This window comes from Podarcis cretensis (assembly GCF_951804945.1).
Source record: "Podarcis cretensis genome assembly, chromosome: 2".
Lineage (NCBI taxonomy): Eukaryota > Metazoa > Chordata > Lepidosauria > Squamata > Lacertidae > Podarcis > Podarcis cretensis.
This window is the reverse complement of record NC_137171.1, coordinates 34190564-34714207: the sequence shown is the minus strand read 5'-3', so window position 1 is coordinate 34714207 and position 523644 is coordinate 34190564. Positions and strand designations below refer to the sequence as shown.

The 523644-nt window shown below is 44.3% G+C and overlaps 23 protein-coding genes, 6 long non-coding RNA genes and 1 pseudogene across 56 annotated transcripts; 13 read left to right on the top strand and 17 right to left on the bottom strand.

Annotated features, from left to right (window-relative positions):
- The first annotated feature begins 6658 nt into the window (after positions 1–6658).
- On the top strand, positions 6659–19513 carry MIF4GD (MIF4G domain containing). 3 transcript variants are annotated; one of them, XM_079966272.1, is made up of 6 exons: positions 6659–6811; positions 11890–12025; positions 13507–13616; positions 14880–15035; positions 16284–16376; positions 17072–19513. In XM_079966272.1, exons 2-6 carry the CDS (start codon positions 11944–11946, stop codon positions 17297–17299), a joined length of 669 nt encoding a protein of 222 aa, XP_079822398.1. In that variant the 5' UTR covers positions 6659–6811; positions 11890–11943; the 3' UTR covers positions 17300–19513. The 3 variants fall into 3 exon arrangements, with proteins under 3 accessions (XP_079822398.1, XP_079822399.1, XP_079822400.1); XM_079966273.1 differs by lacking the exon at positions 6659–6811 and adding an exon at positions 6819–7142; XM_079966274.1 differs by lacking the exon at positions 6659–6811 and adding an exon at positions 11228–11552.
- An 833-nt stretch (positions 19514–20346) lies between these two features.
- On the bottom strand, positions 20347–25431 carry MRPS7 (mitochondrial ribosomal protein S7). Its single transcript, XM_079966260.1, has 5 exons — positions 25279–25431; positions 23761–23952; positions 22616–22679; positions 21900–22067; positions 20347–20755 (listed from the first exon to the last, which is right to left on the bottom strand). The coding sequence occupies exons 1-5, from the start codon at positions 25353–25355 to the stop codon at positions 20534–20536; spliced, it is 723 nt and encodes a 240-aa protein (XP_079822386.1). The 5' UTR covers positions 25356–25431; the 3' UTR covers positions 20347–20533.
- Positions 25432–25538: 107 nt separating this feature from the next.
- Positions 25539–55909, top strand: GGA3 (golgi associated, gamma adaptin ear containing, ARF binding protein 3). Of its 7 annotated transcripts, none has more exons than XM_079965998.1 (17): positions 25539–26186; positions 34492–34576; positions 35091–35166; positions 35834–35932; positions 37634–37757; positions 38507–38610; positions 40800–40880; positions 42112–42249; positions 43478–43559; positions 44158–44274; positions 46652–46930; positions 48530–48597; positions 49286–49575; positions 50472–50740; positions 51671–51840; positions 52317–52427; positions 53590–55909. In XM_079965998.1, the coding sequence occupies exons 1-17, from the start codon at positions 26147–26149 to the stop codon at positions 53698–53700; spliced, it is 2244 nt and encodes a 747-aa protein (XP_079822124.1). In that variant the 5' UTR covers positions 25539–26146; the 3' UTR covers positions 53701–55909. The 7 variants fall into 7 exon arrangements, with proteins under 7 accessions (XP_079822124.1, XP_079822128.1, XP_079822122.1 ...); XM_079966002.1 differs by having other exon boundaries at positions 26170–26186; positions 35098–35166; XM_079965996.1 differs by lacking the exon at positions 25539–26186 and adding an exon at positions 26236–26408.
- Positions 55910–56380: 471 nt separating this feature from the next.
- On the bottom strand, positions 56381–80627 carry NUP85 (nucleoporin 85). The gene is made up of 19 exons (XM_079966049.1): positions 80468–80627; positions 77180–77273; positions 76091–76253; positions 75650–75720; positions 74391–74434; positions 73278–73347; positions 71617–71738; positions 70933–71067; positions 68773–68895; positions 67467–67598; positions 66971–67077; positions 66234–66317; positions 64565–64630; positions 62809–62960; positions 62605–62722; positions 59812–59912; positions 58448–58599; positions 57622–57708; positions 56381–56576 (listed from the first exon to the last, which is right to left on the bottom strand). The coding sequence occupies exons 1-19, from the start codon at positions 80498–80500 to the stop codon at positions 56475–56477; spliced, it is 1956 nt and encodes a 651-aa protein (XP_079822175.1). The 5' UTR covers positions 80501–80627; the 3' UTR covers positions 56381–56474.
- Positions 80628–81611: 984 nt separating this feature from the next.
- On the top strand, positions 81612–84878 carry LOC307210882. The gene is made up of 2 exons (XR_013836196.1): positions 81612–82567; positions 83962–84878. It is a non-coding gene; the product is annotated as an uncharacterized lncRNA (long non-coding RNA).
- Positions 84306–85610, bottom strand: LOC307210883. The gene is made up of 2 exons (XR_013836197.1): positions 85391–85610; positions 84306–84501 (listed from the first exon to the last, which is right to left on the bottom strand). It is a non-coding gene; the product is annotated as an uncharacterized lncRNA (long non-coding RNA).
- A 4518-nt stretch (positions 85611–90128) lies between these two features.
- On the top strand, positions 90129–98046 carry SUMO2 (small ubiquitin like modifier 2). The gene is made up of 4 exons (XM_079965775.1): positions 90129–90338; positions 92660–92791; positions 96407–96478; positions 97431–98046. Exons 1-4 carry the CDS (start codon positions 90318–90320, stop codon positions 97491–97493), a joined length of 288 nt encoding a protein of 95 aa, XP_079821901.1. The 5' UTR covers positions 90129–90317; the 3' UTR covers positions 97494–98046.
- On the bottom strand, positions 97500–103228 carry LOC307210215. Its single transcript, XR_013835923.1, has 2 exons — positions 98904–103228; positions 97500–98518 (listed from the first exon to the last, which is right to left on the bottom strand). It is a non-coding gene; the product is annotated as an uncharacterized lncRNA (long non-coding RNA).
- A 138-nt stretch (positions 103229–103366) lies between these two features.
- On the top strand, positions 103367–116267 carry JPT1 (Jupiter microtubule associated homolog 1). Of its 2 annotated transcripts, none has more exons than XM_079965774.1 (5): positions 103367–103542; positions 109368–109513; positions 110250–110344; positions 111867–111888; positions 115209–116267. In XM_079965774.1, exons 1-5 carry the CDS (start codon positions 103487–103489, stop codon positions 115355–115357), a joined length of 468 nt encoding a protein of 155 aa, XP_079821900.1. In that variant the 5' UTR covers positions 103367–103486; the 3' UTR covers positions 115358–116267. The 2 variants fall into 2 exon arrangements, with proteins under 2 accessions (XP_079821900.1, XP_079821899.1); XM_079965773.1 differs by having other exon boundaries at positions 103370–103542; positions 110247–110344.
- Positions 116268–118773: 2506 nt separating this feature from the next.
- NT5C (5', 3'-nucleotidase, cytosolic) lies at positions 118774–122452 on the top strand. The gene is made up of 5 exons (XM_079965772.1): positions 118774–119123; positions 120627–120727; positions 120816–120876; positions 121897–122011; positions 122112–122452. The coding sequence occupies exons 1-5, from the start codon at positions 118935–118937 to the stop codon at positions 122252–122254; spliced, it is 609 nt and encodes a 202-aa protein (XP_079821898.1). The 5' UTR covers positions 118774–118934; the 3' UTR covers positions 122255–122452.
- Positions 122453–124003: 1551 nt separating this feature from the next.
- ARMC7 (armadillo repeat containing 7) lies at positions 124004–130215 on the bottom strand. Its single transcript, XM_079965776.1, has 4 exons — positions 130086–130215; positions 128167–128261; positions 127708–127851; positions 124004–125367 (listed from the first exon to the last, which is right to left on the bottom strand). Exons 2-4 carry the CDS (start codon positions 128255–128257, stop codon positions 125030–125032), a joined length of 573 nt encoding a protein of 190 aa, XP_079821902.1. The 5' UTR covers positions 128258–128261; positions 130086–130215; the 3' UTR covers positions 124004–125029.
- A 31-nt stretch (positions 130216–130246) lies between these two features.
- LOC307210214 lies at positions 130247–135142 on the top strand. Its single transcript, XR_013835922.1, has 2 exons — positions 130247–130448; positions 131283–135142. It is a non-coding gene; the product is annotated as an uncharacterized lncRNA (long non-coding RNA).
- A 3534-nt stretch (positions 135143–138676) lies between these two features.
- Positions 138677–163952, bottom strand: SLC16A5 (solute carrier family 16 member 5). Its single transcript, XM_079965771.1, has 5 exons — positions 163798–163952; positions 151902–152184; positions 143792–143935; positions 141613–142470; positions 138677–138985 (listed from the first exon to the last, which is right to left on the bottom strand). Exons 2-5 carry the CDS (start codon positions 152119–152121, stop codon positions 138741–138743), a joined length of 1467 nt encoding a protein of 488 aa, XP_079821897.1. The 5' UTR covers positions 152122–152184; positions 163798–163952; the 3' UTR covers positions 138677–138740.
- A 5630-nt stretch (positions 163953–169582) lies between these two features.
- LOC307210208 (E3 ubiquitin/ISG15 ligase TRIM25-like) lies at positions 169583–187869 on the bottom strand. Of its 2 annotated transcripts, none has more exons than XM_079965770.1 (7): positions 187652–187869; positions 185618–186273; positions 182871–182966; positions 180717–180950; positions 178150–178312; positions 176230–176292; positions 169583–170207 (listed from the first exon to the last, which is right to left on the bottom strand). In XM_079965770.1, exons 2-7 carry the CDS (start codon positions 186200–186202, stop codon positions 169669–169671), a joined length of 1680 nt encoding a protein of 559 aa, XP_079821896.1. In that variant the 5' UTR covers positions 186203–186273; positions 187652–187869; the 3' UTR covers positions 169583–169668. The 2 variants fall into 2 exon arrangements, with proteins under 2 accessions (XP_079821896.1, XP_079821895.1); XM_079965769.1 differs by having other exon boundaries at positions 185618–186280; positions 187658–187869.
- Positions 187870–190984: 3115 nt separating this feature from the next.
- Positions 190985–202356, bottom strand: KCTD2 (potassium channel tetramerization domain containing 2). Its single transcript, XM_079967042.1, has 6 exons — positions 201890–202356; positions 200223–200331; positions 199396–199487; positions 198090–198185; positions 196411–196536; positions 190985–194640 (listed from the first exon to the last, which is right to left on the bottom strand). Exons 1-6 carry the CDS (start codon positions 202190–202192, stop codon positions 194611–194613), a joined length of 756 nt encoding a protein of 251 aa, XP_079823168.1. The 5' UTR covers positions 202193–202356; the 3' UTR covers positions 190985–194610.
- A 733-nt stretch (positions 202357–203089) lies between these two features.
- On the top strand, positions 203090–207988 carry ATP5PD (ATP synthase peripheral stalk subunit d). Its single transcript, XM_079967043.1, has 6 exons — positions 203090–203247; positions 203788–203918; positions 205391–205487; positions 206461–206532; positions 207575–207637; positions 207773–207988. Exons 2-6 carry the CDS (start codon positions 203797–203799, stop codon positions 207902–207904), a joined length of 486 nt encoding a protein of 161 aa, XP_079823169.1. The 5' UTR covers positions 203090–203247; positions 203788–203796; the 3' UTR covers positions 207905–207988.
- Positions 207989–212301: 4313 nt separating this feature from the next.
- LOC307209557 (5-hydroxytryptamine receptor 3A-like) lies at positions 212302–225129 on the bottom strand. Its single transcript, XM_079964731.1, has 9 exons — positions 225063–225129; positions 224733–224893; positions 224490–224534; positions 223553–223662; positions 220998–221167; positions 219395–219555; positions 217561–217771; positions 215275–215442; positions 212302–212682 (listed from the first exon to the last, which is right to left on the bottom strand). The coding sequence occupies exons 1-9, from the start codon at positions 225106–225108 to the stop codon at positions 212423–212425; spliced, it is 1332 nt and encodes a 443-aa protein (XP_079820857.1). The 5' UTR covers positions 225109–225129; the 3' UTR covers positions 212302–212422.
- A 7114-nt stretch (positions 225130–232243) lies between these two features.
- LOC307211137 (5-hydroxytryptamine receptor 3A-like) lies at positions 232244–241674 on the bottom strand. Its single transcript, XM_079967457.1, has 9 exons — positions 241439–241674; positions 239923–240080; positions 239517–239561; positions 239314–239423; positions 238102–238271; positions 236652–236812; positions 236250–236460; positions 234600–234773; positions 232244–233398 (listed from the first exon to the last, which is right to left on the bottom strand). The coding sequence occupies exons 1-9, from the start codon at positions 241482–241484 to the stop codon at positions 233130–233132; spliced, it is 1344 nt and encodes a 447-aa protein (XP_079823583.1). The 5' UTR covers positions 241485–241674; the 3' UTR covers positions 232244–233129.
- A 643-nt stretch (positions 241675–242317) lies between these two features.
- Positions 242318–254468, bottom strand: LOC307211131 (5-hydroxytryptamine receptor 3A-like). The gene is made up of 9 exons (XM_079967436.1): positions 254176–254468; positions 252348–252505; positions 251987–252031; positions 251767–251876; positions 250141–250307; positions 248573–248733; positions 246879–247089; positions 244525–244698; positions 242318–243954 (listed from the first exon to the last, which is right to left on the bottom strand). The coding sequence occupies exons 1-9, from the start codon at positions 254297–254299 to the stop codon at positions 243686–243688; spliced, it is 1419 nt and encodes a 472-aa protein (XP_079823562.1). The 5' UTR covers positions 254300–254468; the 3' UTR covers positions 242318–243685.
- A 6619-nt stretch (positions 254469–261087) lies between these two features.
- Positions 261088–268974, bottom strand: MRPL58 (mitochondrial ribosomal protein L58). Its single transcript, XM_079967495.1, has 6 exons — positions 268751–268974; positions 266775–266811; positions 264950–265009; positions 263627–263709; positions 262229–262398; positions 261088–261262 (listed from the first exon to the last, which is right to left on the bottom strand). The coding sequence occupies exons 1-6, from the start codon at positions 268937–268939 to the stop codon at positions 261178–261180; spliced, it is 624 nt and encodes a 207-aa protein (XP_079823621.1). The 5' UTR covers positions 268940–268974; the 3' UTR covers positions 261088–261177.
- Positions 268975–273247: 4273 nt separating this feature from the next.
- CDR2L (cerebellar degeneration related protein 2 like) lies at positions 273248–305713 on the bottom strand. 4 transcript variants are annotated; one of them, XM_079967451.1, is made up of 6 exons: positions 305518–305713; positions 304911–305061; positions 281708–281820; positions 280800–280948; positions 279499–279663; positions 273248–276578 (listed from the first exon to the last, which is right to left on the bottom strand). In XM_079967451.1, exons 2-6 carry the CDS (start codon positions 304987–304989, stop codon positions 275693–275695), a joined length of 1392 nt encoding a protein of 463 aa, XP_079823577.1. In that variant the 5' UTR covers positions 304990–305061; positions 305518–305713; the 3' UTR covers positions 273248–275692. The 4 variants fall into 4 exon arrangements, with proteins under 4 accessions (XP_079823577.1, XP_079823578.1, XP_079823576.1 ...); XM_079967452.1 differs by having other exon boundaries at positions 304911–304997; XM_079967450.1 differs by having other exon boundaries at positions 304911–305713.
- Positions 305714–308503: 2790 nt separating this feature from the next.
- On the top strand, positions 308504–352849 carry HID1 (HID1 domain containing). Of its 2 annotated transcripts, XR_013836300.1 has the most exons (20): positions 308504–308852; positions 318286–318435; positions 321357–321527; positions 326845–326958; positions 330674–330780; positions 331703–331816; positions 333423–333645; positions 335615–335671; positions 335784–335924; positions 336756–336846; positions 338667–338818; positions 339237–339315; positions 341254–341418; positions 342046–342273; positions 342908–343041; positions 346341–346421; positions 347501–347592; positions 349554–349712; positions 350676–352117; positions 352329–352849. XR_013836300.1 is itself a non-coding variant. In XM_079967393.1 (19 exons), exons 1-19 carry the CDS (start codon positions 308787–308789, stop codon positions 350737–350739), a joined length of 2388 nt encoding a protein of 795 aa, XP_079823519.1. In that variant the 5' UTR covers positions 308504–308786; the 3' UTR covers positions 350740–352849. The 2 variants fall into 2 exon arrangements, 1 of the variants encoding a protein (XP_079823519.1); XM_079967393.1 differs by having other exon boundaries at positions 350676–352849.
- Positions 352850–353628: 779 nt separating this feature from the next.
- LOC307211162 lies at positions 353629–355915 on the bottom strand. Its single transcript, XR_013836314.1, has 2 exons — positions 355440–355915; positions 353629–354446 (listed from the first exon to the last, which is right to left on the bottom strand). It is a non-coding gene; the product is annotated as an uncharacterized lncRNA (long non-coding RNA).
- A 212-nt stretch (positions 355916–356127) lies between these two features.
- Positions 356128–365888, bottom strand: OTOP3 (otopetrin 3). 2 transcript variants are annotated; one of them, XM_079967415.1, is made up of 7 exons: positions 364844–365888; positions 363752–364166; positions 362910–363046; positions 361691–361749; positions 359872–359990; positions 357113–358050; positions 356128–356406 (listed from the first exon to the last, which is right to left on the bottom strand). In XM_079967415.1, exons 2-7 carry the CDS (start codon positions 364146–364148, stop codon positions 356236–356238), a joined length of 1821 nt encoding a protein of 606 aa, XP_079823541.1. In that variant the 5' UTR covers positions 364149–364166; positions 364844–365888; the 3' UTR covers positions 356128–356235. The 2 variants fall into 2 exon arrangements, with proteins under 2 accessions (XP_079823541.1, XP_079823540.1); XM_079967414.1 differs by having other exon boundaries at positions 363752–364169; positions 364844–365885.
- Positions 365889–367061: 1173 nt separating this feature from the next.
- Positions 367062–398248, top strand: USH1G (USH1 protein network component sans). Of its 7 annotated transcripts, XM_079967439.1 has the most exons (6): positions 367062–367256; positions 374054–374177; positions 378103–378163; positions 382475–382739; positions 393844–395076; positions 396390–398248. In XM_079967439.1, the coding sequence occupies exons 4-6, from the start codon at positions 382576–382578 to the stop codon at positions 396391–396393; spliced, it is 1401 nt and encodes a 466-aa protein (XP_079823565.1). In that variant the 5' UTR covers positions 367062–367256; positions 374054–374177; positions 378103–378163; positions 382475–382575; the 3' UTR covers positions 396394–398248. The 7 variants fall into 7 exon arrangements, 6 of the variants coding, with proteins under 6 accessions (XP_079823565.1, XP_079823566.1, XP_079823564.1 ...); XM_079967440.1 differs by lacking the exons at positions 367062–367256; positions 374054–374177; positions 378103–378163 and adding an exon at positions 381085–381803; XM_079967438.1 differs by lacking the exons at positions 367062–367256; positions 374054–374177; positions 378103–378163 and adding an exon at positions 381085–381886.
- Positions 371106–413175, bottom strand: OTOP2 (otopetrin 2). The gene is made up of 8 exons (XM_079967416.1): positions 412954–413175; positions 380091–380266; positions 378934–379383; positions 377875–378011; positions 376855–376913; positions 375508–375626; positions 373108–374003; positions 371106–371786 (listed from the first exon to the last, which is right to left on the bottom strand). The coding sequence occupies exons 3-8, from the start codon at positions 379346–379348 to the stop codon at positions 371616–371618; spliced, it is 1797 nt and encodes a 598-aa protein (XP_079823542.1). The 5' UTR covers positions 379349–379383; positions 380091–380266; positions 412954–413175; the 3' UTR covers positions 371106–371615.
- LOC307211164 lies at positions 403982–453593 on the top strand. 6 transcript variants are annotated; one of them, XR_013836324.1, is made up of 4 exons: positions 403982–406728; positions 419175–419295; positions 449917–450048; positions 453504–453593. It is a non-coding gene; the product is annotated as an uncharacterized lncRNA (long non-coding RNA). The 6 variants fall into 6 exon arrangements; XR_013836323.1 differs by lacking the exon at positions 449917–450048; XR_013836325.1 differs by lacking the exons at positions 419175–419295; positions 449917–450048 and adding an exon at positions 431532–431645 and having other exon boundaries at positions 453504–453587.
- Positions 420684–422204, bottom strand: LOC307210231 (cyclin-dependent kinase 9-like; annotated as a pseudogene). Its single transcript has 2 exons — positions 421806–422204; positions 420684–421577 (listed from the first exon to the last, which is right to left on the bottom strand). The product of its transcript is annotated as a cyclin-dependent kinase 9-like (transcript).
- Positions 453594–455450: 1857 nt separating the features above from the next.
- FADS6 (fatty acid desaturase 6) lies at positions 455451–476486 on the top strand. Its single transcript, XM_079967421.1, is given in 10 exon segments — positions 455451–455988; positions 455991–456004; positions 458350–458409; positions 458411–458461; positions 465180–465711; positions 467619–467785; positions 469566–469746; positions 471839–472026; positions 473262–473441; positions 474961–476486. Coding segments are annotated over 10 exon segments (1569 nt in total). The 5' UTR covers positions 455451–455942; the 3' UTR covers positions 475111–476486.
- An 8603-nt stretch (positions 476487–485089) lies between these two features.
- On the top strand, positions 485090–509592 carry FDXR (ferredoxin reductase). The gene is made up of 12 exons (XM_079967423.1): positions 485090–485265; positions 488712–488821; positions 494664–494759; positions 496495–496617; positions 497721–497834; positions 498670–498771; positions 501569–501676; positions 502216–502300; positions 504282–504481; positions 505126–505297; positions 505943–506116; positions 508566–509592. Exons 1-12 carry the CDS (start codon positions 485163–485165, stop codon positions 508694–508696), a joined length of 1518 nt encoding a protein of 505 aa, XP_079823549.1. The 5' UTR covers positions 485090–485162; the 3' UTR covers positions 508697–509592.
- The last annotated feature ends 14052 nt before the right edge of the window (positions 509593–523644 follow it).

Here is a 523644-nt window from a genome sequence, read left to right as displayed (position 1 = left end):
TTGAATACTAATGAAGAAAATGCCTTGTGATACTGATACTTAATCAATATTTTGATAACTGCTCCAAAATAAGTTTATCCCCTGGCAGATCATCTCAGGCACAGGTTTTCAGCACAAGTGAAATAGCTACTTATCTGCAGTAAACTGGCTTCAGTATAATATTTAGCAAACAAAGAGCTAAACTAAACTGTACCATTTGTCCAACTGAATTTGCCCAGTCTTCTAAATGAAGAAACCTGCAAGGAAAACCAGTCTGCAAACATGTCTGTGCAATGCTATACATGCAGACTTGGAAGTAGGTCCCTCTAAGTTAAATTAGACTTAAATGTGTTTAGGATTGCAGCCTTCAAATATGTCCAGAGTATTGGGGTGCTGAAGATTGGATCTATGTTCTTAAAGGAAAGACTCCATTTGCTCATCCATCTGTAGTTTTATTGGTCTGCTGGCAGTTGTGCTGTGCTCTTCATTAAATATAGAGTAGCATTTTGACATATAGAGTAGTTTTAAAGATCTGTTCCAATAAACTGGGTGCACTCGTGCCAATTCATTTTGCTTGCTGGAGAAGAAGGCAGTTTTCCTAAATTCAGTGTGGTAAAAAGCTTTTAAAAAATAGGCACCTTTCTGTAAAAAGACACTGTATCAGATGGCAAACGTGTATGTCACAACTCTCATCACCCTTAATTATCAGCTCTGCTGGCTGGTAATGAGGAACATGCACTATAGCATGTCTCAGCAGTTTGGGGAATGGAGAGAGAAATGTCTTTGCAGCCTTACAAACCAAGGAGCTGTCTGGGCTGGGATCCAATGAAAACCACCCAGCTCTTGCATCAGAGTTCCCACCCTAGGCTCTCCTCCCACAGTATGAGCGCCACTGTGTGGGCCACACCCGTTCAGCCACACCACTGACTTGGACAGGACAGTGGGTGGAGATGTGCTCATGTTTCCATCTGTTGCTACACAAGACAGATGTGAGACCTCTCATATTAAGCAGATTCTTATACAATCTTCAGAGCTAAGGGGTCTTATTTCAGAGGCCATGGGATCATTTGTGCTGGATCAATAAAGCCGTAGCTATATCACCCAGGAGCAGAAAAATCAGAAATGTTCATTCCGGTCACTTTCTACTTTTTTGCCTGTTAAGAAAGGATTCTTCCTCATACATGTTTTGGAACAGTCCATGCTCTGTTTACTGTGTATTGCTGGAAGAGAATTCGACTGTACAAACCCTTGAGTTACGTACACCAAGAATGAAGCTTGTCTGTACTTCATGAAATGTTTACACTGGGAAGGCTAATTCTGTCAACAGCTGCCCGCGCACCCTCCTTTCAAAGAACTGGTTAGCAAGTTGATTCAGGATCCTTTATAACATTCACTTTGGGCAGAATGGCATGTTTGTGGGTCCTGAACATACATTGCTAATGTGTGAAGGTGCATTTGCAGAGGAGCATCAGAGGCAGAGGGTAGGAGATGCCTAACTGGAAATCAGGCAGGCAGGAAGAGATATGGCCTCATGAGAATGAATTGGTAGTGGGAAGCCACCACCAACACTTACTCACTGGTGGTCACATGCAGTTGCCCCCGCAACCCCGTATGTTGGCTTATCAACATGAATGCAGCAATGTATAGTTTCGCCCTCAGTGTGGCATTGGATGTAAGTGAAGAAGCCAGCCAAAATTGCAGTTGTTTTTGCTTTTAGAAGGTGGTATTTCTTGTAATGTTAAGGGGAAGTTGCGCGTTCAGGTGCACAGGCTCCTGAATATGGCAATAGTATGCACACCCCCACTTTCTGTGCTCAGATTGTGCCTGTCACTCTGCATTAGAGGTTTTCACAACTGATCACAGAGCGCTTTTTCTGTAATATCCAAAGTTACTCTCATTTATAGTTCTGATGTGGCAAAAGCAACCCAGTGTGTATCTCTAGGGTTTATGAATAGGATGGTTCTACCTTGAAGTAATCCTGCTGCTCATTTTCCAAACCTCTTTTGACTATATAGGCTAATTTTAATCTTGTGCCTTATCCCAACCACCATGTCAATATGCACTTTACAAAGCTAAGCCTTGAAGTCCAGTGGTTTACTGAACGTCATAGGTAGCATTAGGAGCTCAGCACTCCCTCCCCCTCAAATGGGGGGGGTAGTGGAAAGTGGTGACATGAGCACCTGTACTGTTGAGAACTCTACTGAAGTATCTAATGCATTCAAGGCCCTATACTGATTTCTAGTAGAGGATATGATATTGAGCTGCAAGTCTAGGATTGTACATCTCAAGATGCTTGCAGAAAGCACTTTGTTTGTGTATACAGATGCACAAAAAACAAATGTTTCAGGATCAGTTATTCAGGATTTTTAGAGTTTTTTTCAACTCATGTTGTTGCATCAAGGCTTAATTTATTACAGCATTTGTATTCTTCATATATATGCATATATATTTTTCAATGTTGAGTGCTAAGGATTTGCATAAGCCTCAGATTTTCACATGTGCTGCTCTTGGAAGAAAGATAATAAATATATTTGACATAAATCTGTCCAGCTACTTTTTGTGTGTGACACCTATCAATCATGTCTTGTCTTAAAAAATCTGGCGGAGAAGCACCTTGCAAGCATTTTTTTTCCTTCTTCTGCACACAAGCAGCGACCTGGGAAGGACTGGGCTACAGGTGTTCTGAAGGTGAAACCAGACGTATACACAGAAGGGTCTCTTGCAAGCAGCATAATCAATATGTGTTGCGCTTTGGGAATCTCTTGCTAAATACAGGGGGTGGGATTCAACTAAGTAGCCCCACTATTGGAAGCCTGTGCAAGGACTTGCACCTGTGCTGCAGGGCTTCCCCACCTCTGCTTACGCCCCTGAAATTGGCTCTAGCCTGTGGCTGAGACCCTAGAACAGCATGAGGGGTGAAGAGGACGGGGTGGAGTGGGGTGGTGCATTCTGATTGGCAAGCTGAAAAGCTTGTGCTGACAGATTGATTGCCAAAGCACTGCACCAAATTCCTCCCAAAATGTGTATGATATGAAGTATTTTGGCAGTTCAGAATTAGGATGTAGATTGGACATTGACCAGAAAAACAGCCTGGCCTGCTTCTGGTCTTTTAATAGCAGCTTGATGCAGAAATCAGCAGATGAAACTCTTCACAGCATTGAGACAAATGTTCTCACTGACTAAGCTCTGCTGTTAAAAGCACACACAGAAGCAGGGAATGGTTGGAAAGTTGGCACCTCCAGACGGAGATGAAAACAATAGCACTAGCTGGCTGTTAATTAGCTGGATTCCAGCGGAAATGGAACATAGCCTGTATATCATGTGCCAATATTTGATTCACTTCAAAGTTCACAGCTGAATTCACAAGAGGGTGCTGTTGTCACACAAGAAGGAGCAGCACTATGCTCATTTTGTCTTGCAAAGCTGTGGTATCTTAATTAGATCAGCATAAGCTGGGTCAGTCCAAGAGGCATGAAGGACTATTAAAACAACAGATGGCTGACCTAATTGGTGCAGACAATACTACTGGGTGATTTATCCCACGCATCAAAAAGTAGGCCTAAGTACTGTCCAGCAAGGCAGGATTAATGCTGTTTTTATGTCAAGTGTTTTGCTCCTGGGAAGGGTGTCAATGGAATTAAGCTGGAAGTGTTCTATACAGAATGCTGGTAAGGTGACTAATGCATTGGATGGATGTGGCTGAGGGATGGAGGACCCTGCCTTCTTTGGCAATGTATACCACAGGGAATCAAAGTAAGTACCTGCTGCTGAAGTTAAGGTTGGGGTAAAATGCTGCTGTTTCACAAAGGTAAGTGTGAGCATACCATCTTTCAACTGTTTAATCCATTTTGAGCAGGGATGGGGAATACTCCCAATGTTCTTGGGTTCTAACTCCTATAATCCCAGCCAGCATGGCCGATAATTGGGGGGTTGTTAGTCTAACAGCATGGGAGGACCGAGCACCACAGATTCTCCATCCCCGATTCTGAGCATAAGAAGCTTCCTTGTGTTGGGTCACAGTATTAGTCTATGTGGCCTAGGAGTGGCAGGGATCATTTCCAAACCCTAGCTGTAACCTGCTGCACATGCTGTTCCACTGTGGTACTGCTGTATCCATCCTACCCTTCTCCAGTATTTCATCTTCAAAAGCAGCATCATTGTCTCTGGATATAGGAATTTTGATGTCCAGTTTTCTCCCTAGAGTTACCAGTGCCCTAGTCTTGTGTATGCATTACTGCTTACTCTTGTGTGCTCCCACCATAGGTGTTTGAAACATTCCGTTACACACAATCCGTAGGTATTACGTAGTTTCCTGAGAAATACTCCTGTTTCATGCACTTTCCCTCAAAGCAGCTTCCATCATATTTGAAAATGGAAGGCATAGTTAAGCTGAGGTGTGTACCTTTGGGACAGCAGTTGCACATGCACAGATGACAGCTTTGTTGAATAGGAGTTTGGGGCAGGGAAACAAGCAGATCAGGACCTGAGAGACTATGGTTTAAATCTCTACTCATCCATAAAGTTCACTGGGTGACCGTGGGCCAGTCACTGCCTCTCAGCCTAACCTACCTCACAGGGTTGTTGTGGGGATTAAATGAAGGGGGGGGGGAGAACACCATGTACACCACCTTATGCTCCTTGGAGAAAAGGTGGGATATAAATTCAATAAATGAATAAATAATGCCCACTGATAGCTTGACATACGTACATTAGCTCAGCTGTGATTCTTGCATTGCAGTGGAGTGGATCAGATGACTCTTCAGGTCCCTTCCAACTCTACAATTCTGTGATTGACTATGTGATCAGCAGAATATGCCCACTAACACCACACTTTTGGTACTGATCTGTCAATATTGCTTTGCGCCCTGAATGAAAAGGGAATAGGACTGCACTTGCCTGTCCTGTACCCCATGCTAATGTTCCCAGCTGTCATGCCTCTTTAGCAGCTGCACAAGCATATGAACGGGCCTTGTGCCTGCACTGCTGTAGATACACATCCATAGTGGGTCTTCTGAGCAATCCTAGAACCCAGAGGTTTTCAACCTTTTTGAGTCCACAGCTCCCTTGACCAACTACGTTCTTTCTGCGACACCCCTGTGGGGCTCAGGAGCCCAGTTATGTCACCCCTTCCTGCAGAACCAGCAGCCCTTCACCCCTTTTCAAACACTCTCCCTTGTGGAGTGTTCCCTCAGCCTCCTCTCCCCTCTCCTTGGGAGTCTTCAGGGCAGCCGCCCCTGGTCTCTGAGCTACCCCACCCCACCACAATGAGAGGTTCCTCCTTATGCCGCCCCAGAGGGGTCTGAGAAGAGGATGCCCAATGAAGTCTGGCCAAAGGTGAACGTGAGGTCACCATCTTGCTCACCTTGGAAGGCAACGGGCACTGTTGGGCCTGCATGGCAGAAAGGCTCCCCTTCGGTGCCAGGCACTTGGATCCCAGTCAAGCCTTGCACACAGCAAGAACAAGAAAGGCCTGCCTGCCCGGCCTCCCACTTGTCTGTCCATTCCCAAGAGCAAGGGCTGGCAAACTGGCTGGCTGGGCTCCCTCACCCGCTTGCTTGCTTACTCCGAGGCCACCTCAGCTCCTGGCAACCAACACCCCCGGCCATCCCCAGAGCCACCATTCGCCTGGGGAGCTTGTAACCAGGGCTGCTGCAACAAACAGCTGTGCAAGCCTTTGGGAGGCAGAAACGTGAGAGGGCATCAGAGGACGGAAGGAAGGAAAGAGGGACAGAGGCCAGTGTTGCCCTGCGGCACCCCTGACCATCATTCAAGACACCCTAGGGCGCCATGGCACACTGGTTGAAAGCCACCGCTTTCAAGCTTTCTAGTTAAATCCTAATGCTTGACTATTGGGGGATGTGGCCATTAGGCCCACTTGCATTTTGGGGTGTGCCTAGCAGCTGCAACCTTCCCCCTATTAGGATATTTTCTAATATCCAGACAAGATCTGCTTCCTTGCCTTCTGCTCATCCATTCAAGTCCTGGCAGAAAGCCTGTATAAAGCCTTGACTGGAGCACCTATAATTAAGCAGAGCCAACCATAGGCAAATATCTCTGTGTAAAAGGAGCCCCCACCCATGGGATGTTGCTGCTGGAAATCGTTGCTTTGTTATCATTGTTATTTATTAAATTTGTACACCGCCCTTCATCCGTAGATTTCAGGGCAGTTCACAGCATAAAAATACAAGTCAAAACCACAAAATGCATAACCAGCTCCTCACTTCCAAAAGGCGGGAGCAACAGAGAAGGGCCTGAGGAGGTCTCCAATATTCAGGCATATTCACAAGGGAGATGCTTAAAACCAAATACGTTCAGGAGTGCGCCTTGAATAACGTGTGTGTGCGTGCGCAGAGTCAGTGACAGTGTCAAACCGATGTGTGGCTCGTGAGGTGCAATAGGCTCTGCCCTCTCTGAGCCACCATTTAATTTCTGCGTCTGGCTCTGTCCCTCACACCTGCTTTGCACCTGCTTGGCGGGCTTCTCAGGTTCCACGTGAAGCGACAAATACAACACTGCATGTAAACGAACTGTGAAAGTTGAAAGGACATGTGCTTTCCCCTGTTTATTTGTCAATGCAGGAAAATCTTTATTTAAAAAAAAACTAATTAAAAAAAACAAACGCCTCACAACCCAGGCAGGAAGATTCCCTCCAACCCCTGCTCAGAACCTTCCAGCAGGTGGCGCTGCCTCCGCCGCCTCCCGATCACAAACTCTCCTCCCGCTTGGCTCAGCCTGCTAGGAAATGACCTAAGAGGAAACCCTCCGGGTTTGCAAGCAATGGAAAGAATTCGTCTTCCAGGAGTCTCCGCCTGACACCAAAAGCGGGTGAAAAGTAAGGGAGAGCAGCAGCAGCTGGGCAATTTTTTAAAAAAATATATATTATTGTTTTTATTTTGCTGGTGGCGGGTCGAATTGATGCAGGATGCCCATCCTGCATTTGCACTCCATGCTTGAGTTGCTGCCTTTCTTGCTCCTGCTGCTGTTCTTCATGGCTGTGGGCTTTTTCCTGATCTACCTCCACCGACCCGAACCAGAAACCAAAAAGAATTAGGGTGAGGGGGGGCTGACTAGCTGGCTGGGCTGGGCGGGCTGCTGTTCCCTCGTAAAGATGCACCTCACTCCAGTCCTGAAAGTGGAGGCATAAAAAACCCCAAACAAAGCAGGTTGGTGACATTTGAAAATCTCTCTTCCTTGTTAGTTTCAGAAATAAACGCCCGCTTCTTAACGGGCGTGGAGCATTTTCTCTCCCATCTGCCTTCCTGACTTGGGCTTTCTGGATTTTACAAGCGATCCTTCTCTGTTCAAGTTCAGATGCTTATTCTTATTCCTATTCTGTTTATATCCCACTTTTCCTCCAGGGAGCTCAAAGTGGCGTACATAGGTTTCCTCCCCCAATTTCCATTTTATTCTCACACAACCTCTGTGAGATAGGTTAGGCTGAAAGGTAGTTGTGGCACATAGTCAGACAACTTTGTCTTCAGCAAGTTGTGCCCAAAATATGTCCCTTTCCCGTCCCTAGACTGGTTTACATCTTTGGCCCCTCTAAAACCTGTGCACACAGTTGGGCTGTGCATGTAACTCTTCCAGCAATGTAGAAGGGAATGTGACCTGGCATGCCCATGCTTGCCCGTCTAATCTTGGCAATCCTTTCAGTGTATTGTCAGAACATCTCCATGACTCATAAAGGAGTTTTTGGCCAGCTATAGTATGAACAAGCCCATTCTGACTTATGTATGCCTTTGGAAGGGATCATGGTTTGAATCTCCTTGTCATATTTTTTTTTAATAAATCCCAATGAAATTGCCACAACTGACAAAAATGGCAAGGCCAAACCACAACAATCTAATTTGTAATCTCTGTAATCCAGGATAACTGCCTGCCAGACCTTTGCTGAGATAATGTCTACAAAGGTGCCTTATATTGAGTCAGATCATTATACTACCTCTCCCAGCATGGTCTGTTCCAGTCTTCTCCAATGTGGTGCCTTCCAGGTGTTTTGGACTACAACTCAGCCCCAGTTAGCATTGCAGTTAGCATACAGGAAGAATGGGAGTTGTAGTCCAAATCATCTGGAGGGAATGACTTTGAGAAAGGCTGGTATGATAATATATCCTAGTCCTTGCTCGCTAAGATCTTTTTTTCCCCCCTTCCTTCCTTCCTTCCTTCCTTCTTCTTCTTCTTCTTTTTTTTTTTTTTGCTGGATATTTATTCCTGAGCTTTCTCACTGAACTAGGGGGCCTTGTGGCCAAATCAGCACCTACGCAAACTCAGGAGAGTTTGCATATGGTTGATGGCAAGTTGTTGTGCACAGAAATCATTAACTTGGCAGCACTGATAATGTTTATCTTCTGCATGTAATAACTGCCATGAACTAAGCACAGAGATGTTTGTGTGGCAGATCTGGTATGTGCAGAAACATGAGTATTGTGTGAGTAGTCTGGAACCCAAGCATGGTTTAACAACAGTATAGAAATAGAAATTTAATAGTAGTAGTAGTAGTTGCTATCCCCCACTTGGTCTCTCATACCGTGACTTTACATTTCAGGAGTATCCATATCTGTAGCCAGGTCACATCTAAAGTGCATTCTGACATTATACACTTGCAGCTGACTATCAGAAAAGAGAACAAAAGCTATAGTTCACAAAAGCAACCTTTATATGTGAACATTGTCACAGTGAAGCTGTACTGATCCCCTTCTGTGAATTATAGAGTTGAAACATGTTCCCAGAGCCAAAGGGGTGAATTTGCAGGATTTAGTCCCTCTGAAGTTATGTGAGTAAATGTACACAGGGATTTTGTTCAAGAAGTCACTTGCAGGCATATCAAAGGAACTGGCTCTGAATTACTGTATGTATGCCAAAGGGACGAATCCCTTCGTTGTTGTCGTTTAGTAGAAAAGGTGTGCCTGCACTATGCTGATAACATTACTATAGCTATTTCATAGTCTGGGGCTGCCTTTGTCCCTGGTGGTCTTTGAGCCTGAGAATGCCTTTTGCCAGATTGGCTGACTGCGCCAGCTGTGACCCTACCTTGAGGGAGGAATCTGTGCTCTGTTAACCTTCAGATTAGACTGCTGCAGTGTGATACACATTCTGATACTTACTGCTAGATGGCTAACTGGGACCAGGGCCAGTTATAATCACATCATGCTGGTGCTTCATCGATTAGCACAAGCTCCCTGTCCATTTACAGCTCAATTCAGAGTGTTCATTCTGACATTTAAAGTCCTACCCAGTTTGAAGGACTGCCTGCCTCCACATGTGCCTACAGATAATGCAACAGAGGCCATTATTTGGATGCCCGCTGGCATTGGGGGTAAAGCCAACGACTATTGGGGAGAAAGACCTTAGTGATGGTGCCCAGGTTATGGAAAGCTCCCTCCCAATGGAGGCGGTTGGAGGATGGGTGGCTAACAGATTGAGGTTGAATTCTGACAAGACACAAGTACTATTTTGAGGGGACAGGGGGTGGGTGGGGGTGGAGGACTTCCTGGTTCTGAATGGGGTAACTGTGCCCCTGAGGGAGCAGGTGTGCAGCCTGGGAGTCAATTGACTCACAGCTGTCCATGGAGGCACAGGTCAATTCTGTGTCCAGGGCAGCTGTCTACCAGCTCCATCTGGTACGCAGGCTGATGACAACAACAACAACTTATTATTTATATCTGGCTGGGTTTCCTACCTGCCTGCAGACTGTCTCACCAGAGTGGTGCATTCTCTAGTTATCTCCTGCTTGGACTACTGCAACGCACTCTACATGAGGCTACCTTTGAAGGTGACTCGGAAACTATAATTAATCCAGAATGCGGCAGCTAGACTGGTGACTGGGAGCGGCCTCTGAGACCATATTACACTGGTCCTGAAAGACCTACATTGGCTCCCAGTACGTTTCTGAGCACAATTCAAAGTGTTTAAAGTCCTAAATGGCCTCAGCCCAGTATACCTGAAGGAGCATTTCCACGCCCATTGTTCATCCTGGACACTGAGGTCCAGCTCCGAGGGCCTTCTGGTAGTTCCCTCACTGTGAGATGTGAGATTACAGGGAACCAGGCAGAGGGCCTTCTCGGTTGTGGCACCCGCTTTGTGGAATGCCCTCCCATCAGATGTCAAGGAAATAAACAATTATCTGACATATGAAGGCAGTCCTGTTTAGGGAAGTTTTTAATGTCTGGTTTTATTGTATTTTTAATATTTTGTTGGAAGCCACCTAGAGTGGCTGGGGAAACCCAGCCAGATAGGTGGGGTAGAAATTAATTCTTCTTCTTCTTTTTCTTTCCTCATATCTGCTTTAATCTGCTTTATCTTTTTTAAGAAGTTTTTATTTCTTCTTTTTGTTTCTACTGTTTGTATCATGTGATGAGTGGTTTTTATTGCTTTATTATGTTGTTGCTGTTGTTTCTTTGTAAGCCACCCTGGGAATTTCTTTTTTTTTTTTTTGAAGAGCAGGATTAAAGCCTACTGCTACTACAAATATAATATAGCAGCACCAACCAGAAAGCCCTTGATCCTATCTGATATCAGCAGTTCAGGTTGGGTCTTGTTAGTATTGTATGTGGAACTGTATGAAAATAGGCTTGCAAGAGCCAGTGTGGTGAAGTGGTTAGAGCAGCCTTTCTCAACCTCTTGGTTCCCAGATGTTGTTGGACTACAACACCCATCACCCCTAGCTAGCGGAACCAGTGGTCAGGGATGATGGGAGTTGTAGTCAAACAACATCTGGGGACCCAAAGTTGAGAAAGACTGGGTAAAATGTCAGACTAGGACCTAGGAGGCCAGGAATCAAATCTCCACTTGATCACCAAAACTTTGGGCTGGTCACTGCCTCTCAGACCAACCTACCTCCCAGAGTTATTGTGGGATTAATTGAAGAGGGAGACAACCATGTATGCCTTGAGCTCCTTGAAGAAAATGTGGCAGACATATGGAATAAACAAATAACCATAAATGTACATAGCTATTATTAAATTATAGAAAATATGCATAACGAATGCTTTTTAAAAATTCTGCTCTCTTGTCATATCGTCATGAATGTTTTGCAAGAGCAGGCCTTTGGACATGCTTAATCTTGTCCCTAACACCTACTAACTAACCTGTATGTGTTCCTCTCTACTAAAATAGTGTCCCTGATCCTGTTGTGCTTTGTGCATGGGCAATCCCCATCAGAAGGGGTGAGTGACAGATGAGATTGAATACTGAGAACAAGTTATGAGATATAACCAAGGAGTTATGAGATATAACCAAGGGCTAAGAGTTGCAGAGGACTAGCCACTTGAAGTAAAGCCAAAGACCTTTGGAGTGACAGAAACTAACTGGGTACCCAGTGGGAAAGGAGCACAGTGTTTCCTCTTCTGCATTCCCACCCGACATCCTTTTGCATAGATCCCAGAGTGCTATATGTTTTCGCTGGAAGCATCCCTTGTTTTGTCACCTCACTTTTCCCCAATTGCAGTGAAAACACATGTCACAGCTGCGGAATTCTGATGAGTGAGCAATGATGCGTTTGGCCTGTTGTCTATTCAGTATTCAGGGGGCGATGTGGCAGTTAAATTTGGTTTGGCACTGAACAGGGTGGGCAGGTAAGCCTGGATTTTTTGGCCAAAAATAAAGGCGTTCCCTCCTTAAATCTTAAGTGGGTGAAATAGTAAAAAAATTCCCAACACCCTTGTAGATAGAACAGAGATAATGTGGGGAGTGAGGCAGGGAGGGTGAAGCAGAAGTACCATCCTTGTCTGAGGAGATTTTAACAACTTTTTCTTTGTTATGAGGAATGTAGTTTCATTTCAGGAACTCCAGTGTAACTGGCAGTTCCATTTTCCTGTTCAGTGGAGAATGAAAGCATCAGAAAAGCCATGGCTAATACCGTCTCCTTCCCTTTCCGGGATAATCAGTACCTGATCGCTTCTCTCCCCGCAGTTACCACTAACTCAGCTGCTCCCCTGATCTGTCGCCACTGAAGGAGGGAAAGAGATGGGGGACTCAGGCAAAGAAGAATATAAAATACACACGTTTGATACAGAGATTCAGCAGCTACTCAAAACAGCCCTCAAAGGTCAGTATCTCTCCCTTTTCTCCCTCCCCCCTCCCTGTTTTCCCCTCTGTCCATCCTCCCCATTGCCGTGAATCAAGCATAATTCACTGCTAGATTTGGAGCTGTTTGGGCCTATCAACATTGTGAAGGGTTGTGTGTGCTCTGATATGAATTGCCCATTCCTTAAAATCTTCTTCAGGGTTAGAACAGGTTTGGAAAGGGGAGCCAAAATGATCAAAGAGATGGTGCGACTCCCGCTATGAGACACGTTTGAAGCATCTGGGACTTTTTAAATGAATAAGGGGGGGGGAAACAAGGAAAGACAAGTGAGAGGAGACATCATAAAATTATGCACTATACAGTGGTACCTCGGGTTACATACGCTTCAGGTTACAGACTCCGCTAACCCAGAAATATTACCTCAGGTTAAGAACTTTGCTTCAGGATGAGAACAGAAATCGTGCTCCAGCGGCGCAGCGGCAGCAGGAGGCCCCATTAGCTAAAGTGGTGCTTCAGGTTAAGAACAGTTTCAGGTTAAGAACGGACCTCCAAAACGAATTAAGTACTTAACCCGAGGTACCACTGTATTGAGAAAGTGGATAGAGAAGTTTTTCTCCCCCTCTCGTAACACTAGAACTCTGTACTGTATGTCCATTTAATATCCAGCCTTCAAACAGATAGTGCATCAGATATTACTGATAACAGATTTAAACGTTTGGGTAGATAATGTTTGCTGCTGCACCCTTGACTACAGGTGAGTTCAGGTAGATTTGTAACGTAAGCTATAAAATGCTATACTCTGATAAGCCATGTGCATGGCTGTCCCAATTCAGCCTGCAGCAGAGAAAGCAGAAGAAGAAGCTGGACTGATATATGTAAGATTCTACTATTGAGACAGCCCATTGTCCTTACATGGCTCCTGACTTGCAGTGCTATAGAGCAGCCTTCTCCAACTTCTGTTGCTTCCCGCCACCATCCCTGACCATTGGCTATGCAAGGTGGGACGAATGGGAGCCATATTCCAACAACACCTGGAGGACACCTTTTTGCCTACCTGTGAGGTCACGGTTTCTTCCAAAGTATCCTAGGAATGTAATATAATGAGAATGCTGAAAATACTTCATTAGAATGACTAAGCTCTTTATGGAACTACGGCTCCTGATGTTTGCTTTGTTGGGATCTGTGGCAGTTTAGGCAGTTTAAAACTGGATTAAATTTGTGGGGGCAGATATGACACAGCTCAGGCATGTCACTAACCTCTTGGCCTTAGATTTCTCCTGCCTTTAAAACGGAATAGCAGATCACTCTTCCTTCCAGAAGATTTGTGATGCAGAAAGGTTTGCAAACACCACCATTCCTACAGAGGCAGTTTTGATCCATAAATAAAATATCCAGCAAAAAAGAAGGAACCCAGTGGTTATTGTACAATTTTAAACATACAGAATGATGCAAAGGTATGCTTGTTTTGAGGCAGCACTGATAGTGTTACACTTCTTCTGCAGACCCCAGCAGTGTAGATCTGGAGAAGGTTGCCAACGTAATTGTGGACCAGTCCCTCAAAGATTCTGTGTTCAGCAAAGAGGCCGGGCGCATCTGCTACACCATCATCCAGGTGGGAGAATGAGCATGCCATGTTTTGGAAACTGGTAGTTTTCACAGCACAGCTGTTCACCATATGCAACTATTCTGGAAATTTTATTTGCATATAAATAACATACTATTCATGTATGCTGTTTTATTTAAAAGTATTTCTAAACAATATTTTTTTTAAAAAAAATCTAAGCCATGTATAAGAAACAAATAAACAAAAAACAAAATAAAATAATGCAATAAAAACAGAAATCCAGTTATAAGGATCCAGTCTTACAGAGCAGTGAAAGCATGCATGAGAAGATACATCTTTACTAGACATCTGAAGCGAATAATTGATGATGCTTCATATATGGCAGAGGGAAGGTATTCAAAAACGTTGGGGCAGCAGTAGAAATTCACCCTTTTGGGATCACCCCCCAGTGATACTTTGTAGGGTGTGGTGCCATTGGTAAAATTTCCAGATGATCGAAGTGGTCTTGCAGGGGGAGGCCAACATTGCTGCAAGTGATTTAAAAAATGCATCTCACCATCTCCTAGCCAGTTTTTGTTTGGATGTTCCTATCCTCTCTTTTGCTTTTCTTGTTTTGTATCTCCAGCATGGTTGGTGCAAGGATGAGACGTAGGTGGGTAAGATCAGAAGGAAGCGACATTACTGCATCATTATTGATTTTTTGTTAAAGCAAGAACCCAACATGAAATAAAAATTTCTACAAGTCCAGAGGGCTGGGGAACTTTCCCAAGAAACATAGTGGAGAGGCTGCGGGAAAACTTGTGCATGTGTGTGTGCATGTGTGTATACACACACATACATAAACATGTATATGTGTGTGTATATATATATATCTGTTACGGATATACAGAAGGAGCCTGTAGGTTGCATAAAAGCCATTCTAGATGTGCATGCTGTTCACTTTGGCTCTACCACCAGCCATGCTTCCTTTCCTGCAGATGGAGCTTGGTTTGGCCTACCCTGCTGAATATTTTGGGTGCCCAGCCCAGCTGTGAGAGGGCAAGAAGGTGAATCTATCCCTTCAACTCCAGACCAGACGTGGTGAGCAAAACTCCCATTAGTGACCTGTCTCAGTTTTGCCTCCCCTCTGAACTTTTTTGCACCTATAGGCTCCTGATTCATCGTGCCAGAACTTTTTCTGCACGGTGGTGTGTTTTGAAGCATGAGAGAGGAAGAGAAAGAGAGAGAGAGATAAGCCCAGACAGCCTGCTGCCACAGCTGGGATTGCGCACAGCATCCTTCTGGCGCTTCACCTCTTTGCCTTTGTCGCAGGCGGAGAGCAAACAGGTGGGCCAGAGTGTCTTTCGGCGGGGGCTCCTCAACCGACTTCAGCAGGAGTATAAAGACCGGGATGAACTGCGAGCCCGCTCCCTCCAGGCCTGGATCTGCTATGTCACTTTTATCTGTAACATCTTTGACTACCTGAGGGTAAGACCAAACTTCAGAACTGGTGTATTATCCAGACCTGGGGCTAGTTCATGCGCTGCTCTCATAATGATGGAATGTGATTGTGTTTAGGGTTGTTTTTTGTTTTTGTTTTAATGCTGCCATTCAATCCAGCAAGACTGAAAAAAGCAGCATAAAACATTGAACGGAATTAAACGTGCATCTAAAATACTTGGAGGAACTAAAAAGGCATTTGCCTGGCACCCAAAGGATGATAAGGTGAGTGCCTGGCAACCTCTGTGAGAAAAGCATTCCACATCTGGGGCACTCACCTGAAATGACTGGGGCAGCCGCAGGAGGCCTTAATTCAAATGAGTGCAACTGGGTGTTCTTTGCATTTGTCACTTGTACAGAAATTCTTCTTGCAGTCCGAAAGCTTCATGGTCTAGCATGATGTAGCAGCAGGACAGCTTTTAGAAGCAGCCTGCCATGGGGGTCCTTGCAGTTTGGTCCTTCCTGTTATAATAATTTTAATACAGTGGTGCCTCGCAAGACGAAATTAATCTGCTCCGTGAGGCTCTTCGTATAGCGGTTTTTTCGTCTTGCGAAGCAAGCCCATTGACAGCGGATTAGCGCTATTAGCAGTTTAGCGGCTTTTAGCGATCAGCTGTTAAGCGGCTTATCAGCGGATCAGCTGATAAGCGGCTTAGCGGCTTAGGAAAAGGGGGGGAAAAGGGGAAAAAACCCGCAGGAACTCGCAAGACATTTTCGTCTTGCGAAGCAAGCCCATAGGGAAATTCGTTTTGCGAAGCGCCTCCAAAACGGAAAACCCTTTCGTCTAGCAGGTTTTCCGTCTTGCGAGGCGTTCGTCTTGCGGGGCACCACTGTAATAATATTATTTCTACCCCGCCCATCTGGCTGGGTTTCCCCAGCCACTCTGGGCGGCTTTCAACCGAACATAAAAAACTGAATAAAACTTCAAACATTTAAAACTTCCCTAAACAGAGTTGCCTTCAGATGTCTTCTAAAAGTCGGGTAGTTGTTTATTTCCTTGACATCTGATGGGATGTCAAGGAATCATGCATCTGATGCAAAAGGGCTCTAGGCTGTGCATTTGTGACAGTTTTCTTAAGGTGCCACAGATGCTCTTGGTTGTTCTTGTTTCAAGACACTTAGCACGCACAGCTACCTTCCTGGGATTTTTAAGACACGAACACAGGGAGGGGCTCTCTAACAATTCCGTAATGATTCTGAGCGATAGTTGACAAGTGCACCCTGCCTATTTCACAGGTCAATAACATGCCCATGATGGCACTGGTGAACCCAGTTTACGACTGCCTGTTCCGACTGGCGCAGCCAGAAAGCCTGCGGAAAGAGGAAGAGGTGAGTATTCTCAGGGCACAGTGGGGACAAAAGCAGGTTGCTGTCTTGTGAGAACACACCTGGGAAAGAGGATTGGAAGGTGGACAACTTTTAGGCCAGGGGTGGGAATCTTTTTTCAGCCTGGAGCAATGAATGCAAATTTTCCCTTTGTATAGTAGGCTAGTTTATACACACATCCACCCAGTGCTTTTTTCGGGGGGGGGCACATCCCCCTAAACATTTTGTGAATCTATATACTTTTGTCCATTTACTGAATATATTTTCCTTGATTTGAACGATAAAATGGTGATTTCCTTGAGTCAAAGTGAGAGTACCCCTAAATATTTTTTTTTAAGGAAAAAAATACTGCATCCACCCAACCATCATTTTATTTGCATGCTGCCTCTCCATAATTAAAACCATGCTCAAGGCATCTTGCAGCACGAAAACAATAGTTAATTACAAATATAACAAAAGTAGTCATAGACAAGAAATAAAAGCACATCTAAAGAACACAACCAAAATGCAGTAAATCACAAAAAAAACAGCAGCCCAAGGTTCAGTTTAGCAGCCTACTTTATTTTTTCCCTTCTCTTCTGATTTAGTGCCAAGATGCCAGCATGAGACATTTCTGTGCAGCACACACTCCCCACCCCACCCCCTTTACCCAACTACTCTGATTCTTAACAGAAGCATTTTCATTTCCTTCCATTAAGGTGGACTGTCTGGTGTTGCAGCTACACCGCATTGGTGAACAACTTGAGAAGATGAACACCCAGAGGATGGATGAGCTTTTTTCCCTCCTGCGAGACGGTTTCCTCCTGCAGGAGGGCCTTACCTCCCTTTCCCAGCTACTCTTGCTTGAGATCATTGAGTTCCGGGCTGCCGACTGGAAAATGACAGATGCAGCCCAGAAGTACTATTATAGTGAGGTCGCAGACTGAGCAGCCAGTTGCTCACCCTGGCTCATACTGCCCAAAGCCAGAGTTTGAATTTCCACTCTGAACCTTTGCACCAGCAAACTTCACATAACAACAACAAAGCTGCAATTATTTTTAATACTTCCCTCCCCTCCACCCGAACCCTAGCACTTTTTGTATATAGAATGTATAACTTGCTCCCTCGATAGATCTTTTGCGCTGGCTGAAATTGGGGAGCTGGGAGAGGAGAAAAGGGTCGCATTCTGCCACTGCCGCTCCCATCGTGTTGCACTAAATAGGAACCTGTATTAATCACTGCCGCAAGCTGGACTGACTTTTGACACAGGGTAGTTCTCTCCGAGCTTACTTGTATATGCTAATTTTAATGTATTCAGCCTTAAAACAAAAAAAGGCTATGGTTTAAAACCAGCCTGGTGATAACATTATTTACTCCAAAAGCACACTAAGCCTAAGAATCTGTCTCCCTCTGCAGCATGTGGCAGTTTGTTATTTTATGCTCTGTTCCATAGCTGTTCTGTTTGCCCTTTGGTTGAGAAGGTGATTCTGTAATCAAAGCCCAAGCATGGCATTTCAATTTCCTGCCTTGTAAACCCATTTTGGATGCTTTCAGGAGCCTCGTTTGCTCTCTGTTTACATGCAGTCACTATGAGACACGAGGGATATCAGAAACTTTACCACTGTTCTGAAATCAAAGAAAGGTGACTCGTTCAGGTACTAGTTCTATTAACAACCTACAACAGAGACTTTCTCTTTTTTTTTGTCCTACTCCTTGTTGTTTTTTTAAAGGCACAAGCATGCATGCAGGGGTGGAAATACTTTTGTGACAGATTAGTATTAAAAACAGTATGCGTTGTTCTCGCAAACAATGGTGCAATTTGAAAAATGGGGGCTGCTTTATTCCCTTTCCTTTGTCATAGGAAAATAATACACCTGGAAGCGACAATTCTAGGTGTATAACACCAATTTCATTGATAGGTGGTTCAGAACTGGACTGCTTTAAAATGCTACCTGATGCAGGTAGACTACTCCTCCCTGAACACACAAAGTAGCATGGCAGGGCAAGGCTGGAACCCTTCTCTTTGCCATGCTAGCATTGCAAAAGCAAGGTGTTTTTTGAAGAAGAGCACAAAGTCATGTCACCCCCAACCGGCAGTCTGAAATAAGACAACCCCAGGAGGCCTTTGCTGGGTTGATTGCGTCTCACTTAGCGTGGAAGTATATGCTATCAGAATCAAGGGGCCTTATTTCCAAGAAAATATATTTAGGATTGGGAGAGGGGCAGTCTTTCTCTCTGCTTATAGGCTGCATAATAACAGCCCTGTTAAATTTGCTTAGGGTTTTAGATTCTTAAAGAGGCTACGTAATACTACAACCCAGGGTCACCCAAAGAAACTAAAGGGTATGAGAGGCAGGACAGACAAAACGAAGGCTTCCTTCACACAGTACATAAATTATGGAATTCCCTACCCAAAGATGTGCCAACCTGGATGTATTTAAGAAGGGATTAGACTCATTCATGGTAAAGCTGTCAGTGGTTACTAGCCATGATGGCTATTTATTGCCTCTGAATACCAGTTGCAGAGGAATACAAGAGGGGAGAGTGCTATCATGATCCATTTCCTGCTTATGGGCTTTGCATAGGCAGCCAATTGGCCGCACATGGGAACAGAACTCTGGACTGGATAGGATTGTGATCTGATCCAACAGGGCTCTTATTATGTACACAATGCTCATGACTGTGGTGTGGGCTTAGTCACAAGAGTATTGTAAAGATTGGTGCCCAGTTATTGGCTCCATGTGTGCTGCTTAATAATTTTGAAACAGCATGCCAGAGTCCAAACCCTGACACTTAACCAGCACTTTCTTTTCTAACAGGATGCTTTCATGAGTATATTGATTCTTCCGTAGCTGCAGGAGAAGGATGCTCAATTGCTTTCTAACCTGCAGCCCTCAATATGCTCTTACTCCTTTCTTCCCAACTGCTGGCCAGCTCAGGTGTAGCTAACAGCTAAAGGCAGTGCCTTCTCCCTGCAGGAGGTGTGAAGCCAACACTGTTCGAAAGCCTCACTCCACAGCAGAATTATTCCCTTGGGAACATGTAGCTAGAAACTGATTTTGTAACTTTTATACAACAGCGACTTTGAACAACAGTATTGTAAATTTGTTAAGACTGGTTCTCTTTGGAACTTTTAAAAATAAACATTTTACACTTCTGCATATAGTCTCTCGTTGCCATCCATCAAACAGAAAGCTGTTTAATAGCAGAGTTATAAATAATCACTTGTCTAGTTGCTTATGGCAAACAAGAATTGTCTCTAGGTGACCTGGCAGAGGTTTTTATCAAAGTTGGTTCTTTCGCTTTCTTTTTTCTAGGTCAGAATATGTATTATGGAGTCAGGGGAGCTAGTAAAAAAAAAGGGGGGGGAGCTAACTTTTGTGAATTTATTTGCAAGGATGCTTTATGATGTATACAGAGGCTGTTCTTTGGAAATGGCTTCCTCTAAGGGCTGTTCTTTCATGTATGTTCCTTATTTGATGACTGCAACATCAAATGATGGCTCACATAATTCTATGGGCCATCTTAGGTAAGATACTGCAAATAAAACTTTTAAGCATGTGATGAATAGGCATGTGTGAATCAAGCCAAAGGAAAGCTATTCATACCACATATTGAAGTTAAGCACACTTTAAGTGAGATCAGTTTTAACCTAGTTGTTTGTTCATTCTCACATGCCAGTGTCGACTAACCAATGGCACAAAGGCACTGTAGAGAAAGACCATTCACGAGTCATACAGGGAGAAGACCAGGATGTAGTTTCAATCTTTTACAACTTAATTTTCAGCCTGGTTCTACTTCAGCCTATCATGCTGCCAAAAGCCACTGCTGAGGAGTACAGAAATGTAACCTCTTTTACAATCCCCCTGAAGACTGCTTTGATGCTAACTAGGTCATTCTGTATTGTGAACAAAACCCTCTGTCTCAAAAGAGACTAGAGAAACCAAGATGCATATACACAGGACCCAGTACTGACAAGGTCACCTGAAAATGGAGAAAAATGAGGCATTTTATTTTGGCTAAGATTTTCTTCAGGTTGTTTCTTTTTTCAAAGAGCCAGTTGAGAAACCGGATTATCGCCCTTCCAGGCTGGTGCTATGCAAAGGAAGGCATATGGGATATATTTCCCTTCCTTGTCTTGTAGCAAAGTCTCAGACCTGACATGCTGCAGCTGCCATTCTCTACCACCACCGGTAGTGAGCAAAGGCTCGGTTAGACTCTGCTATCTTGTGCAACTCATGCTTTTTCTTTATGATAGGTCCTTCATTGCTGAAGGCAGCCAGAAGCTCTTCAGAAAGCTTTTGGTGCATAAATGTCCGCCTGTGTTTGTTTTCCCTGCATTCCCTGAGCAGCCACTTCATGGCTAAAAAGCGTCGGCGGTTGTCTGACAAAGGGGTTGGGACCTGCAAGAGGCAAAAACAAACAAACCCCATCAGAGATTAACATAACTTTATACTGAATTTATACTGTTTTTATCCTGTATTCTGTTCTGCGAGCCGCCCTGAGATCTTATGATGAAGGGTGGTATAAAATCTAAAATAAATAGAATTTATTTAGCACAGAATTAGGAGCACTTAAGTACCCTGAGTATGTTTATTTGACTTGCAAAACTTTTGGATATTTTTAGATAACAACTTCAGCGGGAAAATCAAGGCTGCCAAGTTGGCGAGCAAAAGTTGCAAAACAAGAAATGGTTTGAAGGCACTCAGTGGGGCTGGCCTATCTAAGGCATTTTGCTGCCTGAGGCAGTGCAGCAAAAGGTTCCCTCCCCACAAAATCAAATTATATAGTACCCCAGGCCAATCAAGTTATTGTGGCACTTGAGGCAGAAAATCCTGCAAGCACCTTCCCTGCTCCTAGCGTTAATAAATAAAATAGCTAACAATAGTCCTTTCATAACACAGCAAGTGAGCTCCTAGAGGTGGACACTCCACTCTGCTTATTGGTTTCTGTCCCTATCTTGTACCCTCTGGTTGCTGAACCTTTAAGAACCCATTTCCAGTATTTTTCAGCAACCTTTTAAGCTTTTCAAACTAAAACCTGATGTTCTCAAGAAGTTTCAAGTTCACGTATAGGCAGGATATTACAGGTCGCTGGAGATCACATAATACAAGTTTCAAAGCGATTCAAAAGAAAAATACCAAGGGGCTGATTATGCTATAGAATGTTCCTATCAAAATAAATGAAACCAGCGCAAGTAATAAAGTTTATATTGTTTCACTGCCAACTGCAACAGAGCAAAGTCCGGAACTGAGGCTACATGGGTGGAAGTTGAAGTCCCTGGAACTGTGGACTGCTATGGATACTTAATGATAGGAATGGTTCTACTTTGGGGAAAAGATAAGCCAACAATCCAGGGCTGCTTTAGATTAAGCATGAGGAACCTTTTTGCCCTCCAGATGTTGCTGAACAACTTCCATCAACCCCAACAAGCATAGCCTATCATGAGGGATGATAGGAGTTGTAGTTGAACAACATCTGGAGGCCGAAGGTTCCTCTCGCCTGCACTAGATCATCATATCACCATAGTTTTAGTTTCTTGCTTACCTGGTAGTTTTTGCCTCCTTTCTGGACAGTCATCAGCCCAATGACAGGCTTGCAGTTGCTCAGTGCCTGGTGGAAGATAGTATATGGATTGCACTCAATGTTTTCTTTTTCCTTCTCTTCCGCTTTATGGTACTTCTCAAGCTGCTTCCTCTTGATTGCTTCTAAAGTCTTAATTGAGGGGAAAAATCACTTGTGAAAAATTCCATTAGCAATAATATTGACACAACCCCAGCATGTTACCCTTGCCTTCAGTCAAGAGTTCAATTTATAAATAAATAAAATTCCTTCATGACTACTGGAAATTTGGCCCAGATACTCTCAAGCCTCAGAGCCACTAGCAGACATTTTCTGCAATTTTTTTAAAATGTTATAACTAACCCAAGGGCCCTTAAAGAAAGCTGAAAGGTCCTGGTCTGAATTTAAGGCTGAAAAACAAATTTCAACAATAACTGCAGACCTACAGCACTTCCCCTTTCCATAAGGAATGACAGAAGTTACATATAATCTGTGACAGATTTGTCATTCTGTTTGCAAGGCCTCTAACAGGAGGGAGATTCAAGAGCTGTGGAGATGCAGAAAATGAGAACAAGGATGAAAGGACTAAGGAAGGGACTTTCTATATATGGCCTTTAAAATGGGAATACTCTTTGCAACATTGACATTAATGTGGGGGTGGAGTGGGAGAAAAGTAGCAGAAACCTGAGAAGTTAACTTACCTGATTTATGATGTTTCGGGCCAAAATTTTATTTCCTCCCTTCATAATCATGCTAGTGAATTTGCTGTAATGAGAAAACAAATGGCATTCCTGTTATCAGCACCACAGCATAAGATCCCTGCAATGAAACTTTGCCATTACAGTGGTGCCTCGCAAGACGAAAAGAATCCGTTCCGCAAGTCTCTTCGTCTAGCGGTTTTTCCGTCTTGCGAAGCAAGCCCATTGACGGCTTAGCGGATTAGCGCTATTAGCGGCTTATCGGCTTAGCAGATAAGCAGATAAGCGGCTTAGAAAAAGGGGGGGGGGGAGGAAAAAAACCCCGCAGGAACTCACAAGACATTTTCGTCTTGCGAAGCAAGCCCATAGGATATTCGTTTTGCGAAGCACCTCCAAAACGGAAAACTCTTTGGTCTAGCGAGTTTTCCATCTTGCGAGGCATTCGTCTTGCGGGGCACCACTGTACACTGACCAAGCATTCCAACATTTATGGAGTTTTTTGGGGGAAAGTATCAGTTTCTCATTATATGCCTTCGATCCACCTGGCACATTCCTAGAGAGGAAGATTAAGAGATCGGTGGCAGTTTGCTGCTTCTGCCACTGAGTGCTGTTACACAATATCCTTACTTCTACATCACAACAGGGCATCGTGCAGGCATGTGGCTGCTGATGGGTGGCAGCAGCACCCAATTCAGAAACAGACAGTGACATCTGGAATGGGTGGTTCTTCAACCCAGCACATCTATGTTTCTGCTTCCCCACAGTGCCCTCTGGTAAAGGTGCCAAATCTTTCTTCCCCACATGGTGGTACTTGGTGATGAAAGCAAACCAGTACAAAGAAGCCTATAGCCCTAACTGGCAAAGAAAGTAAGAACCGTCAAAGTCAGAACACAGTTCAGACCTAGCATCCTGTGTCCAACAGCAGCCAGCAGGAGTATTCCAGACTGGTCTATTTTATAATAAATCACTACCCATTAAGCCCCAGTACTTTAGGACATTTTGATAACAATGCTGTACTCCCTGGCTATTTCAACTATCCAATATACTTTGGCCAACTACATTACTCTATGAAATCGATGAGATTTGTTTGTTAAGTGATAGACATAGGCAAAAGGACTAGATTCAGTCAAGTATGGCAGCATTCAGACCTGATCAGTGGATCATAGAATACAGAGCTGGTGACATTGGAAGCGGTGGCTTTTATAGGTCTGACTTTTTTGAGTTCCAATTTGGCTTTTTCCTCATCTGATATTTGTTCTGGAAGTTTATGATACACTTCTTTGTTCACTTCTGGTTCAAGATAAACGGGACTGTATCGGCTCCATCTGACCTGAGTCAGCCTACAAAGGATGTGAAAAGCAGAAAAATAATGTTACACAAATATTTTCAATCTGAAGAAGTGAAACTATTCTGCATGCAAATCCTATTCCCATATCCAATTCTGTAACCCAAATCCATTGGGCTTAGATACACCTGCTTCTACATAGGATCAGACAGTTCAGTTTCATATTCATTGTCAGGATAGCTAGAATGTAGTTACAAGCAGCTTTTTTCAACCCATTCTATGAACGTTTTTGACAGATTAAACTCCATGTCACAATGCTAGTATGGAGTAAGAGGAAGATAGTTCTCATGGGTACATTTCACACTGATCTGACATATCTTAAGTGAGTATTACACTAAGGAAATTATACAGTTTTTTGTTTTTGTTTTGTTCGTTGGTGGCATCTTGGGCTAAGCAGAATTCTAGGCCCTGACAAAATGAGAAATTTCCTTCCCACTCTACAATTCTATGATTCAGGTTTGTGTTAGTCAATGTTGTTGGCTTGAATAATGTGCCCCAGATACTCCAGTCCAAAAGACCCTGCAGTGCTCGCCCATATCCCAACATCTATCATATTAGTATGCAGATGTGGATAACGTACAAAATTATTCCCTTTCTTTACTAAAGAGGGACATGGCAGGTCCACCACAAACAACTCTTCTGATAGCAAGTCACATAAACATGCCAATTGAAAATACAGAAGTTAACTTTGGGAGGGCTGTTTTCACAATGAAAACTCAACAGTATTGTGAATTAACAGATCGGAGCTATATAAAAGACAAGACCTAAAAATAAATAAATAAATAAATTATATACCACCCTATACCCGGAGGTCTCAGGGTGGTTCACAGAAAATATCAACATAAAAAACACACACACACTCTCTCTATATATATAATCAAAATAAAAACAACAACCCAATAACACCCCCCCCCAAAAAAGAGCCACATTTTAAACGGGCATAGAGTGTCAATACATGCACATATTCTCTTGGTTTCTATAAAGCTTTTCTTTCAAATGAGATTTCTTGTTCTCCTAGGAGGCGTGGACCATAAACACGGGTGTACTTTTAAAGGGCATGCTATCTGCCGTTCTATTCTGCCGCTCCGTATTGCAGTTGATTCTCTCAACTAGACATATTTGTTAGACAAATCTCTCCCCAATACTGCGACTCATTGGAGGCGCAGCAAGGGTAACCCAGGATGCTCTAGTCTAGGGAGTGATAACAGGGTGCGAGCTCAGTTCTCAGATACGAGCAATCTGCATTCCACAAGATCGATCCAAATCCTCCCAGCCGCTCTCCCGGAGCCTCTCCACCCCGTCGGTCCCCCGTTTCTCTTACCCGGGCAACCAGACCTTCCAGGAGCCGCACAGCCGCTGCCTCGCTGCCCCGAGCTTCTCCACCATGGACGCAGCCATTTTGCTTCTCTCCCCAGGACCCCACCCAGGGCTGTCCAAAGCTACCGCCTGAAAAAAATGTCGCTTTGCTTTGCACGCCTGGCAGGCTTCTTGCATAGCAGCTTTTTGCAAGAAAAAGACAGTCAGGAAGCCACGCTGTTGTTATTTCCTTAACGTTGCGCAAGCTTTATTCGGTTCTTCTTCAGGCGGCGTAAACAGGCTGCCCCTGCCTCGCGCAAAGGCTCAGAAACTGATCTCGCTGTATAGTTCACTGTGCAAAACCAATGCCGACCCCGCTAAATTCAACGCATTGCTAGACTAAAGAAACGAAGACTGTGCAGGCAGTGCGACAGGCGTGAGAAACAGGAATTTTGTGCTCCGGTGCCATTGATGGGCTGTCCTAAAAGGCTGCATCTTGTTGCAGAATATTGCAGCTCTGCAGAGCAATGGAAATTCTTTATACTGCATTTGAAATAAGAGAGTTCTGACATGGAGATTTTTGGGGGAGGGGGAATGTTCCCACACATTTTTGAAAGCTCTTTTGAGGAGGTGACCCGAAAAGTCGGAACGGGGAGGAAACCGCAACAAGGGTCACGATGATTGAACAATAGCAATGATTTATTAAGCTGATGGGTGTTTTTAAATCGAGCCGATCTCCTGCTCAATAAATAACAACGAGAGCCTGAGCATTAGCCTTTGCAGGAGGAGGTGGAGGCGCTGATCCTCTCCTTTCCTTCCCCCGCAGGGGCCGGGCCCGGCCGGGCTGTGGCGTCGCCTGAGCGCGGGGCGGAGTCTCCAGGCCGGCCGGCAACATGGCGGAGGCGGAAGGGGAAAGCCTGGAGTCCTGGCTGAGTGAGTAACCCGCGTCCTCTCCCCTTCCGCCGAGCAAGGGGGGTGGGGGGGGGACGGACGCTGGTAGCATGGCCCTCCTCTCCTCCCCCCGGGGCCGGGAAAGAAAGCCGTGGGGCGCAGGAGACAGCCCCACCCGGAGCCCCGGGGTGTGGGGAATGGTGGGGTGTGAGGGATGCTTGGATCTCCGTAGAGGCAATGACACCCCAAAGGGAAGGTCTGGAGGTAGATGGGGAGAAGGAAAGAGGGGGACGGTGGTGGGGCAGAGATGTAGGGGTTTTTTTTGGGGGGGACACCTAGGGCAGAGGATGTAGGGCTAAAACCAGAAGGGCCAGACGCAAAGGGCGTCTTCTGTGCCCCTAACTATCGGAGAGGGGAAATAGGATGGTGCAGCTTATCTTGACATATTGGTCCAGCCAACATTTCGTTTTCTACACGGTTATTAGAGGTCAAAGAAGACCCTGCTGGTCATGGCTGGGTTGGTCCGCCCTGCCTGTGGCTGTCACCTGCCTCTGTCCAAATCTGTGCCTCTTACCTTTTTGTGCCCAGTGCTTCCAATTCCCATTGCCCGCTTTATGCCAGGAGTGGGAAACCTGTGGGCATCCAGATGTTGTTGGGCACCCAGTTCCCATCAGCAGCCTCAAGCAGCATAGCTAATAGTGAAGGATGTTGGGGCCCATAGATCGGCAATGTCTGAATGGCCGTAGGTTCCCCTACCCCTCTCTTGTGCCCATAGAATAGCTTATGACGAGAGGTTCTCTTGACTTCATAATATTGGGCATTTAATGAGCCTCCTGTTTGATTCAGGGATTGGAAACCCATATGTTGCTCTCTGCTTTCCTTACTCCACCAGGTTCCATTTAAGGTGACTCTACTTTTCTGTGTCTGTCTGTTCATCGCTTTATACAGTGTACATCTTGTTGATATTATTTGACAGCTTTGTGGTCTTTTGAGAAGACCACACAGATTCCTCATGCCTGTTCAACCTTGCCTCTGCCTTTGCAAGGCTTCTTTATAAAGTTGGTACTCCATTTTTAGGAAATCATAACCCAAGCAGTATACTGCTAGCTATGAACCTGGTAGGGCCTTGCTCAAATTTTACCTCAGCCATGAACTTAGCTAGGTGTCTTTAGGCTAGCCATTATCTCTCAGACTTAGCACTTTGTCTGTAATATTGGAATAACAGCACTTGACTACCTTAAAGGGCTGTTGCAAGAATGACTCAGATGTTTGTGACTCTCAATGAAAATTGGAAATGTGCTATATTCAATAGCAATGTTCCCTCCCTGATCATTTGTGGGAGCCCAGTCTATGGCTGTATCACTTCTATCTAATACTTCTTCTCCACCCTAACGTTAAAATATTTCATAACTGGTAATTAGCTATACAGCCATAGCTATTTCCTGTGTGTAAATGGGACACTTAAGGTATTCCTTTTGTGGCATCCAGGGTGTGTTGTAATGTGCTCTGGTTACAGCTTAAAAAGTCAGCTAGGTGTCTTTTTATTCATTTATTACTTTTATAGCCCACCTTCCTTTCAAGAAGCTCAGGGCTGCATACGTGATTCTCCTCTCTCCTCTTTTTTTCTTACAGCAACCTGTGAGGTAGGTCAGGCTGAGAGACAATGACTGACCAAAGGATACTCAGTGAATTTCAGCAGCCCCTGCACCACACTAGCTTTGACTGCCTCATGTACCTGATGACTATGCTATATATTTCTGTCTGTAAAGGTCCTTTACTGTATAGGGTGATCTCCCAGTTCCTAAAATACCGTATTTTTCACTCTATAAGACGCACCAGACCACAAGATGCACCTAGTTTTTGGAGGAGGAAAACAAAAAAAAAAAAAGATATTCTGAATCTCAGAAGCTAGAACAGCAAGACGGATCACTGCACAGTGAAAACAGCAATCCCTCTTGCTGTTCTGGCTTCTGGGATAGCTGCACAGCCTGCATTCGCTCCATAAGACACACACACATTCCCCCTTACCTTTTAGGAGGGAAAAAGTCAGTCTTATAGAGCAAAAGATACGGTAGTTCTTGCAGTACATTGGTGTTATTGTCAATTTCCATTGTTTCTGAACGTGCCCAGGTGCTCCGCTCCCCCCCCCCATTTAGGGTTTTGTTTTTTTTGAGGGGGGGAATTGCCATTTACTGAAAGAAATGTAGCCAGCCCCTTTGTACGTGTTCTTTCCATCCACTCAGCTAATACTTCTCCTTACAGCTGTGCCTGTCTCTGCCTGAACTCTTCCATCTTACTCACTTCCTGGTCATTTCCTCCTTTCAAATTCTACAGCTCCTAAGCTCCCCCAAGGAAAAAAATGCACCAAAGAAAGTTATCCCCCCCAGTTTGTTTCTGCATCGAGTTGGGTGCTAGGTCTTGTGTTTTGACCCCTGCAAATAAAAAAGCTCCGTCTCCAATATGGATCCAGAAAAACAACAACATGTGCACTTGAATGAGCAGTGCACTCAAACCGAGACATCTAAGCAGAAACCCAGAGCTGCAATTGCAATGGACACAGACAGCCTGAAGTCTAGCCCTATTAACCAGTGATTCATTTCTTTTTCCTTTTCCTTTTTTTTTAAAGAAAGGTTGTGAAATGTGGTGTTCATTCTTCTAAGTAACTGGTTCCTTCGCTATAAAGAGCAGTTCTCTTCCCTTCTCTCATTTTTTTCTGCTTGTTTCCATTTCCATTTCCTCTCTTTAAGTAAACTGTATTCTGACATATTCTTCAGTCTGTACCAAAATTACAGTATTCCTCAATTAATGTTTTATGTTACATCATGGAATTTATTATAAAGAGGGTGGAAGTAAACAAATGTTTCTCAAGTTAAAAGACATAAGAACATTCCTGCAGGATCAGTCCTGCACAAGGACTTCTGCTAATGCACAGAGGCCCTTTCATACTTTGCTTCAGGGTTGGCTGTTACAGGTGACCTCTTCAATGCCCCTTTGTTAAAGTCATGTCGCTGTGCTGGACAGGGGGGCATAGAACAGGGATGGGTAACATGGTTCCTTCCAGAAGTTATAGAATCATGGACTTGGAAGGGAACACTAGGGTCATCTAGTCCAACCCACTGCAATGCTGGGATCTTTTGTCACTGCATAGCTGTCAACGTTTCCCTTTTTGTAAGGGAAATTCCCTTATTCTGAATAGGATTCCTCGCAAGAAAAGGGAAAAGTTGACAGCTATGGTCATTGGACTCTACTTTCCATTGGCCCCAGCTTGCATGGCCAAAGGTCAGGGATGATGGAAGTTGGAGTCAAATAACATATGGAGGGCCACACATCCCCCCCACTCTGTCACAGGAGGGGCATGGCAGAAGTGCAGTGCCATTTGCTGGATCATTATCTGGTAAATGGGGACGCGGGTGGCGCTGTGGGTTAAACCACAGAGCCTAGGGCTTGCCAATCAGAAGGTCAGTGGTTCAAATCCCCGCGACGGGGTGAGCTCCCATTGCTCAGTCCCTTCTCCTGCCAACCTAGCAGTTCGAAAGCACATCAAAGTGCAAGTAGATAAATAGGTACTGCTCCAGCGGGAAGGTAAACAGCGTTTCCGTGCGCTGCTCTGGTTCGCCAGAAGCGGCTTAGTCATGCTGGCCTCATGACCCAGAAGCTGTACGCCGGCTCCCTCAGCCAATTAAGCGAGATGAGCGCCGCAACCCCAGAGTTGGCCACAACTGGACCTAATGGTCAGGGGTCCCTTTACCTTTACCTTATCTGGTAAATGAGAACCCAAGTCTTGAGTTTCAAAGAACCCCTCTTAAAAAGAATTCTTTGCAGGTCAAAAGTGGATATTCTGTTTTTTACCAACAGAAGTGGGACGAATTAAGATAAAAAATGAACTGTATTGCCATTTATCTTTTTACCTTTAAGGTTACCAATCTCACTGGGTGACCTCAGTCTTACTGTTTCTCAGCCTAACCTCCCTTGCAGGGTTGTTGTGAGGATAAAATAGAAAACGGGGAGTACTGAAACATGTGTGCCACCCTGAGCGCTTTGGAGGGACAGATAAAAATGAGATATATAATCATTGAATCACAGAGGTCATTCTATGGAAGAGCCTGTGAAATCACCAATATCTTTTGAACTACTTCTTATAGACTGGGGGTGGAAAGCCATTTGTTCAGGACAAAGGGGACCACACTGTGAGCTGGAGATCTGTCAATGCTTTACCTGATTTTATTTATATGGTATAGCATGAATATGTTAAGATACTGGGCTGTGCCCTAGTGAGCAGGTAGCTCTTCCTTTTTGAAACTTATTGTGAAAGACCTAGTGTATTCCTAATTATTAGGGTGGTGTTATAGATATTCTTGAGGCGGAGGACTTTATTTGTATTGTAAATACTTTCCTGCTACTGAATACATTTGTGGTACATTCAGTATTTACTGAATCACTTTTCTGCTACAAAAACAATTCTGCCCAATTTAATAAAATGATATTTGTGTATGTATTAAGGATATGCAGTGACACATCTCTTCTTTTTATTAACCCCATGGGCAGTTAGTCACTGAATATATCCCCATATTTATGAAGGAAATGTTTAAGTGGAAGGACAGAACAGAATTCCCGATTCCAGGCTGCTGAAAGTTTAGCTGGAAGGTCATTTGAAACTAAGCAATATAAATATACTCGGGGAACAGTTCTGGGGAGACGCTGTGAAGACGTAGGTCCTGAACAAAGACAGGAAATAATTACAAAAAAAGTTGGGAAGCGGTTCATGTTTTCCCCAGTCACAGCAGAGAGGATTCATCCATGCCATGGATTTATTTTATTTTATATTTTTGCCTTCAAATGAGACTTCAAAGTGTCAACACAGTGAGAAAGCCATGTCAGCAACCTGATACTTTGGTCCTGATGTTGCAGTTGGACAGGTGATGACCCAGCAACAAATTATCCCCTCATATTTGGGAGGTAACATAATAGGATGGTCTTTGCCTGAGCTCCCATTCCTGTCTTTAGTCAAAAAGCAATGGTTGAACATGGAATACAGTACTCAGTTGCTCCACACAGCCATCTTCTTTTGCTTTTGTATTCTCTGCTGTTCATGTAGCTGAGCCATCTCCACCGCGCTAGGTAGTGTCTCTAAATGTGGCATGCAAACTGTGAGACAGGTTCCTCCAGAACTCCCGAGTTGGGGGGGACATAAAGAGCATGTGGGTGTAATGTAACAAATCTACAGAGGATAGAAATATATGAGGCTGCTTACTAGCAAAGATTCCCTGTTTCCTGAAGTTTCAGTGTTGGATAGCCACCCTTGGTTTATAGGGAATATACTATGTTTCGGTTTAGGGGAGTGGAAATAAGTTTTATGAGCAGTGCTGTGTTGATCTACTACAAGATGTGAACCAGATGTTTTGACACCAAATGTCCTGGGGTGGCACTGTTGCAGAATTATTTATTTGTTAATTATGAAGTACCAACCTCTAGGTTGCTGGTGCTCTAGCTCTAGAATGGAACATGCCAAGTTCGGTCTCTTGAGATGAAACCTGCTGTGTACTTATTATTTTGATTGTGGCAGTGTAAAACTTTTTTCATTTGGGGACTATTATGGTAAGGAAGTGAGGTCATAATCCGGCCCTCTCTTTTCTCAAATGTTAAAACATTATATTCCTACAATATTTGCACATACAGTGGTACCTCAGGTTACAGACACTTCAGGTTACAGACTCCGCTAACCCAGAAATAGTACCTCGGGTTAAGAACTTTCTTCAGGATAAGAACAGAAATTGGGCTCTGGCGGCACGGCGGCAGTGGGAGGCCCCATTAGCTAAAGTGGTGTTTCAGGTTAAGAACAGTTTCAGGTTAAGAACGGACCTCCGGAACAAATTAAGTACTTAACCCGAGGTACCACTGTATAGGCATCTAACAGCCATGAGGCCCAAATGTTTTTGGATGTACAGTACATGATTTTCGTATACACACGGAACCCCTGGAATTGAACCCCCGCGTAAGGTACAGTTGTACCATACAGAGAATTTCCCGCAGAGGTCTTGCTTTTTTGTGTACATGTGGGAGAGAAAGCCTAGGGTTTGTGGTCTGATCCCTCAAGGTGCTACTTGTGTTCGTAAGACTGACTATTTATGAATCCTTCACACAGATTAGAGCCTTGACTGTGAAGGGTTCCCAAATGTGCCCTCTTGCTTTGTAAATGTAAAAGATGTTAGTGGACCATAGGGATCCCAATAAAAGAAAACAGAGCATGTAAGAATGAAGTCAGCCCGCTCCTCTGCGCTTGCATTTGCAGGCCTAGTGAAGATGTCCCAAACAATTTGGTTCATTGTACTCCTTTGTTCTTTGTTCTTACTAGTTAATCATCTTCGGCTTGTGTATGCTGCCTTTGTGCCGACACATATGGCGCTGCCCTAGAATGAACAGTATTTCTTTCTGTCACATTTTGCCTTGGTCAGTTTTGCTATAGAAATTAGGTTAAACCGGGTGTCTCTGTGGAAGGTAGCACAGTGCAAAGTCTCTGAGCTGAATTATCTGGAGCAGATGAAACATGAAATGCAAATCTGTTGTGATACCTTGCATGTTCTGAAATCTGCTGCTTTCAAAGCTGGGGGAAAGGAGGGGGAAAACATCTGAGAAGCAGGGCTTAGTGTGATAAATGGTGACTCTTGCTTCCAATGAGAAATGTGAAAGCCTTTGATGAATACAACACTATTTACTACAATGGTACCCACTACCAAGCAAGGGTGCAAACCGGTGGAGGCTGATCCATTAGGGAGAATGGGGCACTACCCCACCCATATCAATATGCCCTTGGCCAACTCCCACCTGCCTGCCTTCTTATTTACAGAAGTGGCCCAAGCTGTCAGCTTCCTCCTCCTTAGTAGTCTCAGTGTTGCCCTTGTAGAACTTAGCAGGGTGGAGAATGGGGGCAAAACCAGAATTAGTTGGCTCTGTCATTGGCTTTTTTGGGGAAACTGGGGTTGACAAGGCGCTTGAAAGGAGCGGAGAGTCAATATATGGAAAGTAGCCAGAAAGAGGGGAATAAACTAAGAGACGGCACATGCGCAGTGCATTACAATTCCTAAACAACAGGCAGAAAACCCACTGGGAAGAATTCAACAGTGTTTCAGCTTGCTGGATGGAACAATTACTCCTCAATTCCCTGCACACTGGTTTTTTTGGGGGGCGGGGTTCTACACACACTCACCCCCAGCTCAAGTTTGGGGAGTTTGGATGTAAGGAGAGGAGAAGGGGAGAAAGTCCTGCTGCACGAACAAAAGTTGTTCTGCTGACAGTATTCATTTCCAGGTGATTTCGGGGGGAGTTGGGAACCCGCTATTCTGGGGCACGTTCTCAATTCAGGCAAGGCAACAGTGCCCCATGCAAACGGAGTGTGTGACATGCTCTCCAAACCTCAGCAACATGAGCAACTGCCATAGCAGACAGACGGGTGTTTCTTGGCAGATGATCTCATGTGGAAAGGGTTCTTTGAAGACAGAAAATGTGAGCACCACTGTGAGCATTCAGGTCCCAGGTGTTGAATATGTCCCACACTGAAATGTCAGAGGTATGTTCATAGGTGAGATCTCTGCAAAATACTTTAAAGGGCATTCAGGAGGTTACCTGCTTCAAAAACCCTTCTAAGCAGAAAAGAGACATGCAGAAGCTAACATTGCTTTAATTCTCTTCTCTCAGGTGTCAGGTGAAATGTTTTATTTCTTGTGGAAAGAACTTTCCATAGGCAATGGAAGGTATGGATGTGCTCTAGTCGGAACTGCCATGTACCCTTCCTAGTATGAAGTGCAATGCTCTTGAAATTCCATTGGAATCAGTGGGAGAAAAGTATCTCACTTTGCCTAGATTGCATCCTTGATAAGTTTACAGTTACAGACTACGCCTTTGATTCCTGGAATGTTACAGTTTGTGTCAGATGCTTTTAGGTTTTTAATGACTTCCTTGCTCAGTCCGTGTTTCAGTGGAGTAAAACTGAATGTGGATTTGCCAGTTCGTTATGTGATAAATTGGCAAAACGTGGAGCAAAATGGCAAATAGGGGAACGATACATGGCTGTTTACTTCACTTTCTAGAACTCGGCTTTGTAATATGTTCTTCACACTATTTTTCTGCCGGTTTCATAACTTGTAGCATTTGATACTCGAATTTTGACTGATCGGACGTGTGCTGAAGTCAAGGAGTGTGCAGTTTCTCAGCAGGAGAGGTTTTAATTTCTCGGAGTGAATGAGAAGAAGGTGGCAGAGTGTACTAATTCTCATGCGCTACCCTGTCCTGAGGAAACAAGACGCCTTTTGTGTGCATCTTGGATTAACAAGCTTGTGTTTCTATTCACCAGATAAAGCCACCAATCCTCTGAATAGGCAAGAAGACTGGGAGTACATCATTGGCTTCTGCGATCAGATCAACAAAGAACTTGAAGGGTGTGTGTCCAGAATTCAAACCCCATTGCAAGGTTTTGTAGAAGTAATTTTAAATAACCTTGGGTGCTTTGATGCTTAATTTAATGTGTTAATTTAATGTGAAATTGTTATATAGGGACAGGCAGCTGAGATTTTATGTAGACAATTTTGTTCCACTCCTAAAATCTGGAAGTTTTAAAGGTTTTTGTTTTTTTCAGGGTATGCTTGCAGATAAAATGTTGGAAAGTGTGAATGCAGCTTATGTATTTAAGCTGCAAAAGTGAAGCCTATGTCATTTGAATCACATAGTTTTTCACCTGTTTACCCCTGCCTGTTTCCTACCCCTGCCTTCGTTGTTTCCTTTGTGTCGATTTCTAGATTGTAATCTTCTTGAGGTATGAACCATTCTGTCCTCTCCTTCTTTGTAAAGCATCATCTACACAGACAGCACAACTAACTAAATAAATAAATAAGCAAATAAATAAATAAATAAATAAGTAAATAAGTAAATAAGTAAAAAAATGAATGATTTCAGTCCACAGATAGCTGTGAGATTGCTGGCTCATAAAATCCAGTCACCACAGGAATGGGAAGCAGTCCAGGCCTTGACTGTAAGTGTTCTTTAACTCTGTTTTTAAAATTCTGTCCACTATCTGTGTATTCAGAAAACATAATTTCAACCAGTGTCTGTTGGGGTCTGCACAGGTAGTCTCCTATGCAGACATGACATCCAGTTGTAAGGGCCAATTAGTACAATGACAATTCTAATTATCTTCCCTGTACAGTCATACCTCGGAAGTCAAACAGATTACGAGTCAAACATTTTGGCTCCCGAACGCCGCAAACCCAGAAGTGAGTGTTCCGGTTTGTGAATGATCTTTGGAACCCGAATGTCTGACACGGGTTCTACAGCTTCTGATTGGCTGCAGGAACCTCCTGCAGCCAATCAGAAGCCACACCTTGGTTTCCGAATGTTTTGGAAGTCAAACGGACTTCTGGAACGGATTTTGTTCGACTTCTGAGGTACGACTGTACAGTGTTTCTGTAAAAAGCAGTCAGGTTCTGTTTAAGTGCACAGTCCAATATTTAAGTAACCAGAAGAAAATCACCAGGGGACTTGGGTTGGTTTCCTGGGGAGTCTTGCCTTATGCCAAGCACAGGTAATGTTTGAAGGTTTCATAGGTAACCTGTGACTAATTTAGGGATCTCTATTCGGATAGGTCCATCCTGAAACTTAGATTTATCTTGTGTGTATATGTGCATTTTACTTGATTGCAGGTGCTGGAAGCTTGCATGAAGAACTGTGGGCAAAGATTTCACAACGAAGTAGGGAAGTTTCGTTTTTTAAATGAGCTGATTAAAGTTGTGTCTCCCAAGGTTAGTATGGTTTGCTTTTTCTACACTTGTTTATATGTCTCATTTGCTTAAATCCATAAAACATGTTGTGCATCAGATTCCACTGGAATCAGCTGGGCTGTTAGTAAATAAATAACATTTGCACACTTCAGAATGTTCCTCACTTTCTCTTGACCATTTATTCTCAGTCTGGAATCATTCGTGCTTGTCCTCAACATGACACTTTCAGACTGATTCTAAATCCTGCTGTCCACAAGTTTGGGTGTGGTTACTTCATACACATTTCAAAAAACCCTCCCTTTTATTAGACTATTGACACCATCTCCTCCTTGCCCCTGCCCCAGGGAAGAAGTAGTGATTGCAATCTTGGTATACGCTCCCCCACAATGTAAATACAGTGGTACATTGGTTTACGAACTTAATCTGTTCCGGAAGTCCGGTCTTAAACCAAAGCAGTTTTAAACCAAGGCATTCTTTTCCGTAGAAAGTAATGGAAAATGGATTAATCCATTCCAGATGATGAAAAGCAATCCCTAAAACAGCAATTTCACATGAATTTTACTATCTAACAAGACCATTTCTGGGTTAGGGTTAATTTTAGGACTGGGTTAGGTTTAGGGTAAGGATTAGAATTAGGGTTAGGGTCAAGGTCAGTGTCATTTTATGTTTTCTTGTGATTTTGATTCATTTCCAGTTGGTTTGCTGGGGAGCGCCTGGCTGCCTTCAGGTGGTGTAAGGGCTCCAAGATGCAGCTTCCGGGCTGCCTCCACCTTCCCCGACCCCCACAACTATTCAGCCTGGCTGCCTGCAAGCAGGAGCAGGGCAAGGATCTCTCAGCTGTGAAGGGAGGCTTCACGCTGCCTATCCGAGCAGCCCTGATCCCAACTCCTACTTGCGTGCAAGCAGGAGGGGGCAGGGATATCTCAGTTAGGCAGCGCGAAGCCTCCCTTCCCAGCTGAGGGATCCCCGCCCCTCCTGCTTGCACACAAGTAGAAATGGGATTGGGGCTGCTCTGATGGGAAGGGAGGCATCGTGCTGTCTATCAAAGTGGAACAATGTGCCTTTGTGCCGTGGAGGGAGGTTTGGGTTGCCGCTCTCAGCCCTCCTTCTCCGCCTTCCATGCCTGACCCACTGCTCACTGCTTTCCCCCCACTGCTGCCACCAAAGAATCAGCAACTCACAGCTGCCCAGGTTCCTAGAGAAAGGAGAGAGAAGCCCCAGAGGACAGGGAGATGTGGCGTTACCCCCGAAAGTCAGTTCGTATACCAAAAAAACCCTGCAACCCAGAACACTCATTTCCGGGTTTGAAGTGGTCATAATCCAAAATGTTTGTTAACTTAGACTGTTCGTAACCTGAGGTACCACTGTACAACATCCCTGCCTTGCTGGCACTGCCTACATCCATTTTCATCTCTTTTAAAATGGACACAATCAAAATTGCAAAATCAAGATGTATTTTCAGATCAAGACCCAATTTCTCAAGAAGAGCTTTTCAGGGGCAAAAAATATGCAGCAGATTCGAATCATGTTTGGACTACATAGAAAAAACAAGTACTCTGTCTTCATGGACCCTAGAGTAAAATATTATATGTACATAGCCTGTATTTCTCAGACACAGAAACTGTTTTGACCCACAACTCACATACCTAATGGTTCAAAGTAGGTTCTTTTATGTGAGGACAGAGAAACCAACATCTTTCACCTTCTTGGCTATTCTTGCAGTACCTGGGAGACAGAGTGTCAGAGAAGGTCAAAAGCAAAATAATTGAGCTGCTGTACAGTTGGACGGTGGCTCTGCCAGACGAGTCCAAAATCAAAGACGCCTACTACATGTTGAAAAGACAAGGTGGGAAACAATTTCCTTCTTCAGCCTTTCATATACTGATTAAGCTGCTGTTCAGCGGCACTTTATAATTTTGTGACCTCAGAGGTAGTAGCTTCTGCACACCTAGACACTGAACCAGTTTGATCAAGAGTCATGCTGCCTTATCCTGCCCATTGCAGAATCTTAGCTGAGCTGTAGGGTTCAGTGCTGTGATGATTATGGCCCTGTCTGCCTATTTTGTTACCATTGATTTCCAACCCATACACCAGCTGCTTATTTTTTTGTCCCTCGCTCCTAATGCTTCGTTTGAGGTCACATGATAATCAGGAAGTGTCAGGCAAGTAAGAGAACCCAAGGCAAGCTCACACGCTCAAGGGCACAAACATGGGCTTACAAGATCATGAGAGGGAGCAAGTCTTAAAGACATCCCAAAGTGAATTACAGGAGTTCAGCTGCAGACAGAAAAGCCCATCATAGCCTGTCATCAGGTGAGCTGCATACTGACAGTCAGTAGGAATGAGACTCAGAACAGCGTCTGGTTCTTGTCTGCTAATTGTATAAGGCACTGTAGCCTTTTACCTACCTTCTGAGATGGCAGTCCACTAAGAGCACCATTTGCAGGTAGCAGACCCTAGTTCAATGCATTAAGATGGCTTTAATAGGATAGAGCTTGCTGGGTTTTTTGTGTGCAGGCAACTGGCAGTGAACAAGCAAACCCAGAGAGCTTTCCTGTAAAGAGTGACAATGTTTTTCTTCCTTTTTGCATCCAGGCATTGTGCTGTCTGACCCTGTAATTCCTGCAGAGAGTACCCTAATCCCCTCCCCTCCAGCTCGTCCCAAAAACCCTGTGTTTGATGATGAAGAGAAATCCAAGGTAAAGCTAACTGCAAAAATTAGCACTGTAATTCTTAGAACTTGGCAACAGCTGAGGCATCTTCTAGCGCTTGACAAAGGATAGCAAATATAAAGATCTAAACCACCGTCACCCCTCAATCTGGTTTGCTATAATTTTTTTAAAAAATGTCCAAGGTTCAAATGTTTTGAGTAGTTCCTATTTCTCACGAGTGTCGTAGCACGACAACTTAACGTTTTGGAAGTTTTCACAAATGCTTTTGTATCTTACAAAATGTGTTTAACTCCTTGTTGCCTCTTTGTGTTGACGGCGGAGGAGGCTTGCCTCTTCTGCATGTAGAGTAGCAGTGAATCTCTCAGGAATACTCGGCTGACTTTAGCCAGCCATGACCCTAGGGGTCCCTTCCAACTCTGCAGTTCTATGATTAGCTTCATTTAAATTTCTCTTTACTGTTTGCTGAAAGAAAGGGGACAAGAGCGTGTTATGGTCTTTAAACTATGAAAAAAAATGAAGCCTGGGAAAGCCCTGCATGGCTTTACTGAAGAAAATGTAAGATGTGTTGTGTATGTATGTGAACAGGAGAGGATGATGAAGTTTGCAATTAATAATAATAATAATAATAATAATAATAATAATAATAACAACAACAACAACAACAATAATGGTATTTGTACAGCACTTTCCCTAAGGACTTAAGAGCTTCACTTTCATTTCCCCTGTCATCCATACAACACTCCTATAAGTAAACCAGTCTTATTATCCCCGTTGGCAGATGAGAGGGAGAGAGGAATTAAACTAATTTAAGGCTGGGAATTTAGAAACCTTATAACTAGTTTGTACTAGTGGAAGTTTTAGAAAGATGTAATTTAGGATTTAGTAATGTGCATGCTTAATTGGTGGCTGTTTGGTTAGTATTCTTTTTTCCATTTATATACTCCTCTTATATTCCATTTATACATTTTCAAACTCTAGTTATTGCTGAGTTTATATAGTTTTATCATTCCTATGCTTTGATTTAAATAGATCTTTCCAATTTATTTTATTTTTGGTCTGACTCCGGTCCCTTTCTGATTACCATTGCCACCTCACTGGAGCGAAACTTAAGAACGTACACTCTCAGTAGTGACTCACCTAGAGCACTCAGTGAGTTTAGGCCTGAGCAGGGATTTCCAAGTCACGGCTCATGCTCTTGAACATGGTGCAGATTCCAGCACTTCTGCACATTGAGGGTCTTCTTGTTTGGCTATTGCAACAGACTTTCTGCTTGCACAGTGGAACTTTTCCCTCTTCTGCTCTCCCCTGCAGCTCCCCACAGACCCTCACCCTCCAGAGCAGACTTTGAGGATGTGTGGGGAGAAGAAGGGGAAGTCCCATTGTGTGAATAGAACTCTGCATGCACAGGATTGGACGCAACCCAGAAGGACTATTGCTGCTGTCTCGAGAGAGGACGGAATAGAAGTGGGTGTCAAATGGACACTCTAAAGCTGAGATGAGTAATTTAAAGTGCACTTTCTTGTCTTACTCCTCTTGCTAAATGAACCTCATCCCTAGCTGTAGTTGTCATAGAGTGCCTCTGCACCAACCATGCTGAGGTTGGGGCAGACCAGTGACAATCCAACATTGGCTCCCTTCAACCCCGGTCCTGATTCTGAAGTAGCTGGTGATGAACTGCTGTCAGCTTCCCCTATCGGAGCACTGAAACCACTAGCCTGAGCAAGTTAATATGATGTACATTCCAATAGCATCCACGTTTCTTGCTTCTGTTCTAATGTGTTCTGTTCTAATGTGTTCTAATGTGCGGACAAGGAGCAATGGTTCCAAACTACAAGAAAGAAGATTCCACCTAAACATTAGGAAGAACTTCCTGACAGTAAGAGCTGTTCGACAGTGGAATTTGCTGCCAAGGAGTGTGGTGGAGTCTCCTTCTTTGGAGGTCTTTAAGCAGAGGCTTGACAACCATATGTCAGGAGTGCTCTGATGGTGTTTTCCTGCTTGGCAGGGGGTTGGACTCGATGGCCCTTGTGGTCTCTTCCAACTCTATGATTCTATAATTCTATCAGAGTGCCAAAAGTTGGATGCTTCAAAGACAAATCAAAACTTGGTTAATGCAAGCATAAGGTATCAATTCCTCAACTGAGAATCTGCAAAACCAGGAAAAGTTCTGTCACTCCTAAAACACTTTTCCTAAAAGTTTTTTTCCCTTTTTGCAGCTTTTAGCTAAACTGTTAAAAAGCAAAAATCCAGATGATTTGCAAGAGGCAAACAAGCTTATTAAATCTATGGTGAAAGAGGTGAGACTGAGCACTTAATCAACATATCTGTAGGGGTGATCATTGTTTGGGGCTTGTTTTGTAATTTTAAGCATTTTTAGAATATTTGAGCCGTACCATTGGGCTGCTATAATGTCAGAAGACCTGAATATCTGTGCTGTCTGTAAACAATGCTCTGGTTTCCTTCCTGAGTGAAACCCAAGTTCTTACCCAGGTTTGATGCTGCAATTAGAGTTTGCATAGTAAACTAAGAAAAGCTGCTCAGTGATTTATAGCCCCCCTTTGCTTGGTATTCCTTGGGGTTACTGATAGCTGCCGATGCCCTAGTCCTTTTCCTGCTCATCCTCCCAGTCACAGCCCTACGCTGTGCAGAGCTAAGTGTGCTTCCTTCCATTGAAATTGGTGGGCTTAGGCATGCCTAACTCAGCTGTGCTTAGGATGGGGTTTGGGGTACAAGTTGCAAGGACAGAAGTTCCCTTTTCCTCTGGTGCCATAGGCTGTCCTTGTCTTCGTTGGGTATGGCATTCCTGTCTCTGATTTCCTCTGATCTTACGTTGGCCTTTTGCATTTCCCCCCCCAAAGAAAAGCACGAAAGCTGCTTTGAAAATAGACATGCAGCATTTCTGAAAGGCTCAGGGAGCACAAGGGGCAAGGAGTTGTCTGGTTGTTCAGAGTTAACAGGCCCTTCTTGCGGAGACCAGATGCAAAGAAGGACTAGAGCACCTGTGCCTTTAATGGCTGCCTGGAAGAGATAATGTGGGCAAGTGTACCTTTTCTCACTCCTGCAAAGTGAGTTGCAGCTGCCAAAACTCCCCTCTTCTAGGCAACGATTCCAGTTACAAGAGCTTTGTTCTCCTGCTCGTTTGGTCATCCTCGCTTCATTTCGCATGGCTTCCTGTTTCTCCCCATGATCTATGTATCCCTTTCCCCCTCTAGTTCAATATATAATTTGCTCCTACCATTTTACCTAATTTTGTGCAAACATACCTAGGAGTAAATCCCACTGAATAAAGGAGTGGGGTGGGGGTCTTATTACTATGGATTGAGAGTTGCCTGTTTTGCAAATGTATCCCCAGAAGTCAAAGCTTCAGGACTATTTTGATAGCAGAAGGTAGGGGCTCTGTAGACAGAATTCTGTAACCACTGGTGATAAGTAACCAGACTTCTGGATTCTTCAAGCCAACTTGTCCTGGACAGTAGCGGAAGAACAAAGGAAAGACTCATATTACCTCTTTTGCTTTAAAATTTGAAGGATGAGGCACGCATACAGAAAGTCACAAAGCGCATGCACACGTTGGAGGAGGTGAACAACAATGTGAAGTTGTTGAACGAGATGCTGGTTCACTACAGCAAAGAAGACTCTTCGGAGGCTGACAAAGAGCTGATGAAGGTGAGTGTGAGTTCTCTGCTGGTAAAACCTTGAGTGCTTGTTACCCTCTGATTTTCTTTTGACTTCCATCTCCCAACATGAAGGAATTTTATAGCCCAGCTTCCCCTGCAAAAATAGGTGTGGGCACCTGTCGCCCCAGTTTCTTCTGGGGAGGAAAAAACTTAAACACATAGCAGAGTTTCCAGACAATAGACCAGAGGCAATTGTACTTCATCCAGCGGAGATTTACTTCTACTGAAGGCAAATGAGCATAATGGTCACAAATCCAGTACATGCAGGGTTGGCACAGTCCATAAAAATTGATTTGCAGCACTTACAATAAAATTTACAAAAACGTATAATAAGACTAAACCTTAACACTATAGCATACAGAACAGGACACCAGAACAAAGGAGAGAGAAAGTGAAAGTAAAACCCAGGCTCCTTCTGGCTTATATTTATAGTCAACAAGATCATAATTGGAAAAGATAAAAGAACCAGTTCAAGCCAGCTGTACTCATCTTCTCTATACCCCAAACAATCATGAAGCTTCTTTCATACAGAGAAGCTTCCAGAAACCTCTTGAATGAATTAGAATAAGAAAAATCTCTACACATCAGATCAATACTTTCTGCACTAAGAAATGCAAACTGACAGCATCACTCAGCTAAGGAGAAGGCAATCGAGGAAAACAAAAGAGACTTTTAATGATTACTGGTTATTTTCAAGATATTTCCAGGTATACAACATTGGGGTACGTTAATTACATTAAAAACAACAACAACCCAAAATGCATAACTATAACAATACAGTGCACATCTATCACCAACATGAAAGAGGAATAGCCAGAGGCAGTCGTTTACACTCAGGTAACACCAACTACTCTTCAGGCACCAGAAGCAATCCAAGAGAAAAGGTGTCTCAGTAATAATGCCAATTAGAAGTTCTTCTGAGTGAGCGGTGTCTGCACAGCACCTCTGACCCGCTACTTAAGTTTAAAAGTGTTGGCAAATATGTCTCTTTTGCTTTCACCCCTTGTGACTCAATGTCTCTGCATCAATTTTTCTGTTAGCGCAAGTGTCCACGTCTTGGACCACCAATATTGTATCGAAATCTTGTGTCAAGCCTTTGCAGTGGTGATGCCTTGGGCTTTTGTGCATAAGTAAATGAGGTTTCAGTACAAAGGCTTGCACATGTCCATTTTGACTCATTGGCCCCTATCTCTCACCTTCTCCCCACCCTTCCCCAGGAGCTCTATGACAGATGTGAAACCAAGAGGCGGACGTTATTCAAACTGGCCAGCGAGACAGAGGATAATGACAGCACTCTGGGTAAAACGATAAGTTTTTCTTTGCAGGACCGGAGGTAAACTGGGACATGCTTTTGCCTTAATAGGTGGTTAAAAGCCTGGATATTATGTATAATGTCAGCTGAAAAGAATCTATAATCCATATAGGTAAGTCAGAGGTGTTGGATAGAATATCAGATATATATCATAGGAAGCTGCCTTATACAGAGTAAGACCACTGGTCCATCTTTATCAATATTGTCTACACTGGCTGGCAGCAGCTCTTCAAAGTTTCAGGCAGGAGTCTCTCTCTGACGTACCTGGAGATGCTGGGAATTGAGCCAGATATCTACTGCATGGAAAGCCAGGGCTGTGCCACAGAGCTATGGCCCTCCCCCAACCACCAAATCTTCCTTCGTGTACATAAATCCTAAATATTGATAGCAGAAATGGATGTGGCAAAAGCCAGAGAAGCATATAACCGCAGCACCTACAAAGGCAGTGCTGTTAGGGGTGGGTGGATTTCTTTGCCGTGGAAATGAATGAAACCAAATGAGCTGGTCCCGTTCCTAGCCTGAGAAAGCATTGCTGAAGATGAAGTTATTTACACTGGTCGTTTACTGTTTGTGTCTCCGTTACAGGCGACATCCTGCAGGCTAGTGACAACTTATCACGCATAATAAATTCCTATAAAAGAATTATTGAGGGGCAAGTCGTCAATGGTGAAGTGGATATTCCTGGGCTGCCTCCAACAGATGGTGAGTCATATTTTTCAGGAGCAACACCGGCCCTTCTATGAAATATCATGTTTCCCAGCTTTTGTATAATCTTAAAATTATATGTCACTTACAATACAGAAGTACTTCCTAATCCCTTGTTCTAAATTGTTAAGTCTTTTTACAAATAACAACTCTTCCTTTCTGGATTGCTGCTCACCGTAATCAAATCCCAAGGTGAAGAATTTAGCAGAGACTTTTAGCCCCAGTTCAATGGCAACACAATTGTCTTTAAGCCTCCAAAAAGGATGCTGGTGTCTTCTTACAACTATCTGATCACGCTATTTTAGACAAGACAGGGATATCCTAGAGAAATGGCAATTCTAAGATGATTCAATCTGCTTATATGATACATACAGTGTGCTTTGAAGCAGTGGGTGGGAGTGGAATCAGGATATCTCAGCATGGATATGTTTTGCTCCTTCAAGATCCCTCTGTACAGGGCCAGCTGCAATGAAAGTGGTTTTTCATAGAGGAGCTCCACAGGTCTGCTTCCGAGATTAACACTGACACATATACCCAGAAATGATTTATGGGTATAGATATGCAAAAGAAAAAGTGGGTGCAAAACTGGCACCAGAAAGGGCAAATATTCAGAGGGGAGAGGGAGAACATTTCAGCTTCCGAGGACGTTCTGTTCATGATTGTCAAGTGGCCTTTCTTGAACAAAGGATTCCAGAGTGAAACCATTGACTTACAACAGGGGCAGGGAGTTGGATCCTGACTTCCACCCTCTGCAGGCTAACTTTGACAGGTGGGCATGGTTGCCCAGCTGTCAGTCACCTGACATCATTATGATTCCAGCTGATTAGCAGTTAACAGCAAGCCCCTTTGAAGTTCATTTGCAGGCCTGTTTGGATTCAAACTGCACCTGCAAACAGACAAAGCGAGGCTCAAGGTGAGCCACTTCAAAAACATTCTGTCTGCGAAAGTGCACCTTCAAAGGGACTTGCTGAAAGAGGGCCCCCCAGCTGCACTAAATCCCCATTGAAGATTCATGAAATGCTATCCTGAGTTATAAACATATGGGGGTTGGGGGGGCTGTCAACAGTGTGGCCAGAAGGAAATTAAATGCAGAAAGCTACAGATGATGCTAAGTTGGTGTTTAGTTGTTGGTAACAGACATTGATTAGCTGAGAGGTTCTAAGAGGGAGCATCTTTGCATTCCTGATCAGGTTTCCAGGAAGACAAAGACTGAGAGTAAACGCTCACATGGGAATCTGAGCCAGGTAAAAGCTGCCTCCTTTCTAATGGGGATCATTGTTTGGCTCCAGCTGTCAGTAATCTCTTAACCAGAAAATTGCCAAGAGCCTCCCTAACTACTCTGAACTTACATTACAAAAGGCCTGGCCAGTTCAGACCAGTCAGACCATTGTTTAGAAAGGCTTAAGTGGAGCATATAAATTCAGAGACAATGCAGGAGAATAGCTCACCATTTAGGGTTAACTGCAGGGGGTAAGAATACCAGGTGGCCCTGTTGATCTACATCAGAATATGGGGGTTTATCGCAGCATTGTTAATTATCAATTAATAATTTTCTTTAAGATTAGAGAGAGAAGAAATTGCCCAGGAAATGGCCAAGAGCTCCCAGTTCGTACTATCAATGGAAAGAGCTGAATGCAGCCAAAAGTCTGTTTTGAACGTCTTAATAAAATTAGGGGAAGTCTGTTTCTTTTTTTACACAGAGGCATACTTTAATAAAGTCTGAGTGTGTTTCTCCTGCTTCCACGTCCCTCCCCTTCCTTTGTTGTCTCTTTAGTGTCCTTTTTTAAAAAAAGAAAAATATTGTAACCCGCTTTGGATAGAGTCCTGGATTTACCATCCAGGTGTCCTTTACCTGCATAAAGAACTCATAATACATTCTGCCCTAGTACAGCAGTTTCTCAGAAATGAAACCTGGCCCCTTGGGTGAGATGGCCACTCAACACAATGAGGCTTCTAGCTTCTCCTCCCTCTGCCTCAAAAATCCACTCTGGAGAGCAGGAATCTGACATCCCATTGTACAAGTAGGTTTCTGTTAAGGAAAGAGTTGGACATCACTGGGTGCTGTCCGTTGTGTCTACTTGAACACTGTGCAAGGGTGTCAGTCAAGAAATTTGGGCAAAAGTGGTCACTTTTTAGGACCTGGGTATCTTGAGGATAATGGTGTGCACACTCATGGAAGCTTGAGGGACCTGCAGTTCATGTTTGAAGGTTTACTATAGGAGGCATAGCCTGGAGAATTTGAAAACCGATGCTATTCTCAGCAGCATCTAGGCATTTGCACCACCACTGCCCTCCTTGATTTGGATATGTAATATTGTTATATTGTTTGTATGCATTCGTTGCCATATTTTATGTTCTCTCCTCATCACTGTAGGAAGTGATTCTTCCGTTAACATCAGTACACTCATTGACTTGGCGGGACTGGACATTTCTAGTACGCCTCCGCCACCACCGATTCCCCCAACGACGTTGACACCAGCACCGACATTAACTCCAGCTCCAGCCTCGTCAGAAATCCCCATCCTGCCACCTCCCCCTCAGACCATCGGTCACTCCCGGAGTCGTTCGTCGAGCCAGGCAGAAGCCACTTCTGCTCTCTTGACAAGCTCGGCCAATTCCATCTCTTTGCTTGATGAGGAACTGCTGTGCTTAGGTAAGGCAGGTGTGGTTTGGGTGCACTGGCTGTGGAAGGTTTCTGGCTTCTCTTCAGATCATACAAATCTTTCGCCTTTTCCTAAGGGCTTCGGTGGGAGGCACTGCTAAGTAGCTGCTCCACACAGGTTTGCCGGTATTTTTGCTGAGTGTCTGTTGTTCAGAAAACGCCCCCCGTCACACCTCCCCAGAAAGAAATAAAAAAAGTCCCTCCACTTGAATTTACTGGACTGGGTTATCACTGAGAGCTACAGAGAGTGGCATGTCCATAATAAATTATAATAATTTTTTATTTATACCCCGCCCTTCCCGGTTCAAAAACCGGGCTCAGGGCGGCTAACAACAAATTTAAAATACTTAATTGTAAAAGCAGCATAAAATATAGTATAAAAACATGAATAACAATAAAAGTCAAAGTTCAGAAATCAATTTAGGGGAAATCCATCTAATAAACATTAGATAATCACCAGATTATCTAACCTTACCTGTTCTGGAGATACCACTGAACAGGAGGAAGAGCACCATCTGAGAAGTTGCAGAAGTTGGACACCCCTCCATCGTGCCTCACACCCCTCCTTACAGCAGCCAGCTGCTATTGGTGAAGCCGCCAGAAGGGAAAGCAAGAACATCCAGAGATTTAGCTCTAGTATGTTCAGGAAGGTCTGTATAGTTAAAGCCATGGTTTTCCCAGTAGTAATGTATGGAAGTGAGAGCTGGACCAAAAAGAGGGCTGATTGCCAAAGAATGGATGCTTTTGAATTAAGCTGGTGGGGGAGACTCCTGAGAGTCCCATGGACTGCAAGACGATCAAACCTCTCCATTCTTAAGGAAATCGGTCCTGAGTGCTCACTGGAAGGACAGATCGTGAAGCTGAGGCTCCAATACTTTGGCCACCTCATGAGAAGAGAAGACTCCCTGGAAAAGACCCTGATGTTAGGAAAGATGGAGGGCACAAGGAGAAGGGGACGACAGAGGACGAGATGGTTAGACAGTGTTCTCGAAGCTACCAGCATGAGTTTGACCAAACTGCGGGAGGCAGTGGAAGACAGGAGTGCCTGGCGTGCTCTGGTCCATGGGGTCACGAAGAGTCGGACACGACTAAACGACTAAACAACAACAACAACAACAAATGTTCAGGAAGCAGTGTATAAGCCTAATTATCTTTTGAATGCCGCCTTGGGAGGGCTTTGCCTTGAAAGGAGGCATGTTAAGTACCAAGCAGTGCTTTCCCCCCTAGAAAAATAGGTGCCGGCCCTCACCATGAAGTTGTTACAGTAAATGCCACAACAAAGAGGTGCTGGTACTGTGTACCCTTGAGTAACTCCTTTAAAAAACCGCTGGAACTATGAATGAATGAATGAATATAGAATGCAGAGCTTGCATACCGCTGGCTTGTTACATAATAAAATCAATCTGCCTTACAGTCAGAATGAAGCAAAGTTCAGAAGTGACCATATGGAGGATGGATTTGCACTCAGGTGGATCTTTCCCATCTCAATCCGTTGAATAGTTAAATGTTGGTTCAGCTGGGATTGTTCCCTTATTTACACATTTTGCTTGCCTATTCCTTTTGTTCCCTAAAATGTCGTTTTGTGCTTAGGCCTGAATGACCCAGCTCCCACTGCAGCAAAAGAAGCTCCTGAGAGCAGCCAGTGGAACATGTTCCAGGTACTTTGCACTTTGACAGTGTGAATAATTTTGCACTCCCAAGATGTTATCCTTTTTTGATGCTCTGTAAACCAGAGGATTGGTAATGCATGTTAATCTGTCCCGGGCTGGACATTGCTTTCATTTTCTAGCTTGTAATATCATGAGGGGATGTACTGTACCAATAAAGACAAGCCTGCCTTTCCCAGTGGGAGAAATTAGCTTCCCTCTTTCTCCCAACACACACCTTCAACAGCTTTTCTTAGACTGAAATGAGGTGGTGCCTTTTGTGATCTGTCCTGCTTCTGGCCTTAAGTTCTCACTCCCTTTTAGGGCATGCCACCCCTCACCCCCCGACTTTCATTATTATGCTTGCATTATACCAGTTACGCTAATACCTTATTGCCTTCACCAGCTATCATTTCCCAAAAGCCTTTCAATTTTTTACACGTCCACCACAGATGGAGGAACAACCCTTCTATCTGCTTACATTTCCAGCATTTACTTGACACATTTTTATATGTCTCGGCCACATTTTTGTTGACTTTCTGATTTTAAATTGTGGTGTTTTTTTTTAAATTTGAATTAACAGTCATTGTGTGTCTGCTAAATAGTAAAATACAGCAAGTGAGAATAACAACAGGAGGAAAGTTAAACATTTATCAGTGTGTTGCAAAGCACCGTTTTTCACTTGTTTCCTCTGTTGCAGAATGAACCAGTCGATCTGGACTTCTTGAACCCAAAACCAGCTTCCGTTGCCTGTAACTCACCTCTTCTCCCTGCCCTGTCACAGCCCACGGGTAGAACGTCAGCCTCTCTTGCCTCCACATTCACAGCCCCACAGCCTGCCCCTACCTCAGCCCCTTTCATATTCTCTGCTGCGGCACCACTGGGACCATCCAATGCAATATCAGGTGCCCCTGGGTACCTGGGCTCTGCTATGGGAAGTGGTGATCTGCACAACATGGATCCCATAGGACATCTGGATGAGAGCAAAGGGTAAGGTTTTCTCCTCCTTTCTGCTTGGAAATAATTGCTGCTATGAATCAGATTTTCCTCCCCGGCTCTTAGGTGGGACTTCAGTTTCCATTGGTCCCGGCAAGTATGGCCAGTGATCAGGGATGATGGGACCTGTAATCTTAACATGGGAAGAGTTGCAGATTCTCCGCCTTTGCCGTACATCAAGGGCAGATTGAATGAAGGGATGCTTCTGCCCCAGGGCAGAAGATTTGGACACCTCTTCTACCTCGGGAGCAGGGAACTGTATCTGGCCAATTGGCCAGATCACTATTTTCTCCCACACCCCAGGGCTGCCCACCTCTCGGTCACCTGAGAGCACAATGACTTTGCCTTTCGCCTGCCGTGTTTGAAATGCAGCCATGCCAGCAAAGGCACAGTCCACAAACTGCAACTGATGAGCTGATGGCTGGGTCTTGCAAGGCAAAGAAGTGAGAGGCCCGATAGCCATGTGGGTAACTTTGCACAGGGCTTTGCTATTGGTTGACTGGTGGGGCCAGCAAACACTTTTTGACTGAGCCAAGTACCTGCGCCACATGGACATCATTTGTGGCATCTCACTGCCATGCTGCAGGAGATTTTACTTAAGAGGGATTTTGGCAGGCAGGTACTCTACCTCCCCATGTTAATGCAGACGCATTCATTTCTTCATTCAGCCCCATCAATCTGCAGGGCACAGAACCAGGCAGTGGTGGGCAACACTGGCTTTTCAAAGGACAATTGCTATTTGTAGGAGGGAGCAGTTACACATGCTCACTCCAAGTGCTTTATACAGAGTGGGCGGGGGATAGGTGCAGACTAGGTACCAGAGACATTCAATATGTTTCTTTGCATTCATTTTCTTTTTAAACCTGCATTTGTTTTCCGCTCCATTCCAGACCTTCAGCTCAAGCAAACCTAGGTACCTCTGTGTTCCCTGGTGGAGTTGCATTGCCCGCTGCTGCTGCTGCTGCACCTCTTACATCCGCTTCAGGGCTGCCCATTGCAGCTCCAGGAGTCCCTCCACTTCCATACCCAGGCAGCTGCCCTGTCGGGTCAGGAAGCCCCCTCTTCCAGCCAGCCTCCTTCCAGCAACAAGGAAGTCCTCTGAAAGGACCTGAGATCTCCCTGGGCAACGTTCATGTCCCACTGGAGTCCATTAAGCCAAGTAGGCATCACAAATATTTTTTATTGCTTACTGCTGATACTGGATTGCATGTTTCAGTTCATTTAGTTCATCCCCTTTTAAAATCTGGGATTTTTTGGGGGGGGTTATTGGGGTTGTGTTTTTATTTTGATTATATATTTTGTGGTTTTGTGGTTTTGTTTTGTTCTGTGAGCCGCCCTAAGGCCTCCAGGTATAAGGTGGAATATAAATTCAATCAATCAATCAAAGCCTCCTTATTTTCATAATTTGGAGAGTTAGGAATCTTTTTTTTACAAACCCAAGCTATTGTCCTGAAGTCTTTTGGGGGTGTAGAGGGAGAGGGGTTTGGGAACTCTGCATGGCTCCATTCCACTCCCTATTAGGCCCCCTCCCTCAAGGAGAATCATCATGCTTTTAGTGTGACGACGATCTTATGGTTGAAAGGAAAAGCTTTGAAAACTGCTAGCCAGTATTTGCTTCAAGCAGGGATGGGGAGCCTGTGAGCCTCCAGCTGTGTTGGTCTCACCTAGTACATCTTCACATTTGCCTCAAGTTGCTTCCTATCTTCTAGTGGTATTAGTAGGATGTGTGGGTTAGACTACAGTGCAATATCCCAGGTTTCCTGCCAGAATACAATCCAGGCTGGAACAAGGATCACATCTAAGGAAGGTGTATAATTAACCTTTCAAGGACACTGGTGTATCTGGAGCAGACTTATTTCTCTCTGGGGCAAAATCTGCCCAAACAGAAATATATGAAAGTCAAGAGGTTTTTGCACCTACTTTTAGGGACCATCTCATCAGCATCCGCTTTAGAGATGACGCTTTTGTTCAGAATAGAGGCTTTGCAGATTCTCTTAACACAGCTCCCAGCATTCCAAGCATAACCCGGTGCCCTCCCAAGATTTCACTTGCATTGTTGTGTCATGTAAGCACCTTCTCCCCCTTGCAGGCAGCGCTCTTCCTGTGACGGCTTATGACAAGAACGGTTTGCGCATCCTCCTGCATTTTGCCAAGGAGTGCCCCCCCGGGCGGCCTGATGTGTTGGTAGTGGTGGTTTCGATGTTAAACACAGCACCCCTTCCTATCAAGAACATTGTGCTACAAGCAGCAGTGCCAAAGGTACCAAGATGGCCGTTCTCAGGCACCAATAGGGGAAGAGACCAGCATCCTCTTCTTGCTGGAGGAGAGATCAAGAGCTGCTCATCCAGGCAAATCCTGCTGGGTCAGGCGGTTGGGACCAGACTTACTTTCCAGCTGATTCTATCGAGAAGCATATTTTATCTGCTGCAACATTACAGGATAGTTGTTGCAAGCTACTGTCTTAGGCCTCGGTCCTAAGCATCTTTGGTTGGAATAAAATTCCACCGAATCCATGGGGCTTGCATCCATGTAATAAGTTTAGAATTAAGGTGTCAGTTAGTGTCTCCATCCGGTTAAGTCCACTAGACAAATATTTGCTTTTATGGTTTAGTCAGTGCTCAGTAAACACGCCCGCTTCCCTTAATATATTTGTGTTCAGTGATGCAACGTGACTGTTATTTCTGCACAAACCACTGCTCTCGATAAGATTTTCTCCTTTGCTTTTTAATCCGCAGTCCATGAAAGTGAAGTTGCAGCCACCTTCGGGGACAGAGCTAGCTCCATTCAATCCCATCCAGCCGCCAGCCGCGATCACTCAGGTCATGTTGCTGGCAAATCCGAGGAAGGTGAGAAGACTTGCATTCACAATTTCTCCACCTTTTGTTAGAGAAGGGATATTGCCATATTCTACACAATTAGACCATTTAGATCAAATGTTCTGTTTCTGCTCATGGTTGTCTTGAGCAGAGTTGAGAGTGATCTTGCAGCAGACAGACCCCTTTGCTCTGATATCCATGTTCCAAGGGAGTTAAAATTTGAGTCCCAAGTGACAACAGGGAATGGGGAAGCCTACATACCCTTTGTGCTCTTCTGGTGAGCTACCATAATCATCTGGCCAACTGCTGGTGGAAGATAAAAGTGCTGTTTTCTACAATCTAGGATGTTACTGATCTGAAAGGAGGAATTCAACATCATACTAAGGTTCCTCAGGCAAAGCATTTCAGTCTGCCAGGCAGGCAGTTCTCCTCTTCCCCGTGTACTTTTCTGGGGGTTGCCAATTTTGGGGAATGTAGGGTGTGTGCAGGAGGGGGGCATGGTCCCATTGCACAAGCAGAAGTCACTATTCATTTGTGACTCTCAAAGAGGGAAAGACTGGTGCACATCTTACATCTTCCTTGAAATAGCTGTGTTGCACAGTCCATAGTCTGAGAATTAGAGCTACAGCTCTACTTGTAAGATGGAGAGACACATACAGTGGTACCTCGTCGAGCGTCCGTCTCGTTGAGTGCCCGTTCCATCGAATGTCTGCGGCAAACCCATAAGTATCGGAACGGGTTACTTCTGGATTCACTGCTAGCGCATGCGCAACAGCACTAAATCGCACTATGCGCAGAAGCGGCACTTTGTCTAGCGTCCTTTTTGGCTAGACAAAACAAGGTACTACTGTATCTCTCTCTACAATTCTGTATTATACTGTTGTATCAGCAGATTTCTTTTCTGCCTACTGCCACACTTAGGGAATATGAAAGGATGTCCCATGCTTGCTTTTCTTCTGCCTAATGCGTTTTTCAGCTTTACAACTTTGGACAGAACTGGATATAGGATTTGTGCATTGTTCTTTTTCCAGGAATTTGTTGCCCCGGTTTGTAAAGTATCAGACAAACTATTGCTCAGCCCTGCTAGTGCTCAGATAACATTGTGACACGTGCCAACCTTGTTCCAGGCTCCTCTGTCTTTCTACTCTGTATTCTTGACTGCAGCTTTATGTTGTTTCCTTCTTCCTTGCAGGAGAAGGTGAGGCTGAGGTACCGACTGACTTTTGCGTTAGGAGACCAGCCCAGCACAGAAGTGGGGGAGGTGGATCAGTTCCCCCCAGTTGAGCAGTGGGGAAACCTATGACCCAGAGGTACCCCAAAGGGACTGGAACGAATGTGAAATGGAAAGGGCGCAAGTGGTATCCGGCAGCGATATTGAGCTTTGTTTAACGTGTCCTGTCCACTCCACTTGTAGCTTTAGTCCAGAATGTTTCCTGCACTCTGGGGTGAAGCGGTCGGGGGCATGAACACAGAGCATGAACTTGTGTAGGCAGCCACAAGTAGAGGCCTGGGTGGTTTCTTTACTTTGGCCAATCTGGTTCTATCTTCCACTTTGCTAAACTTGAAATCTGATCATTCTGGTGAGCTTCGTAAGCAGAAACGGAGCACTCTTCCCTCACTGTTGGCCAGATGTCTACAAAGGGCTATGATGCCTTCGTAAGTTTCTTTGGGGCAGAGCCCTAACAGATGTTCCTGTGCTCGGTTTTTTGTTTTGTTTTTTATCTCCTTGGTGCCAGAACTTAGGACCACCTGCAGGCTTGCTGGGTAATAAACACAAGCTCCACAAGGGGAGGTTTCTGCCATGACCTGACACTCCAGTTTTCTTTTGTAAGGCAACATCTACCCCAAAAGCCAGCACAGCTCATACAGGTGAATAAAGAAGCTGTATTATTTTATACATGCCACACGTGAGCGTAAAAACACATAGCTCTCAATCTGCTGCCTTTGATTTTATACTTCCAGCTGACTCTGCAATGTGCGCTTTCTAGGCAGCTGCTACATTTTGGTGGCACATGGCTCTACAGTCGGTTTCCCCTCAGCATTCAACAACTGTATTCCATTGGGGGGGGGGTAAAAACTATGACAGAGTCACAAAGGCACAGTTTGTCCACTGCTCTAGTGGGGAGCTTGGGGAGAAAGCGAGGGCATCCACTCTTGGTGCATCTGTCGATCAGGGTCAAAGGTAGGAAATGATGCAGCTAAGACCTTGATTCTTCTTTCAAGGGCAGTATTAGTAGTTAGGAATTATACAATGTACATAGACCTATAGGAAAACACCAGACCTACAGATAAGGGGAAACAGAAGCCATGACAATGCATGTGCTGAATTGATTATATTGTATTTTATTCATTCCAAATATTAAGTGGTTAAGTGCAATTGTCTCCAGGAGGAGATCCCTGTGTTGAGTCAGTCGGACTAATAGTCCAACATATGGCATGTAAGCCATAAAGTGAATATCACTGCTTTGGGTCTAGTAGTCACTTCCTCTGATCTACTACAATTATTTTTGATCTGAAATATCCTTTCAAAAAAACAGTTGTCCTGAACTAATCATTTTGCTTGGTTATGAAGAAAAAAGGCTGTTTAGAAAAAAAATTTAAACTCAAGTAGGCTAAGAATTGCTAGGTGTAATTTTAAGTACTTCTTGCCACTCTGATCTGAAGGTGGAAATCTGGCTTAAGCTGAATTAATCACGTTTCTTAAAAGCTCAGCCAGTCTTACAAACAGCCGTTCTAATTTGCTGGACACCTTGTACTTAACACGGAAGAGATTTAATGGCGACCTGGAACAATTGTCTCCTACAAAGGCTTGGGGTACTCACTGGGCTAAGGATTTATAGGCAGTGCAACCTAATCTGTTGCAGCGTAAAGAGCTTCAGCAGTTATTGGGAGGGTTCAGACTTGTGTACAGTCTTGGAACTGTCCAGAAAGGGACAGACATGGTCCATATGAACAAAAGGAGAGACTTGGGAGGAAAGCTGAGAACAGGGCGGCATTTCTTCTGCCTCTTGATCTGGTCCTCTCCCGTATTTCAGTCTCTCTGTTGTCTCGTTTTTGCTTAGCAAGTCTGCCCAGCTCCCATAGCATATCTATAGAGAGCAGGTTTCACTGCTACAGCTTGCCTATGAGCAAGTCTCTCTCTCTCACTGAGGAAACCAGGGGGGAGGGGGGAAGCACAAGTGCTTTCTCAAGGTCAGCAGTGCTGCCATACCCATGCTGTACAAGCCCAGTAGCAAGATCCCGTCGTCTCACTGTGTGGAAATGTACTGTTAGAAGCTTCAGAAGTTATTTATGAATGTTACTTGTTCATAGGCTGAAGTTGCAGCTTCCTACCAAACACGCAAAAGACTGTAAATATGTCTCGGAAGTACTTGTTTTTCTGCACGTTCAATAAAATTGCTTTCTCTACTCTGCTTCACCTGCCTTGCTGCCAGTTAATACTGTAGGGTGTTCCCCCCATCCCTAACTCCTAGGACTCAACCACATAGTATTGTTTCTCTTAAGAACAATAGTCAGAATAAAACCAGATCCTTCACCAAAGCAGAAGCATCCTGTGATTAAATAATGCTCAGAGTTCAGGTTGGCTGCTACTTAGGAGATGGGGGCTTGGATGAAAGTTGTGTGGTTTATTTTAAAAGCTGAGCTACACAGCTTCATTCAGTGGAATGAGGGGATAGTAAGGATGCCGAAAATTTTCTGTGCCTGCAAATTAGAATTAAAGCTGCTTCTTGGGTAAGAAAAGTTCTAAATAATTTTTATTCCTTGATTCTGCATGAATGGAGATTTGGGTTGGTTTTAGATTATCAAATGGACTAGATCTAGATGTTGATTATTAGGTCACTTTAGGAGGTTACTTACCTTAAGTAATCTTAAGTTGTTGAAGTCTAGGAGAGCAGAAAGCTCAATTTCCATTGAATTCACTGGAAAAAGGAATTTCCTCTTCCACTGTTTTATGTTACAAAAGGCAATTTTAAAAAGAAAAGTGCAAAAGATGACATTTATTCCTAGAAAAAACAGCCATGATATGTACAGTAAGTAATTGCCGCAAAGTTTGTGAGCTGCTCCAATAAAGTGATCTCATGATTCTTCCAATGTGCCTTCTTTGACAATGGCTCGTGCAAGGTTTCGTGCTAGACCAATTCTCAGCATTTCCACCTTCATGGTCTCAGCATCATCCTCCTGGAAACAGAAGAAGAGTTTGGATTTGATATCCCACCTTTCACTCCCTTTAAGGAGTCTCAAAGTGGCTAACATTCTCCTTTCCCTTCCTCCCCCACAACAAACACTCTGTGAGGTGAGGCTGAGAGACTTCAGAGAAGTGTGACTAGCCCAAGGTCACCCAGCAGCTGCATGTGGAGGAGCGGGGAAGCAAACCCGGTTCCCCAGATTACGAGACTACCGCTCTTAACCACTACAGAATCTTAGGAGTTCACCAAATTGGACAGCATTTAATGAGGCCAAGCCCTGTCTTCATCTGCCCCACACTTCATGTCATATATGTCAGGTGTAAGGCAGATTTGTGTGGCTTTCCTGGTGGTCCAAAATAGGCCAGAGGTTCGTCATCCCTGAAATATGCTAATCTACTGTCATTTAAACTGATATTTTGTATGTGAGCTGCAATTTACACGTTACTAAGCATTCTTCTGCCAGCTTATTTTATGGCTGTTGGGAAAGAAAGCACTTCCTGTTAGTTTGCATTCAACACGTGGAAGCATCTTTCAAGGTGTTATGAATACAGTCACAAAAAATAGGATTGCATGGAACCAAGTGTCTCTCGGGTTTCTTTCTCTTGTTCTAAAAATGGCTAAGTTCCAACTTGCTAGAAACAGCCATACATCATGTAACTTGCTATGAATTCTTCCATTTTACTACCTTGAGACCACAACTTTTCATAAAACACTCTTAGGCTGCGGGGATCAGTAGATGTTTCCTCTGCTGTTTCGGCCTTTTCTCAAGCTACGCCACATGTGAGAGGAAATTCAGGTCATTTTTCTGAGCCCTCTGCACTTCTCCAAGGGCTCAAGGAAAAGGATGAGGCTGCATTCACACATCATGGTGAAACATAGTTAATAGTTTGTGAACATGCAGGTGACTCCTGCTTTATTCTTTCTCCAAGAAGCAAAAAACCAAGGTTCATGGCTTAGTGCTATCTTATGAACCGGAGACCGATTAGTTTCCCTCCAAACCAACTATGATATGAAGCCAAGGTCTGGGACAAGATTACCTGGAGCTTCTGGTTTTTCGATTCTGCTGCCATCACATCTTCCAAGCATTTCATCAGTTCATATGTCTGTTCAGCAGAGAATATCACCTGGAGGAAAACAGTAGTTACCTTCATACAACTGCAATTTCTTCCAGCATTTATTTACTGGAGGTGGACTTTCGAGGTGCTGACGTGTGGCAGGTCATGCATCTAAATGTGAAAGGTGTAATCTCAGTGACCAATGAGATTAAAAAGCTGAATATCTACACTTTGGTTTCCTCAGCCTGGTTGTGGCTTTTAGGAAAAGTGTTGCAAATTGATGGTTGGGTGCTGTGGACCAAGGCCAACTGATTTCTGTAGAGCACCATTTCCATTTTTGTCCAACTGAAAAGGATTCAGAGTTAACCAGCTTGCTGAAATGCAAGCCCTTGAGAAATGGGCAGAGTGAACCTCAGGGGAAACTTCATGACTTACAGCTTAGTATCAAGGTTATCTGAACCCATCTGCAGGAACGCTAAAGCTCTTTCAGTAATGAGTCTGTTTCTTTGAAGAAGATGATGATCAAAGAGGAAGGTCACACATCCATCTCCCCTGCAAACACTAGACGGAGTTTTAGCAATTACACAGTGCGCACTTGGCTGCCTATCTGCTGCCACTGTCTGAATCTTCACAACCATACAGCTCTGGAGCTCCTCTGTGTTTTTGTTGAAAGCTACTTGGGGTGGGAGCACAGGGTCACATGCTTCCCTGTCAAATGAATCGTTTACCCAAAAAAGTGGGGACATTCCTTAGACCATCATCACCACCACCGGCCGGTATTTCTACTGTTCGGAAATATCATACTTGCCTCTTTCTGCTCCAGGAGCGGAAGTGCATCAGTCAGTAAGGTCATCCAGAAGGAGCAAGGAGCAATACGAGCTGTCATCAGTGTCAACAGCAGCTTAGCCGCTGCACAGAACCGCTTCTCGCCATACATCCGATGAAATTCCCGGTACTTCCCTGTATCCAAACATTAATTCAGCCCTGTCACATTTTCAGGGTTTCTTAAGACTGAGCCATTAAAACTGGTTTATGGCCACCTAGCATCTTGGTCACTTAGGGAAGCTGAAATTTCTGGTGGCAATCCAGTAAAGGAGGCAGTTGCAACCAACAACTACTAACATTAATTAAGCCCCATTCATGTCAATGGGACAACTCGTGATCAATTGCTACTGAACTGTTTCCATAATGCACAGCAAGCTTTGCCAACATCTGGTGCACTCCAGATATTTTGGGCTACAACTCCCATCAACCCTGCCAGTCAAAACATCTGGAAGTCACCAGGATGGCAAAGGCTGAGAAAGAGAGAAAACAATCACTACACCTCAGGGAGTCTTTAAAAAGTATTTGCAGCTATTGATGCAAACTGGACCAGCTTTCAAAGCCCTGAAAATCTCACCTTTCATTTAGTAAGCAAAAAAATCTTATTAAGACCTTAAAGTTTTAGAGAAGCTAAATAAGAACATGAAAACACAGGCAGAAACTCAGAAGTTAAAGACGGTTTCTGTTTTCAATTTCACCCTGATGCCAACTTCAGCATTATATGGCTGCACTTCTGTACCCAGGGCAGTTGCAAGATTAAATTTATCTAGTTTCAAAGCACCTTCAGACTGGGAAAATGATTAGGCTGTGTCACATTCCCTCTAACTATTTCTGTTTTTTAAAAAAGAAATCAGTAGTTACATATTGCCAGATCCAGCCACGTTGTCCTATTTTATTATTAGTTCCCTGGAATCCTTGAAACCTCCACTGGATTATCCATAAGAAAACCTCAATTCAATTCGCCATCACACTGATGCAAGGCCCACAGAGGAAGGATCCGTTCCTGTGGTTGTCTGAGATACAAGCCAGCAACATTAGTGTTACCACACCTGGAAGCATTTGTTTCCTGTGGTTTTTAAAAAAACAAATATGCCCTTTGTGACGTAAAGAGGAAACGTCTTAGAAAGTCTGTCTAGTTACTCATGAGAAGACTACTGTTACCGGGTATGTCCTTCAGCTAAGCAAGGCTATAATTGGTTTCATGGTTGGTTGTTCCGAGATGTGGAATTTGCACTGCTTCACACATGTAATTCAAAATGAATTTCAGTCCACTTTCCTCAAGTGGTGGTGTCATCGCCCAGCACATCATGCCGTTCCTTTTCAAAAGAATCTGTAAGAAGTAGCTCTCACCAAGAAATGTCAGCCGATCACTAAGCAGCATGGATGGTCCCAAGTTGTCAATAAGATCCAAATCTGAAAAAGAGCCTCTTTCACAGTACTCCTTCAGAAATCTAGAGGGGGCGGAATAGGTGGGAAGATTATTATCGCTCCAAACCATCATTGTGTACATATTGTTACTTCATTTCAACATGCCATCCTCTTACAAACAAGTATTCTATAGACTCAAAACCTGCTGTTGTGAATGGAACTGCTGGAATTGAGAACAGTGGTTCCTAAACTTCTAACAATCAAGTCACATGTATTCCCCTGAATTGAACTGAGAGGCACACTTCATTCTTAACTCTTCAAATTAGCTTCATTTTTTAGAGTGTGTGGAAAGGCCTGCCTTCAAAGGAACCCTCCCTCCACCCCATGTTTCTTCAGGAGTTATTGTTTTCAACATTGTTTTCCTGAATGGAGAACCTTTACAGACAGAGCGTCCTCTAAGGGCAGCTAATTCTGCTGCCTCTCTGAGCAATTTTGGAATGAGCCAGTCATACCTGCTGTACAGCCAAGGCAGAATTATCCATCTCAACAGAGGTTGATTAGAAGAGGCAGAGCCAGGGCAGGAAGCTTCCTTTTTCCCTTTTCTCCTGGTGTACCAGCAGTTGTAGCAATTTGGAAATCACTGACCAAGAAAGCACACTTCCCAAAACGGCCCTATGAGAGCTTCTTTGTTATTAAAGATGAAGTAGCGGAACGAATTCCAGAAACCAACCCTCAGGTAAGGTATAAACCAGGGGTCGGCAAGGTTTACCTTGCCTAGGCCGGTTCACTCCAGTGGAGTGGGCCAGATTGCTGTGATTTCTGGCCTCGGCGCAGACACGGTTTCCAGCGTCTGTGCAGATGCGATTTCTGGCACTGCGGAAGCAAGTCCCCGCGTTGTGCTGGTTTAGCGCAGCGCACAGAGACTCACCAAGTGGGCGGCTCGGTTCGGGGGAGGCTTGTGGGCCAGTTAAATGACCCGGCCCATGGGCCTTAGGTTTCCAACCCCTGGTATAAACTATGAGATGACTATAGTTTTGTTTTTTTACCCGACCAAACCCCCTCAGGCACGAGCAGCAAATGATCTTTAAAAGCTTTTCCAATTTGCTTAACCAGGGGTCAGCAAACTTTTTCAGCAGGGGGCCAGTCCACTGTCCCTCAGACCTTGTGGGGAGCCGGACTATATTTTGAGGGGGGGGGAATGAACAAATTCCTATGCACTACAAATAACCCAGAGATGTATTTTAAATAAAAGGACACATTCTACTCAAGTAAAAACATGAGACAGGCCCCACAAATAACCCAGAGGTGCACTTTAAATACAGTGGTACCTCGGGTTACATATGCTTCAGGTTACAGACTCCGCTAACCCAGAAACAGTACCTCGGGTTAAGAACTTTGCTTCAGGATGAGAACAGAAACCGCGCTGCAGCAGCGGGAGGCCCCATTAGCTAAAGTGGTGCTTCAGGTTAAGAACAGTTTCAGGTTAAGAACGGACCTCCGGAACAAATTAAGTATGTAACCAGAGGTACCATTGTAAAAGGACACATTCTACTCATGTAAAAACCACGCTGATTCCCAGACCATCCGCAGGCCGGATTGAGAAGGTGATTGGGCCGTATCTGGTCCCCAGGCCTTAGTTTGCCTACCCATGTGCTTAACAAAAGCATTTCCCCTCAGTGTGAGGACTTGCAAATGGGAACTTGGATTTGCCCTGAGAGTGCAGTACTTTGTGTCTCTCAGTTTCAGAGCAATTCCAGCCTCAAACTACTTGCCTTTTTTTCTTTTTTAAGAGCCAGTTTAACCCCCAGGGAGTAGTATTTGAACACTGCTTGCTGCTTGGTCATTAGCATATGCAGGTCATGGCTTGGAAGTGGAGGTTTCTTGCCTTGCAGGTATGTCACAGCCTAGGAAGGCTGGGGCCCCTTTCTGTGCACAGTCACTCTCTCCAAAGCTACACACTGGAGCATATGACTTCCATTGGAAGGAGAAGCAACACAGTATTGACACTGTATCCTGTTCTGGGTTAACAGCAATACTCCAGAAATGCAGCTCAGAGTTCCTCACCCAGTTGCTCTTGTGTAAAAAAAAAAGAAGAAGAAGAAGAAGAAGAAGAAGAAGAAGAAGAAGAAGAAGAAGAAGAAAGGCAAAGGACCCCTGGATGGTTAAGTCCAGTCAAAGGTGACTATGGGGTTGCGGCGCTCATCTCGCTTTCAGGCCGAGGGAGCTGGCATTTGTCCACAGATTGCCTTCCAGGTCATGTGGCCAGTCTGACTAATCTGCTTCTGGTGCAACAGAACACCGTGACAGAAACCAAAGTGCATGGAAATGCCATTTACCTTCCTGTCACAGCAGTACCTATTTATCTACTTGCACTGGTGTGCTTTCAAACTGCTAGGTTGGCAGGAGCTGAGACAGAGCAACAGGAGCTCACCCCGTTACAGGGCTTTGAACCGCCGACCTTCCGATCGGCAAGCCCAAGAGGTTCAGTGGTTTAGACCATAGCGCCACCCCCATCCCACTCTGCTCTTGTGTGCAATGGGTGCCGAAGCGCTATGTGCACATTAATGCTGCAATCCTTTTGTTATGCGCTCTGCAGCTTACCCCTCTTTTGTGTAAGGGACCCTGCCCAACCCACCTCTAACATGCAGGTGCAAAAGCCAATTCTGAACAAAAGCGTTGGTCTTCCAATAGCCAGGTTATCCCAAGAAGAACCTTCAGATCTCTCTGCTGTTACTGCCGCTGGACAAAATAGCTCTGCCCTTAAGCAAGACTTACCTGTCCGATATGAGGGTAGCAAAAGCAGCATCCTTTGCTCTGATGCTCCAGGACAGGGCAGAGCCGAGGCGATTGTTCCGGACGGCTTTCATAGCCATGATCTTACAGATGCTACGGACTTGGGAGGGGAGAGAGATGCACTCAGTAAATGGTGCGTATATGAACGGATTAATATATATATAAAATATATATGAATAAAGGTACCTTGCTCGGTCATCATTCTCTGCTCACAGATCCTCAGTATTTTGAGGGCCTTATGCTCTGTGTCCAGAGGAATCCGTTCAATATGGTGCTCCAAGTACGCTCTGCCAAATTCTGGACAATGGTCAAAATAGTCTACTGCAAGCTGCCACAAGCTACAAAGGAGAAATGTGAGTGACTGAATAGTTCTTTTCAGAAGGCAGTTATCACAAAATAACTTCCTGGAAGCCATTTCACAGCAACAGCATGACACACAGACCACTAGGCAAAGGCTTGTCTTCATGCATTCTGTGCACAAACTCTTTCCAGCTTTTCCTTTTGCAGAAACTGCCCTCATAGACCCTACCAAGCTCACAGGGCAAACTGAAGTGGGAGCTTTTCAAAACAAAAAGCTAAAATGGCGGCGTGGAATTCTGTGGGAGCAGCCTCTGAAAAGAAAAAAAGTACGCTCAACACTTTTCATGTGTGCTTCCTCCCCTAGATCATCGTCCTTAGTCCATGCAGTGATACTAATGATAAAAAGAATGCGAATTTGAACTTTAAAAATTCTGGCCTTTGTGGGTTACGCAAGTTGTGAACGTGAAAGCCTCACATTCCTTAAAATACTCAGTGAAATCTGAAGTCAATGAAAACTGTTTAAATCTTGAAATACAAAGTTAATATCCAGATATAGTTACTTGTACCATGTCCCACTAAATAAATTACTATTTTATTATGTATTAGAAATCTTACCCGGGCTTTACCACAAAGAGCAAGGACCAGTTACAACCATTTATAAATATTTTTTAAAAAATATTTGTAACCATTTCATATCAGTTAAAACAAATTACAGTTGATGTATGGAACTTAAATTAGCCAAGATTACTTTGCAGTGTTTATTTCAGTGGGACTTAAGGCTGCAATCCTAACCTTATTTACCTAGCTAGGTATAAGCACCACTGAATTCGATAAGGACACTTCTGAGTAGACATGGTTCGGATTACACTGTTAGCCACAATTAACTTTAATTGAAGCAGATATATTATGTTTAGAAGCCTGACTCCCAAGTCTTTGACCAATTAGGCTTATCAATCAATCACTCAAGCTGAAGAGCAACTGTAGTCCGGCTCCCATATGCTCGGCTTCAACAGATGCAAATTAAGAAATGCCTTGAGCACACAAAAAAAGAATTCGGATTTTTGTCTGGATTGCTCCTCTACTCTACACTGGAATCCCTTATGCGAGGAACAGCTAGAGTTCTCACCAGTCTGAAATGCAACATGCCCTGCAAGCTTCTGGAAAGTAAAAATTTGCAAGTGAGACATTTTGGTGCTCAAGCTAACATGAATGCATATATATAAAAAATTACAGGGCACTTGGTGATCATGCAGTAGGGGAACCTTATGTTAGGTTAGCTTTGGGTTTAAATCGGCTTTTACTCTTCTCTAGAAGCCATTTGATGGTAACTGCTATTCTAAATACTACCCTGGCCTCTGGTTCTTTAAGAAAGTGATGATCTAATGGGCCGTTTTCTGTCTCTGTAAAATAATAACCGGTAACAACATACAGTACTGTATTTTAAATATGTAAGAAGAGAGGTAGTGTTTAGAGTAGCACTTATCATCAAATGGCTTAAACGACTGTCATGAGTTTAATACAGCTTAACCAACCCTTCCCCATGTTTCAGAGTCTTACTATTCTTTTTCTTCAGAACAGAATCTCTCCTCCTGCTTCACAATACTATAATGTATTTTTTAAAAAATATAAACAAGATTGCTACCTATGATGAGAGAAGAGTCCAGAAGCATATTCCAGCAGGAGGTATTCACGCATATTGGAACCAAAACTAAAAGAAGAACACATTATTTAAAAATTCCCATTTCCATGTAATCACTTCCACTGAATTTAGGGCTGCTCCGGCTAGTCCTTTTGTTGTCAAAGTTATTAAAATCGCAGTCTCCTTCTGTGTCAACATCACTTCTGCACCGTTAAGAGTAGTTCACATACGTTTCATATTCTACAAATAGTGAAACAAGAATGAAACGGCGGACAGCATAATCACTAATTAGTGGCAAGCACTGAGCTAACCCTAACCATTATCAAGAAACAGCTTCTGTTGTGACTTTCTCCCTCCTAAGGTAAAAGGTAAAGGGACCCCTGACCATTAGGTCCAGTTGTGGCCAACTCTGGGGTTGCGGCGCTCATCTCGCTTTATTGGCCGAGGGAGCCGGCGTACAGCTTCCAGGTCATGTGGCCAGCATAACTAAGCCACTTCTGGCGAACCAGAGCAGCGCACGGAAACGCCATTTACCTTCCCGTCGGAGCAGTACCTATTTATCTACTTGCACTTTGATGTGCTTTCGAACTGCTAGGTTGGCAGGAGCAGGGACCGAGCAACGGGAGCTCACCCCGTTGTGGGGAATCGAACCGCCGACCTTCTGATCGGCAAGTCCTAGGCTCTGTGGTTTAACCCACAGCGCCACCCGCATCCCCTTCTCCCTCCTCTGTTGCTCCCCTTCCCAATGATGACTGACTTACATCACTTAGCTGAGAAAAAATGGCTGAAACCTTTATGATGGACCCTTTGTCACTTTAATTCTAAGTGATTTTCTCCCTCCTAGAGAACACCAAAATCACTCAGAATTAAAGTGACAAAGGGTTCATCATAAAGGTTTCTGCCATCATTGGGAAGGGGAGCAACAGAAGGTTGACTACATTTCAGTCTAAAGACCAAGTTACACTTCTCTCCATCACTGCTTTCAGGAACGGAAAACGAACTAATTAAAAGTCTGCATCTGTGACTCTTGTAACCTTCCAAGATGAAGGCGTATGTAGAAGTATAGTCCACATTCAAAATCCTTCGCTCTTGACTAATATGACTTGAACTGCTAGGCACTATGATCAAAGCAATTGGTTGTGAAAAGACCACAGCAGTTGTTGGACAGGATGTAACAACAACCTCCACCCCACAAAAAAATATTTTAATTCGAACAAGATTCTAGTGGGAGTTTAAGAGCTTAACTATCCCTTAGGGAGTATAACAAAAGCAGATGGATTTGCCCTGAGATATTCTGTCATATATGTCACAGCACTTCTGACGGTTCCAAAAGAATAAGCACTTTAGATTCATTTTGCCAGCAAGAGCTAGTAGAGTGAAGTGTCTCCAGTTCATTAAACTGTCTTAGGCAACCTTGTGTACTCTCAGTCTCAGTCCCAGATATGTAAAAGCATTATCATAAAAAAGGAAACCTAAAACTAAGCAGTTTTTAAAAGTAAAGCAAATACATTTAAGAATCATCTTAGTTATTATCTGACAGATAATAAACATGTTTGCCTTTGAACTGCCAGTTGCCACAAGATTGCCAAGGGACCTCTCAAACACCACACTCACAGGGATGGTCTGACCACTGACAGATAAAACACAAAAACACTAAGGAAGGGTAACTCACTAAAGGTTGTGTGACTGGAGGAGATTGCAGTGATCCAGCAGGTCTGTCAGATGGGCTACAAACCACCAGTTGCTCAGGGCAATGCTGTACATACAAAGAGCGAAAGGGAGGGAAGGCAAAATGATAATTTAGCACACAAAACTATTTCTTTGCGTTCTGAAAATTGACAAGTTTTCCCCAGCCCAATTTAGCAAACGTTATCACACCTAAGAGAATCTCATTTTCTCTGTTCATGCTTTTGCCACGAAGCTCTTAGCTCCACCAGCTCTTCATTTTCATTCCCGTTTATGCACCCACCACGATGTTTGCAAGAATCCATTTGGGCCTTAGAATACTTAGGATATGGACTTCTGGGGAGGCCGCTAATGGCAACGGAGCGAGAGCCTTAACCTCCGGGAAAGGCTCAATAGTCGATAGAGTCCTGGGGAGAGCACAAGGGCGCTGTGCACCCCAAAAGAAGCCCCAAAGGGAATTTTGGACACAGAGCTTCGGCACGCAGATTTGCAGGCTCGCCTGTCCTCCCCGCCTCAGTGAAAGGCAAGGGGCAGGAAGGACAGGATTGAGCGGCCGCGCAAGAAGCAGATTTTGAACCCCCAACGAGAAGCCTCAAGCTCCAGCCTGGATGCAGTAACCTACTTTGCAAGAATTCATTTGGGCCCTACAATACTTGGGATACCAGACTATGAAGCTGATGGAATTCTGGCCAAAGGCTCTCAGACAAGAATGGCAATACTCACCTGCATTCTTTAATCACTTGGTGGATATCTAATTCAAAGGCTGCCAGCAAGATTATGTCTAAAGGCTCAGGGCTGCTTTCTGCTCCCAGGAACAGGTCCATGCTCGACTGCAGAATACAGAAAGGGGTAGGGTTTGCTCAACACCGAGGATGCTCTTTCCCAGGTCAAGGCAAGACAATTATGAAATGAAGGCCCTCTTTTGATCAGGTAGGATTTGGTACAAAGTGTGGTGGTTTTCAAAAATTTGCTACTTAAGCTTCTCATGAGCGTCGGTGGCAGGAAGGGCAGATGGCTCTGCCTGGGATATACCCAGTGTACTTGAGCATCGCTCACCTACAGTCCCAACACTTCCTCCTCCCACTGTCATGAGCTAGAAGGCATGGCAAACCGTGGGTGGAGCAAAAGGACAGGACTGCCAGCCGTTTTTCCACTTGGGTGGCCCAAAGGTTGTGGCCGGCTCTACTCTAAAAGTGATTCCCCCCCCCCCCCGAGTTACCTGTGCATAGAGATGGAGTTCCACATGCTTCACGGTAGGGTGGCAGTACAGCAGCCGGGTTACCAGAAAATGGTACCAATTAGTCATGAGGTCTTTCTTCTCTAAAATGGCGCTCTCATCTCCCACCAAGATCTTGACGAAGAAAAAAGATAGATAGATAGATAGATAGATAAGATAGATAGATAGATAATACTTTATTCTGCTATAAGCCCACAAGGTAAAACAAATCAACAAATAAAATAGCATTTTACAATCTAAAACATCAACTAAAATATTTCAACGCATAATCTCCTTCCACTTCAGTGCTCCTTCCCATCATCCCCCATCTGCATTTGATCCACTATGTTCTGTTGAGTCTACTGAGTAGACTGAGAAACCCGTTTTTAAGTTCTTCACGCAGCACAGTTAGATCTGAACCACAGAGCTCCTGTTTATTTTTAACCTGCTTTGTCCATTTGCCTCCTCCTCCTCCTCCTCTTCTGAATAAAGCTTCATATAATTGGGCTGTTGGGGTCTGGAATAAGTATTTGTCAAGCTTAGGGATTCTGGTAATAGCCCACAAGCCTAGGCTGCTAGGGCTCATGCTACAGAAGTATAAGATTGGGTGTGTTAAGGAAGAGCAAGTGATGTATCTGGCGGGAAAACACAGGTCATCTTGTCTCAAGAACCTGGGATCTAGTATTTCCTTGGGCACCCCAGTATTCCTTCCAGTCTGGGGGATTGTTAACAGATTCAACTGAGCTAACTCTATAAAGCAGTTGTGCCAGAAAGGGCATGAGCAAGCTCTCCTAGCTTTTCCCCCTTCAGTCACAGGCGTTTCTGATGTTCCAAAATTAGGTAGGTAGCCTGTTCTGGGTGCAGCAGCAGAGTGTTAGCTGTCCTAGCAATGCACCCTTTCAGCAGAAAGCGCTGCTTAATAAGCAACCCCAAATTGTTACACCCGAGAACATACATGATGTTGAATCATCCTCAGTAAGGATGTTCAGCCTTAGTAAGAACTGTTATGATTTTATAGACCACTTCTGAGAGTCTGTCATTCCTCCTAGCTCCAGAACAGGAACCCAATCAATGATATATACCTTCCTTGCACAAACACTTTGTCCTAGCCCATTTGTTGGGTGAACGAGTGAAATCTAGATATTGACGTATTGGTGACTCGCCCAAGATCACCGTATGACAGAAAAGAATACAGCCAAACGATTCAAGCTCCAAATGTCTTCAATGTAATTGCAGAACCTATACCCCAAACTGCTTTAAACTCAGTAATGGGGTCAACCATAATATTTCATTCTTCAATCTTACCCACCTTGCAGAGGGTTTCCATGTGCGGATTAGAAGCAAATGTCCCATCCTTTAGGAACCGTTCGCATGCCTCATGCCAATGCTGCCATTTCAGCTCCATCTCCGTCAAAGTCTGGGTGTTGCTAGGCTGGTAAGGAAGACACAAACATGCAATTTGGTTTCCTCTCTTCCTAGTTTTAGATCTATCTTACACTATAATTTACAGTGCTTTCAAACAACTCTGCATGAACAGAAAGCTTTTTGAAATTTTGTTTTATCCAATGAAAAGGGGCACAAATGTTGGAACGCCAAAACAAGCACTGTATCATTAACCTTCTTTCTTGGGATGGAGAACAACAACAGGATAACGGTCCGCTGACAAGCACCTCTGTCAACATTTACACATAATCAATTTCATTCATGTTAATAGAACTTCCTTTCAAATACAGTCATACCTCGGGTTGAATGTGATTCGGGTTAAGCGAGTTTGAGTTGCGCTCCGCGGCAACCCGGAAGTAACGGAGCGTGTTACTTCCGGGTTTTGCCGCATGCGCAGACGCTCAAAATGACATCACGCGCATGCGCGAAAGCATCAAAACACGACCCGCGCACGCGCAGTCCCTTATTAAGTTCGCTGCATGATGCGAACAGGGTTCCAGAACGGATCCCACTCGCATCCCGAGGTACCACTGTATGTACTGCACTCCCCCCTCCCCTCACCACTTCTGCATCCAATGTCTGGAAATACGTAAGCCCATATAAATAAAATAAACCTATTTCCTACAACAATGAAAAGCAGTATGAAAAAGAATGACCTAATCCTTGTCAGTGGCAGAAAGAACATGCTGCAGAAAGTCCCCATTTCAGCCTTGAGCATTGCCAAGGATCTCAGGTAACGTGGCTGGAAAAAACCCGTTCAGAGACCTTGGAGATTTCCTGCCAGAGCTCCCTCACAGTGCTGAGCTGTATGAACCAATGGTCTGACTCAAAAGAAAGCAGCTTCATATAATCAAAAAACAGGCACATGCATGAACTGCTAACACTGGCCAAGCAGAACGTTGCCAGGCCTTCTCAATTCCATAAGCAAGAAGTGTGCTCCTAATAAGCAGTGCACGTTTTTGTTTTAATTAATCTGTTACAATTATTTTTTCAGCATACAGCTGTTGCGTTGTAGAGTCATAAAGGTAAAGGGACCCCTGACTATTAGGTCCAGTCATGGCCGACTCTGGGGTTGCGGCGCTCATCTTGCTTTATTGGCCAAGGGAGCCGCTGTACAGCTTCCGGGTCATGTGGCCAGCCTGACTAAGTCGCTTCTGGCAAACCAGAACAGCGCACGGAAACGCCGTTTACCTTCCTGCCGGAGCAGTACCTGTTTATCTACTTGCACTTAGACGTGCTTTCGAACTGTTAGGTTGGCAGGAGCAGGGACTGAGCAACAGGAGCTCACCCCATCACGGGGATTTGAACCGCCGATCTTCTGATCAGCAAGCCCTAGGCTCTGTGGTTTAACCCACAGCGCCACCCGTGTCCCTGTAGAGTCATACCTCAGGTTAAAGTTGCTTCAGGTTGAGTCTTTTCGGGTTGTGCTCCACTGTGACTCGGAAGTAACAGAACGCATTACTTGCGGGTTTCGTCGCATGCGCAGACGCTAAAAATGATGTCACGCGCATGCGCAGAAGCGGCAAATCGCCGCACGCGTGGGTTGTGTTTTCTTCAGGATGTGAACGGGGCTCCGGAACGGATCCCGTTCATATCCAGAGGTACCACTGCATTTTGTTTGCATGTTTTGCACACATCACCCCGGAATCTTCTGAGGAAGAGTGGCAGGTAGGGCTAGCCAATATCTGGTTTTCAATGTTGTGATATATCAGCAGCTAAATAGAGCAATATGCTGATATACTACGATGTCTGGAATGTATCTCGGCTGCTTCTTCCTCCCCACCTTGGAGGGTTGGCTTCCTCAAAGGCACCAGAAGATGGAGCCCAAGAACCTTCTCAGGCTCCTTCTGCCTGCCTGCGCCTTTGCCATCAGCACGCAATTTGAGCTGGAAAGACATCGTGGCTCCCTGACCACTGCAACGTATTCCCAACGCAAAATCTGAAACCGGTATCGCAATCTGAATGCCAAACTGGTTTCGAACAATTCACCAAACCACACTGCGCATGAGAAGAACATCTTACATACACAGAGAACAGGCATCTTCTTCATCAACTCGTCCAAAATTTTGCACATGCTCACTGAAGTGGGATTGGTGTTTGCTTCCTTAGAGAGCAGTTGCCGAGCTTCGTCCACCCGACCTTGCAGCACCAAGATAGTTAACTGCAAAAGCAAAAAGGAAGGTTTTTGCAACTGAGTTGAATCCAAGAAAGCACCAACATGTTAATACTAACATACTAAATTGATATGCATGCAGCTGCAGTGGCACATACAGCAGCTTATGAAAAGTAAGCATCCTAAAGAAGGGACTAGGACTAGTCCAATCAACCAAGCCATGAAGTAGAACGAATGTAAATGACTATTCCTCTTCCTACCATTAAAAAAACATGCTGCCATTATGCAGAGCTGACCGCGCATCTGTTGCTAGATAGAACATCGGATCCCTTGTGCATATCTTGCTGGGGAAAGGTCTTGAAACATCAGCTCAAAAAAATATTATTGGTACATAGCACTTCCAACTTACATTGACAGATGCTTAACATGTAACTGTCTTCCTTCCTCATGATGATTCTGCTTGATTTAAACTAAAAAGATATCGCACATTTCATAGAACTCGTTCCTAGTAGCCCTTTATTTTTGGTTTGAACTAGGTTTCTTTTGGGGGGGGGGAGTGAAGCAAATGCTTTCTGGCTAAGAAAATTCCTCACTCACCGCATCCCAGAAGTTTTTGTGTTTTGCGGGGCTTTCATTCCTCAGAACATCGCAAAGCATGTTGTCCACATCACACACATGAAGACGAACCCAGTCAAGGAGGTGACGCAGGAGAGAACCAGCTGCAAAAAATGATATTTGTTTCTGCATGGTGTAGTGGTTAAGAGCAGTGGACTCGTAATCTGGTGAACTGAGTTCGCTTCCCCGCTCCTCCACATGCAGCTGCTGGGTGACCTTGGGCTAGTCACACTTCTCTGAAGTCTCCCAGCCTCACTCACCTCACAGAGTGTTTGTTATGGGGGAGGAAGGGAAAGGAGATTGTTAGCCACTTTGAGACTCCTTAAGGGGAGTGAAAGGCGGGATATCAAGTCCAAACTCCTCTTCTTCTTTTGCTTTGCCAGAAAAGAAATCTTAGCCCCCCCCCCCCCCGATTCTTATGTTTTTCGAGTGTGCACAAAAATATTTGAGCTTAAGGGACTATGCTTCTGAAAAGGGTGCATAAACTCACATGCTTTTACTCTCTTCTCCTTTAACCTACTGTGCTAGCCCGCAGATGAGAATAAATGCTGTCTGCTCTGCCTTAGCTAATGTTATTGGAGAATGTCACTCTTACTTGCTTGCTGATGCTCCGTGGGCAACTTCAAACAAAAACCCATTTCCTACACAGAAGATTGTCCAGGTTTACCGTAATGAGCTCACATGTGAATTAACTCACTGGGCATACATGTCATGGGAAGTTTCACCTCAAATTCGTCCCTCCACCCCCAATACATGGTCCATGGCATATGCTGGCACTGTTCTGATCATCCAGAGCAAACACACACAAAGCAAGGCGGGCCATTGGTTGCAGCACTACAGAAAGCTCTGGAGACAAGGCTGGAGTTGGACGAGGCCTTAGAAGTGCCTCCATCCAGTCTATCCCATCTAGGCTGCCCCGCTTCTTGCCTGAAGAGTGCCAATCGTTGAAGCACCAGCCACTGCTCTGAAGGCAAGGCTTCTCCTTCACTTTGTGACATCTCTGGGCACATAAGGGGGCAGTGAAGGAGATAACTTTGAGGACATTCCCTTAAGAGCCAGTGTGGTGTAGTGGTTAAGAGCGGTAGACTCATAATCTGGGGAACCGGGTTCGCGTCTCCGCTCCTCCACATGCAGCTGCTGGGTGACCTTGGGCTAGTCACACTTCTCTGAAGTCTCTCAGCCCCACTCACCTCACAGAGTGTTTGTTGTGGGGGAGGAAGGGAAAAGGATAATGTTAGCCGATTTGAGACTCCTTCAGGTAGTGATAAAGCGGGATATCAAATCCAAACACTTCTTCTTCTTCTTGTACAGTGGTACCTTGGTTTTCGAACATCTCCATTGATGAACGTTTCAGTTTTCAAACGCCGAAAACCCAGAAGTACTTTGGTTTTTGAAGATGCCTCGGAAGTCGAACTTGAAACGCGGCTTCCGTATTGAGTTTTCCATTTTGAGTTTTACATTTTGAGGCTCCTGTACGGTGTTTTCGGTTTTTTGAACGTTTCGGAACTCAAACAGTCTTTCAGAACGGATTACGTTCGAAAACCAAGGTACCACTGTATCTCGTTTTTTAAAAAAAAGCGACCTGCAGAGACTTCCAACACAAAAAACATGCCATTTTGACTTCATTTTAGTCCAATTTTCACCTGGTGCTGCTTCGATGAACATGATTTCACAAAGATTCCAGATCAACTCCATCGCAGACAAAGTGGACACCTGAGGAAAACAGACGCCAATTTAAAGATGACACACCTAACGTGTTGAGCTTGGAGTCAACTTCACATGAATATGTTAGCTACAGCTTTTCTTGAGCAGAGGCAGCTTGGCTTCAGGGATCCACGTTCTTGCAACCTCAAGGCTAGGCTGCTGCAATGCACTCTACGTGGGGCTGCCCTTGGAGAGAGTTTGGACGCTGCAACCAGTGCTGAATGCAGCAGCCAGGGTGCTGGTTGGCACAAATGGTTGAGCACATACTACACCAGTTCTTAAAGTTCACCTTGTAGGCATGAATCTGAAGCATCCCTTCCTCCCTCTTTTTCCTGGAGGTGGGGAAGTGGTTCATCCAGAGGTTTGTGCTTGCTCCTCTGCTGTCTTGAGTACCTTTGAAACTCAGCATTGTGTTACACGACCTTACACCTCTTAAGAGGCAGTCTCAGTGGTGAGAACAAGTTTGCGTGGCTGGCCACCAAGAACAGCAAGCATTTGTGGTAGCATAGGATATCACTTCAGAAGATTTTGCCATGGTTTATTAGTATCTGGCTGCTTCCACAGGCACTAAATATCTCCTTTTAATTTTTTTTTTTTAATACAAAGATCAAACTACAGTGAGTAATATCCTGTGCACAACTAGAAGAACTCCACTTTACAGAATATATCGCAATACTTTAAATATATTGCTAACCGCTCTGTGACGTTCAGATGAAAGGAGGGACAGAAATTTAATAAATAAGAATACAGCTTAGAACTGAGTTTATGACAGGTTGCAGTTGCTGACAGTGCTAGATAACAATAAGTTATCACGGCACTTGTTCTTTCTGGAAAATTTCTGTCATTGCTCTATTGCAGTGGTGTGGAACTGAACCCACAACACCTCCAAGGTAGGCCTGTATTTCCAAGACAATTAAGCAACAAGAGCAGTTGGGATTCTGACAGAATCCAAAAAACTAATTTAATAGAAATTAGCAGTGCTGCAAAGCTCTGTGGCGGATGCTAGCAAAAAAGTTATTCTCAAATGTGACCAAAAAAAATATTTAGGTTACCTCAGTGCTGTGTTGCATGTGGAGTGCTGGGTCCTGTGTTGAAACTAACAAAAGAAAAATATACAAGTCAGGGTTTTCTCCTTTTTCTTAGCTCTCTGAGCCAAAGAAACATTTACACTCCAGATCTACCATTCTGTATGGAGAGACCAGTACAGTCGTACCTCAGTTTACAAACTTAATCCGTTCTGGAAGTCCATTCTTAAACCAAGGCGCGCTATCCCTAATGAGGCCTCCCGCTGCCGTTGCCCTTCCACTGTTCAGATTCCATTCTTAGACTGAGGTAAAGTTCTCAAACTGGGACACTATTTCCGGTTTTGCAGAGTTTGTAAACTGATTCGTTTTTAAACCGGACTGTTCTTAAACAGAGGTACCACTGTACATTCTTCAGTGTACTTAGTTAATTAGCACTTTTATCAGCTACATTCAAAAGGCTGTAGTTCTTAATTCCTGTGCCAAGGTCCCATCACCTGAACCTTCTGGGCCCCAGTGGAGCCTGGGATTCAAAAGATTTCCAAACTGACTTCTTGTAAGACCAGCTCAATTTCATGAGCCATTCAGACTACAGTGGTGCCTCGCAAGACGAAATTAATCCGTTCTGTGAGGCTCTTCGTATTGCGGTTTTTTTGCCTTGCGAAGCAAGCCCATTGACAGCGGATTAGCGCTATTAGCGGTTTAGCGGCTTTTAGCGATCAGCTGTTAAGCGGCTTATCAGCGGATCAGCTGATAAGCGGCTTAGCGGCTTAGGAAAAGGGGGAAAAAAGGGGAAAAAACCCGCAGGAACTCACAAGACATTTTCGTCTTGCGAAGCAAGCCCATAGGGAAATTCGTTTTGTGAAGCGCCTCCAAAACGGAAAACCCTTTCGTCTAGCGGGTTTTCCGTCTTGCAAGGCGTTCGTCTTGCGGGGCACCACTGTACTTTCTTATTGTTATCATCTCACAAATTATATCATACAGACCACTTAGTAGTGTGGCTCACTGAATGAAGAGCATAGATTACAAAACCTACATAAAGACCACTTGATAAAAATCTCTAAGTAGTTTACACAAAATAGCATAAAATAGCGTTTCTCAAAATATAATCAACAAATCTCAAAAACAAGTAAGACATAATAAAGCTGCTTAAAATAAAATCAACAGAATTTATAAACTAGTATACACAATAAATTCATATGTTTGGATCAGCTTGCCAAAACAAAAAAAGGCATATATTGTGGACTCGAGTCCACCACATTTCACATTAACACTGTAGGACAACTTACTAGCTAACTGATGAGAATCTTCCATGCTGGCTCTTATGACTGAGCGGTAGTTTTTGCTCACTCGAACCAACCTGACAAAAGTAGTAGAGTCTGATTAGAATGAGTTAAAAAGAAAAAAATTACGGACAGACCCTTTCCAAGCCCCATGCATGAGCTTGGAAAGCAGTATGAACTAAATGTACTCTCTGTTGCCTCACTGGTATCCCTCAGCATTATTTAGGGTGTTACATCCCTCTGGTAGACAGTGAGTGAATGAACATTTATGAAAATAGCAGTGGCTACAGAAGAAACATTCAGATTAAATAAGATCAGTATGCTGAGGCTGCAATGCTATGCACACTCACACGAATAGGGTTTTGTTGCAAATCAAATAGTAAATCACTATAGCACCCTGGCCCTACCTGGATGATCTCAGAACATGAAGATTTTTAGATCACTTACTGGGCAGTCCTTGACTTCCCAAGCTTTTCCTTCTCATCCTTCTGAAGGCCGACAAAGATCCCATGTGATTCATTGAAAAGCTTCCTCAAAGTCTGAGAGTATATATCTAGATCTTTGCGAACAACGTAGACATAGGGGCAGTCAGGCCTTTTCTCTTTACCCTCTGAAACAAATCACACAGAAGTTTTAATATAGCCAAACAGCGTTAGTTCACCATGGGAATAATGTGTGCATCAGCCCCACAACACAGTGGGACACGACAAAAAACGCTGAGTTTATCTGGGTGCATATGTATTCCACAGTAGTTCTACATTCCCTCTGTTCCATGCAAGCTCTGTAAAGGCAAGGGCATGAATGCTTTTAACGCACATTCCTGTACTAGTGTTTCGTTTCGTTTTTAAACTGACCTCATTCTTAGGATCTTTCTCGCCATGATTTATATGCGGGGGGGGGGGGAATCTTACACCCTTGAAGCTTTGTGTAGGATGTTTTCATGTGGGGTGTTAAGCCAGGATTATTGGGCCATGCCACTGCCTCAGACAAAATGTCATGTAGTGAAGTTTGTCTGCCATTTCTGATAATCTCGCAGGTTTCCTAGAAGCACAGTCTGAAAACTACTGTTGCAAATATCTGTCTTGGGATGCTCCTGCTCACCATATGCAATTCCACATCAACACTCTGCTAGAATTAAGGCAGGGGTGGGGAAGGAACCTTTTTCAGTCAGAGGGCCACATTTCCTTCTGGGTGATCTTCCAAGGGCCACATACCAGTGATGTGCGGGGCCAAAACTAAAAGTAGCTGCAGCGACAAATGACAACCTCACCTTTGTACTGTCTGCTAGTGTCTACAACACTCAGACATCCCTCTCTTGTCTCCACCCAGGCAAGCAAGAGAAATCATTAACTGAGTTCAGGGATGCATTCCTGCCACGCAGAAATGCTTGGTGATGGTTCCAAGGGCCAGATAGATAGGCCCAGAGGGCCACATTCAATCCCTAAGCCCGAGGTTTTCCATCCCTGCACTTGTGTGGGCCTATTCACTACTATTAATTCATCAAAAACATACACATTAGTAACAAAGGTTACCAACCTGTTGATCCAAACAATGTTTCACACACCAGCATCTCCCCAGGTCCCCACTCAAAACATAACTGTTTCTTGTCAGAATTTATTTCTGGAATCAGCTGTTTGAAACAGAAGGAAGGAAGGGAAATAGACAGGCAAATATGATAACAATGCTGAAATCAAAACACATCTGTTACGAAGTAACAAAAAAAACCCCTGCAACTTAAATTACAGTGGTACCTCGGGTTACATATGCTTCAGGTTACAGACGCTTCAGGTTACAGACTCCGTTAACCCAGAAATAGTACCTCGGGTTAAGAACTTTACCTCAGATGAGAACAGAAATTGTGCAGCGGCAGCAGGAGGCCCCATTAGCTAAAGTGGTATCTCAGGTTAAGAACAGTTTCAGGTCAATAACGGACCTCTGGAACAAATTAAGTTCTTAACCTGAGGTACCACTGTACATACACTGACAGCAGCAAAAGCTGGAATGAAGAGAGTGACCCTCTTATGAAGAACATCTCACAAGTTCTATCCATTAAAATACACACACACCCTTACATCTTCAATCAACACAAAACCCAACTGCCTACTATGATCTTGGACATGCTTGCTTGCCTTGCCATGTGATATCAGTCCCAGCTAACATGGCCAATGGTCAGGGATGATGGGAGCTGTCGCTCCTACTGGGCTCTGGGCTCCGACCCCTGAGCTTGAGGAACCCAGTGGTTCTCAAAGGGTGTGGTGCGCCACACTAGCGTGGCAGGAGAAAATGAGATTTCATGGGATTCTTGTATTGAAATTTTTTCAGATGGAGCACCATGTATGACAGGGAATATGAGAGGCTTGGTAGCTGTGTTGAACCAAAGTGAAATGTTCTGGAAAGCCTGCAAATGCCATCTTGATAGTCAAGATAACCAGCCGAAATAATGAGCAGCTGCTGCAAGAATGAGCTCATATATGTTTATGTTTCCTTGCTTTGATATATGTTAATTGACTTGCTTTGATGCTATGCTTATCTGTAGTCCTTGAGATGCTGGGCTTTAGGCCCAGAGAGGGGAGAAGCCTTGGATAGCTGCCATGTGTGGCCTCACTAGCCAGCTTTGATGGGAGTTTTGGGGCAAACGGAGTATGCTGCTTTGGGAATAAGGGTTGTATAAACATCTGCCTGAGTGCAGACAAGTCACGGCAAGCTCTCACTGCTGCAGTGTCCATCCTGCATCTGTAATGGCAGTGAGGCCTGGCTGGGTGACTTACTGTAAACTTAACTTTTTCTTATAATAATGCCTGCACCAAACCACTCCCACAAGCCCATCTTTGGACTGCGGTATCAGGACAGTGGCACTCATCAAACAGAAAAATCCAGATGCAGTATCAAATCACTGAAGTTTTTTTTACACGGAGGCATTAATCACCAAGACCCTTGTAGCGGATTTGGTTCTAGATCAGGCTGTGCACATTGTGAATTTCATCAAAGCAGAACTACTAAAACAGATACAGATAGGTAGCCGTGTTGGTCTGCCATAGTCAAAACAAAATAAAAAAATTCCTTCCAGTAGCACCTTAAAGACCAACTAAGTTAGTTCTTGGTATGAGCTTTCGTGTGCATGCACACTTCTTCAGATACACACAGATTTCAGATTTTTACTAAAACAGAGTTATTTGATATAACAACACAACAAGATGGAAGAAGTAAAATACTGAGATCACACATGGGTGAAGGGGAGTAGGGGTATATGGGAACCTATAACATCATTTATAATATAATTTGTTAATTGTGTTGTATTTACATATAGCAAAGGGAAGCCCAGAGCATTTAGATATATTTTAATTTAGGTAATCTATGTAATAGGCTTATGTCAGAAAATGAATATGGATATTGAATTTGATGTTTGTAATTTTTTTTGGTTTTGAAATAAAAATTTTAAGAAACACGGTTATTTGCTTGACTCTGCAAAGACATGGAACCAAAACATTTCCTGCACTCGGAGGTTTGCTGGCTGTCCGGCAGAATTGTTTTTAATTAGGTGTTGGAGCTGAAGAATGAATAAAGGGAGTTTTTGGAACAAGAGAACCCATTGTACCACCAATAAAAAATTTGGTGTGGTATGAGCATATTTTCATTTCGAAAGCATGGCTCAGAGAAAAAACTTAAGAGAACCACTGCTCTACCTACTCTGCCACTGGCACTCCCTGCCTCCCAGGTACACCGGCCTGATCCCATCCACTGGCCAAAGGAGTGCAGGTGGGGAGCTGGCTTCCCAGCACCCTGCCAGAAAAAGCAAACTGGCTCCAGCTGCCAGCTGCCCTTAAGACTGCACAGCTTAAGGAGGCACAGTTTGGTCAGTGGCCAAGCCTTGAGGATCAGGGCCACCGGTCAGGATTTTGTTTGTTCATGCTTTGGATCTGTTATATGCTTCTTTGGCAAGAAGTGGATGGAGATGTGGGGTGTAAGGTAAATACAGTGGTACCTCGGGTTAAGTACTTAATTCGTTCTGGAAGTCTGTTCTTAACCTGAAACTGTTCTTAACCTGAAGCACCACTTTAGCTAATGGGGCCTCCTGCTGCCGCCACGCCGCCGGAGCACGATTTCTGTTCTCATCCTGAAGCAAAGTTCTTAACCTGAGGTACTATTTCTGGGTTAGTGGAGTCTGCAACCTGAAGTGTATGTAACCTGAAGCGTATGTAACCCAAGGTACCACTGTAGCAAGCCTCTGAAGTGGAGTGGTTGGGGTCAGGCTAAGCATGTGAATGAACATCCTCCACACACACCCCATGAAGCCCACTGAGCAACACCCCTATCCTTCAGCCAGGCCTACCTCACAGCGCTGTTATAACTGTAAAACTAAAATTGGGGGGCGGGGGGGGGGGAGCCACAGCATGCTGCCTTCAGCTCCTTGCAAGAAAGGCCAGAGTCAAGATAAAACTGGCCCTGTTACGACGTTACTGCCTCTGCTCACTTTGCAGAGGAGATTGGTGGTGTTGGTGGAGGAGGAAACTTATTAAACCTGCCTATTCCAACACAAAGGCGAATGGAGACAGCTCAGTCGGTAGAGCAATCTCAGGGTCGTGGGTTCGAGCCCCACGCTGGGCAAAAGACTCCTGCCTCGCAGGGGGTCGGTCTAGATGACCCGCAGGGGTCCCTTCCAAATCTACAATTCTCAAGTTCCTTGCCCATGATCGGGGGGGGGACACCCAAATCAGAGTCTTCCGTTCCGACACCTGCAGCCCCACCTCCTTCTCCGGATCCCATTTCCCTCCACGGGACCCACAAACACCCCAAGCGAGGGAGGGACCCGCTTAAGCGACGCACAGTGACCGCAGGCTCCACGTCCAGCTCCTCCATGCCGCCCAGCCGAGGCACAAACTCCCGCTATCCGCTTCTGACCTCGCTCCTTTCCCAGCCTCGAGCAGCCGCTTCCTCGTCTCCCTGGGACAGCCCAGCCAATGGCCATGCCTCTCGCGCGCATGCGTACGGGAGGAGGGCCCAGGGATATGTGGGGTTTTTTTGCCGCCTCTTTTCCACCCCTAGAGATAGGAAACTTATAGAGGAGCTCGCCTCTCCGTTTACAACATCGCTTCAGAGAGAACTTCATTTATAAAGCTCCCCCCCCCTTCCTCTTGCTCCTCAGGACTGAAGAGAGAGTTGACGCTAGAGAAACATAAGAGAGAAATCTGGGCTCTTTCTCCACCGCTATCTCTCACGTCCATTCCGGGAGCAATGCAAAAGCTGACGCGGAAAGGAATGCAAAAAATTCGTAATTCTAGGTTCCTCCTCTCCCAAATTAGCGATGCCTCGTTCCCCGCCTCGGGGGCTGTCCACCAAGCTGCCTGTAGGATTTTCATTTAAATTGTTTTTATTTAAAACCTAACTTCAAACCCTTTAAAATGCAATTCCTGCTGCTCCTTCGCATATCGTCTTCCGAAGGCTGAGGGAGCTGGAAAGGGTCCGGGTTTGAGGCGCCCGGCTGTGCTCGAGAGACAGGCACTCTGCAGGGCCTCAAAATTAAACGGCGCTGATTCAGAGAGCTAAGTCGACTCGGCGGGAAACTATATAAGTGGTTGAGACAGCAGCGCCGCGATGTTGTTGCAGTTGGAGTGGTGGAGCTGGAAAGAGCGCTGTTAGGGTAGTCGTGGCAGCAGAGAGGAATACTTTTTGCAGTGTCCGCTAGATGTAGGGCTGCAAAGCTTTCACTTGTCCTTGCAGTTCTTCCAATATATATTGGAACTGCAATATCTATCTATCTAGACTCCCTAAAACTTTGTGCCCAGAAACAACAACAACAATTTCTTATTTAAATGCTGTCCATCAGACTGGGTTGCCCCAGCCACTCTGGGCGGCTCCCAACAAAATACATTAAAAACACAATAAAACTTATACCATTAAAAACTTCCCTAAACAGGGCTGTCTTTTAAAAACTCAAGTAGTTGTTTTTTTCCTTGACATCTGGCAGGAGGGCATTCCACAAGATGGGCTCGAATACCAAGAAGGGTCTCTGTCTGGTTCCCTAGTAACCTCACTCAAGAGGCTTAGCTATGGGGTTGTTTGTTTTTTTGCTCCAGGTGAAGCCTCCAGAGGAGCACCATTGAGGCTCCCTGCCTGTGTATATGCGCATGCAAATGGGGGGGGGGGGGTATCAAACTGGGCCTTTGACCCAGGTGAAATAAAGCCTAGTTTTGCCCCTGCCTCTCGCAATGAGGTTCCCCAAGCTGCTGGGTTTTTTCTGCCAGGCTCCCCTCTTCTGCTTAAGGCTCTGTCCCTGGTAACAAGAGTTAGAAGTCTTAGCTGGCCCACAGTGGGGATATAAATTCACAACCAAATCACAAAATTGGTTTTCTCTGGTTCACTATTTACCCTTGGATTGCCTGTTGGATTATTGCCTACAGCTAATGCAATCCAAACTCTCTTACATTCTCCCAACTGATTGCGTGAACACGTGTTGGCCTTGGACCTGAGATATTTGAGTTAACATATCTACTCGAATAATGCTTTGGCTACAGTTCTGTAGACCACTTATCTGAGGAAATGTGACACTGAACTAGTTTGGACGTATTTCTTGGTGGGAGGAACCAGCTGGGGAATACCCAAGGGAAGCAAAGCTGGCTTAGCGCCAGGGGAGTGGTGGTGGGATGACAATGAGTGGTCGGAGGGAGCAGGCTGGGAGGAGGAGATCCTGGAAGCTGAAGAGGTAACAGGGTTTAGTGAGCAGGAAGAGGCTGTGGCAGAAAGCAGTCCAGTCTCAGTGACAGAAGGTAAAGCAGTAGAGGAGGGAAGCAAAGAGGCAGAGATGAGTCTGGCTGGTGAAGAGGCACAGGTATCTCCCCCTCCTGCTGCAACAAGCTCCCCTCCCCTCTGGTCTCCCAGGCCCAGAAGAGGCATGAAGAGGGCAGAGCAGATGTTAGCTTCACACACGTACTGTCTCAAATTGCTTGGGGGAAACCCTGGAGAGGAGGGGACTTAGGCAGCGGTAGGGAGGCAGGACCTTCAGTCTCAGCAAATGCTTTATAAGGACAAGACCTGCTGGAGATGTGTGTTGTGCTTATTAGGCCTGACACCACTGCACAGATCCTGTTTGTGCTAATAAAGAGTTAACTCCAACTAACTTGGTGCGATTTCCTGCTGGCTCCCTGTTGGAGTGGCATGTCACTGGGGGGGGGGAGAGATCTTCCCCCACCACCCAGCAGTGGTGGGGCTTTTCTCCTAAAGGGAGAAGCCAGTGCAAAACCCCGCTGGAGGAGGGGACCCATAAATGATCTCCCCAGCTTTCCCTGTGTGGGAGACTCCACAAGGGCTTCTCCACAAGAGCTTCTTCATCACAGGGGCAGCAGTGGGGCATTTCGCCTCAGGTGCTGCAACACCTTGGGCCACCCCTGGCAACCTCCACTTAATAGGATCATGGCGTGGCTACATTAGCACTTGAAAATATGTGAATTATGTTTATCTCTTTTCCTATTTCTCCATAGTAGATAACAATTTTTTAAAAAAACATGCTTATACATATTCTGGTTAAAACACTCTAAAAATGTTGTTTTCATTAACTCTGAATCATGTATATTTTATAAAGAGCAATAAACTATAAAATAAATACAGGATAAATATTTAACTTGAGAAAAATAATCTTGAACATGCAGTTTGCATTAACTAATATTATATTCTCCATATCTCTTTCATAGCTGACAACTGGGTGGATAAAGTGAATTTCAGTTCCCAAATACTTCTGCAGAACAACATAGCAGTAGTGCTTTTTAGCTTCTTTCACTTTATTTTCCTCTCCAAGTAGTGAGGAACAGCAGGTATAAAAGTGATTTAGTAATTATGTAATGTAGCCATATTTAGAATACTATGAGACAATCACTGAAGTTGATTAATGTTAGATCTAGACATGTCCAAAGTAATTACCTCTTTAGATAGTGCAGAATTATGGAACCTGTGGTAATACCCAATGGTTTACTTCAGATTGCAGTTTCACAGGATTAGACATATTTATGGAGGAAACGTCTATCAAAGGCTGTAATAGACCATAGCAGTTAAATGACACCTCCATGTTCAGAGGTAGCATAGCTCTGATTTCAGTACGCTGGGAACAAGAAGAGCAGATTATCTGTGTCACGGGAGATGGTGTTGTTTGTGAGCTCTGAAAGGATCCTGGGAACTGTAGTTTGTTAAGCGTGCTGGGAATTGCACCTTTGTGAACCACAGTTCCTAGGATTCTTTGGGGAGAACTGTGTGTTCTAAATGTGTTTTGTGGGTTCTACCTAATTCTCTGGATGCAACCCATAATCTGTTTTACTCTTTTGTGTTTGAAGGAGAGCAAGCAAATGGGAAAGGTCCAGTTTATCCGCTTAATTAATCTATGGATGACTTTGAAACAGAATTGGACACATTCACAGAGGATAAGGCTATCATGGCTTGTAACCTTGATGGCTATGTTCTATCTCCACTGTCAGAAGCCATATGCTCTCTCTGAATACCAATTGCTGGAAACCACGAGAAGGGAGAGTGCTGTTGCACTCAAGGTAATGCTTGTGAGCTTCCCATACACATCTGATCACCATTGTTGAGAACAGGATGCTGGACTAGCTGGGGCAACGGCCTGATCCAACAGGCTCTTCATATATTCTTATGTTCATCATTTAAAATCAAGTATGTGTTAATGTGCATGAACACTTTATTCTTCTCTCGCTCCTGACTGTGCTGTGCAGGAGAGGAAACAAACCCTAAACAAGCCAGATTCCAATTTGTTGTGACATATGAACCTTGGCTCCTGTGGGCTTGTTTCCTTTCCTCTGAACAGCCCCTCCATGGTTACTCCTCCAGTTGCCTGGATACTCCAGCAGATGAGAGTCCTTGAAAGGATTTGGAGAACAGAAAGTCCAGATAATCTAATGAGCCATGCTTGAAAGGGAAGGCTACTCAGATTCCGAAATAGTTTCATCATTAGTGCAAGCACAAAGGGAGACATTGGACCATCAAAGGCAGCAGGTGGACGAAGCTATAATGTGCCAGTACAACTTTGATAAGACAAGGCATCAGTAGGGACCATCGGTGGATGGACAGAAAGAAGCTTATGGGAAGACCTTGACTGAAAGCATTACATGTAGATTGTACTGTAAATTATTTGAAAGCACAATGTTCTTGCTATGTATTTAAAGGAAAATTATTGTGTTATATGGCAACCCAGTCAGATAGATGGCATATAAATAATAAAATTGTTGTTGTTGTTGTTTGAAGCTAATTAACTTTTGTAAAACCACCTTCGGCAGGCTTTGCCCTGAGAGGCAGAATGTAATCCCCTTAAAGAAGCAGGAAGACTTTCACTGTAGTCTCCTGAATAAATGTAGTCTGTGGAATATGACCGTCCTATGGATCGGTAACTAGTTAAAGAGAACAGAAAACAGAGAACAAGGATTTCTAACAATGGAAGGATGTAATATGCGCCCCAGCCCCACAAAGGGTTCATAGTGAGATTGGTGCTTTTTAACATGCTCATAAATGAAACTGAGTTAAGGATGAGAGGTGACATGGCGATTTGGCGAAGCTCATGAATGACACATCATTCAGGGTGGTAAAATCAAAAAGGGATTGAGAAATATTCCAAAACAATTCCTTCAACTAAAATGGGGGAAGATATGGCAGTAAGGCTGACCACCAAGTTGGGAAGCCAAGGAGGAAACAGGTGGTTGAAGATACCGGTAAGCCCTGTCTCCCTGGGTGGTAGAGATGGCTCCCACTTACCTTGAGGTAGGTGGGTACTAAGCCTGGCATGCAGCAGGGGAAAAATTTAGTCTCACTGGCTGCTGCTGGTACCACAGTAACTCTGGGGCATTTCCCAAGAGTGTAGGATCATTTTAGCAATATTCCTTGGGGTTCCAGAGACAGCGTGGAGGATTTTAACTGGTGAGCACCAGTGGTTCCACTTGCTGGAGGACCTGCCTCTCCATCTACCCCTGTTGCTAGGCTACTGCCTCTCAGGCTAAACAAGACGGCTAATCAGTTGATGTGCCTTCCAGTAGGCATGGACCATTGGTAAGTACCTGCCAATGGTGACCGCTGTTGCTAGGCCTGACATTGGGTATTTTAAAAAATAAAACAACGGGGACATGAGAGAGACATGTGGAGAAGGAGACAAAGGTTTTTCTTCCTCTTTGAAACATTTAGAACCCAGAGCCATTCAGTGAAGGTGGAAGGTGGGATATAGAGGAGAGACAAAAATAAATAATTCTTCATGCACTGCTTCACTAATTCACCAATGGATTTGTTGTCACAAGATGTGCCAATGAGCAACAATGTAGATGGCATTAAAAGAGGACAAGGCTGCCAGGTGCTACTGGTCATTATGGCTATATTAAACCATGATCAGAAGCATTATTCTTCTGAATAATGTGTGCTGGAGAACAACTACAATAGCGGGGTCTTGCTGTGGTCTGGTTGACCACTGTGAAAAATGCTGGACTAGATGGAATTTTGTTCTGAACCAGCAAAGCTTTTATCAAGTTTGCAACTCCCTACAGGGAAGAGGTAAGTATTTACTCAATCACTGTATTCCCCACTCCCCCACAGTGGGGGAAAGGTTGATACAAGTGGAGCAGCGCTGAAGTGGTGCCTCTCCCTCTATAAACTTCCTCACAAACACTTATTATGCATCGAGGCCTAGGGACTCTGGGCACCAACGTGATGGCAGTTGCTTGTTCTTCATTCTCCGCCTTCGCTCTCCATAGCAGCTCGGTGTGACTAGTAAGCAATCGTCAGAGGACTTCCAGCTGTACTTCTGAAGGGTTGCGTTGCCAAACCTACTTGTTAAAGACAGGCTCCGGTACCTTTGCCAGCTCCGTGCCACAGTTGTGTAAGGAAACTGAGCCATGAGAGACGCTACTTTGCTGTATTTTATTCAGCTGTCAAAGGCAGAGGAGCTTTGCTGTGATGACTAGTTGGCAGCTTCCTGCCCCCCTGTGCCCTTCTGACTTTCAGAACCCACTCCATCCCAGATACCATTCAATACAAGCTTTAATTAAGGTGTTGTGCTGTTTCTTTGTTGCTAGGATACCCTCCCCTCTCCTTATTTTAATATCACTTCAGCTGGGGGTTGTTGGAACCTTGTTGCTGCAAAGGCTCTGGTGAGTCACCCTAACACTCTGCTCACTCATATTCTGCATTGTAAGCCGGATGGCCTCTCAGAGGGCACAAGTGGGATGACTGATGCTACTATGCCGTATGTATGGGATAACTGGTAGAACAACGAGGCCTTCTGAAATGATAACTAGCCTGACACACAGAACAGTATAGGTTGCCATTAACAGAGACGAACCAAAATAGCTGAATGGCTAAGGCACCCCATTTTCGGGGTCCCATATCAGTGGATTCGAATGCTGGGTTTGAATCTGGGGTATCCTAGCGCTTGCCGATCAGAAGGCTGGCAGTTCGAATCCCCGCAACGGGGTGAGTTCCCGTTGCTTGGTCCCTGCTCCTGCCCACCTAGCAGTTCAAAAGCACGTCAAGTGCAAGTAGATAAATAGGTACCGCTCTGGCGGGAAGGTAAACAGCGTTTCCATGCACTGCTCTGGTTCGCCAGAAGCGGCTTAGTCATGCTGACCACATTTGTCTGTGGACAAATGCCGGCTCCCTCGGCCTATAGAGTGAGATGAGCACACAACCCCAGAGTTGTCCGCGACTGGACCTAACAGTCAAGGATACCTTTACCTTTACATGTGAAACCTGAGCTATCTCTCCATGCTGACAGCTGCGATGTGATAAATTGGCCATGTTGGTTGTCTCCTGTTGTAGCTGAATAGGTACAGACCTGCTCTGAAGAATATGCAGAGGTTTTGACTCAGGGGTTCTCTCATTTTCTCACTCTTATACGACTGTTGCCAGCCTGGCATTCGGAAGGTGAGGAGGACCTTTTCACTCCAGATCCACTTAGTGGGACTTGAACTCGTGTTTCATTTCTCAGCTCCATGCCCTTCTCAGTGAGCTAATGGAAGTTGCTCTTGTGTGTGATTGGGGCTTTCTAGTTCCTTTCCATGCCACAAAAAGGCTTCTATCCCCCACCCTGTTAGTCTTGAACTACAGTGGTACCTTGGGTTACATACACTTCAGGTTACATACGCTTCAGGTTGCAGACTCCGCTAACCCAGAAATATTACCTTGGGTTAAGAACTTTGCTTCAGGATGAGAACAGAAATCGTGCAGTGGCGGCATGGCGGCAGCAGGAGGCCCCATAAGCTAAAGTGGTGCTTCAGGTTAAGAACAGACCTCCAGAACGAATTAAGTTCTTAACCCGAGGTACCACTGTATTGTGCCATGGAAACCTGTGTGGAATTAAGATTCAAACCGGTGTATGAGGATCTCTTGGAACTCCCAGTTATTGATTTATTCCTACTTGTGCATATTAATTTATGCAGTTGCTGCTGCTGTGGTGTCATTGTGCCAGGTGTGTTGTGTGCAGAGTGAAATGGGGATATGTCATGGAAATGTCAATTAGTTGCTGTGAATGGATTGGCTTCTTCCATGGAGGCACTGTCATAGGGCTGACACATGATTGGTGGAAGTCCTCAGTGCTACCATGGAGGCTGCAAGTATGGACATCATCAGTGGTCCATTCTGTGATTGGGGGGGACTTGTGCTTTTCATCTTTCGAGCTGAGCAAGAATTGTTCTTGTTGATATCCTTCTGTCCTGAGAGAAAATGAAGTGCGCCTGCAAGGGTGAAGTCAAACTGCTGCATTAGCAGCACTGAAGTGACCTCCTCAGGGCACAAGCTTGGACAGTGTGTATAGAGGTTGTAGACTGCCCTGATAACATGACCCTCCTCTTAGCCTCACTGCTGTGATGTAAAGGAAAGCAGCATAATACGTCTGGCACCAGCTTGGCTGCAGGAGTTGCCAGAAGGCATACAAGGCATTTTTCAACCATTCTAGGGACTCCACTCCAGATTTGTGTTTGGTTTACTCCTTAGCCTTTTATTCTCCCAAAGATATCCCGCAAGGCAGCAGAGGTTTAGGATCAGAGTTTTCCTTCTCCTAGATGGGCTACCTTCCCAGGTTGACAAGACTCATCGGCCCCTCATACAGCACATGCAGAAATTATCTTTTTTACTGTTGGTCCCATTATTGGTCTCGTCCGCTCAGTCCACTGGAGGCTGTCTCTGCATGCATAGGAAATTCCCTAACAGAGGGCTGAGACCCACTGGCTACCCTCATCTGGTTTAGCTGGTCAGTGGAAGCTGTTTTTTAGGGTGTGGCTGCCGTCATATGCCGACAGCTTCTAGGAACCACTGGTGAGAGCTAAGCACAGAGTGGGGACCAAATATGAACTATGTTACACCAACAGCATTAGTGGTATTCTGGTGTACCAAAGCTATAGCATTGTTCTGCCCAAAAATACAAAAGTTGACCATTTGCTTTTTGTGCATTTATGCCTATTCTCTATCACACGCATTAATTGTCTTCTAATTTCTATTTGCACACAGTGTAGAAAACCGGCAAGTCTGCTGGGCCCCAGGTGAACTAAGAATTCACTCAATACTTCCCAGTGACTGCACTATGCAGGGAAGATAAACAGTAGTGAAGTTTTTTCAGGGAAATTTATCTGCCCTTCTCGTCAAGGAACCCCTGATAAATGAACACAGTGGAAACCACTGTTCCACTAGGATATTCAGGGATTAAAACAAGTTTATGAAAATAGCAACACAATTTTCCTGTTCATATTTGAGGATTATGTAAATATCCTTTCTTAAAACATCAGTGATGGGTTTATTCCAGAACCAGTGTGCTTTTCTTTCTGGACATTTGAGATCAAGGTGTGTTAATTTGGAAAGTGAAAAGAAATTATCAGTGAATATTAGTAAAGTGTACAGGTTCAGTTTCCATGTAAGGTAATGAGGAAATCTGATATTTTGTAGTTTTTCATTAGTAGATACGCACACTTCAGTGTAATAGCAGTTTAACATATGCATGAATGACAATTTATTTAGTGGGATACAAAGAGAAATTATGGAGTTGGTACAAGAAAACTTCAGCTAACATCCGGGAAAGTAGGGACCTACTTTGGGTGATATCTGGTGCAACAGAGATAGAATGGTTGTACACAGAAATCTAACAAGGATTAACGTGGCTAGCCCATTAACCAAATGAAAAGGAACAATTGAAAAGGCAGATAGATTTGCTGTTTAGCAGGACCATGTAAATCATAGCAATGGTAACTTGATGGAAAGTGCAAATTGGCTAACTGGAGATCTCTGCAGTCTCCCAGGCCCGGCGGCCATTTTGAAAAGACAATACCCTCTTCACGAGCAAGAGCAATGCTCGCTGCGCCCAGCGGGGCGCGCGCACGTTGGGCAGGGGCGCGGACGACGCCCCCTGGGTGCGCGCACGCACGCAGCCATTGCCTCCTCCCTCCGCCGTTCTCTTCCGAGTTATGTAACGGCGCTGCGCGCTCTCGCCCCGCCGAGGCCCAATGGCGAGCGGACTGGAGGGGGAGGGGGGAGGCCGTGCGTGCGCGCTCTCGCAGGCTCAGGCGCGGCCCCGCGGCAGTGCGTGCGCGCTCACTCGCCCCCTCCCCCAGTCTTTCTGTCTCGGCCGTCGCGGTCGCCTTTTTTCATCCTTCCGTCCCCCCACTTGCTCGCGTGAGGTGCTCGCAGCGGACCGGCCCCCGCTGAACTCGCCATGGCTGACGAGAAGCCCAAGGTGAGCGAAGACGGCGGGGAGCGGAGGCAACGGAGCCGGCACGGGCGGCGGGGACGGAGGCGGCGCAGCGTCGGCTCCGCCGCGCCGGTTCTTGCGCGCCATTTTCCACCCCCTCCCCCTCTCCGCCTTAATCGGATTTCTTTCTAGGGGGAGGGGGAGGAAGGGATGGGGGTGCCCCCTCGAGGAGCTCGCCTTTCCTTACAGCGGCGAGCCTCCCTTGCCCCTGCGGAGGGCTGCGGAACGGCCCCTTCCCTCTCGGGTTTCTGTTGTTGATGTTGTGGCCCCCTCCCTTTGCAAGAAAGAGGCGCTAGTCCCTCGTGTGCTGGGCGCCGTCCGCAGCTTTATTGACCGGCGAGGGGGTGGCGATGGCGATGGCAAGGCCCCTCTTTGTGTCGCTTCCTTCCTGGCCGCCCTGCACGCTGCTTGCTGTCCTCCCTAAGTGGCCCCTGGGCGGCAGGTAACCCCTCTTTCTCTCCCCGCTTCCCGCGGAGGTAACTGGCCTCTGGGTGGCCTGGCTTTTCCTTTTCCTCCCTCCTTCCTTCCTTCCCTCCCTCCTTTTCCGACGTACGCCTCGTTTTAAATGTGACTTCGGAGGCGCCAAAACGTTGGCTGCGCGAAAAAGCCCTTTCCTCTCGCGGACTCCGCGGGATCCCGCCCGCCGCTCAAGGCGGTTGAACAGAGGAACGTTACTATTATTATTTTTTTACAAAAGGGGGCGACGGTGGTGGTGTTCTGTGCGTGCGTGCCTTTTGGATGGAGTTTGCTTTGTGTGCGGGAGTGTGCAAGGGCGAGATCGGAGGTGTGGGGCTTCGCTGCTGCGCCTTCCAGGAGCTCTCTGCAAAGCCTTGCAACGGGAGGGCCCTGTGGCGCCTGTGGTTTTTGTATTTTTGTGCGGGTGTCTTAGGTGCATCGGAGGTAGGCCATAGGGAACGTCTGTTGTGTGGAGTCGGGCGTACTGTGAACTTAATGGGATGGTCATAGTCATGGATTCATCAAAGCTACGAGTTGTTCCATGAGGCTCTGAGCTCGTAGCGATCAGAAATAGGGAATGTTCCTAAGGTCAAACGATGCCCTTTTAAGTGGCACCCCAGCATACCTGCATAGCTTACAGTATAGTATGGAGGAACCTTACCCAGACTAGTAGGTGCTATGTACTTTTAAAGAATGGAGGGCATGCTTGCAAAGTAACTTTTTGTTTCTTAAGTTCCTTAAGATAAAAGCTAAAAAGCTCTTAAGGTGTCTTCATGGTGGTGGTAGTTGTTTTTTAACCCCGTTGAGTGAGAGAAGATAAGCACATTATTTTTCTTTTCCTCTTATTTATTATATTTATATCCAGTGTTTCTGCCGATTAATTTAAGGTGGATTGCATCTCCCCCCCCCCCCCCAATTTGATCCCCATAACAACCCAGTGAAATAGTTTAAGGCTGAGACAGTAACTAGCTCAATAACACCCTGTGAACTTTATGGCAGAGGAGATTTGAACCCTAAACCCAGATCCAAAACTTAGCTAAGAAAATGTCTTTTTTCTTTTTTTTCTTTTTTTGCAGTGGTGGAGTTATTTTAAGAAAGAAAAAGAGAAGTAGTTCTGTTCTCATTATGCTAAAGGGACAGAATAAAACAATAATTGCATGCATTATGAGGCTGTGCTTCAGAGTTGTGTACATAAATACACTAGAACAATAACTTAATGCTTGCCTTTAGTTTAAATAAAGCAAGAGAGGTGTTGGTAATTGTCAGGTCTGTAGCTAAAGCTCCAAGAATAGCTGTAGCTTTCCTAAGAAGGATAAAATTAACTATTGTGCTCTTTACAGCTGCATGCTGCTGCCTTAACCTTTAAAACTCTTTCCCCATATAGTAAGTCAAGAACACTTTGGCTCTTAAATTCATCATTATATGGTGCTGGTCAGTTTTATTGGGTGATTTAAAATGAAATGTCTGAGTAGGTAAGCCCCACTGAGCTCACTTGTGCTTACTTCCAGGTAAGTTTGTGTAGAATTGCAAACTTAATGAGGTTTGTTAGTTTTAGTATTGCCATGTATTGTTGTGAATCTTGTATAGTAGATAAATCAAGTGAAATCTATGTTTAGTTCAGAATACAAAGCATAGAAATAGTTGCAGTGATCTAATTGACCTGTCTACTATGGACCATTTGTTAGTTGGCAACAGCCCACTAAAACCACTTACTAATGAATGATATTTCTGAAACAGAGCTGTAGTGGCTAGTCTTTGAGAACTCTGGTTGTGATAATGCGTATTGAACTTGAGGATTCATTACTAGATGGAATAACTTTAAAATCATTATGTTTTTTTTTCCCTTACAGGAAGGTGTGAAGACTGAAAATAATGACCACATTAATCTGAAGGTTGCAGGGCAAGATGGATCTGTGGTGCAGTTTAAGATTAAAAGGCATACACCACTTAGCAAACTAATGAAAGCCTATTGTGAACGACAGGTGAGAAGACTGTATGAATACTCAAAGAAACATTTTGAGGCACCTTCATGCCTATTAACCCTGTAATAAACATGTACAATTGTACATGTAATGAAAGTGCATCCTTTCATGATCTTCAGTACAGAGGTACCTCGGATTAAGAACTTAATTCGTTCTGGAGGTCTGTTCTTAACCTGAAACTGTTCTTAACCTGAAGCACCACTTTAGCTAATGGGACCTCCTGCTGCCGCTGCGCCACCACAGTACGATTTCTATTCTCATCCTGAAGCAAAGTTCTTAACCCGAGGTAATATTTCTGGGTTAGTGGAGTCTGTAACCTGAAGCGTATGTAACCTAGGAAAAGGTTCATTCTCAGTTCAGCTTTCTCCATAGCTCCCACCTATTTAGAAGATAAGTGCTACATTCCTTTTTGAGTTTTCCAGCTTGGTGAACGAAGCAAAAACAGAAAACAAAACAGAAGAAAGCAAGTCCAGGCATTTTGGTGCTGATAGTTAACTTTTATAGTATTTGCTTTTGTATTGTTTGGAATAATTTTATTATAGCAGGTTGCGGTACTATTAAGTTATGACACCTGTTTTTGCAGTTGAGTTTGGGGAAACTTATGCAGTGTTTTCATCTTATGGTCTGTTTTCCCACTCTTCTGGCTTGGAAATAAATCTGCTTCAAAAGGTGCATACTTCCATATTGCAGCTTTAGAAAACTTAAGACTACCACAACCTAGTAAATAAAATGGGAACAATTTTCATAGTAATAAGGCAATGTAAGAATATTAACACAAAACATTTGAATATTTTGAGATTTTGTACATGTCACGGTGAAGTTGGTCTCTGAAGTTAGCTTGCTCTACCACTTGTTATTAACATGGTTAGGGCATAGCACTTATATTCACAAACTTTAAATATGATGCAAGTTGTGAACAATAGTTATCCTGTTAAGTTTTCACTGAAGGACTGTGAACAGACTTCACCCTAAGGTTTGTGCTAGACTGAGTGCTTACACTGCAGGTCCTTCTGACAGTCTTCTCAAAATTGTGTTGTGGCTTTACCATAGAGTGGATGAAGAGCCTTCTACTTCCAAAGCTAGCTCTGTCTTTTGCAGAAGCTTGTGGCTTAAGCTGAGGATGAGGGATAATTTTTGGATGAAAGAAACTGTTGATCATTCTGCGAATACTTCAGTGGAACATTCAACCTCATTTTAGTAGACTTTCATGTAATTGTTGAGGAGCAAGAACATGGCAGTCTTCCAACATAATGTTTGCTAAAAATATTCTACAGTGGTACCTCAGGTTACATACGCTTCAGGTTACAGACTCAAACCCAGAAATATTACCTTGGGTTAAGAACTTTGCTTCAGGATGAGAACAGAAATCGTGCAGTGGCAGCGGGAGGCCCCATTAGCTAAAGTTGTGCTTCAGGTTAAGAACAGTTTCAGGCTAAGAACGGACCTCCGGAATGAATTAAGTTCTTAACCCGAGGTACCACTGTATATCCAAGCATCACTAAACACTGAAAGTATAATATAAAATATGCAAATAAATGATGAGACTAAGGTGTAGCATTTCATGAGGACAAAGGAAAAAAACTTAGGAAAATGGTAAGACAGGATCATTGATGCATTGGATCAAGCAGGTACATAATTATGCATGGTACGCAGCAGAGGTCCACAAGTTCTTGCTATGGCAAGCATAAGTAGCCCCAACACCTCTGATGCACAGTGAGACAATCTCTCTTTTGTCCCTATATCCATGCTTGGAAGGAGAGATGGGACTACTTTGTGCTTTGCTGGGCCTTCCCAATGTTATGGAAGCACTGCACAACAAGGATGAATTCCAAAGCTGAAGACTGTTCCTGACCCATAGTGTATGTCAGACGCAAGATTCCTTCCCATGTTGCAGGAGTCAGAGATGGATGCTTGTTGACCCCGTGGGCTAGGTTTGACAGGGCTGACCACCTATCAATCACCCAATATGTCAGTGATGTCCTGTGACCTGTTTTTGCCCATGCATTTGATATCAAACCATAAGAGCAAAGGCATGATGTCTTGCTACCCCTGACCCTTTACCTGCACCATGCCTGATGTATTGTGATTTCAAGTGCAAGTAAACATTGCTTGATCACAATGGCTACACAGTGCAAATGTGGAAGTCTTGTGGGCCTTAGTGCTGCCATATTGAAAGGTGAGCACATACCTGATTACTGCAAATTTGACTGGAGAAAGTTGTGGATGTGAGAAGGTTTTGTGTTGTTGTTTTTTAAAAAAAGTCCTAAATTGCCAGTCTTCCCTATGAGAATCTGTTTCTAGCCTAAAATGTGGGGGTTAAAAAAATATGACATGGTTTAGAGAAAACCTCTAAGCAGTTTAATTAAAACAGCAAAATAATAATAATAATAATAATAATAATAAGGCATTATTAGTTATAAAATGAGCACACAATAAATGTAGCTTTGGCCTTTGGTGCTGAAAGTAACAATTGGGCTAAAGTACAGTATGTTACAAGTGACAAATTTCTACTTGTAGAATGTGTCAGTTCATGTAGTTAAGTGGCAGCCCTAAAAGTATGCAGCAAAGCAATGGGTTAAAGAGGGCAGAGCAGTTTGGATTTACAATATATGGGCTTAGTCATGATAGTTTATTTTACTTCTGGACTAACTGGAAGTAAGGACCAGTGCACACTCATTCAAGGTAACAATGCTCGTACCTAAGGTTCTATCTCATCTTCACATTGTTTCAAAAACATACCCAAATAATAATTAGGCATATTTAGTATGCACAGCCTAATAGGATCAGTTCTATAACTTTCAAGATTTCTAGCCCATGTAACATTTTGGGAGCAAACCTTGGCTTCTGTTTTGGTAATTGAAGCTTCCTAGTGGCCAAAATGATGGTATAACCAAAAAAATGAGAGAGGAACTGCACTTAAGTGGAAAAAAAGATAATTTTAAACTTAATATACAGCCTTGACATATCTTACTCGGAAATGCTTTTGTTGTGCCTTGCAGAACTCATAAGTGCAGAAACAGCGGTTTTGTTAGATGTTTGCAATGCAGTGCAATAAACCTAGAAAAATATACTTGTTTCTCTGCTTTGGCTGTGGGTAAAATTCAGTGTAGCATTATTACAAATACTCTGACTGCAGAAGCATTGCCACTTGCCAGATGGAACTGTCGCTCCCCCCCCCCATGCTGTTTGTGGGGTTCTACCACCAGCAGCCAATTTTGAGGGGTGGGGAGGGTGAGACCTGTCATACAAGAGGAAGTCCTTGCACAGGGCTTCCACTAATGGGGTACATTAAGTGAATCCTATCCTTCTGAAATGTCAGTCCTTCTGAGACTTGCCACCCTAAAGTCTCATTCAAGTTTACTCCCAATTGTGATCTGAAATCACTGCTTTTGGACTTGAAAATTTATCTAGCATCTCCTACATGCTACCAGTAGGGGCACTGCTGAACACCTTTATTACACAAGCAACACTTAATTTACCACTCAATAATTGTATTTTGGTATACTTTTCGTAAATGCAAATATTGATAAAATAAGTATGATGGCTTGTGGTAGCTTTTTGGCTCAGCTGATAAGTAATTGAGACTCTTCCTTTTTTAAATTTGTATTTATGTAGGGTTTGTCAATGAGGCAAATCAGATTCCGGTTTGATGGGCAGCCAATCAATGAAACAGATACACCTGCACAGGTAAGAAAAAAGCTGCCAAAGTTTCTGCTAGAGTGAAAACAGAAAATAAGAATACAAATATCAGCTACGAAATAGTTTAATACTAAATCTTATCCATGTTAATAGGTAGGTCATGCTGATTTGCAACTAACACTGTGGTATGTAGAACACTTATTCAGTTAATTGCCAAATGCAACAATTTTTATTTTATTTTATGTCACTAGTTCTTGATAATCGGGTCCTGCATGCAGTTTGCGACAACCTAAAAGTACAATTTGAATTTTACCCAATTCTCCCTGTGCCATCCTAATACTTTAGCCTTCATTGCAGGTGTAGGGAGTTTTAATCTGATCCCTGTACAGTAATACATTATTATTGTTATGGATTCACCATCCTGACAAGTGAATAGTACAATTCTTCTGTCTTAATTACAGAAAATGCACTTAAGTTTACTATAATTAACTCTGGATTATTAATCTCTGTTGGCTTCGATTCAAAAGTGTCTTGCACAAGTGGAAAGAAGACACTTGCATGCAGACAAGATAGCCTTTCCTGAATTCTGTCAGTCTTCCCATCCTGCAGTAGCGCTCTCCCCTTCCCCCCGCATGCCCATACTAAGCCATTCTGCAGGGGCCTTTGCTCCCCATGGAGTGGCTTTTGAGAGACACCTGGGACTCCACTGGGAAAGATAAACCAGAAAATCCCCGTTGCACAAGCTCTGTGCCATTTGTGCTTCTGTTGATCCAATCCATTGAGTCTGGCAGTACCAACAGAATTCAGTTTCTCATTCTGTAATGCAACCTTGTTTTCTAGTTTAGGTACATTAGTGGACTTCGCGTTACAACCACAGTGCAATCTTTAGGCTCTTGTATTTGCTTGTAGTTCTCTTTAGAGCAGGAGAAATGCAAATAAAAATGTTTTGATTGTGTCATTTGTTGTATTTTGAATTGAATTTTAAATCTTTTCAATGCAGTTGGAAATGGAGGACGAAGATACAATTGATGTGTTCCAGCAGCAGACAGGAGGAGTCTACTAAAAGAGAACCAAACTCCCTTTCCCACAGACAACACATTCACAATTAGAAAAACGAGACTTGGTTCAGCCACATCTTGACTACTGCAGTATAGCTTTCTCTCTTTGATTTCTTTTCCTATTCCTTCTATTGTACATAACGTAACTGGTGTATGTGCACAGACATGCATATTTTTTTTAACTAAATAGCCAATGGTATGTTTTGATCAACATCATATGGAGATGGGGTGGTAAAAACAAACTGGTCTGTGAAAATGCCCCATTCCTCCATGGCATGCTCCTCTAACTTTTATCTTTATATTCCAGTAAGTTATTTTGCTCTCATTGTTGAAAAACAAAAACCTTGCATACCTTATTTGATTGGATAATTTCAATGTTTTTCTTTTATCGTTGTACAACCAAGGACGATTTTATAACTTTTTTGTACGTAGCTGTTACATGTAGAGCAATCTGTCTTTAAGTAGGGGTAAATTACTCTAAACAAAAATTTGATCTTGGATAGTTTTCCCTTCAAGTAAAGCGTCTTGTTGTTTAAATAAACTTCTTGTTTAAAATAAGCTTATTTTTCTGTGTTGTGATAACATTTAAACTTGGGATGAGTCAGCTGATGTGGCAGACACTGAATCCACTAGTTACTTGCTGTTGTTTCATCAAATTGCTTGCCCAGTTATTATGCTGCCCCCTACTGTCTAGAGCAGAGTAAAATTCTCAGAGGCAGAGAGACAGACTTTTATCCTTTTTTAAAAAAAGAATAGCTCTTGTACTGGAAACCTTGGAAAGAAATGCCAAGGTTTCTACAATAGATAGCCAGATGAAAATGTTTTGCTTGTGTTTCATAGAATCATAGAGTTGGAAGGGATCACAAGGGTCATCTAGATCAACCCCTTGCAATGCAGGAAACCTGTCCAACGTTGGGTCAGACCCATGACTGAGATTAAGAGTCTCATGCTCTACCAACTGAGCTATCCCAAGTATATACAAAAGGAAACCAGCTGGCACGCACCTTTATATTTGTGTATAATTGACAGGCTGTTCTGAAAGACTACGGGACGCAGGTGGCGCTGTGGGTAAAAGCCTCAGCGCCTAGGGCTTGCCGATCAAAAGGTCGGCGGTTCGAATCCCTGCGGCGGGGTGCACTCCCGTCGTTCGGTCCCAGCGCCTGCCAACCTAGCAGTTCAAAAGCACCCTCGGGTGCAAGTAGATAAATAGGGACCGCTAACCAGCGGGAAGGTAAACGGCGTTTCCGTGTGCGGCTCTGGCTCTGGCTCTGGCTCTGGCCAGAGCAGCGATGTCACGCTGGCCACGTGACCCGGAAGTGTCTCCGGACAGCGCTGGCCCCTGGCCTCTTAAGTGAGATGGGCGCACAACCCCAGAGTCTGTCAAGACTGGCCCGTACGGGCAGGGGTACCTTTACCTTTTCTGAAAGACTACAGTCAAACAATATGTAATGTGGGTGATCTGTGGCTAGGTTCCTTCAAGGCTTTTTAGTGATTATCCATCCTCACACAGCTACTTTGAGTGCTGGTGAAATGTTTAACCCTTTTTTCACATACAGTTTCCCTCACATTCCCCCTATCTAAAAAGCAACCCATCACCCTGCTATTAACTTTGTGGGGAGAAACGCAAGATGGAGGCTTTATGGAGAGGTGGTTGATGGGTCTGGAAGATAGAGACAAATTTCCGGTTCTGGATGGGGTTGCACTCCTCCGGAAGATGGTATAAAGCTTGGAGGTGTAGTTAGTAGTGCCTTTTACCTGCTTTCTCTGGAACAACCATTTTGGCCGTATCAGGATTGGGCTAGCTCGGCTTGTGGTAACCTGTAGACTGGATTCCTGCAGTGGGCTATATGTGGGGCTGCACTTGGGCCTGGCCTAGAAGCTCCAGCTAGTGCAGAATGCAGGGGCTAGAATGCAGAATGCTGATGGTGTCAGATGGCCAATGGCATGCAGCACTTCTGCTAAAACCTCTGCCCTGGCTGCCCATATGCTCCTGGACTAGGCCTGAACAACTTTGGGTCCAGGATATCTTAAGGACTGCCTGAACCCATGATTGGTGATCAATCAGTCAGATCATCCAGAAGAGCGCTGTTAGTTGTCCCGCATGTTAGAGAGGACTGACTGGTCTCCGCTAGAAGATGGACATTCCACGTCTGACCTGTGGAATAAATACTATTTCAGGAGAGATTTAGCAGGCACTCATTACTTTAATAAAGATCTTTTTATGCCGTTAGGACCTGCACAGCTGTTAAAACTTTATTGATTAGCTAGTCATTTTCATAATCATTTTATATTGTTTTATGGTGTTTTATGTTTTGTTGTATATATTATTGTACTATGCCTTTAAATATGAGTTGGTAGCATATAAATAAATGAATAGCTTGAGAAGGCTGATTTAGATTGGGGGAAATAGCCTAAGATGAAAGGGGATGAAACCTCATTTCCCTTATCTTTGGAGTAGTTGCTTGGGATCAGTTATTAAAAATAACTGGATAGTGGATCTCCTATGTCACATTAGTTTTGCCTACTTAAGTTCATAACAAAGTAATCTGTAAAATATAAAGTACTGTTCCTTACAATAAACTGCTGTTAAGTTATAAAAAAGGATAAAGCTATTACATTAATAGAGGGCTCAGTATTTACATGTTTTTCATCTGCTAGGGAGTAAAATATGGTTAGGATATTATGAGATTATTTTACACATTTAGTGATTAAAGCAGTGCTCTCATCAAAAACAACAGTATACCTTGTGGAATGGGAAAACAGACATTGTAGTTTGTTCCAGTCTTGTAATCTTTTATGTGAATACAACATTGGGGTTCTAGCATTAGTGTGAAGGCCAAATTAGTGCTGAGAAGTTTTCAGTGCAGAAATCGCAGTTGCCTTCCCACTTTTTCCAGAACCCTGCTGCAGCCGGGCAGTTAAGTTACTCTTGTTGCCTTGTGGAGATTCAGGTAAGCCATTCATAGGAGCCATAGAAGCTGGTGTAAAACTGTCAGCCCACAGTCGTAAGTTGTGATAGAGTTGAGGTATCTAGTTCAGAGCAGCCAGGTTTAAGATTGTAATTTTCTTGTAAATATTACTGGTTCTGCTTCTGCTGTTAAAAATCCATGGTATGGGGCTTCTTGAGAGGAGATGGAAGGAGAGGCAGGAGAGAGGCTTCAGCATCCATTGTCATAATTTGAGTTCTACGCATGCTGATGAAATCCAAATTTTAAGAATGTCCTAAGAATACTGGGGTATATTTTTTAACGTATTTTTAAATTTAAGATTTTGTCTCCATCAGAAATTGTATAGATTCACCTGATAGTATGTACTTACAAGTATTTTAAAACAAGGCAATCTCAAGAAATTTATTACTAAAATGAAATTGTTACTGTCTTGTTGGAATGGAGTTAAGCAAGAGTATCTGTATTCTAGAAATGTTATGCTTACTTACTTTTGTACTGCCTTTCTGAAAACTACCAAGGCAGTGTATTAAAAATAAAAATATGATAAAAACATTGCAAGTACTACTAAAAGATACAGAAGTTCAAATTAGGAAGATGTGCCTTGACATATTTTCTAAAAATAGGCTGGTAGGGGGCAATTGTAGCTCTGAAATGGCATATACACTGTCCAGTGCTTCTGCATATGCACTGTATTTACAGGGCTAGCTAATAAATATTTGATAAAATGCATATCTACCATTCTGCAAACGTGAAGAGGGGTATGTTCAAAAAATAACCCATCTGCTTCAAAGATTTAAATACACGGTCTGATGAGTTTAAGAAAGACAGAAATATATTTGTGTCAGCAACAATGGGACATTTACCGTACTTGAGGAAAGTGCTGGATTCATGATGACCTATTTTTCCTACTTGATCATCTGGAATCAAACACCTACAATTATCATTTTCTAGATTGATTCCCATGGGCATAGCTTCCTCTCAGCCAAATGGAGTTGCTTTCAAAGGGATGAGGTATTCCAGTGCTTCTTCATGCATGTTTACATCGCCCACTTAACAAAAATACTATCATGGTTTATACAGATAATTAGGGGAAGTAACTTGTCTTAGTGTGTAGTACAGATAAAAAAACTTCTGAGAGCCCCCAGAAATTCAGTAATTTATGAAAGCAACTGCCTACTTAATTGGTGTGTTACGGGGTGGCCTCTATACAAAATGGGTGCCTGGTGTCAAGTAGGACCAACGGCAAATTCTGGTATGAAAAGATGGGATAGTGCAGATACTTTTATGTGTTGCTCTTTTCACCCTCCCAAGAGTAAGAGACTGCAGTCATTCACAGGAGAGGACACAGGAGTAAAGAATGCCAAAGAGGGTAATTATCTGAAGACAACTTCCATGAAATAACAAGCTTTCAGGGAGTGTGGAGAGTTAAGTGTTTTGACTGGGTGGTTTCAGTTCCATCCCCCTTAATTTACCTTTACTGAGACAGCCATGACCTCATCTCGTTACAGTGTTTTCCCTCTTTAATTGAATGACTTTAAATAGGGAAATAGGTTTCCCCCCCTGATCTATGTCTCAATATGGAGAAGTGATTAGAAATGCTTGTTTCAACAGCGGGACTGAGGAGACAGTACTCTATAAATGTGAGAAGCTAGTATTACTTGATAACCCTGCTTAAAGTGATTTCACACTGATTACCTTTTGCTAGCATTGTGTCAGTGCTACTACACTTGAGAACAGCACGTTGTAAAGTGTTCCCATTCCCAGAAAAGTAAACGATGTACTTCCTTTGTACTGAGTAGGATTATGTCATATCATAGAATAACAAAACCTTGAGATAGAACTATAGTGCCCTTTTGGCTTTAATTTTTTTTTTTTACTTGACTGTTGCTTCATGTTCTCAAACATACATGTACATGCATACTTTCATAGCTTTCTAGAATAAAAAGTCTGCTGGCGGCTATGATCGCATGGTAAATTGCCACCCTATTTTTCCTAAAGCAAAACTGAAGGTGCGTTTGGAGAGGAGTCCTCATCTAAAACATCAAAGCATTAAAAAATACTGGCATGTTTAAATACCAAGTGCTTTGCAAAGCAGCTGCCAGAACCTACATTTTAGTGAAAAGTCAAGCACTATGCTTTATCTCCCCCCGCCCCGAAAAACCCCCAATTCTTTTTCTTCATGCGGGAACTTGCCTATTTCATGCCCAGTCATGCTGCCTGCATCAAGAGACATGTGAGCTTTTTCCTTTCTACCTTTTTACACATCGTGGTTATACATCGCAAAGCAATAATGTGATACCATTGTATTGCATACTTCTATATTCAAGTGTTTTTATTTTTTGCCCGCTCATGCGGTAGTAATGTTAGCATCACCCAGTTAAATCATATCCTGGAAGCAGCAAAACTACGGGGCATTGTACTGAAGTAGTGAGTTGATAGTGTTTTGTTGTGTTGCGCGGTTTTGTGTACAGTAGTTTGAAAGGGCAGAGCGGCACTTTCTTTTCATACATTATGGGGGCCAAACCCTGTACGTGCCGGGTTTATTTCAGGTTCCGGGGCGCTACCAAACACCACTTCACGCATCCCTGCTATGCCACTCCCTATGAAGGGATCCCCTTAAACTGCTATCTCGTAAAGAAAGGCTAAGGAAGTTGTTATTGCCTCATGTGTAGTCCAGCCAATCAGTACCCAATTGATTTGAGTGGCAGCCACACCGTTAAATCGGAAACAAAGGGGGAGAGCGCTCTGGGACAACCAATAAGCGCTGAGCAAAAGTACCAGTCCAGCGGGGCGTGCTTGTGGCTGGACCAGTCTCCGGCATCCGGAGGCGGGACGATCTCTGGAGTGGCACGAGGCCGGCAAGTGAGACCGGGAGAACGGTTTTGAACTGTCCAATACGACGGCACGAGCCATGACGGGTATAAAAGGAGCTGCCAGCGCCAAGCGGCTACTGCAGTTGACGCCGGCAGTAGTACGGTGTCGGGTTGCGGGAACAAGACCTTCCGCTTACCTCTTCCTCGGGCGGCTCCTCACCCGGCTTCTTCTCCGCCATGACCACCACGACCACCTACAAGGGGATGGACCCCAGCGGGCGAAGCAGTTCCAGGTCGGTTTAGACCGTTTCCCGGGGACCGTTTCCTTGGTTTCATATCTATATATACGTCGCCGCTTCCCATCCTCCGCTTTCCCCCTTCCTTTCCCTGGACCGTGTGGGGAGCGGGCCAGAGCCCGTGCCTCTTGGGTTGGCGGCGGTGGCGGTTCTTCCGTTCACACGTGGTTGCTGCCGGACACGTGAAGCCCCCCACCAACGCGGGTTAGAGAACAGGGTGTTGGGGAGGGGGGTCCTCCGGTGGGCCTGGGAGGGTCTTGGGAGCCGGTTCCGCTTGGCAAACGGGGATCCCGGTTCGCGCCCGCCCGAGGCTTTTCCTGGGTGTCGAAGGGGTCGTCCGCACGAGGCCCCTACACGGGTGTGGGCGCTTTCCTTCAGGCGCACAGAGACCGCGGGTGGCCTATTGTCTTGCCGCGGCTCCGGGACTTTCCTCCCGGCGGTCCACACCCACACACCGCCTGGATGCGTCTCTAGGGCGGGTGGGCGGGCAGGCAGGAGCCGCCTTCCCTTTTATGTCTGCCAGGATGCCTAGAAGACAGGCGTGGTGCCGTCCAGCTCTCCGCTGCTGGAAGTGGGGAGCCGGCGGCCCGCCTTTTCTCTCCTTCGAGGCCTCGCTCGCTTTTCCGGACCTGTGTCGTACTTGCCTTCCCCTTTGTATGCTGCGATCGTCGGGAAGAAGCCCCTGCTTCTCGGCTTCGGAACTGCAGATTGTTGGGAAACGGGGAAATGACGCACCATATTGCTTGGGGGTGGGGGGGGTGGAGGTTTTATAAGAGGATAGTTTTATGGGGGGGATGTTTTTGTGCATGTTGACAATAGGCCTCTTACACCCCCCCCCCCCAAAAAAAAGAGAGGATTAGCCACGAGGCTTTAGTTTAGTACAGTACAGTACTGTCTGCTTTCCGCCACGACGGATAAGATTCTTTGGCTTGCGAGGGTGGGAGCCGCACCCAGCCCGGAATCTGCTCGGGGGCCGCGGAGCCTTTCGCTTGCCACAGCTCTTTCCCTTCTTCTCCCCAAAGAAACAGCTGCGGGGCGGGGGCGCGCTCTTGAGGCTGGGCTGTGTCAGACTCGCTCAGCAGATTGATCCGTGTGCTTCTGCTTCCCAGCCTAACAAAGGAGGCTGAGACCCCTCCCCGATCAACAGGATTAGGTGCTCCCAAAACCCTTTTGCGTCACCCCTGGCACCGTTTCTTGGCTTCCTTTTTGTCTGGCTTGTGGATCTAGGCAGTGAATATCTTTATCTGGCGTGGTTTCTGTAAGTGATTCCTCGCGCTGGGTGGGGCTTGAGCACACTTCTATTGTCTAGCATCTATGACCATCTCTACCTGTTAACTCGAGGCTTAGAAGCCGGGAGCAAGTCAGCAACTTCTGTAATCCTCTGAAAGGCTGTCTCTATCTTTGGTCCAACTTCTGCCTGTAGAGGAAGACTTGATCTTGAAAGGCATGAAGGTGTATGGAGCTTATTGCACACTGTTGCTTTAAATGGATTAGATCTTAAGCATGTTCTGGTGCTGCAACTTTGAATATCTTTTGTATTGGTCAGTACTCTGCAGTGCTGCATGGCTTGCTTTTGGGATTACAAGGTGGGGGCATTGGAAGTGGAGGAAATAACACTGGTTCTTCAGAACTGATTTTTGAAAAAATGCCTTTTTGGTGAACAAAGGAACTAAGTTGGGGGCTGAATCCGTTGCATTGCAAAATTGAGAGAGAGGCCAAGTAGTCATGTGGTTGGGAATCCAAAGGCCCCAAACTCTAATGTGGCACTCAGACTGCCCCTAGTTTATGTGTAAAGAGGTAGTATAAAAAGCTTGGCAGGAGAAGTAATTGTTTTCTGCCTTGTTAGCTCCTATGGGAGTCAGTGGGAGAAGAATTAACTGCACCAGGTTCTGTCATGGCGTAGACCATGGGTGGGGGATCTTTTTCATTCCAAAGGTTGCATTTCCATCTAGGCTACCCCCCAGGACCTTATGCCATTGGCAGATGGAGCCAGCAACAGATGTGGCAGGCAAGAGGCATTATCACAGTACAAGGACTTGTACTTTTGGAAGATGCCCAAGGGGCAGATAAAAGGGCTTGGAGGGCCACTGTAGGCTCAAGATCTGAGGATCCTCATCCCCAGAGTGGGCTTTTGGCATGTCATTGGAGTGGGGTGTTGGATCTGTTGTGTGTTGATTCCATACCTTGCCCATGACTACACCCCATTTTGGGGATTTGCACAAATTGCACTTGAACTCTGGTAGTAGAGCAATTTAGCCAGTGGCACCTTTCTGCAGTACAGTAGTACCTTGGGTTGCAGACGCTTCAGGTTACAGACTCGGCTAACCCAGTAATAATACCTTGGGTTAAGAACTTTGCTTCAGGATGAGAACAGAAACCGTGCAGTGGCAGTGGGAGGCCCCATTAGCTAAAGTGGTACCTCAGGTTAAGAACAGTTTCAGGTTAAGAATGGACCTCCAGAACGAATTGAGCTCTTAACCCGAGGTACCTCTTTAGTCAGCATTTACATGGGCCTGTTTTGGTTGGTAGGCAGCAGCTTCTTGCTTCCTAAGACCCCCTCAGTTGACAGACAGGTACCCTAAAATGTCTGTTATAGGAGGAGGAAACAAAGGTCTATATAATCAATACATAATCAATATATTTTAAAAGCTAATTTACCAGCTTAACAAAAGGTGCCACAATATGCTTTTTAAAATAAGTTTTTAATTTGACTTCTATAACATATTAAATTCCCTTAAGCTGGAGGAAATTCTGTAGTGCACCATATTTGTATATCATTTATTTCCAGCTTATTAATTTCATTGGACACACACACTCCACACCAGGAGTGGAGAACTTGTGTTCTCCAGATGTTGCAAACTACAGCTGCCATTATTTACCTTCCTGGCTGGGGATGATGGTTTTGGAGTCCAAGTTCAGCTCTAGCGGAACAGATTGTACACATCTGCAGTAGAAACCAACTGAAGCAGTATTTTATTTTTTTAAAAAAGCACTTGTACAGACACCTCTGGTGAATAAGAATAGCCTCCAGGCAACAAGACTGGAAAGGTTTATTACACTTGTTTCTCTGCACACACCCTTCTTTTGTGCCATAAATGACTGAGCGCATATTCACAAACACACTGGTTTCTTTCTTTGTAAGACAGTAACTATTGTACAAGGCAGAAGTCACATTTGATAAACGTAAGTTTGTTAATGTCTGAAAGTTTTTTCCTCCCCTATGTCTGGTTGGTGGTTGTTAGTACTACTGCCCTACGTTTTATCCAGGATTGTCTATCAAAATGACCTACAATTACATCTACTGAAAGATGTAATTTGGAATTGGGGAGGTGTCTGTGGTAGCGTTTTCTAGTCACCAGCAGTTTGTTTGTTTCATTTGTATCTCACCTTTTCTCTAAGGAGCTGGGAAACCCAGCCAGATGAGCAGAGTATAAATAATAAATTATTATTATTATTATTATTATTATTATTATTATTATTTGGTGCTGTATATTACTCCCCTCTTCATTTAATCCCCTCAACAACCCTGTGAGGTAGGTTAGCCTGAAAGGCAGTGACTAGCCCAAGGTCACCCAGTGAGCTTCAGGCTGAGTGGGGATTTGAACCCAGGTCCCAGGTCCTCATCCAGCACTCTAACCACTATGCCATGCTGGAGGCAAGCATGAACTCAGGCATTAAGAGTTCAACACTCTAACCACTATACCACACTGGCTCTAGTCCAAGTTCCAGGCTCTTGCCTCTAAGGGAAGGGTGGCATAAAGGATCTGTAGGTGCACTCTGAAGCTAGCTGATGGTAAAGGCATGAGTCCACCAAAGCAGCCCTTCCATTCATTCTTTAGCTTTGTCTTGTTGACTGCTGAGCCCTTTCCACTTTAGCTTGAAACATTCCTGCATAAAAATGAGTTCCATAAGTACTCTCCCTTTGTGGAGTATCTCCCATTGGGGAACATATGAGCTTTAGGTAAGCTTATGACAGCTTCCTGTGTTTGAAGATATTAAATACACATTGCAAGAAAAATGGTGATGGTACATGGATTCCCTTGCAGAAACTACTGTACTTCTTTTAAGAATAATATATGTAGGGTTCCTTCCAGTGCTTGCGTTGAGTGCTCTCTTTGCACTCAGAGTCGGGTTCCACCCACCTGTCGGTTGTTAAGGAAGATGAGTCTTACTTTTAAAGTTTGGTTTATCCCTCATTTCATTTAGGAACAACTCATATGATATAATGTGTGGACGACTTCCAAATTGCCTTGGATTGGATTTATAATAGCACAGCTCTTGTATGGGTCAAAAACCTTACTTTGTCACAGTCACTTGTTATTTAATTCAATAAGTTGCCTTAATGAAATTGACTGGTAATTGTTGGGAGGTACAACTTTCTTGTCTAGTCTGATATGTTTGCTCTTGGCTGTGTGCTCAGAGCATTCTTAAACGCATCTAAAATAGGCTTCTATAGAAGGTATGTATGCTAAACTCCCACGAAATTGCGCAGTCATATGGAGGATGGAGCAAGCTTGTTTACTCCTGCTCTGGAGTCTAGACCCAAAACAATGGATTCAAGTTACAAGAAAAGAGATTCCGACTAAACATCAGGAAGAACTGTCTGACAGTAAGAGCTGTTTGAGAGTGCAACAGACTCCCATGGGAGGTTGTGGACTCTCCTTCCTTGGAGACTTTTGAACAGAGGTTGGATGGCCATCTGTCATGTAGTTGAGATTCCTGCACTGCAGGGGGTTGGACAATCCTAGAGTCCCTTCTAACTTACAGGTCTATGATTTCGTTTTCCTGATGTAACTAGTTAAGCGTGTGTGATTGGTGTGTACTAGGTAACTCCAACATACAAGGGACACAGACCCTGGCAGTGTTGATGATGCTTTGCCAGGTGGTGTGTTGGCTTTCCAACATCCAGGTGGATGACCCTGCCAAAATAAGATACCCTAGTAGAATTCCTATTCTGCGAGTTAATAGGCGCCTGTGAATTGTTTGCAGTATGGCCTAGAGATGTTAGCAGTGCCATAAGAGTATTCAGTGACAATATGCGCAAAGCTTAACACCTGAAGTACACTATATTATATCTAACATCTAGTTCAAAGGACCTACAGTGATATGCTCTCTAATGCACACTCCACCCTCTAATGCACACTGCAAGGCTAGCAGTGTTTAATGCTGCTGAAGTCAGGTATGAAGTATGGCACAGTGAGTTCCTTGTTGATCCAGACTATAGCTAAGGCATGTTATCAGGACAGCATGGTGATTAGAAATTGCTGATCTTAGATTTCAGATTCCTGAACTTTCCTCCAGTCTGACCTTGCCCTTCTTTGCTTCTTTCTCATAGATACTAAGTGCCCCACTTTTGGAAACTTTCAGCAACACCTTTCAGTTTACTCTGAAAATAGTTGGGCTAACCTGATCCTCTGCCCACATCTGGCTTTAAAAAGTGTTGCATGTGTATGAGTGGGGCAACTGGTTAAGAATTCTGAATAGTCTGAAAGTGCTTTTAGAGGGCAATAGGTATGGTGACTACACTGTTGCCCCTAAAATGGGTTATGAGTACTTTATCTCTTGATGCCATGTTGTAACCACTTGTAATCATTAAATTGCAAATAAGAGCTTTAGTAATCTGAGTCAAATGAACATTCTTTAGTGAGCTGGCCGTTTATTTTACTTTGTCTATTAATGGTAACAAGCTAGTTTGAAATGGACTAAAAGACTACTGTTTCTTACAGGCTATGTATAGCTACTTTAATGCCCTCTTTTTGCACTGGTAGGCTACACTGTTGATGACAATGCTGTAAACATAACTCTCGGGTCTCTATTTCTAGAGTTCTTCGACCACCAGGTGGTGGTTCCACGTTCAACATGGGATTTGATCTGCCAAAAGAACACCAAAACACAAGAAGACACAAGATGGCATCCAATATCTTTGGGACTCCAGAAGATAATTCATCCTCCTGGGCTAGCTCAACAGGTGAAACAACTACTTCTCATTCTTTAAAGGGGTGCCCATGGTTGAAATCTGGATTCGGGTTTTGTGACTGTGCTTCCTGGCCTTGTTTTGGAGCTGTAAATTAGTCTTTGCAAAACAAATTAAAAAATAACTGGAGAGAGGATAACTTGCAGTGTAGGCTTGTCTGTACTTGAATAGTCGCTGATGGGTGGAAGCATGAACTACTTCCTTGGTTAGGAGGAGCTGCAACATGTGGAAGTAGCGTTGAGCAATTTTTGGCTTCAGTTTATCCTGTTCACAATCTCTTGACACTGGGGCAAGTCCTAGCCTGTTTACATGCTAACTCCTATGACCCTGTTCTAAGCCGTGGTGTACTAGCACACCAGTGGCTATTTCACTTACAGAACTAGCTGCATGTACTCGGCAGGCATTGGGAAAACATTAATGGTGTTGTAGTGGCAGAGAATGAGTAAATATTAGCATTCAATCTGTTTCTAATGTGCCTATGAGGGTGTCTCTATAAATGAAGAAAACTGCATGACTAAGCTTAAACTTATAGCAGATGTTCAAGATTCAGAAACATTTTGAATAGGGAGGTGTTGGGACTGTGCTAGATGAGGTATATGTTAAGAAGGTAACAAAGAATTTTTATGCCAGTTCATTGTCTCCGGTTGTTGCTTAGAAATATTGTACATGATTTTATTACTTTGGGTATCTGCTTTATGTACATGTTACAGTGACCATTTATTCACAGCAGCCAAGCCCAGTGATGTCAGTGAAAATTCCGAAGCTCCTGGGTCACAAAGAAGAAATTCTTCTGATGCAATCTCTGGTGACTTTGTAGATCCAAAGGTAAGAGCTGTTCTTTTTGTAAATTGAGAATATTAAAATGGTGGCAGAGCTGCTCAACCTTCAGAGGGTTGGCCTTGCTCTTATTCTGTTACCTTCCTCCTCAAAGGTATACATGAAGATATCCCTAGTTCTTGATGATTAGATTTCAAGCACAGTGCTGCTCTGAAAACACTGCGTCTGCTTGCCATTTGAAGCAGAACTCCAAAGACATTAATAGCATAGCAGATTAACATAAGACTAAAACTCATAGCACTGCTGGATCAAGCCAGTGGCCCATATTCATCAGTATCCTGTTCTCATAGTGATCAGCCAGAAGCATAAAGTACCTGGTGTGAGTATTAGGAGTGTTTGCTTCCTATTGGTGGGCACTTTGTACACTAGTTAACATGTGAACTGATACTTGTGACTTCAGTCAACATGTATGAGTCTAGAGTTTCCTCTAATTTTAGACAAGGTGGATCCTATGTATGCTAGTGCTTTTTTGAACATAACACAGCTTAATTACCCACAAATTTTGGTTTATTTATCAGATCGCTAGGTAATTAGTGATCATAGGTTAGCCTATACTAGGGATGTACTGCTCCTAGCATATTTTCATCCTGATTCTCAACTAGTGGTAGGTTGGTATATGTTTTGTTATGGGCCTGTAAGTTTCTTTTAGTGCACATGTTGCTGAAGTCAGGAAGTGACCTTCAGGAAACCACCCCCTTGGGTATGTTTGGTGGCGTGTTACGGGAGTACCTTCACTGGTAGGTTATTCTACATGGGAAATGACTGGATGAATGAGCCAGTCATTCTTGATGGAGCAGAATTACCAGCCCTTTGTAGAGGCAGACTGGAAGTAGGCAGCAGGGAAAATCAGTAAAACATACAACCATGCAGTGGTCAGTTTCTTCTCTTGAATGGGTATTCAAGTCTCACAGACACTTGGTTTCTTCTGGACATTAGCAGTTTCCTCCAGGTATGTTAGTATGCCTCAACTCACAGATTGGAAATTACCGTATATATTCCAGTATAAGCCGGCTTTTTCATCACATTTTTTATGCTGAAAAAGCCCCCCTCGGCTTATTCTCGAATGAGGGTCCCTTCGGGCTGCTCCTTCCTGCTGCTCCGCCTTTGCCGCTGTCGGCAGTGGAGTAACGAGCAGCCCTTTTGGGCTGCTTTTGGGCTTCCTCCGCTGCTGCTGCTGCCGCCGCCATCTCCAGATTTGTGGTGTGGTGAACCGACTTATACTCTAGTCAATAAGTTTTCCCAGTTTTTTGTGGTAAAATTAGGTGCCTTGGCTTATATTCGGGTTGGCTTATACTTGAGTATATACGGTACCTGTCTTACAAATTGGAAAATGTATGCCCACCACGATTGAGTTTTTTTCCATAAAACTCAAACTACATTCATTGTTTCAGAAATTAGGTTTCTGCTATTGACAAATACGCTTACTTTATATTGGCTCAGCTAAAGAAGTGATCTTTGTTGGTTGATGTCAGCAAAGGTAGAATTAACATTGGCTTTTTTTTTATTGCAGGGCGGGGAAGGTGAGGCTCCCGGTAAGTACTTTTTCCTCCTTGATCTAAATAAGTGAAAAGAAAATTCATTTCCGGCTTGGGTGGATGTGTACACTGATGTATGTTGGAGTCTGAAAGGATAAATGTGAATCAAGATGACTTTTGAGGAGAGGTGTCTTCATAATGAAGACCTATCTGTCAGCTCTGTGGCCTCTTGGTCTTGCATAAGATTTTACCTGGTTGCAGTTCACACATGAATAAATGCAAAACATTTTAATTCTCAGGTGTACCTGGGTTGCACCTGCCACTGCATACAATAAGTGAATAGAATGTGCATGTATACCTCAGTAGGCATGATTCATTGGAGATCTGTAGGGATTTGTGAATATAGAATGGCGTAAATGTGCCCAATTCGTGTATGTGTTGTGTATGGTGACAGACATGCTGAAACTAAGTTTAAGGGGAAATTGCTGCCAAATTACACAGAAAGGAGCAGAATGGAAATGGGAGAGGTGGGTTTTTTTGTTTTCAAACATGAGGAACTATTAAGAGTGAAGCTAGAGAGAGGCTTCCATAGAACCTTTAAGGCTGAGTGTTCCTTTTACTCCCAACGTTGTGTGGTGAATAAAGTGTGTTTTCTAAGCTAAGCTTCCAGAGTTGTCATTTGCAGAGCCATAACTCTGAGACCTACAACATAAACTGTACTTTGAGAAGGCTGTATGTGAGTGTGTGACAGCGGCGTAGCGTGGGTTGTCAGCACCCGGGGCAAGGCAAGTAATTTGCGCCCCCTAACCCGGGGCAAATGGGACGCAGGTGGCGCTGTGGGTTAAAGCCTCAGCGCCTAGGACTTGCCGATCGAAAGGTCGGCGGTTCGAATCCCTGCGGCGGGGTGCGCTCCCGCTGCTCGGTCCCAGCGCCTGCCAACCTAGCAGTTCGAAAGCACCTCCGGGTGCAAGTAGATAAATAGGGACCGCTTACCAGCGGGAAGGTGAACGGCGTTTCCGTGTGCGGCTCTGGCTTGCCAGAGCAGCGATGTCACGCTGGCCACGTGACTCGGAAGTGTCTCCGGACAGCGCTGGCCCCTGGCCTCTTAAGTGAGATGGGCGCACAACCCCAGAGTCTGTCAAGACTGGCCCGTACGGGCAGGGGTACCTTTACCTTTACCTTTAACCCGGGGCAAGGCAAGTAATTTGCACCCCCTAACCTGGGGCAAGGCAAGTAATTTGTGCCCCCTAACGCGTGGATTTGCGCCCCCTAACCCTAACCCCCAGATGTTGCGGCCGGCCCCCCTGCACCCCCCACGCTACGCCACTGGTGTGGGATGTGACTAGTGGGTTTGGGTAACTTACAAGTTGTCCACCAACTTAGGCAAGAGGCTTCCAACTTGAAAACCTGCCTTAACGAATTAGGATCCTTCTCCTAATTCTGTAGAGTTCCTATTGGTAGTGGTTTGTCTGCTAATGACACAAAAAATGCCCCAGCGACCATGTGAAGGCTCCTAGCTATACTAAAGCAATCCAGAATTACCACACTCATTTTGTTGGGGAAATGGAGTGAATAGAATGAAATTAGTCTAGTTTTCTGTCAAGCAGAACAGGTACTCATGATGCTTAATGTATTGTGCACATGAGTAGCTTCTATCAGCTGTGAAATAGCACACCTCTTGTCTGGTAGCCAGTTGTCATTACTCACTTGATCTCTCTGCAGGATTCTTGTAGACCTTTGCCTTCTCTTAGCTGACTTTTTATATGCATGGGACAGCTTTCTAAGATGACTGATCTTCAGAATTTCAGCAGATAGCCTTAGCTGTCTAGTGCACACCAAACATAGTTAACCTCAATCAATGTTCATTGAAAATGTTTCTTATAAGAGCTGGATAGAGGGTTTTTTTCAACCTGTGGTTAATCATCCAGAAATCTGCCAGTTGAAGTAGATTTCAGAATCAAGGTCAGAGAGACAACCTGGCAACCTGAAAGTGAGAAAAACCCCAATTTGGCACTCCGATTTAAAACCTACACATTTTAGTCCAAGAATGGGATTGTAACATGCCACAGGAAGGCCATTGATAACTAGCAGATCTGGGCCTTGGGTAGCTTAATGTCTAATAGCCATTGTGGAAATGAACAGCAAAGGTGGCTGGATGAATTTACAGCAGAAAGATTATAGAAAGAGCTTGAAGATAGCAAGCAGATATAGTTCAGAAACCTATTCTACATTAATTTTGAAAAATCTGATTTATCTGATTTGTCTTCCTGGAAATGTGATGGTATTAGGACAGTGAATTATTTGTATGTCGGCAGGTAGGAGTTCCTGAATAAAGACTAAACAATAATAGTTTTAATTACATGCATATGCAGGAATTCTGTCGGTGCAGCCAGTCATTAGTGTGGTGTCTAGATTGTAATAACCAGGCTTGGCAGATTGTTTGAAAGCTTTGGTTGAAACATCTTTGGAAAAGCTGCATACCAAGGAGTTTCTAAACTATCTGGCTAGGATGTATGATGTACTTAGTTCTGTGGCCAAATGGCACATTAAATCCTGTTCGACATGCTGCCTGCATTCAGTTTCACAACACAACATTAATCCTTACTCTTCTGCATATAGTGTGTTCTGCTTTTGTTGGATCTGCTTACCATAAACAGGTGCTTCAATTAAGCAAATGGTTAGATGTGATAATAAGGCTCCTTGTGCAATGAATATTCCCCTAAAGTGCATATGCATAATATGGATTGACTGATGCTCTTTCCTTGCTAAATTCACTGGCGTTGACTTCTGTTTTTCCTACTTTTAAAAATTGGGGGTTTTTTATTGTTGGAGACAAAAAGAAAACACAAGAAAAACAATAATGCCAAAATATAACAGTGGGGGCAATAAAACAAATTCATAATACTGCTATAGGACATCCAGGCTGACTGGTGTTGACCCCTCAATAAATCTAATTTACTCTTGGTACTTGGAAATACTTACACAGAAAAGGAAGTTGTTCGGGTTTGGTCTGATTCCAATTAAGTTGTGCTTTGCTATACATGCAGCTGAGGAATGGGGATCCTGTGGCCCTCCAGATGTTGCTAGAATCTGCTTACTCCCATCAGCCCCAGCCAGCATGGCCAGTGATCAGGGATGATGGGAGCTGTAGTTCAGCAGCATCCAGAGGCAACCCCGGACCTTTCCCAGTGACAATCCTGTATAAGTGAAGCCCACGAAAGCCCAGAGCAGTGTATCTGCTAGATAGAGCTGTTGGGCGGCAGTCTTTTCTACTTCCGTTGTTTAAGATTTGCCACAGAGCCAGTGTTTGTCCAGCAATAACTTTGATACATTGGAGATTGAAGCATTCCTCTTTTTTCTTATTCCTTCTTTTCTAGAAAACACAGAGGTTGAAATAGAAGCTGCCTCTGGCCCGAGTGAAGAGAAGCCTGTGCCGGCTGCACCAGTTCCTAGCCCCGTAGCTGCAGCACCCGCACCATCTAGGAGAAATCCACCTGGCGGAAAGTCCAGCCTAGTCCTTGGTTAAACTTATTCCTCCTTTGCTCCTCCTCCTAACTACTTGGAACTCATGTCTGTCATCTTTGTTTTCCTTCCATGCTTGTGAACTGCACAACTTGAGCCTGACTGTACTTCTTCTCAAACTGTCATTAAAGAAGCACTTTATGTACTTCATCTTTTTTAAAGGAAGGTTTTTTCAACTTCTGTCTTGTCTCCCTTGGGTCTACTGGAAGTGGAATGTGTGATTTCTTTTCCTAGTGGTAGACGTAGAGCAGTGGCATTCCTATGCAGCCCATGGCTGATGGAAAGATTTCTAAGGTATATATATATATATATATATAGTAGTGTATCATAACCTAGGCTGGTTGGTTCTGAGTGTGTTAGATGGCATTTTGTCCTGAAATTTGTAGAAACCCCTTAGTTAGCTTAGAAGAAGGGTTGAAAGTCCAGGGTTGCACAGATCAGAAGACGGTTGACAAATGTACTCTCTCTTTCCTACCCATCCCTGCAACACATGCTAGTTGGTTATCCAAGGTATCCTTCAGTAACTGGTAAATGTCTAAAGCCCTGTTGTGCATTTCTGAACAGTAAGAGTCATGGTGCTAGCGATTACCATGCTGCCTTCAAACAAGAAGAATCTTAGTTCAGACATATCAAGATGGGACCAGTGCCAAATGACAGGGCTAGTGATTTGAGATGCTGTTCTGTTGCCCCAATATTGGGACCCACCTGAAATCAAGGTGGAGTGGATCTTGCAGAAGTAAGTATTGGAGACAGGAACAATCTCGTTTAAGAGGCATTCTAGTTCAAACAATTCCTGTGCTATGCATGATCATGTTGGTGCTTGACCATGAGGTGAGAGTTTCATCCTTCTAAATGTGTGTTGTATCTTGATAAAGCTGGATTGTTGCTTAAATAAAATATATAGAAATTTTGAAGCAGTGTCAGAGCTTTGTTTTCAGGGTCTGCTATGCTGCCTACTCGTCACTTGAATATCAAGTTGAAATCCACAAAAACGTGGAAGAGAAATTGTGTGGTTTCATAGAACATTTCCATATACACTTCCCAAACAAACAGCCATTGCTGTAGCAATGTTAACATGCTAGGTTGCTGCTAATTAGTGCCATTATACTAGAAGCGTAATCAAGTGTCATGTAGCCATCATGCTTTGCGGTAACTACGGAGGTATATCTGCTTTAAGAGATGGGAATACAGCGTTGATAGTTGTGAAACTAAATCACTTTCATTGGGCTTTTTACACATGTTAAGGGATGCTAAACAAGATCTCTTATTCAAAGGCTGCTGTACATAAAATGGCTAGTAATTACAGATGGAACAGTTTGACCATAATATATAAAACATGAAAATGGAACACATTTCAGAGGTTGAGTAGCAGTTGGGCATAACAAAGAAGTTTTACGTCTTACATTGAACAGCACCCTCCTATCTTGAATACAGAGAATATTTTGAAAATGAGTAAACTGGTCCATAACTGGATAATATGCCATAGATCCAATATTGTTTTTAACCTGCCTAGTGTTTATTTAGCAAAACTATGTTGATGCATATTGTGCAAAACAAACAAAACCTTACTACCTCAAACGTGATACACTTTGAATGGGCCAGGATGCTACTTGCAGTAAGAAATGCTCAAGGCTGCCTACAACCTAAATTAAAATAAAAGGTCTTAAAAGGGCTTCATAGGGTGCTCTGTTCTATAGAGTCAGATCATTGGTCCCAGTAGTTTCATGTAGAGGCATTAAACAATGAGTTACAGAAGTCCTCCACACTACAGTCTGGAAGCACCAGAATGGGGGGGGGGCGGGGGCGGGGAACAGTGCCCTGTCTGCATAGCTCTTTTTGTGTGCTCTAGCTCCCAGATACTGATCTTGGTATTAGCCGATTGTTTGCTGGCTGTCCATTAAGAGCTTGGGAACTATTGCAACCTGATACAGATGAAAGAAAGTCTTTGCACTAATTGAAGGGAAGCAAATAGTTTCTTACACATCATTGTTGTGCAATATGGCCTGTGATGGTGTGCCATAAAATCTAATCTACATTCTCAGCGTTACAGAGAGAAACACTTTATCAGTGTCTGCTTATCTCCATCATAATGAGGGGTTTCCACCATGCTCTGCTGGATGTCCCAATTCTGATTTCAATGGGATGAACTTTACCACACATTGCAACTTTGTGTAATAATGAAATCCTGCAATGTGGTCAAGATGTTCGAAGCTATCCTGGATTGAGCTCTCACTTAAACATAACTTAGGAGTCATTTGGGTATGCTCTTTTTATCTGGTAGTAACTGATCCCACTATAATGCCACAGTGGTGGTGTAGAATTCAAGTGTTTGATTGCTTTTTTGCAATAGAACAGAGTCAACTGAGCAACATACTGAGCAAATTCTTCTTGTAAAGGTAAAGGGACCCCTGACCATTAGGTCCGGTTGTGGCCGACTCTGGGGTTGCGGCGCTCATCTCGCTTTATTGGCCGAGGGAGCCAGCGTACAGTTTCCAGGTCATGTGGCCAGCATGACTAAGCTGCTTCTGGCGAACTAGAACAGCACACAGAAACGCCGTTTACCTTTCTGTCAGAGCGGTACCTATTTATCTGCTTGCACTTTGATGTGCTTTTGAACTGCTAGGTTGGCAGGAGCAGCGACCAGGAGCTCAGTCCGTCGCGAGGATTTGAACCGGCGACCTTCTGATCAGCAAGCCCTAGGCTCTGTGGTTTAACCCACAGCGCCACCCGCGTCCCAATTCTTGTAGCTTCCCTAATTCTTGATAAAAGCTCATCTCTCGCTCGCTCTTCCCTCTTCCCCCGCCCTGCCCAGTACATCCACCCCTCATTGTATATTTGCTATTGGCCAAGCTCAGTTACCATATAAAGAAAACTCAAAGCCATGCCTGTAACTCACAACCGTTGCTTGAACAAATGTGTCCAGGTAGCTCAGTTGTAGAACACGAGACTCTTAATTTCAGCGTCGTGGGTTCGAGTCGCACGTTGGGCCAAAGATTCCTGCAGCGCAGGGGGTTGGACTAGATGACCTGGGTGGGTCCCTTACAATTCTGACTCTAGAGCGACCTTGGATAGCTGAAAACATGGCTTCAAGTTCAGATCTCTTCGTTTAGACCTGTGGGTCCCTGGATATTGCTGGACTACAACCCCTCCCCCCTCATTCCTAGCCAGCATGACCAGTGGTCAGGGAAGATGGGAGTTGTAGCCCAACAACATCTGGGGACCCACAGACTGATAAACACAAGACGCTGATTAAATAACAGCAAAAAGTTAACGCAAAATGGGGACTCCTGTTTTGAGCACCAAGGGGGAAAGCCACCTCCCCCTCGCCCTTCCAAGCCGGAGAATGGGGTGAAATCTCTCCCCCACTTCTTCCCACAAAGCGCCGCGCTTCCCACGTGCGCCCTCTGCTCATGCGCCACTGAGCGGGTTAGATCTCGCCCTTTGAGTATCCATTACGCCTCTCTCGTCAGTCGCCGGGGGCCGTAGTTCCCCCCAGGCTCCGGCTCCGGCTCTCTGACTCCCCAGCGCCTCCTGTGGCGTAGCCGGGCTCTGCAGCGGCCGACGTGCGCCGCCAGGGAAGAATGGACGGCGGCTCCGCGTCCCGCCCGCTGCGCGTCCTGGTGGACATGGACGGGGTCCTGGCGGACTTCGAAGGCGCGCTGCTGCGAGGCTTCTCCGCCGCCTTCCCCGGAGAGCCTCGCGTGGAACTGGAGCAGCGAAGGGGCTTCTTGGCGCTGGAGCAATACCGCTCCCTGCGGGAGGATCTGGGGGTGAGCATCCAGCGAGCGAGCGGGCAGGCGGGGCAGGGGCGCCGCTGGACGGCTCCCGGAAGATGACAGGGGGAAGAGGGAGAAGAGGCCCGGCTCCTTTTGGGAGAGCTCGAGTGCTAAGGCTTGCCCGAGATCCAACGCAGCAGGAAACTTTAGAAAAACCGGCAGGGGCATTGCGGTTCCCTTCTGCCTTTAAAACAGTTACGACATGGGCAAAAAGTCAACTTTCAGCTGGCAGCAAGGAGGAAAAGCTGGATCTAGTGGACTTTTACCCCTTAAAAGCTCGAGTCAGCAGCCTTGCCGCAAAGAGGAACGCGCGCTCCCCTGCCCGCTCCGTCGGTGGCATTTACCGGTAGTGACGCAGAGCATCAAACTATCTTCAACGCTAGAAGTTGATAGCTAAAATTTCAGAGCTGCCCTCTATTCCTCCACCACACCCCATCTCTCCTCTGCAAGTCTCATGTGTCTTTTAAAAGTTTTGTGCTAGGCATATTTCATTCCACTGGAAAAACCATACATGCGGTTCAATGGGAATGATTCTTCTCTTCAAGTTGAAACATTAAGGCTACAATCTTGCTTTAAAACCCAATTGTGGAGAGTCTCTGGATGGTGAAGAATCATGGTGTCACCAATTACAGCAGCAAATATAGCCCAAAAAGAACAGATGAAGGAAAACGGAGACACAATCCTTTGGTAGCATCCAGAGTAATTTTGAAATGCCGTTTTGTAGTTTGTAGGGTGTTTTTTTTTTATTTTTAAAGGGCTCAGTGCAACTTGCATTAACAATTATATATTTTTCTTTACAGGATCAGCACACTCTGTTTCCACTGCTAAATAGGCTTGGAAAGTGAGAGGCTTTCCCAAAAAAGTTATCTGAAACCAGTCACTTTTCAGCCAAGTTTCTCAGTACAAGAAATATCATTTTAAATAATAGGTTTATATAAACAATCACTCCCCCAACCATGAAAAAATGTTGAAATGCGAAATATACCTAGGAACAAGTCTTCACCATGACAGAAACGTTATCTAATAAAAAGCCTGCAGGAATAAAGCAGTCTTAGGCTGCAATCCAAACCCCCTTTGTGCAGAGTTGGCGAGTTGGATTGGGCAGAGGTGTCCCAGAACTCTCCCTTCTACCTGCTAAAAGTGGGGGGGGGGGCATGTACTGCCGACAGGACCCCCCCTGCTGTGGCTTGATTTGCCAGCCCACCCCATCCCAGCTGGCATGCGTGCAATGGCTGTGGAAGCAGTGGTGGTCCTGCAGCTCAGTTTAACCCCTCTGCTGCTCAGCCAGGGTTTCTACGGCAGCCCCAGTGCCTTGCTCCAGAAGGCAGTCCTTGACCAAGTACATGGGATGCGGTTTTGAAAATTAAAGCAGTTCTTGAGCCCTTCTCGGGGGGAAGAAGAGAGCCTTCTCCTATTTTCTTCATAGTAGATTGAATATTAAGCAACTAGGTGAGCTCTGTTTACACTAGAAGTGTAATTCCATGCATCTGGTTTCAGGTGAAGGTAGCCAGTGTGTACGAGTCACCAGGCTTCTTTCTGGGCTTGGATCCCATTCCAGGAGCTATTGAAGCAATGCAGGAGATGATTCAAATGCCCAAGTAAGGCCCATTTGGAACACAGAATGGTTTGCAATTAGCCCTCATGGTTTTTTTCATATAGTGATTAATAATGCTCATGTCTTTTCAGCACAGAAGTGTTTATTTGCACAAGCCCTATCCGGAAATATGAATACTGCGTTCAAGAGAAGGTTGGCAATTGTTTGCTGTCCCCTACTCTCTCTCTGTTCTGCTTGCTTACCCTGACTCCAACCTTGTGTTATGCAGAGCCTCCCATCAGATTCCTTATTTTTGCTTTTTCCTTGTTTGCTTCTATGTTCCTCATCTTCAATACTAGTGGCTTATGTGCTTCATTGTCAAGGCGAGGCTCTATTCATGTCCCTTCCACACCACTGGGTTACCTGCTCTGATGTAGATCCCTCATCTATGGCAGTATTTCAGAGGCTTTTGAATGGTAACTTGCAGGCACAATTCAGTTGAACAGTCTATTGCACCTTGCACTGGAAAAGGAACAAATGTATTTGCTGGTTACAAAAGTAGGATATGTACCCCCACGAAACACAAGCATATAGTTTTTATAATACAGTGGTACCTTGGATTACGAACTTAATCCATTCTGGAAGTCTGTTCTTAAACTCTAGGAAGAAGACACAGTGGGGCTTATGTCTGAGTAAACGTGCACAAGATTGTGTTGTGAATCTTGTAGGTAACAGAAAACATCTTGCATTTTTCTTGCCCTTTGGCCCAATTTATTTAAATGTTTCCCCCTTTTCTGTGGGAAAAAAACCCCATGAGAATCTCTGCATTTTGCTGGATGACCAAAATGTACAATGACTGGAATACCTATGTTAACAAGAATTTCTACCCCCTAAGCTATGGGTATTCAGATGCTTCAGGAAGCCACCAGCTTCTGCTCTACAAGCCCGATTAAAAAATACATCTTCTGCATGTTTACTAAGAAGTACACCCCACTGCATTCATTCCTGAGTATGTGTGTTCAGGATTGCAGCCTAAGCAATTTGCAAAATGAGAAAATGTCTGTCAAAGTTTGTAGAAAACATTTCATACCAGCTTTATAATTTCACGTCTCCTCTGACTCTCCTGTCTAAATAACCAGTCGGATATAGTCGAGTGTTTTGGCTTCTTTGCTTTTTTTGGTAAAAAGGCTGTAATTAAAATTCTTCTGATACTGATATTTCTTCACCTGATAGTACAGCTGGGTTCAAAAGCACTTGGGTCCCAAATTTGTGGAGCGGATAATTCTGACCGGAGATAAAACAATTGTGTCTGCTGATCTGCTCTTTGATGACAAGGATGCCGTTAAAGGTACGAGAATGTGCAGTGCGGTTTTCAGATCCAAACGCTTTACCATTGCTCCAGTGATGAAATGGTCGCTCTTGCAATTTTCCATTCTCATTCTTCTCAGGAGTTGAGCCTAATCCGAGCTGGGAGCACATCTTGTTCTCTTGCTGTCATAACAAGCATCTAAAGCTGCAGCCCCCACGAAGAAGACTCGAGTCTTGGACTGATGACTGGAGGGCAATACTGGAAAGCAAGCGCTCCAAGTGATGGCTGAAGAAAGGGGCGTGTACTTCAACAGGCAGTGAAAGTGACCCAAAACACCAGGTGGTCATTAAACCCCACTGGAATGAAGCAAGACACCCACCCAGTGAGCCGGATCAGATGGAATTATATTTTATATTTGCAAGAGAATAGTGTTTTGTCCTAATTAAACATCAACAATGTGAGTTAGAAAGATGTTAAATCTCTGTGTGGAGTCTTTGTCATGCATCTAGATAAATAAATGTGCAAACGATCAGTAGCTGGTATACGCAGCGCCAGAAAAGGAACAGGGAGACCTCAAAGCACTAAGATTTTAGGGTACAATAATAGAATCATGGAATTGTAGAGTTAGAAGGGACCCTGAGAATCATCTAGTCCAGAGCTTTCCAAACTTTTCATGTTGACGACACACTTTTTAAACATGCATCATTTTGTGACACAGTACTTTAGTTTTATTAGCAAACCAGAGGTTAAACTAAACTCTTTCCAGTCCTGGGAGAAGCATTCGCATGACACTGTTAGCATACTGCCAGGGAGACAAAAGCCATCATGCCTCCACGTCGATTCCGGACGATCCATCAATCTCCCGTAGAACAGTATCAGTCAATTAGTGACACAAGCCTCAGAAACAGCTGTCCACATTCCAAGGACTGGTGCACGCCCTTTCGCAGAGTTCGCACAACGAAAGATGCACTCAGGAGAGCATTATTTACAACTTTATTCAGCATTGGTCAGAACAAAGGAAAAAACATGACTGCCTGCCTGCGTGTCGAGGCACAGAGAGAGACAACAGCTATATACAAAACAGAAACTTCCTGTGAGCCGGAAGTACGCAGGCTGTGACACAACAACCTGCTCCCTTTTTAAGGTGGAACGGAAATATCCTAACAGACACACCTGTTAGGATTTTTGCTCCGTGTTTGCAGTCACGAGATTGTTGTCTATCACATGACGGTGTATGTTTTCATTCCACATAGTGGGAAGTGACGGAGACAGGATGTTTTGTTATTACTGTGTTCTGGAAAGTGGGACTATTGTCCTTTGTTCCTTCTCTCTTTGCTGTCTGATGAGAAAGAGGAAGGAGCTAAGTCAGAATGCTCCGAGTGTATTATATGTAAATAAAGTAGATTAGCCAACATGCTGAGTCTGTTACGCAAACTGCAAATACTCTGCAGGATCCCTAAGTGTGCTGATGCTTCTTGGTATCAGTTGCTGTGATGTTCAGGCTAGAGAAAGCTTTTGAAGCTCCCGACCGACCAAGAGGGAGAGAACATGTCAGTTGGGCATGTGTCTCTACCAGGGTTCTACATGAGAGTAGGACGATCCCAACAACACCTACACACTGCAGCTGACACACTAACATGTCACAGCACACAGTTTGGAAAGCTCTGATCTAGTTCAGCTCCTTGCAATGTAAGAAATATGCAGCTGTCCCATACAGGGATCAAACCTGCAAACTTGGCATTATCAGCACCACACTCTAACCAACTGAGCCATTCGCTATTGCTCACCTGTCTTCTGTTCATTCTGCTGTTTAAAGAAAAAAAAGCCCAGCTAAAGCAGGGATGTGCAACCCATGACTTTCCAAATGTTCCCACGCCCATCATTCCTGGCCGCACTGTCTGATGGGAATTGGAGTCCCAACTATATTTGGAGGGCAACAGGATTCCCACCTGTATTCTCCTGCTCCAAGGTATATCCACTATAATAGCTATTAGGGTCCTGTAGCATGATTTAAATCTCCAGATAACAATGTTTTATCTATCTGTTCTTTATTCAAATATTTATAAACCACGCTTTCACAGAAAATATAACAAGGCGGTACAAAATACCACCACAACAGTAAAGCCATCAATCAAATCTGGTTGGTTAAAAAATTTCACACTCCAAAAGCATGTATGAACAATGCAGAGTTTGCAAAGTCAATTGAAAGAAAGCACTAATGGAACTCTGCCAAGCTTCCTTAAAAAAGAAAGGAAGTGTAAAAAATAAAAAAGAGGAAGAAAGTAAAAATGCATTGGGATTTTGTTAGATTTATAACAAAATGTAACAAGACAACTAAGCATAATCATGGCACATCTGATTCCTGCTGAACTTCTATTGGCAAGGAACCCCACGTTCATTCCAATAGAATGACTGACTTTCATTCCAGTAGAATGAAAAACAAGCTTAAGGGGCAATCTAAACTCCCAGCCCTGCTGGCAGAGCTTGGCCAAGCAGTAGAGCCCCTACTGCATCAGTAGCATCGCAGCTCACTTTGGCTGCAAAGCAGTGGCGGTGGGGCAGAACAGTCAGGCTTGAACTGGGCCAGATTGCTGCACCATCTCCAGGTCAGTGTAGGAACTGGGCCCAGATTCACCTTGAATGCACTGCATCTTGGTACTAAGACCAGCTTAGGATCCAGCAGATCCTGGGCTGGCTCAACTTAGCCCCTCCTTGCCCTTGCAGTGCCCTGTTTTTGGACTTCCTGCTGTCTTCTGCCAGTGAGCCCACTCAGCAGATGGAAGGCTGGCTTACCCAGGAGAGCTAGGCAGCAGAACACCTCGGTGTAATGTAGCCTCCCACCAAAGCCTGGTGTAATGTGACTAGGTGCCAAAATATTTCAGTAGCCCCTAAAAATGACAGCATCAGATGCGTGCCTCGTGGTGCTTAACAGTTCCTGAAGAGTCTCTTTAAAGTGAGATTCTGGAGACGATTTTCCTCATGCGAGGGCTGGCTATTTCCAACACAAGGGCTGCTGCTTCTTTCATGAAAAGCTTTCCGGCTGCCCTCCGTGCCGCATCAGTCCTTTGGCAGGGGGATCCCTAGGGCGGTGTGTTCGGTCAGGGCTTTGGCTGCCTCTACCTGATGAGGGGTGCAGTAATCTTCAAGGAAGATGGTGGCCAGGTTTTGTAGCCTCTGGTTGGCCGAGAGGGAGAAGCGCAGCATGCATTCCACCACGGGAAGAGCTGTGATCTGTTGGCGAGACTGGGGGGTGGTCAAGTACATTAAAGTAGTGACTGCGGACATCACAGTCTCTTCATTGGAGCTGGAGAGGGCACCGACAACGGCTGCGACACCATCTGCCTCCAAGATATAGTCTTTGTTGATTTTGTCCAGGCAAAGGTTACAAAGGCCACCTAAAGTATGAGAGAATGAGATAGTAAAGACAGGACCAGCCTTCTCATCTACTTCACATTTACCACTGCCATAGGTATTGAGGCAACCAGGTTCATCGAAGTCACCCAGACTCACCCTGAACAGCTAAAAGAGGCTTCTGGGAGGCCAGAGGGACATTGCTGGAACAACTCTTGGGCTGGGGCAACTGGCTAAAATGTTTTAAACTGCTCTAATTTTGGTTCCTCAGTTTTTTGTTGGGTTGGTGTTGGTTAAATGTTTAGTTGAAGTTGGCGGTAATTTTAATTTGGGTATAACTGTAAACTGTTTATTATTGTTGTTATTGGTTTCTATTGATTTAGTGGTTTGTTTGTTGCTTGTCAGCATATTTTGTTTTTTAATGTTTGATATGTTTTTATATATGTTGTAAGCCACCAAGAGTGGCTGGGGAAACCCAATCAGATGGGCAGGATAAATTAATTTTATTATTAAGTCAGGGTTCCCCAAATTTGGGTCTCCAGCTATTTTTGGACTACAATTCCTATCATCCCTAGCTAGCACGACCAGTGGTCAGGGATGATGGGAACTGTAGTCCAAAAAACAGCTGGAGACCCAAGTTTGGGAAACCATGATCTAAGTCTTTCCCTATGTAGCTTGCGTGCTTGCCTCTGCACTGTCCTGACTTTCCCTTCCTCTTTCCCCAACATCCACAACGAAGGCAAGTGGTTACTAGAGGGAGGGGAGATTTCAGTGGGAGTTGTAGCCAGGCAGACACAGGTTAAAACTTCTATTATATATTCAGATTCTGTCATCAGAATTAATTGTAAACATTGCACACATTGGGGGGAAAGGGGGGATCTGCCACTTAATGAGATTAAGAAGAATTTGGAATCTGTTGGCAAAGGACAAGATGCTGAAGGGAAGAACTAGCAAGAGGCATAGGGCATTATGGGCTAGGAACAATGTAATTTATGTCTTGCAAAGTTGACTGGTGGCAATACTAGTGTATGTTTAACTATTTTCACACTCTGCCACAGGTTCCTTATTAGCTTAACACACAGTTTTTTTATGAGAGGGGAAAAAAAGAAAACAAGTGGAACAAGAACCCAGCAGGGTTACACACTAAGCTATCTGCAATAAAAGAACACCACTGGGTTCTTGTTCAACTTAAAAACTTTTTTGTTTTCTTTCTTTCTCCGCATAACAACTCCCTCTGATTGCAATTATCTACCTTGTTTTCATTCTGAAAAAGCCTTCCTGTTTTTTTTCCAACCAAAGCATTCATACTAATTCTTCATACACAACACTAGAAGGCACTGTGCGCTCCTGTAAGTGCTGCAGCCTCTGCATAAGAGAATGCTCCTTTGTTTTCAAAACTTGTCTGCTTCCTGCTCTTATTGGCCTCAGCAGTGTCTCACCTGATCCTTCAACTCCGCATGTCAGACTAAGCAGCCTTTTACAAGAAGTGGGATATCCTACACGTTAACAGGTCCTGGGATTTATGGGGGCCAACTGTTCTGCTCATGGCTTCGAGAAATAAAACTGAATCATTTGCTGAAAGATTTTGGATGCTGAGTAATTGGCATGATGATAATAAAAGTAAACAATTATTTCCACACTGTGTGGGCCGATATATTTAACCCATTGTGTTTTCTTCACAAGTGATACTGTTGTATGGGTATGGAGAACCTATGTCCCTCCAGATTTTGCTGGACAGCAACGCCCATGTTCCCTGACCATTGAGCGTGCTGGCTGGGGGAGTTGGGGTCCAAAAACAACTGGAATGGCACAGTAACTGCTCTTTTCCTAAGTTTACAATGTTAGCTGGCTGCTCTGACTAAATTTCTTCTAATTGTGAAGATTTATCTTGCCCCCACAAAGGATGCAGATTTTAATAATGATGATATTCAGTATTTATATAGTGTATTGAACACTAAAATGTTTCACACACATTTTCTTAGTAATCCTGCTTTTATACACATTGTAAGAGAGGTCAACATTAAATGGGGGTTTGAGGCTGATGAGAGAGAAAGAGAGACGTTTACTTAAGGCCACAGGCTGCAATCCAATGCTTGCTTACCCAGAAGGAAGCCCCACTGAACAGTGGGACATAGGTCTGAGCAGATGTATACAGGATTAAACAGTTAGAGATTTAATGGCTGAACCATGAGGCCTTCCCAGCTTACAATCGTAACCACTGCCATAAAGGTAAAGGTAAAAAAACCACTGCCATATACCAAGACTGACTAACTTGACTATCCCTAAAGTGATGTGGGAGTATAATTTCAAGTGTGGAGGCTGAGAGAAGCTCTTAAAAATTGCTTTAATTCATAGTAAGCATCAAGCTTAAACCCAAGCCTTACCAAGTGCAAATTCCACAAGGGTTTCATTGTCCTCACTGAGCATATCTAGGAACAGGTCCAATACTTTCAGCTGCCGGAGATATTCATAGTTCTTAGGATCATAAGCAAAATTAGCTAGATTGGCCAACACCTGCTCCTTGGCTTCTGAAATAATATAAAACAACTCTTGAGGTAATATTTTTGGTATATAAATTTTTACACAACTTTGTTAATATATTCAGAAACGTTTATTTGAGTTTTTGTGGTTGTTTGATTTTTATGTAATATTGCATGTCATATGCTCTAATGCAAACAAAAATATATACAATGCAACCATGTTAAACAGTTTAAAGAGGAAAATGAATAAAAACTGTGTTACCAAAGCAACAACTCTTGAGAGGAGGAAAGAAGCAACTAAGATGGGCAAGGCATTTATACACATAGAACAAAAGCAGCTAGTGGCCAATAAATTATACTCACCGGAGCTCTCAGTCACCTGGAATTCAGTGACTAGGGCCTGTAGGTATTCAAGGCGACCCAGACCTAGTAGGTCCTTGTGGTTTTGGGACATGGTGCTAGAAGAAAAGGCAGAGTTTCATTTGAAATAATATTCTGAAGGACGTACTATTACAGGAGTACTGAAAGGTTCTGTGAAAGATTTCTTCTCCATTTTCAATCCCAATTTCCTTGTCTTTAATGTTTAGCCTCTTTAGACTACGTATAATTTCAAGCTAATAATTTTATACGAGCAGTGAATAAACTACAGCTTTATTCTTCGAATGGGGCAGGCTTCCTAAACGCATTTTGCTTTTCATTCAGGAAAAAGCATTTTCCATCCCCAAATGTGGAAAATCCCACTGCCTCAAAAAAGTACTTCCACATGTCTATAGAATCAAATCTACTTTTGACCTGAAAACGAACCATGAAGCTAAACTTTCCAAGTTAGATCTTTGCCTATAACATTCGCCCTCCAAGCTTCCTATGCTGCCATACAACAAACTCTCTGTTCATGTCCCTTAGTGTTTTAAAACACAGATATGGTTTATATGTGCTTGTTCAGGACAACTCTTAGGTTCTCAGTGAGGCAGGAAGCGATTTGACAGAAAACATTTTCTAATTATGACTAGACTCCTCACCTTTGTGTACTCAGAATTACAGCAAAAAATATTGCCAATTTCTCCGATGTCCTTTAAAAGAACACCCACTACTTCCTCTTTTAAATATTAACTAAACAGGGAACTAGAAGACACAGGGCGTACAAAAATTCAATCGATGCCCCACCAACTAGTATTCCTACTCTCCAGTTCCTCCACATAACTATGGAAAAGCTCCCAGTAAAATAAATGAGCCTGTGTGACTATAACCTACCACTCCACCAGGGCAACACTTTGCGACTTGTGTAGATGTGTCCTTAAAACACCACTTCTCCAGTATTTACCCGTGTATGATCTAAGGTAAAAGGTAAAGAACCCCTGGATGGTTAAGTCCAGTCCAAAGTGACTATGGGGTTGCAGTGCTCATCTCACTTTCAGGCCAAGGGAGTTGGTGTTTGTCCACATACAGCTTCCCATGTCATAGCCAGCATGACTAAACCACTTCTGGCACAATGGGACACAGTGATGGAAGCCAGAAATGTAGTTTACCTTTCTGCCACAGCGGTACCTATTCATCTACTTGCACTGGTGTGCTTTTGAACTGCTAGGTTGACAGAAGCTGGGACAGAGCAATGGGAGCTCATCCTGTTGCAGGGATTCAAACCACCAACCTTCTGATTGGCAAGTCTAAGCGGCTCAGTGGCTTAGACCACAGCGTCACCCGTGTGTATGATCTAATGGTCCCATGAAACAACTGCCACTCCCCTCTCCTTTGGGGTGTCCTCCCCACCGTGGGAAAACATGTCATATGATGGATCAGGTTTCCCATATTTATTCTGGAAGACTTTCTGATCCCTGGAAGGCTGCCCTGACCAGAACATGGCTGAAAAAGACCTAGGTTAACATATTATTGTTGCTACTAGTAGTGGTGGTAGTAGTCGTCTATACAGTGGTACCTCGGGTTAAGTACTTAATTCGTTCTGGAGGTCTGTCTTTAACCTGAAACTGTTCTTAACCTGAGGTACCACTTTAGCTAATGGCGCCTCCCGCTGCCGCCGCACTGCAATTTCTGTTCTCATCCTGAAGCAAAGTTCTTAACCCGAGGTACTATTTCTGGGTTAGTGGAGTCTGTAACCTGAAGCGTCTGTAACCCGAGGTACCACTGTATTTTCTTATACTGTACTCCGTCTTTCCCCCTGATAGGGACTCCAGGCGGCTTACAGGTAAACCGAGGTCTAGGATAGGATATTGCCATAGGAATCTAACCCTGGGTATTTCCGTTCGTTTCCCCGCCCACTTCGTTACCTGCTGCCCTTGGATGGCTCCTTCCTTTGCCCGCACCGGCCTCGCTTTATCGCCCAGCCGGTTGGAGGCACAGCAAAACCTCGCACGGAACTTCCGGACGAGACACGCCGGCACGCACGGAAAAAAAAAACTCCAGGAACGCGCAGTAAACCGGATGTTGCGTTGAAGAACGGGCAGAAGAGTTACACTAAGGGCAGCACCCTAGCGGGGAACAAGTACCCTTTAGAGGTGGGAGGGTCCGCTCTACCGCTCCGCCGCCGAGCCCCTTCCAGCCATGGCGGGCTTCTCCGCGAAGAAACGTCTGTCCAAGCCCTTGTTGTTTGGGGGCATCTTCTGTGCCTTGGCGACCGCCTTCGTGTACAGGTGCCGTGAGAGGGCCTGGGCAGGAGTCCAAAGGGAGGAGGAGCTCAAGGAGCCTGGCAGGGGTTGGTGTTGAGGTCGGAAACAAAGTGCACAGTCCAAGAAGCTTCTCCAGCTCCCTGACCTTTCAGCTTAAGGCTTTGGCCCTCGGCTCACTTTCTTGGGAGTGATCCCCGCCGAACTTTTGCATCATAAGCACACAGAGGGTCGCACCGTGAAAAAGTCCGGGGCAGTCCTCTTGCAAGATCCCATTTTTGTGGACTTCACAAAGGAGACCCCCCCCCCCAAAAGTGTAGCTGTGGCGCCTTTAAAAGCTAGCGGATCTGCTGCGATACAAACTTTTGCTGGGTTGGGTTTTCCTTTGGTTCGGAAGGTTTGTGCCATATGCAATCTGTTTGGTCTCTCGAGTTTTGCAAGGCTTTGTGTTTTTGCAGAAACAGGCTTGCAAACCCATTGCAGCCCTCCTGAGGAGTAAGCCCCATTGTTCTGTGGGGCTTTCTGCTGGGTAAACGTGCATAATACTGTCTGGAGTTTCCCCCAAGGCTCCCACCTCACACAGATTCATAGCTCTTTATGAACTCTCAATCAGTCTAATAGCCGTAGGAAGTTTTATTACTCTCTTTTCCAATAACTTTTCGGTGTGTGGTCCTTTGCTAGGTAGGACTCATCCTGTGTTTTAGAACCTCCCCAACCAGAAAAGGAATGGGTTGTGTGTACTGTACTAACATGCACGGTGGGTGGCAGGATAGAGCTTTGTTGAGGGACGCCTGATAAGCAAAGGTCGGGAGCTGGGCTGCATGGCTTGCTTAACTCTCTTTTTGCCTCTGTTTACTGCAGACATCGTTTTTTCCCTGAGGTAGAGGAGATCCGTGCCCGGGAGTACGAGTACTATGAAAAGAAACGCCAGGAGGTGCTGCAGAGGCGCCAGCAGCAACTGGCTGAGCTGGCGCAGAAGAAAACAGCCCCATAGCTGGCCTTTTACTGCTGAGGAAAGACAGAGACCTGACTAAATGGACTAGATGACTATGCTCCCATGCCATTGGTTCCTACAGGCGTGTTTGGGCTTGGACTACTCAGTGGGGTTTGAGCAAGTCATATCTTAATTAACTTGAGAGTTCTTGGGAGAGAGCATGTAACGTCCATAAGAATAAGGATTTGAGTCTGAGGGAACCTAAGATTATGTATTGGTTCTTGCATTGAATTTTTATGCAACTTTTAGCATATGATTTAGCACAAGTGGACTTGCCACGACTCCAAAAATTTGCCATGTTTTGGTGAGTCTTGGCTGCCCTAAACATTTCATATATGAGTTGTGTGGTTTTTGGTTTTTTGTTTTGCTGGTAATCATGTAAAAAGGTAAAGGTAAAGGACCCCTGACAGTTAAGTCCAGTTGCGAAATATATCCCTGCTTTCAGACAATATTTCAGAGATGAGCAATATTCTTGCTTCCTATGCAGAAACTCCTAAGCCACTGTTCCGACACATGAATGTCTATTTCTGGCGTGTGTCTGCTTAATCACTGAAATCATTGTTTATTTTGAAACATGAATTAATTCCTGCAGTTGGATCATAAAAGTGTTTGTGATTGTGAACAAAAATGATGTGCTGATGTAAATATATTACCCAAATTCTTTGTAATTGTTTAGTGTGAAGTTTCGAGTCAATTCTACATATAGCTATACTCGGTTCTACTGACTTCAAGGTAGCTTACTTCTAGGTAACTGGGTATAAATTTGCAACCTAATCAGTCCACTGAGACAGCCAGTAATTTCTTAGTGGTCTGCAAGGTGGGTGGGATTTGAGAACTGCTGTCCTCAAATTTCCATTTCAAAAGCTTGGACAATAAATTGTAGGAACAATTGTGTCTCCCTGCAAGCACCTGTAATGATTGCAGCCACTGTCTTCCCAGTACAAGTTAACGGAGCAACAGTCCCTTACCTTGGTTGATTTGCTTGTGTGGAACAAGGAAGAGAATTTGAGTCGGTCAGCCCAGTCCAAAGAGTGTCACCCTTGACGTTCCTTTTAATTACCTAAGAATCTCACATGTTTGCTTGTAGGCTGACAAAATTTAAGATTTGAAGTACTCAAGAGGTAGTGGGGGATATGATAATAAGTTTTTCGGGGAATCTGTATAATAATGAAATGTTCTGCCATTATCAAAAGTATTAAAATAAAGTTCACAATCTTCCCCTCCACTCTAGGCAGTGCATGTATATATTTTATATTTAGGGGAGATGGTTTACAGTGACACAGAATCAGTTTGAGAAATTGATCTTGGAGCTGCAAAAACAGTATGTGGTTGGGGGGATACTTCTTAAGCCACAAGACCCAGGAATGGGATCCTTCCTGAGGGAAAGTGTGAAGGATGAGGTAAGGAATCAAGTCACGTGAACCAGAGAGGGAACAGTGGTCCAGTTGCGAAGAGGGTAAACAGCGATCTCTTTTCTGGAACGTGAACAAAGAAGCAATGAGCAGGAGAGGGCAGGTGTTGCAGAAGTACAACTCCTTATCAGCTCAAGCAAGCATGGCCGAGGCCCTTCAGCAACATCTGAAGGGCCAAAGGTTCCCCACACCTGAGCAAGAGGCTATGGTCACTAGAATCTAAGCCAGCCTTTCTTAACCTTGAGTCCCCAAATATCTGACCAGTGTTCAGGGATGATGGAATTGTAGAACTGAAGGTACCTCCAGTGTCCTATAGTCCAGCCTCTTGCAGTGCAGGAATCTTTTGCCCATTGTGGGACTCAAACCTATAACCCTGAGATTAAAAGATATAATAATATAATAATTTATTATTTCTACCCTGCCCCTCTGGCTGGGTTTTGTGCTCTACCTACTGAGCTATCCAGCAGTGAAGTTGCAGTTCAAGAACACTTGGAGACCCGAGGCTGAGACAGGCCTGCCTAAGCACTTAGCCAGGAGTAGGTTCCTGTTGAGTAGGTTCCTACTTGTGACCTACTAATTGGTAGCGTGGTGGGGTGGAACAGGAAATGGGCATATTTTGGAGAGCTTCTTAGAAGAGACGGGAGGAGGGAGTAGTCTTTTGTACTGCTTTCAGAGCAAGTTGGGTGAGGAATAGGTGTTTGTTAATTCCAGTTTCTTGGGCAACTAGTTGTACATGAGGAAGAAAGTTCTCCTATGGGTGTGTTTTGGAGCAACCCCACCTTTTCTGCACAGGGGTGACACATAAGGTTCCTTTTTATTTTAACATCAGTGAAACTTTTAATATTTCTTAAGAAGGAATGGAACTTTAATTTAGAAACACAGGCAGCTGCCTTACAGAGGCAGCCCAATGATCCATTAGCACAGTATCATCTACACTGATATAATCCTTAGGTAGTTTAACAATTGATATTTTCCTGTCTCAGTTCTATGCTATTTGAGAAACAGGTCTTCTCTAGAAAATAGTCTGCCTATAATGCTTTTTTGGGGGGTGGGGAGGGGAATAGTAAGCATGAAAGAAGGTCATGGAGAATGGGAGTGTCTTTTTATTGGCTGGTTTCTCCAGATTAGCTAGCTTTCAATGTTGTATAATAAAACTAGCTGTGTTTGTGTTCCCTGGCTTCTGGATTTAATTAAAACTTAATTCCCCTGACTTCCTACCCAGAAAGTCTTGAAGAAGCCAGTTCTGTTCCAGAGCTTAGTGACCAAGCAGAACTTGCCTTTCACAATGCAACAGGTATAAATCTAAGGAAAGAAATCTTTGTGACTTATTACCTTTGCCAGACATTTTATTTAAAACCTCAGATGTCCAGCACTATACTTGTGCTCATGCAATAGAGAAATTACTGGTTTTAAAAATCTATAGAAGCATAGCTGTTGTACTGTAATTTGTCACTTAGGGGGGAAAAACAGTCACGTTGAGAGCTAAAGATATGTGGAGGTAGTATTGATGCAGGGTGAAAGAATTTAATGTGAGGTAGAAGGGGCGCGTCGTAAGTGAATTTGAAACCACAATACCCCCCACCCTTAACGCAACCAGTATTTTAATGTTACTTTCAGTGCAATCCTAGGCATGCCTACCCAGAAGTAAATTCCATTGAACTCAATGTTTCTTACTTCCAGGTTAAGTGCATAAAGGGCCACAGTCGCAAGTTATTAACATAAGTTGCTGTGTTTCCACCAGTTTTGTTATTCAGCCAGGAATGTTAATACTCCTCTTGCCAACTAGGAAACTCATGCAGCCGTTGCCAAAGGAGCAAAATGACAGCTGTACTTGACAAGAAGGAAACATATAGAGCTCCTCTAGAATCAACATTGAATTTAGTTCAAGAGGCACCAGAAACAGTCCTACCCTTGTTCCTCCTTCACCAACATTACGGCTACCAACATCAATTGCTACGTGAAACCTTATTACAGTTTCCCCTTAATCCAGAGGAAAATGATATGGAGAAATTACAGGGAATCTAAAATACTAAGTTTAAAATTTTTATTGAGAGTTCATGAACAAAAAAATGCCTTAAACAAAACAGGTCTTACTTCCTAGCTTCTTTATTCAGACATGGATAGAAAAAGCTAATATTTGGTCCCTTCTTAAATGGTGTATTCTGAAAGAAGAAAAAGCATTCCACAATTCCTGAAGGAAGCACAAAAGTTGGTGTGCATTACAGTTCAAAGTCCTTAAGTCTGCCTATTTGCTTTAATGTTTTCAGCTTTACAAAAGTTACCAAGTGCATTTGGATCAATACATTATTATTTTTTTAAAAAAAGAAGACTACACGTATATATTCAAGCAGTAATGCAGCAATCTTGTTCAAGAGCATATTGTAACAAACTGGCCGCAGTCCTGAGATCAAGAAATTGCAAAGAAATCGCTTTACAACAGTGGCCTAAATTGATGCCAATGTTCTAGTCCAACTGTCAGTTTCTTTAGGACTGGGATGGGGAAGCTGTAGTCCTCCAGAGATTGTTGGACAACTATTAACACCCATCTTCCCTAATCTTTGACTATGCCATTGGGACAAGTGGGACTTTGCATCCAACAGCACCTGAAAGGCCACAGATTTGCCTCCTCTGATTGAAGTCTTAATAAAAAGTGCTTCATTCAATGTATGTTACTTAAACACCACTGCAGCATCGGGGGGTGGAGTGGAATTAAATGATACTGAGCAATTTGCACCCAATTAATGATATTTTTTTATTTGAGGAAACTCCCCCCATGTTGGATACTTTGGAGATCTAGCTGCCTATATTCTATTTCTGAACCTGTTTTCACCAGTGTAGAGAGGAGTAGGATTGAGAATATGCTGTCTGTCTGTCTGTCTGTCTGTCTGTCTGTCTGTCTGTCTGTCTCTCTCTCTGTGTGTGTGTGTTTTCCTTACAGTGCTTTTAAGGAGCCCAGTCTATCTAGAGATGCTTAATGAAAGCTGCTAACCCACAAGGGATAAATTGGGCTAAACGAAACACACACTTAGGGAAGCAACATAAGAAGAGACCAAGAGGATTATGCAAAGGTCCATCTAGTTTTACAACATCAGCCAGCCAGATGACTTTGAGACATTTAAAAATAAGGACATAAAGGCAGTAACTCTCCACTACTGGGATGTATCCTACCTGTAGACTAAGGACACTTCCAAACAATCTATTTATTGAGCATTTATCCTAGCTTGTTTGCAGGAAGATTAGATGACCCTGGCAACTTAATAAGCATACCTTCTGATCTGTTTGCTCGGATTTCCCAGTGCTTTTCATTTTCCTTATCATGAAATGACCCATCTTTGGAGGAAGCAGTTCTGTAGTGCAAGACTGCCCCGTCAGCTATAATTGTGCAACCTGAAACTGCAAGTATGTGGTTGAATCCCATCTGAAAACAGCAACAGTCTGGAAGTGTCCTAGGAAGCCCCACTTCATTCTTAGCAGTATCCTTCGTGAATTTGTCTGGCACACCTTTAAAAAACCACCTAAGCTAGCAGCTGAAACTTGTACCAGATTTGCCTGTAAAACACATTTTTGCACGTCCCATGTCAGTCCTGAACATGGTATGGATATGCACACTCTATTTTTAAATACTTCTCTTCTACTTTCTACTTGCTATATTTGGTCAGGAATATTTAAATGCAAATAGTGCGATAGGCTGCCATGTACTATAATGCCCTAAATCCAAAAGAGGTTTGGCTTTCTATAGAACAGGAGTATTCAGAACTATGTTTGTGTCCATGTCAGCTGAATTTATACTTTGGTCATATGCTTCTCAGACCTGGCAAATCCTTTCACCCCACAAAAGACCAGAATCACAATATAACCTTTAAGGTTGTGTTTTATATCTAGCTACCTGGAATCAGTGGTATCCTAAATCGGCAGAGGAAATTGAATACTGTCTGCTTTTTAAACTTCTCTAGTGGCTTCTATGCATGTCTGCCTTCCGCATGATGCTGCTGGACTGCAACTCCCATCTGGCCTTGCCAGCGTGGTCAGTGGTCAGGGATGGTAGGGGCTGTAGTCCAAGAACATCTGGAGGTCCGCAGATCCCCCACTCGTTACAGATAGCATGGGAGTGGACTGGATTCAAAGCCCGTCTGAAGAGAAGCTCCTCTGTAAGGAGAAGAGTATGAACAGCTCTAGCTCATGTTACTGAAGCTTGTGCAGGAGAAATGAATTGCACCCCATGTTACTTGGCTGGAGACAGGGAATACCCACTTGGATTCCCTCTTTCAGTGCACCATTGTAGTTCTGTCCTGCATGAACATTTCCTTGGTTTGTTCCTTGTCGTTTGAATAGATTAATATAGACTTGTCAGGTGGGAACCCTACAACTGTACAACTTCTTGTTCATGCATATTCTTAAAGCTTTCTGGTTTTGAAAGTGCTGGAGTTAATCGACGACAAATCCCTGCCATTCCAAGCTGTATCTGGCTCACATCCTCCACAAACCTTAAAGTTAGTGTTTAGAAAGAAATACCAGAATCAGAAGAACAATGTGAGCTGGGGAGCTGGAACTACGAAAAGCAAGCAAGTATATCAGAATTAAAACACAGTTGTGTTCCAGGTCAAACACGGCTGTTTTAACAAGCCTAGGCCCAATGGCTCAAACACAGAAGATTTGGCAAAGTTAGCTGCAGTTTCCCCAGCCAACACAGTAAGCATCCTGGGTCATTTTCAAGGCTTGTCTTAACACAAAGTAACATGAAGCTATTGTTTTAAGAAGAAGATTCCAGACTGGAGTGCCATTTTCCTAATTATATTTCTCTGCATATTCTTAAAAAAATTAGACCTTCAGTCCAAAGCAGAGATGGTCTTGATCTGACCTGCTGTTTTAGGCATGCAGCAAAGGGTAGTACTTGCCATTTTTCATGTTTCTTTACACCAACATACACCTGCACAGATGTCAGTTTGCCAACATGTAACATATTACCCTTATTATAGCTTATACACCCATTCTGAGTTGGCTGTGTAAGACACTGGAACCCTACAATGATGAGGAATGCCCACTGGAGATAAAACTTAAAATGCCATTGTATTCGTATTTGTTGTTCCTTGTGGAGGTGGACAGAATAGCCACCTCTTTTAATTAGCATCACCTTTTCTTTACTGCAGCATATATTTCAACGGAGAATGCAAAGGATTTCAGTACACTATTGGCAAGAATATATAGGCACTTTGGAGCTCTCCAGCTTCAAGATATGAGCATCTGTTATCCCCCCCCCCAAAAAAAACCCTCAAAATGCAGAAATGATTCACTTTGCTTAGTTGCACATACAACTCTACTCATCCGCAGTCTGGCTGCTGTAAGGGAGATAACTGCTCTGAGATTATGCAACAGGAATGAAAGCCTTCATGTTCAGCAGTAAAACTCCCTAATGAATAACTTTTCTTTTGGACTAGGAGAGAATCAGACAATTAGTTGACTTTGCTCTGTTTAAGTGTGGCAAATGGACATGTTCGGAAACAAGTCCCGCATAACCATTACTTGCCCTTCTTTACATGTTCCATTGTCATTCATATAACCCAGTGGGTGAAGAAATCCTTCCAGCTTGAAAAACTGGAATGTATAAAGAAAACCTGGTGATAAAAATGATTAAGCTTCAAGTAATAATACAGATGTTGCCACAGGGCAATGTCCCTCTTTGGCCCCATGGCTTACACCATGTATGTTTTGTTTAAAGTGCTCTTTAGATTTCTGGATAGCTTTGAGTTCATATCCTCTGACCTAGATCCTTCATATGAGCCCAGCACAGCTGAGTAGGAGGTCACAGTAGAGAGGATGGGAGAACCAGAAAAATGAGGCACTTGTTTCCCCCCCTTCTGTTTCCAGATGTTTTTCATTTGTGAGAAATCCAATGTCCCTCCAGCTCATCTGGACTCAGATGCTTGTTATATAGATGACTGCAGGAGGATCATTTCTGTTTGGCCTCTGTTCTGTTGGCACTTCCATGTATTTTCCCCTGGAGGGGACCTCTGGGGATAGCAGCTTTTGGGTCTCTTTCAGTTTGTTCTTTGCTTTCATAGTGCAGAAGCTAAAACCCATGAAGAGAGCAGACGTTACCATGAAGAAGGTGGAAGCATAGAAGACGTAACTATAGTGGCCCGTGATATCCACAAGAAGACCTGGAACAGAAAAAAAGTTCAAATCTCAATGGCATGCAAAAGTACAACCTTCTGCTTTTTAATAGGATTCCATTCTCCTCCAAAATGCTCACAACCACATACAGTGAGGGGGAAAAAGTATTTGATCCCCTGCTAAATTTGCCCTCTGACGAAGAAATGACCAGTCCATAATTGTAATGGTAGGTTTATTGTAGCTGTGAGAGACAGAATAACAACAGGGAAAACCCCCAGAAACCCAGAAGACGAAAGTTAGAGATTGATGTGCATTATAATCAGTGAAATAAGTATTTGATCCCCTATCAACCAGCCAGATGTCAGGGTACCTGGCATCTTCACTGTATATAACGAGCTGAGATTAGAAGCACCTGCTGTAAAGGAGAGAGAGGTATTACCTGTAATCCCAGCTCGTTACAGTACCTGTACAAAAGACACCTGTCAACAATCCAGCAGATTCCAAACTAGCCACCATGACCAAGACCAAAGAGCTGTCCAAGGATGTCAGGGACAAAAAAAAAAAAAATACTTTCCCCCCTCACTGTACAGATGACTTCATCAGCAGCAAATGCAGCTGCCTCTGGTCTCCCCACCTGAAAGGTATATCTATAAACATGATCCCAATTTAACTGTCTTTGCCTCCCCACCCACCACAATATATATTTATGAATTGTGGTTTGGCGAATCTGCTCAGATCTGTTCCAAATCTTAATGCCCCATTCCCAGAAGAACTAGTTTCCAGGATCCCTAGGGCAAAGGAATGACTAGTTATATAAGTCTGTGGTGAAGATAGGACCAAACTGTTTTTGGTCCTAGTATCTGTTCTTTGCCACCAAGGTGTTGGTAGCAACCAACCACAGCCTCATCACTTTCTCATAGCCCAATAGGTGATTCTTTGTTTGCTTCTTTCCAAGAGACATTTGGAAGCTGGCAAGGAGAGAACGTGTCTGTTCTGTAAGTGCCTCCCCCCCCCCCCCATTGTGGACATTGTGGAATGCTTTCTCCAGAGAAGCATGCCTAGCACAGTCTTTATCATCCTTTCAGTTAAAACATTTGCATTCTCCTAGATATTTAGATGGCAGTAATGGTCAGGGTTTGGTTGTCTACAGTTGTTCTTCATTCTTATGTGAGTGAGATGGTTATTTTATGTTGCTAGGTGCTGACCTTTAAAGCCCTAAACGGCCTCGGCCCAGTATACCTGAAGGAGCTTCTCCACCCCCATCATTCTGCCCAGACACTGAGGTCCAGATCTGAGACCTTCTGGTGGTTCCCTCACTGCAAGAAGTGAGGTTACAGGGAACCAGGCAGAGGGCCTTCTCAGTAGTGGTGCCCACCCTGTGGAATGCCCTCTCATCAAATGTCAAGGAAATAAACAACTATCTGACTTTTAGAAGACACCTGAAAGCAGCCCTGTTTAGGGAAGTTTTAAATGTTTGATCTTTTATTGTGTTTTTAATGTTCTGTTGGGTATAAAGAATAAAGAATAAAGTGTATTATTATTATTATTATTATTATTATTATTATTATTATTATTCTGCACCAGTAGCCCTTTTCAGGCATTTTGCTTAAACATAAAACCCAAGAGCTGAGTGGGGAGGCAAGTGTGTTAAGTTCTGCCTCCTCCCTACATCACCATCACATTGCATAAGTTGGAAGGTGGACTTCTGAAGCAGGGAGTCTCCTGTACTCATGGAGGCTCCTTGCATGTAATAGAAAACCCTGGGCAGTCAACCAATTTGATATTTCCTTCCCTTTGGTCTATTTTTGTAAGGCCTGGTAAAACTGCTGCATCATAGTTTGCTCATCAAAGAATTATCTCTATTTGACGTCTTTTAAAAAATGCATTGAATTTCACATGTTTGCTTGCTCCATAGAGCCTTGAAACTCTGGCTCTGAAAGGTCACCAGATAATCGAAAACAGCCATCTGGCTTCTCAAACCGCATGGCAACAGGCAAGAATAGCCAGAGTGTCTGATGGCTGATTCATACTATGAACCAATTGTGTTGGATGTGTGTACCCAAACTGTTGTTGCAGTGAATAACGCACAAATTGTAAGAATAGGGGAAACGCACTAGGCAACAACGGGGGGGGGGGGGGATGGAACTATTCACAGCGGTTCTTTTGTACTAGGATGGAACTGGCCTGAACTTTTTCAGCTCTTCCTCAAGGACATTAAAATACAAAGGTAAACATGTAGGGTTGAATCCAAACTTCCCATGAGCTGAGTTCTGCTCATAGAAAGAGCACTCCCAGCACCCACCTACAGAAAAGTGGGGGAAAGGTTATTTTTGCCAATTCTTTGCGCAACTCTCCACAATCTGGAGCAACCTTCCCAAACTTCCAGATATTTTGGATCACAACACCCATCAGCCCTTACAATTAGCCATGCTGGCTGGCAGGGCTGATGGGAGTTTGAGTCCAAAACAACTGGAGGATACCAGGTTAGGGAAAGGCTGATCAAGAGAAGGGGTAGCCAACATGGAGTGTCTAAAGCAACCACTGTGCCCCAGTGCTTGCCATTTCAAGGCTGTAGTAGTTTTACCTGCAGGGAAGTCTATGACCCCTGCCAAATTCTTCTGAAGTTCTTGCACTTGCGGAATACCCAATGTCTCAGGCCCTGCCCACATCTTACCTGCAAGGGGGGGCCCAATGAGAATGGTGACACTCTCCAAGATGGTGAAGAGGCCCAAGGCACTGGAGAACCTGTCCATCTCTACCACATCCATTAACACCTGGAAGAGAAGAGCACCGATGACACTCATGGAGACACTGTAGACCAAGCAGTAGAAGACAAGGACGGTGTAGTCAGCTGAGATGGCACAGATGAGGTTGCTCAGGCCGTTGAGGAGGACAGCCAGGCTAAAGAGGTAGATCCTCCGGCCAGTGAAGACATTGAGGCCTGAGAGCAGGCCCGCCATGGGGCGCATGAATATGTTGATGAACCCAATGATGGAGATGAGCAGGGCTGCCTTGCGCTCCGGCACTCCATTGAAGATGGCATAAGGCACCAGGTAGATGAGGGGCAGCACGAAACCCATCACCATCCAAGACACGCCAATGGTGTAGATCTGGTAGCCTTTGTTCTTGCAGAAGACGTCAAAAGCCAGGTACTTCTGTAGGGTCTGGATGCAAGCAGCACACCTGGGCCGAGGCAGTTCCTTTTCATGATGCACAGTGTTTCCATTAGACAAATAGGCCCCTTCAGGTGGCTGTTCAGGGTAGGGCTTTGATGGTGGGGCAGGCAGCTGGACTGGCACTACTGGCCTCATCACAGCCCCACAAACGCAGCAGTTCAGCAGCACCCCGCCAAAGATGAGGAAGGTGTTTCTCCAGCCCATCTCGTCAAGCATGTACTGGGAGAACAGTGGCCAGAGCGTGAGGCCAATGGAGACACCTGTGGAGGCCAGAGCGTTGGCCAGGGCTCGACGGCGTATGAAGTAGTAGCCAAGCACAGTGACTCCAGCCTGGAAGCTGAAACATGACCCCAAGCCTTTAAAGAAAGAAGAGATTCAAGAATGTGAATTTGGAATGCTAGAGTTTTAGATATATTGAGTGTTTATCAAGCACTTTTAAGGTGTTCAGAACACATTACATGAATTAGTTCAGTGGCCCTCTAAGGCCAGGGCAACCAACTAAGGAGGATGGAGGCAAAACATGCTCCCTGCCCCAGTTTTCAGACCACATGAGATCTTTATTCAAGAGCAGCTATAATTTACAGCACCTCAAGGGTTGTACACAATCAAAACTATAACAACAATAGTAATGTATATGGTCAAGAACTCTCCTATTTATGAAGTAGTTAAAGGTTAGCAAAAAAAAAAAGTATTTGCACTTTTCTATGCTTGGACAAAAACAGAAAAGAGAAAACGCAAGTCACAATGTGCACTAGACAAAAATCTTATGAAATAGGAGGTCTTATATTTTCAAATATGATACCATCATTTTGAATCTACAGTGGAACCTTGGTTTTTGAGCATCTCGGAAGCCAAATAATTGGGAACCCGAATGCCGAAAACCCAGAAGTAATTACTTCCATTTTCGGGCATGCCTCGGAAGATGAACAACTTTGCAGCCAGGACATTGATATTTGGTTTTTGAACATTTTGGGAGTTGAACGATCTTCCGGTACGGGTTACATTTGAAAACCAAGGTTCCACATTATATTGAAAAGTACTATTAAATGGTATGATAAACTAAACCATCCTCAAGGACAGTTCATTGAGCAGAGCTGTGTTGAAATCCAATTACAATATGATGGGCTTATAAGAAAAAATATGTACAACAGACACTAATTGCTTTACCAGGAGGCGTCTGCATATGGAGGAGGAGGGGAGGGAATTGTTGACTATTCCCTATCCTTCAAGCAATGCCCACCTCCCCAAAACAAATCTGTTGTGGAGGGTCCCCCAAATGGCAAGAATCACCTCTCCTTCTCTTCCGTGAATGTATACCTCCGCTGGCACACTGCGCTCCTTCCCCAATCCTGTTGTTATGGTGCTACCCAGGGCTAAGCCATGGTTTGGCCTCACATTACATATAAATCTTTTGTTCCAGACAAAATATGGACTATAAACAAGTTTACAGTCTCTACTGAGAGAGGCAAACCACAAGCCCAGTTTGGAACATAACACTAAGCCAAACCATGGTTAAGCCCTTGGTAGCAGCCCCCATCTCCTGCCTGGGAACCCACACATTTTCTCATTCGTGCTAAGCCACAGCTTGGCTGAGTGCTGCATGTGAACTGGGGCACCACGTGTTACAAAACTAGGACGAAGCTTCTGCATACCAACCCACTTGGAGGCTCTACTCACCTGTGATGAATCCTGCTGTTATATAAAGGTGACTAATGGACTTGGAGAAAGCACTGGCAACCATGCCAACCCCACTGAGAAGGCCTCCAAGCATCACAGTGGTCCTGCAGCCAAATCGTTCCACCAAAATGCTGCAAAGAGGCCCTGAAAAAGCAAACCTCAGCGTCAGTCAGAGCAGGAGGAGCGCTGTCAAAATACGATGCTGTGGGCCCCTCCCAGATAATAGCAGTCATCACCCACATAACCCAAGGCTATGTTATGCAAAAACAGAATTGTAAAGGGCAAGAAGATACTCCTGCACCACTGTCTAAACTTTCTGCTCAGAGTATCAACACTAATGTTCCAAAGCAAATATTTATCCCTTCTTGCCGGTAAGTTCATGTAGTAGGCCTAGTCCAAAGTGGGAAAACGTTGGAGGCGGGGGCAGAGAAGATAGCGTGGACCACAATTTGTGTACAAACCACTCAGAATAAAAGCAAATGCCAAGGGGAACAGGTAGCAGCACTTAGAGTGTGGGCAAGACAGGACATGTGAATGCAGCCTCCGTGTGGTGAACAATGAGCTGGGTTTCAGTGTGGGAGATGTAGGAAGGGATGAATCCATATTTCTGTAAACTAATATGGCTTTTCAGGAGGGAGCTGGGGAGCAATCTGAATAAGCACGATTTGTTTGGCAAGATCTAAACAAACTCAAGCAAAATATGCTCCTCAGCGAAAGAGAGGAAGGCTGTGGTCTGTGAACTGCCTTACGTATACAGTACTGTATAATGATGACAACTGGGCTACCAACTACCTGGGTACATAATATATTCAGTAGCATATTTAAGATACCATAGCTTTTTTTTGGTCCAGCAGGTGCCTCTCTGGTAATAGGAATATCCCCCCAGGACTTGATTTCCTCAGCAAGTTCTCAGGTAAGCAGAAGAACAGGAAGTGGCGTTTGCCCTTTACATGACTTTTTCAGTGGCTTAAATTACTGTTTAAACATGACCTTCCTCTGTGTTTGTGTTTTTGTGTGTGAAGATGTCTTTTCCAGAGGAAATAAATCCCAACCCCAATCAAATCCTGTCAATAACCCAACATATTCCCACCCATCCCCGACATTTATTGGAAAGCTTTTTCTCATTACTTTTATTTCTTGCCAAAGGCAATTTTCTGAAGCAAAGATTTGCAGTTGGCGATGACATTTTTTTTTTGGGGGGGGGGGAGGGATTTCAAATGAGCCCCTCTTACAATATAGGTCCTCACAGACTAGCAGAGGTGTGGTCAGTGCATACATAACCAGCAGGTGAGATGTTGCTGGTGGGGCACAGTCCAGCTTTTCCCCTCAGCATGTGAAGGGGGTGTTTGCCTGAATACTCCTATGAAGACTCCTTGGGCAACCTCAGTTTCACAGATTGAGGCTCCTTGGTTGAATATATAGCCTTGCATATATGAGGTTGTAGGTTTTATCTCTGCTTTAAGAACTCTAGGTTTTTAAAGGACACAAGGGCGTGGGCTGGCCCTTTGCTCTCAGGCCACCAACTTCTGACTTGGAAAATTCTGGTGCCTGGGTGGGATCATAGCCTGAATGCTATGACCAAGTCCTAAGAGTGTGGAGTCAGTGACCTTTGAGACCCCTTTTTTCTTCCTCATGTGGGAGGAAGTAGGACGTAGAAGCATGGTCCTTAATTAGCTAGCAAACTCAGAGGAAACTCAAAGCAAAAATCTGTGGGGAAATGAGATGGTTATAGGTAAAGGTAAAGGTACCCCTGCCCGTACGGGCCAGTCTTGACAGACTCTGGGGTTGTGCGCCCATCTCACTTAAGAGGCCAGGGGCCAGCGCTGTCCGGAGACACTTCCGGGTCACGTGGCCAGCGTGACATCGCTGCTCTGGCGAGCCAGAGCCGCACACGGAAACGCCGTTTACCTTCCCGCTGGTAAGCGGTCCCTATTTATCTACTTGCACCCGGAGGTGCTTTCGAGCTGCTAGGTTGGCAGGCGCTGGGACCGAGCAGCGGGAGCGCACCCCGCCGCAGGGATTCGAACCGCCGACCTTTCGATCGGCAAGTCCTAGGCGCTGAGGCTTTAACCCACAGCGCCACCTGCGTCCCTGAGATGGTTATAGAAGATATAAATACAATAATTCAAAAATACAGTAATAGTTTTGACTCCGGGCTAGCATTCGAGTGACAAAGGAAGTAAAAGGAGGTTGATAACAATTAAGGATTTATTAAGTTTTCTGAATGTATTGGAAAATTTATATAGAAAGGTTTATTGTTTTGTGTACATTCAACTGTAAGATAAAACATATGTGAAGGGACTTGACAGGAAGTCAAAATTGAAGAAAAGGTTTTGTAAGATAAAAGGGGGAAAATATTTATTTTCATTATTATCATTATTATTCTTTGTGTGTGTGTGTGTTTTGTATGAGATGTTTGGGAGGAAATAAGACGGTAAATAGCAAATAACAAACAAAATATTGATGTATGTAATTTTTATTTCTCAATTGTATTTTGTAGTAGTATGGCTGTAATGTTTTTTGTAATATAAAATCATTCAATAAAAAATATATTTTTTTTTAAAAAAAAGGATGTAGAAGCATGGTCTGTGACTGGAAAAATTGTAAAGTCCCTCCAGAGTTTTAAAAAAAATGTTTGACAGATGTATTCTGCAACATAGTGGAGCAGCAATAAAACTGCTTGCACATTTGTAAAGCTAAGCAGGGTCCAGCATCATTTCAAATTGGATGGGGGACCACGTGTTGAGATTCCTGCATTGCAGGAGGTTGGACAAGATGACTCTTGGAGTCCCTTCCAACGCTATGATCCTACGATACTTGTCATTGACACTATAATTGTATATTGGAGGTGGACTTATACTGGGCCACCCACAAATAATTTCGCTTTACTAGTTGCTCTGCAGTGCTTCCTCAGAGATTCAAAGATGTCACATTGTTGCTGCCTGGAAGGGCACTTGGGTCTTGCACTACAGCGCAATGAGAGCGGGACAAAAACTAACAACAACACAGGAACATTTATGCTATGAAAAGTTAGAAGATTTCAGCAGGAAGCTACAGGACACACACCTGTTGGAAATGAAGCAGTATGCCCACCCCAAAAACTTTTGCAAGTGCAAACAGCATTGAATGTGGGATCATGTATAACAACCCCAGTACCATCAAATGAGCAAATCATCATTTAGGGTTGTTAAGAGCTTTAACACTCCTGGCAGGACTCCTGTACCTTTAACAGCAGGTTTTTGTCCAACTATTAAAGGAGCATAAAATCCGCTAGGCCCAGAAAAGATCTCAGACTTGTTGCCCTTCATTTATAGTGCTAAGTTAGATGGACCGTTACCCCAACTCCACATAAAGAGGCTTTTAACATTAATTCTTACCTAATACCCGGAAGAGGGGTGAGTCAAAAGCTGGCATGAAGCCTAACGTTTAAGGTTGCCCTTTAGCCTGGCTGCTCCTGAGCTTTTAATAGAGATCTGATCTGGAGAAATAACCAGATGATGTGTGCCTCCAGGCTGACAGTATTTTGCAGGAGGGATTCAGGCAATTACCGGAGCTTGAAATATGTGCAATTAAAGTGGATTGAAGTGCACATAAGCTATCAATGGCCACTAGCCATTGATCCAGTGTCTGGCTGGCAACCCAGCCGGATGGGCAGGGTATAAATAATAAAATTATTATTATTATTAATTAGTCATGATGATTATGTTCTGCCTCCATGGCTGGAGGTAGAACGCTTCTGACTACTAGATGCAGGAAACTGCAGCAGGGGAAAGCACTGTTGCACTTGGGTCCTTGCTTCCGGGCTTCCCATTGCCATCTGGTTGGCCACTGTGAGAACAGGATGCTGGAAGAGATGGGTCACTGGTCTGATCCAGCACAGTCTTCTTATGTTCTTATGCTCTCTAGGGCAGCCTTTGCCAACTAGATGCCCTTTCAGATGCTTTGGACTACAAGTCCCATCAGCCCCAGCTCACAAAACAACAAAACAAAACAAAACAAAACAAAACAAAACAAAACAAAACAAAACAAAACAAAACAAAACAAAACAAAACAAAACAAAACAAAACAAAACAAAACACAATAAAACAACAGGACTTTTTGCAGGTTGGAAAGCACAACAAGAAAAGTACAGGGTGAACTAATGACTAACACAAATCAGAATAAATGCCCCCGTTATCATCTAAGCACCCCACATCAAATCGGAACAAATGCTCAATAAAATAGCAGATATAATCTAACTTTTGTGTGGGCAACCCAGGGCAAATGCTCGAAAATTGGTTTCTTGGGGGAGCCCTTTGTTTTTCATGAAACAGAGTTAGCCACGCTTGCTTGCCTGCCAGATCCCTGTTAAAGGCGCAGGAGCAGGTTCTGCTCAGACCCAGCAATGCTGTACAGACTTGAATTCTTGCACCAGTGAGTAGTTTCTTCCTCATGAGGCTGTCAGTTCATCTGCGGGGCCCTGGTTGGAACAGATCGAGCACCAGCCTGCTTCTTCCTGTGTGGCCTTGGGATTTCCTAACTGCTCACGTTTCCCAGGACTGGTGAGCATGAAGGGGAAGGTTCAGCCCCAGGTGTCACCTGCCTCCTTTCCCCTAGTCCCACGCTCTTTACAGAGTGAGCACAGGGAAGAAACACCCACAGACAAAAATGAATAAAAATTAGTCAGCACAAAGGAAGGGTGGATGTTGTCCTGGGGATGGGTGGATTGGTTTCACCCTTGCACACAGATAGCTTGAACTGAAACTTTTTTTTTTAAGGGCAGATTTATAGAACAACAAAACTACTTGGTTTATTGGGAGGTTAGGCTAAGAGACTAACACTGACCCCAAAGTCACCTAGAGAGTGTCATGGCTAAGTGCAGGATCTGAATGCTGCTCTTGCTGACCCTGAGGAGGGAAGGTACCTAAGGAGTTTAGCTTTCTCTACATAGAGGCACAGGCCGGACTGGAAAGGTTTGGGGGTTGGTTTGTTTTCCTGCCAGGGTTTAAGAGTTGAAGACCTTAGGAAATTTCAGCACATTGAACAGCTTCTGGGTGTTAGGAAACGACACCCTGCTTGTTAAATGTTCAGGAGCTAACAAAGATGTTGGCAACCTTAGACAGACCTCAGGGCATACATGGTCACCCACTGATTTGTAAATAGCTCTTTTAAAGACACAGGACCAAGCCAGTCCCTTTTCCTGGCTCATTGCCAACCCCAGATTAACACAGGAGCCAGGTATACATTTCTTTTTCTTATGCGACATTAAACTTTTACCCAGTTTCTAGGTTAACTGAATGGGGTATAGGGCTGCCAACTTTTTCTCTGGGCAGGGCTTTGTGCTTTCAACTGCCAGGTGTTAAAGGCACAGCAGCCTTGCCTGGAACAAGTTGGCAATCCTACTCACGCTGCTGTTTGAAGAAATCCGAGTGTTTTCCCTTTGCTCAGCTCAACATGATCCTATTACATGATTAATCACTGTGACTGCTTCAATCTCTCTTCCACCTTATCTCTAGTTTATGTAAACTCCTAGTCATGTGGACTGTGAGGGTACATATATAGAACAGACTAAATTTACGCCGAGTGCTGCAGCAATGGAGCAATGTGGCAGGCAGTGCCAGGTCAGTGTGACTGGGTAGCCTAAGAACTCAAATCCTTTGAGGGTTTTTTCTCCCTGGAAAAAGTTGTTCTGATTGCAGCAGGAATTATTGATGGTGGTGATGATGATGATGATTTAATTTGTACCCTGCCCATCTGACTGGGTTGCCCCAGACACTCTGGGCAGCTTCCAACAGATATTAAAGCATAATAAAACATTAAACATTTCTTTAAAAAAACACCATTCCCTATACAGGGCTGCATCCAGAGGCCTTCTAAAGGTTATATCTTATCTCCTTGACATCTGATGGGAGGGCATTCCACCGGTTGGGCACCACTACCAAGAAGGCCTTCTGCCTGGTTCCCTGTAACTTCATTTCTCACACTGAGGGAACCACTAGAAGGCCCTTGGCGCTGGATCTCAATGTCCTGGCTGAACAACGGGGGTGCAAAGCACCAACACTTTGAATTGTGCTCAGAAATGTACTGGGAGCCAACGTAGGTCTTTCAAGACTGGAGTTAAATGGTCCCGGCGGCCGCTTCCAGGCATCAGTCTGGCAGCCACATTCCGAATTTGTTGGTGTTTCCGAGTCACCTTCAAAGATAGCCCTATGTAGAGCACATTGCAGTAGTCCAAGTGGGAGATATCCAGAGCATGTACAACTCTATCATGACAGTGCGCAGGCAGAAAGGATCTCAGCTGGCGCACCAGATACAGGGGCATAGGAAGGGGAGTGCGGGGTGTGTGGCCTGCCCCAGGTGTCATCCTTGAGGGGGTGACAAAATGACACACCACAGGGGTCGGCACTTACCGTGGGGCCTGGCATGTAGCGCGCCCGAGCCACGCGTCTCTCCTGGGAGTTACACAGTGGCTCGGGGCACCATGCTGCCCCAAATGGCAGCATGGGGCTTGCGTCCACCAGAAGGACTCTGTGGGCAGCTCGCCGCAGTGCCCCCATGGGCGGATCCCCACTGCCCCCACTGCTCCAGGTGCCAGAGCAGTTAGCTATGCCCCTGACCAGATAGAGCTGGTAGACAGCCGCCCTGGACACAGAATTAACCTTAATGGACAGCTTTGAGTCCAAAAGGACTCCCAGGCTGTGCACCTAGTCCTTCAGGAGCACAGTTACTCTGCTCAGGACCAGGGAGTTCCTCATACCTACCTGCTCCCTGTCTCCCAGAAACAATACTTGTGTCTTGTCAGGGTTCAACCTCATCCCATTAGCTGCCATGCATCCTCCCACTGCCTCCAGACACTCCCACAGGCCATTCACCACCTTAATCTTTAATTTCTCTGTGCTATAACTTCATTGTTTGTTTATGACCTCCATCCTTTCCTTTAGGTGCAAAATACATAGTAGCCAAAGGCACAGATTAATACCTAACCTGAGGAAACAGTAAGCTAATGGCATGTTCAAGACATGCTGTTGCATTTATCAGGAGTCTGTTGTATAGAGGTGTCATATATCAATAAAACCAGGTAAGCACAGGATGTACTGTAATTTCGTTTCCCTTTTCCCCATCTAGCACAGGCTTCCTCAACCTTGGCCCTCCAGATGTTTTTGGCCTACAACTCCCATGACCCCTAGCTAGCAGGACCAGTGATCAGGGATGATGGGAACTGTAGTCTCAAAACATCTGGAGGGCTGAGGTTGAGAAAGCCTGCTCTAGAACCTGAGGCCACTTAATAAAGCTGAATGTTGATCCTTCGTGTGGATTTGAACCGCTGACCTTCTGACTGGCAAGCCCAAGAGGCTCAGTGGTTTAGACCACAGCGCCACCCGCTCCCCTACCAGTAGCTGGGAATTACAAGTGGGGAGAGTGCTGCTGCACTCAAGAACTGTCTGTAGGCTTCCCAAAGGCATCTAGCTGGCCATTGTGTGAACAGAATGCTGGACTAGATGGGACATTGGCCTGATCCTGAGGGGCTCTCTTTATGTCTCCAGGTTGTATCTAGCATCTGTGTAGTAATAGTGAAGTGGGCTGAAACAGACAAGTCTGTACAGATCAGGAAGCTAAAGGCAGTCGAGCAACACCTTTTAGATGGGTTTCATTGACTGAGGGCTTTCCGTGAGTTGTACTTTGGGCTGTGTCAGAAGCTGAGATATAAAAGCTAGGAGCTCCAATGCACCTTAAACCTAGCTTATGGGAACAACAACAGAATGGCTAGGCGTGCTTTTTTTATAACAAGAATACAAAGCTGAAAATGAATGAACTGCAGCTAAAATAGTATGTTTACTTTTTACATGGTCTGGTCCCTTCCCTGCCCACCCCCCTAATATTCATAAGAGGGCCTCTTCTCCAGTCTCCAGAGAGTAGCTGGAAGTGGGGAGGCAGAAAAAGGTCCTCCTTTCCTTCCACTCTGCAGTTTTAATCTGAAATCTTAGGCGCAGTACTGCGCCCAGAGCTCAGAAACTGCTCACGCTAATGAAATTCCCTGTCACAAAATATGCCTAGAACAATGGGAGTTTCAAACACTGACTTTGGGTGCCTTTTGCGAAGGATGTTCATATAAGTAAAAGCAAACACTCACCCCCTGCATGGAGCACAGCTGTCATGATGGAAGGAAACCACGATGTCTGGCTGTTGCTAGCCTGGAAATCATGCTGCAGGTCCTTGAAGAAGACCCCAGTGCATGAAGGGAAGCCCAGCGTTAGGCCTTGAACAATCACGGTGGCTACTAAGACCACCCACGCCCATCCTCGATCCTGGTCTTTGGAGATCCTAGCGGCTGCCTCTTCTTCTTTGGACATTGTTGTCTTTTTCCTGAGCAAGCCTCGTTAGAGGAAAATGCACAAACGAAAGTGATGCAGCAGCTGCAAAGAAGGCAGGAAAAAAAGAGTTGCTGAAAAACAGAAAAATTTGTTGTGCTTCTCTAGAGAGCTTCTCAGTTCTGGTGTCGCCAGCCTGCCTGAGAAAGGTCTGTCATCTCCTTTTATTTCACAAGATTATGAATGCTTCTAGGTATAATGTTAGACACACCTCCAGTGAGGAAAGAGCTAGCTGGTATTACTCAGCACCAGCACCCTGCCAGTTTTCCCTTTCACCTGCTTTCGGTCAGTGGAATCCCCTTGCTGCCTTTATCTAATGTCATAAAATTCTTGTGCCAAGAGACGAAGGCTCTGCTCGTAAATGCCAATCCCAGTGTAAAGTCTGTACGGTTCTGCTGAGAATTAAGTTGTAGTGACTGCTCTTGCACAGGTTCCTGTCCGAGTTGCCCTGTTTGTCCCAGGATAGAACAGAAAGTGGCGAGAAAGGCCCCTAGGACATGTCCACATGTTACATCTGCATTGATTTTTATATTTCCTTTAACTCTAATGTAATATTTACAATGTCTGCAAGTTACACCTGCTCTACAAAATGCATTTATTCTCCCATCCAGCCTACATAAAAAGCACAAGAGATCCCTTTCCCCAAAAAAAGTTGTTGTAAGCATTGGGTGTGAAACCACTTTAAAGAGAGCCCTTTCCCTGAACTGGGTTCCACAGCAAAGAAAAGACATGGGCAACTCAGGTACTTCCAGGGGCCCAGGGCGCTTCCAGATGACCTGTTTATTGAGCATTCGTCCCGATTTGTTTTCTGGGAGGTTAGATGATGTTACATCAAAGCAAGTGTTATTCCCACCCATCCCAGTGCATTTTCTTTCCCCATCACAAAAATGTCCAGTCTTTTTGAGAAGGGGATTTGTTGCTCAAGTTTGTAACCTGCATTTGCCGGTATGTGAGTGAATCGCCCCCCAAAATAGTGGCAACTTGGAAGTGCCCTCCAAAATAAATAAATAAAAGAGACCACTGGTTGTTCCCTTTGGAATGCCCCACTCAGTTATGCAGGAGTGGAGACGGGGAAACAGCTTATGCAATATTTGTTCCATCAGATAAAATATGTGGCGCCCTCACTACTCTGATGGTCAGCAGAAGCAGGTACAAAGGAACACGGGTGTTATCTAGGTGACCTCTAGCAGGGCCAGGACTGGCCTGGTCCAGTTGAAAAATGCATGGTTGTCCCACTATTCTACCGCCAAACCTGACCGGGCATTTTGCTGGCAGAGAGTTGGAGGAAGAAGTTGGGATGCATGCCTCAAAGCTGCCAGGAAATTGCAAGGGTGCCTTCTTCTGTATGTTCCTCTCCCCTGAGTCCCATAAACTAGCCAGTGTAGTTGTCTCCTCATAGAATCATAGAATCATAGAGTTGGAAGAGACCACAAGGGCCATCAAGTCCAACCCCCTGCCAAGCAGGAAACACCATCAGAGCACTCCTGACATATGGTTGTCAAGCCTCTGCTTAAAGACCTCCAAAGAAGGAGACTCCACCACACTCCTTGGCAGCAAATTCCACTGTCGAACAGCTCTTACTGTCAGGAAGTTCTTCCTAATGTTTAGGTGGAATCTTCTTTCTTGTAGTTTGGATCCATTGCTCCGTGTCCGCTTCTCTGGAGCAGCAGAAAACAACCTTTCTCCCTCCTCTATGTGACATCCTTTTATATATTTGAACATGGCTATCATATCACCCCTTAACCTCCTCTTCTCCAGGCTAAACATGCCCAGCTCCCTTAGCCGTTCCTCATAAGGCATCGTTTCCAGGCCTTTGACCATTTTGGTTGCCCTCCTCTGGACACGTTCCAGTTTGTCAGTGTCCTTCTTGAAGTGTGGTGCCCAGAACTGGACACAGTACTCCAGGTGAGGTCTGACCAGAGCAGAATACAGTGGCACTATTACTTCCCTTGATCTAGATGCTATACCCCTATTGATGCAGCCCAGAATTGCATTGGCTTTTTTAGCTGCCGCGTCACACTGTTGGCTCATGTCAAGTTTGTGGTCAACCAAGACTCCTAGATCCTTTTCACATGTACTGCTCTCAAGCCAGGTGTCACCCATCTTGTATTTGTGCCTCTCATTTTTTTTGCCCAAGTGCAATACTTTACATTTCTCCCTGTTAAAATTCATCTTGTTTGTTTTGGCCCAGTTCTCTAATCTGTCAAGGTCGTTTTGAAGTGTGATCCTGTCCTCTGGGGTGTTAGCCACCCCTCCCAGTTTGGTGTCATCTGCAAATTTGATCAGGATGCCCTTGAGTCCATCATCCAAGTCGTTGATAAAGATAAAACAAAATAAAAGAAAAAAATTCCTTCCAGTAGCACCTTAAAGACCAACTAAGTTAGTTCTAGGTATGAGCTTTCGTGTGCATGCACACTTCTTCAGATACACTGAAACAGAAGTCACCAGACCCTTCTATATAGTGAGAAGGTGGGGACTTCTGGAGGCGGCGCGAACGACAATGACGGTCCTCCTTGCTTGCTGAGGAGGAAGCTCCGCAGAAACGGGTCGTCCGCTACGGCAAAGCGGAGACCCGCACCGAAAAACCTCAGGCAGCAAGAGCCTGAGGACGTGGGACTCGGCGGGTGCCAGAAGCGGCCCCTAAAACGGAGAGGAGACCCCGTAAGGAGCCTCCGATCGTAGAGGGGGTTGCGGCGCTGTGAGTCAATCGCTATTCTGCGGAACGAAGCCGCGCAGCTGCTGTTGGTGAGCGCTGACCTTTCTTCCTGAAAAATTTTCGAATTAGAAGGCAACAACCCGTGAGTAAGAAAGGACCTTTACAATTTGAACCTAAAATTGAGGAAATTTGGCTAAAAGCGGAGCGAGGAGAACAGGAAGTCCGTCTTCCGCTGCTATTTAAACTTCAAAGCAAAAGAGCTGGAGGTGGAGTCGTTAAAGAGGCTTTTAAATAGACTGTTTTGAGCACCCATTGAAATTGTTTTTACGTAAAGAAAGGGCACAAGTTAACTACATGATTTACTCTTTATATGGACTGTGTTTATCCTCTTCTTTTGGATTACAATTTATTGACTGTGAAGCCCAGTTACTTGGGCTGCCAGGAACAGAGCTGTCAGTTTGCAGACTTAGCTACTTTAAAACTGGACTTGCAACAATCTAGGGCATTTGAACTTGCTACTTTGAATCATCAGCCGGTACTTGTCAGAATCACAGTAACACTGTTAACACCAACTCTGCTAAATTTTAACTACAGAAGGTCTTTGGATAAACTGAACTTTATTAGCCTGTTTATTTTTATTTTTGTTCCGGCTTCTCTCAATAAGAAATTTTAAGCCCCCCCTAGAGGATTTTGGGCTTACAGCAGTGACACTATTTTACTTTCTCTTTCCTTTCCTCCTATTCGACGGTGCTCTGGGGCTGCTGTATTCCCATGGGAACATCTGAATTTGACCTTGACTCAGAGATAAACTTGGAATGAGCGGTACAAGAAGAAGAGGACCAAGAACTAGACAAACAACCCTAACCTCAGCTTTACAGACATGTAGATCTTCTGTACCTACTTTGCCCTCAGCAGGGGGAGAAGAAAGTGTGCCTGTGCTGCCGTTGGAAGAAGGAACAGAGCAGCTACAATTGGAAGATATGGCCACAGGAACAACTGCTGCAATTTTAGAGAAAATATATGAAAAATTGGAATCTTTGGACAAGAGAGTGGAATCTTTGGACAAGAAAGCTGATGAACAAACAGCTAAAATAGATCAAAACACAGCCTGTCTAAATAAAATAACTGGACAGGTAGCACAGAATGTACAAGCAATTGGAGAATTAACTGAGGCCACTATTGAAAATCGCAAATTAGCTGAGGCAACCAGCCAAAAAGTTGAAAATTTAGAACAAGAGGTAAAACCATTCTGCAAACAAGTCGAAGGGCACCAGACGTATCTGTCCATGCTAGAATTGCGGAATCGGGAAAGTAATTTAAGATTAAGGTCAATACCAGAGGTTGAAGAAGGTAACTTAGCTGAGTTCCTGACCAAAGAATTTACCAAGTTCTGGCCTATCCAAGAGGAAAAGGACTTTAGAATTATATCGGCTTTTAGACTTGGAAAATTTGCAAGGAAAGACAAGCCCAGAGACTGCTTGATAATTTTGAGATCAAAGGAGGAAAGGGACAAGATATTAGGCTTACACTACGAAAAGTCACTGGACATTTTGGATAAAAGGGCTGAAATTTACAAAGATATCCCGAAACAACTGTTGGATCTTAGATCCGCCTACCTTGAACTGGTTGGATTGCTAAGGAGTAATTCAATCATCTTTAGGTGGGAATTTCCCCAGGGATTATCTTTCACTTTCAGAGGGAAGAAGGTTAAAATCAAAACACTTGAGGACAGAGACAAATTTTTGATTGTTCACGGAGAGGACCTTCAGAAAGGAATTGAAACACCCTTTGGGCCTGGAGCATCGGCTGTACCTTCACCCCCAGAACCTGGAGACCCAGAAGAAAAGACACCACCACCAGAACAATAACAGATTTATCCAGGATGTCTCTGCAACTTTTGAGCTGGAACATTCATGGTTGTAACTCCCCGGAAAAAAGGAGGAAGATATTTCATATATTAAAAAAGGAACAATTGGACATTATCTGTTTGCAAGAAACACATGTGACCAGGCTCCATAGGAAAGTGTTAATTAACAAAAGACTAGGCCAAGAATTTATCTCTTCGGACAAAGTAAAGAAGAGAGGAGTGGTGATTTATGCAAAGGAGAGCCTGGCACCTAAACTCTTATTCAAAGATGAACAAGGAAGAATTGTGGCAATTGAGATACAACATCAAGGAGAGAAATTTTTGATATTAGGAATTTATGCACCGAATGAGGGGAAATCAGAATTTTACAAGAAGTTGCATGAGAGCATCCTGGACTATCTGGACTATGATAACATCATCATGATGGGAGATATGAATGGAGTGGTATCAACCAACATGGATAAGTCACAAAATCAAAATATATCAAAAGATGGCAGACTACCTAAGACTTTTTTTCAACTGACTGACAATATGGACTTGATTGACATTTGGAGGACAAAAAACCCCTTGGGAAGAGAAGGAACATTCTTTTCTGAAGCCCAGCTGACATGGACAAGAATAGACCAAATATGGATATCTAGAGGCCTGGCACCGAAGACCAGAAAGGTGGAAATCTGCCCAAAAACCTGCTCCAACCACAATGCTGTAAAGATGGATATGACACTACTACCATCCGGCTCCTTTAGGTGGAAGATGAATGACAATTTGTTCAGAGATCAGGAGATTGTTAAAAAAGCCCAAAAAGTTTTGAAGGACTATTTTGAGATAAATTTGAACACTTCAGTGGAAAAAACAACTATCTGGGACGCAAGTAAAGCGGTGATGAGGGGGTTCTTGATACAACAGAATGCTGTAAAGAAAAGGGCACAAAATGAGAAAAAAGACAAGATTTTGGAGAAAATTAAAGAACTGGAGAAGAAATTAAGATCAAACCCGAAGTCACAGCCGATTCTGAGAGAAATTAAATTATACCAAGCACAATATTCTAAATCGATGAACCAGGAAATAGAATGGAGAATTAAATTAATGAAACAAAAAACATTTGAATCGGCAAATAAATGTGGGAAACTGCTAGCATGGCAGTTGAAAAGGAGACAGAAAATGAATACAGTTACCAATTTAGAGATTGAAGGGAAAAATGTTCAGAACCCCATGGAGATCAGAAAGTGCTTTCAGAGGTATTTTAAACAACTATATACTCAAGGTCCGCAAGATGAAGCACAGATAGAACAATTTCTGATAAAGAATGGGCTGCCAAAAGTGTCACAAGAAAATAGATCAATCCTGAATAGCAGAATAACACGACAAGAGATGGAACAAGCCATTCAGAACATGCAATTGGGCAAATCTCCAGGGCCAGATGGGCTGAGCTCCAAGTACTATAAGACATTGAAAGATTACTTGATACAACCACTGATGGAGGTCAGCAATGAAATTATGGAGGGGAAGAAGGCGCCGGAAACGTGGAAAGAAGCTTTTATCACATTGATACCAAAATCAGAAACTGAAAAGACACAACTTAAAAACTACCGCCCCATCTCCCTTTTAAATGTGGATTACAAAATATTTGCAGACATATTAGCAACTAGATTTAAGAAAGTGTTAAATGAAGTAATTCATAAGGACCAAGCAGGCTTTCTCCCTGGCAGACATTTGTTTGCTAATACAAGGAATATTATTGACATTTTGGAACTTTTACAAACAAATATTAATACAAAAGCAGTTTTAATTTTTATAGATGCGGAGAAGGCCTTTGATAACATTTCTTGGAAATTTATGAAGAAAAATCTGGAAGGAATGGGAGTGGGACGGGGCTTTGAAAATGGGATAGAGGCAATCTATTCAGAACAAAAGGCTAAACTGATAGTTAACAATGTGATTACGGAAGAGTTTAAAATTGAAAAGGGAACACGACAAGGCTGCCCTATCTCCCCATTGTTATTCATTTCGGTCTTGGAGGTGCTCTTGAACATGATTAGGGGGGACCGGATGGTTGAAGGAATTCAGGTCGGAGAGAAACAATACAAATTGAAAGCGTTCGCAGATGACCTAGTTTTGACCCTACAGGAGCCAGAGCCAAGTACGAAAAAAGCATTACAATTGATCCAAGAATTTGGCCGGGTGGCAGGATTTAAATTAAACAAACAGAAAACTAAAGTATTGGGAAAGAACTTGACAGATACAGAGTCAGAATGGTTTCAGAAAGAGACAGAGTTAAATGTGGTTAAAAAAGTGAAATACCTAGGGGTAAATATAACATCAAAAAATCTAAATCTGTTTAAGGATAATTATGAGAAATGCTGGTCAGAAATTAAGAGAGATCTAGAAAGTTGAACAAGATTGAAACTTTCTTTGTTAGGCCGAATCGCCGCTGTAAAGATGAATGTATTGCCAAAAATGTTGTTTTTGTTTCAAACATTACAGATTGTGGATAAAACAGAATGCTTCCAGAAGTGGCAGAGAGATATTTCCAAATTTGTCTGGCAGGGCAAAAAGCCCAGAATCAAGTTTAAGATACTAACTGATGTGAAAGAAAGAGGGGGCTTTGCCCTGCCAGACTTAAGGCTATATTATGAAGCAGCAGCTTTCTGCTGGCTAAAAGACTGGCTACTTCTGGAGGACACTGATGTATTGGATTTGGAAGGTTTCAACAATGCGTTTGGTTGGCATGCATATCTATGGTACGATAAGGCTATGATTCATAAGGCTTTTAAGAACCATATTGTCAGAAAGGCAGTGTTTAATGTCTGGAGAAAATATAAAGACTTATTGGAAAATAAAACTCCAAGGTGGCTTTCACCATTGGAAGCTAAGGCCCGAAAAAGACTCAATATGGAGGCCAAATGGCCAAAGTATTGGGAAATATTAGAAAAAGAAGGAGACAATTGGAAATTGCAGAGTCAGGAGAAAATGAAAGATAAAGTGCGAGATTGGTTACACTATGCCCAGATTAAATAAGTTTTTAAACTTGATAAAAAATTAGGATTCCAGGTGGAAAAATCGAAACTAGAAACGGAATTGCTAGAGCCTAAGACCAAGGTACTTTCAAGAATGTACAACTTGCTGTTAAAATGGAACACACAAGATGAAATGGTTAAATCGGCTATGATAAAGTGGGCACAGGACATAGGGTATAATATTATGTTTGAGGACTGGGAAAAGTTGTGGACTATTGGGTTGAATTTCACTGCATGTAATGCTCTGAAAGAAAATGTAATGAAAATGATACATGACCCCAGTCAAACTTGCAAAAATATACCACTTGTCTGATAATAAGTGTTGGAAATGTAAGGAAAATGAAGAACGTTCTTTCATCTTTGGTGGACCTGTCCTAAGGTGAAGGTCTTCTGGGAAATGATATATAATGAGCTGAAAAAGGTATTTAAGTATACCTTCCTTAAGAAACCAGAGGCCTTCCTTTTGGGTATTGTCGGCCAAGGGGTGTTAAAGAAAGACCGAACTTTTTTCATGTATGCAACAACAGCAGCAAGGATACTTATTGCTAAACACTGGAAAACCCAAGATCTACCCACACTGGAAGAATGGCAGATGCAACTGATGAACTACATGGAACTGGCTGAGATGACTGGCAGAATCCGAGACCTGGGAGAAGAAATCGTTGAAGAGGACTGGAAAAAATTTAAGCTTTATCTGCAAAAATATTGTAAACTGTATGAATGTTAAGCAGGATGCTTGATTTTAGACAAATTGGCACCATCAAAATAGATGAAGTAAATCATGAAGATAATTTAAATATAAGATGAAAAACCTATTTTATTTTTTTTTAGATAATTATTAGGCTAAATTAAATTTTCTTTTGTAAGGATTGGAATAAACGTATCTAAAATTTGAAATATATTCGAAATTTGACAGTAAGGATGGAGATAAGGGAATAAATTGTTGTTTTAAGTGTATTAAACTAGAACGTAGGAGCGGGAGATGTGAGGAAGTCCAGAAGTGATAAGAAAATATGTGATATGCAATGTTATGTTCATTTTTTTTTACTGTAAATGAAAAATTCTTAATAAATATTTAATATATATATATATAGTGAGAAGGTGGGGAGGGGTATTACTCAGAAGGGTGGTGGGAATGGGTGATTGGCAGATAGCTGTGATGAGCCTGTTGATGACTCTTAACGACTGCAATAGGTCTTACAGGAAAAAGCAAGGGGTGAGAAAGTGAAAAATGGCTTTGTCATGTATAATGAGATAAGAATCCAATGTCTTTGTTCAGACCAGGTCTCTCCATGGTTTTAAGTTTGGTAATAAGTTGCAATTCAGCAGCTTCTCTTTCCAGCTTCTCTTTCCAGTGATAAAGATGTTGAATAAGACCGGGCCCAAGACAGAACCCTGTGGCACCCCACTAGTCACTCTTCTCCAGGATGAATAGGAACCATTGATGAGCACCCTTTGGGTTCGGTCATTCAGCCAGTTACAAATCCACTGAGTGGTAGCATAGTACTTAAGGGATCATGTGTTGCCAACAGTCTGTTTATCAACCCTCAAAATTTCACCAGAAGTAGTGGTAGTTAATTTTTAATGCCACGTAAACAAATCAAAAGCAGGAAGGTGGTCACCCTCTATGGATTCTGCAGCCTGAAATGCCCATTTCGTGTTGCTTCATAGTAACACTGGTGCTGAATGCAGAACATTGTGACCTCCTTAGTGCTTTGCTACAGCAAGTTCCCAAGCCAGGGGTTATGGAAGTTCTTTTGAGCCTGAATACCAAATCCCCTTATTTCTCAGCTATGGTGCTGAAAACTGATTGGACAACATACACACACCTTGTACCAAGAGATAATGTTGTGCTCACTGGCTGGCTCCTCTGGTGTGATCTGCCAGTTATACAAGCTAGAAGTTTCAGAGTGGGATCAAGGCAATCCATTTCACCACCACAGCCACACTTACTGGATTACTGACCCTTTATGGATGCTCCAGTTTTTAAAATACCACACTCTATTTACAAGTTACATTTTATTTATACTTAATTTTTAAATACTATGGGGCCAGGTATGTGTGTACACACACACACACACGGAAAAAACCTGTGTGAGATGTAGCTCAATACATGCAACTATTCATCCTGGCTGGAGTTGGTCAGATTAGGGTGATACAGTGGTACCTCGGGTTACAGACGCTTCAGGTTACAGACTCCGCTAACCCAGAAATAGTGCTTCAGGTTAAGAACTTTGCTTCAGGATGAGAACAGAAATTGTGCTCCGGTGGTGCGGCGGCAGCAGGAGGCCCCATTAGCTAAAGTGGTGCTTCAGGTTAAGAACAGTTTCAGGTTAAGTATGGACTTCCAAAACAAATTAAGTACTTAACCAGAGGTACCACTGTATTGGTATATTTAGACTCTTCCTGCTTTATAGCTATATAGTTCTTGCCCCCTAGTACTTAACATTTGCTTGGAAATTTTCATAGTTGTATGGTTCTTACCACCAGTATTTACCGCAAATGTTTAGAGAAAAGTGTTCAAAGTGCTGGCGCTTGTAAAACAGGTGTAGGCAACCGAAGGGCCAGGGGCCGGATGCGGCCCAATCGCCTTTTCAATCCGGCCCGCAGACGGTTTGGGAATCAGCATGTTTTTCCATGAGTAGAACGTATCCTTTTATTTAAAATGCATCTCTGGGTTATTTGTGAGGAATAGGAATTTGTTCATCCCCGCCCCCCAAAATATAGTCTGGCCCACCACATGGTCTGAGGGATGGTGGACCGGCCCACGGCTGGAAAAGGTAGCTGACCCCTGTTGTAAAATGATCCCCTAGTAAAAGTCTTGGTAATCTGTAAAGAGGGACGCTGGTGGCGCTGTGGGTTAAACCACAGAGCCTAGGACTTGCTGATCAGAAGGTTGGCAGTTCAAATCCCCGCGATGGGGTGAGCTCCCGTTGCTCAGTCCCTGCTCCTGCCAACCTAGCAGTTTGAAAGCATGTCAAAGTGCAAGTAGATAAATTAGCAGTTCAAAAGCACATCAAAGTGCAAGTAGATAAATAGGTACCGCTCTGGCTTCGGCCAATAAAGATGAGCGCTGCAACCCCAGAGTCGGTCATGACTGGACTAATGGTCAGGAGTCCCTTTACCTTTACCTGTAAAGAAAGCCCAGTGCTCTTATCTCAATATTGCAGACGAGAGAATTGAGACCTAGTGAATTCGAGGCTGAGACAAAATTTGAGCCCAAGTTCACTGCTCTGGCTCTCCGCCGGTACACAACACAGCATCTCTGGAGTCATGAGCTGCAACAGCTGCCTCTTTAAAAACATCAACAGCGATACAAAACGGGAACTCCATAACTTGTTGCTCAAACCCATGTGGTTCTTTGGAGCCAGTTTCAGGGCTGCCTCCCTTCCTGTCTATACGGAATCAGAAAAATGGCCATCCAGACAAGCATCCGATTATCAGTTTATATTTTTTGCAAAGCGGTGTTAGAAAGGGGTGGGTTTGCTTCGACCCCCGCACCGTTTTAAGCAGCGGCAATTTCGAAACGGAGTTTCCTTCCAAGGGCTCACCCGAGAGAGATCCCTGGACGCCTCCGGAATCCTGAGAGGGCTTATAGCAACTCTCAGCTCCGGTGTCGACCGAGAAAGGGATTGTTCCGGTTTCGCACCAGGTGTCAGCGGGGGCGGAGGGGAGGGGGCGTCGTCGTTCCTTTCCCTCCCGAAAACAGGAAATCAAGACCAGGCACCCTTCGATCCAGTGCCCTTCGATCACGAAGGGGATCCTTTCTGCGCTTTACCCCCATCCTTACTCCCCCCAGGGCAGTGGCGTAGCGTGGGTTATCAGCACCCGGGGCAAGGCAAGTAATTTGCGCCCCTAACCCATGGATTTGCGCCCCCTAACCCGTGGATTTCCGTAACCCCCAGATGTTGCGCCCGGTGCGGCCGGCCCCCCCTGCACCCCCCACGCTACGCCACTGCCCCAGGGATCCCCCTCTGGCCTCAGCTAGGGTGATCGAAGAATCCCCATAAGGAAGTGCAGGGCAGTGGCTGGGATCTTAATAACTCTCCCTCCCCCGCCACCCCCACGGTCTCGTAGTGATCTTGATCGGGTTCCCCAGCCGATCGCCGCCTGCTCACCTGCTCACGCCCCCCAGGCGGGGCTGCTGCTTCCTCCCTTCCCTGGGGCGACCCCGTGGCCCCTTCCTCTTCGCTCTCCACCCCGCTCCACTTCCTCCAAGGGCCGGCCGAGCTCTCGACTCCGGTTCCCTTTCGGTTGCTTATGGAAGAGGAGGAGGAGGAGGAGACTTGGAAGCCGGAGATCCGAGAGCGTCGCGCGCTGCCGGAGGAGCCCGGGGCGGGCTGAGGTCAAAGGGGGCCGAGGTCAGGCGAGGAGCCTCGAGGGCGGCTCCTGTTCAATAGGGTGGCGAGGAGGAGAGAGGAGCCTATTGTTGCCTTTGCTTAATTTGATTGGGGTCGTGGGATCTGCCTTGGTTCACCCCCTCCCCCCCGCCCCGCATGCCTTATAGATCTGTTTCCAAAAGTTGTTTTCAAGGTCCTAGATCTCATGGAGGTGGCAAGCCTGTGTCTGTGTGTCGCTTCAGGCTGCAGGTGGGGGACTTGTACGTGCTTATCTCACCCTTCCTCCTCGCTAAAGGCGGTTCTCGTCTCCCTCGTTTTACGCTCGTTTCACCTATGCAGGTGAGGCCGAGAGGGGGCGCGGGAGAGGGATTAGCCGAAGGTCACCCACTGAACTGCATAACTGAGCAGGGAGAAGCCCAGTGCTGCTATAGCACCATAGGAGCCAAATCTTAGGGGTCCCTTCGGCACCCCTTTCCCCCAATAAAATATTTTAGGGGCCTCTCAAAGTTAAGGGGAATTCCCACTCAAATGGGGTGTGTGCCATGTCATGTGATCGATTATGCGGGGCGGGGCTTACCTTCCTCTCCTCCCCCCCCTCAATATTTTATTCAAGTCCGCACCCCTGTATAGCACAGTCTGATGGAACTGGTACTCCGCACCAAACAAAATGTCCCTGCACATAGAAAACTAGCATGTCAGGATTCTGACCTTGCCTCCCACCCGCTCCCAGCATCACACGTTTTCTATTGTTGGAGGGAAACAACCCTCGCTTCACAGCCCAGACACACATTTCCCAGCTCAGGAAGAAATAAGTATTTACAGTAATAGGTGAGTTAATGTAGGGGCGAAACTAGGCTTTATTTCACCCGGGTCAAAGACCCAGTTTGGCAGAAAAAGAAAAACCCACATGCAGTTGTGTACGCACACAGAGAGAGACTGGGAATCTCAATGGCACCCCAGGGCAAAAAAAAACACACCAAAACCCTGGCTAGCTCCCCCCTTAGCTACCGCACTGGTTAATGTATTTCCCCTCCCCAGGCTTGTAATAGACACACACACAAAAAACAAAAACAAAAAACCCCTACCTCATATCATACATAAAAGAAGGTAATAAATTACGATCCAGAATTAAACCCAAGTTTGCTTAGGGCTGCTTGAAATGACAGCAAGGTGTGCACCAGTTTCTGGGGCAGCTCTATAAAGCCTGCCTGCCCAGGGGCTATCAGTGGCTACTAGCCTTTGGCCCCCACAATAAAACATGTGAGGGTGCCAGACCCCCACAAAGCTGATGGGCATTCCCATTCAAATGGGGTGTGTTGAGACTGTGTGTATGATGGCTATGTCCTGTCTCCACAGTTGGAGGCATCAGTGTTTCTGAATACCAAGTTGCTGGAAACCAGAAGAGGGGAAAGAGTGCTCTTGTGCTAAAAACTTACTTGTGAGTTTCCTTCAGGCATCTGGTTTGCCACGGTGAGAACAGGATGCTGGACTAGATGGGTCACTGGCTCTCCTGATGTTCTAATGCAGTCATCTGCCAGTTATCAGAGCTAAGAGGTATGTCAGTATCAGGAAATTCACCCTCCCATAAAGGTAAAGGTAAAGGGACCCCTGACCGTTAAGTCCAGTCACGAACGACTCTGGGGTTGCGGTGCTCATCTCGCTTTACAGGCCGAGGGAGCTGGAGTTTGTCTGCAGACAGCTTCCGGGTCCTGTGGCCAGCATGACTAAGCCGCTTCTGGCGAACCAGAGCAGCGCACGGAAACACCGTTTACCTTCTCGCCAGTGTGGTACTTATTTATCTACTTGCACTTGACGTGATTTCGAACTGCTAGGTGGGCAGGCACTGGGACCGAGCAACGGGAGCTCACCTCGTCGCGGGGATTCAAACCGCTTACCTTCTGATCGGCAAGCCCTAGGCTCTGTGGTTTAGACCACAGCGCCACCCGCGTCCCCATCCCCCCAATAATCAGGTATTTTGGAGTAAAGGAAAATATGACCTCTTCTTTGTGGGTATAAAGTATGTTGCCTGTCCTTGACTAATACTCAAATGTAAGCTGGTCCTCCTACAGGACTCGTTGGGGTATATTTTATTGTGACTCTTTTGAAAGCTCAAGGATGTTGGTTATTACACTTCAGAGCCACATACATTAAATAACATTCTAAACAAAGACCAATAAAACACATTTTTTAAAAAAAAACAACCAACCTCTATTCCATTCTAACAGACTAAAATAAATTGTAGACCCCTTCTTTCCAGCTCCTTGATTTCCCAGAAAGGAACATCTGGAAAACTGGCAACTTTACAAGGGGAGGAAGTTGAACCTTTATGTTTTCCTTACTAGTAAATATTTAGGTTCCTTTGCACAGGCCTCAAGGATAGAGAGTTGAGTGGATAAATTGCAGAAATATTTACATGCACTGAAAATTTGAGTTTCTTGGGGCAAATGAAGTAACTGGAAATGACTCATCTGTGACTGTGTCTCAGCTGTCTAGATTTAAATGTCACCCTCTGAACCTTTGGAACCCTTAATAAAAGGCCTGAAGAGGCTGCTGCTCATGCCAATTTTATTCAGATCTGCCGTACTGAATCATAGGCTCATAGTAGAGTTGGAAGGGACACCCACAGTCGTCTCAGGTGGATTGGAGGCAAATACATGCACCAGAGCAAGTGAGGGATGGGCCATCGCTGCTGAGCATGCCCAAAGGAGTGGAGTGAGCCGGCTCTGGGGCAGCTGTTCAGTGCTCTGCTGTGGATGCGCCTCGTGGTGTTGCTAGGCGAGGGGAAGAGCTGAAGAAGGGCGACCATAGAAGACAGAGGTTTAATGTCGCTCATGGAAGGAGTGGGTGGTCAAAAGGAAATGCTGCTCTGTGATCAGAGGTCAACTGCAGGCTGGATGAGGGCAAAAATGGCAGGCACTCTTAGGAATTGAGGGACGCGGGTGGCGCTGTGGGTTAAACCACAGAGCCTAGGACTTGCCTATCAGAAGGTTGGTGGTTTGAATCCCCACGACGGGGTGAGCTCCTGTTGCTCGGTCCCTGCTCCTGCCAACCTAGCAGTTCGAAAGCACGTCAACGTGCAAGTAGATAAATAGGTACCACTCCAGTGGGAAGGTAAACAGCATTTCCGTGCGCTGCTCTGGTTCGCCAGAAGTGGCTTAGTCATGCTGCTCACAGAAGCTGTACGCCGGCTCCCTTGGCCAATAAAGCGAGATGAGCGTCGCAACGCCAGAGTCGGTCACGACTGGACCTAATTGTCAGGGATACCTTTACCTTTACCTTTACCTTTACTCTTAGGAATAAGAGCCTCCAGTCCACTTGTAATCACCATTCCCAAAACCTGCAGATCACTTACAGTCGGCACCCAAATGACAATGCCAGCATTGGGAAAGAGCAGCATGCCTCTGAGCATGTGCAGAGTGCCCACCCTCCGCGCCCTGTGCCCCCTGCTTGCAGCTGAGCAGTGCCAACAACTTTTTCTCTAGAAAAAAAAGCACTGGAAATGACTATGTAACTGAGCCATTGAAACACTTGGGGGAGTGTCAACTTTTATCGCTGCAAAGCTACTCCTAACTTTCAATGATATGTACAGTGTTTTGGATTCAGAAAAGATTTGTGTTTTGGTTTAAAAAAATCACCAAGGGATATGGTAAATTATGTTGACAGAGTAAGAGCAGTCTCAGTTCTACAGTATGGCCTTTACATGGCCACAGGCCAAATATTTTGGAAAGTGTCTTTTGTTGAGCAGGAGAGCCCATGCTTTTCAGACAGAGTTAAGAGGATTTCAGGAAAGTCAGCTGAAACAAAATTTCCCATATTGGTTAGCAAGGACATAAATTGCATGCCAAGCCTTACTTTTTAAAAAATGAAACAAAACTTTATTATGAGCATCAGCTTTTGCTTATCTGCTGGAGCTGTGTAGGATTCAAGTTTTCTTGAAGATGAAAATTGAGATTTCCACATCCCCAAACAAGAATCTAGAAATAACACAAAGAAGGTCTGTTTAGGTTATGTGCAATCATTCTCATGTCTCATTGTGTACATTGTGTGCTGCATACTGATCTCAGGGGTCTCTCACAAGCGTAAAATGCTAATAGTAGAGTTTTCTGCTGTGAAGCACTCAGGAGCCCAGGGTAAGAGGGAACTCCAAAACCTCGTTCTGCAATGCTGCTTGGAAAACAGCCAGAGAAAGAGTGCGCGCCCATCAAATGTGAACGCAGAATGAAGTGAACAAATGTGGTTTTTTTCCTGAGCACCAGAATACACCCTTGAAAACAAGGCTGTGAACTTGAGGGTTGCTTTGTAGCACTGCGAGTGCCTTGGGAGTGAGTGTCTTTAGATGCAGCCATGGAGACACTGGGAAGCAGCCAAGGCTGTCATCCGAGGCGAATTGCTGGCAACTGCTGCCAGCAAGGGATAATTAACAATCAAAAGATCTTAAACTGTAACTTGAAAGAGCCTGTCAGGTGGTTGTAATGACTTGTTAAGTTAATCCAGCTACTCAAGGGACCGGCTGGTCACCCAGTCTCCAACAGTTCGAAAGACACCTGTGCCTCTTCAGAACTATGCTTTGCAGAGGATTATTCTGCAGAGGCACAGACAGGCCTTTCAAGAGAGCCACTGACTCGGAGGGAGCACCAGATTGGGTATCTGCAAATAATCATACTGCAGTTCATGAGAATGAGATCATGTGCGTGTGTAGCTGTAAAACAATTAACTCGGGGTTGTTTTTTTAAGCTGCAGTGGGTTGAGGGAAGCTGGAAAGGAAGCAAGCGATATTGTCTGGTGCAGTGATCATGAATGATCCTTTCCCAGTGATTTTTGACATGTTGGGTGGAACTTGTGAGCATTTCGATAGTGTCTCAGTTGTGACACTGCACCCTGATTTTATTTTATTTTTCAAAACAGAGGTTGAATCTAAGACATGGTGGGGATCAACTCTCAAGGCAAATTGTTTTGCTTTCGGCTCTGCCTAGGATGGCTTGCTCCTGAATGCACAGCATTCACACAGAGGATCCTGGAATGTCTGTGGCTCATGAAAGTGCAAACAGTGCTGCCTTTGAGTTGGGTCCAGCAGACACGTTTCAGATGCTAGCCCCTCCCTGTGAAATTTCCTATGCCATTGCACACTAACTGGGATTTCCCCTCTGTAAACATGCTGCTTGGCTGAAAGGGATAAATGCTTCTGGAGGTGTGCAGAATTGACCTTCCTTGGCTATGAAGCAACTCCACAGCAAGTGCCATGTAAAGAGGCTTTGGATATAGCGTATTTAGGGAAAGGAATAGTAGGAGAGGCATTCTGTTTCATTTCAGACTGAGGACGTGAGCAGGTATGCAAATAAACACAGCAAGCGCCGGCCATAAAAACACCATGGGTTAAAAATTTAAAAGAGGCAGAAAGAAGAGAAAGAAAAAGTAGGAAGGAACCAGGAACATAACCGGCTTCCCTCCCTGCTCCAAATGATCCTCTGCGGCAATCCTTTCTCTTACAGAAAAACACATTTAGGTGTATCATTTGCTTTCTGTTTGTAGCCACGTGACCGGAAAAAGAAAAACGAATCCCACCTTAGTAGTAATGAGATAGAAGTTTATTTTATTAGCTACAGCAGAGCCCTCCCTGGCCTTTAAAGAGGGGTATTTTTTGTGGTCTCTCTAGTCTGGGTGCTGTTTCAAAGTAATAGAGGCCCCACTGCTTACCATAGCAGCTGGGTAAAGAGGTTCGGTGAATATGGTGAGGAAACGGTAGATGAGGTTCATGGTGTTGGTGATGCCATAGAAAGTCAGGGAGCCAGCAGCATAGTTTAGTAAGACTCCAATTGTCTTATAGTAGCTGCCATGCACCACAGTCTGAATGTTGTTGTGCCAGACAGAGTACTTCAGTGAGTCCCACTCCAAGCACCATGAATTGCTATTCCTGCCAAGCAGGTACAACATGCAAGCTTTCTCAGTTCTATGCTTGTAACTGTAGGTGACTCCCAAACACAGCCATGCGTTTGAGATCTCAGCCTCCCAGTAATGGCAGCCCTCACATAGGCTGCGGGTGCACAAAAGCTGTGGCCAGTGGTTGAATCCTTGGCTGGGTTTTGAGTAGTTCTCCAACAAGATTCCCATGTTCAGCACCGAGTGGGTCTCCTTAAACAGGAAGAGTTCTTCGTTGGCAGTGCTGGCATCAAAATTCAGCAGACAGTAATCTGTTTCGTGGGAGGCAAAATGAGGGGTAAAATGTCAAAAGAAGCCACTCCAGGAAGGTGGGCAAGGGTGGGCAGACCAAGACTGAACATCTTCCAAAATCATAGAGTCACTGAGGCTAGAGGTGATCGGAATATAAACTTATTCCAGCCTGTTGCCCAAGGAAAGGACCTCCATGAATTCTCCCACATGTAGTCCCACCCATCAACAATCTGGAATTTTTTGTTTATCACATATGTTATGAGTCTTTCTCCAAGGAGCTCAGCGTAATAGCAGTAGAGCTTTGCTCCAAATGGTAATAAACTCACTGAGAAACTTCCATAATAGTGAGGGAATTTGAAACCAGGTTTTCCCCATGTCTAATGCTCTGTTCACTATACCCCACCAGCTCATTACAGTATTTATATGCACGACAAACAGAAAACAGTAGCAAGCAAAGTGATCCATGTCACAGGTACCTGTATCTGACTACTGATGGAAGATGTTAGTAAAGCTATCCAGGTGGAAATAAGAAAACAAGCCAGTCCACCAAAGTATGCAAAAGTGAAGCCTCACAGTTTCTGTATGGAAATTCCCTCCCATCCCCAAATTTCAGTATTAATTAAATCCTGAGGATGAAGCAGCCTTGGCTTCAGGACATACTTGTTTTGCCAACACCCCATGTCCAGCCACAACAATTTTTGAAGAAAGGAGAAAGCAAACAGACAATATGGTAGGAAGAAATTGTTTTACCCTGATGGACCACATTAATGTCCAATTTATTCTGTAGCGCTCTCTCTCTCTCTCTCTCTCTCTCTCTCTCTCTCTCTCTCTTTGTGTGTGTGTGTGTGTGTACACACACACACACACACACACACACACACATTTAAAGCATTTCTGAACCACTTAATATTTTGAAACTCTTAAGCCATTTACAAAAATACATCATAAAAACAATAAAACAGTACTGTATCATAAAAACAGAGATAAAACATAAAAATCAGTAGAACGGTATTTTAAAAAGATGCAATAACAGGGTCCCGTCTAATAGGTCAGGAATAGCCTGGGCAAAAAGATAATGCCCCTAAATGACACCTGACACAACCAATGGATGGTCCTTCACATTTGGCAGAGAGGAGGACATTCCTGAGCATGTAGGGACAATGGTGGAAAATGCCTGTTTCCAGGTAACCGTTCTGTGGTATTCTATAGGGTGTGGTTTTGAGAGTAAAATTCCCTCAGATTATCTAACTGTTCTTATAGGTCTTTCAGATAACCTGATCCCAAGTTGTTCAGGGCTTTATATGTTAGTAACAAGACCTTGAACATGGTCTGAGAACTGCTTGGCAGCCAGCCCTCCCACAGCTATTTTGTGTGGAAGAACAAACAGTGTTTGCTGGCAGCCTTCAGGAATTATTTCGTTTGAAATTTGCTTGGGGGACAGTTTAAAGTTGCTGCTTCTTGCATCCCTAGCCTTTTCAAAAAGACTAAATCATTCTTGCGGGGTTGGTAGAACTGTCAGATTTCACCTGGGATAGTGCTCCTCTTTACCAGAGGGAGAAATTTGGCTGTGCAGCTTCTCCCCTCATACTACTGCTATTCTGGAATCAGGATAGTGTGCTTGGATCCCCCCTGGCAAAGTACAAGCCACTAGAGCTTCACCTTCAGTCAGAGCAGGCCTTAGCATTAGCCAGAGTGGGACATCCCCTTCAGGCAGTGAGAGCTTGGATGGGTGTGGGAGCAGTGGCAGCAACACCCCGGCTGCTTCTCCTGAACCCATGTCATGTGTAATGCAGCCTAACCCTATGCCCCCTAAACTGCTCTGCTTTGCTCAGGAGCAGTGAAGGGTGCTGTGAGATTAACCTGCCCATCAGGGTGTGGAATGTGGGGAGGAGAAACATCTTGTCCTTTACCTCAGTTAACAAAATGTCCTGGGCCTTGGAAGCTGTTGGGTTGGTGGGTTCAGCAGCAGTGGCCGGCCAAGATGAGCCCTGGCTGAGGGTCCCAGGGGCTTGGAAGGGCCCACACTGGCTCAACCCAGGCACATTGCCATTTGCACCACTATATATTACTGTTTTAAGTTACCCAAACTGTAATATTCTGCCCATAGATATATGAAATGTATTGAGTTCATAGATCTGTAGTTTGGAAACGTCTATGGGTAGGAACTTTGGGCTGGGACATTGCAGTTTGGGTAGCTTAAGATGGTGGTGACCGTCATGGATGGGAGACAAGCTCATTTCCTGTTCAAAAATGCCACCACTCATCCACCACTAAAACATGTCCTGAGGCCCCCCGGCAGAGGGTGACAAGTGGTACTGTCACCAATGTGGCGGCAGCAGCAGAGAAAGCATACGGCAGGCACAATTGCCACAACCAGATCTGGGTCCTGCCCTGGTTGTGGTAGGTGTTGGGTGGGTGGGCCCATTGTCAGGGCTGAATCAAAGCCCCACAAAGTTTGACACCAAGCAAAGATGGAGGGCACAAGGAGAAGGGGACAGCAGAGGATGAGATGGTTGGATAGTGTTCTCAAAGCTACCAGCATGAGTTTGACCAAACTGCGGGAAGCAGTGGAAGACAGAAGTGCCTGGCGTGCTCTGGTCCATGGGGTCACGAAGAGTCGGACACGACTAAACGACTAAACAACAACAACATGGGTGCACTGTTAGCATACCAACCAGAAGATGCTAGAGGCCCCTCTATGGCTAGACTCCCATATACTGCCTGCAACATTACTAGGGTTCAATGAAGATTACAAGAGTCTGAGGTTTGCTATTCATACTCAGTGGCCGGAAGCCACACGCACCTCCAGCCTCAGCAAAGGACACTGTGCCTTTCACCTGCTTGCGGCAGTCACCTGATACTGTCGCTTTCTTGCTAGCTCTCAGTTAAAGGATGATAACTGCGGTTCTGCTCCCCTTGCTAACTAGGGCAACCAAAACACACAAAACTTTATGACGGGTGATTATTTTTACTGGCCAGTGTCCAGCTAGCAAGCACAGACTGGTATTTGGTTTAATGCAAGTCTTAACAGATTGGTGCTGACATTGACCTTTCCTCTTCAGCTAGGACTGGACTTTTTCAGAGACGGTGCCAGGGGATTCTGGGTCCAGCACTTTCTGCATGGCTCCTCAAAGCAGTGTTCTAATATTTTATGTAAGAAGTGGGAATTTGTATGGAGGATTTCTGCCTCCCATCTGCCATATGGGAATAGTAGTAGTAATAATAATAATAATAATAATAATAATAATAATAATAATAATATATGAAATGCTTAGAGAACTTAGCATCACTGGAGGGTTGGACTACTAGATGATCCTCAGGGTCCCTTGCAACTCTACAATTCTAAGATTTTAGGAAAAGTGCTGAATTCTAAGAATCTCTCATCTAGTTTCCAGAATTGGTCAGTCCTAGTGCAGATGACCAGAGACAGAAACAGGATGGGAGGTCAGAACAGGCGAAGTCCCGGCAGACTGGAGGAGGGCAAATGTTGTCCCTATTTTCAAAAAGGGGGAAAGAGAGGACCCAAATAATTACCGCCCAGTCAGTCTGACATCAATACCAGGTAAGATTCTGGAGCAGATCATTAAGCAAACAGTCTGTGAGCACCTAGAATGGAATGCTGTGATCACCAATAGTCAGCATGGATTTCTGAAAAATAAGTAATGTCAGACTAACCTGATCTCATTTTTTGACAGAATTACAAGCCTGGTAGATGAAGGGAACGCAGTGGATGTAGCCTACCTTGATTTCAGCAAGGCATTTGACAAGGTGCCCCATGATATTCTTGTAAAGAAGCTGGTAAAATGCGGTCTTGACTATGCTACCACTCAGTGGATTTGTAACTGGCTGACTGACTGAACCCAAAGGGTGCTCATCAATGGTTCCTCTTCATCCTGGAGAAGAGTGACTAGTGGGGTGCCACAGGGTTCTGTCTTGCGCCCGGTCTTATTCAACATCTTTATCAACGACTTGGATGATGGACTCAAGGGCATCCTGATCAAATTTTCAGATGACACCAAACTGGGAGGGGTGGCTAACACCCCAGAGGACAGGATCACACTTCAAAACGACCTTGACAGATTAGAGAACTGGGCCAAAACAAACAAGATGAATTTTAATAGGGAGAAATGTAAAGTATTGCACTTGGGCAAAAAAAATGAGAGGCACAAATACAAGATGGGTGACACCTGGCTTGAGACCAGTATATGTGAAAAGGATCTAGGAGTCTTGGTTGACTACCATATGTTAGGAGTGCTCTGATGGTGTTTCCTGCTTGGCAGGGGGTTGGACTTGATGGCCCTTGTGGTCTCTTCCAACTCTATGATTCTATGATTCTATTCTATGATTCTAGTTAGGGCAGGTAGAGGTCTCCTCTGATATTTTCTAACCTTGCAGAAAACATACTGGGAACCAAGCTGACTCCTCAAACTCTCCTCCAGACTTTTCCTGGAATCCAAGTGACCACAGCATACAACACATTGTCAGTATTTGGTAAATGATGCCTAGGCAATGATACCTGTGTCTCTCTGTATGTGAGTGAAGGTGGAGGGCAAAAAGGGAAGAGTTCTCTCCATCCATCCATTCCTCTCTCTCTCCGCCCGCCCCCCATTCTGTGTTTGTGCCTGTATATGGGAGGCAGCCATGAGACAAGCGGATGAGCCCTGACATTAATGGGCTTTTGCTACAGGTCTGCTGTAAATGTGGTTAACATGGAATATTACCCAATGCGAGAGTGTTTGAGGGAGAGTTTGTGTTGTGTTAGTTGAGTTGAGGAAATCCAGCCCTAGCATTAAGTAGCAAGAAAGAAGGGGTGGTGTTAGTTAATGGAGAAAGCTGGTCACTTCAGGAATTGGTATTTACTGTTTCCAGAGTGCATTTTAACCTTGCCGTATTCTGCTAAATTATTCCTTCTAGAATGCTGAACATCAATAAATGTCAGGGTTATAAATCGGTATTCAATAGACTGGGGCGCCGGATAAGATGTGGATTAACTCCTTGGACAAAAGAGGAAGATTATGATGAAGCAAACAGTGAGTAAGCATCTGGGCACACCCGTAAGCAACCACTTACTCCAAGTTTCTTTCCTCTGGAAGGACAAGAAATCCAAGACTTCTGCAACTTCCCAGAATAGAGATGAAGTGATAGGAATAGTCAAACCTGTCATGCTTTTGTTGTTAAAGACATGAAACAGAAAATCTTGCAGCAGCCCTGTGAAATAGTGTTCTCTGGATATCTTCTACAATTGCTTTGAAAAGATTTCAGTTCTTGAAGTGAAATGCCTGAATTTTTTTTTTTTTTTAAGTTCTCCAACTTGAAGTGTTTTGCAAATCTAAGAGCCAGGATTGTGCCAGTGACGAATCTCCACAAAGGAGGTCCTTCTGTTCAGATGCATGACTCCAGCCACAATGTGGTGTTTTATTTGTTCACCGACTTTCACCTCTGTCTTGTTATATGGTATGGTTTTGAGCTTGCATTCCGCTTTGCGAAATAATATGTGGTTTATAAATAAATGAACTGAATAAATAAGAAGACTTTGGCCTCTATCTTACATTGCTAATGTGGCTATTATATTTACCTTACAAATATGCAAAATCCAATTTAAGCTACTGCTGCTAGTACCAGGTCAGTCACAATGAACAAGTTAGGCCAATTGACTGAACTCATGATGAACACCTCCATCATTCTCTTAAAATGGCAATGGTGCCCGCCTGAGAGATGCTGGAACTGAGTTCTGGCAAGTTTTGACTGATAAAAAAAAAGCCCTGGCAGTGGCTGTCCCAGATGTACACCCCTGAGCTTAATCATGGCTTGTTTTCTCAAATGTGATGGAAGCTGGCTTGAGGGAAAACAACTCAAGTAACAGTATTTCTCAAGAAACCTCAGGATACAGATGGGTTGTGGCAAACGTCACAAGGACTCTGCTTCACATACCAGTGATAGGAGTACATTGGCACCAGATAAAATGGTACTGTGTGCACAGGCTAAATTTTAAAGCACTCCAGAGGAAAACAATGAGAAGACAAATGGAATTGCAACACCTACACTTTCTGAGACTCTTCCGATCCGTGGGAGCTGGTATCACTTCATAAGGCACCATTGTGATCCCTGAAAGACAAAAGGTCCTGGAGTTATGTGTGTGTGTGTGTGTGTGTGTGTGCGTGCGTGCGTGTGCATAGCCTGTGCAGGGTGCCACATAAACAGAAATTTGAGATCTTGCCCTCAGGGCTGTGGACTACACAGATTTTTGAGCTTATTTTTAACCTTCATGTAAGAGACTTATTTGATCTGCATTATCTTGCAAAATTCCCTGTTTTCGTCCTTCCAGAAACACAACCTTTCTAATCTACTTTAGCAAAACAACAACAGTTCTTTGGCACAGCAGACACTAACAAAAATATTGTTCCAACCAGCAGTTGTTAATCCAGCAGCATTTACGGGAATCATCCTAGACACAAGTATAATTGGCTGGGAAATTAAAGACCTGAATAACTTGATCCATACCAAAGGGATAGAGTCTTATAGGAGCTTCCTACATTCGAAGTTAGTGTGGTGTTTTGTTGCAAAACTCGCAGGGCATCAAGGAGAAGTGGCTTGCTGGATGGGGCAGAGCCTCTGTGCTAACTTCCCGGCAGGTGGATCATTGTTCGCACTACGCCCGCCCCACTCTCAGCCATCTTCTAAGTTGGCATCAATGACCCACCTGCTGTGAAGCTAGCTGAATGGCTGCGCCTCACCCAGTGAGGTGCTTCTGGCCACAAACTATACCCCCAAAAGGCAGAGCTAATAATTCCCCCATGTCTGCCATGTGGAAGACCAAGAGATCACCATGGGCTTGTGAGAACTGGAGGTGCTGCACCACAGCAAAAGAAAATGAGTCCTCTTTGGGGTCTCTCTCCTCATTCTTCTACAGCTGCCACATCTTGTCCATTAAAAGGTAACCAGAACACTGGGTTCTGCTCACCCAGTGTACAACTTCGACACTCTCAAATAGCCCAAAGCCTGGTCGGTCCCCTCCCCCCCAAATACCCCATGATGTGACAGAAGAAGAGCCTTGCTAATCTATCTATTCTAGCATTCTGTTTCTACAGTGACTAACCAGATGCTAATGGAAAGCCCACAAGCATGACATGAGCGAAACAGCTCTCTCTTGCTGCTGGTAACTTGCCCTCAGTGACTAATAGCCACTTAAAGCCTTATCTTCCATGAATTTGTCTAAACCTAATTTTGGCCACAGCACATGCAGAAGACACTGTTTAATTTGTGTTTGGTTCTATCCGGGTAAATATGCTTCTTAGTTTTGTTAGATTTAACAGAAAAATGTAATTTGTTTATTTTTAAAGGTCTTTAATGATCTATTTTTAAGGGTGCATTAAGCTATATAGTTTATTTTACAACTATATGCATCTGGATCTACACGGAGAGGAAGAGATTTCAATCCATTTCACTGCAATCCCTGGTTTAGAGTTTGCTTTTTGCATAACTTCGGCACATTGGATCAACATTTTCAGAAAGCTATCCTTCATGACTCCAAGCCCTCTCCTGGTCACACCACAACACAAACTCATTTGATTTGTAGGTATGTTAAAGGAGCAATGCATTTGACTTCAAGTCTTATATATGTGGCTGCATCATTCTGAAGGGTTTCTGAGTCTTAATGTAAAACAAAGGGACTGAGAGGCTGTGCATACACCAGGTTGTTAATGTGTACACAGATCCAGATTTTTCCAAGGATTGTGAATGAAATGACCATAATTTGTATTTTTGTGAGCATATGATTAATTTTAATTTTCATTCAGTTGTATTGTCTTTCTATATTACTGCATGCCATTGAAGCATATGTTCTTGCTTAAATGAAACAAAAATATTGTAAAATAAAAAAAACTACAGCACCGTGTGTTGAAGAATTATTTGAGCCTATGAATGCATCTTTCTAGCTGTAGCATTTTTGTGGAGCCAACTCACCTTTTTGAAGGGCTTTGTTGATGAAGCAGAGTCCGAACATGGACACTTGGGATTTCAAGTCACTCAGGGTCTGTTTAAGTGCTACGAAACTGGTGGGCTCCTCACACTTCAGTCCAATCAAAGCTTCTGTGCAACCCGACATTACTCTTATTTTTGGGAAGTCCTGTGGGAACAAATAGATTTTAACAAGAGATTGAAACTCACGGAAACATTTTTGGAAGAGAGAATTTTGATGTCCTCATCACAGAAATGGAACCATCTTGGTTTGCCTGCAGGCTTTCTGACTACATGTATAGAATCCAGGGCCAGCCCACCCATGAGGCAAGATGAAGAGACCACCTCAGGTGGCAGGATCCACAGGGGCAGCAGATCCCAGTGTAGATCTTCATTCACCCCTCTTGTTCCTGGTGTAGATCTTCACTCACCCTTTCTTCCCTGGCAGGGTGTGCGTGCGCCATTTTATGGTTTACCTCAGGCGCCAATATTTTTCAGGCTGGCCATGCAGTCATAGAGTTGGAAGGGACCTCAGAATTCATCCACTCCAGTCCTTTGCTCAATGCTGGATATGTACAGTGCAAAATACAAATCTGTTTAAGTGCCTCCAGTGAAGAAGAATCTACAACTTTCCCCCTCTGCCCAGAAGGGGCACCATCACAGCAAGGCATGACAGGAGACTATTTAATGTTTTGAATGCATCAGGTTTTTGAATTTCGTGGTGAAAATACCAGAGATATTTGAGAAAATTTTCTTTAAAAAACAACAACCCGTTAACAACCACCCCCCTTTTTAATTATCCAAGGGAACATGGATAATTGGTTATAACTATCAGGGCATGATGGCCTGAAGGCACATGGTACAGTAACTGTGTTCAAACGAAGCAGCTGCAAGTCTGAGCAGTGCATGCATGGGAGACCGAACTGATTCTGCCTTCACAACAGAAGAAAGGAAAGTTAGAAATGTTATAAGAGCTAGTGTAGCTTCATGGTTAGAGTGTTGGACCAAGACCTAAGGGACTAGGACTCAAAGCCCCACTCAGTCATGAAGCTCCCTGAGTGACTTTGGGCCAAGTCACTGTCCCTCAAGACCTAACCTACCTCACAGGGTTGTTGAGAGGATAAAATGGGAAGGGAGGTGTAGTGCTAAGATCTTTACCTTCAGTTCAAAGGATCGCACAAACACTCGCACATGACGAGGATATAATAATGCTACTGGAATATCACTGAATGCTTTATTGCTCTTTTGCTGTGGGCCAAATACGGCCTTATAGGCTAAATGCCACCTCTATGCAAACAGGCCCATTCCTCCCGCTACATTCCATTTGTGTCTTTGCAGTGTAGCTTAAATGGTACAGAGGTCATTTGCTCACATAACATGGTGTTCAGTTTAAGACTCTGTTTTATTATTTGCATTTCTCTAGCTGCTTAGAGAAACAGTTGATCAAACGAAAAATAAAGTTGCACTCTTTGGGCATGTTTTTAGCAAAAAGAGGAGTTTTTGTTGCTGTTCCTCACTGGAGATTTTAGAATCAAGGCAGGTGATCCTGTGAAAACATTTATGAGCGGCAGTGTATAAGGAGTTGGGAGTCTCTTGCTTCAGATGGGCAGCTGCTGCCCAATCCACTGGGGCTACATGACCTGCTGCTGGCATCAGGGGAGAATTTTGTAAACACATAACAAGTACAATCTAATAATAAGCAGGTGATGGAAGCTGGCACCAGCTCTAGCCTTGTGAAAATAAATGTCCTTTGCTTACTCTCTTGCTCTTGGTACTGGCACACTTCCCAGCAGAGTAAAGAGGAATATGTGGTAGAGGAATTTCACCCAGCACAGTATAATCCTTAACCGAGTCACCCTCTTTCTTTCATGCTAATAATGGGTGGGGCGGTAGCAACAATGGTAGGAAGCACTGACCATTCAAAGGACAAAAGAGGTCAGAAAGGGTTAAGAGATGCCTGAGAAGAATCAGGTTGCTCAGCATGTTGTCTGGGGATGATGGGAGTTGTAGTCTAAAATATCTGGTGGACACATGGTTGGGGAAGATTGCCTACTCTATTCTGCCTTGGAGAGACCACACCTGGGATACTGTGTCAAATTCTGGGCACCACAATTTAAAAAGGATATTGACAAAGCTAGAATACATGCAGAGGATAGCGACCAAGATGATCAAGGGTCTGGAAACCAAACCTTATGAGGAACAGTTAAGGAGCTGGGTATGTTTAGCCTGGAAATGAGAAGATGGAGAGGAGATATGAAAGCTATCCTCAAATATCTAAAGGGCTGTCACATGGAAGCAAGCTTTTTTTATCCTGCTCCAGAAGGTAGGACTCAAACCAATGGATTCAAGTCCACTAAACATCAGGAAGAACTTTCTGACAGTAAGAGCTGTTAAACTCCCTTGGGAGGTGGTAGACTCTCCTTCACTGAAGGTTGAATGGCCATCTGTCATTGATGCTTTAGATGAGATTCCTGCATTACAGGGGGTTGGACTAGACGGCCCTCGGGGTCCCAACTCTACAGCTCTATGATTCCCTGGTCTTGACTGTGCTCCAATTACAGTGTGGACTCTACCTGCAGAAACTGATGGTCACTTGGGTCTTCCATGAGACCTGTCAGCCAGTAATTCTGCTTCTGGAGATCAATCAGCTGCTCTTGACTGTGCTGAATGGAATTCCCCATTCCAACTAAGGCCGATCTTTCTTCTTCATCTATAAAGTCCATCACCTTGTTCTGCAGTCGCTTGAGCTCTTTCATCGCCTCGGCAAAGGCCCTATTCACTTCGTCTCGGGCCGTCTTCACTACTTTCTGAAAGGGAAAGGCAATGCCAAGCACATCACATTTTCACCTACCATTGTTTAAAGTATGGAAGTTGCTACCACAAGATGTAGCATTGACTTGGGCAGCTTTAAAAGTGGATTTGAGAAATCCATGCAAGATAAGGCTACTGGTGGCTGCTAGTCATGATGGCTATGTATTGCCGTGGTGCCTGTGAATCCTAGTGATATGTACTGACTTGAATAGGATCCAAAAGGCAGCAGTCTGATTGGTCCTAAAACAATAGGATTCAGAATGCAGCAGTCTGATTGATCCACAGGAGCCACCCAATCCAGCTCCAGGTGAAAGTGAATCCGCAACCTGATTGGCTTACAGGTGAATCCCAGAATTAGCCAATCACGTGGGGCCCATGGTGTAAATAATGTATATAAAGCAGACATTCTGGGGGAACTTCCATTCCTCCTCACCAGTATGAGCTGAATAAAGAGCATGAAATGCACTCTCGACTCGGAGTATATTTCACCTAGTGACTGGGGATTGCATGCGGGAGAGTCCTATTGTGCTCATGTCCTGCTTGTGGACTCCCCCTAGGCGTCTGTTTGGCCACTGTTGAATGTTGGATTAGGTGGGCCTTGGACCTGATTCACTAGGGCTCTCCTTATCTTCTTATGTGTTCATTTAATACTCCTTTGTGAAATTCTCAGGGTAGGTGCAGACACACATTTTTAAAGTGGCAAAGCTGCTATGGAACCATAAATAAATAAGGAGCAATTGGTTCTGCTGGTTTCTAGCAAAAGTACTGTGCGCACACTGCTAATTGGGTTCATGCTCCCAACTTTGTCTTCCTCCTGAGAGACCCTTTCAAGTTAAGAGAGTCCTGCTATCGATAAAAGAAAATAAGGCACCAAAGAAGCAGGTTAACTTGCTTGTTGTGCTTTCTTTTCTTTTGGAAGAGGATTGTCCACCTGAAATGTGGTGGTGAAGAGGGAGAGGAAACAAAGGGAATCAGCTTTCAGTCTGGAAGGCCTACGTGTGTAATTTGAGGAGAGGTAGTCAGAAGAAAGCAAAGCTCACCAACCACAGGAAACCCTATTCCTGTTTGCGCTGGGATGTCTGTATGTATTGCATTGTGGTCCCTTTCAGTGCTGTTTAGCTGCTTTATTTATCAAATAGTCCTTCACAATAAAAGCTGGACACATTTTCTAAAAAAGAAAAGAAGCAGCAACATGTCGCTTGTGGGACCGACAGCCTCAACCGCACAGCAGTTCCTTGAAGCAACCATGTTGTTAGGTCTTCAAACGATGCAGTTTGTGATCTAAGGCAAGTGTCCCCCAAAATACATTGTTTTGTACATCTGCAAGCCCTGAGCCTGCTGATAGCTCATTCCTATGCGTGAATGTTACCACTTTGGCTACATAAGAATTCATACTCAGATGATGAGTTTGCTATTAGTATATAGCGTATGACTCTCAGTCAGCCAGGAGAACAGAATGGGAGCCAAACATGACCTGGGGTGTTCCATGGAAAAGCAGAGAAAGTTAGCACTTGCTAGGTAAAACCTTGACCTTCAGAGCTAAAAAAGTGTCAACCACTTGACTTCAGTACAGTGGTACCTCGGGTTAAGACCTTAATTCGTTCCGGAGATCCATTGTTAACCTGAAACTGTTCTTCACCTGAAGTACCACTTTAGCTAATGGGGCCTCCCGCTGCCGCCGTGCGATTTCTGTTCTCATCCTGAAGCAAAGTTCTTAACCCAAGGTACTATTTCTGGGTTAGCCGAGTATGTAACCTGAAGCATCCGTAACCTGAAGCGTCTGTAACCCGAGGTACCACTGTACATGCAAATACATGCTCACATGAAGAATGGTACAATACTGAGTGGCAGTATGTGCCCCTAGATCTGTGTGATGTGCCATGGATTTGGTCCCTTCCCTCAGAAGCTTTTCTCACCGCAAGGTAGTTAACTCTGCCCCTGTGTTGCTGACTGTCCGCTGCCAACATCAAGACTTGGTTTTCCACGTTGGCCTGTACTCTCCTGACTTCGACCTGGGAAAGAAAGAATTAGAACATGGAAGCAGCAGCCTGGGGATGACGATTTCACATACACCTCTTTTAAAAGTGGAGCATAATCAGTGCTCAATTTTTAAAAAAATAAATAAATCAGATGTGTAGGATGTGTTTTGCAGTTTTATAGAATAGATCCTGTTTGGACTCACATTACAAAGGACTGGACTAGATGAACAGCCACTGGAATTAATCAGGAAGCCCATTTTTTATTCACAAACTGCTTTTTGATGCAAAATGACTTCAATGCAGCTTACAATTTAAAAAAATTAAAATTATGATATTAATACCTCATACAAAACCTAACAATATTCATTCATAAACTTTATTGCGCTAGCCAAAGGCCATGGCATCATTCACAGGGGGAACAAAAGGAAAAACAGCAATAACCATAAAAACAGTTTTTTAAAAAAACATGTAACACTACCGGTGCAATAAACCACGGTCAAGTCTCCTAGAGATTATTTGTTGCATGAGCTGGAATAGCAGGGAAATCTCAGGTAAAATATGCCAGTTTAAATGTCGGAATCCCCTTTGCAGTTGACACCTAACAATACGGAACAGCAGAACAATACACCATTAAAGCAGTGCCAAGAAGCCTTGACAATTCCATGCTAGTTGTCTGGTAAAATAAAATAAAAAAGCAACCATCGAACAAAACACCTGAAGTATGGGAAATAATGAAGCCTCCAAGGCGAGGGAGTTTCCATCGCAAACTGTATACCTCCAATGATTTTGGGACAACAGGGCTGGTTTAAGACTTAAGACTACCTGAGGCAAAGGATAAGATGATGTCCTCCAGAGAAGCTGACTGGATGGCAGTCAAATTTTACTTCAATAGTATGGATGGGATAGCATGACCCCCCACACCTGAGGGCAGCAGGGGTCCGGGACAAACTACATGGCACACAGAACTGTGCCTTCCGACAGAAGGGAATGGCCAGGAGGCTCAGGAGAAGGATCCACAGCCTCTAGTATCTGCTAGTCACCTCACTCTGCCCATGAATGGGGGTTAATCATGTGGGGCATGTAGAAAAGCCTCACCTAATTATCTGAATAGGCAGGGAGGTTCTTATCTCAGTTTTCTTTTTATGAAACTGGGTGTAACCGGATAGGGTGCTGTCCTCAGCTGAACCCTTTTGTTCAGCTTCTAACCAACTTTGTCCAAATTGCACAATCTCAAGGGTAAGCAAACTCAAAATAAAACAAGGCATAACAATCTTGGTGTCAGTATGAACTGGTTCACTGCTTTTGTTGCAATGGCAGGTTGATGGGCTCACTCATCTTCTGCTGATAGCGTGCTTGAAAAAAAATCACCCCTAATGTGACTATTTCTCCTTTTAGAAGAAATAAAGGATGTGAAAGAAAAGTACATACAAGTACAAGCCATATATCACAAATACAGACAGCATTTTAACCTCATAGCTAATATGTCTAATGTATAGTTCACCAGGTCTACATAGCTTCATACACACACACACACACACACACACACACACACACACACACCCCACTTGGGCTCATCATTTTATTATTTATTTATATTTAAAAGTAATATCCCACCCTATGTCATAGGGCACATTATAGCAAGCAACACATAACATGTCAGTAACATTAAAGCACATCATCTCTTTCGTTTTCCAAGTTATGAATAGGCAAAAAACAATAAAAACAGGATAAACCATCATTGTTATAGAAAAAAAGTATGTATTCTGAAAATTATTATATCTCCTCTAGTGCACAACAGTGTCAAACAGATATACAGTGATACTTTGTGTTAAGAGCTTAATTCATTCTGGAGGTCCGTTCTTAACCTGAAATGGTTCTTAACCTGAGGTACCACTTTAGCTAATGGGGCCTCCCGCTGCTGCCGCACCACGATTTCTGTTCTCATCCTGAAGCAAAGTTCTGAACCCGAGGTACTATTTCTGGGTTAGCGGAGTCTGTAACCTGAAGTGTCTGTAACCCAAGGTACCACTGTTAATCTCTCATTTTCCAACCCCCCCCAAAAAACCCCACACACAAACAAAAAACCCAACAGAGAGAGAAAGAAAGATAGGTGGGAACTAAGACTAAATTGATACTATCTGCATTTTTATCAGTCTCATTTTTTAGCTAATACTATCAGTTTCTGCTTCTCTCTATTTGTCCTATTTATCCTGGAGTTCTAAAAACTGAGAATTTACCCAAGTTTAAGCAAGCTTCTATACCTTTTCACATGACATATTCCAATTTTTGCCCTTGGGGGGAAGGGAAACAAAAGACTTTGGGAGGAAAGCAAGTTCTCCCTCCGAATTGTTAAGAGATTTTTTCCCCCTGGGCCATCCCATCTCTAGTGCCTGCCAATGGAAAGAACAGTGATGAAGAACAGAAATAAGAGAAATAGGGTAAAATGGGAGAGGGCTGTGCTACTGAAATCCCAATCTGACCCAGTGGGAAGTGACGCTGGCAACTGGGGGAGGGGAGGCAACCAAGAGGGGTGAAGGAAGCCACACGCATGATATCTGAAATATGTTGATAAGAATCATTTAGGAGAGGGGACTATAGTACTGACCTAGCACCAGTTGTCCTCTTCTGAAAGTTGCATTCCAGGAAAACTAACTGCTGACTTTAAAGGATGGCATGATACTCACTTCTTTCTTGCTCCTGTCGTCCTTCAGAGCGATGGCGTCATGATTCTTGTGCTCTTCCCGAACACAGATATGGCAGATGAATTTCCCTTCGATTCTGCAGAACAGCTCCAGCAGTCTGTGATGTTTCAAGCACATATTGGCCTTCAGGTCATTGAGAGGTTTTATCAGCTGATGGTTCCTGAAGGCGTTGTCTTCATAGTGGGAACGGATGTGGTTTTCGCACAAGGAAGCCATGCATTGCAGGCAGGACTTGACAGCCTTCATCTTCCGGGGGGAGCAGAAGTCACACAAAACCTCCCTCTGACCTGCCAGCTTCCTTGACCCTTGGGCTTCTTCCCTTGCGAACCTCGTGGCAATTTCTCCCAGGGTTGTGTTTTTGCGCAGTTGAGGCCTCGAACTGAAAGATTCACGACACTGAGGGCAGTAGGGGCAATCCCCGACCAGGGCTTGGTGGTCCCAGTAATCCTGCAAACAGTCCATGCAGAAGTTGTGTCCGCAGGCTGTGGTGACGGGGTCTCTGAACACCTCGAGGCATATCGGACACACAATGTTGTCCTCGAGGAAAAACAAGCTAGCTTTCTTCATAATAACACTTTCTTTTTGGGCTGAGACTCAGCTAGTGCTTGTAGTTGCACAAAACCCTAGGAAAAGTTGGTCTGCCACCTGTTTTTTTAATATAAAAAAACCCACAGTAGTTGAAACAAATGATTTTTAATTGACTGGTTAAACATGCATATTTGCATAGAGCTAAGAAAAGGTGGCGCTGTGGGTTAAAGCCTCAGCGCCTAGGACTTGCCGATCGAAAGGTCAGCGGTTCGAATCCCTGCGGCGGGGTGTGCTCCCGCTGCTTGGTCCCAGCGCCTGCCAACCTAGCAGTTCGAAAGCACCTCCGGGTGCAAGTAGATAAATAGGGACCGCTTACCAGCGGGAGGGTAAACGGCGTTTCCGTGTGCGGCTCTGGCTCTGGCTCTGGCTCTGGCCAGAGCAGCGATGTCACGCTGGCCACGTGACCCGGAAGTGTCTCCGGACAGCGCTGGCCCCTGGCCTCTTAAGTGAGATGGGCGCACAACCCCAGAGTCTGTCAAGACTGGCCCGTACGGGCAGGGGTACCTTTACCTTTACCTTTAAGAAAATAACATTTTAGAAGAAAAAAGTGTGTCTTTGAAGATATTGCAGAGTGCACTAAAAGTAAACAAAATGTTTAAATGTCTTGCCTAATTGACTGTGGGCAAAGTTTTAGTTGCTCAAACTTTTCTTTACTTAGTTATTACAACCAATTACCGGTAATTGGCGGTTGTAATCCCTGTTAAAAGACAATGGCTTCCTCATGTGGAGATGCAATAGGTAGTGTTCTTTGCAGATGGTTAAACCTGTTACCACTCTTCAATGGGCAAGACTGCATCATTCAGTCATACTCAGGAGAGAGCTAGTCTAAGAAGGAGGCAAGACTGGTACAGTGAATCCTGCAGGAACAGTAGACACAACTTTTGGATTTTGTGTTGTAGCACAAAAAAACCCCAGAAGTGTTGAATGGTCACTGTAAAATGTGAAGGTTCTTTATTGTTTCACAAGTTGTGTATGTCTTTAAGGGCCAGGGCCAGGGCAAATAACAAGACCCAGTCTTACAGCTGTGAAACATAGCAGGTGCTGCTAGGTTTTGTTAATTAAGTTGTGTCAGCATTTGGGCATAGTATATAAGGAGCAGCACCTAGCTCCCTCATTACCCTGGGGGGATGGGTTGGTGGTTGGGTCATGTTTGTTGTTGTTATCTTTAGTGTAAAATGAGTTTTTGTTTTGTTATTAAAACCTTGTTAAAGTTATTTTTGAGTTCCTTGTTATGCATGGTCTCCCCAGCAAGCTCTCTGCAGCAGTACTAAACTGCAAATCTGGGATAATCTGGGTTAAAACTATGTGGAAAGAACACTCTCCATACAGGAGTCTTGGATAGATTATTTCTGTTCCTTCCGTCCCTACCTTTGTGACCCTATAATTCTACAAACAGATGGATTTTTATCAGTGAAACTTATTTCCCACACTCACCTGTTCAGCTGTGATACAAAGTCAATTGTGGCACTCTGTAACATTAAGTACCATCTGGCAAAAATTAGCAACCCGTAGGTGCTAATAGCAACTGTTCTACCTACTAACAGATCCCTCAGCTAGCTCCAGTGGCTAAAGGTTTTACGTTGTTCTTTTCTTGGTCCAAAACAGCAACTCATATTGAGTTCCTGTCTGTTTACAGTCTTTCGTGGGGTCTGAATTTGCTATGTGACATCACAGTTCAAACTACAAGGGAGGGGGGAGCTAAGCACTCTGGTTATGATGTCATTGCACAAGCAGGTCCAAGGCAAACATTAAAAAGGCCACTCTTGAAAGCTCTTGCAAGGGGAGGAAGGCTATAGGCACCTCAGAGAACTGACATGAAGTGGGAAGACCACATTGAATGGAAACCAGGCACTTTGAGGCAATTCTTCCCTCTGCCCTCTTAATTTGGTCTAAATACTGGTCAGATATTTCCCAGAAACAGAAAAGTGTATTTTTTTAAAAAAAGTGAAGAAGAAGAAGAGTTTGGATTTGATATCCCGCCTTTCACTCCCTTTAAGGAGTCTCAAAGTGGCTATCAATCTCCTTTCCCTTCCTCTCCCACAACAAACACTCTGTGAGGTGAGTGGGGCTGAGAGACTTCAGAGAAGTGTGACTGGCCCAAGGTCACCCAGCAGCTGCATGTGGAGGAGCGGAGACGCGAACCCGGTTCCCCAGATTACGAGACTACCGCTCTTAACCACTACACCACACTGGCTGAAAGAAAACACACAATTTTTGATGAGATACACTTGGCTGTCTCTCAGGAAGACTGCATAACAATTTCAACATTTTGCATTGTGGCACCAGCACAATTTTATTAGCATCTTGTCCTCGAGTATATTATCTGTTTAATTAAAAAAAGGTAATCTGTTTAATTAAATCCAGTCAAAGGCAACTATGGGGTTGCGGTGCTCATCTCACTTTCAGGCCAAGGGGGCCGCGTTTGCTCACAGATAGCTTTCCGGGTCATGTGGCCAGCATGACTAAACTACTTCTGGTGCAATGGACACTGTGACGGAAACCAGAGCACACAGAAACACCATTAATCTTCCGTCCGCAGCAGTACCTATTTATCTACTTGCACTAGCATATTTTCAAACTGCTAGGTTGGCAGGAACTGGGACAGAACAACAGGAGCTAAACCCATCATGGGGGATTTGATTTGGGATGCAGGTGGAGCCGTGGTCTAAACCACTGAGCCTCGTAGCCTTGCCGTTCAGATCTGCTTAATTATTGTACAGTTGGGAACATTGTCTCCACAGGTGGCCAACTTTCCTGTGAGAACAACTGCTCAGGTGTAAGTACCCCAAAGGCCTACATTCTTAGCATCATGTGTTTGTTATACTAGTAAAGAAGTAAAATATGATCTCTATGAAAATACAGAAGCTTGACATGCTACTTTTTAGGCTTCAGAGAACTACAAATTACACTGAAACATAGGCTACAGGGTATAGGTTAATATTAACTGCATGGCTTTATCCTCCAAATGTACAGAAAAGGGCAACCAGTGTTATCAAGGGAATGGATAAATTCCTGTGAAAAAAAGTTACAGCATTTGTTTCCATTTTTGGGCCATTAGTATTCTTGCCACTGTTACTGCATATTGAAAAAGTTTACAGTCTTTTCTATTTATTTCGTTTCCCACTATTCCTAAAAGAAAAGCTTCCGGTTTTTTTTACAAATGTATATTTCAACATCTTTTTCAGTTCATTATATATCATCTCCCACAAACCTTTCACTTTCTTACATTCCCACCACGTGGTAAAATGTCCCTTCTTTTTCTTTACATTTCCAACACTTATTACGTTCACTAATTTAACATTTTCGCTAATTTAACCGGTGTAATATGCCATCTGTATACCATTTTCATACCATTTTCCTTTAATGCAGTACATGCTGTAAATTTTATATTTTCCTTCCATACTTTTACCCAATCATCAATTTGTATATTATATCCAAAGTCTCTGGCCCAATGTATCACGACCGACTTAACTTCCTTGTCCTTCGTATACCATTCCAACAGTATTTTATACATTTTTGACAAAATTTTATAATCATTGTTTATTATCTCTGTTTGAAATATTGAATCTTTTTCTACATATCCATTTTCTTTAAGATCCTTTTTAAACATTTCACTTACTTGAAGGAGTAAAAGAGGAACTACCGATGCTGGAAGATTGGAGAATGAAGCTGATGGACTATGCAGAATTGGATAAATTAACTGGGAAGATCAGATATTTACGGGACCATAAGTTCATTGAAGACTGGGGAAAATTTGTGGAGTATCTGAAAAGCATATGTGATGAGCAAACAACGCTTGTGGGGTTTCAAGAAGCTCTGTGAAAGTTTGAGGAGTATTGTAAAAAAGATAATAAGTTCGAGAGGGTATATTAAAAGGCAATATTAAATTTAGGAAATGCGAAACAAAAATTTAACTACGGATGATTGTCAGAGATGTTGAAGGAAGTCCAAAAGAGAAAATGTGTGATAAACTTGGATGTGGTGTTATATATATATTTGTATTGAAAATTAATAAAAAATATTTTTTTAAAAAAAGAAAAGTTACAGCATTTGGGGCTTTTCAGAGAAAAGGAAAATAAGCAGCAACATGGAAGTATAGTAGAATTGTAGTGTTAGAAATTATGCATGACATGGAGGAAGTGTATAAATATATATATTTCTCTTCTCCTGTCATAATTCTAAAACACATGGACATTCAATGAAGTTGAATGTTGGAAGATTCAGAAGAAAAATAAAGAGAGTAGTGTCCTTGTAACTTTCAAACTCCTTATTTTTTGAATGATCAGAGAAGTCACCTCACCTCATTCTTAGTATTTTAGCACCCTTAATTCTCAATGGGCTGAGATGCAGGTGTCCTTTGGACAACAATGAAAACATAAAAATGATATAAAATTGCACCTTCTGTTGTTAAAAATGAGGACCCCAACTTTTTTTTTATCTACAAGGTAGTATCTTAAACCCATGACAATAGATCTGCTTTCACCCTTACATTTCTGTCTTGTTTAAGTAGGCAGTGTGTGAACAGACATTAGGTGTCTTCTCTTTGATGACAGCATTTTCTGTTCTGCTGCAAGAGTTTGGGTAAAGTGTAAGAGCTAGTCAGCTTTCAGCAACAGAACCTTGACCACCAAAAGCTATTGCTTCCAGGTTAGAAGTTGTTGCAGTCTTTGTGACAGAGAAAACACATGTGAAAGACACTCCCAAGCTCTCTTTACTACAGGTAGAGTTGCAGGGCGTAAGAAAATAGCTCAGATGCTCAAGTCATGTCAGAATCTTTATTGGAAAAAAAAAAAATCACAGCATCTCCATTATTATTCAAACACATTTAATAAACAAAGAGAAACAGTAGCAAAGGGCACTGACATGTGACGAACTGTACAAAACCTCAAGGTTTGCAGGCAAAACCTGAGGGTGAGGAGCCCACGGCCCAGCTGCGGAGGTCCGAGGAGCCAACCCCCACCCCCTTGTGGAAAACCCCCCTCCCCTCGGACCACTCAGTCACCCCTGAGAAAAATTGATTAAAAATGTGCAGAAACAAAGACACTTTTAAGAGGTTAGCTCCAACCTTGCTGTAACGGAACAATTGGCCACTGGGAAACTGGACCTGCTACTGGTCCCCAGGGGCTAGCTAATGTTTTAAAGGAAACCACCTCAAGAGATGCAAATCACCCAGGTAAATACCAATCCTATCATTTGCTCCTCTCTTTTCATTTACTGCCTTCTGCAGGGGAAACAGGGTTCTTACTTATTTTCCAGCTTTTAGTTTAGGAGATAATGTTTGGACAGAGATAAAGGCAAATGGAAGGAAAAGCCCTGTTGCTAATAAAGGCAGAGATAAAACTGGTGCAGAAAATGGAAGCCAGTTCTTGAGATTAACAGGGCCTGGAAGTGACCTGTCCTTGTGGGGAAAGAATATCACAAATGGATGAGCTAGAATGGTGTCTTGCCGTAGCTGGATTTCAAGCCCTTATACTAGGAAAGCCAATAGCTTTTCCAATCCCTAATACTGTTTCTATCTCCAGCTAAACAGCTCACCACTCCAGGGAGGGTCCCAACGAATTTGATTACTTTAGTTGAGAATACTTAACAAGGAAAGGTAGGGAGAAGGCAATTGTGTTCCAGTGAAGAACTTAAAATCCACTGAAAAACTCTCACTAGTTGTCAGCAGCAAGTGGAGTATATAGGATAGGACTACCCCATTTATTAGGCAGAAACACTGCTTCTCAGAGAAGTTTAACTGCAATCCCCCTGTAATGCATTGCATCAAGCCAGTTACGGCTCATCTCACAATCTGGTTTTCCTCCAGATTCCAATGGAGCCATTCCCAATGGCACAATATGGGCAACAGAATGAGTCTTATTTATCCAGTCTGTTATCCTGACATCAGGCACTCCTCTAATGGGGCTTCCCCATGCATGGTGTTTTTTGGTGACTATAAAATAAAGCAATGAGGTATTCATTTTGATTAACTAAAGCTACACAGTAAGGTCTCCTTCCAAGCAAACCTAACACTGCTACGTGCCCAGCAAGGCGGGGAATGAGTTGGGTTAGGCCATGTTGGAAATGGCAGCTACTCTTGGCATTGTCAGCCTGTTTTTCTTTCAACTAGTTCATAGCACCACTGCCCACTCTCGCCTCCTCCCTGAGAACGAGAGATTATGAGGGTATATGTGAATGCTATATATATAAATATATATCTGCAGTTCTTATACTTCCTCGCAGCACATACGCACCCAATTATTTATCAGTTGTGGACATACACTGACAACAGCTGAAGGTACAAGATAGGGGTTTATGTACACATCACAGTGTTAGTTAGATCCAGCCAAGACGTACAGTCTAATCATGCCAATACCAACACATTATAAACAGGAAGGGCAGGGCAGGACTGGAATGTTGGTTTACTTCAACACAATATGGGGCCAGTTGAGTCTCAGCAGCCACCGACTGACCTCAAGACCTTTGGTACAGTCTTCTTGTAAAAGAGACTGAACTAGGACATGTTATTCAAACCCTTAACCTACCAAAACTTCTCTGGAGGTGCATTGTGGGAAGCTCAGTGATATATACACATACAAACTGAAGAACGATGGAGGATGTGGGGCAGGGGGGAATTAAGTGCCAAACATGATTTAAACTCCATGCATTTTATCCACGATGGGGCCTTTAATGTCCCCATCAAAACTTCATGCACTGTTCTTCTACCCCACCCTTTTCACTTTTAAGGAAGAAATAGAACGAGAAGCCTCATCAACTCACACTATAAAACATAAAGAAGACACAGTGAATGCAATTCCTTGGTGGAAAATTCCACACACATCAATTTGTATATAAGGGGTCTTCGGATTGTAAGCGAAGAGTTTTGATTATTGCCAAGGGACACCAAAGCATTTCAATTTTTCTGAAACTTTGGTTCGGTATGTTTTGGGGCTTATCTCAAAGGCCCAGAAGTCAAGATGACTCACAAGGAACAAAGCCAGGATACGGAGGGGAGGTACCATGCAGCAAATGCTTAAGGGATTCCCATTTACCAACAACTAGGAGGGGACATTTCACTGATTAGGGATGGCACAAGTTCACCGACAAGATCAGTGAGTCCCATTTGGCTAAGATCAGAAGAGAGGCACGACATTTTCACGTCCATTCAAGGCATTCCAAAGGGAAAAAAAAAAAACATTACAGAAGTTCACACACCACTTTGGACAAGAAAAAAAAAATCACAACAGTTTGGCAACTTTCATCACCACCCCTCCCCACCCCCCGCAATACCACTTAGTTATTTGGGGTAAGATAATACAATAAAAGGAGGTGGAGGATTGAAAGTGCAGAATCACCATGTGTAAATAAGGGACCCTCCGTCCCTGAATGTATTGGATAAAGAGTTGTTAAAGCCTACCAAAGTAACTAAGAGTACAAAGAAAACCTGCTTTTAATGCAGGACGAACAAGGGGGTCTTTTCATGCTGCTGAATACAAGACAAGGCAAAGCTGAACTTGGCAGGGACAAATCCTCCAGATCAAAGAGCAACTTTAAAGTTAGTCAAGGGACTATACTCCAGGCTCTGGCAGGAAAAAAAGGGACATAAGCCCCATTGCCACGCTCCTCTGACATTTAAGAGATAGTAGAAATGGATTTGAAATTTGCAGAAATAGCATATTTTTAAAGATGTGTGAATGGCGATGACCAAACCACACTGCGAGAAATGCTCAGAGCTTATATTTTAGTGTTATCTGAAGAAAAACCCTTCAGCCAAGGCCCCATGGTAAACATAACCCCACCAACTCCCAAATTAAAAATTGCCCATCTAACAGGTATCTGAGTCAGTAACGGATCCAAAACAAAAATAGAAAAGTTTTTTTTTTGCCGGGGGGAGGGGCAGGAATGTTCTTGGTTTAGACATTTTCTTTCAAATGTATTTTGATCAGATCTGGGAAAGCGTGTTACAAATTTCTTTTAAAAATGACACCATTAAACCAAACTCCTCAGTCATTAGTCCAGACCATTAATGCCTGGGATATCTTAAAAGAGCCCAGGAATCTGGGCATCCCTTACTTTTAGCCCTCTCTAAAGAGAGCCAAAAACACAATTAAATAAAACTAAAAATAAATCACATCAGTGCCAAGACAGAAATAAAAAGAAACAGAGTTAGTGGAGTAAAGGGGGCTATCTGGCTGGAAGATTCTCTTATTTCTTCATCTTCTGTAACTGGAGTGGGATGAGCCTTTGGTTTTCACCAGGATTAATTTTCTACTGGCAGGACAGGCTCAGCTTTGCTTTGTGTTAGTTTGATTACTGTACAAAAGCAAGGTTGGACTGCAGGAAAAATGCTCTGCCCAGCTAGATTGCCCTTTTGACATCTGGGAGTTTTAAAGTATTAGATGCTTAGATTACATCCGTGATCCTCGTTCCTGAAGAATCTGTGGGGAAGAAGCACCAAGACAACAGCAGTTAGCTAGAATTTACATGATTAGAACTTATTGCAACAGAGGGGGAAAGAAACAGAAGGAAAAATCTGAACTTTGTACCATAGTACTTAGCACCTGGCTTCTCACCCAGGGTATTATAGGGAAAAGTTATTAACTACAGGAAACTAAATACTCTACAAAATAAACCCTTAGCTGGTTAGGTTCTTTGTTATTGCTAAACTGAATTATTTAGCTCCATGCTAAAATATTTGACTTTTGAGGCATACTTGGGCTGTGCTTTGGCAGCTGGTTCTGTCTAATAATACATGTACAGTTTTGTTTTGTAGGCACCTTTGGTATTGATACATATTGGCCCTTCCAGCTCACTACTTGTGCTACACATTAGTAGATTTCATCATCAGTTTTAAGCTTCTGTTTCATGGATTAAACTGCTGGGAATAGTTGGACTATATCAGCTTTTAAGTTGTTCTAACACTACAGCATTGTGTGGCTTGTGAATATTTGTGGATGCAGTCACATAGAAAGCTGCCATATAACTGTCTCTGGACACAACACATAGAAATTCTGCTTGGTCTTCATTAGCTCTGTGTTGGTCCATTAGCTCTGTGCTGCCTACACTGACTGGCAGCAACTCGCCAGTTTCAGGCACGATTCTCTCCCAGCCCTACCTGGAAGGGCTGGGGATTGAACCTGGGACTGAGCTGTAACCCATCCCTTATCTTAACCCCCCGTTTCTCTCCATCTCCCTTCATTTTTCAGATCAATGCAAGATTTAGTGACAGAGTTCTACAGGTTGAATCCAATGGTGTCTGTCAGCTGACAGCAAAGGTTCCATCAATGGAATGGGGAGAGAAGCCATTTTCAGCAATACCTCTGCAGTCTCCTTATTGCCCCCCACCAAAAAACCTCCACAATATTCTAGAGGGTCCCTCCAACCCTCTTGAGCAGATGTAGAATATGTGCTTAGAGGGCTGTGGGTGGAAGGAGGAACTAATGAAAATTACTCCCCTCCCTGTTCCATGGATGGAAGCCTTATAGTCAAATAGGCACCATTAGATACAACCGTATAGCACAAATATATTCAGAAATGTTAACATGGTCCTTGCCAACTCCTTTATGCAGCACTACATTATGTATGGGAGACATGCTCTGTGCAAATTTGCAGTGGTGGCAGTGCTAAAGAGAAGACCAGACTCTCTGAACCTGCAATCCTATACATACTTATCTGGAGTAACCCCACTGATACCAACAAGATTTACTTCTTAGTAGACATTGAACTGAAAGATTAAAAGCTCCCAGAGACTCTTTCAGAAACTTTACGGAAGATGGAAGCAGGGAGAGGAACTGTTTCTAAAGATTACCATTAGGAGAACATACTGAAAGCTCGACAGCTTCTTTACCAGATATTTTCAGAATTAACTGACCAATACACTAGGAAATATCTACCACCACCCTTGTACATTTTTGCCTCCCTCATTTCAGTGGCTTATTGTTATACTTCCACAATTTCTAATTGTAAGGTATTGCATTTATCTTAGACTTTTATGTTGTGAACCACCCTGAGATCTAAAGGTACAGGGCAGTATACAAATATTATTATTATTATTATTATTATTATTATTATTATTATTGACAAAACTCTGACTAACAGGAACTATACACCTTGCAACATCAAAAGCAAGCTGCCTTCTGTATTTATTCCATTCTGTATTCAGAAACATTGTGATCCTCAAGGAATTCAAACGCAAGCAGGTTCCTCACCTTTGCTTTCTCACTAGGCTCTATCACTATGCCATTGGTAGAGTTATTGAGCTCTCTGGACACAACACATAGAAATTCTGCTTGGTCTTCATTTCCATAGTTATAAGAAGATCCAATACTGATTAGCTAATGAAATAAAAACAAGAGAATGTAAAAGTTAGAAGCAGCAATAAACAAGGAATAGTATAGAATTAGCCTTAAAATACTAGGCTAAAATGGGTTGGGGTTCTCCAGATGTTGTTGCACTCCTGTTCCTATCATTCACAGATAGTATAACAAATGGCCAGTTGTGATGAAAAATGTAGTTCAGCAACATGTATAAAGATACAGGATTCCCATCACTGAACTAAAATATGATCTTGGTCTGTATCTAGTCTCTCACAGTGACCAAATACAGATCTGTAGGAAAAAGCATTAAAGAGTACAAGACAGAGCACTCTGCACCTTTATATTCCTTCTTAACTTTTAGGTGGTTTAAGGACACATTCATACTTTAGTCTGAGCCCCCGAAATGCTGTGATTCACAAAACCAACAAGCAATCCATGTGTATTTTCTGTCAAGCTATTGCGCTCCTTGTTATTACTTAAAATTCCACCAGTGCCATTTTAAAATATACGCACTAATATTTTTTCCAAAAAAATGAAAAAGGCCACAGATGCATCTAGGAAACACCAAACAAGGAAATGAAGAATTTAGGACTGAGTTGTATCCAACTAAATTACTGTGTGTGCATGCAGAATGACTTCTGCAAGTGCGATAGAACTGGACTTTTACTGGTTTATTTAAAAGCATTTCTAGGCAGCTTAATATTTTAAAAAACCTTTAGCATTATGGAAAAGTAGCAAAAAACAGCATTATAAAAACAGATAGAGAAGACAGGGACTAATGCTGGTTGTTTAGCCTATGAGGATTACTTGAGTTGAACAAACGAGAGTCCAAGGTGGGAAAAAATGATAGTCACCAGCTCATCAGTATGATGACTTTCATACTTGCAAGTTAAGCTCAACAGTACCCTAAATCAGGATTGTGGGAAGCTGCCATCCATAAATACCCCAAACAATGTATTTTCTTAGGCAAAAAAACTGAAGTCCTACAGAGCCCCCTAATGATGGTTCGATATAATAAAAAAGAATCCCTCCTCATTAAGAGGGAACTGAACTGACCAGAATGCATAAAACCAGAAGTAAATAAAAAACCAATAACCTAACAAGATTGGAAGCATTAATCAAAGGACATTCTGCCACAGTCTCTCATAGCAAAAGACTGGGCCCAGCAAGTTGTGCACTCATTTATGAGTGCAAGATTAGCATCAGTCAACAGTTTCAAGGCTGACAGCATTTATCAACTAAAGTGAAGAGTGAGGAAGGGTAATGGGCAGAGGCTTGTAATCAGATTTCCCTAAAAGATAATCAGAAATTATCTGTTAGAGGCTCAGTGATCAGACTTCTCTCCAGGCATCAGCAGACTAGGCACAATTTATGTTCCATGAGAAGTCCCATATTCTCTAGATTCTAAAAAGGTGAAAGGAGAACCCACTAAAGCATTCATTATTCACTAAGCTGTTGACAGCCCCTTCCTATCAATAACAAATAATAGAGGGGGAAGATTAGCCATTTTATAAGCCTTGTGAATTGGGCCCCTTCTTCTGGATAGGGAAGTATTCTTTAGCACTGGATACCTGTTCAAATTTCCATCCATCAGACATAGTGGACACCATCTGGGTGAGCTCTTCCTCTTGGCACTGCAGGACTCTGTAAACATGCTTGACAGGTCCCTGGGACACAAAAGGGAACCAAACAATAAGTTAGAAATTAACATTGTGGCTTTGCAAAGTAGTGGTAGCTTGTTTAAAGAGGCTTAGCTTCAAGGAAATTAGTGTGTCATAGGTCCTTGCTGATTCCTGAGAACACACACCACTATAAATGTTTCAAAAGGACGTTTAATGCTTTTCCTAACCATCAAAAAAGACATGTGGCAAGTTTTGCTGAAAATCTGGGAGCCAGAAATAACCCCGGGGAGGTAGGTGTATAGAAGTGTAGGTATGGAGATAGTCAGGATACATTGCATCAAACACTAATGCATATAGGGACGGGATAAAGGCATTATGGCAACAGACTGCTACAAAGGGCTCAAATGAAAGTACAGTAATATAGTGCCTCTGGGAATGATAGAAAAGTGACCCTGACTGCCTTTCTCTTCAGCATTTTTAACTTGGCATACCTGTAATAGTCAGCATGTATCCCACTCAGCGTGTAAACCACACCCCTACAAATTTTCAAACAGGTTTTGAATTCACATCTCTTCTCTGCTGCTTTTATGAAGTGATTTGTATGCAGGCAATTAATGTTCATAATGTGTTTTACAGCTGTGCTGACTGGATTGTTTGAGTTGCTGTAAAACAGAAAGCTTCAAACTGTGATTGTATTCTTCTACATGACGCTTGCCACTTTGTGAGGAGGTTCTTCCAAAAAGCAGGATACAAATCCATTAAATATAAATAAATGAATAAATAAATATTGTGACAGATGAGGGAGCATTCTTTGCTGTCCCTTCCCCCGCATTTCCCAGCAGTTCATGAAGGATTTAGGTGAGCAAAGAGCTGCTTTGCTCCTGCTGGAACTTTGCAGGAGCTGACAGAAAGGGAGACAGTGAGGTCCTTGTTGGCACCTCTGGCAAAAGCCCAGCGCAAGGAAGAGAACACACCTCTCTTTTCCTCCATCAAGAACTTGGGACAAGAAAGGATGTGTGGCTTCTTTCCCTTCTTGCTGGGCTTTTGCAGACTGAAACAACACTGAAGCGCTGCTTGGGTTTTCTGCAAAAGCCCATCACAGCAGCAAATAAACCCAGCCCCCTTCTCCAAAGTGTATGTCACAGGGAAAGAGTAGCAGTTGACCACAACCACAAATAAGGGAAGGCTAAGCACAGATTTGCCCTTGATTCCAGTTACAAAAATCCCCCCTTCTATTTTCTTTAACATGCATTACTTGAGAAGTTCTGCTTTCATTGTCCCGTATTCGCTCCTTCACCAACCGCACTAGAGATGCAATGTTGTAAAACTCAGCTTCTTCCAGCACACCTAGGAATGAGAAGAGGGTGCAGTTAGGAAGATTGTTAGCCTTAAAAAGGGAAGAATGCTAGAAGCAATATTGTGCTAACCCCAAAGTCTTCTGCGCAGATTACTGAAGCCTATGACACTGCAGAATTATTTTTTTGCATACTGTATATATTTTAACCTAAATAATTAATCTGCAGATCAACAAACGTTATACTACCAGAATCTCAATTTGCAAGAGCAAAAACAAAGGCAAAAATTAGGAAAAAATGTGACCACAAACAGCTGCAAACACTTCTATTTCATGAAGAGCAGAAAACTAGAACTTGGGGGTTCATGAAGATGTGTTCCCTCCATTTGAAGCTCTTCACAAAAAGGAGCTTGCTTTTGCAGACCACACTTCAATGAAAAACAACAAGTTAATACAAAATGCCACTGATGTTTATTAACAGAATGCCTTGTATGAGATAGTTGCATCAGAATAATGTGCCTCCATGAATAAAGCTGGTTTTGTACACCTCCTCCATAGGTCAATCTAAAATAAACCACAATCTTATGACACAGAAAGATGCTGATCAAGGCCTCGCTCAGTCACAGGAGTCAATGCACTCAAGACCATGGATTTCAATGGGCTTAAGTGCACTAGCTCTGGGCTGAAATGTGGCCAACATCCATTAAGCTTCCCTCTGATTTTCAAGGATATAGATTGATTTTTACCTTGCCCAAGTCAGACAAAGCACCGCAATCTCCATTTCTTACCTTCTTCTGCCAATTCCTTGTTTATTATGAGTTTTCCATGCCGGAGGTAGTTCAGGATTGGACCAAAATATGTGGGATCCCTATCAATGAGATATGCCCCCGTTTCATCCTGTTAGAGATACACCAGTGTCAGATTCTGATGCTAAAAAGGACAATTCAATGGAATGAAGACATTTGGCTGGGGGGGGGGGGCTAGTCTTACAAAGGCTGAGAATTTGGTCCTCTGCAAAGAATTACCATTCTCAGGAAAACCAGTGGGCTCTTTTAAACTAGTTGAATCATCCACAAAAGACAGAAGTTAGATTTAACATGTTGTCATGGTTATGGTGGAGACTATGGGTATCTTCTACTGAAGTAGTGGAGGTGGATGGGAAAACAGTGCTGGCAGGTTTCTAAACTCTGGCATCAAAAGCTTTTTATGCCTACTGTAAGATGACACCATGATATAATTTAAAAAGGTAGGGTACCACCTACATAAGGCGATTCCACCTAATCACTTAATCATACACTTATTTACTTGAAATAAACTGTTCTTGCATCTATCAGCAGCATTCTCCTAAAAATCAGCAAGATCAGCTCCTGAATTGTCATGATATGACAATGACAAGCAGCAAAACCAAAAATGAGCACAACCCTAACTTTTGCAACTGAATTTTTAAGAAATACTTTTGCCAATCTAAACTGTCAGTCTAATCCAAACTGAGTTCTATTATGTGTCAAGCAAACATCAACTCGGATCACTCTTTAGTAATGGTAAAAAAGAAAAGGAAAAAAAGAGTCTGCTGAACACAAGTGGTGCAGTGCAATCAATTCCTTTGACTACATGCTCAGATGTTTTGTTTGTTTAAGATCACCAAGGAAGCTATAAATAAGAAACAGAGCTTACCCATTCTCACTATGATTTAATTATTCTGGGAAATGGCTTTTGTTCTATTCTAAAAATGTATTTTACAGAGCACTTAGAATCTTCCACAGTATTTAAACACTCTCAGCAATTATCTGCTGAAAGAAACCACCCTATTCACAAGTATTTCACTTTGCACACAAGATTAAAGCTTTTCAGTTTCCTTATTTCCCTAAAACAAAAACAGAGGCCATACTATTGATGAATAAGAGTACAGCACCTGTGTAATGACTGCATAGTTAATATATTGAAATTACTACTTACAGGGAAGTGTTGGATCAACACAGAAACCACTAGAGGGGCTATAAACTGTCACTGAAGTGGGCAGGCACCCCACTGCCACACGCAACGGGAGCAATGCCCCTTTTGTGTGGATCCCTTTTTTTTTTTTTTGCTAAGGAGTTCCTATCAAGGCTTTGCTCAGCTTTGATGTCTGCAAAAACACACCCTGCAAAGTATCCTGGGAACTGTGGCTTGCTAAGGGTGCTGAGAACCGTAGCTCTGTGAGGGGTAAACTCTAGTTCCCAGGATTGGGGTGGGGTGGGGGACTGCTTTAAATGCATTGGGTGAAGGAGGTTTAAATGCGTGGAAACAAGCCTATTATTCCAGTGGTCGCAGCGGGAAGGAGACGAGACGGAGGGCATGAGGGCTACCGGGGTGCGGAGAACATGCCGTCGTTCTAGGAAAGCGTCCCAGGAGGGGCCGGGCGGTTAAGGAAGAAAGAGGTCAGCGCTGCCACTCCACATGGACCCACCGGACTCACCTTGTCGGAGCCCAGTTCGGGCCCCTCCTGGCAGCAGAGGCGGCAGAGGAAGGACTTGGGCTCTCGGCAGAGAGTCTGGCGGGTGCTCACGAAGTAGGTGCCGCCCACGTTGAGCCGGACCCACTTGGAGCCCCCGCTGCTGCTGCTCCCGCCGCCCCCCGACCCGGCTCTCTCAGGCGCCGGCGGCTCCGGACTGCGCGGCGGGCAAGCGGGCGCCGCGGCTGGACGGGGGCTGGGCGGCCCCGGCAGCGGGCTGGGAGTGCGGCCCCGCGGCGGCCCTTCTCCGGCCACCAGCTCCGCCATTCTGGGCTACGGTTTCTTCCCCTGGGCCTACGGCAGGCAGACGGGCAACGGTCGCTCCAGCTCAACGGCCAGGTCGGAGAAACTGGAGCTGCGCTCGGCGGGGCTCGGAAGCCATCACCCCAGTCCCTGCTGACAGGGAGAGCCGGACTTCCGGGAGGAAAGGTCACTTCCGGGTCACCAACCGTTCTCCGGGTGCAACAGCCGCCGAGGCCACTTTGAGCGCCGCTTCGGCCTTGCATGCTCCTCGTTTACTATTACATAGTAATGCTTGAGGTAGCCAGCAGAAGCGGAGAATAATAATAATAATAATTTAAATAAATTTTAATTGATTTTAATTTAATTAATTTAAATTTAAATTATATAAAATTATTGAAAGGGAAAAGTCTCCAATAGAACAAGGCATTAGAGGAAACAGGATTCCAGGAAGGAAACAGAAACTTCGTTCCTGGATTACCTATACCATAGATACACAAAAGTATAGAACGGCACTTTGTTTGCAGAGGACACTTCCTAGTTATTTTCGAATCCCCTTTCCCCGCTCTATCAACGTGATGAAAGTGACAGCTGATGAGAGGAGAAGCTACAGGATTTAATTGAAACTGTGATTGGGCAGCAGCGGGTGCTTCTCCCACTTCCTTACCCGCCCAAAGAAGCAATTAATCCTCTCTGTGGAATAAATAATGTGAATGTTAATTGGGGGGGGCACCAGTCAGTGGTTCCCGTCAAAATGACTTCTCCTATTAAGTACATATATTTGCAAGTTGCCCGACTGAAAAAACCGAGCCTGTTATGACCCTTGGATTCTGAGTCGCAATGCAATTGGTGACCGCGCCTTGCCCTCCATTGCTTTGCACGCTGTACTTTTGCCTCCCTTAACTGCGCAAAAATGGAGGCGTGTGCTAGTCTATATTTTCCGCTATCTGTGGTGCTGAGGGTGCCGCAGACTATTTCCGGCATTGCTGATCCTGATTGGTCACGGCGATGATGGTCAGACTCTCCTTCCGGGAGGACGTTTCCGGCGACTTCTGTATCGTGGGGGTGAAGGGTTGCTGAAGGTGAGTGGAGTACGGCCGTCCTTTCGGGGACCCTGTTCGCTGTTTCCTAATATTGTGGTGTTAACGGGCCTTTTCTGTTCTTTATTCCCCCACCTTCCGTGGCGGCGCTGGGATTCCTTGGTGTCCTAGCCGAGGTCCTTTTAATGTTCCTTCAAGTTGGTTTGCCTCTGGCTGCGCCTTTAACATGCAGGCATAAGCCTATATAACTGTAGAAACTACATCGCTGCCATCTTTATAAAGGAGAATCCGCATTAATTTTATTTCTCTCTCCCCCCTTATTGAATGAAAAGAATGGCATGAGTTCAACAGTCTAACTCTATTTTGCTTACTTGAAAATAAAGTAGTGAATTCATAGGGTTTACTCCCAGGTAAGTGTGGGCTGGTGTGAACTCCTCATTGGATTATTGTTTTGATGAAACGGAATCATTCTTCTGTTTGTCTCTCATCTGACCCTTCGCTAGCCATATAGCTTTGCTGCTCAGTTAGTGTTCTGATTATTTTCTCCCTGTTAAGCTTTCTTCCTGCTTTATTATTTTCTAGAAAGTAACAATGGCTGCCCGCAGATTTGCTCTGAAAGCAGTAGACTGGATGGCATTTGCTGAGCGAGTGCCTCCCAATCAGAAGCCCATGTTTAATGCCCTGAAAACACGCAGTGATTCTCTGGCAGCCAAGTGAGTATGTCCCAGTGTGCAAAGGGCACTGTGGAGCTATGTTTTTCTTGTGTCAAATGCCTTGATATTTGTGCAAGGTTGATGCGTTCAGGCTATGTGCTAGCAGTAATAAATTAATAGAATGCCTTGTTTGGTTATATCTTTACAAATTACTTTGAACTAGTCACTGGTTTGTTATGCCATATACCAGGTGTGGGGAACTTCCAGCCTGCAGTCCACATTTGATCTGTGATGCTATTTTGGGCAGGCCATACTTACCTGCAATATTCTGTGTGCAGCACTTCTCAAGCACCTGGCACCCAGCTGATTGTCAAGTGTTTGGGAAGCAGTGCACAAAGCGCTTTGTAGACCTTTTGCCTAGCACTTTCTAAGTGCCAAGCACAGGGCTTGTGAAGCTTGCTTAGGCCTGGACACAGTACTTCTCAATCACTTGTCAATCACCTGTTTGTTGGGCAGTGATGAGCAGGCTCTTTGATAGATGCCAATTCCCTGGTGTCATGATAATCCGGCCCACCTATCAAAGTTGGCTCCCAGGTGTGGGTGGGGAGATTAATCTCTGGCCCACCAGGCCAAAAGGGTTCTTCACCGCTGCCATATACTCCACAGCTCTCTGCTCCATTCATTGTTGCTGAGATCAGCCTATTAAAGTGATACACAAATTTCATTTTGTTCTTTTTGGCAACTTTATGGCAGTCCTTTCTGCTGCAGATTATATTCTGTATATTTCTGTGATAAGCAGAATGGTAAAGGAAGATGTGTCCAGGGGTGGGGGAATCTCTCCCCCTTGGAGGGCTGCAGTATATTGGGCATCATCTCCTGGGGGCTCCATTCCAGTGGTGGGTGGAGTAAGATGCAAAAGTAAGTGGAATATTGGGTGTATTTCTAATCTTTGTACAATAGGCTTCATTCCAGGCATGCAAAAAGCCAGGGGTTTCTATGCATGTCTCACTATCTTTCATCCAGGTAAGTAAGAGACATACAGTATTGTTGTTCAAGGATGCATTCCACCCAGGCAAAAGGACTCAGAGGCAGAGCTGGACTAATGAGGGGTGTATGGCCTGCTGAAGGGCACAGACTGGAGAAAGTCCCAAGGCCTCTGGTCCCCCATCCCCCACTGTAACTGATATGGTTAAAATTATCTGATTGACATTAGTAAGATTTGAGATGTCACATGCTGTTTCTGTGTCTCGACTGAAGTTTAGTTCTTTGCCTTAAGATTTGACAAAACCCTTTTATCAGCTTCTGGCAAAAGTGTATCAGTCTACTATTTTGGACTTAACTCACCAGTCATTGTTAGTGTGTATGATGAATCTTGCAAGGTTCATTATTGCTGTTGAATAGCTGAGAACATTGGCAGCTATGGTTAGCTATCCTTAAGGAGGGTGACAATAATGGGAGATGGCTACAGAACTAAGAATTGCATGAAAACTTGTTGAAGTTGTACTAAATGTACTTTTCCTTCATCTAAACAGGCTTGCTTCTTTGCCAGAGAACCCCCCAGCTATAGATTGGGCTTTTTACAAGACTGCAATTGCTGATAAGGCCATGGTAGATGAATTTGAGAAAAAGGTGAGGTTGTGTTATGCTACTTCAAATGTTTCAGAACCTAAATGAGGCACTGCATGTCACACAGTCTAGTGTATATTTTTAGGACCCACCTTACCTTTGTGATTGTAAGTTGTTTTAAATTGCTTTTAATACTGTGTTTTAGTGTTGTAACCTGCCCTGGGACCTTAGGGTGAAGGGCAGGTAATTAATAATAATAATAATAATAATAATAATAATAATAATATAAATCACCCTGGGTATAGTAATTATTTCCTTCTGGGTAATTTGACACCAGTGTTGCAGCTGCATGGTGCTGTGCTCATAAAAAACAACAACATCATTTTCTTGTCTTTAGCCAATTAGTACATTTCCCACCAACTTCTGCCTTGTGGATAGGCTAGAAAAGCTAAACTTGAAGCTATAATCATGCTGATTTTTATTTATTGTTGGATATGAACCGGGCAAGTATGTGTATCAATATAGATGGCTCCAGAGAACTTTGGTATATAAATCCAATAAAATGAATGAATGAATGTCTGGCTTTCTTCATGTGGGACAGCGATAAATGTATGAAAATGCAATCCAGAGAAGTTAGAGGACATTGAAACATGTTAACTCTTTAAGAATGAATCTGGATGGTGTGCATTTGCACTAGCTGTATGAGAACTGTCATTAATTGTAATGACTTGGGTACTGGCAAGCAAACTCTGTAAAATCAGCTCATTTCTGCTAGTAATCTGCTAGGCTTTCAGGTGGCTTGTTCCCAGTGTAGCCCACTACTTTAGACCAGACACTTGGTCTTGACCCACACTCGGGTGGAGAGGATTGAACTGGGAGGCTAGAAAGTGCAAATCATACACTGCCACTGAGTTAAGGACCTCTTACAACTAAAGGGAAACAGACAGGACTTGGAAAAGTTATATCTGACTGTATATAAGTCACTGACAGAATTGGACGAAACACATTTAAAATACTTTCCCCTCAAATTTCACAGTTTAAAGCACTCAAGATTCCTGAGCCTGTGGATACCCAGACAGCTAAGATAGATGCCCAAGAAAAAGAGGCTGTAAGTGTGTTTTTTTGTGCCTTTGTTCAGTTATATTTTGTGTATCCCACTTTGGTAAATTGTGTTAGACATTATTCCCTGCTCACCACTTACTATATTCTGCTTGTGATCGGCAATACTTCTGATTTTCCTCTGCTGGTATTTATTTATACAGTTTTTAATATTGCTTAATGCAATAATCTCTAAGCAATCCTTGTCCGCAAACTATTGTAGTTGATGCACCAACCAAAGTTGTTAATGGTTACTCTGAGCCAACAAGGTCACTTGGGCTACCACTGCTAGCAGCGGATCAAGAACACTCCTGTGCTATATACCTCCTCCAGAGAGAGGGCAACCACATCCAGAGTCTGTACGCAACCCAATTCCCAGACTTGGGAACTGCCTACTCATAGGGTCTCTGTCTTGCTAAGAGTCATTTGCAGTTTATTAGCCTATGACTGCATCCTGGTAGTGGTCTAGGGCTTGTTCAGATAATACTGAGAGATAAACCTGGATATCACCAGATACCTTGCCCCAAATCTCCTAATAAGCATCCACAGTGGCTTCCTGAAGATAGCACTAGGGACAAAATTGTGATTTGGGGCACCCCACACATTAACTGGCAGGGTGTCAAGACACAGTCACCAATACTTTTCTCTGGAACTGACCCTGTAAGTAGGAGTGAAATCTCCATAAAGCAATACCCCCCTATTCACAGATGGTCCAGGAGGATACTGTAGCCAAAGATATCAGAAGCAGCTGAGAAATTGAGAATTAATAGGGTTGTGCTCCCCCTGTCTCTGCCCTGAAGGAGGTCATCTATTGGAGCACCCAAGAGTAAACTCTGTCCCAAAGTCAGGCCTGAACCCAAACTGGAAAGGGGTAAGATAATTGGAATGTAGGGGCATGTCTAATGCAAAGGCTGCAAGCCTCAAGGCGATAGTTTGCATTATTATAGGCAAGAGAAAATGCAGTTTGTGGTGCAGATGGGCGGGGTATAAATAATAAATATTATTATTATAACATCACTAATATGCGAAGTGAATAATTTGCTGTTTTGCAGGACAAGAGTGCTGCTTCTTTCATACAAGCCTCTAAGCAACGTGTTGTTGAGCATGAGAAAGAGGTAAGTTGGTGATTTTCGTGGTGTAAGTAGTCTGCTCCACCACGTTGCGTTCTCCTAATAAAGATCTGTTCTTTTTATTTTAAGTAGTCTTCTTCATAATGTACTAGTGATGGGCTATTGTTTTTTCTTTTCAAGCTTCAGAAGGTTAGAAGCATGATTCCTTTTGATCAGATGACAATGGAAGATTTCCAAGAGGCATTTCCAGGAAGTAGGCTGGACAAAGAAAAATACCCATTTTGGCCACACAGGCCTATTGCTGAATTGTAAGAGCTGTCTATCCAAAAGAACTTTGCCGTATCCATCAACTCTAGAATCCCTGGGAGTATGTTAAATAAAGTAATTCTACAGGAATCTTAGTAGTCCTGTTTTGTTTTGTCTCTTGTTATTGATTTGTGCATATTTGCTTGGAAATAAGATCCATAGAGTTCAGTATGGATCCCAAATAAGGCTGTGTAGGATTGTTGCCTTAAACTTCTTTTTTTTTTTTTTTTTTTTGAGGATTGAAAGCCTGAGTGGTTCAGCTAAAATTGCTAATCTTGGCCCCAGATTCTAACTTTAACTTGATTTTTTGGGGACCCCCATTTGGTCCCCAGTCCTGGGCCTCCCCAACCTGGAGTGGGCAATTGGTGCTCTGATCACTGACCACGGATGGCTTTAAAGGTCACCAACATTTTTGAATTGTGCTAGGAAGCCAGTGAAGTTCTTCAAGCACCATTGTAGCACATTCTTGTGGCCGGTTCAGATTAATAATGTGGCTTTTATGTTCTGGACCTGCTGCAGTTTCTGATTGTGTTTGAAAGGCTCTGCATTGTTGCCTGCAGTACATTGGCATGAGCGCCCTTCCCCACAAGAGGGTGTAGCTAGCACACAGCTAATACTAAAAGAAGGCGCTGCCTAAGCATTCAGGAACAGAACTGGAACTAATACCTTGATCCTTAAAAGTGAGCATAACCCCACCCAGAAGAGACTGAACACAAACACCAGGATATGCTGGGTCATTGACCTTGGACAACTTGTGTTGTGACTGAATTTCATTTTCACCAGCCTGCATCCACTACTTTGCATCATGGTGCATTCCAAACTTTGTACATTAAAAGAACACAAGGAGGTTCCACCCCACCCCTCCCTGAGCCAGGCACAAAGTGAGCTATTGAACACACACACACACACTCACACTCACACACTGTACTCTCGATAAACTTTCTGAATGGTTCTTCAAAATGAACCATTTTGAACCATATGCGGGGTGCTTTTTTTAAAAAAATAATGTAGCAAAGACTAATATATCTGAGCCTGTCTTTGAGTGGATTTTTGACCGTAGTGCTAAAACACTGAAGTATCAAGAGTTTTCCAGGAGTGGCATTCTGGATACACTGTTCACCTGGCAAGCCACCACTGCAGTAGCTTTGAGAGATTTGTGGCCTTTGCCAATAAGAACTGTTTGAAAACTTTTTGCTATAAAAGTATAAATATTTAAATTGGCCTATAAGCGAAATTACCACTATAAAAGTCTTGTAAGCCTTAACAATGGCATAGAGCGATATTGTGGCTTTGATCAGTGCAACTGCAATCAGACCAGGACTACGCAGCTCATGAGTCACGGAGCCAAATGCTGGTCAGATCGATTCAAATGATAATCCTGCTTTTGCTGCCTACAAAAAACAGGTTGGGTGGCCATGTTACTGGTCACCAAGAGCACTTAGCAGGGCATAGTCCATAGATGGTGGGCAGGGTTCATCTTGATGGATTACAAATTGTGGAGAATAGGATTTGCCTGATGAAAGACAGGAAATATAAGCCATCTTCTCAGTGGAAGTTCTGAAATGACTTGGCACCCCCCCTTCCAGTTCTGTGTTTCTGCACTAGTGGTAGCAATGCCAGGTGTTTCCCCAGGATGGAAAGGTGGTGATAAGGAGGATAGCAATTGTTGAATTACTGATGCCCAAGAATCTATGAAAGGCATAGAAACTTTATCAGCGATAAAATAAGATACTAACCTAAAACACCAGAGATTTGGTTTTATAATTTAATACTCCATTTTTATTTTTTGTTGTTAATACCACATATAAATGACATTCTTTTCAGTCATGGTCTGGCCTGAGGCCCAAAGATACCATTTTCAGAACAAATTCTAAATATAGGGGGAATGGAAGCATTGCCTTGTAATGACTGACATCATGTTTAAAAATATTAAACAAGCTGAATGCCACAAATAAGGCACAGAGGAAAAGATTCAACACCATATTCCTTACCATGCTCAGTGGAACATACACCGGCAAGCAATGTGGAAAAATCCCACTGACAGTACCATCACATACATGGAAGTAATCTACCTGTAATCTACTGTCTGTGAACAAACGTCAGCTCCCTCGGCCAGTAAAGCGAGATAAGCGCCACACTCCAGAGTCATTCGCGACTGGACTTAACAGTCAAGGGTCCTTTACATTTTACCTTAATCTACCTGGAAGTAAGTATCACTGAGTACAATTAAGTTTAGTCCCAGGTAAGTATACAGAGGATTGCACCCTAATCTGCATATTCTAATATAATAACCACAAATGGCCTGAGCTTGGAAGATATATGAATTACAGTAGCTCTAAAGCTGAAACCAGGAAAAATAACCTAAGGCTATAATGGCCAGAAAATACATTACATTAACTTGAAGCAAATTCAAGGGAACTTGCTTCACAAGTCATATTCACGGATGTAAATTGATAATCGAAAATGCTTTAAGGCAGGGGTCAGCAAACTTGTTCAGTCCACTGTCCCTCAGACCTTGTTGGGGGCCGGACTAGATTTTTTTTTGGGGGGGGGGGAATGAACGAATTCCTATGCCCCACAAATAACCCAGAGGTGCATTTTAAATAAAATGACACATTCTACTCATGTAAAAACACGCTGGTGCCCAGACCGTCCATGGGCCAGATTTAGAAGGTGAATGGGCTGGATCCAGCCCCGGGGCCTTAGTTTCCCTACCCATGCTTTAAGCAATGACAATGATGTAGTAGTAAGCAGCAGCAGCAGCAGCAGCAAAAGGGCACTCCTAACACATTCCTCTTTGCACCATCATTTTATCTACCTACAACTTAATGCACAAGTTGCGCAAGTGAGCAATTTGTGCTCAGGCACTGTCCCACTCTGCCCCAGATGGAAGAGTGAGCGTGGGGCAGGGAAATAAATGGAAGGGGAAATGAATGTTGTGCGTGTGTGTTTTTTGGGGTGGGGTTTTTTTTTTGGGGGGGGCTGGTTAATAAAAATGATTTTGGAAAAAAACCCTAAAGGGAAAGAATGTGGGTATGCGTGTGAATAGATGTTTGTATGAGTGAGGGTGAAGAGAGAATGGACCAATAAAGGGGAGAAAGTTTCTGCCTTGGCCGCGCCCACCGCCACGTGCTGTCCTCCCCCTGCTCTGTTTGGCCTGGAGAGAAGTTTTTGTCCATCCCTGGCGTAACACATAACGACCCGCATAATGTGGGTGAACAAGCGTGATGATCCGGACAAGGGAGACGTCCGTTTGCTCTTGCCGGGATAAAAATCGCACACGTGCATATTCATTCAGCCGAGTCCAGCTCCGCTTCCAGGCTGCCTGGTCGTGTGCATGCGTGCTCCTGATGCTGCCACGCGTTTGAATTCTGGGAGGCAAGGGGAGATGCGGGCAGGATGTAACGGAGACGCGGAAAAGCGGAGACGCGGAGCACCCCAGGGGAGTGTCGAGTGGGCACGATCCAAGAGGGGAGCTCAATCAGAGCATCATGCAAACATGCTCACTCACTTCGGTTGGTTTTCTTGCTTGTTTGCCAGGCTCTCGTCACCCTGCCCCTCATTTATTTTATTTTATTTATTTATTTATTTTGGATGCTGATGTTCTTATGTATGCCTTTCTTCTATGGGATGTTTGTCGCTGCTGCTTTTTAAAAAGCGCCTTCGAGAGTTTAAGCACTAGGTAGAAATAAGCCGCGGACTTTGTCCGCAGTTTTCAGCAGGACAGTTTATACATATGCCCGAATCAGGAAATCAAAGGTAAGGAAGATTTCTTGCAGAGCATCCTCATGGATGACCACGTGGCCTAATGGATAAGGCGTCTGACTTCGGATCAGAAGATTGAGGGTTCGAGTCCCTTCGTGGTTGGCGTTTGTTATCTGGGAAGAAAGTTGCTGATATTTTTGTTCTTTCTCAGCGGGGAGTATAGAAGGAAAGTGCTCACCGTGTCTGGGTGTTTGTGCGTGTATACAGAGAGTATCAAGCGAAGCCAGGCGATTTTTGTAGTTCTTAAACTGCATTAATATAAATAAGTCATTCTTTTAAACCTCTAAAGCCTTATAAGGCCTGAGGCTCTGCTTGCAAACCTTATTTTTAAGAGTTTGCTTTTGGTTAGACTTCTGTGCCTGTTTTGGTTTTTGGGATTTCTTTACTCTGGCTTTGTCAGGTGTCATATCATCCTCATCCTCAAATGTTTTTGCAACCAGAGACGTGCAATATTCATATTGTAATAAATGATAGAATGACTGAATATATAAACTGAATAATTGGATAAGCCTTCTGGAAAGCAGGATGTTGCCGATTAGGTGCTTCAATCATCATTTCATAGCTGGGCTTTTAGGGTAGACCTTGTGAGAGGTAAGCTACAGTTCCATTATTCTTTGTGTGTAAGGAATGTGCTTTAAAATGTATGATGCATATACCTCCTCTCAGATCTCTTATATGCCACCTTGAACTTTCTGGAAGAAAAGATGGGATAAATGCATAACATTTCCTTTAATTATCATGGAACAGCTAACTACGTGGTCACATTTCACCCCTCCATTTCAGAATAATGTATGCTATAAACAATAGTGAGAAAATCAGCCGAGCATAGAAAAACAGGCTCTCAGTAATAGCCATGATCCTGTTCCATTCTGCATTGGTAGCCATTTGGCTTTTCTCGGGAAATAGCTGTTCCCTCATCTGTTTCACCTCTGAATAGATACTTCTGAGGAAGATGTAAGCCTCTGCTTCTGCATCTTCTTTGCCTGCCAGGGCATGATCACAGGGCTCTTTCTGCTCATCTGAAATATAAAGAAGCACACGTAGCAAATCCTTAGCTAAGTTGGAGCCCTATCACTGGAAGTCCTGGGCCAGAGGCAATGATGATATTATGGCTCAGCTACAGATGGCAAATTATGCCTTCATAAGGCTTTCCATGATATTTGAGGACCAAACACTGCATAGGTAAATATCCAGTGTCATATAGAATCAGCTGTGGAATACTTTACTGTGCACCAAACTGACTAAGTTTTGGGAGAAAGTGCTGGACTATATATATATATATAGTGTTTTGTTTATAAACAAGACACTACGGGGGAAAATTAAGATTTTCAAAGGTGAATATGCTCTTAAACTATATACCCGTTGTGTCAAGATTAAAAACCGGACAGCGAAAATGGATTCTACAGTAAAAGCATACGGTATGTTTCAAAGACCTTTTGCCCATATTACATCTCCAACAAAGAGCTACATTAGATAGTCCTTTCTTATACAAATGTAAGGGAGCCCAATAGATTCCAAATAGTATTTTCTGTTGTATAAGTCTTACTTTAAGTTCTACTGATACATCTAATACTGAAGCCATGTGTGCTGATCCCAGGGGGAAGGTTACCGTAGGCGTGGTCAAAGTCCGGTCCTGGGTCACTAGCCTGGAATCAGTCCACAAGGAGCAGGGCGAGATCCGAAACAGGAAGCCGGGCGGGGACAGGAGCACAGAAGAGTCAGGTCTGGGTCCGGGCAGAAACAGGAACTCAACAACAACGTTGCTCCCACAACCTGGGACCGGGCCGACTGGCCTTTATCTGTTCTGAGGCTAGGGGCGGTCCCGGCCCCCAGGAGACCCGCCTCTCTTGGCCTTAAGGCGAGCACTCCTCCTGGGAGCAACCAGTTCCCTTCGCCTCTCTGCCCTGAGTCTCTGCAGTTCAGGAGAGGCTAAAGGGTTACTGGGCCCAGGGGGAGACTCACCTGCAGGCACTGAGTCCTCAGCCACCTCTGGAGCCAGAGTGGGATCACCTGGTGCCTGTTCCTGAGGATCCAACACAGGTGCAGGCGCTTCAGAATCCAGGCCCTGCCCCAATTCAGCCGGCCCTGGAGGCGGGGACTCCTGTGCAGGCTGGGATTCCTCTGGTTCAGCCTCTGAATCAGAATCCCAGGCCATCACACCATGACATTTCCCCACTGTCTAGGTAATAGTAAACATTCCAATTCTTTATTCCAATCATTTCTAAAACTCTGCATACGTTGCTCTTGTTGTTGTTAATAAACTGTGGAATATTTTCTGCTCTGGGGACCTTTGGCTCTTCCCCACTACTCAAACCTGGTTTGTGTATCACTTGTAATAATGAGGGTTGCCCTGGCCTTCCATCAGTCATTTCTAGAAGTTCTAAAATGAGTTTTTCAAAGGTTTCTTTGCACACTATAAACTCCTCCTCTCTCTGAGCCCATTGAGCTTGGGCTGGGCTGGGACAAAGAGCACACTACACTGAACCTGCATAGAATATAATTCTAGTGGGTTCCCTGTCCCTTGCAAAGTACCCCCAGGAGAGGGCAGTTTGTATCAGAAAGGACCCAAAGCTCCTCATATTAATTGTAGTCTTTTAAATGTGTCTGTGGGGGGTTATTGTTTTGTTTTAATTATTTACTTGTATTTTTATCCTGTATTTTATTCTGTGAGCCGCCCTGTGATCTTGCAATGAAGGGCAGTATATAAATTTTATTATTATTAATAATAATTTAAAAAGTAATAACATTTTATTTCAGACAGTGGAGCTGGAAGGCAGCACACTCTGGTCTTTTGTCCAGTGTGTGTTTTGCAATAATCTGTTATAAGGTGCCTTGAGGATCATTCAACCAAATCTTACATAAACCTAGCATCAGCATCACCTGTATTACCCTTCACCTGCAGGTTCCAGCGCAGGTTGCAACAGTTTATAAATCCAAATTAAAAACAGCCAAAACAGATTACAAGCACAGGGATAGGGCAGGCCTTGAAAACACACATCCCAGGTGTCAAAGGCCTGAGTATTTATTTGGAGGTGTACCTAAATAAATAAATCACAGATTTATAAATGCTAGGCTGACACCCGAGCCTGAGCTCGGATAGCTTTAGACAAATAGCACATCCTGTCAGGAAATACTCCAGGTACTTTCACATGCAAACGATACTGGGGTATAGTGGGCTCACATTCAAAATCCATAGTAAACAATTTCCCATAATGTGTCTTCCCTTTCCCCTCCTCCTTTTGCATTTACTTTTTGAAAAATGAATTATGGGCTGTCTGTCGCAGGGGTCTTCGGTCTTCACAGTGGTCTTTGTAAACCTTTGAGACCTAACACAGGAGCCCCTTCTGCATATTTTGGCATATATGATTTGCACCTTCCCTCCCTCTCTCTGTGCTGGCTGCTGCTCACTATTATTCTCTTTCAACTTGTACAATTTTAAATGTGTGTGTGTGTGTAAAATGTTGTCAGCCTTTTGTGCTCACAAATCCAAAGGAAACAGACCATTCACAGGTTGATCTGATCTTTGATGCCATGAAACACTGACCTGCTGTGCAGCAATTTATGGGTTTGGGGCTGTTCAATCAAAGTATTAATTTCTTATGAATACTGACCAGGATAAGGAACGTATTTTTCAGATGTTTTCTTCTTTCTCCTAGAGGAAATGAGTCTCTCGCATTTGAGGAACCAACGGGGAGGTTTCATCTCCTTCAGAGACCTTGTCACATAATTCTCAAGGAGGCTGACAACCATCAGCAGGAAAACTCCCATGAAAAATTTCGCTGCAAAATGAAAGGATGTTAGATGGATCTTTCCTAGCGCTATCAAAGAATTACTTTTCCATTATAAGCTGCAAGTAGAAGGACTCTTGACTTTTCCCAACAGTGTTTAGGAGCATTTCACTTGTTCTGTTTGTACCTCCTAAGTTCTGTTCATGTAGCTGCTGGGGAACAGATGGGGAAATACAGGGCAACAGTGATTGGACAATGGCATCATGTGTGTGCCCTGAAAACAGTGAATGAACACAGCTTGGCTATTCCACACTAAACACCTAGCATGGAAATGCCCAAAAATAGATGGTGGCTTAGCACTAGCAGACTATAACCTTGCATTCCCAGCCGAGACATGCCAGTAACTAGATCCACTCCAATAAGACCTTTGTGTCTCAGTCTCAAAGAGATTTCATCAGGTTATTTGAAATTTCTACAAGGCACAAGGGTAGGGGGAACCCCATTAGCAGATTTGGGGCAGGGATAGGAGAGGGAGGACAAGTGCCACTGTGTTCACAGAAGCTGTTCCATGCACAGAGTGATTTAGCTGGGTACAACCCAAAGAAGCATTAAGAAACAGGAAGTTGATTTATGTTGGGACCTTCTTATTAGGACGCTTTTAAATCAAGAATACACTTAGGTAGGGCTGCCATACATTCAGAATTTTCTGGGAATAACCAGGATTTGTCCGTCAAAAATGGCGTCTGGGCGGAATTTTTGCAAACTGGTTAAAATGTCTGGGGAAACCCAAGCATATGGCAGCCGATATCAGAAGTGTTGATTTTTTTTGGGGGGGGGGTTAATTTCTGAAAAAAATACCAAAAAAATAGCTTTAAAACCAGATTTTCACTTCTTGAAATATGGCAACCCTAACTTAGGCAAAGAAAAGCTGCTGTTTAATTTACATAAATACTATATATTTAAAGCACATACTTTCCCTCAAAGAATTCTGGGCATTGTACAGTGGTACCTCGGGTTAATAACTTAATTCGTCTTAACCTGAAACAATTCTTACCACTTTAGCTAATGGGGCCTCCTGCTGCTGCACGATTTCTGTTCTCATCCTGAAGCAAAGTTCTTAACTCGAGGTACTATTTCTGGGTTAGTGGAGTCTGTAACCTGAAGCGTCTGTAACCCGAGGTACCACTGTAGTTTGCTAAAGGGTGCTAGGAATGGTAATGTGGTGAGGGCAAACTTACATTGCCTAAAATTCTTTGAGGGAAAGCATGTGTTTCGAATGTGCTTTAAAGGCATGGTGTATACCAGGGGGGCCAGAGGGCAATTAGGGAGCCAATGTTACACACATGGGACGTTGGAAGCAGCTGGGGTAGAGCCAGATGTAGCGGCCCAACAGTTTCAATGGCTGGTGGCTCCTCCTCTGCCTTCTACCGCCGATGGGAGGCTGCCTTGACCCTCCTTTCCCTCCAAAGCAGGGGTCAGCAACCTAAGGCTCATGGGCTGGAAGCAATCCGTGGAGGTCATTTGACCGGCCCACAAGCCACCCCTGAACTGAGGTGCCTGCTTGCGCGCTGCACTAAACGGGCGCAACACGATGTGGGGACTCGCTTCCGCGGTGCCGGAAATCACGGACACCGGAAATCGCACGTGCAATCCGGCCCATGGAGGAATCTCTGCGGGACCGATCCAGCCCAAGCAAGATAAACCTTGCTGATTCCTGCTCCAAAGCATCAGCAGGAGGAGAAGGAGCTGGCCCCTGGCACCATGCTGCACTTTGCTCTGTGCTTTGTCTCCACCCTTTTCAGACATTGTGTCCACCCCCACCACAAAAATATTCAGGGGACCCAAAAGGGCTCAGCTCCCAGGATTTGGTGTCCCTGGTGTGTACACAGCCGCAGTACTGATTGCAAAAAATCAGCCCATGTCTTCTAGCTAGATTTGCCTTCTGCAAAGTTTTGCCAGAAGGATATCCGATGTTGTAATCCTATACCTATTTATCTGGAAGTAAGCCCACTGAACTTAGTAGTTGCTTCTGAGTAGACACACATAGGATTGCGCTGTGAAGGTTCCTCAGGACAAGAGAGTATTCTATAATATAGCTCATATATAATATACTTTGTTTCCTGGCAGTGCGAGTTGATTATACGTCCACTTGAAATTACTATTGCTTACCTATTATAGGGGGGTCATCTGAGGATGCTGGCAGAATACTATTTAGAATCAGCGACAAAAAAGAGACTTCTAGGATCAATGTGATCTTGACGTTGATCTTTTCAGAATCACTGGCAGAAGTGAAGGAAACAGCCATATCCAGGAAGAAGAGAACAGCGGTTGGGATGATCAGATTCAGCACATACAGAATAGGACGCCTCTGCATAAAAATCTGTTGAGAGATTAAAAACACATCAGACTGCTTGGAGACAACAACAAACGCAAGTGGGATTTGATTGCAACAAGGAGTCATCCCCTAATTTTCAAAACTTGACAGCTAGGGGTTGTTTATCCCCCCCTCCCATTGAACCGAAACAGGTGTTCCAGTGGGTCACTGAGGCTAGGGGCTCTTCCAACTTTCTCCTTCAGACAATCCTTCTGCATTGACTTTTCTGTCAAGGATCTATCATGCATTGCAGAAGATGCTGAGTCATGTTTCAGGTTGCGTTCTCAGCCACCTCCCCACTTCCTACACAAATAACACCTCTGCATAACAACTCCATCTTCTTATTAAGGAAGCCCAGATTATAAACATCCAAGAAATCTCATGCTTTCTTAGAATAAAGGCCATTCCCTTCTCCAGACTGTGGTCCAGGCATCTGATCGGCATTTTACTCATACCCTCCAACATTACTCAGATGAAAATAGGGTCATTTCTCATTCCTCCCAATTTACCCTCCTCGATGCCCCATTTTGTGGTGTCCCCCTGCAGAGCATTTCCTGTCAGAAGAAGGGCAAGTGCCACCACTACACAAAAGGGACACAGCACACAGACCCGCCCCCTGCCCCCCCGCTGAGAAAATTCTGTAATCCCAATTTTATTTTATTCTTTGGTAGATTTACCAAAAGAAAAACAGCAATAATTTTTTTTTAGAAAGGGGCATGGACACAAAGCATTAAAAAATAATAATCAAGATTCCTTGTGTTCTGCTCTGCCTATCTGCCCACCCAGGGCAGCCCTGCCCTTTGCCTGCCCCTAACAGCTGATATGTCATATGGGGCTGAAGAAGAAGAAGAAGAGTTTGGATTTGATATATCACATTATCATTACCTGAAGGAGTCTCAAAGCAGCTAACAATCTCCTTTCCCTTCCTCCCCCACAACAAACACTCTGTGAGGTGAGTGGGGCTGAGAGACTTCAAAGAAGTGTGACTGGCCCAAGGTCACCCAGCAGCTGCATGTGGAGGAGCGGGGAAGCGAACCCAGTTCACCAGATTACGAGTCTACCGTTCGTAACCACTACACCACACTGAGCCTCTTCTCCTCACTCGCTCTCCAGGAGCTACTATGAGCTGCCCAAAGGAGGAGGCCAGCAGCGGCGGCTATAGAGAGGCAATGGGAGGCTCCCTCACAGCCACCACTGCCACCATAATTGTCACTTGGAACAAGCACCGGCTTATTCTCCCCTCTCCCCCCAAGCTCGGTGGTGGCAGTACTGGCAGGGGAATAGAGACATTCCAAGATCAAATCAGAAGCTGGGATGGCTTTCGTAATTCTGGGACCGCCTTTGGAAAATTGGAGGGTATTATTTTACTTCGCAACCTGTCTCTTCCATAGGATCTAAAATGAAATGGGTAATACATAATTGGGGATAGTGAGTCCCCGAGGTGATCAGTATTCTGTTTCTGGGCTCTTATGCCACACGTTGTGACCACCAGTGACTTAACGGTATTTCTTGAAGAAGAATCCTCCGTAGCGACAACAAAATTTCATTGAAACAATGCAATCTGCAGAATGTTTCCTGTTAAACAATGGAAGTCAAAGCCCTGATGAGCAAGTCATCAGTCTTATATACCTGGTAAGTCACCGTACTATAGTTCATCTCAAGACCAGTCATGGTATCACGGGAAACAATGATGTTGTTGTACTTCCACTCCCCGTTGGTTAAGTATAGGTTGCGATCTTTGGCATCCAATTTAGTGGAAAACGTTTTGTCCGACATTTTCACTTCCTTATCTGGAGTGAGAGAAAAACAAAGGGACAGCAGCTTAAGATGGGGTTCTGTTTTCCTTGTAGCCTCTACATAAGGCTCCACCATCCAAACAAAGGAGACCTAAACTCTTAAAATGCTTTGTGCGATATAGTAATAATTCAGCAATGCTAACTCATATTTGCCAACTCTTCATATTTATCAGGGACAGTTCCTATTTTCTGGTACTATATGTGGTAAATTACATTTCCCTCTTTTTTTGGCAGGAGATGCTGCAGGTGCCTAAAACCCCCCGATGACATTGTATTTTTCGCTCTATAAGACGCACCAGACCACAAGATGCACCTAGTTTTTGGAGGAGGAAAACAAGAAAAAAAATTCTGAATCTCAGAAGCCAGAACAGCAAGAGGGATCGTTGCGCAGTGAAAGCAGCAATCCCTCTTGCTGTTCTGGCTTCTGGGATAGCTGCACAGCCTGCATTCGCTCCATGAGACGCACACACATTTCCCCCTTTTAGGAGGGAAAAAGTGAGTCTTATAGTGCAAAATATACAGTATATGCTTTCCTCGGTTGCTAACAGCATCGTGTGTGTGTGTGTGTTGTACAGTGGTACCTTGGGTTAAGAACTTAATTCATTCTAGACAGTGGCGTAGCATGGGTTGTCAGCACCCGGGGCAAGGCAAGTAATTTGCGCCCCCTAACCCGTGGATTTGCGCCCCCTAACGCTAACCCCCAGATGTTGCGCCCGGTGCGGCCGGCCCCCCCTGCACCCCCCACGCTATGCCACTGATTCTAGAGGTCTGTTCTTAACCTGAAACTGTTCTTAACCTGAGGCATCACTTTAGCTAATGGGGCCTCCTGCTGCCGCCATGCCGCCACCACACGATTTCTGCTCTCATCCTTAACCCGAGGTAGTATTTCTGTGTTAGCGGTGTCTGTAAACCTGAAGCGTCTGTAACCCGAGGTACCACTGTATAATAGAACTGCAATGAGGACAGGAAAAGCCATGCTTGTTGCTTAGTGCTGTTTCCTCACGTCCTGCTTACAAGCTTACCGTCAGCATCTGATTGGATGCTGTGGGAAATGGGATTCTGGGCCAGTTCCATCAGGACTCTTCTTGTGCCCTTATGGGCTAAAACGTCCTCCTACCATGGCCACTTCCAGACTTCTGCCATTTTGTGGGTGGGATCAATTTTCATACCAGCACATTCTGGTGGTGCAGTTAAAGCAGGTTAGGTGCTACTGTGCAACAAAATCCCTCCCCTCAACCATGGTGTGGTGTCTTACTTTCCCCTCCCCCTTTTCTTTTGCGCCTGTCATCAAAGCAGGTGGAGTCAAGGGGAAGCAACATTTGTTTGGGAGGCTGTGCTGGTGGGGGTGGGGGCGCCCCCCAATATTTTGTTCAAGTTGGCGCCAATGTCAAGCAGCAAGCGTACTCGAGAGAATAATAATGCTGTTTACGGCTTACCTGAATGCATGGGGGAGAGCACAGTTATGTTGCAAGCCTGCTTATCAAAAGGAAACGTGAAGATGTGCAGACTGCAAGATGATGTCAGGTGAAAAGCCTGGTGCTGCATCATGTCTCCACTGGAAGAAACGCGAAGGAATGGGCTGGTTCTGGACTTCTCTTCATTGGCCCTGAAACATTGCCATTAAGGCCCAAGAGATTAAGCAACAGGCTTGGAATCACTTGTTTTAGTTCAGGTAACCCTTTTGCAGCTGAAGTTTGCTTTCCCTACCCCTCACCATCCCAATGTCTTTCTATGCATTTTTGATTATTTGGTATTGGGTTGGTTATATGTGATAGTGTTTTTAATACTATTTGCACATGCAAAAGTTCCTGGGCTGCTTTATTTCTAATCAGTGCATGTCCTGTGGCTTTCCGCTGGAATCCTGCGACTTTTTGCACCATTAAATGTTCCTTTTTCGTTTCGTCTTGGTTTTGTTGCGCTATAGCAAAAGAGTGCCCCTCCAGACGGCAATAGTGCAATAACATTGGGGGGAAATCACAGAACAACCAATAACGCTGAGAGATGTGTAGAAATCCACCGCTGAGGCACTATTCTTATGTTAATAATACGTTACAGAATACACCTGTAAAAAACACCAGTCTGGAGGAGCCCTCAATCCTAAAGACTGGAATATTTAAAGCATATTACAAGTAGGTTGCACAGTAATTTATAAGGTGCTGGTAATATAAACAGTATTAACAAGGAACTGAAAATGTGAAGTTAAGGCAGACAGTTCTGGAACACTCTCTCTCTCTCTCTCTCTCTCTCTCTGGTGTATTTCCCCCATCTCATCCTATCTGCTAGTCTTTGTAGTAACCTCCAGTTAAATACTTCTATAGTAAACTTAGGGCATGTAATTCTTGCCTACAACATAACAGTCCCAGGGTGGAATCCTGGCCCCCTGTCGCCCGCCACATCTTCCCCCCTGTCAGCAGCACCCCTAACAGTCATGCATTGAGGCTGAAATCTGAAGAGAGGTTATTTTTGTGTTGAAAATACACTGTGCAAGAGGAATGGGTTAAGTTCCCTCCCTGCCAATCGCAGCCTGACTGTCTCTCCCTCTCCCTCCTGCCATTTCCTTATGGATTAGTCCAAGGGCAACAGTTTTAACACTGCTACTCCCTCAAGAATTGAAAAGGGAGCCGACAAGCTCAAGTCACCCATGAGGGTGGCTCAGTGCAGGGAGCAGTGATTGTACTGTGCAGAATGACAGCTGAGGTTCATTTGCGATATACTCCCTTTCTCTTCATCAACAAAAGCGTAAGCAGGTCAGTGGTGGGTGGATGGGAGAAGCACAGAGAGCAAGAGAATACAACGCATGCTGCCTCACAAATTAATGCCACAGAGCTACAGATCTGACCCAAATGGCTGGTATTAATTTTAGTGGATGGGATAAGTCACACAGAATCTTAAATTCTCCACAGCTCTTAAAAGTATCTGAGCTTTTCAAGATCTGGAAGCAGCTGGCCAGGCAGAATTAAGTACATTTACACCCCACTGACGATTTTAGCAGGAGAATTAAAATCCTCTTACCTCTGTCCGGCTGAAATCAATTGTGTTTACCTTTGTCTAAACCAAACTCATGTGAAGTATCAAAGTAGGCAAACACTCCAGGGATCAAAATTGACTGAAGATCACAAATACCCCAGATAGTTGGGAGAGGGAAGACATCACCATTACTAGTGTGTTGCTATAGTTTTCCGGTGGGGGTTGTTTTGCTTTTATGGTATAATGCAGTGATTTTTAACCAGTGTGTCGTGGCGCCCTGGGGTGCCTTGAATGATGATCAGGGGTGCCACAGGGCAAGACTGGCCTCTGCCCCTCTTTCCTTCCCTCCCTCCTCTGATGCCCCCTCGCACCTCTGCCTCCCAAAGGCTTGCACGGCTGTTTGTTGCAGCAGCCCTGGCTACAAGCTCCCTAGGTGAATGGTACTTCTGGGAGGCACCTCTCTTTGAGGTGGGGTGGGGGCAGCTCAGAGACCAGCTGCCCGGAGGACTCCCAAGGAGAGGGGAGAAGAGGCTGAAGGAACACTCCACAAGGGAGGGTGTTTGAAAAGGGGTGAGGGGCTGCCAGCTCTGCAGGCAAAGTGTGACGTAACAGGGCTCCTGAGCCCCACAGGGGTGCCACAGAAAGAACGTAGTTGGTTAAGGGAGCTGTGGACTCAAAAAGGTTGAAAATCTCTGATATAATGTATTTATTTTAATGTTTTCAAATCTGTTGCAAGTCACTTGGAGACATTTGGGTAACTAGTAACTAACAAGTCTAATTAACTATCATCATTGCTACCACCAATATAGCCATTTGTCTACTCTCTAGCATGAATTTTAAAGTTTCTAACTTCATCTAACTATTTGTGGGTGTTTCACAAAGCTTAAACCATCATTTCATCTGCAAACAACACTTATTTTGTATTTAGAAGGTTGGAGCTGCTAAAGCTTTTTTGGGAGGGAAGGGGAGAAATCAACATAAACATTGCTTTAAATAAGTTGCCAATGGAATAAATGATCCTTACTGTTCTTCTATAGAGATTTCAGGGATCCAGAATTTATCCGCTGGGAGAGTGAGATGGGTAATGCCACAGAAGTCAGAGGAATTCCATGACACAAAGTCATTTCTCCATTTCTACATTACAGAGTTGAGTGAGCAAAAAGATTAGTGTACAACATCTCAGTTTGCTTATTTAGGAGAACTAATAAAATCTCTGAGCAGTGGACATAAAGCAATGACTATTAATAACAGCCAGAGAAGATCAGCATTAAAAAACCCAACAATCAAGTAAAAGATATGTGCAAATACGCTTGTAGAAATAAAAATGTTTTAGTAGGCATCTAGATCAGTATAATGAAGGTGCTTGCTGTCACATTGAAATACTGACTTCTCACAAATGTGCAACAAACATGATATAGCATTTGTATCTGTGCAAGTTCTGCAGATCAAAGTGGTCAAATAGGTATGTAGGTGCTCTCTCAAGTAAACGGTTTCCAAATTCTTAATGGCTTTATATACTAATAGTAAAATATTGAATTTGGCCCACAGCAATCCGGCGGCAACTGCAGATCTTGAAGCATAATGTGGTCCAGGATTTCACTCCTGTTAGCAATCAGACCAACCATAAGGGGAGCCCCACAAAGAGTGCATTGCAGTCATTCAGTTGTGAAGTTATGGGTCTGCTATGGGTCAAGCTATCCCGGTCCAGGAATGGCCATGGCTGCTGTATCAGGTGAAGTTAGCAAAAGGTTATCCTAGACACAATATTCATCTGGGCCTTCAGCAACAAAATTGGATCCAGGAGCACCCTAAGATTGCTCCTCCAAAAGGAGTGTGACCCTTTCTGGGTCAGGCAACTGGCTCATTTCTTGGAAATGGGAAGCACTCATCCCCATTCCTTTTCCTTACCAAGCTGGACAAACCAAGGGCTAGTACAATATGATAAAAAGGGAGAGCCTTACCACAAACAGCCAGAAGTAAGTTGTAATCACTTGCAACTTCTCTACCTGTAAAGAAACAAAAACAGAAGGGGCACAACCCATCCACAGTGATGCACCTTCCAAAATTGACGGGCTTAACTCTTTAACTTGAAATCAGTGGAACATAAAAATGCTTCACTTTGTCTGGATCACCCCCAAATTATAAAATTCCCTCCTCCTCGCTTGTTTGAAGTGTGAAGCTTGCCAGAGATTTTACCATCTTACCACTGCCAGGATAGAGACGAGAGTAAAATCCAACTTGACAGTCAAAGGTTTTCTCCAGTCCTTCTTGGGTCTTGTATACAGGAGGAGCTTGTTGTCATTAGAAATATTCAGATATTCAACCACACTGTGATGTGAACAGTTCCATGTGAAGGCAATTCCTACTGCAAACGGAATGAAAAGTTTTCTTATTCCTAACCACCACTCAAGCCAGGAACAGCCTTTCTCACTAACTGCCTATTACGGATGGCAACATATGAGAGCAAAATCACTGTTCCTAATTCAGACACCAACCCATCCCTTAGACCGTCATCATAGGAAAGAGAGTCTTACCTGGGAACAGAGCAAAAAGAGAACAACAGACAAACGATTTCCACATTCTTCTTCTGCACCTGAGAGATGGCAACAGACTGCGGAGGCTGTGCAAGGAGCCAAATGAGGAGGCATCAATGAATTTTAAACCTTGCAGGGATGAAGTGCACACTATAAACTTTGGTCAAAGTCTTGCACGAAAGCCCTCTTGGGAGCGAGCTTCTTTGAAATTATTAATACTTTATTTCCTGTAAACAGGAAGAGCACTTTTCTCACACCAAGGTAGCTACTCTGGGCGGATCCCAACAGAATATTGAAAACACGACGAAACATCAAACGTTAAAAACTTCCCTAAAGTTTTTATGAGGGCCATTGCTTAGGGAACCAGAAGTGTGCCCCCCATGCCCGAGAGGAAGGCACCAGCCCAATCAGGACTGAGTGTGTTCAGTGAGCAGAGAACACTGGGTGTAATACAGTGGTACCTCAGGTTAAGAACTTAATTCGTTCTGGAGGTCTGTTCTTAACCTGAAACTGTTCTTAACCTGAGGTACCACTTTAGCTAATGGGGCCTCCTGCTGCCACCGCATGATTTCTCTTCTCATCCTGAAACAAAGTTCTTAACCCGAGGTACTATTTCTGGGTTAGCCAAGTCTGTAACCTGAAGCGTCTGTAACCTGAAGCATCTGTAACCCGAGGTACCATTGTACTGGAGGAACAGAGTATTTCCAGTTCTGAAGAGCAGCATTTCACAGGGCAATGTAGGCTGTTGGTCCCACTTGTTTTCCATTACTGAGGCGGTCCCCAACATCCTATTTTTTTAACATTCACCCTGATCTATTTTCTGGGTGGTTAGACAATGCTGGCTGTTTAATGAGCGTTCATTCTGATCTGTTGGCATGGAGGTTAGATGACGTTGCGTCAAAGCGAGCTCTATCCCATACTTTCCAGCGCGTTCCCCTGTTCCCTATCCTTATTGCAAAAAGTCTGGCCTTTTGGAGAGGGGGGTCTGTTGTACAAGACCATCTAACCCAATCTAAAGCTCTGCCTCCATGGTTGGAGGCAGTTGTTGGACTCCATTGAGAGGTAATGGAGTGCACATTCGTGGGTGAAGTAAAACCACTTGAGAATCACAGTGCCTGCTGTGGCCGCAGAGACCGGTAACTCATAACTGCTGCCTCCTGTGTTGTTTTTACTGCATTAGCAGCACCAAAGTGGCCTCCCTGGGCGCAAACCTGGGCAGTGTGTATGGGAGTCCTGGGCTGCCCAGATGACACGACCCCACTCTCAGCCTCACTGATGTGGTCCAAAGGAAAGCAGATCAATATGTTTGGCACCAGCTTGGCTGCAGGAGTTGCTGGAAGGAGGTTTACAATGCGCCATCCAACCGCCTTAGGGACTCCACTCCAGATTTGTGTAGGGTTTACTCTTTAGCCTTCTCTTCTCCCCAAGTCCCTCAAGACAGTGGGTTCAGATTTCCCCTCAAGGTTTACTTTCGAAGCCTTCCTCTTGAATGAGCAAAGCAGTGGAGGTTTGGGATCAGAGTTTTCCTACTCCTAGATGGGCTGCCTTCCCAGATTGATGAGCCTCATCCGCCCCTCACTTCCCCCTACAGCACATGCAGAAACCGCCTTCTTGACCAATGGAACCACTCTTGGTCTTGTCTGCTCAACTCACCAGAGTATATCTCCACATGCAGGGGAAGTCCCTGACTCACCAATGGGTTTGAGACCCATTGGCTACCCTCACGTGGTTTAGCCAACCAGTTGAAGCCATTTCTGGGGTGTCACATGCTGACAGCTTCTAGGAGCCACAGGTGAGAGCTGAGTTCGGGGTGGTGATCAAAGGTGGCCAAACTACCCCAGAAGGCACACAACATGTCCCCCAGCAGAGGTATCACCCCTCCTCTAACACCATATACACCCCGGAGGCTGTAATCTTTCTGAGTACCAGTTGTTTGAAACCACAGGAGGGGTGCTCAGATTGTAATTATTATTATTATTATTATTATTATTATTATTATTATTATACTTGCAGTTTTTCTACAGGCGCCTGGCTGGCCCCTGAGAGAACAGAATGCTATCAGATGGGCAATTGGCCTGATCTTTCAGGATCTTATTGTGTTTTTAAGTGCACAACCTGAATTTCCCCATATGTGATTGACCCCCCACTGGAAAAAGAATGACAGTCTGGAAGCACCCTAAGTCCTTTGACCTCAATTCTCAACCAACAGTTTCATTTCAGGGAAAGAAGAGTGATCTGTAAGGCGAGCGGCTTCTGCCCTTTCTGCTCCACCTATTTTTATTGGTTCACTTTCCAATAAAACTAAACTTGGGTTGGGAGTGGGTGGGGGATGATTAGGAAAAAGCCAACAACTGAAGGCAGTGGCAAGGACCCATCTCCTTAATGGAAAGTTGAAGCTCTCTTCTGACGCTGCGGTTATTGAAACACAACTGCACATTTCATATGCATATTGAAAATGGATCCCTGGGGCTTTCTGGGTGGCAGATAATGGAAAAGAAGGAACATAGCCAAAATGCTGTACTGGACAGATGTCTGTGATGGGTTACTTAATGTTAATTGCTTCAAAGCAGTGGCCTCAATTTGAAGGAATCAGAGAAGTCCCTTTGTATGGTTACATCCTGTTCAATTACGTACATGGAATTTGCAAGCTGCTTCTTTGCCTTTTCCAGTGGTATTCTCATACCGTACTCACCAGATGCAGCAACCGCAGGGGGCTGAGGGGTCTTTGGCCCCTCAGTATCTGGGGGCAAGGGGCCAGGCCCCTGAATGTTGAGTGGGTGGAAGCAGTGGCGGAGCTTCATGCTCCAGCACTGGGGGCGGAGAGCAGGCAGGGGCGTGGCTGGTGCGCATCCCGGGGACGTGGCACATCGCCCACAGGGGCGTGGCGCTCGGCCTGGGTGGGTGGGTGGGTGTGTGCTCGCCATCCCCTCTCCCCTCTCTTCATCCGACAGTGGGTGGAAGAGGGCAAGTGTGGAGTTGGGCTCCTCACTTGGCTTCCTGTCAATGGTTGGCCTTCTTGACCATCGGCCTCCTCCAGTTGCATGTACAGTGGTACCTCGGGTTACAGACATTTCAGGTTACAGAAGCTTCATGTTACAGATTCCACTAACCCAGAAATAGTACCTCGGGTTAAGAACTTTGCTACAGGATGAGAACAGAAATCGCACAACGGTGGCATGGCGGCAGTGGGAGGCCCCATTAGTTAAAATGGTACCTCAGGTTAAGAACAGTTTCAGGTTAAGAATGGACCCCCAGAACTAATTAAGTTCTTAACCTGAGGTACCACTATATTATGAAGATCCAAGAGGTGCTGAGTTTGTCAGTAGGGTTGCGCTGAAGGACTGAAACTTCTGCACTCTGGCATGACCCTTTGAGGTGCCCACTGCGCTGGTGCTGTGGTATGGTGTCGCATATAATGTGATATCACATCCATGTGACGTCATGTTATGTGTGGCGGGCCTGGTGCTCTGGTGGTTTCCAGTGCTGTGTTTTTGATCTGTGTTCTCATGACGTTATAACAGTTCATGATGTTATAGGTTGTTTTCTGTGGGGAGAGGAACCTCCGAGAAATTAACGAATGTCAGAATCTAGCTGATGTTTGGAACAGGGAGGGAAAGTGCTAGCTGCGGGACTGTGTCAGGCTAGTTAAGTGCAGAGCTCTTGGGAAACAATACCAGGCCATTGGCAATGCCAGCTCTGAGGAGTGGACAGAGGCAGGAGAATGGGCAGGCTGGCAAGGTGATGGGATGTGTGTGAGGTGACAGGGAAAAGAGTGTTGTTTCGCAAGGAGCAGAGGGGAACAAAGGCAGATCCATCTTGGCTGCTGACTGGAGAGGCTGGGGAATATATGCCCACCTGTTCTGAACTCAGGCCGGCGGAAGCTATGAGAGAAGCGAGGACAGACACTCTGGAGATATAATGCTGTGAAGGCTCATCCTCTCCGTGTGTCTTGTACATTTTTGCAATGTACAGTGGTACCTCAGGGTACAGACACTTCAGGTTACAGACACTTCAGGTTACAGACTCAGCTAACCCAGAAATAGTACCTTGGGTTAAGAACTTTGCTTTGGGATGAGAACAGAAATCGTGCGGTGGCAGTGGGAGGCCCCATTAGCTAAAGTGGTGCTTCAGGTTAAGAACAGTTTCAGGTTAAGAACGGACCTCCAGAATGAATTAAGTTCTTAACCCGAGGTACCACTGTACTTATAATAAACACAGCAGGTAAAGGAAGAGAATAAATTCAGGAGGGGGGGGGCATTCTGGTGGACTGAGTTTCAGAAAGCCTTTCAGCTGTTAAAGTGGCTTAAAACACACTCCATTGCCCGAGGACAACAAATCCACTTAAAAAAACAACAACAAATACTTCCTGTGTTTAGGAAAGTTACAGGGAAATATGCTGAAAAGTGTTGATGAACAAATGGCTATGAGGAAAACATACAACAAGCAAGCAAGAAAGCATGAATGCCATATCACCTCCATGCAAATCAATCAGAATAAATGCTCAGTAAAGACTGGGCACAGTCTAATCTCTCCTTAAGGTTTGTGCAAGCAACTCAGGATAAATGACCATTTATTAAACAGGCCATCTGGAGGGGTCCTCAGTCTTACCAGAACACACTCTTTGTTGTTTTTGCTGCAGCAGTCTAACGCAGCAAACAAATAAGAAATATGAGCCACAGCAGCTGCACCAAAACTGTCTGAAGTACAGTTAGCCTGCAATTTACGGACATTTTACTTGTGTGCAATCAGCTTTATGTATGCTGCGAAATAGGTAAATTAATTTAAAAGAGGCGGAAGGTGGGTGGGCATCTTGGAAAAAAAAGACTTTGGCAATCTCACCCACGATTTGGGCTTTAGACGCAATCCCTGGAACGTAACTCCCATTTCTGTTACTCACACTTGGCCCAAGTATCCTTTGGTTTAGCTAGCAAACTCGATGCTGATTACTGCATTCCATTACAAGCAACAGATAATGTGTGAGAGATTCAGTGCTTTATAGCTTGTGGTGAATAGAAGTGAGTTCTGGGTAAATATAACTATACTGAGTACAGTGGTACCTCGGGTTACAGATGCTTCGGGTTACAGACTCCGCTAACCCAGAAATAGTACGTCGGGTTAAGAACTTTGCTTCAGGATGAGAACACAAATCATGCTCCAGCGGCGCAGCAGCAGCAGCAGGCCCCATTAGCTAAAGTGGTACCTCAGGTTAAGAACAGTTTCAGGTTAAGAACGGACCTCCAGAACGAATTAAGTACTTAACGCGAGGTACCACTGTAATTTTTAAAAATTTTTAAATGTAGAGATCTTGTTAAAAGGAGCTCTGGGTATATGGGGTGCTAGGGGAGGGGCAGTACCTCTGGTGTGGGGACATGTTGTGCTCGTTCTGGGGTAGTTTGTCCACTTTTGGTCTCCACCCTGCACTCAGCTCTCACTTGTGGCTCCTAGAAGCTGTCAGCATGTAACAGCAGGCACGTCCTGGGAATGGCTTTGACTGGCTGGCTAAACCAGGTGAGGGTAACCACAGAGGCAGAGTGGGGGTGGGGGGGCAGTGGGGGTGGGGGGGCAGTGGGGGACATTGCCTTGGGAGGTGCCACCCCCCACAGCTCCCTGCCACTGGCGCACGCCTCTGGGACGCATGCCACCACAACTAACTCCGCAGCTGCCCATCCCTATGGGTGCCCTATGGGTGCTCTGCCCATCCCTATGGGTGCCATGCCATGCCATGCTGTGCTGTGTGCCCTGCCCTTATGGGCAGTTCATCCCACCCCTGGGCGCACTGCTCCAGGTGCCCAAGAGGTTTCCTCCCTCACTGGGTAGCCGATGGGTCTCAAACCCTTGTTGAGTTAGGGACTTCCCCTGCGTGTAAAAGGCTCTGGCTGATTGAGCAGGCAAGACCGCTAGTGGTTCCTATGGTCAAGAAGGTGATTTCTGCACGTGCTGCAGGGGGAAGTGAGGGGCAGGTGGGGCTCATCAACCTGGGAAAGGGGCCCATCTAGGAGAAGGAAGACTCTGATCCTAAACCTCTGCTGCCTTGTGGGATATATTTGGGAGAAGAAAAGGCTAAGGGATAAACCCTACACAAATCGGGAGTGGATGGAGCCTTGTACACTTCCTTCAGACAACTAACTCCTGCTGCCAAGCTGGTGCCAAAATAACAACAACAACAACAACAACAACAACAACAACAACAACAACAACAACAACAAATAAATAAATAATTATTTGTACCCTGCCCATCCGGCTGAGTTTCCCCAGCCACTCTGGGCGGCTTCCAACAAAGATTAAAAATACATTAAAATGTCACACATTAAAAACTTCCCTGAACAGGGCTGCCTTCAGATGTCTTCTAAATGTCAAGTAGTTGTTTATCTCTTTGACATCTGATGGGAGGGCGTTCCACAGGGCGAGCGCCACTACCGAGAAGGCCCTCTGCCTGGTTCTCTATAGCTTTGCTTCTCGCAGTGAGGGAACCACCAGAAGACCCTTGATGTTGGACCTCAGCATCCAGGCCGAACAATGGGGGTGGAGATGCTCCTTCAGGTATACTGGACCGAGGCCGTTTAGGGCTTTAAAGGTCAGCACCAACACTTTGAATTGTGCTCGGAAACATACTGGGAGCCAATGAAGGTCTTCCAAGACCGGTGTTATATGGTCTTGGCGGCTGCCCCCATCACCAGTCTAGCTGCTGCATTCTAGATTAATTGTAGTTTCCAGGTCACCTTCAAAGGTAGCCCCACGTAGAGCGCATTGCAGTAGTCCAAGCGGGAGATAACTAGAGCATGCACCACTCTGGCAAGACATTTTGCGGGCAGGTAGGAATTGCTCTGCTTTCCTTTGGACCACATCAGCAAGACTGGGGGGGGGGGGTCTTGTCATCTGGGCAGCCCAGGACCCTCATACACACTGTCCAGGCTTGTGCACCAGGGAGGTTGCTTTGGTGCTGCTAACACAGCGATATGACTTCACCCCTGAGGGAAACTCCATTGTCTCTCGAGACAGATGAATACCAACAGCAACAAGATGATGCTCATGAGACTTCAGGCTGGTATATGTTACATTTCAACAAAAATGTCCTCCTCAGGGACAACCATAAACACAAGGCATGCTGCATCTCACTGCGAGAGCAGGATGCTGGACTAGATGGGCCTTTGGCCTGATTCACCAAGGATCTTCTTACTGGCAAGATGAAGCAACAATATTGTCAATTCACTTCTTTATTATGCATCACTCATTTCATGCAATTATAAGATTTTTGGCAGCAGTTCACAGAAAGTGAAGCGAACAACACTCCCGGTTTCTTATTTGGCCAAGTTAAATTGCTCATGCCCAAACTGATATTGCTCTTTAAACTCATATTGCTGATCATAACTAGATGTATTAGACTAATTAGACTAATTCCACACATTACCATAATGCTTACTTTGTTTTCCTGGAGTTGTCAAATACAATAGAGCACAGGGAGCATCTGAGCCTTTAATAGTTGCACAGAAAGAAGGATTTTGCCTGTTGCTGCTTCTCCCAACATAGCAGCATCAGGCCAGGAGAAGTTATCCCTGCCAAAATTTAGCCCTTCTATGCCAATTGTTCTTTTCCTGGATTACCTGATGGCAGCACTAGACAACTGGCTCCAGCTGTTGCCATTTCAAGTTCCCACAATGCCTCTGTTGCTCTGGTAATTTATTCCTGGACAAAGACACCCTTTTCAAGTTGATAAACCCTCTTGAAGCCCTGGCAACTGCCCAAGGATGGCATGCATTAATGCCAGGCCAGAAAACATGCCACCCAGTGAAGACTTGGAAAACCAGTACTTCAGAATATTTGGTTTTGCGAGGCTCAGTTAAGTGGCAAATTTTGTCCTGTTTTCACATATTTCCAAGAATGATTTGCTTTGACATTAGTAATTTAATATCTAACAGCATTAGACATTCTGTCCCACGGCATTTCCTGACCATATACAACTTAACTGGTGGTAATGTAGTGCAATTGTATCACATGCATCGATTATGTGATCTAGTCTACAAAAATGCCATGCTCCTTGTTCCACCACAAACGCCAATAATCTATAATTCAGCGCGTCCACTGTATGATAATAACAGCTAAAAAGATGACAGATAAAATCAGGCGGGTGTAATACAGCCCTTTCTCCACAAGGGCCGTTGTTTTATCCCACGCGACTGATTCAGGGTCATCCTGGCGTTCTTCTAGAGAGAGATGTTTCTTGATCTGTTGCAGTTCCATATTCAGATGTTTCAGAAACACCAAGCTGTCATCTTCACTGTCTTTTGCTGGCAAGGGAAATTCATCTGCCGGCTGGTTCTCTTTGGGCCACCTGTCTCCTGTACAGATGGAAACGAGGAGGATATATGTTAACCTGTTAAGAAGGTTATGTTTGGGAACAGACATTGTTTGGGAATAAAGAAATGGAGAGTTAAAGAACTGCTTCTTTGATTCCAAATTCCGGCGTATGGTTCACTGGAAGCCGTGTTGGACGTTTTGCATCTGTTATAACGCAATGTGAAGCAACATACCTCCACCTTCATTAAAACAAATGCCAGTTATTTGATTCCAGACAGGACCTGGGTTTTCCTTGCAAGACTCAAAGTGCTGCAAATCAAGAAGGCTCTTGGAGTGCAATTCTATGCATGCCTACTGAGAGCTAAGTTCCACCATCAAGTTTAGTTGAATGTACTCCCAGATAAGTGTTTCAGCCTTAAGATATGCAGGTTAAATGGCTCTAAGAGCAATATTAATATTTTCCAGTACGTAATGAATGAAGAAGAGCTTGCATCTGATTTAAGCTTATTTCCACTTTCTATATTGCATGAAAGTGCATGAAAGGGATCAGATGTGACACATCTGAGGCTTAACAGAATGAATGAAACTTGTGAAATTGCCCACACCTTAGATTAATATGGATTGCTTCCTTCCACACTTACTTATTTGAGCTATGCTGACAGCTTGACGCCTCAGATCCATTTCACACATTACTCAGAAAAGAATACAAGCTTGTTCCAACTGCACATTCTGGTGGGAGATGTACACTACTTGATGAATTTATTCTAAATCTGTTTATTCTAAATCTGTTTAATAAATCAATTGATAAACAAATTCCAGCTCTCCAGTGGGTGCGTCTCAATGATTTGTTTTTCTTTTTAACAGTGTATACAGTGGTACCTCTGGTTAAGAACTTAATTCGTTCTGGAGGTCCGTTCTTAACCTGAAACTGTTCTTAACCTGAGGTACCACTTTAGCTAATGGGGCCTCCCACTGCCGCCGCACGATTTCTGTTCTCATCCTGAAGCAAAGTTCTTAACCTAAGGTACTATTTCTGGGTTAGCGGAGTCTGTAACCTGAAACGTCTGTAACCTGAAGTGCCTGTAACCCGAGGTACCACTGTACTTAAATCCTGCGCATACCCTTGTGCGAAAAGATTTCTTATAGTAATGGATGATGGTGCTTGATATCTGCACCCTTCTTCTGCTTTATAGGTGCCCCACCTCCTTACGGTAAATAGTTTACATTTCGGAAAACGCTTACCTAAATGGGTCGCTGGGCTCTCGCATTCCTCTTTCTTCTTGCTCAGGATTCTATTCATGAATTTATTCCCCTTGAAGGATGGCAACTTTGGTCTCTTCTCTCTGAGATAGAGTACGAAAGCGTTCTCCAAGATACCAAGGACCAGAAATACAAACATCCCAGTGAAAAACGCGGCTGCATTGAAGAAGAAGAAGAAACAGGGGTGGTGAAAAGCTAGCATCCCTCAGAGGTCTTTTCTTTAATGTGGGAATGGGGAACCCAAGGACTCTTCCAGTGCTTGAAACTCTCAATGGGCCAAGTCCTTATCAATAGATTTGCCCTTTCCTCTCCTTGAGTGTTTGCTTGGCTAGAATGTGTCCTTGAATCCAGAAGTGGCCTAGTGTGGTGGAGCTGCCTCTTTCGCGTTCCAACAGTGACATCACTTACCACTTACTGTCAGGGAGAGAGAGGAGGCAACTGAGAGGGGCAGTCTGGGGTGAGTGCATCAGCAGAGCCTGTCTGGCACTCCTGCTAGTGTACTTGCACTGTGCCAAGCTCCTTTCCTTTCCTTCCTAACCCCTTCTCTCCCTCCTAGTAAGAAGGAAGGTCTGGAGGGCAGCAACATGAGAAAACAGGCCAATTCTGCAGTGGCTTCCTGTTTGTGGAATGCTCTCCCCAGGGAGGTTCACCTGGCACCTTCATTATACACCTTTAAGCACCAGGTAGACCATTCCTCTTCAACCAGGCCGTTGGCTGATTGATGTCTAATGCCCTTTTAAAATTCAGGTAGGTAGCCATGTTGGTCTAAAGTGAAAACTATGGAGAGAATTAGTCTGAATAGAGATAGTGGATTCTTGTCTCATTACATATGCTATAGCTATTTTTGGTCATCTGTATACTATCCCTTGCTTTTTCTTGTAGGACTAATTGCAGTCATTAAAAGTCATCAACAGTTTTACCATACCCATTGAGTCAATCACCCATCTCCTACTACCCTTCTGAGAAATACCCCACCCTCCCGCTATATATAAGGATAAGGGTCTGGTGACTTCTGTTTCAGTGTATCTGAAGAAGTGTGCATGCACACGAAAGCTTATACCCGGAACAAACTTAGTTGGTCTCTAAGGTGCTACTGGACAATATTTTTATTTCTTTCGCCCTTTTAAAATGTGTTGTGGGATGGGATACTATTGGGTTGTTTTTGTTTTTATTATGTATTTTCTTGTTTTAAATATATATATATATATTGTGATTTATTTTGTGAACTGCCTTGGGATCTACAGGTAAAGGGAGGCATACAAATGTAATACATAATAATAAAATAATAATAATTATTCACCTTCAAGCTGAAAGATAGGGATAATAATACTGACCGACCTTACAGGGTTGCTATACGATTTGAAAGATAATATATTTGAAGTGCTTTGACTATATTAAAGTGCTAAACAAATTGCTAAGGTGGTATTGTTATTCTATTTTTGTACCGTGCAAGATAATGATGATTCACAAAATGTACCTCCACCTAAAAGTTAGTTTCTGATCCAGGGACCTGCTCACTAACTAAACCACAATGTGAATTAATCCAATGAAAGCAACCAAAACTATTTGACAGCCCCTAAGTGTTCAAAGGCTGCCAGCACTGAAATAAGACATGTGTAAAAGGTGGTTTACCTATGACTGGTGGATTATCCGATGTTGCGGGTAGCATATCATTAAGAATCATTGACAAAAATGAGATTTGAAGGATCAGTGTCATTTTAAAGGCAATCTTTTCTCCAGGAGAGGCAGATGCAAAAGAAATAGCCATATCCAGCAAAAAGAGAGTTAAAGTTGGGAGGATCAGAACCAACACATACAAAATGGAGCGCCTCTTCATAGAAATCTGTCAAAAAAGGGGGGGGAATGAATAAATAAAAATGAAGATTACAGCAAAGAATGGAACTCTCTTTTCAGTCTCATGAGTAGCATACATTCATTCATTAAAACTCGTAAGCATGAAAAACAAACACTGGCTACATAGGGGGAGATCTTTTTCTGTTTCCATGTTTTTTAAATGTATTAGAAACCAAATACCTCATAAGTGACAGCACTGAAGTTAATTAAATCATATTCCATGATGTGCTCAATGATCCTCAGCTCCTCAAACTTCCATTCCCCACTGGTCAAGTAATTTTTGCGACTATCTTGGTTCGCCTTCTTGGAAGATTTGTTGCTCATGATTATCATTTCCTTATCTAGAGGCAGTAGAAGAGAAATGATACGGAAGGTTGTTACTTCAGGGCAGTATAGAAAATCACAGTCACATCCATATTAGGTCTTCCTTTTGAGGTTGTGCCATAACTGTTCCATCTTGTCCCACAGTTTGCTAAAAAAAAATGGTAGTGATGTATCAGTAGCACACACATGGTCAGCCTCCAATGGGAGCAACTCTGAATTAATTTTGAGAGGCGACTTTGACCATTGGCAAGGGGAGCAAACATGCAGGGAAGAGTGATTATGGGGAGAGAGTGAAGAAAGATGCAGAAAACAGGGAACGTAGGGCACATTCAGAAAAACACAAGCGGAGTGTATAGTGGGGACCTCCTGATGAAGGGTGGATAAGAAATACAGCGAACAAATAATAATGGCTTGTTCCCCATGCTAGTCCTACTTCACATCGACCCATTGAAAGTACAGTGGTACCTCAGGTTACAGACACTTCAGGTTACAGACTCCACTAACACATAAATAGTACCTCAGGTTAAGAACTTTGCTTCAGGATGAGAACAGAAATCGTGCAGCAGCAGCCGGAGGCCCCATTAGCTAAAGTGGTACCTCAGGTTAAGAACAGTTTCAGGTTAAGAACGGACCTCCAGAATGAATTACGTTCTTAACCTGAGGTACCACTATAATGGACTTGACTAACCCAATCTTATCTTACAACATAATAAAGTTGTAAGGCTGTCATGCTGCAATTGGAAATTCAGGCATTTTTCACTTCTTACCACATCTCAGCCATGCCATAAATGTTGGGGAGGGGTGGAACAAATGGGAGAAAATCTCCTCTTCATCTGTTCTCGCCACCCCCACCCCCACGCTGCTGCTCTGAGGTGCGAAAAAAACCCTGCATTTTAAAATGCAGCCATTCTTGTCTCTTCCTACAGCAGAAACTATGCTCCCTTTGTTGGCAACCCCATTGGAGGTAGGGGTTGGTGATGTGCAAGGGGGGGGGGGGTTGGGCAAGCTGTTAGGGCTTTGGGGCCATTGAGAGAGCTGTGGCGGGATTGGGGGTTGGGTGAGGTGTAAACGGAGGGGAGTTGGCAAGCTGCGTAGGGTTTAGTGGGGTTGGTGAGCCACACAAGCTGGGCTGCAGCCCCTGGTTACAATAATTGCTGAGATAGGTGGAAAAGGGGTGAAGTGTGGTAGTTTGGAGTTCAACATAAGAGTGAGTTCATGGGGTGTAAATTGGGGGTGTGCATTCAAGAGGGTACAAATGAAAGAGAAGCCAACTATCATGCCAGTTCAATGAAATACATGGTTTTACCTGAATGTATTGATGACATTATGCTTATGTTGCATTTTTGTTGATCAAAAGGAAACGCATGGACATCTAGACTGCAGGATGAAGTCAGTCGGTAGGCTTGAAACATTTGAATGGAACCGTCGGCCGATACATAAGCAAAAGGGCTTTGTGTGAACTTGTCTTCATCTGCCCTAAAGACAGTGTATTGTAATTAGGAAAGCTTTGCATTTTGCACAGATTAGATAACCCCTAAGTCTGGCACCTACATGGGAAGCCTCATTGTTAATCATAGAACTGTAAAGTTGGAAGAGACCCCAAGGATCATCTAGTCCAGCGGTTCTCAACCTGTGGGTCCCCAGATGTTGTTGGACTACAACTCTCATCATCCCTAAGCTCTGGCCTTGCTAGCTAGGGGTGATGGGAGTTGTGGTTCAACAATATCTGGGGACCCACAGTTCAGAAAGACTGATCTAGTCCAACCCCCTGCGATGCAGGAATCTGTTTGCTCAATGTGGGGCTCAAACCCACAACCCTGAGATTAAGAGTCTCATGGTCTTATTAACCAATCTAAAGCAGGGGTTGTCAGCCTAGTCCCTACCGCCCACTAGTGGGTGTTTCAGGATTCTAGGTGGGCGGTGGGGGGTTCTACAGCACAAGCTGAATCCTCCTTCCATCGAGCACTGGTGGGCGGTAAGGAAATTTTACCATCAAGAAAGATGCATTAGTGGGCGATAGGTACAAAAAGGTTGACTACCCCTGATCTAAAGGGTCAACATGTAGACAGTGATTTCATGAAAATAATAAAACATAAAATATGACTGAATGATGATATAAAATACTTATAACAAACGAATAATGAATCAAAACTTGCACAATTTTCTAATTTATTCCCATGACATCAGCGGGAAACTGGGGGTGAAGAACAAGCAGAATGTGGACGAGCCCTTAGACCAAACTCTGTGCCAAGGAGACTCGAGGCAACCTGAACTCCGTCAAACAACGCAAAATTCACAGGTTCTTGCCTTAGCCCTGGCAATGGTGTCTGCATTTGTGCTCAGCCCCCAGCCCAGTGCTGTTAAACCTCTGGCTATCATGGCAGGTGGCCTTCCCAATGCCTGGGAATGGATATGGTAAAGTGGTTTCAATACATGGCTGCACCAAAAGCAACCCTGTGAATTTGCCCTCAAAATGCAGTTTGGAAACACATTCACCATGGAATAATAGCAGCATTACCGTTCATCTATGTAGAGGTCTGGGGTCCAAAAAAGGTTCACAGGCAAAGTGATATTCGTAATGTTACAGAAATCCAAGGGATTCCATGAGACAAATTCATTGTCCCAGAACTAGAGGAAAGAAAAAATATATTACTTACAATAAAATAAAACCATGGGAGGATAGATCTGTTTGCTATTTACAGAGAAGAAAGAGGACCTCACCACATACATCCAGAAATAGAATGTGACCACCTGCAATTTTTCTTGCTGCAAGGAACAAAAAGGGAAAAGATTAACACATTATTTTCCTCCTGTCCTAGAGAATTAACACAGAGACAGATATATTGGTGGTACAACTAGAAGGTGGGTGGGTGGGAGATGGATGTCCCTCTTTAAAAATCCACCCGTCCCACACTGGCAGAACTGCTGGTGGCCCTGCCTGTCACACACAGCTAGAATTGAAGCTATGAATCCAGTAAGTGTGTGTTCTGCAATTTCTCCCCAACAGTTTGCAATTGTAAGGCAGCACCCCACATCCAACATCCCTTCCCTTTCTTTGCCCCCTCCCCAGTATTTGTGCTTAGCCCCGTCCCTGGAGACCAACCATGCAATGATTATTCTCTCTTACCACTGAAAGGATGGACACCAGGGTGAAGTCTAGTTGAACTTCTATAGGCTTTTCCCAATCATTCAGAGGTATGGTGTATAAGAAGAGATCCTTATTAGAAGAGATGTTCAGGTACTCAGCCACATCATGGTACCTACAATTCTGTTTCTGGGTGGCTTCTGGAGTAGGGACAAAATGAGAAGATGAATGTGTCAGTAAGCTAAGATTCAAAAGTCCTTGTTCTGTTCTTGTTCTTGTTCTTGTTCTTGTTCTTGTTCTTGTTCTTGTTCTTCTTTACAATTTATTACCTGCTCTTCAACCTAATGTTCCAGGTTTGGTTATCCTGGGGAAATATTGGCGTTCAAGTACCCAATATCCTGTGGGTTCAGCCTGGAAGGCCAATAGAATCCGGACACCAGTTGTTAGTTAAATAGGACATTTATTTAGATATTGCAAGTCTGGTTTCACACAGCCTCAACCAGCAAGTAGTTATGGATGGCACACCAAATATGAAAGAAGTATACACATTTATACAATTACAAGCACAGGGAAGCAAAGGGGCTGTTATGTCCCTATATGGCAATACGTCTTTCTACTAGCTTATACTGGTTTAACCCTCCCTCCTTTTTCCTCAACAGTTACAGCAATAGCTCCTGCACATGTGTTTTTTGTTTTTTTTTTTTGAAATCGTATGTTCTTTTTTTTAAAATAATATTTATTAAAAATTTTCCAGAATAAAAAGGAAAGATAGCAAAAAAAAAGAAAAAACAAATATGATTTACACTTGGTTTCAGTGGCATCTTTCCCAGACTCCCCCCCTCCCCCTCTTGTATTCCATTTCCCTTAAATTGATTCCACAGATTCTTACCCCAAATTTTAAAACCTTATTTATAATTTTAAATAACCCATTTATTCCAAATTAATTTATCTTATTTATCTTAATGAACCAAGTCCATGGGCATCTCCGCCCATGGTTTTTGAGGGTCCCCGCGTCGCCGGCATGGCAGGACCCGACCCCTACCCAGCCGACTCCCTCCGGAGCTCGGAGGGAGTCCGCCATTCGGCGATGGTGCCGACCCGGAAGTCGCTCCTGCACATGTGTTGATCCATCCTTCTCGCATGGTTCTCCTGCAAACACAACCTTCACATTCCAGCCTTCATTGGCTCAGCCTTTCCCTCACACATTTCAATTCCCCTTTATTCTTTTATAATGTTATTCTCCCTTCCAGTTACAATTAAAACACAACATTATATGAAAACACAACATTAAAAGCAGTTTAAAGAAACTTAAGAATACGAAAAGGCGGATACTGAAAAGATACATCACAAGTGTCAAAAGCCGCAGCAAAGAGGTGCATCTAGGCAGAGTCAGACAGTATCCTTTCTCTCCTCTTCCTTTGCTGTATCCCATTATTTCGAAACCAGTGAACTCGAGAAACTGCTGCCTTTCATTCTAGCATCCATCCTACCTTTTATAAGGTCTCTTAGTTGATTTGTCAGCTATTAAAGCGAGAGAGAGGAGAAGAAATGGTTTTACCTGGCACCCAAGAGAGTAGAAAACTAATCATAACAGTTCTCCACATTCTTCTCTGAGAGTCAAACCAAGTGTTTATAAGAGAAGAAGCAATAATCTGCTAGGCTGCTAAATTTGCAGCAGTGAGGAAGAGCCACATTTCTGTGTGAAATTGAGATCTCTCCTGGCTGTGGGGTAATGCATTTCACATCTCTAGTTTTGAATCTCATTTCCATGCATTTGCTCGTAATGATATTTTCTCGTAACTTTATTGGCTCTGCATTAGCATCTGTATATTTCTCCCTGTTGGGATCACCCAACTAAAACATTTGCTTTCACTTCCTCTAGATTTGTGTTTAATTAAGGATCTGGCTTCCCATTAGTGTGCATTACTTACTCCTCGTTGAGGTCCGGATGTTTCTTTCCAGACAATTATGAGTTGTTCTTTTAATGCACTCTTTGCAAATGTTGTTAAGACAAATATTGTAATTAGATATCAGGCACTACACTCCTGCCTCTTTGAAAATGCAACACACTTCACTTAGTAAAATACACAGTAGGGCCTGAAGGCATATCAACCCTACTCACATATATCTACGGTGTTTAAACCCATTGGTGTCTTCAAATGATCCTGGGAATTGTGGTTTGGTATAGATGCTGCCAAAATTCTGTGACAGAGCCATGGTTCTTGGACATAACTACAGTTCATAACCTCCAGATGTTGCCGAACTGCAACTCCCATTGTCCCTAAGCTTTGGCCATGCTGGCTGGGGCTCATGGGAATTGAAGTCCAGCAGCATCTGTAGGACCACCATTTCTCCATCCTTGACTTAAGGCCATGCTTCGCATCCTTTTTAAAAAACAACAACACCTTCCCTTTGTGATAGCATTCAAATTCCCCACCCCTTCTTCAAACTTAGCTCCCCTAGTTATTTTATTTGAATTTTCAAAAGTGTTGAAATATTGCACCTCTTATTTATAAATACTATCTTTGGCTTCCTCCCAAAGAATCTTGAATTCACAGACCTACAATTTCCGACACCCTCAAGAAACTACAGTTAGCGGGGGAAACTACAATACTGAAATATAAAAGTATGAAATGTGTTATTTGGGAAGGCAAGATTATATGCAGCTTATTACATGACCAGCAAGTCATCACTAGTGCACAGGTAGCTCAGAATTATCTCACAAGCAGTGTGGCATATGATATACAAAGCACAGCAGCTTGTCATGCATGGTGGAGTTAATCGGTTGCATGTTTATTTGTGCTGTTCATTTTCATGAACTTTGAGAACTTTCAACTTACCACAAGCTATCACTATTACATATCAAATCATCCTCAATTTAAGGCAGGAATTCTTTTTTGTATGTGCAGCTGGACATAAGATGTGGAAAAGATTGTGCAGTTGGAAAAACTGGGGTGGGGAACTAGATATGCTAAGTGTGGGTGTTTATTAAGCATTTAAAAGACAAGCAATGCCAGGGATGATAGATACACAACTTAGATGAACTCAGTTTCCCTACTTACACCACCCACATCATATTAAAACGACCACCTTTTTTTTTTTGCCAGAACCACCTCTACTTCATCTTCATCTTCGGCTAGGTAACTCTTCATCAAAGCACTCCTGTTTTTGCACCTTAGGTACTGATTATTCTGGGAAGTACGTTGAAACAAGACAAAATGTGCAGAGGTGGCTCCAGCTTTGAAGGAGCTCTTGGCAAAATGTCTACTCATGGGCCCCCATCTTACGCCAATGGCTTTTCTCTGATGTACCTGGATAGCAGTCTCCAGAAGTTACCGTGTAAAATTCCCACAATGCCTCCAATGAGGCATTGCTCTGAGGAATTGTGGGAAATTTAAATGGCAACTCCTGGACCCAGACACGTTTTTCAAAGGAGTGCATGAATATTGTATCAGCAGAGAACCCTGCTGGGGCCCAGGCAAAAGTTTGAGGATATCACATACTGACGCCAGGCCAGAAAACCTGCCACTCAATGAAGCCTTGAAAAAACCAGCACTTCTGAATAACTGGTTTTGCAAGGCTTGATTGAGTCGTAAATTTTGCAGTGTTTTTACATATTTCCAAGCATGAAAGGCTTTGACTTTAGTAAGCAAACTTCCAGCAGCAAACACCACTTGGCTGAGGCATTTCATCAGGTGGCATTTACTGACTTTATACAAATAACAGATTGGTAAATTAGCATACTTGTACAACGGGCATTGGTTATGCACCCCTTGGTCTACCACAAATACCAATAATATATAATTTAGTATGTCCACTGTACGGCAACAAAAGTTAAAAAGATGAGTGAGAAAATCAGGCGGGTAAAATAAAGCCCTTTCTCCACAAGGAGGATCATATTATCCCACACGACTGATTCAGAGTCATCCTGGCATTCTTCTAGGGAGAGATGTTTCCTGATCTGTTGCAATTCTGCATTAATATGTTTCAGAAACACCAAACTCTCTTCTTCACGGCACTTTTCTGACAAGGATGATCTGCCCGCCTGCTGGCTCCCTTTGGGCAGCCCGTCTCCTGCATGGAAGAAAATGAAGACTGTATATGTTAACATGTTAAGAAAATCCTATGTAGGAACAGACATTGTTTGAGAATTAAAAAAGGAGAGTAAAAAAACTACTGGCTGTTTTGATTCTAAATTCTGGCATTTGGTTCACCTGTCGAAGCAACCTAAGAAATCCTGAAGGTCGTCCAGTGGGTTTCTACTATCTCGATTCTTGGATAAAGGATCCAACCCCATGTTCTTACCTCTTTCATCAGAGGAGTAATGGGGACAGCCTGGTGCCTCAAGTCCATTTCTTACATTACACAGAAATAAACTCAGCCTTGTTCCAGCTGTACATTCAGGAGGGACTGGACATTGTCTCCATGATTTTATGCCATGAAGTGACCCATAAATTAGCTAAATAAAAAACTAAATAAATAGCCAATCCTTCACGTACTCCTAAAAATGAACTGTGAAAAGGATTTGGGTTTTTTTTTAAAGCACTGGATTATGGTGCTTCACATTTGCCCCCTTCTCCCTCTTTATTGATCTTTTTCTCCATTATGTAAGAAAAAGAAAAAAACATTTGGGAAAGCGCTTACCTAAATCAGCCACAGGCTTCTCAGATTGCTTTTTCTTCTTTCTCAGAATTATATTCATAAATTTATTCCTCATGAAGGGTGGGGACTCTGATTTCTTCTGTTTAAGATAGAGTATGAAAGCATTCTCCAGGATACCAAAGACCATAAATACAAATATCCCAGTGAAAAACATGGCTGTGTTGGAGAAGAAATGGATGGTAAATATTTGGCCCTTCAGGCGACTGTTCTTTTATGCAAGAGTGGGAGGGGCCTGGTAGGAGGCAGAAAAGAAATGGGGAGTGTTGTGGCACTGAGAAGATATGCTGTAGGGACCACATAAGTAACATGTGGGTTGCTGGTTTGGTGCTCCTATATCTGTAGATGTTTTGTCTGTGATGGGATGTATGTATGGTAAAGATGACGGTCGTTTTGGGGGAGCTTGAGATAAGTTGAGTGGGAATTAGGTCTAACTCCAAAGGAATGTGGGGGAGGTGTAGTGATGGTGGTGTCGGCGTTTGTAGATGGAGCCTGGGATAGTGACAATGGGTGATGGTTCTTCTCCCCACCAGATTTTGTGGGCATCCGATCACCAGTGTAACTACAGTGGCAAATGGGCCAGATTGCTTGCAGAAACTTGTAGAAGCTCTAGTTCTCCTTTATGAGAATTAAATGCCCCAAAACTCGCACACTTTGTAGATTATAGAAGGTATAAAATAAGGATAAATCCAAAAATACACCAAAGCATTGAAACACAAAACCGAGTCATCTTGCCCTCTTTGGCTAGCATGGAATCCTTCTCTCTGAAATTCATAATAGTGAAATAGAGAGAAATAGGGATTTCCACGGCCAATCAAATAGATTCATCATTAAAAAGACTACTTTTTTCTTCCTGTCCTTCTCCTGCAGAGGAACCCATAGGACAAGACTGGTTAGTTGTTGAAGCACCACGGAGAGTTCCTAGGGGACAAGTTGCTCAAACTGGAGTTGGAACTGGACTGAGGCCTCTGCCATCAGTCCACAACTCTTATATGCCTTTTGGAAATCCAGACTCCCTTAAAGGGCCACCTTCTGGCCCGAAAATGGACATTGCTCTTGGGTCCCATGGCCTCCCACTTGGTGTGATTCCTATGCTGTTGGACTGGCCATGTACTGGGGTTCCTCAGGCCTAAGTGGAGACACCTGTCCCATCTCTGGTTCTGTGGACCCTGGGTTCTATAAATCCTGGTGCTGTGGCAGCTATTAAAGTGGCTTTGGCCATCTGTTCCTTTGTCCCGCCTTTTCCTTGAAGGAGTGCCAACTTCCAATCCATAGAACATTGAGGATTTAACTCAACTGGGGTGCGCTCCTAACTCCTTGGAGTAAGTCACATTGATTTCAACAGGACTTACTCATGGATGGGCATGGTTAGACTCATGCTGTTGTTCACTAGAAGATTGTGCTGTGCAAGCCTTTGTCAGAGATGCATAACATACTACAGGCCTTTGCTGCTGTTCTCAAATGGTAAGGTAAAGGTAAAGGTAAAGGTACCCCTGCCCGTACGGGCCAGTCTTGACAGACTCTGGGGTTGTGCGCCCATCTCACTTAAGAGGCCAGGGGCCAGCGCTGTCCGGAGACACTTCCGGGTCACGTGGCCAGCGTGACATCGCTGCTCTGGCCAGAGCCAGAGCCAGAGCCGCACACGGAAACGCCGTTTACCTTCCCGCTGGTAAGCGGTCCCTATTTATCTACTTGCACCTGGAGGTGCTTTCGAACTGCTAGGTTGGCAGGCGCTGGGACCGAGCAGCGGGAGCGCACCCCGCCGCAGGGATTCGAACCGCCGACCTTTCGATCGGCAAGCCCTAGGCGCTGAAGCTTTAACCCACAGCGCCACCTGCGTCCCGTTCTCAAATGGTAGAAAGGCATTAAAGAGACCCTTCTTTCCCTATCTCATGCGGGGGTCAATGGGTACTGCCAGTGCTGAACTAAAAGCTACTGTAGCATAGCAGCTGCAAAACAGGATGTCTTCCCTAGGACAAATCTCTCAGGGTGGCCTGCTAAACTCTCTCATTCTTTCCCCACATCTGAGATATATGGATAATAACACCAAGATACCTTGCAGAGCTGTTGTAAGATCCACAAGTTCATGTCATTGAAGTGCTTTAATATGTACTAAACAAATGATAAGGAGTATCTTTATTCTAGTTCTGTACAATGCCAGGTAATGACGATTTACAAAATAATATCTCCAGCTAGAAATCAGTTACTGACTCAGGGACCTGCTTGCTGGACCACAATGTGAGTAGGTCCAATGAAAGCAACCAAAACTATTTAACAGCCCCCCAAAACTGTTCAAAGGCTGCCAGGGCTGAATAATCTGTGCAGTAAAAGGTAGTTACCTATGACTGGTGGATTATCGGATACTGACGGTAGCATATCATTCAGAATCAATGACAAGAGTGAGACTTGCAGGATCAGTGTCACTTTGAAAGCAATCTTTTCTCCAGGGCAAGCAAACGCATAAGAAATAGCCATATCCAGCAAGAACAGAGTAAAAGTTGGCAGGATCAGAACCAACACATACAAAATGGATTGCCTTTTCATAGAAACCTGTCCCAAAAAAGGACAAAACAAGAATGAAGATTACAGCAAAGAATGGTACTATCTTTTCAGTCTCACTAGTAGCATCAATTTGCCCATGGTCCTTATTCTTATTAGCCTAAGAGTGGGTGAGACCATTTGGAGAAGTGTTAAACAGGTGATATAATGAAATTCAGTTAGAGGGGATTTGAGGAAGTAGGTTATCAATGTAATGAAATTAGGGATATGAAGTGATAATTCTTTTTTGTGTCTTTTTTCTTTGTTTTGTGTTTTGTAATGTTTTTCTTTTTTCTTTGTGATAAATGTGAAAATCAATTTTAAAAAATGGGGGGGGGGGGGGAGTGGGTGAGACCATTATTTTCTCTCTTCCTAAAATGTTTCATGGAAAGTGTGGGATAACACTGTATTTGACACGACAACATCTAACCTGCCCACAAACAAACTAAATAAACAGGTCATCTGGAAGAACCCAGGTTGTGCTTGCTTCCGCAACACATCTACTAACCCAATGCATGCTTACTTCTTCAATGATCTTACTAGATAAGTGTGCATAGGATTGCAACCTCAGGATGCTATTCTGTTTTTATTGCTGCAGCTGAACGATTACTTAAAATCAAAGTGTCCTTCATCAACATATTGCAAAGGACAATTGATTTATCTTTTTCAAAACGAGCCAATAATGGTTGGTTGGCATCCGTCTGTCTTGGGAGACGGTAAAGGATGTGCCTTTGGGGAGTGAAGTCAAACCGTTGGAGAGGCACATTGCCTGCTGTCGAGGCTGTCGAGATCAATATGGGAGAGACATGTTTGCTTGCAGCTGGGGCAGATGAAGGCATCCAACTGTGCTGTTGCAGATGCACCATGGCATTTCCTCTCTCTGCTCTCCTCCCAGCAGTCATTCCTTCTCTGGTCACTGCTGTGGATGCATGACCTGACTGCTTGTCTCCAAGCTCTGCAGTTATCTGCATGGGATTCCCACACGGTGGGGTTGATGTTGCCAGCCTTCTTCTGTGTAACACAGAGTTGGTTGGCCAATGGGCTTTGTGCCTGAAGCCAGCTCCCCATAAAGCACATCTTTGGGGGTCCTGCCATATTCCATTCTGTGGACATGACCAAGCTGCCCACATAGATGTGACTGAGACAGGAGTGTAGACATGCTAGGAATGTGGGCTTGCAAGAGCACATCTTTGCTTGAGACTCCGTCCTGCCATGTGTGACTCAAAATCTGCCTGGCGCAGTGCATGTGGAAGACATTGAGGCAACACGCCTGATGCCTGCAAGCTGCCCATAAAGCAGTGTGCTCAACATACAAGCCTGGTAGACCTTCATCTTGGTAAATTTACTACCCTAAAAATTTAAGCAGAATTCCTGAAATTTTGCTTAAGCATAAAAACGAACACAAACTCTGTCTTAAGCATAAAACCAAACACTAGATATATAGGGATATCTTTCAGTGTTCCCATGCTTTCTAAATGTATTAGAAACCAAATACCTCATAAGTGACAATACTAAAGTTGCTTATTTCATATCCCCAGGTGTGCTCTATGATCCTCAGTTCTTCAAACTTCCATTCTCCACTGCTCAAGAAACTTTTGTGACTATCTTGGTTTGCTTTCATGGAAGATTTAGAGCTCTTCAATAGTATTTCCTTATCTAGATTCAGCAGAAGACAAATGAAGGTTGTTAGTTTAGGGCAGTATAGAAAATCACAATCACATCCTCAGTAAAGTATATATATATGAAACATAAAGCTGATGAACCCGTTAGGAGCACAGACTGTGTATATACTTCAGTAGTGATGTCTGTCAGCCCTCTTAGGTCTTCCTTTTGAGGTTGTGCCATAACTGTTCCATCTTGTCCCACAGCTTGCTCAGTGTGCGAATTAAGCCCCGATGTGGCATCACACCCAAACTGGTAGTGATATACCAATAGCAAACATGTGGTCACCCTCCCATGGGAGCAACTCTCAAAACTGAGAGAAGACTTTGACCTGGGGACATTGGCAGGGGGAGCAAGCATACGATAAGGAGTGATAATAGGGAGACAGTCAAGAAAGATGTGGAAAACAGGGAACGTAAGGCACATTTGGAAAAGCACAAGCTGAGTGTACAGTGTTAACCTCCTGGTGAAGGGGAGATAAGAAATATAGTAAGTAAATAACAATGCCTTGTGCCCAGTGCTAGTCCTACTCCGTAAAGACCATTGAAATTAATGGGCATGGCTAACTCAGGTCCATTATTTCAATGGGTCTACTCTGAGTAGGTCTTAGTTGGATGCAACCTAATCTTATCTTTCTATATAACAAAATTGTAAGGCTGTCATCATGCAGCAGTTTTCATGGCCACCAATAGGCAGCCATGCAAACTGCAGATTGGATATACCAGGTAGGCAGAGTGAGAGAGCAATGCAAAGACATGGGTAGAGTGATCAGGCCACAAAGGAGCAGGAAGGACAGTTCTACCCCACATTCCACCTCTGATTCCACTGCCATTGATGGTGGGGAGGGCAAAGGGGCAACGGTCTCTCCAACATCTATCCCACCCCAAAGTTTATGCTATGATTGCTGCTCAGAGAAGGAGAGAAAAATGCCTGCATTTTGAAATGCAGGGGTTTCTCCTTCACACAACGACAGCTATGCTAACCCTGTTGTTGTCACCACTGCTGTTGGGGTGAAGAGGAAAGTCTTTTTGCCCTTTGTGGTGGTGGTGAAGTTGATGAGTTGCAAAGGGAGAGATTTGTAAAAGTATAAAGGGAAGGGTGGGGTGAGCTGTGGGAGAATTGGGAGATTTAGGAAGCTGTGAGGGATGTGGGGGTTGGGGAGTTAAGAGGGGGTGGGTGTTGGGAAGCTGATTCGGGAGTGGTGTAAAGGTTTAACAAGGGGTGGTAGGTCTGGCAGGCTTGCAAGCAAGACATAGGTGGGAAAGGGGTGAATTGTGAAGGTTGAAGAGTGAGCATATGCGGTACCAATTGGGAGTGTGCATTCAAAAGTACATGGATGGAGAGATAGAATCAAACGATCATGACAGTTCAAAGAAATACAGCTGTGCTTGGCTGTGTTACCTGAACATATTGTGGTCATGGTTAAGTTGCATTTTTGTTTATCGAAAGGAAATGCATGGACATCCAGACCGCAGGATGAAGTGAGTCGGTAGGTTTGAAGCATATGAATGTAGCCATCGGATGTTACAAATGCCATAGGGCTGAGTGTGAACTTGTCTTCATCGGCCCTAAAGATACGGTTATCGTAAGGAAAGCTTAGCATTTTGTACATATTAGACAACCTGCATTAATAAAAATGGACTTAAGCAGGGCATGTGGCAAGAGATGATCTAGGTCAATGGGGTAGGTGTGTGGAGACTCTACCATTTTAAAAGACCAGGGGGAAAGCCACCTATGCAATGGGTGGATGATCTGAAACTAACAGCAGGGTTTGTATGGATGCAGCAAGCAAACAAATGAGAATGCTGGGGACAACTTGAAGAGGTGTACTTCAAAGGATGGATGTGAGATGAAGAAGGAGGAGGAGGAGACAATTTATAGGTTTGGCTCCTACACTGAAACCCTCTTTGTCAATACAACAACCAAACAAACATACAGAGATTGACTGCATGTATTATATAATAATAGAGTATAAAATATAACCAAAGGGGGTTATGAGAACATTTATACTATACAAATAAGACATTAATACGTTCACATATAAACAATGTCACCTTATAGGAAAGCCCAGGTGGATTCTGTAATTTTTTAATTTTCCAACCAAAATATTTCCAATATTTTGCAATATTCAGCAGCTGTCACAAAAATGTCTGGGGATCAGAATAGTAATGATAATGTGAGATCACATCACTTCTCTCAGTGGTGAGATGTTCCAAGTGTGTGGCCCCTACCTGTTTTATTTTCCCCCAAAAGGAGGCTTGTGGCATTTTGTAATACCTGTTTATTTACAAATAGCATGGTTGAAATCTTCCAAAGTCCACTGCTCCCACACCAGGTCTCGAGAGAGAGGTGGCCAGCACTTCCAAAATGCTGTTGGCTTGCAGAACCCAAGCACCACTCACTGTGTCCCCCTTAGCACCCCCCTCACTCAGAAACCATCTATGGTCCTTTTCACAGACACCTAAATTATATCATCCTTAGCTAGAGGTGGGGGAAGAAAGGCAGAACAGAAATAAAAACTTTAAATGCTTGGATTCAGTTTTAAACAATTGAGAAAAATGAACTTGCGGTATGTTATTTAATAATCCAAGTAAATAATAATAATAATAATAATAATAATAATAATAATAATAATACCTAACCTAAACCATTTAAGAATTTAAGCCAGTAAAACCAAGTATCTCAAGCAATCTACCACAGCATTTGTAGGATAGTGGCTATTTTGCATGATAGATGGGTGGTTGGGGAAGATTATATTTCATTTAGCTCTGTGCCAGGGAAATGCAAGGTAACCTAAACTCAGCCAAACAATGCAAAATTCACAAGCTCTTGGCTTAGTCCTGGCAATGCTGCCCACATTTGTGCTCATCCTCTATCCCAGTGCTGCTAAACATCTGGCTATCATGGCAGGCAGCCTTCTTGATGCCTGGGCATGGAAATTGTAATGTGGTTTCAGGGCATCCCTGCAAATTTGCCCTCAAAATGCAGTTTGAAAACGCATTCAACATTGAATAAAAGCAGCATTACCGTTCATCTATGTAAATGTCTGGGGTCCAAAATAGTTTCACAGGAAGAGTGATCCTTGTAATGTTACAGAAATCCAAGGGATCCCATGAAATGAAATCATTTTTCCAGCTCTAGTGGAAGGGAAAATTATATTAGTTTGTTGTTGTTTTTAAAATCTCCTCTGGGTTCTCATGGGAGGATGAATCTGTTTGTTACTTGCAGAGAAGAAAGAGGACCTTACCACAAGTAGCCAGAAATAGAAAGTGACCACCTGCATTTTTTCTTGCTGCAAAGAAGCAAAAGGGTAAAGATTAATGTATTCTCTTCTTCCCGCCCTAGAAAATTAAGACAGATAGTAAGACTACCGGAGGGTGGGAGGGAGATGGATGACCCCCTTTTAAAATTCCTGCTCCCCTGCTGGCTGAACTGCTGGTGGCCCTGCTGGAATTGCAGCTACTAAACTAGCACATGAGTGTTTTATAATTCTACCCCAACAATTATTCCCCTGCTCCAACTTTCCTTCCCTTTCTTTCCCCCCTCCTCAGTATTTTTGCTTAGTCTTATCACTGGAGACCAGACATGTAATGATTATTCTCTCTTACCACTGAAAGGATGGACACCAGGGTGAAGTCTAGATCAACTTCCAAAGCTTCTTCCCAATTTCTCTTGGGTACGGTGTATGAGAAGAGTTCCTTCTTAGAAGAGATGTTCAGGTACTTGGCCACATCATAGTAACCACAAATCTGTTTCTGGGTGGCTTCTGGAATAGGAACAAAATGAGAAGATGAATGTCTCAGTATGGTAAGATTCAAAAGTCCGTGTTGTAGGCAGAGTCCCACAGTATCCTTCCTTGCCTCTTGCTTTGCTGTCTACCATTATTTCGAATGCCCTTCATTCCAACATCAATCCTACCTTCCACCATGTCTTTTAGTTGATTTGTCAACTAGTAGAGCTGGAGCGAAGAGAAGAAATGCTCTTACCTGGCACCCAGGAGAGAAGAAAACTCATCACAACAGCTTTCCACATTCTCTGAGTAGGTCCAAATTCTTTTTAATAGTAGAATCAAAAATGTTCTAGGCTGCCGAAATGAGGAGCAGCAGCATTTCTTGTATGAAATGGAAACCTCCCATGGCTGTGTGGTAATGTATTTCACATCTCTGGTTTTGAATGTCATTTCCATGCATTTGCTCCTTACTTTATCGGCTCTGCACATCTGCCCATGCCTCCCTGTTGGCCTGAAGTGGACACAAATTCCCTAAAACATTTTCTTTCTCTTCATCTTGTGATCTTTGTGCTTAATTAAAGATCTGGTAACCCATTAGTGTCCATTACTTCTTCCCCTTTGTGGTCCGGATGTTGCTTTCCAGATAATTATGTTACTTTGATGCACTCTTTGCAAACACTGTTATGATGACAAATATTGTAATTAGACATCAGGCACCATGCACCTGCCTCTTTGAAAATGCAAAGCACTTGTCTTGATGAAATGCAGAATAGAACCTGTGGGTATTTCCACCCTGGCCACATATATCCATTTCATCTCAGCATGGCCAAAACTCTATGACAGATCCTCTGTGTACTTCATAAAACTACAGTTTATAGTGCAAATGGGGAGCCTGTGACCCTCCAAATGTTGCTGGACTGCAACTCCCATTATCCCTAAGCACTGGCCATGCTGCCTGGGGCCAATGGGAATTGAAATCCAACAATATCTGCAGAGCTACTGGTACTCACTGCACTCTTGGTTTAAGGTCATACGTCTCATCCTTTTTAAACACACGCCCTCTTCTAGATTACTGTACATAAAAATCCCACACAGCCCTTCCCTCTAACTTCCCTCATTATTTTATTTGAATTTTCAATGGTATTGACATATCATTACTTTTTATTATAAGTCTGTACTCCTACTACTCCTACTCCTACTCCTACTCCTACTACTGATTTTATTATTTATACCACGCCTGTCTGGCTGGGTTTCCCCAGCCACTCTGGGCAGCTTACAACACATAATAAATTGTAAAACATCACACATTAAAAAATTCCCAATACAGGATTGTCTTCAGATGTCTTCTAGAAGTCAGATAGCTGTTTATTTCCTTGACACCTGATGGGAGGGTGTTTCACAGGGAGGGCACCAATACCAAGGAGGCCCTCTGCCTGGTTCCTTGTAACTTCACTTCTTGCAGTGAGGGAACCAGCAGAAGACCCTTGGAGGAGGTCCTCAGTGTCTGGGCTGAATGATGGCGGGTGGAGAGGCTCCTTCAGGTATACTGGGCCGAGGCTGTTTAGGGCAGCACCAACACTTTGAATTGTGCTCGAAAATATACTGGAAGCCAACGTTGGCCTTTCAGGATCAGTGTTATATGGTCTCTTGTAGTGTTAGGTATGTTGTTGTTATGTGGCTTTCCTGACTCAGTACTAAACTCCAACCTTGGAAGATGATTAGAGTCCAAGACCTGAGGTTAGCCTCCTTTTTGACACTTCCTTGGAATCTGGGTTTATATGACCTCATAATTTCTTGTGTCAGGTGACTGGTGAAGACCTTGTCTGCCATACTGGTGATGAGTCAAATTTCTTATACTACCTGAACAAGCCGGAATTAAGGCCCAAGCATGCTAAGTCACACATGGACCCTGAAGCGGTTTCTTGAGGGGTTGCGATAGTGGATATCAGCAGCTGAGAGATGCTTCAGCAGTACTGTGGTGAAGAAGACAAATGATTTTAGCTGGTGAGTATAAGAAAAAAAAGAGGGTTTTTGGCGGGGGAGGACTTTTGGTTTAAAGTGTCAATCCACTGTCACTGCAATGTTTCATTCTGCCAAATGTCTGTCAAGACTTTCCCCCTACTACTGTTTCCTGGGGGAAAGTCTGAGCTCAACATCAAAAAAACGAAGATCATGGCTACTGGTCCCATCACCTCCTGGCAAATAGAAGGGGAAGAAATGGAGGCAGTGAGAGATTTTACTTTCTTGGGCTCCATGATCACTGCAGATGGTGACAGCAGCCACAAAATTAAAAGACGCCTGCTTCTTGGGAGAAGGGCAATGACAGGCCTCAACAGCATCTTGAGAAGTAGAGACATCACCTTGCCAACAAAGGTCCTTATAGTTAAAGCTATGGTTTTCCCAGTAGTGATGTATGGAAGTGAGAGCTGGACCATAAAGAAGGCTGATCGCCGAAGAATTGATGCTTTTGAATTATGGTGCTGGAGGAGACTCTTGAGAGTCCCATGGACTGCAAGAAGATCAAACCTCTCCATTCTGAAGGAAATCAGCCCTGAGTGCTCACTGGAAGGACAGATTGTGAAGCTGAGGCTCCAGTACTTTGGCCACCTCATGAGAAGAGAAGACTCCCTGGAGAAGACCCTGATGTTGGGAAAGATGGAGGGCACAAGGAGAAGGGGACGACAGAGGACGAGATGGTTGGACAGTGTTTTCGAGGTTACCAGCATGAGTCTGACCAAGCTGCGGGGGGCAGTGGAGGACAGGAGTGCCTGGCGTTCTCTGGTCCATGGGGTCACGAAGAGTCGGATACGACTAAACGACTAAACAACAACAAAACTGTTTCCTGGTACAGATCTTTTTCTGAATTGCAATGTGATATTTAACCATATTCTTCCTTGGTTTCTTCCACTGCTGGTGGATGGCAATACATTGACTTGTGTACAATTGTATATTCCAGTCTAGTTAACTGCAAGACACTGGCATGTAATATAAAGTACATCTTCAAAAAGGAAAGGAAAGCAGTTGCTGCCATTCTATGGAAGGTAAACGAAAAGCGAGGGGTGGTTACTGGCCCTGAGGAGGAGCTCAGCATCGTTGCTTTGAAAAGAATTCTCTTGGTATAGATATAATAAATATAGGTATTATAATATAAAAGAATGGAACTTATTTATTGGTTGAAAAATAAAACATTTGCAAACACGTGGTGTTGCTCCTTTTGTATACTGTGACATAATATGATTTAATGTGAAAGCTTTTATATGAAGCTGAGATTTTCAGGTAAAGTGAAGTGTGAGCTTGCCCCACCTCTTTAGAAAGGGGAGATGAGTCCTGAACGATGTCAAGATCTCTGCTGCCCTAAAAAACAAAATTTCTAATTCTTCCCCACCCCAGATGGGACTCGAACCCACAATCCCTGGCTTAGGAGGCCAGTGCCTTATCCATTAGGCCACTGGGGCTATATGCTGCGGGATACTTCATTATTTCCTTCATCTCGCAGAGCAACTGTCTAATAAATTCTACCTTTGTTTGCTTATGTGATGAGCAGAATTAGTTTTCAGAGTTGTAGTCCTTCGCAGGCGCTCTGCATTCATTTCAACCTACGAGTGAGGAAGGCTATTTGCGCAAACAGACCTGCGGGAAAAGCTGTTGTAAAAATATGGCATGCTGGCAGTCACTGATCCACTGTACCTGAAAGTTGTTTTAGTTTAGTGCTCTGTAAATATAAAACTCGCCCCCTCCGCGACTGTGCATCATTTTCTGTTTTTTCTCCATAAAACTGATTAGACGATAGGATTAAGAACACGCGTGAAGGGCAGCTCGCTTTCGGGGTGGAATTGGGGAGCAACTTTCGTACATCGAATTAATTAAATTCCAGTTAGATGTTTCGTTTGATATTTATTGGTCCTGTATCTCGGGATTGTTATTGAACCGCTAAAACGTATCGACCACGAAGGGACTCGAACCCTCAATCTTCTGATCCGAAGTCAGACGCCTTATCCATTAGGCCACGCGGTCACTTGCAGACACAGAGCGGTATTGGTAAACAGAAGGTATAAAGCAGGAGGTAGCAGACGATGGCTTTTTAAAAGAAGTTAAACTTCACATGTTTCTGAGACGACGGCGGGTTGCTTTCAATTTCCGTGCCATCTCCCGCTGTTTATTGCTGCCCTCCATTTTCCCTTCCGCATTGCTTGGTGGTGAAACTCTCCTAGCTCGCGAGAGTTTCTTGCTGCAGCTTTTAATGGTTCAACCAGGAAACCCTTAATTTTTTTAGGTCATCTCTTTCTTCTCCTCCTTCTGCAGGCAGTTAGCTGCTTAACATCTGAGCCAGGGTGTAAAAACGTGAATAAAGGGAGTACTTCTTGTGCACACCAATGGAAAGTTGCCCCCATCACGTTTAGGCAAAAAAAAGAACCCCGGGAGAAGAGAAGCAAAGGAAGATCTGAAAAGTTTCTCATTAGAAATCGACCGCCCCGTTAGTGAAATTATCCATTTACAGGAATTTTCAGTCTGTGATTATGCGTAGGGTCCCCAAGCTGAATGCTGCAGCGTTGATTCTCCCCCCACTCTTTAAAGCGCAGTGCCTCTGAGCATGTGCAGAATGCACATTTCGCCCCACGTGGCCTTGAGCATTGGATCTATAGATTTCAGCCCTGCTGCTACTAACTTCTTTTATCATTGTCAGAAGTTCAGGATTCTGAAAAGCCGCGGTGTTCACTTAATTTTTAAAGGGCGAGGCGATCGATTATCGGACAGCATTTGTTGTTCCTTCGCTCGTTTATAAGCGCGTTGTCCCAAGCCGTGCGGGCGGGTGGGAGAAACCAGCGCCCGGGCTCTATGCAGGGGTACACAGGCGCTGTGAAATTAATTCGGCTATTACAGAGTTAAGTAAGAACGTAGACGCTTTTTTTCCAGCGAGCCCCAGTGGCCTAATGGATAAGGCACTGGCCTCCTAAGCCAGGGATTGTGGGTTCGAGTCCCATCTGGGGTGAATTTCTTTTTTCCTCTCCTTTCCCCCCAATTCACTTTGGTGGTTCTAATTAAACTATCTTGTTCCTCTCTTACATTTAATTCATCTCATTTTAAAATTATTAATTGTTTTCAGCATTACCTGGCTCCAGCCTGGTGGAATGCTCTGTCTCATGAGACCAGGGCCCTGCGGGATCTGATTTCTTTCCGCAGGGCCTGTAAGACAAAGTTGTTCCGCCTGGCCTTTGGCTTGGAGTCAATTTGATTCCCTCCCCCTCTTTCTTTTTTCCTTTCTCCTCCTGTGATGAGGCTGCATTTTAATGTTTCAATGTTTCAATGTTGTATTTTAATCTTGTTTTTGTATTCATGTTGTATTTTAATCTTGTTTTTGTATTCATTCAACTTGTTTTTATTATTGCTTGCTAGCCGCCCTGAGCCCGGCCTTGGCTGGGGAGGGCGGGGTATAAATAAAATTTTTTATTATTATTATTATTAATGCCACAGGAATAAACAGATCAGCCATTACTGTGGTTTAACCAGGGTTGGCCCACCTGCAAGGCAAGGTGGGGAGACTGCATCAGGCAGCAGAATCCACTGGGCTAGCAGATCCCAATGTTGATCTTTCTTCCCCCTTGTTCCTGATTAGATCTTCCCTCGCCCCTTCTTCCATGGCAGGGAGAGGTACACCATTTTGGGGTCTACCTCAGGTGTCAAAATGTCTTGGGCCAGCCCTGGGTTTAACCCTGTTTAGTCTATCACTGCTACATGTCTGTGTTAGAAACATAACCAAAGACAACCGGAAGAAGGCCTTGGGCCTGCCTAAAATTATATGCAGAGGGCAGATCAGGGAGTGCCTGGAAGCAGTGTCGTTCCCAACAGATTATGTGGACATCTGAAACAGGTAAAATTCAGTCAGGTGCTTAGATGTTTTGGAAGCTTTGATCCCATAGATGCTGGCTAAGAAGTTCAAGGTGCTGCAAAATTTCTAAAGCAGTTCATCCTTGTGAACCATAATTTCTACGTGAGGCAATATACGTACTACAGAGTAGACCCAAGCAACTCAATGGACTTAGGCTGTTCACAACTAATTTGTTTGATTTCAGTGGGTCTTCTGTGTGACTCAGTTGGATGCCAACCTATAGGTCTCTAACAGAGCAATCCTATGCATGTTTACTCAGAAGTAAATCCTGCTGAATTCAATAGGGATTAGCCCCAGGTAAACTGGGGCCAGGATTGTAGCCTTAGGTTACACTATGATGCCACTTTAAACAATCATGGCTTCCCCCAAGGAATCCTGGGGACTGTAGTTCAGAGGTCAGCAACCTTTTTCAGCCGGGGGCTGGTCCACCATCCCTCAGACCATGTGGTGGGCTAGACTATATTTTGAAAAAAAAATATGAACGAATTCTTATACCTCACAAATAACCCAGATATGCGTTTTAAATAAAAGGACACATTCTACTCATGTAAAAACACGCTGATTCCCAGACCACATGCCAGACTGAGAAGGCGATTGGGCCGCATCCGGCCCCCGGGCCTTAGGTTGGCCACCCCTGCTGTAGTTTGTTAAGGGTGCTGAGTGTTGTGCTGAGTGTTGTGCGGACGCCGTTCCCCTCTCAGAACATCTACAATTCTCGGAATGCTTTAACAATCAGTCCTTCTTCCCAGGGGAACTCTGGGAATTGTAGCTGTTTTAAGGGGAACTGGGGTGTCCTTACAATGCTTAGCAACGAATAACAAGCTTAGTTGGTCTCTAAGGTGCTACTGGAAGAATTTTTTTTTATTTTGTCCCATCCTTAACTACAGTTCCCAGAATTATTGGGGGAAAGGCATGACTGTTTGCTGTGGTATGATATTGCTCTAAATGTACAGTATACTGCAGCTGGAGTCTTAGGTATTATATACAGTACATCTCCCAATTAATATATTGATTGTGTATTCCAGAAGAATTTCTATCATATCAGAATTTTAAAAGCCTATTTTTAACCAGCCAGTGATGTGAAGTTTGCCCAGTGTTCAAAATAATGTTCCTCTACCTCTCATGTTCTAAATAAGTAGCCTGCTTCTTCCTCGTGACAACTGTTAATTTAAAAAATAGAATTACTGTAAAAATGCTGCCTTGTGATTTTATAGCAACAAAGTGACAAGCAACCTTTTCCTTAAATCCATAGTGCCCTCTTGTGGCAATCAGAAGTAACTAAAAATTGGCTTTAGAAAAGAGGAACACGTGGCCTTTTCAAAGTACCGTACTGTCGAGATTCTTCCAGAAAATGCACGAAGAAGGAACTGTATTCTCTATTATTTATAACAATGGTTTTCAAGAAGTATGGAACAGATGTCTTTCACGGAAATAAATTTTGCCTCAGAAAAAAGCAGTTGCAGAAAGTAATTCAAGAGAAAACATCAAGGAAATGCCTAACTTGATTATAGAATAAACCACCTGTAAAAATGCTATCATTTAAGTTGGCAAGCTGCAGTTTGGTGGCTAAGAAACAACTCTGGTCCCCAAGATACCAGATCAGAGGTACAAGCAAGAAGAGACAAGGTTCTTTCCACTCCTGATTTTATGTCATTCCATGTTTTCTCTACCCTTTATTTCCACTTCTTCCATAACTCCTATCATCCCTGACCATTGGCACTGTTGGTTGGAAGTGATGGGAGTTCAGTAACATCAGGAAGGCTGCAGATTCCCCATCCCTGTTCTAGAAACAGTAGAACAGTAGAACCCAATTGTTGCTCGGTAACTTCCCTGCATTCTCTTCTCTCGCATACGTAGCAGGAAGCATACAAAGCTACAGCATGAACAGGGAAACAACAGGGTCTTCAGAGAGGCACAGCTAGTTCATAACTTGTGTGAGGCCCCATTGCTGCCTCAAGTCTTCCAACAATGTACATCCAATTTAATGTCAAAATGGCTGCATTGTAATTCATACAGCTGCCTGGGAAACAAGGTAGCTCCCAATGTTTGGGCTATCTAGCCCCAGCGGTAGCAACATCTAAGGCAAGAGAACTGGATATACTCCATAATCATTGGCCACAAAGGGTTCATAAAAGCACTACTGCCCCCCTCCCCTTTTTAAAGTATCACTAATTTTCAGCTGCTTTGTATGCCTGTTGTCAGGTAGAAAGATGGGATATAAATATTTCAAATATTTATGTGCACATAAATATGAACAGGTTTAGGATGGGTGAGAACAGATTGCATGAGAAAGCAGGGATAGCAAACAAACATGGTACAGTACAGCTGCCCAGAAAATGAGTCTAAAAATGTACAAGACTCATGCTTAGAAGAGCTGTTCATTTAAAAGCTAAGCGCTACAGCAGAGCTTTCCGAACTTGACATGTTGGTGACACACTTTTTAGACATGCATCATTTTGTGACAACAGTATTTCAGTTTTACTAGTGAATCAGGAGGTTAAACTAGCCCCTTTCCAGCATTGCATGACGCATCTACACACTGCAGCCGACACACTAACGTGTCACAGTTTGGAAATACACAGTTTGGAAAGTTCTGTGCTACAGTCAAGAAGAGTTGGATTAATTACTTTGGTAAATGTATGTTATGGCAGTTGACATAGGGCTTCAGCTTCAAGCTCCATTAGTTTTAGCGAAAACGTCCACCCCCATTTCATAAACTGCAAGGAACAGATTTTATGGTGCAAGTTTTTTTTTATTCTTTTCCAAATATTAGAAAGAGTCCAATGGATGTGTTCCAGAATGCTCTTTTTCTCTGGTGTGTTCAGTCAAAGTCCACATGCCGGCTTTGTTTTACAGAAGAGCGAATCTTTTTTTGTCGGAGGCGTTCACGGTTCATTTTCTCCACCCTAAAATCAAAGAGAGAGGTTGAGGATGATATACTTAAGTGTGTCTGTGAAATGACTCCGGTTTGTTATCATAAATGATTTGTATCAGGTTCTTGTCACGCAGAATCAATATTTCAAAGAAAAGCAAAATCCTAAGTAGTCAAGGGATATTTCTTCTAAAAAGCCTGAAGTAGTTGATATCCCTGCGGCGGGGTGCGCTCCCGCTGCTCGGTCCCAGCGCCTGCCAACCTAGCAGTTCGAAAGCACCTCCGGGTGCAAGTAGATAAATAGGGACCGCTTACCAGCGGGAAGGTAAACGGCGTTTCCGTGTGCAGCTCTGGCTCGCCAGAGCAGCAATGTCACGCTGGCCACGTGACCCGGAAGTGTCTCCGGACAGTGCTGGCCCCCGGCCTCTTAAGTGAGATGGGCGCACAACCCCAGAGTCTGTCAAGACTGGCCCGTACGGGCAGGGGTACCTTTACCTTTACCTTTTAGTTGATATTTTCCCAGAGAAGAGGTACCCGCTATGTTTTATCGAAGTGCAACATTTTGAAAGTGATGCCCTTTCTATATAAGTGAAATACAGCAATGCTACCTCGGATGTATATATTACGATTCCAGAGGTCCACTTACACTCTAATACACACAAGAGATGACCCATGGTGCTCTGCCCTAAGTCAAGAAACAAAAACTATCTCAGCTTGTCCAGCTAGAACTAAGAGAAAATGAAGGCTATCTTCTTTATTATGATATGTTAAAACCAGGGGTCAGCTGAGGGCCTCCTGGATCCTTGCCTAAGCTACCTAATATGATTTTGTGACACACCCTTGACAGTTGGAAGCAAGTAGCTGCTCTGCTTGGCTAATGGTAGCTACAGATGATTTCACCTTGCTCTAAGTGAGCACTGTAGAGTGCCATTTTTAATGCAACTGCTGTCAGCTACAGATACATGCTGATTGAAGTGTTATCTGACTAGTGGACTCATACCTGCTTCTGATCATTTCCACTGTCTCTTTCGATTCAGTTCGAGGCATCTCAGTGGCTTCTATAATCATCTCTCTGATTTTTTGCAAGCAAGCTGCCAAATTCCTCATCTGGTAGCGACTTACTTCAGAGGTGACTATCAGTTCTCCAGATTTACTGATCCTATTCTTGTGCTGGGAAAGAAAACATTTTTTACTATGGAGCGTTCCATTTTCATTAGTTTACCAGCCTAAAAATAAGGTTTTGTTGTTGTTTTTTTAAGAAGAGGGAAGCAGACATGATTGCCATAGGAGGCAACTTCTGACCGTCTCTTCTGAAAGTTACCCTTACAGCCCAATCCTATGCATGTTCACTTTGAAGTTAAATCTCACCGGGTTCACTGGGGCTTATTCCCAGGAATACATGGGTCTGCAGCCTCAATGAAAGTTTTAGATTTACTGTGTAATGGTGCTGGGGAAATTATCTTTGTCTCAGTAAACTGCTTAGAGGAAGCTGTGGATTAGAATCCTGCTTATTCCCACCTTGGATATGGGCTGCCCAGTAAAAAGTGGATACCTCATTTACTGGGCAGGGGAACCCGAGAGCAGGCACTCCAGTACTACTGTAACTGTGGGAGCTTTTGCAGAATATAAACAAGTTTCCAGCAGAATGTCAAGAACAGCAAACTTTCAAGCACTAGGATCTGGCTGATGCCACTAGGTGAGGTGTTCTGTTGCGTGGACCTCAATATCTCCACTGCTCCAAGGCTCCTCTACTACATTACCCAGCACCAGAGTGCTGATGAAAAAAAGGATCTGATTTCCATAATAGGGTAACACATCTTCAACAAATAAAGAGTTGTGACAATTAACCAAACCCTCCAGGCACTGTTCTTGGGTATAGAGCAATCACACTGCAGAGTGAAAAATGAGGTAAGGATAATAGATCACTTTCAGTGTTAAAATGCTTTAGAAAAAAAAAATTCCAGCCATTAACTTAGCTTATGCTTAGCAATTACTTTCATCAAAGCAGAAGTTAGATTTGCACAGGTCACCAGACACTAGCTAAAGGTGGCAAGCAGTCCTAGGCTTGCGTTATGCCTAGACCAAACGGCTGCTGTATCCAATGTGTGCTCAGCCCAGGAATGGAAAAGAAGCCCATACAAATAGAATGCACAAATCCAAAAGTCCCTCGGCTAACGAATTTTCAGCATTGCATTGTGCCTTGAATGTGATGCTAACCACAGTTAGCATAGGTTTATATGTAATCAATATTGAGTTATATTGCCTAAATGGCTTCTTGGAACACCCTAATTTCCTTGTGTGCTGCTTCAATAAACTAATACACCAAGATCAAACTATCCTGCTGGGCTAAATAGCTTTGGAAGTACCTAGGAAAAGAAAGATAAACGCTAAGAATTACCATTGTGGCCATTTTCTGTCGCACATCTTCCGAGATCCAATCTGCTGTTGCCAAATGGAACCGGACTTCTGCCTTCGTATTTACTGCAAGTGAAACAAAGAAATACATGACTATTCCTAGGGGCACATGGAGAACTACACATCCTATCCAAAGGCTGCAGGTTCAGATTTCAATTCAAGGATGTCACACATACCCCACCAGCTGATCTTGCTGCCATGCAAAATGTCACCCCCACCATCTAACTTTGAAGGGTCCTGCATTTTCAGAAGAATTCTTGGCATTCCAAGAGACACGGCAAAAAAGCAGACTCAATCTCAAAAAAGCCAAAAAGTAATACTTTTTATTAATGCCTAATGCATTTTGGCCGGCAAAGTCCTCCCTCAGGAGCATTTCCCCCCTTTTAAACAATGTTTCCTTGTAAACAACTCAAAAGAACCATTTTAAAGGCATAGGAGTTTTATCTATCAAACACATGTCCCAAAATCTCCTCAAAAGGGTTGGAGGATCCTCTGGAGCAGATGGGGAAGAACACAGGGACTTGCAGAGGACAGGAGAGGGCGTTCCTATTACAGCACTGAATATTAACTCTGATCTTTAAAAAAAAATGAAGAAAAGAGAAACTAGGTAATGTTAATGTCAGGGAGCTGCCATCGGGACAGGGGAGGGAGGCATGGGAATACAGGGAGCCGTCCACGCTTCTGAGAAGCAGCTCCTCATCCAACGAGGGGGAAAGCCACACCTCCAGTGGAGCAGAGGCGGAATGGGAAAGCCGAGAAGAGAGGGAAGGGCTCAAAGATGCTACTGAGAGCCCAAGCGCCTCACCTAGCCCGGCCAGCCAGGAAACAGGCACACCGTTTCCATTGCCCAGTTTACGTAGAGGTGTGAAACACAAGGAGGGAAGGCGGAGATTTGGGGTGTCTTAAGTTCTTATGCTGGAGGGGAAACCGGAAGGGGCCACTCCTGGAATCTGCAAGTGATTGAGACGGACATGAACTTTCTGGTCCTGCACTGTAAATAGTTTTCACAAATAAAAACCTGCCAAAGACAGGTCGGTTACTCCTGCATGGTTACTCGTGAGCAACCACCATACCACCTGACAGTTAAAAAGAAGCACTGATCTTTCAGTACTTGTCAAATTCATAAGGCTAATGAGTCCTCAGATTTAGATGTACAAACGTTAACTTTACACATCTAATAGCACCACTGGTTAACAGAAAAATCCACAGCTTGATTCTACTCATGTTTCCTCAAAAGGGAGCTCACTCCCAAGTATACATGCCCAGGACAAGTATCTATTTAAATCTGCTCCGATGTTTTTCATACCTTTATTAACATTCTGGCCTCCTGGGCCACTACTTCGGCAGTACGATATGGACAAACGATCTGGAAAAGATTGCAAATAGAAATATTGAAAAGATACAGTCATGGTTTTGTTTATGTATACAGAAGAAGAATAAAGGGTGAAATTGCATAGGAAAGGATATACTGATCTGGAAGGTCACACTTGGAATAGAGGTGAAGTATGAAGGTAACTCCAATAAACACTCCTGTAACGCTCCTGTAGGAACATTCTGATTGTCCTTAAGTAGTTATTCTCCATCTGGTGAAATAAGCAGGTAATGAATTGTTGTGGCAGCCTCAGCGAAAGCATTTTCCACCAACGGGATTTACTTCCCAATAAGACTACATGGGACTATGGGCATTGTTTTTAGGATATATGTTTCTGAATGTTTTCGATATATAATAAAAACAATACTTGAAGTATATATTTTTTAAGGTAGCATACAAGCCACATAGAATTAATTACTGCTTTATCAAATGTAAAATTAAGATAGCATCCTGAGTTACGTATGACATTAAGCTGAACTAGAGCTTAGAATGAACAAGCAAGTGTACTGGTGCATGTGAAAATGCTGCAGCCACATTACTCCTGAGGTTTGGCTTAGCATGGGGCTAGATCCTGAGCCCCAGGGGCCAAATGTGTCTCTTTATGTGGTCCTTGGGACTCTCCCCAAGCTACATCCCCTCTGCAGACCATGTTTCACACTCTCCTTGAGTGCCTTGCTATAATATGTCCTGGAACTCTGATAATGCCTCTTGCCTGCCTGGATGGAAAACAGAGGGTGATGTGTGACTGTGTGTAGAAAGAAATTTACTGTACAAAGAAGGCACATGGCTTGCTCTGTTCACTTTTGCCTCTGGCCTCACCCATCACTGACATGTGGCCTCCACTAGCAACACAAGCACTATAAGGCATTGTTTTGTTAATGATTGGCCCACCTGTTCTTTGCAGTTCTGTTTTTTTTTTAAATATATTTATTAAAGTTTTACATAAAGAAAACAGCACATAATAGTAACAAAGATAAGGAAAAACAAACACAATCAAAGGTACACAAAAAACAAAGTAAAAAAGATACATAAAAAATAAAATTACAAAGAAAAAAGTAAAAACTCCGTCTTTTAGATCCAAACTTAATTAACCTTCTTTCCTGACTTCCTCACGCCTCCCTTTTTTGTGTTCCTCTTTAGCTACTCTAGTACAGCAAATCCTTACCCTCTTTCAAACTCATTTCTAATTGTTAAAATCGTTCTATTATGTCTCTGATCTTTCCTTTTTATATTTTAATTACCTTTAGCATATTGTTCACTTTTGACATAATATAACTTTAGTCTTTCACCCTTTTTCTATAACATTTTTGCATATTTTTTCAAACTGTATCACCATTGCCATAGTATTATCATATCCAACATCACTTTAGCATTCATAAATTTTGCAGTGTTTCTGCAGATAGTCCTTAAACTTCTTCCAGTCCTCTTCCACCACTTCTTCTCCCAGGTCTCGGATTCTGCCAGTCATTTCTGCCATCTCCATATAGTCTATTACTTTCATCTGCCATTCTTCCAGGGTGGGCAAATCTTGTGTCTTCTGTTCTTTGCAGTTCTGTGCCAGTACCCAATCCTCCACTAAATAAAAGTTTAACTGATTTACAGCACAAGCCTATAGGCCTGTTTAAATCAGAAATATAGCCATAGTACTTACTTCCAAGCAAGCCTCCATAGGATTACACTGTTACAGGCAAATAAAATGAATGCCTGGGGAAATCATTTGAGAGAAAGAGACGTCACTTCTCTAAGGTTCTGGACTCACCTACAGGTATGTCGGGAACAGTCTGGTTTGCCAAATCCTGTTAACACAGAGATACATATTGTTAAGCAACTGCAACTAATACTACTGTAAAAATTTCCATAGTACAATTAGTGTATAAGCAGAAAATGAAAAAATATGCAACTACAGCAATAGATTTTTTTTTAAAAGGCCATGGGCAGGGTCTATCAATTTTTAGCTTTTCTTTGTACAATATAGATTTTTAGGCACACAAATTATTTTGTTTCCTCAGCTTTAACGTCTTAGACCAGACTCTTGTGACCATTTTTCAGCTCAGCAAAGTTCACAATCAGAGGACTTCTTGAACTAAGTGTGGTTCATCAGATTCTGAAAACCCTTTATTCAACCAGGAGCAGTAAGTTGTATCCACTATTGTCAAGTCATTCACAATACTAGTTTATCACATCTGAACCTTCAAGAAAAAAGGGGAGGGGCAACTCATGAGGACTTCAACATGCAGAATCATTGTACAACTGAGTCTGAAAAAGAAATCACCACCCTTGAATTCAGTCTCAACATCTCATTGCCATTCTCCAGATAAAACATACTGGATAGCTACCTATCGCTGGTTCCCTCACTGTGAGAAGTGAAGCTACAGGGAATGAGGCAGAGGGCCTTCTTGGTAGTAGCACCTGCCCTGTGGAACACCCTCCCATCATATGTCAAGGAAATAAACAACTATCTGACTTTTAGAAAACATCTGAAGGCAGTTTAGGGAAGTTTTTAATATTTGATGTTTTATTGCTTTATTATGATTATTCTGTTGGGAGGCGCCCAGAGTGGCTGGGGAAACCCAGCCAGATGGGAGGGGTATAAATAAATAACTTATTATTGTTATTATTAGGCAAATGGTAGGAGTGAATTTCCTACATTGGCAGGAAGTTGAATTAGATAACCTTTAAGATTAAGTAAAGGCAGAGTTAGAAGCAAAAGGGTAGTACAATATAACAGCTTGCAGAACCATCACCTTACTCAAACTAAGCAGGACTGGGTTCTGGTCAGTGGCTGGATAGGAGGCTGCTTGGGAACAGAACATACACTGCTTTGGGTGTCATAAGGGAGGGAAACTGAGATATAGAGAATATATAAACAAATTGTTCACATATCCCCATAGCTGTCAACGTTTTCCCTTTTTTAAGGGAAATTCCCTTATTCCGAATAGGATTCCTCACAAGAAAAGGGAAAAGTTGACAGCTATGGCTATCCCCTCAGAGAAAATATGCTATTTTATTTATTACATCTGTCTATATCATGACCCCCCTCTAAACAAGAGGCAGCTCTATTTTATCCTCCCAACATCTCCGTGCGGTAGGCCGGGGTAAGAGACAACGACCAGCCCAAGGCCACCCAGTGAAGTTAATAAGCGCAGCTGGGATTCGAACCTGCGTTTCCCCAGTTCCTATTCTTAGGCCTATCCATTTACAGTACATAAAGGTAAAAGGTAAAGGTACCCCTGCCCTTACGGGCCAGTCTTGCCAGACTCTGGGGTTGGTGCGCCCATCTCACTCAAGAGGCCAGGGGCCAGCGCTGTCCGGAGACACTTCCGGGTCACGTGGCCAGCGTGACATCGCTGCTCTGGCCAGAGCCAGAGCCGCACACGGAAACGCCGTTTACCTTCCCGCTGGTAAGCGGTCCCTATTTATCTACTTGCACCTGAAGGTGCTTTCGAACTGCTAGGTTGGCAGGCGCTGGGACCGAACGACGGGAGCGCACCCCGCCGCAGGGATTCGAACCGCCGACCTTTCGATCGGCAAGCCCTAGGCACTGAGGCTTTTACCCACAGCGCCACCTGCGTCCCCCTCTTTACAGTACATGGGGCAACGCAATTCCGCCCGCAGACCGGCGGTGAGGGAGAGGCGTAGAACTATACAACCGGAAATCCACGGAAGGCGCTACTCTGCTTTTTATATAGATCTAGGTGCTCCGACCAGCAATCGCCTCCAATCCGGATTCCTAACCTTTTTTGCGTCGGCTTCTTTTTGCTGCGAGGGGTAGAGTTTGTCCAAGCTGTATTCGCTCCGGAATTCAGAACCGGAGTCTGGGCGAGCGGAGGCGATGGCTCGGCGCGGGAAGTCCCGAGCCGCTTCTGCGGAGAGCAGCTTCAGCGCCGGCCATCGCCAGAGGCAGCGCAGCGCGCGCGCCGCCATCTTGTGCTGGGCTGAGTGCTGCTCTAAAAAAGTCCGGCTACAAAAGGCACTCGGTCACTTGCCGTTCCGGAGAAACACGGTTCTCCTCCTCACCTTTCCCCTCCGCCTCTTGCATAAGCGCGCATATGCGATTCCGAAATCTGGGGAGGAGGAGATACGCTGTGCCTGAGCTGCTGCTGATATAGGCTGTCCACTTCTGAACACTTTTATCTTCCACAGTCTGAGCTTCTTAGATTTAAATTGCATTTCAGTTTCTAAAACGAATCTGTTTTAGTTTTAATTGTTTTATACAGTGCTTTTTCCCTTAAAAAATGTTTAGAGGTTCTCTCATTTTGACTCAAGAAAATCACCATTTTATATTTCAAATTGGCGACAAAAATGGACAAAAGTACAAAGATTCACAAAATGTTTAGGGGTATGCAGGGTATCCCTGCATCCCCCCTGAAAAAAAGCACTGGTTTTATATGAATGTTACATTTTAATCTATTTTATATTTGCTTTGTTAGCAGCCTGGAGAAACTCCTATTATTAGGTATAAATGGAGCAAATAGCACTTTTTATTTAAAAAATAACTAAGTAAATCGCTGGATTCTGCTCAGAATTGTAGCATTGTCCTCATAATTAAAAGTACTGGGCCAAAATGTGCTTCTGTTTTCGTTTTGAGTGCATCAGCTATTTGCAGGGAATCCCTATAATGTTTCCAAGCATTCATGTGAAATTTCAAAGTTGAAGGCATGCAAGCCATTGCACCCAAGTATTTGCTTGAAAGTCAAGTCCCACTGTGTTCAATGGAGTTTGATTCTGAAATCCAGAAGAATATCACCCTCTTCTTGGCGTCATTGGTGACCCCTTTGGCTTCTAGGAGGAAGGTGAAATGGTAGGCGTATGCTTCCCAGTCTCCTGATGCTGGTTTGATCGGCGAGAAGCTGCTGTCGGTTGCCATTGGGTCCCGGAGCTGAAGCCTGGATACACGGTGCAAGGCAGCGGTGCGGCAGGTGGCAGTGCTATGTGTGGCAGTCAGCTCAGCGGGATCCCACCTTCGTTGCCAGTGAAATATACTCAGAGTTGAGAGTGGATTTCAAGCTCTTTATTCAGCTCATAGTGATGAGGAGGAATGGAAGTTCCCCCACAATATCTGCTTTATATACATTATTTACACAATGGGCTGCACGTGATTGGCTAATTCCGGGATTCTCCTGTAGGCCAATCAGGCTGTGGATTCACTTCCACCTGGAGCTGGATTGGGTGGCTCCTGTGGACCAATCATACTGCTGCATTGTTCTAGGACCAATCAGACTGCTGCATTTTGGATCCTATTGTTCTAGGCCCTATCAGACTGCTGCATTTTGGATCCTATTCAACTCAGTACATAACAGATTCCAATTAAAGAATAGCAGATCTCCCTATTTAGGAGCAAGCTTAATTGAACTCGGAGGGATTGACTTCTGAGTAAACATAAGATTGGGCTGTAAAATACATTAACTGATGGAAACTACATGCATGGTTTCAGTTGCCTGAGGGGTCAAGTTTTCAGTCTTGGATAACCCAAGGAACAAGTCTCATTATACACCGGAAGTAATGCTGCTGGTTCACAACAGAGCAAATGTTCATGTTCAGCTATAGGTCAGAGGAAATGCTTCGTCAAAGGAAAATTTGGAGGGGGACAAAATAATCAAATTTCATTTTTTGAAATTTGGTGCTTTTGCCTTGTGGCAAATGGTTTGGCTCCAGGAGGTCAGTGGACAGGATCTCATATAATGGAGCCAAGTTACTAGATGTAAATTCATTAGTTCTCTTCGTAGAATTGTAGAGTTGGAAGGGACCACAAGGGTTGTCTAGTCCAACCCCCTGCTCTTATTCACAGCATTTGCCAGAACCAACAGACATAGTGAAGTACGGTATCTTGTATTTGACAGTATTTAATCTCTGTTGCTCAGGTGGCGCTGTGGGTAAAAGCCTCAGCGCCTAGGGCTTGCCGATCAAAAGGTCAGCAGTTCGAATCCCCGCGGCGGGGTGCGCTCCCGCTGCTCGGTCCCAGCGCCTGCCAACCTAGCAGTTCGAAAGCACCCCCGGGTGCAAGTAGATAAATAGGGACCGCTTACTGGCGGGAAGGTAAACGGCGTTTCCGTGTGCGGCTCTGGCTCGCCAGAGCAGCGATGTCACGCTGGCCACGTGACCCGGAAGTGTCTCCGGACAGCGCTGGCCCTCGGCCTCTTGAGTGAGATGGGCGCACAACCCCAGAGTCTGTCAAGACTGGCCCATACGGGCAGGGGTACCTTTACCTTTACCTTTAATCTCTGTTGCAGTTTGGAGAAAAGACCGCAAGTTTTTCAAAATTCCCTCGTGGCTTTGAAATGTTGATCTAGCAAATGAGACAGAGGACAGTGGTGAGTTGCTTAGGGACACAACCTGGAGAGCATGGTAATTGGGATGGAAGGAGCAAAAAATGTGGCCCATTGAGGTTTGCTTGTGTTTTTTAGAAGCTAACCATGCCCTATTACTTGCCCCTTTCCCCAATCTGAAGGCCTTTAGGCTGAAAAACTGTGATGATGGCTCTTGATTATCTGCTGAAGGCTGAACCATTTGCATTCATACTAATGTATGATGGTGCTGGTTTAATCCCACTTAGGATTCCTGACAATTTCCCCCTGAACAACTTGGAATTTGGTGGCAGTATGGCATTGCCAGATTATGAAACTGAAATTTCAAAATCTCTAAATTGGCTAATATTTTGGGCCTGAGGAGGACTGCATTCACTCTGGCCACCAGAGCGCTGCGTATTTTATTTTTCCACAACTGCCTTCAAAATTAGTTAAGTCTTTGGGGGACACAGCAGGCCCCTGAACTGGGGGCTAGGCCCCCTGAACTGCTGTAGACCCTAGATATGGTCAGCATACATCAGGGCCAAAAACAGGCTTCTAGCCTTCATGTAGCCTGTTTGGCATAGATTTGGGAATCCATACCACTTGGAGGAAGAAAAAAGACAGGAAGGAACTCCTGGTGATTTATTTGAGGCAGTATACGTTTTGGAATAATCTTTCTGAGGGCAAGCTTTGAATAGAGCTGTTCACAGCAAGTGCATAAACAAGCTCTGAAGTGCATTTGGCCAGAAATAAACCTTTCCCCATGTACCCAGAGTGCCTCTCTTTTCCGTTGGTGTTGCTTCCCCAGTTTGGTAGCCATCTCTTTGGCTTGTGCAAGAGCCACATCTGTGGTGCCTGGCAAGGGGGTCTCCAGAGCTTGCAGGTTATATAACTGATGACACATAGCAGAGGCCATCTGGAAGAAACCAAGCTCTTTAATAACAAGCTAAATATGAAACAAACAAGCAGTTTATTAACTCAGCGATTCCAAATTAAATCTAACCTAGAGCAGGATTGCCCATCACTTTAGTTCAACCGGTGTCAAGTTTTCATCTCATGTTGAGCAGCTGTAAGGAACCTCAGGCCTGGGGACGAAATGCAGCTATCTAGCTCTCTGACTCTCCCAAAGCCACATCCTCTCTCCCAAGCGATGCTGCTCACCTGCTTGCTCCATGCAAGTGCTTCTGGCTGGCTGGAAACTGTCCTGTGATAACACCTCAGCTGCCTAAGTGGTGTTTGTGTGTGTGTGTGTGTGTGTGTGTGTGTGTGTAGAATCCTCCGATTTGTGTGTCTGGAATGTAGCTTATTGTACAAAGTTAAGAGTCCCATCCACTGTGCCTCTGGTCCCGTCTGCTATTTACACCCCAGGCTGTATAAAAGGTTTCCACAACAACGAGGATCCAGCTGATGAACAGCATGCTAGGGAGCTTTAAGATGGATATACGCTATAGAAGTAGGAAGCAGATTCTGTTTTTTAGTGGAAAGACAAGTTCACTAGATTTTTTTTGTACACAATACAGCCAGTATTATTTTTGGTCAAAGAAATTATGCTCTCAGCATTTTGCTGAACTGACTGACAATGCGATGCAGCTGTCCCTTTGTTGAGGCAAGTGTTAATATCTCATTGCGTGCATGAGTAATTACTCTGAAGTGTGTTCAAGAAATCAAAGCTGACATTTGCAAGCATGGAAGAAAATGTTTCAAGCTACTGGAGCGTTCAGAATGTTGACGTGTGTAAAGGGGTGCTTTTTAATAACAGAGTGAGTCCTCGTCCCACAAAAACAGGAACTATCTGTTATGTAATAAATAAAGAGAAGCAGCACATCCATTCTGGTGGTTACCCTCCACTTTTTATCATGCCTAAAGCATTTTCTTGACCTAAATGATGCTGAGAATTCAAAGCAGCAAGCCTATTTCTGGAATGCAAAGAAATAAACACAAGAAATTTCCGTGTTCAGAATACTGGTGTTTCTTTTTTTATTTAAGAAGAGAATAAAGCATTTTTAAATATATTAATTTTAAGTATACTACACTTAAACTGGGATGCTGGTTTGCACATTAACGGTGTTCAAAACCAAGAATGATTGCAATGGCCCCCTCCCACCCCAAATACTGATGCAACAAACAGATGACTTTAGAACAAACATCCGTTCAAAAGTCCCTTAGTAGAAAGATAGTAAAGGAAAGTTAATCAAAACATCAGCAGCCATGATGGCAGCCATACAGAGCAAGGTAAATGCTCTTGAGAAAACCAACTTCCTTTGTTATTTTACCCCCCAGACAACTTGATTTTTCAACTGTAAGGCATGAAGGTTTGTCATTATGGTTACCAGAGTGGCAGCCACAATCATGTCTATGGCTCCTAATACTTCAAAAGCTGGGCCACATCAAGGGTACAAAAGAAGTTTTGGCATTAAGTAGTAGAGGAAGAATCTTTCCAGAAAGAAGAGCCCCTGGGCAGGCTTGCTCAAAAATACTTTCACACATTACAAAAGTGACTTCAATTGGCTGAACACAAGGACCCCCATGGCAAGAATCTAGCAAACACATAACGAGATGACAATCTGATGGCAGAGGAGTAGAAATCTCACTCTGTTTGACTTAACCATTGACTTTCCACACATCTGCCTTCTTACCCTGTATTTACTTAGTTCACAAAATCGGCTTCAGGTCAAAACCAGGTCTACCAACATGAAATGTAAAAGCATGGCAAGAAGCAGAAATGTTGGCAGCCAACTGTAAGGAGCCATGGTCCTCAAGTCACTTGGCTCGGGCCTGTTAATACTGACCACTGCAAAGCGTGCGATTTGAGAATCGCAGTCAAAGAAGAAACAGTGCTGAAAAGTGAGAGGACATGAAGGAATAAGCTGGAAATAATGAAAAGGCAGACTCATTTAACACTAGCATGATTTCAAAGAAACATCACAGACTTTGGGTCTTATTCAGGTACAACTAAACAAGAAACTGGTCCAAAATTTCTTCAAGTATAATACTGCTTGGTAAGTTAATAATCATTGCTACTATTGTCCCCTCACAAGTGAGAACTCTGGCATGTGTACCCTAAACTTAGTGAAATATAATACTGCTTATTTTCATATATGCATGTGACCCTAACCATCACTTATTAGCATGTGACTAAAGAATCCCAATTCTGTATTTCTGTGAAATGGATACTGACTATTCCTGAGACTGAAGAGGCCTTTTGTGTGTAAATGTGTGGTATATGTAGGCGAGGCTGAATGTATAAATGGAGTAGAGAGCGCCTTTGGAAAAGGCAGCTTGGCAACGGAAGCGTTAACTAACAAGTGACTGTGTGGAATAGTGTGATAAACAACATTATTAGTGATGACAACTGAACTTGGGTGTTTTGCTGAATTTACTCCTACTTAACATGAGTCATCACTATTCAGTTTTTGCAAGCCCATGCAAATCATGTCTTAGGAGCCAGCCACAAAAGACAATTAGGAAAAACCACTTGAACGGCAAGGCATGGGAAACGCAACACCCAAATGAAGACGAGGGTGTCTCTCCAAGCCAGTAATAGCACTTCTTGTTTGGCTTCTTGGAAAGCCCAGGTTAAATGAGCGAAGTGATGACAACTAACTTCCTAAAATAAAAATACTGGAGGAGGTGTAAACCTAAGCTCACTCTGTCCTATCTTATATGAGTGGAACAATTAGGTATGCTTGGTGAAGACATAACAGCAATCTTTTTTCAAGTTTTTCCAGTTGCAATGAGCTTGCATTGTAAAAATTGAAAAACCTGACCAATAAGAGGATGGCTTAAACAGGAAGCACATGCTCCCCTTCCGGAAAGAGAGAAGTCCAGTAAAAAGTCTTGCCGATGCATCTGTGGGTTCTTCATGGGAAGAAGAAGGGGGAAAGGAAACTGAAGAAAAAGAGTGCATGTATGGAAGCTGCCTCTGGAAATTGATGTTTTAAATTATTACATTCTGGGTATTCCAGGGCATTATAAGAAATCCAAGCTTGTTGCTGTGTTGCTTGAAGGAAAGCAAATCCAACTGGTCGCGGGAGAAGGTGAGACTGTGGCTAGTTCGTTTAATTTCCTGTTTGTGGTTTCTGGCTGCTGCAGCGATGCGAAGGGTTTCCTTGGAAAATCTTGGGTACCAACTACAACTATGACATAGAGCTTTTTGCAGCACATCCAGGGACCCAGGCAGCTTGGAGCACTGACTTCGAAGAATATGAGGTGGGCTCTTCCCACTCCTGAAACACTCCAAGAGGTTCCCTTTTTGTGCAAGAAGACATCAATGTGAGAAGCTCCTAGGACTTGGGAGGCAGGAGGCCGTACAATGCTCCCTGGTGCCGAAGTGAAGAGCTCGATGCTGAATTTGCTTGTGGCAAATGCAGTGACGCCAAAGCAGCGGGATTCACTTTGTGGTCTTCTTTTTCACCTTGGTGGCGTTGATGTCTGCTTTTGTCTTCTGGATTCGGGAGAAGATCTCTTTGAACAGGGCTTTGTACTCTGGCTGGCTCTGCTCTAGCCGCTTGTCTACAGCCTCCACGTGTTTGCTAAGGCTCTTCTCCATTGTCTTGAGCTCGTCCAGCTCATAACCCTCTCCCCGGAAGTCTCTAAAGGAGCTGTCGCGAGAGATAGGGCGGGAGGTTTGGACACCGGCATGGCGCACGCTGTCTTTGTGCTGCCGGCACTTGCTGAGGAGCTCCTCATACTTTTCCAGCAGGGCATGGTACTGCTCATCCACCTCCCTCAGGATTGACATCCCCCTCTTGCGTACATTATTGGCATGCAGCGTGTAGTTGCCTTCATGGCGGCTCACGGCATCCTTGGTCACAATGGCATTCAGGGCTGTGTCGCTACAGCTTTTCCGTACAGGGTGGTTTGGGGAGGCTGTCATGGACGATTCATGGTTTCTACCTCCATCTTCCTCAGTTAGGTCGATGTAGTCAGCTTCTGGGGCATTGTTCAATGGCTCCAGAAGTGCTTCGGACAGGTTGTCCTCTCTACTGAGGAGATACTTCTTAACTTGCTTCATCTGCTGGAGTTCCAGTAACTCCCCTTCCAGCTCTTTAATGCGCAGCTTGCAGTTCTCCATCTCACACACCCTCTGCTCAAGATCTGAGTACTCCTGGATGACGGACGTGTACTCTCTCTCCACCCTCTCCTTCCGCTGTTTCTCCTGGTTGACTTGGGACCTGAGGGAATTCACCATTGCTTGCAGCCGCTCATTCTCTCGTTCCAAGGGCATCTGACTGAACTCCATTGAAGAGCTATGAATCTGGAATGCATCTTCATATCTGATATTCAAAAAAACAACAGCCATTAGCAAACTAATCATCATAGATTCCTAGGGTGGGTACCATAAGTCTAGCAAAGGTTAACAGAGAAGTTACCTCAGTGCAACAACAGGATCCTATGTCTCACACCCCAAATGGCAACATATATGTGAACCCTTATTGAGATGTGCTATTTTAATATGTGCCAGGAGTAATTCTTCCACGGGGGAACAGGCAAACATATGCTTCCCCTACTTGCTGTCTGGACTCTGCTTATCTTTCCTGAGTTTCATACTGAACCCTAGTCACCAACCCAGTACGGTTCTGCTTAACTGACCTAAAGTTCTTTTGCACTGTTCTTTTCAAAGACTTCATAAGCATACTATACGCTCATGATTGTTCTTATAGTGACACCTCTATGAATGGTGTTCTTAAGAGTAATATAAGCAAAAAAGGGCCCCAGCTGTATATCTGCAGGCAAGACAATGAAGGGAGGGAGGAAAAGGGAAGAAGGGATGAGTGTGAGCAAATGAAAGCTACATGTAATTAAGATTAGTTTCCTAAGGAAGAAGACAGACAATCTATAGGCTTCAAGGGAATAATGGATTTTAAGGCGAATTTTGATGATGAATAAAAAAAACACAAACGTGTTGTGCTCTATGTTGCTTATTATAAGCATTGCAACGTTTACAGGAAAGGGTTAGCTAATTCTTGCACTGAAGGGGGTTGGATGCGGTGTCTGCCGTCTTATGGTTCTATTCTATGCCAGACACAGTTTTGGGATCCTGTTTTGATTTTCCAGGTTACTGCCCAAAGCACTAAACAAACTTATTTGACCAGAGACTCTAGAAAGAAAAAAATAAAAATTCATGGATTACCATGGGTTAAGGCAGCTCACCCCTGAAAGTTTGCCTCCAAGTCTCTAAAGAGCTAGCTAGTTCTGAAGCTAGCTGTCCAGAGTGAGAGGGAGGATGGTTATAAATATGATCCCAGTGGGATAACATCTCCCTGAATCATTTTATAATATGGAAAACACTGGCTTATCTCTGTCAGCATATATAATTCTCTCCCCCCATTAAGATGCCTGAAGCAGATTCATTAGCTGAAACAGATGGAAGTGGGGTGGGGTGGGAGGAGCCATACCATCTCCTCCCCCCACCCCATGACCCATTCCATTCTAGGTTGGAACCGATGGCTGGGAGAGGTACTGAAAATTCTTCTTAGTGGCCCAGAGTGAATGTGACCTACAAAAACCCAAATTCAGGTTTTATTAAGGCAACACACACAGGCCTACAGCACTCTGGGTAAAGTACCACAGGGATATTGTGGGGGAAGCATCCATAAAGGCACTGAACAGATTTTGCCTAGGGTTAGCTTATGGCCTAATAGCATATTCCTTTCATCACAGCAGCAGAAATTCCGCTTGCTGGTTTTTAGCAGATTGTGTTTGCAATAAAGCATGTTGCTGGTTTAGACGGCTCCTGCTGGAACAAGCAAACACACCAAAGCAGGGGTCGGCAAGGTTTACCTTGCCTGGACCGGTTCACTCCAGCGGAGATCCCTCTGTGGGCTGGATCAGGCCCACCCACAATTTCTGGTGCCATGAAAGCAAGTCCCCGCACCATGCCGGTTTAGCGCAGCACACGGGGACTCGCTGAGAAGGTAGCTCAGTTTGGGGGCAGCTCATGGGCCAGTTAAACGACCCCCATGGGCTGCTTGTAGCCCATGGGCCTTAGGTTGCCGATCCCTGCACCAAAGGAACGTCTTCAGAAGGTGAGGGAAGAATTGCAGTTGGAGTGGGTGATAAATGAGCTCTCTGACTATCAGGCTCCTCTTGGGGAGGAGCCTACACTGGGAACTTTTGTTATTCTAGTACAGGGGTAGAATTGCAGGTGGAAGAGCTGCCAGGTATGGGAGAAGCTGAGACGGTGCCCCTGCAACCCACATGGAGACTATGCCAGTGAAATTGCTGGCAGGCCAAAGGGATGAGTAGACTGCAGAACTGGTTTTCTCTGAGCTTAGCGCTGGCAAGGAACATCTGAAAATGAGGTCAGTCTGCTTCTAAAGTGCAGAGCCCCTTGTTTTCAGGCAAATATTTATGAATCTTCATTGACAGGTGTGCCATTTAGGGGGATACCAGTGCACAGTCTCTTGCACACTGTTTTTTAAGTGACATGCGTACCTAGAACGACTTCTGTCTCTGGCAAGCTCACTGGTTCTACACATTGAGGTACTATTGCTTTACAATTAAATTACCTATATACTAGATACGCATAGCAAGGGCACACAGTCCTTCGCTTCAAAAAAGGGGTGAGAAAGAACTGTCCTATTGTGATAACACTGTTAAAGTTATCATTCTGAGAACAAAAATAATCACAGAAGATGTTCTGATAATACGCTGCTTCTTTTTCTTCCTTCCTTCCTTCTCCAAGAATGGGGATTCTGACTTTACTGAATATTCCCCTCTTTTTCTAAAACCTGTTCTCTCTCCACTCTGGAATTCATAATGCTATTCTACATATGAATTTGCTCAAACTGTGTACCAGACAGCAATAGAGGGAGATGGAAATGAGACTGGTATGCATGCCAAAAACTGATATCTGCATTTCACCCCCCCCCCTTTGGTTTTAGGATTTTTTTTAGAGGATCTGAAACCGCTTAACTGGCAAAAAAGGCAAATTTTATTATTATTATTTTAACACACTTTGTAAATGTTTGTTCTCCCGCCACCCACCAGCCCAGTCTATTCTATAAAATTAAACTTTCCTCCATCTGTTTTCTGCCATTAGCAATGCCCATGGGTCCCTGAATGAAAAACATTGCTGCAGCCTTGGAACGTTCCATACTGCCCGAGGCAGCTTTCCCCTGCAAAGGAATGGCTGTCCTAACTCTGTTCTCCCTTGTTTGCCCGCAAAGCACCGCCCCTCCAGCTGCAGATTACCTGGGACTAGAGCATAGCTCCTTGAGGCAAGGGAATGTATGGATGGTTCGGCGCCTCTCTCTCTTCTCCCGGCGGATGCGCAGCTGATCTAGACTCTGCAGCTCTTCCACCTGCTTTTGTAGGTCATCGACTTGGTTCTGTAGCCCCTCAATGGTTTCTGTTAGGCTGTTACATGAAGCCAGAGTTGATGGGAAAGAAAAAGAGAAGAGAACGCTAAGCTTGTTTTTAGACTGAGATACAGACACAGGGCAGTATCCAATTACAGAGTTATACTAGTGCAATGACTTTTAGCTGCGCAATGTTAACTTCTCAGCACTCCCAACATGTCTCCTAAAGGGAGAGGAGAGGGCAGGAAAGTTAAACGCACAACTAAAAGCCATTGCACAAGCATAACTGGTTAGTTGGATGGCATCCTAACTATAATGGTAGGTAAGCAGGAAACTAGCCAAGCTACGTGCTTACCTGCCCCATCACCTCTGGCCGATGATTGGCAGAGCCACACATCTGCAATGAAAGATCATGGAGACACATTCGAAAGCTAGATCTCTCTGTCCTGCAAATCCTTCCCTGGAAGTCTGTTATAGTGAGACTATAGCCACCATGTTTTCTGAGCTAAGCTATTCTGCATTATTCAAAGTAGCGGCCTTCAGCACCGTCACCAAGCCACACCTCTTTGCTCTATAAATGGTTTTGCCTGGCTGGGCTGTATCTCAAACTCTAATGCCTCTCGCTTTTCTGAATAGAGGATAAAGGGGTGTGTCAATATTGTACTAGGCTACTGTGCAAAGGTAAAATTTGCATCTGCTTTACCTTTATAACCCCACCCACCACTGGCATGTGGTCCTCGGGCTGAAAAAGGGTTCTCTACCTCCACTTGGAAGCATTAAACAGACAGAAAAACCACCGTATTCTAAGATATGGAGAACTTAGAGGAGCCCAGTGCAAAGGGCAAATTCTCATATTTGCTTACATGTAGGATCAATCAACTTACCTGTCCACTGGCCATCACTGGGTAGCTGACAAACCCAATTCTTATTAAAAACTCTTCTCCCAATGAAGAGGAAGAAGATCTTGCATTCCATTCATGTCCCAGAGGACATTATGGAAACAGATTCACCATCTCAGTTGTTCCCTGGCATGAACAGGGCCATGAAACTGCAAAATGTCACAAGGGCTGTGTTCTTATAATCCTCACTTTTGAATTAACAATGCCACCTCTGTTTTGAATGTTTCCCCCACCCCCCAATTGCCAGGCAACCTCTACCTTTAGACATGAAAGGACCCACCAGATGAAGCATTACCATTGTATCTTCTGCTGGGATGTCTTACTCTCCAGCACAAGCTTCTGATTGGCCAGTTCCAAGTCACGCGCTGTCACATCCAGCTGCTCGTAAACCTTGGCATGCTGTTCATTCATATGCCGTAACATTTCCAGCTGTTTGGTCAAATACTGGAAAGAAAAAAGGTTTAAAAGCCCATGAAAAAAAAACATTAGGAACATCATACCATGAAGAAACAATTCAGTAGGTCTAAAGCATTTAGTCAAAAGACTGGATGAATCACTTAAAATGTCTTTTGATTGACTAAAAGGCTGCCCCTAATTGGGCAACATGGGCAGGCCCGAATTTACTATTAAAAAAACCAACAAGGTAAGCTACTGCTAAGCATTTCTTAATACTTTGAAATATGAAAACAGAAAAAGTCAATGGAAAACAGATGCCTTTTGTCTAAAGGGGACAAAGCCATTTAGGCTGCAATCCTAACCCCCCTTACCTGGGAGTAAGCCACACTAAATTCAGTTCAATAGGACTTACTTCTGAGCAGGCAGGGTTAGGTCTGCACCGTTAGCCCCATTTCAGGGACTTTGTTGGAAACTAATCCAGGGACTCAACAAAGCTCAAAGTGACCCTGACTAAAGCTGCTGCCCAGAATGTAAACATATGGGTTAGGGGTGGGAGGGTTTCCCAGGAATGTACAGCAATGTCTTTTTGAGCTGCAGGCCTTAATCCACCTCTGTTCTACCCTCTTCCATATGTGTTTTTCATCCCTCCCCCTAATAGCACATCTCTGAGGCTGCAGCTCATCCTGGCTTGCACTGTGGCAGTGAAAATACCAAACAAGCAGCTGTCTACTTTTTCACAGCCATGCTCCGCCTGAAGCAGGAAAACGGGTTATTTGGCTTATGTGTGTGCCTGTGCTTCACTGGTACCTCTATCTCTTGCACTTGCTCCTCATTGGTTGTGTACATCTGTTGCAGAGAATCCTCCAGTTCTTTGTTGCGCTCCAGCAGTGTTTTCCCCAGTTCGGCTGCTAAGTGCAAGTCTGAAAAGTAAAACGAAACAGAATGCGCTGTGAGGGTCTCTCCACCAAGCTCTTTGGAACAAGGCATGTGTGAGCAAGTGATAGGGCTGATTCAATCTCTTAAAAATATTTTTAACCCATCTTCCCAAATCTCAAGGCAGCTAACGGGAAAAAAACATCAACAACTACACATAAATCTACAAAAAAGGAGCTTTCAAACACCTCAAATTAATGTATTCATAAAACAACAGAAGCAAGTACAGCAGTTCAGGTGCCATGAATAATGCATTTTAACTGCACAGATTCCTTCTGTAGTTTTGGATCATAAAAGCCATGCTTTGCTAATTCCTTATGGTTTGGAGACAAAGGAGATAATACGGAGTCTGAGTGTCAGTGTCCAGGAGGTTATAGTCTGGCTAACTTAAAGACCTCCAAGATGAGTTTCTGGCCCTCCTCTGGAAGAAAAGCCCCCAGCCAAGTCAGAGGGGGAGGTCATATAACCCCCAGCACTCAACTGTGCTGGTATCAGAAGGCCCAATCCGAGGTAGCTGGTCAACAGTGGAGTGAATGCCTGAGAACCCAATTTTACTGCATAACCAAAGAGCTCCCTGAGAGTAATGGTCCTTCTCAAGTGAGTGGGCTCTTAGTGCAAACAACTGCATCTTAGGCTGGGTATGGTCTGGGTTGTATCAACCTTCGTTGGAATCTGTTGCTTGAATGATATATGTCATTCAGCTGCCTATGTCTGAGCCTGATGTCTTTGCCCTGCTATGTACAAGATTTCCTCAGTTGCTGATTCCTGTTTTTGGACACCACCCTGGTTTATTTTTTGACTTGGGTCCAACCTTGTTATTGTGTATGGCCCTGAGCCTGCAGCAGATGGTGTTGCGAAACCTGCCCTGTCTAACTCACAGACCATTATCTAACCTGGTCCAAGCAGGGCAGCGTACAAAACTATGTGTGGTGTGAAGTAAATGATGAGAAAAACGTTTTTCTCCCCCCTCTCAATATACAGTGGTACCTCGGGTTACAGATGCTTCAGGTTACAGATTCCACTAACCCAGAAATTGTACCTCGGGCTAAGAACTTTGCTTCAGGATGAGAACAGAAATCGTGCAGTGGTGGCACGGCGGTGGCGGGAGGCCCCATTAGCTAAAGTGGTACCTCAGATTAAGAACAGTTTCAGCTTAAGAACAGACCTCCAGAATAAATTAAGTTCTTAACCCGAGGTGCCACTGTACTAGAAGCCAGGGTGATCTAATGAAGCTGATCTCTGGGAGATTCAGTACAGACAAAAGCAAGCACTTCTTCATACATTGCATTGTTACAACCATGGAATCTGCTCTCCCAAGGGACAGTGATGGCCACCCAATGGACCCTTGCTACGTTCTACCTCAACTGTCTGAGACAGTATGCTTCTGAATATCAACCGCTGGGGATCACTAGGAGGGGAAGGATTGTGGTGCTCAGGTTGTGATTTTGGGCTTTCCACAGGCATCTGGTGGGCTGAAATGAGAAGACGACGCTGATCTAGATGGGCTTTCAATCTGATCCAGCAGGGCTGCTCTTAAGTTCCATGAAGGTAGTGCAGATACTGCTATTTTTCATGCAAAAGTCAAGCTGGAATCTCTCTCTTCCAAGAAGCGGAGTGGCGCCCACTTTTCACTGACCTAGATCAGACATATGGGGGACTCTAACGTTTTTGAGCATCACTGCAGAACTGGATACCGTTCCCCTCCTATGTGGACTCCCCCACCCCCCCTCCTAAGGAGGAGATACTTTATTGCACTGCTGCTTTTATTTATTTATGATTCTTAATTATCGTTTTCAGCAGCTCAGCTGTCGGGCAAATTGTCCTGATTATCTCACCCTAGTGTGGCACAGGAGGGGGGCCTTGCTGCTGCTGAGGTGCTAATTATCTTTTTAGTGTTTTATTTTATGATTTGTTGGTTTCTCCAAGAGCCTCTGCTTGAAGAGCAGCATATAAAACCCTATAATAATGGCTATATTTATCATTGTTATCATTACCACCATCATCAATGACAACGGCAGCAGAAGCAGCAGACATATGCTTGCCAAAGTTAGTCTGGTTGCAAAGACGCCACAGAAGGCTATGAGGCTGATCAACGAGGGCGTTCCAGTGCCTTTGGGCAAGTGAAATATAGCCTTGCTTCTTGCAGCGGATGCCGTTTCCCTTCTAAAATTAAAGCACTTTGGAGAAGGGCCTGATGCACAAAGTGACACTGCTGCATATGAAGAGGTGGCCTTTGAAGGCATGGCTGCCGAAGAAGAAGAAGAAGAGGAGGAGGAGGAGGAGGAGGAGGAGGAGGAGGAGTTTGGATTTGATATTCCACTTTATCACTACCCAAAGGAGTCTCAAAGCGTCTAACATTCTCCTTTCCCTTCCTCCCCCACAACAAACACTCTGTGAGGTGAGTGGGGCTGAGAGACTTCAGAGAAGTGTGACTGGCCCAAGGTCACCCAGCAGCTGCATGTGGAGGAGCGGAGACACGAACCCGGTTCACCAGATTACGAGTCTACCACTCTTAACCACTACACCACACTGCTCTCCTTAGGTGCCCTAGGCACCTTTGATTCAGCCTTGAAACACACTAGCAACTAAAGCAATTGCCTTTGGTTTCATCCGGGAGGACTCTTTCTTATGTTTCCGCAGACTGATAAGATTCTACTCTCTCTCAGCTTTTCCAAGCCAATGTTGAATAAGTTCATTCAGGTCTAGTCCACAGTGTCCAGTGCCTTGTAGGGTCAGCCTTGTCGCTTACAATGCACTACCAGCGGAGAATGGGTTTACAGACCTTTTCAAGGACTGAAAAACCCTCTGCATTTCATCCATCTCCAGCTCCTGACAAGAGTCCCGCTCAGCCTGGAGGCACAAAGCCATCTCTTCCCACCAGACTCTTCACAGCTGCCTCTGCCACTGTCTGTCTGATCTGATCCTCTATTTGTCGGTGAACGTGTGAGAAGACTTGGGAGTGTTGGTGGCTGCTGCCTGGGGGACAAGCTGCCATAGACTCCTTCGTGTGTCAGGAAGAGTCAGCTGCACATGCCCATTTAAGGCTGTCTCTCTGGGGCAGCGCAGCTGTAGGATAAATTGTCCTAATTATCCCACACTGCTGGGAAGCCAAAGGGGGCAGTGCTGCCACAGAGGTGCTAATTGAATCACTGCCTTTTCCCCTGGTTCCCCTGGACTTTAATGAGTAATGCTTCTGGGGAGCTATTGCTCTGAACTGGTTGCTATAGCAGAAGCAGGAGGCCCAGACACCCACCCACACAAATACACACCTTCCTCTGCTGTCCTCCCTATTCCCCGCACGTGCAGATGTCAGGCTTCAGATAGGAATTAACAGGTCTGGAATCCAAATGGCTTTCTGGTAAATTAGCACTTTTTGGAATTGCACCCTGCACCTCAGCTCACTTTGGGCAAAGGTTGTACAGAGGGTGGGCCAGTTACATACCGCCAAAAAAAAAAAAAAAAAAAAAAGAAGAGGAAATGCATAAGTCTAAGGAAAAGTTGGAAGATGACACTGATTTGCTCAAATCAATGCTGATTGATGACACAGAGATGCACATTTAGAAATAAGAATAATAAATTTTATTTCTGCCCCACCCTCCCCAGCCAAGACCGGGCTCAGGGCGGCTAACAACCAATAATAAAAACAAGTTGATTAAAATACAACTTAAAAACAAGAAAGATCCACTATCGGAGCATAGTAGGAATAGGTTTGACCTATGTGGTTTCACAGTCTGCTGTGAAAAGAAAGAACAGCAGGAGCCTTGATCTTTTAACCAATCTTAGACTGGACAGCCCTTCAAATGGAGGGCTACCCTCTGTAAAGGCACACAAGGCAATACTATTTGTATAATTAAGCCCACTGAGCCTATTGATTGTGGGATTTGAATATGCTAGAATGAAGGGAAATAACTAAATCTGGGTGCATATGACCTGTGTTGCATTTGCAACAGTATGCAAATACAGAATTGTTAATTAGTAATCAGATTCAGCTTTTCCTAATTGTCCTTCCCTGCTTAAAACCTGACAGGAATTATGAGAGAAGCACCAAATTACACCCAGAGGCTGGCCAAGGGCTTTAGATGTATTCCTAAGCTCCTTGTTATATATGTTGATTATTCCTCGGGAACCCGATTTCCGGCTCTGAACACTATACCCCAGGGTGAACTCTGAGAAGTGACAAGCTCTTAATTTTAATAATCATAACAATGCGGAATGACCTGGTCTGGCAGCTGCACTCCCTGAATGGGTCTGATAAAGAGCGGATTGCATTTACGGGTAGAGAGATTTTTATAGGAGCCACCTCCAGGTTTCAAAATGCCCCCAAGAGATTGGAAGCGTGACAAAGAGGGGTTAGTACTGGAAGAGGAAAATAATATGTTCCAGCTTGTGTCAAAAGGAAAATGTCATATTCATTAGCTCCTTGGGCTGTGACTGATGTACTCTTCTTCTTCTACGTCATCTTTTTTTAATTATTATTTAGAAGCTGATAGACCCAGAAACATTTGTGCTGCCTCACTCCAGGTAACAAAGAGCAGAGTTCTCCCTGCATATCCAAGGATTACGTCAGCCTTGTCCCACCATATGGCTTCCAATTTAATTTGCTGGGGTTGAGTTAAGTGGATTAGGAAAGCCCGGGATCCAGCATCATGGTTTTAAAAACTAATAATTTTTTTGCAGGAGCTGTAAAAGGTATAAGAGAAAAAAGCATAGGAAAATTATTATTCTTTTCTGTGATGGAGGACGTCTTCACCAGGAGGCAATGAAGTTTTTCAGTTTAAAGTAACATCTTAAAGAACTGCTGCTTACAACAATCACATTTGCTTCTACACAACTAGGAACTCTGCACCCACGGACACCAGCAATAGCATGTGAGGAACTAAAAGTGTATGAGCTGTGTCCTGGACAGGGTGGAGACCGAGGGGTAGTGAGGTTATGGCAATGTGGGTACACCAGCAGCAGCTGCCCTGCCCCATTCAGCAGCAATGCCAGTAGTTAGGAGGGTGGCTCCACGCCACTGCCCTATTGTGCCAGGCAGCCCTACTTGAAGGTATGAATCCTCTTACTCCCATCAGCCCCAGCCAGCATGACCAGTGATCAGGGCTGATAGGAGTTGTAGTCCAGTAACATCAGGAGATGCAGGTGGCGCTGTGGTCTAAACCACAGAGCCTAGGGCTTGCCGATTGGAAGGTCGGAAGTTCGGATCCCCGTGACGGGGTGAGCTCCCGTTGTTCGGTCCCAGCTCCTGCCCACCTACCAGTTTGAAAGCACGTCAAGTGCAAGTAGATAAATAGGTACCGCTCCGGCAGGAAGGTAAATGGCGTTTCCGTGCACTGCTCTGGTTCGCCAGAAGCAGCTTAGTCATGCTGGCCACATGAGCTGTACGCCGGCTCCCTCGGCCAGTAAAGCGAGATGAGCGCGCAACCCCAGAGTCGTCCACGACTGGACTTAATGGTCAGGGGTACCTTTTGTTGTAAGAATTTTAAGGTCTTATATATATAATAAATGTTCATAAATGTACCAGGAAAACACGTACAGTGGTACCTCTGGTTATATACTTAATTCATTCCGGAGGTCCATTCTTAACCTGAAACTGTTCTTAACCTGAAGCACCACTTTAGCTAATGGGGCCTCCTGCTGCCGCCGCGCTGCCGCCACACAATTTCTGTTCTCATCCTGAAGCAAAGTTCTTAACCCGAGGTACTATTTCTGGGTTAGCGGAGTCTGTAACCTGAAGCGTCTGTAATCTGAAGCGTATGTAACCCAAGGTACCACTGTACATAAATATATAAGCGACATGTCTGGAGCATGTCCACGATAAACTTTTGCTTCATTTTTGCCAACTTTCAAAAAGCAGTTACTTAATTAGCTAACCGTTTCATTTCGAACACAAGGTATACTTGTAATAGTGAATAAAAGGATTTTATATATTTTAAATTCATCTGTACTCTAAACAGTGCCGTTTTATGTGTGAACTGCTGCCTAAGTTAAATGTAATGCATTTCTTATTTTTAAGGTACAGTAGTAAAAGAGCCGAGGCTTCATAGGTAAGTCAGCAAAGCATATATTTCCTTTTCCTCTCAATGTTTTCCTCTCGTGTTTCAAAATGCATGTGCATACAGTTCCATCCCTTCTCAGTGCACTGTGCTGAGCCTTCAATTAAGCATAATTTACTATTCATCCAAGTGGGAAAACTACCAGCTTTGGGAAATGCCATATTCTTAAACCAGCGTCAAACTATGGCTTTAAGTCATGACATAGTAAACAGTTTTCTGGTTCAGATAAAATGGAAAATTATAGTTAACTAAAGACTTCCTGGCTCATCACTCACTGTACACCAAGAAAAACAGAGGGAAAGAAGGGGACAGAGCTTGCAGCCCCAGGGCTTATGCTTATTTCTGCTTAAGCCTAGATACAATTGTCCAAACTGGGCCTGTCACACAGCACCATCAGAACTGATATGGTGTATTTTATTTTCAGCTATTTTACTTCAAGCATTTATACACAGCTTTAACGCGTTAATCTCTAACTGGTGTACCATAATGTTAAAATGCTACAATAAAGATTAAACTAACTAACTACATTATGGTGCTGGAGGAGACTCTTGAGATTCCCATGGACTGCAAGAAGATCAAACCTATCCATTCTTAAGGAAATCAGCCCTGAGTGCTCACTGGAAGGACAGGTCCTGAAGCTGAGACTCCAATACTTTGGCCACCTCATGAGAAGAGAAGACTCCCTGGAAAAGACTCTGATGTTGGGAAAGATGGAGGGCACAAGGAGAAGGGGACGACAGAGGACGAGATGGTTGGATAGTGTTTTCGAAGCTACCAGCATGAGTTTGACCAAACTGCGGGAGGCAGTGGAAGACAGAAGTGCCTGGTGTGCTCTGGTCCATGGGGTCATGAAGAGTCGGACACGACTAAATGACTAAACAACAACAACTAACTACAAAATCGGAAAAGTTACTTAAAAGGCCTGCTGAAACAAAAGAACTTCACTAGAAGCCAAATGTTCAACAAGGAGGAGGGTGATTTGTTCGATCTCAGCCAGGTTCATAATACTGAATGCATGTGGTAGATCCGAACCACACATGCAAGTTATGGGGGACCATTAATTCAGCTACCAAGCAGGGAAGGTGCTTAATTAATAGTGCAATCCTACTCATATTTACCCAGAAGTATGTCCCCGGGTGGCGCTGTGGGTAAAAGCCTCAGCGCCTAGGGCTTGCCGATCGAAAGGTCGGCGGTTCGAATCCCCGCGGCGGGGTGCGCTCCCGTCGTTCGGTCCCAGCGCCTGCCAACCTAGCAGTTCGAAAGCACCCCCGGGTGCAAGTAGATAAATAGGGACCGCTTACTAGCGGGAAGGTAAATGGCGTTTCCATGTGCGGCTCTGGCTCGCCAGATGCAGCTTGTCACGCTGGCCACGTGACCTGGAAGTGTCTCCGGACAGCGCTGGCCCCCGGCCTCTTGAGTGAGATGGGCGCACAACCCCAGAGTCTGTCAAGACTGGCCCGTACGGGCAGGGGTACCTTTACCTTTACCTTTATGTCCCACTTAATCCAGTGGGATTTAGGAGGCTGCAATCTTAAGTCCACTTACAAAGAGGGTCACCTTACTACAGGGTCACCTTGGGAAAATCACTGCAATTTTTCTGTAAAATCAGAAGTATTAGCACTTCTATGCAAACATACAGACAGATTTGGAATGAATTTGTTAAATATTATTCAAGATGTCTTGAAAGAGGAGTTCTAGCAGTTGTCTTTTGTCAGAGCAGTTAAGACAAATTATGTCGAGAGCAACAAGAAGGGCAGATAGCCTTGCAGTTAAGAAAACACAAAGCCGGAAGCAAGCCAGAAAGTCACTGTAGAATGAAATAACACCAGCTCAGGAACCATGTTGCCATGGTGACAGAGATTGCTCTGGGTGACCCAACACATTTGTCACAATCAGATCAGCTCTTAACTTAAAAAATATATATTAATTGTTCCTTCACAAAAAGTGCAACACAAGGAAAGAATTAACCAATCCTATTGTTGTCCCTTCTGTTCCTTATCCCACCAAGGAAAGGGCTGACTAGATCCTTGTTTAATTCATCCATTAATCAAACTCTATATTGAATTTAGGTTTAATTCAAATAAATCCTTCTATATCTCTCAGGACTAATCTCAGGAATAGATAGATATATGATAGAGAGATAGAGAGATAGAGAGAGAGATAGATAGATAGATATAGATATATGAATATTGGCTCGAGCATTCTCCAATCATAGGCCAAAATTGTGCTATAAAATAATCTATTTTGACCCCAGATTTAGTTTGTCCATCTTTAGAATATCCCCTATAATTTATAAATCTAATCTGTCTCTTTTAATGGTTTAGATGATTTTCATCATTAAACTGTGAGCATCTAGCTTATTTTATAAAGCCAGGTAGTTATCTTTTGATTTACATATCCCAACCAGTATAGCTAGTGACTGTAATTCCATCCACTGTACTTTCTGTGAAGGACACATATCCAAAATTATTATTATTTATTAATTTATGAATCACCTTTACATGTGTCACCAGGCGATTTCCATGCTTACCATAAGACAAGCTAAACATCGTTTTAAAAACAGTACAAAAAACAACTGAACAGTGGTTTAAAATCAATTCAAAATGATCACCTTAGGCAGAGACCTTTTCATCCAGCTGAAAAAGCTCACTGAATTGCTAGCCAAGGCCACCAGAAATGCAAGTGAGTAACCAAGAACACCAGGATATTCCAAGCATCTCCATCTTTATAAAGTGTTTAAGCCTCTCAGGTAATGTACCAAAATGCCACAACTTTGAAACAGTTCTCCTTTGAACTAACATCAAGGATGTAAGCTTGTCCATATCTCTTGTTCCAGAAGAAATTCAGCTTTTCAAACATACCATGTTATTAGCGCTCAAATCTTACTGACATGTTATAAAGGATTCTAATGCCATCTTTCAGAAGTCGTTCCGTTTCACTATTTTTTCGAGTAACCTGTTTCAAATTCTCATTTTTTTCCACCTGACTGTGGTTTGTTCAAAACACAATTGGTTATATTCAGAGGTTTTCAGTTGCCTTTAGGGATGAGGGAGGAATCCACATAACTTGGTTTCAATTTGGTCTCAGCAATTCATGACTCAGTTTGGGCTGTGGGTCTGTTTCAGAAAGCAAGCTCCTTTGGATTCCTGTATGATACAATCTGGGACGTGGGCGGCGCTGTGGGTTAAACCACAGAATCTAGGACTTGCCGATCAGAAGGTCAGCGGTTTGAATCCCCGTGACGGGGGGGGGGGGGTAGCTCCCGTTGCTCGGTCCTTGCTCCTGCCAACCTAGCAGTTCAAAAGCATGTCAAAGCGCAAGTAGATAAATAGGTACTGCTCCGGTGGGAAGGTAAACGGCGTTTCTGTGCGCTGCTCTGGTTCGCCAGAAGCGGCTTAGTCATGCTGGCCACATGACCCGGAAGCTGTACGCCGGCTCCCTCGGCCAATAAAGCGAGATGAGTGTTGCAACCCCAGAGTTGGTCACTACTGGACCTAATGGTCAGGGGTCCCTTTACCTTTACCTTTATGATACAATATGGGGGCTGCCTCAGTTCTTCTTTCTTTTGTCCTTTAAACTTGTAAAAATTGTTAATCTGGCACTTATTGCCACCACACACTTCAGAGCACGACACACTTCAGCACAACAGAGCAAGTCCCCCTCATTGTTGTAATCTTTCAACTATTAGGGCTGTGATGAGTTCATAATTTTGGACTTATGCATCATTTCCACAGAGAGACCTTGAAACACTGAAATACAATACCCTTCATGCTTTCAACTTCATGCTTTAACAGTCACTGCTCTTTCTTAATAGTTTTTTTGTCATGAAAATGCAGAAACATAACAATGTCAAAAGAGGCCCGTAGAGACTGCTCTTCTCCCAGTCGTGTGTTCCATTGCTAAAGCTTCTTTAATGCAGGTGATAAGAAAGAAAATCATTATTTTCAGCTCCATTTTTGAAGCCTCCAAAGTGAAGACAGTACAGTGTCTGCATCTTCCATGAAAATATTGCTCACCTTATCTACTAATGTTGCTTTGTTTAGCCTTTTGAGTCTGTCTTCTCTCCTTGGTCTTAGACAACTTATGGGATCAGTAGATGTTTCCAAGACTCTTGCTGTTCAGATCTCAATTGCTTTCTTAAGTGTGCTTAAGGAGGCCACAACACATTATCTGATACCATCTCCTATGTCCTGAGAGGGCTTACTTTGGGCATTTTTGATGTCTCAGGTAATGCTGGTCTCCAAAGCCACATTTTGTTTGCAGGTCTTTCAAGGTTTATCCCTGCCTTTAACTTCTTGTGTTTCAACCTCCAGAGATTTTAAAGCTTTTTAAAATTTATACAGCGTCAGGAAGCTTTTTATGGCATGCTTTTTGGGAACCTCATGACCTTCATTCATCATTCCTCTGCTCCACGGCAAATTGACGAGGACTCTAGGTTAGGCAACTAGCCTTTAAGGTGCCACAAGCCTCCCTGTAGCTTTTGCTGCAAGTTTTAACATGTCTACCCCTCTGGAAATGTAACACTCATAACTCCAGACTATGCTTAACCAGAGTTGAGATTGCTAGCCTTTCTTTACAACTGAACAAATTGTGGAATTCATAACCATCAGTGTAAAATGATGAAGGTCTACACAACACACTTTAATCGCCAGCTGTCCATTTAATTCACCTCTGTGTAGATATTATATTATATTACATATATACATACACAAAGACTAGATATATTATACATACTAAAATACAATTTTTCAAGCATTTGACAAGAGCTTTGAACAACTCAATGGCAAATAAAGAAACTATGTTAGTATTGTGGTTGGTTTTTTTAAAAAGAAAAACACATTACAAAGGCCAGCTTAAGTAGAATTAAGAAGTGGAATTTGTCCTTGTTGGTCATTTCAACTGGCTAAGGAGGGGCTTTGCCAGTCCGAATGATATCCCATGACAAAAAGTCTCCACACATTCAAAAAAAGCATTTTGCTTTGCACACCTGAGTCAAGTGTGGTACAACAAGGGAAGGTTTTACTGCTTGATTTTGCTGAACATTTAAATTGTCCCTAGGATTCATTTTGGACAACAGAGCATCAGTTCAGGAATCAAGAACGCAGTGGCAGCCAGTGGCTCCCAAAATGAAGTCGTTACAAATACAGTGGTACCTCGGGGTAAGTACTTAATTCGCTCCGAAGGTCCGTTCTTAACCTGAAACTGTTGTTAACCTGAAGCACCACTTTAGCTAATGGGGCCTCCTGCTGCTGCCACGCCGCCGGAGCCCAATTTCTGTTCTTATCCTGAATCAAAGTTCTTAACCTGAAGCTCTATTTCTGGGTTAGCGGAGTGTGTAACCTGAAGCGTATGTAACCCCAGGTACCACTGTACAACCACTGAGTCTGGCATGTTAAAGATAAGAGGCAGAGCTTGGCCAGTTGGCAGGCTCCCCCCCCCCCATAAAAACACTACACTAATCTAAGGTGTATACTACTGCATGTGATTGCAAGGGCAATGCTTATCCACACATGATATCAAGACCCCAGAAATGAAAGGCAATCCAGATGACAACTGTGCTACGAACAGTAAGCAGAAAAGAACATACACAAAGAGCAGATAGATGCCTCAAGAAAATGAGCCATGCTACTGAGTTGAATGAAGTCACACGTGGTATGATCGAGGAATTAAGGAGGCAGAAGTCTTTCTATTAAATAAATTACCCATTTCACAGATGTGGAAGCTAAGAAGTTACAATGCACAGGCTATTTTCTCTCTCTCTCTCTCAGAGCTGAAAACACTAAGCAATTCATTGAAGCACCCCATTTGCCTACTGCAACACAATACCCATTTAATAGAAGGCAAGCCAATGAGGCGAAGAGACAAGCAAGAGCCTGGTCCTCCAAACACCAGGCCACTTGTCTGAGGTCACTTTTTTTTTTTTGGCTGCAGCAACAATACCTATTTCTCAAAAAGCTAACCAGTTGATTTATCAGATAATCTATAGATAAACCCTCCCTTAATGTATTTAAGCCCATAACTAGATCCCTACCCCCAAATATCAGTTTCTCTTTAGTTAAACCACAAAGCACTCCTCTCCTCTCATCAGCCTCCCCATAAAGTATCATTTAAAAAATCTCCTCTCGCCAATGCAGCACTTAAAAGTATGTGGATAGCAAAGTAGTTGCATGAAGGAAAAGAACCTGCTGTTCAGTCGGCAGCCACTCATTAGTGTCTGGAGAACCTGCTTGTCTCTATCATGGGCCACACCACTTTTCAGCCCTCTGTAGCTGCAGGTAAGCATAAAGCCTAGGAATCATTTTCACAGACTCTTCCTATGTTCTTAGTGCAACAATATGTAAATCATGTGAATCTACTCTCAAATAGGTTTCTGACCAACTACATCAGAATCAAAATGGAGAGTGGCTCAATCTGATTTGTAACTTCTGCTTCCCACAGGTCAAAACCATGATACTTTAATCCAGTTTAAATCTCTTTAAGTTTATGGGCCTGTGTTCCCTGGGTTCTTCTGCAAGAGGTGCAAAGTGCACCATCCAGACCACGTTCCTTGAGCATTTTTACTGCCCCAGGATATTCTAAGATGCCTGATCTTCTTCGGAGTAGCCTAACATAAAGCATTTACAGTGGTACCTCAGGTTAAGTACTTAATTCGTTCTGGAGGTCCGTCCTTAACCTGAAACTGTTCTTAACCTGAAGCACCACTTTAGCTAATGGGGCCTCCTGCTGCCGCCGCACCACCGGAGCACAATTTCTGTTCTCATCCCGAAGCAAAGTTCTTAACCCGATGTACTATTTCTGGGTTAGAGGAGTCTGTAACCTGAAGCGTATGTAACCTGAAGCGTATGTAACCCGAGGTACCACTGTAATCAGTATGAAAACAGTAACCATAAATGCTTACCGACGTTTAGGTGTTACGTGGCATTTAAGATGTCTCAGTTGGCATTTCTTCATTACACTGTATTTCCCAGCATTTTGCCAACAATAAATAACCTTTTCCCTATCCCCATACTTGTCTACAACCTGGGTGATCCTTGCATACTCTTACTAAATCAGGAAGAGTCTGTGCTTGCAGCTACCTTTCAGAGATACACTAAGGTAGAGCAATCAAGAGGCATAAACATCTACTGTGAACACTGGGAATCTGGGTTATTGTTAACACAGAGCCACTTCTTGTGGTTCAACCTGCTCCTTCCTGCACCATGAAGAGAGCATCCGAAGACTTGGCCACATAAGAGGAGCCCCTGCTGCAGCCTGTTCCTGCGCCAGCTTCTGTCCTAGATTCCAGGAGGAATCCTGCTGGTGTGGGGAGGAGATGCAGCACACCCACCTCCCATGTGGCCTGGAGCTTCTTACATTACCGTAGTCATGTGGGAAGGAGCTGCACTGCAGAAACTCCCAAACTCCTTTCTGCATCTGTGCGTCATACGAAGCTGGGGGTCCCGATCGACCTCATGGTTGCTCTATTCTTCAGCCCTCAACATAACCAGCTCATTATCTGTGTTGTTCGAGTCTTCAGAAACAGGCTACCTAGTCCCCATAATCCTTTGCACTCACTGCTGCACTCTGTGTAGGTGACTGAGCAGAAATAGTAATAATGCTCTGGGAAGGAGCCAATGGTGCAGAGCCATTACTATTCATTCTCAAGAGCACCGTTCCAAACCAGACCTTCTTCCTTCGGAGCCATGTACCCCTTTACTTCAAACGCACATAAGAATCCCCTTCATGCTTCATGTAGTATGGTAAGTGGCTCAGTAAAGACACAAGCATGGTGACAAAGTAAGGAACAAGTGGGACCTGCAACCAAAATGTTGCAGTATATCATTATCTCCTAACAGGAACAGCCAGCTAGCCATGCCTTTCCTCCAACTTCTATACCTCAATTGCCCTTCCCAGGTTTTCTTTTGCAACTGGACTCTCAGTGTTCTGTGGCTACAAAGTCCTTGGACTGTTTTTGGGGGAGAGAGAGGCTGCCACTTTAAAAAAAAGGGAAAAAAGACTTAGTTTTGCAAATCTTGGGGTTTCCCTGAAGATGCAGATGCCTCCCCCATCTTGTTTCCTAATGGCTCCCCTTTGGGCTCCAATTCTGTTGACCCTCAGCACCTGAGTTCACTATTAAAGGGAGTAAAACAGAGAAATATTGAAATATTAATAGGTATAGAAGACCAGTCATATGATAAAAGGCTAAAACTATCAGCTATCAAAAAATGATAGCTTAAATGAAAAAGAAGCAACAGCAAAAGACTCCATTACTGAAAGATGATATTGGCAATTTAGCAGAGGTTGTGATCTGGCAGAATGTAAGACCCTTTGATTTCCAGTCTCATTGATTCCAACAGGAGTGCTGGATTGTGCCCATTTAAAAAATAATTTCAGGCAGGTATTCAGGAAGGTTTTTTTAAGTTGCAAAACAAATTGCTTTCCCCTCTCCTCCCAGGCTGCTGACGTGCCACAAATGACTAATACAAGTCTATGTCGCTAGGGTTGGAATGACATTTAGGATTCATGAGGCAAATTTTTCTATTTTTAGATTAGACAGGGAAAAACATCTGCAGCCAGGTGGCCATTCCAAGGTTCAGAGGATCCATTTTGCTTCTCCCCTGCCCTCAAATCACCCATTGGCTTGACTTTATAACTGCAACTTCCTTCTAATTCTACTCTGTCCTACATGTGGAACCACGTGCTAAAAAGATTTTCCATAGGAGGTTCTCATGGAAAGTTACAGATCAATCTGTGCATAAATAATTCCCTTTCTCCAGGAGATTTGGGGGGGGGGGTGTCTTTCCTTTAAGAAAATCAATTTCAGAATCTCCTTGACATGTTCCAGTGACCAGAATCTAGTCCATCGAAGTGGCTACCTTTCCACATTACACTTTTAATCCATGTGAATACTGCTACAAAATGAGAGGACACAATGAGTTGCGAGGCGAGAGGTGAAAGCTGGGGCAGTTTCACCAGGTGCCTCGTGGGCAGAGGCCAATGCAGTTTTTTCAACATCTCGGTATATTGTCAAAAAGCTGATATCGTCCAGCCCTACTTAAGGCTGATTGCATTAGTATTTCCTATAATACAATTTAACTGTGGAAATTATTCATGAAGCACTCCTGTGTCCACAATTCTTTCTTTTCTTTTTTTAATGCTGGAAGAGGTTCTAAAACCAAGCGACGGCCGAATGTGGCATTTTATGCCTCCATAGCTGGCCCTCTGAACTCTCCTCAGGCCACACCCCTCACAAGTCCTCCTCCACACCTTCTTCGAGTGGTTTTTCCTGGCTGGAGTATGCCCTTGAACTCGAGTTGCTTGCTTGGATGAAAGATAGAGAGGGATGTGCATGTGCGAAGAAAGTAGCCTACTGTACAAAGAAAAAAAAATCACATTAATTGCTCCACCACCTACTTTGGCCTCTGGCCCTTGGGTTGAAAAAGGTTTCCCTGCTCTAAATTCAATAACTAAATATAATCTTTGCCTCTGCATCTTACACAGGCCACTGGTCTAGCAGTATGGCAGCTCAGCAGTTAAGAGAAAAAGTTTCCACTAGCTGAACACACCTGCTTGTTTAGACTCATAAATAAATAAGAGCTTCAGATACTGCAGAGATAGCCAGCAGCATCCTTCTGACTGTGCAGATTTTGGGTCAAACAACATCCAGCCAGTCACAGCGGTACAGCCCACAGTGCCAGGCAATCTGCATCACGCTTCTTCAGGGCTGCGCATCCAGACTTATGAGACAAGTTGGGAAGCTTTCTGCCACTCCATGGAGTGACCTTTTTCATTGCCTTCTTTATCCACAATGCTTCAGTCTGGTGTATCTGATAAGTATTTCTGGCCATGTCAGAAATGAGAGTTATTGTACATTTGTTTACAAAACCTAGCCAATAAAATAACCCATGTATTTCTGAATTCCCAGCAATGTACAGACTTGAATTTCAGAGTGGTTAACTGGGTGCAGAGAGAGACACTGCAGAAAGTTTTAGGCCCCTATCAACTCCACCCCAAAAGCCTCCCCACTAATCAAACAAAACATACACCCCAGCTTTAGCAATAAGGCTGGCCAAGTTCATTGCCTAAAATGCATTATGAAAGGGGAAAAAAGAAGGGCCTTGTGCAAATTTAATTAAACTACGCACCATATTTTTTGCTCTGTAAGACGCACCAGACCATAAGACGCACCTAGTTTTTGGAGGAAGAAAACAAGAAAAAAAAATATTCTGAATCCCAGAACCCAGAATAGGAAGAGGGATTGCTGCGCAGCGAAAGCAGCAATCCCTCTTGCTGTTCTGGCTTCTGGGATAGCTGCGCAGCCTGCATTCGCTCCATAAGACGCACACACATTTCCCCTTACTTTTTAGGAGGGAAAAAGTGAGTCTTATAGAGCAAAAAATACGGTATTTCTAACTGTCCAATCTGGCTGAGAAATTTCTGGGCAAGCCATGAGGTAGCAATGCTCTTGTGAATTACCGTACCTAAAGTTGTGCAATATGGGCTAGAATTGACTATCTGTGTCTAAACTATGTGAAAAGACTTCAATCTCTCTTGGAGGAGAGATTCCCCGCTATGTCCCACACAGAACGGGAACAGACCAAATGTTGGAAGGATGGCATCCAATGCCTCTTGACCCAATATCAACTACAAGATCTTCAGGTGATCATGAAAATGGATAAGAGGCACTTAAGAGATTGTCTCTTCAGGTCTGATGCAGAAAGGGATTTAACCATGATTGCCTCTACCAAAAGTTCACCATGGTTCCCACTTATCAAAACGGAGCACATCCAAGCTAGTTATTCGACAAAGCTCCCACTTGCCATACTAAGGATCGCTTTTACAGAATTACAATTCCAATCGATGCCCTCGGCGCTGGTGGATGGTCGGTACAGCGAAGTACAGTACAAGGAGAGACTTTGTCTGTGTGGGCAACCTTGCGTAGAGGACCTGTACCGCTATTTATTGCAATGCCCGCTATATATAGAACCAAGAGACTGATTTATAAAACTCCTGCTTATGAATGGAACACACTCAAACAGGGTGGAAAGGGTGAAATGGCTGCTGAGTGATACGGATGACTTCATAACTTATAAAGTAGCACTATATGCGTTGGCAGCTAAGAAGATCAGGAGAAAAGAACTAGATAAAATAGCGGTCAATTGCAAAGGTGATTCAGACATTTAAGCTGAAACCCCCTGCTATTCTATCGTATGCAACAAATAATTTTTAGGAGACGTGATCGTGGTTTATTGTATCTGCAGTGCCTGATGTTTTTATGGTTATTATTCCTTTTCTTTTTGTTCCCTTTGAGAATGATGCCATGGCCTTTGGCTAGTGCACTAAAGTGATTTTATTATTACCTAAAGTTGTGATTAGGATGCTTTTACATAATCCAACAATCTTTTCTTGCCAACCAGATCGTTTTTATCAATACATTTGCCCAGAAACCCTATGAAAACGTCCAGATTCTTAAAAAACAACAACTGGAGTACAGTGGTGCCTCGCAAGACGAAATTAATCCATTCCGTGAGGCTCTTCGTATAGCGGTTTTTTCGTCTTGCGAAGCAAGCCCATTGACAGCTTAGCGGATTAGCGCTATTAGCGGTTTAGCGGCTTTTAGCGATCAGCTGTTAAGCGGCTTATCAGTGGATCAGCTGATAAGCGGCTTAGGGCTTAGGAAAAGGGGGGGGGGAAAGGGGAAAAAACCCCGCAGGAACTCGCAAGACATTTTCGTCTTGCAAAGCAAGCCCATAGGGAAATTCGTTTTGCGAAGCGCCTCCAAAACGGAAAACCCTTTTGTCTAGCGGGTTTTCCGTCTTGCGAGGCGTTCGTCTTGCGGGGCACCACTGTATTAGCAATGCTGAACACACTGGATGTAACTGCACATTCTTCATCACTGCAACATAGTCCAGGTTAGTTACAAGTAACATATTACATTGCAATTATCCCTTTGAAGCACTTTAAATGAATACAGCACTTTAAATGAATACAGTACTTTGAAAAACTTTTGCAGTTAACAGCTACTCTTCTGTATCAAAAGATTTATAGACACCTAGTGGAAAGTGCAGCAGTTACATCTTGGTACAAGGATGAAGCATAATGAATGCCGGAGCCCACAGTGAAAAGACAGTAATATCATTTTGTGTTGTTACATGTGAGCAAAACAAGTGACAAGTTGCCTAAACAGACTACGGATCCTGAGAGAGAAGAATGCTTAGATCTGTGCTCTGGAGTGGGCATTAACATTATATGGCTTAAGTGTACACATATGGTATGTTTGCATTAGCAGTTCATGTCTGGTTTCCTGCTGGAGCTATTAGGTATGTTCCTACTGTTTATGTTTGGCTAGCAGTAATTTGTTGCTGCTTCTTTTTGCATAGCTGAAAGTCAGTAGTGCTGTACAGGTGGTCAGCAAACACCTGATGGTCCTTTCCTGGACTTCCATGAACTCATGGGTCCCAAATGAATGGAATCTATGCAAATATACCTGAAAGTGCTTAACCTCCTATATATGTAATATATGTAATCTAGTATCCTGGAAAAATGAAGGTTTCCCAGTCATGCATACAAGATCCTATCCATGTTCAAACAGGACACACAGGGCCCTTAAACAGACAGAAGTCGGGATCATGCTTGCTGGCTCTACTCCTATCTCCAACCTATCCCTCCATATGTTGATTTGTCCCCAAATGCAACACATAAAAAGGCTTGGGAAAAGCCTGTAATGAGTTCTGTCTTTCCAGGCAGGAGAAACACTTAGGAAGATGGCTGGTTTGCAATGCAGCTTCTATCATCCTAACTTACACATCACATAATGCAAAGAAGAATCCTTTCTTACATGCTCTATGTACCAGCTACTATGTGGTTTATTCTCAGTTTAGGAAGGGGGTGGGGAACAGGTGAGAAGAACAGCAGAACGGATGTGAAGTATTTCACTACTGGAACAAACTATTGTTATTTCTGAAAGTAAGTACAGACCCCCCCCCCCATTTAATGGCTGTTGACTATATTCCTCCTCCTTGTTTACCACCAAGGATCACAATGGAAACAAACAATGGCAGATATGCGTGTGTGTGTATGTGCACGTGCATGCAAGTAATTAAAATCCATGTTAAACTATGACTCTCAGTTGATAAGCCTGGGACAATCACCATCTCTTAGCCTAATCCAACTCAGAGTTGTTATAAGGGAAAATGGGGGACCAGTCACGTCACCCTAAGCATCTTGGAGAGAGAGAAAAAGAGAGAGAGTAGAAATGTAAAACATCAAGGGGAAAAAATGAAATAATTGTGTATATTACATATGAACATCATGCCTGCTGGGCCATAGCAGCTAGGCAGGCTACTGTATTTGGCATCTGACTGCAATTCTCTTCTGGTATATTTATTCTGAACTAAATAATAAGCCAAGAAGTAGAAATATTCCCCTGATTCTTTAGGTTTCCTAGTTCACTCCCTTGAGCTCTCATAGCAAACATTCCTTGGGAAGTTACTGCATTATGTCAGTACAGCCACATCATCATGTTCCAGCTGCCAGAAACAAGGCTCATTGTCTCCACTTCTCTCCACAACTCTACCTTCATTCATGCATTCCAATTGCAGGACTTCCTTAAAGGAACAAGGCCACACAACGCATTTCTTCAGCAAATGGGAAAGGGTTTCTGATTAAACAAAATCCGTGTTTACACTCTTGCTCTGCCAAACCGGTTTTTTCTATAGACTGTTCTTTGCAGCCATTAAAGCAACATAAGCCACAATTTAGTGGCATTGTTTTAAGTGTGGTATTACAGTGCCATCACCAGCTGTTTGTCAACAATAAAAGCATGTCTAAATATAAAAAAGCTACAAAACCTTACTACTGGAAACAAAATAAACCCAAAGTCAATATTCTCCAAGTTCAATGGCGGAATTAAATCTGAAACTATACACAGAAGCTGATATTACCTGAAAAAGGCTCAGTCATACTACTAAATCTAAAATCACTTAATATACCCAGTAGTTTTTTTTCTATGAAAAGCATTCTAAAAGCAAAGAGCTGAAATAAACCTGAAAGTCAACTAGTCTAATCCCCCTTTCTTAAGAAACTAGTATTTCTCAGACAATAACATAAACAGTTAGTAAACACGCCGCTTAAATTATTAGAGTCAAGGGTGTAGGCTTCTGTTATATTCAGGAACAGGAACTCTGCAAAGAGTGTGTAGATCTCAAATTTGCACGTACTCTCTAAACTGATTCCAGTTTAGTTTTAAATGAAGCCTTGCCTTGGAAAGAAATGTTCTTGACTGGTATATGTTTAAGGGCAAGGAAAGGAGGAGGAGGATGGTCAGGGGAAAAGCAATGTCATGTGCAGTGTACTTCAGAATTCAGAAGACATTCTTCATTTAATTTTCAACACAAGGGAAAGAAAGCTGTTTTCCCTTACAAACAGAAGCCGATATTACAAATAGAAGCTGCTATTTCATCATTCCACATAGGCTACCAGTTGACTTTAGCCATGTAGAATACTAAATGCCCTGTATTACAAGCAGAGAGCAAGAGGGATCAATGTGCATCATTCAAACATGGCTTTTAGATAAGAGACATAATTAATGAAAAGGGGGAAAACCCTAGAACTTATTATTTGTTAATACAGTACTTCACAACTGCCTCATGTGAAGTCTCTAGGCAGTGAAAGACATAACTAAACTGATAGTTCATGAAAGCAAACTTACTGAGGAAGCGACGTGAATATCCAAACAGCTGGAAATTCAGAGAAAATAAAAGAACGTAGTACTGTATGGAGATATTATGCTTAGAATGTGGGTATAATGAACCAGTAGCTAAGTGGTTAGTGATCATAATAACCCTTTGCTGAATTCCTACTTAAAGCACTGACTTCTTGGGAGGCAGCTTTTATTCTTCCTACATAAAGAACACCTTTGATAACATTATAAACTGGAGTCATCAAGACCAATGTCATTCCCACATTACTTTGCCTTCAGCAGTTTCAGCATTTAACCTGCAGGAAAGGTCACTCACCCGGTCTGAATCTGCTGCCAAATATTACCTTGCCTCCGTAACCCCCAGAAGGCTCACATCCTGATCCTCTTAGCAATGCATAACACACACTGCACCTTTTAAAAGCTTCCGCATTTTCCAACTAAAAAAACGATAAGCCTGCAATAATGTGTTAAACTTAAGAGACAGTAATCAACCAGAGACTGCTATTCCGCCTCAGTGCAGTTGCACAGAATACAATACTGTAAGTACTTGTCAGCTTTGTGTATTGTACATATTAACTGTGGTTGTAGTTATTAAGCAACAGCAGACCTCAACATCTTCTCCATGTTCATATTCCTAGTTGATTTAAGCTTCTTTATTACAACCACTATTTTCCTTGACCCTGTTCCTCAATAACTGTGACAGTTTATCAGCATGGAACACCACCTGCAAGGCCAGTGGAAAATTATGTTTACTGATGTTATGCTAATGTTACTGTTGGCTTGCTCCCATCCTAGGCACTTAGGTGTTGGCTCAAGTTTTTAAAATGGTATGCAAGGATGTGGTAGCTCTCCAAATTGTTTTCATCCTCTGGAAGCATCAGTTCTTTTCATATTATTCAAACTCCCTTCCCATTCACATAAGCAAGCATAAGTTCTTGAACACTGTCACACTTTGGTTCAGTGTCACCAAGCAAGCCCTCATAGTGACCTCACTTTTTGGGGATGGGTGGGAATATATCGTATTTACTTTCTTGATGCTGCCTCAAGAAATTGAGGCCAAGTTGCATGCTGTTCAGGATCAATTGTGTTTTAACCTAGATTCCCTACACAGCATCCTCACTTTTGCATTCCATCTTAGGATCCTGCCTTCCTTTTAATGGAATGGAGCAAACTGAAACATCCCCCAAATGTAAGGCCACAACCTGGCCAAAGTACATCTAAGAGTTAAGGACATGCTTAATTCATTGGGATATAAAATGCTTAGCTCTCCACAATACAAGGGTATTGATCTGATCTCTAGTTTCATGAATGTTTTGCACCTCTAATATCTAGGCTGCGTATTTTTTATTAGTTTAAGTGTGCAATGTTGTAAATGGAATGTTTAGTCTTTTCTCATTTCCTCCTCCGCAACTGAAGTTATGAAAACTTACGTTCCAACAAAATTTCCTAAGGCTATGAGCATCCATGTGAAGCTATTAGTTGAAGAGATTATCTCACCAATTGTTATGTCTGCATTTAATTCAATATTACAGTTGTAGGTTTATCTTCAATTCCTTTATTTTACTGAGCATAGGAAGGTTCATTTTTGGGGCTCTCATATAAGAAAAGGAGAGATTTCCTAGTGGTCAGTAAGATTTTGACACAAATAATATTTTGATTTTTTAAATGCAGCTCATTGCAGCTTGTACAGCAAATATTGCTTATGTTGAAAGCATACAGCATAAATTTGTGGCTGCTCATTTAAAAAGAAACGTACAAAACAAATTTCTATCTTTCAAAAAAAAATATGGTTCACTTACTTTTGGTTGTATGCAACTGGAAACTTTCTCCATTCTCACTATATCTCTCTCCCACTTCTGTACAAGTCAGTTCTTACTGATTTACAAATGTCTGTAACCAACATGACTTAATCTAATCTAAACTAGCACTAACAGCTAAATAGTTGGACTCAAATCAAGTGCCGTGACTATTTTTGCAGAGGTCTAACACCACGAACACTAATGACATGATGACGTATTTTTCCCATTAGGATAACTTGGGGCAAAATGTATGCATCTTTCCCTGGGTCTACAGAGGCCTTTTAATTTAAAGAGTTCCCCATTGATGTACGGTGAAATATAAAATTTACAATCCGATGGTTTAGCTCCCCTGAGAGATGGTGCAGTCTTTCAGGTATTGAAGGCGGAGAGAGAATGGCGTTTCAGAAGTTGGATTAGGAAGCTTTTTCCAGCCTATTTGCTTCTGTGTCCCTATCCCGTTCTGCTAGGTCACCCCCCTTTCCCTGTGTGAAGATCGTCATGGCTTTGGTGCTATAGTGTTTGGGTTTTTTTATACGTTTCCTTACCTTGCTCCAAGTCCTGTTGGTCGTACCAGGGTTCCTCTTCCTCGCTTTGAAACTCTTCCATCCTGTCGGCGCTCAGCATTAGCTCTCCTACTCCGGAAACATCCAAAACAGAGCAGTAAAGCAGAGAGAGGCTGAGCTCTCAAAGAGGATACTGCAGAAAGAGATATACAATCAAGGGTGAAAAAAGACCGGCGCTGGGGGAGGGGGAGCAGAGGGGATCTTCTCCCAAAGACCCAAGCTGATGAAGGCAGGATCCAGTCGCCAGGCTTTAAGGCTGGGAATCGGCCAGTAGGTCTGATCCTGCGCAGACGTAAGGTTGGGACAATGGCTTTGCAGATGTGCTATTGTGATCAGTGCTGCAGTAGTAGCAGGCATCGAGCTCTCTCTCTCTCCCTCTCCCTCTATCTCTGCATCACCTTCCTTCCTTCTCTCTCCATCAGCCCTTTGGCGAGGGAGCGAGAGCAGAGAAGACGTGGCGTACGGATTTCCCCGGCCTTTTTCTTGTCCTCCACGCCAAAATCTTGCTTTCAGGCTGGGGGCGGGGGGGATTATTAAGTCTTTGTTACGGACGGGAACCAGAACCTGAAGACTGCAAAGGCTCTCTTACTTGCGCCGACTTCGCTGGGTGGTGATGCACAAAAGAAAGAGCAACCTTCCGATGCAGCCAGTTCCTATTTGTGCAGCTCGGTGGAGACCTCTAGCATGGAACTGCTGCAAAAAAAATTCCATGCAAAAGACATGGGCGCGGGAGGAGGGGAGGAGGGAGAGGGAGAGCAGACCTCCCTCCTTTTCCCTTTTTTTTTTTTTTTACCCGCCCGATCCTTCTCCTCAGAGGAATTCCAGATGCATTTTAGCTGCTAGGCGGATTTGAGGCTTGCATTCCTCCAGGATGTAGAGAGCTAGGGGCGGAGTCGTGGAAGGTGCCAGTCAAAAAGCAAAACAAAACCCAAATCTGTGAATCTGCACATAAGTGGGAGGTCCTTTTTACTACGGCAGCCTGCACAGCTTTTACTTTGCGCGCTGGGGATGTGTGTGTTGGGTAAGAGCCAGCGATGAATGTTTTCGCGACAGCTTATGCTGGCATTATTCCTTGCCATTGTTCCTTTGGAAAATCCTTGCTCTCGCTGCAATAAACGAACAATCCGACTTGGGGGGGGGGTCTGATTCCATATCTCTTATTAATTAAAATAGATGGGAGGCAAGATTGTTCCTTGCAACTGGAGGTGGCAAATAGTCTTCCTGGTGGAGGACAGGGTAGGAAAGCTTGGAACAGGGGTAGGCATCTGTATTTGGCAGAGGTGTGCTGGTGATTCCATATCAACTACTGGCAAAATAACTTAATTTGATGCGCCACCCTTACCCAGGGTTTAGTTCAGAATCTAGTTTTCTTTAATGAAAAAATAGTGTCCTTGAGCATGCGCTGAGTGTCTTTTCTCGATCAGCCCTCACATGCATTAGGAGAAAGCTCACTTGGTTCCTCTGTAGAAATCAAGCAATAGCTATAGGCCCAATTCTGCAAATAGCTTAATGAAGATGTTGACCTAACGTGCGGCAACTGTAAAAAAACAAAAAAAAACCACCTCATGTGAGGGATTATTAGGAAAAGGAATTAAAATTGAAATTGCTAATATGCTGTTATATAAACCTGGCTGCAACTTGAATACTGTAATTGCCACGCCACACCCCAATAAGGATATTTTTTTATATACTGCAAAAGAAGTTCCAAAAAGGGCAACCAAAAAGATCGAGTGGTTGGAGTCATTCCCCAATGGAGGGGGAATCAATATGTTAAGCTTTTTAGTTTAGAAAAAAGGCACATAAGTAGATGCAATGATCGATATTTACAAAATTATATTTTATGTGTAGAAAGTGGATAAAATTTTCTCCCTTGCTCATAAAACAAGAACCAGGGCCCATCCAATTAACCTGAATTTTGGAAGATTCAGAAAGACAAAATGAAATACTTCTTCATAAGATGCCTGGTTAAACTATGGAATTATCTACCACAAGATGACTTACAAATTTTAGACTGATTCATGGGTGACAAGGTGATCAGTGGCTACCAGCCATGATAGCTACATACTGCCTTTAGTATCAGAGGCAGTGTGATTCTGAATATACGTTGTTGGGCATTACAAGTGGTAAGAGTACTGTTGCCCTCATTGGTATCTGGTTGACCACTGTGAGAACAAGATGCTGGGCTAGATGGGCCTCTGGTTTGATTTAGTAAGACTCTTCATTTATGAGCCTACAATATAGATAACATATAAGTGGTGGGTGATACAGAAGGGAGAAGGAAAGATGAATGCTGGCAACTGAATAAAGTAGAAATTAAGAAGGATGTGTGTGAAAATATATATCGTCAATTTTTACTATGGGAAAAGAAGAGTAGCTACCACATTTGGTTTATACACAAAGTCATTAATGAGGACAATTCAAATTCCCTCACCAGCCACATATATACTTTAAGATAGGAAAAGAGCAGAAGGAACTATTTTAAAGGTCTGGCCGTATTCTGAAGCAAACTGTGGCAGTTGACTTGGGTAGCAAATTTGGGACAGTGTGCTAATCATCTCTTAAACAGTTCCTTACACTGTATTTGTACAGATATGTTTAAAAGGTATTCTTATATGTATGACCATACCTTTATGTTTCACAAAATAACCCAAGGCCCTGAAATGTATCTGATGTGTGCAAAGGGTTTGGACACCTCTCCAGTTTCAGACAAATGCCTTCCCTAAATTCCCAGCCATATTTAGATATGCCAGAATTTGAACCTCAGACTTTTTGCATGCATAGTATGCTTTGTGTGCACACTGTTAAAAATATGGATGTGTACTTTTTGCCAGTGTTGCCAGAACATAGGATGGGTGGGTACAATTTTATGCATACCAAAATCTCTCAGGCCAATATTTAAAGTTTAGAAGGGAGTGGACCAGATAAAGTTTAGAAGGGAGTGGACCAGATAAATTAATAGTGGAACATAAATATGTGGAAGATACTGTAAATAGGTTGAACAAGTGGGGAAAGGGTGAATGCATATATACAGGACTCTTCTGTGTGAGGGACCAAAAAGCCAGTTATGAGATACTTTGGGATAATAATTAAGAAGAAGATGTACTGTAGGGCTCCAATCTTATACACATTTAAGGGGAGGAAGCCCTCCTCAGCACAGTGTGAAAACAAATATAGAACTGAGCCGCAAGGCGGTATAAGGGGGGAAAATAACCCTGGGGTGTGCATGAGGCAGGAGCGCGGGAAATGGTGGAGGCAGCAATGAGAAGCAGGCGGGGCGAGGGAGCTCGGGAGAGGTCTGCGCTTCAGGCAGAATTGGAGGAAAACCGAGAGGTTTATGTTTTTAGTGTGGAGCCGTGCGAAGGCGGCGTCACCACAACTGAGCAGAAAGGCCTTTTTGCCTATGGAGAAGATGGAGGGATGCATGATGCGTGCGTGCCTAAGGACCAGAGAGGTGATGCTGATGGAAGAGAGGGAGGCGGGCTTAGCGTGGCTTTTCCCGATCAGGGAAAGGGGCGGCTGCTGCCGGGGACGGAGGGAGGCGCGAGGAGGAGCCGCCTCTCTCTGACGAGGGGAGGCGGGATCAGGACCAGCAACAGCATCAGCTGCTGCGCGGCTCCCTTTGACAAGGAGGGAGGGAGGGAGGGAGGGAGTAGCAGCCTCCGCTGCCGCCAGGGAAGCAGGTGAGCGAAGCCGCCGGGATGGAGCCCGCAGCGCCGAGGAGAGGAAGAGGTGGAGAAGGAGAGGAGGGCTGTTAGCGGTGACGAGCGACGAGGGAGGAGGAGGAGGAGGCGGCGGCTCGCTCTGGCCCGCCACAGGCAGCGAGCAGGTAGCGGACCCGGATCCGGGCGCGGGAGGAGGATGGGCAACGCCGACTCCAAGCTCAACTTCAGGAAGGCGGTGATCCAGCTCACCACCAAGACGCAGGTGAGGCGGGGGGGGGGGGAGCGCACCTGAGCAGGGCCGGCCTGCGAGGAAGAGAAGCACCCCTTAAATCAAAGGCATCGGCGGCGAGGCTGGCTCACTCCTCGGGCAGGCGAGGAGGAGAGGCGTGCAGGGGGCTTGAAGGAAAGGCCTTTCGAGGTGGTTGGTTTGGGGGGGGGATGGGGTTTTGATGGGCAAAGGGTCCTCTTCCTGGGCAGGGACATTGATCCAAGGAGAAGCCGTGGGGCTGGGGTTTGACAGAATCCAACAGGGAAGCTTCTGACGCTGGAAGATCCACCCCCCTTTTCTCCCTCTGGGGGGTGTTGACATGGGGTAAGCCCACCATCCTGGGGATCTAGGTGGGAATGGACCTTGTGAGATGCATACAGGCACCTGAAAAGTGCTGGGTTTGCGAGCCCTCTGCAAAGTGGGTCTTAAGTCAATTTATCTTCACAGACATTGCTGTGCTGCAAACCATTTGCTTGCTGCCATGCCTTTATTTGTATTGCCCCCCTTTCTTATCCGTGTGCTATCTCCACAACCCACAGGATTAAACTTGGCCTCTCACAGCCAAGTAAAACCTGCAGTGCCCACTGCTCCATATGTTCTGGAACAGAGGCTGACAGAGGTGGGCTGCCTCAAGGATTTGGGCCTAACAGTCGGAGAAGGCCTCACTGGAGCAGAAGGCCTGAGGAGAAGAGTAGGATGCATAGGAGAAAGTTGGAAGGGTGCAGTCTAGTAATATGATGTGGTCAAGCCAGATGGTAGGCGCTCTTCCCCAATCACAGAATGTGGTAATCACAATTGGAGTAAAAAATGAGCACGATTAGGACCAAGGCTCAAGACTGTGCCTGTTTGCAAAATGCTGAATTGTTTTGTTGACCTATATGCATCTATTTCATAGCATTGGTTAACTGAATCAAATCATTTGGGTACACACATCCTTGATGCGTAACTTTCTTTTACCCTTTCAGCGAAGCTTGGGGAATTAGTGGTTACACAGCATATGGTGTTCTGCTAATCGGGTTATGCCTTTTGTTTGCTTGCCCTTAAATTTTAAGTCAGGTGCATGGGTACAAAAAATGTTGTTACACAGAGAAGAGGTAATGAACTAGTAGCCTGCAGGCAAATAGTTGAGTGAGTCCTGGAAAGTGCAGCAGCTGTCGCAACTTTAGAAACATCAGACAGGTTGGGCTACGTGAGGTGGTGCTTATTGACAAGAGACAGGAAGGGCCTTGATACCTTTTATTTGTACTTGAAGGGTGAAAGTTACAGCTAGAGGAAGATTCTCAACAAATATATTCAGCAAAATTCTTCTCTTTACCCTGCTTGTTGCATGGTGGCCAAAATGCAACAGCTGGTGAATTTTTGCCATCTCCAGCAAAAAAAGCATAGGACTCTAGTAACCATGGTTAGAGACAGGTACAGTGTGAGAATGCAGGGAGGCTGTAAAAAAAAAAAACCCTCCCTTAGTTGGTGTATAACAATGCTGCTTAGGATTGTCAGTGTAAGTATCCTAGTACTTGGACCTGCAGATATGTAAAAGTAAGAGATATTTTGAAGTTCTAGTGACATGGATTTTCCAGACTTATTTTGATTTGCTGCAATGTGGCAGTGGAAGGCCTGCCTGCAGCATTTTAGCTGTATGGAGTTTATGATGAAAGGAGGGACAAATAGACCTTCAGAGTCAGGCATTATATGTTCAGATCTCATGATATGAGGAAAAAGTTTTCTTTTCTGTTGGTTCCTTTTCTACAGGTTCCAACAAAGGAGAAAAGAATGCTAGTAAGGGCACCCGTTAGGGATCCTGAGAGCCCCACCACCAAATAATTTGATTTGTACCTGCAGGTACAGTATGCATGACTAGGCTTTCTTGTGCCTGGTCCCACATTCCTTGTCCCATCACTAAATAATAATTAGATTTGTAAAATCTGTAAGCCAGCTTGAGGTTAAGACAAATATATTGAAAGAAAGATAATGGGAAAATATAAATCAATACTTTAGGTTTAATATAATATTATGTATTTTTTTTTCTTTTAGTGCTAATGCGGTGTCCTTCAGTTGAGTAAAGGAAAAATTAGAAACTGCTGGGTGTACACAATGAGAGTATCTTTGCAATTTTTGAGATCTCCGCTTAGAAATAAGCTCGGTTAAATTCAGTGATTCTTACTCCTATAAATATAATGTCTCCTTGGGTTTCACAGTCTGAGCATAGTGCTAGTACACAGCAAGGAAATAGGAGTTGTTATTTTTTTGGTTTGCTGGCTTTACAAGTTCATTCCTTTTATAAAAGTGAACATTTGGTGTTCCTAGCTTGGTTTGTTAAAAACCTCCATAGCAGTACTAGGGAGACTGTGCCATGAGGAAAGGTGGGTGGAGGAGATGGAACGCCCATATTTACATACTTGAGAAGGGCACTACAGTACCTGCAGGTGCTGCAGGTGCACTACTTGTGGCTAGTCACCAAAATATCTGTGTAAGATATAGCACTGCCTTATCAGCCACATTCTGTATGTAGCATTTTGGTGCTGCTGTTTATTACACCATTATAATAAAAATGTAGATCCTTCATATCAGTCAGGGATAGGTGAATTGAAGTTTGATGCTGTTGCTTTTGACTGTTTTGTCAAAATGAAAACTATACCATAAATGCGCCAGTCATACTGTTGTACAGACTGACAAAAAATGATCATAAAGACTATATATACACACAACACATCCTTGTGTAACCTAATAAATCCTACTATTTCAAATTTCTTTTTATTAATGTCAGGCTGCAAATCTGAACCAACTGGACTTGGTGCACATGGATAGTTTCTGTAGTCTGTGTTTTCTAATGAGATAATTTTCAAAAAGCCTGAAAAGTGACCAGTATGAAAGGTTATGTGTGTCTGTAACCTGGGGACTGGTGTCTTTACTATGTTAATGTAATTTGTACAAATTGCAAATAAGCAGTGCTCTTTTCCATAGTCGCTTTGGTGAAAATATGCTGCCTGCCATTGCATTCTGTCAGTGTTGATGGATTGCTTTTTTATATTGCAACTGGAATACTTTCTCCAGAGAAAGTGATAGTTGTTGTTTTTTTATCGCATGCCTTCCTTCTTCCTATCGTCTCCTTTACTGATGGGTAGGATTAGCAAATAGAGAGGCAATAATTTTAGGCAATTGAACTCAGCAAGGCAACTGGCCTTAGACACGAGAAGCAAAAGTTATTTGGGCAGTTACGGTCAAACTAGGCTTTCTTGCTTGACAACATTAAGTACAATTCTGCAGGCTAATTTGTATACCTGTCTTACCTTGCAGGTGTACGCATAGGGTCTCCTTTCCTTTTTATACAGCTCTAGGTTGTTTCCCCTCATAAAGGGCTCTGGGCAGTTACAAAGCATCTTATTATTGCACCAAACTTATAAGTAGGCTAGGAGACGGTGATTTTATCAAGACCACCAACTTCAGCAAGGATTTGAACCCAGATTTCCCATATAAGTCCAAAATTCTGCATTGCACTATCTTTATGAAGTTACCATTATTTGAAAATCTAGCTAATGCTGATTTGGAAGAGTGTGTTGTTGCCTTTTCCTGTTTCAAAGGGTAGCACTATTCTCTTATTTCTGCAGATGTATCCTGTTTCCTCAGGAATCTTATGCAGAGCTCTTGATTCTCTGGAAATTATCAGGTCCACTGGAATTTAAGTAGATCCTTTCATTTCTCTCAAGTTAAAGCAAAGCTGTTAAGACAGAACTAAAATGCGCAACACACCACTTGATACACACATTCACTTTCTCTAGGTTTGGGGTGGATTATTCCTGGAGGGGCTGGATTAAATCTCTTGCTTTATTTTATAGTAATTACTTTAAACCTCAGCTATGTTTCCTGGCTCTAACCCCTTTCCTCAAATACTCAACTAAGGCAGCAATCATGTACCTGTTTACTTGGAAGTAAGTTCCCTTGAACTCAGTGGGTCTTACTTACAAACAGATATTTAAAGCATTACATTGTAATAAGATAATTGTGTTTCCTATATCTCCTATTAGAATTTCACTTATGGAGATTTGAGATCAAATGGTTGTAGCCATTGATTTTCTGGCATATGATAAGAGCTGTGCTCCTTGGCTACATTTGTAGTGGGGGTGATGGTGGTACGTTTCACACCCACCCCCTTGCCATAAATGCATCACTGGTAATAGTTACTTTTGATCATTAGCTCACTTATAATACCCTTGGTCCTCTTAGGCTTGCAGACATATCACAGCATGTCTGTAGCAAGTGGTTATGTTATGTTCAGATATCTTCGTCTGCAATGCCTTTGTATTTCAATATACATTTTAATTCTAATGGAAGTGGCATATCAAGGATGGCACAGCTGAACATCAGTCTGGTAGCAGTTTAGGTCGTTTTGTTGGGCTCTGCTTACTTTGGAGGTGACCTAAAAGCATAGTTCTCAAGGATGTTCTCCCCTGCCCCCAACTTGTCCCATGCTTTGTACAAAGAGTATTGGATCAAACATACTCATGATATTTGAAGAAGTATCATTGAAACAGTTTACTATAATAAATAGTCCAAATATTTATGCCTGGGGAAGGATTCTGTAATGCAAAATCTTGCTGTTTTTTCAGCCAGGAAACTGTTCAGTGTAAGGTAGAACACCTGCCTTTTCTTGCTGAAGTGGCCCCTTCCCTTGGCAGTCATCTGACCAGGACATTCTGCCTAATTCACTGAACGATATCCAGTATTTCCGGAAACACTGCATTCCAGTGAAACAGAGGGTAGATCTGGAATCAAACTGGTTTTTTTAAATTTTATGTTCTATACTTTTGTTTTACATTATTTACAAATGTAACATTCAATATGGTTTTTTAATATACTACAGGGATCCTTACATTTTCATGGTTCTTAGTGGGGGAAATAAAAGGAAATTAATATTATGTGGTGGGATAAATGGGTGCACAGCACTGAATTCTCCCCACCCTCCTCATGTAAATAAACACTCTTCCAGCGCACAACCTTCTCAGCAGAGTCCCTGGTGAATCATTGCCTTGAGACCATATAGTACTGTACTTCCTTCTCTGGCTTCCTCATGGCCATCTGGCTAGATAAGCTTGCAGAGCAATTTTTTTTTGAGGGGTGGGGGTTCATCTTAACACAATTCAATGGCTGGAAAGTATATCAGCTAATAGCATGGGGCCAGTGCTCATATACTGTATCCACCCTCATCCAACATGGATAGATCACAACCTACCTTGAAAATACTGCTTGGGGTGCATACACAAAATGGCTACCCTTTCGTATAAAGTGGCTGTTCTGGGAGTTGGGAAGGGGATTTTGTAGGGTGTGGGATGGACATCATCCTAAGGGTGTGGGAGAGGATACTATGAGGGGGGTGGAGCTTAGGGGAGAGGCAAGGCTGACACTTCGTTGATGAGTGCTGTGTCTACTATTCTAATACACTATATTTGATATTCCTTCCAGTTAGTTTTGCATTCTTCTTGCCTTTTCATATCCAGCATAATGCACATTTTTATATCACATTTTTTTAATGTCACATTTTTAATCCATCTGCATTGTGGGTGATTTGCTCATTAGTTTGTCCCAGGACCATGTTGAAAAGAGTTTGGTAACTTGAATATTTTTCAAGGTAATGGATGTATTTGAGTTGTATAATACACTGCACCCCAGTTATACCAATCCTATTTATTCTGGGTAGTTGTTACTCTGATCAAATCAGGGGCCACTTCTTTACCTAAATACTCGGTTATATCATTCTGAATGTCAGTGTAAATGCATTTTACACCTGTGCACACAATCCACTAAAATTCCTGATTCTCAGTAGTTCAGTGCCATGACTATGCTTTTCTGCCGAATTTATTTCTGATTGTTCACTCTCTTTTCCTCTTTCCTCACTGAGAAGGAGCTGAATGCAGACTTGCTGTGTTGCCCATTGGTTAACATGCAATACTTTCTGCATTAAGGCAATCACCTGTGATTTTTTTTTTTATAAGATTTTTATTGGGTTTTCACATTTTATAAACACAGACACACACACACACGGACAAAGACAACACATATAAAATTTCGTATCCTTACTTTCCTAACCCCAGTTCTTGACCTCCCCCCACCCCCCCTTCATACATCCTAATTCAATTAAATTAGCTCAGCAAGTTCATATCTCTCATCCTTTACATATTATTATTATAATATATATATATATTTTAAAAAATACTTAATTTTTATTACTTGGCCAAATTTTACTTATCCAGTTTCCTTATAAACATTAAATCCTTTTCTAAGGTCGACTCGAATTCCTTCCACGAATTTCCCTTTTATCTTAAAAATAGGTCATAATAATCAAACACAAAGGTCATAAACATATTTTTAAAAATTCTCCCCCCCCCGCCCCGGTTTCTGTCCCTTCCCAATGTCCCCATGTCCACAAAAACAGTCTTTAGCCTGGATTCCTCACATCTGAGGCCTTTAAATCTCTGTCAGTCTCTCTCTGCCGATTTTGTTGGTAGCCCTCTTTGTTGGTCCTCGGGTCTCGAAGGAGTTCTAGCTCAGTCTCATCAGATTTTCTTCCATCCAAAGTACTTGACACCAGCTGCTGCGAAAGGTCAGCCAATCCATACTCAAAGAGGAAGCCCCAATCATATTTCTTATTTCTTTTAAATTCAAATATTCCAAGTGTTCCAGGGGCTTCCTCCCTCCTCTTTCGCATCTCTCGCAAGTTTGTAATCCAAAGGTCTTCTTCTTTATGTTCTGACAATGTAGGCTTGTGGTTGGTACTCTCCATCTGTACTGGCCCTTGTTCCCTCTCCTCCTGTTCCGAAGTTATCTCTTCTAATTCAGCTGCAGATTTTTTCCCGGTCAAATCCATTGTGCATTCAGCAGAGTCACTTATTTTAGAGTTCAAGGTTATAAGTTGTTTACTCATAGCCGTAGTCTGCTCCTGCAACTTTCCCACAAGAAAAAACATTCTTTCTATCTCTGCCTGTAATTTTCCATCTGCAGCCATTGTAGTGTTTCAATGTTTCCCCTAGGGGGATTCTGGTTACTTAATAGTCTTTTCCCAACAGTCCGTTACTTTGTTATTTCACTGCTTTGTTCCCAACCATTTTAATTCAAATATAACAAATTTAGTCCAGAAAGGTGTTAAATAGTAAGATTTTTAACTTTCACTGCCCGTTTGACAGCTCCTTTGACAGCTGTCAAACTCCTTGTTCCTTTTTCTCCAGCTCACATACAGGACACTCCCGGGTCTGGGGGGGTTTAAACAAAAACTTCTAAAATTCCAGTCTTACTCTCCAGCACAAATCTTCTTGTGTCAAATTCATGAAGATATTATCTTTTAAAAAACACCAAAAAGAAAAAAACTCTCCACCTTAGTTCTCCGATCCTTGCTTTAAATCTTCTGTAAGCAGGGGGGTGCGGACTTCCCTTTAGCACATCCCCCGATCGTACCGAATTCAAGGATGAAAATTTTAAAGTCCAAATTCCATTCTACTCACGGATTAATTAAAGTCCAAATTTCAGGGAAGAAAGCCAGCGGTCTCCGGCCATGGCTCGCGGCTTCGCTCCACTGCAGTAGCGGTCCACTCACAGCACCACGCCGCTCCCCGTACCCTCTCCGCAGCCTTTAAAAAGGCTCTTCGTGGGTCGGGGGGGCGCTTTAGGTGCCCGCCGAGTCACCAAGTCCGCAGGCTTCCGCGCCTGCGGTTTCTGAGGGTCCCTGCGTCGCCGTCGCGGTAGAACCCTTCTCCAGCGGAGCCGATTCCCTCCGGAGCTCGGAGGGAATCCGCCATTAACTAGATCGCGCTAACCCGGAAGTCCGGCAATCACCTGTGATTAAGTGCCTACTTTTAGAGAATGCAAAGGGGCTCATTTTATGGATGTTAAGGATGGTGACAGGGAGGTAGTTGACATTAGTATCTCATGGGAATATATAACCACTACAGAACAAACCTGCTCTACCAGTTTATGCTTTGCTTACCTGCTTCAGCTTTCTGGTCTTCATGTTTTAGTGACACATTACCTATCAATAGCTCAGGTAGTGCCCCTTCATCACAGCCAGTTATTAATCAGGCATGACAAAGTTTCTCACTCTCACTTGCTTTTTAAGCTGTTCTTTAACAATGTAGGCATTGGATGCCTTTATCTGCTGTAAAGCCAGGAAATTGGAAGCCAGGAAATTGTCTTTGTTTAAACAAGCAGTCATCTTTCCTTTCCTCACCCTTTCCAAACACAATTTGAAATTGCCGAATGCCCTGAACAACTTGCTATTAGGCAAGAACTGCTGTTTGCTTTTGGAGCTTTTACTAGGTCACACAAGATCACGATAGAATATTCATTCTACCTGATGTCTTGACTTGTCCTGCTGAGTAGTATTCAGTGAGTCTGTAATGACTGAAATTTATTTCCTTTATTAAGAGAGAAAACCTTCTTCACTTGGTACACTTAGTATTCTTAGAGTGACTGTTTATGTTGGCACAATATAATCAAGTCTGCTCAGTATGACTTTTGTGGTTGCCTATATCATAAATTATATGCATGTAGATGTGCACCCATGTCCAGAACACTGTGTGTTACTCTGCCTGTGTATATAGCTCTGTTCCCATACATGCATTGGTTTCTATTAAAGTAAGTGTCTGTCAAAGTGTCTTTCTTGAAAGCTGCGACGAACGAACAAGAGATGTTGGTGTAGCTTCATAGGGACCTGCCGAATCTCACCACAGCTTCTTGCCCCTTCCTATTGGCCATAAGTCCTTGCCTTTTTGCTCCCAGCTTCTCTACATCATTTCTCTTCAGTTTTTCCACCCTACTTGTGTCTCTCCAAGATCCTCTATTATTTTATTAATAATGCATTTACATTTGTCCAACTGGTCAGTATTATTGGGTTGATTTGGTTGGATGGCTTTGGATGTTCCTTGGTCATGGACTTCATTCAAATGTCTGCTTGATAAACAAAGTGATCACACCAAGTGTTCAAGCAGTAACTCAAAAACCAATGTAGGTTATAATTGTGTGGTGGTGTTTTTAACCTATTCCCTGCATTCCAAACCGTCTTCTGTGGCTCTTAGCTTTCCCAAGTGTCATTCCCATTTCCAGGTTTTGTATGTTTTCAGTAAAGACCACCTGACTACTCCCATCTGCCTTCTCAGGTTGTGCTGCTGCATTGGGCGAGAAAACCCCTTTCTATAGGAGTTATGTCAGCTGGCACTGGGCTAGTGCTTAGCAGTCATTTCTGATAAATTATTTTTGAAGAAGCATGGTTCGTATTGAATGTCTTTTATTGGTCCGCTTTTGCATACTGATGTGCTATGATTATACTGATGGAAGTGTTCTTATCTTTATTGTTGTGGGCTGCTTTGACCTCAACTTTGCTGTTGGAAAAAGCAGCATAAAAATACTGAATCAATTTAATCCTTTGATATTTGTGTCTCTTCAGCCTGTAGAAGCAACAGATGATGCGTTCTGGGACCAGTTCTGGGCAGATACAGCTACTTCAGTCCAAGATGTTTTTGCTCTTGTTCCTGCTGCAGAAATCAGAGCTGTGAGGGAAGAATCTCCTTCAAATTTGGCTACTTTGTGTTATAAGGTAAAAGGCATTCTTCTTCCTGTATTGCCCCCACTGTGAAATTCAGTTAGACAAACATAGCTCAATCAAAGGGGGGCATTTGGCCAAAGGTAAACCAATCCAGAATGAGATGTCCATCACTCTTAAGTAGAGACCACTGATCACATGGAATGCACAGTTTTTGAAATGACTCCATAATTCCTTAGCACTAAGGCATAGAAAGATACTTCAGTAGATTCATTGTTAGTTGAGGTTTGTGGTAATCTGGAAGAGGAAATAGTATCAAACCACCAATACCCTGCAGGGTAGGCAAACATGAAAGCTGTAGTTAAACTTCAACAGGATTAACTATGGCAATCAGTCTTGGACAGCAGTAGCCTGCAAGGCAAGAATAAGAGTGCAAGGATCTGAATTCCAGTTATAAAGCTCACATGTGTTTCAACTGTAGATACTTGGTACATATGATCAAAGGATCAGACAGACTTTTGCTAGTTTAAGTGTGCTCAGGAGTTACATTTACCAGGTGAATTTTAGAATACCATCTTTCTCTCTTTCTTTTCTTTTCTTTTTTTAAAAAAGCCAGACAGCGCCCGCGGGGTATCAAACTGCCGTTAAGCAATTGGTGAATCTGCAAAGATTGCTCCGAAGTAACTGCTAGGCTAAGCTGGCCCAGAATACCATCTTTGTAACCCTCCCCAGGAAAGCAGACCTAAGGGTCAAACTAGATGTGACCTCAGTTATGCCTCTGAATCCCATTATAGGGACTCTCATGTTCTTTTAAGCCTGGAGTCCCCTATGTGCTGTCTGCAGGCAGCATGGTGTCCTTGGATCAAGACCCCCTGGCCCTCCCAATTTTTATTTTATTTTAAAATTAGGTTTAAGAACTATTTTTAAATGTTTGGTGCTTGGCATTCAGCTACCTAGCCTTCTTCCCTCACTTTCCTTAGAGTGCCATTGGGTGGTCCCAGAGGTTTTCTCCAGAGAAATGGAAAGGCTGGCTGAAGACCAGTGGCTGTGCTTCCAGCCTCCCCCTAAAATGCTTTGGAAAAGAAAAGGTCATCATTATTACCATGAATGAAAAACTCCTTGTACCTGATCGCTCAGAGGCTAAAAAAAATGCTGCTGGAAATGCTTTTCTAGTTCTGAACATGATGTAGTGATGAGGGAATGATATTGGTGAAAAGGAAAACAAGTTAGAAACTGGTGAAAAGGAAAACAAGTTAGAACTTGCTTTTCTAGTAAATTGCTTGTGCCTCCTGAAGGAGGACCATCTTGCAGGTTAAAGCAGTTTTATTTCTGGAGGCCCAGGCACTATGAATGTTGCTGTAATATTTCCATTTTCTGATGTGGTTATCTATCTATCTATATTGCAAGCCACATCAAGACATATATTGCAAAGCAGGGAATGCATTCCTTAAATAAACAAACATCACTTCCTACCTCAGAAAATTGTGCCCCAGAGCAAGTTCAGTATTTATAAAAATGCCCTTTGTATTATTCCATCTTGTATACCAGGTTTAAACCTTTGCATTATAAGTTGAAGCGGTTGTTAAAGACTTTGGTTTTATCTCTTCTTGTTTAGGTTTTCTTATTCATTATAGCAGAATACAGTATTTGTAATTCTCTGTCTAACAGAGAAGACTTTAACAGCACAAGGGTGTCTTGGACAGGGGATATGCATCAAATTTGTAGTTTCTTGCTTTCAGGTGTAGAAAATAAGCAAGCGGGTCTGTCTTTTTTCTGTACATGTATGTGGCACAGTAGAATATTATGATAATTGCATACCACCAAGATGTATCCTAGGAGAGTTCTCCCATATTCAGCAATAGGAACTTCAACTGCTCTAGTCTGGAATGTCATTCAGACACTGAAAATACTTTTAATATATGAGGTTTTCCCTCTTCTTTTACTCTTTGGTAAATGGAGGAAAGAGGAACCTATTTGTATCTACTGTACCACCAATACTTGTAGACTGGACTATTGCTAGTCCACTATGCAGTGTTTAGCTGCAGAGCACTCTATTTAATATGACTTTACATACCTTGCAAATCACTGGGCTGGATGCATGCTATTCAAACTATGTAAGCAGTCATGTTAAACCATTTCTGATAGTTCTCCAAGAGCTGGAAGTGGCATATTGATCCTCAAAATGTACTTTGCATTTCCAATTCAAATATGAGTTCATTTTCAAGATTAATGCATACCATACTGCAGACCAAAGCTTTTCTCCCTCCACTAAAAATGTATCTGGGAATATCAGATGATAACTACAAAAATAGAAGCTGGCATGGACTGCTGCTGGTAGGGTTATACTGGAGTCAGTGACCTTGTTCCTGAAAAACAGTGATATGAACTTGGTCTTGATCTATTGACCAGTTGGATCCATATTTCCCACCTCTTCCATTATGCTTGGCACTTGTTAAGAGCACTTCTCATAGAGCAGCATATTCATCTGTGGAACCTTCAGTCATTTTTCAACACCAAGGAAGAAAGTAAGATTTTGATTACACACTTCTAAGTCTTGAAAGTCTTTCTCTCCCCCGCCCTTTACTAAATTGTCACATTTTCAGAAAAACGTCTTTTTCAGATGGATTTCAGTATTGGGTAACATACAGCATTGCATGATCAGATTTAAATGCTCACAAAAGTATTTCCCTTTCCCCTGCTCCCCCCTCTTCAAAATCTGTTCCAAAAGCAAATTTGGGTGGGGGAAGGAAGTGCAAGTTCTGTTAAACGAATGGAAATCTGTTGTGCTAATGGGATGGAAACATTGGATGTTACCTATTACGTTCAAACAGAGGCCAGCACTAATAATAAATAATTATGCATTTATTAAATGCTGCTGCTGCAGTAAGACATTTGAAAACTTGCATTAACTGTGGCAATAATTCGTGTCTGCATGCCAGTGGTTCCTGTCATTAGCTTTACCTTATTTGTTCCAGGCAGTGGAAAAGCTGGTGCAGGGAGCTGAGAGTGGCTGTCACTCTGATAAGGAAAAGCAGATTGTCCTGAACTGTAGCCGCCTGTTGACCCGCATCCTACCCTATATCTTTGAGGATCCCGACTGGAGAGGCTTTTTCTGGTCAACCGTTCCTGGAGCAGGTCGAGGAGGGGTATGTATCTATTGAATTGTACTACTGCTTTCAAACAGATGAAGGAGGCAGAACTACTTCTTAATCAAAATGTAATGATTAATTTATTTTAACCACTAAATTATATTTATCTAGAGGTAGGAAAACTTCACCCAGGCCTAGGCATGCCTGCACTGTGTTGCTCTGATCCTGGCAGCATTTCTACCTTCTTAAATGAAGCGCTGAAACATATTTAATGGAGGACTGGAGGCTCATAATGGAAAGACTTGTAAAGCAGGCACCTTGTTTTGTCCAAGCCTGTATCTTTTAAACTAACTTTCATCCATGGGCATCTCAAGGGAAAGCTGGTCATTCTCAAAACAATACCTGGTGTTGAAGAATTGTCTTGAAATTCATTCTATCTATAAATGGGATGGGAGGGAAGAAAATTAAATGAACCTAGACTGGTGATGTCCTCGGAAGGACAACGTAAGGTGCTTTTCGTTGCTGAATTTTGCATCTTACTCAGCATCTGCAATAGCCTGCTAAGGAGTAATTTTGGTCTGCAGTGCCAGTGAAAAATGGCAAGGACTGACTGTACTATTGATCTCTTGTTCCAAGTCAGGCTTATTCAGAGCCAACAATCACAATAGTTTTCAGGGTTCAGACATACTCTCAGTAGTTTCAGGTGTTGTTGTTATTTACAATAACAACACATATGATCATATATACATATATGATCAGCTGGGATGTAGAAACTTCAAGTTATCCTGGTCCCAAGCTGTATATGGCTGTGTATACCAATGCCAAAACCTTGCTTTGAACCTTCAAAAAAATAATATTAAAATCCTACAAATCAGTTGTTTGGCTTGGGTGGGGAGGTGAAAGGACTGAATCCAAATCCATTTCCTTCTCCTGAAGAGATGGCTGGTGGCATTCTTAATTTATCTTCCTCAACGACTATGTGTGCAGACCAAGTGTTTGTGGGAATAGGGATGTGGTGGGTATAAATTGTGTTGAACACTTGAAATGTGTTCTCTGCATTGGCCTCAGAAAATGGGACTTGGAAAATGTGCAGGAAGTACAGTACTGAAGAGGGCTAACCCCAGTGCAACACTAAGTGGGGCGGACTTCTTCATATTGTCTGGAAGCAATCAGTTTGTGAGTTGTTTATGCCCACTTTCCCCGAATGCGTAATAAAAATTATTTGCTTTTGACTTCTATAATGCCATTCTAGTCTCTAAACCTCCCACTTCTGTCAAGGAATTTAAATCTGACAAAGCACAAAAATTTCTGCAACCAAATATTGAGCATTCAGCCACTTTGCATGTTTTATTGATTTGGTTTCTCATTTGGGCTTTGCTCGTAGAATTTGGAACATTTTCGTTTTGTTTTACTAACTGCAGTTTTGTAGCCATAAGCAACACAGGATGAAACATTTTATATGTGTTTTTGAGTTGTTGGTGGGATTTTTGTTTTTGCAAATTGTTAAACTGAGAATGCCACGGAAATCTGTTTCCACACCATAGCTGCAGAAGGACTTGCTTAAAAATAGTCCCCACTGCCAATTACAGCCTATGTACAGCATGGTGGTGCTTTTGCCTCATTTTGCTTTACTATAGTTCATCCTCCTACAGACTGCCAACCTGTTTAAATGTGTTGACTTTCCAATAACATTTTAAATTATTAAATTGGTCAAATGCAATACAGTGGATGCTTGGGTTGCGAATGTGATCCGTGCAGGAGGCACGTTCGCAACCCGCAGTGTCGCGTCTGTGCACGCTCGGGTTACGATTCGGTGCTTATGTGCATGCGCAAAGCACGATTGCCGAAACCCAGAAGTAACCTGTTCCAGTACTTCTGGGTTCGGCGCGGTGCACAAATCAAAAACACATAACCCGAAGCGTCTGTAACCTGAGGTTTGACTGTAGTTGAAATATTGGGAACATGTATGAAAATGTTTTTGTTGACTAAATAACATCAAATAATTTATGGGGGTCAATTTATGGGCTCTGTTCTTTTTCAGGAGTTTCTTCTAGGCTAGACCCGTTAAAAGGAGCAGGAGTTATAAGAGCACAACTGTGATAGTATAATTCTGCCTATTCATTTCAGTGGAGCTTAAGCTGAAGATTGTAATTGGTGCTTACCTCAAGAGCTGTGCATTGTATGTTCCACTGAAGGCCACGGCTCTGTGTTAAATCCATCCCATGTTAACAATAACAGATGTCTGTGATTAATCAATTTGATGCTTTTGCCCTTAAGATTCTTAGAGACTATTTTTCCTTCTCTGATTTCAAAGTTGAATGGAAGGGCAGCCAGCCGGTTTCCATCTCTTTTGTTTTCTATTTCTGCACTTGGTATGCTTTTATTGGTTGCCCCGTTATGGTACTAGACGACGTCGGATCAATGCAGGTCATTATTGTAGTCTAGCCTGCTTGCCATGAGTGAAGGGCTCTGTGTCATGCACAGGCTGATACGGGCCTGGCTGTCACAGATAAGCCCCTGTCCCTCCCCCTCCGCTGAAGGAGAGTATGAGATCCAGGATGAGCTTTGAGTGGCAGTGCTACAGGCCTGCAGAGGGGATGTATGGTTCCCTTGGAAACAGCTGCAGACTTGTGACTGAAGCACCAGCGCTGAGATAGAAGAATAGGGCTTGATTTGGATGCCTGGAAGCACTTGGGCCGCTGAAGGAAGAGACTTGCTTTGCCCCAGCAAAACTCAGAGCATCTCCTTGCTGAATAACTCCCTGCCTCTATAACACATTTCTCACAGATCATTCAGCAACATAAGAACTATATGCTTCTGTTTAAGGTCTGATCATGCAATGACTAGTTTCTAGAATACAGTAATGTATTTGAAGCCAAAGTGGCCCTGATGTTAAATTATTTGACCAAGGACATTTGGGCTCATTTGCAGCCATTTTTTTGGCAATGCATAGTCTACATTAACTTTGTACTTTTGTGTGATACTTTGGGATATAGTGTGTTCCACTGAGCGAAAGCCCTATATTTTCTATGTGGGGAAGATATTTATAATAATTATAGATAATGCATCAGTAGGTTTTGCAATTATGATGTAGATCGTGGGCTGCATGAATGCTACTTTTTCTTCATATGCATAGCTTGTGCTAAAACATAAGCATTGGCTTGTTAGGCAGCTAAAGGTCCCTGTAGCTCAGCATTTTGTTTCCAAAAGTGGCTAGCTGGATGCCCCTGGGAAGCTTACAAGTACGGCATGATGAAGATAGCCATCCCCTCATTGGGGTGACTTGCTTCTAAACATGGAGTCGCCATTTTCAGCTATTATGGCTGGTAGCCACAACCATATTCTACCATTTGCTCTTATTTATTTTTTTTTAATAATTTTTATTAACAGTTTTGTTTAAAATTACAATGCCAATAAACAATACAATATAATATCTCTTGACATAGTTCTCTTCACTTCTTTGGACTCCCTCACATCTCCCGCTCCTGCATTCCTGTTTATAAATTTTTTTCCAGCAAATTTATCCCCTTATTTCTATTCTTATTATCTACTTTTCCAATGTTATATCTCTGATTTTAACTATCCTTTATTCAAATCTTAAAGAATTTAAATATAACCTACAACTTCCAAATTTTTTATCCTTTCTTAAATTTAGCTTATCTTCATAATTCACTTCATCTAGCTTAATGGTGCCAAGTTGTTTATACTCTCGCATCCTTCTTAACAGTCATACAATTTACAATATTTTTGTAGATAAATCTTGAATTTCTTCCAATCTTCTTCCACCGTCTCTGTTCCCAGGTCTCGGATTCTGCCAGTCATCTCAGCCAGTTCCATATAGTCTATCAGTTGCATCTGCCATTCTTCCAGTGTGGGTAGATCTTGAGTTTTCCAATGCCTCGCGACAAGTATCCTTGCTGCTGTTGTTGCGTACATAAAAAATGTTTTAGCCAGCAGAAAGCTGCGGCTTCATAGTACAACCTTAAGTCTGGCAGGGCAAAGCCCCCTCTTTCTTTCGCATCAGTTAATATCTTAAACTTAATTCTGGGCTTTTTGCCCTGCCAGACAAATTTAGAAATATCTCTCTGCCACTTTCGAAAGCACTCTGTTTTGTCCACCATTTGCTCTTAACCACACCTGACCATTGTGTGGTTTTAATAACAATAATTCTTGTTAAAAATTTAATTTGCCTGTTACATTCCCCCCCCCTCCAGACTTTTATTTTCAGTTAAATAACTCAATCATTTGCTTACCTATCCAGGAGTATTTGGCTGTGCTTGTGTAATCCCATCATTTTAAAAAAACAAACTGATAAGGTGCACTTTCCAGTTCTACTCCTCTAAGACAGCTTTATATTTCATCCTGAGTTTTAGTTACATGGAAACTTGTACAAGTGAATTTATTTAGAAAACTAAAAACACAAGGGGAAGTGCAGCAGCACAAAGCTATTCACTTGCCAAAGAAAACTTCTGGACATAGTAACATGCTTCATGTGGTCTGCAGAGCAAAGGTGCTCAGAAACTGCAGATAGGTAAAATGTAATTTGAGAGAAAGCTGTGGATGATATGTAAATAAACCCTTTGTTTCAATTCCTACCTTGGTCAGGCTGCCATTGGGTGGTCCCAAGAAAAAACGTTAGTGCTTAGACTTGCTTCCTCAGCTAGAACGTGGAAAAAGCTGTGTCCTACTCCTTATATTTATCCTATAAATAGACTGTGTTCACAGCCCTTACCCATAGAAATAGGCATGTTGCTTCACATAACTCAAGTAAAGGTAGGTAAAGGTAAAGGACCCTGAACGGATAAGTCCAGTCAAAGGTGACTATGGGGTGCAGCACTTTATCTCGCTTTCCGGTTGAGGGAGCCAGTGTTTGTCTACAGACAGCTTTCTAGGTCATGTGGCCAGTATGATTAAACCGCTTCTGGCACAACAGAACACCGTGACAGAAGCCAGAGCACACGGAAACGCCGTTTACCTTTCCACCACAGCGGTATCTATTTATTTACTTGCACAGGTATGCTTTCAAACTGCTAGGTTGGCAGGAGCTGGAACAGAGCAACAGGAGCTCACCACATCTCGGGAATCGAACCACCGATCTTCTAATCGGCAAGCCCAAGGGGCTCTGTGGTTTAGACCACATTGGCACCCTCTCCCTTAGTAGCACTGCCTCTTTTAGGGTATGCCTCTGTTGCATTTTCTCCTCCTCCATAGTTTTGGCTTTTTCTGAATCCTGCACCAGTGCCTCTTGGTAGAACCTATTCCAACACACGTGTTTTGTGTGCTTCCAAAGAAAGCTAAGTGAACTAAGTAATGTTGCTTTGCAGTCAGTGTCAAGATCAGATTGAGTATGCTGTGATTTATCCTTTGATTGCAGGGAGACGAAGATGATGAAAATGCTAGGCCTCTCGCTGAGTCACTGCTTCTGGCCATTGCGGATTTGCTCTTTTGTCCAGAATTCACTGTCCAGAGCCACCGAAAAAACAATGTGGTGAGTTCAATAATTTGATTTTGTTCTATCCTGACAGGTTACGGTTGCAGCTCAATAATACTTAGTAGTCATGATTAGGATTGCACTGTGAGTTTTGAATAAAGCCCTGCTTAGAATGTTAACAGAAAATATCCACACCTATAGGTCCCAATTCAGCACACCTAGGCATGCTTACGCAACAGGTTTGCCTAACTCTGTGTTGGGTGTAGGGCATAGTATGCTTCTCCATGAGTTCGTATTCCATTTGCAAGTAACATGGTAAACATAGTGCATTTAACATTAGACTGGTGACCCAAAATTTGATGAACCCATAAAAATCATAATTGTGAATCTTTCAGATATCTGTTGTTTTTTTTTAATTACCTTTTGGTTTCTGATCCTTTGGCACACTGCAATAATCTCCAAAAGCTTGTTTCCTTTGTCATATTTTAACATGTTTAAGTAGTAATTCATCTTGAGGCTATTTGGTAACAGGCATGCATAATACACAATAATTAAATACTATTAGCAAGGACTTTTTAAAAATGAAAATGGACGGGTGCCTTTAGACTCTGTGGAAGAGCCTTGGTACAATATGTGTAGCCTGTGGCTTCTTTTGATGGCAAGGGTTCTTGCACAGACCTCTTTGTGTTGGGTAGAAATTACTCTTGTCATAGTGCGTCATTCTAAGGGCCTCCAGCAATATTGAAGAGCTGTTGACTGCAGAATAGTGACTCATGTATGGGGAAATTAGTGTGACTAATGCTGAATCTACCCCCTCTGCCTTCCTATTTGGTGGGGTGTGCTTGAAAATAATTTTCTACATGGCTAGCCTCTGAACACCTGATGTAACTAGATATGGGTGAATCAGTTTAACATGTCAGTCTCTCATACATTCATAAATCCATTATATTTACTCATTAATCTGTGAATTATTTATTTTTTAAAATAGACTACCAAAATACAATAAGTACATTTCTAAACAGATTTTTTTACCCCAAAATATGCTTTTTACACATTTCATATGCTTTCGACCTAAGAACTAGGTCATGAAATTCATAGAAGTGCAAATTTAAATATACAATTATTTTCTTACCAGCGCACATTTGTGCCATTTGCTTAAAATGCATATGGGATGAAATTGCCCTCCATCCTCAGCTATAGCAACGCACCACCCTGCAAAGGCTAGCACCCGTTATTGTGTTAAGGAATCTACACTGGATTCAAAACCAAGTTGGTTGTAGGGGTTCGGGAGCACCACATGATCCTTCTGCCTCTCTTCCCCACTGCATGATGCTTTCAAGCTGCAGAGGAATAAGTGATGTAAATAGAGTCGGACTATTTGGCCTGTTCTGTCAAATTAGGAAGCTTTTCTCTTCCATGAGTTTTGTGCTGTTCTTGGAAAAACTAAATTGGAGTTGCCTGGCACAAACTGCCCAAGGAGTGTTGCTGGCAGAGTGTTGTGGTATTGTTGAGTGAACCTTTAACTGGGTTGCTGATACTGTCCCCATTACTGTGTCTCAGCCATTGTGATCATTGCACCATCTTGCTTCTTTCATTGGCGTTCTAATTGAGGCAAGGTTAGCTCGGCAGAAGTATCCTTTAGCTCACTGGACACATTTTATGCCATGCTTCTTTTTTAATTCTGCTGATTGAACTTATGTCTGAGAGAGATTTTTAAAAGCCTTGAGTGACTTGCAAAAACCCCAAAAAACTTATTTGATTATTTGCCTTCAGTGAAATGTTGGCTCCATGGGGAGATTGCAGCTCTTGGATTGAGCTTAAAAGTTGTACTCCTCTACAGAAGGCAGTGCTCTGCATGATTGTGCCTTAGGCAGGCAGAGTTGGTTGCCACTCCAGCCATTCAAACTGTTGTCCTGTCTCTGTGTTGGGATGTGTGAGGTTGACCATTATATAATGGAAATTCTGAGGCATTGGGCAAGAGTTGTAAATGCCACTCCGTGTGTGCCAGGGAAAGGATAACACAGAACTTTCTTAATTAAAGCACCGGAATGATTTGTTTTAATGATGCCAGATGCCCTTAATTTGAGCACGTTAATCTGAGGCCCCTTTTGCCTCAGCTGCTCCTGAAAAGCAAAATAAAACGCTACTGTATTCAATGGCTGCTTGTTTCCATAAAAGTGGTCCCAGTGATTTGTTTGTGGCACAGAATAGAGCGTGTTGCTGCCAAAAAAACAATACTGGGAAAATAAGAGAAGGGCAAAGTGGTCAACCTTAATAAAGCTGAATACAAAGGAAAAGCTTCTTAAATTTATAACTGTTTTCAGTGTGTGCTGGTGGGAAGGGGGTCTTCATGTGAGTAATGATTTATGGGCCTTGAAAAGCGGCAGCAAGAATATGGATGAACTAGTATTGGAATGTGCCCTTTTCTGTATAGAAGAAGAGCTATTCGTGGCTAACTACACTATTGTGGGATCTGTTTGCTACTAAACATGTCTGAGACTACCTGATTTGTCCTAGATGATAGTCCAGAATGCAAGATTAGAAATAACAGAGTCTTGTGGCATCATTTCTTGTACCATAAGCTTTTCTGGACCAGATGCCAGCTTCCCAGATGCATGACGTGCTCATCTAAACAGAAGATTGAAAATAGCCACACATTTTCAGTTATATTCAACGGAGTCATTCCATTAGCACCAGGACTTCCACCTGCACAACAGGGCTTCCTCTTTTCTCACCACACACCCCTGTGCCCCCCTCATCTCCTTTGTGGGTGTGATTGTGGGTACCAGGGGCACATGGGGAAAGGAAGCCCTATGGCACTAATGGAACAACCTTGTCATAACTCTGCCTCTCTAAATTGTAAACTAATATAAATGTATACATCATCAGTTCCTACAAAAACAAAACATAACATGGCTGTGTGTTGCGATGTGTGGCATTCAAGGCCGGAAGTGAATTTTGTTTGTTCTGCATTTTTAAGTGGCTTCACTTACGTCTGCTGGGCTAATATGCAGATTGGAACATGACTATGTTTTGGATTTCGTGCTTCTCCAAGTTTTGCAATACGGTTCTTGGCTCAAAAACGTACCAAAATTTGTTAACATGTGTTTTAGGATTAAAGACGATTAGAAATTCACTCATTGGCATAAACTGTGGGAGGAATTCAACCTTGGGCTATTACAGTTGTTCTGTCAATGCAAACATTTCAGCTTTCCAAATAGAATGACACCCCACTCTCCTTCCATGTGTTGTTTTTGGGGTTCTCCCAACTCCCACCTCCCCGAGCCAATTTTGAAGGGCATGGGAGGGAAGAAAGAGAAGCCCTATTGCACAAGTGGAAATCCTTGTGCAGGCATCTCCTGATGGGACTCATTAGTTGAATCTTGCTCTGTGTATTTAAACACCTATTTTGTGATAAATATGTATTTAATTATGTATCTGAATTCATAATGTTTTTGTATGGATTTAAAAAAACTTTGGAAAAGGGCAGACAACAGACTTCTGAACCAACACATAGTAAATCAGCAACGACTGGAAATAGACTGGAAATAGAAGCCCTATATCGCTTCTCTGCTGCTTGAAACTCTCAGATCCTCTTAATCTATATACAAGAGATCATTGGCATAAGGAGGTATTTACCCAGATCTTGGTTATCCTGGCCATTCATTCAGCTGGAAGATTCAGCAGGAGCCTCTGCTAGTAAAAAGACAAAGTAAATCCCACTTCCGGTTTGCATGAGTATTTATCTTTCATCTCCTGACTTCTTTTCCAGGACACAGCTGAGGATATCCATGCAATTGACAGCTGTGAATACATCTGGGAGGCTGGTGTTGGGTTTGCTCACTCCCCACAGCCCAGCTACAACCATGACTTGAACAGGTAAGAACATCAAAAAATACTCCAGAAGAGACAAAAGGAGAGCTGGCAGGATGATTGGCACTATACAGAAATGTGAGCATCTCAATAGACCTTTCTTTGTATGGGCGAAAGCAAGGTGCTAATAACCTTTTGGTATTGAAGACTAGGACTAAATTAATTTCATATATGGAGAGGTGTTTTTTTTTTCTACTCAAGTCCGCATTCTAGATGTTCTCTGATAGAATATGAAAACCAAGGCATCATCGATATATGAAGCTGCACAAGCTAACAGTGCTAATGCAAAGGCTACATCGGGCATTGCATTACATTTTATTTCCCGCTGTCACTATTTGCTTAGATGGGCTCCATGGAATAGGGCCAAACAAAAGACACAATGTTTGTTGTTGTTTAGTCGTGTCCGACTCTTTGTGACCCCATGGACCAGAGCACGCCAGGCACTCCTGTCTTCCACTGCCTCCCGCAGTTTGGTCAGACTCATGTTGGTAGCTTCAAGAACACTGTCCAACCATCTCGTCCTCTGTAATCCCTTCTCCTTGTGCCCTCCATCTTTCCCAACATCAGGGTCTTTTCCAGGAAGTCTTCTCTTCTCATGAGGTGGCCAAAGTATTGGAGTCTCAGCTTCAGGATCTGTCTGCTAATAGCTACTTACTGTGAATGGGAGAGTGCATAAGTGGCCTGTGGCTCCTGATGGCTAAAGGAATAAGCGCTCCTAGAAAAAGCATGTCTTTGAAGAAAACTTCTCAGTGACCACTTACAAATGCCAACATGAAGAAAAATGCAGTTAGTAATGTATATTAAGCTGGTGGTTGATGAAAGGTTGCTCAGTTTACATTGTAACAGAGAATCCGAAACTACCCCTCCATTAGCTCTCCATTCCTTACAGCCTCATGCAACTGGGATTTCTTGCTGTTGTGTTTTTCAGGACAGAGCTCCTGAAGCTCCTGCTGACTTGTTTCTCAGAGGTCATGTACCTGCCCCCCTCCTCAGATAGCAACTCAAATCCCTGGGTCCAGTTTTTCTGCTCCACGGAGAATAGGTAAGAGGTAGCTGACTGTATGTGGTGGATACTTTGGAGCAATATGGTTTAATCCAAATCTGTTAGCCTAAGAAGTTCTATAGCAGGCATCCCCAAACTCGGGCCTCCAGATGTTTTGGGACTACAATTCCCATCATCCTTGACCATTGGTCCTGTTAGCTAGGGATGATGGGAGCTGTAGTCCCAAAAACATGGAGGGCCGAGTTTGGGAATGCCTGTTCTATAGACATGGTATCTCTCTTCTGCATGTGTCCCCACCCCCACCCCCCTTTTGTGGGTGTTTCGCTATATCTGCCTTACGGATGTCCACACTTGCCTAGCCTTATTTACAACTCACACGTGTTGCCCAAATAGGTGATATATTCTACGCCGCATACTGGAAGTTGAAGTTCACTGTACTGTACTCCAATTTCTGAAGTACAAGAAAGGTAGACAGGGTGGACTTTCTATATTGGTTTCCAATTGTGGCTTCAAATATTCTGACCACTGTATGTTGTTGGTTATACCTGGATTGCAATCCTTGATTCCTGGTGAATGCCTGCCCTCTGGTGTTCATCTCTTGCAGTCTTCTGCCTTTCAAAAGGCTTAAGCGCCTTCATTGGTCTAGAATATGACTGGATTTATCCAACCAGCACTCCTGAGCTGAGTGGTATTGCTTTCCTTTTGCTACATCAGTTGATGTGATAAAATCAGTTGCTGGCAGCTTTTTTCATGCCTGCCTTTGCAGATGATTCAAAATGGTTTTTTATTCTTAGCACTGTGGTGGAGCAAGCTCCAGTGACAGTGCTATTTCTGTCCCCATGTAATGGAAGGGAGCAAGTGCCAAGTGTGTAAGTAAGCCTTGTGCCACTTAAAAAAAGACTTAATCATGCACACAAAGCAGTGTTGGAGAGGAAGAGTGCTTAGCCTCAGAGAATTAAAACAAAAGGCAGCCCTTCGTTGTCTATGAAAGAGGTAGTTTTGTTGATGTCCACTTCTTTCCCCACTGCCCTTAAAAAAAGAGAGAGCAATAAGAGCATTTCACTGCCTGTTACCATGGCAGGAGGAACATCTCTGTAAAGCAGGAAAACAAATAAACTCCTTTATGCTCATAAAATTGCATGGTATATGAGTGGGTGCTGTTTTTTTATTGTCTGTTGTAAATTGCTTTGGGAAAATGTTTTGTTAAAGGGATAGGGTATGTTTTAATTGCATATTGCTAGTGATGCCACAAGCACTTTGCCCAACTATTTTATACAGTAGAAGATTTGTATAACAGCAGCACTTAAGTAGCGATGAAATATATATTTTTTATTACAGCTGTATGGGTTATAATGGTTCAATTCAAGTTTATGTTGACACAGTTATGGAATAATGCTTCATTTATCTAGATGGCTAGGAAGAATAATCTAAAAATATCAGATGCCTCAGAATAAGTGTCTCTCTCCCCCCCCCCTTTCACTAATCCATACTGTCCCTGAGGCATACAGGTTTCTACCCTTTCACATAGAAGTGAATCAGTGCTAACAGAATGCACACCTTATAGAAAGTATGGCTGCCTTTGGAAAGCTTTGAAGAGTTTTTCATCCCCAGTGCAACTTCTTGAGCATGTTGGATCCTCTTTTAGGCATGCGCTTCCACTGTTCACTTCCCTCTTGAATATCGTCTGTGCTTATGATCCAGTGGGCTATGGGATCCCATATAACCACCTGCTCTTCTCGGACTATCGTGAACCCCTGGTGGAGCAGGCTGCCCAAGTCTTGATAGTCACCCTGGACTATGATACTTCCACCAGCTCCAGCCCCACAGTAGATGGAACTACCACTGGAACAGTCATGGATGATGCTGATGTGAGTTGCTCCCAAGTTTAGCTGTGTTTCTTGTACTGAGGGGAGGATGGCTTCCCGTTCTAGAGAAGTTTGTGGGTACACAGTCATTTATTTTATTTATAAAATTAATACACCTCAAAGAGTAACTCTCCTGCTAGAATTTTTGTGTTTCTGTGTTCTGCATTTTCTGTATGTGTCTGTCATGAGACCAGTCTCAAAAATTGCCCAGACTCACACAAGAGTCTTTTTGGTCAGGCTGAAGGTCCTGAAACTGCCAGATGTTGCATACACACACCCCTTCAGGAACCTCTGTGAAGGAAAAGTCATTTTTTGGTGGGGAGAGACAGTTTTGTTGCAGATAAGGAGCATGGGGGAGAGAATTTGCATGCAACATGTAGTTTGGGTTTTGGGAGAAGATCAGATGGTGTCTTTGACCAAACAGGTAAATGGATTTGTCCCTATCAAAAAGCCCAATAAATTCAAAAAGGGAAGATCAAAAACTAATATGTATGTATCATAAATTCATCACAATGTGAAATGTAGTGGGATGACTGACTTCTACTGAAGTTTGAGTACTCTGCCCTCTCTCAATAGTGCATACTTCAGTATAGTGCTGTTTTCTAGAGTCCAGCTGGTTTTTGAAAACCTCTTTTCAAGCTGTCTTTTGCTAAGAGACAATTGTAGTAATCATGGTAAATCTGAGACATGAACTCCCCATCATCCTAAGCGCTTAGTGGTGCGTTTGTTTCTCCTTAATACTGAAATAACTTCTTCTGAATCCCTGACCTGTATTAATGTGCATACTAACTAGCTCATTTCAGGGCATTCCACACACTGCGGTTGTAGCTCACGTGATTGTTTTGGTTTCACTCTGCTTTTCTTCCTGTCCGCATACTGGGAAGGTATCCCATGCTCGCTCTCAAAATGAGCAGAGATGAAAGGAGCACTCTAGCCCTTCCTTTTCTTGCTCAGGTGAAGGAGCTAACTGGTCTTTATTGGAGGGGAAGGTCATCTGTGTACTGAAACACTCCTTTTGAGCCAAACTGATGCTCAGTCTTCAAATCTTAGAATGCTTTCAGCTGTCTGTCCCTACATACTTTGTACTAAGAATGCTCTGAAAAGTATTACAGTTCATACTGTTCTGTGAGGCAAACTGCATGTTACCCAGAGATGTAAATACTGAAGCCCCAATGTCATAGAATCATAGAACTGTAGAGTTGGAAGGGACCCTGAGGATCATCTAGTCCAACCCCTGCAATGCAGGAATAGTCAGCTGGTCCATACAGGGATCGAACCTGCAACCTTGGTGTTATCAGCACCATGGTCTAACCAGTGTTGAAGAAAAACAGCTTTGGAGGTGGGGAGAGGGCTTATGTCTTTCCCTTTACCCCTTTACAGCCATTTTTTTCAAACCAAATCACACACCCTTCATTGTTCCTCCCCTGTGCGGCCCTGAAATTGTTGGGTGCTAGCAGAGGTAATTCATTTTATAGGATAATTACCACAAGCCTTCTAACTTTGCAGAGCTTTCTGCTCCAAGCAGAAATCTTTGTGTGACAATTAAAACCTTGCATGCTATCAATAGTACTATTGGGAACCACTTCCTATTTTTGTGTGCAAGTCAATTTTTAGAGTTAATAGCATTCCTTATATAATAAGCAAAGTAAGTAGCCTAGTCTAGTCTAGATGTTAAGATGCTAGTCTGGATGCTAAGTATTGACTTTGGTCAGCAGCACTGCTGTACGTTGCATCCTCAAAATGGAAGGTGTATCACTTGGCTTGCTGCTAAATTCTATGAATAGAAGCACTTTTATACCAAATCCTGTTCTGTGTATTACTGATCCCTAACTGAGTGAATTTGTCAAATATTAGAATTTTCTGACAATTTGGTGAAAATGTCAGTTGCCAGAGAATGTAAATAACTTTTTGTATGCCCTTAATTGCCAGTGCAAATGCTGAGAAGTGCTATCTCAACTTCCTTTTAATGCAGCCTCCAGGACCAGACAATCTGTTTGTCAATTACCTGTCCAGGATACACAGAGAAGAGGTATTGTGCCATATTCTTCTTTTGACTACTTACTGGGCTAGCCTTGAGCCCATTTACATTATCTTTGTTGACAGGACTTGTTTATTCCATTTACATTATCTTTTTTTGGCAGGATTTTCAATTCATTCTGAAAGGAGTGGCCCGTCTACTCTCCAACCCACTGGTCCAAACCTACCTGCCAAACTCTACCAAGAAGATTCAGTTCCATCAGGAGCTCCTGGTTCTCTTCTGGAAACTCTGTGATTTCAACAAGGTGCACATCTGTCGGGTCTGTCAAAGAATCAAGAGGGGGAGAGATCTGTGCCTGCTGAAAGCAAGCAAGGCAATAAGGGAATCTTAGTGATAGCGACTAGGGATGTGTGTGTTACCTAGTTGGCAGTTCTCCTCTTTCCCCTGACCTCCTTCCCCCTTGGCTGGTTTAGCACTGAAAGATGCCGGAATGGGGAATCATTGAAGGGAAAATATACTGATTAGTATCGTTCTTTCATTAATTGGTGACTGTGTGGGACATTATAACCCTTGCTGATACTGCTAGTTGCTTGCATGTGGTTGGACTTGCAGAGATCAGCATAGGCATCAACCCAATCCTTATGTGAGCTTCAGGTTCCAGGCATGCTGAATCAGCACACCTGACACTTGAGAAGCCTCCAACAGAAAGCAGCCTATAAGGGGGGAAATAGGAAATTATAGTGCCAGCTGTTTGCTGATTTCCTCACATAATAAACTATTTGCAGAGCATGCTTTTCATTATTCAATCAAGACATTTAACATGAAAATAAATGTGGGATTATCAGTGCAAATCCTGCCATGTCTTTTTAGAAGAGAGACTCATTGAGTTAGTAGGACTCTCTCCTTAACCTTTTTGTGCTGCAATGCAGTCCGCAGAAAGCAGAGTTCTAAAACACAAAACCACTGACAAACTAGCCAGCACTTCTGAACTTGTTGGTTCGTATACTGTCCCTCCTCTCTGACGCATCTTCATAGGAAGCATCAGCTTCTTTCTGTTGGGCCACTGGGCTGTGGCTGGACCTGTAGAGTAGATAAACTGTGTGAAGGAGTTCAAGTCTTTATCTTTCCCTTTCAGAAATTTCTCTTCTTTGTGCTGAAGAGTAGCGATGTCCTAGATATCCTGGTGCCAATTCTCTTCTTCCTGAATGATGCCAGAGCAGATCAGTGTAAGTTTGGTCTTGTCTTTTTCTCAAAACTCAGGTTGATAAGGCTTGCTTCTGCATTCATTGTGATTGCTTGTGCAGTCACAGATACTGGAAATAACTTCATGGGTGTAGCTGTAGTCGGGTCCAATTCAGCTGAAGTGGTTGTGCCTAGAGAGTATGTGAGGCTGAAAAATGCTGTATTTCAATACAGCCCCCCACCACCCCATCAGCTTTGACCCAATTTGAAAATATAAGCTACAGGAAGACATCCATACCCACTGTCTGCCCACTAGTGTGTACGCAGCATGAGAAACCAGAATTATCAGTTTACAGTCATATAGCCATAGGCCATCATGAGCAGCCTTCCCCACTAATCTTAGTGTTCCTGTACTGCTCAGCTGGTAGCTCAAATTTGGAAGATTCAAAAGAATGGCTGGAAAAGCACAGGTCAGTGTGTTACCATTAGAATATGCGAGAAGCTGGTTTGGTGTCTACCGTTCACAGCATCCAGAAGCCAAACATAATTTAATCAAATGATGCCCACGTTAATTTTCCTTGGCTCTTAGGTCATCAGCCTAGATGCAGATTCCAGATGCAGAGGCAAGAGAGCTGCGTTAGGGCCACGCCAGTTTAGACATGGGCAGACATGTCTGTTATTTTCATGTGTAAAGCACGGGGGGGGGGGGGGGTTCAGGGCTTCTTTTTGTTTTCCTTAACATGACAAGGCATTCACAGATGAATGGAGCTTAGCCATCTCTCATCCAACCTCACTACATTGTTTTCAAGTATGTTTCTCTTCAGCTCTGCTTAGTGCCATATTGGAGCTGGGCTGGGAAAGAACCACTGCAGGCAGTGGAGGACTGTGAGGTAAGGCAGGATAGGGTTTAGCTCTTCACAGGCATTTGGTGTTTTTTTGTGTGCAAACAGGGTGTCCACCCACTCCCTGCTTTAAATGTGTAGATATGTGTGGCTTCCCTGTCATATCTGGTTTGGGCCTCCCTCTCCTTTTTTTCCAGTGCCCTTCTTGGAGTACATTCACAGGTCAATGTACATTGGAGTACATTCACAAAATCAGCAGTCACACATTGCCCCATGCCTTATACTGAGTAAAATCATCAGCAGTCCATCTAGCTCAGCACTGCCTGCAGTGACTGGGAGCAGCTTTCCAGGATTTCAGATAAGGGTTTCTCCCTGCCCTACCTGGAGATGCTGGGGATTAAAACTGCATGCACCGCAGATGCTCTACCACTGAGCTGTGGCCCTTTCCCCGTTAAACTGCTTGGGTGTTGGGATACTGCTGGGAAGACAGGGGCATCAGGCAGGCATCAAGCAGGCCCCCAGCTGGCTCCAGCCACCGGCCGGCAGCCGGTGTTCCTTGGAACAGCATCAAACAGTGACATGAGCCTCAGATACGTTTAGAGACCTGGGCACACTCTGTCAGCAGAGTTTGTAAAACATCACACAGCAGATGAGGCGGACAGAGAAATGTGCCAGCATATTTACAGCATTTATTCAACATAGTTCAGGAACAAAGGAAAACATGTCTGCATCCCTTCGTCTCTGGCAAAACAGCAGTATAGCAAAAGCAACATACAACGGAAGTTCCCAGCAGACTGTGCTGGACATAAACAGGCATATGATATACAACAGTCATGCCTGACCCTTTTAAGGTGGAATGGAACTATATCCTAACAGTGAAATGGGTCTGTTTTGATCATGCGTTTCTTTAGGACCATTGCGCTGAACAGTAGCAGAGTTGCTGTGCGGAAGATTCTTCTACAAAATTATTTGCGCTATCTCCGTTAGTTGATTGAACATCAACACTCTTCTTCTTTTTACAGCACGAGTTGGGCTTATGCATATCGGTGTCTTCATCCTACTGCTGCTGAGTGGAGAGAGAAATTTTGGGGTTCGGCTGAACAAGCCGTACTCCGTTCGAGTACCAATGGATATCCCTGTATTTACAGGGACACATGCGGATCTCCTGATCATTGTGAGTGTCGCAGTTACCAGCCGTGCCCGTTGCTCATCCACACTTCCGTTTTCCCAAGGAAACCCACAGTTTAATGCTGAATTAGAACAAACAGCAATTGGGTTTTCCATGGATTGTCGTCTATTCCAATTTAGCACTAAAGAGCCTGGTTTTCTGGGGGAAAGCAGCAGGGAAAACAGACCACCACTCAGAATCATCCCTAGAAAACACAGGATGAATGGAAGTGTATATGAGCCCCGTGTCTTGCTAATCAGAAATATTGTATTTTAGGATGAATGGGCAGGAATTTTGTGAACTGCTTCATGGTTGACTTACAGAATTTCACATGCTACATTTGCTCTTCAGTGGTGGCAACAGCCAGCACAGGAGTAACATGATAATTCTGTCTGTACCTGTTCATTGCCATTCTGTGTTCCAGGTGTTTCATAAGATCATCACCAGTGGGCACCAGAGGCTGCAGCCCCTCTTTGACTGCCTCCTTACTATCATTGTGAATGGTAAGCTGCCAGAGTGAACTGTATTGAAACACTTAGGTATGGAGATTTATGTTTAAATCAACAACCTCCCCACAAAAGAAAACTTTGGTAGTATAATAGTCCAGCAGCGTTTCTCTTGACATCTGAAGGAACAGACAGCTGCTGGTATCCTGCAAAACAGATTGTTGGGTTTTGGCATGTGGTAGAGCTAACCTTCCCTTACCTCTTCTGTGTCCCCTTAAATCAGCTTCATGGCGAGAGAAGAGGGAGGGGAAGTTATGTTGTGCAGCCAAAAGAGCTTGCGCTAGTGGAACTGTTTAGTTGGATGCCACCCAATATATGCAGATGTTATTTCTGGAAATCTTCATTCTAGTTCCTTAAACTCAGACCATTGTGAGTGCAACAGTTGGGAAATGTTCATTGAGTTATTTTGTGCATTTTCCTGACTCTCGTTCGAGACACATCCTAGTTTGTGTCAATCTGTACAATAAGCATTGAAGGAATTTTATGTGGAGCTGAGGAAATGGCGCAATACCGTCTCCACTGCAGTAGATGGCATTGGCTTCCTTCGCTAACAATATGCAGTGGCTTAGAATCAAGATTTATTTCATATTAAAGGAAACCTGTAGCATTTTTTGGAGCTGCCTTTTCATAATTGACTTAATTTTTCTTTACTAGCTCTTGTATCCTGTTACAGGATTTTGTTCCAAATATATTAACCATTTTAACAAATTTTAAAAACGCAATAAGAGTGTCTTAAAGGCTAAAGTAGTGTCTGATCAGATTTCCTTTATTTTACAAGGCCCCATATGGTGCATGTATCTCCTAATTCTGAAGGTAACAGCTATGGAACCCTGTGTAACGAGGCACTACAGTTTGCCTTTCCCTTTATGGAACATACATAAAACCCCTAAACTGTCAGCATCGCCCTTGAGCCAGTACCACCAACTGGACTCATGCACTTCAGCCCCGACTGGGCTAGGCGAGCTGGGTAGCACTTCGAGAGACCACCTTCTGCACAGGAACAGGTCAAAGTGCTGTGGACTCACAGCTTAGAGTTGTGAGCACCGGATTCACTTCCACAAGAAGACAGTCGTCGCACAGCAGAGTATAGCAGAGTATAGCAGAGTATAAACGACTCGGAGAGCAGCTCTGTAGAATATCTTCTTTATTCTATCTACAACTATTATACAACTATATACAGAGCTAAATGAGGTCTAAGCATAAATGAATGCTGAATCGCACTGAGTGCCTGCAGCTGCTCTTAGCAGCAACCTTATCTATACACACGATCTCTAACACTCAGTCTTTCTCTCCGACACACTGACTTACTGACTGACTGACTGACTCTTTGATGTGGTGCTGGAGCAGAATAAGTAGAGAGCAGAACACCGCCCCTCCTCTCTGGAAAATCACCAGACTCATCAGGAGATTCTTGGATATGGGAGGGGTGAAATCTCCTCATAAACTAGTTTTCAAGATTTGAGGCAAACTTCAACAAAGTTTCCTGCTTCACCTTTTCCTAGAATTAGATGTAAACTTCTTTATTTTTATTTAAGGTTTTACATTACTAGTTCACAAAAGACTGAGTGAACTAGTAAATAGGTGCCTTCCCAAAATTCACCCCTACTATGAAGCCTTTGGTTTAATCCTCATCCCCTGCAGTAATTTAGGATGTATAATAGCATTTGTTCACATCCATCCTTTGCTGTCTTTACCTGCCCCATGTACCTTCCCCACTGTTAAAATTTAGATTCTTTCTTTCTTTCTTTCTTTCTTTCTTTCTTTCTTTCCTTCCTTCCTTCCTTCCTTCCTTCCTTCCTTCTCTCTCTTTCTCTCTCTCTCTCTCTCTCTCTCTCTCTCTCTGTGTGTGTGTGTGTTAAAGTGCCATGTATGCTGAAGATAAGCAATCATAAAGGGAATTACTGTCACCCTAATTTTCTTTTCCCCTTCTTCCAGTATCTCCGTACTTGAAGTCTCTTTCCATGGTAGCTGCTAACAAACTGCTGCACTTGTTGGAAGCTTTTTCAACCACCTGGTTCCTCTTCTCCTCAGTCCAGAACCACCACCTTGTCTTCTTTTTGCTGGAAGTTTTCAATAATATCATTCAATATCAGTTTGATGGTGAGTAGCTGCTAAACAATAAGCCAGCCCAATACCCCTTTCTGATGACATGCCAAGAATGAAGATAATGTATTACTCTAAGTATAGTCATAATAAAAAGTGTTGTCGCTCCCCCCCAATGGCAACTAGACATTCTGTTTTGGACCCACAACCCAGGTCCCAGAAGTCATTTGGCTTCCATCTTTTCTATCCCAGTTTCTAACACTGCTTTTGATCCATGTCACTATAGCTTCCATTTTATGCACTGGTCACTAAGGCTATGAGCAGTGACTAGGCCAAAGTCTCAGTAAGTTGGTAGCCAAGCAAGAAAGCAAATTCAAGTCCAGATCCTGCATTCTGCTCACTAGGCTCCCACTTCCTTCTGCTCTGTTATTGATCTTAAGTAATTTCTTAGCATTGCCAATCGGGTACTCTGTAAACAACTCAAGAACTGTGCTTTTGCTTTGTTGACTAATTTTTTCCCCTAGCGGTAAGATAGGAGAAGGTAAGGAAAGGTTTTCTTGATACAGGACTGTAAGTAGCGTACAGCCTCCCAGGCTTATTTGTAGGTCTTTTTCACTCCTCACTCCCTGCAAATAAAATTACTTAATCATGTTTTTTCTCCCTTTTGCTGCTGTGATTTCCTAGGCAATTCCAACTTGGTCTATGCCATCATCCGCAAGCGAAATGTGTTCCATCAGCTGGCCAATCTGCCTACTGACTTGCAGTCCATCCAAAGAGCTTTGCAGCGCAAAAAGAAAGCTCCCGAACCTATATCTCGCACCAACTCTCAGGACGGAATGTCCATGGAAGGATCTCGACCCGCTGCACCTGCTGAGCCCGGGACGCTAAAGGCCAGCTTGGTAGCAACTCCAGGTCAGTCTAACCTTTATTGTTGTATAGTTGCTTAAATAAAGTGCAAGTTCAATTCAAGGTGATGAATTGGATCAATCTTTGATATCTTTCCTGATGATGAAGATTATTTAGGGAAAGAACTTAAGCTCCATGTTATGAAATGGCTTTGTCAGCCAGGATATTGCCATAGAACCCTCATTTGAACCAGGCTGTTTTGTAGCTACCCACAAACGACCAAATGTTCATGTCTTGGTTTCCTAGTCCCTAAGCTTAATTCAATTACCGGGGAACTTGCCTACCTCCCCCATGATAGTTCTCCTTTTTCTAGAATGAGGTGCTTTCTGCTCTTGAAAAAGTGGTGGGAAATTATCTAACAAGATTTATATAACATTAAAATTGCCGATAAAACCAGAAGTTAGCCTTAAAATTTTCAAAACAAAACCCGCAGTTAAAAAAATATACATTATAAAATATGATTGTGTGTTAAAACAAATCTCAAATTTACACGTCTTGATATGTCGGTTTAAACATAAGCAAGAAGAATGTGCTTAACAGAGAGGCAAATACTGGGAGTTGCATCATTTGGTCTAAGTTATATTGTTGACATCCTCCGAGCCTTGCTTGGTTTCCTCTTAATGCTGTCTTCCAAATTCAGGTATTGACAAGCTCACCGAGAAAGCCCAGGTGTCTGAAGATGGGACGATGCGCTCCCTGGAGCCAGAGTCTGCGCAGTCTGCAGCACAAGGCAGCCCTCCTGGCGTTATCAGTGATACAGAATCTTGGAGTGGGGTACGGCTACATGTTGCTCTTGTGCTTGGACACATTCTGATTATTATTGTCTAAACTTGCATAGCTAGTACTTGTAATATAGGTACTGAATAACAGTATCTAGGGTAGGAGTTCTCAAACTACACTGGTACCTCGGGTTAACAACTTAATTCGTTCTGGAGGTCCATTCTTAACCTGAAACTGTTCTTAACCTGAAGCACCACTTTAGCCAATGGGGTCTCCTGCTGCCGCCGCGCCACTGAAGCACGATTTCTGTTCTCATCCTGAAGCAAAGTTCTTAACCCGAGGTACTATTTCTGGGTTAACGGAGTCTGTAACCTGAAGCATCTGTAAACCGAAGCGTTTGTAAACTGAGGTACCACTGTATGGTCCTACAACCATTAGCTTCATTCAGATGGTGTGTCTACAGATTTGTGGTTGAAGAGGAGAGACTACACATCCATCTTCTTAAACATTCTTAATGATATTTAATGGTATTGTTGTTGCACCTATTATTTCTAATATTGTATTTTATTGTACAAGAAAAAGCGGTGGACACTCATTTGTGGAGTTTTTAAAGCAGAGGTTGGATGGCCATTGGACATGGATGATCTAGTTGAGATGCCTGCATTGCAGAGGATTTTAATAGATGACCCTTGGGGGTAGCTTCCAACTCTACCATTCTATGATTGCATTATAATTTGAATTCCATAGAATTAAAATTTTAATACCGCTTATAAGAAATAAAAGAAACAATGAAAACACCATTAAGGAAACCATACAGATCCAGCATAACACATTACAATTTCTACAGCAGGCAGAAAAATCATTAAGTGGTCCATTGAGTCTCTCAGCTATTTTCAAGTGGTCTGGGGGGTGGGATGGAGAGTTTGGGATCCACTGATGTAGTGCTATCCTTGATGCAGTTCAAGGACACTGTTGCCCTTGGCATTAAATCCACTAAAGCACATTTGGTAAAGTCCGTGTGTGTGTGTGTGTGTGTGTGTGTGTGTGTGTGTGTAGAAAATGAGGAGATCCAAAATGGGTTTCTTACATATTGCAGTTAGGAGTCTGCCTTTTTCTCATCTACAGAGAAGTTGGTGGCATTTCAGATCCATACTTTAAACCTGAGTAATTCTTTTATCAGCATGACAAATCTAGCAAGTATCTCCGTTTGACACATTGCTGTGTCGATTGAATAGAATTATGCTGCAATAATCTCTTAAAATGTCAGTTTTGTGGACATTTGCTGATGACAGGGTTACGGTTCTCATGCTCTGGGGATGGGGGAGGGCATGAACAGGGGCCCCAAACAGGTATTTTCATGGATTGATTTGTGGAAACTTTATTGGGGGTGTCCAGGAGTCCACATACCATAAAGTTAATGTGCCTGTAAATAATGCTGGATTGTGTTATCACTTTATGGCGACAATAAATAAATCCTGGAGGCAAAAAAGATAGAGACCCAGATCATCTTGTACCTTGTTTGCTTCCAGATAAGCAGCATTACACTTCTGTTGGTTTAGAGCTCAGCATAGTGTTTCCAGAGATGAATGGTATCAGTGAGGAGTTTTTGCAACTGCCCACTTAGACGTACCTGGAAGTGGATGCTACACTACAGCTTTGTCCTGCAGAGGTGCTTTTATTGGGGCTTAAGTGTAGAGTGTAGAGTGGTCCAGCACAAAGGCCCTACGACCACACAGGAAATGATATGAGCTGATGGTCTCCCATTTGGTTCAGTATAGTCAGTGAATGGGATGCAGGTGGCACTGTGGGTTAAACCACAGAGCCTAGGACTTGCCAATCAAAAGGTCGGCAGTTCGAATCCCCGTGACGGGGTGAGCTCCCGTTGCTCGGTCCCTGCTCCTGCCAGCCTAGCAGTTTGAAAGCATGCCAAAGTGCAGGTAGATAAATAGGTACTGCTCCGGCGGGAAGGTAAACGGCGTTTCCGTGCGCTGCTCTGGTTCGCCAGAAGCAGCTTAGTCATGCTGGCCACATGATCCGGAAGCTGTATGCCGGCTCCCTCGGCCAATAAGGCTTGATGAGCACTGCAACCCCAGAGTCGGTCACGACTGGACCTAATGGTCAGGCGTCCCTTTACCTTTACCTATAGTCAGTGAATATCCATGATGTATGTTAAGACACAGCTGCTAGATTTCTTGACCTTAGAGGTGAAGAATACAAGCCCCTGGTCAAGAGAGGTAGGGGCTGAATGCATCCACAATCCCACTGCCCACACCATCTATTTTTTTAAAAAATAATTTTTATTAACCGGCCAATCAAATCAAATTAAATCACATCACATAAATTCCGAATTACAAAGCCGAATTTTAAATTTTGTTGGGGGGACCCATATTTCAAGATCCGAAGGGGGGTTCTGATCATCTTCTTGCTACTGCAGATCCTGAGCCAGCCCTGCTACTGTTATAGAAACGGGCCCAATCCAGGCCTCTTCTCAGCGCCAATCTGTGAGCTGGCACAGCACCCCCACTTTCTGCCTTAGATGGTGTGGGCAGTGGGGGGGGGCACTAGGGGGCGCATCGGAAGATGGCTGACAATAACATCTCTCCGACCCACACGAGGTAATTTGGAGGCTATGATGGGAGTAATTAGCCTCCCTCTCCCCCTACCCACGTGCCCCATGCCCTGTTTCTAGAATTTCTGCTGGCTTCCGCTTGTAACAATACCACCAGCAATAGATTCTGCACTCAGTTTGGGGGAGCACACTGGGGCATGTCTTGCTGGTTGAGCTCATCCTCTGGCGGAGGCCAGCAGATGTTTGCAGGCCTGGGTGGAGGGCCCTCTCTACCTCTTCCAAACCCTTTTCAGCACAGCAAATCAGGGGCATAGATTGCTATGCCCATCTGGAATGGTTAACATCAAACGTGAAAAACTGCAGTAAAAAAATGAAAAGGAATATGTTGGGGAAATTTGCATTTGCTCCCCACCCCCCAGTCTTTCTCATGTACAGTGGTACCTCGGGGTAAGAACTTAATTCGTTCTGGAGGTCCGTTCTTAACCTGAAACTGTTCTTAACCTGAAGCACCACTTTAGCTAATGGGGCCTCCTGCTGCCACTGCGCTGCTGCTGCACGATTTCTGTTCTCATCCTGAAGCAAAGTTCTTAATCCCAGGTACTACTTCTGGGTTAGTGGAGTCTGTAACCTGAAGCGTATGTAACCCGAGGTACCACTGTACTGCACTTACTTTTTATGCTTTATCCTCCCACTTGACCGGCATCTAAGTAATATTTGCATTAGTCAGGCAGCAGTGTGGTGCAGATAAGTTGGTGAGCGATACGGTTGTGTCCCTTTTTCTTAGGAATCATTGCAGCCCCGGCGAGATCGACGGCGTCAGTCCAGTGCATCCTCAGTTGGGCAGTGGAATCCAACTCCTGAATGGGTGAGAGGAGCCTGTGCTCCGTGATTCCTTTTCCTCGCACTCTCTATTGATTCAGCAGGAGCTGAACCGGGGCTGCTCCTAGTCAGTTAAAATAAACAGGCGGTGATTAAGTAAAATGCTATGTGCATTAGAGCAGATGCCCACCCTGAGCCCTTTTTACAGCAAGCATGATGCAATCGGGGAGGGGGGGGGAATGTGTGCTTGTTCCAAAGTGATGAAGCAGCATTCTCCTGCCACCTGGACCTGAGCAGAGAGGCACTGCAAAGAACAGCAAGCAGGTGCCACACTTTTCATCCCTCATTAGGGATCACTATAGTTTCTGATCCTGCTCCATTGCTCCCTTCATTGCTTAATGAAGCAGGAATTATAATGAACTTTGAGCACTACATGCGATAAAAAGCTTTTAATATCAAAATTATTAATAGTTAAAGCAGTCTTTCTTAGCTTTTAAGTCTATGTGATTCTTTCTGTCTGTGGAAGGGTGGGTTGCTGTGTGTTCATTCTAAATGACAAGAGGATTTATCCCTGGGGTGGCCTGTGGCTTTCTCTGTCTCTGTAGGGACAGAGTACAGTGGTACCTTGGTTCTCGAACTCAGTCCGTTCTGGAAGTCCATTCGACTTCCAAAACATTTGAAAACCAAGGCACAGCTTCTGATTAGCCCCGGAAACAATACCAACAACAGAAACAGAAGTTTAGCTTCCGAAAAACGTTCGCAAACCGCAACACTTACTTCTGGGTTTGCAGCGTTCAGGAGTCAATTTGTTTGTCAACTAAGCTGTTTGGGAACCAAGGTACCACTGTACTCTTCTTTCAGAAACCTACAGTGTTCAGAGCTTGTGTGGTTATGTTTGAAGACTTAATTCTCTTCTAGAAAATAATTAATATTAGCATTCACAGAACCCCTGCCTATGTTCTTGTGGCTTAGAGAGGGGGACTTGGAAGTTCCTTTTGTAGGTTCATACTCTAATGTTCCTACTGTTCCTGTTAAGGACAACCTAGTTTGATGTATTCTACATGAATATGTTCATCTGTATGCTCTTCAAAATCACTGATTTTATCTTCTACTCCTTTTCTTTAGGTAGTATCTTGGAAGTCGAAGCTTCCCCTACAGACAATCATGCGGCTTTTACAGGTCTTGGTCCCCCAGGTAGAGAAGATTTGCATTGACAAGTAAGTGTCTATGGTCCCTTGAATATTTGGGGGCAGAAGGCAGAAGGGAGTTGTAAAGTGATATGAATTATAAAGAAGTCATTACTGTGATGATCAGGACATGCCCTCTGCTCACTTTTCTATAGGAGTTTGGGTAATATCAAATTTGGCAACAATTACCCAAAGTACACGCAGTCCCAAACATCAGAAAGAGGTCTATCTTTATTGACTCAATGTATGGGGCTCTGCACTTGTGCAGAGCCCAGCTTTGAGGCAATCCAAGAGATATATTACAAGTTTGCATATGCAAACCTTCCCCTCAAGAGTTTTTTGTTGTTGTTTACCTAATGCATGGCGGGAACATCTTCTTGCTAAATTCTTTTAACTGTGGTAATACAATAAATTTCATTTGTTCATCACCTTATGCAGGTCTTAACACGAATTGCAGTGAGAGGTACAGTTCAAATACAAACTTTCCATTAAAAAAAATACTCGCACAACAACAAACTCTAAAAGTAATCATACACTATGGTTCAGATGATAATAAGAAATCCTATACCCACAATAACATAAGCATGGTCACCATTAAAATTAGCCAGCAGCAACTCAAGGATGTTCTCTGAAGATCTCTGAAACTGATCTTCTCCTTGAATAGAGAGCATGATTTTCCCACCTCTGTATATCTTCTTTAGTGCAAAGTTTGAGAAAGAGTACGGACCCCACACTTGCATTTTCTTAGGGCCTTTTGATTCTATACCCCAATGAATTGCTTGAGGGGGTGGTTTAAGAAGTGCAGAGCATTATGGGGCTGGCTCCCTACAGCTGCAGGACCTGATGGTTAACTGGTTTCTCTAAGAAAGGCAATAAATTGCAGCATGATAACGATTTCAGATAACACTTTACACAGGAGCAGTTTTGAACTCTTATTATCGTACTGATAACATACATCGTTGAAACTATGGACTCAGCTAGATTGGTAAAGAAAAGTGTCTTATATGCGTTGTATATGCAATATAACATTGTGCAGTCCCATGGCAGTCCCGTTTTTCTCTACCAGTTTTCCCTGTTTAAATTAATAACACTTTAAACTGAAACACGTCTTTGGTGTGTCTAGATTCAGCCTGAATCAGGCTGTATAATCTGTAATGTTACTGTGCAATTTTTCTTATTCAAAGAGATAATATCCTATCAACAAATGTTGAGTTAGTAAACATAAGCATTATGGTCCTAATCAATTTTTGTAATAAGCAAGTCTCCTTCACCTCATTAACAATCAGAAAAAAGATAGCTGTAAATGTGTGGGTAAAACTCTTTGGTGTTCTTTGTCCTGACTGAAGATATTTACAGTATTAGCAAAGTTGACATTCTTCACTGGACCAAAACTGCATGTCACGTTAGAGCTCTTTGTTTTGCAGCTCCCAATTTGTAAAATGAGCCACGGGGTCCAGTTTTAGACTGGAACTGCAATGGGTGTGGGTGGAGTGGGCCCCCATTCATATCACCCTCATACCTGAATGGCTGTTAGTTGTGGAGAGGGAACTTGTTCACTTAATTTTTTTTAGCCCACAAGTAGAACTTCCTGTTGGCAACATCTCTTCCAAAGGAGCAGTCTAGATCACAACTGTAGGAAGGATTGTACCTTCACCTCCTGTGCCTGACCTCAGCTGGAAATGTGTGGCTGCTTTTACAAAAAAATACATTGCCTTGGACCTCCAGATGCAGAACTCCAAAGTTGTATGTAATTTAGCCCCTTAGTGTATTGTAAAATCAAGCTTGGACCAATACACTAGTGTCATTTTGAAGGAAATAACTGGACACTTCAATATGTTCTGCAGGGAATTCCTGGCAGTTTTAGAGAATTTCTAATGCTCTTTCATCTTGCCCTTGTCTGTGGAATTTGAGTGCACAGCAATAAAAGGAAACTCTGTGGGTCACGTTTATTCTTCTGCAGCATCCATTTAAGTGTTCTCTCTTTTTTCCAGGGGCCTCACAGATGAGTCTGAGATTCTGAAGTTCTTGCAGCATGGCACATTGGTGGGGCTGCTTCCTGTTCCTCATCCCATCCTCATCCGCAAATACCAGGCTAACTGTGGCACTGCTATGTGGTTCCGCACTTACATGTGGGGAGTTATTTATTTGAGGTAAATCGGCCCTAAACAACCCAAATTCATTTTTCTTCACCGATAGCATGTTGCTGATGACTGGCCTGCCTTGTTTTCAGTTAAGTGGTTGGTACTAAAGGCTGCCTTCATACCCATGAGGTGGAGTTATGCTGTGAATTTTAAATTTTGCACAAAGTAATGGATGCCAAGCCTGTCATGAGCCATGTTGTTAGGTTCTGTACAGAGAATGACATTTCATTTTCAGTAAGATCACTTTGAAGTGTAATCAGGGTTTTATCGGCATCTGAGAATAACGTATATTTAGTATTGAACTGGGCTTAGAATTTGAAAACAAAACAGCAATTCAAAATGATGATTAGATATTGGAAATAAAAAGGGAGAACAATTATTCATCAAATGCATTAAATATAGTATGGAGAGCATGGGGTTAAGATACAGGAAAGTAAATTTAAGAGAAAATCCATAATGGGACATGTTACCTTGGGGAGATGGGAAAAAATCCTCTTCACAATAAGTATCTATTCAGCCCTAGGCATCTACAGTATTCAAATTTTGGTTCTGAACCTTTAAGAAATGCTGCCATTTCATTTTTTGGATCCCAGTATGTTTCCAAGCACAATTCAAAGTGTTGGTGCTGACTTTTAAAGCCCCAAACGGCCTCGGTCCAGTATACCTGAAGGAGTGTCTCCACCCCCATCGTTCTGCCTGGACACTGAGGTCCAGCGCCGAGGGCCTTATGGCGGTTCCCTCGCTGCGAGAAGCCAAGTTACAGGGAACCAGGCAAAGGGCCTTCTCGGTAGTGGCACCTGCCCTGTGGAAGAAATAGTTGACTGAGCATCACAAACAGTGTGGCCCTTAGCAACTTGTGTCTGCTGACCTCATGCGTTTGCAAATCTGTTAAAGTTTTGTGAACGTTGTAACTATCCTAGATGGGAAAACACCGGGATTTGCCTAATAAAACAAACTTCTGTTTCTCTTCAGGAATGTGGATCCCCCTATCTGGTATGACACGGATGTAAAGCTGTTTGAAATTCAGCGAGTCTAAGGAACGGGGAAGAGAGGGAGGAACTTGCCCCTGTTGAGAGGGGAACACTGGAAACAAGGATCTTGCTGTGCGCTTCTTCATCACAGCTCTTCCTTCATTTCACTGCCTGCTGAGTGATCCAAAGGACAATCACCTCCATTTACTGACCTGCCACTTTCAAGCTGAAGACCCACACCCCTCTAAAAATCTTCCCTAACCCCCAGCTCCAAGGGAACTTTGATGGAAGAATGTGCAAGGAAAGCTTTGGGTGGTTGCACTGAAAACCAACCCGTATATCACCATGCTGTTCTTCTGCTTCTCGATGGGGTTCTGAACCTGACTAGCTAGAGAAGCGATCTTTTCATTCCCTGGTCAGATTCAGCCTTTCAATTTAAAATATGCTGAATGTAAAGAGTTATATAAAACTGGACCAATGAAGGAAGTGCTACCGCAGAAGGTAGCTCTGTGGTTCCCCCCCCCTCCCAAAGAATGTATCCTACCACCACTTTTATGTTGCCCACCTTGCTGGTGTTTTGCTTTATTGTAACTACCCAGGGTGGAGTAGTAGCTTTTACTAGGTGGCTGTGGGGTTCTATTTATTTAAGTCACTTCAGGTGTTAATCTTCTGGGTCTGGTTGTTTCTTTCCTGTCACTGAAAATGTGCTTAACTACTTTGTACTGGTGCTGTAATGAAGCATCCACATTCCTCTTCCCTCGTCCTTCCTCCCTTTGAATGGTGGGTGTATGTCTAAGATGCATCACACTGTGTTTGTTGCAGGAATTGTTTCTGGGAAAGCTGTTCTGACGTGGGACATGTGGCGAGAGGGTGGGAGGGGGTGGGCCCATGCTCTTTTTCAGGGATTTAGAGAATCGTTTTGTTGTGTTTAATGATAACTGTAGGCAGTAAGACTGCTAGAATGAAGTTTAATTATTTAAGAAGCTGCGCCATGTGGCTTCTGTTCTGGGTTGCTTAAGCTAGATTTATAGATTCAAAGTTAGCGGGGGGAAATGGGAATTTCTCCCTAGCAGAATTCATGAGGGACTGGCAAAGGCTGGTTGATAGACCACATGCCTTTGGAATGTGTCTCTGAGGAATCAACATGAATTTGAAAAGTGTTCTTACAGAGGAATGTGAGTTTTCTATTTTCGGAATTGGAGATTTATGCTTAGACCTGGGTTAGCTAACATGAGTTTAATTAGTTTTGTATCTTACGATGCAAGCCAACATCCCCTTGCAAATATGGTCATGGAATGACAAGTCCATTTCTGGCTGATCAGTCTAAGATTCTTCAGACTTCCCAGAAGGCTCTCAAAGGGTCCAGGGGCCACCACCAGTTTGGAATCACAGTTTTTGTTCACTATGGGTAGTTCTTGCTCACTTATAGGAAATGAGAGATGTGTCATCACCTCTCTGCCAGCTTTCACCTGACCCTTAACTGGAAGTTCTGCAATTAGGAGGCCATATTGCTGGGTTGTTTGTTTTTTTACTTATGGATTGCTTTTCTCAAACTTCCAGGTTGTTAAAGATTTGAAACTGATGTCATAGAAATGAATGGCTACATCTGCAGAATATAGTACCAATATGGTTTGATTATTTTGCTCAAGAACAGAACGTATATTTTAGGTTATCCTAAACAGGATAGGTTAGGGGAGGCTATCTTGGACAGAATTGGCAAATTCTAGGTTTTATCTGGAGCTTATTCTAAATATTTAGAAGATGAAAATAGATGAAGAATTTAAAGGACAAATATCCTTTATCTCACTCCTTTCTCATTGGCAAAACTAATCTATTCATCTCACCTTCCACCTCCACTGGCAGACTGAAGTTCATACTTTCCCTGGAATGTCTTTGATTTCTCAAATGTGATTTGGTAGTGCTCTGGCAAGGGTCTGGCTGAGTGTATCACACTGTACCAGACACTGATCTGTCCCATTCCCTTTCACACAGAGAAGCTTTTGTGAGCACCCCATCTTTTTATTTTGTGTCAATGTGGTTTGTTCCTTGTGAGTTTATCTTGACTTTTGCATTTGTTGGTGTTGCAGGTCTGCTCTTTGTTCCATGAAAAATCAGAGTTGCACTGTAAACTATTTGCTTTACATATAGAGATAAAATTATCTTAAAACACCGCAATGGGCTTTCCTCTGTGTCTGTATCTCCAGAAGGTTTATGAGCTTGTTCGGTACTGTTTGATTTATGATGATCTGGCGTCCTTTGCAACATGTAACTTTCCATTAAAGGCATGGCTGCACAGGAGTTCCCGATTCAACACAACTGCTAAACTGGAAGCAGCACCTGGAGAGAAATGTCATAGATAAGTTCAGAGCATTTGCACAGTTCCTTGCATCGATTAACAGAAAGCCATAGGGTGAATGTAGGCTCCAACTGGGTGCCATATTTATTCAAGGATTTTTAAACTGCTTCTCAACAAATGTTTCTGAAGCAGCGTTCAACAGAAATATATTTTAAAAATTCATAAGCAACGAAATATACACAACTGTTTTTTAAAGCATATCTTTAAAATGTCAAACTGCAAAATTCTGTGTAATGTAATCCAGTATGAAATGGCTGGGTCATTTTGACTTTCTTAAAAAGATAAGAAATGTCTTAAAAAGATAAGTGTTCAGTAGCTGCTAAAAGTAAAGATGCTAAGCACGCATCTGTTCAGTGGGAGGCTGATTACTTAGAGCTACAGCCACAACACTAAAGACCTGCTTCCCAAGTTGAGCTCAAATGTACTTCTGGGATATTCAGAACTCTTAACAACACCCCATCAGAGGAATGCAATGGCTGAGCAAGGATATACGTGGCAAGATGTCCTTCAGGTAACCTGGCCCCAGGTTGCATAGGGCTTTAAACATTGAAAGCAAACTCTTGAACTGAGCCCTGTAGCATTTTGGCAGTCAGTGCAGTTCTCTTAGCGGAGGTGCTATATGCTGTTGGGAAGATGTTGCAGTTCACAGCCTGGTTGCTGCATTCTGCACTAGCTGCAGCTTTCTGGGAATCCCCCACGTGCAGTACGTTGCAGACATCCAGTCTTGAGGTCCCTAACTCCAGTGGCCACTATGGTCTTACCAGATGAAGCTGGTAAAAGGCACTCCTAGCAACCGAGGCTACCTGTGCCTTCCGTGACAAAGAGGGATCCAGGAGCATGGTAGGACTCCATTCTTGTTCATTCAGAAGGGAGTGAAGCCCCATCTAGAGCAGGTAACTCTCCTGTTTCTTGGATGCAGGAGCCACTCACCCACAAGGCCTCCGTCTCGACAGGGTTTAAATGTAGCTTAGGGGTCCTCACCCATCCATTCCTCCATGCCTGCAACGAGCTTATGGGTTTGTCAAATTAGGGTGTGCAGAAGAAGTCCATCTGCAGAGCAATATGGGAAACCAAAAGCATTGAACATGAACATGTTCTGATAGGACTGTGGGAATTTGAATGGGATGTTTAAAATCCTGACCAGCTTATGCAATGGATCTGTTTGAACTTAACTGTCGTAGGACAAGCCCAGCTCCCCGTGTGTATACTCCAGTCCAGGCAGCCTCCCTTGCACATACTGTACAGAGTTCTTTGTTGCAAGATCTATAACCCTTTCCCTAATTGTTCATTTAAAAAGAGGACTAACCTTCAGTAAGCTCCTTTGATGGGATCCTGTGCTTTTGCCCATGAGGATTAGGGTAATAATTAACTTTTAAGAGTGCTAATTTATCCAGCTTTTATTTCTTCTGACAGTTCCTGTTGACATAAGGCTGGGTAAAATTAACAGAGATGCAAAGTCCAAAAGCGTAAGACCTTTTGCCCTATAAGTCCAAGTGAAATAGTCTCCACACTGTTGGACAGGCATGGGAACCTAAGACCTGTGCATACTGTTTTTGCCTCTCATAACTCTTTATTATTATTATTATTATTATTATTATTAAAAAGGACGTCAAGCCCATACCTTGACCAAGAAATTGCTTGAGAGTGATTTATTTTGCAAGAGAGTAATAAAACGAGATGTTTACAGTTCCATCTATTAGCCTTCGGCAACAAGAAGGATTTAGATAGTGCTAAAAGATGAATTGATTGCAACGCCAGGAGCAGCTTTTAATCCTTTATATAATGGATCACCAGGCTGAGCCAAGACCTATTATAATTTAGTGGCAGCTTTTCATTGTGTTCTACTGGCTTTTCTGTGTCCTGAACATGGGTGAAATACAGATTGCACATGCAATAAACTTTGAACATTTAGCTAACCATGTTACGGTAACTGCTTAATGATGTGGCTTTTCAAGGTTCGCCACAGTGCCATCACAATTGCTACAGATCGAATGCAATGTCTTCAAAACTATACATCACATCTCTTAAAATCTATCTGTTCCCAGTTCAGTATTACTAGATAAATCATGGAAACAGAATTAGACTATTGGCCCATGCTAACTTAAAAAACGTGTGATTGCATTCTGAACACTTTATACTCCTTGTCTTATTCCATCATGTCCTGGGGACGTCCTCTAAACAAGGCTTTCTAGTGGGAATGGGACAACTATTGAGGCTATGTGAGTATCCTGAGGGTCCTTTGTCCCTTCCCACACCCCCTAAAGTCCTATAAATTGTTGTAAACCCCTGACAATAAAAGTTTAACAGCCCAGTGTCAGCAGAGATCAAAACTCAAATCATTCGCTCAAATACATTGCAGTTTGTTAACTCTTTAGATGTGGATGGGTGTTAACATGAGTATTCGCTTACCGTGTCCTTTTCAAAATGCCTCTGGCAACCCGCTTCTCAGTCTCTGAAGGCTGGTTCTTGCACCCCAAAGGATTGACATATTCATGGAAGGTGACGGTTTTGCCCAAGGGATTGTTGGGCCCAGCTCAGTTCCCACATCTTCCAAGTCTTGTGTTTCTCATTAATGGTTGTTTAGCATAATTGTAGGGATGCGGGTGGCACTGTGGGTTAAACCACAGAGCCTAGGACTTGCCAATCAGAAGTTTGGTGGTTCGAATCCCCGCGACGGGTTGAGCTCCTGTTGCTCGGTCCCTGCTCCTGCCAACCTAGCAGTTCGAAAGCACGTCAAAGTGCAAGTAGATACATAGGTACCGCTTTGGCGGGAAGGTAAATGGTGTTTACGTGCGCTGCTCTGGTTTGCCAGAAGCGGCTTAGTCATGCTGGCCACATGACCCAGAAGCTGTACACCGGCTCCCTCAGCCAATAAACCGAGATGAGCACCGGTCACGACTTGACCTTGTGGTCGGGGGTCCCTTTACCTTACTAGCATAATTGTAATTAGAGGTTATAATGTACACAGAATGTGTCAGTTCTATAATAATCTGTTATGGGATGTGCATTCTTCCATGACATAGTAGGCTATGTACCAAGAAGGTTAAATTTACTTTGATTCCCCCACCCCAGTGTCGTAAACTGTTCAAACTGTAGCCACAATTTCCACTTTTTAATGTCATATTCTCATAACAGTTACTGGTTTCCATAAATATTTCAGTGAAGTTTTCACTCTGCTGTCAATGTATGAAGGCTTGAGTTGAGTTCAAGCAGATCGGTACACCTCCAGAAGATCGCCAACGGAATGCATCCTGTAGAACACACCCAAGGGAAGCCCGAAATTGACAATAACAAACCAGGTAGAGTAGCCATAAAATGATTTCTCTATTCCATTCTCAAACACCGGATGCGCTCCAAATGATGGCATGATCCATAACTGAAAAGGGGTGTGAAAAGAGCAAAAACCAGAGAATGTTTGTCAGTCGAAGCTCAGGGAAGGGGGACAGTTAATATAGAGATACCTCAAGGTATTTTTTGCCTTTGATTTAGGCCCCCACTTCCTGTTCCTCCTTTTCCAGTGACCTGAAAATCAAAGCAACCTTGGTTCCATGTGCCAGGGTTGTCCCCTGCTGCTAGTGTGATCCCATATACAAAGGTCTATCAATCCTCTTGTTTTCTTGCCCCCCCCCCCAAGTACTGTTTTTCCTAGAAAGAGATGCTGGACCTCACCATGAACTTCTCCCTCGTTCTCTTAGAATGGCAATGACGCCCACCTGAGAGGTGCCAGAGCTGAGCTCCAGCTGAAAAAAAAGCCCTGCCCTGACCCTTATATTAAGAATGAGCAAACCGTGTTCTCATGCATTGCAGATTTTAGAAGAGATGTTTCATGGGTGCCCTGGGAGGTACTAACAAGCACAGTGGTGCCCACAGATGGTGTGTTGGCATACGCTGCCCTAACTAATATTAACTGCTTGTAGCTTTGAGAATTGTCTTTGTCTCAAAGTAAGAGGGAAAAGTGAGGGCTGGTGGCAGCATACCTCAAGTTTAGAGATGGGAGCTGCTCGTGTTCCTGGGCAGGCTTTGGGGCTCTTCACTACAATCTGCACCTCAGTTTTCTATATGCACTGAAGTCAAGCACTTACTATGATGTTGCACATGATCAAGAAGCTAGAGATCTCTTTCAGAGCTTTCCTCTTCCAGTTCAAATGGTTGTAGGTCTGGATGTAGGTCTGTGAAGCTTTCCGGATGTCCTGCCTTCTCTCTTGGTTGCAATCCTTTGGGATGCTAGCATGTTCGCGTTTCTCCCCTTCATTTGGATCTGCCTCCTTGTTGGCTGCGGAGGAGACAGGTTCTCGACAGCCAGGAGATGCAATCATGTGTTCACTGGGTGGGCTCTGGGTTGAGCTAGAGCCATTCCTGGAATGTTCAGCCTGGCTGCGGCGACCTTCATTTGCCGGCAGTGGCTGTCTATGGAGCCCCTCAATAATGAAGATGTTCTGGGTGATGTGCTGAATGATGAGGCTCACCGAATAGGCTAGGATGATGCTGTTCAGCAAGTCCGTTGGGTCTGTGGCCACAATGGCCACAATGGAAAAGTAAGAGATGCCGATCTGGCCTAAGGCTGCTCCCATGAGCAATATCACATCGAGGCTTCGTGTTGGGTTTTTTAGCGTGTCCAGCTCCCTCTCTTCTAAGCCATGGGTGATGGTTCCAATTAAGGCTCCTAGTGTCATCACAGGCAACAAAACAATGTAGTAGGAATAATAGAGAATGAATGCTTGATGGCTCGGGGAGGAGCTGGTGGCTTGGACCTGATACATCATGAAAATGCAGATGCCAGCGATCACTGCGAAGATGCCCAGCAGCGGCCCGAAAATGACCCCATGTGGTTTGAATCTGGGCTTGGCACAAGTACTATGGTGCTGAGCTATGCGCCGGCCCACGTTCTTCCACATGACATAAAGCATGGAGCAGCAGATCAGGCAGTATTCCGTGTTGAAGGGGTACAGCAAAATATAGCCATTCTGGAAGACCTTGCAGCCTGTTTTGTTGGAGCACCTGCAGGAGCTGGTCCCATTGCCTGGAATAAGATGGGGAGAATGGCAGGATGTTATTAGAAGGTGTCGCTGTGGGTTAAAGCCTCAGCGCCTAGGACTTGCCGATCGAAAGGTCGGCGGTTCGAATCCCTGCGGCGGGGTGCGCTCCCGCTGCTCGGTCCCAGTGCCTGCCAACCTAGCAGTTCGAAAGCACCTCCGGGTGCAAGTAGATAAATAGGGACCGCTTACCAGCGGGAAGGTAAACGGCATTTCCGTGTGCGGCTCTGGCTCGCCAGAGCAGCGATGTCACGCTGGCCACGTGACCCGGAAGTGTCTCCGGACAGCGCTGGCCCCTGGCCTCTTAAGTGAGATGGGCGCACAACCCCAGAGTCTGTCAAGACTGGCCCGTACGGGCAGGGGTACCTTTACCTTTACCTATGAAGTTTGCACATGAAAAGGTGCTGGAATCAAATGCTGATACTCAACCTGCATGGGGCAATTCTGTCTTAACCCATCAGTATTGGCACACATTTCTTTTTGAAAGGCACATGACTCTATTTCTGTTCTTGGCTCCTTGTGAATTACGCCTGATTGCAGCTCTGTGTGTTTTCTGCTCTTGTCTGTTTAATACTGGCATTTTAAGTTATCAGGACAGGCACAGACCAAGTAATCCAGTGATTAGACTACAGTTTGGCACATTACAAGTAAACTGGACATATCTGGAGCCACCAATGACGGTACTATTGTTGGACCATTCTCCCCTCTCTCCTACTCATCAAGGTACAGGACTGGAACTCTAAATTCTGCAATACAGTTTGGGAAAGGAGGCATCAGATTGACTGGGTTTCTATTGAAGTGATGGACATGAGGCAGGAGTTGATAATGCAGGTGAGCTGCGCACAGGTGAGCTGCATGCAAGCTGCCAGCCAGCCCTGTGGAGCCTCCTTTTATTGAGACAAATATGCAAACCAGGCAGATACATTTTGGGCTGTGACCTTTACACATCTTCCGGTGGTACAAAGGTATTTTGGCACCTGTTTCCACCCCGTCATTTTCCCCTTGCACAGTGTATGACGAAGGAGACAAAAGGTCTCAGAAACAAAGGTTACAGACAGGGCACTGCAGACTACTGAGACCGCAAAAGGTTAGACAGAGGCAACCATGTTCAGACAGCCGTGGCTTTGTGAGGGGTGTATGTGCTCTGCACCCCAAGGTCACGTGTGCAGGCAGGCTGAGGCTGCCTGCGGGTGGGGAGTGTGCTCCTTCTGGACCCCACTCCCCACTCCACGATCATCCCTACATTCTATTCCTCATATAGGTCTACAACAGGCGTGGCCAAACTTGGCCCTCCAGCTGTTTTGGAACTACAACTCCCATCATCCCTAGCTAACAGGACCAGTGGTCAGGGATGATGGGAATTGTAGTCCCCAAACAGCTGGAGGGCCAAGTTTGGCCATCACTGGTCTACAAGAAGCAGGACCTCTCCACCCCCAAAATGGCTTTGCATATAGAAAACCATTTGTATTGTTGTATTCATGTTCTGCTTTTGGGCTTGGCTATGTTGAAAACAGGATGCTGGACTATAAATGATCCATCAGGGCTCACTTAATTTCAGTGAGCAAATAACCCACCCTGCTTTCCGATCACCTAAGCTATCAATAGAGTTCATAACCTAAGTTAGCATCTTATTGCGTGTGATGTCTTCACAATCACAGTTTGTCTGTGTGGAAATGTGCAAAGCTTTCTGCTCACCTGGCATGTTCCCCATTTTCCTACTCTACCCTTTTTAAGAAGATGAAGAATGTATCTTGTTTTTGGATCTCTTGCCCACTTTAAAATAAAATAAAATAGATAATGAACCTTGCCTTCATATCTCTGCATGGTATTGTTTTGTTCTGATTCAATTTCCTTGTGAACTGAGTCATCGGTCACTGCTAAGAGCCACAGCAAGAGGTTAATGGCTAAGGTCAGCATTAGCCCACATCTGTCAAAAAAGAAACACATATTTATAGTCTTTTGACATCGGTCTTTTATTAATGAAGCTGTATTCTACCTGTTCTCACAGTACTGGTATTCAGTTCTCTTGTTGGTAACTGAATGGGGAACTTGACTGACCTTTCCGTGTTTGAGTTAACATAGCAAAGTTAAGGGCTCATCCACACTCTCGCTTGTCCCATGCCCAGATAGCACAGGTCCAATGGATTTTGGCTTTTCCCAGGAAAACCCGCTCTCTATGGCTGAATCGGAGCAAACTTCAATCTGTGGAAAGACCAATTGATGTTTTCTCTGATTCAGTGGTAAAGAGCAGAGTTTACCTGGGGAAAATTGGCAGGACAAACGGCTGTGTGAAAGTCCTTAGTTGTGTGGCTAACGCAACCCAGCTCCATGATCCTGTTCCAGTTGTGGAGTCTGGCATCGGGAGCAGAGATCAGCACCCTGAGGGCTTCCTCTTTCATTAATGAAAAAGGTTCCTACCTAGCCTGCAAAGCTGCAGAATAAACTTTGAATGTAAAAGGTGTTTGTGAGTGAGAGAATGAGTAGGCGAGGGAGAGGAGGGCTATCCCAAGAGAAACAACCTAAACACCTTAATGCCATTTTCTTGAATCAACTTCTGATCATAAAACTTCAGTAAATACAGTTTGGGCTGCAGACAACTAAGTTCTACTCAACATAAAGGTAAAAGGACCCCTGACCATTAGGTCCAATCGTGACCGACTGTGGGTTGCGGTGCTCATCTCGCTTTATTGGCCGAGGGAGCTGGCGTACAGCTTCTGGGTCATGTGGCCAGCATGACTAAGCCGCTTCCAGAGAACCAGAGCAGTGCACAGAAACGCCGTTTACCTTCCCACCGGAGTGGTACCTATTTATCTATTTGCACTTTGACTTGCTTTCAAACTGCTAGGTTGGCAGGAGCAGGGACCGAGCAACGGGAGCTCACCCCATTGCGGGGATTCGAACCGCCAAGCTTCTGATCAGCAACTCCTAGGCTCTGTGGTTTAACCCACAGCGCCACCCACGTTCGCCTACTCAACGTAGACCCATTGAAATGACCAACCCTTAGTTATGCCTGTTAACTGCTGTGGGTCTACCCTTAGTAGGGGAACAACTTGATGCAATCTTATATAATTAGTGCTAGATTCTGCATAGCAAAAGCCTGTTGGATCAGTCCAGTGACCTATTTGGTCCAGCACTCTATTCTCACAAGGGCCAGCCAGAAGCTTATTGAATACCGGTTGCCCCAAAGCAGGACTTGAGTGTCAGTCTCCCCACTTGCGATTCCTGGCAACTGGTATTCAGAGGCCTACTCTAATGGTAGAGGTAGAATACAGCCATTGCGGCTAGTGGCCACTTATTGTCCACGAATTGGTCTAACCCTCTTTTGAAACCATCTCAGTTGGTGGCCATTGCTACCAACAGGAGCAAATCCCATAGTTTAGCTATGTGTTGTGTGACAAAGTACTTAATTTTGTTAAGGGTGGGGAATTGGTGGCCCTATGAGATGCTGTTCTCTCAACTCACATCATCCCTGACCATTGGTCTTGTTGGCTGTTGGTGCTGATGAGAGTTGGGGCCATAACACCTGATAGGCCACAGGTTCTTTGCCTCTGTTATGAAGTGAGCCCCCACTGCTCCCGTTTCACCATTACGATTTGTAAAGGTTTCATGCTGCTTCTGTTTTCCTACCTGGTGAAGTTGTGGTGAACCTGGGTGCAGTCCTTTGCATGGCACCATATAAAGTAAGTCTGAAATCAATGCAGAGAGGAAAATTAGTGTGGCAGCAAGAATGAAAACAGTTTTGTACAGATAGCCAGCATGTAAAAACCACTTAAAGGCTTTCTTACAATCAAGCAGTACCGTATTTTTCCATCCCCATGTATAAGACGCCTCCTATTTTGGGGGACTCCAAATTAAGAAAACACCCCTCAGCACTACCCATGTATAAGATGAGCCCCAATTTTTAACCTAATTTTTTGGTTTAAAAAACCTAGTCATAAACAGAAAAATACAGTAAATCTTGTTAGATAAATTAAGCATGTTGCTTGTATTTTTGTACAGGTAATTGGGGCACAATACTTTCCTTGCCCTGGGCACTGGCAATTCAAGCTATGCCACTGGGAGGGAGTGGGCCATTTGTTCTGTGTTCGGCTACAGATACTTGAATGTAACCGTGTTAGCATTTGAACATCTCCTGAGATGTAACCAAATTCTACACTATGGGTCCTGAGATCTAGGAGCATGTTTTTGTCTATATGTGGATAATTTTTGAACTGCTCCAATTTTTGTCTGTTACTTAGAATTACCAAGCAATGCACTTTTGTGGTTTTCCCCTCCCTCCCTGTGTGTTATAACTTTGCAACTTTGTGTTTTGCCTGTCTGCCCTCTTCCCATTTTGGGAGTCTCCTGTTTGCCGCAGTGGATAAAATGTGAAAGGACCAGATTGGAAATGGGAGAAACGGCAGCTGGTCCCCCCCCCCCCCCCCCCGCTCCTGCAAATCTGAAGGTCTGGGGAAAAACTCAGGAGTTGAAGGCAAGCAACCCTCTGTGTGTTTGTGTGTGTTTGTGTGTGTGTGCATGCGCACGCGTGTGCACACACACAACTCTTAGAATGGCAGCATATACCGTATTTTTCGCTCTATAACACGCACCCGACCATAACACGCACGTAGTTTTTAGAGGAGGAAAATCCGTAGGCATGCCACCCGTAGGCATTCCCTCCATAACACGCACAGACATTTCCCCTTACTTTCTAGGAGGAAAAAAGTGAGTGTTATGGTGCAAAAAATACGGTAATATCATTGTGTTTATACAATAATGTGTATATATACACTTTTGATACCAATGATAAAAGTGAGCTCTTTTGTTAGCAAAGAGGCTGGGCTGTAGCAAAAGCAGGAGCTAATACCTGAATGCAGATGAAGAGGATTCCTATGGATGGGAACAAAAGGGCCACCTGGGATTTACACTGAATATGGATAATGTTGTACCCAATCCGGAACATGTGCAGGAGGACACTGCAAACGCCAAACAGGATTAGAGAACCTGTATGAACACACAAACCAACCATATTTTGTCAAGAGCTAGCTAATAAGAGCAGTCAACCTGCGAGGTGGGGCTCCTGTTTCAGCCTGAGCACTGCATTCCCTTCTGGGCAACCAGTGGTGGGTGGGGGACCAAGGCAAAAGTGGGTGGAGCATTGAACGCAGATTCTACCTTTGTACAGGTAGCTGCTTTCTACACACACATTCCTCTCCCTTGCTTGTCTAGTTAGGAGGTAGACATGAGCAGAGTTAAAGGATGCATTGCAGCCAGGAAAAAAAACTTGCAGTGTGTGACCTGGGGAGAGTTCCAAGGGCCAGACAGAAGGACAGGGAGGGCCACATTTGGCTTTGAACCTGAAATCTTCCACCCCTGGTATTAAATAAAAGCACCTTTAAAAAAACCAAGCACAGTGCAAAAGGGAATGCACCAACAAGGTGTGCGAATGTCCCCAGAGTTTGCAGTATGTGTCCTTTTTTTAATCTGTACTTCTTAGGCTGCCTAAAAACAATTAGTGAACCATCTCTTCTAGAGCTTCCATAGCCCACCATTAAGGTTTCCCCCAAGGTGTGACACTGCCCACCTGAGAAAACAGGTACTTGGGCCTATTAACCAGGTAGGTGCCCTAGGGGCTATGCTTGGATCCTGGTATGTGAAGTACTCTAGACACATTGTCAGGACGTTGTAGATGGTGGCAGCACTGCTTACCTTTAACCCACATGGGCCCTGCATGGGCATCCCGGTACAAGATAGCATGTGGCTTCCTCCTGGTGAACAATAAATAGCTTGCCATCCAGCCTAAGGCCAGGACCTTGAGGATGGAGAGGAAGATCCAGACGTCTTCCAGCGTAATGACCACCTTGTTGAAAATCATGCTGCAGATGAAGGCACTGCCCAGGAACACCACGTTCATGGCCATCAGTCCTGAGAAAAGCCGCCCGGCCTTCTGGGCCTGCTTGTCGCGGAGGAGCAAGGAAGAGCAATGGCGGTGTAGCCACGACTTCTCATAGTTGATCTTCCAGCCCTCTGGGTTGGGGGAAGCAGTCTCATCTTCTCCAGATTCCTGGGGGTGGTGTCTCTGATGCGCTGTTGCTTTGATATCCATGGGTGGATGATGCTTTGGCTGCTGGGTAGGAAGAGTTTGCTTTTAACCCCCCTAGACATTTAACAAAGGTTGGGTCATTGACACCATAAGTGCAGGACCAAGAGGTGGTTGTTGGACTAGACTTGACCAAGTCTTTACTCCAAAGGAAGCTGCAGGTGCTAGTGGGATAGGTTCGGGGTGCTTTGTATGAAGCTGTCTAACACTAAGATCAGCCGTCTACCTCCCTCGGCATTGTCTATACCAGATGTGGGAAACCTCTTTGATCCTGAGAACTACCGTACTTCCTCAGAGGCAATCTTCTAGATTATGATTTGCAGGCACAGCTTTTCTTATTCTTTGTGACTATTAAAGGTAAATGAATTCTATCCTCTGTGAAATCTCTCCCCCCCCCCCAGTTTCCTGTTTCTCTTAAACCCCAAATCCTTAAAAACAAATCAGAATTGGTCATTTAACATGCTGCCATTATTTTCCGACTTAAACACGCCATGGCGGGTTTTATCGGTTTAATGTGTCCTCATTGGAAACCGTCCAATTCCATTTCAAAAGGAATGTTTAAAATGCATCCATCTTCTTGTCACCAAGCCCCCAGAGCCACAATGTTTCTGGGATCCCTGATCAACCCTAAATCAAATCCCCAGCAAAGAAGGGAAGATCTAGAAAATGCAGTTTAAGGAGTGTGACTTCACACTTCTTACCTCGCACTTGATCACTGGCAGCTTCAGCAGGAAAACTGGAATAGTGGGAAACTGTCTTATCCTACATCTTCCAGGGAAACATAACTAGAAACAGGTGGTAGTAGTAGTAGTAGTAAAAGGCGTTCCTTCCCCGGGGCTGCGAAGCCCTTTCCTCTCAGAAGGACTGAGAAATAGTCACAGGCAAGCCTAGCTGCCAATAAAAAGTGTAGTTTGCATTGATTTTTTCCCCTTGTTTACTTTGGGGATAGTCGTGTCATTATATTAATTACCAGGCTGAGAGGTTCATTAGAGCTGGAGAGTCCAACCAATGGGATCCAGCCACCCTCATGTACACCTGCTTGGTCAGCTCACGTCAACAGTTTAAGTCTGCAGCACAGGATGTGCCGAGTGCAAAACCACAGAGCTCCATGACTAATGCCGCCAAGGCTGCAATTTGAGAGGAATCCAGGGTGCGAGAAATGGGCCCGTTCTAGGCTAACTGGATCGCCTGAAGTCTAATTGCTGCGGACTGCTACATGATCTGAATTTCTGGCCCATGTTCTTCAGAGCTTCTGAAGCTCTCCCTTTGTCATCTTGGACTCTTGTTTATTTTCTGTACAGTGGTACCTTGGGTTACATACGCTTCAGGTTACATACGCTTCAGGTTACAGGCTCCGCTAACCTAGAAATAGTACCTCAGGTTAAGAACTTTGCTTCAGGGTGAGAACAGAAATCGTGCTCCGGCGGCGCGGCAGCAGCAGGAGGCCGCATTAGCTAAAGTGGTGCTTCAGGTTAAGAACAGTTTCAGGTTAAGAATGGACCTCTGGAACAAATTAAGTACTTAATCTGAGGTACCACTGTAATCCCTTTGAGGAAAGGTTGCTTGACCAGAACAGTGGAAGATTTGCAATTAGATTAAGGAAGGTATCACCATAAGGCATGGCTATTGGTAAAGATGGAGCAAGGATCAACCAGGGTTTGATTTCTTGACATGCATTGGGACAGGAGGGGAAGGAGTCAGTGGCAGGTGCTCTCCCAATGTCCTAGCAGAGCGTCCTTGTTATGAAGGCTGAAGCTCCATCTGCAGTATGCATTTTAAGCAGTATTGTAGGCCAGGGAATGGCTGGGCACCGCAGAGGGGTGGCTGGATACTGATAAGCGGGCGTTGGGAGCAGGGGAGTTGGAGGCTGGTTTGGAAGAAGGGATCCATGACCTGGGGGAAATCTGTAACAGGCAGGAGATGGGAGTCAGAGGCAGGAGAAGCGGCAGGATAGGGGAGTAAAGATCAGGTGCAGGAGGTGGGAGAGGGAGGTCAGGCTGCTGTAGAGTCAAGGCCTTCCACACCTCCTGCCCCCAATGTCTGCTGCTCCACTGTCTCCCAGGACCAGAGCAGGATTGAAAAGGGAGAAGCTGAATGTTACATGCGGGTGGAGTCTTTGCCTGCTTGCACACAGCAATGTGTTAATAAAAAACCAGGTCATAGGAAGTTTATGTAAAGCATCAAGATTTGTTCAAGCGGGTTGCATAGATGCTATCATATTACAGAATATAATACGCATAGGACACTCCAGTATGCATCGCTTCAAGCTGCTCTCACCCACAGATAAATGCCCCAATGATGTTTTGTCAATGAAATCACCTTTTCTGTGGTGGGTTTTTGTCTGTTTGCAGAAAACTCCCCCCCCCCCCCCCCCAGTTCTTAGAATCAATAGTCTCCAGCTTTGGAGGTGATTTGAGTGGTGACCAGGGGCGGAGCTTTGTCAGTGATGGTTATCCAGTTAGGTCCCTAAATACATTTATGTTTGTGTTTATTCTCTTTAAGCACAAGTGAAAGTCGTTTTGTTTAACCAAGTTTTAGCATGAGCAGGGGGAAGCTACAGAGAAGCAGGCAGAGGGCCTTCTGGGTAGTGGCACCCTCCCTGTGGAATGCCCTTCCATCAGATGACGAGATGAGTAACTATATAACATTTAGAAGACATCTGAAGACTGCCCCATATAGGGAAACTTTTTAGGGTTTAATGTTTTATTTTTATTTTTTGTATGTGTTGGAAGCCTCCCAGAGTGACTGGGGCAACCTGGACAGATGGGCGGGATACAAATACTATTGTTGTTGTTGTTTGTTGTTATTAGTATTATTATTATTGCATTTGAGGAGGATACAGGACAGCACCAGAGAGGGGTGTGACTTGGGAATGGGAGGGTTTGAGGGCTACATATGGTCCTTGGGTCTGAGATTCCTCACCCATGTTTTAGCAGTTTTAGTTTGACTGGATTTTGCCATATTACGACACTACCGCTTATGCTCTCCTTTGTAATTCTGTTAATATTGCCTTTATTTGATAGCAACATTGTTTTAAAAAATGGTTTCAAAAGCCACGTTGGGGACCAAAGAGACTCCAGCCCAGGAGCTGCCTGGTTCAAGCCTCGTTCAAAGGTAAGTCCTGGCAGACGCTGTTAGGTAGCAGAAATCGGCGACATCTTTGAGAACCCCCCCCCCAAACATGGTCATATTGCTAAGGGTGGCACACAGCGCAGTGGTGAGCATTTGCCTCTCGTTTTCCCAAGCACGCTGGCCTTCTTGCACCTGTTTGCTGGGCAATTGTAACTGCAAGACCCCTGAGGCTGCTGCATCTTCTTCTGCGACTGAAACATAAAGCAAACGCACACATGCTGCACCCTCTCAGAGTGAAGAACTTGGGGAAGACAGCTTGTGCAGTTCTTGTGTTGTCTAACAACGCTGACACATCATGAGCAGCTAAAGTATGAGAGCTTTCTTATCACTGCCCATTAGCAAGATTAGAGCCATTGTTAAGTAATTAGACAGTGAAAAGTCTTGGCTTTTGTGTTGGCCTTGGTTCAGTCACCAACGACTAATGAGGCCGCTTAACACATCTGCTGCATTTACAACATGGCAACTTTTCTGCAGGGCTGGCCTGAAGCAGAACAACAAATGTCACTCCCCACACCGACCCCAAAAGTTAGGTACCCAAGACTGGCTAAGTTATTTTGGCATCAGAGGCAAAAAAGTTCAAACGTACCTCTCTCAGGCAGTATACATATAACAATGCAGTTAAACTTCTTACAATTTGTTGGCTTTTTGTGGCAATCCAAAATTAGGGACCCGAGGGCCACCTCATGTTGTCTAATGGTAGAGCTGGTCGTGTGGGGCCTTTCTGTAAGCATAAATGTAGAGTGGTACCTCGTGTTAAGAACTTAATTCGTTCTGGAGGTCTGTTCTTAACCTGAAACTGTTCTTAACCTGGGGTACCACTTTAGCTAATGGGGCCTCCCGCTGCCACCACGCGATTTCTGTTCTCATCCTGAGGTAAAGTTCTTAACCCAAGGTACTATTTCTGGGTTAGCGGAGTCTGTAACCTGAAGCGTCTGTAACCTGAAGTGTATGTAACCCGAGGTACCACTGTATTTGTGTTTGTGTAGACATGAGCTGCTCCCCTGCCAGCTCCTAGGCCCCCACTCATTTGCCCATAAACTGAGGCAGGAATGAATACACCTTGGTTGCAGCTTCATACCAACGGGTGGGCATTAAATTAACTGCTGATGGCACCACTAAATATCTCACAACTTGCAAAGCCCAAATGCGACATGTTAGCCCAAATGAAAAGGTGTTGTGAATGCTTCTGAAATAATACCACCCAAGTGTCCCTGTGGATAGCAGTGTGCCACAAAGGAACTATTTGAGATGCTCTTCTTAGGTAAAATTCATGGCAGGGCAAAGGGAAATGGCCTGTCTATTAATCATGTTGGATCTTGAAAAATTTATAGGCCGAGAACAGCCCTGAAATGTACACAGAACACTACCAGCAGCTACACACTAGCGCAGCCTCTGCAAACCTGATGTCCCTTTCTGGAGGTTTTGGACTAGAATTGACTGCTCTCGCTGGTGCTAGTAGGGTTTTTTTTTTGTCAAAAACATCTGGAAGGCACCAGGTTGGCGAACACTGCGCTAGGGCCTCCTGCAAACAAAATGGCATGTAAGGACCATCAGCAAACAGTGTGCTTAACTGTGTCCTTTAAAAACCTTCTGCTTAGTTCTTTTTCTAAAATCTTACTCCCCATCTTTCCGTTGAAACTCTCACTATGAGGTAAACAATTGATGTTTGTAAAAATGTGTGATTTTAAAAAAGACTTCAGAGATAAAAGGAAGACAGCCAATAAAAATTAAACAGTAACTGGGCAGGTAGAATTCAGGAGGTGAAAGAGACCAATCTTCACAAGCTGGGAGAGGGCTGCTATGCATGAGGCTAAGCAGGCCTCCCTCAGAAGGAAATTCCAAAATCTAGGTGAAACTCTACAGAATGCTCTCTCCTGCATGCCAGCCAAATGCAACTCGGTTGTCTCTTTACAGATCCTTGAGGGAAGCAGGGGTTAACTTCAGAAAACAAAATCGGGTTTCATTGTATATTTGACAATATAACCAAGATTTAGATAATGAACTATGGTTCACACTGCCCATGGCTATGTATGTCTGCAGGGGCCAGGGGTGTAGCATGGGACAGGGCAAAGGGACCATGGCCCTGGGCATGGATTTCTGAGGGGCTGTGAAGCTGTTTTGGTGATTTCTTCTCAGCAGCCTCAATGCCCTATCCTAGGGTGTGTTCACATTAGCACCTTAAAGTGCTTCCCCCTTGATAGGACGGGATGCCTTTAACCTGTGCAAGACTGTTCACACCTTGACTAAAGGCGAATTAGGAGTGGCTTAATGGTTCCAATCAGTGTGAAACTGGTTTGAGAAACAATGCATTAAACAACGGGCTCTCATAATAAAGTACAGGATCCATATGCATGATGGGTAATGTAGTGTGAACATGGATTAAAATCCCAGCACTCCAAACAAAGTGAGTGCACATTAAACGGGAATGTGAACACAGCCCCACATAGCCCCTTATCTGAAACCTAAGAGAGGTTTTGGTGGGCATGTAAATCCCTACAGTGGGAACCTTCCTTCTATTAACTTATGCTGACTCTTAGGATTCTAGCTAAAATATTTTTACTACTGCACAAAAATGTTTCTTTCCCCCAACTGTATCCATGGAAATGTAGACTCCAAACTTCTAAATGACTTTTGGTATCTGACACAGTAAATCAGCTCAAACCCCAACCTAACCTTCTCCCTCTGCATTGATCCTTAAGGCATATCAAAAGAAAATAAACTCACCCAAATCAAACATGATTTTCATTTATTTGTACATTTTAGATTTTTCAACACCCGCCCTCCATGTTTTAAGCAGCAAAAGACATTTCTTTCCATTGTGAATACAGTTTCATGGTTTTTTAAAATCCTGGCAGTGCATGTAGGTGTGTACCTAGTAAATCTGGATCTACAAACATTTGGGGGGAATGGAATCAGCTGACGGAACCATCACCTCTACTCTCCATCTTAATGTTGCAGCTGTGGATTCCAGTGGAAGAACGTCACTAAACCATGGCATAGATTTAGACGGGCTAAATTTTAACGACAAGTGTCTATCTGGGCTGCTTACATGTTGACAGTCATTCAAAATTCATGGGGGCGGGGATGCTTGAATAACAACCGAAAAAGAGCAGGGATATTCTAACTGAATGAGCCTCAAGACTTTCCATTGAAAGAATATTCCCTGTATGAAGGATTTGTAACATATTCCCTGTATGAAGGATTTGTAACATATATGATGGCCCTAGCCAATATGGAAGAGCATCTTGAGCAGGTTAGGCTTTCCAAAGCTTTGCATTGGATTTAAACAGCCTTCCGAAACCCGATGCACTCCAGATGTCTTGGACTACAATTCCCACCAGCCCCATCCAGACTAGACAATGGCAAGGGGTGATGGGAATAGTAGTAAAAAATAAAATAAATCCAGAGGCCTCTAGGTTTGGAAGGCTGGACTAAAAGCTGATGATGGTGGAAAAGCCATCAAATCCCACCGTATGTAGGACACATTTGCAGACACCTCACCCAATAATTTTCAGTCGACTTTGAAGGCCAAGCAAGGGTAACAACGAACACCCCATTGCCATTGTATTGAGTTCAATGGTGATTGCCTCAATGCCCCTATTCACTCATATATGTTTGTGTGTGTGCTATCAGAATGAAAATCAATAAATATTTTTTCATATAAAAATAGACTCGTTAAAAAAATTATTAAGCTACCTTTAAAAACTAACATATCTCAATACCCTTTTGAAAGCACAACCCTACACTCTGGCACGCTGCAGGCCCTGATTCAGGACAGCAAGTAAGTTTCACTGAAACCTCTGGGACTTCAGCCTTATACTTATTGTGTGAGTTCCAACAGGGTCATACTCCCCAAGGCCGTTAATAACCGCTGGATTTAGTCTCCGTGGAGGGGGGACAACAGGAACCTACAAAGGCATCCAGACGACTGCGGAGTGTTTAACTGGCTTTAACATTCACTTGATTCTTCTTTCAAACTGACCTTCCCTAGACTGGTTGACTGAACAGGCCTTAAAGTGACCAGGAATTAGCCTCAGGCTACAAACAGTCCGTGTCAGCATTTTGTGGTTTTGGTGGGGGGAGAAAAGTAATCAAAGATGAACAACCCTTAGTAGGATGAAGAAAAGGAGGCACTTAAATAGAACGACAAAACACACATGGGAAAACAAAGAAACAAACAAAATCCCTAGGGTATCTGTGGGCTATTGCCAGCCCACTAATCACCAGGGTCTGACATCAAAGTGAAACTCAACCTCCCCCCCCCCCCAATTAAGTGCATCATCCAGTCCTGGGAGGGGCATGATAACGTAGGTCCTTATAAGAAACTCTTCATTGTTCCGATTAAGACATGATGTAGACTTCCAGTAGGCTGGCCACTGCATGCATTCTGTAGAAGATGCCAAATGGCAGGCAGATGTCCACAATGGCAGCCCACATGGGATAACCGTAGAATGCGAGCTCTGTTTTGTTGTCAAACTGTGGCCGGGCTCCAAATGCTGGCATGACCCAGAGCTGTTTGGGGAAAGAAAGAAAAAAAACCACACAAGAACATTAGGAATCTGTAAGCACCCTCTGTATTAAAGGTAAAGGGACCCCTGACCATTAGGTCCAGTAGTGACCGACTCTGGGGTTGCGGCACTCATCTCGCTTTATTGGCTGAGGGAGCCGGCGTACAGCTTCTGGGTCATGTGGCCAGCATGACTAAGCTGCTTCTGGTGAACCAGAGCAGCACACAGAAACGCCGGAGCGGTACCTATTTATCTACTTGCACTTTGATGTGCTTTTGAACTGCTAGGTTGGCAGGAGCAGGGACCAAGCAATGGGAGCTCACCCCGTCGCGGGGATTCGAACCACCGACCTTCCGATCGGCAAGTCCTAGGCTCTGTGCACCATCCACATCCCACCCTCTGTATTACATAGTTTTATATCAGCAAGCTATAAAGGGCGGAAACTAGGCTTTTCAAGAGACATGGAGCTCACTTCTCAATAGTTTTTAAAAATAACAGCACAGGAGATGATGCCGTCATGCCATGCGTTTCTCCCACTCTGTGGGCTCGTCCACACTTCCTTTTGTGCTGTGTTTTCTACTGTAGGCACAGATCCAGGATTTCCAGGCCCACGTCTGAGCACTTGTTTTGGTCCTACTGTTTGCCCGGGGAGACCCGGGTTTTACCACTGAATCGGAGCAAAGATTTGCTTGGATTCAGCAGAAAAATGCCGGTTTTCCAGGGGAAAGCAGTGGAAGGAGGTAAAACAGCTTGGAAATTCTGGATCTGGAAAGTCTGGACTTTAGCCTAGAAAGCATGGCAAAGAAGGAAGTGTGGGTGAGCCCTGTATAGAAAAAAAAAATACAGTGTAATATGCCATATTTTTCCTTCTATAAGATGCCTCCATGTATAAGATGTATTTGGGGGGGGGGCCTCAGATTTAAGAAAATGGGGGAGATGGCCCCGTATAGAAGATGCCCCCTAATTTTTGACATTATTTTGTAGGGGAAAACCCTAGTCTTATACATGGAAAAATACGGTACGTTTTGTTAGCAGAGAGAGAGAGAGAGAGAGAAAGCACACTGTTACTAGAGTCCCATGTCTCTTGTTAACACCTAGTTCTATCAGAGACTCCACTACACACCCTACAGCTGCATCTTTTGTCACACGTGAAAATGTGTTGGTGTAATTAACATGACTGCAACTGGTTATAAAAGGAAATACTCAAGATGTACATCTACATTCCCCCCTTGCCTCAGAGCAGGAGTTCCTTGCATGCTTTGCTGCTATGTATTTCCCCCCTAAGGAATAAGAAATTTTCCAAATTAATTAGCTGATTTACTTACAATGGCATTCCCCAAGAGCAGGAACACTGAAATCTCCTTTAAGAATCTTCTTCTCCAGTTCATTTTCTTGGAGGCCTTAAGGGACCGCCTCGCTTCAGAAGTCTGAATGGCTAACCCTGGCAGTGCGCTGGGCGGCAGAGCACTCAAACTCTCAGGGACACGGAGCGATACTGCATTCATATTGACAAAAGTGAGCCCATAGATATCCTTCTGCTGAGGGTCAACTTTGTCTTCCTCTTCTGGGGGTTGCCGGTGCAGGCCTTCAATGATGAAAATGTTTTGGAAAGTGGGTTGAGCAAGCATCAGCAGGGAATAGCTCAAGTTGAGGGCATTTATAGTGTCCCTTGGTGAACTGGCCACTGTGGCCACAATAGAGTAATAGGAAATGGCATATTGCCCCAAGGCTGCACCCATCAATAACGCTACATCTAAAGTTCTGGTTGGGTTCTTGTGATGGTCCATGTCCCTCTTGTCAAATCTATAAACGATGGAGCCTGCGATGCAGATGGCGGACATCAGGCTCAGGCAAACGATGTTGAAGCCATAATACATAGTGAGCACCTGGTCGGTCCTCTTAGAGTCTTCTTTTGAATTTACCTGAATCTCATACACAATCAGGACCGCTATGCCCGTCACAAGGACCAAGAACCCCACGATGGTGCCCAAAAAATAAGTCCTTCTGAAAAGCTTGAACTTCAGCTGGTGGATATGGTTGTCATGGGGGTCAATGAGGCGGCCAACGTTCTTCCACATGACGTAGACCATGGCGGAAGCGAAGAGGCTGTACTCGATATTGAAGGGGTACAACCAGTAATAGCCATTCTGGAAGATCTTGCAGAGTTGGCTTTTGCAGGCACAGTTTTCTGTTTGTGAGGCCGCCCTCATCATTAACAGAGCTGCAACAAAGAGAAAACAAGCTTGTTAGGGGCTACTTCAAACAAAATAGGACTCTGAGAAGAAACGAGCCAAAGATTGCAATATCTATGAATTTTGTTGTAATGGGATTGAAATGAGAGCTGCCACTTCAGAGCCATCTCCATGATTCTTCAAGCCCTCTCAAAACTCTACAGGTGCTTTGTGCATTGCATTTATATCTTGCTTTTCCTCTGTGGTGGTCAAAATGATAAACACAGATGTCCCCTCTCCCAACAACTCTGAAACTAGTTAGGCTAAGAGGTAGGGGAAGGGGCAGGAGTGTGTGTGTGTGTGTGTGTGTGTGTGATTATTTTGGGTTTCTTTGGATGTTATCATCCTCAGAGAGGGAGACTGAGAGAGGCCCTTAGGTTCACTCACACAAGCCCATGCTCTCCCTCCTAACCCCTTCTTACAGGAGCTAAATGAGAGACTGAATGGCCGACTACCCTTTTAGAAACAGTTTATTTTCTTGGTGGCTGGGGAGATTTCTTGTTCAAATAACAGCAGGCCTCCTTTGTTGGTGATTCACTCCTCATACTTTCCAGAATGGAGTAGGAAGACCAGGGAAGGGATGGGAGCATGTGAGGCCGAGGCCTGTTCCTGATGTCTTCCCAGGAAGAATCTTTTAGTTTGTGAGTTGTGGTGCAGAAGGGGGACAATAATCTATGTAAAGGTAAAGGTAAAGGGACCCCTGACCATTAGATCCAGTTGTGACCGACTCTGGGGTTGCAGTGCTCATATCGCTTTATTGGCCGAGGGAGCCGGCGTACAGCTTCCGGGTCATGTGGCCAGCATGACTAAGCTGCTTCTGGCGAACCAGAGCATCGCACAGAAACGCCGTTTACCTTCCCGCCGGAGCGGTACCTATTTATCTACTTGCACTTTGACGTGCTTTCGAACTGCTAGGTTGGCAGGAGCAGGGACCGAGCAACGGGAGCTCACCCCCTCGCAGGGATTTGAATAATCTATGTAGCACTTCACAAAACAAAGAAACACCACCACTACCCAACTAATTTTTCCTGGCCTTGGAATGTTCAGGAGATAGGGCAGATATGGGCTGGTTAAGAAGTGGGGACCCTAATTTCAACCTTACTCCATGGAAGTTTCCACTGAAGTCTGCTTTTGGGTAAACTGCTCTTTAATATAAGCAAAAGTAAAAGAAAATTGTAAAACGATCCACTATGAAACTGCTGCTCACTGCACTGTAGGCATGTCCACACATGAACATTCGACAAGTGTATAATCTGTGTACATAAGGAGCTGAGCTGAACATCTGTAGAATTATTCACATATTAACATTCAACCAGGTATGCAGTCCATGTACAACGAGTTGTGCAAATCTAAAAGTATACATTGCCTCATGCAACCACTTGTACATGTGCAGAGACAGCTTGTACCCGAGTTCAGTGTAATGTGTGAGTGAGCAAGCCTTGTGAGTTTTAATCTCAGTTATTCTAAATGGATCACCTTGCTTGAGCCACTTACCCATTCTGTGTGTAACATTTGCAACTGGGTTCTTTGATTCAGCCTTATGAACTGACTCATCTGTTACAGCTGCCATCCACACTGCTAGGTTGGTGGTCAACGTGAGCATCAAGCCACATCTGTAGGAAGAGAAAGCATGGAACCATGGAGTTAAACTCTGTTCATTACAGGATTATACACCATGACAATAAATGCAAGAGGTGGGATTTTGGAGCACTGAGAAAAAGCTCAATATAAAAATTCTAAGCTGCTGTTGTTGCTGTTAGCTATTTCCACCAGGAGGGCTAAGACCAACAACAGCAACAGGCAGAGAGAAGCGGTCTTCCATCATGTAGTTATCCTCTGGAACAAAATAAAAAAATTCCTTCCAGCAGCACCTTAGAGACCAACTGAGTTTGTTATTGGTATGAGCTTTCGTGTGTATGCACACTTCTTAGTTGGTCTCTAAGGTGCTACTGGAAGGAATTATTTTATTTTATTTTGTTTTGTTTTGTTTCGACTACGGCAGACCAGCATGGCTACCTACTTGTAACTTATCCTCTGGAGCAGGAACTTGCAGAGGACACCCACCATTAGGTAGAGCAAGACAACCACTTCAGACAACAATTCTGGGATTCATGAGAAGGCAGCAAGTTGGACGCAGGTGGCGCTGTGGGTTAAAGCCTCAGCGCCTAGGGCTTGCCGATCGAAAGGTCGGCGGTTCGAATCCCTGCGGCGGGGTGCGCTCCCGCTGCTCGGTCCCAGCGCCTGCCAACCTAGCAGTTCGAAAGCACCTCCGGGTGCAAGTAGATAAATAGGGACCGCTTACCAGCGGGAAGGTAAACGGCGTTTCCGTGTGCGGCTCTGGCTCTGGCTCTGGCTCTGGCCAGAGCAGCGATGTCACGCTGGCCACGTGACCCGGAAGTGTCTCCGGACAGCGCTGGCCCCTGGCCTCTTAAGTGAGATGGGCGCACAACCCCAGAGTCTGTCAAGACTGGCCCGTACGGGCAGGGGTACCTTTACCTTTACCTTTTATGATTGTATATTTACTGCCAGGGAGGGGGAGAGATACTTGTGGGGTTTTCTGACGCAGTTCCCAGAATAACTTGGCTGGTCTCGAGAGGATGATATCATTTGCTGTTCTACCTCAAGCAGCAACATGTCTTGGGCTGGCCTTTTCAAAGAGCCCTTTAAGACGGAACAGGACCCTGCATTTTGTTGCAGATCCCCTCCTTGTCTTTCATGACTGATGATGATGTTATGGCTAGCATGTTGGGATTCGGCCCTCTGTTCAGCCAGCCTAGGCTGAGGCTTAATAAAATGACAAAGCAGCATGGACAGACTCAGTTAGGTGGCCTGGATATTTACCTGGTAAGATTCAGATGCTTGTGGATGCAGTCTTGGGCAGACATCCAGAGGAAGACAGTCTAGAACAGGGAAGAAGTATATATATTTAAAATGACATTCCAAAGTAGGTAGGGAATGAAGTGCAGGGAATGAATGGAAGAGGCAAAAAGAGAGAGCAAAGAAATTTGATGTCACATTTACTCTTCTTATCCTATTTAGTAACTTCTGTCCCTTCACCCAGCTTATAGAGGAAATATTCCTTCCACTTCTAAGCGATGCAAACTCGCCAACTCCCAGGGATCACTTTGGGGCCTTAAAGGCATGGCTAGTCTTACTAATATCCTTGCCCTTCCAATATAAAATGGCTGTAGGATTCATTTCCCACCCAGCTGTTTCTATACATCATTCCTGTAGAAGAGTGTTAAACTAATGAAGCAAGATGCTGCGTGGACAGCCAAGTATAAATCCACCACTAATGCACAATTGCTGAATCTGTGACATGTTGCAGAACACACTCAGATCTCCCCTCCCCCCCAAAAAAACCCCCCATAGTTTGGAAGTGTCCTGGATCTAATTAGTGACAGATTCTCCTGCGCCCATTAGAATGTTTTCTACAGGAATGTTAACCTTTCCAGGTCTAAAAGTAATCCAAAAGATAGACAAGAGGCTCTCCAAGTATATTAACCAGGCAGCTGTGAGGCCACACAAGAAAGGAAACAGTGGCATAATTTTATCCACTCTCCTCCTAGCAGACAAGATCCTAACTAAAAACAGTCTCCAGTAAACACAAGCACAGCTAACGAGGCTAAAGAACTTGCCACCACCCATTCCTTTTGCTTCCTCATCTCAGCTAAGGTTGCTGCATGTGCTGGGTTCAGTGAATCAGTCACAGCAAGATCTGAACTCCCATCTTCCCTAAGCCTTAGCCATGCTGGCTGGAGCTGATGGGATTTGGGGTCCAACAACATCTGGAGAGTCCCAGGCTGGCTTCCCCCCACCATAGACCATCTCCTATGTGCCCAAAAGAAGAGTCCAACTCACCTGAGTGATCACAAACACACCCTGTACCACTGGAAACATTATTCTGATGGGTGACAGGCACTTATAGTAGCTGGAATAATATCCAGTCTTAAAAGCATCCATTACCAGCGAGAGGACTGCAAACAAGACCAAGCCTCCTGTTTTGGGGGGAAAAAAATGCAATCACATTCTGTGCACATCGGATTCCTAGACTCCTATAGTTCCTCTATTTTGTCTTTTTACCCACAGCCATGGATCCTTTATGCCAGCAGCCCACATAAAGTAACAACAATGGAATTTCATGCACAAGGTACCAGTCAGGAGTCTTATTGGGTTATTTTTGCTTTTATAAAATGGAATACGTGTGTGTGTGTGTGTGTGTTGCCTCAAGCAAATCAAGTCCAAACTCAATGTCAGGGTGCAGAATCCGTCTCAGTAAATGGAGCTCCAACTCTTCCAAGTCCTTGATTACACAGGGGTACTCAGAGCTGGCTCCAGATTTCTGCTGGGCCCCTTTGGCAAAAGATCTGCACTGCACCATTTTCTGTTTGACAGGCAGACAAGACATCTGAGCCTCCCCAGTAATATTATGTCACTTGCTTGCTTCTGTAAATCCACCCTCCTTAATGCTCTCCAAAGCACTGGAGGATAAGTGGTTGGGGGGGGTGTATGTTAGGGATTGTACTGGATCAACGGCTTTGCTTTGAAAACTCATGAACCTGGGTTAGATGCTCCAGATCCTGGCATCACCTCTGGATGCCACACCAAATGTGATATAACTTTTTACCTAGCTTTCTTCTTGGACACTGAAGGTATTTCCCGCTTACGGCTCTCAACAGAACAGCAAGTCTCGCAGAACTTAGAGAACAGTTGAGATTTTTGATTAAATATAGGTAGGACTGTGCTTGGCCACTGTGAGAATAGGTTGATGTACTACAATGGGCCGCTGGCCTGATCCAGCTGTCTCTTTTTATATTCTTATGAATGCAGCAGCACCCATTCCCATGGGAATAAGATCCACTTGCTCATCATGTTTATGCTTTGTCCTTCCCACCCAACAACATAGAACTTCCTGCTCACCTCTCAGCCAGATGGGCCCTGCATGGTTGTCCTTGCAAGGAATGGCACCCTGCAGCCTGGAGGTTCTGAAGATGTAGAAGAGCATCCAGGCAATGTTGATCAGCATCACAATGATGAGCATGAAAAAGACATCATAGTCATGCAGCTTTACTTCTTGGAAAGCCCCACCGCTGACCAGTGTGCAGGACAGAAGCACCAAATTGATGGCTAGTAGAATGGAGAAGACACGCCCTCCTTTCTTCCAGACTTCTTTGGAGCTGTGTGGCGAGGGAGACGGGCACTTGTGGGAGCCAATGGGAGAGGTGGGAGATAGCGGGTCAGGTCCAAAGCTGCCCTTATCGTCCTTGTGGCCGGAGCCCATAATGGAATCCTCACGTCTGATCTCACAGTCTTGCCACATTGATACTTCGGTCATGATTTAATGGGCACCGAGGAGATGCTGCTGCTGGCCTGAAGGTGGGGGCAGGAAGAGAGAAAATGTACACACCTACGTTAGTGTCATTGTAAATTATGGTATTGTTAGAAAAGGGGGGAAGATGCACATAAAAAGAGAACAGTAAGACCTGCAAAGGTGGGCTTCAAGGTGCAATCTTTCAACTGCTCTTTCCATAGTAAGCTCCCATGTTGTGAAAGCCTATTCTGTTACTTTCTAAGGTCCTTATTTTGAGGGATTTGCAAGCAGCAAGAACTATCTAGTTGTACTACTGCATTGTGAAGAAACAGATCAGCTAGGGGAGCACACCTGGGGTGCCAATATGAATAAAATATCAATCACAAGACATAATGCACGTACACCATTTGAATGGCAATGCCCATCAACTTTTTGGCGGGGAGGCTGACCCCTTCAAATATTTTATTGGGGGGTGTGGGGGCGAAGGGACCTCAGCCATTGGCGTTGGCTCCTACAAACTCCATTGAAAATATACTCGAGAGTGTATTCCCAGGTGTGTATTGAAACCTACAGCCCTAGGTTGCAATCGTATGAGCATTAGACTGGGAATAAGTCCCGTTGAAAACAAACTGAACTTACTTTAGTTGCATGGGATTGCATGCAGTGCTGGAGTTAAGATTTGCTACTAATATCGCTAAGTTGGTATTTTATAACTAGGCACGAAGAGACAAGAACAGTAATCACAACAAAGAACAAATGCACCTACCTGTTTTCCACCCGCAAGTCGACTCTCTTTCCTCACCGCTGCTTTCACACAAGCTTCCTTTTCCCCCAGCTCACAGATGCCCTGGAATTTATATCTGTCCGGACACCTCTGTGATTTACACCACCAGTGATCTTCATAAACTCAGTAAGGCTCACATGATCCATTTTGTGCAGTAGCTAGTTTTAGGGAAGAAAGGATGAGGAAGAGAGGGTCAAGGTCACTTGACAGTAAAAATGGTGGGAAGGTGGGATCTTATCACAAACCATACTGCACAGGTCACAATTCATTTCATTATTATTATTATTATTATTATTAAAAAAGCATGACAGCAACAATTGGCCTTGGCTTAGTATCAACCTGCCAGTCTTGAGCTGGAAGTAAAACCTCTTTAGGCTGAAATCCTATACACACTCCATTGATCCTATATGAGCTCCATTGAATTTACTGGGTCTTCCGAGTAGATGTGATATATAAGGACTGCATTGTCGGTGTCTTATCTCCTGCATATTTTTGGAGTTGGGGGCCAGATGAAAAAGAGTACAGAGCTCTTCTGCCTGTAATAGTTATGCAGGGGAGGGGATTTCAGTATAAATGACAACAAAACAAAATCACAACCAAACCCTTTTCTACAGAACTATTAAAGACAAAGGAGCCCCACTGTGGGTTAAACCACAGAGGCTAGGACTTGCCAATCAGAAGGTCAGCGGTTCGAATCCCCGTGACGGGGTGAGCTCCCGTTGCTCGGTCCCTGTTCCTGCCAACCTAGCAGTTCAAAAGCACATCAAAGTGCAAGTAGATAAATAGGTACTGCTCCAGCGGGAAGGCAAACGGCGTTTCCGTGCGCTGCTCTGGTCCGCCAGAAGCGGCTTAGTTGTGCTGGCCACATGACCTGGAAGCTGTACACCGGCTCCTTCAGCCAATAAAGTGAGATGAGCGCTGCAACCCCAGAGTCGATCATGACTGGACCTAATGATCGGGGTCCCTTTACCTTTACCTTTAACCCCTTTTCACCTGACTATCCTAGGCATGAAATGCCAGTGTTGTTTCCTGTGTTTTTGTTTGTGCTTAGATATCAGTGTCCTTTAGCCAACAGTGCACAATTCAGATTAGTTAGAAGATTGCTGTTATTTCACTGTAGGGAAGGAACCCTGGCAATGAGTTGTTCACTGACTTAACCAGATTTATACACCACTTCACCATCAAAACCTCTAAGCAGTTTACATTAAAAAATAATAATCCATGACATCCACTTATGCTATTGCAATAGAATGCCATTTGCAGCCATTTATCCTAAGAAAACTGCAGGAGTGAATCATCCAGTTCCATGCTCAATAAGGCTGGAAGGAAACAAATATTTCTGGACGCTAGTCCATGACAGCTTATGCCACTAAAGTGCCACTTATTTCTGGTAGAGCTTCTAAGTGAATTTCATTCTCTGAGCAACAGATGGCGCCAGAAGCCCAGGTATTCCCAAAGAGAGCCGGGAAGAGGGAACTAGTGGTCACTCACAGTCCTTTGAAATTCAGGTCACGCATACTGAGATGGTTGATGCAACAAACAGGTGTCTGGAAGCACATGCATCGTACAGGCACCACATGCGCAGCCTGCATTAGATGTGGGCATACACTGTGTAGTAAACAGGCACAAAGCAATTCTGAAGAACATTCCTGGAAGACGACTACTGCTATTCTGAAATTGAACCTTCTCACTTGGGTAAACACTGGAGGAAGTGCCATAGTACAGCGGGTGGTGTTTTTCACACAGAAGGTCCAAGGGCTATTGCCCACCCCTCCCAGGTAGGACTGGGAGAGACCCCCGGCCTGAAGGCCTGGAGAGCTGCCAGTCAGTGCCCACAATACTGAGATGGATGGCGCAAGGGTCTAACTGGTTAAAAGTCAGCTGCTTTGCTGCTTCACACAGTTGTAATGGAAATTGGAATGGAAATTGTGGAGGGAAGCCTTTTCAAAAGTGGATTTTTGTATGCGGCAACTATCCCTCCCAGAAACTTCCTTTCAAAAAACACAACAACACTGTTCAACTCAGATTTGAAGGGGAGGGAGAAAATGTCTCAGAATAGCAGGTAGCAGGCAGAAAGTTTTAAGTCCCTTGAAAGCGAGAACTTCAGCTATTGAGGCAACAGCTGAGCAGAGAATTCCACAGTGTTACCAGCCCATTTTGCTGCTAGGAAGAGGACAGAACGAGTGTCTTCTGCAAGGGGTTTGCTAAGGTGAAGTGCACACCAGAGAGAGGCAAAGAATCCTTAGGACCCAGGGGAATCCACAGAAACTAATCTCATGCATTCAATATGAGGAGTTCCTCCCCTCACTGGTCAGGGATTCTCAGGTGTCCAAGTAACAAAGCTCCCTCCTCCTCTCTTTTCTCAGCCAGCTGCTTTCCTGGAACTCTCTCCTCAGACTCCATGCCCGTCCTCTTACTATCCCCTCTCGCCCTTCCCAATGAAGCGGCCAGGGAGTAAAGCTGCACCATGAACGACCACTACCACAGGGCAGCCAGGGATGGCTACCTCGACCTGCTGAAGGAAGCCACCAAGAAGGACCTCAACTCGCTGGATGAGGATGGCATGACCCCAACCCTATGGGCCGCCTACCATGGCAACTTGGATGCGTTAAGGCTGATAGTTAGCAGAGGGTAAGTCCTGCCTTTTGCCCTGTTTTGACTTTGCTGTGATGCAGGGCTCAGCGAAAAGTCCACAGCTCTTTCCCTTGACAGGCCACACAGCCTCGCAGGGAATGAAAGCAAGGCAGGTGGATTGAGCCTGCTTGTTTTTCCACCTTTGGGGGGGGGAATGTGTAAATCTGTGCTAGCCTAAATTTCCCATATGGACATGTTGGGAAAGCAGAGAAGCTGTTGACTCGGTGTAGCTGCTGTGTTGGGTCAGTGGGCAAGAAAACCTCCTCCCCCATCACCTTATCCCATCTTTTAACAATTGTATATTTCACTGCCTGTGAATGTCTTGGATTGGTCTCCCTCCCTTGCAGATTTCACCCTTAAAACTATCATGAATGGACAGACCGCAGCACTGTGTTCTCTCAATGTTGGTTAAGATGTTTGGTGCTTGGCTGGCAACTCTAGCCCCGTTCTCTTGTTTTATCTGGCAAAGGCAGGGGTTGGTAACTCTCTCCTGTTATGTGTGTCAATAGTTTTAAAGAGACATGAAAGTGGTTTTTTAGCATTGCTTCCTCCATGCACTCGCATTTCTATTACCTCTGGGTTTTGTGTGCATTTTGAAGCACTACAAAAACCTACCAAACCTATTAGATGTGGGAGCTGGATGGAGGAGATATCTCAACACCCCCCTCTCCCCAAAGCGATTTGTTTTTCAAGCCAACTTTGGCTCATGAGGCATTGATGGGGCTGTATTGGTTCTTTTGTTATAGTTTGAAGAGGGAATTAATTATCTATGCACCCCCTCCAAAATCCATTGAAGACAGTGTGCTGAGAAGGATGGAGGAGGCCTGCAAAATAAGTGTGCTAAAACACAGATCAGACCTATGCTCTTATCTTCTCCATCACAATCACTGATGGTGTTAATCATAGAAGGTGCAAGAGGAAGAATCTGAGAGGCAGAGAGGTATCAGGATAATTGGATTCTCTTCCTAGATTATGCTGCCTGAAGGCAGGCCAGCCTCTGTGTCCCAGAAAAGCTGAACTTTTACAAGATGAAAATACATGTTTTGGTTATCTATTGAAGATGGGCACTATGCAAAATCAGCTCTAACTCTTGGATGGAGGCTATGAGTTCTGTGGTGACCAAATAATCGAAGGTGTCCTCAGTTCAGCCACTGCTGTTCACAAATCTGCAAGATTGCAGTGCTGTTGTTCCCATTCCCCAAATGAACTTAGGGATATGAATGGAAGTTCACCTGAGGCCAGTCAGTGCAGAGCTCCAGCATAAATCAGTTGACCAGGGACCATAGCTAGTACTGTATGAGGTTTGCCGAAATTGCTTGGGCAGGTGCTGCTGGACTATTAGAAATTCAAAGTATTTATTTATTTAAGGTATTCATATGCTGCTTAATTGCTGAAGTGTTCAAGCAGCTCTCAGATAGCTCCAGTGTGCAGGAGAAGCACTGGAGCCTATAACCTTTTGGGCCAAAGCAGGTCCCTTTCAAAAGGTCTTTTGAAATCTCAGCTTTCGCACAGAAAGCAAAGAACAAGTCATTACACTAACTTGCCTTACATTGAGGCTTTTTGATTTCCATGATTGCTAATGCACACATTTTTATATGTTTCTCCTAAATACGAGTGCTCTCATTATTATCTGATGGGTAAGCGGCATTCCCCTAATTTTTCAGTGTTGGCTGCAGTTCCATACAATTTTGCCACCCCTCAAATGGGCTTAAATGTGGATTTCTGCAGACAGGTACCTGATGGTACATTTGGACTGGAATAGATGGTCCTGGATGAGCATCTTCCCTGCAGCTCAGCTAGTGTTTAATGAACTGAAAATACTATGTGCTTGCTGTCAGTGGGGAGGATATAGTAGAGAGTAATGCTCATGCCCTTTTGGTGATGAATGTTATTAGGAAAAGACAGATGAGGCTGACTCTTTAAAAGGTGCTTTCATCATTGGTCACAGTTTGTCAGAGATGGAAGAAATATACCCTGGCGCTTAATTAAAACAGCACGGAATTTGCAAGAGGGAGGGAGGAGGCCTTGCTGTGCGCAGAGAAGCAAAATTATTGATGCTCAGTATTGGCTGGGAAAGTTTACCTGCATCTGCAATGTCACTATTCTCCCCCAGTCCCCCAATTAACAACAGTAACATAGCCTGTATTGGCACAGCTGCCTAGCTGCCAAGCAGAAATCGGCAGGGAACTTAACTCTGTTGCAGAAGATTATGAGCTCCAGTTGTTTAGGTCTTCTGTTGGACAAATACTTTTGCACAATTGCAACTAATTCCTGCAGACGTTTATGCACCAGTAATCAGTGGCTGAATATGCTTTGGTGTGCTAGACTGGAGGATAAATTGCTGTCTGGACTGCCTCCCTTAGCTTTTCCAAAACGGATATCTGGTGAATATGGAGGCTATGATCATAGGCCTCACTCCCAAATCTTATATCAGCTGTGTGCACCACTTTATCCTCTCAATGCACAACGTAGGGAACAATGAGGCAATACCACTGTTGCACACGAAGGATTTGTCTGGGTGCACAGCTCTGCAGAAACACCATGTTTGTATTTTGTACAGCAGATGATGAAGGCAGGATTGTGGGGAAGACAGGAGGATTTGGTGGTAGATCTGCCCTGTTCATTAGTCAGACAAAAGGCCTCTTTCATCCTCCTGGCTGTGCGCTAATGAGGGATAGGAACACAATTAATGTGATGGCTGGGAAAAGGGAGGCAAGCTGGCATTTGGTGCCACAGCCTCCGAGAGAGACAATTGCTCTTTAGTGAGAGTTTTTGACAAGCTCATCAGCAGCAGTGCCCAAGATGGGAGTTGGGCCAGCTTATGATTATCTGGGCTTCACAATGAAGGGTTTCAGGAGATGAGGTGGCAGTGAAGTTGCCTTCTGTCCAAGTGGCAGTGTGTTATTTTGGCAACAACACACTCATTAAAGAATGTGTCGTTCCCCCTGTTTGTTTTATTCCTGGGTGAATGCCAGAGATGCTCTCTTTTCATAATTCAGTTGTAGACCAAATGCAGTGTGCAGTTCAGATTTGCAGGATGCGGAGACCCTGATCTTAGCTATACTTCCTGCTCTGGATTTGAATTCATGGCTTCAGCTTGATCCCACACTTCCTCACAGGAAGCAAACACCGTGAGGCAGGCTCTGGAGTGCAAATGCATTGAACTCCACCTGATCTAGGCAGGGCTTAAGCTTCAGCTGGTGCAAATCCAAAGTAAGAGGGGAGGGAAACAGCAAAAGGCTTTCAAACAGTTCTGGAAGTTTTGACGACCTGGGACTCCAAAGAGCAGCATCGCCTGTTGCCATAGTGACACCAGTTGAGTGACAGGTGGGCAGCCTGCCAGCCTTGTACAAAGGTTCCCCATCCCTGATGTAGGATGTTTTCACATTAGTGGCTTAACACACAGCAAGGTTGTTTTGCAATCTGCTGTCTTCCTTCTATTGTACCCTTCCTCCAACCCAAATTTTGCACAATCTCATAGCTTCTCTCCCCTGGTTCTTCATTTTTATCCTGCATGCTTGCCATGCATGCATGCTACCCTCTCCCATCCTTCCCTTCTCCAGTTAGGCACACCTGTTGGTGCCTCTTCCTGCCTTAGACAGGCTGCAGGGAAAATAATATAAGCCGCCTTGAGCCTCTACACCAATTATAAAATTAATTTGACATTTTTATGTAGCCCTCTAGGGCAAAAGAGGCAGAAAGTCTTTTAAAAATTTAGACAGACGCCACTGCCAAGATCATTTCCCTGTCTGGTTACTCATGGCAATAATTGATCCTTGCCCAGAATCTGAGTTAATTCTATTTGAAGTCAGGACATCAGTAATTTGCAAGGCAATATTTTTAATTACCGAGTAGTGATCGTGAGGATTGTTGACTTAAAGAAAGGAGTGAGATTTAGTTTACCAAATGTTGTAAAGACACTTGAGCCTCTATTCTCAGTCTTGCTAACTTCTGCCCACTGAAAAAAAATCCCTGCAGTGGAGGATACAGATGGACACTTACTCCCCACTTAAAGATTACATGTTTCCAAATGCAGGGGTACCTTAGTTTAAGAACAGCTCTGTTTACAAACTATTCAGTATATGAACTCCACAAAACCGGAATTAGTGTTCCGGTTAGTGAACTTTACCTCTGTCTACGAACGAAGGCCAAACGGTGGAAGGGCCGGTGGCGGGAGGCCTCATTAGGGAAAGCGCACCTCAGTTTAAGAACAGCTTTGGTTTAAGAATGGACTTTCAGAACGGATTAAGTTCGTAAACTGAGGTACCACTGTACTAGCCTGTTATGTTCCCTTCCCTCTCAGATTTCTGCCTGTTCCAGGAAGGCAGTTCATGAGAAGGCTGACATGCAAGGAGACAGATGAACACAGAATGTCAGAGATTTGTTGTTTTTTTTTTTGTTTATAAAGTTCCAAAAATGTGTTGGAAGTGAGTGAATGTGCTGGCTAGAGCAGTTAAAAATAAAATCCACAGTGGCCCAGTGATCTGTACATCTTGCAGACGCTTCAAGAGAACTCAGTGGTTCCCTTTAATGTAGTTGTAGCATCCTTTTCTGTATTTATCTTACATTTAGATGCTGTGATCCTGTACATTTACAAGTGTCAAGAAGGAGCAGAAATTCAACAAAGGCCTTTTTACCCTGTCATGATAGCATCACAAGGCTGGGAAAAGCTACAACCTTAGCACTTCTGCCTATCACGTGTCTGTTTGAGGCATAGAATCCATGGCGACAAAAAATGGCAATCCTAAATACCTGTGATTACTCATAAATATTATGTATGCAAATAGTGAGGGCCTGATTTATAGCTGTTGCATCACTATATGTGGCAACAAATGGATGGGGCTGAGGTTTACAGAAGATAAAAAGAGGCTGCTCAATGTAGGCCACTTGTTGGGTTAACAAAAGCAGGCATTCCCAAACTATCTGCTCCCTAGGACCCATTTGGAACAGGCGAAAATTACTGAAGCACACCCATCACAAAATGGTGGCAGATGGATGCAGACTTCGGCATAAGCAGCTAGCCGTTGCTGACACCACCTTCTAGTTACACCTAATCCATCTTTTGAAATGGCCTACTTCTTTGCCACAGCAATTTCCTTGCGTCAATGAGTTCCATAGCTCTGCTTACTACAGACATTTGCTCTGGAGGTATGGTGTACCTCAGCCTTCCCATTTTAGGCGGAATTTGCTAATCCAGAGGCTCCTAATTAGAGAACTTCATTTTTTTCTTTTATATTTTTATCATCCCAACTCTGCATGCCTCTCAAAGTATTTTTGCTCATCTCCTGTGATTTATTTTCCCTTTCTTTCACACTGAACTTGGACTCAACTGCCATTTCACTTGGTCCTTTAATGTAAAACAGCTTTCTTCATTTCTATTCATAAATACATACAGCACTTTTTTTCTGGGCACCTCCTTTCCCCCCAAATGTTAAAAGTGTGGCACTTGCTGTAACAACTTCACGGTCAGTACCGACAACTTCTTCTATTTTTTTAAAAAAGCTGTGCATACATACATACATACATAATTTGATTTGTATGCTGCCCTTCCACAGTTCAAACTATGCTCAAGGCAGCTTAAAACAGAAAAGAATACATACCTACAACATATCAAAAGTAGTTATAAATAATAAATAAAGCATTAAAAATTACAAAACCAAAACCAAACAATTCCCACATGAATCACAAAAAATGTAAATAAAGCTGCAAAAAACCAACAACAACAACCCCCTTAACAAAACATCCCAGTCCAAGTCCCCTCCAGATATACTAGTCCCAGTTTGTTCATTACTACTGCTAACAGCAGCAGCAGCAACAGCAGCAGCAGCAACAACAACAACCTTTTGTCTGACTTTCTAATTTCCTCCATCACCTTCCCTGGTCCTTTCTCCTCAGAGGAAGGGGGACATTTCTTTCCTCCACTCCTTCCCACCCCCCACCCCGTCTCCAGCCATGTTTTCTCACCATGTAAGCAGTTGCCTGAGGGACGTGGGTGGCGCTGTGGGTTAAACCACAGAGCCTAGGACTTGCTGATCAGAAGGTCAGCGGTTCAAATCCTGCGACAGGGTGAGCTCCCATTGCTCGGTCCCTGCTCCTGCCAACCTAGCAGTTCGAAAGCACCTCAAACTGCAAGTAGATAAATAGGTACCACTCCGGCGGGAAGGTAAACGGCGTTTCCGTGCACTGCTCTGGTTTACCAGAAGCGGTTTAGTCACGCTGGCCACATGACCCAGAAGCTGTACGCCAGCTCCCTCGGCCAATAAAACTTGATGAGCACTGCAACCCCAGAGTCGGCCACAACTGGACATAATGATCAGTGGTCCCTTTAACTTTTAAGCAGTTGGCTGATACTGCCATTGGTCCAATCAAAAGGGTATGGCGTGGCCAAGAAGCAGGGAAGGCAAGTGAGGAGGGAGCAGCGGGCAGACTGTGGCATTGAGGCCCATCTGAAAGCGTCCCAAGGCCCACTGGTGGGTCCCGGCCCACTCTTTGAGAAACAGTTATCTATAGGGTATTTTGGTGGCATTTTTTTTTTAAAGGGAAGCGCTGTAAGTGCTTGGAAGTGGCAATATGTCACAATTAAGCAAACATCACAGCCAATTAGATTATTATTAACTGTGATTAAGCTTGGGCTCACATTAATTGGAGCTTGATGCAACCTTACCCCTTCCCATGCACTTCCCCCAATGCCAGACGGGAAATGTTCCACCTAGCAAAGGGACTTCCCCCTGGTTACTGGTTCTTGCTGATTCCTGCCTCTGGTGGTTTTGTAACTGCCACCAGTCATTGCACTTAATTATGTTTTTCCTGCCTGGATGTTGTTAGCAGGGATTACTGAATTTCCCATAAAGGATGATCTGGTATCAGTCAAGTGGGAAGGAGGCTTTTGGACAGGCCTCTTCCTCTCCCTGCATCACATGGCTACTTGGTCTCTTGCGTTCCTTGTAGCCCCGCTCACGCACCCTGCCCCACATAACGATGGTGTCCAGCTGTGTTGCGGAAGCACTTCACATCATACCAGACAAAGGAAGCGGCCGTCCAGCGAGGTTACAGAAATCCTATGCTGGAGCGGAATGGAAAGCACACCAATCTGGCACTTGGCACTGAAACTTGACCTACTCATGGAGTATGTTTGCAGTATGAGAGCCCTTCCAGTGTGGGAATCAAGCAGTCCCGGAGCCAGGGCTGGCCCAAGTGTGGTGTAGTGGTTAAGAGCGGTAGACTCATAATCTGGGGAACCGGGTTCGCGTCCCCGCTCCTCCACATGCAGCTGTTGGGTGACCTTGGGCCAGTCACACTTCTTTGAAATCTCTCAGCCCCACTCACCTCACAGAGTGTTTGTTGTGGGGGAGGAAGGGAAAGGAGAATGTTAGCCACTTTGAGACTCCTTCAGGTAGTGATAAAGTGGGATATCAAATCCAAACTCTTCTTCTTCAAGTCGTCTTGCTGCCTGAGGCAGACAAGATGGCGTCCCTCCACATTCCAAGCGCAGAAATAAATTGGAATGGCAGTGGAATCTGATATCAACACTGGGGATGCAACAGCTTTCTCCACTGTATCTGAGGCACCAGGCCACAGTAGGAGCAGGACAAGCAGTGTGGCAACAGAAGGGAATGGCAGAAGGGATGTGTGTTCAAGAGGAACATTTGAGGGCTGCTCCCTGAGGCGGTCACCCCACTCTGCCTAATGCCCTGCCTGGAGCTGCCAGCATCCCCCATCTGCCTCGAGTTCTAACCCACACCTCACCATTTTAATGTAAAGACCCTTCTCAAACATTGGCTCTTCAAGAAGTCATTTTCATTGAAACAAATTTCCAGAGTGAGTCTGTTGCAACCAAAAAAGGAGAGTATTGTGGCAAATTAAATACTAAACATCCTATTTAGTAGTAGTAGTAGTAGTAGTAGTAGCAGCAGCAGCAGCAGTAGTTTTAAGCTTATGCTATAAAAATATGGTTAATCTTTCAAGGTTCCACAAGACTCTTCACTGATTTTCAAGGCCCAAATTGAAGAAGGAACAAACCAACCAACCAACCAACCCCTTACAACCTGCCTCAAGAAATCATCCGGCAGCAGCAGAAGCTGCTATCCAGACTGAGGCCTACCTTTTATCAGGTGGCGGCAGGTCACACTGGGCACTAGATTTTAAAGTACCATTTAAAGAGCAACAAGCTGTCAATTGTGTCATGAGACTAGCCACTATTTGGGAGGTAGGTTCCAATGGGATTTTTCCTGCTTCAGGCACTAACATGCCTTGGGCTGGGTAAGCAAGTGGGTGAATGTAAGAGAGGACAATATGAGGCATGCTGCTTCTTTCCAGCCCAGATACTCTATGATTTAGCGGCTAAATTTGTGTTGCAATTTTCAATAATGAGGGGCTGCAGCACAATGTGGTGCAAGGAACGGTTGTATTGTATTTCGCAGCTCCCATCTTGAAAGCACTGGAGAAATTCATGGAAGGTAAGGCTATTAATGTCTACTAGCCATGATGGCTATGCTCTGCCTCCATGGTCACAGGAAGCAATGGGAGGACAGAGTACCCTCATGCCCCAATCCTCCTTGCTTGTTTCCCATAGGTGTCTGGTTGGCCACTGTGGGGACAGAATGCCATTGGCAGCTGGGTGGCCCATTGGCTTACTCTAGCAGGATTCTTATGTCAAGTTCCAGCTCAGGGCAGTGAAAAAATGCTTGGTGTGAAGTGGATCTAAATAGTTTTGCTTAACGTTTCTGTCGCTAAGCTTTGGTGAATTCGCATTCCAACCAAAGGTTACGAGGGAAGCAGCCGTCACCCACTTTTCCCTCAGCCCCGCCAAGCTGGGACATTCCGATGAGACGTGTTGAAATTTCCTGCATTGGCAACAAGAATCTTTGATATAGCTGCATTTTCCTGCCCTGGACCTGCACCCGATACTGCTTTGTATCGGTGTGAAATAGATTGCTTTATTGGGAAACAAGCAGCATTTCTCGCTTGTAGGGAGAAAACAATAGGGTCTGATTCCGCTTTTCCGGCTGCTTGCAAGCCTCCACGCCCAATTCCAACGCACATGTCTTCATTCAGAACAAACATAAACAATGCCGCACACGCCCTGAGCTCCCAGCCAGCTCCAGCATTTACAGTTTCTGTGTCTCTTTAAGCAATCTCCATCAATAATTCACCCCTCTTGCAATTCATCAAATATTCATCTTTTCCCTGAGTTCCCCACTACCGATAGGCCAGTATCAAGGTGAAGGCATGAGGGCAGGCTGGCGAAGGAGTCGCAGCGAACCTGTTGCCAGCTCCTGGATGGTACTCATTTACCCAGGGCCACAAAGCAAAAGGAAACCTGTTCCAGGGTTCTGCTGCCAGACAACTTCATCCTCCCACCTCCTGTCGCTGCTTGCTGGGCCTGGCTGGTTAGATAGGTTTCGCTCTATGTGGGAAATGCAACAGAGAGCTTATCTGGAGTTGGGTGGCTTAGAAATCTTGTATCGGTCACTCCAGCATATCATTAAAATAGGGAGAAGGCACTCCACTAAGCAACACTGCTCTTTTAAAAACGTGTCTTTTGCTTTTGCCTATGCAGTTAACAAGCACCACTCAAAACAACAACAACAACACTCAGCTTTATATATTATATTTGTATGCTGCCTTTCCTCCAAAGAGAGCGAGGCAGAACACATGTTTTGCAAGTAGACTAGAGAACTGTACTGATGGGCAGCCATAAAAATGTAAAATATTAATGGGAAAAGGCAGTGTGCAGGGTACTACCTTCCCCTCCATTTTAAGCGTCACAACAACCTTGTGAGGTGGGATGCATGCGTACGTAATTTAATTTGTATGCCACCTTTCCACAGTTCAAGCCATGTTCAAGGCAGCTTACAACACAAAAGAAACTTAACTGCAATGTAACAAAAAGTCATAAACAATAAATAAAACATCATAACTGATAACAATTTAATTTAATTTTTAAAAACTCAACATAACCAAGGCTTATCCATTAAAGCTCTGTATCCAAGCATTGTTTTTCTTTGCCCCAGAGTTTTCCATATGAAGACCCAGTATTGACAGTTGTGCTGATTGAGCACTAAAGAGCAGGTATTTTTTGCAGGAAAAGCTCTGGGGCAAAAACAACACAATGCTTGGATACAGAGATTTCAAGTGCTTCCCTATGCCTGGAAAGAGTGGGGCAAAAGTGTGCATAAGCCCTAAGAAGTAGTATGATTGGTTCAAAGTCACCTAGGTAGGTTAAAGGTGAGTGGGAATTTGAACCTAGGTCTCCTTGGTCTTACTGATGATAAAGTTGGCGGTGCAGGGGACATGCATGACAGCTGGATTTCCTTGAGGGAAAGGGCGGGACATAAAATAAAATAAAATGTTGTTTGCAGGACTGAGTCTTGGTTTGCATACTAGGGCAGCTTTTAGCATGCCTGGTTCTACTAGCCTCCCATTGTGCCGACTTTGCTGGGGAAAGGTTTGACCTGATTATCAGCTCGGTGCTAGTGAAGACTGTGGTTCTGGAGGTGGACTCACCTTTGCTCCCTTGTGAAATGTGCTCCTGGCTAACTTGTCCTGGATTTCTGGAGAAGATAACCAAGGGCATTTGAGCAGGCGTGAGTGGGTAGGGAGGAGCTGCTTTAATTTGTGCAATACCTCTAGTGTATTTGAAAAGCAGGGATTCGTTTCACCTCATGCCCACACAAAAAAGGTCGAGAGAGTGCACAATGTCATACTTCAGTGTCAGTGCTGCTTGCCACCTTTGCCATCCCCAAACTTCAAATATACCCTCTCTCACTCTGAGGAAAAGAAGAAGACTGAACAAGCACAGCAGGTCTGAAGTTAAGCTTTAAAAAAGGTCAATAATGCATTGTGGAGAAGGGTGGAAAGAGATCTGTTGACAGGAGATGAAGGGAAGTTTATTGGGTATAATTCTGCTTGTGTGGATTTCCTCCTCCAAAAAATGCTCCAGAATTACTGTGATTGATTAACACGAGGGCCACAGGTAAGGTAAGCGCCAGAATAAGAATGCGTAAACTGATTTGATACATTTCACAAGTCCTAAGCAACATCTACTCATTAGGTATACAGGCTTCCTTGATCACTAACTTATTTGTTTCCTGCATTTTAGGGGTGACCCAGACAAATGTGATATTTGGGGGAACACACCTCTTCATCTGTCAGCAGCCAATGGTCATCTCAATTGCCTCTCTTTCCTGGTGTCTTTTGGGGCCAACATCTGGTGTTTGGACAATGACTACCACACTCCACTGGACATGGCAGCCATGAAGGGCCACATGGAGTGTGTGCGTTATTTGGACTCCATTGCTGCCAAGCAGAGTGGCCTCAACCCCAAGCTGGTGAGCAAGCTGAAGGACAAGGCCTTCAAGGACGCAGAGAAGCGGATTAAGGACTGTGTAAAGATGCAGAAGAAGCACCACGAGAGGATGGAGAAGCGGTACAAGAAGGAAATGTCTGACCACTCGGACACTATGAGTTTTTCCAGCTACTCCAGCAGCACTCTGAGCAGGAGGTTCCAGCACATGTCTATGATGACTTCCTTGCCATATTCTCAGGCCACCATACACGGCACAGCCAAGGGCAAGACCAAAATCCAGAAGAAGCTGGAGAAAAAGAAGCAAGTGGATGGCACCTTCAAAATCTACGAGGATGGGAGGAAAAGTGTGAGGTCCTTGTCTGGTTTGCAGCTGGGCAACGACGTCATGTTTGTGAAACAAGGCACCTATGTTAGCCCAAAGGACTGGACCCGGCGCAACGTTAGGGACATGTTTATGACGGACGAAGATACTGTCTCCCGTGCCATAAGTGATCCAGGTTTGCACATGGACTCGGCCCATTCTGAGGTCAGCACTGATTCTGGTCACGACTCTTTATTCAATCGACCTGGACTTGGCACAATGGTTTTCCGGAGGAACTATGTCAGTAGCGGACTGTTTGGAATTGGCCAGGATGACCCCAGCATGCTGGGAGAGGACAGGATGGGTGTTAAACTTCACAACCGCCTGCAGCGCTCGCCAAGTCTCAATGACAGCATCGGCAGTGCCAACAGCCTGCAGGAGAGGAATGTGGAGGAGCTGCCGTGGGATGAGGTGGAGCTGGGCCTGGATGATGATATCGAACCCGAGACGAGCCCTCTGGAGACCTTTCTGGCTTCCTTGCATATGTCTGAGTTTATTTCAATCCTCAAGAAGGAGAAGATTGACCTAGAAGCTCTTATGCTGTGTTCGGACAATGATCTGAAAAGCATCAACATTCCACTGGGGCCCCGGAAAAAGATGCTGGATGCTTGCAAGAGGAGGAGACAGACTATGGAGAACCCTGAAGTCATAGAAGACACTGAGCTGTAAGCAATTGAGCCCCCTCCTTTCACACTCATGGAATGCACACAGGTCTTCAGCATGCGATGCGCATAGCATAGAATGGTACTTCTTACGTACATTCATATTATGTATTTGAATAACAGGAATTCTCCGATAGATCAGGGTGCTAGGAGAATGTCTGCTTAGCGTACGGCAGAAAATTGCCAGCGGAAAGAACTTGACTTAACTGACAAAAATGAATTTATACAAATGTTTCAATATTTGCAAGCTGGGTACACAAGATGCCTTGAGGTAATGTCTTAAATCAGATTCTTTTTGCTACCTAGATTAAGGTAGTGCTGGTATCAATATAATTTTTACCCAGTGAAATCAACACTAAAGTGCTGCCATTAAAGCCACTGGAAGCCATTTTTAAGCAGTCTTGGCCAAACAACCAGACAAAAGTTGAGCTTCTAGGGACAGACCTTGGGCTACTCCATACCCTTACAGGACAGGTCTTCTTATGGACTTTTGGGCTCATGCCATCTGATCAGCAAACTCACAAGCACAGTACTGGCAAAGCCACCTCCTGCTGCTTCAGATGTTGCATTGCATGACCCTCTGGTAAAGGAGCGTGTTGTGTGGTGGTGGGGAGACTTCCCTTTGGCTGTTGCTTACTGGCCCATAGCCCCATACTATTTGTACCTGTCCAACAGCTAGTTCGGGCCTGTTGGCAGCTTTAAAGCAGGCATGAGAAACTCACAGCCCTTCAGATGCTAGACTACAGCTCCCATAATTCTTGTACATTGGATTGTGCTGGCTGAGGCTCATGGGACTCAGCATCTGGAAGGCCAGAGTTTCCCCACCATCCCTTAAAAGGCAAAAATAGTATTCAGGTGGTTGGTCTGAAGAAAAGATAGATCTGGCTTTGTAAACAGACTCTCATTTACTTAATCAGTGGCTGCCGTCTGATAATATATTTCTTATGTGACAGCATGGGAGCCTTCAATTAATCATAGTGTTGGCATTAAAAACCTGTGCCACTTCTTGGTAAACTGCAAGCCTGTTATCCCATTCTTGTTCCTAGCCTTAAGTGGTTATTTGTAAAGCAGGTCTGAAGACTTAAGTACGCTTCTTTACTTGTTGCAAAGAATGGAGGACAGGAACTGCAATCTCCTAGGCAGCTTTGAGGAACGTTTTGTGGAATGCTGGATTTACAATGGGCTTCTCACAAATACCAGTAATATTTTTGTTGCTTCATGCTTTTGTATCAGTGATGACTCCGTAGCCCTGCGAAGCTCAGTAATTGTACCTTAATGTCCTTTTACGTTAACAAAATTTCTTTTCTCTGTTGCAGGTAGCTGTTTTTAAGGAACAAGAAATGAACAGAAAAACAAAACCCCAGTTCTAAGTTGCCAGAAAACATCTCCCAGTGATCCTAACAGTGGGAAATAATGAACACCATAATAAAAGGCCCAATTCTAACCACCTCTCAGCTTCCTTTCTCTGCTTTCCTGCCTGCAGACTTTTGCCAGACAACAGCCTCTTGCTTAAGAGCATTTTGGGGACATGAGTTGCACTACACTAATCTAACCATGCAGTCTTATACATGTCTACTCAGAAGTAAGCCCCATCAAGTCCAACAGGACTTACAGGGCCTGTGGTGCTCCAGCTGTTGTCAAACACTTTCCCCCACCACAGGTTTTCCATGCCTATCCTATATGAACAGCGACGGATGAAGGAGCTTCATTTGAACCAAACCTTCACGACTCTGTGATTACCACCACCAAGATTTGCAATGTCAGTGGAGTCCCACCAGTATTGTAACTTTGGCTATCACATTGTGAAGCCACCATGCTTCAAATATCAGGGGCGAGTTGAGCAGGAGCTCACCTGCATTTCCTGCTCTGAGAACTCTAGGGAAATTGCTCTTATTCCAAGTAACTTTGCACAGTTCTGACTGCATGACTTGGAGTGGGAGGCAAATGTATGGAAATAGGCATGGGTGGAATTAGTTTATTTTTTTATGCCTGCCTTGTCTTTATGTCTGCTGCTTTCACTTACTGTGACTGGAACGAACACACATACACACATTGTCTCAAGCCTCCTTTTCCCACAAGGTTTATATTTTTGCTAATGGATGGGCTGGTCTATGTTATAGAACTTCTCCTGGTGATGCTTCTTCATCAGTTATGCAAAGGCTTTGTCGCAACATTTTAAATAAAGGTAAAGCAAGCTAAGCCATACCAGTGGGATTGGTGAAGAAAACTCCACTGACAAAATATAGGGGCAGACCTTTCAGCACTGGACAGCTTATTGCCATGTGTAAACATAGGGTCCCTCCACTCACAGAATTGTAGAGGGTCAGCTAGTCCAACCCCCTAGGAATGCAGGATCCTGCCCACAGCCGCTCCCCCTGTGCCACTGTCATTTGACAGCAGTTAAGAGCATCTGATCACATTTGCATGTGGTTTGAATCCAAAGGACCAATAGTGGGCAAATTTAAACTGTGGTAAACTGAATTTTAGCCAAGCTCTTTGTTTATATTAGCCATTAAACGAACAACCTAAACTTGGTTGCAATTCTCAAGCCTACTTTTATTCAGTAGGATTTCTCTGGAGCAAGTGTTGTGTGGTTTGAGATCATGGAGAGAAACTGTTTCCCTTTCTCCACTTTACATGACTCTCTTGTGCCCGACCATATCTACAGTGTATATCTTTCAGGCTGCAATCTTATGTGTACTTGGCAGTAAGCCTGACTGAACATCAGTGTGTGGAATCCAATGTTGTGCAAACTTTCTCTTGCACAATGGGCCTTCACTGCTTCCATCTCTCTCTCCTGTGAACACCCAAATTTTGCTCTGGATAGGGAATCCCCACCATCCAGAACACATATTCTGAGGTGTGAAGAGGGCTGGGAGAGGGAGAAGGTGAAGTCCTATTGCATGAGCAGAAGTTAATTTTACAATCCAACAGGGACTCATTTCTGAGTAAATATGCATAAAATTGGGCTGCAGTTTGGAAATGTTTGTGCATTTACAGTACATCTCCTACCTTCTGTGGATGTTTGGTATGTTTTGTATTCCTTGTATGTATGTATGTATGTATGTATGTATATCCAACCTGTAAAAGGACCCTGTTGTTTACCGCTTATTTATTATACCATGTGCATACTATTCCCTGCCACTGCCTGATTACAATATTTTTAATAAAAAGAACCTGGCGTAGTTTGTCTTTCATGATTGTAATTTAGAAGAGGAGGTTGCTTCCAGGTACGTTTCCTGCAGGTATATTTTAAATGCAAATTGCATCATTTGGGACTAGAACAAGGGCAGTATTTTAGTATAGCCAGATCCCAGTAATTCCAGTTTTTGGCCAAAATAAAGCCCACTGACTCAGTTCCTGCTCTGTTTCCAAGCCAGAGAGACCATTGCATCACTCATTCCAGGCGCTTTGCGCCTGGCATGAAGCCCCATTTCTCATAGGTAGTAGCTCTACTGAGATGGAGCAATAGGTGCTCTGGGATGCATTCACAGATGGAGCACAACACTGCTGAAGAAAGCAAGAGATTGCAGCAGCTGCAGCTTCCTGAAATGCTGATTCTCACAAACATTTTTAAGGTGCACCTAGATAGTGGATTTGATTTGTTGCAGACAACAAAAATGTAGTGATCACCAGAACTTGCATAGGGTTGTGTAGGTCCCAGTGTTCAGCTGATATTGAGTTTCATTGCTATGCAATGAGGGTGAGGAAGTTGAATCCTTGTTCACCATATAATCTCACTGTGGGTCATTTCATTAAGGTTAAGGTGCATTTTCCAGAAGTGTATGCTCAATACTGGGGGCCCAGCAAACAGCCTTGTGACAGCTTTGACATTGGCCCAGTTCACAGCTAATGCTAAACTTGTTTCTCTAATGTTTGGGTTGCAGTCCAGCTGTTCTTGCCTTGTGCCTTTGCAGACTGGTGAGCATCTGAGGTGAGGTGGCCAAGCACACCTGGCTTAAGGAAGGTGTGACACTGCAGCTGAGCACGTTCCCAGAACATAACAGCTGGTGAATCGGGACACTTATTGGTACAAGGCACTGCATGACAGATCAGTGTACTCCACATGACAACTTGTGAAGCCACATCAGTAGAACTCTTCAACAGATGATAATAGGAACTGGGCTTTCCACCTAGGAAATAAAATGTAGGCTATGGGACAAAGAAATACGGTCTGCACAGTCTGTGGCTATTCTATGTAAACATATAACAAACACAGTGAGTGAACACTCACAACTGCAGTCGTCTTGCGTGTCTCTCTGTTTTTCCACACCACCAGACCAGTAGCATAGCCAGCCGGTCTTGAAATAGCTCTCTGTAGTAGAGTCCTGGCTTTCACCTTGTTTGCTCCTAAACCACTCCCCGTTAATGGACTATAGAATTGGTAGTGCAATTGCACCCTCTGCTGGAAAAGAAGCACCAGAAGCATCTGACAACAATTCTGCAAAAGCACGTCCTGTCATGTTTTCTTTATCTAGGCCGGCCAGCAGCCTAGGCGTGCTCTTTCGGTGTAACTGGGGGGTGGTGGCGAAAGAGGTGCAATAGGAGTGCCAGCCATTTGGGGTGTTTTCAGAACTTGCAAATTAAACATGAAGGCGTTTTGTATGCTGCAGGGCATCTCTCTCTCTCCCCCCCCCCCCCCCCACTCTCTGTATGTGCAATAGATCTACTGGCTCTGCTTGGAGAATGCTGATAAAGGAATTACTGTACTGGAATCTACCTTCCTTTCTGACAGGTGTGGCTTTTTTCTTGCTGCTGATCTCAAAGATATAAAGTGCAATCGCATGCATTCCTACTCCTATAGGACTGACTACCAGGGAAGTGTGCACAGCATGGGCAGTTGATGCAGTGCCCTTCAGATATTGTCCGACACCGGGCTAAATAGCCATTCCTCAAGAGATATACAGTAAAAGCAGAGCATGGTGGACGTATAAAAGCACAGTCTTAAGACATTTTGCTGCCTGCAGCAAAAGAAAAGAGGGCATTCTGAGTTAAACAAAGCTTTATCAATTTAATTTCTACTATATAAATGACACAAATCCTGTTAGGTCTCTTAAAATGGCAGTGCCTTAATGTTTGGAAGTGTAACATATTACATGAAGGTGCAATGATGAATATATTTTACACACACACACATATATGTGTGTGTATACAGTTCTTAGATTTCCCAGACTGTGCGGACAGCCCTTAACAGGGTGACCTTTTGCAAAACTCAGACCGAAGCCTTGTGTCCCTGACAACCTCTTTACTCCATTCCAGGATTTGTTTCATGACATGATGATTGACATTTGTTCCTCCCTCCCTCTCTCAGCCCATACCACGCAAAATGGAGTGAAACCAATACTAAGCAGTTACTTAGCAGGAGTGTCTTCAGCTGTGGAAGCATCTGAGATCTTAACTGACAGGCTAGCATAATGAGGGGGTGTGAGGCAAAAAGAAGCTGCGCCCATTGCAGGCGGCATTTGGAAACTTGTGGAGGTAGGTTTGTGTTTGCTGCTGTGAGTCAAAGCCTGCCAGCTAAGGGGGCGACAGACCTTGCTGCAGAATTTTGAGCAGCTCTGCAAGAACGGCAGTTCTGCTATTTTGCTGCTTGAACACTGGTGGCCCATTGGTAATTGTCCATTTCACATGATACGGGGAGAGGTGAAGAGGACACATTGACCATGTATTCCAGGTTCAAAGATATGCAGGTGCAGTCCACTGGTGCTGAGAAACACCCATTTTACAACTTGATTTTAAGATTGTTTTATGCTACTTTCCTAGGGTCTCCAGCTGTCCTCAAGCACAGTATATCCTTTTTCTTTTGGTTAAAAGATAAGGCTGTAGCCTCTTTGCTATCTGGTCAATGCAAACGCCCCTGTTCTCCTTCCTCAAAAGAAAAAGATTAGACAGCCTTTCCCCACCTGGTACCTTCCCAGTGTTATTAGACTACAACTCCCATTAACCAGAAGCCTGTATAGCCCATGGTTAGGAATGATGGGTCCTGTAGTCCAAAGCATCTGAAAGGTGTCTGGCTGGGAAAGGCGAAACCAGGGCAAGAGGGGCCAGCACCTGCAAGGCGCTGCAGAGTGCCTTCACTTTAAACTTGTTCAGCCATTGATGAAGTTGCTGAACTACAATTCTCATTATTCCTGACCTCTAGCTATGCTGGCTGGGCTAATGAGAATTGGAATTTTTTTTAGGGGAGGGATTGGTCTGGATGTCCCCTTCGGATACTTCCCAGGCTCATGTTTGTTTGTTTTTTTTAAGGCTGGGGTCTGGAAAATAGGGCGGGGGGCCTGCACAACTGGTCAAACCTGCCACAGAGGTCTGGCTTTGTTAGATAAAATAGTTGGCCAAGTAGCTTTCATTTTGTTAAAGAGATTATTCCAGAAAGCAGGGCTCTTCTGGAAGGAGAGAGCCTTTGGGGAATCGGGACATAGGTGATTCAAGTCTTTTGTGATGAAGGCTTTGCAGGGTTAGCTTTTGAAAGAAAACAGGCAGAAGGTCAGAGAGCTATCGTTCTGATCCTAGCTGGAGACAATATATGCAAGAACAGAGGAATCTTGGGGCTGGTGTTCTGCTTTTGCTTGGTGACACTCACATGCCGAAACAGGCTCCTTGGCTGCTGCTGAAAGGAAGCACAGCTGGTAGGTCAGCCAGGCAGGGCCACCGCCACACGTGCTGATTTGCATGCCCATTATTTATGGCTGTAGCAAATGCATTCTGGAGAGGCATCTTGTGAAACCAGCACACAGGCCAGTGGAGGTTTCACCCCTTCCAACACGCTTAAGTATTTTGCCTCCAAGGCAGAAACTGCTTCAGACTGTGAGTGCCCTTTAATTGGTTCTTTTCATAACGACGAGAAAACAACTGTCCTTTCCTACAGGCAAAACGTCCTATTCCTTCTTCAGCATTTCCATATAGGCCTTTTGTCGCCTTGGTAAAGTAGTCTCATGGATTTAAAACTATGACTGCTTCTTATGACACTTATGACACCAGCCAATCTACTTTACAATCCCCACCCTCTCTGTGTGTTCTTATATTATGGGTGAGGGTTACCCAAGACTACCCCATGGGTCTACTCAGATCCAAATCCCTCCCACCAGAATATGCAACTGTATGGCATGCTGGCTATGGAGGTTAAAACTGTTAAAAACGACGACACCAGGAAATAAGATACCAGGCTGGTTTCTAAACACAGTATTTTTCTGGGAAACTACCTGGTATCTTGTTTGAGAAAACAGTACTCTTGATTTCAAGCTCTTTCCAGATAAGTCTCCTTTCATAGCTGCACAATGGCAAGAAAGTTTAATTCTATTTCCTGATTGTAAAGGCAAGATATTCTCTCTCTCATTGTATACAGCAGGTTAGCCTGTACAATTGTCTCGTATGCAAACCATACATTTAAAGCACATGGTTTCCTCCAAAGAATCTTGGTAGAAGTTCTGTACTCCTCACAGAGCTGCAATTCCCATCTTTCTTAACAAACTACAGTTCCCAGGATTCTTTGGGGGGACGGGACACACCACATGCTTTAAATTGCACTGCATAGATGTGATTTGCTCTGGAGTAAGATGGAAGAAATTGAACTGAATCAGAATTTTAGTTTCAAATTTAAAAGCTGACTAGTTTCCCCAGGAGAAGTATATTCAAAACATGGTGGGAAATGTAGAACTCTGCTTATCAAATAATTTTCTCTTGCACCCACCAATTTTGTCTTTCTTACTGCAAAAGCAGGTTCAGTCATTTCTCTTTGTGGCCTCCCATATATCAGAAAGAACTCTATACATATAGAGTGAGGTAACAAAATGTAGTGTAAATATTTTCTGATCCCCCATATTTAAGAGAGCACATTCCTATGTGCTAGTAGAGTAACTGAAGTTTTGCTTTCCCTGTCTATAGAAGTCAACTGTGTGTGTTATCACACCACACCAACCTTTTACAAGTATTGTACCCGAATGTGTTTTTGGGTTGTATTCTAATTGTTCAAGATATATGTTTGGCACATGCACACTAAAGCAAAGGAAACTAGCTATGAAAGTTTGGGTATCAGAAATGTAGTTCCATTTTGATATTTCTTTTTAGCACGTTAAGTTAACATCCACATACTTTCTATAACATGCAAGCTTTGGACTTACAGGTTTTCCCAGTGAGACGTCTGAATGAATGCCCTACTACGGATCACTTCTTTATGCATGTGCAGTGACCTAGGGAAAATGGAAGATCAGAACCTTGCTCGCTGGTGTCCTGAAACACTGCAGGTGTTTTTGGGTTCTTCCCAAATTGAGCAATTACAATCTGCCTACTTGAGTATCCCCTGAAGTTTCAGCAGAAAGGTTTGCTTCCTTCCACAGAAATGTTGTGCAACCTTGCGGTGTGTTAATCAAGATTGTAGGTTATTCCACCCCCCAGGAGATGCTGCAATTCTGTGTGGTGGGTAAACTGATCGCAGAATACTGCCATCTGAATATCTTGTGCTCATCTCCTAGGGATGCTTAAATGTCTGGTGCATCTTTTGCCTTGGAGTATGGATCAGAGGACTGCTTGGTTTATCTCATTCTCAACAATTCCCTGATTCTGGGGTTCTTATGCTAAGCTATAGAAGCAGCCCAAACTGCTGGTTTTCTAAGTGCAAACTTGCTGCCAGCCCACTCTGACACTCCTAGGATTGTGATTTAGTTGGCATCCTGGTTTCAGAACAATATCCAACTGACTCAAACTTCTCAAGAGAAACAGTATCACAGACAAAGGACTCAGCTACATTAGTAAAAAACCCAGATTTTGAATTTGTTATAAACATGCAAGATGGCACCAGAGAGCAAAAACAAACAAACAATGAAGCATTTTTTACATATCTTTTTTTCTCGTTTGTTATAACGATTCAATTTCTGACTTACTTATAGCATTCCCCCCCCCGCCCCCCGTGTGTAGATCCACCCAAAGGAGACTTTGGGTATTATGAGCTGGAAAGTCGGAAAAATGATGCAACCAATCCCAATGGAAGAGAGGCTCTATGGTGTAATATAGGAGGGAAAAGAGGGTTGTGGAAAAGGTTCCTATGACGAGAAAAGAAAAGCCAGGCTGAGATCATCAAAAGATTCTGCAGCAAGATTTCAAAAACTTTTCAAGTCAACAAACCAAAGTCAATCAATGTGAGACTTAGCAGGCCAGATTTTAAATCCACAAACTCTGGAGATTCATAGCTCTCTGTTCCACCCATTTTGAGACGATGCATGGCTGACCTACCAGCCTAACGTAGGGTTTTGTGGATATATGTTACCGCTGCATTTATTAAGCTTGGCAATTCGTTTCCATTGGGGTGTAAGGACAGGTCAGCATGGCAAGAAGAGCCCAGGAGGAAGCCATCAAGAGAAGCCAGGAAGCGATGTCATTAGTACTACAGAAGCCACAAAATAAACAGCTCAGCTCAAGGTTTTTTTCCTCTCATGCCCAAACTAGGCAAACCTGTTTGGAGAGAATCGTAGGGATGTCAGAAGTTGGCAGCTATTCAGACTGCCTCACCTTGTGGGATACTCAAGAGAGGAAGAAAAGCTGCTGGATCTTGGAAAGACATCTTGCCATTGCCACTCCCACCAACACCAAAATGGCTCTACAAATAAAGGGAGGCAGCAAAAACCATGGTGTACAGAGGACAGTAATGAAACCAGACATTCAGAACTAAAACGTCAAGTATTTATAAGAGGAATGTGCTACTACAAACATAACCATAAGTAACAATAAATTTACACACCCCCCCCATGGATTCTGGAGGCACATCAACTGTTCAAACCACTACAGGGCAAGCATAAAATCAGTCCACATAGGCAGCACACCCTTATCACTATTCTAGGTTTAGCATCTACTGGTTCAACTTACTTTATTTTAAAATGTATTTATTTAAAATCTGCTATACACTGAATTCTCTTGCAGTCTGATAACTGAGTTCACAAGGAGAGTGGTTGCTGGTTCACATTTCTTTTAGCACCCAGCTTTTATTTATGGCACCAATGGTTTATAAATCCAAGCTTATATCAAAGATTTATCGGACCCCAAAGAATCCTGGGAACTGTAGTTTGTTGAGGCTTATGAGATTTGTTAGGACCGCCCCCCGTCTGTCAAAACAAGGGGCTCTGTGCAGTTTAAAACAGGGCAGGCGAAAAAGAAACACCTAATCCAGCATGGTTATGTTCTTCAGCTAAATAGGCCTCATTGCTCTTCATTACACTAGCGTCTCATCCAAACTAGTATTTTCACAGCCCATTGGAGCTGAAGCACTTGGATGAAAACCAGTTTATTCCAAACGTCTAATAAAGCTGAGATGAGCTTCAGCCTTTTCACTTGAGCTTGAAGGGGTTGTGGATTTGCAGTCTGGAGGACCCTTAACATGGGTTCACTTCACAGAGCATATAACTCCCAATATCATTCCAACTTCACCGGTTTCCACTTTGCTTCAGGCTCCTGCTGTGGACCTTCAAAAGCACTAAATCAGGAGTGGGGGTGTATTTGATTCTATGTATTTTTAAATTTCATTCCATGCTACTCAGAAGAAGAAGAAAACAACTTCACATGCTAGACCTTCGGGGAGCAGAGCGTTTTTCTCACAGTTATTATGCCTTCATTAATCTGGTGTGATAGAAGCCACAAACAAAATGGAGTCACCTCCTTGGCATTCCACCTGTTTCCATCTGACTGGTTCAAGGGAGCACTGAGGTAGAACTCAGGCACTCAGCCCACGTTTCCGGGCGCCTCGCTACATTGTGACTTGGTTTCCTTATTCACAAAAACAAGAAAATCGAGGTATGTTGACGATTAATTGGTGCGTCTAGCAACAGTTGGTTCCACAGTCATGGGACTAGTGTTGTCACCATGGCATGAGCTACTACTGGCTTATGAGATCTCCATTCACTCTAAGGGTGTGAGGGATATGCACCAAACCCGATATGCTCACAATAAAAGACCCAAATTCTAGGTGTTGCTCTTAATGCAAGGTTGAGGAACTCTGTGGTGCCCCGGTTGCTGTCGGGCGACACCTCCCTCATACTTGACCACTGGCCATATTGGCTGGGGCTGCTGGGAGCTGGAATCCAACAACTGGAGGGCCACAATTTAGCCATTCCTCCCAGACTGTTTTGTCAGGGGGGAGGACACGTCTGTAGTGATCTTGCTCCCAATCCCACCTTTATTTAGCAGTTCAGTAGGAAGCTCTCCAATGATCCTTCCTGGCTTGAAATCAAGAGAAGTTTTAGAGGAAGGAAGCAGAATAATGTGAGTCAAAGAAAAGTTGGGGTTTGGACCAAATCACTCCACCCTACATTGTTTTCAACCTGGGATGGGTTTCAGTATAGAGTGGGGTTTTTTTTAGGGGAGGGGCTGAGGAAACTGGTGATTAAGCAAAAGTGAATGCTTGTTGCATGGCACAAATCAGCTAGGGGCCTTGCATATTTTGCAGCAAGGAAAGGAAATCTCGGGCCTAGGAGACTGAGTGAAGCCCTCCAGGCCTCTTGAGGCGGCCCGTTGACTCTTCCCACACCCTGTCCTTTGCTTGGCTGGAATGTGACAATGTACTAGCATTGCCCTAGTAGGATTCGTTGCGCTGGCTTCTTCTAACGCAAAAGCTTCATTGAATCTGGCCCTAAGCATTTAAACAAAAAAGGAAATCTGGTCTGGCTTTTGGTGAGTACAGTTGATCTTCTTCAGAGTGTGAAATTTTAGCATATGTAAGATTTAATTCTGTGGGTTATCTTATATGTGCCACTTCAAAACTGTAATAGGTGACAGTGTTGTGTACTATATCCCCTGCCCCAAAGGTTTATGACAGGACATAGTATGCCACTTAAAGTGTTGCAACATCCTTGCTTCTGATGCTTATTCTGCTAGACCTAGGGAGGGGCAAAAGGCTGGGCACTAATACCCATCCCTAACTCATATTGTGGTTTCTGAGATTTACCCTCTTTTAAGCTTTCCATGGCAGTCTTAAGAGCTAGAAACCTGGGATTATGTATCCTTTTTCTGTGATGAAACTGAGGAATCCTGATCTGCACAAATATTTCATTTGGGCGAGGGGGCAGCTGTGGAATCATGAAAGAAAAAAATGCATGCTTGAATCACCAGTTACAACTGCAACTATGCATCAGATAATATTTTCTTTTCTTTGTGGGCTATGCTAAATAAAAGTTGTGGCAGTAGAGGCGGGTGGGGGAATGGTTTAAAAAGTGGTGGTACCAGTTTGGAGTTTTTACATAAATATGAGCGTTCCCAATTTTCAAATGAAGTGATAAAATCCATTGCAGATTATTGCCATGTGTATATTTGTCACCTCATCACTTTGATCACATTTTGCAACTACCTCTAACATGCGTCTCTTTTAGAAGAAGTGTTGAGAGCCAAACCATTGCATTAGAATAAAAAAGACCTCATTTTATTTCTTCATAAACATGGGATCTACTTCATTGCCCAGGAAATGATTTTATCGCTCCATAGCTTTGGAAGACCTGTGCTAGACCTGTATGGCTGCATTTTTACCATTTGGTTTTATTCTTGTTATTTTGCGGTTGATTGTGGTTTGTGAACTGCTTTGGTGTTTCTTCTTAAAAGGAAAGGCGGTATATAAATACATCATAATGAAAATAATGGGATCAGCGTTTGGCATCTCAAAACACCCACTGCTCCTTCATGTAATCTGGAAAAGAGCACTCTGATAGCTGGTCCTTTAACCTGGTCATCATTTCATATCCCGGGCATAGAGTTCCTATGTAATTGTTGTCTTGGGTGGGTAAGGGGAGCCCATAATCTGATAGAATTGCAAGGATTTAAAACTGCGTCCCCTGCTCCATATTTTCATTGAGTCTCCAGCATGTCTCTGCAGCTGGGAGATCAGATTTGGAAATTAAGAGGCAATCTGGCACCTATGATACCTATGGCAGGTATGCTTGGTATGATGACTTGGGAGTTGACTTGCCAAATGTCACAAGGCTGAAACGTGGATACTGGCAGTCTCCTCCCTTCTCACAGATACTTACAGCCAGAAAATTATGGGCCAAAGCCAACAGAAGTCAACTGGGTGCTGGAGACCACCTTACGAGAGAATTAGCAAAACATGTGAAGGAAGGGAAGAGAAACTGGTACAATCTTATAGATCCCTCCTGCTTCTTCTTTCAGGGTCAGGGGTGGGTTCTGGAAATCTACCTGCTTTGGCCATTGAGACGCAACAGCAGAGAAGCTCAGCACCCTATTAAACCTTATTAAGCTGAATGGGAGTTACTCCCAACTATAAGCATACATGGATTGCAGCCTCAAGCACCTAAGATTGCCTGCTATGGGTAGTGCAGATCCATAAACGCTGCCTTACCTATCCCTGTAGGCCACACAGGAATGCAAGGGAGAACCAGCCACAGAACAAGCAATGTGGAGCTGATGGGGATGGAGAGATGCCAGTTTTGTGCCTAAGAGCCTTTCAAGGAAACACAAATGCCTGAACCACTAATAGACTCTTGGCATCCCAGCTAGAGTCACTGCATGTGCTCACCCTAGTCATTTTGGTGTCTCCTCCCTGTGACTCAGCCCTTGCTGATATCTAGCAACAGAGAGTGCTTCTAAGTTAATTACACACATTGCAACTGGAAGTATTTGCACCAAGCTGGAGACTCTGCAAGAGTTCTTTCGGTCATGCAGAAGTGCCTGTGGTAAATCAAGCCACTCCCCTCCTCATTTGTTCCCAGGTCTACCTTCACGTGGCCATAGGGGTTTGGGCAACACACAGACACACAGACCAAACATAGCTCATCAATGGACAATATACTTTAGTCCACGCTAGCAGATGAGTTAAAGTTTAATTGCTAAACCATATGCAAAGTTGGATAGAAGTTATGGCCCCACATCTTTCCCAAGCCCATAGTGTGGTCACTGGACATGCAGCTTAAGGTGCAATCTTGTGCCATCCTGTCCTTTCTAATCTTTTAAAAAGATCATAGTGCTTCTCCATACATCCTTTTCATTGTGCTTGTGTTTGCAATAGTATTGGGGTAGAATCATAGCATTGCAGATGTTTTGTTATGTTTTTATATGTGCTGGAAGCTGCCCAGAGTGGCTGGGGAAACCCAGCAAGGTGGGCGGGGTATAACAACAACAACAACAACAGTTGTTGGAAGTGATCCCAAGGGTCATCTAGTCCAACCCCCTGCAATGCAGGAATTTCAGCTATAGCATCCGTGACAGATGGCGTAGGTATATGCGATCTTGCTTTCAGTACTATTTGTGCCTGCAAATGTTTCGGGGCGGACATACTGCCTCATTTCGTGTCTGCTGAAATCCTGTAACTTTTCATACCACAAGAATTCTGGCTTATTTATTTATTTTGTCCCATTTTTATTGTGCTATATAGTGGTACCTTGGTTCTCAAATGCCTTGGTACTCAAACCCAAACAGTGCAAACCCAGAGGTAAGTGTTCCGGTTTGCGAACTTTTTCCGGAAGCCGAACATACTCCGTTTTGAGTGTAACGCTTCCGGTTTGAGTGCCACACTTCCGTTTTGAGCGTTACGCTGAGGACTGTCTGTTTTTGCTATTTATTTTATGTTTTTGTGACTTTTTTTGTATTGTTTTGTTTTGTTTTTGTGACTGTGTGGAACTCAGTTCAGCTACTGATTGATTGATTGATTGATTGATTGTGTGACTGCAGTGCGTTGTTTATTGCTTTCATTTTGTGGATCAATGGACTCATTAGAGAGTAAAATTAATGTTAAATTGCTGTTTTAGAGGTTGTTTTAAAAAGTCTGTAATGGATTAATCTGTTTTGCATTACTTTCTATGGGAAAGCATGCCTTGGTTTTGGAATGCTTTTGTTTTGGAACTGACTTCCGGAACGGATTAAGTTTGAGAACCAAGATACCACCGTAGTGCAAAAGTGCCTGTCCGGATGGCTATAATTCAGTAACACAGAGGAAGCATAGCAGAGCAACTAATAAAGCAGAATGATGTGTGGATGGTCCAGAGTAAACCCACCACTAATGCATAATTATTGCATCAGTGGCGTGTCACAAAAGACACCAGCAAAAAAGGCAAACACATACAAGGCAGGGGGGGCCCTGAGACTGGCTGACTGAAATGGGGAGATAACGTTTATCAGTGAGGAAGCCAAGGCTGCAATTTTATGCATGCTTGCTTGGGTCAGTATCAGCCTCACTGCAGAAATTAACAGGTAATAAACACTGAGTAAATGGAATAAAGTGCTGCCTGTAGGCAGCATAAGATTTATCTGCAAGGCTGTTGTCCTCAAAACATTAGTGTGCAATTTACTTCTACTGAAGCTAGTTATTTCGGATCCCAAATAATTAACTGGAAGACATAGCCATCAAGGAGACTTATAACCCACTTCCTTTCTGCAAAATTGGGACCCATGAGGAAATTAAACAGGACATTCGGCATTTAAGACAACTTATGGGAAAGGTGTTGCCCTAAAAGTTTTATGAATCTTGCTGCGAGGCTCTGAAGCTGCTTAGAGTCTAAGGTGACATTTGAACTTTTCACTCCCAAGCAACAATGCTTCACACACGCACCCCTGCCCCATTTCTTCTTTTCTTGGGTAAAATAGTTGTGGTCACCATTCTGCTTTTATGCTTCCATGTATTACCAACTGATAAAAGTTTTAGTCTCTCTCTGTCTCCCTGTGGTATTTATTGCACTCTTAGTTATCTACCTAAATGGCTTCAAAGCTGTGTGTTTTGCAAGACAAATAAGAAAGGAAGGATAAAAGCCAGTGGGAAATGTGTGGACTACAAGCAAGCCTGCATGACATTGAGGCCTCTTCAAGCAAAAACCATTTATTCAGCAGTCATCCTGATTTGTTTCCAAAGAGGTTGGAAGACACAGGTGTTATCCCACACTTTCTGGTTCATTTCCCCATCACTTGCCTTACAGCAAAAAGCCTGAACTTTTTGGGAAGACATTTTGATGCACAATTCCTAACCTCAACTACCATTGCACAACCAGAATTTGCTGGTCTGTGACTGAATTCCATCCCAAAATAGCGGTAGTTTGGAAGCACCCGTACTGTACATTCTATTGAAATAAATGAGAGCTTTGCAGAAAATAAAATAAGACCTATGTATGGTGAAACAAAGAGGAATGAAGCCTGAAAATCCACTTGCTGGATTGCAGACATAACATTAACGGTGAAGGAATTATATACGACAGCTCTGTAAACTACAAGGAAGGAGAAAGTACCAATAAACCTCTCTGCCTGAAATTTTGGACAAATATCCTTGCACAACAGTAAGATCCAATAAAGATCTAAATTCCAATCTATGTTCTGCATTTTGAGTAGACAGATGTTGTAGCCATGGAATCAAGTTGCTATCTATTTTAAAGAGTGACTCCATTTTCTCAGTTACATTATGGATTATTATGGCCTTATATTATTGTTTATTTTATTTTATTTACTGAATTTGTATACCACCCTATACCCAGACGTCTCAGGGTGGTTCACAGAACAAAATCAAAATATAAAACCACAAAATATATAAAAACACACACACACCACATTTTAAACGGGCATAGGATGTCAATCAAAACATGCAAAGGCCTGGTTAAAAAGGAACATTTTTGCCTGGTGCTTGAAGGTGTATAAGGAAGTTACCAGACAAACTTCCCTGGAAAGAGCATTCCAGAGACTGGGAGCCGCTGCAGAGAAGGCTTCTTCTCGTGTTGCCACCCTAGGAGGCACACAAAGAATTATAGATATTTCAGGATGGAGATAGTCAAGAGATTCTTCTCCTGTCCTCCTCAAAGAGAGTTGAAGATAGCAGAGTAAAACCATTGATGCTCACAGTTGCACTCGCTGGTTTTCCTCCCTGGCACTTAGGCTCAGGATATCATCAACCTCATCAGGTACTTGCCAAGGTCTACACCCTTGCAGAGAGCCCATTATCAACGCTAAGAGCCTCCTGGCCTTGCTACTTTCATCTCTGGCTCTACCTAATCATTGGTCCTCTTTGGATATTTAAGCAGCAGGAATGAAGCAGCAACCATTTCTCTTGAGTCCAGAGGGTGAGGACAAGCAAAAGGGCAGAGATGTTTAAAGGTGGGTCAACTCAGAGAAGAAAAGTTGGCTGAAGGCATCTTGGCCAAACCTGGAGCTGGCCCTGCTGAACATCTTTGACCAGAGGCAATAGAAGGAGGAGGAGTGGGGTGGGAAATAAGTGCATGTGCCACTGACAACCTATCAATCACATCAAATCACATCACCTCCACCTGGTCTACAATCCCAGACAGATATCTGTCTGATATTTTCAGTTCATGTTTTTTTGAGCAGAAACTAACTGACCACCCCATGCCTGTGTCCTGGAAATGTCTGATGGCTCCAACATGCACTTAGATCAAGTTTCAACCAGTTAAAGAGATGAACTATTGACTTCTGTGGCACATTATTTCAGGGTGAAACCCAACTTGTACATGTGACAAATTAACTGGATGACTGTTTTGCTGCACAGCCACCACTAATGCCCAGTGATCTTCCTGTGTGATGAGGACCAAGGCAGAATTCTGGTTATGTTACTCATTCACTCCTAGAGTTCAAAGATGGGTAAGGCACAAAAAAGCACAGAGAGACTTCAAACGAGAACGACAACAACTTTCAGGAGGAGGCAGAGGAAGGCACAGGAATACCATCAACAAGCTAAAACAAATACTAGTAGCTCAGAACCTATTTAACATCCCATATTTTCCAGTCTCATCAGCAAGAGAAGGCAGAACAAGGGGAAACCCTTTAAAACACAAGCAGTACATTATTTAATGGTAAACTTCAGCATGCCAGAACTCTTTTTTGCTGTTCTTGATCTTGCATATTCCAAGCTCCACTTTTTTAAAAAAAAAGGAGATAAAGAAGTTATCCTGCTTCACTTACCTTGCTCCATCATCACTCTTCTTTATATTCCCCTAATGCGTGCTAGTTATCCCACAGAAGTGATGTACTGAGGTCTGTTGCTTGCAGTAGGCGTATCGGGTAGTAAGTGGGATAAGAAGAAAGCACAGGTGTTTGTCTTCAATCCAGGCTGAGTAGACGATCCAGGAAGCTGTTTGATGATGCAGCACTGGGCAACTGAGAGCAGAATGACTCTGGCAGGTGCTTCTATATAGCACTTTTAATCCTGATGAGATTCCTTGCCTCCCAAACCACAGCCCCACCCCTTTCCATGTCCTGCAGAGCTCATAGTCTCTGCCACTTGATGCAGGTTGGCTGTGATTGGGCAAACCAGTTGAGAATTCTCCCATTTTCCTTTTACACTGAAATGGAGAGGGGAGGTGGGGAAGGAATTGTGAAATAAAGTACTTACTGCTTTTCTGTGTGATGTCTAGATAAGAACTCTGCCCATTGATGCAAAGGGAACTTCACCCTGGAGCAGATCAGATTTATTGTAGAAAGTAATGTTAAAACACACTGGCTTCTGTCACTAGGTCATCTTGTTCTGCTCTGACTCTGAAATGGGTATTACTCACGTATAAGAAATTAAGCATCATTTTATTTTTTTCAATTTTGTGCTGAACTGGTTATAAAATTTGATTGACCTGAACTGAAATTTCAGCCAGGTGGAATCAAAATAAGAGCAAGCTTTATTTGAAATTATATTGGATGTTTTTATGATAGGTTTTTGGATTTTCTTGTTAGTCATTTTGAATATATGGCCTCCATGGATAAGTGGGGTACAAATCTATTAATGAGTAAATAATAAAAACCTATTACTAAATTCAGTTTTTCATGGGGGGGGGGCGGCGGCCGGCAGTAGAGAAACTCTACATCGGGGTGAATGACTTGCAGCTCTCTGGGTATCGTTGGACTCAATTAAACAACCTCTGGAGGGCCGCTGAAAACAGCCACCTTTTAACAACTATGTGAAACTAGAGCCAATATTTACTCTTTATTGTTTAAAGTTGAGCTGAAGCCCAAATGGCAAGGAGCTGGCTTTGCAACAAAAGGGAATTTCTCTGTCGATATTATAATCTCCCATTGATTAAAGCAAAAGGTTTCTGGAGAGTGCATTTCAGGCAACAAGGAACCACACACAGCAAAAACAGCCCTTTTTGTTTTGCTACTTGGGCATGCATTTCCTCTGAGCACCAGCTGGGAAAGTGCGTGCCACCGCAAATGTTCTCTGCAAAATCTTCCCAGCCACAGATCTCGCCCAGTCCTATCCTATCCTGCCCCCATATGCAGTGAGAACTGGAAAGTACACTTTCAACCAGGGCGGGGGACCTGTGGCCCTCCAGATGTTGTTGCACTCCAATGCCCATCAGCCTCCACCAGTATGGCCAATAGTCAAAATAATGGGAGCTGTAGGGGGAGGCCCCAGGTCCCCTGTCTCTGCACTTAAAAAGCAAGGTTGTGGCTTGCTTCAGTTCCATTTGTTCTTGCTTCTTTATACCGCTAGAGGTCAGTAGGAAGCTTGAGCTGGGCCAGGGCTTACCTACATTCCCAGGTTTGGCCACAACGAAGAAAATAACAGCATGACCAACTACAATATCATACTTGACCAGCCCACACACATTTGAGGCTGCATAGATCCATACATTTAAATCACTGCCCTCAAAGAATTCTGAGAACTGCAGTTCACACCCACACACAAAACTATATTTCCCAGCACCCTTAGCAAACTACAGATCCCAGGATTCTTGGGTGTGTGAACGCCCTCTGTATGTGCATGTGTGTGCACAACTACATGTTACTCATGTATAGATGGCTTCAGCTCCAGTATCTCATTTTAAAGAATTTAACTGGAGGGGGTGAGGACAAAAGACGGACTGCTTTCCACGTTACCTTTCGAGGGTTTCTGGGGGTACACAGGGGTATGCATACCCCTAAACATTTTGCGAATCTTTGTACTGTACTTTTGTCCATTTACTGTATTTATTTTCCCTGATTTGAACTATAAAATGGTGATTTTCTTGAGTCAAAATGAGAGTACCCATAAACTCCCCCCCGAAAAAAAAGCACTGCAAAATAGTATTCCGTTTCTAAAATGAAAAGTGATGAAGTGCTAAGCGTACATGATCATAGCAGTAGTATCAGTCAATTCTTTATTGCAGTCCAAAGACCCAAAAGGATAGTGGTAGTAATAATTTGTTGATTTATTCTCTTTGTATGGTCCTTTGATGACATAAGCTCTTGAAGGGTTCGTGTGTTCTCTGGTACCAATACAAACCACTGAAATTTATATCACGCTTTTCTTTCTTTCTTTCTTTCTTTAGATTTATCTACCACCCTTCATCAAAAGATTAAAATACAAGATAAAAACGCAAATAGTTAAAACAGAAACAGCTAATTTTTTTGAGTGTTCAAAGTTCTTCACACACATTAAGGGAGCCTGTGGTGCAATGGGTCAGTGTGTCTGGCTGTTAACCAGAAGGTTGGTGGTTTGAGCCCACCCAGGGACAGGTGTGGGCAGGATTTCTGCATTGCAGGGGGTTGGACTTGATGACCCTCAGGGTCCCTTCCAACTCTGCAATTCTATGGTTCTATTATCCTGGTTCTATTATCCTGGGGTGCTACTGGTTCCTGTTCTGGGCTTGGTGCTGTCCAACATTTTTATAAATGGTTTGGATGAAGGAATTGAGGGAATACTCATTAAAACTGCAGATGACACCAAACTGGGAGGGGTGGCTAATACCTCAGAAGATAGAATCAGGATTCAAGAACAGGCTGTTTTTAAAAATAATGTCAGGGCTTTTTTCTGTTACAGTACTCACCAACACAGGGACGCAGGTGGCGCTGTGGGTTAAAACCTCAGCGCCTAGGACTTGCCGATCGAAAGGTCGGCGGTTCAAATCCCTGCGGCGGGGTGCGCTCCCGCTGCTCGGTCCCAGCGCCTGCCAACCTAGCAGTTCGAAAGCACCTCCGGGTGCAAGTAGATAAATAGGGACCGCTTACCAGCGGGAAGGTAAACGGCGTTTCCGTGTGCGGCTCTGGCTCTGGCTCTGGCTCTGGCCAGAGCAGCGATGTCACGCTGGCCACGTGACCCGGAAGTGTCTGCGGACAGCGCTGGCCCCTGGCCTCTTAAGTGAGATGGGCGCACAACCCCAAAGTCTGTCAAGACTGGCCCGTACGGGCAGGGGTACCTTTACCTTTACTCACCAACACGGAGTACCAGTCAGTCAGTCTGTCTGTCTGTCTGTCAGTCTCTCTCTCTCTTTTTCTCTCTTTCTCTCTTTCTTTCTCTCTCTCTCTCTCTCTCTCTCTCTCTCTTACTGTCCATGGCAGCCATTTTCTGCTGGCACTCAAATAACTTTTATCAGTATATGACTGTCAGCACCTCAGTTTTTACAAGGTGTAGACCAGGCCTGAACCATTACTCTGACGTGGTAGAAAGTACAGCATTCACGATGTGGGTTCTGCGCCAGTGGGAATTGCTCAAACAACCTCTTCAAAACACAGAAAAGTAAGGAAAGAATGCAGAGAAACCGCAAGTTACACATTTTTTTTTTTTTTTAAAAAAAGCAATTCTGAGTAGTTACTTGGGGACATTTTGAGCAGGTAAGGACATATTTAAATTTGGCTCCTTCTAGAGAATTATTTCGAAATTGTGTGCCTCATTCACAAAAGCCAGAAGAAAAACATTTCATTACCTTCTCAATTTCCCTTTTACCCTGTTTGCCTACTGAACTAGCAAAATTCTTGCTCAATAGCAGGCATACAGGGCAGCCCTTTGCATTATTAACTTAACAGTACATCTGTTGAAATTCGTTTTGGCCCAAATGGTCTTCTCCCTCAACCTCCAAGTTAAAAAAAAGAGAGGGGTGCCTTGTTAGGCACCAAGGAGATGGAGAATCTGATGCCCACGGATGCCATTAATTGATGCCTAGGACTTGCCGATCAGAAGGTCGGTGGTTTGAATCCCCGCGACGGGGTGAGCTCCCGTTGCTCGGTCCCTTCTCCTGCCAACCTAGCAGTTCAAAAGCATGTCAAAGTGCAAGTAGATAAAGAGGTACTGCTCCGGCGGGAAGGTAAACGGCGTTTCCGTGCACTGCTCTGGTTCACCAGAAGCGGCTTAGTCATGCTGGCCACATGACCCGGAAGCTGTACACCAGCTCCCTCGGCCAATAAAGCGAGATGAGCGCCGCAGCCCCAGAGTCGGTCATGACTGGACCTAATGGTCAGGGGTCCCTTTACCTTTACCAATGGTGATTTTAGAAAGCGAAAAAGAAAAGCTACCAGGGTGTGTGTGTGCTAAAACATGTTTTCATGGGAAATCACTCTTGTGAACAATTAAATTTAAATATGCACTAATAAGAAAAAGGATGTGGTGGAATGCTGCTGGAAATGTTTTGGAATGTTTTGCTGGGCGTGGGAAAAGGGCCCAGAGGAATGAGGAAAGGTGAGAGGGACAAGGGATTTTCTCTCCAGCATCATTGAAAGGAATTGACAAATAGGGGCAGAGGAGGTGATGACTGGCTAAACCCTGGTGTAATTTATTCCGCAATAGATCTCCTCTTCTGGACAATGTTCATTCCTTACAGGATTCTCCCGTAATATAAGCGAGGCAATAAGAGCTGATGATCAATCCCTATCGCACCACACAGCATTTATTAAAACATATTGAGCTGGGAGACACTAAACGTTACATCATATGCATCCTGTATGTATGTTTACTCAGAATTTAAGCCTCACTGCACTGCAGGAGGGCCTTTTCTGAGATATTTACTAAGTGCATGATCCACAGAAGTTAAGCCCATGCTTAATTCTCTCCCACTGAAATCAATTGAAGTTTAAAAAGCACTTTGACTGCACAGGTTGATTTCCAGTTGAACGCCTACAGGCAGGGCCTGTTTTTATTTTTGTAACATGTCAATTATAAGTTTAAGTGTCCTATGAATAAGTAAAGATAAGCATTCATAGAATTAGCATCTTAATTTACAATGCAAGATGGAGATGGTTATACATGACACTGGACACATGAACTGATTTGGCTGTTTTGGCTGTTGCTAGTTTGTAGGTGGGATCCAATAGCAAACGAGAAAATTCACATTGCACAATTAAAGTGGATTTGGCTCTCTTGCACAACAAATCCACCTTTTCTTTTAATAGACTTTTTGCAGTAAGGAAAGTGGTGGGGAAATGTGCTGGAATGTGTGGGATAATGATTGCTTGCAATGGCACAAGAAAGCGTGGCATAGCCATCAATTGATGGTAAGTTATACAACCTTTGTACAAAGAAATCAGGACGGATGCTTTATAAACAGGTTGGAATCAATCTTTCTTTCAGCTTCAGGGATGCTTGTAATCTTGCAAACAGGTGGTTCAGAATTGTTTCATGTGTGTGAACTATTGGCTTGCAAGTGTCCACACACACACACACCAGGGTTTTTAGACACTATATGCGTTGCTTGCAGTCCACACCAGTGGGATCTATCCAGGCTTGGTCTGTCTACACAGCAGTTTAAAACTGACCCAATATTGTTCTCTCACCCCCCCCCCCCGCCCGCCATGTTTCACCCCGGCAAAGTCTCTCTTAAGGTGCTATCAAGCTCATTCCCAGGCCATTTCACTCCCCAAGCACACAAAAAACAGCTGTAAGTCAAGGAGGTAAGGGAGGGAGTTTTTTTTGTGATGAGAGACAGGAGTCTGAATTTAATGTGATGCGATCTGAGTGAGTGGAAGGCCACCAAATCCTGACCATATCCTGATGGATCAATATTTGCTCAAAATTTTAATACAGACCTTTTTTTCTTTTTTCTTTTTTGCTGAGAAGCAATTTGCACTGAACTGGTATATTGAGTATCTGTCTCTCTCCTCTATCTATCTATCTATCTATCTATCTATCTATCAATCTATCTATGCTACATCATATATCAGTGTATCATTTCTGCACAGTGAATCTCCCTCACTTATAATGCTCATGCATATTGTAGAACCGGAGGGGAGGGGGGTCCGTGGCATGAGCTCATGTCACCTGGACTCTCCTCCTTTCCACTTGCCGTAGTTGTTATTCAGGTTAAGTCTTGAGCCCCACAGTGCTCTTAGGTTTGGGCTGACAGGCTCTGATGGAAGAGGAGGAAGCAGCGGTGGTGGGGCAGGCAAAATTGTTGGAGCCTTGTGAGTTGGTGTACCATGCCTCATCTTTGAAATTTTGGCAGGAGGTGTGGGAAAACTTGCTGGGACATCTTCATCACTTCCATCCAGTTCTGAACTTCTTGTCCTGCTCCTGAATCGTGACTCCTGAGAACGGTGTCTTCTGCTGAGCCTGTATTGTTACAAGTAAGAGCCTCTAACTGTGTTTGTTGGGTGAGAGCCAAGAGAGGATGACAGTCCAAATTATCTCCTAGTGGTGCAGCAACAAAACGGCTAGCGCATTTGCAAAGCTAAGCAGGGTCCAATATGATTTCAAATTGGATGGGGGACCACGTGTTGAGATTCCTGCGTTGCAGCGGGTTGGACTACATGGCCATTGGGATCACTTCCAACTCTACAATTCTATGCTTCTATATTATTTTGAATGCTGATGTTTTGTGCAGGTGTAGTTTTGGGCAAGGCTGGTGCATTAAAAGCAAATATATATATATGTGCACTGGGAGCATGCCTTCAGTAGCCAGAGGAAATAGGCACACTCTTATTGTGTAGGCCACAGAAACAGAACGGTTTCATGGTGCTCAGGTGAGGAAGTCGGGGGTGTGGCAGTAGGGAGCACTGAAAGCAGTATAACTGGTCGCCACACACGACAAACCACCCACTGCAAAAAAGTGCCAAGGAACATCCACAGCAGCAGCGATTGTGGATAACAAATGACATATTTTTCCTGTCTGAGGAATGGGAAGAAAATACCAACTGACATTTGGGTGAGGGCAGTGTTGTGTAGATGATACAAAAATATGCAAACATGGGATGCATAAAATTCAGTTTCAACTGATTGATCTCTCTCATTCACGCTCTTTCTCTTTCTCTCTTTCTCTTTTGTGTGCATGTGTATAAGCCAGAAAAGTAAAACATTTTGTATTTTTCTGTTTATTTGATGTTGAAATTTGATTGAATTTTTTTTTAAATCAACATTATAAATGACTGGAATAAATTTGATTATTAATCTTATAAAAGAAGTACAAAATTTGCCTCAAATAGGTGTTTTCAGTCCCATCAGCTTCAGTGGGAGGGTTTTATGTATGGTTTATGCCCATTGTGATTTTTTTTTAAATGAAAGCACCCATTGCCCAAAGTGGGTTTTCTCAGTATCTTGGAGACCACTGCTACAAACCCACTGCAGCAACACGTGTGTGGAACTTGCTGACAGAAGTGGACAGGCCGCACGGTATGATTCAAAGTCAGCAGCCATTCTTGGACCCAAGACCCTACCCAGTCTGCTCCATCCTCCTGCACACCAGATACACACTTTCCTAGCAGTGCAACTTCATAGAAGCAATGAATTAAAAACAACAACAACCCCGAAAAACAGTTCACCAAGATTGTTTCAGTACCTCAGAAATCAACAAGAACAGAAAAGCTGCAGTTTGGTCTGTGATAGCCCAGCTAGGCAGAACTCTACACACCTTTCCAGACAGTGTTTAAACTAGCCCTGCAGCTCTTAAAACACAGACCCGCAGGTGTTTTGTTCTCTTCCCACCAATTTTTGTTTTGTTCATTTTGTTTTGCTTTGCAACAGTAAAAAAACAACAGCTGAAACAAATCGTTTTCGTTATTCCATTGGAAACCAGTACTCCATTCTTGTTCTTGGTCCACAGCCATCAGAACACTCTGTCGAACTCTGTCTGATTGGTCGCCACTGGATTCCTGCCCTGATTGGCAGGTTGCTGTGGCACATGTCCACCCCTCCTGCTGGGAGGAGCCAGGTACTCGAACATGGATTGGTTCTGGGTGGAGAGCATGTTTTTGAGATCAGAAGGCATAGGGTCGGATCAGAAGAAGTCGTGATTCAGGGCGTCATCGCTTTGGGCAGGATCCAGGACCAGCAGCTTGTCTATGAGATCCAGAGCATATGGGTCTTTGACATACACCTTTGGCCTCTCCTTCACCTTGCGCTTTTGCCCTTTCGACAAGTCCACCTTCTCATACAGTTTGTATTTCTCCATGCTTGGTCACACCTCCAGGGTGATGCTTCCACAAAGCTGGGTGCTGAGAGTCAGCTGGTGCTGTTCTGTGTTTCCCTGCATGATGGGGCTTCAGGTCCACATCTCTGCCATTATTCATCCTGCGCCCCAGACGTCAATGGGTAGTCCATAATCTTGTTCCCTCAGAAGCAGCTTCGGAGGACAATACCACAAAGTCACCACCCTGTTAGTGTAGCGATTGGGCTGGCTGTTCTTTGCCAGGCTGAAGGCCCGGGCCAGGCCAAAGTCGGCCAGCTTCAGAACATCATCGCGGGTGATAAGCACGTCGGCTGCTTTCATGTCCCAATGCAAGATCTTATTTCGGTGGATGTAGTACAGGCTGTTCAGGAGCATTTGCATGACTTTCTTGATCTCCAAAAGTGTAAACTTGACATGGGCATTGCTAAGGAGTCCAGTCAGGTCATGCTCGCAGAAGTCAAATACAGTGGTACCTCAGGTTACATACGCTTCAGGTTGCAGACTCCGCTAACCCAGAAATAGTGCTTCAGGTTAAGAACTTTGCTTCAGGATGAGAACAGAAATCGGGCTCCGGCGGCGCGGCAGCAGCAGGAGGCCCCATTAGCTAAAGTGGTGCTTCAGGTTAAGAACAGCTTCAGGTTAAGTACGGACCTTCGGAATGAATGAAGTACTTAACCTGAGGTACCACTGTACCAGGTAGATGCTGCCCTTGCAGCAGTTGTACGGAGAGGCTTTGGTCCTGCAGATCTCAATGAGATTCACGACGTTTTCATGCATGAGTAGCTGGAGGATTTTGATCTCCCGTTGGGCTGTGATGGGGAACCCGTCTTTTTCATTCTCCATCAACACTTTTTTCAATGCAATTTTGCCTGTTTGACGATGTTTTGCTTTGAAGACCTCCCCGAAGGTGCCTTGCCCAATCTTGGCCAGCTTCTCGTACTTGGAGACCTTGTCGCAGTAGAGACACTCCACCGCGTCGCACTACTTGGCCATGGCAGAGCCGGCGCCCCTGATCTCTTCTGGCTGCCGCCGGTCTCCATCTGAGGGGCGCAGTGGCACGTTTCCGGGAGCACTTCCACCCAGCCGCTCCATTTCTTTGCAGTTCCTCTCATCCCGCCGCCACCAACACCACTTCCAGGACGTGGGCTGTAAGACAGTTTATTTATCTGTCCAGTTTGTAGACATTTATGTGATTCTAGGATAGTTTCCAACAATGCACAGAATACAATAATGCAAAAAAAGTGACCGTTGTTTAATGCAGCCCAGGTAATAAGAACAAGCAATAAGCAACAGCATGAGAACTGTAAAAATCAGAGTGGCTATTAGTTTAATAATAATAATAATAATAATAATAATAATAATAATAATATAATACTGCCAGGACAGATGTTACTGCAGCAAGCTTTGCCTGCATAACTATCTGGTCATCTGAACAGCCTACTTATGGTAGTAGAAATGTGCTTTGCTCCCTCTCTTTTTGAACAGGAAAATGGCAAGCTGCCACTTTTTCTAATTGCAGGCAGGGACCTGCGTTCCCTTGCATGTGTCACTCTTCTGAGCCACTTTGTGTGTGAGGAGCTAGCTGGTTGGAGTGGTACCTGCACCAAGTCCCTAGGCAACAGTTCCCTGGCCATTGCACTGGTTGCTTATTAAGAGGGGTTATTACAGACTGACAACCTCACTTGAAGCCTACTTAAGTACACAGAGGCTTTTATCCTCATACCCTAAACATGTAACTTCTACTGAGTCATGCTACTGAAAGGTTGGAAGGTAATTTCCAACAGGGTTTATTACAAAATGATAACTTACGTAAGAGATGCCCCTATTATGCTGAAGATAAATGGGTGGCGGGAGATCAACATGTTGGCAATTCTCTGTTGACATTAATATAGACCCTCCAAGTGTCCCTATTTTCCAGGGACAGTCCTGGATTTACAGAAGCTGTCTCAGCTTTTGATTTTATCCTGGAATATCCTGTTTTCCCTTAGGACATCCCTATTTTAATTGGTGAAATGTTGGAGGGTATGGTAGGATGTCCCTATTTTCAATGGAGAAACATTGGAAGGTATGGAGTTGTGCAACCCCTGGGCTAAGGAGACAAGTAACTATAAAATCTTTAGAAGACATCTGAAGGCAGTCCTTTACAGGGAATTTTTTTCATGTTTAATGTTTTATTATATTTATATATATGTTGGAAACACATTATTATTACTGTTACTGTTATTGTTGAATAGGATCATCAGAGAAATGTAGGCGGGTATGTTAATATAGTCTATAGCATCTTGGCGAATCAAACACATCTAGCCCCACCCTGCTCATTTGCCTACCCAGTTGGGAAACGAGAAGGGGTTGGCTGGGTGTGGGGGAAGAGGGTTGGCAAAGGAATTGGTTGGTTGGTGAATAGAGCAAGCTGGGTTGGCAGCCCCTAGTAATATTATTTGTGTGTGTGTGTGTGTGTGTGTGTGTGTGTGTAGACTATGCAATAATTGTTTGTGTTTTTAATAGAACCAGTAAACTTCTCCTTGAGAACGAGTGAGGCAGGAATTAGGGGGGGAAATATTGTGGATAAACTTGACATTGAGATTTTCAGATAATTCCATCCTTAGTTTGGTGGCAGCAGGGAATTTCCAAGCAGCTCTTTAGCATAGGTGCTGCTGCTGGGTAAGTGCAGGGCATGTGAAACCAAATTATAATTCCTAGGAGGAGCAATGCAACAGAATGCTTGCCCAGCCCTTTGGATGGTAGTGACGGTGCACTGTGGACATTGTGAGGGGTTATTATTTGTAGCCATAAAACTGGGCTGGCTGGCTTCTTTCTCATCTGAGGATGTGCAAGAGAGATGCCAGTGTCAGTGTCAGCCACACTAAGTATGTTTATAACCTGTTTTGTGCAAGCACACGTGTCACCTGCTGTCCAAGGCCTGCTGTCCTAACAATCCATGCACGTTGATTTTATAGGCACAGAGAAACTATAATCCAATCTCTCCTAAATTCGAAAGGTTTCTTCTGTGGCTCCTCTTCCATGTCTGCCTGTCAGTCAGTCAATCAATCAATCAATCAATCAATCAATCAATGCAGCGCCATAGACTTTAGCATGAAGTGCAATCTTATGCATGTTTACTCCTAATGGGATTTAATAGGCCTGGCATCCACTCCTGGCATGCATGACAAAGCAAACAATGGATTCCCTGGGAGGGCTTAATGACACGGCTAACCCCACAGTGGATGCTCCGGTTTGGTGGCTGTGCTGAGTGGAGTTCTGGGTCTGCTTTGCATATGTGCAGTGGCTGGTGCTGCCCTGCTAATGATGCTGGCACTGCCCGACCTGCACATCTCCGCACAAGGCCAGCCCCAGGGTGGCGTTGGCTAGTTCAGGTGCACCAAGTGGATCCACAGCTCTCCTCAGCACAGCTACATCCAGGTTGCCCCCTAGTCAGTCATTGCTAGACAGCCAGCTCAACTGAAGTGGCATGGTGGGCTGCCCTGACCCAACTTGTAGACAGTGGATGTAGGGTAATGATTGCTGGATCCAACATCACATGCACACACTCCAACATTTCTCCGATGAAAATAGGGACATCCTATTCAATAACAACAACAACAACAATAATGTTATTATTTGTACCCCACCCATCTGACTCAGCTGCCAGAGTCACTCCGGGTGGCTTCCAACATAAGGGCTGCCTTCAGGTGCCTTCTAAAGGTTGCAAGTTACTTACCTCCTGGGCTCTGGGGTTACACAATTCCATACCCTCCAACGTTTCTCCGATGAAAATAGGGATGTCCAAAGGATAAGCGGGACATTTGGGGATCAAATCAGAAACCAGGACGGCTTCTCTAAATCCGGGACTGTCCCTGAAAAATAGGGACACTTGAAGGGTCTGCACATAAACTCCCCATAAACAAATCCAACTGAATGCTAGATAAATATGTCATGTCATGTAATCTCCCTGTAAACTTTGTGCCAACAAACCAGGAGGAATGTTCAATGAAAGGTTGCACCAAAAGTGAGCTCAGACTGGAAGTATGCAGAGGAGCTGCATCCAAATTAGGGCTAGCTAACCGTTTTTGGTCTGAGGCCGACATTGTCCCCTGGCCATCTCCCTGGGGACTGCATGCCAAAGCGGGTGTGGCAGAAGTGCACAAAGAGGGTGTTGCCAGACATATATTTAATAATTCAGCATCATTTCATTAAATTAAATTCATTAACTCTTAAATAATTTGGGAACTCTTGTTTTTATTATATAAGCAGCGTCAATGTCCTCAAATCGCAAAACAATGGATAATTAATTTCCTGATTCCAGTCTTGATCAAACAAGTACTTGACATATGTAGGGTGCTCAGCAAGCACTTAGCACAGAAAAGTGGCTTTGTGAAACTTCTGGCATGGCAGAACAGTGGCTGCTTTAATGTGCAATCTCTGCTGGGACTAGCCAGCCGCTGCTGATCATTCAGTGGGCAGACAAGGCTTCCCAGAAGTGCTCAAAGGTGACTGAGCATTGCAAAAGCGGTCATGAATGAGGAAGTGGCAGGTAGCCTACTGGGTACAGTTCTGCTGCTGTTGACAATGGCTGGAGAGGGAGCATGACACCACCACCCGAGATAAAAAAAACCCAGCGGAGAACACCACACTGCAGTACAGTCATACCTTGGGCTACAGACGCTTCAGGTTGCGTTTTTTCAGGTTACGGACGCTCCGAAACCCGGAAATACTGGAATGGGTTACTTCCGGGTTTTGGAGGTTGCGCGTGCGCAGAAGCGCCTAATCACAATAATAATAATAATAATTTATTATTTGTACCCCGCCCATCTGGCTGGGTTTCTCTAGCCACTCTGGGCGGCTTCCATAGAAACCAAAAATACACTAAAATATCACAGATTAAAAACTTCCCTGAACAGGGCTGCCTTAAGATGTCTTCTGAATGTCAGGTAGTAATTTATCGCTTTGACATCTGCTGGAAGGGCATTCCACAGGGCGGGCGCCACTACCGAGAAGCCCCTCTGCCTGGTTCCCTGTAGCTTTGCTTCTCGCAATGAGGGAACAACCAGAAGGCCCTCGGCGCTGGACCTCAGCATCCGGGCAGAACGATGGGGGTGGAGACGCTCCTTCAGATATACTGGACCGAGGCCGTTTAGGGCTTTAAAGGTCAACACCAACACTTTGAATTGTGCTCGGAAACATACTGGGAGCCAATGTAGGTCTTTCAAGACCGGTGTTATGTGGTCTCGGCGGCCGCCCCCAGTCACCAGTCTAGCTGCCGCATTCTGGATTAGTTGTAGTTTCCGAGTCACCTTCAATGCGCCGCTGTGGGTTGCTAACGTGCATCCCGCATGGATCACGTTCGCAACCTGAGCGTCCACTGTATATATTTTTTAAATGTTGAGGGAACTTGGTGATCATTAAAAATAATTGGGGTCTGGGGTCCATGTATCAAGTGAATGGTAGCCTTTTATTATATGTGCTAGTTGTGGGGAACTCAGGCACCGATCCTTGGCATGGGAAATGGCGTGATACAATCATATCCCTATGTTTTTGTGAAATGTTGGAAATGCAATTTCCAGTCACAGCCTGCAAAGTGTCAAACGTGGGCACTTCACCACTTGGGCAGAGTTGCACACCAAAAATTGCATATTAGGATAAATTTGTTCTTAAAGGCTGATGCATTTTCTGGAGTGTGTGTATAACAAACTAATGCAGATATGCAGAGAACTGAAGACTGGAAAAATGAGAACCCCAAATTGATGGATTCATCCACAACCTTAACTTCCTTTGGGAAATGAATGGTAAAATCTGGGGAAAGTTGCATAGCTCTGATTTCCTTTTCCCTCACCTGCAGTATGAGGGTTCTTTGGCTAAGCTTAGTCTACTGGCAAATTAGATGGATCTCATTAAGTCTGGCTTGCTGTTCCTGCCAGCACCCTGAGCAAGCTGATACCTGTGCTTCTTGACTTTTCAGCTACCGGCTTGGAAAACATGTCAGATTATTCCAAATGAAGTATTGCTTTAGCAGCTGTCAGTGGAATGTTAGATGATTTAAAGCGACCAATTTGCTCTCCTGTCTAGGCTGCACTTGAGGCAGGTTCCCCTATCGCGCGCGCCTAGTTAACACTGTTGAATTAGGGCAAGGTTCCCTCTGGCTGTTTGCACAGCGTCACAGAGGCCTTTGGGGCTTGCTGGACCTGTTGTTCCCAGTAAGAGATGGCGCATTGCTTTGCGTTGCAAGTAAACAGTGCTTTCTGTTGTTGCTCTATAAGCAGTTCCAGGACCATATGTGACGACTTGTGGGTGGAGTGCGGGGGAAAACAACTCACAATACAAAGGAACGGTGACAACTAGTTGTTTCATTTTAGCATAACGGGATGAGGGTGAATTCTTTAGGGCAGACTCTAAACCACAAAAGTAAGAAGGATAACCAGGATTTGTTTATATGTACTGTATATTGCATTCGATAGTGCAGCAGCTCTTACTCTTTATATCCACTGGGTTTCCCCCCACCCAGCCATTGGAACTGATGAAAATGTCTGTCTCATGACATTTGCCATTGTGCATAACAACAATATTTATTTATTTATAAAAAATATTTGTATACTGCTATTCATTTTTTTAAAGAATCAGAATGGTTTACAATAACCATACGTAAAGGACAATGCATGCCATTCGAAAATGTTTAAATCAGAAAGCAGCCAATTACAAATGAATCTCAACTTATGCAGGGTTCCATTCCGGGATCACCTGTAAAGCCAAAATTGTATATAGTCAAAAATACATTGGGTTCGATGGTGATTGGGGTTGCCAAAGTCATTTTTCTTAGAACCCCACCCCTTTTTATTTTTTATTTGCGAAGTGTGTAAAGCTGAATGTGCACAAGTTGAATGTGCATAATTTGTGAGTTACCTATACTATGGAAATATGCATTATTACCATAGTTGCCTGCATAAGCTTGATGGAATATAAAGTTTTCAGCAGGAATTTAAAAGTTGAAACGGAAGGTGCCTGCTGAATCTCTATTGGCAGAGTATCCCAAAATGACTGCCACGCTCTCGTGTTAAAAAATGGGAAGTCCCTGTTTTCCTGGGAAAGTTGAGGGATAACCAGGCCACTGCATTCTGCTCTAGTTGGAGTCAGGTCCAAAGGCAGCCCCACATAAAGTGTATTGCAGTAACCCAGCCTTTAAGTTACCAAGGCATTGACTACAGTGATTAGTCTATCCCTGTCCACAAACAGCCCCAGCTTGTGAATCAGACAAAGCTGGTAAAAGGTAATTTTCTAATTTCTCCCTTACTGAAAGCCTTGCACCTAGTTCCCAGCTGACAAATGTCTGGGAGGCTGAATATGTAACTACCACAGCAATCTTAATATTATAATTATAGATAATGATTTCAGTAGTACTAATCTTCAGGTAATTGCACCTAGGATTATTGCCTAAAAGAATATTTTATAACTATAAAGCACCACCCAAAGAAGCTGTTTGCCCTAGTTGTAAATAGCATATCAGGGTTTTTTTTTTTTTTTTTATAGGAAGCAAGGAGGAAAGGCTTAATCTCCCTATTCTCACCAGCTCAGACCAGTTGGTTTCCCCAGACACAGAACGGGGAATTCTGAATTACTTTCCAGTCTGTTTCAACAGACTCATTTAAGAAGCCCTTCTCTGGGTGTCCTCAATAAATTTGTCCCATAGAGTGGTCAGCCACGCATTGCCAAAGTTGAAGATCTGCCATACTCCTCAACCATCCTGATTTGAGAGGGACATCCTGGAATTACAGAAGCCAACCCAGCTTCTGATTGGATCCCGGAATGTCCCATTTTTTGGTTGGGCACTCTGGCACATGCTAGCAGCTCGTGCTAGATCTCTGGCCCAAAAGATGCCTGTTCTTTGGTTTCGCGCTCTTGCGTGAATCAGCTGGCTCCTGCAAAAACTCAGGGCCAAACGAGCATCCCCATTTTAATCAGTGGGATATAGGAGATTATGATTTGTGACACCCAAAAAAGTAGGGGGCAAAAGAGGACTCCAATTTGCATATGGTAGCTTAAGTGTATAGATACCAATTTTGAAAGAAATTTGTAACATTTAAATTGAAATATGGTACAACATTGTAAAAGCATAAGAAATGGGTCCGTTAATGCATGTTTGGGTTAAAAGTGGGTCCTGAGTTTCTAAAGGTTGAAGAGATCTGCTCTAGAGGACACTTTCATGTGGAGGAGTGGAGAAGCGAGCCCAGTTTGCCAGATTACGAGTCCACCGCTCTTAACCACTACACCACGCTGGCTCTCACTAGGGAAAGGCCTTTTCAACACTTCTGGCTGCAGAATTCTCTCACTAGAGAGATTGTCCTCCTGAGACCCATGCTGTGGCAAAAGGCCTTTTTATTTTCTCAGGGTTTCTTTTAATGCTCTTTGCACTATTTTCTGTTGCTGCCTTTATGCTGGTTTTATTCTGATCAGATTTTATGCTTGCATTCTGCTTTTTCACTTCATGGAGGTTTTAACTTTTGTTCTTGAACCACCCAGAGAACTTTTTATTAATAGGCGGTGTAGGAATGTTGTAAATAAACACAAGCAGAGTTTTGAATCAGGTACTTCAAGTTGGATCTAGTTTGACCCTGAGTTCATAACCCGGCAGGCCTCAAGCACGCTTAATTGCACTAATGGATCCATAACCTCCTACACGCCTGCAAATGAACTAGTCTCTTTTCTTCTCCTGCCAGTTTCAAATGGCACTTGGAAATTAAGTCTTAAACATAAAGGGGGAAATATGGTGCCCAGGGAGGAAGAAACCTGGGTTTTAGCCAATAATCCTCCAGCTTTGCCAAATATTTAGCAGCTACTGCTTGCCAAGCCTAATTAATGTGTCCTGGTGACCAAGTTAAGCACCTACTGTTTATCCTTTACATAATCTCAACTCAAGATGTGTGAGCGAGCCATTGACTTACACTGGTATACTTTCTTCAGGGTTATGTGCCATGCAGGACCAAACTAAATGATGTGTAGCCAGCTGGCTTAAAGATGCATTTAAGGGCCCAGATACAAAGCTAATGTATTGGCTAGTTTGGCCCTATGGTCACCTAACAGGGCCCAGTTCCCCTTGAGTTACATATTACTCTGCTGTTGCCATAGCTCTGGGGTCTCTGAGGCCTACAGCCTTCATTTCTCTCCACACACCAGACCAGGAAATTGTACACACCCTTCCTTGGGACTTCTCACGACTCCATAATGGCTAGCCCAAAAGTTATTTACATCAATCATCGCTTGGAAATGTACTTGCATAGTTGTGTTAGGAATTCCATCACAAGCAGTGGGACGGTGCTCTAAATTACCCATAAGAGTTGAGGCGGGAATTGTCTAAACCAGGTTGTAATTTGGTTATATAAGTGGCAATGGAAGCAGGAGAGTCCATCGTTCATTTCTTCCTGCATTTGGTTTCACCCGGCCGGCTTTAAATAAATCAATTAAGGAACAAAACACCATAGGAGGTGGCAGGTGACCTACAAATTTTCACATTTTCCTGGAGGAGCCTGAAGATGAGACATGCACTTGAGGGTATAAGGTGGATGCTGTCAGAGGCATACCTAGTGTCCCTTGCACCCTTGGCAAGTAGCTATATTGGCACCCCCCTCCCCTGAAAAAAACAACAACCTGAGAAGCAGGTGAGGTTGCCTGAACAGGAGGACCATGGCTCCTTGGGGCTGAATGGGACATTTGTGCCACTCTATGCCTGGAGGCCATTCCATCTCCTCCTCCTGCAGCAGGAGCAGCAGTTCTCCTGCTAGAGATCCCAGCGGATTCCTTCTGCCAGCAAAACAGATGCTGGAGTGCTGAGCATTGGGTGAGGGGGGTGCTCCTGGTATTGGGAGGACTTCAACACCTGATAGGTGATTTTTGCACCCCCGCTGGGCTTGCGGCCTCAGCAGGAGCTGGTTTCAATTACCCCTAGGAATGCTCTCATTTTGGTGTAAGGTGTATGCCTCCATCTTCTTGGCAAGCTCTGAGGGATCAGAGTACTAGGGTACTAGATATAAAAAGACAGGAAGGGAGATTCTCAAAGAGAAAACACCTTGCCAAGAAAGTAAGAAATGCCCACCTCTGCCAGTGCCTTCAAAACCAGATTTATTGGATTGCAGGTAGATTTTATACACACACACACACACACACACACACACACACGAGGAGTAGTACATATTTCCATTTAACCCTATTTCTCATCACACTTCATGCTTCAGGAAACCTCTGACCTCTGTGGTTTCCTTATCCTAGTCAGTCAAAGACAATGAACACCAACTAAGTAACACAACTATCTGCCACAGATATGGTGAGATGAAAACCGGCTGCTCAGATCCCATGAAGAAGGCCTCAAAGCATAAACAACCATAAAAAGATATCGTTGGGTTTTTTTTTTTAATGTGTTTCCTTACAAGTTCGTAGATGACAGAGAAGCTTAAGTGACCTCGAGAGCTGGGGACGTGTGACTGAGGCTTTGAACCAGATTGTCGACACTTCAAATCCCACCTTACTTTTCAAGTCATTTGGAACCTTTAGGTACATCACTATTTCTCAGCCTCAGTTCCTCATCACCAATATTGACTCAAGGTGTGAACACAGGGCACTGTAAAGTGGGTTTGATGTGTCCCAGGTGTGTGTGTGTGTTGTGCATTATCCGCACAACATCCTGTTCCAAGTTCAGTTTGTACTATTACCCCCCACCCCCAATTTAATTTGGATTTTCCTGATCCAGAGATAATGTAGTAAGTTGGGGGGAATCCAACATAAAAATCACATATTACGCAGGACATGCTGAAGTGCATTGTGTGGGAGTGTGGTAGTGGTGTGTTGTTTTTTTAAAAAAGTGTGTGACAATTGTTTGCTGGGTGCCATCTATCACCACAAGCACTACTTCCATTGGTGAGGCATTCCTTGGTGGGTTGCTAGTGGGGACAGGTGCAACACACAACAGATTAAAACATTCTCATTCTAGATATCTGGATAAAAAGGTAAAGGGACCCCTGACTGTTAGGCCCCTGACTCTGGGGTTGCGGTGCTCATCTCGCTTTACTAGCCGAGGGAGTGAGTGTACAGCTTCTGGGTCATGTGGCCAGCATGACTAAGCCGCTTCTGGTGAACCAGAGCAGCGCACAGAAACTCTGTTTACCTTCCCACCAGAGCAGTACCTATTTATCTACTTGCACTTTGACATGCTTTTGAACTGCTAGGTTGGCAGGAGCTGGGGCCGAGCAATAGGAGCTCACGCCGTTGCAGGGATTCGAACCACGATAGGGATAGGGATAGGGATAGGGATAGGGATAGGGATAGGGATAGGGATAGGGATAGGCTTGTCTAAAAAAAGAAATGTTTTTAGCTGCTTAAAAGATTGTAGTTCGAGGACCCGACCCCCGCGAAGTAAAATGAAGACACAGGGACACGTGATATAAGGTTAATGGGCTAGAAAAGGCCACAACTTTATTGATTACAGCAATGAAAAGGTATTGGCTTAGGCATTGGATCGTGAAACAAGTGGGTTTATTCACCAGGGGTTCATCACCTGTTGATGCTAATCCAACTATAGGCTCACCCCTGATGTCACCGAGGGTCGTGCCATGGCCTCCCGCCAAGCAGGCTTCGGACGGAATACACGACCGCCAGATTCCATTAACGGAATACCCCTAGAAATTGAAGGCATAGGCGATGGCCACACCTAGCACTTCGACACACCACAACACATTATTCCAATGCCTAACCTACCCACCAATACCACCAAAAAGTTGTGACGATTGCTACGAGGTAGGCGAAAAAACCAAAAAGCCTAATGCCAAATGGAAAAACTCCTACCAGGCCCCCCGGGCAACCGGGGCGACCAACCTAAGGTCCATAGCAAGGCCAATGACCTAAGCCCTAACTCAAAGGGAGTGGAGGGTGGGTGACTCGCCCAGGACGACAAAGAGAAATGAGGCCGGGGGGGAGGCTGGCACTGCAGCATAAAGGCTGCTGGACACGCCCCCCCATGGCACCTGGTTGGACGGCCACCGGGGGGGGCGTGAGTGCCAGCCAGGTGAGCTGGAGGCAGGGGGCAACGCCCCCTGCTAGGAGCGGTGCTCGGGCTCCCGTCCACAACCACTCCCCTCTCTTTCAGGGAGGAGAGTCTTTGTGGTTCGAGGACCCGACCCCCGCGAAGTAAAATGAAGACACAGGGACACGTGATATAAGGTTAATGGGCTAGAAAAGGCCACAACTTTATTGATTACAGCAATGAAAAGGTATTGGCTTAGGCATTGGATCGCGAAACAAGTGGGTTTATTCACCAGGGGTTCATCACCTGTTGATGCTAATCCAACTATAGGCTCACCCCTGATGTCACCGAGGGTCGTGCCATGGCCTCCCGCCAAGCAGGCTTCGGACGGAATACAAGACCGCCAGATTCCATTAACGGAATACCCCTAGAAATTGAAGGCATAGGCGATGGCCACACCTAGCACTTCGACACACCACAACACATTATTCCAATGCCTAACCGCCACCCGAGCTAAAGGCTCGTCGCCAATACCTTCAAAGCTGCAACCAATCCCAGATGCTTTTGCTGACACTAGCTAACCAAATGTCGTTCCCCAGATCCGATAAGTGGATGCCGTCATTCCGGTATGAAGCTTGGTCGCCGATCCGGATACGGTCATGATAAATGACTCGGCCATACATAAAGCGCACCCAACGGGCTACCGCCCGATTTACGAGTTTCCTGGTTCTTATAATGGCCATACAGCTTTGCGTACCGCGCCAAACAGTTCTTTTCAAGAAGGAGGACCAGAACACCGTTGTTCTGGGACACAAGGCTGCAAATGCATTCAAGTCTCTTTTTATGCTCCACAACAAGTCCACACTCCTTCTGTTAGCGAGGTCATTCTCCCCAAATGAATTGCAAGGATGTCGGGAGGGCCGAACTTGGCTATTTTCTCCCACAGCAATGGCATAAGCTCCTCCCAACACATGCCTCTTGTCGAAAACCAGGAAACTCGAACACCATGTGGAAGGCCAAGATTGTGTGCAAGGCCGCAGCTCACCGCTTGTACGCGGGCCCAATGAACTATACTGTGGCCGCAAATCCACACGCTTCTCCTGAGCATAGCTGGGGGTAAAAGACAGAAAAGAAAAGGCGGATAAGTAGGGTAAAGCTGCAAGTCGCATATTAGACTTATAAGCATTGGATTTCCCACCGGCCCATTTCTTTGATCCTGTCCGCCAGTAGCCCCAGGTGCGCGGCCGTGGTTGCAGCGCCAATCCTAAATGAATGTGCAGCGTACTCCTGGGAGGATAGACCACAAGCCTCAATAGCCTTGCGAAGTACTCTGGTGAATTGATGCCTCAACAAGGGTGACCCATCTTCATGGACCAGAAACGGACCCGGGCTGGGCGGTCTGAGGTAGAGGTACCGCCTAGTGTCCTCTACCGAGCATGGGCCCTGCTGTGCCGACGCCGTGAGCTTAACTAGGACACCTTTACTAGCCTGATCAGTCTTGGACTGACATATACGCACTGTCATGTTAGAATCGGACAACTGCACGTCCTTGCACAGGAGGCCGCATGTTGAACCTCGTGCACTAACTTCAAACACCACCTCACCAACTCTAAGCGTGCCAAAAAGGCGATAGCGTAGCAAATTGACCTGAGTTTTATGCGTATCTGTGATAACAACTCGGAAGAAATCGGCTTACGGCCCTCGGCCCTGTGAGGTTGTAACCTGTCCCAACCCTCAATGGCTCTATGGATCAAGAAATCGCTACCCGGGTCATGAGCAAATGTAGCTTTTGAAAAGAAGCTGATGGCGGCTACGTGAATATTTAAGGTTTTAGGAGCACGTCCCAGATCATAGAGATGGGAAAGGTACTGCAAGACAGCGTCAGTGGTAGGAGGTACGTCATGTGAGAGCCCAGATAACCCAGACCTGAAACCAAGGAAATCACACCAGGCCTTCTTGTAGGACCTGAGAGTGGAGGGTGCCACGGACGCCAATACTCCCTGTATCACTTAGCGTCTCCCACGTTCCACAGGTGCTCCGGAAAGGCAACAGTTGTGCTCCAGGTGCAAGCAACTGGAAGCGAGGTATCGGAAATCGAGACAAGGCATCGGCTATGTCATTATTGGCTCCGGGTACGAATTTGGCTTTAAGTATTATGTTGTACTCAAGGCACCGGAGGACGAATGCCCGCAAAAGGGAGGAGATCCTCTCAGACCAAGATGACTGCCTGGCTAGAATGTTCACGACCAACAGGTTGTCGGTCCAGAAGCACACGCGGTGATCTCGAAAATCTTCCATGCAGATGTGAACGGCCACCACTATTGGAAAGAACTCAAGAAAGGTGAGATCCCGCGTGATGGCCTGACCTTGCCATGCCGTCGGCCATCGTAGTGCACACCAGCGCCCCTTGAAGTACAAGCCAAAGCCTAAGGACCCAGCCACGTCCGATTGGACCTGGAAGTCTGATGACAGATTCAAGACATCCTGCCATAGAGATACCCCATTGTAGTTCTACAGAAAAGTCGTCCATACCTCCAGATCTGCCTTGACCGACCTGGGGAAGCAGACCCTGTGGTGCGGGTGTCTAAGACCACTGACAGCCTGGCTAGGCGGGCACAGGAGGCGCATTGGAGTGGGCCTGGAAATCAGAGGCTAAATTAAGGATTTCCAGCCATAGGGAGACTCCGTTGTAGTGTTCCAGAAATCTGATCCCCATCTCAAAATCCGCCTTGACCGACTTGAGAAGTCTTACTCTATGGTGCGGATGCTTGAGGCCCGCTGACAACCTGGCTAAGCGGGAGCGAAATGGGCGGCCTGGTGAAACTACTCTACATGCGAAGTTGAAATGATCTAGCAAGGACTGGACCTGTCTAAGAGCGACTTTTTATTATTATTATTATTATTATTATTATTATTATTTATTATTATTATTATTATTATTATTATTATTATTTCGGGAAGGGTTTGACGAATTGTTTCCTTAAGGGCAACCATTTTCCCCACTGGCAGGCGGGCGGATTGAGCTGCTGTGTCAAGCTCTATACCCAGGCAAGTAAGATCCGTTGATGGTCCGCCTTATCTGCTGTGAGGGGAACTCCCAGCTCCTGGGCCAAAGCTTAAAAGGCCTCCAGAAGGGAGGCACATTCGCCAGTATTGGGCTTCCCAACGAGTAGAAAGTCACCGAGGTAACGTGTCACCTTGCCAATGTAATATTTCCCTTGAAATTTTAATCCCAGCAAATGAGAGTCATTGGGATGAACTGGCAATAGACAGAAGGCTGACTCCATGTCACATTTTGCCAAGAGTGCCTCGTAACCAAAAATCCGGATAAGTCTTAGTGCCCAATCGAAGACTTCAATCAAAGAATGTGGAGAGGAGGGAGCAGGATCAGGGAAAATGCTAGACCCGGAGGGTCCCTATCGTCTGTTCCCTGCTGCGGGGGCTTCCCTGGCACTGGCACCCCGCCTTCCCTAAAGGGCTGCTGCCTTCTGTAACACGCCACGGCTGGAAGTACCCCTGCACAGCTCTTGCACTCGTGCAGATACCTACAAGACTGCCTTTGGCATGACCCCTTATTGAATTCCCAACGTACCTTGACCTTGCGCTTTGGCTCCCTTCTCAGGTCCGGCTTACCAGTGCGATAAGAATCTAATGGCTTCTTCTCAACATACGGGACGACCACCACAGACCAGGTGCCATCTTCAATTAGATCCCAGCATGCTAGATGGATCCTGGAAGCGGGCTGCATATTCTGCCAAGAACCGGAAGAACTGGACGCAACAGGGTTATTGACACAGGCCGGCGGCCTCCGCACAGGCGACCCAATGCAGATTCTGAGGGCCAGAGGCCTAGTTTTCACTGCCGCAGTTACTGCCAGAGAGCTTGGGCCTGCGCCTGAAAACTGAGAAACGTTGAAGAGGGCGGCAGAGGTGCCTGGGAGGTCATCAACCTGGGTGAAAGGCAGGCTCTCCGGAACCACCTGGGAATCTAGTATCATATCAGGGGTAGCAGCGGAGGGCATGGGGTTAGGGGTTGCTCGAAAAAATGCTGCTCATAATCACCAATGAACGATCTAAAGGCATTTAGGTAGTGCGAAATAGGTTTGGTGTTATTATCCTGTCCATGTGGCACCCATGCAGCCTGAGGTGTGAGCTGACTCCGCCGCAGAGCACTTCCTCTTAGGCGCCATGGATAACGCGCTAAAGTTACTGCCACAAACACGTGCTGCTGTTTACAAGCGGTTGTACAGGCACCTGTTATAGATTCTGAAACGAATGTACTAATTAACGATTGATTCACTTATAATAAATAACAATTTTTTCCAATCATTTGGTTAAATGTTCAATAGTTTATCCAATTAGTATGTGCGGCGTGCATGTGTTATTTATTACTATCTATCTATCTATATGTATGTATTAAAGATGCTTCCTACTTCATATTATAATATCTCATTCAATATGCAGGGGTCCCATACAGGGATCAAACCAGCAACCTAGGCATTATCAGCACTATGCTCGACCAGTTGAGCTATCCAGGCTCTCTAGAATTGTGTGGGACCCCGAGGGTCATTTAGTCCAACCCCTTGCAATGCAGGAATATGCAGTTGTTCCATACAGGGATCAAACCACCCACCTTGGCATAATCAGCCCCATGCTCTAACCAATCGAGCTATTCGGGCTCTCTAGAATTGTGTGGGGCCCCATGGGTCATTTAGTCCAACCCCTTGCAATGCAGGAGTATGCAGTTGTTCCATACAGGGATCGAACCTGCAACCTTGGCCTTATTGTCACCATGATCTAAGCAACTGAGGGTTCCGCAATATGTCAATTATTTATTATAAATTTTGTTTTTATTTTTATCAATTTTATTTGTCTATTTATATATTTATCTTTAGATTTAATTAATTAATTAATCAATCAATTTAATCTTGGTATGTGATGCCATTCCACTTATTCTCTTTATTTTATATATATATATATATATATTATATATATATATATATATATATATATTGTAGTAAAAGTGCCTGTCTGTTATCAATAATAAGGGTGTTTCAAAGTGTATATATGTACTGCTAAAGTAAAAGATTGAGGGAATGATAGAATTGTAGGGTTGGAAGGGACCATGAGGGTCATCTAGTCCAACCTCCTGCAGTAGGAAAAAAAGTAGGAGCCCCCGGATGGTTAAGTCCAGTCAAAGGCGACTATGGGGTTGTGGTGCTCATCTCGCTTTTAGGCCAAGGGATCCGACGTTTGTCCACAGACAGCTTCCCAGGTCATGTGACCAGCATGACTAAACTGCTTCTGGCGCAACAGAACACCATGAGGGAAACCAGAGTGCACGGAAACGCCATTTACCTTATTGCCACAGCGGTACCTATTTATCTACTTGCACCGGCATGCTTTCAGAGTGCTGGGTTGGCAGGAACTGAGACAGAACAACGGGAGTTCAGCCCATAGTGGGGATTTGAACCACCAACCTTCTGATTGGCAAGACCAAGAGGCTCAGTGGTTTAGACCACAGCGCCACCCATGTCCCTGCAATGCAGGAACAGTGCCTATTCTGGAGATCATAGCAGTTGGGGTAAGGTGATCCCACAGGTAAACTGGTAAATTGTATCAAGTGTGTATGTCCTCATCACATGGAACCGTTCGTTAAAAGAACAAATTCCAGTTGTAGCCATTGACTTGGTTCTGACACTGTCAGTCGGAATATTGCTTTAAAACGGCATCTTAAAACACGTGAATCATTGTGCTGGCAGGAAGGATGTTGTGTGATAGAATTTAAAATGTGGAGCCTAAGAGCCCATAGAGGAACTAGCAGCAAGGTGCCAACTCTAGCATGGGGAATAACCTGGAAGATGGCAACTCTTCTGGCTCGACAGGTGGTAGAGCAAAAACAGGAAGTTCCTCCAAGAGCAAGATTGGAAAGTGAGTGGTTAGGCTGAGGAAATAAAACCGCCACTTGGTCATCATTGCAAGAGGAATCTAAACCCTGAAAATAGGACAAATGGTTTTGCAGAGCAGGTTCCCTGTACATGACACAGGATGTGATTTCTTACATTTCCCACGGAAGCACTGCAAACATCTCATGGTATGTTCTCAGGGAACTGAAATCCTGTGGAGCAGTCCAAAAGTACCTTTTTCCGCTTCTCCAGAACTTGATTCTGAAGATGCCGTCAGGTGTAGTCAGATCAATTATCTCAGATGGGGAAATTTTTATCACCATCATCATCATCATCATCATCATCATCATCATCACCATCGTCATATATTTATACCCTTTCCCCCTGACGAGACTCAAGGCAGCTTACCTATAAACACGAGAACCGCTAAAAACATAGAAAAAAATCATTAAAAAACAATCAAGCATTGTTAGAAAGAAGACTGTATACATATATACAATGTGTTAAAACCATGCAAATAATTTCAAATAAGAACAGCACCAGAGCTTTCATTAAAAGCAGCCAGTTCCCAAAAGCTTGATGGAATGAAAACGTCTTCACTTGCTGGCAGAAGGACAAGGAGGGAGCCAGGCTAGCTTCTCCAGGGATGGAGTTCCAGAGCCTGGGAGCAGCCACTGAGAAAGCCCTCTCCCACATCCCCACCAAGTGTGCCTGTGAGGATGGCAGGACCGAGAGAAGGGCCTCCCCCAAAGATCTCAAAACCTGGGCAGGTTTGTATGAGGGAATACGATCTTTCAGATAGCTTGGACCCAATGGGTGTGGCTCAGGTACAGGTCCAGCCCAACTGTTAGGCGAAGTGAGGCGGCTGTTTCAGGTGGCAGCAGTCCCCTGTTCACATTCTCTCTGAGTTCCCTAAGCCAGCCTCCTCTGTACCCCTTAAGCTAGTCTCCTGCCCTCAGGGATGGTGGGAGGATATTGTCCCATCAGCAGGGTTAAGGTGAGATTCAGCTAACCACCCTGTAGCTGAATTCTGTGGGTGTTAGCCAACTTACTGGCTCCATCAATGCAAAGATTTTAGGCTTGAACAACAGAACTTTCCCCCCTCTCATCCACTCTTGCATACCCTCTAAATTTGTTCTGGGGTCTCCCCCTAACTCTCTGGAGAGAGTGCAGGGTGCGCGTGGGAAGACGAAAGTGGAGAAGGGGAGTTCCTGTGTGCAAATGTAAATCCTTGTGTTGATGCAACAAGTTGTTTAGCACCACATTGGAGATAACCCTGTAAAAGGACTTTTTTCAGCAGGAACTCAGCAGAACTCAGTTCTGGCACCTCTCGGGTAGGCACAGAGAACAAGGGAGGCATTCATAGTGAGTTCCAGCACCTCTTCTTCTAGAAAAATAGTACTGTAAGTGGAATGGAGATTGAGTGAGGGTGCCCTATCTTGTCCTCCGCATCAGGCAGCAAAATGCTTTGGGCTGACCCTTCTAATGGTCAACCTTGGACCACACAGTAAGACTCCTTGTTTCAACAAAAATGTGGCCGAATTGGAAGACATAAATTCGGATAACATCAATGATGGCTACTTGATGCATACATTTGTGGCCAAGGTTGAACTGAACTTTGGAGCAGGACTTTGGGGAGAACTGACATATTGATTTGCCACCTGAGTTGGATAAACTGCAAAAGTTGGATAAACTAGTAAAGTTTGATTTGGTTGGCAAACAGACTATTGATGTCTATCTTCGAGGTCTTAATTTAGCTCCAAACTGTAAGGATTATGACAGGTCCACTGGATTTGTATTTGTGATAATAGTAGGCCCAAACCCAGAATTTCTATGTTGGATGGGCAAAACAAAGTCTACGAATTTAAAGCAAGCAGATTACCCGTGGATGATGCAAATCATGGAAATACCAGGTTACGTCTAGATCAATTTGCAAGTCATATCCGTACACTAATAGATAAAAGAGCTGGTGAAATACAGGTGAGGTAAAAGTTTTCAGCTCAGATTTCCTCTTAGTCAGGGATTCACAAAGTGCTCTTAGGCAAGATATTCTATACTAGTTTGCATCAGCAGAAGTCAGTCACAAAACATTTTCTGGATTGTAGCAGTGCTGTTGGGAGCTGCAGATGATGCACACTGGAGCAAAAAAATAATCTTAAATTCACGTTTCTGGTTCCCTCACCTCCAAAAGGATATTGTAGAGCTGGGGAAAGTTCAGAAAAGGGCAGGCAAAATGATCAAGGGGGTGGAGTAACTCTCCTATGAGGAAAGATTGCAGCATGTGGGGCTTTTAAGTTTAGAGAAAAGGTGAATAAGAAGTGGCATGTTAGAAGTATATAAAATGATGCATGGCATGAGCACTGGATAGCTCAGTTGGTTTACAGCATGGTGCTGATAACACCAAAGTTGCAGGTTCGATCCCCATATGAGACACTTGCATATTCCTGCACTGCAGGGGGTTGGACTAGATGATCCTCCAGGTCCCTTCCAACTATGTGATTCTTGGAACCATCTTTGCCCCTGGAAGCAATAGTATTGCTAAATAATGTACATGGAGTAAGTGGTTAAGGTCCCACCCCCCCAATAACATTATGGCTGCATAGATACCACAGGCTAAAAACATTTAAAGCACACTATTTCAACCCAAAGAATCCTGGGAACTGTAGTTTACCCTCATCAGAGATACAGTTCCCAGTGCCCCTTAACAAACTACAGTTCCCAAGACTCTTGGGGTGGAGTCACGTGCTTTAAATGTATGGTGTGTATGCAGCATCCAATGAAGCTGAATGTTGGAGGATTCAGGACAGGCAAAAGAAAGGACTTCTTAAGCACAGCACATAGTTAAACTAAGGGGTGCATTCCCACAAGGGGCAATGATGGCCACCAACCTGGGTGCCTTTAAAGGAGGATTAAACAAATCCATGGAGAATAATTGCTATAAATGGCTATATTTTAATTCTATTGTCGAAGGTACTATGCCTTTGAATACCACAAGTGGGGTCTTGTTCTTGGGTCCTGCCCATGGACTTCCTCTGGGCATCTGGTCGGCCACTGTGAAAACAGGATAGTGGACTAAATGGACTTTTGCCCACCCAGCAGGGCAATTCTTATGATATGATATGATGGCCATCTTCAAATATCTTAAGGAAGAAGGAGCATGCTTATTTTCTCCTGCTCTGGATGGTAGGACTCAAGGCAATGGCTTCAATTACAAGAAAGAAGATTCCAACTAAATATCCGGGGGGGGACGGACTTTCTGACAGTAAGAGCTGTTTGGCAGTGGAACAGACTCCCATGAGAGGTGGTGGACTCTCCTTCCTTGGAGGTTTTTAAGCAGAGGTTGGATGGCCATCTGTCGTGGATGCTTTAGCTGAGATTTCTGCTTTGCAGGGGGTTGGACTAGGTGACTCTTGGAGTCCCTTCCAACTCTTAAGATTCTATGATTCTATGAATGCTTCTCTGTTTGGGGGCAGGGCAGGTGATACTGGCTATATGTGGGTAAGATAGCATGTCAGAGAGAAGGACAAATTTGCCGAAAACTACTAGTCTTTTGTGGATGAGATTTGAACTGGAGGTTTCCTAGGTCAAAACTAATATACTTAACAAGGGTTGCTAATCTGTGACCCTCCAGAGGTAGCTGTTTTCATAATTCCTGGTTACTGGAGATACTGTCTGGGGCCGGTGGGTGTTGGAGTCCAAAAACACCTGGCACACTGGGAAAAAGGGGTCACGGATAAAATGGCATGGGAAGTACCACATGATGATGGAGAACATTTTCATGCCAGCGTGATGTAGAAGAGACTACATGGCAAAGGTGATGCTCAAGTAAATCATGAAGAACTAGAACTTCAAGGTATTAACCTGAAGTGTCAATCGATAATAATTTCTGCTCCCCCCATACTAGTGGACTGAAATAAAATCTATGCTGTTATGAAACTTTTAGAATTTCAAACAAGTAGAAGATGCAATGTATTCACAAATGATTAGCTGAGAGCAACTGGATACTGTGTATACACTTACAGTAGCATTTTAGAGAAATAATTACTGGCAGAATAGCATGCATGGCTAAGGTAAAAATATTTAAGGCTGTTCCATAAACCAAGAAGATAATAATGTATTGCATCAGAGCAATGGGAGCTTAATTAACACTCAAAAGGATTTTATTCCACAAAGGTGGTGACATTTGGGACGAAGATGGGAGAAAGGACTTGATATAATTAAGACAAGAATAGATACACAAATTATACTGTGGGCCTCACATAAGTAAAGAGAGGATGTGTGTGACCGAAGAAACTCTGGGAGGATGATACTGGCGTATGTGGGTTATTCATGGATACGGGATGAGGAACAAGTGAAAAAATGAAACTGATTTTGCTTCACAAGCCAAATAGAATTCCACAAAGTCCAAAATGTTTTCTGTATTAATTGCCCACTAATGATGTCAGAGTTAATCTTTCAAATATTTCCAGCCAGGACTTGCTCCATATGGCATTTCGTTCTCACAGATGGATCATGGTTTCCATTCTGGGTTTTGGGTTGCTGACAATCCTGAGGTGTCAACATGCCCCCTATCTCTGAGCTTGCCATAGAGAAGGAAGGTGACATGTGGAAATAGCAGTGCCATCTCTTCTCTGGTGACCAGTTCATTACAGATATGATAGTTCCTGTGACATTGGCTAACCAAGTACTGGAAAGAATCACTGGTGCAGCTGAGCATAGGTGTGAGAGTTGGAGCAGAAAAATCACCTTGAGGGCCAAGGTAAAGGGGTTGGCATACAAACCTCTCCACCTGTTCTTCTTCCACTTAAAATTGCAATGACTCCTTCTCGTTTTTAAATAACATTGCGGTAAAGTTGCATGAGAGCTGAACTATAAAGAAGGCTGATCGCCCAAGAATTGATGCTTTTGAATTATGGTGCTGGAGGAGACTCTTGAGAGTCCCATGGACTGCAAGAAGATCAAACCTATCCATTCTTAAGGAAATCAGCCCTGAGTGCTCACTGGAAGGACAGGTCCTGAAGCTGAGACTCCAATATTTTGGCCACCTCATGAGAAGAGAAGACTCCCTGGAAAAGACCCTGATTTTGGGAAAGATGGAGGGCACAAGGAGAAGGGGACGACAGAGGACGAGATGGTTGGACAGTGTTCTTGAAGCTACCAGCATGAGTTTGACCAAAGTGCGGGAGGCAGTGGAAGACAGGAATGCCTGGCATGCTCTGGTCCATGGGGTCACGAAGAGTCAGACATGACTAAACGACTAAACAACAACAACAACAAAAGTTGCATGCAACTGTTTTTCACAGAGGGCTTTCTTTTGAGTTTAAGAGTAAAATCCCAGTCACAGATCGGCCCAGTTCTGTCCTCTCCTCTGCTTTATATGCAGTGGGAACTGGAAACACACTTTGGAATCGTTGGTTCTCCAAATGATGTTGTTGGACTTTGGTTCCCATCAGCCTCTTCCAGTGTGGCCAATGTTAAGGGATGATAGGAGTTGTATTTTTTAAAAAATGCAGGGCAGTATGTTGGCTACCCCTGGTCAGTGGATTTATATCATGCCTAACAGTGTCAGTTGGGTTCAACATGGCAAGGGCCTGTTCACATAACAACCAGCCTGCACATCAAGAACCTCTGCTGAGACCCTTCACCAGCTGCCCCCTTTATATTGAGACATCTCTAATCTCTGAGTGACTCCAGGGGTTCCTGTACTTTCCCACGGTTTGGTTTCCCTGGAACAATGGTCAGTAGAGACTGGTGTCTTTAGGATTCATTCACACTGAAGCATAAGGTGAAGGGGCATAAGTAGATTTTCAGAGGGAGTCCCAAATTTAGATCCAGCACAGAGTATCTCTCTGTCTCCAGCTTCTAATACCAGTCAAACTCACACATGCAACTCTGACTACTGTTTTTCTACCTAGGCTTACGTGGCTTCCAGCCAGGTGAGGGGAGTGAGGAAAATGCCTAGCCGTTCATTCTTTAAAACGCTGATGAGGCCAGCTTAACCGGCCAGCAAAGACCATAGCCTTGGTGAAGTTCCTGGTTTAACAGTATCCTCACAGATACAGGATCGAGGGTTTGGAAGAGAAGCAGGGTGTCATCCAAACCGACCCCTCCAAATGCATAACAATATGTTACAGCAGGTTTCCTCAGCGGTGACTCCCTTTGTTCAGAATGTTGGCTGAGCTGGTGCCAACAAAGCAATCACATTCTTCTTTAATGGTTCCTCTTGGTGCTATAAGAGGTAACATGTGAAATAGATAGCATGAATTATGCAAGAGAAAACTTCCTAACTACATGTTTTCACCCGGCGTAGTATCAATGTATGGCTGTTCTTTCTCTCATGGACATGCTACAGCACATTTTGCATAGGCCCTGAGACTAGGAAAGGGGGTGCGGCATGAAAAGGAAGCAACCTAGCTGTGATACCCAATTATCTTCTCTTGGCTCTTCACCTGCCAGCTTCCTGAAACCTCCCTCACACCTCCACACTCTTTCCAGTTACATGCATACTTTTGCTTCCCAAAATATGGCTTGGTGTCGGAGCAGAGAACAATGGCTCCTGGAGAGGCTTGAAGCTAAGAAAAGAGTGCCTATTAGTTGACCAGATGAATTATATCAGTGGTAGTTTAAATTTATCCCTTTGTCTTTTTCTTACAAGAAATAAAAATTGAAATGAAGAAGTACATATTTGCAAACAAACAGCTGAGGCTCCTGAAAGTGGGAGGTGTCAAAGGCCTCTGAGGCACAACTGGGCCAGACAAGGCCCTGAGTTTCTGACGTAACCCTGTAGGAATGGGGTTAAGTGAGAAAATAACTGGGGCAAAACATGTCCCTCCAGTGCAGTCGTGGGAGAACTGGAGGGATTTGCACATATCACTAGGTCAGGTCAAGCCCTACTTTAATTCAAGTCAGCTGAGTACATAAAGGCATGCTGTGTTGATTCAAACTGGTTCCTCAAATAAAACTTGCCAGGAGCCAGAAAGGATTCAGACAGTGCATGCAATTGCCAACAACTTCTGTGGGAAACGTCACGGTGAAGCTTTGGAGGGAGATGACACCCAGGGATCAACGTCATGCAGTTTAAAAGCTGACACCCACAGTTCTAGGCTGTGCATAACAAAATCTGCCGCTGAAGAGCAGGGCATGATTTATGCCAATTGCGTCCCCTTGGCTATTCTGTGCAACTTGATGAACGCAAACATGAATTGTTTTTGGAAGCTCAGTAACTTTGCGCAGGGTTCCTCAAGCCCCCAATGCATGCCCTCTGGCAATTGCCAAATTGTTCCTCTGCTGGGTTATTTCCTTTAGCCTTAAGGGCACTGCTATATTGTTCGGCATCAGTATATTGTATTAAAGCTGGTGTGGTGCTGTGGGTTAAACCACAGAGCCTAGGACTTGCCGATCAGAAGGTTGGTGGTTCGAATCCCCGCGACGGGGTGAGCTCCCATTGCTCGACCCCAGCTCCTGCCAACCTAGCAGTTTGAAAGCACATCAAAGTGCAAGTAGATAAATAGGTACCACTCCAGCGGGAAGGTAAACGGCGTTTCCGTGCGCTGCTCTGGTTCGCCAGAAGCGGCTTAGTCATGCTGGCCACATGACCCGGAAGCTGTATGCCGGCTCCCTCAGCCAAGAAAGCAAGATGAGCGCCACAACCCCAGAGTCGGTTGCCATTACCGCCTTTACCATTACCTTTACCTGTCAGGCACTTTGATTTTTGCTAGGAAGGAGCTGTGTTTATATGCTGCTCAGCACATGATGTCTTTAGCTCACAGCATTCAAACCACCACATTCATATCTAATGCTATATACAAATGGCCTCTCAAAATTCCCCACTACATTTGCTGGGGGGGGGGGGGGACAGGGACATTTCCCGGGATTTCTTTAGGGGGAGGAGAAATTCTCCAATAGTGTCTCAGGGATGAGACTCCTTATGAACAGCGGCATTAACACAGCCTCTTTTTTCCTGAGACATTCCTCTTCATTGGTAGCCTGGCCACCATTTTGCTTCTTCCACAGTTCTCCAGACTTTGCATTGTTCCAGGGCATTTGCAGGAGCGGTGGCGGCCGCTACCACAAAATACCCCTTCAGGGGAAAAAACATGTTATGAGAAATTTTGGTTTGTATACCATATAGGCCTTTTTGAACCTGCTTTGGTCTTGTTTTGCTAGGGATCATTATAGGGTTGCAAGAAATCTAGCTTCTTCCAACAGTGGTGTGCTTCTTCGGTTGACGTGAGTTTGGAATCCAAGCTTCTCATCTAACTCAGGCTACAGTCACACTATACATTTAAGGCACTGTGATACCACTTTAAACTGTCATGGCTTCCCCAAAGAAATCTGGAATCTGTAGATTGTGAAGGGTGCAGAGAGTTGTTAGAAGACCTCTCTTCCCCTCCCAGGGATACAGTTCCAAGAGTGGTTTAACCACCCATCCCTCTTCACCTTCAACTCTGGGAATTGTGCTCAGTAACATTTTACTGAGGAACCTTTTCTGTTTTAACGCCAGCTGTTTAAAACCAACCCTGGTATTTTGGCACGTCTGTGATGTTAGCAGCTCTGCGGGTCTGCAATGGAAGGGAGTGCGCAGCTGTGGGGCAGCCACAGAAAATGCCTGGGGAATGTGCTTGGACTTAGTGCACGCATCTACTAGTTAGGGCTGCATTCTTGGGTCGGGAACAAGTTTCATGGGCCGTGCCTGAAAGCTAATAGAGGACCAGTGCAAATATGCTATCACATTCATTCATCTCAGAGCCATTAATTTGTTCCCTAAAGCTGTAGCTTGGCAAGTCTTGGCAACACGGGAAGAGAGCGCTGAGCAATAAAGCGGCACACCAAGGGAAATCAAGGGAAGGAGGCTGAGCAACACCTAACCTACCTCTACTCCAGTAGTACGTAAGCACATGAGAGGAGCCCTGCTGGATCAGGCCAATGGCTTACCTAGTCCAGCATCCTAGCCAATCATATGCCTTTGGAAAATCCGTGCAGGCATGCTGATGATTTGTCAAAACCCCTATAGGGAATCAATTATGACTGCTTCATTTCTTATACTTGTGACCACAATACTTCATCCACTCTATTAAGATAAGACCGGCCAAGCAAAACGTCTACTGTGGTTAGACCACTGTGTATGAAAACCACATTAAAGGGAACGTGTTACTGAGGGATATCATGGCAGGAGAGTTGTCCGCTGAAGATGGACGGGCGCAAGGAGCAAAGCCGACCACAGAACCTGAATTATGGCATGCCATGTCGCTGAGTGTGCCAAAGCTATGAGATTTCTTCAAGAGCCCTGACTAGAAGTCTTGCCAGGGCATGGGAACACACCCTGAATGTTGTCATGGGTATGCTTCTGGACAAATAAGGTGCTCTGGTATCTAAGCAAGCCGTGAGTTGCTTTGCATGAAATTATCCACACCTGCATTTCCTGTGGGCCCTGACAAATAGCGTACAGACATTAGATATGAATAAAATTGCTTGAGAGAGAAAAGCCTTTATGGAAACAGATTGTCTTCTCCAAATGTCAAATAATATTTGCTCAGTAGCAACAGACGGCACGAGAGCATACGAAAGATTGTGAAATTATATGGTGATAGTTGTAAGGGGGGGGGAATGCATTTCCATGAGCTTCCTAAGGATTCTTTAATGCAGGGGTGACCAACCTGTGGCTCTCCAAGGTGTTGGTGGCTACAGAGCCCCTCATCTCTGAACACAGGCTATGCTGACTGGGCTGATGGAAGTTGTGGTACAAAACACCCTGATGGACACCTGTTCCCCATCACTGCTGTAGGAGCTGGCCTGTCTTTAGAAAAATCTTACTTAGCTTTCTTAGCTGCTCCAAAAAAATGAGGAGGAGCTGAGATTGGGTAAGGAAGTGTTTTCCCGACCAAAGAGCTTGAAGAACCTGCTTTCTGTCTGAATTCCCACCTAGAGGCTTTCTTTGGTATGTTTGTAGTTTATGGCTAACTTCAAAATCATATATTAACAATGGACTGTTTGAGTTTCAGGTTATGACTTAAGTCCAATATTTGCTTTGTTTCCATGTCTTTTCTGTTTCTTATAATATTAATCTGTTGGAACTGTGGAAATGTTCTGTAACATTGTTTCTTGGCATTAGCTAAGTAGCATCTTTGCTGACTTCCTTTTTAATCCGAGCCTTTGTTCTTTCATCTCTCTCATTGTAATAGTTTATTAGTTTCTGTTTCGCAACTATCAACAGTCACCTCTCTAATTCACCCTCCCAAATGTCCCTACCCCACAGTGGTGCTTGGGCAATGTGATACTAGATCAATAAAGGCTTGTGCAATTTGTTGTTGTTGTTGTTTAGTCGTTTAGTCGTGTCCGACTCCTTGTGACCCCATGGACCAGAGCATGCCAGGCACTCCTGTCTTCCACTGCCTCCCACACTTTGGTCAAACTCATGCTGGTAGCTTCGAGAACACTGTCCAACCATCTCGTTCTCTGTGGTCCCCTTCTCCTTGTGCCTTCCATCTTTCCCAACATCAGGGTCTTTTCCAGGGAGTCATCTCTTCTCATGAGGTGGCCAAAGTATTGGAGCCTCAGCTTCAAGATCTGTCCTTCCAGTGAGCACTCAGGGCTGATTTCCTTAAGAATGGATAGGTTTGATCTTCTTGCAGTCCATGGGACTCTCAAGAGTCTCCTCCAGCACCTTAATTCAAAAGCACCCATTCTTCGGCGATCAGCCTTCTTTATGGTCCAGCTCTCACTTCCATACATCACTACTGGGAAAACCATAGCTTTAACTATACGGACCTTTGTTGGCAAGGTGATTGTGCAATTTTAGTTAGGTAGATTTTTTGGGGGGTCTATCCACTCAAGCGATGTATTGAACACAATGTCACATATTCTACGATGTGATGTGTAGGCTGTGCCATCTCCTTATGCAGTGATCATGAATGCATCGCCCCCAAGATTAGCACAAGAATGCTGATATCTATTTTACCGAGAACCAGATGGCGGAAAGAGCTGGATACCAACAGACACAATATATTGTTTTGTTTTTTGCTAAATGAGCCCTGGTAAGTTACTGCATCTCTTTTTCAGATCATTAACTGTTGCTTATATCTATGCCTATGTCTCCCTCTAGAGGCTTTTTGCTGTTGTTTAGTCGTTTAGTTGTGTCCGACTCTTCGTGACCCCATGGACCAGAGCACGCCAGGCACTCCTGTCTTCCACTGCCTCCCGCACTTTGGTCAAACTCATGCTGGTAGCTTCGAGAACACTGTCCAACCATCTCGTCCTCTGTCATCCCCTTCTCCTTGTGCTAGTCTCTTGTAAATAGACTTCCCATGTTTACTAGCTATCTCAAGGTTGTTACTATTTTGCTGGAGGGATTAAAATGCATAGTGGGAAATGTAGGTTTGCACAATTAATGTGTATTGAAGCGCTCTGGTGCCCTTGCTCAACAAATCAAGTTTTTTTAAAAATGGGTGAGGATGACGGGCAGTATAAAAAATTAATAAATCATCATCATCAATTGACAGAAAGTGCATACAAATAAATCAGGATGAATGCTCAGTAAACAAGTCATCTGAAAGCAAATCTTTCCACCACTTCAGTTTGCATGTAGCTTTGGGAAGAATGTTTGTGCCTCTGATATCCGTAGTAGATCCATACGTGTGCGGCAGTGATTAATTAAAATCACAAAATGACACATAGCGCATGCATACCCAGAGGCAGTGGTTCACACGCTGTAGCCCGCAGTGAATAAGCTAGCCAGTAAATTGGTTGTGGCTCATTCTGTTGTTTTACAGTAACATGCATCACATGAAGATGCAGGATGCATGCCTCTTGTAAATTATTGTTCCACAGAGTTCTGCAGACATCACAGATGGGAAGGGAAGTGGCTCATGCCCTTGTACATTTAGTGTGGTGGCCACAAGGCTGAGCAACCACCCAGGATGTCTCTGGGCTGTAGCTCAGTGGTCAAATGCCACATGCCTGGCATGCAGAAGGCACCACATTCCACCCCTGGTGGCATCTCCAATTACATGGTGAGATAGGTAATAGGAAGCTCCTCTACTGGACACATTGAACAGCTGCTGCCAGCCAGAGTAGACAGTACTGTGTGAGGTGGGCAGATAGTCTGATCTGGTGTAAGACACATTTTCCAGCCCTCCCATCGTCAATATTTTGTTGAAAAAACTCATTTTGAATCTATCTATCTATCTATCATCTATCTATCTATCATCTATCTATCTATCTATCTATCTATCATCTATCATCATCTATCTATGCTACATCATATATCAGTGTAAAGGTAAAGGGACCCCTGACCGTTAAGTCCAGTCGTGGACGACTCTGGGGTTGTGGCACTCATCTCGCTTTATCAGTGTAGCATCAGCATAAATGGAAAAAACTGGAAGAAAATCAAAACGTAATACATAATTCCATAATCTTATATAACAGCCAAAGCTTCTTGTCTTATGTTTTCAGAAGAGATCTAAGAAAGTAGTGCTAGTTTCAACATAAGGACTTCTTTATTTTCAGAATTTATACCCCACCTTTCAACTAAAGAACTTTCAAAGATGGTAAAACAATCAAATTATAATGGTACAATAACCAGTAGCAAAGCAGAGCTGAAACAGTGCAAGGTGGTAAGACTGTTCACAAAACAGTCAATTTAGCAGCCCATAAAATAACACAGACTAAAACAATGTTTATTAATTTGGTTGTTTTAGCAAAATTTATATTCTGCGTCAAACTTCTAAGCGTTTTACAATAAAATAAAATTAAAATAAAACATTGAAGTTATCTATGGCAGTCTGCTAACAACAGGGATTTAAAAGTATTCGACAGATAATTAAAATGCATTTTAATTTCAACTATGCTTGCCTAAACAAAAATGGTTTAAGCAGGTGCCAAGAAGAGTACAGCACAGCCTGCCTGATGTCACTAGGCAGGGAGTTCCAATGTGTGTAGGTGCTGCCACACCAAACGGCTGACATCTTACAAGTACTGAACACATGTTCGTGCCATGTGCCATGTGTCCACTTGTCCCAGGACATGTCCTCTATTTCAGGGGTAAAATTTCTGTCGGGGTAGATTTTTTAAATTTGCCAAAATGTCTCTGGCTATACTTTCTGGATGAGACATAGACGTAACTGGTAGTTGAAGACTTGCTTTCCTCTTCTCTTCTCCTCACCCCGCCCCCCCCCCCCAGCAATATATCACAGCTTCTATAGTCTACATATAGTAAAAAAGGCAAAGGACCCCTGACAGTTAAGTTCAGTTGCGAACGACTCTGGGGTTGCAGCACTCATCTCGCTTTACTCGCTGAGGGAGCCGATGTTTGTCCGCAGACAGTTTTTCCAGGTCATGTGGCCAGCATGACTAAGCCGCTTCTGGCGAACCAGAGCAGCACACGGAAATGCCGTTTACCTTCCTGCCAGAGTGGTACCTATTTATCTACTTGCATTTTGACATGCTTTCAAACTGCTAGATTGGCAGGAGTTGGGACCGAGCAACGGGAGTTCACCTCATTGCGGGGATTTGACCTGCCAATCTTCTGATCGGCAAGCCCAAGAGGCTCAGTGCCACCCACGTCCCTACTACACATAGTAGGGGTATTTAAAATGAGAGTTGTCATAGCATCCTTGTTTTTGCTCTCCAAAATATGGCAACCCTTTCAGGCACCGATAACAGTGCCAGATGGCCAGTTAGCACAGTTTCCACTTTTGTCAGCAACCATGCTGCAGCATCCTGTCCTAATTGCAGTTTCTAGATCAAGTACAGTGGTACCTCGCAAGACGAATGCCTCGTAAGACGAAAAACTCGCAAGACGAAAGAGTTTTTCGTTTTTTGAGTTGCTTCGCAAGACAGATTTCCCTATGGGCTTGCTTCACAAGACGAAAACGTCTTGCAAGTTTGTTTCCTTTGTCTTGCAAGTTTGTTTCCTTTTTCTTAAAACTGTGCATTCAGGGGGTGCAGTTGCGACTTGACTTCGAGGAGCAACTCATAGCACGCGGTGTGGTAGCCTTTTTTGAGGTTTTTGAAGACTTTGGTGATTTTTGAAGCTTTTCCAAAATCCGTGCTTCGCAAGACGAAAAAAATCGCAAGACGAAAAAACTCGCAGAACAAATTAATTTCGTCTTGCGAGGTACCACTGTACAAGGGAACAGAGTCATGCACAGTAAAGCAAGTGGAGCCAGAGCCAATAGCTGGCATAGCCAATAGATTCTAGTTCTGCTTCCATCCTGCTCCCAGTGTGGTGTAGTGGTTAAGAGCAGTGGACTGGGTTTGCTTCCCTGCTCCTCCACATGCAGCTGCTGGGTGACCTTGGGCCAGTCACACTTCTCTGAAGTCTCTCAGCCCCACTCACCTCACAGAGTGTTTGTTGTGGGGGAGGAAGGGAAAGGAGAATGTTAGCCGCTTTGAGACTCCTTAGGGTAGTGATAAAGCGGGATATCAAATCCAAACTACTACTACTACTCTTCTTCTTCTTCTTCTTCTTCTTCTTCTTCTTCTTCCCAAGGGGTGACAGTGAAACTGAGGAGGAGAAAGCTGGCAGCCAGGGACACCCACTGGGCTGGTTGCAAGGAAGGAGGCAGACAAGTGGCGGTTGAAGGATTTGGCGTGTTTATTACATTTATATACCACCTCCCCCCCCCCAGGAGCTCAAAGTGGTTCTCCTCCTCCACATTTCAACCTCACAACAACCGTGTGAGGTAGGTTAGGCTGAGAGATGGCTCACTCTGTGCAGGCCTCTCTCAGCTCTGCTGCCTGTCATAGAACTGTAGAGTTGGAAGGGATGGCGAGGATTATCTGGTCTACCCCCTGCAATGTCGGGATCTTTCACCCAACATGAGGTTCGAACCCACGACCCTGAGATTAAGAGCCTCATGCTCTACCAGCTGAGCTATCCCTCATGCTTAGTCCCATAGTGGCTGGCCCAAGGTCACCCAGTGAGCTTCATGGTTAAGTGGGGATTAGAACCCTACTCTCCCAGGTCATAGTCCAACACTCTAACCACTACACCATACTGGCTCACTAAAATAGATGTTGCACAGTCTACTCCTACTGTCCTTCTGATGCCCTTGGTTTCAGCTTCCACAGCCCCAGTGGCCTTGGAGGGAGCGGTGCTTCATGGAGCACGTCTCCCCCTTAAAATGCAGGCTTCCTCATTATTATGGGAAAGTTTGAGAACTTCTGCCTAGTATGATGTGAATCAGCAAAGCAATGGCAGACCGACCTATCTCTCCCCAAATGTCAGTTTGACATATGCCGTAGCACTTGCTCCTTTGCACAGCCCAGCAGATAAAATGATAAAAAACACCCCGGAGAATCATCCTGCCAAGCAGAACGCAACCATTACCTCCATGGATAAAATATCCTCTCAGCACCAAGTAAGAATAATGGCCATATTGGGTCAGAATTTGAACCATTGATCTTTTAGGCATGGATTCTCCAGATAATGAGCAACAAGCTTTATCTTGCCAAAACCAGCGCTTTATATAATGAATTGTTGCATCGCTTCATCAGACTAGAACACATGTTGTCATATTTTGCTGTCGAAAGATTTCCTAGGGCAACATGTATCAGATGAAACAACAAAGAGTTTTGAAGTATCTTAAAGGACTTAACAGATTTATTGTGGCATAGTTAGACTTCAAGGTGCCAGGGGCCTGCTGTCATTATCACTGCAATCTTTGGAACGTGTTGGATGATATCTATGATTGGTTGCATTGTTGTCTTCTTAAGAACTGTTGGAATTCAATGGGAAAAAGTCATGAACAATGCAAACTGTGCTTTCATTAATCTCTTCCTTTGGTTTTCTGATTCTTGCGAAAACAGTACAATAGGCAGGCGATACATTTGACTGGTTTGTTTATCCAGCTTTGCCAGCAACTAATATGCATTTCTTTTTATAGATAAGACTGAACTAAGTTCCTTGGGTGAAATTCAACTTAGGCCAAGCCAGAGAAGAAGTGGAAGATCTATGAATCGCCTATTATTTTGATTTCCTGAAACCCAGTTATGGTGGCTCTGAATTTTGGCAGAGCTCTTGGGTGGGGGAGATGGGTTTAACCCCAAACCTCTAAATAATTGTACCCCACCTATCTGACTGGGTTGCCCCAGCCACCCTGGGCAACTTCCAGCAAAATATAAAAATACAATAAAACATGGAACATGGAACATTAAAAATTTCCCTACTCGGGGCTGCCTTCAGATGTTTTCTGATGACCTTGCTCCCCCTCTTTATTTAAGCCAGGCTGCGAAGGTCATACAGCAAGAAGACCAGGGCCTGGGCCTTTTTTTGCTCTCCGCCTATATATTTAAGTCTAGATTATTTCTATTGCATTTCTATTGAAATTCTGTTCTGCATTTGCAAAATTGTAGATTTTTGAATTTATTGATTTATTGATATGTTTTGCAAAGCGACTTCTCTCTCCCACCCCTTTTGTGTTTTGATATTTTGAAGGTTTGCTGTAAACCAAAGCTGCAATCCTAGCCCCACTTGGTATGGTGCTCTGCCTGGACCTGTCATGGGCCCAGGAGTCAGCTTCAGCTGTTGAACAGCATCCTGAAGGAGGAGAAGGTGGAGTGACTCTACGGGAGAAAGCACTGATGAGAACCAGCTGGCTGTGGCCTTCTTAAACAGAGCTCTCAGCAGCAGTCAGATGCTGGAAACAATGTCTGTAGTTTCTGGCCCTAGCTTGCTGCTACCTGCTCTCCATCAGGATTCCCTGACCTCTGGACTGTTTGACTTTGTATGTGGATTCTGCTCTCAGATGAGAGCTCCTTCCAGACTCCTAGCCCCTGCTTGCTCAGCAATGGGACTCAGACGGGGCTACAACAGGACCAAATATTGTTGAGCAAAAGTGCATGGATCCTTTGCAAACCAATCCTCTGCTGTCCCAAGTATTAAACTGCAGGGACCAGACTAGTAACTAGTTAAGCTGGAGAAAGGACGATGCTACAGCTTACCAGTAGATGGTGCTCTTCACCTGGAGACAACACACAGATCTGACTTGGGTAGGTCTTTACTGTTTACTGAAATATCAAACCAAGGACCAAAGTGCCACAGGAGCATTAAAAATTCTATGTGCCTCTAAAAATAAGGGTTCATATCTTTTGTGTGTGCCAGTTTCCTGCTTGTGTGCTTCTATTTGCAGTGTTGCGTGTGTAAAAATGAGTGCATAAGAAAATACACAGATGTTCATGAGACAAGGACCTGGAGAATATTGCTGATCCATCATTTCTGAAGCTTTAACAGAAGATTCTGCTGTCGGTTCCAAAAAGTGCTGCAATTGTATTTAATATCTTTAAAAGAGTGGGAATGTGGGTGGTTCAGGTATTCATAGAGGTAAATGGTGATAAGATGCAAAAAAATAAAAATAAAAATAAAAATAAAAATTCTCTGGTGGTACTCAACAGTATGCAGTACCTAGGGTTGCCATACACCTCGAATTTCCAGGACCTATCTGGAATATTGCAGCCGCAAGCAGTGCCTGGGCGGAAATCTGCTAAATGTCCTCTTTGCTGGTTTTCCTTAGAAATATCTCAACAACTTTGGCCAAAACTAAAAGCTCAACAACTTTGCCAACAACTTTTCTGTCTGAATTTTCACTTTTTGAAATATGCCCCTTTTTAATAAAACATATATATGACAATCCACAGATCTGCATTCAAAGTTCAGCCAGTGGAGGGAGGGATAGCAACGACTTTTCACTGAGATCATCTCATTTTTCCCTCCCAAAATCCTGTGCGGAGCGGGAGGGAAACCAGATTTTGGTGCTGATTTAGTAAACACCAGGACAGGGAGGAAGCAATGCCAATCAAACTCACCCATGGGACTTTGGCTCCCCTTTAGGTTTCACAATTCTGAACAGTGGCGAACTCAGCAGAGGCAGACCCCCCAGCCCCAAACTTCACACTAAGTGTCCTTTTCTTCCATCATTACTTTCCTTCTCAATATAATGGTCAATTCTGCCCAACCACATGTATTTGAAGTAGGAATAGAGGGAGGAAGTATGTTTAGGTAAAGTTTTTGCAGTTAATATAATCTATTCACATTTCCTTTTTCCCTGATTGCTGAATGTAGTCTCTTTCTCCTGACAACTCAGTGGCACCCATTGAGTCGTTTTCTATTAACTTTTATCAAATGTTTGGCTACATCTAATATTAAGGAAAGCCTGTAGCTCAGTACAGAGCATGTGATCTGAATGCAAAAGGTCCCGATCCTCAGCATCTCCAGATAAGGCTGAAACCTTGGAGAGCTGTTGCTGGTCAGTGTAGAGAATATTGACTTAGATGGACTGGGTATGAATTAGTATAGATGTCACCCAATTATCCTCTGATCTTATGCTGGTTAGTCACATGGCCAGGGCTAATTGAATATGCAAGAGCAACCACTCCCTCTTTGGCTAAATTTGACCTTCAAGTGATGAGACACACTATCAGGTTGAATTCCTGTTATTCTTAGGGCTGTTTTCAGTCTATTACTTGCTTGTGGTTTGCACTGTCACTCCTGGAGCACCTAATATTCTACAGCGGCTGTTCACCACAGATCATTAACTGCTGCATGTAGTTATTATTACCATCTCTCATACATGGGAAAATGTCGCGGCGGTTAATTCCTCTCTTGATGGGGGGTGGGTGGGTTGCAATTTATACAAACCGTTGTTCTGAGGAAAACACTCAGAGGAAATGCCCGGGACGAGCTGCTGCTTAGTGTTCATTATTTACCTCATAATGCATGGGTAGTCGAACTAAGGCCCGGGGGCCGGATCCGGCCCAATAGCCTTCTAAATCTGGCCCATGGACGGCCCGGGAATCAGTGTGTTTTTACACGAGTAGAATGTTCTCTTTTATTTAAAATGCATCTCTGGGTTATTTGTGGAGCATAGGAATTCATTCATTCCCCCCCCCTTCCAAAATATAGTCCGCCCCCCCCCACAAGGTCTGAGGGACAGTGGACCGGCCCCCTGCTGAAAAAGTTTGCTGACCCCTGTATAATGTGACCTGGACCAAAGCGGCTGCAAAGAGTTATCATCAGTATAATTGGGTGGTGCCCAATGACAACCATTATCAGCTTGTTGAGAAGGAAAACTCAAAGAAGGACTGAAACCAGAGTTGGATTGCCTGAAGGTATGTTTGTGTGGTAGGTTTGTGGGGTGTATATAATATCAGGGCTTTTTTCACCCAGAACTCACTGTAACTCAGTTCCGGCACCTCTCAAGTGGGTGCCATTGCCATTTTAAGAGAACAAGGGAGGTCCTCATGGTGAGTTCCAGCATCTCTTTTTCTAGCACTGTATAATATAGCACTGTATAGCACTGTATAATAAATGAATCAATTAAAAAAAATTGTTCCCTCAGATGATCATAAGAACACAAGAGATCCCTACTTCATCAAATCAAAGTCCAGGATCCATTTGCCACAGTGACCAACCAGGGGCCTTCAAGAAGCCCACATGCTGCAGGACCTGAGGTCAGTAGTATGCTTCCTCACATCCTATTGCCACATCATAGACCTATGACTCGCACCTAATTAGGAGGTAATATTTTTAAGGATGGTTATGTTATGTTTTGTTTGCTGGTGTAGGAATTATTTATGTTGTCTGTATACAGCAAGAGGACATATTGGGTGAATTGGTAAGATTCTGTTCTGACTTTTCAGAAAATAACTACATAATTTTTAAAAAGTGAATAGATGCACATAGTTACTTCAGTTGCTTGGGGCATGTGCCTCTTTGCATGTCTGAAACCTCCTTGCCTGTGTTCTGAGGGAAAGCGCTAGTGAAGCCCTAGTTTTGTTCTGCCAGAGGAAAGGCAGGTGTCAATCAAGTAGAGCTGGCTCAGAAATTGGCACATTTTAGCAAAACGCAAAGGAGCACAGTGTGTAACTTTAGTCTAGGTAGGGGAGTACCCTTGTAAGATACCCAGGAACATTATTAGAAACTGCTATATAATCTAGGCACCAAATGGCTCCTTAAACCAGGGTTACAGTTGCCAAAAGGGAATGCCTAGTTGCCATTTTGAGCTCAGAAAGCTCAAAAGTTGTATTTTTCAATATGACTTATTGGTGTCAGAAATTCATTCTGATTGTGCAGATAAAAGATAACGGATAGAATTCTACAGAATGTGTTGATAGTGTGTGAAAACAGTCAAGATCGAAGGTTCCTCAGGGATGCACTTCCAGATGGTGGAGATTTCAGGCACCATTGTGGCTCCCAGGCACCTTCACTTGGTTGCAGGTGGCCTGTAGTCAGGTGCAAAATGAGTACCTCTTACCTGCTGATTTGTACTGCTTCTACTCCTATCACCATCATGGGTAAACCAGCTTTAACACAATACGACTGATTGTGGGCCTTAATGGGAACCTAGTATGCCACTTGCCCAGTGGCGTAGCGTGGGGGGTGCAGGGGGGGCCGGCCGCACCGGGCGCAACATCTGGGGGTTAGGGTTAGGGGGCGCAAATCCACGGGTTAGGGGGCGCAAATTACTTGCCTTGCCCCGGGTGCTGACAACCCACGCTACGCCACTGCACTTGCCCTGTCTGTTCCCAGTTCTCCTATGCTGTGTGTAGAACCCAGAAGTGCTGCCTGCTCCTAGGGATTCTTTCTTTTGCCAGAGGGAGAGCTTAAGTGAGGAAATGGTTGCATGTCTCTAATAGAGTAATCCTTCCTGCTGCACCACTCTGAGAGTGTGTGGGTGAGCTCATATTCTCTTTCTCGGGGGGAGGGGCATCACAAGGCCTGGTTTTATCTTCACTGTGCCACACAGAAACCTTGAGCTCAGTGGTAGAACACATGCTTTACCAGGGTCAGTCCCTGACATCTCTGGATACAGAGGTACTGTTTAAAAGGAGCTGCCTCTTATAGTTGCCTCATTTCTGAATGAGGATGAATTTACACAGAAAATATATCAGGTTGGACTTCTGTAATTAGATTCTCAATGGATTAGACTGTTTAAACATGCAGTCTCTCTGGGCTGCAGCAGAAGACTGGCTTCCTCTCAGCTAGTATGTTGAAATATGTGTGTTCTGTCACTAGGGGGTGCCAAAAGGCTATTTGCCTGCTAACTGCATTTGTTGTCTCATCGGATGAGTAAGCATGAAAACCAGTGCTTTTTTTCTGGGGGGGATGCAGGGGTACACATACCCCTAAACATTTTGTGAATCTAAGTTTGGCCTCATTGAGGGGCAGTATTTCAATATGAGTAGGAAAATGAGAGTACCCCTAAACTTTTTTTTTAGGGAAAACCACTGATGAAAACTATTCATACTGTTGAATTAAGTATAGGGCAGGATTTGACAAATTGTTGCCTATAGCAGAAGCCCACACAAGGACTCCTGCTAGAGCAATGGGACTTCCCACCCCACTCATCCTCCTGCAATGCCCACTGACTGAGCAGAGGGAGGTCAGGACGGGTTTGTGTGTCTGTGAGAGTGTTACAGAATAGATGCTTTCCTTGCCTGGGCTGCACAAGCGAAGGGTCGAGAAGAACTGGGACAATCCTGAGCAGATACTCAGTACAGTGGTACCTCAGGTTACATACGCTTCAGGTTACAGACTCTGCTAACCCAGAAATAGTACCTTGGGTTAAGAACTTTGCTTCAGGATAAGAACAGAAATCAGGCTCCGGCGGTGCGGCAGCAGCAGGAGGCCCCATTAGCTAAAGTGGTGCTTCAGGTTAACAACAGTTTCAGGTTAAGAACAGACCTCCGGAACGAATTAAGTACTTAACCCGAGATACCACTGTACTGGACTTGGTGCTGTGGTTTGAGACGGTGGTTGCCCTTCCATGTGCACACTTGGCAGTGCTGGTTTCTAAGGGATGACGTTGAACTCCTTCCAGAGTCAGTTCTGTTTGTGGCTGAAGTAGATATGGTCTCTGCTCTGCTTCTCCTCACTGCCTTCTCAGGTGCAGAAGTAGCCAAAGATGAGGAGTAAGGAGCAGCGGCAGTATTACCACAGCAAGGACAGTGTTCCCCCACTCCACCCCTTCACCCTGCGGCTTCCTCCTTCTTGGGCAGTCCCAGTGTGTCCCCCATGAAGCTAAGATCCCCAGGCTCTGTGGGGCTCTGTCAGGATGGAAATGAAGCAAGGCTGGCTGGGCCTATAGGAAGAGGTGTGATACAACTCCCGGGTACAAGGCACCAGCTGAGACTAGACAGAGGCAGGCAGTGTGTTGGCAAAGCAGCACCCTCTCCTGACAGCGTGTGTAATTAAGATTTAAAATCCTCATTAAACATTAGGGTTGCATGGATAGAGTTGAGTTGGGGCCCAGATCTGGGTTGTCCCAAAACTGGTTCAGATCTGATCCCAAGTGCTTGATCGGGCCCCAGATCAGATCAGAGTAATGATGATGCACAGTGCTAATTTATACCACGGAAGAGCCAATGGAATTTAAGAGGAGAAACCTGTATATATAGCAGCTAATAATTTGAATTCCTCGTCATTAGAAAAGAACCGGTTCAGACAGGTTTCCCCAGAAATCCTGCGACGTGCTAACATTGCATCGCATTTGAGCAATGGCCTGCAGTTGTTTGGATGGGTATCACATGGTTATGTAACAAATTCCCAGAGATGATTAATTCCTCAGTGGGTGGGTGTCACCTGACATGCAGAACTTATGCTGTGGGTTACATGGGTCAAAGAGAGCCATCCTAGTTGCATGTTTCTGAGACCAAACCAGGTAAGATGTTAACTTCACATTTAAATTACAGGTTTTTAAAAATGAAAATAACATCAGCTGGAGGGTGTGTGTGTGTGTGTGTGTGTGTGTGTGTGTCTTTCTCTGATAATTATTTGCATGCCAGAAGGTGTGGAAAGGGTGGTGGTTAAGCCTTCCCTTCCCTTCTGTACTAACTGAAGAAAATTCCTTCTTAGGAATTTTCTTTGAGAGGGAAATTCCTGGCAGAATACAGGGAGGTGGCCTGGTTATGGCAGTACCATGTGGAACTCTGGGTCCAGTTGGGATACATGAACTGACCAGAATCCCTATGTTAAAACCAGCCCTACCCTACCGTACCCCTAACTCAGGGGTGCTGCCGCCATTATTGTTAAGAGCATGGGTAGGCAAACTAAGGCCCGGGGGCTGGATCCGGCCCAATCACCTTCTAAATCCGGCCCGTGGACGGCCCGGGAATCAGCGTGTTTTTACATGAGTAGAATATGTCCTTTTATTTAAAATGCATCTCTGGGTTATTTGTAGGGCCTGCCTGGTGTTTTTACATGAGTAGAATGTGTGGTTTTATTTAAAATGCATCTCTGGGTTATCTGTGGGGCATAGGAATTTGTTCATTATTACTTTTTTTCAAAATATAGTCCGGCCCTCCGCAAGGTCTGAGGGACAGTGGACCGGCCCCCTGCTGAAAAAGTTTGCTGACCCCTGGTTAAGAGGGTGACAGTATTCACCCCCTACCCACACAATCTTCATAGCATCTGAGCATGCAATATTCTAATACACCAAACTAGCCTTCCCATTCTTCCCTACTATCCCCTCAAATAGTTTTAATAGTCTCAGTACATGCCCGTCCTACATACACCCTGCTCAGCTTATCTTGGGAAACTGAAACAATATCTGCCAGCCTAAATACACAGCTTGTGTTTCTCTTTGCTTTGCCGCCTTTGCTGTTTCCACTGCCTACATCTGTCTTCTTTTTTACTCTGACCCCCTTCCTTCCTTTCTCTCCCACTCCCACCCAAATCTTTTCTCCTCCAACTCATCTTGTCTTCCTTTCCTCTCCCTGTGGCCTATGTGGTATAGCCTGCATATTGAGTTTCCAGCTGTTAAGCTGGCTCTCCTCCTGTGCCTTTAACAGCAGTCCGTCAGGCAGACATTTAACAGGTGAAGCTGTTTTCCTCACTTTCTACTATTAGTACCATACCCTCCAACAGTTCTCTGATGAAAATAGGGACGTCCTATTCAACAACAACAATTAATAATTAATTTTACTCTTTATACCACACCCATCTGACTGGTTTGCCACTCAGGGCGACTTCCAACATATATAAGAAACATAATAAGGCATTATACATTTTTTAAAAACTTCCCTAATATAGGGCTGCCTTCTGATGGCTCAGGGGTCAGATAACTCCATACCCTCCAACAATTCTCCAGTGAAAATATGGACATCCTAAAGAAAAGTGGGACGTTATGGAATTAAATAAAAAACCGGAATGACTTCTATAAAAGTGCTACATCCCTGGAAAATAGGGACACTTGGAGGGTCTGTATTATTATTATTATTATTATTATTATTATTATTATTTGTATACTGCCCTATACCCGCAGGTCTCAGGGCGGTTCACAACATAAAATCACAATATAAAAACACAAAATACATATTTTCACCTGCTCAATTTGTGGGTGCCAGGCTGCAGCTAAAAGGCACAGAAGCAGGGGCATTAAAAAGAAAAAGGTAACCCTTTCCCCATAATCTATTCTGGCAAATTTAATGATTCCCCTCCCTGTTCCAAACAGCTCATTTATTTCTTTGTTACATTCACATCACTTTTGTCTCCAAGGTGTTCAAGGTGGAATACCTGGTTCTCCCTATACCCATTCAATCCTGACAACAACCCCGTGAGGTAGGTTAAACTGAGAGGCAGTGACCAGCCCAAGGTGACCCAGTGAGCTTTATGGCTGAGTGGGGATTTGAACCCTAGTCTTCCAGGTCCTTATCCACTATGCAACACTGGCTCTCTTATAGGTTTAGGCTACTCTAGGGTTGCCATATTTCCAAAAGTAAAACCAGGACATCCTGAAGGTTGTTAAACCTTTTTTTAAGGAAACACCCAAAACTGTTTACAAAGACACCAACCCCCAACCCTCCCCCCAAATTTTTCTATTGACTTGCCTAAGACCCAGGACAAACCACCACCTTTTGCAAATCTTCCCCGGATGTAAATTCTGCCTTTTAAGTCCCATTAATGTCCAGGGAAAACCGGGTATATGGCAGCCCTAGGCTACTCGACTGTTTTTTTAAAAATAATGAATAAAAACAACTTTTGTGAGAAAGAGGTCAAAGCACAGCAAAAATATTAGTGGTCCTGGTCAGAGATCAGGGAACTGATATGAATTTTATAGTGCTTTCTTCTCTCTGTGTGTATGTTTGTGTTTAGGTATTAGCTTATTTTAAATGTGCCTACACACACACACACACACACACACACACGGAAAGAAATCTACTCGTATCCTCTAATATTGGCCATATCTGTGGGCCAATACAAATAATTTCCCAATATTTATAACTGACATTTATAAAGTCTCATGATTTGCGAGGAGTTGATTTTTTAAAAATTTATTTTTTAGTTCTTCAGAACTGGCACGGCAGCCCTTTAAATAAATCCCCTGAGCTATTGTGGCAAAGGCTTATGCTAAGAAGATAAATGAAAAAGCTGTTTACACTAACACAGGTTTTCTATTATGAAGGAAGACACAAATCAGGTTGGAGTAATGAGGGTTCTGCTGAATACCGAAAAATAATACAGTAGTAATCCACATTCATAATAAACTCTTCCAACTGTGACCCCCTTTCCTCACATTCACAAAACTGTACATTCATCTGTGCTACACACAGATGGAGAGCTGTAAGTATTTAGAATATTCTTTTTAAACTTCAGATCCAGGAATGTTTGAAGAGTGTTCTGCTTTAATATGAGCGATGGCCCTTTAACACTGGGATGTGATGGACCTGGGTCTCTCTCTTGCAGTCTGCCTCTTCTCTCGCTTTTCCTATTTGCCTCCAGCAGAGCTCCGCGCTCCTTTTTTCAAACATACCCGCTGCGCTGCCCTTCCCATGTCCTTTGGCAGTGGTGAGCGCAGCAGCACTGTTCCTGCCTGAACAAGCTGTTCTTAATGACAGAGAGAGCCAAGGGCAAGGGACACGGCCCCATTGGGATGGAGACACAAACAGAACGGGAGTGGCAGAAGCTGCCAGAGCAGAGGCTGATAAAATGGGCAGAGCCTAGGGATGGGACTGGGGCCAACTTCTCCAAGCTAGAGCGAAGCAACATGAGCTTACAGCACAGTGAGCATTTCTGACTGCACACTGTGGCACTTCTGCCAAGAAGGCCACCTGCATTTCTCTGCTGTCTCTCTCTCTCTGCCCTTCCTGCTGGGACAGCCTTGCTTGTTATTTGATCCTGCGGAAGCACCAGGACATTGGCTCTCACTCTGCAGTGTCCTGTGCTCTGCAGGGAAGAATGGAGCCACGACAGGGCGAGATGCTGATGAAGGACAACCAGGAATGGTGCCCAGAGAGAAGGAAAGAGGAGCAGCCCAAGGCAGCAGATGTGAATGGCGGAGGACCTCTGCAGGGATCGTCTCCTTTAAGCCCCCGGGTAGCACCGGAAGAGGGGAACGGTTGCCAGGATGAAGGTGAGAGGAGGCTAGGACAAGGGGTCGCCCCAAGCCAAGAGGGCGCAGGTGCCAAGCGACAGCTGCCAAATGGCTCCAGAAGAGAAGGGCCTTCGGAAGAGGAGATTTCAGAAGAACAAAGCCTAAAGGCCCCCCAAGGCGATTCAGGCCTAGGCAAAGGAAACAAGATGGGTGTATTAAAAAGATCAGCCAAGGAGGAACTGGAGCCAACCGGAGGGAGGAGGTCTGAGGAATCCATGATGCGGGAGCTCTCTGAGATGGTGCAGGATGTGGTGAAGAGCAGCAGCTGGTGGGAGAGGCATGGCATCGATGGCACAATCATCGCTTTGAACCTTCTCTCCCTGCCAGTAGGTAAGGAGAATGCCTCAGGTGCTCATTGAACTTGCGGAGTGGGGTGGGAGGAAGGCCGGGGAGTCCTGTGATTCTTGACGGGTGCTATTACACCTTAAAGTTTACCGATCTTAAGCCCTGTGATGTGGTCAAAGAAGGGGAAGCATAGGTTGCCAACTGCTGAGCTACCAAGGCATGGGCATTGTCCAGTCTTACCCTGCACAGAGACCTCTCTGGGGTATCTGCCTGGCTGCTGAGAGATGGGTTGGTTAGAATGCCCTGGGACTTGTCTCTGACCCTCACAGCATGGAGTACGTTAACGTCCTTGCGCTGCACTCCTAAGCATGGGGTTGGGGGTGGGGCTACTATTTCATTTTGCCACTTATGGCCACATAGTCCCTGGACTATGCAACAGAAAAGGATGGTGGAGCTTTCCCACATTGAAAAGTGAGTCAGTGCAACACTGTACTGATGTTATCATAAATCATCTTGAGATATTCCCCATAGAAACTTATTTGTGGAGGAGCTCTCCAACCTAGCTCAGTGGGCATGTTGCAAATGGTATCTAGCAAGAACACAGCAAGTCACAGTGAACATTACTGCAGTGGTTTTGGAAATCTGTATTGATGTTGGCAGGTGCTTTTATACAGCTAAACTGGTGAATTTCAGATCAGTCACTATTTTGCCGCGCAGCCTGACCCCCTGGTGGTTAGTCATCCTGCATAATAAAATCAGTGCTATCTAACAGTAAGGTCAGTAATGGAGTGCCCAGGTGGTATGAGGTTATTTACAGGGGAGAGAGACACTCTCTCTGGGAGTTTAATTATTGGGATGTATTTGACCAAATTATTCCTCAGGCAGCTGAAGAGTCTGGAGGATGTTCTCCCTCATATCTGTCCCAGCTGGCATGAAAAATTATTTATTATCCCTCCTTCAACATGAGGTCCCATGGTGGGTTACAGCAAAACCAGATAAATATGCCTTAAACCATTCCAGAATGGAACAGAACAATGTATCTGTGGTTCTTTCGCATTGACTTAGCTGAGTGCATTTGAAGGTCCAACATGAACAGTGTTTCCCAAATTTGGGTCCCCAGCTGCTTTTTGACTACAGTTCCCACCATCCCTGAGCACTGGTCCTGCTACTTAGGGATGATGGGAGTTGTAGTCCAACAACAGCTGGAGACCTAAGTCTGGGAAACCCTGAACTAGACCATCTTGAAAGACATGGAAGTTGTTGCTGCTGGTTTGTTTTCGTTTTTTGGTCTCTTCCCATTTCCTGTAATGCTGAGTTAGAACATGTGGCACAGCATCATTGGTGCCGTGCCTTATCCTGACCCTGCCAATGACGTGGGGCAGGGCAAAATATGGCACAATGACATCATCCACATGACACTGAGTTGCAAAAGCTCTGCCTCTCATTTTAATGCCTATTTGGGCCTTCAAAAAAGAAAAAGAAAAAACACAGAAAAACACCACATGGCTATGGTAAAAAAAGACCCACCCCAAAACAAATCACTTTTCGGCAGCCCTCAATTCAAAGTGTCCAGGCTTCATTAAACTCCAAAAAGCAGACCAGTTTGGGTCATATTCACACCATACATTTAAAGGAAATGTCTTATTCTAAAGAATTCTGAGAAGGGTTAGTTACTTCTCACAGAGCTGTCATTCCCAGCACTCTTGGGGTTTGCTAAGAGGCGTCATGTGCTTTAAATGTACAGTACAGGTGTGATCCTGTTCTTCACAAGTGTCCTGATTCTGTCTGACTACCAGATAGTATGATCAACCTCCCTTCTAGCTATGAGCTGAGCCCAAATAATTCAAAGGTCCTTGTTGCTATCATGATAGAGCTGGTTAGGACCCATGGACCTTCTAGGTCCTTTGATTACCTCTAGCAGAAGGTTCTAAATGTGTCCTCTCTCTCCCTAGGGTTCCTGCTTCTGCGTTCTGACAATCTGTTCCCTTTCCTGTTGGGCATTGCCATCTTGGGTGTGGTACATCAAACCCTCACTGTGAAGGGGAGCCACCTGGCCACCCACAATGCTCTGGCGGAGTCCAAATCCTGGGGGAAAATATGGGCCGTATTCTTCCTTGAGGTGCATTTCACTTTCAGCAGCTCCTGTTCTGTGAGAGAATGCAAAGAGGTTTGACTCGTATCAACCCATTCCCCCCTTTTATTTTAGAGGAGGAGAGTGGAAAGCACTGTGTGTGTGTGCGCGCGCATGCGCGTCTGTGTGTGTCAGTGTGAGGCTATTTCTTCATCTGCAGGTGCCCCCTCCTTTTATGTTAAAAGCACATTTTACATTTACATAAACTTTACATTTAAAGCACCCCCAAAGAAAAAGGATCCTAGGAACTGCAGTTTCTGCTGAGAATTGCAGCTTCATGAGGGGCAAACTACATATTGCAATAGTTATCTAAAGTAATTGATGCCTAGGACTTGCCAATCAGAAGGTCGGCGGTTCGAATCCCCACGATGGGGTGAGCTCCCGTTGCTCGGTCCCTGCTCCTGCCAACCTAGCAGTTCGAAAGCACGTCAAAGTGCAAGTAGATTAATAGGTAGCATTCTGGCAGGAAGGTAAACGGCGTTTCCGTGCGCTGCTCTGGTTCGCCAGAAGTGGCTTAGTCACGCTGGCCACATGACCTGGAAGCTGTACGCCAGCTCCCTCGGCCAATAAAGCGAGATGAGCGCCGCAACCCCAGAGTCAGTCACAACTGGACCTAATAGTCAGGGGTCCCTTTACCTTTACCTTATTTCACCATCAAATAAATGATTAGGGGGTTACAAACAGCACCAGCATTTCCCTCCGTGTAATACAGATAATAAACCTAACGGGGTCCAGTGCCGTTCTATCTCTATCTGCACGACCACTTGCTTTAATACTGGACAGATCCAGTAAAAGATCGTCTTTTGTTGCATTACTGCCAACATGAAGCATTACCATTGCCCTGAATGTGGACCATTTGAACTGGCACATAAAACCACCAATGAACGAACTTGAGAGTTCTCTTGTAGATTAGTGGAGAATGTGGTCAGGGGGTTCACGTGCCACATTTTACTCCATGGATCTAACCCCATATTTGTTTCTCACGCTGTCTTAGCCTCAGGAAAGCAGGAAATAATATTTGTGTAGGGTCAGATAAAAATTGAGAAATCTGAAAAAGCTCCCTTTTTCTTGAAAAGTTGCCCTGAAAAGGGGGTACATTGAATATAGAAATCTTTCCCTTGAAAGAAGTTCTTTCCATCATTATGTCCATCGTTTTCCTATCTTGTGTTGGAAATGGAGAGTGGCAGGGCGCCGGCAGCACAGACAACTTACAAGGCATCAGTCTTTTATAACCTTTAGGCCACATCAACACTGCACACCTCGCAAAGGGATTACTAAATGCTTTCTCACAAATCCTGAGTAGCAAGATTCAAGGAGTGGCTCTCAAAGGTGAGTCTGTGGAGTCTGTGAAACTTCAGCTCCACTCAAGGTGTGGTTGAACCTGACAAAGCTTTAGAGAAAAAGTTGCCCTAATTGAAAGATGTCAAAATAAGATTACAAGTGAGGAAATTCCGAACTGCTTGATTCAGATTGAGTATAAAACAAATTCACAGCGAACTTTGCCCTTTTATTTTGCAAAATGAATTTATTCAAATTGCCCGCAACAATTTCAGAGTCTTATATGAAATGGAAATTGGGATATGGAAAAAAAGTGTGGCTTATATTCGGGCCAATACGGTACCGCCTAGTAGGTCTTGTTGACCAATAGTGAGCTTACCAGGCTTGCAACCTTATCTGTAATACTGTCACTTCTGAGAGCCCTGAATGCATATGTACTGCATACATGAGCAGGCAGCGTTCCTTTATTTACCATTTCTTTCTGTCCCAGGTTTGCTCTGCTTTCACGGCAGAACAGGGGTCCTACAACCATGTGAAAATCCACCATGCTTACACAAATGTCATCGGCCTGGGAGACTCTAGCACATGGAAGCTTCCCTTCCTGAACCGCTATGTTTACATGTTCATTGCACCCATCGCAGTGCCCATCCTCACCCCATTGGTAGCCATTGGTACGTTTCTCTCCTCTGAATCCTGTTACTTTTCAAATATAACATTTATCCTAGACAATTTTAAGTATCTTCGTGTAGAAAGTGATTTAAATCAAGATATTTTTGGTCATTGTATCTCACAATGTAGCATTTATTCTTTGCCTCAGAGTAAGAAGATGGGGAAGGACTAAATATATGCTACTCTAGCGGATCCAAACCTTTTTGGTATGGCAACCCACCAATTGAAATTCACTTGTTGTGGTGTGACTCATCTTTTTACTGTCACATGAGTTTTGGACCTTAGGTCTTTGGCAGCCATAGGTTTCCTGCATTTTAACTGCAGGTTTGTGCTTATTTTATAACCAGTACATGAGGCATCAAAGCAAAAAAAGCACTTAATGCTTCTATCAATGTGGAATTATTTGTTGAAATATTTATAGTACTTACAAAGCATTTTGCTGTTTTTGTTTATGGGAATCTAACAACACCAACCATTGGATCACAGGATATTGCAATATTGTTTTAAAAGCATACAGTTTTACAAGCAGTACTAAAAATACCCACAGGTCAATATCATGAGAGAAATTATTTGATACGAAGTCTGTTTTGGCAAGTGCCAAAGTGGAATGGCTAAGCTTGAATTTTGCCTACCTGGGGTTTGTAAATGTGGGGATTGATGGCATAGACTCGGATCATTATTGATACATATCGTAAAAATATTATTTCTTATTTAGACTAAGCGAATTTCAGAGCATCTTTGGCTTCACTGATCCTGGTAGCAGATCCGGTGACAGTTTGCCACAAGGTGCTCATATAGGGAACAATTTTGAGTGACTATTACAGCTTGCCTGTGATGCACAGGCCCACACCTTGTGGTGAACCATCACCTTGTGGTGAACTGTCACTGGATCTGCTGGACAAAAGTGGTTCCCAAACGTTAAAATGTAAGACTCAAGCATTTCAGGTCCAACGCAGCAGCCCAGAGTGGCTGGGGAAACCCAGCCAGATGGGTGGGGGTATAATTTATTTATTTGTTCGTTTGTTTGTTTGTTTGTTTATTAGCATTACATCAAGAAAACAAAGTTGTAGGAGGTATTCATCATACCAGTTAAAGATTAAAAGCAAAAATTACTTTTGGTTTACTTTAGAAAGTCCATGACCCACAGGTTTCTCAACTCATGTTCCAGGAGTTCAGATGTAGTATGCTAGTCTAATCCACTTCCATTAGACAAGAACATCTGTTTAACCAGTCCCACCTACTTAATTTGAATCAAGTGTGCTCACAGGCTGAGAAAGAGGCCTGTAGAACATAGTTGCAGCTATTTAAAGCAAGCAAACAGGCCATTCCACATATTAGAGGGGAGAAACCTGCCTCCGCAGGGTTGCTAAGCCAGTCTCACCTGACCTCAAATACTCCTGACCTTAAATATTATGATCAGGCAGGCGGACCTTGAGTGCAGAATAAAACCATTCACCACATCCTACCAAAACTAGTTTTACTGGAGAGTACCTCGATGCCACTAAACAAAATCCACACCTTTTCCTAGTTTTCCGTCAAATATTTAACAATAATCTTGTGTGAAGTGAGGTATGTTTTATTTCTCTTTCGGTTATAGTAAGTATTTCTAAATTTGCACCTACATAAGTGAGCAGTAGCTAATTCTGCACAGGACTGCGTCTTCCATTGGCTACTTTTTGGTGATGTGTTTTTCTGTGGGGAGGGGAGCCTAAGCAAGCCACTGATCTTACCTGAACTATTTCCCCACTCTAAATTCTCTTCCCCCACCAACACACACAGATGCTGTACCTATATTTTCCCCTGCCACCGAGCTCCCAAGAAGGAGGCCATTAGGGAAATGTGATGAGGAAAAAGAGCTGAACACCCCCTCTCCTAACACCACTGCTTGGCTCTATAGAAATGCTTCAAAAATAGAATGACTGTTGCTGTAATATTATCAAGGAGAAGGATGAGGAATGGAGCCTTGCTGCAAATTGCCCCACATGAGGCAGAGCTTCAGGTTGCTTCTCAGAAATGTGCCTTCCCACCTATGGTGTAACAGCTTAGGGAAAGAGCCCTAAGAGCTGCTACATTCACAGATTCTTGATTCCACAGGCTTGCTCAAAGAAGTTAAATTGAAGACTGCTATCCGGACGCTCTGTTGCATGTTTGTTGGCCTGTACTCCCATTACTGGCTGCTGATCAACATCTCAGGTTTCCAGTCCTTGTGGTCCGCTCTCAGTTGCATGCTGGTCACACGAGTTCTCCTTTCTCACCCTTACATCCATGTTAATATCTTCCAGGTAAATGCTACCAACTCTGTATCAAGGGCTCTCTTGCTGTTTAACTAACTGATGGTCTCGTGGCAATAGGCCGTGTGACTCGAAACATCCAACATATTTGGCAAATGCTTTATTCTTTCCCACTGTTGACATGTATAGGCTGCAATCCCCCCCCACACATATATGAACTCCCATTGAACTCCGCAAAACCAGCTTCTGAATGGGGATGCACAGGACTGAGCTGTAAGTAGATTAAAAGATGGGATTCTGCAAAACCTGCAAAGGAAATGGAACAATGAAACATTGGTTGCATATTTAACTACACAAACACACATATAGAGATGCCTCTCTAAAAGTATGCATTTTGGCTGCAATCCTGTTCACTCAATTAAGAATAAGTCCCACTCAAATATAATAAGTGTAATGTAGTTTATAAACAAACTCACTTCTAAGTATACGGTATATGATGCAATATTGCAAGTAAACATGGAATTAGGCTGCATAAATAAACTCACTTCCAAGTACACATGATGCAATATTGCAAGTAAACATGGAATTAGGCTGCATCAGATATTTGACAGCATCCATACTTGATGTCATCTTTTGTATATAGATGGATGAATCTGTCCATTTAGGTTTCTTGCAGTTTCTCTTTTCCCCCATCTTAAGTTCAGTTCCCTACATTCCTACATTACTATTTACTTTGTTGAAAAGAAGTCCTCACAAAAAATAGAATGTTAGCATGCATTTCTTCTAATATACAGATTGTTGAATGAAATCTTGCTTGATGTACGTGTTTTTGCAAGATTTCCCCTCTATATGTTAATAATAATTTTTTGCTATTTATGCATTTTTATGCCACATTTCCCCTGAAAAGTGAATTATTTATATTTTTTGTGGTGCTATAAACTATACAGTATTGCAAAATTTAGAGAAGTGCGAATTTGGAAATCTTGCTTGCATTTCAGTTTGCACGTTGTTTCAGAACATACAAATTCTAGGTTTATGTGAACTAAATCAAATTGATTCCCCATCCCTGCCTTTATGCAGGTTGCGAATTACTTAATGCAGAATTCTGGGTCTGTTCCATTTCTGAGTGAGTTACTGTTTCTCCACCATAGATTGGGGCTCACTGCGATGTATCTGGAAACATGATTTATTGCTATTATTCAGATGCTTCCTTCTGTAGCTAAGCTTCCTCTTGAGCTGTTAGGAAGGATCAGCAGCAGCTAGCTCTTTCTGGTTTTGTCTCGTAGCATATTGGCCTGCCAATGTTCGCAGCTGACAAAAAGCCCAAACGGATTCACATGATGAGCTGCGGCGTTCTGAACCTGCCTCGGAATCCCCTGCTGGACTGGTCCTTTGGGCACTCGATCATCAGCTGCCACGTGGAGCATCATCTCTTCCCAGCACTTTCTGATAACATGTGCCTGAAGGTGCGAAGTTGGGTGGCGGATGGACGTGCTGGGTCTTTAGAAGGCAGGAGTGTCTATTGAATGTGGAATGAGTAAGGAGAAGGGGACATGTCTGGTGGTTTTAAGAAGGAAGTGAATTCATGGGAGGTCAAGGTCACAACATCTCTGGGGATAGAAGAAATTGCATTTATTCTATCCATTATAGGTTTCCTTACACATTCCTCACCATAAGGAGGTTACAACAATGCAGCCATCTAATTTTAAAATCCGATAAAAATAATTTTTATAAGCAACTAACTAATACAATTTAAATAAGAAACCCATGCAGTTTAAATCGGAAGGCAGAGACAGGTATATTTTTACATTCTCGGCTATCAAAGACCAGAGTAAAGAGGCATGTCTTCTGCATCCAATGGAAGCTGTACAGTGAAGATGCTGGACAAACCTTGGTGGCATGGGAATCCCACAATTTAGGGGCTGTCACAAGGAATGCTGGCTTCCAGGCCACCACCTCACATTAGTTTTGAGGGCAGCAGAAATACTAAGCACCTGCCTTCCCACCAATCTTAACAGTTGAGAGGGGTTGTAGGGAAGGATGTGGTTGTTCAGATACTTGGGGCCTGAGCCTTTAACTCAGAGTTTTGCTGGAGCTGGGGCTGCTTTGTAATGGAAGTGGAGGACCCCCCCCCCAGCCACTTGCCAAATATCTGTGGCATGAGGACTATTCCAGACACTCCAAGTGTCCCTGTTTTCCAGGGACAGTCCAGGATTTTCAGAAGCTGTCCCAGTTTCTGATTTGATGCTGAAATTTCCCACTTTTCCTTAGAGTGTTCCTATTTTCATCAGAGAAATATTGGAGGGTATGTTTTTATGCGACCCCCAAGCCATCCAAAGGCAGCTCTGTATAGGGAAGTTTTTTAATGTTTTATGATGTTTTTATATATGTTGGAAGCTACCTAGAGTGGCTGGGGCAACCCAGTCAGAGGGCTAGATATAAACAAAATAATAATAATAGTAATAATAATAATAATAATTAATAAAGGTAAAGGGAGCCCTGACCATTAGGTCCAGTCATGAGGGAGACGGCATACAGCTTCCGGGTCATGTGGCCAGCATGACTAAGGTGCTTCTGGCAAACCAGAGCAGCGCACGGAAACGCCATTTACCTTCCCGCCAGAGCAGTACCTATTTATCTACCTGCACTTTGACGTGCTTTCAAACTGCTAGGTTGGCAGGAGTAGGGACGGAGCAACGGGAGCTCACCCAATCACGGGGATTCGAACCGCCGACCTTCTGATCGGCAAGTCCTAGGCTGAGTGGTTTAACCCACAGCGCCACCCGCGTCCCTCAATTTATTGAATAAGATGTCCCTATTTTCATCGGAGAAATGTTGAAGGGCATGCTGTTTAACCACACCCCTCTTTTGCTTCTGCAGCTGGCAAATGAGGGCCCAAGAGGGATTTAGTCTAGGGGCTATCCTAACTGCTGGAAATATTAGTAATCACTAGTAATGCTAATTAATGCTGCCTTTCCCTTTTAGATCAAGCCAATTGTTTCCCAGTACTTTAAAGAGAAGAAGTTGACATACAATGAGGATTCTTATTGGTCCCGCCTGAAGTTGTTCCTGGCCAAATATGAAGAACTGATGGTCCACGCGCCACCTATTTCTGAACTTGTTGGGATTCAGTGACAACTCTTCTAGGACACACAGCTATTATAAACCTAAGGCAAGACTGCTCTTTCCCAGAATCAAGAAATTTAGAATTCAGATTAGGAACTGGATCAAGCTATCAAGGGGAACACCAGCATGTCTTTAATATCTTCCATATGGACAAGTAGATGACCTTTTGGATAAGAAACTGCATCTGCTCAGTGATGAGTCAAAGGGGAGATCAGTTGCTCCTATACAAGAGATATTTTTAATACTTTGACTCCCCTCCCCGCTCTCTTTTAATTTTGCACACCGACAACTTTGATGCATCCTTCCCATGAATTATAGAGTAGGGATGGTGAACCTGCAGACCCTCCAGTCAAGACATTGCTATATTAGAGTTTCCATCATCCCTGACCATGTTTGCTGGGGCTGATGAGAGTTATGTTTCAGCAACAAATGGAAAACCACAGGTTTGCCACTCCTGCTGTAAGGGCTGATTCATGCGTTATTTCCCCCGCTGCCCCTTAAACAGATGTAACGTTCATGTCAGGAAACACTTGCACACAGCAAGATGGTTGAGTGGTATTCCCCCACACAACTTTGGTGTATGGCTCAGATCAGACTGATGCTGATTTATGAATCCACAATGGAGGAAATTTCATACTGCTTTCCATACATTACAACAGACATGAAATGTGTGGAGGTTCTGTCTGCAAGGGGGAAAGTAATACATGAAAGATCAAGTTGACTCCTGTCTCAGTGCAGACAGGATAACTCAGGGACTTTGTTAAACTTAGCTAAATTACTTTGTTAAGTCAAGCCTCCAATCTAGGACAATTGAAAAGGTGATACTTCTCCATGGAATGATTGATGGGCCTTGAAGGCAAATTTCCAGAACTGGCAAAATGGAAGTTACCTCCAAATGATGACAGCTCAATAAGCCGGGGCAACACAACCACCTTGGGTGGTAAAGAAGAAGAAGAAGAAGAAGAGTTTGGATTTGATATCCCGCCTTTCTCTCCCTTTAAGGAGTCTCAAAACGGCTAACATTCTCCTTTCCCTTCCTCCCCCACAACAAACACTCTGTGAGGTGAGTGGGGCTAAGAGACTTCAAAGAAGTGTGACTGGCCCAAGGTCACCCAGCAGCTGCATGTGGAGGAGCGGAGACGCAAACCCGGTTCCCCAGATTAGGAGTCTACCGCTCTTAACCACTACGCCACACTGGCTAGACTTCTTAACAAGAGTGATGTTGGGGGGGAAGCCTATATAAAAAACTGCTGCTGTGGAAATTATTATGCAATGCGGGGGGGAGGTAGGAAGAAAATGAATTCTTATATTACCTCCCCCTCCCCCTAAAATTTCCTGTGATGGTGAACTTGCGTTCTTGAGATAAAACTGGTAATGCAATTTTACATCTGTGCCTTGCCTAATTTATTTTCTTTTGAAAGAATGTGGAGCATCACCAGGGGTGTAGGAAGGAGGGGGAAGGTCACCCCGGGTGCCAATCTGGGAGGGGTGACAAGATGGCCCCTGCCTCCCCCCAGCTGTAGAGCGGCCGAGGGTGCATGCAGTCCGTATGGGCGCTGCTCACGCGGTGTCCATCCGGGCTGCTGCTCACACATGCCGTCCATATGGGATGCTGTCACACATGAGTGCATCCCATATGGACTGTGCAAACGTGGGATGCCGCACATGCGCAATCCGTATGGGCTGTGCCGCCCCAGGTGCCGGAGAGAGTTCCTCTGCCACTGAGCATCACCAGCAAGGTCGCAGGTAGCAGAGGCAGGAAGGGAAGATGACTGGGTGGGTGGAACATGGTACGAGCTATTGCAGAGACCCAGGTGTAGTCAGGATATTGAAATCGCTGATGCTGCTCCAACATTCCAAATTTAGTATTACTGAACTTTAAAGTGACATTTTTTCAATAAGACAGCCAACTAGGCTCTGTTACATATCCATGATTTGATGGATTTCATTGATTATTATTATTTTACAAAAAAAACTCATCCCGAATCTGGCTGCAGGTGTTGAGCGTTGTGTAATCAATGTGCCATTTGTTATCACTTGGTACAGATAGGCTCATGAAGCATCCAGTACGTGGCAAGGTATTTTTGATAGGGATAAAAAGTGTGGAGATATTTGGGGGCAGAAAATCAGGATGAGATGCGAATGTGAGTACAGTGGTACCTCGGGTTAAGTACTTAATTCGTTCCGGAGGTCTGTTCTTAACCTGAAACTGTTCTTAACCTGAAGCACCACTTTAGCTAATGGGGCCTCCCATTAGCCGCCCCGCCACCGGAGCACCATTTCTGTTCTCATCCTGAAGCAAAGTTCTTAATCTGAGGTACTATTTCTGGGTTAGCGGAGTCTGTAACCTGAAGCGTATGTAACCTGAAGTGTATGTAACCCGAGGTACCACTGTATTCTGTAGTACTCAACACACATTCCCACTTAAACAGGGGTGCCAACTTGAATAAAATATTGGGGGGGCAGGTAAGGCCTGCCCTGCATAATTGATCAAATGACATAGTGCATAGTGACATCATTTGGATGTCAGTTGCCCATCAACTCTCAAATATTTTATTGGGGGTGTGCGCGCAAAGACCCCCAGCCCCTAGAGTTGGCTCCTATGCACTTAAATTTGTAATAAAGCCATCACAGAAAAGACAAAGCCATCACAGAAAAGACAAAGCCTCCCCTCTTCAGAATAATTTCCCCCTGCCTTAACTATAGTTGAATATTACATGAATATCATCACAAACCATGTTCTTCTGAAAACTGCGGTTTGAAATCATGCTTTATTAGGGGAAGCTGGCTTGCATCAACCTTGGGTTGGATTGGTGAACATGTTCTGTGAAATTATAGTTAATGGCAGGAAGTCAAAGGAAGAGAAGAAGATCACTTTGAAGCAAATAGGAGCCTGATACCTGCTCTCACTCTCTTAGGCAAGAGATCAGCAACACAGTAGCTGTGCCGAACCAAGATAACAAATTCATTTTGCTCTGAATATTCATTTCAATTCAGCTAGTTCCCGAAACTGTTATTCTTTGGTCTTAGTGGATATCAAATGGAATATTCATTGTAGACTATGCATTGTTTGAACCTACACCAAAATAGACCAAATTTGAAGTTCTCTCTATATTGCAAGTTTTATTATGAAAGTCATTGTTGTCGTTTATGAACAAATGACCCCCCCATCCAAATAGCAAGAATATAAACCCTTCAACAACATATCAAGCCTGTAATACAAATCCTTAATGACTGATACATAGGCACAAGTAAGACATGATGCCAAGTCATGGTTAAGGAATCCTAACTACAACATTTCTATTATTCTGTGATATCTGAAATGGCAAACCATAGTTATAGCTATCACACCACTTCCAGAGTTCCTACACCATGGAGGATAAAAGTGGAATGTAAAAAGGTAAGTGCTGAAAGGATGGAATATAAGATAATGCAAGAAGTCATTGATAATGGTTCACCTGTCTTATGTCTGCAAGCTCAGAGTGATGTCTGTTTTGCAACTATCGATGTGCAATGTTTTCACTGTTGACCAGCAAATGAATCATGGCAAATTAAGCAGTATGCCACAAGAACAAGAAGTTCTAGAAGTAGAAGATAAACCTGAATGTTCTTGGAAGCCAGGGATGCAGAACCTGTGGCCCTTCAGATTTTGCTGAGACTCCAGCTCCCATTATCCCTAATCAGCAAAGCCCAATGGTCAGGGATGGTGGGAATCATATTCCAACAAATGTCTGAAAGGTCATTTGTTGGCTTTTTGTTATCCTGATTTTTTAAAAATCTGAGTATTCATCACAATATTTTCAAAACAACACATTTACTTCAACTTTTACTTAATAGCCAACAACTGAAAGTAAGGCTTTATCATTTCAGAGTAGAAGCAAGCACTGCGTAGGGAATAATCCTGAACTGGCTGACAAGGCTGGATTTTGCTGGTCTAATTTCCCATCCATTCCTCTCTATTTGTGCATTAAAGGCTTGATTAATCATCATGATGAATTTCCTCCGTGGTTTACAAAGACCACAGTGCCCCCCAATCCAATGGCAGCAAAATTAAGGGGCAAGGGGGGGGGAGAGGAGGATTAAACTGAGATTTATTTCGATACCATTTCAGATTGTGTGAAGAGGTTAATCCCAATGCCACATGCTTCTGGCATAATTACAGCTCAGTTCAGAAACAATCATGTTTGACAAGCTCTGATCTTGTTCAGAATAAAGCTTAGCTATACACAGCGGTTGCTATTGCAGTAAAATATTGACCACATGCAGGTGAAGTTTTTAAGCAAAATTTGCTTGCTACTGAAAATAATGCCTCTCTGTATAGTCTCACCACACAGAGATTAGCAGTGCAATCTTATGCATGTCTACTCATAATCCCATTCAAACCAGTGGAGTTTAACCACAGGTAAGTATGCATCAGATTGCATACTTAGCCAACATCTGCAGGTTGAATGGGGATCCAAAGGGCTTGCTCATAATTAATTTGCTATCATTAAGGAGTTTACAAAATTGGGTACAGAGTGGATAAAATGGGTAAAATAATTATTCTCTCATGCTATGAGAATGGGGCAGCCATTCAGTGAAGTTGATTGGCAATAAGCTCACAGATGACAGGATAAAATGCTTCACACAATGCACATACATTAACTTGTGGAATTTACTACCACAAAATGTGATGATAGCTGCTGGCTTGGAAGCCTTCTTGAACTGGATTAGGCACATTTATGAAGGCTAAATCTACCAATGGCTATAAGCCATGGTATTAACTATCACAGGACTCAGCCTTTGAAACAGATCACTTAAAAAACCAGCTAGTCCCTCTCACTTCAGGAGAATTGTCTCAGGCCAGCAGGATATTCAGAAAGTATCTTATTCAGTGCTTGCTTGGATATATGTCAGAAGAACTGCCATTGTGGAGGGTCAATATCATGCACCTATAAATGTAATGTTTATGAACCACGCTGATGACTAAAGTGATTTGGAGTCAGGGCGGGGGATGGGGAGGAAACTGGTATAGAAAGACTCTAAATGGATAATAAACCTTCAGCTTCATATGCTGTTTAAATGACTACCAGACACGGAGAACAAACAGGAGAAGACTATGCTCTTGGTGCTTTGCTTGTAAGGCCCCAGAATATTCCAGCTGGCTGTTTCACGAAACAAGAGGCTGGTCTAGACAGACATGGTTTAGATTTAAGAGCTGGAAAAGCTGCAGAGAAAGAGCAGCCAAAATTATCAGGGGAGCAAGAGCAACATCCCAGACAAAAGGTTACAAACATTAGCAGCTTTTTAGTTTACCAAAAATAGGATCTAATCTAGGATAGTTCAGTTGGTAGAGCATGAGACTCTTAATCTCAGGGTGGTGGGTTTAAGCCCCACCTTGGGCAAAAAAAAATTCCTGCATTGTAGGGGGTTGGGCTAGATGACGCACATGGTCCCTTCCATCTCTGATTCTACTGAGTAAGGGAGGGCATTACAAGAAGTTTCTAGAACAATGGTCTGGAGGAAGTGGGTACTTTTTGCTCCCTCTATTATAATACAGTGGTACCTCGGGTTACATACACTTCAGGTTACAGACTCCGCTAACCCAGAAATGGTACCTCGGGTTAAGAACTTTACCTCAGGATGAGAACAGAAATCGTGCTCCGGTGGCGCGGCAGCAGCGGGAGGCCCCATTAGCTAAAGTGGTGCTTCAGGTTAAGAACAGTTTCAGGTTAAGAACGGACCTACAGAACGAATTAAGTTCTTAACCCGAGGTACCACTGTGCCAAAACATGGAGGTCATCCAACAAAAGCTGAATGATGGGAGATCAGGACAGACAAAGTATTGGACATTTTCCATATCTGCATACATCTTCACACAGTGCATGGGCGAACTGCAGAATATGCGGTCACAATATCTGGCAATAGCCACAAACAGGGATGGCTTTAAAAAGGGTTTGGGTTTTTTTACACATCAGTGGGAAAAGCTCTCAATGGCTACTACTCACGATGGCTCTATATTATTACATCCCCTCCAAGTTCAGAGGCAGTAGATCTTGCTCATCCTCCTCAGAAAGCCACCACATGGTGCCATTTTGTGTTGCCCTTTATCCCAACGTCCTGGAAACTCTTTTTATTGCAATACATTACTGAGGAAGTGCCATGAAGGATTCAATACTAGACAACTGTGTAAAGTGATACCTCGGGTTAAGAACTTAATTTGTTCTGGAGGTCCGTTCTTAACCCGAAATTGTTCTTAACCTGAAGCACCACTTTAGCTAATGGGGCCTCCTGCTGCTGCCGCGCCGCCGGAGCACGATTTCTCTTCTCATTCTGAAGCAACGTTCTTAACCTGAGGTACTATTTCTGGGTTAGCGGAGTCTGTAACCTGAAGCGTCTGTAACCTGAAGTGCATGTAACCCAAGGTACCACTGTATCAGTTTAGTGAGAAATCAGAACACACTAGAAATTATAAAGAATAAAATTTTTGCATTATACTCAGTGTTGTAAAAACCACATATTGTGGCATAACAAGTAGTGGATTACAACAGCTTGTCTTGAAATAAACCTAGATCATGTTTTTATGCTCTTTTATGGTATTTAATTAAGGGAGAACAGACAGAACTAGCAACATTTGTGCTGGGGCACATTTCCTATCATTCATGCTGAAATCTTGAATAATTGGCAATTCTGCAGATCAATGACTTCAAGAGAAGATGAAAGGGAAAATATGGTCTATTTTAGGCAGATAACTCTAGCCTTGTTTTTTCTTTCTGTGAGTGGCTTATCTACCAGACCTTTTAGGAAGTATTTATTTATGGCTTCAAGGTCTTTAATAAAAATAGACTTCTAAAGGCATGGTTTGTCCTGGGAACAAAAAACCCTTCAACATGTAACTGATGACCAAAAAGAAGAAGTAAAAAAGAGGTAGCTGTGACTAAGGAAGCCAGATTTGGGGGCAGGACAACAGCTATGTCAACCTGAATTTTTTATTTTTATTTTTTTGGTATTTGCATTTTATTTATTTGTTAACATTCTTATATTACATTGGTAAACGTTGTCACATTACATTAAAGGAATTACTATAATATAATTTCCAACATGCATACAAAAATTATATACAAATTTTATATACCTAGAAAGAAAATGAAACCAACAAACAAAAAAATAAAGAACAAAGAGAAAAAAACAAAAACAAATGGCACGGTTAACAAATACCCTGAGAGGCAATTCAAAACAAAAAATTATGGAAAAGTGGGATAGATATAAAAGATATGTTCAAAAATACAGTAAAGGTTCGTTATCTATGCTAACATTTGATTGACGTTGGAGTGAGACTGAGTTGAGAAATAAGACTAAGAGCACATATTGATATAGGAATGTATTAGATAAAATGTAAAGAAATAGACAATAATACGAGTACATTCATTTGTAAAAAAAAGAAATATACAACGGGATAGACAAGAAGTCTAGTGTGTTGGTATGTATATGATTTTGTCAACTTGAATATTGAGAGAATACTGCAGTATCACAGAGAATGCTGTTACTTACTAGAAAGTAAGTGGACTTCTTTCCAACTAAACATGCACGGAATCAGGCTGGATACCTCTTTGGAAACAACATGATTTACAGTGCAAACGTAACCCTATGTACACGAAGTCCAACTGGGGGGGCGAGGGCTTGGCCCTGTTGAACTGAGCTGTGAAGAAACTTTCAAAGTAATAAATAGTATTCTGCTTTCCGAAACTTTATGAGGCTCAGTATGAAAAAGGAACGCTCCCCTGGTTTCTTAAGAGCAAGGAAACACCTTTGCAAACATTTCCACATAGCTCAGCATTAGGACTTAGGAGATCCACTGCTCTTGTCCTGTCTTTGTTGTTGTTGTATTAATTTTTGTTTTTATTTTTTGTAGGTGGATGGCTGTAGAATTACATGCATAACTACCAACATTAACTACCAACAGGCTAGTGTCCCCTTCATTTGTTCTTCTCTGCTTTTGGGGGTGGGGGCAGGGTTTCTGTGCGGATGGTGACTGGAGTATATTAAGTTCTGTTTTGAACCAAGCTATAGTACTGTTCCAGATGACTGTTGAACAGCAATGCCTCAGATTAGCATCCATAAAGGGTTGTTGACCAGAAAAGATTCCAGCTGTATCTCGACCTTCAGTTTTACCATTACCATTTGACGTGCGGAGCTAGTGAGTCTATGGAAAAATCAGTGTGTCAGACAAGGATGGGGGAGACCCAGCTTTAGATCCCTCGCTTGGCCATGAAACTCACTGAATAACCTTGAACCAACCACCATCTCTCAGTCTAAATAATTCACAAGGATTTTATCAAGGTAAAATGAGGGATGGGAGAGAAACATGCATACATCCTGAAGGCGGAATGGTGGAACAAAAATGTAATGTTTCCTGTTTGACACTATAAAGGTTATATAATGTTAAAAATTTTATGAGACTGATTGTGATCGTACAGCATTTTGCACCCAATTCAGAAGGCACTATTTAGTTTATATTACCAGACAAGTAACTCTTACGGCTTGGCATCCTCAGGTGTCACACCAAGGTCCTCTATCATTTACACCAGTGATCCAATCTAAACATTTCTTACGCCTGGCGGCTTCCCTTAGCAACACACTTATCTAGCTAATGTTAAGGTAGAAAGCAATGGAAGAGGAAAGAGGCTGTATTAATCATTAACTAGCCAGACGGCCTTCTTGGTAGTGGCGCCCGCCCTGTGGAACCCCTTCCCATCAGATGTCAAGGAGATAAGTAACAATACTGTACAACCTTTAGAAGACATCTGAAGGCAGCCCTGTATAGGGAAGTTTTTAATGTTTGATGTTTTATTATGTTTTTGTATATGCTGGAAGCCGCTCAGAGTGTCTGGGGCAACCCAGTCAGATGGGTGGGGTATAATGATAATAATAGTAATAATAACCACAAGGTTAAACCACAGAGTCTAGGGCTTGCCGATGAGAAGGTTGGCGGTTCGAATCCCCGAGACGGGGTGAACTCCCGTTGCTCGGTCCCTGCTCCTCCCAACCTAGCAGTTTGAAAGCACGTCAAAGTGCAAGTAGATAAATAGGTACCGCTCCGGCGGGAAGGTAAATTGCGTTTCCGTGCGCTGCTCTGGTTCGCCAGAAGTGGCTTGGTCATGCTGGCCACATGACCCGGAAGCTGTACGCCAGCTCCCTCGGCCAATAAAGCGAGATGAGCGCCGCAACCCCAGAGTTGGTCACGACTGGACCTAATGGTCAGGGGTCCCTTTACCTTTACATGTAATTTGCACTTCTGCATTGTAGGGCACCACAGTTACGTTTCACATCTAGTGGTGTACGAGAAAACAAATCTATTTTGTTCCTAGCAAGGGAATTCATGCATGCTGTCTGCAAATCAGAAGGCTCAGTTTGCGATGAGGAAGAATTAGTATGGACCAGGGTGGATTAAAGCCCTGTTACGAGGCAGGGCTGCTGCTGCACATGGACAGTCACTTGTCGACTCACTGTTGAACAAAATACAACTCAGGGCTAGGCAAGTGTGGTTATTCCCCATCATCGTAGCCATAGGCGTAGCCAGGATTTTAGTTACGGAGAGGCAGAAGTTCAGATTTGTATCGATTTTGATTTATTGGGGGGGGGCGCCTGCCCCGCCCCCTTGGCTACGCCCATGATCGTAGCTACCTTGACTTATCAGTGCTTCCCATGCAGCCCCCTCCTGCACACAGGGGGAAGAATCGATACCCCTTTTTTGCGCAGGACGCACCATAGAGTTCCACAGCCCACCTGGCCAAGGCTGGAGAGGCGCATTCCGTCACGTGCTTCCTCTTTCGGCCGCGCTCTGAATTTCCGGGTTGGGCCGGTCCTATGCTAAATAACTTGCGCTCGGCGCTCGACGCGATTGGCCCTCTGGCTGACCGAGAGGCGGGACGAGAACGAAGCCGTCCGGCGGCGCGTGGGCGGACCCATGCTAAGGACGTGCCCCTCGCGCCCTGCGATTGGTCCCGGCGTTCTCCGGGCGAGAGGAGACTAAAGCGGCGGGACAGGCGCCTGGGTTCGATGCTACCGCGCTGCTTGCTAAGATGAGCCGCGCCGGGGGGATCCTTCGCTGGAGGAGGGCGAGCGCGCTCCGCTCTTCTCTGCCTAGCGGAGCCCTCGCGGGAGAGCGGCCTCCCTCCGGAGCCGGTAAGCGGGGCAGCTGGTGGAATTATTTTTTTGGGGGGGACCCTATAAGTGGGGGGGCGTCATTTGATTGCATGCTTGGGTTGTTTTTAATATCAGTTAAAATTCTATACCGCCCGACGGTCACAGGGCGGTTTGCAATATAAAAAGGCAAAGGATACACGCCATATCAAGAAACGAAAGCGACACCTCGCTCCCGATCTACTGAAAGACTAAGGTAGAAGAACGGAATCGTAGAATTGTCGAGTTGGAAGGGACCCCGAGGGTCATCCAGTCCAACCCCCTGCAGTGCAGGAATCTTTTGCCCAGCGTGGGACTTGAACAGACAACCCTGAGATAATAAGAGTCTCAGGCTTTTACCAAGGGAGCTGTCCCAGAACTTGGCTGTTTGGCAGGGTGGAGAAACAGGGAGAGGGAGGTCGGGGCCCGCAGGGAATGGAGGGGGGGGGGTCAGAAATCTTGGAGAGTTATCTAGTCCAACCTTCTGCAATGTAGGTATCTTTTGGCCCAATGTGGGGCTTGAATCCACAACCCTGAGATTAATAATAATAATAATAATAATAATAATAATAATTTATACCCCGCCCATCTGGCTGAGTTTCCCCAGCCACTCTGGGCGGCTACCAATCGAGTGTTAAAAACAATACAGCATAAATATTAAAAACTTCCCTTAACAGGCCCTCTGTCTGGTTCCCTGTAACCTCACTTCTCGCAATGAGGGAACCGCCAGAAGGCCCTCGGCGCTGGATCTCAGTGTCCGGGCTGAACGATGGGAGTGGAGACGCTCCTTCAGGTATACAGGACCAAGGCCGTTTAGGGCTTTGAAGGTCAGCATGAAGTCTCATGCTCTACCAACTCTGCTATCTCAGCAACAGCAGGAGGAGGGGCGAGATGGTGCCCTTATTGGGCACACCTGAGGCTGTAGGCCACGTGAGCTTCAGTTGTATATAAATGATGGTGATGATTATAATAATAATTAATAATAAACCTCACTGCCCCCCCATGGCGCCTAGATATTCTGCTGTGGCAACCTTACCTTAACCCAGGTTTAAGGTAAGGTGGTTAGCTTAAACAGTGGAACATTGGTTTTCGAGCGTCTTGGAAGCTGAACATTTCGGTTTTTGAATGCTGAAAACCCGGACATAATTGCTTCCGTTTTTGAATGTTTTGGAAGTCAAACGGTTTTCCGGAACGGATTACATTCGAAAACCGAGGTTCCACTGTATATCTGATTTTCTAACACTGCTGCCAAAAAAGGCCTTGAGGGCTGCATGTGGCTCTTGGGCTGTGTGTTGGACCGCCGTGCTTCCAGATGGTTGTAGGCCTACACAAAGTATTCCAAGGCCTGCAAGACTGTATTTAACCAAAGGTAAAGTTTACACAGTAGTCATTAGACCACAGACATAGGCGGGGTCAGGCGCAGGTGGGAAAGGTATTGCCCTTCTCAGTGGCAATGCATTGGCGCAGGGCAGGCATGTCCAACTCCCTAGAGACTGCGATCTACTCCCAACTGGCAGTGATCTACCCATTGTCATTGGAGGGGGGGACCAAAGTTGTTGAGCCTTTTTGGGGGAGGATGAAAGTTGTTGAACTTTTTTTTGGGGAGGGGGGTGTCATAATGCAGTCAAAAACAACCACAGGTCTAAAGGGCAGACAAAGTGATACAGGCAAGTTTAGTATCTTAAATGACCGCCCATCTCATGGACAGAATGAGCATGTGGGGCGGGCTACACAATTATTTTTATAGCTGGCAACCGAAAGGGAGCTGGGGATCGACCTGTTGGCCATCGCTGGCATAGGGTGTATCCTGCTAAATTGCTTGTATGCTTTAGTGTCTGTCCTGTAAATCAGAAGAGTTCCCAAATAACCTCTACAATGCATTGTGATAGCCAGGGAGGCTGAACCATCCACAGCACGTTCACATAGTGTGCCCCCAAAGACCCAGGGATATTCACACCCACAATGCTTCCTTCAGCCACTATATAGATCTGATTTGACATTCATGTCTTTCTGGATATTCACGTTCACTATCTCAGTATGTCATACAAGAGTCTTCTGAGGTAGATTAGTAGCATTTTTCAATAGTGTAGCCTTGGTATAGGGGGCAAATGCTTGTTCTTCTGAAAGGCCATAGGGGTGTATTGAAGTCCATTTTGATCTGTGCACTGACTGCTCTGTAGGCCGCAACTTCTGGAGGGCCCGCTGGTTCTCAATCTCTATTTTCAAGCTTCTAATATTGGCCCCAGTTAGAACTGGAATACAAGTTTAGGCAGGCTGTGGATCCAAGCAAGTCTAGCAGTTCTGAAGCAAATAATGCTTGTGCAACCCAAACTGGTAAAAAACAACAACCCATTAAATATCAGGGACAGTTCGTCAAAATGTTAGACTCAGTGACGTGCTGGGGGATAGGGCTATCTTTGTACTTCACAGTGTAAAAATTATCAGTGACTGCCAAGGTCTTTGTAGGCTAGGGTGGGGGGTGGGGGGTGGGAAGGCTACGATCTCTAGACCTTCGCCTTTTTGATTAAGTCACGTGTGGTAACTGATGATCTTTGGCCTCTGGATTGTATTGCTGTCGTGAATGAGATATTTCAAACCAGCATTGCTGCTGGGGCACGAAGGGGATGAGATTATGAACCCAGTTATTTGTCATGGATAAGCAAGCTGTCAAGGACTTGGGTCATGGGGGAAATATAAAATACCACAGTGCAAACCCATGCAATGCTGTGACTGGTGCTCTCCCCCCCCAATATAATAGGTAGATAATTATCACCATGAGGTTGTTACAATAAGTGTAAGGCCCCCCCATCTAATTCCTTTGACATGCATTTTGTGGGTATATTGGATTCACAGCAGCTTATCCAAACTCTGCTGATAACTGCTTATAGGAACAGTTGTTGCTATTTTTTTAATTAACTGGTAGAGTTGGGGATGCTTAGCAATAAAGGAGGCACCAGTATCCCCCTATGAGGGGAATAAAATTCACAGACACAAGAATAACATTTTTTTCTATATGTTAACTCTGAGCAAGGATGGCCAGAGGAGGGGATGGTTGGGGAATTGAAAATATTGCACACTTACAACTCTGTGCTTCTGTGCTTCATTCTGCAAGCTGAATAAACCAATAGTGGTGATCAGCAGGCAAGGCTAGAGGTGAACGTGGAAAAAGTGGGCCATAAGCCCCCTTGCTGAAAGGGGGCCTTCTTCCTGCCCCACTGTTTCTGCCCCTTCCACTGGGTTTGGTTCTGCTTTGTTTGCTGGTAGCAACTTTTGACAGCAATGAGGCTGGAACTGAAGGGATGTGTATATATCACTTTCCCAGTGATATATTATTATTTCCCAGGCCAGGGGTGCATTTCTGCAGCTGGATTGAGCCTACCAGCTATGGACCACTGTGTTTTTTTGGGTTTTTTGCTTTTTGTGTGACTTCTCTGTTGTCTTCCCCCCAGTTTTGTTCTCAGGCAACAAGAGGCTCCTTTCCACAGCCAAGTCCGAACCTCGGATATGTATTGTAGGCAGTGGACCTGCTGGATTCTACACGGCACAACACCTTCTGAAGGTAATTGGCATACTTACAAAGGCAAGAGTGGGGCTTCTTATCTCCACTGTGGCTTCTGGAAGCAGGAGCTTAGATAGCTCAGTCGGTAGAGCACGAGACTCTTATATTTAGGGTCACAGTTTCGAGTCCCACATTGGGCAAAATATTCCTGCATCGCAGGGGGGTTGGGCTAGATGACCTTTGTGGTCCCTTCCAACTCTACTATTCTATGACTCTTATTTGCTGGCAATGATAATCCCTGGAGAGTGAAGAATTCACTTAATACATGTGTTCCAAATTCTCTCTTTGGGGCTTTGATGGCTTATCATATGGAAAGGAGGCAGCAAAGGACTGCAGTTGCTCACTTCATTATATTAATATCCAAAGCTTAATGGTATTATAGTCGTACCTCAGCTCCTGAACTTCTTGGGAGTTGAATCAAAAACTGGAAGTGAGTGTTCCGGTTTTCGAAAGTTCGTTTGGAAGCCGTATGTCCGACAGGGTTTCCGCGGCTTCTGATTGGCTGCAGGAGTTTCCTGCAGCCAGTCAGAAGCTGTGCTTTGGAAGTCAAATGTTTCAGAAGTTGAATGGACTTCCGGAACTGATTCTGTTCAACTTCCGAGGTATGACTCTATTAAGTGATATGAAAATCCTTATGGAATGCAATCGTGAAGCAAGAAAGAAGGGGGGGGGAGCAGAAAACTCCGCAGAAGAACAATCTTAAAAAATCCCTTTACGTCATTTAATATCGTTCAGTAATGGAACCGGAACTTTCTATTAATTTTACTGTTCATGCAGCTGACATGGCTACGTATATAGAGTAGACACAGACTAATTAATTAATTTGGGAGGGGGTGGAGAAATGAGCAGCTGGGACCCTGCTGTGTCAGCAGTTCTCCACACAGGGCATTTTGTCACCTTCCAGTGCCGGTTTGCCAAAATGTGCTATTTTGTCATCTTTGTTTTGGCTTCACGGCTGCTTTTCCGCTACTCTTATCATGATGCCAAGGCCTCTGTTGGCTAGAGGAGGAAAAAAATGTGCACAAAGGTCCAAGCAACTTACACATAGGAGACCCAGACATGGCATAGTGTCTTCCTTATTGATCCATCATAGCTCTATTGTGTGCATGAAACATACCAGAACTTTGGGGCATGGTGAATATGTAGGCCTAGCAGGGCCCAGATGAGCAAGAACAAGGTTTCTTAGCTCAGCCAGTAGTGCAAAAGACTCTTTAATTTCAGGGTCATGAGTTTAAGCCCCACGTTGGGCGAAAGATTCCTCCCTTGCAGGGGGTTGGACTAGATGACCCTTGTGATCCCTTCCAACTCTTCTGGGATTCTTTTTAATGTGCTTAAACTGCTGAAGAAGACCTGAGTAGCTGAAACACGTTTGGAGAGTTGGCATTTTAGCTTGTTTCTATATTATTGGGTATTTTGGTGGCTCTGTAATAGGATAAAAAACAGCAACAACTACAATAGCCATTCCCAAATAATATCCATCCTCATATGTTAGTGTGAGCAAAAAATGCAATCTTGTGCATTTAGGCTCAGTTCCTTGGTACTTACTATGCCTGTGTAGAATTGCAACCTTCATCTCTTAACTGGACACTGTTAATAGCAGGTTTTTGGTGAGCCTCCTTTCGTGGAGGCTCCACAGATAATAACAGAGAGAACCCTGCATTTGTCTATTCAGAAGTATGCCCCACTGAATTCAATAGGACTTACTTCTGGTTAAGGGTCTATGTAGGCCTGCAGCTTTTCTGCAGAGGGATTCTAAACTAGAAAATTTCACACCCACTGTCTGAAATGCTTAGCAGATCTTGGCCTTAAGCCTTGCATGAGATTGCAAGTTTTGATGGTGGAGGCAATTCCTTTGATTGGGACAACGCTTTGGACCCAAAAAGAGAAAGCAAGCTTCATACAACTTTTTTTTTTTTTTGCAAGGGTGATTAGATCCAAATAGTAAAAAGAAAAAAGGATTTTCTGTGCTTGTGTATAGCCAGGTCAGGTAGGTTAATTAGCACATCAGAGACTCTTGGAGGGATGGAAATCTCTCGCTGGAAGGCCGGTTCAGAATATGGAAGAGGCTGTAATTGGGAATAAAGTATTCTGCTTCTTGCAGTACTGGATGTGATGCTGTTAAATTAGGATCACTCTTCTCTCCCCCGCCTCCACTGCTATCCTTTTGAACTTCAAGAGCTCTCTCTCTCTCCCTCTTGGTTGAAACTGGGAAAACAATGTTCCTGTTGCTCGCCCTCAGCCGCAAAATTCGACTGTGAAGGATAATCCTGAAAGGCATAACAAACTGATCCTGGAATGGGTGCCAGCATGTTCAAGGGCATCGCTGTTCCTGCTCAGGGCGAGCTCTTGATGTGTGATGCTAGTGTAGCTGAAAATGTGGGTCTCTGTAAGAGTAGCTCTGGCTTCCCCAGCCTTGTTTTGTATCCTGCGTTTGTGTCAAGGCTTGTAAAAGTCCTCTGGCCTGGCAGTCCTAAGATTGGCTGGGGAGGAACGTAACATCAGGTCCTCCACTGCACTCAGACCCTGCTGGCCACAAGGGGTGTCTGCGCATGTGTGCATGTGCATGCATGCTTCTTTTGCTGCGCCAGCTTCACGTTGGTGCAGCAGAGCAGGGGCAAATATCAGCCTCCTCTCTGGGGGTGGAGGAGCAGCTTTGAATTGCTTTGCCCTGATCTACTGGCTTTTGCCAGGTACAGTTGGGGCTTGGGCAGGGGCAGAGCTCCTGCTCTCCCACCCCGCTGCAGCCTGGAGGAGGAATATCTCTACCTCATCTTAATCCCCTACAACGGTACTGCTCGTGGAGTTACTACTGTGGCTTTAGATTGTCAAAAGGAATTTGCATGCATTTATTGCATGCATTCCTATCTCGCCTTAGGAGGCATTCACGGGGAGAAATTCTGCATGGTGCTAAGCAGATCGCTCCCGTCACCGCAAACATATCTGCTTGCCTAATGGGACAGTTTTTACCCTCTCCTCCCTGCTGTGTGCTGTTCCGGGGGTTCTGCCAACCCACCAAGAGCCAAGGCCAGTGGGGGAGGTGCAAAGGCAAAGGCCCGTTGTGCTAGCAAAGGCCCTTCCATTTGTGGGGCTTTGTTAGTTGAGTCCTACCCACGATTTCTGCTGCTGACACGTTTTATCTTCACAACGACCCTGTGGGGTAGGTTGGAGACTGTGATTGGCCCAAGGTCACCATGTGAGCTTCGTGGATGAGTCGGGATTAGAACCCTTGACTCTCATGTCTTAGTCCAGCACCCCAACCATGGCGCCACACTGGCTTTCTAATACGCGGTAATGCGGAGGGCATGCTGAATTTGCTACAAGCCAACATTAAATCTGTTCTCCATGTTTAAAGCTTGTTTTCAGTTGATCAAAGCCTCACCGCTTCCTCCTGAAGAACCATAGGGATGGTAGATCTGTGAGTGCTGCTCAGAGGAACCCGGATGGATCAGACCAGAGAACCATCCAATTCTTGCAGTGGCCAGCCAGATTCCTGTAGGAAACCTGGAAAGGGGACCTGCTCACAAATGCACTCTCCTTGTCTGTGAATACCAACAGCTGGTATTCAGAAGCATACTGCCTCCAATGTACTGCTAGTTAGTAGGAGCCACCAGTCATTTCACAGAGCTACAGAGTGGAACCCAGTGTTGTATGAATGGACTTCAGCCCACGCAGTGGGACTTCACCTTTCTGTCCTCCCACCACATGCTCCTAAAATCTGCTCTGGCAGATCCCCCAACCCTGAGGACATGGTAGGGGAGAGGTAATGTCCCATTGAGGGAGTCGAAGTCACTTCCAGTTGGGCACAAGCAGCTTTTGAATACAACCCCATCATTCCCAGGGTTTTGGGTTTGTTGTTGTTGGATTCCATAATAGCTGTCTGGTGGGAGATACTTTGTTACCTGGTGGGAAGCATCTTTAAATGCATAGTATAACCAAATGTTCAAAGTGTGTGCCTACTTTAGATTCTATCCCCCTTCCCAGAGTTCCCACTTCTGCTGAAACAATGGCAGTGTTTAGATTTGCCCCGTAATCCCCAGGCAAAGGATGATCAAAAGCAAATAATTTACCAGGTCGTGAGGGAAGTCTCTCCGAGAAACAGTAATGTCCCCAAAGTTCAAAACCTTGCATACATATTTATAACTGAATCGAGGCCTCGTCCCTTTGCCAATCTGTATTCCAATAACAGGCAGCTCTTTGGGTTAGAAGGTGGCAGTTGTGATGAGCTGTTCTGTATTGTACTGTTTAGCACATTCTGGAGCTCATCCACGAATGGATGGTTCCAACTGGTTCACAAGTATCTGGTAATTAACTGAGATCGAAAGGTCGGCGGTTCAAATCCCTGCGGCGGGGTGCGCTCCCGCTGCTCGGTCCCAGCGCCTGCCAACCTAGCAGTTCGAAAGTACCTCCGGGTGCAAGTAGATAAATAGGGACCGCTTACCAGCAGGAAGGTAAACGGCGTTTCCGTGTGCGGCTCTGGCTCTGGCTCTGGCTCTGGCCAGAGCAGCGATGTCACGCTGGCCACGTGACCCGGAAGTGTCTCCGGACAGCGCTGTCCCCTGGCCTCTTAAGTGAGATGGGCGCACAACCCCAGAGTCTGTCAAGACTGGCCCGTACGGGCAGGGGTACCTTTACCTTTACCTTTATTGTAGTTCCTTTCCTAACAAAGCAACCCTGAGCATGTTTACTCAGAACAAATCCCATTAAGTCTGATGGGATTCACTCCCCAGTATTTGGGACTGCGGCCTGCCGCTTGTTAAATACACATTATGCAGCAATGAATAAAGAGCACTAAGTTTTAAGAAAAAGGCATTACATTACTGGAGCACGGTGGCTGTGTTTTGGACGTAACACTGAACTGTAGTGTTAGTGTTACGTGATTGTGCATCAGGCTCTTTCCTCCTCTAGCACAGTTGCAAGGTGAAGATCAGAAGCTTTCTCTTCAGTTTCCTACAAGCCGCGGTTGTGTGTTACAGCTAAACCTGGACAAACAGTGGTCAATCTTATCTATGCTTGAGGGAAAGAAGCCAACTTCAAACTGTGGTTTATGATCCTGTTTCCCAAAGCCGTGGGTGGGGAACCTGTGGGACCCTCCTGATGTTCTTGGACTTCAACTCCATCAGCCCAAATCAGCAGGGCTAATGGACATGGATGATAGGAGTTGTTGTCCAGGAACATCTGGAGAGCCACAGGGTCCCCACCCCTGCTCTAAGTGGTAGTTAAGTTTAGCCACATTTCCAGGTTCTGGCATTACAGTAAACCACAGTAAACTGAAAACAGAAGGGAAAGCTTTTAAGCTTTTCGTCGCTGCAGTAAAGGAGAGAACCCACATTTCCCTGGTTTAGGCAAGAAGACCTGTTCCGAGATAAACCTCTGAAAAGTGGAATGTTTGAAGTTGCTAATTGTAATTGAAGTAAATTGAAAGTGAACACATATGGATGTTGGGTTCTGCTTTGTGAGAACTCCAGACCAGGTGGCTGCATCGGTCCTGGGAACTCCCAAGATGGTGTCAGTGCTGACTTGAAGTGGTTATGCTTTGATCCCCACCAACTTCATGGAGCCTTCTAGATACTGCCATCATCCAGCAGAAGATGTGGGTTTTTTTAAAGGAAGTAATGTAATCCATGGGTGGCGTCCACAGCGATTAGTGAGTAAGTGGACCTCAAAACTGTCTGTTCAAAAAGTAAAAAAAAGGAGTTGCATTAAACTGCTGCAACAGCAGCTGTTGCATATGGTCTATTTCAACTGTATAATAGCTTCAGTCAATTTAATTTCAACTTTTCCTGTGTCTCCCGCCCCACTGCTATCAGCTACATGTGTTAATCCAACTTAATTTCCTCCCTAGCACCACAAGCTGGCTCAGGTGGATATATATGAGAAGTTGCCTGTTCCCTTTGGCCTTGTTCGTTTTGGAGTAGCTCCGGACCACCCTGAAGTAAAGGTAAATAGTAGCTTGGGAACATCTCTCTCCTTAAAACCAACCTGTGCTTTTCTAGATATCGTTAACCTCAAGCTCCTGTCAGTCCCAGTCAACGTGGCCAATGATCTGGGATGGTGGCAGCAGCAACACCTAGAGCAGGGATGGCTAACCTATAGTCCTCTGGTTGTTGTGCAACTGCAACTCCCATTTGCCCCAGCCAGCATAGCTGAGGGTGATGGGAATTGTTGCTAAGCAACACCTGGAGGACCACAAGTTGCCATGCCACTGATCTAGAGGGGCATAAGTTTCCCACTCCTGCTTTAATCACTCTTTTCTTTCTTTTCTTCTCCATGAAATGACACAGATGCCTGTGAGCCAGCCTGGCACTCTGGGCAGGAATTTGGGTTTGGCTGTGGGGAAGCACAGATTCATATCCTTGCTTAGTGGAGTATTGAACTCTGTAGCCTTGGCCAAGTCGCCATCTGTCAGCCTCCCTTACCTCACAGGTTGCAGTTAAGCCAACATGCTGCCGTGAGCTTCTCCATAAAAGAGTCAAGACAAATGTGGATCCTACAGAGTAGTTAACAAGAAGTAGGAGAGATCCAGGGCTGAGGGATCTCATGCTGAACAGGGAGGAGCCACTTGACCTTTGCAAAATGGAGAATTGGAAAAGCTGCGAGCACCTGAGCCGTTTTGCCCTGGCTGCAGGTTTTTTGGGTGTATCTTAGGTCAGAGGGAGCAATATTCCTCCTTATGGCATGAGGAAGCAGGCTAGACCAATGGCTCCTCTCTCCACCTGCCTAGTAAAGGGAGCTGTACAAGTCACATAGGTATTATAGTGAAAGGAAGAAATATCCTAGAAGTATGAATTTGGGGCAGGATGGGTAAGTAATAGCTAGGATCCAATTGCTAAGCTGAAGAGAAAATCAGAGTAGATTCTGTCATTGGTTGAGGGACTAAGGGCTGCTGGGTTGCATATATATTTGTACTTAAAAGGCAGGGATGCCCACCTGTCCTGATCAAATGATGCTGCTCGGGTTATGTAACTTCAATAATTGCTATCTGAATTTGTCCTCTTCCCTCCACATTTTCCCCCCTTCACCTTTTGTGCCATGTCTATTAGATTGTGCACCTGCAGGCAAGGACCGTCTTCTGTGGGCAGGTGCTTTAAAAGTGGTAATACGTGCAGCACTTACTTTATTTCCATGGGTTTAGATTTCTTCTTTGCACTTCACCTTTTGATTTTGCAGGATTTTCAGTGGAAAGCAATAGTATGGGTAACTAGATTTTTGGAGAGGTAAACCCTGATGTCTGGACAAGGTCGTTGCTAGCCTGCCATTGTCTCATCTTGTTGATAAATTGCTTGTAAATGGATGAGTGAGAAAGCCCCCTTTCCCCCCTGTGAATACAGCACTTGAAATCCTCCCCTCCCCCGATCTTTCTCCTATGACTATACGCTGGGGGACGAAAAATAAATAAATGTACCGTTTTAGTGAAACTGTCTGGCCTTGTGCCAGGTCATGGATAACAATGTTGTTTTAAAATGAGATGTTCTCGTCGGTTGTCAGATAAGAGACTTGGAAGAGGCAGCATGAACCAGAGAGCGAGATGCTGGCTTAAATGCTGCAAGGTCATTGAGGACCTTCATTGTTCTCTGGCCTGACTCTGGTATCCTGCCTGGGTGCTGTGGGAGTTCTCTCTACGTATGTGGGAACACGACTTCTTCTGACCTCTCCCTTTTGACCTCTTGCAACAGAACGTGATCAACACCTTTACTCAGACGGCACATTCCGACCGCTGCTCCTTTTACGGGAATGTGACTGTGGGGAAGGACGTAACCGTAGAGGAGCTGCAGAAAGCATACCATGCGGTAGTTTTGGTAAGTTTGCTTGGCTCTGGTTTTTAAGCAGGAGAATCAGTGGCAGGCCTGATCAGACATGGGTTTTTCAAAGATATATTGGCTAGGTCAGAGTTGTTGGACTATGTTTTACCTTAGTCCAGGTGTGCCGACTTCTCACAGTGTCCATTGCTAGGTCCCTAGTTATTTTTTCTCCTGGGACTGAAACCACAAAGACACATTTTTATATGTGTTAGAAGCTGCCCAGAGTGGCTGGGGCAACCCAGCCAGATGGGCAGGGGGTTAAATAAGAAAGTGGTAAAGGTAAAGGGACCCCTGACCATTAGGTCCAGTCGCGGATGACTCTGGGGTTGTGGTGTTCATCTCGCTTTACTGGCCGAGGGAGCCAGCATACAGCTTCTGGGCCATGTGGCCAGCATGACTAAACTGCTTCGGGCAAACCAGAGCAGCGCACAGAAACGTCGTTTACCTTCCCGCCGGAGGTTTACCTATTTATCTACTTGCACTGCGTACTTTCGAACTGCTAGGTTGGCAGGAGCTGAGACCAAACAACGGGAGTTCACCCCGTCTCGGGGATTCGAACCACCAACCTTCTGATCGGCAAGCCCTAGGCTCAGTGGTTTAACCCACAGCGCCACCCACGTCTGTAGTAGTTGTTAAATAATAAAGTTGTTGTTGTTGTCATTGTTATTACACTGCCCCCTAGTGACAGGAACCATTTAAAATACCCAAACAGGACCACTTTGCTTCAGTTCTGACTGTTGGGAACTGGAAAAGCTCCCAGAATACAAAGAAGTCCCATGCAGAAGTCGGAAAACAAATTGCTGGAGGCTTAGAAGTTCAAAATGCTCAAGCCGTCCATTACAATCAGGCGAATGTGAGTGTGAGATCTCGGCAAAAGTCCCTTGTAGTACACTAGAACTAAGGGAGAAGTAACATTGCCACTATGCCAGGATTTTGACAGTCCTATGGTCATCATGGTCTTCCCACCTTCTTCTCTGCTGCAGATAACATGAGGGTAATTTAAGTTGGGGGTAACCCATCGCAGTGTTGCAGAATGTTGCCAGCCACTCCTCCCAGCTGTGCTGCAAAATGTATGTGGATTTCCTCTCTTTCCTCTGCAGAGCTATGGAGCCGAGGATAATCGGACCCTGGGGATACCAGGGGAGGACCTGGCCGGAGTTTATACAGCCAGAGCCTTCGTGGGGTGGTACAATGGCCTGCCTGAGAACAGAGACGTAAGGAGAACGTCCCCACCCCCATCCCCACCCCCACCCCCGGCAGCCTCTTCAGGCTTTCCACATGTTCCAGAGAAGCCATCCAGCTTCAGATTAGTGGCTGGCTGAAAGGCCTGCAATTGGAAAAGATTAGCAGACATCAAATTAAATCCTCCTTAGACTTACAAATGTGAACAATTTGCACGTCCATAAGAGGGGATTAGCTGGCACCCTCTCTTGGAGGTGCAATGAGGAGGAAACCTAGAAGGGGCATTTTTCTGCTTTGGGGAAGGGGGGATAGGTCCAGTGGGGCGTTTCCCCCACCTCCCACCCCTGTTTGAATGTAGGAAATAAAAGGGTTGGGCTGTCTTATAACCTGTACGGAAAGCTTTGTTATCCCAGTATTGCATGTGGTGGGGAGGCTTGGGAATGGTGGCTTGCCCAAGGCTCCCACCTGAGGAGATTTGAAGTGGGTCCCCTGAACTGGCTGGTCTCTGAGTTATATGGGACTAAGTGGCTTCTGTGGTAGATTTTCTTCAATTAACCACATCGGTTGTGACGCTGGCGCCAGCTTTTAGTTGGTCAGAAGAACAGTGGCCCCTTTGGAGCACAGAGAAATGGAGTCCACAGGCCTATATCCACAGGCGTGGAAGTTCTGCCAGAGACCCTGAGAGGGAGGCATGGGAAACTCTTCCAGAGATTTCGAGCGGGGAGGCATGGGAAGTCCTGCAAGAGACAGCGAAGGGCAGGCAAAGCATAACTGCACATCCTGAAGAGCAGATAATCTGTGCTGTGTAATAAGACTGAGGGGGGTGGCTGGAGTGCTTGTGATGAAAAACCCCTTTCCTTTTTGTAGCTGAAACCAGACTTGAGCAGTGAGACAGCTGTGGTCCTGGGACATGGAAACGTGGCGCTGGACGTTGCCCGGATTCTCTTATCCCCACTCGAAATCCTTCAGGTAAGTCGAGAACAAGCAACAAAAGTCAGGCGCAGGGGTGTGTGTAAGCCAGTGAAGGCTTTGCGTAAAACTATACCAGAAAATCCCATCTAGATTAATGAAGGGCTCTTGCCATCGAGGTGGAGCTGGGTAGAATCTAATTAAAAGCAGCTACATGGCTGCAGCCAGCTTGTTGGATTCCCGCCTTGCAGATAAGAGCTGTCCTTCTGCTGCTTAGCTCTGTGGGGAGGTTGTAATCCTGCATCTGCCGCTGAAGGAGTTTGGGGTAGGGAGGTGGCCGGGGGTGGAGGGTGGAGAGTGATTGAGGGTTCTGATAGGGTCACAGCCGTGTGTGTCGCTCTGTGTGTGCATGAGATGGGTGAGAAATGAGACACAGACAAATCAACCCTCGCGTTTCCTTAAGGTGTATCTGCTTAAATCCACCAACGGTAGGACTGACACACCGTCACAGGCAAAACGGATCTCTTTAAAAACAAAACAAAACCCTTGCATTCTTTGCTATTTAAATGCATTAAATTCTTTTGTTTCTTTCCTTGCAAGATTTAGAGAAGGTGAATTCTGCCCTCTCCATTTCCTTTTTCCTCGTCTCATGTTTTCTTTCTGTCTTCTGCTTTGGGAGGGCCGAACAGACTGCGTTAATGGTGCAAAAATCCCACAGCCCCTCATATTTTAATATTTGTTCATTTCCCCCACAACCTAAGTTCTCTGGGTGGCAATAAATGGAGCCTAGTGCAGGGGTGCAGAACCGCAGGGCTGAATGTGGCCCTCCAAGCCTTTCTGCCTGGCCCTTGGCACTCCTCAGCCCATACTCCCCTTTCCCCAAGCCATGCTCCTCCCTGGCCCTGCTCCATGCCCACCTCTCTGGAGATTTTACTGGGCTGGAATGTGCCCTTGAACTATAGTAAGAATATATTTTGGTTGCTTGGAGGGAGGATGCGATGGGACATGTCTGGCCACAATCACTTTTGCCTCATACCCTGCAGCCCTGGGAAGGTTTCCTACAAAGCAGCATGGCCCTCGGGATGACAGAGATTCCCCTTCCCTGGCCTAGAGGTTGCCTGCATGTACTTCTAAGAGTCTTCCATCCTGTGGGAACTGGAGGAAAGGGTGTCCTTAAAAAAATAAAAGCAGAATCGCCCATCGAGGGAACAGTGCTTGCATGCAGAAGAGTAGAGCTTTCTTGAGCTGATGTTCGAAATGGGAGCAGCTCTTGCCACAGTGCGTTCTTCTGGAACCATCTCCCATACCTCAGCTGAGCACAAGGTGGCAGCCTGGGTATGTCTTTCATGTACGTTGGTCAGGAAACTCTCTCCCGCCTCCTCCTCCGACCCACGTCCAACTTGGCGCCTTGAGTTTTATCCACTGCTTCCCCAGTGACTACAGCCAGCCTTTCCTTTGCCTTCCATCTGGACTAAATCCACCTGGAAGCACTGATTGAACTGGAGTTTATTCAGCCTTGGGCAAGAGGCATCTGAGCATCTCTCGGCCCTTTTATATCTGGAACACACGGACGGTGGAGAATCCGGCGAGCCCTGCTAGGCTTAGAGTTGCAGCTTTGCTGCGCTAGCAAAGGAGAGAAAACCGGTCTTGAGCTAACATGAATTGGAAGCTCCAGAGATGCTGCCTACTGAGGCTTCTCCCTCCACACTCATGTCAAATTGTGCTTCTGGCTTTGTGCGGCTGACCTTTCATCACGCTGCTGTGCAGCTCTCTGTTCTCCCGCCTCCCCACCGGAAGATTTCACGTTGAAGCTCAACTAGTTGGGCGAGTCATTGCAAAAATGCCTAGAAAGATCTCCCCTGTGAGCTATGCAGATGTCATTGCCCTGCCCTAAGGAGCTGCCAAACAATAATAATAATAATTTATTCATTTATTCATTCATACCCCACCCATCTGGTTGGGTTGCCAGATGTGTCGCCATGGATATGCTGGTTGATTCTACCTGCAAACATCTGTCCCTTCTTAGAGACAGGGGAGGGGAGATCCTGTTGTGCAGGTGGAAGCATTTGCGCTGATGGGATGTCTTCCTTGGGACGCAACCCATAGTGTCTTATTGACACATTGTATGTCAATTACAGCTCTTTCTTGTGTATAATCATCAGATGAGGACTGGGTCCCTCTGCAACCAGAAGCCTTTGGCCATTCATAAGTGACAAAACGACAAAGAACTAGTTTGCTGTTTTAAGCTCAGAACTGACACACCGTCAGAATTTGATTCCTGAGTTACCAGGTGTGCCCTATAAAGAAGGCAGCAAGTGGAGTTTCCAGCACGCTCATGGTCTATAATCTCAAGAAATGTGTGGAAGGGGTGTGGCTCAGAGGTGAAGCAGAAAGTCCCTGTTTCCATCCTTGGCTTCTCCAGTTAAGAGCTGAGAGAGGCCTCTGCCTTGGAGTGCTGCTGTCCATCAATGTTGACCAGGATTTCTCAAACTTCTCCAGCTGTTTTTTGACTACAATTCCCATCATCCCTAGCTAGCAGGACCCGTGGTCAGGGATGATGGGAACTGTGGTCCAAAAAACAACAGCTTCAGACCCAAGTTTGGGAAACCCTGGTGCAGACAATACTCAGCAGTGTGGACCAGCTGTGTGACTTGGAATGATGCAGATTCCTATACTCCCACCCAGGTTATGCTGTGCTCAATTCTTCAAATTTTGAATGGCAGATTTGCCTGCGTAGATGAGCTTTGCGTTGAAGGAGATTGGGTCGTTCATGTGAACTGGTGGCTACATAACTTTCACTCTTGGTCCTCGTGGCCCTGCCTTAACCCTGGATGGTGCTGTTTTCCCCTTTGTCTAGAAAACCGACATCACGGAGGATGCCCTGACAGCCTTGGCCCACAGCAAAGTCAAGCGGGTGTGCCTTATCGGTAGGAGGGGACCCCTCCAGGTGGCTTTCACCATAAAGGTATGAACAAACAGACACACACACTTCTTTTGTTTTTCAGTTGAAAGCTCTTCAGGTTCTGTGTCTTCCAGCTCAGTATAATTATCACTTCATCTGGTGTGGTTGATATGTTCCATTGGGTGTAAAATTGCTGAAGTCACTGATTAAAGTTTGGGATGAAGAGTATCCAAGACAGGCTTGGATTCGCCACATTACGGTCAGAAAAGGAACAGAGCAAGAGCTTCTGCACTCCGCACCAGTGTTTTGAAGGCGGGAAGATTGCTCGCAGTTCACAATTGCAAAAATGGCTGCAATCTCTGCCTGTTCCTGCCAGGACACACCTGGTTGTGAGGTCAGCCTGCTGGGTAGAAAATTTGTGGGTATTTGAAACATGAGTTTTCTAAGTCTATGGGCTCTTTATGGCAGTGGAGCATATATATATATTGATAATAGGACTTTTGAAAGCCAATTTGATTCTGCTTCCCTGCATCACACCTGTTTCTGCAACTCGGTGGTGTGGAGTTGTGGTGCATAATTGCTCTCTGTCTGACAACCTTCAGGAACTGCGGGAGATGATCAACCTACCTAGCGCCCGGCCTTTCCTAGATCCTGCAGACTTCAAAGACCTTGGAGAGGCGGTTAAAGGTGAGGAATCAGCCAAAGCTCATTTCCTAAATGAATGTTGCTGCTGCTATGGCTCGTGATCTGAAAACCTTTCCTGCTAATTCCAGCTGGTTGTGGTGTGGCTGAGTATGGGAAGTAATGAGCAGAAAGCACTCTGTACATGGGTAGGGGCACATCAGATGCTCTGGGGCCAAGTCCCCATATAGAGACGGAGGGGTCCTCCATTTAGATGGCAGAGACATGTGGATGATATTTATGTTTCGTTCGGCAGCTGGTGCCTTTTTATAGTTCATAAATTACCAATTGGTGCTGATGACCAAGGCCAAGTCAACACAGGGTGGTAATTTGAGCCAGTCCTCCTCACCATACCCAAATTCCATGGTGGAGGTGTGAGGGTTGCTATGAGGGTTGAACCATTGTGAATGTTTACAGTGCAGCCGTACCTCAAACAGGAGTGGTTTGGTTTAGCAAGCGAAACATGTCCCCTGTTTTGCCTTTTGTTTCCTGCGGAGAGCCTCTTTTATAATAATGAAGTGTGCGCTGTCGGGACGAACTGCAGTGCTCCAAAGGGCAATGAGCTGCAACAACAGCTGCCTTTAACCTTGAGATGGCTGAGGGCCAGAGGCAGGCAGAAGCTCCTCCTCGCTGGCTGGCTCTCGGGAGCGTGCAGCAAGCTCTGTCCTAAGGCTGCTTCCCTGCACATCCCGATCGCAACAACAGCAAAGGAACATCAGGGGAGAAGGAGGAGGAGCTGAGAGGGGTATGCTGCGATGGAGTTGATGGGGGGTGCGTTTCAAGGGGGCTGAGTAGAAGAGAATAGAAGGTTAAGCATTTTGTTGGCGGGGGGAAACAGATAAATGCTGTGTTTGGAATTCTGTCTCGTAGCTGAGCTGGCCTAAACTGTTTGTCTTTTAAAGTGTTGTATGATCGAATTTTGAATTCAGCAAGTAAAATCTGAAGCCCTTCAGATGGGGGGGTTGGGGAATGAATGCTTGTTGCCACCTCACCAAGTGAATAATAATGACGACAAAAATTTTGGTAAAAGCACAACCCAAGTTTTCCCTCCCCTTGAAATGCAGCAAGCTGCAAAGGGCTTGAACCGGTTTGGAGACTTGAGCCAGTTCCACCTCTGCTTTTGATGAATTGGCAGCCCAGGATGCAGACTAGACATGGGAGAAGATCCGTGATCAGATCCCTAGATGTACGCTTTCTTTATGTTGAAATACTGCATGGGTCTTCCTTATCCCCTCCCCCCAAATCCCACACCTGGAGGCTAATAATAGCTTGGGCTGTGGGGCAGTATAAATCACCGTGTTAGTGGCAGGGAAAAAGAATTGACCCCTCCTCCTCCTCCTGGGCCCCAATCCAATCTCACCTCTACCCCGCCATTGCTGCTTTTAAGCAAAGCAAAGGGCCTTGTTGGGGGAGATCTTATCACTTCATGTCTATTTTGACCTTTACGGACGCCGCCATGCTTGGAACGCCTTCTGAGAACTGCTGATGGAGCCCAGTGTATCGCTTGAGGGTTCCATTCCTGCTTTATTTGTGCGTTTCCTTTTGTAGGAAAGTGGCTGCCTCGTCAAAGGGGTAATAGCCCTCCCCACTTACACTCCATTGTTGTATCCATGTAGACGGCTGTTGTGTTTTCTCTCCTTGTGAGAAAAAACTCTTCTGCTTTGTGCTTCACACGGCAGGTTGAATCCCCTCATTGCAAGTGGCTCTGTGGGCAGAGAGAGCGGTTGTCCTGTTCCTCGTGTTCTATTACAGAGCTCAGTGCCAGCTGCCTCAGTTAATGGAGCCTTAACCCCAATTTCTCACGTTCTGGTGGCTGGCTGAGTCCCGCAGATAGTCTTCCACTTTTTCTGATTACTGTGTAGCAGGGCGAGATGGTCTCTCTTCCTCCTGCTGGGCCTTCTTCCATCACCATCTGAAGTAGCACAACAGGGACCTCTGATCCCAACAGGGCCGCCCTGTGCTTCTGAAGTGCTTTTGTAATTTTCAGATCTCCCCAGACCTAGGAAACGGCTGACGGAGCTGATGGCCAAAACAGCCTTGGAAGAGCCCGGGGAGGTGGTGTCTGGCCGCTGGCTTTCGGCCTCCAAGGAGTGGAGCCTGAAGTTCTTGTGCAGCCCGCTGGAAGTCTTGCCCACCGCCGACGGGAAGCAGGCCAGAGCCATCCGATTGGCTGCCACCAGGTTGGAAGTACGAGCTCCGAAATTCCTCTCCCGTGGCCCCACCAAGCCTCGTTTCCTTCCCTGCTCCCGCCCCCTTTGGCTCATCCTGTCTGGCGCTTGGAACGCCTTGCTGCATCCATTTAGCTATGGAGTTTCCCCCAGGAGCCTTTCGGCATTAAGTGGAAGACAGCTTTATTCTCCCAGTCTAATTAGAGCCACCGGTGTAAACTGCCTGCCGTCTGCAAGCTGAAATGGCAGCTTCTCGGCAAGCCGGGACGATGTCTCCCTGAGGATCCATTTTCCTCCGAGTGGTACAGAAAGTGTCTCCCCCTCCCACAATCTCTTTGGTAGCTGGGGTAAGGAGAATGCCCTAATAACGCAGCCAGTGATCACGAGGAGATCACCAGCATCCTGGGGAGGCTGAGACCCAAGCGGATGCTGATTCTGAAATCTATTTCAGCTATGTAAAAGCTCGGAGCACGAGGCTCTCAGGACAGGGGTGGCGGAGACACCTAGCCAGGACCACACCTTCTTGGGTCCAGCAGTTCTGCTGGGGGCTCTTGGCTCATGCACCTGGCTAATAAGCCTGGTTTTTGTGTGTGTGCTGGCAGGACAGGACATCCCTCTCTAACGCTGTCCTCTGCTCCTCTTTTTCTGCCCCTGACTCTGCAGGGTTCAGGAGACACTGCCAAGGCAGTCCCCACTGGAGATACTGAGGACGTCATGAGCGGGTTGATTCTCAGCAGCATTGGGTACAGGAGCCTCCCAATTGACCCCGCCGTGCCCTTTAACCCCAAGCGAGGCATTATCCCGAACCAGTCGGGCAGAGTTCTCGGGGCACCAGGTTAGTGGACGTGCAGCCATGTGGTGACTGGCACTGCAGAGGGTGAGACTGTGTTTCCGACAAGGGTGCTTGTGAGAGTGTCTGGCTGGGATTTCCAGGGTAATTTATACTGAGAGGTTCGTGGCTTCGACACCGAGCCTTTCTGGGCCAGCTTTGTGGCACCTGCATTTGTGGGCCTTGCAGTGTTGCCGCTGCATTTGTTCCCCCTCCCAATAACAATAATAAATTTATTACAGTGGTACCTCGGGTTAAGAACTTAATTCATTCTGGAGCTGAACCTGAAACTGTTCTTAACCTGAGGTACCACTTTAGCTAATGGGGCCTCCCGCTGCCACCAACATGCGATTTCTGTTCTCATTCTGAGGTAAATTTCTTAACCCAAGGTGCTACTTCCGGGTTAGTGGAGTCTGTAACCTGAAGCGTCTGTAACCCGAGGTACCACTGTATTTATACCCCGCCCATATGGCTGGGCTTCCCCAGCCACTCTGGGTGGCTTCCAACAAAATATTAAAGTACAGTAATTTTTCCTGGGGTCGGCAGCAGGTATTCCAGTTGACCCTGGAGAAAGTTTGCAGCTTCTGCTTGGAGGTGTTCAAGGTGAAGACCTGCGGCCACGTTTCTTCATCTGCTCATTTCCCTTTTCAGGGCTCTACTGCAGCGGCTGGGTGAAGAGGGGCCCCACCGGCGTCATCATCACCACGATGAACGATAGCTTTGACACAGCCCAGTCTGTGCTGGAAGACCTGCAGTCAGGCGCTCTGGACTTTCCTGATGCCAAAGAAGGCTTTGGCTCAGTGAGAAGCATCCTTCAATCCCGACGTAAGTGTGTTGCTCTGTCTTTCTGTCCATCCTACTGCGATTCACACTGGAATCCTATAATAGGACAGGTGACCTTGGCCAAGGTGTGTATTTTAATTCTCATTAGAGAAGCTTGTCACCAGATTGGCAATGGTGTCCATGCAGCTACCTTAATGACCCAATATATTGCCGAAAGACGCACAGTCCACCGAACAATGAGACAAGATTTGGAAATGTGAGGCTTTAAATACACAGTTCAAGTGTTGAGGGACAAGATACATCTTCTAATTTTTAAAGAAATATGTTAGATTTTTAAGGCTTTGCCAGGGGACTTGATTTTTATGTTCTTGTTTTTTATCTGTACTTGGTACATTATAAGGATCTTAAGAAATAAAAATGCCCTTTGCTGTTGTGTTTCTTTCTAATCTCTTTCTGGAGCCTTGAGGATACCTACCGTCAACTTTATTTTGCTGTTCTCACTTTTAATGAGATTTTTTTTTGACCCAAACATCATGGACAGGAAATTCAGCCTTCCTCTCCCAGGAACCAAAGACAGGAACTTGGTGTTACTGTGGTTGTTCTCTTCTTTAAGTGTGTATTTTGCAGTCTTTGCCTAACCTTGCCTCAAGTGCTTTAAGGTGAGCTGTTGTTCAGTGCTTCACTGAAGGGGAGCCGAGGTTGAAAGAACTGGAGCTTGAACTGGGTGTTCATTCTTACGATTAGAGACTTTCATCCCTTTCCACACAAAGAGTCTGGTGGTGTTATTCTTTTTTGCCTGCCGTAATAGAGGATTACGTCAGGTTTGTGCTGTGTCGTGTTCAGCATGTCAGGCAAGCTTTGGGGGCAGGCGAACAAGGTTTGTCTATGTAAGAGCACTGTGCTGTTGCTTACATATCTGACTCAAATAAAAGCCAAGGCAGCAAGCAGGAAGCCATTGGCAGCTCTTGGGGCCACTTTGCCTATGGGAAAATAGTTACCTAGTATGTAAAAGCAATTGTTTGTGGACACACAGTTATGTGATAGAAACATGTATCTATTAGGACTGGGCAGTATCTGGTTTTCAACATCACAATATATTGCCAGCTAAACATTGTGATATATCGATATATCACAATGTCTGAAATAAGGATGAAAATCTGTAGAGGTGAGCAGTAGGGCTGAGCGATATCTGGTTTTCAGCATCGTGATATATTGCCCGCTAAACATTGTGATATACTGATAGGGATGCGGGTGGCGCTGTGGTCTAAACAACTGAGCCTCTTGGGCTCAGTGATCAGAAGGTCAGTGGTTCGAATCCCTGCGATGAAGTGAGCTCCTGTTGCTCTGTCCCAGCTTCTGCCAACCTAGCAGTTCAAAAGCATGCCAGTGCAAGTAGATAAATAGGTACCGCTGTGGCAGGAAGGTAAACAGCGTTTCCGTGCGCTCTGGCTTCCATCACGGTGTTCCGTTGTGCCAGAAGCTGTTTAGTCATGCTGGCCACATGACCCGGAAAGCTATCTGTGGACCAGTGCCGGCTCCCTCGGCCTGAAAGCGAGATGACTGAACTTAACCGTCCAGAAGTCCTTTGCCTTTTACTTTTATATCACGAAGCCTGAAATAAGGATGGAGCTACAAAGAGGCATTGGCTGACTTCACGGTTTTCCCCACATATTTTTTTGCATAGGGCACACACACACACACACACACACACAAACATATATCATGAATTGTGATATATTGCCAGATCACAAATTATGAAACCGCTATCATGTGATATATCACCCAGGCCTAGTGTCTATTTCGTTTGGTGACCTGGGCCATTTAAAACTTCCTGCTCTATTTGAACATCCAGCATAAGGGATGCCCATGTAACTGTCCACCCACAAAGGTGCATGCTCACTTTGCTGTGTGGCAGAGAGATCCATGCAGGTAATTTATTCCTATGCAGAAAGGATCCCTGCACTCCCAAGGGTGCAAAGCTATGGGGTGGTGGTGATGTGGAAAGCAGTAGCCGTGGCAAGATTGAGAGGGCAGAAATGCCATCTCAAAAGGAACCCGGACGGTTTGACTGCTTCTCAGTGATGTGCAGAACCTGGGGGAAAAAGACCACAGGAATACGGCTTTGTTTTTGTGGAGAAACGTTGAATCGTTTTTGCAGCGATCCTTCCCCAGTGGGCTTGGGGACGTAGTTTTAAAGCCCAACTGGGTCCTTTGCTGTCATTATATTTAAATGCTTTCAATTAACGTGTTCCCTCTAAACCAATTCAGGCTTTTAAAGCGAACCAAAAAAGAGCTTCATCCCCTAAGGTAGAGCTGTGCTATTATAAGAGCCTTCCAAGATACAAGTAATCTCATTTGACCGGCACTCCTGAGTCTGCCTAGTAATTGATGCGGAAGGCTTGTGAGCTTCTGCCGTTTTTGCATGTGTGAATTTATCTGGGAGCAGCAGGTTGATCTGATCTATGCTTTCCCTTTCTGTGGTGATTAACAGGGATCCGCCCAGTTTCCTTTTCGGATTGGGAGAAGATTGACGCTGCCGAAGTGGCGAGAGGCAAGCTGGCCGGGAAGCCTCGGGAGAAGATTGTCGACCCGAAGGAAATGCTAGAATTGATCGGTCCCTGAGATGCAGCCAGGAATCGGCCAAGAATTAGCCGTGTTAATGGCCTTGCAGCTCCCAAAGGTGCTTGGTTTGCTAAAGATGGTGGAAATCATCGTTCATGATGCTACAGATGCGCCGAAAACAGAGAACATGTGACGGCGGTGCTGGCTCTGGACTTTGAAAACGATGTGAATATGCCAAAAGCTTGTTGCTACTGCCAGCAGTAGCGTTTGTTCCAGAGCCCTGTCCACCTTTGCGATCATTTTTTTTGCAAAGGACCTCTGGCTTTTAGCCATAGTTTTACCTCCTGATTTACAATCCTGCTCCAGAAAATGAATTGGCTCACTTGTCTCTTTGCCATAATCATTGCAGAAAAGGTAGCCTGTAAATGGTTAAAACGAACAATTTAATTTTTTGTTTTCTTTTGTTTTTTTTATTATTCAGGCCTTTCCCAAGTGCCTTACTTGTTATTTCAGGGTTGTCCCTTTGTTTTGCTCACTTCACATCTCCACGTAATGAGGTTTACACAAACCATCTTGAGAAGACAAAGCCGGGCACGGCTCCCCCTCCCCCTGTGTAATTAGAAAATCCTGATGAGTTTTCGCCATCTCTTATTCTGCCATAATGAAAAGCTTCATAAGAGCACCCCCCCAAGTAAATGTACAGAGCATTCCATTTACACACACACTGGACGTGAGCATAAAAGAAGTAAAAACCCAAGTCAAAGAACTTTCCGAGAGAGGGCCGAAAAGTTGGATGAATAATCATGAGAATGAGCCAGAGATAGGACGAGAAACATCAGTCACCTTTCCCCTTCGCCCTGAAACTCAAATTATTCCTTTCTACCCACCCGCCCAACTTTGATGCCAGATTGCGGATTGTATAACCATTTTAAAATAAAGCTCTTTCTCAAACAGAAGGTGAACCTGGGTCAGCACAGTGGAATCCAGCTTCCTTAGCCAGCCTGTGTGCTTTAGCTTTAACGCAGGCCTGCAAACCTGCCACGGGAGCCGTCCTAAGAGCTGGGGAAATGCAGGGCTGCTCTTGACAAACTTGACTGGTCCTTGCCAATTTCAAGCACACAGTTACTGTCAATAAATCATAGGCGATGATTATCTTTTCTTGTTGGAAGCTCAAACAGAAGCTGGATTACTGCTGCAGATAAAGGAATGTATGTGCGTGATTAATTAGCTTGCTCCCACAATGCAAAGTTTGGGTGGGCATTAGTGATGGCTTCTCGGGTTGCATGTTTTAGGGCTTTCTCGGGCCATGGAGTGTGTCTCTGGGTATCAATCTATTATGTTGAAAGGAGGAGGTTTGTAATCCTCCTCCTCGCTTGGTAGGGCTGCAGAGGCAATGTGATCTCCTTCGCACCATCAGTTCCAAGCTTAATAAGCCAACATGTGCCTAAGCTACATTTCGGTATCTGGAACTCTTTTGCTCCTACCTTTGTGCAAGCCAAGATCCAGCACTTGACCTTAGTTTCCAGGTTTGAGCATAACTGGAAACTCTGGTTAGTGGCTCACAAAACAAGGCAGGATTCGTCAAGTTGGTTTTAGACCTTGGGTTGTTTGGAAGAATATTTTTAAATGCCTGTTTTAGGCTGGTTTTTAACCAATAATTTTATTTTATATTTTGGTAAACTGCTTAGAGGTTTTCGTACAATCAAGCAGTATATGCATTTTGTTAAATCATTTCAGACAGATTGCAAGGAGGTGGGGGACTGGTTTCAGGCCCCCACCTACTTTTGTCATTGACCCAACCCCCCCCAACAGCAGCGGCTCCAGACCCTGCCCACTGCTAGCATGCAGCCCCCCAAAGGGCCTTTCCCCAAGGGAATGTGGCTCTTGACAGAAGAAAAGGTTCCACAGCCATGTTCTAGAACTGTTGTAGCTGCAAATAAGAGGTTCCCAGGTGGGATCTCTAAAGCCAGCCTAATTGGCAGGGTTATGGCGTAGGGACCCTGCAGAATTCATTACCCTTCTCCATGATTTAGCAGGACAGAATAAATTGTGCAAACCCATTGAAATGTGTGGATTTTTCTAGTTTTAAAAAAATTCAGATTTGTTTTATTGCCTCGGCTTTTCTTTTTTTGCTTTTTGAGCACAAAATACACATTTTCACTGCACTATGGGGGCCTGAGGGGGCTTTTTCAGTTGCTGGGAGACACTAGGTTTCGAGCTGCCCGGTTTCCGTATTTGAGACCCATTTCCAACCCAGAGAGAAGGCACGCACGCACCCCCGGAATCTCATTTGCAGTCTCTCATTAGGGAACTCGGGAGAAATGGAGTGATTGCTGGAAAGTCGTATGCAAACGAGCAATAAAGCTTGTCGAACAGCTGCTTGTGTGATAGAGCCCCTGTTACGGCACTTGGATGATGCATTTATGGTGTTACTCTCTCTGATCTGGGGATTACATCAACTCTGGATTTAGGAAAGCTGGTTTTGGCAGCATGCTCTAAGAAGTGTTGGAACTGATCTGCGTCCCCTGCTCTGTGAGGATTCAGGGTCCCGGTACAAAAAGCGGGAGCCCTTTAGTTTTCTGATCTGGCCTGCTCCTGTATCCAAAGATTTCCCTCGGAAGGCTGGCTTTTGTTTTTTTAAAGCCTTTCGGCAGAAGGCAATCTTATACTCTGAAGCATCCCACCATCCTTTGCTGGGTGCATCTGTGGATAAAAGAGGCGGCTTACCTGTACCCCAAGGGTGGTAGCTGACCCTTGCTGCTTGGGGAGTGAGCTAGCATCTTGCCTCCAGCAGCGACCCCACCATGAAGCAAGGTGAGCTAGCTGCTGCAGAGACTAACTTTGGGTGAGAGATGGGGAGGATCTGTCCCATGTAGCAGACTCTGCTTGGGTGGTTACTCTGTAAAAAGCACATTGAAATGACCAGGAATCATGCTATCAGGCAACTCTTGTTTCAATGGAGGTAGCTGGACTACAACTCCCATCATTCCTGAGCATAAGTTGGGGCTGATAGAAGTCTTACATCATCACATGGAGAGCACCTGGTTCCCTATTCCTGAATTTACACGTAGACACAAAAGCGTAATAGTGCCCAGCATTATACCAATTGTATAATATACCATTATAGCCAAGCATTTTAAGCTGACAGTAATCATGTCACATGCTGACATTTCACAAACAAAAGTAAAACTTGAAAGCCTTGTCATCTCCTCATTCACCAGCCAAAGCAAACCCCTGGTGTTCCTGAAGATGATGTCACCACAGCACTGTTTGCCATTAAGTGGGGTTTGTCTGCCTCCTCTGTGGGGCAGAGGAGGGTCATGTGGATATGCTACCTTGGGAAGCAAAACATTTGGGGCCAGCCATGCTGTCTCCCAGCAACAGAGTTTGGAATTCAAATTCTTGCCTGTGCTAGTGTGAGTTTGCAGAGAGTGAGCCTGACTATTGCTCTCTCCGGAGCCCTTGGGGAGCTGGGCAAGTGATCAGTTTTTGCTGCACACGTATCATCTCTGCCTGGCCTCTCATAAATGGGAGAAATAGGTACTTTGGGGGACCGTTTATAAATCCTGCCTCCAACATTTCCTTTTGTAAATAAAGCGAGTGTTGTAAGAGCTATAAAGATGCAGCCTTGAATATATTAAGGAGGCCAGTCGAAGTGTGCCTACTCTGTTTCGTTGTCGTATTTCTTGTTCTTGAATTAGCCTTGACGTGTGTTTGGGGTTTGTGGAGGTGGAAGAGCTGGACTTCTGGTGGGGATGTTGAGGTGGAGGAGGGTCTCTGACGCACCGTCCCAACTCAACGGTGGGTGCAAGGTCTTAGTGCTGGTGCTTCTGTCAAAATGGCTGAATTCCCATTGCAAAGGCGTTTCATAGAATCATAGAATCATAAGAGTTGGAAGAGACCACAAGGGCCATCGAGTCCAACCCCCTGCCAAGCAGGAAACACCATCAGAGCACTCCTGACATATGGTTATCAAGCCTCTGCTTAAAGACCTCCAAAGAAGGAGACTCCACCACACTCCTTGGCAGCAAATTCCACTGTTTCCCTGTGCCCCTTGCAGGAACTACCTCGAGATCGGGCCTACAGGTAAAAAAAAATCCACAGTGGAAGCAAATGGTACATTATTTGACACCCACACAACCTTCACCATTCCAGCTGTGTAAAACAAGAAAAAGATGGCAGCTCCGTGTAGATGACCATCCTGCCGCCATTCTGGTTTGGCTTCCCCTCTACATCAGTAACTGAGAAAGGGCGAAGACTTGAAGGAGAAACTTTTTGGGGCAGCCACTTAGCTATTCGCACTGAAGTCTGATTTGAGCTTGGGGGATTAATGCCCCTATGCAAAGTAGCACCGGAGGACAAAAAGTCAATCCTTTGGGCTTAACCTTGTGGGAGCAGGGGAGGGGAGGGAGCCCTCAGTAAAGATTATGTAAATGTGCTGCCTGTTCTTCATGCCTTTGAACTGCCCCTCCCACCACATCGGTTTGCTGTGACCCAATTTGGCCTGAGAAACCCTTCGTTCTTCTCTCTCTTCCCATCCGAGGCCGACCTTCCTGGGGCAACTTTCTTGTCCCGAGTCTACTCTGTCCATTAGGTGGTGCTGTGGAGCCAGAAACTACTGCGCATGCGCCCACACACCCCTTCCAAGACACCTGATTGTTCCTCAAAAGTTTGAGTGAAAAGTGGCTGGACTTAAGGCTTGGCTTGGTTGCCATGGCATGGCTCATGCCACACATATTGACTTGCCTTCTCCTCTGTTTAAGATCCCTTCTGCCTGCTTAACCGGTGGGAGACAGGTTGGGGAGAGGAAGGGAATCGTTCTTTGCACAGGAACTGCCTGCTGCTAAGTTTAGAAGGAGGCTCTTTCCCGTGGCTTCCCAGTTGGAGTGTTAAGGGTATTTCTAAGTCCAGGTACGACTGAGCTATGCAGTGCTAAATGAGAAAGGGGTGGGGGAGAGATGGTCAAAAAAGAGAGGTGCCCATTCAATACAGGAGTTATTTATTTTGACCATTTATATCCTGCTCAATTACCATCGCCTCTAAGCAGTGTACAACAAGCTCAACAAATACACCAGAGAAAAGGCCAGTTAATAGCTAATTATAAACCTGGAAAGAACAATAATAATTTTATTATTTGTATCCCACCCACCTGACTTGAAATGCCTGCAGAAATTTAAATACGACTTTACCAGGTGCCAGAAGTTCCAGTGGGGAAGGAGCCCATCTGATCTCAACTGGAAGGGAGCTTCCCAAAATTGGGCCCATAGTACTTGAATGTGCATGGCTCCTGGTAGAAGGGAGCCGTGCATCTGAGCTGTGGAGGACCACAAACAGTGATTCACCTCAAGACCTCAGTGATGAGGCAGGGATATAAGGAATGGAATGGTTCCTTTAGCTCCAAACTCTGCAGCATGCCCTGATAATTCTGTCCTGGTTGGAACAAGAACAACAAAATTTGCAGGCTAAACCTGTGTTTAGGACTGGGGGGAAGGGGTGGGAATAATCTGGAAACAGCTTAAGATCACCTATAGAGAGGGTGTGAGCTCAAGTTTCAGATATGCCTCTCACCATCTTCCCTGCTAAATGCAGGTTTGCAATAAAATGCCCTGTCTACACTTTGTCATCCAATTAAAAGATGTTCCCTGGACTGCCTGTCTCCTCGCACTGCCATGTGGGTCGATCATGCCCCACTTATCCCAGCCCAGTCTAAAGTGTTGGAGGTTGACGAAGGCTGATCTAAAGGCTGGTGACAGGAAAAGATTCCCTCAGCTTTTGCCCATTATGGCACAAACCATTATTTTTCTCCTGCTGAGGCATCTGTTGATAATATCAACAGGTGAATAAGCCCCCTGTTGGGTTTAATCTTTAGTGTTCCACTGAGGCCCCTTTATGCTTTGGGTAGCCAATGTGTCTCTTGGTTGCCTGGTGCATAAAAACAATGAACTCCATAACTTTAGGAAGGGAGATGGACAAACATGCAGCAGCGGTGTGCCAGGATGCCAGTACCAAGCATGGCTCTCAGCGTGCGCCCACTGTATTTACAGACATGTGCCCTTGTAGACATTTGGTGCACGCATGACTGCCCCACGAAGTGTGAAGCCACCTAGGGGACAGGAACTGAGGTAAAACGAAATCTAGGGAATTAGAATTCAGTACATAGAAAACCTAAATCTTGCAACTGGTTTGCCTATAAACCTGTGCAACCTTTCATTCCTTTATTTGGGTTCACGTTTTTTTTTTTTAAATATATTGTATTTATTATGTTTATAGGGCGCTGTTATGGTTTTTATTAAGAGGAAGGAGAATTTCCTCTCTGTGGAATACTGAGAGGCCAGACTGTTGTGGAGCTATAGGAAGGCCGGGCCACAGTGTGGAACTGGAGAAATGACTTTGGAGGTCTATACACTTTAACAATTCTGAAATCATTTCAGTTATTCCCCCATCTCCTGTTTCCTCTGATCAAGAAGACTTCTTAGTAGAAAATAGTGTTAGCACAGAGAGTTCCTAAGCAGCAGAAGTTAACTTTAGTTAAATGCATTCTTCTTGGAGCACACCTTTAGTTGGAAGGTATTCAGATCTGAGACTTGGTATTAAATAAGAAAGCTTGTTTAAAGGAATTACATTCTTGATAGAAAATAGTTTTGTAGTCCTAGCTAACTAGTCGAAGAAAAAAAGGAGCCACATTTTCCGCTTTGTTCTCAGAAGATAAATCCAAGATGACCTCTCACTTTGAGGTCCAGAGAAAGTGTGAGGAGGAGGAGAAGTTATAAACAGGATGCCATCGAAGATGTATCAGTCTATACTTCAAAGGCTAGAGAGAAGTCAGCAAAGAGATAAAAGAACAGAGATTTGCCTGGAAAGCTGGAGGTCCCATGAAAAAAGCTGAGTTGCATCCAAGCTTCCAACAGTTAGCTTACATACTCACCTTTTTCCTCCATATGATTTTTTTTTTTTGGGGGGGGGGTTAAATTCTTAGTATGTTTCTGCATAGTTTTTACATCTGCCTTCACTGACCTGTTGCCCATTAGCCCCAGTCACCACTAGTCCAAAGCATATGGGGGCATTGGATTGAAAAAGGCTGCTTCGCAGAGTTTTGTTTTGAGCGTTTTATTCCACCATTGGCAGGGCAACAGATGCTGTGAAGGGAATACTGTACTCTGTTGGTGGGGTCTCTTAATTCTCCACGTTCTTGTCTGTTCACAAATACAAGGGGTGCACCACGAATTAAGAGTCTGAGAGCTGATATGTTAGCATTCTTTCTTGACAAATGAGGTTGCACTTACTATGTATTTAACATCCCTGTGTCAAGAGAGAAGAGGGAACTTACAGACACTGCTCCCTTACTCACCATCAACACAACTGTGATGGAATAAGTGGCACCCCCCTCTGCCCCAATGTTTCCTTGTCTCATAGCTACTAATAGTGCAGAAGCTATCTTTGGGGTTCAGCTCTATGGACACAAAAGACAAAGCCAGAAGGGCCTGCTTATCACATTAATTATTTTTTGCTGGCAATTCGTCTTAATATAATGCATTTTGGGGCATATAATTTGCACTAGTGCCTGCCTTTTTATGCATACTTTCCCCTAATCATTTTTATACTCATTACCGTATTTTCCCGTGTATAAGATGCCCCCATGTATAAGATGCCCCCTATTTTTGGGGACCCCAAATTAAGAAAGCACCCCTCAGCACTACCTGTGTATAAGATGAGCCCCAATTTTAAACCTTTTTGGGGGGGGAGGAAAAAAAAAACCCCTAGTCTAAACACAGAAAAATACAGTATATGGTTGGGAAATTGCACCACAAAATTCAGAGGAGTGAATTTCAAAGGATTGGTTCACATATTGTTTGAGGAAGCGCAGGTTAAGTCGCTTTGCATCAAAATGTGACCACAACCAAATTTCTTCCCCATCCCTCATTATATTACAGACAAAATTGCTTTTAAGAGAGCCGAAGGCTATATGATAAAGGGCATGATCTCCTGATACACCCCTCACTTCTTTCGTACTGCCACATCAATGGAAAAGTTGTGGGTGGGCAATTCTGTGAGAGGAGTGGACACAGTTTTGGTGATTCTGCTCACTTCATCCATACCAGCCACTTAAAGCCCTGTTGTGCCACTTTTTAGCAGTCATGGAGAACTGTAGTTTTTTATAAGGGTGCTGACCTCACAAAGTGACCCTTCACAACTACAGTTCCCAGCGTCCTTCACGACGGTCGAAAGTGGTCTTAATAGCTCTTCAAATGGATGGTGCGAATGTGACCTATGTCCTTGCACACTCAAAAAACGAAACAAGCCTGCCGTCCATTTTGCTAGCCTCTTTTTCTGGTAGCCCCATCTATTGCCCCATGACGCAGGCTTAAAAATAGAGAGAGGAGAGGGGGGTGGGGATAACAAGCGACAGAAAATGCACTAGCTCGGCCCCCTGCAGAATCTCTGAAGCAGGCGATGCCAACGCGGCAGCTTCCCACAGCAGAGGCCCATTATGCCAGTTGACGCCAAAGCCTGTCATTTCCTTCCCATTGTGTTTGTAAACATGTTCCTCTGTGCAGGCGCAACAAATGACTGGCGCGCCCGCCTGCTTAACTACCGCCCTTGTTATCGTAATAGCTCTTCCTAAGTGTGTGCGCAATGCTACCTGGGGACCCATGCCGCCTGGCTACCTGGTTATTTAATGTTCACGAGGGACGAAGGAGGAGGAGAGGCCTCCTTGCCTCCATTTTGGGCAGAGCGGTGAGGAGGGGAAGAGGGCGGTTCAGAAGTGAGCGAAGAGGGAAGCAGAGCGGGAGAGGGACGTTGTTCAAAAAGCGATTTGTTTAAGGAAACCGTTAAAAAAATAATTAGATGAATTTCCCAAATTACCACACGTGCACACACCCTCCCCCTGTCTGCAGAGTCTGCGTCCCGCTTTTTAAAAAGTTCCCCGACATTAGCGGCAATGAATCATCGGGCCCGGCAGCCGTCGTTCGGGTGTGCGGCTTCATGATTCTTTCCTTAATGGCCTTTCATTCGAGGAACAGATGGCACCGGAGGCTGCTGGCACCGGAACGCTCCGTTTTGCTGAAATGCTGGCCTGAGCGCAAGCCCTGCTGAGCCTCTTGAAAGTGCCAGTTGTGAGGAAAGGGCACTCATTGCGCCCCACCTGGCGTCTCCCGCCCCTCGGCCTAAGGAGGGACTGCTGTTAGTACAGTGGTACCTCAGGTTACATATGCTTTAGGTTACAGACGCTACCGACTCCTCTAACCCAGAAATATTACCTCTGGTTAAAAACTTTGCTTCAGGATGAGAACAGAAATCGCACGACGGTGGCACGGCAGCAGCAGGAGGCCCCATTAGCTAAAGTGGTGCTTCAGGTTAAGAACAGTTTCAGGTTAAGAACGGACCTCCGGAAAGAATTAAGTACTTAACCCGAGGTACCACTGTACTGCGAAGGGAGGGGAGATCATGGAGAGACCCTCCATTAAATCTTGGGGTCCTGGGGGAGATTGAGGTAGCCACGCTTCACTTCCACACCATATAAAGCACCATTTAGCACACATCTGACAGCCCCAAAGAATTCTGGGAATTGTAGTTTGTCGAGCGTGCCAAGTGTCCCTATTTTCCAGGGACAGTCCCAGATTTACAGAAGCCGCCCCAGTTTCTGATTTGATCCCAGAATGTCCCACTTTTCCTTAGGACATCCCTGTTTTCATCAGCAAAATGTCAGAGGGTATGGAGTTATGCGACCCCTCAGCCAAGGAGGCAAGTAGCTATAAAACCTTTAGAAGACATTTAAAGGCAGCCCTGTATAGGGAAGTTTTTGAATGTTTAATGTTTTATTATGTTTTTATATACAGTTGTACCTTTGATCTCGAACACCTTGTGACTCGAACGTTTTGGCTCCTGAATGCCACAAACCTGGAAGTGAGTGTTTTGGTTTGCGAACGTTCTTTGGAAACCAAATGTCCAACGCAGCTTGCGATTGAGTTCAGGAAGCTCCTGCAGCCAACTGGAAGCTGCGCCTTGGTTGTCGAACATTTTTGGAAGTCGAACGGACTTCCAGAACGGATGCTATTCATCAACCAAGGTACGACTGTTATGTTGGAAGCTGTCCAGAATGGCTGGGGCAACCCAGTCAGATGAGCGGGGAAATAATAATAATAATAATAATAATAATAATAATAATGTTGTTGTTGTTGTTGTTTAGTCGTTTAGTCGTGTCCGACTCTTCATGACCCCATGGACCAGAGCACGCCAGGCCCTCCTGTCTTCCACTGCCTCCCGCAGTTTGGTCAAACTCATGCTGATAGCTTCGAGAACACTGTCCAACCATCTCATCCTCTGTCGTCCCTTTCTCCTTGTGCCCTCCATCTTTCCCAACATCAGGGTATTTTCCAGGGAGTCTTCTCTTCTCATGAGGTGGCCAAAGTACTGGAGCCTCAGCTTCAGGATCTGTCCTTCCAGAGAGCACTCAGGGCTGATTTCCTTAAGAATGGATAGGTTTGATCTTCTTGCAGTCCATGGGAATCTCAAGAGTCTCTTCCAGCATAATAATAATAATAATAATAATAATGGAATAGGACGTCCCTATTTTCATTGGAGAAATGTTGTTAGGTATGGAATTCTGTGAACTACAATTCCCAGGATTCTTGAGGGGAAAGCCATACACTTTCAAATGTGTGTTGGATGAGACAAGCTCGTGCCTGTAATTCTGAAGGAAACGTGTTGCTCTCCATTTAAAGGACTGGTTAAATGAGATTTCAAGTCTCCAGAAAAGAGGATTTCTCCACCCAGCATTGCTCCTGGAGCTCTTTTCTAGTCCCAGCTCCTCCCTGCCTACAATGGTGGCTCCCTCAACCTTTTGCCGGTGATGAGCAACGCCGTAGTATAAGTGACAGTTTGAGAGCACCGCTCTTCTTCAGCACTTGCTGCCTGGCTGATGATAGCAAGGATCCCTGTGAGTTTCCGCAGCGAATTGCTGCTGTCCTTTGATGGCCCCTGGGCTTTGAGCAGCACGTCCTGGGAAGAGCCTCTGGGAAAGCTGCCTGTTTGCTAAGGCTCATGTGCCTTGCTTGTCGTTTGCTTCGTGACACCTGGAGAGAGGCTAACAGGTTTCCCTCCTCCAGTTTTTGTTTGCTTTCTCATCTTAGCCACAAGTAGTTCTCTGGATTCATTGAGGGCTCCTTTCCCCCTCTCCGTGTGTGTCAGTTTGTACAGCACAGGCCTGCAAGCAGGTTTTCAAAGGCTGGAAAGGGAATTGAACAGCCTGGAAGGTACACCTGCAACAGCTGTTTTGTGGAGCTGTTGAAAGACTGGCACAAAACACAATTCAAGCATAAAAAACCATGACTAGAAAAGGTGGTGGGAAAGTATTGTCACTACCACTAGGTCACACAAGCAGAGGAATACACAAATACTGTGAGCATATAGGTTGCACCGGGCCAGGAGATGAATTCAAGAGGGGGAGGAAAGAGTCCCATTGTGCAAGCAGAAGTTGTGCAAGCAAATCCCACTCCAGCTCCACGTTTGAGGTGGTCTCTGTTAAAGTGTTTTCTGCCACTCTCCCTCCCCAGATCTGTGGGACTCATAGCAGACTTATGTACCAGCTGCTAATTGTGGGCAGCAGCAGTGGTGCACATCTGCACCAGGCCCCTACAAACTGCCCACCATTTTAATTACCCATAAATCTCACAATGTAGCTTCACTCCAGGGCATTGTGGGAAATAATGAATTAAAATAGCAGCAAGTATTGTAATTTCCCACAATGCCCTGGAGTGATTGGGCCTGCAAGCTGTCCGCCATTTCAGTAACTGTAAGTAGTTAAACCACAGTGAGCTAAATAGATAAACAAATAAAATAGAATGTCAGTCAGTTTGCACAATCAACCACCCTGTGGAGGGAGCTGAGGGCTGGTGTTAGGGCCTGAGGATAACAATAACAATTTAATTATTGCAGCCCATGCATATGACTGGGTTATCCGAGCTACTCTAGGCAGCTGCGAACAAAGTATAAAAGAAAACACCAGAACATTTAAAGCTTCCCAAAACAATGGGTGTTTGGAGGGGTGTCTGTGCTTTGGGGGAGGGGCTCCTGTTATTTCTTGTGCCTCCCCTACCCCGATGACAACACTGGGGACTTGGAGTCTTTCCCAGCAACTGCTATCTGCTATCCTTTTAACCCTGGAAGCCAGCTCCAGTTAAACCTTTTTCCTGCTCTCCTACAGCTAAGCTTTGGCCCCTTCTCCAGAAGCCATTCCTGGTGGATGGTACTCATGCAGTCAGTTTGCTAGAGCTGTCCAGCTCCAGTGGCAGAAATCCAAGCTAAATGGTGCCGGACGATATTTGTGCCCATAAAACCTGGATCAGCATTTTGGCCCTCGATGGTTCAGCCACCTGCATCCTGTAGCCTTTTTATGAATTGACTGGAGCAGTGTTCTATTTTCATTACGCTCCCCGCTGCAGCCCCTCAGCACAGAAGGAAAGGCTGATTAAGAAAAGTGACACGAGATGCTGTCACCTTTCCGGTTTCAAGGTCCTCTGCCGCCGGTTGTTTTTAGAGAACACAACCTAATCGCACATGTGAAAAAGTCCCTCTCAGATTCTCTGTGTGCAGGCTTTTGGTTTCTTTTGTCTCACTCTGTGTGTGTGTGTGCGCGCGCGCGTGAGCCAGCCTCATTTATTACATCAGTAGCTTGGGTGGCACTTTAGAGGATCTCATGAAACCAATTCTCCCCCTAAAAGTTTACGGGGCCATTCCAGACTGAAATAAATCGGCGGCGGATCAGACAAGACAGAGAAAAATAGAAGGCAGATGAGATGCAATTGCATATTACAACTTGCATGGTAATGGTGATCAGGAAGAACAAGGGCAGATGAATGTTGGAAGGGCCAGGGAGAAAAAGGGCTGCTTTCTACCCATTCAGCAAAAGTGAAGTGGTAAAGCTTTTTCTAGAGATTGTATCATTTCGGGATGCTGGTGGCCAGCTGCATCTTTAAGGACCCCATCCATCTAAATAGGCAAACACCTCCCAGCACTTATAACACCAGGGAGTTGAAAACCTGCTGAAAGAGTGGGCAACCTTTTCGAGGCTGAGAGCCACATCCCTGAGCACCCTTGGCTCCCAATACGTTTCTGAGCATAATTCAAAGTGTTGGTGCTGACCTTTAAAGCCCTAAACGGCCTTGGTCCTGTATACCTGAAGGAGCGTCTCCACTCCCATCGTTCAGCCCGGACACTGAGATCCAGCGCCGAGGGCCTTCTGGCGGTTCCCTCATTGCGAGAAGTGAGGCTACAGGGAACCAGACAGAGGGCCTTCTCGGTAGTGGCGCCCGCCCTGTGGAACACCCTCCCATCAGATGTCAAAGAGATAAACAACTACCTGACATTCAGAAGACATCTTAAGGGAAGTTTTTAATATTTAATGCTGTACTGTTTTTAACAGTTGATTGGAAGCCGCCCAGAGTGGCTGGGGAAACTCAGTCAGATGGGTGGGGTATAAATAAATTATTATTATTATTATTATTATTATTATTATTATTATTATTATTCTGGGGGATTGCACACAAGTTGTGGGTGTAGTCAGGGCATAAAAATGTTTGGTGCAAGAAACATAAATGTTACCTTTGTTCAGTAGGCTAGTTGTTACACCTACTTCTCTATCCAGGTGTGCAGGAAGCATGTTCAGAGTTCAAGTCAGGCAAAAACACTCGAGGAGGTGCAGAGCAAACCTGGAAACAAATCCCTACCTTCTTCTGTGCTCTTGCACTCACATCCCACTTCCCATAGGCTTCTGGTTTTGTCACTGTGAGAACAGGAGAAGGGGGCACTGGCTAGCAGGCTTTATGCTCTTAACTTTCCCCTTGTGGTTGCTGGAAATGCCCACTTTGGGAGCAATCCCTCGGCAGGTACCAAGCCAATTTCCTCCAAGATCAGCCTGCCTCTTCTCTATGTTGCTGCTGCTGCTGCTGCTGCAGCTGATGAGTGTTGTCATAAGTCTGATGGATACCTAGTTCCATCATGCTCTCCAGGGATGGGGGAAGTGGGGGGAGGGTCACTCCTCAAGTTTAATAAAACATAGTGTTTTCAAGGGGAAAAAATGACAAAGTCATTTGCTATGTCTAATGCATCAGTGAATGAGCACCTGGCAGCACGGCTGAAATGGAAGTCCGATGAAATGGCTAGAGGCAGCCGCTGGGCCTGATAAAAGGAAGGTGAGAGGGTTGGACAGGGATTATGACCAGGCTCACAGGAGAAGGACAGTCCAGACTTTATTCAGAGGTGGACTTTGGGCAACTGACCTTGCTTGTCTCACATTTTTCCCTCAGGCAATCTTGGGGGTACCATTTCATTTAGTTGTTGTTCCATATTAACGAGACTTCACCCAGCACTGGTAGGTGTGCTGCCCTCTGCATATCATAATTTTCTCACTTGCAAGAATCTGGTTCAAATAATAACTATTTATTTCATTTATGAATTACTTCCTATGAGGCATCTTGGACCAGTTTCAGCATACAATAAAATAACAGTTGCCTATAATGAAAAACTATTAAAACAATTACATATCTATAAAACAATGGAGGCGTAAGTCCAACTTTCATCAGGATGTAGTCCACTCCCTTATTTCCAAATCTCCCCTTCCATCATCTGTAGCAAAGACCAAATTGAGGGTATACCCTGCCCTGAGTGTTGGACTGATGACAACTTGAGACAGGCCCGTGGTTGTCATGGAGACCACAAAGGCCCAAGCCAGGACACTAGAGACATCCTCAGTATGGATAGTGAAATCAACCAGAGCTGTCATTCTAGGTTCCTCCAACATTATACTACAGCTCAGTCAGAGAAGCTGCTGGGCAGAAGGGGTGGGGGCGGGGGGACTTTAGCTTTTCTCAGGAACAGGGGCCAAGGGAAACAACCAAAGCACACTGCTGGTCAAGTACTGTCCCATTATGCTGTGGCTGTTCAAATTACGTTTTTATCTAGCTCCTCTGCTGCACAAAACGTAGAACAGGCTTCCTCAACCTCGGCCC

Bases quoted from the DNA above. Each gene is read 5' to 3' on its own strand.
- OTOP3 (XM_079967415.1), bottom strand. From the start codon at position 364,148: ATGGATATCAAAGCAACAGCGCATCAGAGACACCACCCCCAGGAATCT. The intron at 363,047-363,751 runs GTAAGCAGTGCT...GTGTTCATACAG, and splicing joins AGGGCCCATGTGGGTTAAAG to GTTCTCTAATCCTGTTTGGC. The intron at 359,991-361,690 runs GTAGGAAAACAG...CTTTTTTGACAG, and splicing joins GTTCACCACAACTTCACCAG to ATGTGGGCTAATGCTGACCT.
- NT5C (XM_079965772.1), top strand. From the start codon at position 118,935: ATGGACGGCGGCTCCGCGTCCCGCCCGCTGCGCGTCCTGGTGGACATG. The intron at 120,877-121,896 runs GTTGGCAATTGT...TTCACCTGATAG, and splicing joins AATACTGCGTTCAAGAGAAG to TACAGCTGGGTTCAAAAGCA. The intron at 122,012-122,111 runs GTACGAGAATGT...CATTCTTCTCAG, and splicing joins TGACAAGGATGCCGTTAAAG to GAGTTGAGCCTAATCCGAGC.
- FDXR (XM_079967423.1), top strand. From the start codon at position 485,163: ATGAGCCGCGCCGGGGGGATCCTTCGCTGGAGGAGGGCGAGCGCGCTC. The intron at 496,618-497,720 runs GTAAGTTTGCTT...TTTCCTCTGCAG, and splicing joins CATACCATGCGGTAGTTTTG to AGCTATGGAGCCGAGGATAA. The intron at 504,482-505,125 runs GTACGAGCTCCG...CTGACTCTGCAG, and splicing joins TGGCTGCCACCAGGTTGGAA to GGTTCAGGAGACACTGCCAA.
- ATP5PD (XM_079967043.1), top strand. From the start codon at position 203,797: ATGGCTGCCCGCAGATTTGCTCTGAAAGCAGTAGACTGGATGGCATTT. The intron at 206,533-207,574 runs GTAAGTGTGTTT...GCTGTTTTGCAG, and splicing joins ATGCCCAAGAAAAAGAGGCT to GACAAGAGTGCTGCTTCTTT. The intron at 207,638-207,772 runs GTAAGTTGGTGA...TTTCTTTTCAAG, and splicing joins TTGTTGAGCATGAGAAAGAG to CTTCAGAAGGTTAGAAGCAT.
- NUP85 (XM_079966049.1), bottom strand. From the start codon at position 80,500: ATGGAGGAGCTGGACGTGGAGCCTGCGGTCACT. The intron at 76,254-77,179 runs GTTGGTAACCTT...GATTTGTTTCAG, and splicing joins AACATTGTTTGGATCAACAG to AGGGTAAAGAGAAAAGGCCT. The intron at 71,068-71,616 runs GTGAGTGAGGAA...TTGCTTTTGCAG, and splicing joins ACAAAAACTTCTGGGATGCG to TTAACTATCTTGGTGCTGCA.
- LOC307211131 (XM_079967436.1), bottom strand. From the start codon at position 254,299: ATGGCAGACAAGGTCTTCACCAGTCACCTGACACAAGAAATTATGAGG. The intron at 252,506-254,175 runs GTTGGAGTTTAG...TTCCTATTCCAG, and splicing joins GACTCTAATCATCTTCCAAG to AAGCCACCCAGAAACAGATT. The intron at 252,032-252,347 runs GTAAGAGAGAAT...GCTTCTTTGCAG, and splicing joins TGGTGTCCATCCTTTCAGTG to CAAGAAAAAATGCAGGTGGT.
- LOC307211137 (XM_079967457.1), bottom strand. From the start codon at position 241,484: ATGTGGAGAACTGTTATGATTAGTTTTCTACTCTCTTGGGTGCCAG. The intron at 238,272-239,313 runs GTAATGCTGCTA...CACTGTCTTTAG, and splicing joins GACCTCTACATAGATGAACG to GGCAGATGAAGACAAGTTCA. The intron at 233,399-234,599 runs GTAAGCGTTTTC...CCATCTGTACAG, and splicing joins GAGCCCAGCGACCCATTTAG to GAGACAGGTGGCCCAAAGAG.
- SLC16A5 (XM_079965771.1), bottom strand. From the start codon at position 152,121: ATGTCCAAAGAAGAAGAGGCAGCCGCTAGGATCTCCAAAGACCAGGAT. The intron at 143,936-151,901 runs GTGAGTGTTTGC...TTGCTTTTTCAG, and splicing joins AGCTGTGCTCCATGCAGGGG to GGCCTCTTTGCAGCATTTTG. The intron at 138,986-141,612 runs GTAAGATGTGGG...TTTCTGTTCCAG, and splicing joins CATTGGGCCCCCCCTTGCAG to GTCTTCTTGTGGATATCACG.
- HID1 (XM_079967393.1), top strand. From the start codon at position 308,787: ATGGGCAACGCCGACTCCAAGCTCAACTTCAGGAAGGCGGTGATCCAG. The intron at 331,817-333,422 runs GTAAGAGGTAGC...ATCCTCTTTTAG, and splicing joins TTCTGCTCCACGGAGAATAG to GCATGCGCTTCCACTGTTCA. The intron at 346,422-347,500 runs GTGAGAGGAGCC...CCTTTTCTTTAG, and splicing joins GGAATCCAACTCCTGAATGG to GTAGTATCTTGGAAGTCGAA.
- OTOP2 (XM_079967416.1), bottom strand. From the start codon at position 379,348: ATGACCGAAGTATCAATGTGGCAAGACTGTGAGATCAGACGTGAGGAT. The intron at 375,627-376,854 runs GTAAATATCCAG...CTCTTCCTACAG, and splicing joins AAGCATCTGAATCTTACCAG to ATGTGGCTTGATGCTCACGT. The intron at 371,787-373,107 runs GTAAGTAAATCA...TTCCCCAAACAG, and splicing joins TGCTCTTGGGGAATGCCATT to CTCTGGGTCATGCCAGCATT.
- LOC307210208 (XM_079965770.1), bottom strand. From the start codon at position 186,202: ATGAAGAAAGCTAGCTTGTTTTTCCTCGAGGACAACATTGTGTGTCCG. The intron at 180,951-182,870 runs GTGAGAAAAGCT...TTTCCCTTTCAG, and splicing joins GCAGAGTTAACTACCTTGCG to AAAGTAGTGAAGACGGCCCG. The intron at 176,293-178,149 runs GTGAGTTGGCTC...TTTGTCTTTCAG, and splicing joins CAACAAAGCCCTTCAAAAAG to GGATCACAATGGTGCCTTAT.
- ARMC7 (XM_079965776.1), bottom strand. From the start codon at position 128,257: ATGTCCCAAAACCACAAGGACCTACTAGGTCTGGGTCGCCTTGAATAC. The intron at 127,852-128,166 runs GTGAGTATAATT...ATATTATTTCAG, and splicing joins CCAGGTGACTGAGAGCTCCG to AAGCCAAGGAGCAGGTGTTG. The intron at 125,368-127,707 runs GTAAGGCTTGGG...CTCATACTTTAG, and splicing joins CCTTGTGGAATTTGCACTTG to GTGGCCTTTGTAACCTTTGC.
- GGA3 (XM_079965996.1), top strand. From the start codon at position 26,255: ATGGCCCTCCTCTCCTCCCCCCGGGGCCGGGAAAGAAAGCCGTGGGGC. The intron at 44,275-46,651 runs GTGAGTCATATT...TCATCACTGTAG, and splicing joins TGGGCTGCCTCCAACAGATG to GAAGTGATTCTTCCGTTAAC. The intron at 46,931-48,529 runs GTAAGGCAGGTG...TTTTGTGCTTAG, and splicing joins TGAGGAACTGCTGTGCTTAG to GCCTGAATGACCCAGCTCCC.
- USH1G (XM_079967439.1), top strand. From the start codon at position 382,576: ATGAACGACCACTACCACAGGGCAGCCAGGGATGGCTACCTCGACCTG. The intron at 382,740-393,843 runs GTAAGTCCTGCC...CCTGCATTTTAG, and splicing joins AGGCTGATAGTTAGCAGAGG to GGGTGACCCAGACAAATGTG.
- MRPS7 (XM_079966260.1), bottom strand. From the start codon at position 25,355: ATGGCTGCGTCCATGGTGGAGAAGCTCGGGGCAGCGAGGCAGCGGCTG. The intron at 23,953-25,278 runs GTAAGAGAAACG...CATCCTTTGTAG, and splicing joins TGGAAGGTCTGGTTGCCCGG to GCTGACTCAGGTCAGATGGA. The intron at 20,756-21,899 runs GTAAGCAAGAAA...TGCCTCTTGCAG, and splicing joins AAGGAGGCAAAAACTACCAG to GTCCCAACCCCTTTGTCAGA.
- JPT1 (XM_079965773.1), top strand. From the start codon at position 103,487: ATGACCACCACGACCACCTACAAGGGGATGGACCCCAGCGGGCGAAGC. The intron at 103,543-109,367 runs GTCGGTTTAGAC...CTCTATTTCTAG, and splicing joins AGCGGGCGAAGCAGTTCCAG to AGTTCTTCGACCACCAGGTG. The intron at 111,889-115,208 runs GTAAGTACTTTT...CTTCTTTTCTAG, and splicing joins CGGGGAAGGTGAGGCTCCCG to AAAACACAGAGGTTGAAATA.
- MRPL58 (XM_079967495.1), bottom strand. From the start codon at position 268,939: ATGGCGGCGCGCGCGCTGCGCTGCCTCTGGCGATGGCCGGCGCTGAAG. The intron at 265,010-266,774 runs GTGAGTCCAGAA...AATCTTTTCCAG, and splicing joins TGTTCCCGACATACCTGTAG to ATCGTTTGTCCATATCGTAC. The intron at 261,263-262,228 runs GTATGAGTCCAC...CTTTGATTTTAG, and splicing joins GTGGAAATGATCAGAAGCAG to GGTGGAGAAAATGAACCGTG.
- KCTD2 (XM_079967042.1), bottom strand. From the start codon at position 202,192: ATGGCGGAGCTGGTGGCCGGAGAAGGGCCGCCGCGGGGCCGCACTCCC. The intron at 199,488-200,222 runs GTAAGAAATGGA...TCTCATTCCTAG, and splicing joins CAAGGAATTGGCAGAAGAAG to GTGTGCTGGAAGAAGCTGAG. The intron at 198,186-199,395 runs GTAATGCATGTT...TTTGTGTCCCAG, and splicing joins ATGAAAGCAGAACTTCTCAA to GGACCTGTCAAGCATGTTTA.
- SUMO2 (XM_079965775.1), top strand. From the start codon at position 90,318: ATGGCTGACGAGAAGCCCAAG. The intron at 90,339-92,659 runs GTGAGCGAAGAC...TTTCCCTTACAG, and splicing joins TGGCTGACGAGAAGCCCAAG to GAAGGTGTGAAGACTGAAAA. The intron at 96,479-97,430 runs GTAAGAAAAAAG...TTTTCAATGCAG, and splicing joins AAACAGATACACCTGCACAG to TTGGAAATGGAGGACGAAGA.
- MIF4GD (XM_079966272.1), top strand. From the start codon at position 11,944: ATGGGGGACTCAGGCAAAGAAGAATATAAAATACACACGTTTGATACA. The intron at 12,026-13,506 runs GTCAGTATCTCT...CTTCTTCTGCAG, and splicing joins ACTCAAAACAGCCCTCAAAG to ACCCCAGCAGTGTAGATCTG. The intron at 16,377-17,071 runs GTGAGTATTCTC...CCTTCCATTAAG, and splicing joins GCCTGCGGAAAGAGGAAGAG to GTGGACTGTCTGGTGTTGCA.
- LOC307209557 (XM_079964731.1), bottom strand. From the start codon at position 225,108: ATGTGGAAATCGTTTGTCTGTTGTTCTCTTTTTGCTCTGTTCCCAG. The intron at 224,894-225,062 runs GTAAGACTCTCT...TTCCGTTTGCAG, and splicing joins TCTTTTTGCTCTGTTCCCAG to TAGGAATTGCCTTCACATGG. The intron at 219,556-220,997 runs GTAAGCCGTAAA...CTCTCACTCCAG, and splicing joins GCTCTCCCCCATGCATTCAG to ATAAGGAAGTGAAAATGTCG.
- CDR2L (XM_079967450.1), bottom strand. From the start codon at position 304,989: ATGCTGAGCGCCGACAGGATGGAAGAGTTTCAAAGCGAGGAAGAGGAA. The intron at 281,821-304,910 runs GTAAGGAAACGT...TTTACTTTTCAG, and splicing joins CCAACAGGACTTGGAGCAAG to ACTTGCACTTAGCAGCCGAA. The intron at 280,949-281,707 runs GTACCAGTGAAG...TTTTCTTTCCAG, and splicing joins AGCAAGTGCAAGAGATAGAG to TATTTGACCAAACAGCTGGA.